This window comes from Salmo salar, chromosome 26, assembly GCF_965601325.2.
Source record: "Salmo salar chromosome 26, fSalSal1, whole genome shotgun sequence".
Lineage (NCBI taxonomy): Eukaryota > Metazoa > Chordata > Actinopteri > Salmoniformes > Salmonidae > Salmo > Salmo salar.
The window spans coordinates 27,993,606-28,509,149 of NC_138316.1; the positions used below are offsets into that span (position 1 = coordinate 27,993,606).

At 43.4% G+C, this 515,544-nt stretch overlaps 13 protein-coding genes, 2 long non-coding RNA genes and 1 pseudogene across 31 annotated transcripts; 10 read left to right on the forward strand and 6 right to left on the reverse strand.

Annotated features, from left to right (window-relative positions):
- Positions 1 to 7,752: 7,752 nt before the first annotated feature.
- Positions 7,753 to 36,330, forward strand: LOC106587522 (BTB/POZ domain-containing protein kctd15). Of its 4 annotated transcripts, none has more exons than XM_045708453.2 (5): positions 7,753 to 8,584; positions 11,495 to 11,670; positions 17,968 to 18,112; positions 23,773 to 24,078; positions 32,618 to 36,330. In XM_045708453.2, the coding sequence occupies exons 1-5, from the start codon at positions 8,576 to 8,578 to the stop codon at positions 32,774 to 32,776; spliced, it is 795 nt and encodes a 264-aa protein (XP_045564409.1). In that variant the 5' UTR covers positions 7,753 to 8,575; the 3' UTR covers positions 32,777 to 36,330. The 4 variants fall into 4 exon arrangements, with proteins under 4 accessions (XP_045564409.1, XP_045564408.1, XP_045564406.1 ...); XM_045708452.2 differs by lacking the exon at positions 7,753 to 8,584 and adding an exon at positions 8,615 to 8,933; XM_045708450.2 differs by lacking the exon at positions 7,753 to 8,584 and adding an exon at positions 8,616 to 9,019.
- Positions 36,331 to 37,186: 856 nt separating this feature from the next.
- Positions 37,187 to 132,833, reverse strand: LOC106587565 (transcription initiation factor TFIID subunit 4). The gene is made up of 14 exons (XM_045708205.2): positions 131,524 to 132,833; positions 122,767 to 122,927; positions 110,429 to 110,611; positions 110,015 to 110,137; positions 109,260 to 109,349; positions 108,392 to 108,565; positions 104,863 to 104,935; positions 103,848 to 103,962; positions 89,006 to 89,175; positions 86,207 to 86,337; positions 85,072 to 85,197; positions 81,899 to 81,955; positions 66,548 to 66,670; positions 37,187 to 40,133 (listed from the first exon to the last, which is right to left on the reverse strand). The coding sequence occupies exons 1-14, from the start codon at positions 132,818 to 132,820 to the stop codon at positions 39,963 to 39,965; spliced, it is 2,994 nt and encodes a 997-aa protein (XP_045564161.1). The 5' UTR covers positions 132,821 to 132,833; the 3' UTR covers positions 37,187 to 39,962.
- An 818-nt stretch (positions 132,834 to 133,651) lies between these two features.
- On the forward strand, positions 133,652 to 142,126 carry LOC106587566 (protein LSM14 homolog A). Of its 2 annotated transcripts, none has more exons than XM_014176077.3 (9): positions 133,652 to 133,971; positions 134,583 to 134,746; positions 134,851 to 134,998; positions 137,533 to 137,700; positions 137,924 to 137,998; positions 138,191 to 138,370; positions 138,564 to 138,735; positions 138,868 to 139,147; positions 139,310 to 142,126. In XM_014176077.3, the coding sequence occupies exons 1-9, from the start codon at positions 133,851 to 133,853 to the stop codon at positions 139,331 to 139,333; spliced, it is 1,332 nt and encodes a 443-aa protein (XP_014031552.1). In that variant the 5' UTR covers positions 133,652 to 133,850; the 3' UTR covers positions 139,334 to 142,126. The 2 variants fall into 2 exon arrangements, with proteins under 2 accessions (XP_014031552.1, XP_014031553.1); XM_014176078.3 differs by having other exon boundaries at positions 139,313 to 142,126.
- Positions 142,127 to 142,514: 388 nt separating this feature from the next.
- LOC106587584 (uncharacterized) lies at positions 142,515 to 148,483 on the forward strand. The gene is made up of 3 exons (XR_001324468.3): positions 142,515 to 142,645; positions 147,904 to 148,022; positions 148,239 to 148,483. It is a non-coding gene; the product is annotated as an uncharacterized LOC106587584 (long non-coding RNA).
- A 637-nt stretch (positions 148,484 to 149,120) lies between these two features.
- On the reverse strand, positions 149,121 to 152,554 carry LOC106587583 (uncharacterized). 2 transcript variants are annotated; one of them, XR_014382836.1, is made up of 6 exons: positions 152,479 to 152,554; positions 151,770 to 151,861; positions 151,369 to 151,550; positions 151,003 to 151,276; positions 150,079 to 150,879; positions 149,121 to 149,854 (listed from the first exon to the last, which is right to left on the reverse strand). It is a non-coding gene; the product is annotated as an uncharacterized LOC106587583 (long non-coding RNA). The 2 variants fall into 2 exon arrangements; XR_001324466.3 differs by having other exon boundaries at positions 149,121 to 150,879.
- On the forward strand, positions 152,259 to 159,751 carry LOC106587582 (SS18-like protein 2). The gene is made up of 4 exons (XM_014176111.3): positions 152,259 to 152,426; positions 158,836 to 158,912; positions 159,441 to 159,521; positions 159,631 to 159,751. The coding sequence occupies exons 1-4, from the start codon at positions 152,358 to 152,360 to the stop codon at positions 159,659 to 159,661; spliced, it is 258 nt and encodes an 85-aa protein (XP_014031586.1). The 5' UTR covers positions 152,259 to 152,357; the 3' UTR covers positions 159,662 to 159,751.
- Positions 159,752 to 160,072: 321 nt separating this feature from the next.
- On the reverse strand, positions 160,073 to 204,629 carry LOC106587568 (granule associated Rac and RHOG effector protein 1). 7 transcript variants are annotated; one of them, XM_014176082.3, is made up of 14 exons: positions 204,577 to 204,629; positions 176,640 to 178,002; positions 171,163 to 171,375; positions 168,810 to 168,950; positions 168,377 to 168,472; positions 168,067 to 168,228; positions 167,082 to 167,240; positions 165,571 to 165,668; positions 165,123 to 165,248; positions 163,875 to 164,914; positions 162,740 to 162,905; positions 162,296 to 162,433; positions 162,090 to 162,168; positions 160,073 to 161,892 (listed from the first exon to the last, which is right to left on the reverse strand). In XM_014176082.3, the coding sequence occupies exons 2-14, from the start codon at positions 177,141 to 177,143 to the stop codon at positions 161,575 to 161,577; spliced, it is 3,240 nt and encodes a 1,079-aa protein (XP_014031557.2). In that variant the 5' UTR covers positions 177,144 to 178,002; positions 204,577 to 204,629; the 3' UTR covers positions 160,073 to 161,574. The 7 variants fall into 7 exon arrangements, with proteins under 7 accessions (XP_014031557.2, XP_014031556.2, XP_014031558.2 ...); XM_014176081.3 differs by lacking the exon at positions 204,577 to 204,629 and adding an exon at positions 203,312 to 203,451; XM_014176083.3 differs by lacking the exon at positions 204,577 to 204,629 and adding an exon at positions 203,308 to 203,448.
- A 2,304-nt stretch (positions 204,630 to 206,933) lies between these two features.
- LOC106587569 (glucose-6-phosphate isomerase) lies at positions 206,934 to 220,640 on the forward strand. Its single transcript, XM_014176086.3, has 18 exons — positions 206,934 to 207,219; positions 208,032 to 208,122; positions 208,312 to 208,380; positions 208,561 to 208,680; positions 208,894 to 208,977; positions 209,134 to 209,280; positions 209,747 to 209,818; positions 209,923 to 209,967; positions 210,083 to 210,136; positions 212,336 to 212,396; positions 212,557 to 212,600; positions 212,697 to 212,849; positions 213,206 to 213,335; positions 213,547 to 213,623; positions 219,270 to 219,398; positions 219,689 to 219,764; positions 219,883 to 219,949; positions 220,224 to 220,640. The coding sequence occupies exons 1-18, from the start codon at positions 207,101 to 207,103 to the stop codon at positions 220,345 to 220,347; spliced, it is 1,662 nt and encodes a 553-aa protein (XP_014031561.1). The 5' UTR covers positions 206,934 to 207,100; the 3' UTR covers positions 220,348 to 220,640.
- Positions 220,641 to 235,668: 15,028 nt separating this feature from the next.
- Positions 235,669 to 271,316, reverse strand: LOC106587570 (Wilms tumor protein 1-interacting protein homolog). Its single transcript, XM_014176087.3, has 8 exons — positions 269,298 to 271,316; positions 254,276 to 254,377; positions 247,395 to 247,462; positions 245,571 to 245,633; positions 245,100 to 245,230; positions 244,886 to 244,937; positions 242,936 to 243,004; positions 235,669 to 240,776 (listed from the first exon to the last, which is right to left on the reverse strand). The coding sequence occupies exons 1-8, from the start codon at positions 270,811 to 270,813 to the stop codon at positions 240,624 to 240,626; spliced, it is 2,154 nt and encodes a 717-aa protein (XP_014031562.3). The 5' UTR covers positions 270,814 to 271,316; the 3' UTR covers positions 235,669 to 240,623.
- A 536-nt stretch (positions 271,317 to 271,852) lies between these two features.
- Positions 271,853 to 276,248, reverse strand: LOC106587525 (short-chain dehydrogenase/reductase family 42E member 1 pseudogene; annotated as a pseudogene). Its single transcript, XR_014382837.1, has 2 exons — positions 275,999 to 276,248; positions 271,853 to 275,608 (listed from the first exon to the last, which is right to left on the reverse strand). The product of XR_014382837.1 is annotated as a short-chain dehydrogenase/reductase family 42E member 1 pseudogene (transcript).
- A 1,308-nt stretch (positions 276,249 to 277,556) lies between these two features.
- LOC106587573 (arylamine N-acetyltransferase, pineal gland isozyme NAT-10) lies at positions 277,557 to 279,063 on the forward strand. The gene is made up of 2 exons (XM_014176090.2): positions 277,557 to 277,724; positions 277,969 to 279,063. The coding sequence occupies exon 2, from the start codon at positions 277,975 to 277,977 to the stop codon at positions 278,845 to 278,847; it is 873 nt and encodes a 290-aa protein (XP_014031565.1). The 5' UTR covers positions 277,557 to 277,724; positions 277,969 to 277,974; the 3' UTR covers positions 278,848 to 279,063.
- Positions 279,064 to 279,144: 81 nt separating this feature from the next.
- LOC106587574 (nuclear envelope phosphatase-regulatory subunit 1) lies at positions 279,145 to 282,051 on the forward strand. 2 transcript variants are annotated; one of them, XM_014176092.3, is made up of 6 exons: positions 279,145 to 279,302; positions 279,961 to 280,032; positions 280,198 to 280,271; positions 280,557 to 280,666; positions 281,386 to 281,440; positions 281,605 to 282,051. In XM_014176092.3, exons 1-6 carry the CDS (start codon positions 279,278 to 279,280, stop codon positions 281,644 to 281,646), a joined length of 378 nt encoding a protein of 125 aa, XP_014031567.1. In that variant the 5' UTR covers positions 279,145 to 279,277; the 3' UTR covers positions 281,647 to 282,051. The 2 variants fall into 2 exon arrangements, with proteins under 2 accessions (XP_014031567.1, XP_014031566.1); XM_014176091.3 differs by having other exon boundaries at positions 279,154 to 279,314.
- A 316-nt stretch (positions 282,052 to 282,367) lies between these two features.
- Positions 282,368 to 290,474, forward strand: LOC106587571 (HEAT repeat-containing protein 3). Of its 2 annotated transcripts, none has more exons than XM_014176088.3 (15): positions 282,368 to 282,632; positions 283,390 to 283,562; positions 283,867 to 283,954; positions 284,464 to 284,567; positions 284,778 to 284,887; positions 285,000 to 285,140; positions 286,802 to 287,106; positions 287,459 to 287,603; positions 287,774 to 287,928; positions 288,128 to 288,210; positions 288,470 to 288,606; positions 288,758 to 288,846; positions 289,008 to 289,151; positions 289,325 to 289,501; positions 289,616 to 290,474. In XM_014176088.3, exons 1-15 carry the CDS (start codon positions 282,501 to 282,503, stop codon positions 289,727 to 289,729), a joined length of 2,097 nt encoding a protein of 698 aa, XP_014031563.1. In that variant the 5' UTR covers positions 282,368 to 282,500; the 3' UTR covers positions 289,730 to 290,474. The 2 variants fall into 2 exon arrangements, with proteins under 2 accessions (XP_014031563.1, XP_014031564.1); XM_014176089.3 differs by having other exon boundaries at positions 287,459 to 287,549.
- Positions 290,475 to 294,058: 3,584 nt separating this feature from the next.
- tent4b (terminal nucleotidyltransferase 4B) lies at positions 294,059 to 325,490 on the forward strand. Its single transcript, XM_014176094.3, has 12 exons — positions 294,059 to 294,905; positions 311,259 to 311,382; positions 313,607 to 313,653; positions 316,901 to 317,021; positions 318,200 to 318,307; positions 318,618 to 318,746; positions 318,946 to 319,156; positions 319,427 to 319,553; positions 319,711 to 319,814; positions 320,848 to 321,002; positions 321,146 to 321,289; positions 321,513 to 325,490. Exons 1-12 carry the CDS (start codon positions 294,391 to 294,393, stop codon positions 321,672 to 321,674), a joined length of 1,947 nt encoding a protein of 648 aa, XP_014031569.1. The 5' UTR covers positions 294,059 to 294,390; the 3' UTR covers positions 321,675 to 325,490.
- A 576-nt stretch (positions 325,491 to 326,066) lies between these two features.
- On the forward strand, positions 326,067 to 412,207 carry LOC106587576 (adenylate cyclase type 2). 3 transcript variants are annotated; one of them, XM_014176099.3, is made up of 27 exons: positions 326,071 to 326,333; positions 373,941 to 374,843; positions 383,291 to 383,488; positions 385,298 to 385,465; positions 385,766 to 385,915; positions 388,777 to 388,937; positions 391,341 to 391,452; positions 391,858 to 391,985; positions 392,862 to 393,020; positions 393,158 to 393,290; positions 393,393 to 393,581; positions 393,829 to 393,869; positions 394,644 to 394,703; positions 401,575 to 401,652; positions 401,937 to 402,003; positions 403,635 to 403,732; positions 403,904 to 403,988; positions 404,745 to 404,882; positions 405,123 to 405,227; positions 405,741 to 405,925; positions 406,194 to 406,308; positions 406,494 to 406,652; positions 408,164 to 408,310; positions 408,415 to 408,522; positions 410,342 to 410,456; positions 411,508 to 411,632; positions 411,761 to 412,207. In XM_014176099.3, exons 2-27 carry the CDS (start codon positions 374,679 to 374,681, stop codon positions 411,905 to 411,907), a joined length of 3,336 nt encoding a protein of 1,111 aa, XP_014031574.1. In that variant the 5' UTR covers positions 326,071 to 326,333; positions 373,941 to 374,678; the 3' UTR covers positions 411,908 to 412,207. The 3 variants fall into 3 exon arrangements, with proteins under 3 accessions (XP_014031571.1, XP_082825723.1, XP_014031574.1); XM_014176096.3 differs by having other exon boundaries at positions 326,067 to 326,333; positions 411,508 to 412,207; XM_082969597.1 differs by lacking the exon at positions 394,644 to 394,703 and having other exon boundaries at positions 326,068 to 326,333; positions 411,508 to 412,207.
- Positions 412,208 to 413,666: 1,459 nt separating this feature from the next.
- On the reverse strand, positions 413,667 to 423,362 carry brd7 (bromodomain containing 7). Its single transcript, NM_001141772.1, has 17 exons — positions 423,280 to 423,362; positions 422,574 to 422,767; positions 420,588 to 420,696; positions 420,362 to 420,419; positions 419,640 to 419,784; positions 419,346 to 419,456; positions 418,805 to 418,980; positions 417,797 to 417,923; positions 417,565 to 417,640; positions 417,274 to 417,381; positions 416,774 to 416,909; positions 416,353 to 416,455; positions 416,210 to 416,269; positions 415,100 to 415,208; positions 414,650 to 414,793; positions 414,087 to 414,227; positions 413,667 to 413,839 (listed from the first exon to the last, which is right to left on the reverse strand). The coding sequence occupies exons 1-17, from the start codon at positions 423,320 to 423,322 to the stop codon at positions 413,778 to 413,780; spliced, it is 1,902 nt and encodes a 633-aa protein (NP_001135244.1). The 5' UTR covers positions 423,323 to 423,362; the 3' UTR covers positions 413,667 to 413,777.
- Positions 423,363 to 515,544: the final 92,182 nt, after the last annotated feature.

The window sequence follows — 515,544 nt, forward strand, 5'->3', positions numbered from 1 at the left end:
GCAGATACATGTATCTCGTCCTATATATCTTACACACATACACTAGGATTGGCTCATATAACCACTAGTCCTTGGTTAGATTTTATACATTCCATTAACAACCCTTCAGTTCATAAAGGCATGCTTAGTGATGCTTGTCACATTGATGATGAAAAAAATGTGTCTCCTTTTTGTCTCATGAAGCAAAATCATATTTCATGCATGTATGTATTTGAATGTCTATTTCAAATATCATGTGACACTTATGAGGGTAGAATTAATAGAACTACTCAGACAGGATTGCCCTAGTCTATAGGTGCAGAGGTTGGCTAGCTTCTGTAAAGAATTAGTCTATGGTGTATAATGTTCTCCATTCGACACCTCCTCACCTCCAGGCACAGCCAACAAACAGGTACAGATATAGAATCTTCATTTGAGCCAGTTTGCTACAGCGGGAAAATAATCCGTAAACAGGAAATGTGAATTATTATGTGGATTCTAAATAAGGGACATTTTTGGGGGGGGTGAAACATTTGTAGGGTTGCTACGTTTTTAAAGTGGAAATTACAATCTTTAGAAGCCTTTTTAAGTTTGTGCAAGTAAATTCTCAACCACAATTTCTCAGTGATAAAAATGAAGATCCTACATCTGTAGGTATCCTATAGCACAATGCAGAAATCAGCAGGGTTCCTTTACCAATTGAAAAAAAGTCTCCATAGATTTTAATCATCTCAGATCAGACTTGTCTCATGTCTTCTGAAGTACTCAAACTGCAGTCTGAATAACACCTACAGCACACTAACAAGGTTGAAATACTTTGTTTTACTCAGGCTATTTTTCTTGCCCGTGGCTCACAGCATCATTATCTCACACACCTAAAAAGCCCTGCATCTATTTCCCTCTATACCTTCCCCTACTGCTCCTTTCAAGGAGAGAGAGACGTACCGAGCACAGTATTCAGTGAATCATTTCCATTCTCTGACACCTTCCTTCCTAGCTGTCTATCTCCTCCATCAAGTAGAATGAGGGATGAGAGTGACAGAAGAGACACCTGGCCCTGAACAAGTGAACAACTGCTGACAGAGAGAGGACGGGAAAGAGAGGAAGAAGAGTGAGGGGCCCGCATCGCACTGCCTGATGGGATAGAATCGCACGTGGAGGCAACAAACTACCTGGGACTATCAGTTATAGTGACAGGGCAGGCGGTGGCTTTCTATTAGCAGGCCGCGGGATAGGCCCAGAGCAGAGCCCGTCCCACCCAGGATGGATGGGCCTTTCTGGTGGGACTAAATTAATACTGGGAGTCTAGTCTAGTGAATTGCTTTTGGAACAATGTCCTCCTGAGGAGCTAATCAGACAGGAGTTACCAGAGAGTGCCTGTGGGGTCAGGGCTCTGTGTATCAGGGCTGCCTGGAAGAGAGAGAGCAGGTGCACCACCACAGAAACAGGAACTCATTCCAGGGCAGGAGATAGGATCTCTTGCCTCGTCCCTCTTGGTCGCGATGGTACAGTCTTAGACCACTATGTATAGACTCTTTACAATATAGAATAACTAAATGTTTTTGATGTATTCACGAATGGCAATTAAAGGCTGGTACTTTTACAGGCTGTAAACTTAGATAGTAAACTGATACACCACAAGTAACTTATTGAGGTATCTGAGGACCCTTATAGAAGTATTCACATTTCAAATGTGCCTCAAAAGGATGTGGTTATGTTTTCTGAGAAACTGAATAAAAAAAACATATTCACTTTAATACCCACTATCAAAGTCTAGTCCAGTCCACTGGCTACTGAAACCTCTGCTATTCTAATGTGAACTCACAGAAGTAGAATAACTTTATGTATTTGTGAGTTAGGACCTGACAGGATGAGGTCAGGGCTGAAACAGAGTGGATAGCAGCACTGAGACCATACATGACTGAGTCATTAAGATGTGTAAACGCACACACTGTATGGTTGCTCACAATGGAAACCTGGCGTAACTAATGGCTACTTAACGCAAAGTGTTACTGAAAGAAATCTATGACCACAGGGCGGGGAAGAGAGTGAATGCGCCCCGACCGGCTAGCGTTCCTTTCAGCCTGACATCAGGCCAGTGCGGCACAGTGGAGAGGCTTGCCTTGCTGCCCTGAGAGAGAAGAGTGCCTCTGGTCAAGTGTCTGTATCACTGCAAACACATTCACAGTGTGATTCACTGCTCAAAGGAGACACATCACAGACTCACAGGCCCATGAAAACACATACCATATTCTATAGTAACTGAGTTATACTGTAGTGTTGGGAATGCTACTGATTGTTTTGGAGCAGCCATTGTCTTTGCTTACCAAAATTGGTATTGAGCTTTTCCTAATGACAATATCTGAGTAATAATAACCACTCACTAATGACTTAGGGTCTAAAATGCCTTATCCTGCTCCTTGTAACAAAGGCAAACTCTAAGACTATGATGATATACAGTAGTACTATGTAATATTCTATATGAAGATGAAACAAAAACAAAAACATGATGATTTGTTGCACGTTCAGTGTGCGAAACTGTAAGTAAGGTTGGTGGGATTGCATGTTGTGGCCATAAAATGTAATCAGCTAGCAGCTCTAGTCCCTATCAGCCAGCTTGCTGCACAGCACAGAGCTCTCTCCCCTCTCGCCTCGGGCAACGGCCACACTCGCACCCTTCCCCCTCCTGTGTCTGTCTGTCTGTCTGTCTCTCTCAGCAGGCCCCAGCGACCCCCCCCCCCCCCCCCCCCACTGCCCTGCGGCCCTGGGCTCCCACAGTGTCAGGGAGGCCTGAGTGTTGACAAAGCAGCTGGCCTTCAGAAGACACATCAAACCCAGGCCCTGGTTGCGGTTAGGGCCTGAACACTCAACAAAAGGGCTCCAAGTTTCAGTCCTAGGCCATTACTAGCCCCAACAACAGAACTACACACCCACAGACAGAGAGAAAGCAGAAAGGCCCTCAAGGGGACACAATATATTATATTCCCAGTTAGAAACAGGATCCCTGACTGCTGTATGAACTCAAAGCATATCCCATACATTGTGAATATTCAGAAGATGGCAGTGTAGTGATGGATTATCATAAATGTGAAGCATAAATCGAGGTTAGGGGGTTGGTGTCATTTTAACACATGCATCCTAATGACAATTCTGGGTCTCCCTAATGCTGGTTTTCTCCCCCTAGGCAACATTAACCGGCACCTTACAAGTGATGTATATTAGATATGAGGGGAAGCATCACTCTTCACATTGTTACTGTGAATAAAATAGTAGACACCAGCCAGTAACAAAGGAAAGTGTATTTGTTTTATATTGGTCCCTTCATCTTCAATTTTTTTTTTTATCAAGTCCCACAATTAAGAATAGAAGAGAATAGTTCTCTTAGTAGACTTGAATGTTTTTACTCTGTTAGTATTAGTATACAGTGCATTCTGAAAGTATTCAGACCACATCACCTTTTCCACATTTTGTTATGTTACAGCCTTATTCTAACATGGATTAAATCGTTTTTTTCCCTCATCCAGCTACACACAATAACCCATAATGACAAAGCAAAAACAGGTTTTTAGAAAGATTTGCAAATATATGTATTCTTTTATTTTAAATACCTTATTTACATAAGTATTCAGACCCTTTGACATGAAACCTGAATTGAGCTTAGGTGCATCCTGTTTCCATTGATCATTCTTGAGATATTTCTACAACTTGATTGGAGTCCACCTGTGGTAAATTCAATTGATTGGATGTGATATGGAGAGGCACACACCTGTCTATATAAAGTCACACAGCTGACAGTGCATGTCAGAGCAAAAACTAAGCCATGAGGTCGAAGGAATTGTCCATAGAGCTCTGAGACAGGATTGTGTTCGAGGCAGAGATCTGTTGAAGGGTACCAAAACATTTCTGCAGCATCGAAGGTCCCCAAGAACACAGTGGCCTACATCATTCTTAAATGGAAGAACTTTGAAACCACCAAGACTCTTCCTAGAGCTGGTCGCTAGGCCAAATTGAGCAATCGCGGGAGAAGGGCCTTGGTCAGGGAGGTGACCAAGATTGTCCCTCTGACAGAGCTCCAGAGTACCTCTGTGAAGATGGAAGAACCTTCCAGAAGGACAATCATTTCTGCAGCACTCCACCAATCAGGCCATTATGGTAGAGTGGCCAGACGGAAGCCACTTCTCAGTAAAAGGCACATGACAGCCCGCTTGGAGTTTGCCAAAAGCCACCTAAAGGACTCTTAGACCATGATAAGCAAGATTCTCTGGTTTGATGAAATAAAGATTGAACTCTTTGGCCTGAATGTAAAGCGTCACGTCTGGAAGAAACCTTGCACCATCCCTGTGGTGAAGCATGGTGGTGACAGCATAACGCGGTGGGGATGTTTTTCAGTGGCAGGGACTGGGAGACTATTCAGGATCAAGGGAAAGATGAACAGAGCAATGTACAGAGAGATCCTTGATGAAAACCTGCTCCAGAGTGCTTAAGACCTCAGACTAGGGCGAAGTTTAACCTTCCAACAGGACAACAACCCTAAGCACACAGCCAAGACAACGAAGGAGTGACTTCGGGACAACTCTCTGAATGTCCTTGAGTGGCCCAGCCAGAACCCGGACTTGATCTCGATCGAACATCTCTGGAGAGACTTGAAAATAGCTGTGCAGCGACACTCCCCATCCAACCTGACAGTGCTTGAGAGAATCTGCAGAGAAGAATGGGAGAAACTCCCCACAAACAGGTGTGCCAAGCTTGTAGAGTCATACCCAAGAAGACTTGAGGCTGTAACCGCTGCCAAAGGTGCTTCAACAAAGTACTGAGAAAAGGATCTAAACAGTTATGTTAATAGAATATTTCAGTTTGATTTTTGTTGATAAATTTGCCAAAATGTATAAAAAAACTGTTTTTGCTTTGTCTTTATGGGGTATTGTGTGTAGATTGATGAGGGGGAAAATATATTCAATACATTTTAGAATAAGGCTATAACATAACAAAATGTGGAGAAGGTGATGTGGTCTAAATACTTTCTGAATGCATCGTAGACCTGTCATCTACAGAGGAGAAAAGATGAGAGATTTAACTGAAGCACTGAACATTTTCCCCTGTGATTAGAGTCTTATAGACGACCACATGATGGCACTAGAAAGGATTCTCTATCAAGACTTAAATTGAAAAGATTCGCCAAATAATGTCAAAATAGAAATATGGTAAAACCAAAACAAGAATAGCCGAATAGCTAAGTTTAGGGTTAGGGTTAGGGTTGGGGTTAGGGTTGGGGTTATGGGTAGGGCTGGGGTTGGGGTTAGCGTCGGGGTCAGGGTCAGGGTCGGGGTTAGGGTTAGGGTCGGGTTAGGGTTTGGGTTAGGGTTGGGGTTAAGGTTAGGGTTGGGGTCAGGGTCGGGGTTAGGGTCGGGTTTAGGGTCGGGGTTAGGGTTAGGGTTAGGGCTGGGTTAGGGTTTGAGTTAGGGTTGGGGGTGGGGGTGGGGTTAGGGTTGGGGTTAGGGTCGGGGTTAGGGTTGGGGTTAGGGTTAGGGTTGGGGTTAGGGTTGGGGTTGAACCAGGATGTGGTAATGAAGCTATGGTTAGGGTTAGGGTTGAGAATAGAGTTAGGTTTGAACCAGGATGTGGTAATGAAGCTATGATTAGGGTTAGGGTAAAGTCTAATCCATGTCAGAAATGTTATTAGCATTTTTCAAGACAATAAATTGCATGTTGCATTTTTGATCCAACCCAAGTAAATGCTGTTTAGTCTGCAAAACTAAGTTGACATCCAACAGCAGCATCAGACTAGGATAAAGTACCAGCCCTCGTTCTGCACTTTTCCCAACTTAATTGCCAGCATTTAGGACTTGGGGGGAATCACTCTGTGCTCTGTTAAAAGGTGTCTCTATCTGTCTATACGCAACACAATTCCACAAATTCTATGAATAAACTGGTACCTCTCATACTGTCTTTGAAATGATGAACAATGAGTGTCGCTGCTGCACCTCAGACACATGCCAACATCAAGCAGAATGTCAAATGACTGAGAAATGGAGCAATTGACAGGAGCGAGACTCCATAAAGCATGCATATTACTAAAAGCAAGTTCTGGATGTTCTTTTAAAACTTCCTCCACACTTGCCAGGGGAAACAGAGGAGTGTCGAGAAGGGTGCAATACTCGGGTTAGGTTACAGTTGTGAAGAGTAAACAGGCATTTAGATAGGGTGAGTACGACTGCAAACTGTTTCCTCTTCAGTACTTCATACAGTTATAGGGTGCACTCAATGAACCTCATTAAAGCATAAATGAACAGAACAATTTGGTAACCAACTTTTTTTTTAAACACTTAAATTCAAAATGTGTGATTTGTGGTCAGGCTGAATATTCTAATGCATTACTTTGACAATGTCTTAAAGATCCCAGCAGGTAGTAGTAGTATGTTGCACCTCCCAGGCCATTACTGGAGCAGAAAAGCAATTGAGCAGAATGGTGAACAGATTAGTGACTTGTGTTATACCGATGATCCAGGTTGACCGTGCCTGTTACATTGGAGCTGTAATGTCCATAAAATTTAATTTGATCAAAAGGAAGATTATGTTTGTGTCTGACACATTGCAAATATGAGTGCTACAGTATCTCACTAAGTGGTCAAGTAGTGTGATATTTTTCATTCAAGGTTGGACTTATATACACTGAATAAATAACCTCATTTTGATTAGTTTATAGACTCACTTACAATATTTTGACATTGTTATTGGTGTGTGAACTCCAAATACTCATTCATCTACTATTCTAGTGGTCAAGAAGGCCATATATGAGGCCTGCATTAAGTCTACACTACATGCAAATCTTCAAGCTGACCTACTTCTTCTTTTCACATCAGACACTCAGCAAAAATCCATAAATTAAGGAAATTAACTGATGGGGCCCAGGGCAACTTTGTAAGCTATTTAAATCTTTAAATTTACACCTCCCTGCATACTTCGTGTAATTGAACTAACTGCAGGGTTGTTACTTTAATGAGAAAAAATCCTGTCTTCTTGCCTCCAATTTGTACTCCTGAAGACAACAAATGTATGCCAGAGGGCATGTTTATCTTGCCCTGTTAGGGGGGCTGCTTCCTAAGGCAGCTCTGATTTCTATCCAATTCTTCTAGCCGTTCAGTTTGGCGCGCCAATCACCAGACATGAACCTGGAAACCACCTCCTCTACGAGACGCGTTTTAATTCGATCAATCAATGAAATTGGAGCACAAAAGGCAGCTCTCATTGCAATCGAATTCACCTTACTGTTGTATTCCTTCACTATTATTTTTTCTTTGGACCAATAATCATTTCCCACACTGGTTGGCGCCAAATATCAAGAAACCAAATAGCTGAGCGCCGTGGAGTGTCTGGATTCGACAGTAGGCCTACAGTAATTACCGTGTTCAATGCATCAATTATTCACAGTTATTTACACGTAAATAAACAAACACGCAAATAAATAAATAATCACAAGCCTATGTGAGCACCTGCACAGGAAGGAGGCAGAGCAAAGAGATATCACTTTGACTTACACAGGGTGCCTTTTAGCCTACTATAATAGGGATGCAACGCTGATTTAAATTGTTGGGGCATTGTAGCGTTTTATATAACAAAATAAAACATTTGCCTAACATTTAACATAATGCATCTTTAGGTAAATTAGTAAAATGCTCTAGCTGGGCTAGCAGTCTGTCTCGCTGTTTGCATAGGAAATTGTCACTGCAGACATCTCCATCTAGCCCTGTGCTATAATTGAAATGGCGCGTTTAGCTGGAGGCAGGTTGTGAGGGCGCTTTCTGCAATAGCAGAATGCATGTCGATAGACGTCATTTGGTTTTAATGGCCTACAGGACATTTGGCGTTACTACTGGAGACATTAGTGGAGAAGGGACAGGGGAAAATCGCCGCATGAAAAGTATCCAAGGAAATCTACATATTATTATTTTATTGACACTTTGTCAACAAGTTACTAGTGTGCCTTTATAATAGCTGTAAGTACACGACTAGGGAAGCGTGCCCTGTTTTACTTATTTAAATGGGTATGGAAATGTATGCCTAGCTGGAAATGCCTGAGGAAATTTTACATCAGACGAAATGACAATGATTAAAATCTGCTTTTTTCCTGCTCTAAATATATTGAGCGACGTGACACTTGCTTGATATTGAATAGCACTTAACCGTTACCCCCTGCAAACCAGAACGTTAAACCGTTACAGGGGCTGGTCTATTTATATGTTTTACCGGAAAATACGAAAAACCTAGCAATCATTATTATATCTGGTCATAGACATCATTTTTGTAAAAGGGAGAGAGTATCACTTTTTCGTTTTGAAAATCTGACTGGGTGCGAGTAGAGCTAATTGTAGCCTAATCCTTGCCCCAGAGGCGTTTGGGCAGCCCGGAGCAAGAATTCTTTTTTAGCGCTGCTCTGTTATTTAGAGACAGGATTATTGGCTTTCTTCTCATAACAGACCGGCAGTTTCATTTAAGCAAAAAGACACTCAAGAAGCTAAAATACGAAGCAGGATTTGACCGACTCAGTTTTTAAGTGTATACAAATAAGAACCGAAACGGGAAAGGAGAGATCTCTTCTATGTATAAGGTAAGAACGCTGCTTTGCTTCTTCCTGTGCCGCTTTTGTGGAAAGAGCTTGGTCTGAGCAAGTCAGTCAGCATCAGCTATAGATAGATCTTTAAAGCCACAGCGACCCTTCTTTTTAATCAATGTAGCTTTCACTGGTAGATTCACATGCTTTAGAACAGTTTGTGGATACAGTGTTGGCAGTTTCGTTTCAAAGGAGCGGATTATACTTGAGGAATGCTTGGGTCAGCTATTGGATGGCACTCTAGTTATACGAAACCAGGGGCATGTGAAAAAGGGGAACGCAGTCATCAGCTGGGACTGATAGATACTGGAACGGATTCCCTCGGACTCCTACGATGTTTGAAACGGTATGACTAAATTCATATTAAGATACGGCATTTCCTCATGGTATGATAGCCTGCAGTATCAGCGAACAAACTATACTCAACACCAGGTAATTTGGAATAACTTCACTTGTAGTAGGGCTATGTTTTGTCCAGTCTGGGAAAGGTGTGAATGTTTGTCTAGGCTGTTGTCTTTCACTTGTTGTCTATTGATGCCGTTGGCATATTTACGCATTAATTTTACGCATTGTTCGCTTTTGAATCAAACGTCTCTGAATCATAATTTCATGATGGTAGAAATGAGTAAGACGCCATATTGTGCATCTGGTAGAAGTAGGCTATCCGTGCGCATCAGTGTAAACTGTTCAAGAGGGCAAAAGTGGATACTCTATGGATCTCTGCGACTGTGCATGTTCTTTTTGGCTATTTTATTTTACAACAATTACGCACATTCTGATCTTTACTTTGCACAATTGTCAAATGTATTTCTTTGGTACACTATTGCCCATAGTGAAAACCAACTCTTGTGAACGTTTCAAACCGGCTTATTGGCTAGAGTTACTTCAGCTAGAATGTTGGTCAATATGAAACTATTATAACACAAAGTCAAGGAACAGATGTCAGTTGATCTCATTCAAACGAGTCAATGGTAATAGTTCCGGAATTTGTATTTTTTATGTGAGAACTCTTGTGAGACTATAATGGCATCGAGTTTCTTGGCTTATAGCCTTTTAATAATGATCATCTTTACCCCCATATTGATCACATAATAAACATGCTTTCCAATATTTCACGTTACCCTCCACTTCGTCAGCTCCTCCCATCTTAACCCTGTGTGTGTGTGTGTGTGTGTGTGTGTGTGTGTGTGTGTGTGTGTGTGTGTGTGTGTGTCTCATATCTGGTATATATTCCCCCAACAATATTATCAGTATTGGTTACTGTGGCCCATGGCTAAGTGAAGAGGTGGGATAGCCTCATACGCCAAAAACTTCTTTTGAAGTTTTTCTTTCACTGGGGCCTGAAACGTATCATCCAGCGTGCGTATTAAATGATCATTATTCCTGAAGGCTTGGTGGTGTACACAGCGAGGCGGGCAACACCCTGGAAAATTCTGTAGTCTTCAACAACACTTTGTGCCCCAGGGCATCTCGCCTGGAGCAAAGGGCTGAATGAGCCCTAACAACTGCCTTCTGTTCACCTTTCATGGTTAAAATTCAAAGTTTAGTAAATGTGCTTTTGCATGGAAGAACAAGTTGATGAAATGCCTTTCTTTCAAGTTATAATAATTTAGTTTATTCCAGCGACCCGCCATTTTTGCAGACATGATGGATATATATTTTTTCATGAAACCACATCCTAATGTAAGTTGCTTGACATTTTCTAACTATATCTGTTTCCAATTAAACTGACTCTGATATTAATTAAATGTTTGTGAGTTGAAATGTTGGGATTTAATTCACAGGCCTGTGCGTAATTTGCGCAAAATGCAAAGTAAATCCCCATAGGAAAACATGTTATCTTGATCAATCTTGATTAAATTCGATTGTGGTGATTGGTTGTATGCAAACTTGAGGAACTATGATCCCCAACACATCTGTTTAATAGCCTACATCATTGTTTAACCCAACTCTGACGCGCTGTATCCATGCGCCTCGGACTGCGCTGTGGCCTGTAGCACGCCAACCAAGTGTATGCTACCTGGATGTTACGAAGGGGTGTAAACGAAGGGGCTCTTGAATAGTTTGGGAGGGATTCATGTAACGGATAGTTGACATTCATGAAGTGGTCATATGTTTCTCATGCCTTCCATCCAATATCCCCAATATTCACACCAGCCTGAGGACTTGCATCCTTTCTCAGTTGAACATGTGGCAAAAGCGTGCCCGCGTTTCTAAAAGGTCATTGGAGGAATCCGAGCAATTAATTAAAACTCCTGACCTTGTACATTTACATTCATTTTCATGACAGATATTATAGAGTTATTAAGTAGTTTGTCTTCACATCTTGGTTGGTCCTGATATGTTTTTATAGTGTTTGATACATATAATTCCCCTTGACTCCTATGATATGAGATGCTATTTTTGATGCACCAGTAACTTTTGTATTACATTTACATGTATAGGACATTATTGTGTGGGGGTAAAATAAAGAAAGAACACAACAGTCTTGTAAGGGGTGAATGTTTTCTTATGTCTGGTTCAGGAACAGAGTTCATCGGGAACAAATGCCCTGGATTCCGTATTCTCAGATTGGTGGTTGGTGTGTCTGGGCATATCACGTCTAACACATAACACGACCTTTAATTAGAATATTGCAGTTTGTTTTATCCCCCTAGAGGCTGACACCTAGCATTCCTCTTTATGGAGCCATAATAATCATCCTCCTATCCTGCCCTCCGGCGTTGAATGAAAAGATGCAAACATACTTCATTAGAACGGTGGCAATAATTTGAAAGCTAAATATGCGAGCAGACAGACATGGAAGTGATCTGTTAAGGCTCAGGATCGCACTGGTGGAAGATACAGACTTTCTGGAGACCCGAGTAATTTATGATGTCTATGGCTTTTCCATTTGCTTATTTTAAGGAAGGAAGAAGCATGTCACGACTGTCTTTGACCCGGTCCCCGGTATCTCCTATGTCCACACAAGGAATCCCTCTACCGGCTCAACTGACAAAGTCGAATGCTCCGGTTCACATTGACGTCGGGGGACACATGTATACTAGTAGCCTGGCTACTCTCACCAAATACCCAGACTCAAGGTAAGGAATCGGATTTTCTCATACAATAAGTGAAATGTGTTTGTCTCGTTTATTATCCACAGTGCCAAGATGTGCCACCCAAGGTGCTTTTGTTGCAGGATTCATTTAGAACATTTTTAATTCAAGAGTGTAGCCTACTGATACATATTGTACTTGAAATTGTCTCCCACCATAAACTTAAATAAGTCATTGTGCTCAGTAACACTTTTGTTAGGACATGATGCTCCAAAACCCCTCATTACAAGTTTTTGATATCAGTGATATACTTGATTGCTTTAATGATTGTTTCTCTCTAGTTTGATATTGTATATTGGATAGCCTAACCTCCATATGGCCTCATTTGAATTGTATTTGATTATAACCTGTTTATAACAGATGGAAATGTGTTAATTGCAGTTGCTGACTCTTTCATTTGCTGAAATGATGCTACAGGTTTATGCACTTTAATTGTACATTATGGAGAGAGAAAATGTCAGCTGTTATTTCCCCATTATAGTAACAAAACCAATTTATCTAAAACCATCTCTAATCCATGTCCAAATGATTTGCAACTAAAACGAGCAATGCAACTTTATAGTAAAGCTAATAGTTTATGCTGAAGTTAGTTCATGCTTTCTATAGAAATGACCCCTTATGTTATATATTCAATGAGCTACATGCTCTAGTCAATTGCTATTACTTGAAGCCAGAGTTTCAGCTAAGCCAAGGTTAACATACGTCAGTTTGTAGGAAAATCTAAGGAAATGCTTAGAGGAAAAGTATCAACATAAGCCTTGGATATTCACACAGCTCTGACAGGAAATCACTGTCAACTACTTTGTTTTCTATGTCCATAAACCAGCATGATTTATCTTGTTGTGAGAAAATCTCCATGCCTATAATAGGCCATTGTTTATCCTTAGTATTATTATGTCATGCCTGTCATTGCTATAAGCTGTGTGTTTGGTTCATTTAAGAGGGTTGGACAGCAAGACAGGACAAGACACTGCAGGTACACAATACCTGAGTGAACGTTTTTGTTATTACTAGCATTATGTGCATATTAACCCTCCGTTTTATGACATTAGAATTAGAATTTCAGTAAATCAATAGTTTATATATTTGAATGACTTTCCAGATGTTCAAATACAGGTTGTTTCATATACACTCACTGTACAGCCACACATATACCCGGATGTACATTATGCAAATGATACCGTGTTGTTTTACACTTGTCTATACTATTTATCATGTAACTTTTACACCACCATGTACCTCACACAGTGGCGGTCGGTGCCGTTTAAGACGAGGGAGGACGTTTTTTTATGAGCATGGCCTTATTTCTATTACAGCATATTGGATGACTACCATTCATATTCCATTCACCCAGTTCAATGTAACAGCGATAGGTTTAGGCTACAACATGATACTCACATTTTCCCTACACCAATCATGAGGTTGCTACAACCTAGCCTATGAATGAAAGTTTATAACGTTGGTGCACACAGGTCGAGAGAAACATTTTAGGTGACAGACAGTGACACATGGACAGACAATGACCCTTTCAATACATCTAGCTGATCTAGGATGTAATCATTAGTCCAACAGTTGCAAACAAGAGTTTCTGTTGGACAAATTCAGGTATGTTTATCCCCGTTTCGTTTTTCAACAGAATCCGCAGAATGAATACACCTCTGATCATGTGTAAACAGTTCACTTTCATAGCAGGCAGATTGTATTCCTTCTCACATCGATGCGCACTCCTCTTACCTTTTCCCTTCGCTTGTGGACTTCAATGCACAACACAGTGACCAGGCAAAAAAAACTTTCCAAGCCAAACCATATCATAACCGCTACACACAGCCTACACTGTTGAAATTCTTTTTTATGAAATTCACTGAGGATGATGGCCATTCCCTACCTCCTCTGAGGAGCCTTCACTGACCTCACATAATGGTATTGCATAATGATGTTACACATTGCATATACATTATACACAAGGGTGAAAAGCTATACAAATGAAACAAACATGCTGTATAGTAGGGAGCTCAGAAGCAGTGCTATTACAGTAAGAGTAATGACAGGATACCACTGTGTATGTGAGAGCCAGTTCTCTCTCTCTCTCTCTCTCTCTCTCTCTCTCTCTCTCTCTCTCTCTCTCTCTCTCTCTCTCTCTCTCTCTCTCTCTCTCTCTCTCTCTCTCTCTCTCTCTCTCTCTCTCTCTCTCTCTCTCTCTCTCTCTCTCTCTCTCTCTCTGCATCCTCAGTGTTCCACACAGTCTGCCTCAGGGGTGCACTTTCCTCTGGAGCCAGTGGAGGAGGAGCCCTTTTGTGTGAATTAGGATAATGGCTGACAGAAAGCAAAACAATTACACTGCAATATCCAGACTTATATGCAGTCTTTTTAGAGGACATCCGGTGTGTCGTGCATGGAGGAGTCTAGTCCTAGTCCGCCATCCATGATCCACTGAAACTTGACAATTAAAGAACAAGGTTCAAAGAATTGTAAGTTGATGATTACTTTTAATAGATTGCTGCGTTAATAATGCAGAGTGCGTAGAGAAACTTAGTCTAGTAACTAATGTCTGGAAATTCATCTTCCTCTGTACAGACTGCATTAAGGGACAGGGGTCATCAAACATTGATACCCGCTCTGGGGAGTTCACAGTTAAGGAGATAAGCTTCAGAGCTCCATTCTACTGAGGCTAAGGAAAGTAAATGAGAAGAATATTACACAGACAAGGAAACTATTTTGAAATGACCCTTGACACTAGTTATTACTTATTTTGATAATTAATCTGGTTTCCATTATCTATGAGGGATGGCATATAGCATATAATATAGCATAAAAACAAAAAATCACCTTGGGTATTCAAACCAGCAACCTTTAAGTTACTGGCCCAACGCTCTAACTACTAAGCTACATGCAGCCATCCCTGGTACTGTCTACTATGCTAGGGGTCCCCAAACATTTTGTCGGTGGAGAGAACATTTTGCCGTTATAAACCACATTTTCTTGCAATTCTACACATTTTGCCATGTCTCATGTGTATTCATGTGATATTTGAGTGACTCAAACATCACAACAAAATTTATGGGCAAACAAATCTAGCTAAAAAACCTTAGCTGACATGGGCTAGTTGGTCTGGACATTTCTGACAAGTTATAAATAGCTCTCTAAAGTATACAATGGATAACATGACAAGAGGAATACTGATGATGTATGATTGCACCATGTGCATTCTACAGTTTTCTTTTTTTTTAAGGGGGGTGGACCCCCACAGTTTGGAAACCACTGTAGTGTGCTACTATACCACTTGTTCTACTTTCACTCAATATACCACTCTCTAAACGCACTATTACTCCCCTTTATGAATGTCTTTCACACATCAACAACATTATTCATTAAAGTTTGAAATAGGCAAGAGTTCAGTAATGTTTGAACCTTCAGTTTTAATCTCTGTGTACACTTGACAATGGGCATCCCTACCCAGTTGTAAATCTATTCACAGAGCCAGTGTACTCCCTTGAAGTTGGGTTTGATACATTCATCCAAACACACTCTCTGGGCATTTGTTTTCACAGACATATGTAAGATGTCCTGCAATGTATGTCAAAATTCATTGGGAATCTATTGAAGACAGCTCAGGTCTTTCATTTTGGAGAGAGTGAAAAGCTGCACTTGTCTTGACCCACCCACACCCCTAGCCATGAGTTTCAGACTCTAAACTGTTAGTCTGACTTGTGTGGGTCCATGAGATGTCTACCTACAGCCTGCTCACCCACGCTGCCTCTACTCAGCACCGCTGGGATGGGAGATCAGAGATGCTCCAGTCCTTCACGAACTCCCACTCTGCCCTTCTCTCTCTCTCTCTCTCTCTCTCTCTCGCTTTCTCACTCACTCACTCTCCTTCTCTCTTTCTCTCTCTATCACCCTCTTTCTCCCTCTCTCTCTCTCACTCTCTCTGTCTCTCTGAGCCAGGCAGGCAGGCAGGATGGTGTATAGCTCTCTCTCTCTCTACCTGTCTGACATGACAGAAACAAAGCTGGGTGAGGGCGGGGGTCCGTCTTTCAGGTGCGGAGGGTCCCCAATCAGAGATTTACCAAAAGGAAACACTAACACCGAGGGAGATACAGAAATGGAGAGAGGGAAAAAGAAAGAAAGAAATAAAGAAAGAAAGAAAAGAAAAACAGGCAGCATTTTAATTGCTTTTAAAAAAGTGGAGATGAAAAACAGAGTTAGCCTGGAGGGGTATGGTGAAATTCTAGCTGGAAGAATTGCAAGACCATATGAGAAAGGAACACCTCGGGCAATACAGGGAGATGAGTATTGGTTTTTTATAAAGCATTTTGCATCGATTTTCAGAGAGAAAGGGAGAAAGAGAGAGGGGCAAGATGGAGAGAGAGAAAGAGGGAGAGAAGGGGAGGGAAAGAGAGAGGGGGAGAAAGAGAGGGAAAAGCATCTTTAAACTGGCTCTCTTTATACAGTTAACAGGAAAGGAAAAAGAGGGCAAATTCTACATGATAGGATTCAGTCTATACCTGATGAAGCCCTTTGATACAGGCACTGTGTGTGTCTTTACAAAGCAAAGGATTGTAATGGAAAGTCAATGCATTTCGCTTTAGAGATTTAAACTATAAAGTCAAAACTGCAAAACGGTCCCATGTGGCTCAGTTGGTAGAACATGGCGCTTGCAATGCTAGAGTTGTGGGTTCGATTCCCATGGGGGACCAGTATGAAAATGCATGTACTTACTAACTGTAAGTTGCTCTGGATAAGAGTGTCTGCTAAATGACTAAAATGTAATACAGTTGTGTGTGTGTAGAGATTCCCATAGCATCTCTCTTTCTTGTCTTATAACAGGATTTAACAGTCACTGGGCAAAAGCAGCTTGTGAGAATTAGACTTTCTGGTGGTTTAACTGTACTCAGCTGACCTAAAAGCTGTTAGCATGATTAAAGAGCTGATTACATCAGAACAATGATAACAGAGAAGCCTTCTCTCTGCCAAGAGCTGTTTCTGGGAGAGAGGAGGGAAATGTTTCAGTGAAACCATTTTAAAGGTTACTCTAACCTCGACTGCCAATTCTACAGAAAACTGTTGAGTGACACATACAAATACTTAAGAAAAACAGTGATAAAGACACCATGTCAATCATGTCTCTAATAATGACCAACATAAAAGTCCTATTTCTCTTCCTTCCAGGTCTATAGTTATTATACACCTAGTGCAGATCTGAGGTGAAATGAATGAACTAATGGTTGAGAGCTACCATAGCTAATGATGTAGGATCTTAATTTGGGCCAGTTTGCTACATCAGGAATAAAATCCTGCAGCAACAGGAAATGTAAATTATTATGTGGATTATAATTAAGGGATTTTTTTTGTAAGGGAAAATCAAGTCTGAAATTTAAAAGTGGAAATTACAAACTTCAGAAGCCTTTGTAAATGTCAAATAGACTACACTTTTTTAATTTCCTGCAAAGTCCTCCTGCAACAGGGTGATCAAATTAAGATCTTACATCTTGACCTGGACAACCTCACAAGAGATGAGAGAAATGTGTAGTTGTCCAACCTTATCTCAAGGCATCGTATGGACAGTATATGGTGGGATGAAAGCTAACAGATTACTGCATTTTCCAGTGTTAGCCTTGCTCCTTATTCACTCCTGGTTACATTTTGAGAGGCCGACTATGGATGGATGCTTGGCAAGCTACAGGTGTCTTATTACTTAGAAGTTATGTCCATAATTCATGGAATTTCCCTCTGTTGTTCTGCATTCTAATGGAAAAACTGCGTCAGTGATTTTAGAGAAATTACTTTTTGAGTGAATGTTGATTCACGGCACGAGGTGTAGTAGTCACACTTGGGCTCTTACTTGTTTTCAAAGATGAACCAAATCAATAGCTAATTCAGTAGAACATTTGTATTCAAAACACAAATAGGTATCAGAGCATCATGGATTCAAACGCTATAGAGAAACATATATCATATTTCATTGTAGCAAACCCCAGGTACATGTTTGATTTACCCTTTAGTAATAGAGCTTCAAACTGAACCCATAACATGCATTTCTGTAAGTACCAGCCGAGACACTGTATGTTGTCCTAATCACACAGCAGAAGGGACACTTCAAACAGGCCTGGAACACAGGAAATGTGCCCTAAGCCCCTTGTTTCAACCAGGATGCTAATACATTTCAGACTTAGCGCTAATAAAATGGAATAATTAATGGAGGGTAATTGTTTCATACATTTGAAGGCAGCCGCTCAACTCAACCTCATTCCATTATATGTGTGTGTGTGTTTCAATTTCCAGAATCAGCCGTCTGTTTAATGGCACAGAGCCCATCGTGCTGGACAGCTTGAAGCAGCACTACTTCATCGACAGGGATGGAGAAATATTCCGTTACATTCTCAGCTTCCTGAGGACCTGTAAACTGCTTCTCCCAGATGACTTCAAGGTACATGATGATTTGTATTTGCACACCATAACGTCATGTGTACTGTATGTGCGCTGTATGAACTCACACAGTGTAGAGATATACAAAGGATAGATGATTGATTCAAAGTTTGATCTTCCCTCTCATCTGAGAAGAATGTCCAACATGTTAGTTTTAGCTGTCTATCAATTTATATTATAAACATTATTTAGCATTACATTCACATTCTATAAGTCAATATCAGCAGTCATTTGTTTTATTACTAAAACATTGGAAATCGAATATAATTAATCCCCACCGATTTATCATTAAAGTGATGCTTTGAAGGTTTTGTATAATTTCAGCCAGTAGATCTGAAATTGCTATGCTACGAATTTCCAATTATTCTATATATATTTTTTATGCAATTTTTAAAATATGTTACAATTTGTCAGTGCTTAAGATCCCAGACTGAACATTTAATATACAGTTGAGGAAAGGTGAAAATTCGGTCTAAAACTTAGCATAGTTCTGTGATGTGAACCAAAGCCCAGAGCTGTTGTTTCTCACAAAACAATGATTTCTATAGAGGTGAGGCCAGGTGAAACAGGCCGTATAGCCCCTGTTCCACTTGTTCCAGTCTGACAGTACCACCCAGTCTCCCAGCCACTGCCTCTCTGCCTCTCTCTCTGCTCTCAATAGAGTGCCATGACAGTTTAAAGGAACTGGGCTTGAGAGGGAAGTAGGAATACTAGAGAAGGTGAGAATAATGTGGTCTTGAGTCTGACAAAGGGGAATGTGTGGGGAGGGAGTGTACTGTAGGGGATGTCTACAGACAGATACACGCACGCGGGCGCGCACGCACACGCACGCACGCACGCACGCACGCACGCACGCACGCACGCACGCACGCACACACACACACACACACACACACACACACACACACACACACACACACACACACACACACACACACACACACACACACACACACACACTTTTATACAGTGCTTCCTGGGAAACTGGAGCTACTTTGGTCCATGTTAGCCCACTGTGGCTGCACACACCTGTCTCCTGTTTCAGAGTGCGCATGAGGAGACTCCTTCCTGGATGCGCTTGGCTTAGCAAAACAACCGGCTCTGGAAATATACACATATTATTGTTACTAAGTTATTCTACTTAGTAACAGAGCAAAGATTCAGGCCAACAATCGATCATGGACTCAGGCCAAATCTTCTGTGATATAACCACTTTGATCGATCTAAAACACAATTAGTAAAATGTAAAGTTCTGGTTGATGATGTCTAAGGAGAGCATATTCAGTGCTCCATCTGTTCCTGTCCATCCGGATCCCTTTTAGTTCAGCTTATTATACCCACATTTCCATGTCTTTCCCCTGTTGGCTTGGAGTAGTTCATCACTCTGGCTAAGGGGAGTAGAGGAGAGGCAGATCCCCCTGGCTAACTCTCAGGGCCAAGCCTTACGGCTGAATGGGGACTGACCTGAACAACAGTGAGGACATGAAAGCTTCCTTCACATTTTTGGCAAATTACATTTTGGTTTTGGTTTGATCTGTATAGTGTACTGTATGGAAGCTATAGCTGTTCTCATCCACTCCCATTCTACACAGTCCAATCAGCCAATGACTGTAAGTCAAACGAATGCAGCATCAGGCCTCATTGTTTCAACTCATTACATTAATTCCCTCTCTTCAAATCAAATCAAATCAAAGTTTCTTTGTCACGTGCACCGAATACAACAGGTGTAGACTTACAGTAAAATGCTTACTTACAAGCTCTAACCAACAGTGCAAAAAAGGTATTAGGTGAACAATAGGTAAGTAAAGAAATAAAAACAACAGTAAAAAGACAGTGAAAAATAACAGTAGCGAGGCTATATACAGTAGCGAGGCTATATAGTCAGGCTGATTGAGGTAGTATGTAGTACATGTAGATATGGTTAAAGTGACTATGCATATATGATAAACAGAGAGTAGCAGTAGCGTAAAAGAGGGGTTGGCGGGTGGTGGGTGGCAGGATGTAATGCAGATAGCCCGGTTAGCCAATGTGCGGGGGCACTGGTTGGTTGGGACAAATGAGGTAGTATGTACATGAATGTATAGTTCAAGTGACTATGCATATATGATAAACAGAGAGTAGCAGCAGGGTAAAAGAGGGGTTGGGGGGGCACACAATGCAAATAGTCCTGGTAGCCATTTGATTACCTGTTCAGGAATCTTATGGCTTGGGGGTAAAAACTGTTGAGAAGCCTTTTTGTCCTAGACTTGGCACTCCGGTACCGCTTGCCATGTGGTAGTAGAGAGAATAGTATGATTGGGGTGGCTGGGGTCTTTGACAATTTTTAGGGCCTTGCTCTGACACCGCCTGGTGTAGAGGTCCTGGATGATAGGCAGCTTAGGCCCCAGTGATGTACTGGGCCGTACGCACTACCCTCTGTAGTGCCTTGCGGTCGGAGGCCGAGCAATTGCCGTAGCAGGCAGTGATGCAACCAGTCAGGATGCCCTCGATGTTGCAGCTGTAGAACCTTTTGAGGATCTGAGGACCCATGCCAAATCTTTTTAGTTGCCTGAGGGGGAATAGGCTTTGTCGTGCCCTCTTCACGTGCCCTCATCCAGCCTCCTCTCTCTCTCTCTCTCTCTCTCTCTCTCTCTCTCTCTGTTGATCTGCATACCTTTCAATTTGTGTGAACTCTGAAAAAATGCAAATACGGTTAGGATGACTTGAGCATGTTCTTATCTGAACACAATCAGTGTTGGCGTAGCCCCAGGCCTGCCTCTCTTCTCCTGCTGGCAGCCAACATGCTGTGTGTTTAGCTAAATCAATGTGAAAGCCTGCTTAGCAGAATAGTAACAAATATTCAGCATATATCAGTAGATGTAATACAATATTCACTCTTAATGTGCCTTCCACATGACATATTTCAGACATTATTCAGACTACAATGAATCACAAAGTGTGTAAGCAATGCTCAGTCAATTAGGTGATGGTCCTTAACCATTCCGGTGTGTTTTTGCATGTGACAATTATATTCTTATATCAATGAACAGTAAGTTCTTTATTTGTCAGTACGATCCAGTAGATTTCTCAGTCACTCACAGTGCTAGACAAAGTGTTATAATATTAAGGCTAACTCATTTCACATTCATTATCGTCTTGTTCATTATCACTGCATATAGGTCAGTGGCGTTGCCATATCCATGTCAAATGACAGTGCAGAAGGTAACTTCTAATTTTGTTGGTTTAGTTAGCTGTAAAAAAGTATTTTGTTCCTGTTTCCCTCTATCTGTATGCTCTCTCTCTCTCTCTGTATGCTCCTTCTCTTTCTCTCTCTCCCCATCTCTCTATTTTGCTCTCCCTCCCTCCCTCCCTCCATCCCCCCTTCCTCCATTCTCCCTCCATCCTTCCCTGCGATGTTGCCTTGCCAGTGGGTGATCAGGTCGGATCATTATTTTGGAGCTCAACCGGCCTGTCTGGACACAGGATTGTGGGATAGATTGTCTCTTGGAGCTGGCAGCATACAGCCAAGACAGAGCTGTTGGGCCTGTCTCCCCTCTCATCCTCACTTCAGCATTACGTTAGGATTATTCTGTTGTTTTCTGTTCTGCCCGGCTCAGGCTTAGGATGACTAAAGTGCCTCGCAGACAGACCCCTGTTAAAAACACATCTATCCGTGGCTTCAGACCTGTGAAGGATGAGGAGCTACACTTCGATACAGAGAGCACCCCTAAGGGGGAACATCTCTTTATGTATTTTGTCAGCCGCAGTGAGGAGGGCGTAGAGATGCCTAGAAAAAAGTGACCGACCCACCCCTTCACATTCTGTAATCTTAAATATTAGAATGTCGGCTTAAGATGTGTTGCGTCACTGCCTGCTTCAGCTAGAGTTGGTTTTGGGCCATTCCTGGTTTTCAGATGGGGGGTTGAATGAGGGTTAAAGAAGCAGAAGGTTTTTCATGTTAGTGTTTTTCATGCAGGGGGATTTGAAAGTGGCTATTTCTTCCATCCTGACTGAGGCAGGCAGGGTTATTAAATGTTATTTGCTGCTATTGCCGTACCATACTCTGTACTCAACAGTGTTGTGGAGAGGCGAGGGAAAACTCTTTTTAGATTTGGTTCCCCCAGCACCCCTAGCACCCAACACCCACAGCCAATGATGATGCAGTCAGACTGAAACAGGCACACTCTCTTTCTTTCCTCTGCACAAACCCTAACTTACTTTAGAAGTCCATAAAGACTATAATACACTGCGATTATCAACTTTTCTCTTGAACCAGTATCTTTCATCAAGAGAATGATTAGAAGGTCCTGATACCGACCAAATACATGGAGGGTATGGCAACTCACTATGTCATGGGAAATATTGTTTCCCTTTGTGCTAGGTTGAAGATGACAATTGTTAAGACAACAAGATTCTAATATCCCATAGCTCTTTTCAACAATGTGACCAGCTATGCTAGTTAGCAACTCTGCTGCTAGTTAGCAACAGTGCTGGTCCAAGATTTGTGACGACGTTATCTTAACCTCTGTGTATTTTTGACCTACCCTTTGTACAGGAAATACATCAAATAACATTTTAGGAATGCAGCACCCATAAATGTAGCAATTTACCTTTGTCTAATTTCCAGCTAGAGCTACTGGTAGCAAAATCAATTACTGATTGTTTTGCTAGCATATTTACAATACTCATTTGACGCAATATAAAATTGTGAAATCAGAGCTTAACTTCGGGCCACTATTCACATTAGACATTACCATAAAATCCCTCTGTGCAAAGCATGCATAAAAAAATCAACCATGGCTTATATTATAATTATCCTCATGTTCACGTCTTCTCCCATATATATTCCCCTCACTTCCCCTCTGTTAGCTAGCTACCAATAGCTTGCCTTTCCTCCTCAGTCTTCCTGGTATTTTCTATGGTAGTGTTGAACGATGGTGCCATCTGGTCTTGTGGGAAATTAGAGGCAAGAGCGCAGGGGCAAATGGCCCCCAGCAAGCACAGCCCAGGGGGGGAGGCAGCTAGGCAATCTGCTGCAGCTAGACTGTCTGCACACAGGAATGTACCATCCCATCCCACATCACTGCAGCCTGGGCTCACTGAGCCTCGCCTCACTGACACAGGCCTCTATAGAGTAGAGCTCAATACAACATGCTAGAGGATTACTCAGCCCTGCCAACAGCTACTGTTGGAGTAGAGAGTGACTGGCTGATTGCAGCTACAGTATGGCCATGGTTAGCATGGCTGTGGTTCTGGTAATAAAAAAACATACAGGCCTTTCTTGTAAACAACTGGAGACTGATCTGGTTTACCAGTGAATCATTCTTCAATCTGAGATATTTGAATGTTCAATGTGGGCCTAACCGAGATAATTTGTTACCAGGAAATACCATGAGATGAATATGAGGGACTGACTATAAAAGACACTCTTTTGAAGCCACTTCGATACGGAAGTGATTTTCTCGTAGCGGGTTAGGAGAATTTACACAGCAGGTTAGGAGAATTAACATAGCAGGTTAGGAGACTGAGGTTAAGGTTAGGGAAAGGGTTAGGGTTAGCAAAAATGCTCTCCTAACTTGCTAAGAAAATCACTTTGTATCGAAGTGGCGTGAAAAGGACAAAGAGGCATGAAATGACTTGGATTTGAGTGTTTGTGCATGTTTCCTATCCTGTCCCATCCAGGAGTTCCACCTGCTGTACGAGGAGGCTCGGTACTACCAGCTGTCCCCCATGATTAAGGAGCTGGAGCGTTGGAAGCAGGAGAGGGAGCAGCGCAGGACGGCCCAGCCCTGTGACTGCCTGGTGGTGCGGGTGACGCCTGACCTAGGTGAGAGGATCGCCCTTAGCGGGGAGAAGGTGCTCATCGAGGAGATCTTCCCCGAGACTGGAGACGTCATGTGCAACTCGGTGAACGCCGGCTGGAACCAGGACCCCACGCACGTCATCCGCTTCCCCCTCAACGGTTACTGCAGGCTCAACTCTGTCCAGGTAGATAACGTTTTGTCTGTGCATGAATGTCGGCAGCCGTCTTTAATCATCACTAGAAGGTTTTTTGTCCTGGTGATGAAAACCCCAGAGAGCCTCTGTGACTTCTGTTTTCCTATAGTCTTGAGGGAGCAGGGTTTACAGTGGGTATAGTGGTGTATCACGTTTTACAGGTGTCAAGTTGACTGTTGACTGTTCTAAAGTCATCACTGGTGATCTATAGGACAAGGACTCCATTTTGAAATGTCCATGTAAAGGCATGTGACATGATTTGTAGCCTGCGTGTAGCCACAGACAAGATGACTGTTCTGTAGCAACAACCCCTCATCATAACTCACATGGGATAATAGTTACTCTGATGTGATTTAGAGTGAATATGTTTAAGATGTTCAGAGATAGTGACATGTTTTTTCAGCCACTTGTAGGTTTATGTCACAGCAATAATATTAATCTTCCTCTCAGAAAGCACTCTTCCCCCTCCGAGGTTTGAATGAGGCTTTAAGGAGCGGAGCAGCCTCTCACCACAGCTCTGTGGTATCATCAACACCTCATTGCCAATAGCCATACAGGTCAACACATAGAGGAGCCTCACCCAGCGCCCAGCATGCCCCACACTACCCCCAACACGCCAGGCAGGCGTTCTGCTCTGACACCTCCACCGCCCTCCTGCCAATGTGAGAGACCACCTCTGGGGCTGCTGCCTAGCTGCCTGTGCAGCGGGACAAAGCCTTGTCTCCTCTCCACTGTCTGCCTGCGCTGCGGCCATGTTTTCTTCTCACAAAAATGAGAGGGGTGAAAAAAAATGATATGCATAATTTACGTTTGACTCCTTTTTAAGACACAGCTCCTCTTTTTAAAAAGACTCCAATATAACACCGCCCGGGGAGATTGAAATACACGTATTGCATTTTTTAATACCATACTTACAATTTCTCAAACAGCCTAAACCGGTTTATACTTCTTTTATAGATTTTTAAATGGCTTGCAATATAATTAATTGGCCGCATCAACTAACACAACATTTTCCCACTATGTTTACCGCCGAGTCTGGTCTCAGTGTGCGCCGTACATCTGTCTCAAATGGACTGGGAAGTATCCCTCCTATTTTAGTTTTCATTATCAGGCCTTTCCCACAGACTGTGGAGCTGAGGTGAAACCAACCCACAGACTCACTGTCTCTCTGTGGAGCTGAGGTGAAACAAACCCACAGACTCACTGTCTCTCTGTGGAGCTGAGGTGAAACAAACCCACAGACTTACTGTCTCTCTGTGGAGCTGAGGTGAAACAAACCCACAGACTCACTGTCTCTCTGTGGAGCTGAGGTGAAACAAACCCACAGACTCACTGTCTCTCTGTGGAGCTGAGGTGAAACAAACCCACAGACTCACTGCCTCTCTGTGGAGCTGAGATGAAACAAACCCACAGACTCACTGTCTCTCTGTGGAGCTGAGGTGAAACCAACCCACAGACTCACTGTCTCTCTGTGGAGCTGAGGTGAAACAAACCCACAGACTCACTGTCTCTCTGTGGAGCTGAGGTGAAACAAACCCACAGACTCACTGTCTCTCTGTGGAGCTGAGGTGAAACAAACCCACAGACTCACTGTCTCTCTGTGGAGCTGAGGTGAAACAAACCCACAGACTCACTGTCTCTCTGTGGAGCTGAGGTGAAACAAACCCACAGACTCACTGTCTCTCTGTGGAGCTGAGGTGAAACAAACCCACAGACTCACTGCCTCTCTGTGGAGCTGAGATGAAACAAACCCACAGACTCACTGTCTCTCTGTGGAGCTGAGGTGAAACCAACCCACAGACTCACTGTCTCTCTGTGGAGCTGAGGTGAAACAAACCCACAGACTCACTGTCTCTCTGTGGAGCTGAGGTGAAACAAACCCACAGACTCACTGTCTCTCTGTGGAGCTGAGGTGAAACAAACCCACAGACTCACTGTCTCTCTGTGGAGCTGAGGTGAAACAAACCCACAGACTCACTGTCTCTCTGTGGAGCTGAGGTGAAACAAACCCACAGACTCACTGTCTCTCTGTGAAGCTGAGGTGAAACCAACCCCATTATTCAGTGTCTGCATCCCAAATGGCACCATATGCCCTACATAGTGGGGAATATGGCACCTTATATAGGGAATAGGATGTAATTTGGGAATCAGACAGCGTGTGAATGACTTGGTACTGGCAGAAACGGGAGCCTGCCTTCTCTTCAGGGTTTCCTGTTTGTGATGTTTGTGTTAGTGAATGAGGGACACAGTGGAGCTCTAGAGGGCTTTGTCTCAACCTATAGCCTTTTCCCGGATGGGGAGGCGTTGTTCGCGGCAGGGCTCCTTCTCTCTCTGGGCTGGCCTCTTTAAGACAAACGCGCACACACACACACACACACACACACACACACACACACACACACACCACACACACACACACACACACACACACACACACACACCACACACACACACACACACACACACACACACACACACACACACACACAAGCACACTGTAGGGGTTGGCAGATGTGAGGGGAACAGAGAGCAGATGGAGGTGTTTTCTGGTGTAAGGGGAGATTTTTCTAAACAACTTCCTCATCCTGTCCTGTGTCATTGTTGAGTGAAGGTATGAGAAGGTTATGAGAATAATCCTCGCCTTACCTGGCCAGACAATGTGCCTGTGATCTCATTACAGTTCCTGGACCCCGACCCAAGGGAATGCAACCACACCCTGCCCAGAGGAAGAAAGAGAAGAGAAAAAGAGAGGGAAAGTTTTGAGAAATAGATGGAAAATAGTGTTGGGAACTTGTGTATTTCCGTGTTGCCCTGGTTTGGATTCTTTAGTCTCTTCAGTCATCTGCTGCCCTTAGTTACAGCATTTCTCTTCCGATACAAGGGCAGGTACATTCATTATAATTAATCACCAATAACATTTTGGGCGGCTTACTAACTCATTCTGTCTGAGAAATCGTTCTTGCCAACTCCAATGTAAGAGAAAACCTATAAACAATCCCACCTTGGTGAGTGAACGATTAATTCCTCCAGTCATGAAAGGAATTTAGGGGGAATAATGCAAACCACCTGTGATGTAGAGCCATGGGAAAAAAGAACTGGACCGCTTAAGAGGGAAAACATTTAGCTATAAAGCCACAGAGGTGGCTTTTTTCACACACATGCACGCACACAAACACGCACACACAAACACACACACACACACACACACACACACAGTCCCGAAGCAGGAGCCGGCCGGTACACACCTCCGTACATCACAGTGATGGAGCACTGTGATCAAGCCAGACGCAATCCTTCCTTCATCACCCTGACAGCAACACTACTCTGAGACGGCCCCTGTCCTTCCTGTCCCCTCTCACTGCCAGGGCTGCCAGGGCCGGGGACATTACATGGCCCAGTCACTCTCTCTGACACGTCATGTCACATAACCAGCCTATCAATCCATACTAGGTCAGCTAGTAACAGGGAGAACATGGCTCCACCCTGCAGTTTGCCTCCGTCACCACCACCACCACCTCCATCACCACCACCACTACCATCACCACCTCCATCACCACCACCCTCACCCTTCCGAAAAAGAAAACACAGAGCACATCATGAACTTAGCTACCAAAACTATTTCTGGCCCTCCTGTGTCAAAGCTTTACTATAAACTTATTTAGTGAACTTGTCTCTTAGACAAGGCAGCAGTTGTCCCCCCTAGAAATGGAACACTTTAGTGTGATCAGACAACCACTTTCTAACAGGTCTTTTGTTGTAGATGCTTGTGATGAAGTGGAGAATGAAGATGAGGTAGAAACAGCATTTTAATGGCCATGTATAGTTAAACAAAGTAGGACTCCCTCCATGCAGCACCACATTACTCTGAGTCTGCTCTACCTGTCACTCACACCCAGCCCTACGTCCTGACAACTGGAGACTTAGACCCCCAGCCCTACGTCCTGACAACTGGAGACTTAGACCCCCAGCCCTACGTCCTGACAACTGGAGACTTAGACCCCCAGCCCTACGTCCTGACAACTGGAGACTTAGACCCCCAGCCCTACGTCCTGACAACTGGAGACTTAGACCCCCAGCCCTACGTCCTGACAACTGGAGACTTAGACCCCCAGCCCTACGTCCTGACAACTGGAGACTTAGACCCCCAGCCCTACGTCCTGACAACTGGAGACTTAGACCCCCAGCCCTACGTCCTGACAACTGGAGACTTAGACACCCAGCCCTACGTCCTGACAACTGGAGACTTAGACACCCAGCCCTACGTCCTGACAACTGAAGACTTAGACCCCCAGCCCTACGTCCTGACAACTGGAGACTTAGACCCCCAGCCCTACGTCCTGACAACTGGAGACTTAGACCCCCAGCCCTACGTCCTGACAACTGGAGACTTAGACCCCCAGCCCTACGTCCTGACAACTGGAGACGTAGACCCCCAGCCCTACGTCCTGACAACTGGAGACTTAGACCCCCAGCCCTACGTCCTGACAACTGGAGACTTAGACCCCCAGCCCTACGTCCTGACAACTGAAGACTTAGACCCCCAGCCCTACGTCCTGACAACTGAAGACTTAGACCCCCAGCCTACGTCTGACAACTGAAGACTTAGACCCCCAGCCCTACGTCCTGACAACTGGAGACTTAGACCCCCAGCCCTACGTCCTGACAACTGAAGACTTAGACCCCCAGCCCTACGTCCTGACAACTGAAGACTTAGACCCCCAGCCCTACGTCCTGACAACTGGAGACTTAGACCCCCAGCCCTACGTCCTGACAACTGCAGACTTAGACCCCCAGCCCTACGTCCTGACAACTGGAGACTTAGACCCCCAGCCCTACGTCCTGACAACTGGAGACTTAGACCCCCAGCCCTACGTCCTGACAACTGGAGACTTAGACCCCCAGCCCTACGTCCTGACAACTGGAGACTTAGACCCCCAGCCCTACGTCCTGACAACTGGAGACTTAGACCCCCAGCCCTACGTCCTGACAACTGGAGACTTAGACCCCCAGCCCTACGTCCTGACAACTGGAGACTTAGACCCCCAGCCCTACGTCCTGACAACTGGAGACTTAGACCCCCAGCCCTACGTCCTGACAACTGGAGACTTAGACCCCCAGCCCTACGTCCTGACAACTGGAGACTTAGACCCCCAGCCCTACGTCCTGACAACTGGAGACTTAGACCCCCAGCCCTACGTCCTGACAACTGGAGACTTAGACCCCCAGCCCTACGTCCTGACAACTGGAGACTTAGACCCCCAGCCCTACGTCCTGACAACTGGAGACTTAGACCCCCAGCCCTACGTCCTGACAACTGGAGACTTAGACCCCCAGCCCTACGTCCTGACAACTGGAGACTTAGACACCCAGCCCTACGTCCTGACAACTGAAGACTTAGACCCCCAGCCCTACGTCCTGACAACTGGAGACTTAGACCCCCAGCCCTACGTCCTGACAACTGGAGACTTAGACCCCCAGCCCTACGTCCTGACAACTGGAGACTTAGACCCCCAGCCCTACGTCCTGACAACTGGAGACTTAGACCCCCAGCCCTACGTCCTGACAACTGGAGACTTAGACCCCCAGCCCTACGTCCTGACAACTGGAGACTTAGACCCCCAGCCCTACGTCCTGACAACTGGAGACTTAGACCCCCAGCCCTACGTCCTGACAACTGGAGACTTAGACCCCCAGCCCTACGTCCTGACAACTGGAGACTTAGACCCCCAGCCCTACGTCCTGACAACTGGAGACTTAGACCCCCAGCCCTACGTCCTGACAACTGGAGACTTAGACCCCCAGCCCTACGTCCTGACAACTGGAGACCTAGACGAGTGCTGCACAGGCATCTCTAGCCCCTCTGGAGATGTGTGTGTGTGTTTGTGTGTGTGTATGCACGTTCGTGTGCCTGCATTCCTGCGTGTGTGTGTTAACTCCAGTGTTTGTGTGTGAACTCCGGTATGTGTGTGTGTGTGTGCACTCCGGTGGCCATCAATATTACATCACGCTCTGTTTCCAGCCATGAGGCTCATCCACTTTGATTCCTGCCTCACCGGCTTCTCTTGTGTCTCTACTGCGTTCTGTTCCGTTATGATGCTGGGAGGTTAGTGGAGCGAGCTTGATACGTATCCCCTGCTCATCCCCATGGCGACCCCAGGTTTGAGTGGCAGCGCTGTGATGTCCCTGTATGCTGTACAGGGGGGTGGGGGTTGAATGTGACAGTGGCTGATCCCTCTGCAGCCAAGTCAACCCTGCAACAGTGAGAATAGTTTAGTATGCTACAGTAGGCTACGTTTATGAAGGTGCACAGGGGATGAAGTGAGGCAATGCTTTTGTTCACATTCTGAGCTTCAAACAGGCAGAAAAAGGGGAACAGAAAGTGCTGCTACAGTGGAAGAAGTTAAGAAACTATGCAACTTTCAGAAACCACTGTAACTCCTGGGCAGTGAGTTTTGGGTTCTGTGAAAGAGCCAATACCTTATTTACAGCAAGAAAAGTTAAAGACACTTCAACATTGGTACATTTGGCATTTTGAATCAAAGATCAATGCACATGTGTTGAAATTCAATATGAAATTTTGAGGTTAAATTCAATATATTTACAGTGTAATAAGGCCTCATTATCAAAATGTTTTAATTAAGAGTATCTTTATTGATCAACCCTTCTCTCCTTTGTGACTGAACGCGTCGCCTAACGTGACAGAGTCTCACATATGTAAAAATAAAAAAATTATAAAAAATATGGGGTGAAAATGCAATGTGATGCAATGATCAAAGCAGAGAGTGTAATATCATTTCCATAATCGTTACTCCTCTCCATCGTCTGTCGTGGATTTGGGGAGCGTTCGTTTGATGCTTCGGCAGGTCTCTTAATTAGTGCCTCTCTTTCCCACAAATTACTGACTCCGTCATCGTCACAGAGCTTCGGAGGGGAGGGGAGGAGAAGAGAGAGGGAGAGGGGGTAGTTATCGTTATTGGAGTTAGGTGCAAGAAGAAAAATGCTGCTGGTCCACATTTAATCTCAGCTTGTGTCCCAAATGGCACCCTGGCCTATTCCCTATATAGTGGACTAGTTTAGACCAGAACGCTATGGGCCCTGGTCAAAAGTAATGCACTACATAGGAATAGGGTATAATTTGGGACGCACTCTCTGCCTTGTTTTTGCATCAGGGCAGGGGGGGAAGCAGGGCGAGGTGGTAGGGGGGTTGTCTAAACCAGCCATTAATAGCTGAGCAGGCCTGTTTAACAAGTCCTATCAGTCTGTGTGATCTGTGAATTCCTCAGCAGGCATCCTAACCCCCAGACTGAGGAGGCTGCGTGGCTCAACCACCAGGACTAATTGTCCCGCTTTAGCCCTCCAATGGGGCCACCACTCTCGCAATTAGAGAGGCCACTCTCACTTGTGTGTGTATGTGTGTGTGTGCGAGTGTGTGTTTATATGGGGCAACAGGCGAAACGCATGTATTTTGCGTGATCTTCGTCTCTGGCTTTGTATCTGGCAATATAAGGAGAGGGAGGCTAGCCCTGAGCAAGACCATTCATTTCCATACGCTGCAACACTCCATTAAAGGAACTGGGAAATAAATAAATACACAGCACTCCACACATTGGGATTTAGAGATACTCCCTCTCCTTAAAAAACCCAGAAGGATTACAGGAGATGAAAAAAATCCACCACAGCCCCTAACAGCTCCTCACAGTTCCTCACAGCTCCTCACAGCTCCTCACAGCCCCTCACAGCCCCTCACAGCTCCTCACAGCCCCTCACAGCCCCTCACAGCCCCTCACAGCTCCTCACAGCTCCTCACAGCCCCTCACAGCCCCTCACAGCCCCTCACAGCCCCTCACAGCTCCTCACAGCCCCTCACAGCCTCTCGCAGCCCCTCCCAGCTCCTTACAGCTCCTCACAGCTCCTCACAGCCCCTCACAGCCCCTCACAGCTCCTCACAGCCCCTCACAGCCTCTCACAGCCCCTAACAGCCCCTCACAGCTCCCACTATCTTACAGGCCTCAGCCTCACTCCTCAACCCATACTGCTCATTACTCAAATTAGGAGCACTAGTTATCTCTCCATATACTGAACTCAAGCCAGCTCCCTCCAAACACACCTAGCTAACTCTCTCTAATACACCCCAAACCCCCTCCATCCCTTTGAGCTTATGCCCTCATATCATCAGCAGCAGATCCTTCAACACCACCCACCCCCATGAATATTAGAGACAGTGTGATGTCTGACCACCCCTCCGGCACATATCCATCTATGTGATTGGGTTAGTGACATGTGCTACTGTATACGTGACTCATCACCAGTAAATGTGCTTTGATTGATGAGGAGGTGGTGGGTGGACAAGGTCATTATTATTGATAAGTCTGTGTTAACCCTTTGGGAGTTTTTCTTGGCCTCTGTGCTTCTACTTGTTCTTTCGGGTCTAGGCCGGGTTACTGCAAAGCATTTTGTGGCTACTAATGTACAAAGGGCTTTATGAATAGATTTGATTGATTAAACCTCTGTTGTTGCTCTGTCCCTGCAGGTTCTAGAGCGTCTGTTCCAGAAGGGTTTCAGTGTGGCAGCGTCCTGCGGCGGCGGGGTGGACTCCTCCCAGTTCAGCGAGTACGTGCTGTGCCGTGAGGACCGGCGGAGTATGTCCATGAACACCCCCATCAGGATAAAACAGGAGCCCCTGGACTAGAGAGACTTTAGCAGAGGAGAGGGACTAGCCACGAGGGGCTCCTCACCCCCCTACTGGACAGAACAGAACAAACCCAAACCCTAATATCCCTCCACCTCACACCACAAAAACCAACAAAGCAAGAAACACCTAAGTATTAGCAGACGCCTGATAACGTTGCCAGCTCTGAGGAACTCAGTGCTCTAAGGGGAATGTAGAATAAACACAAAAAAGGAAAGAAAGAAAACAAAAGGATTTGATTCTGTTTACTAATAACACCCAAAGAAATATAGGACTATGATGATGAACAGAAAGACTGAAACAGCAGCTCCATCTCTTGAACCATTTAAGCACCGTGACCAATCTCTTTTTCCTCCAGTTGTAAGGCTCTCTGACCCCTTGTGAAGAGGTGTCCTGACCTCAGTGAGGAGCACGGCCCCCTTGCCCTCAGTGCAGCGCATGGCGGTGTGTCGTCCAGTCCCGTATGTGTCTGTGTGAGGCCCATGTGTTGTGTGCGCCGTCCAGTGCAGCTGAGTGGGGACAAGACAGGTGCTATTTAGGGAGGCCTGGCCTGACAAGGGACAGGGCTGGCAGAGAGGAAGAGGAGGAAGTGACAGCCATCCAGCCCACATTGCTCTTATAGCCAGCAACCAGGCCTCGCAGCCAAGGGAGGTCCGATTGATTGTCTTTCTTATTTTCATTGTTGTTTATAAAATACAACTTTTTTGCTGGTTTTTTTTTCTGTTTTATCACAACATGGTGTAAACAATTATTAATAGGATTGTTTTATGTTTTTTTCCTCCTATATGAAGGATGTATGAGCATTGTATTCAGAGTCATTAGGTTTGAAAGCTTGAGAGAATGAGAGAGACAGAGAGAGAGAGAGAGAGAGAGAGAGAGAAAGAGACAGAGAGAGACAGAGAGAGAGAGAGAGAGAGAGAGAGAGAGAGAGAGAGAGAGAGAGAGACTTGGCAGTGGCTATAGAAACACTATTATGTCTGGAGGCTACGTGGCTAAAGCAGCAGTCTGGCTGGTAATGCATTCAGAGCTGGAGAAGGTCTCATTGTTTAAATGGGGCTGCAAGGGAACCTGGCCATTTCTACATCTTTCAGAGGAAACATTTGTAGCATGCATAAAAAGTGCGTTGGCGTTGTCGCAATTAGCTGTAAAACATATCTTACATCAAATAAGATTAACAATGTGAGAGTACATATATTTATTAAAAAGTTAAAAGTCAAAATGTAAAATGATCTGCAATGTGAAATGAGAAAATCTGAATGAAATTGTATATGAAGGCTCTGAATGTGTTGCTGGTTGTGGAATGCCAGAATGTTCCTAACTTGAAGAGGAACATGTGAACTGTATCAGTGTATCTCCATGATTGTGATGAGATGTACTCTAAATGCTTGATCACTTTGTTTGCACTTATAACACATCATCTACAAAACTTCCGCCAGCCCAAAAAAAGTTTAGTATACGTCCTGATGACCAGTGCCAATCAACCCACACATTATCTCATTGTGTTTATAGTAATTAGTACATATTAATATGTTGAGAGAGCCCAAAACAATGTAAGTAATAGCAAACTTCGGTGATAAAGCTAAGTTGCCTATTTGATGATTGTACAAAGTTTAAAATTCATGTTTTCATAATTGTTTATTTGACACAGAAATCACTATGATTATTCAAAACTATTTTATAGGAACAAACACAGTACAAACACAGTACAGTCTGACAATTGAAAGAATACATTACGTTTAATCATGGAAGCCCCTGATGTTTGTCTTGCTGACTGTCTGTCATTTCATTTCTAAGGCAGGATTATTTCAATCACTCTTCACGTGTCTGCAGCAGCATAACCTAAAATGAACTGTGAGCTGAGCATCAGAGCATTGTTTACAGAGAAAAAGAGTGGGAGGCACTTACTCTATCCTGCTGTGATTCCATGGTTTGATTCTCTACATTTGTGGATCAAAGAGAGAAACAAGAAAGAAAGAGTATAAGTTGTCATACTTTATATCTGTGTAACTGTGTTTCTCCCGTTCCAAAATCATTGATCAAAAAGAGGCCCATTCTGATCTTGGTTCAGCACCGGCTTGTTAATGAGTTTGTTTTGAAACCTCCTATGGTGGGTGTTTCACTAAACATTACGAAAATCTTAATTCAAATGGGATGGTAGTCTAATTTGTAATGAACCAACTCTCCTCTTGGTCCTAGTGTTCAGTGTCCTCTCTGTGGATGTCCACTGATTAAACAAGCCCCAGGACTTCTTCAGTCTTCAGTTCTTAAAGATGGTCAGGGTTAGTTAGTTTAGCTCCAAGAAGTCCAGAAGGCAGCACAGACCTCCTGGGGGGCCTCCCTCCCAATCAGGCTCCTCTTTGTTCTGACCTGCTACTGGCCTGGGCCCTTGCATCCAGTCGCCTCAAAGGGAATGGCCAACCAGGCCTTTCATATTGCTGAGGGATGTGGGGCTTCAGAGCCCAGCAGGTCCCCCGGGCTCCCATGCACTCCCAACTCCTCAGCAATGCCAGTAGAGACAAGGGTTGTGCCCCCCACTGCGTCATCACATTCCCAGACCCTTCTGTACAGAGCACCCTCCTAATGTTACCCCCATGGCTCACTGGACTGCACCGCACCAGACCAAACAAACATTCCCTCCCTACTTTATGTCCTCTGGTATCTCTTGATTCAACTTTACATCTGAAGGTAACCGGCTCAGTTCTCAATGGTTCTGAATAGTTAGAGTATGTGGCAGCATTTAGCTCACCTTCATCAGTTCACTTCCTTGTTGACACAAGAGTAAAGCAACTCAACAATACCTCTTACAGGTGTCAGGTTCTCACAGATACCTCATTACATTACAGGGACATTTCCTCAAACATATTGTATGTTTTCACACATACACTCAGAAAAAAAGACTGCTGTGCAGCACCATTTGTCCCTGTAGGAGAACCCCGTGAAAGTTGGCTCCAGATAGAACTGTTTTGGGTTCCAAATTGAACCTATGTTCCAAAAGGAACCTGTTAAAGTGTGCTATTTTGAACCAGAAATAGCTCTCTGATCTTAAATGGTTCTATTTGGAACCTTTTTTCAGAGGGTTCCCCTACAGGGACACATGGTGCCACATAGCACTCTTTTTTTCTGAGAGTGTACCATTTTCTTTTAGTAATTTGTGGTCAGTAAGTTGGTAGACCATAATTAACAAGGAGTCCTACCACTTCTCTGTGTGGTGTGAAGTCCAGAGACCAGAGGGCAGTTGTACAGTTGTTTGTATATTAAATTGTTATCAGGACTCTGGCTTTTACTGGGCCCTCGACCGTCTAATTAAAAAAGAGACCTCTAAGTCCTCTCATTTACTACAAAACAAAAATAATGAAAATCATTTCCAATTTGCAAGCATTATGTTGTGTACATATGGACTAAACACATTTCAAAAGGGTATACTTAAGGTACAAAATGTATATTATTTAAAATGTTTTAATAATTAGACTGTGGTATTAAAGGGCATGTGTTCACTTACAGTGTGTCCATTTGATTTTTCTTGCATATTTGCGATAATAAAAGGATGTACTGTATATTTTCTGCCTCGGTCCTGTCCTTTGTGTCATTTCTTGGATAATGGGTGTTGCTTTTTCCTCCTTTCATCTGCACTAACACTGTCTCTTTCAAGAGGTAAAATACAGTACACCTCATGCAGTTACATGTAAAACAGATCTCTTGTGGTTTCTTAGGTGGTCATGAACTTTTTCAGTTTGACCTGAAGTGAATCTACATACTATAATCCCCCAGAAAAATGTGTCAGCACCAGTTTAGTCCCTGCATGGGTAAAGAAGCGGGCGTTAGGGGTTAAATCAAGATCAGCAGTCTGAGGCGCCAAAGGGACTTTCAAATGGGCCTGCTGCTGCATCTAGAAAAAACCACCACCAGAATCTGCTCCCAAATCCCTGTGTTTAGCACCGAGTTAAACGTTTTGGTCTTTTCAAAATGCTGCTGCTTAATTAGTAGTAGAATCCGGAGGGGACTTCTTCTTGGTCTCTAGTACTGGTACTTTACTCAATTTGTACTTAGCATGTAATGCTAGTAAATGGATATGAAGTTGGTTTCAATAGTCAATTTCAGTTTGGGTACAACTAACTGTCTTGTAAAAACATTACTGTTGATTTTGTGGTTAGATTTAAATAATTAAGAGAAACTGATTACTATGCGTAGCTAACATATTAACCTGTTATATAGTACAGTAATTACAACACTTAAGCTACAGCTACACAATTTAAGTACAGTACTTTAATAAAGCTGTACTACCAAATCCAGTTACTCTGCTTAACTACAGAACTGGTATGGTATCAAGTGTTACTAAACATATTACAGATGGATATGGATATTATGGATATTCAAAGAAATTCTACTTAAATCACAAAAGACTGTGTCTGCTTAGTTTAGTAAACAGTTTATTTATTCCTTTACAAAATAGGTACAAATACAGAAGTATGTTTTTCACACAAACAGGACATTTTCAGGATATGTACAGAGTTTACCAAAAATAACATAGTCCTAATAAACACATGGTCTTGTAAACAATATTTACAAATTATCCATACATTAAAACATTTTCCAAATGAGTACATCAGTAATCCTTATATTTTGGCTAAAAAGCTGAAGTAGTAGAAATGTTCTCCTGTTTATTTATTTATCAGAAATCATACAAATAATTATTAAAATATTAATAACCACTGAACAAATAGGTATTTTTGTGCTTTTAAACTTCAATTTCTTCAACTATAAGTAATTTTGAGATAAAATTGCATTGCCTAAAATGTGGCAAATGAAATGCCAATGAAAAAAGAACTCAAAAGAAAAATATATAAATAGTTAAAAAATAAGTTTCCCTTTCAACACCAGCTGACAATACTGTTTGATGCTAAAGAGACAGGAACTATTTTTTTCTATACATTGGTAACACGGCGTTCTGTTTTTTTCTCATTGTATAAGTAAAAAAAAAAACTGTATATAATAGTGCTGTTAGAAAAAAAACTTCAATGCACATTAATTTCAAATGTTGCCCATTCAACAAATAAATGACAAAGCGACACAAGACAGAAGCTGCATAGAGGCTAGTGTATTCAAAACCAACCAATAAGAGAAAGGCCATGTTAATAAGAGGATGGTCAGAAACAGGTGACAACACTGAGGCCTTGCAGAGTTGGACCCTAATGACAAGGATCTATAGCTACTGACAGAGAGGCATTACTCTCCCATCTCTCATTCTAGAGAGAACATAAAAACATACAACTCTAAAAACATTGCAATGTCAATATTAGGCTAAAATGAAGAATTCTCAAAACTGTACTTCAACAACTGTCCAGCTCCTCACACATCTGATATGTATTGTTAATAGTCTTGAAGTGAAACAGAGGAAACCCTAAGATGGGAGCTGCTTGTCGAACGACCATACTGCACTCTGGGCGTCTGCTGAGGGTATGGGCCTGGCTTCACACAATAAGTTCTTCAGACAACCTAAAGTATTGTGGAAATGGGCACAAACAATAAGACAGATGGCCAACATCTAAATTCTACAGGGACATCTAGAAAAAAAGAATCTCTCCATAAATGTGGGTACAGAGAGAGACTGCTGTGCCTTGCTCAATGGGTGACTGGCGAGAATCTACCATATTGGTGGACTGTGGAAACTCTGACCATTGTTTAATTATTGACCTGTTGGATTGGATAAGACTATCTGCATTGTATTAAAACAAAGTTTATAAAGTGAAAGAATACAAAGAATACAATTTGCTTATTGACCGTTAAATGTTACCTTTCAGGTATTTTACATTTGTTCATGTTTTTAAGTGTACTGTATGTAAATTATAAAGTATTTTTGTCTGTAATGTCTTTTTCGTTTTGTGTCGGACCCCAGGTAGACTAGCTGTCGTCATGGTGTCAGCTAATGGGGATCCAAATAAAATAACATTCTAATCATAACAAATTTCAATGCACATGATTTTACAGAATATCTCAGTATTGAGTCATTAACATTACATGTGGTAAAAATATCATACATGCTGTTTAAAAGTATTCAAAATGACTATTTACATTTAAAGAGCTCGATTTCTGTTCGGCTGTAATTCATTTTCTGAAGATAAATGTTCCAAAAAGCTGCTCTGGTCATTTTCTGGTATAAAGAATCAGACTACTCTATGAATTGTTAGTTTTGTGTAACCATAGTCACTGAACTTTGTTCAACAAATACGTTCAGAGAATATTGTAGGCTGTAATAAGTTCAGAATATGATTCTTTTAAAGAAAATCACTTTGAAATGGTTCATTCAGTATTTCGCCTGGGACATCAAATTTACAACTGACATGGAAAAAGTACTGGCTCAGGTCCTTAGACACAAAAACACATCTCTCCTTAAAAACCCAGTCCCAATAATACCCAAGGAGTTTGCATCACCATGGCCTTAAATTCAACACTCTAAATACATATACACTGAGTGTACAAAACATTAAGGATACCTGCTCTTTCCATAACATAGACTGACCAGGAGACTGCAGGTGAAAGCTATGATCCCTTATTGATGTCACTTGTTAGATCCACTTCAATCAGTGTAGATGAAGGGGAGGAGACAGGTTAAAGAAGGGCTTTTGAGACATGGATTGCGCACGTGTGCAATTCAGAGGGTGAATGGTCAAGACAAAAGATTTAAATGCCTTTGAACGGGGTATGGCAGTAGGTGCCAGGCGCAGCGGTTTGTGTCAAGAACTGCAACACTGCTGGGTTTTTCACGCTCAACAGTTTCCCGTGTGTATCAAGAATGGTCCACCACCCAAAGGACATCCAGCCAACTTGACAACTGTGGGAAGCATTGGAGTCAACATGGGCCAGCATCCCTGTCGAACACTTTCGACACCTTGTAAAGTCCATGCCCCGATGAACTGAGGCTGTTCTGGGGGCAAAAGGCAAAAGGGCAATATTAGGAAGGTGTTCTTAATGTTTGGTACTCAGTGTATTTATCATGAAGCTAAAACAGATAAAGACACATACAATATATTTTAGTGAGTTTTTTCTCTAGACTTTATATCAAAAGCTATGTTAATCAACATCACAACACAGACACTGAGCTGAAACATCTGACCCGATTGAAGGCACGTTGCAGGAGTAGAAGGAGACGGTAAGGGAGAGAGAGGAGGGTGCTGGGAGGGAGAGGGTGCTATTTGAGCAGAGCCCGATAGAGCAGAAGTGAGTGGGCTGTCTCTTTCTCTTGCTCCATGTAGAAGATGAAGTCCCTGAGGTTGACGCGGGTGATGCGTTGACGTTGCCGCTGTGACGACGTGGAGGGGGAGGAGGAGGCGCCCGGCGACCCCACTGAGCTGCCTGATACCTGGGGAGAGGGAGAGGAGGACAAGGGGAAGTCCTGGGATAACATATCCATTTCAAGATCATGTACACCAACATCATGTACATCATGTGCTCCAAGGCTAGCGGCTGTAGGTGGCTGGTAAGAATTAAATAACCAAATCAAATTCAAAATGTTTGAGTTGGCACTCAAACAGACAGAGAGAAGAGACAGAGAAAAGAGACAGATAGAGGGGAAGGTAAAGTAAGTAAGAGACAACAGATCTCTAACATCAATATCATCCAATCATGACAAGGCTTTCAATACTGTGAACGCCTTCACTCCTCTGTGTCTAAGTCACCCAACCTGTTGAAGATATACAGTTGAAGTCGGAGGTTTACATACACATACAGTTGAAGTCTGAAGTTTACATACACCTCAGCCAAATACATTTAAACTCAGTTTTTCACAATTCCTGACATTTAATCCTAGTAAAAATGTCCCTGTCTAAGGTCAGTTAGGAACACCACTTTATTTTAAGAATGGGAAATGTCAGAATAATAGTAGAGAGAATGATTTATTTCAGATTTTATTTCTTTCATCACATTCCCAGTGGGTCAGAAATTTACATACACTCAATTAGTATTTGGTAGCATTGCCTTTCAATTGTTTAACTTGGGTCAAACGTTTTGGTTAGCCTTCCACAAGCTTCCCACAATGAGTTGGGTGAATTTTGGCCCATTCCTTCTGACAGAGCTGGTGTAACTGAGTCAGGTTTGTAGGCCTCCTTGCTCGCACACACTTTTTCAGTACTGCCCACAAATTTTCTATAGGATGAGGTCAGGGCTTTGTGATGGCCACTCCAATACCTTGACTTTGTTGTCCTTAAGCCATTCTGCCACAACTATGGAAGTATGCTTGGGGTCATTGTCCACTTGGAAGACTCATTTGCAACCAAGCTTTAACTTCCTGACTGATGTCTTGAGATGTTGCTTCAATATATCCACATAATTTTCCTCCCTCATTGTACCATCTATTTTGTGAAGTGCACCAGTCCCTCCTGCAGCAAAGCACCCCCACAATATGATGCTGCCATCCCTGTGCTTCACGGTTGGGATGGTGTTCTTCGGCTTGCAAGCATCCCCCTTTCTCCTCCAAACATAACGATGGTCATTATGGCCAAACAGGTCTATTTTTGTTTCATATTTCCACAAAAAGTACGATCTTTGTCCCCATGTGCAGCTGCAAACCGTAGTCTGGCTTTGTATGGCGGTTTTGGAGCAGTGGCTTCTTCCTTCTGAGCGGCCTTTCAGGTTATGTCGATATAGGACTTGTTTCACTGTGGATATAGATACTTTTGTACCTGTTTCCTCCAGCATCTTCACAAGGTCCTTTGCTGTTGTTCTGGGATTGATTTGCACTTTTTGCACAAAAGTAGAGTCATCTCTAGCAGACAGAACGCGTCTCCTTCCTGAGCGGTATGACGGCTGCGTGGTCCCATGGTGTTCATACTTGCGTACTATTGTTTGTACAGATGAACGTGGTACCTTCAGGCGTTTGGAAATTGCTCCCAAGGATGAACCAGACTTGTGGAGGTCTACAATGTTTTTCTGAGGTCTTGGCTGATTTCTTTTGATTTTCCCAATTTGTCAAGCAAAGAGGCACTCTGCGTTTGAAGGTAGGCCTTGAAATTCATCCACAGACACACCTCCAATTGACTCAAATGATGTCAATTAGCCTATCAGAAGCTTCTAACTTCTATCATTTTCTGGTATTTTTCAAGCTGTTTAAAGGCACATTCAACTTTGTATATGTAAACGTCTGACCCACTGGAATTGTGATACAGTGAATTATAAGTGAAATAATCTATAGTAATAAGTCATTAGAACTCGTTTTTCAACCACTCCACAAATTTCTTGTTAACAAACTATAGTTTTGGCAATTCGGTTAGGAAATCTACTTTGTGCATGAAACAAATAATTTTTCCAACAATTGTTTACAGACAGATTATTTCACTCATAATTCACTGTATCACAATTCCAGTGGGTTAGAAGTTTACATACACTAAATTGACTGTGCCTTTAAACAGCTTGGAAAATTCCAGAAAATGATGTCATGGCGTTAGAAGCTTCAGATAGGTTAATTGACATCATGAGTCAATTGGAGGTGTACCTGTGGCCTACCTTCAAACTCAGGCCTACCTTCAAACTCAGTGCCTCTTTGCTTGACATCATAAGAAAATCAAAAGAAATCAGCCAAGACCTCAGAAAAACAATTGTAGACTTCCACAAGTCTGGTTCATCCTGGGGAGCAATTTCCAAACGCCTGAAGGTACCAAGTTCATCTGTACAAACAATAGTATGCAAGTATAAACACCATGGGATCACACAGCCGCCATACCGCTCAGGAAGGAGATGCGTTCTGTCTCCTAGAGATGACCGTACTTTGGTGCGAAAAGTGCAAATCAATTCCAGAACAACAGCAAAGGACCTTGTGAAGATGCTGGAGGAAACAGGTACAAAAGTATCTATATCCACAGTAAAACGAGTCCTATATCGACATACCCGAAAGGCCGCTCAGCAAGAAAGAAGCCACTGTTCTAAAACCGCCATAAAAAAGCCAGACTACTGTTTGCAACTGCACATGGGGACAAAGATCATACTTTTTGGAGAAATGTCCTCTGGTCTGATGAAACAAAAATATAACTGTTTGGCCATAATGTCCATCATTATGTTTGGAGGAAAAAGGGAGAGGCTTGCAAGCCGAAGAACACCATCCCAACCGTGAAGCACGGGGGTGGCAGCATCATGTTGTTGGTGTGCTTTGCTGCAGGAGGGACTGGTGCACTTCACAAAATAGATGGTATCATGAGGGAGGAAAATTATTGAAGCAACATCTCAAGACATCAATCAGGAAGTTAAAGCTTGGTCGCAAATGGGTCTTCCAAATGTACAATGACCCAAGGATACTTCCAAAGTTGTGGCAAAATGGCTTAAAAACAACAAAGTCAAGGTATTGGAGTGGCCATCACAAAGCCCTGACCTCAATCCTATAGAACATTTGTGGGCAGAACTGAAAAAGCATGTGCGAGCAGGTAGGCCTACAAACCTGACTCAGTTACTCCACCTCTGTCAGGAGGAATGGGCCAAAAATCACCCAACTTATTGTGTGAAGCTTGTGGAAGGCTACGCGAAACGTTTGACCCAAGTTAAACAATTTAAAGGCAATGCTACCAAATACTAATTGAGTGTATGTAAACTTCTGACCCTGTCAGGACTTCCGCCGGAGTCGGTCCCTCTCCTTGTTCGAGCAGCGTTCGGCGTTCGACGTCACCGGCCTTCTAGCCATCACCGATCCACTTTTCATTTTCCATTTGTTTTGTCTTTGTTTTTTACACACCTGGTTTCAATTCCCCCATTACATGTTCATTATTTAACCCTCTGGTTTCCCCCATGTTTGTGTGCGTGTTTGTTTTATTGTAAGGCTGTATCTGACGGCTGGTATATTGTTACCGGGTTTTGTTATTACGCCCGTTTATTTCGTGGTACCGGTATTTTTCCAGCACCATAGTATTGTGTTTATACTGGTGTTTTCTTTAATTAAATACCTTGTCCACGCATCTCAGCTCTCCTGCGCCTGACTCCTTTCACCAGTTACCCACAGCCTTGACAGGCCCACTGGGAATGTGATGAAAGAAATAAAAGCTCAAATAAATCATTCTCTCTACTATTATTCTGACATTTCACATTCTTAAAATAAAGTGGTGATCCTAACTGACCTAAGACAGGGAATTTTTACTAGGATTAAATGTCAGGAATTGTGAAAAACTGAGTTTAAATGTATTTGGCTAAGGTGTATGTAAACTTCCGACTTCAACTGTACCTTGACTGTTTCCCATGTCTAAAAATGAACACATCTGTGTTAGAGAGGAAACATCTGAGTGCTGCATATAGGCTAGCCTCTCTCAACAATTAGGCACATACACTTACTTCCCATCAAATCAAATGTTATTTGTCACATGAACCAAATACAACAGGTGTAGACCTTACAGTGAAATGCTTACTTACAAGCCCTTACTTCAGTTTTAACAAAGTAAAACCCTCTTTTAGAGTAAGAGAACGAGATCAAAGCTGATTCACTAATAAAGTCCAGAACTTTAGGTGCATTCTAGTGTACAAAACAAAATCATTTATAGCATTACTTTGCACTTAAACTAGCAGGATGTGAAGATCATGAAAACAATCTTGATGTACTCAGACTGAGGGAGAAGACATCGTTCATATTTAACTGTCTTCATAGCTCTTTATATCGCCCTGGAAATGAACACATTCTCTCTAGATAAACAAATCAGCTGACATAGATCTGTGCTGACTTTTCCATTCTGAAACGAACTCCTTGTTTGTATTCAATTCTATGCAAAGAAGCGGGAAACTTAAAATATAGAATGAGTGTATACAGAACCCTGATATAAATCACAGACAACCGTTTACGTTTCCAAATGAAAAACATCAGGTAGCAAATCCACCAAAATGCCCACTCACCCACTGTAACCCAGGCAGAAAGAAATAAGACAGACATTTCCGTTAGGAACTCCCCATAACACCCTCCCACAATTACATTGATTGCACCGCTCTATAAACATACAGTTGTATAGACAGAGCCTAATTGTAAGCATATGAAAGGTATGGATTTTCAGGACCCAAGACTACAGTGCAGTTGTACAAACTCACCCTATAGACTTTGTATAAATGACAGTATCTATCTTCAAATATCCTGCAAACCACTGGAGAGTAGAGTAAGGGTGGCCACAGCCTCTCTGTAGTCTCTAGGTTGCGTCCCAAATAGAACCTTATTCCCTATCGAGTGCACTATAGTACTCATAGACCTCTGGTCAAAAGTTATTCCCTATAGAGTGCACTATAGTACTCATAGGGCTCTGGTCAAATGTTATTCCCTATAGAGTGCACTATAGTACTCTGGCCAAACGTTATTCCTAATAGAGTGCACTATAGTACTCATAGGGCTCTGGTCAACAGTTATTCCCTATAGAGTGCACTATAGCACTCATAGAGCTCTGGTCAAAAGTTATTCCCTATAGAGTGCACTATAGTACTCATAGGGCTCTGGTCAAACGTTATTCCCTACAGAGTGCACTATAGTACTCATATGGCTCTGGTCAAAAGTAGTGCTCTATATAGGGAATAGAGTTCCATTTGTCCCTCCCATGTCTCCCTCCACACATCTGTTCCTGTCAGTGATGTTGACAAGTCGGGAGGGCCAGTCGGGGTGGAGGTGCACACGGGACAGGTCTCCGTCTGTCTCCTCCGTCCCCAGGGTCCTCACTGGGAAGGAGCGCCCCTACCCTCACCCTGCCTGGCTCATCAGGCCAATCACGACTGACCACACGTGAAAGATGGGCCTGCCCGCTGCCATGCCAATTACTGCCACTCACCCTACCGCCCTGCGACACAGCAACACACTCCACCAATCAAAGCCATCCATCCACCTGGACAGACGGGGCGGGTGGCCGCTGGCATGGAGCGGTGAGGAGGGAGGTGGGGATGGGCAGTAGCCCTGGACATCACTACTAGCCCCCTAGCCTCGTGGTCTGGAGCTCCCAGAATGCCTCACTTATCTCCTGTGGGGACCCGGTTCATGGCGAGCCTCAGCCTGGGTAAGTGATCCAAATACAGGGAGAAAGGTCAGCCTGCTGCCAGCGAGCCAAGCTGATTTCACTTAGCTAACGCAGCAGAGTCGCAGGCAGCCTCTTCTCTTCCTCCTCCCCTCCCCTCATCTTAATAAGCCTCTGCAACCTGCCAGCAACCCAAACACACGGTCTGTTGTTGTCTGTATCTATGGAGCCCAATCCCTCTTTCAAATGCATGTTGACTCATGTTAAGGGGGAAAATAGGAAAATACACTCACAAACACAAAACAAAGCAGATGGCTGAGTGTCAGATATAAGGAGAGGCGAGAAGTCACCACGCTTTTCCCGTCAACAGCAATTATATAGTAATGGTGTCTGACATTAAATGAACGGCAGAATGGCACGCTTCGTAAGGTCACCGTGGAGAGAGAGATAGAGGGAGAGAGACTGACAAAGAGAGTTCGTCTTTGCAAAATCGTCTTTGCTACTGAGAAAGATCCACGAGGCAAAAAGCAGCATCTGTCATTTTATCTGTGATGGGTGCTGCAAGGCATTATGTCACATGACATATCCATCCTGCAACACACACAGGGATACCTCGATACATCCTTTCAGACGTTTCAGTTGTTTGTGGCCCTGAGACACACAGACAGACAGAGCTATGGAGAACCTGAGGAGAGGACAGGGGGCTGAGAGGAGAGGTGACTATAGAGACTGGATACTCTAGAGAAGGGCCCCAGTCCCCTAACACTGGCTACAGTCCTTACCTCCTCACCTCCACACTCTTACATGACAGTGTGCCAATGGGATAGACACACTGCAGTTCACCCTGGCTGGGAGAGACCAGGGAGTGTGGATGTGCATGTTCATGCAGAAACACACAAAAATACAACTGACATGATGTGCATAGTGTACAATCAGTTTCATTATGGCACCTACATATTTCAGCACACAAACTGATCAGGAAGACAGCAAGAGGATGCTTACCATCATTTAGATATTTGTCTTCCATACACTGCTGTGTTATTCACTCATTACTATAGGATAGTATCTATACCATAAAGGGAGGATTTCTTTCTTCCACAGTGAGGAAATGGTGAGCTCAGGTCAGTCTACCTTCAATATTTTCTATCTTCCCTAATCTACTGTTCAACCTTGGGTGCAGAGAGGGCCAAGATTAGTCCCCACTTTGCTAAATTTACTTTTGATTAATAATGTATGTTTTCTCTCTCCTTCTCTCTCTCTCTCTCTCTCTCTCTCTCCTCTCCTCTCCTCTCCTCTCCTCTCCTCTCCTCTCCTCTCCTCTCCTGGCTAATTGTCTGGTGGTGTTGAAGCTCCTAGGTGTCTTAGGAATTAGCATTTGGTCCTTTATTGTTTAGGGTCTTTCTGCTGATCAGCAGCTTTGAACTTGAGTGGCACCGGGCCTTGATGCTGGAGACAATATTGGATTTGGCTCAGGTCACACCTTCAGGCTGAGGGTTAATGGCCCACTTTTCCTGGCACACACACAGCTCTACCCAGCACAGAGAGGGTTGGGTTGGTTGGCTCAGCAGAGCCAATACTGCTGGATCAGCACTCTGTAGAGAGGAGAGGAGGCTGCAGACAGGCGGTGGGAGGAGAGGAGGCTGCAGACAGGCGGTGGGAGGAGAGGAGGCTGCAGACAGGCGCTGGGAGGAGAGGAGGCTGCAGACAGGCGCTGGGAGGAGAGGTGGCTGCAGACAGACGGTGGGAGGAGAGGAGGCTGCAGACAGGCGGTGGGAGGAGAGGAGGCTGCAGACAGGGGGTGGGAGGAGAGGAGGCTGCAGACAGGCGGTGGGAGGAGAGGAGGCTGCAGACAGGCGGTGGGAGGAGAGGAGGCTGCAGACAGGTGGTGGGAGGAGAGGAGGCTGCAGACAGGGGGTGGGAGGAGAGGAGGCTGCAGACAGGGGGCTGGGAGGAGAGGAGGCTGCAGACAGGGAACTGGGAGGAGAGGAGGCTGCAGACAGGCGGTGGGAGGAGAGGAGGCTGCAGACAGGCGGTGGGAGGAGAGGAGGCTGCAGACAGGGAACTGGGAGGAGAGGAGGCTGCAGACAGGCGGTGGGAGGAGAGGAGGCTGCAGACAGGGGGTGGGAGGAGAGGAGGCTGCAGACAGGGGGCTGGGAGGAGAGGAGGCTGCAGACAGGCGGTGGGAGGAGAGGAGGCTGCAGACAGGGGGTGGGAGGAGAGGAGGCTGCAGACAGGGAACTGGGAGGAGAGGAGGCTGCAGACAGGCGGTGGGAGGAGAGGAGGCTGCAGACAGGGAACTGGGAGGAGATGAGGCTGCAGACAGGGAACTGGGAGGAGAGGTGGCTGCAGTCAGGGAACTGGGAGGAGAGGAGGCTGCAGACAGGGAACTGGGAGGAGAGGAGGCTGCAGACAGGGAACTGGGACGGAGAGGAGGCTGCAGACAGGCGGTGGGAGGAGAGGTGGCTGCAGACAGGGGGCTGGGAGGAGAGGAGGCTGCAGACAGGTGGTGGGAGGAGAGGAGGCTGCAGACAGGGAACTGGGAGGAGAGGAGGCTGCAGACAGGTGGTGGGAGGAGAGGTGGCTGCAGACAGGGAACTGGGAGGAGAGGAGGCTGCAGACAGGCGGTGGGAGGAGAGGTGGCTGCAGACAGGTGGTGGGAGGAGAGGTGGCTGCAGACAGGGGGTGGGAGGAGAGATGGCTGCAGACAGGTGGTGGGAGGAGAGGAGGCTGCAGACAGGGAACTGGGAGGAGAGGTGGCTGCAGACAGGGAACTGGGAGGAGAGGAGGCTGCAGACAGGGAACTGGGAGGAGAGGAGGCTGCAGACAGGGGGCTGGGAGGAGAGGTGGCTGCAGACACACACGTACACACACAGACAGACAAAAGTGCATATGCACACAGCAGTCTGCACAGTTTCTCCAAAAGTCATCTAATGTGTGTGTTTCACATTCTGGGAAAAAATCTGTAAGGTCAAGAAATAGCGTGGCTATGTGTGCTGTATGTACATTAACCTACAACTTCCATGTTAAACCATCCCTTTCTACATGTTCATAAAGCCTGAAACTCAAGGCAAAAAAATGGATTCTCTGACTTACAAACAGACTTACAAACGAAACCTCTTTATTGACATGCTAAACCAGGAGTTAATGTGACAAGGCACAACCAGACATTAACAGTACAACAGTCATGACTGTGGCTGACCGGCTGTGCAACTGGTAACATCTAATGGGGGACCAGTGGTCAGACGGTGGTGAAAGGGTTAGTGTGTTAGTCCCTCTTAGTCAAAGAGCCCGGCCCGCCGCCCTGCTCTGTGAAGTTAGGAAAAGGCCCTCCCATCACCACCGTACTGACTGACTGACAGTGTGCCAGGAACACAAAGCTTTCCCACATGTTCACCTCCACGCTGCATTTCAACCAGGGAACGCTCCTCTCCTCCTCTCTTCCCTCCCTCCCTCAGTTCTGTTTATAGTGTGTAGCCCAGCCGTGGGAGTGCTGTCCCTCTCTCTCCACGCTCGGTCTGCACTCTCCGTCTGCCCAACTGCCTCTCCCTCTCTCCTACGGCAGCCATTAATCAGCAACAGAGCCCCTCTCTCTCTTTCTCTCCCTCTCTTTCTCCCACTCCCTCCATTTCCTTCTCCCTCTCTCTCCCACTCTTTTCTCTGTCCCCATCTCTCTCTCCCTCTTTCTTTCTCTTTCTCTCTCTCTCTTTCTTTCTTTCTCTCCCTCTTCCCGAGACGCCCACAGACATGCTGGATGAGGCCATTTTGAAAGAGTTAACAGATGTCGGCTGATTTGCCCCGGGCCTTTTGACATCGCCCAAGTGATGTATTTGATGTGGAGTTTATTCAGCTCTAATAAACGTAAAAAGAATTAGAATAATAATTCACAGATGTACCATACACCAGATTATATGCCGGAGCCCCTCTTTGAACCACAAAGAGAAGGCAAGCCAAGATTAACAGAACCAGGGCAGGGGATGAAAAGGCTTTGGTTCAGTCTGCTGGTAATCAGGGGGTCAGGATGGGAGAGAGGACAGAGGAAGACTGGACTAATACTGCAGGTTTATGTTCAGACTCGTACACAGATTGCCCTTTATCTGACCTTGTGGAGGGTCAGGGCTCATAGAGAGGTCCTATTCTGTAGGAAACCATACACCAGCAGGAAAGCACTATGACAATGATCATAAAACAGAGAGAGAGAGAGAGAGAGAGAGAGAGAGAGAGAGAGAGAGAGAGAGAGAAAGAGAGAGAGAGAGAGAGAGAGAGAGAAAGAGAGAGAGAGAATGTTCAACCATGTTAGGTAAATATAGTCATTTTAATCTAAAAAGGGTCTCATATTTTCCCTTTGTCCTTGAAAAGATTTCAAAGAAGGAAAAACTGAACAAATACGAGAGAAAAAGAGTCAGGTCTGGTATTCTGATCATGATAAAAAAATGTAGGAATTACTTTCAAAACAAACAACTTCCATTTGGTTCTCCACTAAAGAACAACAAATCTACAAAAAAATGCCAGTTGCAGAGCATCTTAATACCCACATAAAACATAAAAACTGCTACCCAGCTCCATGGCAATAATGCATAGCAACCGTGCAGAATTTCAGTCAAGGAGAAAGAAGGCAAAAAAACACCTTATTACTTCTAACTCCTGCAAGCCATTTTGGTCTCCAAAGGTTTCAGAGCGCCGCAGGCCATGTGTCTGCAGTGTTTCGGGAAATGACTTGCCTTCGCACGAACACTGCTATGTTCTGCAGCACTGCTGCCCCCAGCATCCCCGCTCAATTTCTGTTTAACCCTTTCCTGGCTTTCCTCACACTGACTCACAGCAACAGACCAGCGCTGTAGTCTACACCCAGCTACAGCTCTATAGCCTAGCTGTCACACTGTTCAGCCTCACACACAACACAAACCAACGCAAATCAGACCAGCTTTTTCACGAGCTAACACATTAACTCACAATCTAGTTTGGCTACTTAAGCATGTGATGGCTTAAAACAAACATGGAGGATGAGAAGGCAGAAGGTTATAGGGGCAGATAGAGAGGGAAAGGGAAAAAGAGCCTTAAAACAAATCCCTAACAGTTGATTTACGGTGTGAGTACAACAACACAGTTCGAGGTACACTTGAGTGTGTACCAACCATGGATTAAATCTGCAAACTCGTTGACACAACACATAATTAAAACATCTTGCTTTAGGTTAGGAATTTTCTAATTAGTAGTGTACTGACAAAGCTGCAATTCCATCGCCTTGAGTTTCAAAGTCCACAGGTTACTGCTAAGATGAAAGCTGAACCTGAAGCAGTATTCTGGAGGGCTGCTCATACAACTCCTCAGAAGACAGTCACAGGGTCACCAAGCTAAACAGTGTGCAGCACCCGGAACCTTCCTTCCAAACAAAGAACTTCAAACTTCCGTGCCTGGAAACAGATTCTGGGCTGTTTTTTATTTTCCAACCTCAGAGAAACAAAAGATTTTGTTGAGGAGCGAGTCGGAGATGGCAGAAACTACAACAAAAAACATAACATCTTTTTTATGTTTAATTGCATCGCTCTTAGCTGGACTAGGTGACTATCTTACCAAATGAAGAGACTTTAATATATTAACTAGGTTATATCCTCAATGTTAAAGTTGGTAATAGCATTGTGGGTTGATGGTCAGATGAGCTCTATTGTTTGTCAGTGGTACAACAACAGAGCTGTTATTACCTAAATCAAATTGATTAGACCCAACATGAAATGTCTTTGTCTTTTAACATTAAAAGACATGGACATTTAAACAATAAGACTATTAGACTGTTGAACATGGAACCACCATCCATCCTAGCAAACCATTCTGAAGTTCTATCTAGAGCAACACAACAGACTACTAATAGGATAATACTGTACATGCTTGATAACCTGGGTCATGTATTGGGGCAAGTATCTTCAGAACTGCTGTTCATAAAGTATCAGTTGTGCCAAACTTTTTCTGCATTAAATATTCAGAGCGTTTCATATATAAAATGAACCCAATTAGAGTTAAAATGGGGAAAGTGTAATGAGTCTCAAGTCAGAATGCTTGTCTTCAGAAGTACTCTGCTAATGAGCCCTTGTTGGTTTTTACACACTTTAAATGGTGTGGCAGTGTCATTTCTTGTGGTTTTACATTTTTAATTCAAGTTGAATGAGAGGGTGGTGACTGAGTTAATAACCAAGGCACTGGTCGGGTGTTTTTCAACTGATGGTTAGATACTTTTAAAGGCCCAGTGCAGTGAAAATCCAGTTGTTCCTGTATTTTATATTATATTGTACAACAGCTGATGAAACTAACACTGTGAAAGAGTAAAAAAATGTGATCATTATTATTTCCTGATAGTTGCTGGTTGAAAATACAATCTACACAGAGCGGGAGTTTCAGCTTGCCTGATGACATCACCATGCTGTAAACTGATTAATAGACCAATAAGAAAGACAGTTCCAAACTTCTTTGCCAATAACAGCTAGTCTTAAGTTTTCCCCTCCCCACTCAGACCACTCCCAGACTGTCCTAGCAAAATTCTTGTTTTTTGCTAAAAAGCTATTTATTTTATTTCAATTTTAAGGGAAAACTATAACAGTGTGGTAGTTCATTGTTACCCAGACATTTTTTGATATTGATATAAAAACAGCTGCATTGGGCCTTTAAGAAAGATGCCAAATGAGGGCTGTGGTCCGACTCAGATGTCTTTGTTGAAGTGAATCACTCCTAAACTTGGACAGGAACCAGCAAACAGAAATAAAGAAGCTACTCAGGAAAGAGTAAAGGATGACCAGACACTGAACACATTACTGAACACATCCCAGACAGAAATGGCCTAATTGGGGAGAACAAAGTAGGCTAGCGTAATGGTGGCCAACATTAGAGAGCTATAGAGCATTGTACTGTGGTACTAATAGATCCTGACTTCACAGTGTAATGCGAGGGAAACTATAGGCACACGAGTAGATCCCAGAGCACCACACTCTACCCATCTACCCAGAACTGTCAATGTTTTCCCATAAAACCACATACGAGAAGCGACACTTTTCACTTCCAAGGAACATGTAATGTAACCCAGTGCACCAAGGGACTGCTTATGCAGATCACTGAGATATTAGAGAGGAGTTTTCCAGTGGAGGTTCAAACTCTAAACAGGTCCTTGATCTCAAATAAATGGGTCCTTTTTGCAAACTATCGCCTTAGCCGTCGTACGCTCTGTCCCTGTACTGCTCCTGTCACCAACCCCCACCTGATGTAAAGCGTGTATAAAGCGTGTAGCTACAGTGTGTCATTAAAGGCAGGGGGAGTAGGTTACGTCTGAAGAGCAGCTCTGATTAACATCCTGGGTCTGCAGGGGACAGACAGAGATGATCTTCATGTTTTATATAGATGCCCCAGAAAGAACCAACTGAAACTTGAGGAGTTAATTTCTAAAGAGCAACTCCATGTGCATGTTTGACCTACCTACCCAAGTCTGGGTGTCATATTGAAAGGGGTTGTCAAACCTGGGACATTTACAGCACATTTTCCATCTAATTTAAAAATCCTTATTTTCTTGACATGGTTGTTCAGCTTTGTGGGACTTGGTGGAAAAAAGTGAACAGTACTAGAGAGTATGAGAAGCATACGTAGGTGATTAGGGGATGAGTCTAGGCTCCATTCAGGCCAATTAGGAGAGACACCCACAGGGTCAAAGGTTAAGAAAAGATGTGCAGCTCCCTGTTTGTCTTCAGTTATTGGGACTCATCCTCACACTCCCCCCCAGCCTTCTTCACGTCCACTGGAAGCTTCATTTCTCTCAAAAGATTTCTCCTGCAGAGGCCCTAAAGGCTTCCTCAGTATACCTGCACAGCGTTTTGGCAACCTGTTCTACAGTAACAGCATTTCGTCTTCTCAGGCAGCTAATCTAACTGTGTGTATGTATAAAACCTTATCTACATATTGACTCGGTATTAAACCCACACCCTTGTCTGCCATAATAATTACATATCATGTAAAAGGAAGTGCTTCATTCTTCCTGCACCAGGGGCGGGCAGCTGCGGGAGTGCCCACCGGCGCCCGCCCTGCCAACTAACACCTCCAGCGCTGCCTGATATTCAAACACACCCAAAGCCATTGTGTTCCCAGTCAATGGTAGACTTCCTGTTAAACTGCTACTGCACAGCATCCAAATCACCGTGAGCACAGCGCCATGCAATGTTCCTGGTTTACACCGTAGCAGTGTCCTCTGTCTGACAGCAGAGTGGATGTAATGTTCCTGGTTTACACTGTAGTAGTGTCCTCTGTCAGACAGCAGAGTGGATGTAATGTTCCTGGTTTACACCGTAGCAGTGTCCTCTGTCAGACAGCAGAGTGGATGTAATGTTCCTGGTTTACACCGTAGTAGTGTCCTCTGTCAGACAGCAGAGTGGATGTAATGTTCCTGGTTTACACCGTAGTAGTGTCCTCTGTCAGACAGCAGAGTGGATGTAATGTGCCTGGTTTACACCGTAGCAGTGTCCTCTGTCAGACAGCAGAGTGGATGTAATGTTCCTGGTTTACACCGTAGCAGTGTCCTCTGTCAGACAGCAGAGTGGATGTAATGTTCCTGGTTTACACCGTAGTAGTGTCCTCTGTCAGACAGCAGAGTGGATGTAATGTTCCTGGTTTACACCGTAGTAGTGTCCTCTGTCAGACAGCAGAGTGGATGTAATGTTCCTGGTTTACACCATAGTAGTGTCCTCTGTCAGACAGCAGAGTGGATGTAATGTTCCTGGTTTACACCGTAGTAGTGTCCTCTGTCAGACAGCAGAGTGGATGTAATGTGCCTGGTTTACACCGTAGTAGTGTCCTCTGTCAGACAGCAGAGTGGATGTAATGTGCCTGGTTTACACCGTAGTAGTGTCCTCTGTCAGACAGCAGACTGGATGTAATGTGCCTGGTTTACACCGTAGCAGTGTCCTCTGTCAGACAGCAGAGTGGATGTAACGTGCCAGGTTTACACCGTAGTAGTGTCCTCTGTCAGACAGCAGAGTGGATGTAATGTGCCTGGTTTACACCGTAGTAGTGTCCTCTGTCAGACAGCAGAGTGGATGTAACGTGCCAGGTTTACACCGTAGTAGTGTCCTCTGTCAGACAGCAGAGTGGATGTAATGTGCCTGGTTTACACCGTAGTAGTGTCCTCTGTCAGACAGCAGAGTGGATGTAATGTGCCTGGTTTACACTGTAGTAGTGTCCTCTGTCAGACAGCAGAGTGGATGTAATTGACAGGTAATAAAGCCAGCAGGGGCCTGTTTAATGCTTGTCAACGGGTCAGCCCCTCAACCGGGGACCACACACACACACACACACACACACACACACACACACACACACACACACACACACACACACACACACACACACACACACACACACACACACACACACACACACACACTACACACACACACACACACACACACACACACACAGTGCATACAGTAATCCAGTCTGACCCAGGAGGTATGTTTACTTCCCCTGGCTCCCTCTCCTTCATTGTGGGTTTATATAAACACTGACAAAGACCAACCAAGCCTTGCAGCAAGACCACATCTATTGCTCTCAACTGACATGTAATCAGCCGCACTGACGCAATCTGGGCAGACCAAATCCGGTTCTTCACACTCACAACTCAAACTCCCAAAGTTCTATCAGTCGAGAGAGTGTTCATTAGTCCAACAAATACATAATTGATGCAATCTAAAAAATACATGTGATAATGAATCAAAATGGGAATGAGACACAAAAGCCACAGAGCGAAGTTCTCTCGAGCGATGACAATTCTTTGTTTCGTGTTTTGGGGGAACAGTAAATGAACTTGTAAGAACTGGTCAGGAGAGCCTTGGGTTAGTTAGTTACATGTTGGCCAGCTGATCTCACTCCAACCATAACAAAGCTCTGTTGTACCGTACTTCTCCTCAGAGAACAAAGACTTAACGCTCCCTCTGGCTTGTTAATGCTTCACTCAGAAATAGGAGCAATCAGTCTGTTTATTTGAATTCTTTGCTCTCAGTTCTAGAACGGCAATTAGGCTATTCAACCAGATAAAAAAAGCATCATCCAATAGAAATGTCGTTTTCAGTAATGTATGTGGTGGCCCTCTTAAGGAAGTGTGCTACATTGATCCAACCCACCTGACAGACTATGAAAACCTTTGTAATGTGATATACTAGACGAATAACAACTTAACCTATGGGGTTCTACAACAAATTATTACCTTTGAGCAAAACAAACAATTGTCGAGCACCTCTCCAAAATCACAAGTCTTTTATTCTCCCTCTCTTTCTCTTCATTGAGAGGTAGATGATGATACCGTCTAGGGTGATGATGTCTGAATTCTGCTGAGATTATTTGTAGAAAATGCCTGAATTTCACAGTTAATTGGGCTTGTTAATTAGCACAGGATGTGCTAATTCCCATTGCAGTCAGTATGCTAAATGGTAGAGCTTTATCAAGCGGATGTCTTTCCTTAACACCCAAGATAAAGAAGACAGGCACCCAGGCCCTGTACAACAAGCCTGGCTAGGCTATACTACACTGTACATTACGGCACTCAATGATCGATTCTAAATCTTAATTAGGCAAACGACAAACAAGTGCAGGGCTTACCGTGTACCTCATCAAACAGCTGGGTGAATATATTTATTGAGACCAACGTTACGTTTAATGATTTGGGCAATTAACTGTGGACCCCTTCTCTAATCTCAGAGGACACTGAGGGGACAGGGAGGGAGGCACCGGGGCCACCGACCTAAATGAAAAGCAGCTGACAAATAATTGTCGTCCCCAGAGTTCTGGAACATAAGAGACTGAGCAGACTTTGTGTTTAGAAATAAATATATCATACACGCACGTCTCAAACCCCAGTGTGGTGAAATGAAAGTCATTTGCATGGCTTGATAGAACTGCGGGGGTATTCTAGTGTGAAGTGTGTAGACCGTTCTGTTTTTGCTGGAGATATCGCTTGTTTAATGTCCAGGAATATCTAGGGAAAAAAGAAGGAAGAAACAACACTGGAACCTAACAAGGACGTCCAGTTCTGAGCATGGTATTATTATTAGTGCAGTCTGTTTTTATTTCCATCCATTCCATTTAAATTGATCAAATGGGAGAGCAGTGGAAAAGCGAGAGAGAAAAAAAAAATTAAGCTGGAGCCGAAAAGTGTGACTTGGATTTAATATTTTATAATTGCCAAGGGACATTCCAAGATCAATGAATTTTTTGCCCGGGACGCACATCAGAAAGAGATGCACTTCAGTATTTTTAGGGAACATTGGTCTATTTAATTCCAGTGTCTGATGCATGTGAAATATGCCTTTCATGGCCTCCTTCTGTTCCCCTAGGCGCTGCTGCGGGCAGACATTACCACTTTTAATGGGCCGCCATGAGAAGAGGCAAGTCAGCCAATAACCCATCCTCACTAACGGAGCCACTTGCTGCCTTGTTTATTCTCGTGCACCATTTTCTATTTTCTAGAGGGCTAATTTTAGCCACACTGTTTTTATCATAAAAAATAACATATGAGAGGAATAAATTGCATCACAACAAAGGGCATGTCAGCCATTTGAATGAAGCACTGATTGATATGAGATAAAGGAATGGTGGCTGGCTCTATATTAGAGGGGTAATGCAGAGTAATTGCCAGAACAAGGCAGGTTCTCTCACAGTGGAAGGCTAGAGAGTGAAAGGGGGGTGGATGGGGTCTACTGTACACTAGGGTCTGTAGTACTGAGAGGGGGCTGAAAGGATTGTTTATGATTGAAGTATGTTTATGTTTGAGATGTGAAGCAAGGTATGGAAAAAATATACCAAGTCTACTCCCACAACAAATTATTTTAATGTAGAGGGAATTATCTACATACCACACCAGCAACAATCTATTTACTCATTGGTTCTTCTTTGAGTTCTTCTGCATTGCAAACAGTAACATATATCATGAATTTGATAGTGGAGAACAAGTTGACAGATTTTCCAGTAATACTTCCATATGCATGCTGTCTTAGTATGTACCAGACAGGTGCTTTGACTAGCCTGGCATCTCAATGCATAAATTCAATTAGAGTCTTCCTGAAGCGCCTCCATCTGCAAACAATACGGTGCCCTTCTTTTTAATCAAACCTTCCCCGGCAAGCGACCAAAGGCCCTTCAAATTAAAAGTAATATCCAGGAATGCTCTTTCTAACTCATGCTGCGGACACGAGGCACTGAGATCAACCAAAACGAAAGAAACATTTTAAATTCTAATAAGCAAACTTAGCCTGTCTATATGTGGAATGTTAATTCTGAAAAAAGCATCTACTTGTGTCTCTAGTCTGCTTAGAGAAAGAGCACATGTAAGTAATGCTGCACTATAAGTACACTATATAACGATGGAACATTCATTATACAGTCACCTCGTCTTATCTAGAAAGTTGAGGCCAGATCTGCTGTTTTTCTTCAGTTTGAGCGGTATACATTAACCTCCACAAGGAAACATACTAAATCAGATCCTGATGTGGAAAACTTGAATCTCTATGTTTATGTTGGCATTCCTGCCATCTAGTTATTCTGCCTACTGCTATACATTTCAACAACAAAAAAATTCTCTCTGCCCCATGCCAGCTTTTAATGAAAGATAATTTGCAGCATTTTCACTTGTTTCTTTCCCCAAGGCTCCAACCTTTAGAGCTGACAATGTAGCTGACAAAAATAATCCAGTCAAAAGAAAAACTAACTTTAATAAATAGTAACAAGAAATCCAATCGCTTTCCTGGTGATGTCACAATGCTACGCTGCACAAACCAATCACGGCTAATTCTAACATCAGAGAGAGAGGGAGAGAAAACACACTATAAATAACTCCACTAAGTGACACAAAGACACACACAGGAGTTCCTGGAGCGAGTCAGAGCAGCGAGGAGGGAGCATACTCTCTGACTGATCTCTCAGGGGCCACTGCAGTTACACAGGCTGCCTAGGCCGCTTCATATCGACAACTTCATTAGCTGCCCTCCCAGACCCTCAATTCATACAACCACGTTATGTTATTACTGACTGAGACTGAGATGCGCAATTTAGACTGGAGACCCAGAGCTCTTAGCTAGCTCCTCTGGGACTGGGAAAGAAACAGAGAGAGTGGTAGAAGACAGAAAATATAAAATGACGCCTTTTATAGAGGTATTCTAACTATTCTTTCTCTGTAAGTGGACTGGAGGCGTGGGATGGGATGGGGAGAGGGGGTTTGGATGGGGCCCTGGATGTTGGGATGTCCCCATGTCCCTGGCCAGCAGGCAGCGTCTGTGGGCTGAAGCACCAGGCGTTATCGGCCCTGTCTCCATGGCACCAGTAGCACAAGAAAAACTGCAGCAAATTTCATTCTCAGAAATTTAATTATATCAAGATTAACAAGGGAGGTAATTAATTTCTTTAAGATGGGTATCTTTTAATTGCCTGGGGCTCAACTTTGTTGTCAAAACTGTATATTTAACCATTATTTCAGGGCAAAGTTTTAAAGGCAGAGAAAAGCGGAGGATCACTGCTTTCACCATGAATATGGAAATATAGGAGTTTCTTATCTAAACGATTATTTTACAGTATTAGCACAAATACACGCATTTATGTACATATATATACATGTAAAAATGTATTTATTAATGCCACAAAGAAGTTGACTAAGAATATTGTGAATTCCATAAAAATCTGTTGGAGTTTCACTCTAATTAAAATAATGAGGCGTGGTAAGTTTGTATATCTTTACAGCTTGGACAGACTGCTCCATTCCACTGGCTTGTTACAGGCATGGCCATCTAGTGTACTAAGCTAATGGGCTGTGTAGAATGGACAGAACAGCTAGTCTGCGTCTGAAAATGGCACCTTATTCCCAGGGTCTGCATAGGGCTCTGGTCAAAAGTAGTGCACTATATGTGGAATATGATGCCATTTTGGACACACACCTGGTCTCCATGTCATAGATCCAAGGTTCTAACCCTGGCCCATTGTCTGGTTCTGGACCATTCTCCAGGCCAGGATCTCACACTGCCCAGCAGATTGTCTGAGAAACGAAGCCAACTGCTCTACAACACAAACACAAACATGACTACAGTCAAGGGAATGTGGTTAGGTAACAGAGCTGTTGTTGTCTGAGGAGACAGAGTACGCTGCTGTCTGTTTGAAACCCTACAACAGAACAATGTGTGATCAAACCATTTGTCATGATAAGTTTTCCGATATGTAAATGTTTCTGACTGAACAATTTCCTCAGTGTACAAGATCATTCAATTCAACGATGTGATGCGATGATGACTGTTCTAAGTATTTTACAAGCACAGAGCCAGTGGGAGGCGTGTTACTCTGGAAGGGTTGAAAAGCTTCCCTGATGTCTCTCTCTCTCTGCAAGTCTGGACAGGGACCGTTCATCAGTCTGCCGGACAACTGAGACAACTCACCTAATAGCCTCGCTGCTACTATGTCCAGAGTCCTCTCAGCTAGCAAATACATTCAGCATGGTCACTGCAATGTCTATGATAGGGCCATCAGAGAATCCAGCTAATAAGGAAGGAATCTGGTCCAACTGTCCATTTCATTTGACAGTGCTTCTTTAACCCTTCAGGCAAAATCTTCACCGGTATTCCTCTCACCTCACAAACCACTATCATCCTCTGAGCTTGAATGCATTAGGCAGTAGCCTCTCATGACTACATGGTAACTGTGGTCTAATTTCTTGGAAACCTGTAGCTTCTATTACTCAGTCATTATGAGGTGGTTAGTTGTGGGGTGTGCTTGTTGAAGCTGGTGGGCGGCCAGGGCTGAGTGTGGACTGGAGGGGGTCAGGGCTTTCAGGGCTGAGTGTGGACTGGAGGGGGTCAGGGCTTTCAGGGCTGAGTGTGGACTGGAGGGGGTCAGGGCTTTCAGGGCTGAGTGTGGACTGGAGGGGGTCAGGGCTTTCAGGGCTGAGTGTGGACTGGAGGGGGTCAGGGCTTACAAGGCTGAGTGTGGACTGGAGGTGGTCAGGGCATTCAGGGCTGAGTGCAGACTGGAGGGGGTCAGGTAATTCAGGAGCTGCAGGAGGACAGGAGCCCCCAGCCACACACTGTCACCTACTACAACAGCCACCTGTCCTCCAGACTGGCACAGAAGGACATAATTACTGTACTGCTACCTGGGTTAGCCAGGACTAAACTACCAAGACGACCTTGGAGTTTCACAGTCAAAGAGGCTACCAAGTCTGTACATGTGTAAGCGGTTGAGTAATCAATATGGAGTGTTTGTTTCATCCTGTAAACATTGTTTTGTGCATTAATCAGCGCAATAGGAATGTTGTTTTTATCGTGGAAAACTTGATTGAATATGATCAAAGGTTGGTAATATTCAATGACCCATAGTGTAATTAATGATACTTAATGTCATGTCTACAATATGCTCGCCGCACGCACACACACACACATGCACACGCACACACAGTGTCATATCTTTAACACCATGATTCATCATTATTTAACTCTTTCTGATCTTGGAATCTGTTTGCCCTATTTCCATTCATGTGGGAATTAAAAACATTGATATTAAACCGTGTTGACAGTTTTATAAAAAACCTAACCAGCCATGCATGATGATGGCCATCTCATCAATTCATATGTTCTGCATTCCATACATATTCAAAGAGCATGACACAAATACATTGGAGAAAATTGAAACATTTAAATAGGAAAGATAATATAATCTGGTATTCAATTTGCGAATTGTATTCACACTTCAGTTGCCTGATGTTTGTCTCACAATAACAGAGTTCATTTTCTTAAGAGGACAAAAGTATAAAACAAATATTTTCCAAGTGACAAAGATCCCAAACAGATGTTAACTGTAGCTGCATTTCTATTCAAGGACTTTAACCAGCAGTCAGCCTACGATCAGTAGTCTATAGTACTATAGCATTGCACTGTAATGCCAGGGATGCTGGCTGGCAAAGTGCAGTATGTTACAGCTGTAAGAACATGGCATCTGGCCAAGTACAGCAGCTCCTGTAACACTTCTTAAAGACTCAACTTCATCTCCTCTCTTTGTCCCCGCTCTGGAAAAAGAAATAGAACTGCCTAAAGACAAAAAGTGAAAGGAGCATTACGATCTTACTGACATGACGCAGCCGATAACAGCCTCTTGGTGCCCCCTCTAATCAGGACTATGTATGTTCCATGTTAAAGCTGTAGAGATTACCCACAGGAGTCCTCCTGCATGGCTCATTATATCATCACATTACATATGTAAATGTGGGCTCCATTCCAGAACCTCTTCAAAATTCCATATGTTACTCATGCTGCATTCCTTTCTGTTGAGGGATTCAAATGACAGCCAATAGGAGGTCAAGGCCAATGAATACATTGACTGCACCAATCAAATATCATTAAAATTATACATATGGTAACAGCAAAGGGAAAAACACTCCGATGCAATACAGTAGTTACTCCCCTGAGCAACATTTTAAGGACGGTTAATAGAGGAGCGCGCCTTTAGCCTCTTCCACTGTGCTCTCAGTGAAATCCCACTGGACGGATGGAATGGGCAGGGGAAAGGAGAGGAGGAGAGGAGGAGGGAGGGAGTGGTGGATGTCCCCTCTCTCTAACCAAGCAGCTGGCCTGCATGCCTTAACCAAACAGCCAGCCTGCCTGCCCAGTCCCAGTCCCCTCCTCCCCCCAGAACGATTTTCTCCTCTCTGACTCTCTTTCCTGTTTGTCTGGCTGAAGACCTGGCCATTTACTCCCAGGCAGCGCGTTGGGAGGGAAGAAGAAGGAAGAGGAGGAGAAGAAGGGAAGAGAGTAAGGGGGGGAGTAAGGGGGAGGGTAGAAGGAAGGGGGGAGGATGGAGGGGAGAAACTGCACACTCCAAGTTGGGATTGATTTACTTCATTAACCGAGATTACAAGTTTAACTTACAAACCAGAGGTCAAAATTTCTCATTAACAAGGGGACCGTGGAGAACCCGAGGGCTTGGAGACCAGTCTTATTACTGACTACACATTTCAATCTGTCTTTGATGTTCCATGTCTGCCTTTCTCCCCCTCTTCTCCTCTCCTATTTTTTGGCAGAGAGGTTGATTTTAATTGTAGCTATAGAACAGAGCATAGTTTGCCTGTAAGCCAGCCTCCACATCTGTAGTGAGTGCAGCTTTAGTGATATTGGGTGCAGTCCATAGCTCGGGGCTAATTTTAATGGTTCCCTTTTCATTGGAGGCTCAGATTGTTTTCCACGTGATTCCTGTTAATTTAGCTGTAGGAAAGGGCATCAGTTTTCCTTGTGCTTTTCCCCTCTCTCTCTCTTTGCCTCTTGCTCCATTGCCTCACTCCATTTTTCTGATCAACACCCTGAAAGTAAGAAGGTGAAATGAATTCAAATGGAAAAATAGACTGCTTGCTATTAAATCTCTTCTTGCCTTACCTTTTCCACCCAGCACTGCCTGGGAGAGACAGATAGGAGGATGACAGTGTGGTTATACAGTACTGTACAAGTCCAGGCAATTTAGCTGCCATTGTTGTTGTATGTCAACAAACAAGGCTGTTCCTTTGATGTGATAAATGGCCCAACTGTCATAGATGATGATAACTGTGTGCTCGTAAACATGTCAAGGATGTTTCAGAGCTCTGAGCATGTTTTACACTACAATATGTTCCATCATAGTAGAGGCACTGAGATCTTTACTTTTAAAAGCTAAAGCGTGTCCTGATATCGGCCAATATTACAGTTCTGAAATGTCATCCTACATTGACACTCTCCCCAACAATACTAAACGTTGTAGTCTTCTTTTTAAAGGGATAAAACCACAACATGGGCAGTTCACGCCCAAACAACTAGCGATGAATTACTACTGCTCTGAAACGATTCTGTTTGTGAAAGGAAGGAGACTCCATAACATAGTGATGGTGAGACTAGTGATGTAACATAGTAGCATAGTAACAAAGTGATGGTGACAGTGGAATAATGTAATGAAAATGGGAATAATCCAGTGTTTGTCTGGGTGACTGGACAGTGACCCTGCTCAGTCTGCCAGGCTGGGATGCATGGCTAACCCATTAGCTGTAAATGTCCCATAGTTACTGGAGGCTAGCCATGTCAGGGCTGATACTGTAGGCTGATGTTTGAGGAGGTGTAAAGGTAAAGAGCCTCTATTCACCAGTCCTTCTCCTTCTTCATTCCACATCCTCCTTCCTCTAGTCCTCCTTCATCATTCTCTAGCCCTCCAATTGGCTTAGTAGAGCACTTCAAAAGGCCATCCTTCTCAGCCAGGGGTTGTTGGGGGTAGTAGGGGGGGTTAGTGCTACCGGTGTCTGTGCTATGACCCACAGTCAGGGCCACAGCAGGCCCTCGTCTCTCTGCCCCTGTGAACAGGCCCTGCCATTGGCTTCCTGTAACTAATCCGCCCTGCGGAGCCCTGTAAGCCCCCCTTTGTTCCCTCCTGCAGACCAGATCAGGCTGGAGACAGACACTCCAGTCTTGACTATCAGTTTCAGACCTTTTGGCAGTCTAGTCGTGGCAACCAGGCTCCAGCACAGCAGCTCTGGCCAAGCCACCATCAAATGGAGGTAGAAAAAAAAACATGTACCGAAATTGTGTCACCTGAATTCTGTCACGGACGGAACACGGCGGAAGGTTGGTCGGAAGGGGGTAGAGACGAGGGGATTGTTAGTTTCAACAGGAACTCTCTCTACTATAACAGAACGGAGCAACAGAGAACAGGATCTCAAGAAGGTCATTATCCTCCCTCTCCTAATTTGAGCTCTGGCGCAGCACTGAAGGACTGCCTTTGTCTGGGATTAATGCGGAAAGCTCAGGATGCGATGTCAGAGGGAAGTAATCAGCCAGCCAGGCAGGCAGCGTGGGCCCTACTCCTTCATAATGCTGCCTGCCTCTGCTGCCTGCTCCTGGCCAGGGCCCCCGGCTCATTTCTGTGGAGATGAAATCTATGACAAGCCCCTCAGTGAAGCTGAGAGCAGGCAACAGTCCAGTAACACCCACAGGGCCTGCAGGCATCCTGTGACCCCCTTAGAAAAGTCACATTCACTTTGCTCTGGAGAAGGGAAAGAGAACGCCGCCGGCCCTTCCAGCCCATGTGAAATGAAGAAATGTGAGGAGGTGAAAATGAAGTGAAAATAAGTTAAGATTTCTCCCTCTTTCTCCTCCGCCTCTCGCAATCGCTCAGAAGAGGGGTAGAGGGGGTGAGGGAGGGGGGTATGACTTCACTTAATTATAGCCCCCTAATTAAACGGGGACAGGACATTAGAAACAGCTCTGGATATTCATGTTTATGTTGTGTGACTGTTTATGTTAGATATATAAACCGGATTGTTGTAGAGTTTTTTATTTTCCGCAGAAAGCAGAGGGTTGAGGGCTCGCTAACCGATCAGGGTAAAACATAGTGAAAGAGGTTGGCACTGCACTCAAGGACCAGAAGTAATGCTTTTATTTAGTTATTTCTGCCTTTTTATACTGGGTGCATTACTGTGCTCTTTCTGCAGCAGATTGCAACTAAGCGAATGATGTGAAGATACAACCCAATAAGCAGGTTATTAAAATTACCAATTGACATTCAGAAATTCAGAAGATTTTTAAATGTTTTATTCATCATATTCACAGAATCACAGCAGTAATCAGAGAATATCGTGGGGAGTTTGAATAGTTCAACATTTCTTTCTCTGAGAATGTAAAATATTTCTGGTTACAGAATAACTGTGTTTATGACAATGTATAACCCCGTATTGGAGAGACGTGATAATCGGGCTGTTCTTTAACTCTTTTCAAAAGGAGACTATTATTTTATAATAACATCATTCATCTTAATTAACAACAGACAGTTAGTCAGAAGGGAATAAGTCAACATGCTCTGGTCCAGTCGATATGGATGTTGGTTCATGTACCACAGATATATTCCCATCATCTTCCCTGTATTAGCTTACTGAGGTCTCCAATGTGGTGAATTAAATACATGCCCCAAACCGGGATAATGTATAACAGGTTATTTCTGTTAAGGAGGTCTGGTATTAAGAATACAACAATAATACCCCAAAAACAACAACTCCATCCTTGAATAATTGATAAACAAACTAACAAACCACCATAACTGCTCCCAAACCTCTCTTCATAGAAATAGAATCCCTAGAACATTGACTTGAATGGGGATCCCATTCTAGGGATTGTATTTCTCTGCCTCGCACCATGGTATTGGCTCATGTCTCTAATCTAAAGGGAGACTTCAGAAGGACTCATCTTCATCCACTTTATAGATGAATAAGCATGAGGACAACGTAGTGGTTGAGAGGACGGCCTGCACACTGTGTACCAGGCCCACCATAGAACTCTTCCTAAATAATATGAGGACAACAACACAGAGCCAATCAGAGTACAGGGATAAAGGAGGGTTTTAGTACCTCACATTCATTCCCTCCAACATCTGGTTCTTGACTAATGAATACCAATACTGCAGAGCATGTGGCCATGCAATTCATCAATGTTCAGTAGAAACAGAAGCGAAACAGTCCATGGGGCGCGCAAACCTGTTGTGTGTGAACATACCATTCTGGGCATCTAATAGGTACACCTTAGTACTCCTATTGGGGTTGGTGAGTAATTACAATTGACATGCATCTCAACAGTGTGGTCCTAAAACTTGTTTTTAGGGCGACTGGGCGTATAAAAAGAAATTGAGAGGGAAATCGAACAATGTTTGTTATTTTTGTTAGTTTTGTTTCAGACGTGATTGTGTAGGTATATATTTTGTCCTGCTACAGCAGGTTAAAGAAAACAACAGAAGCTAACTAGCAGTTGGAGACTTTATAGGGCGGCTCCGGTCTTACCTCGGTCCCTGACGGCGTGGCCCCTGGCGCGTCCATCTTGCGTTTCTTCCGAGGTCCGATGGCAGCTAGCGCGGTCAGGTTTGCGTCTCGTTGCCTCACCAAGGCCATCTCCTGTTGCTGCATCTGAGGGAGACAAAGCAACAGGCACACGCTAGCTTAGCATTACTAGCTCAGCATGACCTTCAGTTACATGGGTCAACAGATTACATGGGGGTAACGATTCAGAGACATTGGTGAGGCGTGGGAATGTGCGAAGAAAACCTAGTTAGTAGTTATCGTACTGTACTTGTTGTTTAGATCTAGTGATCTATTGTACATCTACCCTCTATCATAACCAACTGTAACTATTTGACCAACTCTCAGCTGGTAGTAAAGGCATGATCAAAATCATTTGTTAGGGAAAATGTATTTCTGCCCCATCTGCCAAAGCAGACTAAGGTGCTACATATCATAAATGGATGAACACAATGGACATCATCAGTAGCAGAGGCATGTCTGTGCGCACAGAACAGGTCTTTAGCTGAGAAATTACATTTTAATGTCCATCCCTCCAGTAAATTGCCCATCTCTCTCCCTCTCTCCCCAAACCCAGAGAGAGACAAAATGGCAGCATGTTGTCAGGGATTAGTAGCGTTCATATCTGTGAGTCTGAGTGGTGCTGCATGGTCACATGCCTCATTGTGATTTTTCAGTTTGTGATGTGTAAAGGGGAAGCAGTGGTGAGGCGCTGCCTGAGGTAATGTCATGTCTGACCTGGGGGCTGAGAGGGAGAAGGGCTGAGGGGAGAGAGGAGAGCGTTGCTGGGAGCTGGCCTTTCTGCTGCATGGGGCTGGGGCAGGGCGGACGTGTGAGAGCCTGGGGTCATGGCAGCACAGAGGGCGTCAGCTCCTCTCCCCCACACCCACGTGCCTATCCTATCAACTCCAGTCACAGCCACAGCACGGAGGGGAGAAACGCCTGCCTGACCAGTGGGGGAGAGGCCTGGGTCGAAGTGAACAGAGACAATTAATGTGTTCTTTCATGTCTTTCATGTTCTTTTACGTTATCTAAGATCGTGTGTATGTATGTGTGTGTGTGTGTGTGTGTGTGTGTGTGTGTGTGTGTGTGTGTGTGTGTGTGTGTGTGTGTGTGTGTGTGTGTGTGTGTGTGTGTGTGTACATGCATGCGTGTTGTCTGATCAGGGGAAATGTCATGTTGCTTTCAGATGGTGCTCTGTTTCAGCTGTTATGGGCAGCCAAGCTATATGGAGAAGGTGTTTTTGTATCCTTGTATGCAATACCTTCGAAATGTTCGAATCCTTCTTGATGTAATGTGATTTGTTGATTCAATTTAAGTATTTAAACTGTGCGTGTGCACGTGTGTATGTGCATGTTGTCTGATCAGGGGAAATGTTGCTTTCAGATGGTGCTCTATAAAAGGTTGCATTGGTTTACAAAAACCTGATCCAAAATGTGCATGCAGTTGTCTCTGATTTTGAAAAGCCCCAGGCAAAGCATGCCCTTTAGGGTGTTGCCACTTCACATTTAGCAAGGCAAAACCGTTGAAAAATTCAAAGCACACTGACAACATAAACTAGGAGAAACGAGGAGACAGGAAAAACTGCAATAATAACCAGACAGAAATCCACCCAAACTTTACTGCTGCTACTGTGCATTTTCCATCACATTAAAGTATTGTAGCCGTTTTACAGGGCTGTGTGCTGTAAGCAACACGGGGTCCTGAGGAGAGGAGCAGTTCCACCACAGCTCCCAAACACCCATAAACAAGTAACCAGGTGACAGGTTCAGGAAGTGATTCCAGGGAGTGTTGGGTGTGAATTAAGGCAGAACTATGCAAATGAGGAAATCCAGTGGCAAGGATAAACTAGCTAGCTATTATGACTAGAGATTTCCATTACACAGTTAGGGTACAGATATCAGATGGAACTCTGGAATCAATGTTAACCCTGTTAAGCTTGGTCACATACAGAAAGCTCTGAAGGCTTGACCTCAAAGGATTCTGCTGCCTACATGGAGAGAGAGAGGGACTGGGTCTGCTGGGGTCTGTGTGTCTATGTGTCTGTGTGTGTGTGTGTGTGTGTGTGTGTGTGTGTGTGTGTGTGTGTGTGTGTGTGTGTGTGTGTGTGTGTGTGTGTGTGTGTGTGTTAGGGGTCTGGATCCTGCTATCTCATTGATAGCACCATGATGCTGGGATGCATCTCTACCCTGCCTGGCAGTTGGCACCAGGCATGGGCTCACACAGCCTGCAGCGTTCTACTCTGCCTGTTCTGCCATTCAGATTTATGACTGTATGATAAATGCAGACCTCATTTCACCATCTGCAACCCTCCCTCAACCCCAACCCTCCCTCCTCCAGTCTGCATTTCCCCTCACTGGAGACTGAGGCCATAATGATGCTGGGAGAAGAAACTGATTCCAATCTGATCTGAGGCCTGCTGCCATAGTGCTTCTATAACTCTACATTAGATGACTGCAAACGTGGGCTGCATCTGAAATGACAAACTATTTCCTATACAGCGCAGTGCACTACTTTTGATCAGAGCACTATGAGTCCAGGTCAAAACTAAAGTATAGATGGATTTGACCTTACTGGCACCATATTCCCTATATAGTGCACTACGTTTTCCCTGTATAATGCCCTCCATTTAACCAGGTCAAACGTAGTGCAGTTTATATGCCTAGGTTGCCCTTTTGGACGCACCCCTGGGCTGGGCCTGTGTACGGTATATTATTGACTAGTCTAACCTATGGATGAGAAGCCTCAACTAGATTACCACCAAGGTCACTGAAATACTGGAGTCTGCAGCTCAAAACAATAGAATAAAATAACCAATAACCAACAAACATATATTTGCCAGGTTCGATCAATGTCTGCGCTTAAGTATTTGGTTCTCCCTAAGTCTCTTAAAAACCAGTTCCTGCAGTCTGCCCACATGCCCTTTGGAAACAGGGAAGGAGTCTTGTAAACTCAAATTATTTACAAAGGTCAGGAGAAGTAGAACATTGCTTAGATGTGATGCAAAAATCCCCCGATAGAATCTCCAATCAATGTGTTTGCCCAATAATCAGGCTACACTTCCTATAGCTAGAGGTCTGGTTTCAATACACAAACAGCAATGTTAACACCTTTAACATCATAACAACATAACTGGAAAAAGTATTCAGTAGATGGATTGAGTGAAGTGAAGAAACAGTCAATATCAGAAGAGTGGATTTGTTTGTCTTTTATAGGCCTATTCTGTCCCATTTGTTGGCTGAGGTTTTCCCATGCTTATTTACATGGTTGTTCCTTTTTCTGAATTATTTACAGTAGTAACAAACTCAGTCAGGGCTATGCCCTAAATGCTTCAAATAAAATTCAGCCCTCCAAGTGTCAAACCCACATAAAAACCCATGCACAGTTCTTTGTCTCCTCACAAGGAAAGAACACGATGTCCATGTTCTCTACATGATGCAAAAATGTCTGAAACAAGGAAAGGCAGACAGCTAGAGAGAGATCGTTCTTCAGACAGACAGCAATCAGATAAACCCCACATACACAGAGGAGTCAGTTCCATAAGCCACGATGTCCAACCTGACGTTTTCTATCTGTGCAGTTCGCTTGGTAACAAAGGCTTCACCCCCTGGCCTGGGGGACTAGCTGCTCGCCTCGCAGCCCCCCAGACGCTTACAGACAGATGTCCTTGGTGGAGCAGAACGCAGAGCAGAGAGGAGGCAGGCAGGCAGGCAGGGCTGACGTCACAGACGGCTGTGGGGCTGTGGAGGAGAGGAGCAGGGGGCTCTCTGCCCTCTAAAAGGTCCCAGGATAAAGGCAGGGCAGGGGGCCTCTGCAGATCTCTACCCCCAGTCCAAACCTGGTCTGAGGGCCGAGGGGGCACAGCAGGGGAACTCTAAGGGCCACAACAACCCATATAATAAGCTATATACTGTATAGTGAGGGTGTGTGTGCACACTGGTGTGTGTGTGCTTGCATGGGTACGTGCATTAACTTCCTACTTATGCAGCTACCTAAATCCATGCATTTGATTTCATTACTTGACACCCGCACAGCAGACTTTTTTTTTTTGTAACTCTATGAGGCTGTCTGTCTCTCCGTTCTATGAACATCTGTGAGCTGTAAGGCCTTTTCTCATTTAAAATGCCTGGTAGTTAAGCAAGGGGAGTCTAAGCTAAATCGCCAATCAGATCTCCAACCTCATCTCAATTCAGTCGACATCCAATATGACTGGGCCAATCTGCTATGTCTCCCCATGTTTCAGCCTTGACCTACTGATGTGGGGGCTGTGTTTGGTAGAGCTAAAGTACAGCTGTGGTATACAGGTTGATTTAAAGGGGTAATCTGCAGTTCAAACAATAACAAAACAGGCACCCAACCACTAGCCCTATTTGGTAAAAGACCAAGTCCATATTATGGCAAGAACAGCTCAAAAAAGCAAAGAGAAATGACAGTGCATCATTACTTTAAGACATGAAGGTCAGTGCAGAGGATAAGTTCATTATAGTTACCAGCCTCAGAAATTGCAGCCCAAATAAATGCTTCACAGAGTTCAAATAACAGACACATCTCAACATCAGAGGAGACTGCGTGAATCAGGCCTTCATGGTCAAATTTCTGTAAAGAAAACACTACTAAAGGACACCAAGAAACACGAGCATTGGACTTCAGACTGGTGAAAATGTGTCCTTTGGTCTGATGAGTAGAAATGTGCGATTTTTGGTTCCAACCGGCGTGTCTTTGTGAGACGCAGAGTGGGTGAACGGATGATCTCTGCATGTGTGCTTCCCACCGTGAAGTATGGAGGAGGAGGTGTGATGGCGTGGGGGTGCTTTGCTGGTGACACTGCCTGTGATTTATTTAGAATTCAAGGCACACTTAACCAGCATGGCTACCACAGCTTTCTGCAGCGATATGCCATCCCATCTGATTTGCGCTTAGTGGGACTATCATTTGTTTTTCAACAGGACAATGACCCAACACACCTCCAGGCTGTGTAATGGCTATTTGACCAAGAAGGAGAGTGATGGAGTGCTGCATCAGATGACCCGGCCTCCACAATCACTCAAACTCACCCAATTGAAATGGTTTGGGATGAGTTGGACCGCAGAGTGAAGGAAAAACAGCCAACAAGTGCTCAGCATATGTGGGAACTCCTTCAAGACTGTTGGAAAAGCATTCCTGTTGAAGCTGGTTGAGAGAATGAAAAGGGTGGCTACTTTGAAAAATATAAATATATTTTGATTTGTTTAACACTTTTTTGGTTAGTACATGATTCCATATGTGTTATGTCAAAGTTTTGATGTCTTCATTATTATTATACAATGTAGAAAATAACAAAAAATTAAGAAAAACCCTCGTGTTATTGTTTGTGTCGCACTGCTTTGCTATATCTTGGCCAGGTCGCAGCTGCAAATGAGAACTTGTTCTCAACTAGCCTACCTGGTTAAATAAAAGGTGAAATAATGGGGATGCTTTTCAGCGGCAGGGACTGGGAGACTGGTAAGGATAGAGGGAACAATGAATGGAGTCAAATACAGGTAAATCCTTGATGAGAACCTGCTTCAGAGTGCAAACAACCTTAGACTGGGGTGAAGATTTACATTCCAACAGGACAATGACCCCAAGCATACAGAAAATCTTAAAGGAAGAATGGGAGAAAATCCCCAAATCCAGATGTGAAAAGCTGATAGACATACCCAAGACTGTATTTGCCGCCGAAGGCGCTTCTACAAAGTATTGGCTCAGGGGTGTGAATACTTACGTCAATTAGATATTTCTGAGAAATATGTTTTCACTTTGTCATTATAGGGTATTGTGTGTAGATGGGTGAGAGAGAAAAAAAATAGGTATTCCATTTTGAATTCAGGCTGTAACACAACAAAATGTGGAATAAGTCAAGGGGTATGAATCATTTCTGAAGGCACCGTATATAATCTATTTAAAAGTCCAAAAATGGATGTAGCAATCTCAGATTGCCCCTTTAACTGTACTGGATTTGGATACAAATGATCCCAAATAGATACAGGAAAGAAAATTGTAGGACAGCGTCTTTCAATTTTTGTTTTTACAATTGTTTTATGCACCATAATATGTATTTATTCTGAGTAAACACACATACTGTAGGTAGGTATGAGTCACTGCATTAAGGAATGATTATACATAGACATGCTTATCTCGATGAATACATGAATGTACAGTGATTAATACCACATTGAGGAATTTCAGTCAAGTGTTTTTCTTCACCATAAGATAGAGAGATGAAGAAAGCATCTGTTTGCTGTCATATACATTATACATATACGTTACCGTTGGAAATGAACCCTAGTTATAGTCTCAGCATGTTCTATTTTCTCCTGAGCTGGATGGATACGTCAGAACTATTTCCAGAGCCAACAACCAATTATTCAGCGCCATGAGCCCTCCCCGGAGCTAAGGTCATTATGTGAGGGCCACTATCATGACCCTACGGTTCGTATTTATTTGCAACTTATTTGCAGAAATTAAACCGTGTATAAAGACTGTGTATATAAAATTGGTTGTGTATAAAACACACTCCAAAACCCATCCACAGAGATAGTATTTTCATTCCTTAGAATAACATTTGTAGAATATTTTTTCAAGAATAACTTTTTAAACAGAGGAACCCAGAGATCACCGATAAGCATATTCAAGCAGCAGCATTATAAGGAAGCGCCAGGAAAGCGATGATCATTAAAAATAATGCTTATCTAAGGGAAAATGTCCAACTTGAAATATTCTTCTTTCACATTGTCTCCCTTTACATGTGACCGTGCTTGGGCTAGCAGTCTTCTCTCTCCCTCTTTCTTTCCCCTCTCTTTTTAAAGAGTTAGATTCGGTGCTCATCACCTTTCTATTGATCACGTATAATTTGCATCTTGGAAAAGATGTGAACTCAGATATTCAAGAGGACGAGGACGATCGCAATGATTTATTCATTTCTAAATCAAAAAAGTGGAAGGTAGATGAGAAGAGAGAGAATCTTCACAGGGAATCAGGGATAGAGAGAAGGCAGGCATGCAGCGGAGGGGAGAGGAGACTGCAGGGCACTGAGGCTGGGCTCCTCTTTCACACTAGCCTCCAGGCACGTGGTGTGCAAGTCCTGCTAATTACCAAGGTGAATCATGCTGCCTCTCTCTAATTAGCCAACATGACAATCTAATGGAAACATGCGGGCAGAGCTGGCACACTTAGAGAATCACCTCACAAAGAAAGACCCCTCTCTTTTACACTACCCTCCTCTTCCTTCCCCTGTGAATTTCTGTACAAATTACATTTCTCAAATAAAAAGGGAGCAGGCTGGTTGAGCTATTGTTCTCCAGTACAGGTACAGTTTAGAAAGGAAAGAGGTTAAGAGAATATGAGGTAGTCTGGCTGGTCAGGATTTAGCTCCTCTTCTCTCCTCTGTGTGTGTGGTGTTTGTTCCCTAATTGAAACGTGTCCTCAATCCTGCCTCCTCTCCTCTCCGTTACCCGGGAACAGAGGGAGGCTGGCTGGCACCCCGCCACGAGCGTAGCTCAGCGTACCCAATTCCCCTGTCGCTGGAGTCCCAAGGAGTGCTACAGCGCACAAAGAAAAAGTGGTCCTACAGGCTTCTTTTGCAAGAGAAGACGAGCCGCAATCTCCCTCTGAGGCAAATCTCCTTTTTTTGTTGTTATCCTTCTCATTACAGGACTTTGTAATATTCGAAAACACACAGGAACACCAAAGGTATTTTTAAAAGCCTGGTGATTTTTTTCTTTATAATATGTCTTGAGGAAAAAAAGAAAGGAAAAAAAAATGAGAGAAGTTGAAACTCCAGACAACAAAGCAACAAATAAAACAAAAAATAGTGCTAGTGTGGACTATTTACTAGGCTGTGCATATTGAGGAGTTAATCAAAACAGATCTTCATTCTGAAATAATTAAATTAACAATTAAATAGCCCCGCTTTGATCTTTCAAACAACACTGATGAAACATATTTGAGAAGACGTGTGGATATCTGATATTTGCATGTATCTACATACACATTTGTAATAACCACTAAGAGGTTAGAGGTACTTAACCTCAATGTTTTTCCTGTAGTAGAACACAATCTTCCATGTACAGAGACTCTCAAAGAGCATATTTTAAAAGCCAAACGTAAAAGTTAAACGAAACGGAGAGATTTACTGCCATGTTTTGGTCCTTACAGTATATCACCAAATGTCAGCGCTCTGTTAACTAGCCCAAACTGGCTTCATAATCATAGTGATTATTCTGACAGGCTTTAGCCCTGAGCATGCCTAACAGCGGGCGCTCTACACTGGGTACGATGACGGGTTCTGTGGGGCCAAGCGATGCGAGGCCGTGAACCACAGATACAACAGACACAAAAGCACTAATAAATGCATGGCACTGTAGCCTTGTCCTCTGACACCTCTGACAATAGAGGAGAAATAGCGCTGCAAGACGGGGCCTGTTGCACAAGCGCCTTTACAGGCTAAATGTGACCTGGTCATCTGTGGGGGATGCTGGGGAAATCATGAACATGTGTCTTAGAGCCAATGATGTCTTGGAGTACATTGGTTACATCCAGAGGTTATAATTAAAATAAATCTACAATATCACTTGATGGAGGTGGGAAGAGAAAAATGTAAAAATGTTGACCAGTGTTTCTATGTCATGTTGATGCTACTGACTCCAAGTCAATCCAGTAATACACTCTGTGGATGTATGTAGATGTTTATGCATCTGGCTAGGACAGACTGTACATATAACGCCTCTTGCTTTTAATTGGTGCCATACAAGGTTGAGAGTTGAGCGAGAGCAGAATTCATTGCTGCGTGGTTCAAGACATTTCATGATCAATCCTGGTGTGCAAACGAGGCAAGAAAAAACTCCCTCTGAACGCCTGAGGAGGAAAAATATTTGAGGAAAATTATTCTAACAAAAAGCTGAGAGATTCCCATTGGACAGCTCTCAGTTTCACACGGGTCTGAAATCACTCTGAGGTAAAGTGGAGCAACGCTGCAAGGACACAGATCCGACTGGCTGGATGAGAAGAGAGAGGAAGGGAAGACAGGGGCTCCCACATCTCACCCCCCCACCCCAACACCCCCTCAGACCCCCTCTGGCCTGGAACCGGCCCTGCTCGTGATGCTGATATGGGGGTGTCATTCAGAGCAACCAAGAGCTGTCTTAACAACAGTCTCACAGACAGTCCTTATAATCAAAGACATAAACTGTATAGTGATATGCCACCAAATAAACTGGCTATGTTCAATTCTTGTGGAGGATCATCTTTATGTAAAACTCCAGTCTTGGATAGCAGCTGGGTGTGCAGGCTTTCATTCCAGCCCTGCAGTAACACACCTGCTTAGCTAATCATGTCCAGACTGAAGACCATGATTAGTTGATTATTTAAAATCAGGTGTGTTTGAGGAAGGAACAAAAGACAGGCTTCTGTGTCCATCCCCTGATATTCCTCTGCATCAACATGTCACCTGATGATGCCAAAGTTCACCTCTTTCAATTCCTATTTTGCCAGGAAGTTTATCATAGGTGTATCAAGCTGTGATAAGTCTGTAACCCATTTTATAACTATTTCAATTATCTATATGTTTCTTTTAGTGGGAAACCTGAAGCAAAAAGCTTTGCACTCAGCCTTGGCATTGCATGTGGCGTATAAAATATAATTGGGCTTTTCCAATAACACATTTACCATCAATTATTTATGGTTTTCGACAAATTAGATTCTTAAGCCATGGCCCGAAACATCAATGACCCGCATTTTTTAGCTGGTTTGATCGAGAATGAAATTAGGAGGATAAGGGCCATCATCAAAATAAAAACCTCTCCTTCTAAAAGGCAACAAATTCTAGGGAAACCATTTATCCCAATCAGCTGACAGACATTTGACCGACTCCTCCCAACCAATCATAGGCTAAAAGCCAGAACCATCCCACTGAGAACAAACTGGTTGAATCAACGTTGTTTCAACGTTATTTGTCAACGTATTGTGATGTGGAATCTACGTGGAAACTAAAAATACATTGAATTTGAAAAAAGTAATCAACTCTTATTTTGATGGTAAAATTTCAACCACAGGATTATGTTATCATGGTAACCAAATTGCAACATAGACAAACATTGTATAAAATATGTTGAATTTGTACCTTAAAAACTACGTCAGATCTTCAACGTTATATCCACTTTCAGACAAAAAACTATAGGCTGGGCAGCACTTCCTACAAGAGAATTGATCTATCTACAGGGTTTAACTCCATCCAGGGTTTTAACTGAGCCCAGCCCTGATAAAGTTTGATATTGGTCACTGACTAATACCAATGTGATATCATGAGAATGATTGTTGAGAGATCTCCACTTAAAAACAAAACAGATGTTTTAAAAACAAAACAGATTCACTGTTGCTATGGAAGTCATTCCAAAGGGCAGGTTTAACAGAGCAAAATAAACGGACCAAATCAGTTAAAGAATAGGACTAAATCAAATCAAACTTTATTTCAAGTGCATTTAAAGTTTGATTTGATTTAGTCCTTTTCTTTAACTTAGATTTTTGGTTGAGATGGAGATGTAAATCCAACATATCAATTATTCATTTGTAGACAAACTGGAATTAAAGCCAGACGACATCAGCAGAGAAGAAACTATCCAACAGAAGATGCATCTCCTTCAAATGTTATTATTTGATTGCATTGACAAGCAAACAGATTTCAATATCACTTCTGAAATACAATACTTTTAGCCTATTAACAAGTTAACAAATGATACAGTATGTTGAATTCCCATCTCCAACTCAGCCAAAAATCGAAGTGAAAGAATGGGATTAAGACGGTGGTTCAGATGGAACTATCCAAGCAGAAGACACATCTCCTTCAAATGTTGATGTTGTTTGCGTTGTCAACCAACCACAATTCAAAATGACTGTTGTAATACATTAAATAGCCTAAATATAACGAAATATCTTACAAGCTAATGTAACATTAAACCTTAAAATGAGTAACACATCCATGGCCTCATTTTGAGGTTACTGTAACTAAAATGTCTTCTTATGTATTCATAAAAAGAATGCATAGGTCGTTGCAGGTTGGTGGAGATTTTTACAATTGCTGTAATAATCTCGAACAGCATTAATCACTTGCACCATATATTTTTTATGTAATTTCAACTGCAGCCCAAGTTGTTCGGTTCTGCAATTAGATGAAGCACAGTGATAACACATTAATCTGTTGTATTAATACAAAACAAAATATCTGACATTGTATTCCCTTTTAAACTTAGTTGTGCTTTTAAATTGTTGAAAGTGCAGTGATATACTGTACATTTGGGTGACAACTAAAAATAAGACATTGTTTTTCCATTGGAATTTGGTTGTGATTTTAGATGGTTGAAACCATAGTGATACCACATTGGAAATTCAACTAACTTTTGGCTGTCTTTTTGACTGTGTGAATATAGGTTGTAATCTCATTGATCAACGTCTCAACCAAATGTTACCAAGTTATCCACATTGAAATGACGTGATGTGCCCAGTGGGATGTGAAGTCCTGGGGATGATGAGTTTAGACCAGAGAGAGTCTTCCTCTCTCCTCTCCCTGCCTCCAGACGGAGTTCTGATGATGAATCTATGGCCGCAGTGTGTCTGTGTGTCTGACACTGTGATGTATGTAGGCCTGGTCCGTCCACCCCCCCCCCTCCCCTCAGTGCTGAGAGGACCTGATGATGAGGCACTGCCTCGCCTCCTGCCTCAGTGGGATTTCAGACAGAGCACACAGACCAGACCAAAAAATAAAAAAATGAGGAATACTCGCTTTGGCCATTGATTTTCACTGGGGGCATTTCTAAAATAGCCCATCTGACCTTTTGGGCGAATGTTTCTGAATGGAGGAAACAGGGGCGCTACACACGTTTGGCCTTATGCCTTTTGCTATCTGCCTGGGCGGTACTGAAGGCTGAGGGGGAAGGGGGATGGATTAGGTTGAGGTGGAAACTGGAGAGGTCTGATAGAGGCCACATGGGGCCAAGGCTGACATCACACTACCAGAGTATGTGTCTCTATCATACAAATGCTATCATCCCACTCTGACTGGGTGTGTTTCACCTGTAAGCGCCTCAATAAAGTTCCCCAACAACACCTCACTGTTCCCTCCCAATATACCACACCTGCCTTAACAAACAAATCAGGCGCCAACTCAATTTCAAACACATTTCTTGGAACAAGTATATAACTGTCATAGAAAATTATTTTCGGAGAGAGGGGTGGCAGGATTGTCCACCCGTCTGTCAGTCACCTGGAAGAGCAGCTCAGCCTCATTATCCTGATGAAATTTGTGCAGATGTGCTGAACAAGGAGCCGCCACCGACAGACTCCCTCTGTGGTAACCGTGGTGACACAAACAGCTAGCTCTGTCCCCTTGAGCCAGTAAGGTGATGAAAACCAGAGAGGCACAGGACTGAGAAACGATGGCCATTAAGCAAAAAAAAAGAGAGAAGGGGGGATGAAAAAACGGCGAAAAAAAATTCCCCCTGTAGTAGTGTCATCCCTGACTGTCGCACTGAACATTACATAAAGTAACAATTTCACCCCCCCAACCCCCCTCTCTCTGCTCCTTCTGAAATTCTAAAATGAAAATGAGAAGTGCGCGTGCCGCGTTTCTTTCTCAGGAGATAATCTGGCCTCATCCAGATGATGAGCGGCCTGCCACTTAACGGGGAGGAGATCCACTTTGATCACACCGCCCCGGGGCGAACCTATCGCAGCACAACCTATTACACTGCCTCATTTGCATATGCAGCTAGGGCTTATGGGGAGGCTGAGATCTAGTCTCAAGGTTCTAAACGAATGAACAGAGCCAAGGAAAGGCATCACTTCACCTCACACTGGTGTGGTGGTAGTGTAAGATCTCTTTACAGAGAGCAGAGTGGAGAGAAGATCACCATTTTAATGTCCATAGCATACCATTTGGAATGCATGTCCAATAAATTTTTTCATACTAAGTGGTACACTAGTATGGACATAGAATTGGAATGGGGCTAAGCAGCTCTATGTTGCTAGAGATCTACCATGGTCTACAGTGCCTTCAGAAAGTATTCACACTCCTTAACTTTTTCCACGTTCTGTTGTGTATTAAAATGTATTAAATTGAGATTTATTTAGTCACTGGACTACACATGATAACCCATAATGTGAAAGTGTAATTATGTCTTTAGAATTTTTTACAAATGAAAAGCTGAAATGTCTTGAGTCAATAAGTATTCAACCCCTTCGTTATGGTAAGCCTAAATAAGTTCAGGAGTAAATATTGCATACAATAATAGTGTTTAACATGATTTTGGAATGACTACCTCATCTCTGTAACCCACACTTACAATTATCTGTAAGATCCCTCAGTCAAGCAGTGCATTTCAAACACAGGTTAAACCACAAAGACCAATGAGAGGAAGGAAACCGATCAGGGATTTCACCATGAGGCCAATGGTGACTTTAAAACAGTTACAGAGTTTAATGGCTGTGGTGGAGAAAACTGAGGATGGATCAACAACATTGTAGTTACTCCTAAATATTAACCTAATTGACAGAGTGAAAAGAAGGAAGCCTGTACAGAATAAAAATATTCCAAAACGTGCATCCTGTTTGCAACAAGGCACTAAAGTAATACTGCAAAAAATGTGGCAAAGCAATTACCTTTTTGTCCTGAATACAAAATGTTTATGTTTGCGGCAAATCCAATACAACACACTACTGACTACCACTCTCCATATTTTCAACCATAGTGGTGGCTGCATCATGTTATGGGTATGCTTGTAATTGCTAAGGACTTGTGAGTTTTTCAGGATAAAAAAATAAATTAAATGGAGCTAAGCACAGGCAAAATCCTAGAGGAAACCTGGTTCAGTCTGCTTTCCACCAGACACTGGGAGATGAATTCACCTTTCAGCAGGACAATAATGTAAAACACAAGGCCAAATATACACTGGAGTTGCTTACCAAGAAGACAGTGAATGAGAGGCCGAGTTAAACTTTTGACTTAAATCTACTTCAAAATCTATGGCAAGACCTGAAAATGGTTCTCTAGCAATGATCAATAACCAATTTGACAGAGCTTTGAGAATTTTGAAAAGAATAATGGGAAAATGTTGCGCAATCCAGGTGTGGAAAGGTCTTAGAGGCTTACCCAGAAAGACTCACAGCTTACCCAGAAAGACTCACAGCTGTCAGGTGCTTCTATAAAGTATTGAGTCATGGGTGAGAATACTTATGTAAATGAGATATTTCTGTATTTAATTTTCAATAAATTTTTTTCACTTTGTCATTATTGGGTATTGTGTGCAGATGGATGAGAAAAACATTATATTTAATCCATTTTGAATTCAGGCTGTAACAACAAAATGTGGAATAGGTCAAGGGGTATGAATACTTTCTGAAGACACTGTAGCTGTACAGAGTGTTTATGCTCTTACTCTTTCTTTCAATAATCACAAGTCATTTTTTGCTCTTCCGGTTTCAACATACGTCAGTACATCAGGTGTCGATTAACATAAACACATACCAACTTCAGCGTATCCAAACTATTTCACGAAATTAACAAACCGCAAAGAAGAAGAGTGGTCTACTTTTTGGGATCTACATGATCCCCATATATAAATGTGTATTTGTTTAGAAAATTGGGAGACTAAAACAACTCAATTTAACAAAAAAGCACAGTCTCTTTCTACTTTATTTTTGATATTTCCCATTTGTGCGCCTACAGTGCCAAAGCCATTTCAATGTTTTAAACTAAAATGTATACATAACTGTGACAGTAAACATATTTCTATCAGCCTTTACAATGCAAATGGCTCTACGGAAAGTGCTATGGTGAATATTAAACCAGTACTCACAGCACCGATAGGCTCCCCCAATCTATCTCTTTGAAAGAGCCATGTACAATGAACAGCAGTCTCCAAAATGTTATTGGGAGCCAGAAAGAGAGAGGGAGAGAGAGAAAGAGAGAGGGAAAGAGAGAAAGAGAGAGGGAGAGAGAGAAAGAGAGAGGGAGAGAGAGAAATAGAGAGGGAGAGAGAGAGAGAGAGAGAGAGAGAGAGAGAGAGAGAGAGAGAGAGAGAGAGAGAGAGAGAGAGAGAGAGAGAGAGAGAGAGAGAGAAAAGAGGAGGAGGATCTCTTTGGTGTGGTGTCTCTGTTCTATAGAAACCACTTTTCCAAACGAGACGGACTTCAATCAGCACAAATAATTCCTACAACTTTTTAAGTCAGACCTTTAAATGGCATTACATATGTAGCGAGGCATGAAAAATGTATGTGTTGAAGTCTTGGGAAAATGTCAAGGGTAATGATCTCCAGCACAGCGCTTACCTCCTTAGCTTTTTGTTTCAGCCGAGCCTGCTCTGGGTCCTCTTGCCTGGAGCGACTCTGCAGAGTTGGGGGGGGGGGGGGGAGACACACAGGTTAACAGCTGGTTTAAGGACCCCCTCATCTGTTGCAGCCAGCACAAAAATAGTACAAAATGGGAACAGGATACAAGGTGTCAAGGACATCGTATTTGGATTCATAGAAGTGCAATTGAGAGCCCGAGGCCAGTGCCCTTTAAACCTGCGCCAAATCCCACCGTAAATAAGCTGCTGGAGGGAGATTCTAATCAAAGGAGGTTATTAAAAATTCTGCGCGAGCCAGCAGAGCACACAGGGCCGGGAGAATGTGCTCAAACTCAGAAAGTCACAGGTACTCTGTCTGTCTGTCTGTCTGTCTGTCTGTCTGTCTGTCTGTCTGTCTGTCTGTCTGTCTGTCTGTCTGTCTGTCTGTCTGTCTGTCTGTCTGTCTGTCCGTCCGTCCGTCCGTCCCTCTTTTGTTCCAGTGCCATTGCTGTGTGTGTGTGTGTGTGTGTGTGTGTGTGTGTGTGTGTGTGTGTGTGTGTGTGTGTGTGTGTGTGTGTGTGTGTGTGTGTGTGTGTGTGTGTGTGTGTGTGTGTGTGTGTGTGTGTGTGTGTGTGTGTGCGTGCGCACATCTCTCTAGAGTCAGGACCAGAGTCCACAGTACTGGAGCGCCACTGTAATTAGTCAGTGAGAGCTGAGCTGCCTGTGCAGCTTGTACCTGTCTGTGTGAGCTGTTAACCACAGGGCTTCCAATTAACCATACAGGGACTCTTCTAAAAGCTCACTGTTAGTGGAACCCTGCCAGATCACCACACTATCACAGTACTAGCCTACTGTAGCTATCAGAGACGCAGTGTACTTTTCCTATGAGTCTATGAAAGACAGATAGATACACTGTTGAATGCTCCCGCAGTTGTATTGTACAACATGTCGACCCGGAGGTCTTTGTCTATACTATGGTAATACAGGCAGCCAACAGTGCTGCCATAGCAATGGGAAAAATTCTATAAAAAATCTACTTCCTGTTTAACTAGCATAAATCCATTTAGCTTGAATGAAGGTTAGGGATATGACTAGTAATGGTCCAATGTGTCTTTAACATTGCCTAACCTCTGTAAGAGCATGGTCATCCCGGTGGTGTTAAAGACTACTTCATTAATATCTCTGAACGTGATGCTCCTCCTGATGTTTCCCTTTTCTACTATAAGCAATCAAATGCTATTTGCCTTCAGTGGTGCTGGAAAACAAGAGTCTAGCTACCCGTTCCCTGGCTCCCTGGCTCCCTCCCTCCATCCCTCCTTCATGAACATATGCATATCTTGCCCTACTCCTTGCTAATTGGCTTTAAATATATCAGGCGGTTCACGTACTGGTCGGTGTCTCAACTAAAACTAATGCATTTGCCCTCCAGTCGACCGGAGCATCCCTGAAGACCTGAGTCATATTTTAAATGGACGGAGGAGTGGGAGCGGAGGAGGGGATTATTTTAGTAGATTCTTATTTAAGAGATCAAATTATAAGGCAGCCCCAGTGTGGAGCCTGGCTGTCAGCGGGGAGAAAACAGGGACAAAAATGGCCTGTTTACAAAGGGCCATGGTGGTACTGCCATGCTTTACATCTACTCTGTCAGCTCAGCTGTCCTGACCTCTCTCTCTCTCTGTCTCTGTCTCTGTCTGTCTCTCTCTCTCTCTCTCTCTCTCTCTCTCTCCTCTCTCTCTCTCTCTCTCTCTCTCTCTCTCTCTCTCTCTCAAGGGAACAGGACACACAGGGTGCATAACAGTACAGTGGCTGGATGCTGGATCCACCCTCACTACTGTTTGAATACACCAGTTAGATACTGAAATATACTGTAGGAAGTGTAGAGTGGAAATGGACAGATTAAAGTCAGATGAATTAATGTGCCACCCTCCTATGACATAATAATGAGCCCAGACAAAACATATTGCATATTAGCTATACAAAAGATTTGTTCAGGTGTGATAAACTGATGTTTAGTAAAATGTACTGTCATATACTCCTTCTAAAGACACGTACAGTTAGGCCCTGAGATTGTATATTTTTTAAATAACAAAATAAAGCTTGGTGCTTAACAGCTTTGCTGTCAAGGCAGTAGTTTCCTAATTACCAACAATAAAAGTGGCAAGGCGGGTCATTGTTCATCAGTCTGACTGTTTCTAATGTCCTGCATGGCAGGCAGGGCCATAACAATGCTGTTAACACAGGGAAGTGATAATGCAATCAGCTGTGGGACATTGTCTCTGTTGAAGATGTATTAAATGAAGCAAGCTTCTCTCTAATGTCTCACCGTGGGGCATTTCCCTTCAAAACACATTCTGTTGGTGACAATATTTGAACCTTTGCATCATACTGTATGTCTAATGAATTATGTACCTGTCTTCTTTGATAGATTGTATGAAGTATGTGATAACTTATTCAAGTCATTTTACAATCTTATACAAGTTAAGTGTGTGCAAGAAGTGCTTACACCAGTCTCAACAGCCTGAGTGTGACTGGATGGACACACATGAGTGTGCAGAGGCTGCCTAGATGCAATTCATCTGTTCTGAGACTCTGTAAGGCTCTCTGAGGCTCCCCTGCCCACTACTGTTGAAGCTGGTTCTCCTGAGTACTGAGATGGCTGACATGACACGCTTTTAGCTCTGGGCGTGTCAGCGGGTATGTGAGGAGGATCAGATCAGAGGACTGTATAGAGTTCCACAGTGGTTCCTCTGCTTGTTGTGTTTGGGGACAATGAGAGGACAAAGGAGCCCTAGAGCGAGGGGGCGGGAGAACACACTGAGGGCACTCTACGGAGGACACACTCGGTTTCATCTGTTAGCTAGAGCCTGGGCAGGAACAGCGAAGACACCACACTGCCCTAGACACTGACAAGGAACACACACCACACCACAGCACAGCTAAACACTACCTTACACACCACCTTACACACCACCTCACACACAAGTAACACACACAATAGCAACAGAACAACAGTCCCTACACTGGACTTCATGGTATATTAGGTAGGCTTGGAAATGGGGTAACTGAAACTGGTAAGACTTCAGGGTATTGCTAAATTGGGCTAAAGATCAGGATTGAATGTGAAAACACTTCATTGATATATGCCTTTATAACAACAAGGAGACTAGGACTTACTTTAGCTGCTTTGAGTAGGATCTCTCTCTCCTGTTCATCCTTCCTCTGCTTCTCTATCCTCTCCAGCTGCTCAAAGAACTTTAGCTGCGACCGCACATCTGCCGACTGCTCATACCACTCCTCATCCTGCAGAGACAGAGAGGGAAAGAAAGAAACAGAGAATGAGTGGAGGAAAAATAACTTAAGATCCTAAGAAGATCTCATTTGAACCACAAGTTTGGATAAACATATTACTACAACTTTAGACACCTCGTCTCTCTCAACCACCAGTTTGGATAACTAATCACAACTTTTCTTTGTTTACACTATCACCGCTTCTCGTTGTGTTAAATATGTTGTTCTGCACTTGGGAGATGGGAAGATGAGACAAGTTTCAGAAGGAAAACAAAGTTTGTGGGTCATCAAAAAGTGAATATGACAATTGTTTATTCCCTGTGTGTGTGTCTCTATCTCTCTGTTCTCCCCCAACACCCTTTATCAGTTTCTCTAACTCTATCTCCCTGTCTGTGGCGATGTGAGGAGCTGGGTGGCAGAGCAGAGCACAGAGTGGAGTGACATCTGAGGGTTTGTCACCACGCGCACGTCTCTCTCATCCTTCCTCCCTCCTTTGTTCAGAGCTGAGCCTGCACTCCTCTCCTCCTCCGTAACTCAGTCGAGCCGTGCTCTCTCTTTCAGGCCGCCCGCCCGGGTTGGTTTTTTCGCTGATGTCAACAGAGTGGCTTCACAGAGACGAGGAGACTTCACGCTTCTAACACGCCTCATTTCCAAACCGCAAAAAAGACTAATCAAGACAGGGACAGCTGTAGCCCACCACCCCTCTCCTCTGCCTCACATACACACAGGAAAACAGCTTTTCAAAGTTGCTATGTTTTTTGCTTTATTTCTTTTACAAGGAGCAGAGTTGAATTGACTTTATTGTAAACCAATTAAATGTGGTTACATTGCTATATTCAAGGCTAAAAGTTAATGTCACCCATGCTGGTGTGCCAGACAGAGGCCTGAAAAAGATCTACCAGGTATTTTTCAAGTTTTGAAGAATATGTTTCTGTGGAAACTGTGCTATCGTGTTTATCACTTAAGTGTAAAAAGCGCCCACCTCCTCATAGGTATGTCTGTCTCTAGCATGACTACTTACCTTACCGCCGTCCATCCTGTGCTGTGCAATGGAGGAGACCTTCTCCAGCACAGTGCGGAGTCGGGACTGGGTAGCGTGGGAGATGAAGTTCACCGCTTCCATAGGAACCTCTGACATGCCAAACTTCTTAGCTTAGGGTCAGACAGACAGAAGGACTCTAACATTAATACACGCTGATCTCCCCAAATCCCAGTCCGAAAAGGCTTTTCATACTACTGAACCAAGCTGAGCCGAACCGAACCAAGCTGTAATGAGCTGGCCTGGTTCCACATCCACCATAGTTGTTGGAACCATGCTAAAAAGGACAAAGCAAAACATCTGAGCCAGCACAGTTTGGTTTAGGTCAGGACGATAGTGTGAAAAAGGTATTCGTTTAATAATGATAAAGCTCTGTCTAGACGTTTTACAGTTCTAGTGCCATGTTGAGAATAGTATCCAAGTATGAACTGCCAAGCTCTTACTCTGCAGTCTTTCATGTGTGTAGCTGTAAACAACATTGGCCAAACTTAACTTTAAAGGTTTTCTGGCAGTAAACAGTTTGTGAAGTCATAATTCAGAGGACAGAGTTTAGGATCTGTTTTTCTTCCTTTTTAATATTCCATTAACAGAATGTTCTCTCTGGTACACTTTTAAGTAAACCACACCAATTATTTAAATCAGCCGTACTGTACATACATCTTTTCCCGGTCTAACATCTTGAAAGGATCGAGATCCGTATAAGCCTGATAATTAGTGTGAAAATTCTAAAACATTTTCTCTGGGTCGTAAGCGATGTCAAAAGGTAAAATACTAAAGGCTTCCACTCTCCTACAAACTCAGATCTTTAAGGCACAGAGACAAAGAAAGCCAAGTTCTCTATGAAAGAAATACCTTCCTCAATGTACAATGTAGTCCACACCAGCCCCTCACTTAGGACTGTAGGAGAGTCTAAACAGCATTGAATTGCTTTAGTGTTAGTTTTCAACCACCTTAACAGGCTTTATTTTGTACTGTTTTTACTGGTAATCTCATCTGCCCTTAAAAAGAGAAAAATGAACTTTCTGCACTGAACACGAGTGAGTCTCTTTGGAGTTGAGTGCTTCTGTATACGTCTCTGCAGAATTGGACCTCTGAGGTACCAGTGCACATTTACTTTGAGAGGCTATTCTAGAGAACTCCAGCTGTGCATATGTTCTAGGCCCTGGGAGTCAGAAGGGAGTTGCTGTTTGCGGTTTCACAAATGAAACTGGCCCACGGCTCAAGGACAAGCCTGAAGAACGATGGGGAGGGGGAGAGAGAAGAGAGATAGAAAGAGAGAAGGGGGTGAGAGGAGAGAGAGATATGGGAAGAGATAGAAAGAGAAAAAAGGAGAAAGAAAGAAAGAAAGAAACAGGGAGAGAGAAACAAGCTCCTCTCCTCCCAATCTGTGTGTGGACATTCTGAAAGACACAGGGTTCCCTGGTCCACACCGGGTCTGAATCTACCCTGCCCCGCTGTACATCTCCCTGTCCAGTGGTGGCAGCAGAGAGCAGAGAGGGAAGCATGAAGCAGAGGGGTGAGTCAGGGCTGTGTACCACTGTGTGAGGAGGACCACATCCCCACTAGCCTCTGATTGAGCCGAGTTGGCAGGCTGGGGAGCCTCCCTTGGTTCTGCTGCCAGCTGAGAGTTCTCCACAGCCCATCACTGACACAACAAAGCCGCCCAAGTGCCACTTCCCCAGCAGGGGGCACCATGGCCTCCCACCCACCCGGCCCCCGCACAGCACCAAGCCCCCAGAGCAAGATTTACATTTTTAACCCCCTCCTCCCCAAGGCGACGGGATAACAACCTCACCAATGTACTGTCTAACAGCACATGACCTCTGGGCCTCATTGTCACTGTCACTGTGGATACTTAATTGAGGTAAAACAAGAAGAAACGTCTTAGTGCTAAAACTCCCTGTTGTGCTTGAATTCTGTTCTACTGTGTGATTTATAATGCAACGTGTACTCAAGACTTAGTTGTTTATGGTAATATATATCCGTGTATCATCTCAGACTCACAAATAGGACAGTATCTGAATGTGGAGATCCAATCAAAAGACAGAAGAAGAACAAAATCAAGTCTTGTAACTCTCTTCCTTCAGTCCACAGGACAATCTGACAAGCAGCCTTCAAAAGACAGCTCTATAAAGTATTTATGTCAGGGCCTGGGGTCTAGTAAGTTCAGACAGACACTGAAGAATTCATTAAAGGAGGTGAAAGAACTGTTAAGTGCACCAAGTTTAAAATGAGGGAGGCCAGAAAGCAGCGTCTGCTCCGGCCTGCAACATCCCATCAGGGGAAGTAAATCAAACTGTCTGTCTTTAGTGATGACACTACAGATGCACAAACAACAAGGAGAATAGAAGAAAACACAAAGCTAACAGATAGATTTCATCACACACACACACAGACAGGAGTCTGGCCTATATTTTCTAAACCAACACACGTTTGAAGGAACATGATTCTGTTTGGTACACACGTTCATGAATAAATTCAAGATAAATCTGAAGATAATAATCACTATGATGAAAATGAAGATCAGCGTCATTGGCAACACTTGATGATTACGGAATTATTATTATGGAACTGGAGATAATACTAACCGTGAAGACAACGACACTGTACATGATTCCACCTCAATTCTCTATCACTTAATGACTTTAAAGACATACTGTGTATGCAACTTCTATTGTTCTACTGCTGTGAACAAGGCCTCATCATCATACACTGTAGAGGTTTCTCTAGTGAGGGTGCCATCATGTACTATAACATACTGTAGTAGTGTTCTGTCCGTACCTGTCTCCAGGATGCGTCTGTGTAACAGGCCCGGGTGAAGGAAAGCCTCATCTTTACAGGAGCGGATGTGTGTTCCCACCAGCTCAGAGTTGGTGGCCAGGATACGGGCGCTCTCTTCATTCAGGTTCACCCCCGCCATGGACGCCACATCGTTAATGTCATCATCATCCCTGGAAACAAACAGATGGAGGATTCATTTTTTTAAGGGCTCTACAGATGTAGTTTGTTTTTGCAAACTTGTAGTATATTTGAGTTTTAAAAAGGCATCTAAAGTTGTCATTTCCACTTGTTTTGCCCTCATGAAAAATGTATCAACCCCTACAAAAATGTCAATGAATTATAATCCAGATAATAATTCAAATGTCCTGTTGCTGCAGGACTATTTTCCTGCTGTAGCAAACTGGCTCAAATGAAGAGCCTACATCTGTACATTAGCTCTTACAACAATGTCTGTATAAAACAATACTATATGTCTCCTTTTTACAGTATTAGTTTGCATGTCCCTATAGACAATTACAGGGCTGTTCCTGTGGAAAACTGACTCTGATTTTCTCATTTCATTCAAGGTGCAATCGTACAGGGAATGTAGTGTATGCACTTACATTGTCATGATTCAGAGGTGTATAAGCTGCTCATAATAATACACTATTTTAATGGGTTTTATTCCATCCAGAGTCCATTTGAGTCAGCTTATAGTAGGATTGACAACGTTTGGATGGCGGGGAGCTGGGTAAGGATGCACAGGAGGATTGGAACTGCTGTGTGATGAATCTAGCAATATACTAATATCAACAAACACTGTATACAGACCACTCTGCTGAGAACAGCAATATCATCCAGTACTAGTCCAGAGGAAATATCCACCACCATTTTGATTCACAACACGAGCTGGCTTCTCAATACATTGTTCATTTTCTTACATTTGAGCTTTTTTAGAATTCATACTTAGGTTTGGATCAGTAATATGTATTAGATATCGTATTTGAGGTAAACAGTAACAAGGTGATAAAGGACCAAGAAGACCCATTGAGGTCAAGGTCCTCCACAAGGATGACCATCATTACAAGAATGGGATGTCTGACCCAAACAGTTCACCTTTAATTTTAGGTGTTGGGTGAATCTGAAATTGACAGTCGGGGGGGTGCTAATGTAACCGATGTGAAAATGCTAGTTAGTTAGCGGTGGTGCGCGCTAATAGCATTTCAATCAGTGACATCACTCGCTCTGAGACTTGAAGTAGGGTTTCCCCTTGCGTTGCAAGGGACGCGGCTTTTGTGGCGCGATGGGTAACGATGCTTCGTGGGTGTCAGTTGTTGATGTGTGCAAGGGTCCCTGGTTCGAGCCCGGGTTGGGGCGAAGAGAGGGACGGAACCTACACTGTTACACTAATGACTACTGTACCCTAACAGGGGAACGAGTGCTGTGGTAACCTGGTTGTGGCTGGCAATGCCCTGAGCTGATCATCCATGGAAATACTGCCTCCCTCCTTCGCCCGCTGGGCTGGAGGAACCACTGAGTGGCGGTGACAGAGAGCACAGAGAACCATAGAACACACACAGGGCAGCCGCTCCCACCCTCCCTTGCCGCTCCCTCGCCCACTCCATCACCTCCCCTCTAAACTATTTGACGTTCGCACCGCCAGCAGCCGCTGGTTCTGACCGTCAGTGTTGCGGGGCCACGCACGTTGATGCTGCCTTGTTCCCTAGTCTCTGACCGCAGCGGGCAGGCGTCCGTGTGTGGGAACACATCGCCATCGTCAGCGGCAGGCATCGCACCCCGCTGATGTCTTCCTGTTCCTCTGTAAGGCCACAAGCACCTATATGAGTCCTGACATCCCGGCAGGAGGTTGACAAAGACGATTAGAGCTCCTTCCAGCACCAAGAGATCTCACTAGACCCTCTACTCACCCTGCCAGTCCCAGTCCTACTCTCTCTGAGTCTAATAATGAACCTCCATGTAGAATCTACCCAACAACACTCCATAATACAGGAGATTACACTATGTTATTATTATATCTCCTCTCCTACTGTAGGCTATACACCTTCATCTTCACCACCGTCATCTTCATCAACACCCAACACCCTGGCCTCCTAACCTCATTATCCATTAAATAAATAAACCTTACATAAATCATCATATGTAATGATGATTAACACAAAGTTACACAACACAGCTAGTGGACATGGACATGCTATGTTGTTATGCAAATAACTCCCTTATTCCTGATTCTTAATAGCACAGCTAGATGTCTCCTGTGTTTGGGTGGGGGCGCTACAACCAAATGGAAATGCAAGACATGGCTGACATTATAAGGAGGGAATTAGATATGAAACGCACAACAACAACAAAAAGACTCCTGAAGGAATGTACAGTACCTTCTCCTCTCACTAATAAAGGTGAGATATAATTAGGTTCCACTATGGAGGAAAAGACACCTCTCAATGATTGGTTTGGCTTTGCTGCGGGACATGACACCCAGAGAAACATGAATACATATGCATGTATTTTCCATATCAAGACTGGATGGGAGAGAGGGCACGCCATAGGTGGGGAGTTGGATTGCTCTGCCATTTAGAAGGAGCATGTGTATGTGTGGAATGGGAGCATCCAGTCAGGGTCCAGGATCCAGGGCCAGACAGGGATCGTCTCTGATACCTCCCCCCAGAGAGTGCCCCCTGTGCCAAGGTAGGGGTCGTCCACCGAGCCATCTGAGTGACTAACACCCCTGAGACCCCTCCATGTAGCTAGTCATACCTCACAGTGAGTGAGACACACACACACAGTCACACACACAGTCACACATACAGGCTCAGGCCACTACAGCTTCCTTAGTTCCTCAATGCGCCAGACCAGGCAGGACACACAGAGAGGGAATGTGCTTAAACTACAGTACACTGGCTTTGATACATATTGGCAGCAGTCAGCGTTGTCTAAAGCGACAGACTGTAGTGCACTTTAGACAACGCTGACTGCTGCCAATATGTATCAAAGCCAGTGTACTGTAGTTTAAGCACGTTCCCTCTCTGTGTGTCCGGCCTGGTCTGAACGTGAATAAGCTGGATGGGGGCCGGGGTAGAGGGACGTATGCCCCAGACCAGACATAGAGTGGAGGGGCAGGAGGATTTGGGGGAATGATGGTGAGCTCACCGCTGGCATTTTAACCTTTATTTAACTAGACAAGTCGATTAAGAACAAATTCTTATTTACAATGACGGCCTACCAGGGAACAGTGGGTTAACTGCCTTGTTCAGGGGCAGAACGACAGATTTTTACTTTGTTAGCGCCGGGACTCGATCCAGAAACCTTTCGGTTACTGGCCCAACTCTCTAACCACTAGGCTACCTGCCACGGCATTGGGCTGAGGGGGCGACGTCTGAGACGGCTGAGGGCTGAGAACTAGGGGATGAGGGCCGGCTGTGATTAAAGCGGATGTTGGGTGTTTACAGAAAGCATGGAGGGAGAGACCAGCTGCTTCCACTCAGCAATGTAAAACTACACTGTCTGTCTGTCTGTCTGTCTGTCTGTCTGTCTGTCTGTCTGTCTGTCTGTCTGTCTGTCTGTCTGTCTGTCTGTCTGTCTGTCTGTCTGTCTGTCTGTCTGTCTGTCTGTCTGTCTGTCTGTCTGTCGTCACCACCACCACAGAGCACACTGGAACTCACATAACAACCCAGCACAACCCATCACAACACAGCACATCACTACACAGCACAGCACATCACAACACAGCACAATGCAACACATCACAACACATCACATCAATGCACATCACAACACAACGCAACACATCACATCGCAACACATCACAGCACAATACAACCCATCACAACACAGCACATCACAGCACAACACATCACAGCACAATACAACCCATCACAACACATCACATCACAGTACAACACATCACATCACAGCACAATACAACCCATCACAACACAGCACATCACAGCACAACACATCACAACACATCACAGCACAATACAACCCATCACAACACAACACATCACTACACAACACATCACAGTACAACACATCACATCACAGCACATCACAACACATCACAGCACAATACAACCCATCACAACACAACACATCACAGTATAACACATCACATCACAGCACATCACATCACAGCACATCACATCACAACACATCACAGCACAATACAACCCATCACAACACAGCACAATACAACCCATCACAGCACAATACAACCCATCACAACACAGCACAATACAACCCATCACAACACAGCACAATACAACCCATCACAACACAGCACAATACAACCCATCACAGCACAATACAACCCATCACAACACAGCACAATACAACCCATCACAACACAGCACAATACAACCCATCACAACACAGCACAACATCACAACCCATCACAACACAGCACAATACAACCCATCACAACACAGCACATCACAGTACAACACATCACAACACATCACAGCACAATACAACCCATCACAACACAGCACAATACAACCCATCACAGCACATCACAACACAGCACAACATAACATCACAACACAACACAACACAGCACATTACAACACAACACAACAGATAAATAAATACATAGGTCAAGGTGGAGACACTAGAGGGGTTATGCCTGGTTGATTATATTTGGACCATGTTTGACTGGTTATAAACTGAATCTCTGAGATCATAGTCTATTCAACCCCTATCCACTTAGCTATTGAACCCTAGCATTATATCCTTCACAAAGGGAAACAATACAAATCTGATGTTACACAAAACACCATCTACATGGCACAACACTGGGGAGTGGAAGGAGGGGGAGTATTTAAGATCAAACACAGAAATGCCTACAGTACAATCTCAGTATCATCACTATTTTAAGGAGGGGGGAGACTCCCACCATCCCTCCCCATTTCTGGCCTATTGCGCACCCATGCTGGGAGGGAGTGGCTGAAAGTGCTCTGAGGTGAGAGGATATACACACGCCACAGGGCTCTGTTCCAACATGCTCTTATGTCCTCAGGAGGGGAACAGTATAGAGGTACATACAGCCCTGACCTACCAGGGACTACTACACTACACAGCGAGGTGTAGTCCATGTCAACAAGCAGAGTAGAGGGGGTAGTGCCGGTGAGGATATATGAACCCTATTTGATTGAGCTGACATGAAACCAGTGTGTAGCCTATGTACTGTATGGTTAGCCAGTATAGTGGACTGCTAGGGCAGGGAGGAAATGCATGGTTTGTGTAAACACGGAGGCAGAAGCACCAGAGGGAAAAGGTTGTCAGTAACAAGCAGCCCTGACAGCTTAATTATCAAGGTCACTAAAGATTTATTGGTTTATCAATCAGGGCCCAGGGCGGCTACTTTCCCCTCAGGAGGGGAAGCCATTACCATGAACCCGGTGGCCTACTATGGTCTCGGAGCCAGTGGTGTAAAGTAACTATGTAAAAACACTTTGAAGCACTACTTAAGTATTTTTGGGGGTATCTGTACTGTACTTTTACTCACCTACATTCATAAAGAAAATAATGTACTTTTTACTCCATACATTTTCCCTGACAACCAAAAGTACTCGTTACATTTTGAATGCGTAGCAGGACAGGAAAATGTACATACATACGCACGCACACACATACTACGATGTGCGCAATCACACATGTACACACACATAAGCACCTATACTTATAGGTCAGATCGTAAAGATCATTGTTCATTAAGACGTTTTTTACAAAGATGAAACGAGCTGAAGAACCTGGAGGGAGGGTGGGGGTAACCATAAACATCTATATTAACAGGGGGTAACCATAAACATCTATATTAACAGTGGGTAACCATAAACATCTATATTAACAGGGGGCAACCATAAACATCTATATTAACAGGAGGTAACCATAAACATCTATATTAACAGGAGGTAACCATAAACATCTATATTAACAGGGGGTAACCATAAACATCTATATTAACAGGGGGTAACCATAAACATCTATATTAACAGGAGGTAACCATAAACATCTATATTAACAGTGGGCAACCATAAACATCTATATTAACAGGAGGTAACCATAAACATCTATATTAACAGTGGGCAACCATAAACATCTATATTAACAGGAGGTAACCATAAACATCTATATTAACAGTGGGCAACCATAAACATCTATATTAACAGGGGGTAACCATAAACATCTATATTAACAGGAGGTAACCATAAACATCTATATTAACAGGGGGTAACCATAAACATCTATATTAACAGGAGGTAACCATAAACATCTATATTAACAGGAGGTAACCATAAACATCTATATTAACAGGGGGTAACCATAAACATCTATATTAACAGGGGGTAACCATAAACATCTATATTAACAGGGGGTAACCATAAACATCTATATTAACAGGGGGTAACCATAAACATCTATATTAACAGGAGGTAACCATAAACATCTATATTAACAGTGGGTAACCATAAACATCTATATTAACAGTGGGTAACCATAAACATCTATATTAACAGGGGGTAACCATAAACATCTATATTAACAGGGGGTAACCATAAACATCTATATTAACAGTGGGTAACCATAAACATCTATATTAACAGGAGGTAACCATAAACATCTATATTAACAGTGGGTAACCATAAACATCTATATTAACAGTGGGCAACCATAAACATCTATATTAACAGTGGGCAACCATAAACATCTATATTAACAGGGGGTAACCATAAACATCTATATTAACAGGGGGTAACCATAAACATCTATATTAACAGTGGGTAACCATAAACATCTATATTAACAGGGGGTAACCATAAACATCTATATTAACAGGGGGTAACCATAAACATCTATATTAACAGGAGGTAACCATAAACATCTATATTAACAGGGGGTAACCATAAACATCTATATTAACAGTGGGTAACCATAAACATCTATATTAACCATAAACATCTATATTAACAGTGGGTAACCATAAACATCTATATTAACCATACACATCTATATTAACAGGGGGTAACCATAAACATCTATATTAACAGGAGGTAACCATAAACATCTATATTAACAGTGGGTAACCATAAACATCTATATTAACAGGGGGTAACCATAAACATCTATATTAACAGGGGGTAACCATAAACATCTATATTAACAGGAGGTAACCATAAACATCTATATTAACAGGGGGTAACCATAAACATCTATATTAACAGGGGGTAACCATAAACATCTATATTAACAGGGGGTAACCATAAACATCTATATTAACAGGAGGTAACCATAAACATCTATATTAACAGGGGGTAACCATAAACATCTATATTAACAGGGGGTAACCATAAACATCTATATTAACAGTGGGTAACCATAAACATCTATATTAACAGGGGGTAACCATAAACATCTATATTAACAGGGGGCAACCATAAACATCTATATTAACAGGAGGTAACCATAAACATCTATATTAACAGTGGGCAACCATAAACATCTATATTAACAGGGGGTAACCATAAACATCTATATTAACAGGGGGTAACCATAAACATCTATATTAACAGGGGGTAACCATAAACATCTATATTAACAGGGGGTAACCATAAACATCTATATTAACAGGGGGTAACCATAAACATCTATATTAACAGGAGGTAACCATAAACATCTATATTAACAGGGGGTAACCATAAACATCTATATTAACAGGGGGCAACCATAAACATCTATATTAACAGTGGGCAACCATAAACATCTATATTAACAGTGGGTAACCATAAACATCTATATTAACAGGGGGTAACCATAAACATCTATATTAACAGGGGGTAACCATAAACATCTATATTAACAGGGGGTAACCATAAACATCTATATTAACAGGGGGTAACCATAAACATCTATATTAACAGGGGGTAACCATAAACATCTATATTAACAGGGGGTAACCATAAACATCTATATTAACAGTGGGTAACCATAAACATCTATATTAACAGGGGGTAACCATAAACATCTATATTAACAGGGGGTAACCATAAACATCTATATTAACAGGGGGTAACCATAAACATCTATATTAACAGGGGGCAACCATAAACATCTATATTAACAGTGGGTAACCATAAACATCTATATTAACAGGGGGTAACCATAAACATCTATATTAACAGGGGGTAACCATAAACATCTATATTAACAGGAGGTAACCATAAACATCTATATTAACAGGGGGTAACCATAAACATCTATATTAACAGGGGCAACCATAAACATCTATATTAACAGGGGGCAACCATAAACATCTATATTAACAGGGGGTAACCATAAACATCTATATTAACAGGGGGTAACCATAAACATCTATATTAACAGGAGGTAACCATAAACATCTATATTAACAGGGGGCAACCATAAACATCTATATTAACAGGGGGTAACCATAAACATCTATATTAACAGGAGGTAACCATAAACATCTATATTAACAGGGGGCAACCATAAACATCTATATTAACAGTGGGTAACCATAAACATCTATATTAACAGTGGGTAACCATAAACATCTATATTAACAGTGGGTAACCATAAACATCTATATTAACAGGGGGTAACCATAAACATCTATATTAACAGGAGGTAACCATAAACATCTATATTAACAGGGGGCAACCATAAACATCTATATTAACAGTGGGTAACCATAAACATCTATATTAACAGGGGGCAACCATAAACATCTATATTAACAGGAGGTAACCATAAACATCTATATTAACAGGAGGTAACCATAAACATCTATATTAACAGGGGGTAACCATAAACATCTATATTAACAGTGGGTAACCATAAACATCTATATTAACAGGGGGTAACCATAAACATCTATATTAACAGGGGGCAACCATAAACATCTATATTAACAGTGGGTAACCATAAACATCTATATTAACAGGGGGTAACCATAAACATCTATATTAACAGGGGGTAACCATAAACATCTATATTAACAGGGGGTAACCATAAACATCTATATTAACAGTGGGTAACCATAAACATCTATATTAACAGGGGGTAACCATAAACATCTATATTAACAGGGGGCAACCATAAACATCTATATTAACAGGAGGCAACCATAAACATCTATATTAACAGGGGGTAACCATAAACATCTATATTAACAGGGGGTAACCATAAACATCTATATTAACAGTGGGCAACCATAAACATCTATATTAACAGTGGGTAACCATAAACATCTATATTAACAGGGGGTAACCATAAACATCTATATTAACAGTGGGCAACCATAAACATCTATATTAACAGTGGGCAACCATAAACATCTATATTAACAGTGGGTAACCATAAACATCTATATTAACAGGGGGTAACCATAAACATCTATATTAACAGGGGGTAACCATAAACATCTATATTAACAGGGGGTAACCATAAACATCTATATTAACAGTGGGTAACCATAAACATCTATATTAACAGGGGGTAACCATAAACATCTATATTAACAGGGGGTAACCATAAACATCTATATTAACAGGAGGTAACCATAAACATCTATATTAACAGGGGGTAACCATAAACATCTATATTAACAAGGGGTAACCATAAACATCTATATTAACAGGAGGTAACCATAAACATCTATATTAACAGTGGGCAACCATAAACATCTATATTAACAGGGGGTAACCATAAACATCTATATTAACAGGAGGTAACCATAAACATCTATATTAACCATAAACATCTATATTAACAGGGGGTAACCATAAACATCTATATTAACAGGGGGCAACCATAAACATCTATATTAACAGGAGGTAACCATAAACATCTATATTAACAGTGGGTAACCATAAACATCTATATTAACAGTGGGTAACCATAAACATCTATATTAACAGGAGGTAACCATAAACATCTATATTAACAGGGGGTAACCATAAACATCTATATTAACAGTGGGCAACCATAAACATCTATATTAACAGTGGGCAACCATAAACATCTATATTAACAGTGGGTAACCATAAACATCTATATTAACAGTGGGTAACCATAAACATCTATATTAACAGGAGGTAACCATAAACATCTATATTAACAGGGGGTAACCATAAACATCTATATTAACAGTGGGTAACCATAAACATCTATATTAACAGGGGGTAACCATAAACATCTATATTAACAGTGGGTAACCATAAACATCTATATTAACCATAAACATCTATATTAACCATAAACATCTATATTAACAGGGGGTAACCATAAACATCTATATTAACAGTGGGCAACCATAAACATCTATATTAACAGGGGGTAACCATAAACATCTATATTAACAGGAGGTAACCATAAACATCTATATTAACAGGGGGTAACCATAAACATCTATATTAACAGTGGGCAACCATAAACATCTATATTAACAGTGGGCAACCATAAACATCTATATTAACAGTGGGTAACCATAAACATCTATATTAACAGGGGGTAACCATAAACATCTATATTAACAGTGGGTAACCATAAACATCTATATTAACAGGAGGCAACCATAAACATCTATATTAACAGTGGGTAACCATAAACATCTATATTAACAGGGGGTAACCATAAACATCTATATTAACAGTGGGTAACCATAAACATCTATATTAACAGGGGGTAACCATAAACATCTATATTAACAGTGGGCAACCATAAACATCTATATTAACAGGGGGCAACCATAAACATCTATATTAACAGGGGGTAACCATAAACATCTATATTAACAGGGGGTAACCATAAACATCTATATTAACAGGGGGTAACCATAAACATCTATATTAACAGGGGGCAACCATAAACATCTATATTAACAGGAGGTAACCATAAACATCTATATTAACAGGGGGTAACCATAAACATCTATATTAACAGGGGGCAACCATAAACATCTATATTAACAGGGGGTAACCATAAACATCTATATTAACAAGGGGTAACCATAAACATCTATATTAACAGGAGGTAACCATAAACATCTATATTAACCATAAACATCTATATTAACAGGGGGTAACCATAAACATCTATATTAACAGGGGGCAACCATAAACATCTATATTAACAGGAGGTAACCATAAACATCTATATTAACAGTGGGTAACCATAAACATCTATATTAACAGTGGGTAACCATAAACATCTATATTAACAGGGGGTAACCATAAACATCTATATTAACAGGGGGTAACCATAAACATCTATATTAACAGGAGGTAACCATAAACATCTATATTAACAGTGGGTAACCATAAACATCTATATTAACAGTGGGTAACCATAAACATCTATATTAACAGGAGGTAACCATAAACATCTATATTAACAGTGGGTAACCATAAACATCTATATTAACAGGAGGCAACCATAAACATCTATATTAACAGTGGGTAACCATAAACATCTATATTAACAGTGGGTAACCATAAACATCTATATTAACAGGGGGCAACCATAAACATCTATATTAACAGGAGGTAACCATAAACATCTATATTAACAGGGGGTAACCATAAACATCTATATTAACAGGGGGTAACCATAAACATCTATATTAACAGTGGGTAACCATAAACATCTATATTAACAGTGGGCAACCATAAACATCTATATTAACAGGGGGTAACCATAAACATCTATATTAACAGGGGGTAACCATAAACATCTATATTAACAGTGGGTAACCATAAACATCTATATTAACAGGAGGTAACCATAAACATCTATATTAACAGGGGGTAACCATAAACATCTATATTAACAGGGGGTAACCATAAACATCTATATTAACAGGAGGTAACCATAAACATCTATATTAACAGTGGGCAACCATAAACATCTATATTAACCATAAACATCTATATTAACAGGGGGTAACCATAAACATCTATATTAACAGTGGGTAACCATAAACATCTATATTAACAGTGGGTAACCATAAACATCTATATTAACAGGAGGTAACCATAAACATCTATATTAACAGGGGGTAACCATAAACATCTATATTAACAGTGGGTAACCATAAACATCTATATTAACAGGAGGTAACCATAAACATCTATATTAACAGGAGGTAACCATAAACATCTATATTAACAGGGGGTAACCATAAACATCTATATTAACAGGGGGTAACCATAAACATCTATATTAACAGGGGGTAACCATAAACATCTATATTAACAGGGGGCAACCATAAACATCTATATTAACAGTGGGCAACCATAAACATCTATATTAACAGGGGGTAACCATAAACATCTATATTAACAGGAGGTAACCATAAACATCTATATTAACAGTGGGTAACCATAAACATCTATATTAACAGGGGGTAACCATAAACATCTATATTAACAGGGGGTAACCATAAACATCTATATTAACAGGGGGTAACCATAAACATCTATATTAACAGGGGGTAACCATAAACATCTATATTAACAGGGGGTAACCATAAACATCTATATTAACAGGGGGTAACCATAAACATCTATATTAACAGTGGGTAACCATAAACATCTATATTAACAGGGGGTAACCATAAACATCTATATTAACAGGGGGTAACCATAAACATCTATATTAACAGGAGGTAACCATAAACATCTATATTAACAGTGGGTAACCATAAACATCTATATTAACAGGAGGTAACCATAAACATCTATATTAACAGGGGGTAACCATAAACATCTATATTAACAGGGAGCAACCATAAACATCTATATTAACAGTGGGTAACCATAAACATCTATATTAACAGGGGGCAACCATAAACATCTATATTAACAGGGGGTAACCATAAACATCTATATTAACAGGGGGTAACCATAAACATCTATATTAACAGTGGGTAACCATAAACATCTATATTAACAGGGGGTAACCATAAACATCTATATTAACAGGGGGCAACCATAAACATCTATATTAACAGTGGGTAACCATAAACATCTATATTAACAGGGGGTAACCATAAACATCTATATTAACAGGAGGTAACCATAAACATCTATATTAACAGGGGGTAACCATAAACATCTATATTAACAGGGGGTAACCATAAACATCTATATTAACAGGGGGCAACCATAAACATCTATATTAACAGGGGGCAACACAAGTGTAGACAACATTGTGCCATTTTATTTAGAACAGGGTCATTAGCTAGTGTTCATCCATGTACATGTTTTCGATAATGACCCTGTTAGTACTTAACTTTTAGTAGTTCATTATCATTCCTACCAAAGAGTTGGAACAGGAATCCAGAGCATTGATGAGAGTATGAATTACTCAGAATGATCTATTGGCTGGGAGAGAGGGAATGTTGCTATGTGACAGATGAAGAAAAAGTAGAGAGAGAGAGAGAGAGAGAGAGACAGAGAGACAGAGAGACAGAGAGAGAGACAAACAGAGACAGAGATAGCGAAAGACAGACAGAGTGAGATAGAGACAGAGAGAGAGAGACAAACAGAGACAGAGAGAGAGAGAGACAGAGACAGAGAGAGACAAACAGAGACAGAGATAGCGAAAGACAGACAGAGCGAGATAGAGACAGAGAGAGAGAGAGACAAACAGAGACAGAGAGAGAGAGAGACAGAGAGACAGAGAGATAGAGACAGAGACAAACAGAGACAGAGATAGAGAGAGACAGACAGAGACAGACAGAGAGAGAGATAGAGACAGAGAGAGAGAGAGACAGAGAGACAGAGAGATAGAGACAGAGACAAACAGAGACAGAGATAGAGAGAGACAGACAGAGACAGACAGAGAGAGAGATAGAGACAGAGAGAGAGAGACAAACAGAGACAGAGATAGAGACAGAGACAGAGAGACAGAGATAGAGAGAGACAGACAGAGACAGACAGAGAGAAAGATAGAGACAAGAGAGAGAGAGAGAGACAGAGAGACAGAGAGACAGAGAGAGAGACAAACAGAGACAGAGATAGCGAAAGACAGACAGAGTGAGATAGAGACAGAGAGAGAGAGACAAACAGAGACAGAGAGAGAGAGAGACAGAGACAGAGAGAGACAAACAGAGACAGAGATAGCGAAAGACAGACAGAGCGAGATAGAGACAGAGAGAGAGAGAGACAAACAGAGACAGAGAGAGAGAGAGACAGAGAGACAGAGAGATAGAGACAGAGACAAACAGAGACAGAGATAGAGAGAGACAGACAGAGACAGACAGAGAGAGAGATAGAGACAGAGAGAGAGAGAGACAGAGAGACAGAGAGATAGAGACAGAGACAAACAGAGACAGAGATAGAGAGAGACAGACAGAGACAGACAGAGAGAGAGATAGAGACAGAGAGAGAGAGACAAACAGAGACAGAGATAGAGAGAGAGACAGACAGAGAGAGAGATAGAGACAGAGAGAGAGAGACAAACAGAGACAGAGATAGAGAGAGAGACAGAGACAGACAGAGAGAGAGATAGAGACAGAGAGAGAGAGACAAACAGAGACAGAGATAGAGACAGAGACAGAGAGACAGAGATAGAGAGAGACAGACAGAGACAGACAGAGAGAAAGATAGAGACAAGAGAGAGAGAGAGAGAGAGTGAGAGTCAGGCAGATGACAGGATGAAAACTCATGGCCTGAGCTGAGAGTGTAGCCTGTAGTCATCCAAGTTATCTTGGTGAAATGCTGCCCCCATGTGCTGGCTGTCCATAACACTCAGTAAAACTCTTTCTCTCTTCTCCTCCCTCTTCTCTCTACCTGAAGAAGTGCACAGAACCAGCGTTTTGTACCTGAAAGAACCGCCTCCGGGATCGTTCAGCTTGTTGTTCTGATTTCCAGAGCCCTTAACGGCAAAACCCACAGGACTTTTGCCTGCTTGGAACGTGGCTCCCTTGCTGACAGTGCCTGGGAAACACACACACACACACACACACACACACACACACACACACACACACACACACACACACACACACACACACACACACACACACACACACACACACACACACACACACACACACACACACACACACACACACACACACACACACACACACAGTAATATTATTATGAGCTGTCCCCTCGTATTGTTGTCAAACCTGCTCCTGTCTGAAGACTTTCTTTAACCATCTCTGTCACACTGGGGAGAGAAGAGGGAGACCAGGGGAGACCAGGGGAGACCAGGGGAGACCAGGGGAGACAGAGGAGCATCACAACGTAGACAGCTCTCCCCAGGTTTGTATAGACAACATCATTCTGTCAATATCACTGCGCTTCACCGGTTCTCCTTACACTCCAAAACCGCATCCTGCTTGGAGACACGTTTTTTGGAGAGGCACAAGGACTGCCAGAGTGAATTTAAACTTGATTTTAACAGGCATGTTCCTAGCCAAGAGGCACAAAGTATTTTTAGAAACTTTTCCCACATTCCAATTTCTGGGCATAAAACAACCTACAGATCTTTCACTGCAGGCAATCTGAGGAAGGGGCAAATCCAATGTGTATGCACCTCTGATCACACACATGCACACACACGCACAAATACACACACCTGAGAGCACACCACACTCTTTGGGGACCAGTATGGTATTTAGGGGATGTTTTAGGGCTTGCTCAGTGTGTTCAGTCAGTGTTTGTGAATCAGTGTGAGATGGTAGCAGTGTAAATGTTTGATGAAAGGATGGGGTACAGCAGGATAGGAAACACCTGTTCTCAGCTCTCCTATCTGTCTGGTGTGAGATAAGGATTCTCTGTAGTACCATAGGAAATATGTAACAAAGAATGGAGATACGCAATAGTCACCTTGCGTTCTTAATGGTGTGATCACCATGGGCATCCTGACCTGGCAACCAGCGGTGCCCGCTTGCTTGATACCCTGAGGAGAGAGAGAGAGAGAGAGCGGAGAGAGAGAGAGAGAGAGAGAGAGAGAGAGAGAGATGGAGAGAGGGAAGAAGAAGAAGAATGGTAAATACAATGAAAAGCAGGTCTTGTGACATTTAAATTGATTGATCCCAATTCATTTTGACATTAAAAAAGTTATCTCTGTACGGGGAGGGAGGAATGGGCCAGTGTGTGTGTGTCGGCATAAAACAACGGGAGGAGGAAGAGGAGGAACAGCAGAGTGAAAAAGTAAAGACAGAGAAGAGAAGAGAAGAGGAGAGAAGAGGAGAGGAGATGCTTCTGCACTAATAGAGTCACTTCCTTCCTAGCATGCAGCCTAGCTGTGGGACAGGCCTGAGGCCCAGCCATCCATTCACACCAGTTTGCTTCTCACTGCATATTTTTTAGCCTTGTTTTCCATTCCCTGACACATGCTATATTACTGTTCAAGGCTTGAAAAAGATAAAGGCCATTTCTCCCAGAGATCCCCTGCAAGGCCTCAAAGAGGAAAATACATTCAGCAGCCAGAATAGAGAAGGTAGCACCTCTGGCATTCTCACAACACAGTTTGAGAAAATCACAGCTAAGTACCAGATTCAAAAATTGGGGACATTTTTTGGGTTGTTTTAGGAACACACTATAAAGAACACATACAGTGGGGGAAAAAAGTATTTGATCCCCTGCTGATTTTGTATGTTTGCCCACTGATGAAGAAAGGATCAGTCTATACTTTTAATGGTAGGTTTATTTGAACAGTGAGAGACAGAATAACAACAAAGAAATCCAGAAAAACGCATGTCAAAAATGTTATAAATTGATTTGCATTTTAATGAGGGAAATAAGTATTTGACCCCCTCTCAATCAGAAAGATTTCTGGCTCCCAGGTGTCTTTTATACAGGTAACGAGCTGAGATTAGGAGCACACTCTTAAAGGGAGTGCTCCTAATCTCAGTTTGTTACCTGTATAAAAGACACCTGTCCACAGAAGCAATCAATCAATCAGATTCCAAACTCTCCACCATGGCCAAGACCAAAGAGCTCTCCAAGGATGTCAGGGACAAGATTGTAGACCTACACAAGGCTGGAATGGGCTACAAGACCATCGCCAAGCAGCTTGGTGAGAAGGTGACAACATTTGGTGCGATTATTCGCAAATGGAAGAAACACAAAAGAACTGTCAATATCCTTTGGCCTGGGGCTCCATGCAAGATCTCACCTCGTGGGGTTGCAATGATCATGAGAACGGTGAGGAATCAGCCCAGAACTACACAGGAGGATCTTGTCATTGATCTCAAGGCAGCTGGGACCATTGTCACCAAGAAAACAATTGGTAACACACTACGCCGTGAAGGACTGAAATCCTGCAGCGCCCGCAAGGTCCTCCTGCTCAAGAATACATATACATGTCCATCTGAAGTTTGCCAATGAACATCTGAATGATTCAGAGGACAACTGGTGAAAGTGTTGTGGTCAGATGAGACCAAAATGGAGCTCTTTGACATCAACTCAACTCGCCGTGTTTGGAGGAGGAGGAATGCTGCCTATGACCCCAAGAACACCATCTCCACTGTCAAACATGGAGGTAGAAACATTATGCTTTGGGGGTGTTTTTCTGCTAAGGGGACAGGACAACTTCACCACATAATTTGACGGGGCCATGTACCGTCAAATCTTGGGTGAGAACCTCCTTCCCTCAGCCAGGGCATTGAAAATGGGTCGTGGATGGGTATTCCAGCATGACAATAACCCAAAACACACGGCCAAGGCAACAAAGGAGTGGCTCAAGAAGAAGCACATTAAGGTCCTGGAGTGGCCTAGCCAGTCTCCGGACCTTAATCCCATAGAAAATCTGTGGAGGGAGCTGAAGGTTCGAGTTGCCAAACGTCAGCCTCGAAACCTTAATGACTTGGAGAAGATCTGCAAAGAGGAGTGGGACAAAATCCCTCCTGAGATGTGTGCAAACCTGGTGGCCAACTACAAGAAATGTCTGACCTCTGTGATTGCCAACAAGGCTTTTGCCACCAAGTACTAAGTCATGTTTTGCAGAGGGGTCAAATACTTATTTCCCTCATTAAAATGGAAATCATTTTATAACATTTTTGACATGCGTTTTTCTGGATTTTTTTGTTGTTATTCTGTCTTTCACTGTTCATATAAACCTACCATTAAAATTATAGACTGATCATTTCTTTGTATGTGGGCAAACGTACAAAATCAGCAGGGGATCAAATACTTTTTTCCCCCACTGTAGGGTTCCCTGGTTCCAAAACCTGAACCACGTTTTAGCTTCAGACTGGTGTTATACCAGGAGCTATAGTCTAGTAACTACAACTGCTTTGAATGTCAGACCGTTGGTGATTGAGCTGACACATGATCAGTCCAGCCAATAGCCTGGTGGGAGAGCAGAGAGCTGGCAGAGCAGTGTGTGTCTCTCTATGTGTGTGCGTGTGTGTGTGTGTAGGCTGGCAGAGCAGAGTCAGAGTCCTCTGTGACTGTGCTCCACTACAGTAAGTGCTGTACAGCTGCAGCCACACACAGCAGCTCTCAAACTGACCCAGCTATGACCTAGTTACCTCCCCTCACCCACGACCCTCCCAACCAGCAGCAGCAGATGAGTGGTGCGGAGGGCACCACCACCACCACCACCCAGCCCTGTGCCCCAGCCCTGTGCCCCAGCCCAGGCTACCCTGCCAGTCTGTCCTCAGAGGGGGGATGTCCCCGCCCGCATCGGATGCCAGCGGGCTCTGACCTTGGGTAGTCTCCATGGAGGCCTCTCCTCTGTGAGCCAGCAAAGCGCTCAATTGACTCACATGTGTATACACACACACCGCTGGGCACAGGCATAGCCATCCCCCCCCACACACACACACACACACACACACACACACACACACACACACACACACACACACACACACACACACACACACACACACACACACACACACACACACACACACACACACACACACACACACACACACACACAGGCCCCATGGGAGTGCACTGATCCAGCCCCGTGGCCAGCTGCCTTGGCTAAGCCTCTGTATGGTCTGTGGTGTGCTGGCCTAGCCTGTCAGTGAAGCCGTTCAACACTGGAACACATCCAGCTGTCTCAGTCTCTGAGCACTGGGAGAGACATCTCTACTACTGGGGCCTGCGGAACCTTACTCATTACTCCTTTGGTGCTTAGGTACATACCAAGACAAATGACCTTGGATTTAGTGAAGACGCAATCAAACTTTGGAAATCTAGAACAAACACTTATTTACCCCACTGATAAGTAAGTATCAGAGTATTACAGTATCATCAACCTTAAACAACAGAACTGTGGCCAAAACATGTTCTATTAGTTCTAATACTTCCACAGGGGGTCATAACCAGGGGTCATCTATGTTTGGGCCAGTGGACTGTATGACTGTGGCTGGAAGTGTGAGTGTACTGTACCTACCAGGGCAGCTGTGTGTCCCTGGGCCCCGACACTGGCCCCCGTGGTGCTGACGCTGTTGGGGAGGCGGCCGCGGACAGCAGGGCTGGTGCCTGTGGTGGGGGTGGCCTGCGGCAGAGGCTGGATCAGGGAATGCTGAATGTTGAGCAGAGACAGCCGCAGGGCTGGGAGGCTTTTCTGTTGACGGGCAGATCACACACAACAGGGGGATTAACATACAGTACATGGTAAAAACAAGCCATTAAATGTTTTTATTTATTCAAAATTATCAAATGTGCAAATTATTATTACATTGTTGTACAAATATAGATATCATTATAAGAAATAAATCTCCCAAATCATGAATATTAAAATGACGTGTATTATACTTGACATGTAATGGACAAGTGCTCATCTATTAGCCAAACATTTGGGACAAACACTCCAGTAGTAGACCTGAAAAATGTTTGGTCTGTGGCATATTTTGACATAAACGTCCTAACATTGCATGACAACATGACTGTGTTTGTGGCTGGCTGGCTCTGCGGAGGGAGGAAGGGCTGGGTGGCAGTGGCATGATGTGACACTCATCACGGATGGCTGGAGAGGCCTGCTGGCGAGTGGCACGGACAGCTGCAGGGGCCACTGTCACACACAGTCTGGAGTCAGGCCAGGGGAGTGGCCCCTGCCTGGGTCACATGGGCTGGCCTCTCCACTGCCACTCTGGCTGTTTTATGTTCTCCACCTTTCTCCTGAAGGCTACACTTGAACACTTTCTTACATTGATTTTACAACGGTAGAAACTCCCTCCAGACAATGTTTTCACCAACCAATGCTTTTACATCCATGACGAGTAGTGTCCAAATGTAGCCTGAGTAGATACAGTACAAACCTTGAGGAAGGGGACCAGGTAGGGCTGAGGAGACGACTTGAGCTCTGACTGCAGTCTGTTGGTGAACTCCTCGGGCTCAATCTTAGCATCCTGTGAGCAGGAGAAGAGAGGGAGGTGTTTTAACCCCTCAGCTCCTTGTTATGTGATGTGACACACTTGTACAACAGAGAGCAGAGCATGTGATTGAGGCGATGTGCAATGTGATTTCTGAGCACATTGAGATGAGGGGAAATCACCTCAACCACGGTGTTGATATTGATTTACATTTTAACATCCCCCTGGGAAACATCTCATTAACAACTCTGAATAAATAATATCCTAAACAACAGCATCATTCTGGATTATGTAACAGTTTAATGCTGCCATCTACAGATGAAGAAATATATTACATCACACAACCTGTCAATGTCAGAAATATTCTTCCTACACTCTTAGGCTCCCCATAGGAGAACCCTTTTTGGTTCCAGGTATAATTATTTTGGGTTCCATGTGTAAAGGGCTCTACCTAGAACCAAAAGGGTTCTTCAAAGGGTTCTTCAAAGGGTTCTTCAAAAGGTTATCTTATTTGGACAGCCAAAGAACCCTTTTTGGTTCTATATAGCACCTTTTTTTGTAAGAGCGTAGGGCAAGGAAAGTAGTATTCCATGTTTCTCTGTTGATAAGACAGTAATGTAGAGATAATGTAGAAATAATGTAATGATGTAATACAGTGGTAATGTAGAGGTAATATAATGAGTTAAGGTAGTGAGACTCACCAGTAGATCCTGGACCAGTGACTTGACATTTTTGGAGGTCTCAGGTGACGGAGAGTTGTGGGAAGCCAGCTTTATCAGGGTGGCCAAGAAGTTCTTACACTTCTTCACATTCTCTTGCATCTCCTAGGAAATGGCAAATTCAATAAGCATGTAAAGATATGATTTTATCAATAAATATGTCGGACACTTTTTTATCTTTCAGTGTTTGGGGATCGGAGAGGACACCGGGGAAGAGTGTGTTAGTGTATGTACATGTGTTTGTGTGTGAGGCTATGCCCACTATGCCCAGCTGTGTGGGGCCATGGCCATGGTGGTGACACAGCCAGCCAGCTGGCAGCTGTGGCAGCACTGGGGCTTGAGGAGCCTAACCAGCTCAGAGGAGGCCGGCAGACTGGAGCAGAGCAGAGTACAGACCTGGGAGATGACAGAGGCTCCTGGGGCTGCAGGGGCGCTGGTCTGTGGGGGCAGGGCTGGCTGCGAGGCAGCCTGGGCCCCAACCTGGACCTGGGGGGCCATCACGTCGGGGGCCTGGGGGGCCAACACCACGGGGGCCTGTTGGGGAGCCATCAATGCCACAGCCGGCGCCATGGGGCCCTTCTGGAAGAGCAAGGAGCAGACAGAGAGATAAACAGGACGTGAAGGGAGCTTCCAGCAAGGCCACAGAGAACAGGAGGGAAACAGCACGGCGCTCCTGTCACATCGGGTGTCCTGACTTCTGTGGACATTTCTTAACAGAGAGGAGGGGAGGAGAGGGGACTGGGGGACATTCATGCAAAACAGCTCCTCCCAATAATGATGCACCTGACTAGAAAACCCTAACCATACCAGTAATCCCCCACCTGTGTCCCCCCCCCCACTGGTCTTGGCCAAAACTCTGTAAAGTTCCAGCAATACACAAATAATTACATTTTTACTGAATATATCATTCAATAATTAACTCTCTACTCTGTTAAAAGGGTCAGATGGGATGCGCCCAGATTAGAAAAACTTCTAGGTTTGTGTTGGTAAAGAGGTGAGGACGAGGAGGAGGAGGAGGAGGCGGACGACGACGAAGAGGAGGAGAAAGGGAAGAAGGAAGAAGAGAAACAGGATGAAGAGATGGGTAGAGGAGGAGGGTCTGAGAGGGATGGAAGGATGGAGAGATGGGAAGTTCTGTAGTGGAGAGTCTGCTCACAGAAGGTGGCGCAGTGGAGGAGGAGATCTGGAGGACAGGACTAGGAGTGGGAGAGGAAGACGGCACCATCTTGGCCTGGACAGGAGGAGGACATGGCCGAATAGCCTGAGAGGTCACAGGAGACTGCAGAAAATATACAGAGAGAAAGAAAAAGAGACAGGATCAGTATAGGAGGAGGGGCGGTGAGACAGGATCAGTATAGGAGGAGGGGCGGTGAGACAGGATCAGTATAGGAGGAGGGGCGGTGAGACAGGATCAGTATAGGAGGAGGGGCGGTGAGACAGGATCAGTATAGGAGGAGGGGCGGTGAGACAGGATCAGTATAGGAGGAGGGGCGGTGAGACAGGATCAGTATAGGAGGAGGGGCGGTGAGACAGGATCAGTATAGGAGGAGGGGCGGTGAGACAGGGTCAGTATAGGAGGAGGGGCAGTGAGACAGGGTCAGTATAGGAGGAGGGGCGGTGAGACAGGATCAGTATAGGAGGAGGGGCGGTGAGACAGGATCAGTATAGGAGGAGGGGCGGTGAGACAGGATCAGTATAGGAGGAGGGGCGGTGAGACAGGATCAGTATAGGAGGAGGGGCGGTGAGACAGGGTCAGTATAGGAGGAGGGGCGGTGAGACAGGATCAGTATAGGAGGAGGGGCGGTGAGACAGGATCAGTATAGGAGGAGGGGCGGTGAGACAGGGTCAGTATAGGAGGAGGGGCGGTGAGACAGGGTCAGTATAGGAGGAGGGGCGGTGAGACAGGGTCAGTATAGGAGGAGGGGCGGTGAGACAGGATCAGTATAGGAGGAGGGGCGGTGAGACAGGATCAGTATAGGAGGAGGGGCGGTGAGACAGGATCAGTATAGGAGGAGGGGCGGTGAGACAGGATCAGTATAGGAGGAGGGGCGGTGAGACAGGGTCAGTATAGGAGGAGGGGCGGTGAGACAGGGTCAGTATAGGAGGAGGGGCGGTGAGACAGGATCAGTATAGGAGGAGGGGCGGTGAGACAGGATCAGTATAGGAGGAGGGGCGGTGAGACAGGGTCAGTATAGGAGGAGGGGCGGTGAGACAGGGTCAGTATAGGAGGAGGGGCGGTGAGACAGGGTCAGTATAGGAGGAGGGGCGGTGAGACAGGGTCAGTATAGGAGGAGGGGCGGTGAGACAGGGTCAGTATAGGAGGAGGGGCGGTGAGACAGGGTCAGTATAGGAGGAGGGGCGGTGAGACAGGGTCAGTATAGGAGGAGGGGCGGTGAGACAGGATCAGTATAGGAGGAGGGGCGGTGAGACAGGATCAGTATAGGACGACTGGCGGTGAGACAGGGTCAGTATAGGAGGAGGGGCGGTGAGACAGGGTCAGTATAGGAGGAGGGGCGGTGAGACAGGGTCAGTATAGGAGGAGGGGCGGTGAGACAGGGTCAGTATAGGAGGAGGGGCGGTGAGACAGGATCAGTATAGGAGGAGGGGCGGTGAGACAGGGTCAGTATAGGAGGAGGGGCGGTGAGACAGGGTCAGTATTGGAGGAGGGGCGGTGAGACAGGATCAGTATAGGAGGAGGGGCGGTGAGACAGGATCAGTATAGGACGACTGGCGGTGAGACAGGGTCAGTATAGGAGGAGGGGCGGTGAGACAGGGTCAGTATAGGAGGAGGGGCGGTGAGACAGGATCAGTATAGGAGGAGGGGCGGTGAGACAGGGTCAGTATAGGAGGAGGGGCGGTGAGACAGGGTCAGTATAGGAGGAGGGGCGGTGAGACAGGGTCAGTATAGGAGGAGGGGCGGTGAGACAGGATCAGTATAGGAGGAGGGGCGGTGAGACAGGGTCAGTATAGGAGGAGGGGCGGTGAGACAGGATCAGTATAGGAGGAGGGGCGGTGAGACAGAGTCAGTATAGGAGGAGGGGCGGTGAGACAGGATCAGTATAGGAGGAGGGGCGGTGAGACAGGGTCAGTATAGGAGGAGGGGCGGTGAGACAGGGTCAGTATAGGAGGAGGGGCGGTGAGACAGGGTCAGTATAGGAGGAGGGGCGGTGAGACAGGGTCAGTATAGGAGGAGGGGCGGTGAGACAGGGTCAGTATAGGAGGAGGGGCGGTGAGACAGGGTCAGTATAGGAGGAGGGGCGGTGAGACAGGGTCAGTATAGGAGGAGGGGCGGTGAGACAGGGTCAGTATAGGAGGAGGGGCGGTGAGACAGGATCAGTATAGGAGGAGGGGCGGTGAGACAGGGTCAGTATAGGAGGAGGGGCGGTGAGACAGGATCAGTATAGGAGGAGGGGCGGTGAGACAGGGTCAGTATAGGGGGAGGGGCGGTGAGACAGGGTCAGTATAGGAGGAGGGGCGGTGAGACAGGGTCAGTATAGGAGGAGGGGCGGTGAGACAGGATCAGTATAGGAGGAGGGGCGGTGAGACAGGGTCAGTATAGGAGGAGGGGCGGTGAGACAGGGTCAGTATAGGAGGAGGGGCGGTGAGACAGGATCAGTATAGGAGGAGGGGCGGTGAGACAGGGTCAGTATAGGAGGAGGGGCGGTGAGACAGGATCAGTATAGGAGGAGGGGCGGTGAGACAGGGTCAGTATAGGAGGAGGGGCGGTGAGACAGGGTCAGTATAGAAGGAGGGGCGGTGAGACAGGATCAGTATAGGAGGAGGGGCGGTGAGACAGGGTCAGTATAGGAGGAGGGGCGGTGAGACAGGGTCAGTATAGGAGGAGGGGCGGTGAGACAGGATCAGTATAGGAGGAGGGGCGGTGAGACAGGATCAGTATAGGAGGAGGGGCGGTGAGACAGGGTCAGTATAGGAGGAGGGGCGGTGAGACAGGATCAGTATAGGAGGAGGGGCGGTGAGACAGGATCAGTATAGGAGGAGGGGCGGTGAGACAGGGTCAGTATAGGAGGAGGGGCGGTGAGACAGGGTCAGTATAGGAGGAGGGGCGGTGAGACAGGGTCAGTATAGGAGGAGGGGCGGTGAGACAGGATCAGTATAGGAGGAGGGGCGGTGAGACAGGGTCAGTATAGGAGGAGGGGCGGTGAGACAGGGTCAGTATAGGAGGAGGGGCGGTGAGACAGGGTCAGTATAGGAGGAGGGGCAGGTGAGACAGGGTCACAGGTGGGGGGGGGGTGAAGGAGGAGAGAGAGAATGACAAAGAGAGAGGGGACAGAGAGAAAACACAAAAGCAACGTGCCTTCAGGATGAGGAGAAGGAGAAGTGCAACATGCCCTGAAGACGTGGAGGAGAAAGGTCATTATAGTAGGAAGTGACAGTAAATCACTGTGGATCCAAAGGATGAAACAGAGAGGATCTGATCTGATCCAGAGAGGAACAGAAGAGAAAACACTGTGATGCTGATGCCGAGGGTAAGTTACAGTAATACTATTCAATGGGAAGGACTAAAAAAGTTCCTTTAATACAATGAGGGTCCCAACTAATATGAATGAATCAGCGTCCTTTAAATTTGGTCTTTTTTATTAACCCCTTCTTCTCCCCAATTTCGTGGTATTCTATTGGTAGTTACAGTCTTGTCTCATCGCTGCAACTCCCGTACGGACTCGGGAGTGGTAAAGGTCGAGAGCTATGCGTCCTCCAAAACACAACCCAACCAAGCCGCACTGCTTCTTGACACAATGCCTTCTTAACCCGGAAGCCAGCCACACCAATATGTCGGAGGAAACACCGTACACCGGGCGACCGTGTCAGTGTGCACTGAACCCGGCCCGCCACAGGAGTCGCTAGTGCGCGATGGGACAAGGACATCCCTGCCGGCCAAACCCTCCCCTAACCCGGACAATGCTGGGCCAATTGTGCGCCGCCCAATGGCCTCCCGGTCGCAGTGCCTCTTGACCACTGCGCCACTCGAGAGGCAAATGTGTCCTTTGCATGCTAACATGCAAACTTGCTTTTTTGCCATATCGGTATGATATATCTGTTATTGTTTCAGCCAAGAATCAATCCTATATTGGTACATCCCTACAATTTGTAATGACTCATCACTGCACAGTCCTTTACTAGACTTATTGTACCCACTGTCACGACAGAAGCCTCTCTTCACAGCAGCAGGGCAGACAGTGAGAGGGAGGGCTTAGTGCCCAGCCCCAGCCCTCCTACCAGCATGGTACTGTGTTACTTAGTGCCCAGCCCTCCCACCAGCATGGTACTGTGTTACTTAGTGCCCAGCCCTCCCACCAGCATGGTACTGTGTTACTTAGTGCCCAGCCCTCCCACCAGCATGGTACTGTGTTACTTAGTGCCCAGCCCTCCCACCAGCATGGTACTGTGTTACTTAGTGCCCAGCCCTCCCACCAGCATGGTACTGTGTTACTTAGTGCCCAGCCCTCCCACCAGCATGGTACTGTGTTACTTAGTGCCCAGCCCTCCCACCAGCATGGTACTGTGTTACTTAGTGCCCAGCCCTCCCACCAGCATGGTACTGTGTTACTTAGTGCCCAGCCCTCCCACCAGCATGGTACTGTGTTAGTTAGGCTTGAAGTAAATAAATTAATTACGGTCTTTGTTAGGAAGAAATGGTCTTCACACAGTTCTCAACGAGCCAGGCAGCCCAAACTGCTACACATTTCCTGACTCTGCTTGCACAGAACACAAGAGAAGTGACACAATTTCCCAAGTTAAAAGAAATTCATGTTAGCAGGCAATATTAACTAAATATGCAGGTTTAAAAATATATACTTGTGTATTGATTTTAAGAAAGGCATTGATGTTTATGTTTAGGTACATTGGTGCAACGACAGTGCTTTTTTCGCGAATGCGCTTTTGTTAAATCATCACCCGTTTGGCAAAGTAGGCTGTGGTTCGATGATAAATTAACAGGCAACGCATCAATTATATGCAACGCAGGACAAGCTAGAATAACTAGTAATATCATCAACCATGTGTAGTTAACTAGTGATTATGTTAAGACTGATTGTTTTTTTAAGATAAGTTTAATGCTAGCTAGCAACCTACCTTGGCTCCTTGCTGCACTCACGTAACAGGTAGTCAGCCTGCCACGCAGTCTCCTCGTGGAGTGCAATGTAATCGGCCATAATCGGTGTCCAAACATGACGATTACCGATTGTTATGAAAACCTGAAATCGGCCCTAATTAATCGGCCATTACGATTAATCGGTCGACCTCTAATGTATATATATATATATATCTCACTCACACACTCACCACAAGACTGTTCTGTAAGAGAGGATAACCTGATCTCCATCTAACTAGTAACTACACCCTTCAACCACACCCACACCCACACACACACACACACACACACACACACACACAGACACACACTCCAGCCCTAAAACTCAGCACACTCATTCATAAAATGCAAAGAAGTTAAAGATAAGTTCATCTTAAAATCTCATCATGTTGGACCCAGACCAGGTGAGCTGTTTTAAAAGGACTGAAACTTTAGCAGACCTGGTGTCACACACACACTGGGATCAGGGGGAGCAACAGCCCATCAAACCCAGGGAAAGACCTGACTGCCTCTTCTCAATCACACATCCATCCAATCACACGTCCGTTCACTGACACACACACACACACACACACACACACACACACACACACACACACACACACACACACACACACACACACACACACACACACACACACACACACACACACACACACACACACACACACCGAGAGAGGGGAGACGGGAAGGGGGAATGAAGGGGGAAATGAAGAGGGGATAGGGGTTAGATGAAGAGTCTCTCCTTAGCAGAATGTCTCTCCTTAGCAGAATGTTTTGTGGGCTCAAATAATGTGCAGTTAGGTGGGAAGAGAATGGGGCTCACGAGGGGGGAAGAGCAGGGGAGTGCATCGCCCCGCCAGCCATGCCTTCATAACACATTTCTCATTCACCAGCTAAAGCGTTGTTAGCTTTTTAAACCAATCAGGCAGTTGGATGATGAATGATTTAACACTTGTCGAAGGAAGGAGCTCGGTTTGAAATGCCTTCTGTTTTCACTCACGGTCACAGGAGACAGCCTGACAGAGAGGAGAGGAGCACCGGAATAAACACCATTCCCTTTCATATTCCAGCTCCTCTTCTTTTCACGTGTTGATGTTTATGTCAATGCTGGCAGCTCACTAATCTGCTATCAGTGACAGTTTCGAACTTTCAATTCACTCTGAACCTAAATCACTATCACAACCAACTCTGCAATACCTTGTTACAGTGTTTATCTCAGGATGAGCAGGTAGGAAGAAGGATAACAAGTTCAGCAACTCAAAGATAAGCGTCTTCATTTCTACGGCTCATGTGAAAATAAGTCTGAGCCTACTGGTACCAGTGTCTAGTGGAGTCCTCCAGTAACAAACACGTACTTAGGTTATTACAATGCAATTACCATTTACATTGTAATTGTAACATATATATTTTTTATAATTCTAGAATTCTATCATTTTTCAAATGAGTAACAATCTATTGACTTGCAATCACACAGAATTAGAGGCTAAATACTGGCATAATGACACCCAATGGTAATCAAAGGAAGTGCAATGCATTTTTGTTCAGCAGAATTACGCAAGTCAAGGAAATGCTGCCCCCTGGTGGTATTTATATGTTATTTCACCTTTATTTAACCAGGTAGGTGACGAATATGAAGCGAGGGCCAGCCAACGAGAGCATACAGGTCACAGTGGTGGGTAGTATATGGGGCTTTGGTGACAAAACTCCCCTGATATCTCATTTCAGTTCATCAAATTGCCATTCTACAAACCCTTTCTGTTCAAAGTGGACACTTTGACAACAGAGTATACAAAATCTACTTTTGTCAAGCACAGTCAAGTTCAGCAAACACGTCTACTGACAAGTTATCCAACAAGAGTTGTGAAACATGTTAGTCCTCCTACCACATTCTGGATTCAATACAACAAGCTTCACAATGAATCAGAGGCGACAAAAGAATTAGTTGCCTGTTGGCATGTTATTTTAGCATTAAGACGTGTCACATATCAGTTTGCAAACAATGTAAAAAAATAAATAACAAATTAATAAAGCTGCATACAAAGATGGTCTCTTTTTTTGCTTTCTTGATGGCAGCTCCAAAGTGCAGGTGTTTCAGCCTAGCTCAGCGCTTTCTGTGGTGGAAGGGCAGCCAGCGGAAAATACAGAGCGTAGATGTTGGTAATCTTCTCTAGTTGCGCCAGGATTGGCTCAGTGTTCTGTCACTCATGGGGACACTACGTCACCGCAGAATCTACAGGGTGAGCTAGGCAGTTCAAGCCCCCTTGAATGCTGACATAGATTTACATGATGAAGCGCCCATCCAAGAAGGCTCAAGGTCATTGGCCACAGATAAAATTACATCAAATCACGTTATACTGTATCTACCGTAGCTTTGATTGGACTGATCATGTCAACATCATACTTTCAAAATCTTAGCTGGCAAGCTAGACAAGCAGTCATCATCATGAATCATGTCGACAATCTACTGGCAAATCCTTTTCAATCATTGTCATATGAAGAGAAATTATAGATAAAATGTATCGGTGCTTATCGGCCATTGGACATAAACATTACACAACAAGTTAGAAATCGAAATTCAACAATGAGTGGTTTGTAAGAAATCAGTGGATGCCTGCAAGCGTTGAAAATAAATTACTATTTTGCTTCCCCTGCCTGCTATTCGGTGGAGAGGGTGTGTGGTCCAAGTCTGGGTTTAAGGGTCTAATTTCCAAGGTAAAAAAAATAAACATTCACACGCAATACCATGGGCCAGAAGAGGCTGAATACATTGGTCATGCTGTCAATTCAGCAGCATGACTTCTGCCGCGTTCAAAACAACTGGAAACTTGGAACTGGGAAATCTCAGATGTCAGTGAGTTCAAGACAACTGGGAACTCAGAAAAAAATGAGCTCAGACTGGGAAAATATGTTTTCAACGGTCATCCAACACGGAATTCCAAGTCGGGAACTTGGGTGTCTTTCTAGAGCTTTGACCTGAAGATCACTGACATAACTATTCAACCTTGTTTTTTTTCAGAGTTCCCAGTTGTCTTAAAAGCACCATAAATCCAGAGAATGGCAGATTTTGATGACAAAATTTTATGACAAAATTAAGACAAAATTTGCCCACAAGAAGGACCGCTGCGCCACCTTCCTGTTCAAGTGAGCAGCACAACAATTGTGAGTCCAAAAATGTCTTGTATGCTGCTGCATCAATTATGCAATGTGCCAGGGAGATATGTATACTGTAGCTAAGAAAGTAATACTGTATGTTGTGTAGTAAGCTGCTAGTAGACAGTGTGCCTCACCCTAATACTTTGGTCCCTTCCCCCTCATAACTGGTGGTGCACATGTAGCCTATAGCCTGTCTTAGAGAAATATCATTGAATATTGTAAGAGATTTCATTGTCTGCTTATATGCCCCCTTTATTTATCCTACGGTTGTGACTTGGTGTACAGGGAGAATACTGTAAAAAAGGCCTATGTTCTGAATTCTGACGCTGTACATTTCAAAAGTGCTGAACAAATAGTTATATTGACTGTTCGTCTTAGCTCGCTCATTAATGTCTTAATCGAAATAACGGATTGCCTCTTATCCGCTTATCATTCCCTTATGCCATAGTTTGTACATCTCAATTGTCAGTAGAAACCACATTTGTTTATGCAAGTCAGCCATATCAGCTTCACTACCATTCAAAAGTTTGGGGTCACTTAGAAATGTCCTTGTTTTTATAAGAAAAACACATTTTTTTGTCCATTAAAATAACATCAAATTCATCAGAAATACAGTGTATACATTGTTCATGTCGTAAATGACTATTGTAGCTGGAAACGGCTGATTTTTTATGGAATATCTACAGTTGAAGTCGGAAGTTTACATACACCCTAGCCAAATACATTTAAACTCAGTTTTTCACAATTCCTGACATTTAATCCTAGTAAACATTCCCTGTCTAGGTCAGTTAGGATCACCACTTTATTTTAAGAATGTGAAATGTCATAATAATAATAATAGTAGAGAGAATGATTTATTTCAGCTTTTATTTCTTTCATCACATTCCCAGTGGGTCAGAAGTTTACATACACTCAATTAGTATTTGGTAGCATTGCCTTTAAATTGTTTAACTTGGGTCAAACATTTCAGGTAGCCTTCCACAAGCTTCCCACAATAAGTTGGGTGAATTTTTGCCCATTCCTCCTGACAGAGCTGGTGTAACTGAGTCAGGTTTGTAGGCCTCCTTGCTCGCAAATGCCTTTTTAGTTCTGCCCACAAATTTTCTATAGGAGTGTAGTCAGGGCTTTATGATGGCCACTCCAATACCTTGACTTTGTTGTCCTTAAGTCATTTTGCCACAACTTTGGAAGTATGCTTTGGGTCATTCTCCATTTGGAAGACCCACTTGCGACCAAGCTTTAACTTCCTGACTGATGTCTTGAGATGTTGCTTCAATATATCCATATAATTTTCCGTCCTCATGATGCCATCTATTTTGTGAAGTGCACCAGTCCCTCCTGCAGCAAAGCACCCCCACAACATGATGCTGCCACCCCCGTGCTTCACGGTTGGGATGGTGTTCTTCGGCTTGCAAGCCTCTCCCTTTTTCCTCCAAACATAACGATGGTCATTATGGCCAAACAGTTCTATTACCCGCAAAACAACAGTCTCAACGTTAACAGTGACGAGGCGACTCCGGGATGCTGGCCTTCTAGGCAGAGTTCCTCTGTCCAGTGTCTGTGCTCTTTTACCCATCTTAATTTTTTATTTTTATTGGCCAGTCTGAGATATGGCTGTTTCTTTGCAACTCTGTCTAGAAGGCCAGCATCCCGGAGTCGCCTCTTCACTGTTGACGTTGAGACTGGTGTTTTGCGGGTACTATTTAATGAAGCTGCCAGTTGAGGACTTGTGAGGCATCTGTTTCTCAAACTAGACACTCTAATGTACTTGTCCTTTTGCTCAGCTGTGCACCGGGGCCTCCCACTCCTCTTTCTATTCTGGTTAGAGCCAGTTTGAGCTGTTCTGTGAAGGGAGTAGTACACAGCGTTGTAACCAATGTTCAGTTTCTTGGCAATTTCTCGCATGGAATAGCCTTAATTTCTCATAACAAGAATAGACTGACGATTTTCAAAAGAAGGTTCTTTGTTTCTGGACATTTTGAGCCTGTAATTTAACCCACAAATGCTGATGCTCCAGATACTCAACTAGTCTAATGAAGGCCAGTTTTATTGCTTCTTTAATCAGCACAACAGTTTTCAGCTGTGCTAACATAATTTCAAAAGGGTTTTCTAATGATAAATTAGCCTTTTAAAATGATAAACTCTTGGATTAGCTAACACAATGTGCCATTGGAACACAGGAGTGATGGTTGCTGATAATGGGCCTCTGTACACCTATGTAGATATTCCATTAAAAATCAGCCGTTTCCAGCTACAATAGTCATTTACAACATTAACAATGTCTACACTGTATTTCTGATCAATTTGATGTTATTTTAATGGACAAGAAATTTGCTTTTCTTTCAAAAACAAGGACATTTCTAAGTGACCCCAAACTTTTGAACGGTAGTGTATGTTTTTTAAAAAGGCAGTAAATGAGGCTGAATGAACTGCTTCGTTTCCCAGACAACGTTCCGCTGATGGTGTTGCGGTGTTAAGGATTCATGAAGCTGAAAAGAAAGCTCTGCTGTTGGGACAGCTTTATGTAGGCCCTAACAGTTTGTGGGCACCATTTGTCACCATTGTAGTGCAAGTCATGTATTGTTTAGTGTTGTGTTGTGTAGTGGCTATGCTGGCATGCAGAAAATAAATAAAATGAATTTGCCCCACCAGGATATACATGCTAAAATCGCCACTGCAATTAATAATGTTTCCACAGGTGAAAATAGGAGACCCAGAAGAGTCATTAAAATAAGGATCTTAATCCAGATCTACTGCTCTATCAAAATAATACTATATAATTACACATAAAAACACAATACTAATGTAAATGTTTGTGTCAAATACAGACCAGTCTGGATAAAAGCTTGATTTAAAAAAAAGACCTGACAAATGTAACATGTCTAAACTGACATAATGTAAGTCAGGTAGATTATATTTTGTTTACTAGTTTCAGCTGACAGTTTACACTATAAGCATACAAATACAATGTTGTTATTACAGCAATTACAGTTACCAGAAGGACATAATGTAAAGTGTTACGACAACCATAAATCTCTTCCAATTGTCTCAGAGGCTTCAGTAATGTAAAGTGAGACTACAGAGAGACAGCTAGGTGGCAGGCTATAACCACTTCATCTCTTTTGATATCCTCAGGGAATGTGTCTGCATATATTTGACAGTCAAATTCTTTACTACTATACCTAATGGTTAAACCTAGCTACCTAGAGCAGCCCTGTGTGTAGATTAGTCTTCTATGAAATAGATTACCTCTTCAACATCCTATGCAATACAGGCCTTTCCATCATAAGGAAGATCAAATGATGAGTTTCCCAAAAGCCAGAGGCTACATACATTCAGCAACTGTATTTTTCAATGTAATGAACTAAATCCATATTTTTGAATGAATATATCCCTCTGTGTAACTGATTCACAGAACAACTAAGGGCATGTCACACTGTGGTAGTGACAGTGGGGTAGTAACTCTTACCTGTGGGGTAGTTGCTCTGAAGGTGGCCCCTGCAGTGGGGGTGGCAGTTCGGGGGGAGATGTTATTCTGGGCCTGGGCCTGGGCTTGGGCCTGTGCCTGGGCAAGGGCCTGCTGTGGGACCATCACCAGCTGACCCATCTCAGTGCGCACCAACACCATTCCTAGAGTGCAGACAAAGCAATCACACACAATATCCACAGTCAAAGTCATTACACTGACATAAAAGGCACCTGGGCTGGCTGTCAATGAAATGCAACTATTTCAGTCACATAGTGACCCTAGAAAGTGACAAGGAGACCAGTGACAAGGAGATCACGTTGGATTTAAGAAACAGTAGAATCAATTCTGATGTTGATTCTGATTTCCTAATGCCATGTTCAATCTGCCCATGAGAGCAGTTCATTCCATTTACATCAGCATCAAATAGAATGAGAAATGATAGAGCTTTTATTACACAGTGTATCTGTTACTGAACATAAACGCCTCAAATAAATTTCCATAAGCCTCTTCGAGATTAACTCAGAGAAAATGTAACTATATTATAGTACAATTTTTTCACTAACACACAAAAGATACTTTAATCACTGAACATTTTGGGTAGGCTAATGGGTATGCTATAAGAGTAATGTCCAGACACAAGTAGACCCTATGTGACTTACAATATATAGATCTCTGCGGAGGAACAACTGAAACTGCAACATACCACCCTGCATCTCCCTGCTGGTTTGCCTCTGAAGCTAAGCAGGGTTGGTCCTGGTCAGTCCCTGGATGGGATACCAGATAGTGTTGGAGGGCTGGTAAGAGGCACTCTTTCCTCTGGCCTTAAAAATATCCCAATACCCCAAGGCAGTGATTTGGGACATTACCCTGTGTAGGGTGCAGAATTTTGGATGGGACGTTAAACAGATGTCCTGACTCTCTGGCTGCGTTTACACAGGAAGCTCCATTCTGAAATGCTTTCCACTAATTGGTCTTTTGACCAATCACATCAAGTTCCTCTAAGGCAGGGTTCCCCAAACTCGGTCCTGGGGCCCCCCAGGTGCACATTTTGCCCTAGCACTACACAGCTTATTCAAATAACCAACTCATCGTCAAGCTTTGATTATTTGAATCAGCTGTGTAGTGCTAGGGCAAAAACCAAAACGGGGGGGGGGGACTTCGGGAAATCCTGCTCTAAAGAATGAACGTGTCCAGATACTCAAAGTTATACAGATACACCATTGGGAGCATCTTGACTGGCTGCATCACCACTTGGTACGGCAACTGCATGGCACCCGGCCGCAAGGGGCTACAGAGGGTGGTGAGTAAGGCCCTGTACATCACTGGGGGCGAGCTGCCATCCAGGACCTCTATTCCAGGCTTTGTCAGAGGAAAGCCCAAAAATGTTTCAAAGATTCCAGCCAAGTCATAGACTTTTCTCTCTGCTATAGTACCGCACAGCAAGCAGTACCAATGCACCAAGTCTGGAAACAACAGGACCCCGAACAGTTTCTATTCCCAAACCACAAGTCTGCTAAATAGCTAATCAAATGGCTACCCGGACTATCTGCATTGACCCTTTTAGCACTAACTCTCTTGCACTCTACGCGCACACACACTGGACTCTACCCACACACTCATACATATTGTACCTACACCCCAACACACACATACACTACATAATTACAGCCTGAATTTAAAATACAGTAGATTCAATTTAGATGTTTTGTTACTGGCCTACAAGCAATACACCATAATGTCAAAGTGGAATTGTTTTTCTAAATGTTACAAATTAATAAAAAATTAAAAGTTGAAATTTCTTGGGTCAATAAGTATTCAACCCCTTTGTTATGGCAAGCCTAAATACATTCTGGAGTAAAAATGTGCTTAAGAAGTCACATAATAAGTTGCAAGGACTCTGTGTTCAATAATAGTATTTAACATGATTTTCTATGACTACCTCATCTCTGTACCCATGCATACAATTATCTTTTAGGTCCCTCAGTCGAGCAGTGCATTTCAAACACAGATTCAATAACAAAGACCTGGGAGGTTTTCCAATTGTTAGAATAATTTGTATGTGTTAGGATAATGACTTAAGTGTTCCACTCTGAAATTGTAGGATAGGTGGAAAAGTTTGATAATTATGAGAAGATAAAACCAGGATTGGGGTAGATCTGTTAGTAGTGAAATACTATGATGTTATATTCTTTAGTAGGGATGTAAACAGAGTGAAGTTGTAGAGTAGATAATAGAAAATCATTAGAGGGTTTCAAACCAAGAGGGTCCCAACGGGGGAGGGGAAGTGAAAGCCTTGAAGAATGTGACAATTTTTATGGTTCTTTGTGTTTAGTAGAAAAGTACTGGTTGTTTGAGAAGGGAGTGGTCTAAAGATAGGAATGTGTGTGTGTATTATAAAAGGACTGATTATTCATTTTTGACTTGAGATCTCATGAATAAAGACCGTTGAACCTTTTTTATAAAATCTGAGACTTTGCCTAATTATTAGTGAATCAAGGGTCTTACAAACCTCGTTTAATTGGTTAAAGATTAAATGCATTATTGGGATTAAAAATTCCCTTAACACCAATGCCTCACAAAGAAGAGCACCTATTGGTAGATGTGTAAAGATTTTTTTAAAAGCAGACATTGAATATCCCTTTGAGCATGGTGAAGTTATTAACTACACTTTGGATGGTGTATCAATACACCCAGTCACAAAGATCCCTTCCTAACTCAGTTAATGGAGAGGAAGGAAACTGCTCAGGGATTTCACCATGAGGCCAAAGCAGACGTTAAAACAGTTAAAGTTGAATGGCTGTGATAGCAGAAACCTGAGGATGAACCAACAACATTGTAGTTACTCCACAATACTAACCTAATTGACAGAGTGAAAATAAGGAAGCCTGTACATCAGAGGAGGCTGGTGGGAGGAGCTAAAAGAGGACGGGCCCATTGTAATGTCTAGAATTTAATAAATGGAATGGCGTCAAACATGTGGTTTCCATTTGGTTGATGTGTTTGATACCGTTCCATCAATTCCATTCCAGTCTTTATGGTGAGCCCGTCCTCCTTTAGTTCCTAACCAACAGCCTCCTCTGAGGTACATAATACAAATATTCCAAAACATGCATCCTGTTTGCAACAAGGCACTAAACTAATACTGCAAAAAATGTGGCAAAGCAATTAACTTTTTGTCCTGTATACAAAGTGTTGTGTTTTGGGCAAATCCAATAGTAATGAGTTCTGAGTACCACTCTCCATTATTTTCAAGCATAGTGGTGGCTGCATCATATTATGGGTCTGCTTGTAATCATTAAGGAACAGGGGAGTTTTTCAGGATAAAAAAAGAAACAGAAAGGAGATAAGCACAGGGAAAATCCAAGAGGAAAACCTGGTTTAGTCTGCTTTCCATCAGACATTGGAAGATTAATTCACTTTTCACGAGGACAATAACCTAAAACACAATGCCAAATCTACACTGAAGTTACTTACCAAGAAGACAGTGAATGTTCCCGAGTGACCGTTTTGACTTATCTATTTGAAAGTCTATGGTAAGACCTGAAAATGGTTGTCTAGCAATGATCAACAATCAATTTGAGCTTGAAGAACTTCGAAAAGAATACTGTGCAAATGTTGTACAATTCAGGTGTGGAAAGCTCTTAGAGACTTACACAGAAAGACTCACAGCTGTAATCTCTACCAAGCTGCTTCTACAAAGTATTTAAATGACATATTTCTATATTTCATTTTCAATACATTTGATAAAATTTCTAAGACATGTTTTCACTTTGTCATTATGGGGTATTGTGTGTAGATGTTTTAGTTTTTTTTAATCCATTATGAATTCAGGCTGTAACACAACAAAATGTGGAATAAGTCAAAGGGTGTAATTAGTTTCTGAAGGCATTGAATAGTCACCTCAACTACCTCATACCCCTGCACATCGACTCGGTATTGGTACTCCATGTATATACTATAGTAGCAATGTTATTTTTACTCTTTATTTAAACATTTTATTCACTGTGTATTCATTCCTCATGTCAGTATTTGTAATTTTATCTTTAACTTTGTTGTTGGAAAAGATCCGTAAGCATTGCACTGTTAGTCTACACCTGATGTTTACAAAGCAAAACAAACAAATACAATTTTATTTGACATCAGATATTTTTCAGAGCTGATCTGATTAGTCAACATACCAACATTTCTGAACTAGGCTGCCTGTGAAAACGCCACCTCCATGGCCAGTAAAGATCCCATGGCTCTTATCATAAGAGTAGGGGTGTTAACCCCAGCGTCCTGGCTAAATTCCCAATCTGGCCCTCATACCATCAAGGCCACCTTATCATCCCCCCTCCTCTGTAACTATTCCCCAGGTTGTTGCCGTAAATGAGAATGTGTTCTCAGTCAACTTACCTGGTAAAATAAGGTTGAATAACATAACCAAATAATCTCTTAAAAAGCACGTTGCATGTGATCTGTCCCCTTCACTATTCTGAGCCTGTCTGAACAGCCTCATAGACAGGTGCTCACTCATTCAAACCCCAGTTAGAAAAACAGATCAGATGAACTTGCTAAACAACAGATGAACTTCAACTTGCCACCTTCAACTCATAAACAAGTAACCTCAATTGAATCCTCTGAAAGCAGGCAATCAGAACACTAAGTCCTTTAAACACAACCTCAATCTCAGTCATAAAAGTGAGCCTCAAGTCATTAGAGCATGACTGGCTCATTGTTTTTAAATGCAAACAGCATGGATTCATTCAGACTGTTCATTTAGCGCTTGCAAACACATGGAAACCTAATCATGCGCCACGCTGAGCACATATGCAGCCCTCACATTGGATTGTCTTCAGGCATGTATTGGTGAGATGAGATGCAATATGGTTTAGAGGTTGAGAAATGCTCATAAACTCATGAATTGCCAGACAGTGATGTGCTCTGGGCCAGGAGTTCCCTGCACTCCATGAAACTTCTCTTCTCCATTTAACTGAGGTTAAAATTATTCTTCAAATCAGAATAAACCATATCAGAGGTATGCATATCCTGCTATTTGTTTATTTTAAAATGTGTAACTCCACTAGAGCTGGGCGATATGGACAAATGCTCTCCACTAGAGCTGGGCGATATGGACAAAAATCCATATTGCGATAAATTGCCTGAATTGATGCAATAACGATAAGTTTATAACATTAATGTGCACCTGTTTCTTTTTATTATCCTTTAAACTACTACTAGTGTGATGCTTGTAGCCATCAATTGTCCCATTAACAATCACACATATTAGTAAACTTATTTCATTTCAAACTTCACATTTCTCTAATATAGGCTACTTATCGTAATGAACAATACCAGCAAAATGCCTGCGATAAGTGATCAGTATTGTCGGTAATTTTTTTTTTTTTTTTTAAAGTCCCTATTCTAATTCCCATTCTCTACCGAGTCAAAGTTTTTAAGCCAAGTTAATAAACAGATCACCAACCATTTCGAATCCCACCGTACCTTCTCCACTATGCAATCTGGTTTCCGAGCTGGTCATGGGTGCACCTCAGCCACGCTCAAGGTCCTAAACGATATCATAACTGCCATCGATAAAAGACAGTACTGTGCAGCCGTCTTCATCGACCTGGCCAAGGCTTTGGACTCTGTCAATCACCTCATTCTTATTGGCAGACTTAATAGCCTTGGCTTCTCAAATGATTGCCTCGCCTCATTCACCAACTACTTCTCAGATAGAGTTCAGTGTGTCAAATCGGAGGGCCTGTTGTCCAGACCTCTGGCAGTCTCTATGGGGGTGCCACAGGGTTCAATTCTCGGGCCGACTCTTTTCTCTGTATATATCAATGATATCGCTCTTGCTGCTGGTGATTCTCTGATCCACCTCTACGCAGACGACACCATTCTGTATGCACCTGGCCCTTCTTTGGACACTGTGCTAACAAACCTCCAAACGAGCTTCAACACCATACAACACTCCTTCCGTGGCCTCCAACTGCTTTTAAATGCTAGTAAAACTAATTGCATGCTCTTCAACCGATTGCTGCCCACACCCTCCTGCCCGACTAGCATCACTACTCTGGACGGTTCTGACCTAGAATATGTGGACAACTAGAAATACCTAGGTGTCTGGCTAGACTGTAAGCTCTCCTTCCAGACTCACATTAAGCATCTCCAATCCAAAATTAAATCTAGAATTGGCTTCCTATTTCGCAACAAAGCCTCCTTCACTCATGCCGCCAAACATATCCTCGTAAAACTGACTATCCTACCGATCCTTGACTTCGGCGATGTCATTTATAAAATAGCCCCCAACACTCTACTCAGCAAACTGGATGTAGTCTATCACAGTGCCATCCGTTTTATCACCAAAGCCCCTGATACTACCCACCACTGCGACCTGTATGCTCTCGTTGGCTGGCCCTCACTACGCATCCGTCGCCAAACCCACTGGCTCCAGGTCATCTATAAGTGTTTGCTAGGTAAAGCCCCGCCTTATCTCAGCTCACTGGTCACCATAGCAACACCCACCCATAGCACACACTCCAACAGGTATATTGCACTGGTCATCCCCAAAGCCAACACTTCCTTTGGCCACCTTTCCTTCCAGTTCTCTGTTGCCAATGACTGGAACGAATTGCAAAAATCTCTGAAGCTGGAGTCTTATATCTCCCTCCCTAACTTTAAGCATCAGCTGTCAGAGCAGCTTACCGATCACTGTACCTGTACACAGCCAATCTGTAAATAGCATACCTGACTAACTCATCCCCATATTATTACTTACCCTCTTGCTCTTTTGCACCCAAGTATCAATACGTGCTCATTCATCATCTGCACATCTATCACTCCAGTATTAATGCTAAATTGCAATTATTGTACATTGATTTTTCGATTTTTCCTTTCTTTTGTGTTATTGACTGTACGTTTGTTAATGTGTAACTGTTGTTTTTGTCACACTGCTTTGCTTTATCTTGGCCAGGTCGCAGTTGTAAATGAGAACTTGTTCTCAACTGGCCTACCTGGTTAAATAAAGGTGAAATAAAAAATGTAAAATTAAAAAGAATTATGAGTGCACACAAAATGCATGAGTAGGCCTATCAGTCCGCTGGGCCAACACAGTCATATTGTTTCTTGAAGAACTTGAGTGGCTCTTTCACGTGCCTCATGCAGCTCATGGTAACAACTTTGAGAGATGAATACCAATAGAGGAGATCATGTCTGGTGTGTTTTTTATGTCCTGCCATTTCATTAAACTTGCCCATTGGCAAAATATGTGCATGCTTGTGATGTCAGAAAAGTCATTTGATTGGGTGATATCAAACAGATTTGTGGAACTTTCTTAGAACTGGAATGATGCATGCCATTGTGTACTGTGTTCTGTCATATTGTCAATGCCATTGAAATATACTGTATATTATATTCAGTATACCAGTAAGCATTTTTGTCACCATACCAACTGAGCAGCGAACATTTTGCTCACATGCAGTGTTGGTTGTGATCTTTGTGTTGATAATGGGTGTCATGAATCATGTAATAACTTTATTCAATTTCAGATATTTCTTCAACATTATACAGAATTAACCTAAAATCAATACAGATGTAAAGGAGAAGTTTTTTGTTGTTGTTTTTTTTACAACCAAATCTTAATTTATTTTATGGAAATTGGATGTTATAGGGTCCAGACAACTTTTTTTGTGATTTCACATGTTTGAGAAACTTACCTCCAACAAATCACTTCCTCATCCGTTTTGTGTAATATGGGGCCCCCGAAAAAGCATGAACAAAGGCTCCAGAAACAACCAAATACATTCTCATAGAAAAAACAAAGCTCTCAGTATAGTGACGCAGTTCTTTAGATGTTGTACACAAATTGTCATTCCAAACTTTATCCGCAATGTTATATTCCCTTTTGCACAAATCGAGCTGTTTCCCCTATCCAGCTGTTCCATTCTCCATGTAGCCTGCTGCTACAGGTAACTGCCAAAATAAAGGAAACACCAACATAAAGCATTTTAATAGCATGTTGGGACACCACGGGCGGCAAGAACAGCTTCAATGTGCCTTGGCATAGATTCTACAAGGGCCTGGAACTTCCTGTGTTAAAGCACCCATGCTTTCAGTACACTTTGTATCCAAGTGTTTCCTTTATTTTGGTGGTTACGTGTAAAATGGACAGAGATGTATGGCTCGAGTAACACCAAAGTGTCTATAATGTTTCGGACAAAGTTCGTAATGGCACAATTTCATATGTAAAACATCTAAAGACCTGCATCGCTATACTGACAAAAAAGGACGCATTTGTTTTTGGAGCCTTTGTTCGTGTTTTTTCAGGGCCCCTATACTACACAACGAGGAGAAGAGATTTGCTGTTTGGGGCAAGTTTCTCAAAAACATGTGAAATCACACAAAAGGTGCCTGGACCCAGATGACATTTACATCAAAAATAGAGATTTGGTTGTAAAAACTACTTCTCCTTTAATCTGTATAGAATTTACAGATGTAATCTGTATTGACAGGTGTTTAATCAAATGAATGCTACTTTGCCAAAAGCACATTCAGAATCTGCTGCGTCTTTGGGAATCTTCAGGAAGTGAACAGGGAAATGATGAAGGAACACATCACATGTCCAGGTAATGTTTACATTAAAGTACAAAATTGATGTAATGACAAAGCACAGGGCTCTCAAAAAGACCTGCCCAGTTTCATTGTTTTGATCTGAGCAGATTTCCCCTCTCTCTGATTTGAAGAGAAGAGCAATTCATCCTTCTAACACCTTACCCGGTGGGATGGTAAACCCAGGAGGCAGTTGAATGGTCGTCTGTTGTTGTTGGGGGGGTCTGACAATCAGCTGGGGGGCTACAATCCTTTGAGCCGCTGGGACTCCTGGTCGAAGCAGAGGCTGTGTAGCTGTGGCCACAGCCGGTGATGCTGGCCTTACCATTCCAACCGTTGTTGTTTGTCCAACAACATTGACAGCAGGCTTTGCCATGACATGACTTGCAGTAGAAGTCGCTGCTAGGTTGAAAACAGCAGAGGGAGAGGAAACAGCGTTTATTAAGGAATTGACAACACCTAACGGACTGCACATGACTATTTTAGACTGTACGGGAGCGTCCGACTTCGCTTCAGAACCCTCTTTTTTGTGGTTCACTTGCGAAGCTGCTGCACAGGTGATCGGTCCTATCGCGCCTTGTTTAACCAAGGCCGAGACGGTAGTGCCATTTCCATTATGTGCGATGCTCGCTACAATGTGACTTGGTAGTCTTTGCAAAGCAATAGTAGGAGTCCCCTTATCCAGGGGAATCGCTGATTGAGTTGAAGAAATGCTGGAGTTTGATAAAGTGAAATTCGTCGTATTTACACAAGATGTAACGTCAACGGTCCGATTTGAGTTTGCTGCACTTGCACTGCTAATCAACGCATCAGTTCCCGCCGCAGGGGGATTATTCCTTGACGTTACCGCTCCTCCGGTACCGTTCAAACTCTGTATTCCCGCGGATGCACTCCGTAACGATGCAGTTATGCGTTTTCTTGGATGATCGACAATGTCTGTTGATGTCTGACCTGAAGCCAGAGCGGAACCTCGGCTGGTGGTGGTGCTGCTGCTGCTGATGATGATGCTGTTGACAAACGGAGAAGTTGCTACACCACCAGATGCAGGTAGTGTTGTGATAGATGATGTTCCATGTGATTGCAAACCGCACTTGGTAGCGTTTACTCCAGTCCCTGAAGTGGTGGAAGCTTCCTCAAAGGACGGAATAGAACTCAGCGAAGAAGATGTAACAGTTTTCTCTGAGCTAATTTCTTTAGAGTTCATCTCCTGGTGCATCACAGCTTTATGTTGTCCTTGTTGCTGCTGCTGTACTAGTGTAGTACCCACTTGGGCTGGTAGCGTTTTCCCTAAGTGATGGTTTGCAGTGACTGTAGACCCAGCACCTCTGTTTTCCGACTGAGTATCTGCAGGGTTGCTTTGTCCAACAAGTTGTGACTCCAAAGAGCCCACTAAATCGCTCACAGCTTTTTCATCCACCTCAGAAAATAGCATATCTTCCAGTGGGTCGGAGGTGCTCGCCATCTTTGATCATAGATCGCTGTCTAAAAAAAAAAAGGTGTAAATTAATGAAATGCGCATGCGTGTTACTAGGCATTGTGGGAATTAATCTGACGTCAAAGATATTTAGTTTTTTTTTCTTCAAATTTCATTGATTAATAAATGTATTACTAAACAAAATACTGTAGTAAGGAAATTGTTTAGCACGTTACATTTCAGCGCGTAATAAAGTCGGAGTTCTCACAGAAACCTCACATTTTATTATGACAATGAAAATAGGCTTTAGTCTGGGGGGACATCAAGTATAGAGTAGCATATGGTCCCTAGGACATATTTTATTTGTCATAGAGATTTTATTTTGACACTTGCCACAGACATGACTGGAAATACTTAGTAGTTTCCGAACCAAATAATTTCACCTTCACCTAATTTCACCTATCAAGGTTTGTTGCTTCGGCTAGCTGTGGCTGGCTGCTGGTTTGTTAGAATTGCTGGAAGAACATTTTGTTGGATGAAGAAGATTGCAACTGCACCCTTGTATTTATTGCAGATTAGAGTAAGATACATGATACATGTGTGGAAACTGCTTAATTAAACAAACGTTGTATTTTTATGTATTTTTATGCATAAGGGATGGGCGAGAGAGATGGGCGATAAGGTGTCCAGTGGCAGCGATGAAAAATGTACATAAACTCTAGTTGGCAGTCTCAGATCTAGGGTCAGTTTGCCCTCTCCCAATCCCAGAAAGTATCCAGTAGGGAGAAAAACACAAAACCAACCTTAGATCAGTAATCTTTGAAAGGTAGCAATGATCCCATGAAAACCCGCGATATCTACGGTTGACAGAGACGATTTCCCATCATTCTTTGCGGTGAGGCAAGGCATCATAAGAAAACGGCCATGTCGTGGTGCTAGCAAATTGGTGGAAGAACGAAAGAGCAATAATCTTTGTTAGAAGTGTACAAACAGGACTAAATAAAGTGGCTAGCTACTTTCCATATACTTTTGGAAGCTATATATTTATTTCCCACACTCAAATAAAAAGGAAGACGGTATGAGTGGTGGGACGCCCTACATCGGGAGTAAAATTAGCCTAATCTCGAAGGCCGAGATTCGCTATGAAGGAATTTTATACACAATTGACACCGAAAATTCGACTGTTGCTCTCGCCAAAGGTAAGCTAAAACATATACCTTGCAATCAAATAAGTCGATCAATTGAAAACACATTTTTTTTTTTTTTTTACTAGCAGTGGAGTGCAGGTATTTAGTCTGTCACTGTCAAATTGTTCACAATGCTAGTTAGCATAGCTAGTAGCTAGCTTTGTCGAATGCGTAATCATGCGTGTGGCTGGCTAGTTTAAGTTAGTATAACTAATTTAACTAGCCCGTTTCACTGCAGACGCTCTGGCCTGTTTCATTCATGCGTTGTTGGTGCATTGCTTAACTGACCGGTTAATCACTTCAGCTAACTTGCATGATGAGTTAGTAAACGTTAGCGGTTAATGTGGACGGGAAATCGGCTAGATAAAATGCTAACGACGTTGACCTTAATTTGATGGCTAGAAAGTGCAAGTTAACTAACTAGCGACAGTTCTATTGTTTCTCCAGTGGCAGCTGCCTGTTTGCACTGGTATGTGCATGCGCTCACTTGCATTCTTTGTTTACGTCCTGCACGGCGTTTCAATTTGTCAATACAAGACTGTACAATGAATGGTGGATGATCTTGCAGACAATCAATGAGATACACTGTTGTAATTTGTCCCTGCATTTGTTTATCCAAACAGTCCGCTCCTTTGGCACTGAGGACCGCCCTACTGACAGGCCAATTCCACCACGTGATGAAGTTTTTGAGTACATAATCTTCAGAGGGAGTGACATCAAGGACCTGACTGTTTGCGAGCCACCAAAAGCCACCAGCTCCCTGCCTCAGGACCCTGCCATTGTTCAAGTAAGCAGGACATTGATCTAGTCAATGATTCATTTGCAAATGTATTTGCTGTTTACATATTTAATATTTCTGTATGTGGTTGTCTAACATTTTGTTTTCCCCAGTCCTCTATTGGATCCACCAATGCTCCACCCCCATCATTCCAGTCTGTGGGCTCATATGCACCCTTTAGCAGCAGGGCTCCTGTCCCCCCTTACAGCCAGTTTAACCCAAGCCCCCTGGTGTCCCAGCAGTTTGGAGTTGTCGGTGGAGGTTGGTACATTCATCTTGTTGATTCGCCATTCTATCATCTCTGAGATGTCTGAAAAGAAGAATGATCTTGAAAGCTCTTGTATTGTCAGTGTGTAATGCAATGCTGTTGGAGCTAGTACATATCTGCCTCTCAATATCATGCAATTTTATGTTCTATGCGATATGTTGCTTGCAGTTAACATCAGTGGAGAACTGCACTTCTTGCATTATTATAATCACACAACCTGTCTTTGATCATGACTCTCAGTTCCATTGCATTACACAAGTAATTGTCGATAAACACAGCGCGTGTTTACGGAAGACGGAGGCACCACCTGTGCTAATTAGCTATCGAGCATGCTCCAAACACCTGTGTGTAACTGTAGAAGGTTGCCAGAAATGTGACACTGAAAAATACTGTTGGCTTCAACTGTGATAAAGCTGGTTAAAACAGTGTACAGTAAGTGTATATTTTGCAGTTGTGAAATTATTTTGAAAGTAAAGGGCATTGTTTCTACAACCGTATTGCAATTTATAATCGATTAATGTTTAAATTGAGTATTTGGGGCTCCCGAGTGGAGCAGAGGTCTAAGGCACTGCATGAGTGCTAGAGGTGTTACTACGGTCCCGGCTTCATGTGTGCCACAACCGGCCGTGGTCGGGAGTCCAATGGCACCGCTCGCACTTGGCCCGGCGTCGTCCGGGTTAGGGGAGGGTTTGGCCAGTGGGGCTTTACTTGACTCATCGCACTCTAGCGACTCTTTGTGGTGGGCCGGGTGCCTGCAGGCTCACCACGTATGCCAGTTGAACTGTTTCCTCCGACACATTGGTGCGGCTGGCTTCCGGGTTAAGCTGGTGGGTGTTAAATGTGGGACGCTAGCGTGCCACCCGTGGTGCACCCTACCAACAGCAGGTGCATTTCAAGAGCGGCAAATTTGAAACCAAATAAATGTCAAAATTCAAATTTTTCAAACATACAACTATCTTACACCCTTTGAAAGATAAACATCTCCTTAATCTAACCACGTTGTCCGATTTCAAAAAGGCTTTACGGCGAAAGCATAAAGTTAGATTATGTTAGGAGAGTACATTGACAATAGCTGTGTGTAATGTTTTGTCAATTCAAAGACAGGCGTCACCAAAACCATAAAACCAGCTAAAATGATGCACTAACCTTTTACAATCTCCATCAGATGATACTCCTAGGACATTATGTTAGACAATGCATGCATTTTTAGTTCTATCAAGTTCATATTTATATCCAAAAACAGCGTTTTACTATGGCGTTGATGTTCAGGAAATCGTTTCCCTTCAATAACCGGCAGTCAAGTCAGCACCACAAATTAAATAATTAAAATTAGAAAACATTGGTAAAATATTATATTGTCATTTAAAGAATTATAGATTTACATCTCTTGAACGCAATCGACTTGCCAGATTTAAAAATAACCTTACTGGGAAATCACACTTTGCAATAATCTGAGCACGGCGCCCAGAAAAATACGCTTTGCGATACAGACAAACGGCCATGTTGGAGAGATCTAAAATCGAAAATACTATGTAAATAATCCATTACCTTTGATTCTCTTCATTAGATGTCACTTCCAGGAATCCCAGGTCCATAACGAATGTAGTTTTGTTCAAAAAAGCTCATCATTTATGTCCAAAAAGCTCCGTGTTGTTAGCACATGATCTAAGCCCGCCGGACTTCACTTCATGAACGAGGGGGAAAAATATATTTACGTTCGTTCAAACATGTCAAATGTTGTATAGCATAAATCATTAGTGCCTTTTTTAACCAGAACATGAATAATATTCAAGGTGGACGAATGCATTCTCTTTTAAAACGTTTTGGAACGAGGGTACCCAACATGACCTCGCGCGCCAGAGTCTAATCGGCCATCACCGTTCCAAGGCTCTTGTTCGGTCAGATCTCATAGTAGAAGATTCAAAACACTTTGTAAAGGCTGGTGACATCTAGTGGAAGCAATAGGAAGTGCCAAAACATTAATCAGCCCCTGTGTGTTTCAATGGCATTGGCTTAAAGGTAATTCAACACATCAGGTATCCACTTCCTGTCAGAAAATGTCTCAGGGTTTTGCCTGCCAAATGAGTTCTGTTATACTCACAGACACCATTCAAACAGTTTTAGAAACTTTAGGGTGTGTTCTATCCATATATAATAAGTATATGCATATTCTAGTTACTGGGTAGGATTAGTAACCAGATTAAATCGGGTACGTTTTATTATGCAGCCGTGAAAATACTGCCCCCTAGCCCCAAAAGGTTAAGGAGCGCGGTTAGGCGGGTTATGTTTCAGTGGACGCATGACTTCGCCTCTCCCAAGCCCATTGGGGAGCTGCAGCGATGAACCAAGATCGAATAATTGGGGAGAAAAAGGGGGTAAAATAATATATTTATATTGCTTATTTGGCTGTGTTGGCTGCCAGAGCCAGTCTACCTTTGAATATATCATATAATGTCCTTGGACCTTAAAGAGTAACGGTATGCTCCTTAAGTGTTCATCTTGGGCTAACCCCTGCCTTGTCCTCTAGGTCGCACCAGTCCCCAGCTGGACCCTCTGAGGAAGAGCCCTTCCCTGGAGCAGGCAGTGCAGACTTCCCCCACCACAGTGGGACAAAGGAGCCCAGCTGGCCCATCAGCCAGGCCCATCACTACCCCGGGCAACCAGAAGCCTCCTGACATCCTGGAACAGAGGAGAGGTGAGGCTGGCAGGGGAGGCTGTAGCCAGGCTTTGCCTGAACATCCACAATACACTGCTGTCACAGAGACTAGTCTACATTGCCTGTTTAGAACAATTGCTTGATTGCCTATCTTTCTAAGTGAAGCACCTGGCCATATGGCTTTCTAGTTTAGAATATTGTTGGTCTTGACTGATATGCCAAAATAATTGCGAGTTTGGTCCTTTTATTTTGTGCTGTTTAGGCCCTGAGGTTCAGAAAATACCCAGACCAGATTCTGAGCAAGGTGGTGGCGACAACCGGAATAACCGTCAATGTGGTGAGTTGGTTCTCATGAAATACCAGTGTACTTGTTAACCTGTAAGCTCTTGCCCTGGCTTCTGTTGTACACTGTCTTACTGGTGTTAATGTGCCCATGTTTTTCTGTCAAGATAAGATCTATACGGATTCAAACAAAATATAATTTAAATGCTGCTTTGCTATTGTTTGTCTGACTCTGCTGTCTTCCCAGCCGGTGGTCCTCCCCCTCAGCGCCGTGGTCGTGGAGGTGGTCACCGTGGAAGAGGCCGCTTCAACCCACACAGGGACGGTCCCATGAAGTTTGATCAAGACTTTGACTTTGAAACTGCTAACGCTCAGTTCAACAAGGAGGAGATTGAAAAAGAGTTTCAGAGTAAACTCAAACTGAAAGGTACTATTTGTAATTATTATAGCATGTTCCATGCAGCAGTAATGGCATGGCCTAGCCTGGGTTCCTACCTAAATTCCCAGGCTGCCACTGTTGACTTGGAACTTGTCAATGTTTTGTGTACTCTTTTTATCCTCTTAGCTTAATCCAAGTTTATGAAGAAAATTGTTTACCCCTTTTTAATTGTCTGTCATAGATGACAAGCCTGATAAACCAGAGAAGGCTCTTAATGGAGATGAGAAGGCAGATTCTGGAGTGGAGACCCAGAACAGTGAAGGCAATGCTGAGGAAGAGGAACCTGTGGTGGCCAACGTTTACTACGACAAGACTAAGTCCTTCTTTGACAACATCTCTTCTGATGATACAAGGCATGTCCCTTTTGCTCTCCAATTTTTCTATTTTTATTTGTGCTTTGTGGTATTGATAGTGTCTCATACTAATGGAAATCCAAAGCATGTCGGTTAGTCTTTGGCATTAAAGGTCTCATTTTGTATTTACAGGAAAGCAGCTGAGCGATCTGGAGGTTCAGGATTCCCAAGAAGGCAGACTTGGGCTGAGGAGAGGAGGATGAATTCGGAGACCTTTGGCATCCCACTGAGGCACAACCGAGGCCGAGGAGGCTTCAGAGGAAGTCGTGGTGGCATGGGCTTCCGTGGGGGCAGAGGGCGTGCCATGAGCAGAGGTTCCTTTGGACCCCCCCACGGGGCCCCACCCGGCTTCAGGGGAGGATTCCGAGGAGGCAGCAGAGGTGGCCGGGAGTTTGTTGAATATGAATACAGGGTAAATCATTCCTTACCATTTGGTTTACACCACATGTAAAAATGTTGTGGACAACCCAACATCAGAGATAATGCAAGTAAAGTTCAATATGATGCAAGTCTTTGTCTCAATATTAAAGGCTGGATGCGTGTTCAAGTCTAAACATGTTTTGCTTTATTCCAGAAGGATAACAAAGTGGCTGCGTAGTGCACCGGAGAGATGGATCCACCAAGAATTGTAGCCCTTCATGGTCCAGAAATTTTTGTCAAAAAGAATGATGACATACTCTGTAAATTTGCCACCAGCACTGGGGTTGACTGCTTGATTTCAACGGGTGTGAATGCAGTTTCTTTACCAATTTCATTTTTTTTTTTCCCAAAAATACAACAGAGGATTATAATGTGCTTTTGAAAATTTGAGCATTGTTTGATATTATACAGTAATCAGAGGGACAAGAACTTGTGTAAATATCGTACTCCAGTGGAATTATTCAGTATTTTTGCATCTATTTGAGTTCCTTTCTTACTAAAATTGTATTTGATAATGTTCTGTTGTGTAAAGATGTATGCAGAAGCCCGCTGATACTGTGAGTACTTTGATCACTGAAAAATAGCTTTATTTTTTGGGATATATCCTGCAATGTACCTTAGGAGCACTAAAATCCTACATAGCCTGTCGGGGTCACAGTTTTTGTTTTTTTATATTCTCCTAGTGTACATCTTCGTAGCCGTTTATCCCGTGTTTTGACGTTCTGCTGTACTTTGCCAAGTTTCTTAGAGAAACTATTGTTTCAGTGTTCCTGCTAAAAGACTAAAATGTAAATGTTCTTGGGGTACATCAAGTAGATAAGTGGTTTACATCATAGGCTCACTTTTGTTGTAGAGATCCTGCTTTCAAATTAAGGTGTTCAGTTCAGACCTTTAACATAAGCTATTTATACAAGCTTGGAGTAGGTCAGACATCCTGAAAACACTTTGGATTTTGGAGCGTTTTCACTTATCGGGATAATGTTTTATAATCTTACTGAATATTGAATGAATGTATTTCTACTGCATCACGCTGTTATTTCTGCCCCAAAGATATTGTGTGGTTGCCACTTAACTTCTGGTTTTAGAAATGCATATGAATGAATTGATTCAGAGCTGTTGGGATGTTTTCTCTACCCCTAAGCATGACCTGTGGTTCCCAACACCGGCTAATGCTGGTCGCCAACTACTGGTCATGTTGGGAAGGACTGCAGTCTTTGTGATTCAGTGATGGGGTGCGCTGCACATATTTGCTCCTGCATATTTTTGTTAAATGTAGTGTTGGTGACTATTGCCCTTTTTAGTGTAGTCAAAGGAGGCTTTTCTGCAACAATCATGGCTGAACTTGGAGCATCAGTCATTAGAAATGTCTATCTAGCCTTCTCCATCTCCCCAGTGCTTGAATATGAAATAACTGCCATGTTTTAACTAGCTGCTTAACAAGTGTCTATGGAATTAAATCATTGTTGACCTCTAAATGTTTGCCCTGCAAGAGAAGATGTCTGCTTCTGGCCTCGACTGCTGTGTAACCAGATTGATCTTGTCCCCAGACTGGGAGCATTGGGCTACTTATTCTGTTTGTTTCAAAACAATTTGCAATTCAAGTGTTACTGATGTATGTTGACATTTCTCTAGCAGACAGTCTTGCTTTACCTGATGGTCTATTGGCATGCTTGCTCCTTGTATGGTGTTGCAGCTGAAACAACAATCTGGTGTGCTCAACTCTAAACAGAAAGATGCTGGTGTTTTTTGTTTTTCAGTCCCACTAATGCAACTTCAGTGAGTAATAGTATCATTCACCAGCTGTATTGACATTGTAGTAGCATGGCACAGAAGTGATTCTAACTCAAGCTTGTCCTGAAAAAAGAAATTGAGGATTACACATCTATTTGTTGAAGTGACAAAATATGTTGGGGGAGAGTAAAGGGCTGTATAACTTGGGAAAAATCTTCATTCAGCCATCAGAGATAATTTTCTTCACAACTAGGTTTGAGTATACGTTCATAGATTTACATGAGGTTGAAGGAAACAAATTCACTTGTTGGAAGAAGTTAGATGAAAAGTAGTGAAGTTACTCCAGGCCTTAAAACCAATCTACTAAGCTTCTGGAAGAATTCCTAGTGATCCAATTCCAGCATTTGTAATAAACCGCATCGGTGCTTTAAGCTTGCTATGTTTGTCCCTTTCCCTATGCTTGTGGAAGTCTATTGAGCACTGTCTATTGTCCAGCACTTGCAGTTTGGAGGATTGTCCATAAAATCATACCTCTTGAAGCGATTCAGATTTTTAATGGGATATTTTCTTTTTATAAGATAAAGGGATGTGAACTGGATGTTGAGGCCAGCGGTTAATGCGGGTGGGTTTTTCAGATGTTCTCACTTTTTGTCAGTATGTTTGGGAGTGGTCATGCATTTATCTTTCTCTCAATTGACCTACAGTATGATGACAATATGTAAGATGTACTATTTGAAAACACTACAAGATAAACCTGATCTAGAACATAAAACATGTTGGGCAGCTAGGCCAATATATCCTGTAGTTCATAAATGTGCAGTTTGACTGAATTGTTGTACAGATTGATAATACAGATCAATGTATGGCAGCCTTAGCCTCGTATGAATCATCCTGATCCGTGAGCTCGTGAGATCAGGATGGCTTGTACGGGGCTATGGCAGCCTTGCCTTGTGATTAAACACAAAATAATGACTCCGAACAAGGATTATACACAGGAGCCTGGGCAGTTGCAATAACCACATCGGTGTAAGGTCCAGAGCTAATTTGAGATTTCAAACAGTACATATTACCTACATATTGCTGTAAAGTTTTGATTACATTAGTTACTCCTTCTGACCTCTGGAATAATAAAGCCAGATATTGTTTCTAAATAAAGCAGTTGAACAGCATGGTGTACTTCAAGTGGGCTCACCCTCTGCAGATAGGTTTTTACTCTATAAAAATAAACAATTGTTCAATAGCCATCTCCTTGTTTTTATTATATTGACAGTTGAGTTGCTTTCCAAGAATTGTGTACACTACAAGTTCTACACTACTCAGTTAACATATTTTTCAAGATTTTAGGAGAAATGTAGTTATTGCCTTCTAGCAAACCTTCCAGGCACATAGCATTTGTGTATGTCCATGTTTTATAATTACTTTTTGGGGCTCTAACTTCAGTTACTATTTGAAATGTTTATGGTCATGGTATTTTCTAGAGAAGGGGGAACATGTATATGTAGTTTGAAAATGTATTTGAGTTAGTTTTTATAGACATGCTTCTGTGGAAAGCATTGGGTTGACTTTTTCTGAAGTTTCAGTAGTTTGTTTACAAATATTAGATTTTGACATGCGCACTAGCACGGGCAGGGCCGTTTTTTCACTTCGCTCCCTAGCTACTTCTCGTCCTACTCCTGTCCAAAACAACTGGATAGATAAACGCGATATAGCAGGAAGCATCAATTAGCCTATCCACAGGTTAGCAGGAGTCTATATCAGGGTAAGGACACGGGAATATGGATTGAAATTGAACGTTTCCACTAGCCACAAAGCCAGGATGGCTATATCGTAAAAATCCTGAAAACAAAAATTGGCTTTTGGGTCATAATTTAAGGTTCGGGTTAGGCATAAGATTAGCAGTGTGGTTATGATATGGAACGCCGTTTTGGTTTTAAAGCACGTGGTCAAAACGCGATCTTTTTAATGCTATGTGTGTAAAGTAAACAGGTGCAGGCTCTAAATTAACGCCTACATGCGTCAAATAAGCGCGTGCAAATGTGCTTGCAGGCGGTTTAACATGTGCTAAATAAACGACTGCAAGCGGTCCTGCGCACGTCAAATTAACGCCTACAGCTGCTATACACCCACACACGCTAATTTAACGCGTTCTTTAATATGCTAATTTTACTAGCCAATTTCCCTAGCTTCTCCTTTCAAACAGATTTCACAGTTTGAAGGAACTTCCTTTTCCACTGCAAACAGAGTTTGAACCTTTACAAGGTAACGCTTTTGTCTTTGAAATTTGTTACTGAATCGTAAAGTTTATCAGCTAGTTTACAGTGGAAGGATCGGTTTCTCATCACTGGCTATAAAATGCAGCTAACATTAATCTAGCACCAGGATCAGCAGTGCTTAGCATAAGCTAAGTCAGATACTTGCTAACTAATTTAGCTAACGCCGGTAGCCTCGAACCTCGGCCATATTATATTGTAATGACCGGACTAGATCATAAAGGAACAATTGTCCAGACAGAGGATTTAGTTTACGAATTGACGGTTTATTAACCCAACTTCACACAGGCTACTGTTTGGCCGTAGCCCATGCCAAATAAATGAAGGATACCCCTATAAAACAACCGTGACATTCTCTTGTGAAGCCCAGACGTAAGAGAAAGAACAATGGCTAAACCTGGTCTTAAACTTGCAATGCTCCATCCCCCTGCCCACCCACGCCACCACCAGGATGCCCGGCATCAGAACATTCCAGGCATTCCCATGATTGGCAGATAGCAGGTTGATTGGCATGTCGGACCCTGCGAACACTGGGTACTGTTAAGTACAACACAACTAACTAATAGCCTAACACAACACACAGCTGTCTGTGCGGGTTGCTACAATATCATATATACTGCTCAAAAAAATAAAGGGAACACTTAAACAACACATCCTAGATCTGAATGAAAGAAATAATCTTATTAAATACTTTTTTCTTTACATAGTTGAATGTGCTGACAACAGAATCACACAAAAATAATCAATGGAAATCCAATTTATCAACCCATGGAGGTCTGGATTTGGAGTCACACTCAAAATTAAAGTGGAAAACCACACTACAGGCTGATCCAACTTTGATGGAATGTCCTTAAAACAAGTCAAAATGAGGCTCAGTAGTGTGTGTTGCCTCCACGTGCCTGTATGACCTCCCTACAACGCCTGGGCATGCTCCTGATGAGGTGGCGGATGGTCTCCTGAGGGATCTCCTCCCAGACCTAGACTAAAGCATCCGCCAACTCCTGGACAGTCTGTGGTGCAACGTGGCGTTGGTGGATGGAGCGAGACATGATGTCCCAGATGTGCTCAATTGGATTCAGGTCTGGGGAACGGGCGGGCCAGTCCATAGCATCAATGCCTTCCTCTTGCAGGAACTGCTGACACACTCCAGCCACATGAGGTCAAGCATTGTCTTGCATTAGGAGGAACCCAGGGCCAACCGCACCAGCATATGGTCTCACAAGGGGTCTGAGGATCTCTTCTCGGTACCTAATGGCAGTCAGGCTACCTCTGGCGAGCTCATGGAGGGCTGTGCGGCCCCCCAAAGAAATGCCACCCTACACCATGACTGACCCACCGCCAAACCGGTCATGCTGGAGGATGTTGCAGGCAGCAGAACGTTCTCCACGGCGTCTCCAGACTCTGTCACGTCTGTCACGTGCTCAGTGTGAACCTGCTTTCATCTGTGAAGAGCACAGGGCGCCAGTGGCGAATTTGCCAATCTTGGTGTTCTCTGGCAAATGCCAAACGTCCTGCACGGTGTTGGGCTGTAAGCACTACCCCCAGCTGTGGACGTCGGGCCCTCATACCACCCTCATGGAGTCTGTTTCTGACCGTTTGAGTAGACATGCACATTTGTGGCCTGCTGGAGGTTATTTTGCAGGGCTCTGGCAGTGCTTCTCCTGCTCCTCCTTGCACAAAGGCGGAGGTAGCGGTCCTGCTGCTGGGTTGTTGCCCTCCTACGGCCTCCTCCACGTCTCCTGATGTACTGGCCTGTCTCCTGGTAGCGCCTCCATGCTCTGGACACTACGCTGACAGACACAGCAAACCTTCTTGCCACAGCTCGAATTGATGTGACATCCTGGATGAGCTGCACTACCTGAGCCACTTGTGTGGGTTGTAGACTCCGTCTCATGCTACCCCTAGAGTGAAAGCACTGCCAGCATTCAAAAGTGACCAAAACATCAGCCAGGAAGCATAGGAACTGAGAAGTGGTCTGTGGTTACCACCTGCAGAACCACTCCTTTATTGGGGGTGTCTTGCTAATTGCCTATAATTTCCACCTGTTGTCTATTCCATTTGCACTTCAGCATGTGAAATGTATTGTCAATCAGTGTTGCTTCCTAAGTGGACAGTTTGATTTCACAGAAGTGTGATTGACTAGGAGTTACATTGTGTTGTTTAAGTGTTCCCTTTATTTTTTTGAGCAGTGTAGTTAGCCTCAAACTTTGCCCGGTCACACTAATAGCCGCAGTGAACGACAACGTCTTGTGTTTTATTAAAAGCCCTGCTGAAAATACATGTAAACTATAACAGCCACGGAAACATTGGACTGTGTTAATACTGTAATGAAACAGGGAGAGAGCAGGTCTCGAACCCTCAACCTTCTAGCCCGAAGTCCAGCGCGCTATCGACTGTGCGGCAGAGTCGATTTCCGCGTTTATAAACCCAGGGTCGTTACAATACTGTAGCGACCCGCACAGACAGTTGTGCTCAGCTCCAACAGTTCCCAGTGGGGGCTCCCATGGAGAGGGTGGGAGTGGATGTAGTTGGGCCGTTCCCCACCACAGACAGTGGAAACCGCTGGGTGCTCACAGCTATGGACTATTTCACAAAATGGCCTGAGGCCTATGCTCTGCCTGACCAGGAGGCAGAGACCATCGTCGACGCCCTGACAGCGGGAATGTTCAGCAGGTTTGGAGCTGCGGAGTCCATCCACAGCGACCAAGGCAGAAACTTTGAGTCCCGTGTGTTCGCCACCATGTGTGAGAGGCTGGGTATGCACAAGACCCGCACTACTCCTCTCCATCCTCAAAGTGATGGCCTTGTGGAGCGCTTCAACAAAACGCTTGGACAGCAGCTGGCCATCGTCTCTGCCAAACACCAGCGTGACTGGGACAAGCACCTGCCTATGGTCCTCATGGCATGCCGTTCCGCTGTCCAAGACTCCACCTCCTGCACGCCTGCCCTCCTCATGCTGGGGAGAGAGATCCGCACCCCTGCGGAGATGGCGTTTGGTCGGCCCCTGGATAGCCCTCATGTTCCCCCGGGGCCGGAGTATGCCCGGAGACTCCAGGACCGCCTGGAGACAGCCCACAACTTCGCCAGAGAGCAGCTGGTGAATGCAGGTGTGAGTCAGAAGAGGAACTATGACGTGCACACCCGGGGAAGGCACTTTGTGGCTGGGGAGCTGGTCTGGGTCTACAGCCCCCTAAGGAAAAAAGGCAGATGCCCCAAGTTGGACAGTCACTGGGTGGGGCCCTGCAGCGTCCTGGAGAGGGTAGGGGAGGTTGTGTACCGGGTGCAGCTTCCTTCCAGGGGGAGAAAGGTGGCACTGCACCGGGACAGGTTAGCCCCATACAGAGGGGCCGCTTCTCCCCAAACCCCAGGGACCCCCACAAGTCCCCTCTCTGGCAATGACATTCTCCAGGCACCCACCCCCAGGTGCCGTCGGCAAGGCTCCAGACGGCCCACTCCCCCTGTCTCCCTCCCTGTGTCACCGCGTGGTTCCCCGGTGCCACGGACTGTATTCCCCGTTCCCGCTTTCTTGTTTCCCATATCCCTTCCTTCATCCCCTGGGTCCCAGAGGGGCAGCCCCCTGCCACGGATGGAGCCCCCTGTTTCACATCTGGACACTCTGCGACCATCACGGCCACGCAGGCAAAGTAGACCTCCGGGTCGCTTCAGAGACTTTGTTTGTTCCCTCTGGGACGAGGGACTTTGTGGTGGGGGGGCTGTGTAGCGACCCGCACAGACAGTTGTGGGTTATGTGTTAGGCTATTAGTGGGTTGTGTCGTACTTACCAGTGTTCGCGGGGTCATGCCAATCAACCTGCTATCTGCCAATCACGGGAATGCCTGGAATGTTCTGATACCGGGCAGCCTGGTGGTTGGCGGAGTGGCGTGGAGGGGCGTTGGGCAGGTGGATGGAGCATTGGAAGTTAAGACCGGGTTTAGCCATTGTTCTCTCTCTTACGTCTGGGCTTCACAAGAGAAGGTCACGGTTGGTTTGTAGTGTACCTTTCATTTATTTGGCGTGGGCTACGGCCAAACAGTAGCCTGTGTTAAGTTGGGTTAATAAACCGTCCATTCGTTAACTCCATCCTCTGTCTGGACAATTGTTCCTTCATGATCTAGTGAGGTCATTACAATACTATCAAGGTAAATTACATACTAGCAAGATTGTTGCTTGAATGCAGGGCCAGGCATACGTAGATTCAACGGAGATGCTCAAAATCCTGGTAGTTCTTGATTTTTGGACTATTGTCTTTATTTTGCTTTATCATTGACTTAATTTGTAAGTCGCTCTGGATAAGAGCATCTGCTAAATGACTTAAATGTAAATGTTAAGACAAGCTACCTAAATGTGACTTATCGGCTAGTACTGAAGCAGGACATGTTTTTGAGTTACGTTTTTAGCCCAAAGCCTTGTATTTAAGCAAAACAACAACTTAAGGTAGGCAACTTCTTCAGCCTGACTGGCTTTCGTTTAAATGCTAGCGTTAGCTGCGCTAGCTCGGTATTAGCATGAACACAGAAAAGCTCACATATAGCAATTTTGGCTAGTGACAACCTTGTAAAACCTTTGCTAACGTTACATGTCAGCTTTCGAACAGAGTAGACTTTAATGTGCACGTTCACTTTTTGAATATTTATATTCCATCGAAGCTTATTTGGGTAAAATAACTTCAGGCATATACCCAGTACTTCTTCAAAGGAATAGGGTTCCCATTCCTTCTGCTTTATTTTCACACAATTGTGTCTTGCAGAAGGGAACATTGAAGGGGAGTTTGGAGTGGGCAAGGGGGAGGCTGAAGACCTGATTCATCAAGTATCATTTAATTCAGGTGATTCTCACCTGGTTGGCATGCATGCACAACATGACAAGGTATGCAACGTTAAGCCCAATCAAATAGCCAATGTTATTAAAACATGCATCCCAAATACAGTCAAGCAGTGTTTGTCAGTTGTGTTAATGTTATGAACTACAAACAATCTATGGTTCTTGGAGTCAATAAATCAATTGAAAGTGACTACAATTAGACATTTTAAAACTGTGCCAGTAAAGATGACAAAAGTAATGTGCTCTTTACATTTTTTCCAGACACTTTAATCTGACACTCTTGTTAATGTTTGACGTCAGGCAAAACGTCTTCAGCCACCGTAGGACGGAGAGCCTCTGGTTGGCATTTGACGGCAGTGTCTGTACCAGGAAAGGAAGTTAGAAGATAGGGCCCCATGATATCGAAGTTTCTTACCATTTCCACTGCAGCCCAGTTGATATCGATTTTAAAAACCTAGAACAATAGATTGTGTAGCACAATGTACAACTCCAGTTTGCCTATTGTCACAACAAATGTCAATTATACATTTTTACATACGTCAGAGTGCATTTTATTTTATAGCTCTGCTTTCAACGCCATCCTGACCTAGAAACTGGTTAGCAGACTCAGGGTTCTGGGTGTAAATTCTGTAATAACAAATTTAGATTTTTTTACATTATCATGAGAATGTGTATCCCCAGAATGGACCCGACACTACCATGGTACACATAAGTACATGAAGGAGCTGTGGGACCTGACATAATGGTGATACGTCAACAGTCTCAGCGTAAACAAAACAAAGTAGCTGGTGATACTTGACCATTCTCCAGAAAAGCAGAAAAGGATATCTCCATGTCATCTCCATGTCAATGTACAGTAGATGTACTGTACATTGACATGGAGATGATCAGCAGCTTCAAGTTCCTGGGCACCCTGATATCCTTTTCTGCCCTCAGTTACTTCAATCAAAGTCCCACTTGTGCTTCTCCACTACCCTTAAACTTGCTGCACCATGACCTATGTACCAACTACAGTGTCTTTTGCCATTACACATGTAAATGAAATGTCCATATTTACTGGAAGATTTATTTATGGTAACATAGTCCCTTGACATACATGACTTAACTACTTTGCATAATGCTCAGTTTACCCACTAAGAAATCATACATGTATTAAAATATTAAAGCTGCATTATGTATTACTGTGTCCAATTGATTCTGGTTGGTTGTAATGTTTTTGAAAACTTTCACTACACAACTTTATTTTGCTGATGGACAATCCTGTCGGAAACTTTAATATCAATTATTTTGGGACCCATCACCAATTAACATTGGCTGCAGTATTCCGAACTTACTAGGTAGTCATGCAATAAACGTTTTGTATAATTCCCTTTTAAATTAATTATTTAAATCAAATAAAATTGTATTTGTCACATGCGCCAAATACAAGGTGTAGACCTTACAGTGAAATGCTTACTTACAAGCCCTTAACCAACAATGCGGTACAAAAAAAAAAAGATAAGTCAATAATTAAAGAGCATTCAGTAAAATAGTAGCGAGGCTATATACAGGGGATACCGGTACAGAGAATGTGCGGGGGCGCCGGTTAGTCAAGTTAATAAATACATGTAGGTAGAGATATTAAAGTGACTACGCATAGATAGAGTAGCAACAAATAGTCTGGGTAGCCATTTAATTAGATGTTCAGTAGTCTTATGGCTTGGGGTTAGAATCTGTTTAGAAGCCTCTTGGACCTAGACTTGGCACTCCGGTCCTGCTTGCCGTGTGGTAGCAGAGAGAACTGTAGCTGTGGCTCCACTGGCAATCCCAGCCTAGGAATGCTGAAGCCCCCGAAGTGAAAATGAAAACCTCCATGGTTAAAGGGTATGTGTTCCCCCCTGAAAACAGGGAAGGGGGGGACATTAAAGTCCATAAGTAACACTTGTTGGAGAACAATACTCTTAAGTAAAAGTAGTTTGGGATTTAATTTATCTATTACATTCTTAGGGGGCCCATGGAAGAATAAGGCTATAAAATGCTGTCCCACAGTTGTGAGAGTAATTAGGTGATGTTTTACTGATGTGGGCCGTATTACTTCAATGATCATGGTTTTGCATCTAACCTTCCACCTCCAGAAGCCAGTCCCTCCAGAAACATGACTCTTCTCTCGATCGCTCTTTGATTGGTACCAGGTGGGGAGCGCTCTGCTTTGAAGAGAGAAGCTATGTCTTTGGCCAAAAGAGATTTCTCAGCTTAGATGAAAACCTCTCTGAAGAAGCTTGAGTGTCTATTCATGTAAGGCAGGAAACCTAGATACTCCAGACCCTTTTTGAATCTATAAAGTAAAAAAAGTCAATGAATTTGCCCTGAAGAATTTAACTAAACTTGAGATTCCTTAGATATATGGAAACTCACTACTCAAGAGCATCCCGTAAAACTTTGTGGCTGACTCCACCAGGACATCCCTCTTCAATGTACGAATGAATCACACTGGACCCAACATGACCGCTTCCAGTGCCTCATCAATGGTTTGTGCATACTGGATCTTAAATTGTTTATTGAACTGTGTTTTGGGACAAATTAGCAAAACAATAAACTGATTATCACTACCCTTAAAAAAGATTGACTGCCAACAAAAGGAAACCAAATCCATGTGGAAAAGTATTCATGAACTACAAGCCAATTTTTTTTCAAACTTAGTGCTAATTAACAGTAACAACATCCATCACAGTATAAAGTTACTTACCTTCTCCAACTTCTCTCTGAAGTCATATTCCGCAATTTCTTTCAGTTCTGGCACAGGAGGTTGTAGGCCACACACTTGCCTGTATAGCCTCTCTGAAAAAATGTGTCTCTACACCCCCATGTACCAGACAGACAGCAGTCATGGGGCCCACCTGTTTGTATACGCCATCATAGAGTGCTGTCACACAGAACACAAACAGTAAATAAAGGACACATTACATACAAAAATCAAATATCTTACTCAAGTCATATATATTGCCATAAACAAACATGTCTTTGTTGGTGTAAAAGTGTAACTCACCTTGAGAGTTGCAAGAAAGGCATTTTTGCCAATCAGGTCCCTCAAAGACTCCAGAGGAATGGATGGCACTCATTAGCAGCCGGAGAGATTCTCGATGGACCACCCTCATCAGCTGCCCCTTTTCCGTCAGCGTCCTTAAAAATCATGTCTATTTTTACCTCCGGATTAAAGCGGGCTCTCTTAAAGCCTCTCATTGCACAATCATAAACGCTGTCCCTCATCGCATTAATTTCGTTGGCATCTCATTAACTTCAACATGGTTTGGAGGTCAACACTAAAGGAGACATTCAGAATAACAAAGCTCAGATACTTCCCACAATTCATCTGTAATAACAAGACATTTAATTATTTACAGGGATGACTTACTCATTGTCATCACCAACATCAACAAAAGAGTGTGGTGAAGGTGGACGATAAGCCTCAGGGAATGGTGGAGGGGAGGCCACAGGAAGTGGTATAGGTGGAGGGGGCCACAAGAAGTGGTGCAGAAGATGTGGGGGCACAGGAATAGGTGCTGCCACAAGTGTAGCCTCGTTTGTAGAAGTAGTCTGTAAAAGGTAATTTAAAGGCTTATACATTTCAAAAACATGGAGAAAGCAATAAAGCTGTCAAACATAATGTAATTGCATTCTGAAAATGATTTACAGAAAAAAAAATGTAGCCGCATGCATCACTCATTATAGAATGTAATCAATGTGTAGGTCAAGAAGACATTTTAAGGATGCATGTAGCTCTATTTTGTAAATAATATTTTCAATATGTATTACATTCAACAAGCAGACAGTGTTGTTTTCTCCTCCATGGTCCGTTGGAGACAGCATTCATGAAGCAATCCATTACAGTACTGCTGCGATTGTTGCTGGAAGCACGGAGAAACAACAAAATGGAAGTTCCTTCTAGCCATTTTCAATTGTGATGTTGTTGCATCAAACTGCCTGTACATCGATTTAATGAAAGGAGGAGCTAGGGAAATTGGCAGGTAAAATTAGCATATTAAAGAAAGCGTTAAGTAAGCGAGTGTAGGTGAATATTTAGCCGCTGTTGGCGTTAATTTGACATGTGCAGGAAGCTTGCAGCCGTTTATTTAGCACATTTGCACGCGCTTATTTGACGCATATAGGCGTTCATTTAGCGTGTGAAGACGTTAATTTAGCACCTGCATGCGTTAATTTAGCGCTTGCACCGGCTTACTTTACACACGCAGCATTAAAACTATCGCGTTTTGACCATGTACTTTAGACCCAAACGGCGTTCCATACGTTTTGACCACGTGCTTTAAGACCCAAACGGCGTTCCATATATCGTGACGGCCGAAAATCCCAGGCGGTAACGTCTATCATTCAATGTAACTCAAAATGTCTGTTGCCTTTGTACCAAAAAGACATAGAGGAAAAGCTCAGATCAACCAAGAAACCATCCAAAGAGTAAGTAACGTTAGCTATCAGTTTGGTTATGTTAAACCTATGTAGCATTTACCTAGCTAGCTAGAATGTTGGTTTGCGTTCACGAATGTTTACAACTTTCTAGCTCATTTGCTAGCAATACAGACCGAGGTAAAGTTGGTTTTATATTCGCACATTCAACAGACATTCAAGAGACATTCGCCAAAAACCATTCAAAAATGTAAAAATCAATAACTAATTCACCGTTTTGAATAGAAATTCGAGTTTCGATTTTATAGAAATACATTAGATCGATAAAATGCCATTTAAAGCGGTATAAATCAATAACTAATTCACCGTTTGTCACAGAATCAATAACCTAGGTATGCTTTCTATAAACGTCTAGTATACTTTTACAACCTTTGCTTCTTTGAGTAGAAATTCAAGTTTTGATTTGATATAAATACATAAAATGTCATATTGCATTTAAAGATGAAATCAATAACCAATTCACTGATTGTCACAGAAAAAAGTGAAAATATACATTTATTTGCAATAACTTTAAAGAAATGTTAATTAAGTGCAATTTGATCTATATGAAGTTAGACAATGTTTACATAAAGTTGTACAACGTTTACAATCTTAAATTGTATGCCAAATCAATGTTCGCATATTTAGTGCAACAGTAACACATTTTAAAGTAGTTAGAAGGCACAACAGTACTTTATTTATGTCTCAAATTTAACGGCAAGAGGCCCCTTCCAATTGTTCTCTATTTTGGCTTTGTTAAAGTCCTTCTTTGTCATCCTCAGACAAGCTGAATGGTACCATCTCCTGAGGTAATAGATTCAACTGTTCAACACTTACAGCCAAATGTTTAATACCCCGGTTATTCCCAGAACACATTCTGGAAAGTCTATAGATTCAGTGGTCACTTTATTAGGTACAATCCTCTTTGCATCTGGAACAGTGTGAATTCAAAACTGTTGATGGAACTGGGAAAGGAGATGGACTGTTCAAGTTAAGTCCAGTTGGAGTTCATTACAGTCAGTACAAGTTTTTGAACATTTCTGAGATACAAATACCATCAGACTGTGCTGTCATTTTACACATTCTAAAGTTCAAACAACAGTAACAGAATACCTGAATACTTCGCTGCATGCTTTAGTGTCTAGCAAGCCAAGACCACGGTCCTTGGTGTGTGTAGGAACAATTCATTTTTGTGAATAGGGTGAGGAACCTAATAAAGTGGCAACTGACTGTAGATATCACAAACAACTCCTGTTGAGCAGTGTCTGTCTGTTATACGTTTGATCAATGGGTGTGATGGTAAATCTGATCCCCAAGGTCCTCATAGACTCACTTGGATATATAGTTTGAAGTAAAGAAAAAAATATGAAACTAGGACATTAGAACACTGGCTGAATTATTTAATCCACATCCATTCATATAAAATGTCCTTTAAAGTATAAATACCCTTCAAAGGCCACTATTTCTGGACATTTTAAAAGGTTTGCAAATAGTTATTTTTCAAGGAATGTGAATTGAAAGGGATATGGTAATACCTATGTAGGTGACGTAGTTTCTCCACTGGTATAATGGGTATAATGTGTGGTAGTTGCACACCTCCCTGCTGAATTATGTAGAGCTGATTTGGGCCAGGTGATATTTTTTTCATGATCTTTTGTGAAAAGCCCAATTTTCACGTAGTGTTTGTGCTAGCAGTTTAAGAGAGAAAGAGAGCAAATAGCATAGGGACAGCCTGGTTGAAGTCCTAGTTTTTAATGGTTAGTGCCAGTAGATTTCAGAAGGGTTCACATGCAGTTCAGAGGCAAATCATAATGTATACATTTAGCACAAAAACAAAACATGTACTGTCCTTTTCTTATATTTGTGCTTTTTTTGTTATGCACCCTCTGGTATCTTTCAATACCCATGCTAATTTGTATATACGTACACTACCGTACACTACCGTTCAAAAGTTTGGGGTCACTTAGAAATGTCCTTGTTTTTGAAAGAGATGCAATATTTTTGTCCATTTAAAATAACATCAAATTTAGCAGAAATACAGTGTAGACATTGTTAATGTTGTAAATGACTATTGTAGTGGGAAACGGCAGATTTGTTTCATGGAATATCTACATAGGCGTACAGAGGCCCATTATCAGCAACCATCACTCCTGTGTTCCAATGGCACGTTGTGTTAGCTAATCCAAGAGTTTATCATTTTAAAAGGCTAATTGATCATTAGAAAAACCTTTTGCAATTATGTTTGCACAGCTGAAAACTGTTGTTCTCATTTAAAGAAGCAATAAAAATGGCCTTCTATAGACTAGTTGAGTATCTGGAGCATCTGCATTTGTGGGTTCGATTACAGACTCAAAATGGCTTAGAAACAAATAACTTTCTAATGAAACTTGTCAGTCTAATCTTGTTCTAAGAAATTAAGGCTATTCCATGTGAGAAATTGCCAAGAAACTGAAGATCTCGTACAACGCTGTGTACTACTCCCTACACAGAACAGCGCAAACTGGCTCTAACCAGAATAGAAAGAGGAGTGGGAGGCCCCGATGCACAACTGAGCAAAAGGACAAGTACATTAGTGTCTAGTTTGAGAAACAGACTCCTCATAAATCCTCAACTGGCAGCTTCATTAAATAGTACCTGCAAAACACCAGTCTCAACGTCAACAGTAAAGAGGCAACTCCGGGATGCTGGCCTTCTAGGCAGAGTTGCAAAGAAAAAGCCATATCTCTGTCCAGTGTTTGTTATTTTGCCCATCTTAATCTTTAAATTTTTTTGGCCAGTCTGAGATATGGCTGGTGATCTCATTCATGTTTCAGTGCCATTTGCCTCAAAGCGAGCATAGTAGTTTAGCGTGTCTGGTAGGCTCATGTCACTGGGCAGCTCTCGGCTGTGCTTCCCTTTGAAGTCTGAAATGGTTTGCAAACCCTGCCACACCCGACGAGTATCAGGGCCAGTGTAGTACGACTCGATCTTGGTCCTGTGTTGACCCTTTGCCTGTTTGATGGTTCGTTGGAGGGCATAGCGGGATTTCTTATAAGCTTCTGGGTTAGAGTCCCGCTCCTTGAAAGTCGCAGCTCTAGCCTTTAGCTCAGTGCGGATATTGCCTGTAATCCATGGCTTCTGGTTGGGGTATGTACATACTGTCACTGTGGGGATGACGTCATCGATACACTTATGGATGAAGCCAATGACTGATGTGGTGTACTCCTCAATGCCATCGGAGGAATCCCGGAACATATTCCAGTCTGTGCTAGCAAAACAGTCCTGTAGCTTAGCATCTGCTTCATCTGACTACTTTTTTATTGATCTAATCACTTGTTCTTTCTGCTTTAATTTTTGCTTGTAAGCAGGAATCAGGAGGATAGAATTATGGTCAGATTTGCCAAATGGAGGGCGAAGGAGGGCTTTGTATGTATCTCTGTGTGTGGCGTAAAGGTGGTCCAGAGTCCCCCCCAGTTGCACATTTAACATGCTGATAGATCTTTGGTGAAACAGATTTAAGTTTCCCTGCATTAAAGTCCCCAGCTACTAGGAGCGCCGCCTCTGGGTGAGCATTTTCTTGTTTGCTTATGGCGGAATACAGAACATTCAATACTGTTTTAGTGCCAGCCTCTGACTGTGGTGGTATGTAAACAGCTACGAAAAATACAGATAAACTCTCTAGGTAAATATTGTGGTCTACAGTCGTTGCCAAAAGTTTTGAGAATGACACATTCATTTTCACAAAGTCTGCTGCCTCAGTGTCTTTAGATATTTTTGTCAGATGTTACTATGGAATACTGAAGTATAATTACAAGCATTTCATAAGTGTCAAAGGCTTTTATTGACAATTACATGAAGTTGATGCAAAGAGTCAATATTTGCAGTGTTGACCCTTCTTTTTCAAGACCTCTGTAATCTGCCCTGGCATGCTGTCAATTAACTTCTGGGCCACATCCTGACTGATGGCAGCCTATTCTTGCATAATCAATGCTTGGAATTTGTCTGAATTTGTGGGTTTTTGTTTGTCCACCCGCCTCTTGAGGATTGACCACAAGTTCTCAATGGGATTAAGGTCTGGGGAGTTTCCTGGCCATGGACCCAAAATATTGATGTTTTGTTCCCCAAACCACTTAGTTATCTATTTTGCCTTATGGCAAGGTGCTCCATCATTCTGGAAAAGGCATTGTTCGTCACCAAACTGTTCCTGGATGGTTGGGAGAAGTTGCTCTCGGAGGATGTGTTGGTACCATTCTTTATTCATGGCTGTGTTCTTAGGCAAAATTGTGAGTGAGCCCACTCCCTTGGCTGAGAAGCGAGCCCACTCCCTTGGCTGAGAAGGACTGATGGTAGCGGTCACCTTGTCTTCTCCGGACAAGCTTTTTTGCGGATGCCCCAAACAATCGGAAAGGGGATTCATCAGAGAAAATTACTTTACCCCAGTCCTCAGCAGTCCAATCTCTGTACCTTTTGCAGAATATCAGTCTGTCCCTGATGTTTTTCCTGGAGAGAAGTGGCTTCTTTGCTGCCCTTCTTGACACCAGGCCATCCTCCAAAAGTCTTCGCCTCACTGTGCGTGCAGATGCACTCACACCTGCCTGCTGACATTCCTGAGCAAGCTCTGTACTGGTGGTGCCCCAATCCCGCAGCTGAATCAACTTTAGGAGACGGTCCTGTCGCTTGCTGGACTTTCTTGGGCGCCCTGAAGCCTTCTAAACAACAATTGAACCGCTCTCCTAGAAGTTCTTGACGATCCGATAAATGGTTGATATAGGTGCAATCTTACAAGCAGCAATATCCTTGCCTGTGAAGCCCTTTTTGTGCAAAGCAATGATGACGGCATGTTTCTTTGCAGGTAACCATGGTTGACAGAGGAAGAACAATGATTCCAAGCACCACCCTCCTTTTGAAGCTTCCAGTCTGTTATTTGAACTCAATCAGCATGACAGAGTGATCTCCAGCCTTGTCCTCGTCAACACTCACACCTGTGTTAACGAGAGAATCACTGACATGATGTCAGCTGGTCCTTTTATGGCAGGGCTGAAATGCAGTGGATATGTTTTTTGGGGATTCAGTTCATTTGCATGGCAAAGAGGGACTTTGCAATTAATTGCAATTCATCTGATCACTCTTCATAACATTCTGGAGTATATGCAAATTGCCATCATATAAACTGAGGCAGCAGACTTTGAAAATTAATATTTGTCATTCTCAAAACTTTTGGCCACGACTGTACAGCTTATCATGAGATACTCTACCTCAGGTGAGCAATAACTTGAGACTTCCTTAGATGTCGTGCACCAGCTGTTATGTACAAAAATACAGTCCGCCGCCCCTTGTCTTACCAGACGCCGCTGTTCTATACTGCCGGAACAGCGTATAACCAGCCAGCTGTATGTTGATAGTGTCATCGTTCAGCCACAACTCCGTGAAGCATAAGATATTAGTTTTGAATGTCCCGTTGGTAGTTTAATGTTGCGCGTAGGTCATCGATTTTATTCTCCAAAGATTGCATTAAAATAAGTCATTTACAACATTAACAATGTCTACACTGTATTTCTGATCCTTTTGATGTTATTTTAATGGACAAAAAAATGTGCCTTTAAAAAACGACATTTCTAAGTGACCCCAAACTTTTGAATGGTAGTGTATGTTATGGTTCACTCTTAGTTTTCCCTATTTCCACGTTGATCCTCTTGGTTGTCTTGATCCATCCACCTGTCTTCTTTGTTAGTCAAGCCTGACCACTTCATCCCATAGTTTTTTTCTTCCTGTAATCTAATTTAATATGACTGAAGATGCAGAATTTTTATACCAGGCCCCATCTAACAGGGTATAACTGACTCGTTTAAACTTTGACCACATGCCCTCCAGACAGACTACATGCCCTCTATCAATTCAAAACTGGAATTTTTACTCAAAACAAAAGTTTTAAAAGTATGCTAGACATGTATAGAATAGATCATACCTAGTTTGATGTTTCTGTAACTAACGGGGAATTAGTTATTGATTTATACAGCTTTAAATGGCATTTGATAGATTTCTATAAAATCAAAACAAAGGTTGTAAAAGTATGCCAGACATTTATAGAATAACTCATACCTAGTTAGATTTTTCTGTCATATTCAGTGAAAATGTTTATGATTTATATAGCTTTAAATGGCATTTTATAGATGTGTTTCTATCAAATCAGAACTGGAATGTTTACTCAAAGCAAAGGTTGTAAAAATATGCTAGACATTTAAAATAAACCATATCTATGTTTGTGACAATTAGTTATTGATTTTTACAATTTTAAATGGCTTTTGGCGAATGTCTGAATATAAAACCAACTTTACCTCGTGGCAGTACCGCTGGTTTGCTATTTGGCCTACATATCATACAAGGTAAACAAGTTGCCAGCTGTAACAGTTTTTTTTCTTTCTTCATATTTTCCAACTTTCAGTTGCTGGATGAAAATGACCAGCTGGTAAGGTGCATCACAGAGTACATGCAAAAAGGACGAGCAATGGAATGTGTACAGTAAGTTCAACTATATCCATATCTATTTATTTCTCCTGGAGCTATTGGGTTTGCAGGTTTTTAACCAGCTCTATACGAACACACCTGATTCAGTGGCGTAGCGGTCTAAGGCACTGCGTCTCAGTGCAAGATGTCCCTGGTTCGAATCCGACCGTGATTGGGAGTCCCATAATTGGCCCAGCGTTAGGCCGTCATTGTAAATAAGAATTTGTTCTTAACTGACTTGCTACTCGCTGTTTTATCTATGCAGTTTCTTTAACCCTACCTACATGCACATAGTACCTCGACTAACCTGTACCCCCTGTATATATAGCCTCGCTATTATTTTTTTACTTCAGTTTATTAACTATTTTTCTTAACTGCATTGTTGGGTAAGGTCTACACCTGTTGTATTTGGCGCATGTGACAAATACAATTTGAAGGTCCTGATGAGTAAATAATTATGGTAGGGCTGGAACAAAATCCTGCTGAAGAATAGGGTTGGCCACCCTGCCAACTAACATACTGTAAACAACTTTTCTCCACCAGATATCAACAAATCTTGCACCGCAATATTGTTTACCTGGGAACCATAGCAGACGCCAGCCAAACTTGGCTCCAACCACAAATGTATGTTTTGTCCCTCAATGAAAATGCAACCAGCTGCATTCATTGCTTCAATTGTTTGTCGATGTTAACCAGTGACAGGTTGCAAATTGACTCCGATTCCAATTTTCAGATCTCCACCAATGGAGAGGCACCAACATTGACAGCCCAGAATGGATATAAAGGAATAATTTCCTCTGAATTGATTCACATCTTTTATTTTATTGAAAATAAAGTTTGCAATTTTTTTTCTGCCCAGGAGTTCTTTCCTGACCTAGTGCTGTAAAGTAACATGGGGTGCATTTAATATAGTTTGGGCATACTGAGCTGTTGCAGAATATCAATTACTCCCAACAGGTCAGTTCATTAACAAATCACCAGCATTGGGTCCCAGAATTGTTAAGTTTGAAATACACTACTTCCGGGTAGCCTTGGACAATGGCTATTATACTGACAAAGGATTCCACTGAACTGCAACACTGCTAGAAAACTGGATGTGCAGCAGCCTGTCACCCCTTAAAGAAAAAGATCATACTGTAATTTGTGACCGCATGAAGTCATAGAAAATACCAACATTCAATTGCTAGTCATTTTTATTTTTTTGTTGCATTGCTGGTACACTTGGGAAGATTGTTGCCAGCTCAAGAGAACAAAAAGCAACATAAGCCAAGCAGTCCCCCTTCATATCTACTGTCAGGGTAACATTTTATTTTTTTGTAGATGCCACTAGTAAACCATTGACACAGCTGAAAGATGCTAATGGTTACAGTCCAAGGTCTATAAAGATAAAAAAAAAAAGGCAGCAAAAGTTTGGGAAACACAAAGCAACACACCCTATATTTTGATTGTGCAAAGCACAGAACTATAAAAAGATATTTATGTATATACAGCAAACATGGTAAGTATGTTAGTTTTCAGAAAACATGGTGTCATTTCATAAATACAGGCAACATTGGCATCCGCAAACATCAAATTTAACATTCTGGGCATTTAAACACAGCCCGTAGCCATAGAAACTGAAGAAACATGGGCTAAAAAAATACCCTACACAATGTTTTAGTGTTTATAATGGCATATTTGGTAACCTTTAGATATATGGTGTAGTTAAACTCTGTACTAAAGAAATTAATGTGCCTTCACATCTTGGGGGGGGGGGGGGGGGGGGGTGTAACATGTTAGAAAATACAAAAATAAGATTAATACTGTCAATATTCTTACAAGAAAATATTGTATTTTAAAAGGAACAAACATTAGGTTTATGAGTGTCATTCTGAAGCGAACTGCCAAATCAGGGAAAGAAAAGGAAATGAATGCGCTTTTTGATCGAAGACTCCCTAATGCTTACACTAGGGCTCGTAACTTTAATGAACAATATAATAATCTGACTTCTCTTCAGCACCATTTATCTTCTGAACAACGCTTTGGTTGGAAAATAATATTGTGAAAGTGCTATTAATACCAACATGGCACATAGTTACTGCTATATATTTTTTTACTCTGTCAGTTGTTGAAAAAGTTTTATATTTTTTTCAATTACACCTCTGCAATGATTTATGTATGCTGAGCCTGCTCAAAGCCTCTTAATAAAAAGTAGTAAATTATTATTTAAACTTCAGTAATTTCCAAGCTATGTAACAGTAGATGTTAGCTGTAGTCTGAGTCATCTTACATGAGATTTGGCAGTTACAGCTATGGGGAAAACTGGAGTGTCTCGTGTAGAGCCCACCCCCTAATCTTATCCCTTACATTTTCAGAAGGAGAAGAAAAGTGGATGATGGCCATGCATGTCTCAAGCTCTTGTCTGAGGAAACAGTATAAACTTTATAAGGCAGACTATCTGCTGCCAGTAGGACATGCATTGCGTACAGCTTTTACAAATAGGGGGCATTTGAAATGGAAAAATACATACAAAATGTTAAGCCAGTATGAACAATGCAATTTTGCCTTAACACATACTTAGACTGTTTTAAATTGAATGGTTATTCCAAAAGGGCAACATTACTAATGGTCGCAGTAGAACTTGCTTCAGAAATACAGCTACTCTACCATGCCAATGGACTCATTTGTTTGGTCTGTATCAGTACTGGTGAAGATAGGAGGGCCTGTGCTCATGTTTGATGGGGAAGGATTTAAAGCCCTTGCTGATGGGTTTGTGCTGTTGTTGTTGCTGCTGCTGGGTGTAGGGAGAGAAGCTAGAGGAGATCCCGGTGGAGGGAGGGCAGTCACTGGCAGTGGACCACACCGGCGACTGTAACATCTGCATGGAATCACTCCATTGGCTGGAAGGGATGTTCATCTGGTACAGGGAAGAGCTTGGATTGGGCATGGTGTTGTGTTGAGTGTGAGCGGAGTGCTGCCATGGGGCCTTCGGCGGCCAAGTTTTCGTTTTGCTTTCCTGTGGAGTAGAATGGATGGAAGTGGGAGTTGATCAATACAAGATCTTTAGCAAAAAATAAATAAAAGGGGGTAAATGTTAACAATTAAAGGGGATTCAATATCATAGAGATATATGCAGTGAACGATAGAGGCTTACATTTTCTGGCCCAATTACTGTACTGCACACAGACTCCTAAGTACACACTCTTTCCTTACCTGGTTATTATCATCTCCCAAGTGATGGAGAGGAGGAGAGGGCAGGGTACACACCTCCGGCTCACCACAGCTGTGTTTTCTACAGGCAGAAGAGATGACATGAAGCTCTACAGCACAATATCAATAGTTCAAAACAGGTTGTAGGGAAACCAAAAGAACAGTAATAGACTATGGTGTACGTTTAACACATGGTGACTCAGTTGTACCTTCTTTGTTTGACGGCTGCAACAAGATCAGGTCCAGAGAACATGGAGAACAAGCTGTCCCCATTGGCTGAGGACGTCTCATCACTGGAGCTGGCAGAGTCTCCCTGATTGGCTGACCAGCTGCTGTTGACCGCCTCCCTGTTTCACAAGAGGCATTCTCAGTCAGAACTACTATGAACATCTTGTTCTTACCATTCTACAAATCGAACATCACTAAGAGGCATGTAAGATTGATTGGCATACTTTATAGATATGTTATATACCAAAAGGTGTGAATAAATTGTACTAGTGGGCATGTGTCATGTGAGATGGAGCGGTGTATAGAGCCTTGAATGAATGTACCCTGTAGTACTACTTTGGGCGGACTATATAGAGCCCTATGCCATATACAGAGATGTGTGTATCAATGAGATGTTAGGTGTTGATTGTGATTGGGGAACATACCCCTCGCTGTAGTACTCTGGGTGGGACCAGGTCCTGTGCTGCTCATCAGAGACGGGCCAGTTGCCGCGGGTGTTGCTGGGTCGACGGATTTGCTGCACCTGCCGTTTCTGCTGCATGGCCTGGCTGACTCCGGCAACGTAACGCGCAAACTCAGGGTCAGAGCCAACTGCATATGAAAGGGAGAAAACACACAGTTCAGTTTGACATCCTCAGCTTTTCTGTGTGTTTGCACTCCACAGCTCAATCCATTCAGCCAGACTGTCTACCATAGCAGAAAAAGCACAATAACCGTAAGTCAGCTGAACACAATGGCCTCTGCTCTGAAATAAAGAGTCTGCTGCACTGTAAAAACAGCAACTGACACATTGTAAATTCAGCATAACATTTAAAATGACATCAGAACTGCTGGGGGGGTGCAGCACTGCTCACTGTCAGACTCAACAACCTACATTTGGAGAGATTCTAGTAAGGTCCTGTAGTTCAGTCTTTGAAAATGTATCTGAATGAGAGATGTGGCTATGAAGGTTTTTCACTTCCTCCTCAGGTTGCACCTGATAATGGGCACTATTCATTCAGGAAATCATATGGAAATCAGAAACTAGATCATACATTTTTCTGTCAGCGAAATATCACCACCCCAAATGTCTTTAATGGTTACAATGAGATTATGTAAGCACATCTCCAAACCACAAAACCCCAAGAAAAATCAAAAGCAACCCATCCTCTCCAGGCATAATGACTGCAGTGCTAAACAGCAGTGTCTCCCTTTTCCTTCTCAGTCTTTGTAATGAAACAGCCCAGTCAACACAGCTCCAAGCCCCACTGCTGACAGTTCTCTCCTACTATGGAATCCCTGGAGGCTGTGAGTTGCCTGCCTCTTACCACCACAACCCAGACAGCCTACTGATAATGGGGAGGGAGGGTGAATAACACCTTCCTAAAGGAGGCCAAGACACTGGCTCTCACCCTAAAGTGTTATCAACCACCTAGGTTATGTTCAGTGAGGAACACCATAGTACCTCCCCATTTCACTCTGTTCCAAAATGTTTACTCCCTACTGACCACCACCCACATTAGTCAGAGGAACCCAGAGTGTTATCTGGGTTTGTGGATATAAGGGACAAAAATTACTCACCTGCAGGGTCAAAGGGCAAAGTGTCTCCCAGCACCCCAAACACCCCCTCGTTCTGGTCCCTGTTGGGCCAGGTGTTGTTGCGGGGACCTTGTGGCTTCTGCCCCAGCATCTCAGACATGACACTGTCCATGTAGGTGCTGACCAGCCCCAGGCTGTACAGGTCTGAGCTCAGGTCTGGGAGGCCAGGTGAGCCCCACTGGCCAATGGGCCCCAGGGGGGAGAGCCCTGCTGGGGGAGGGGGGCCCTGGGGAGGAGGCTGCTGCTGGCTGGAACCACTCAGCCACTTGCTTGGCATTCTCTGCTGGGGAAGAACCTGGGGTGGAGGCTGTTGGGAGGGCAGCTGAGGTGGAGCATGCTGCTGCTGACCAATAGGCTGGAGGAGGTGTTGGTAGTACTGCAGTGCCTGCTGGGAGGGCTGCTGTGGTGGTGGCTGCTGCTGCTGTTGCGGCATACTCTGGGTAGGGGGCTGCAGTGAACTGTGTGAGACCGCTTGGGAGATTGGGGTTCGGTCGGTGGCTCCGCTCGGGGGCTTCAGCTCAGCGGCGTTGGCAGACGCTACAGAGTTCCTCCTTTTGACCAGTGGGGAGGCTTGCTGGGACTTGCCCATGTTGAAACCTGAGAGAAAGTCAATGACGTCCTGCATCTCCTGGTCCGTGGGGAGGTTCATGCCCTGGTCGTCACACAGTGAACCGTTCTGGGGCTGGGTGGGGTCGGGGTTGCTGGACAGGTTGCCTAGCTGTAAGATGCTCTGCAGTCTCCCGTCTACTGCTTGGCCCAGGCTCTTAAACTGCTGGTCTTCAGAGCTGCTGCTAGAGAGCATGCTATGGGACGGGGTGCTGGGGATGGAGTAGCTGCCCCCACCACCACCAGACACAGAGCTGGAAGAGGCCTTCTTTGTGAATTTGGAAGTTAGCTTGGAGATAGTTTTGGGCAGGCCACTGTAGGCTTTGGAGCCATTTCCAGGAGGCAGGTCTACCTGCATCCCGTAGTCAGGGCTCTCCCGCTGTAACTGCATCTGAATGGTGGGCAACGCCTGTTCTCTGTGGAGGGAGAAGAGAATAAGCATTCAATGGCATGGAAAATTACAATAGCTAGCTTTTAAAATTTTCTTTCAGGGCAAATGTAAACTAAAGCTTGAGAATGAGAGCTACACCTCTGTCAACCAATGCGAACACACAGCAGGTTGATTCTTTCTAGGAATTGAACATGCAAACGTGAAAATGCCTTGGACAATACACATCCACTCACTTGCACTCCTTCCACCTATTGATGTCAAAGACGGCGGTATATAGCACGTCCACCAGGCCGAGGGTCTTCTCTGGGTCCAGACTCCGCTGCAACAGAGACATGGTGGCTGGGTCCTCTTTCAGGCACCTACACACAGGACAGTCAGGACAGAGCACGACTGGCATGTCCAACATAATACATTTATAGAAGGTCTGTTAATACTTCACTTTACTGTCCAAATGTGATAGTTGATTGAGTTAAGTGTTTGCTTATGTGGATAGAAAGTATGTAGTTTGCTGATTTAGCTAATTGTATGTCTAAGGGTTCTGAATACTTGGAATTCCCTTGCTAAAACAGCTAAAGCAAGCAAAATGTATTTATTTATCCAAATTATTTTTTGGACCTGTAAAGCAAGCAGATTGTGGAAAAAAAGAGGGCAAAAGAGACAATTCTGAATAATCCTACTCACCATGTGGAGGGTACTTGTACCACAACTCTGGAGCCCTCCAGAGCAATCTGTGGAGCATAGGCTTCCTTGTTCTCGATCTGAGCAGTGTCAACAACCACCTGTCCACACAGTCATTCAGAGAGCTGCATCAGCACAGCTTCTAATAGAATGCATTCCCTCACAGCCAGTTACGCTTGTGCAAGCAATTCTACAGGATTATATTGGCCCTTTTTATCTCGACTCTGACTGTAAGCAAAGCAGATATTGTGGAAAGAAATTGGTATTCTAACACACCTGTCTCCTCTAAAATGGAAAATGGATATAATGAAATAAGATCTAGTACTAACTCTGCCCATAGTCAGAGCATGTGGGCAAAGGCAATGTAAGCTACTTTGGGTGAACAACAAATATCCACACTTCCAGGTATCCAGCCCAATATTTTCCAGTAGTTCTTTGAAAAAGAGGCACTACCTTCTAGACAAATGAAACTGGGTCATGGGGAGGGAGGACCCTTCCTGTCTCACAGGAAGTCAGCCTATTGTCATTTATATAGCAGGTGTATCCTCAGGACCCCTGGGCAGTCAGAGGGCTGAGTCCAGGCCTGTGAGAGAAACATACCGACACACCCACCAGGCCCCTGACACAAGGTCACAGGCAGAGAGAGAGAAAAAACGAGAGAGAGAAAAAACGAGAGAGCGAGATGCAACAGCATAGGCCCCCCAAAAAAGGAGAATTGGCCAATTTAGTTGTTGAGAACTTAAATTAACATCCCAGAAATAAAGCCATTTTCACTGTCTGGCAGATCCGCTCTAGGAGTAATGTTAAGAGAAGGTGGTCTTCTCTTAGGCTGCTATGGAGGCTCCCACTGTCTGTGTTCTTCAGAGCTCATAGCTCAGATAAGGAGGAGTTCATGTAAAGCTCCCATCTACCACCAGGGTTTGTTTTACACTCAGCGCTGCTGTTGGGTGGATAAGAACACTCCCCAGGCCTGACGCACTAAATATTACAGACCACACTGAGGAAATAAAGTAGAGTAGGAGGACTGCTGCTTTCTCTCTGTTGGCTGGGGGAGACTCGTTTCAAAGTGAACAGCCAGAGATCTGTTTGAAGAACCAACCAGATGACCCCATCCTTTACCCAGATGCTGCAGGAATGTTGGCTTCACTGTCTACAATGAGTTTGTTTACACCCAACATACCTTCCCATCATCTCGATTACACACCTCCCGAACAATGGGCTCTAGGTTACAATAGACTACAACTTGCAGCCTGGCCCAGAGCTATAATGTAGAGGCTTCACTAAGCTTCACGAGGCTGTAGAGTTAGTGAATCTGCTCAAGGCAGGGACCTCTAACGAATTAAATACTCCTTTACCTTTTCATCAAATAAATGAAGTTGGTTGAACCACATGGCCCTACTGCTAAAGAAAAACAATCCATCAGCTAATTTTAGTTGAGACAGTTTATGTTGACAAGTATTTTAAGCTGGGTGCGTTTGCTGCCCTTGTTGACATCTTAAGTGCTTTGTACTCACCAGTCCCGCCTGAGCGAACAGTAACTGGACAGCGGTCTTGCAGGCCATTCTCCAGCTGGAAGGGCAGACCTGGTTGAGGACCTCAGTGACGGGGGAGTCATCCCGTAGGGTCACTCCGTTCTGCCCCACTGCCTCTTTAATGAGCTGCAACATGGTGTGCTGAGGATACAAAACAGGGTGGCCGGTGTGAAAACACAAGACTTCTGCTGCTGATGCAAGGCACTAATGTGGACCTGACAAAGATCCACTTTGGATTGAAACTTGTACTTTTTTTGCCAAATAAAGGCATGGTGGAGCAATAGTGAGTGTGGGTCCTATTCATCTCTTCTAAAACACAAAACATACACCAGAACAGGAAACAGTAGCAACTACAACATCCAGGGACTAAGTCCCCTCTTGTTAAAGTGTCTAGGCTCTCTAGTTTAAAGGGTCCTGATGAATGTGCTGTTTATTTCTGAATTCGGTAAATGGTGAGTCAGATAACTGACAGATAGTGTGCAATTATCATACAAGATAGTTTTGTCCCACAGACTGGGGGAGAATCCCACTGTAAACTAACGAAGCAGATGCAGATTCTATCCAGACCCAAGGCATCAGATGTACCATGGAATAAGTGTTAAGACATCCACATCAAAACATTAAAGCCTTGCCAAATACAAGACTCACAGCCCACGTAAGTCAGTGGTTGAAATGACCGTCTAAGCGGCTCTCATTTCCTAGAGAGAGCAGAGTGATCCATTCTGGTCAGCAAGGTCGGACTATGAAAGACTTAGGAAACCACCCATCACAGTAGCCTAGCGCCAGGTTGAGAGCAAGCCAAGGCCAGGGGTGTATTCACAATGTTGCAGATAGAAATGTAATAGAGCTGAATACGACTCCCGAGCTGATGACTCCCAATTTAACATGACAGACAATCATACATGTTCTATGCAATATCTGAACATTCTATAACGTCAAGTCCTCCATAACAGACCGCAGAGCATACCGTTTTCAGTTTGAGGTTGTCAGCCGCCGACTCGTTGAAGGACACTCCTTTGAGGAAGTGGGCGCCAATCTGCACAGGGATGGTGGGCAGCTCACATTGAATGGGCTGGGAGATGGTCTGCATCCTGCCAGCCTGCTGGGCCTCTGCCTCACTGCAGCAACCCTACATAGTAGAGCGAGAGACACAGGCGCAGACATGGGACGTACAAATAGGTTAGAGACAGGGTTTTGCCCTTATCACAGCCACTATAATCCAAGGCTTTACCATTCCTAATGAGCTGTAATATGTCCTGTGCTTAGAGTAAACATACCTGTAAAGCTGCCTCCACAGATTTGGGATTGAGGTGAAAGCCAGCTTTCAGTGCATATTCACTGTGGCCCATACTTTCTAGTGCTGCTTTATAAGCCTGGCGAAAGAAAATAAAATAATTTGTATAAACTCAACATGTAAGTCAGGCTGGCTATTGCTTCATTCAGTCCTTTCATATCCAAGCCATCAGCACATTGATTTGAAGCAGCCCTTGTTCTGTAGGGCACTATTGACCCAGTCAGAAATGGAACCCTATTTCATATATAGTGCAATACTTTTTACCAGAGCCCTGATAAAAAATATTGCACTTTACAGGGAAAAAGACCAGGAATAAGGCTCTGGTCAAAAGCAGTGCACAAGCCTATATTGGGGAACAGGGTGTCATTTCAGACATTGACCAAGGCTGTGGTGGTCCTGCGGGGAGCGCCATCTACCTGTAAGGCATTGTCGATCTTCATGTTGAGCTCCTTCAGATGGTGATCAGGGATGTTGGGGTTGTTGGAGCAGAAGAGCTGCTGGACCTGGATGCCTGCCAGGCAGCCGTCACGTCCCCTCTCCCTCAGACGTCCCGTGGCCTGGAACACAGCACACAGTCTCAGGTCACATAGCAGTTTACACACAGCATCACATACCCTAGTACAACCCTTACACACCCTGCATCTGCTCTGTACAGCTAATCTGCATTACAGCAACTTACACAATAGGCATGAGAAAATGTGTCAGTGTTGTATTGTAAGGGAATGGTAAGTAGCTAGCTAACATTTTCAACATCAACGTAAAAGACTAACCACCAAGTACACAGTAGATTGTTAAAAAAAAAAAAAGAAAAAAAAGTGTACCAGAGTCATCAAGATGTGTACCAGAGTCATCAAGATGTGTACCAGAGTCATCATGGCTTGGCCTCGAGTGTGAAACCGAATGGGAAAAATACATATACCCTACCATTTGGATTTTATATACCTTCACCCATTTCATCTGGTTTCTAATATAGGCCTACGGTATTGCACTAAATTGTCATCTCAAACATCTCATCTGTGCTTCAGAACCAAAAAGTTGCACATATTGATTGATGACCAGACAAAAACAGTAGGCCTATGTTTGTATTATCCAGATAAAACAGTTGAAAAATCTACTACGGAGGCATCTTTGCCAGAACAATAACAGGCTACCTTCAGATAGGCCTAGTTTGGGTGGCTACATGTTTAAAAGATGGCTGTAACGTCACACTGCATTCAATATTATGGGATGAAGATAATATATTCTGGCAAATTAATTACGGTATTTGTGAGGAAGAAAAGGGCTACCCAGTTGGCAACAAGCATTTTAGTGCAATACCGTAGGCGGCTCTCCAAAGTGATAGCGTGCAGTGCAGACAGACCATGCTTTCCATCCGATCCTGCAACCCCCGCTGCATACAGGTAGGCAGCATGATTCTGCTTGCTCTGGACTCCAGAGAAGTGACATCCATACCTAGTTGATATTGGCTGCCAACAATGACTTTCAGCTACAAATGCAAAATGTGTAAAACAGTTTATTTCTGTATGTTGCATTTGAAACTGCATCACCGTTTATGGCTGTAATGACAGGCTACATTGGCGCAGAAATTGTGCGTCCATGTACCTGCGTGGGGTCACAAGCTTTGAACCACTTCTTTTTGGGGGTTGCGGGTCAAAAAGTTTGAGAACCAATGAGCCAAAAAACAGACGATTTTCTGTAGAGCTATAGGATTGCGTGCAGTGCAAATGTCAAACTGTATGGAGAGCGGATTTCCATAAATATCCTTGATCACCAAACAATAACTGTTTACTTTGCAGGCTTTAATTACTAGCATAGGCATACTGGTCTTTCGGTATGTCATACTGGTCTTTTGGCATGTCAAAATTGCTCGAAATGTATCATTTATTTATGAAGCTTGCAATTGGAATTTGTTAAAATTAATTACATAATCAAAGTGTGTTGTAGACAAATAATGAAAAGGGCTCTCTGGTAGCCTCTAACAGTCATTTGTATTTGAACAAGTCATTGCATGTATAGATTACATCTTTTTACTTGACTCGCCTCGCACTTAGAACACACAACTTGGACTTGATTTGAGACTCGACCCGTTCTACTTGTGACTACTTGAGACTCGGACCTTGACTTTAGACTTGCTTGTGACTACAATAATAGTGACTTGGTTACACATCTGGTAGATTGTACATTTCAGAACAGTGTTGGGCGTAGATTTGTGAATAACTGCTGCTGTAGAGGGGAGACCGACCGCCTCCCTCTATGGAAACTGCCCAACAGTGCAGTGAGGCCCGGCCTGGCCATATCGCAGCAGCACATTCCAGCAGGATATCCAGCCCGTTCCCTCCAGGGCTAACACCCCACATGCCAGGGCTTAACAGATCAATCAGGCCACTCACGATTCTCCATTCTGGCTCCAATGTACAGAACAAAGCTCCAAATGTGCCGAGGGGGATGTTATTAGCTACGGGATTAGCCAGCTAGCTCCTCTCACAAAACAGCCTCCATTTCAGTTAGCTAGGGTTTGTTTGGGGATGTGTAGGCCTAGCTTAAAGTGGAGGAGGGAAAACTAGCAATACAGGCTCATATACTGTATATACAAACTTCTCAACGGGAAATAAGTGGAAATTGTGGCTGTAATGGTAGCTGACTGCATTTCATAGGAATGTATAACAGTCAGCTTGTCACATTTTGAACACAGCCTATTTCCACCAGCTAGTCACATCAGGAAGCTCCTTGGTGAGTCCTGGGGGCGCCCTGGCCTCCATGTCCAAATACCTCGGCTGCACCCTTCCATGATCGTGAGGCCTCCTCCAGCTCCGTCAGGGGCCCAGGGCAGGAGCTCTGGGAGCGGACATTGCTGCGTCGCTCCTGGGCCTGGGCGAGGGCCTCCGCCAGGCACGACTGGGCCACAGGCTGCACCTTCTGCAGGGCCTGGGATAGGAACTGGAAGTGCACCTGCATCACTGTTAGGAAGCACCGACCCAGCACCTGGAGAGAACACAACATTCAAAAGGTTGTGATCAGGACAACATAGAAAATCAGGAACACTAGTCTATTGGTTTGGGGGATTGGTCAATGATGAATGAAGAGAGAAGGCAGAAAAGCAGAAATTCCCTATAATATCAACAACAAAGAAATCACACCCCTGACAAGATTACATTAGTGGGAGCCTTGATCATTCATCATTGTTCTCAAAGCATATGGCCTTGGCATTCCTTGTTTTTCATTACTCAGACACTGTTACTTAAGTGATGTTGGCTTCAGTGACTTGGTTGTTTAAAAATGATTACATCTTTGATAACCCTCAGAGTCCTCTTAAATCAGTCCTAAATAGAGTCACATCAATTTACTGCTTAAAGATGCTCTTGTTTGAGGAAAACCCAGCTTGAGAACATGACATTATTACCCACAAAAACAACTTGTAAGAAAGTACATTGTGAAGGGCTATAACCTCAAAACAGTTCAAGGCTGGATAATGGCTGCATTCCAGTGAGTCACTGAAGAGAACTGTCTATTAAATAGTTACATTTCAACTGGTTCATATCACTAGGACATTATGGAAAACATTTGACAGGCTAACATTGTACAACAACAAAGCCACAGCTCAAGTTGTGGTAGGATGAAATAAAAAATGTCTCCATGTCAAGGCCATGTTCTGCCTGATAACACGTCCTCTCATTTTCCACACAACACCAGTCAACAGTGCAATGTTACACCAGCAAATAACTTTCTACCATAATTGGGAAGCTCAGTTTGTGTTATAAAATCAGTCTACTCTGAGAGTCAAGGCCGAGCACTGTAGTCATAAAGCACAACAAGCAATGCTTACAACTGGAAACTAAGTTCGCTCTTCTCCTTCAACTTAATAGTGGAGCAGATTTTTCCACATCATGATGGCACCGTTCCAGACCCTGTGCAATGGGTGATTCATATAAACAATGAGGTTCACATTTACATAAGTGAAGAAAATAATTGTAAATGTGTAGGAGTCAGACATGTTTGTATGTCCAGTTAGCAAAAACAAGAGCAACTTGACACCACAGCCGGCTCACTGTGGTCACTGGGTTCTTTTTCAGGTACGTGCTGAAAATATATTTTGGCTGAGTTGTTAAGGACAGAAATATGCCGCCCTGTTTAAAAGCAGACAGGAACAACAAGGCTGGGCTGTCCTCATTCTTTAACACATCATGGGGGCATAGACACCGACTAGGCCTATACACTTACTGACCATTTCCAAGGCTAGGTCCAAACCCTTTAGAGCCCTCTTCAGCTCTGATTCTGAAATAGGACCAAATAACAGTTAACATAAGGGAATTGGTCAAACATGCAGTATTGGTTCTGAACCATGAGTTATGAGGGTGTGAAACGCCTGCTGCTTATGTTGGACTGCTAATCACAGTATAAACACTTGTAACACCTCACTCTCAAATGACTAATGCATACCAAACACTGGCTCAACGAATAATGATATGAGATGGTCTTTCTTTCCTCATTTTCCTAATGCAGACTATCAAACAAATTGTAGACTGTCACAGAATTGAGTGGCAAATTGTTTAACATAAAATCTCTTAGCGGTCAAATTTGTCCACTTGATCAGTGAATGTAACAAAAGCCATATTACAGATTATGGTTAAACAATTTGAATGCTTTCTTCCTTTCTAAACAGATATTTTGAGAACAGTGTTTTTCCGGTGGTTTCCCGCTAATTGCATTTTGGAACATTCACACGTAACCAAACAGCCATGTGCGCATTGTTGAGCTTATAATATGAAGAAATAAAAAGTTAACATTTTAAGCTAAAAATGGTCTGATCAGCCTCATTGCTTTTTTAAGTGCAGTGGTTGTATTGATTTGGGAGGTGTCATCCCAGAACTGTCCCAGTGTCTGTTTTGAAACGTAGACATATTGATCGTCCCAGGGACAAAAATGTGGCCATTAATTACCATCCCTGGAGGGAATTATTTTATAAAGACATAAAAAGTATTTGGTTGTAATTGTAATGTTGCAATATTTTATAGGCTACCAAAAGGTTGCCAACCATTTGAGACAGGCTCGAATATGAATAGCCAATAGAGTGTAGCCGACATTTTTGTCTGATTCTCTATGATTAAAAAGATGGTAATGCATTTTCTTTTGCAAAGTCATACAATGATGTACAAATGGTGTTAAAGACCACTTATTTATTTTAAGTGACTTACGCTTTTGGTTAAAACTTTATAAAATCAGTCCTACTTGTCCAAAGGCCAAGTGGCAAAAAGGGTAATGAATAACTCTGCATTCTGAAAAGTGATGTCAAATTTCTTAGAATACCATTAATACTATTATTTTTGGACCAGCTGCACAGAACACTATAAAAGGACAGAAATACAATCAAACTACAAAAGGACATGATTATGTAGCAAGAAAAATCTAAAGGTAGCAACAAAAGATTAATCACACATGGGGATAAGATGAAATTTCAAATCGGCTCATGGAAAATATGAGGAATAAAACTACAGGGCCAAGCCAACTTTTAGCCGCATACAGGGCTGAAAGGCAGGCTTAAACAGTGAGAAGAATGAATCAAACAACTAATCTTCCCCATTAACTAAGGGCACATGTAGTGCGAGGACACATCTATTGTCTTCTTGAAGGGGAAATCATCTATCCTAGGAGAGTGAGAATAAAAACCAGATGCCTTCGTGTTTCATGTTTTCTTCCTGTCTAAAATACCTCTTTAGTGCTGTTAGTGAGTGGCCTCACCATCCTAGCCTGTCTTCTGTAGGATGGCCATTTCCAAAGGTAACATCTAAAGACCCTTTTCCAGTACACGACACACTGACGTCACTTACAGATGCGTGCGACACTTGGCGGCAGTAAGAAAACCATCGCAATCTGTGTCCATTCAACAGCCTAGATTTATGTTTTTATTACTTCTAAACAAAACTTTTGGGGGTTTTCATACTTGCTTGAACAGTCGCTAAGATTATATTTGGTTGTGATCTTTGCAAAATAACTAATTTTTGATGTATCAGTTTGCTATAATGCTAACGCTCATTGATATAGGCTGTAGCAAAAGCTAGCCAAAGAGCCATTTTACTGGTTGAAGTGCTTTTTAAGTAGAATGCTGTTGATTTGTGATGACACAAAAGTAAGTAAAACATTCATTTGAGCCTTAAAACCCAATCATAATCCAAAAGTATTTTGAAATGCACTCGTAAGCAACATGTAAACAGTGTTTTTTTGCCATTCTATTTTTCAGGGGTGTTTTGGGAGTGCTGCTAGTGCAGTTGTCTGCCTGGCTCTGGCCCTGCCTGCACTGTGGTTGCCTCATGTTCAGAACCAGGAGAAGATCTCAATTGCATTCTCCTCACGTCAGGAGAGAGGATGCGAGGAGTATGCAATCGAGACCAGGACTCCTGTCTGGCTGGCCTGACCGTCGCTCCCTCTGTGGTTTCGCTCATACACTCAGTAGACTGCCCCCTAATAAACAGTGACATTTTCATGCATATTTGGCAGCTGAGACACTGAGCAGCCAGGGTAGCCAAGCTCCAATAAAAACACACGTTTTGTTTTCCATACTGACTGGACTTTCTGGATTTTGGGGAAAAAGATGGTGGGTGGAAATTATCCTGCTTCCTTCAACATTCCACAATTCTCCAAACTCAAAATAGCTTTTTTTTGTTCTTCATACAGACACAATTCTATCTTTTACATACAACTGCCAAGATAAATGTTCATACACACGCACAAATGGAAAAGTCCTTTCCGTCACAAATGTAATAAATCTCTGGGGGCATGGAAATGGCCAACTCTGAAGGTGCGCCATGTACTTATGGTTTTTTACATAAACAATATTCAGCTGCTTATGGAGGAAATGGAGGTTGAATAAAAAGTGATGCTGTAATCTGTGGAATAGAGTGAAACCCACTGGTCTAGTCAAAATATACAGTAGGCCTATGATGCACATGGCCATTTTGGACTTTGTTGATAGATTCCTTCTAATCAACCAGGTCTGAATATCTTATTTGTTCCTCAATTCATGCATATTGGCAAGAGAGGTAGAGCAAAAGCACACTTTCATTTGACAAACGCACTGTTGTTATTCACAGACGCTAGCTGAAGCCAGAGTGAGTCAGTGTGGCTGCCAGACAGTCCTGCCCAGTCTGAACTTTCACTGAGTTGGGCTTCCCCTCCTTTAATATTTATCTGTGCATATCCAAGACCACAGTCGAAATTACAGATTGTGGTGCAAAAGTCTTTCCTGCTCTGGGCACAACCACATCCACTGAGGCCCTGCAGTCCCTCTCATAAAACAGCCCTGGCCTGAACATTCAGCTTATTCACTCACTGTCTGCCACTGAGGCCTTGCTCCCTAAATCTGTTTAATCTCCAGGATGAGAGCATAGACACCTCAAATATTCACTACACAAGAGGCAATTTGCTTGCTGCCTAAACAGATACATAAATAAATACATAAATTGGCATTTCTCTTGAGTACTATTTAGGAGTGGCACTACCCTGGAACCTCTTCATTTCTGACTGGCTAGGCAGTAGGCACAGCTGTAGCGTCAGGAGCACATAAGGCTTCTCATCCACAAATGCCAGTGAAGTCTAATTTCAGTTACTATTTTACCAATCAAACACTCACTGCAAAAAAATAAAGAAATACTTTAAGGGCAACATTTCACAATTGAGACGTAAGCAACTCTGCTGGCCTGTAATAGACAGACCGATCACCCTGCATGCTCAGTCAGACTGTCTCTCAGCATAAACGATGGTTCCTGCCCTCTTCTTCTCACATCCTCAGTGCTTTTCGCACCTCGCCCTCAGATCTTAGCACCCGCTTAACATTGGGCGTCAGGGCCTAATTTCAGCCAAGAAATTCTGAATCAAGGAGCCATGCATTCTGAGAGACTTCAGCTGGGCATCTTAGCAGTAGCCTTGCCCTAGAAAAATGGAACATAAGAAACAAAGCAAAAAGTGCAAAAGAAATTGCAAAAATTCTTGTTTAGACCCTCATAACAAAATGGGGTATTTTTTAGATGTTGCCTTTTGGCAAAACATGCTTTATTGACAGCAGGTGGGAGGAGCTATAGGATGACAGGCTCATTGTAATGGCATAAATGGAACTGTGATTGATGAGGAAAGGGGAAAGACTCAACATGTTATTTTACAGGTAGGCCTAATTGTCAGGATAATGTAATAGCTTTACTTCGACAGGTGTTCAGTGGGTGTCCAGGTCGGTAACTGTAACCCTGGCAACCCCTTACCTCCACATCCTGCAGGCTGAAGTCATTCTGGTCTTTGAAGTTGGCAGCCCCAGCGCTCAGCTCCATCAGCATCTTGGCGATCTCTGGCTTTATTGCTGCAGTCAGCCGGCTGGCCGCCTCCATGACATGTTCCTGCACGTCCTTAAGTTGCATAGCTGCTTTCGAGTAGTGGGAGTTCCTGAACACGCTGCTGAACAGGTCCGTGAGAAAGGCGCTGGCCCGGCAGAACACATTCAGCGCATCCAGGTACTTGGAGATGCCCTGCTGGATGTCGGCGACCGCAGTGGTGTTGGGGGTGGAGGGAGGTGGTTGGCAGCTGCCGGGCATGCCCACCCCGGTGGAGCCACCCATGGGGGAGCAGGTGGAGCCCAGGGGGGCACTGAGGGTCCGGCTCAGCTCAGGCATCTGGTACTGCTGGTGCTGCTGCACTTTCTGCTTGGACCCGCCGAGCAAAAAGCGCCGCTTGTAGTCCATTTTACTTTCCTGTGCACTACAACAATACATAAGTGTCAGGCTGACTCTGGAAGCTCCGGATTTCTGCCAACCAGAAGCTCTATCTCGCTCTTATAGAAACAACAACCCAATAGTCCTGGAATTTATGGAAAAAGACAACTTAAGGGCTCCCTCTGCCAGAGGCTCATCTCAAAATGCTTTGGAACTAACAGAGCGATGCAGAGACAGCAGGGTAACGACTTGCTGACTGAGTGTGATGTTTATGTGCAGCCCTGCTGCAGCTCACGGTGGACAGTCCCAGCAAAAATAAAAAAGGTAGAAATGCACCTTCCCAAATCTGTATTTTCGGCCTCAAAGGAGTCAATGGTTTATGAAAACACTCCACGATTCTCTCATTCCAAGACAAGATTCATGTGCATAACAATTCCTTCAAATGGAAGCAGAAATGTCCTTTTGTATAACATGTATATAGTTTTTATATTTATAGATAGAAAATCTTTAAAAGCTGTAAGCAAAAAAACAAAGCGTAGAATCTGAAAAGAAATGTGGCACTGGTCAACAGCAAGGAGTCTGACAATAAAAAGAGACAAATCTGTTATCCAGTAGGACAATAGTGCCTTGTCACTTCACTTCCTCTCTGTGTGTATGGAGCAGAGCGGAGGACAGACAACCAGTCTGTCAGAGATTCTCTTCACACCGTCTGTGGCGGTGAGCAGAAGCCAGCTGATAGGACTGCTGTTGAAAACTTTACCGGCCTCAACGTCCTTGCCGTTTCCTTCTGCTAGCTGAGGTAGTTAATCACTGCGGAAACAAAAATGTGCTCCCAGATCTCGCCCCTTCTCCTCCACAAAATGCAGATTAGAAGAGCGACAAAAGCGCAAATGTATCTGTAAGGCCTCTAGGTCATTTCCTAAGGGAGGAAAAGGGAGAAACAAAAGAAAGTTAATGATTTCAGAGGAAGGATTCAAATGTGCTGTTTTTTTCCAATTAAACGTGGCAGTTGAGGTAGTTCTTGGGAAGATAAGAAAAATAATTATGAATGCTTAGAAACTCAAGTAAGCATTTAGTCAAATGAATTACACTAGGTTTTGTGACAATATTGTGCAACTACTTACAGCAGCCCAACTCAACAGCCACAAAAACCGAAGAGAAAACAGAAGAACATTGAGGGTTTAGCATAATCAGGTGTTAATTCTTTAACCCATTAGACTAATTTCATATTAGCCTTCATAAATAAATGGTAGACATGACAGCACTGTAGATCCCTGCATACACAATCAACACTTCTTGACGGGTACTAACGTTGTACCTCATGAAGAGCAGCTCTGAAGAATTAACCCTAGCACTCATTAATAACTCCTCTACAAAAGGAAATACAGCCACAGACAAATGTCTGCAAGCGGTCATTGTTGGAAAACAGTTGCGATCTGTCTTAATGGAACACACACAGTGGGAGTTAACAATATCCCCTCAAAATCTAAGCAGCAAATTGTCCATAGAAACCTGTTGTTTCTCCCCTTGTTAGTTATGTAATTATGCAAATAAGCATAATCCTATTTGCATGTTTAGGAGAAACAAATGCCTGCATGTATCATTACCTAGCTTGAGAACAATGGTGATATGTCACAGTAGTGGAGAGATGTCCATGTCAATACTTGGAAATGTACCCGTTTTCTTTCCAGATGTAGGCCCTAGCTAGCAAAAATCTAAGTAAATCATACTGTATAGGCCAGTCCCACTATGTTTTATTAATTCTGTTGTGGAACGCTCCGAGTTATCACTCAGCCCCATGCTAACAGCTACAATGTTTTGGGATGAGGGAGAAACTCATGGAAAAAAAAAACAAGCCACAGCTTTTCCTCAGGATAACACCAAGACACCCGTCATTGTATGCTGCTCAGACAGCCTGTGCATTGTACATGGCCTTTATCAACCACAAACATTCCACCACTGTTTGTATCTACAATGTTCCACTGACCTTACCCTCTTGCTCTTTTGCACCACAGTATCTCTACTTGCACATCTATCACTCCAGTATTAATGCTAAATTGTAACTGTTGTTTTTGTTGCACTGCTTTGCTTTATCTTGGCCAGGTCAGTTGTAAATGAGACCCTGTTCTCAACTGGCCTACCTGGTTAAATAAAAAAAGAAACCTTCAAACTTCGCTGTCTTTCACAAACAGAGGGGTGTGTAGACAGAGCCTGACAGCCTACACCAAAAGACCCTGCCTTGGAGACAGAGGGGACCTGATAAGAAGGGAAGCCCATGGACCTTCCATGTCATGGGAGGCAGCAGCGGAGAGACAGACATCAAATCAAATGTATTTCTAAAGCCCTTTTTACCTTAGCAGATGTAAATACAGAAACCCAGCCTAAAACCCCGAACAGCAAGCAATGCAGATGTAGAAGCACGGTGGCAAGGGAAAAACTCTAGAAAGGCAGGAACCTTGGAAGAAACCTAGAGAGGAACCAGACTGAGGGGTGGCCAGTCCTCTTCTGGCTGTGCCGGGTGGAGATTATGAGTACATGGCCATTAAGGCCAGATTATTCTTCAAGATGTTCAAACGTTCATAGATGACCAGCAGGGTCAAATAATAAATCACAGGAGGTTATAAAGGATGTAACAGGTCAGTACCTCAATTTCCAAGTGAGCAAACTGGTTCCAAAAACCATTAAGGCCATTACACCTAATGTCAAGGTTCACAGTTCTCATTATAACCAAAAAGGTAAAATTTTGCTCCTTATGTTTTCCTTTGAAAAAAAGAGATGAGCAGTCTACTTCAAACACAGTGCTTTGAGAGAGGTAGTCTAACTAGTGAAATGAGCAGTCTCTCCTGTTGCAAAATCCCATGGATTACAGTGACTGCGGTAACTGCCAGATGCCCCACACTGCCTGCTGCTTAAAATAGGGATACAGAAGGAAACAGGACCCTGACTAGCCAGGTCCAGCCCAAAAGGTCCTAAATCCTAGAAACTACAGAACAGAAAAGGGAAGTTACGTCAGAGGTCTATGAATCCAATAAGGAAACTTGTGAAATACAGTAGTACTCAGGTCATAACAAAAGGAGGCAGAGCCAGCCAAGTATTGTGATGAATAAACAAAGCCAATATTGCCTCTGATATTCTCATTTTGACTTATCAAACCATGAAGTGTAGGCTATCAGGTTTGTTGTTCTGACTCCAAAAGTGAGTTTGTGGGTCTTGGTGTCCTGCTGACTGGATAAGACGCCCAGCCAGCCGTCACACCATTAAAAACTGTTCAGTTTGTGTCCAAGTGTCCATGTGAAACACTGCTGCCCTGCCTGCCTAAGGTCTGGCTAAGATGAGCAGGCCAGGCAAGGCACGGCATCAATATTGATGTGACCGGTCCCACTATCCTCTCTCGGCAGCCAAGCTTCTTGTTCCAATGCGGAAAGTATTAGAGCTTACACCCAAACAAACACATGTAATAGGAGGGTCCCCAGTCTATTCTGCTGGCTCAGCGCCCAGTTTAACGTCCTTCCTTCGGCAGGGTGCACTCAGGGCTAATGTTAGTGCTGCCTCCACCCCTCACTGTGTATCTCAGCTGCTGCTACTTGGACAAGGAGCTTAGGTTTCCTGAAGCAAGCTCTGTCGCCAGATACAAAATGAGCTCCCAAGTATGATTAACCTGTGCTAGACCTTCAAGGAACTTGTCAGCACTAAAAAGTCAACTGATATATAAAATAATGGCACAGGCAGCATATAACAAATGTGTATCCATTACTCTTTTCAACATCAACGACTAAAGGTAGCCTCATGGTGGTGGACGGGGCAGCTGTTCCTCAAGCTGACAGCTCCTTCTGCCACTGAGGCACCAGGCCCACTGATGGCAGGGTACAACCACATGGCCACCATTAGACAACCCCTCAGTCTCCCCTCATGAGGTCTATTTAAGCCTCCTCGGCCAAACAGCTGCCATACACTAGACAGTACCATACCGCTTTTAGGACTCAAAGGTTCAGCTCAAAAATGTCCTCTACATCTGTTGCCAATGAAGCAAAGGAATGCTTTCCCCCAGAATGCTCTTATATGGATTCAAACAAGAACACGTCAAAAACAGGTAGAGAGACCGTTTCAATCCCATCGTACCCTTTTATGTAGCATGTGCCCCATTTCATTGATATTCTACTTCAAACATTTTTAGTATCTAAGGTAATGGGTGTCAACCTAAATATGCAACAAGGAAACATTTCAAAAAAGCAATAAGCACAAATTGCTCTACAATAATTAAAATGAGCAGGAAAAGCATTAAAAATAGAAGATATTACTAGTATTTCGTAGTTAAACATTCTTACATAGTCACATTGTAGATGGATGGGATATGGGGTAGCCTACCCCCAGACTCCGAGGCAGCAGACAGGTCAAGTGTCAAGCCAAGTGGCAGGACAAGTGCTGCAAGCAACTGTGTGACAGGAGCAGAGCCAGGCTCTGCCTGTCCAGAAAACACAAGGAGGGCATTGTGGCAAGCACCGGCCTCCTCCATACCACCACACAGAAGAAAAAAAAAACACCCTCAGCCAGCTGCAGCAGGATTCCCATAGAAAAAAAAACACCCTCAGCCAGCTGCAGCAGGATTCCCATAGAAAAAAAAAAAACACCCTCAGCCAGCTGCAGCAGGATTCCCATAGAAAAAAAAAACACCCTCAGCCAGCTGCAGCAGGATTCCCATAGAAAAAAAAAACACCCTCAGCCAGCTGCAGCAGGATTCCCATAGAAAAAAAAAACACCCTCAGCCAGCTGCAGCAGGATTCCCATAGAAAAAAAAAAAGGGCAAAATATGGTCTATGATTTGAATGTTTATCTTAAAAAAAACGTAGTATACGGGAGTCTCGTTCTGAAATGAGGTTGACTAACTGGCTGTACGCTAGTAGGCCTAGATATTATAACATGTGATATAAGAAGCTTATGCCTGTAACAATAGCAGGCTGGCTGCTGAAAGAAAGGAGGGGATATGCTTGGAGACTAAAAAGGTCTGAGGCTCCTAACTATGTAAGCTTACATTCCGTCGCCACTCGTGCACTTGTTTATATAGCTCGAAGGACAAAATGTTGGCCCTGGTGTTTAATCGTTTCCTAGACAAGTCATAAGGAGAGATGCTTATTTTCAAATTGTTAACTAAAAATGTCCTATTGTCTTACACATACCGGAACTTCCCTTATAGGTTTCACAATGTTGACAAACTGGTATAGGTGGCTTGAGTAACTATTTCAAGGCAAAATGCAAACCTAAAATCGTACAAGCGGTCAACAGCAACCCAACAACCACTTACAGGATGTATGGAGAAACCAAAATTACTTTATAAGAGGATTCCTACAGTTCACTACGACTGAGTTATAAAAATAAAACAAAGAGCCGAATAGAGAAATGCTCAGATTAATCTCTTATCAATGGTAGTCATGAGTAAAGCACATGAACTGTGTTGGGCATAGATAGAAGCACAATGCCCAGCCCTGGAGACTACAGTGACCTGACTCAAGCAGCTTCCTATTCAAAGCCTTCTAACTACAGCTCCGTTTCAGCAACAGGCCAATAGCGAACGAAGCTCACATTTCACAGACCTCTCACGAGGCACAGCATTGGAAGAGGGAGCTCTGCTGGCTAGCCTAGCGGATGGAGTTTGAGTTTCTCTTCTACAAAAGCAGCATGACATCTGTAAGCATCCTCGAATAAGGCAATGTTATTCTTAAAAAAAAAGGGAATGTGTGTGATATGAAGGTACTTTTATCCCCATATGTAAAATGACAACTTGAAGGCTACAGAACCACAAAATGGGATGTCATATCCATTCAAGACATAAATGGTTCACTTAAAAAGAGTAAGGTCAAAAGGTTTCATGATTTGCCAAACACCATTTTATTGTTAGCCAGGACAAAAGTAAGAATTTTCTATTTAACTCCAGGAGTGGACAGGATATGGGGTTCCTATGGAAACAGAGCCCATTTAGTTACTTTCACAATTGAGATTTCCCATTGAGCAAATCTGATATCATTCCTCTTAATATTACAGAATGAGAAACCTACTGCCCTTTAGTAAATAAACAGTACACTATGTAGCCAATACCACCCTTCTCAACTCTTACCTAGTAGACTCAGTACCATGATTTACAGATGACAAACATCTGCCATTTAATTTATACATGATGTGCATACTAACTGAGTAATTTCATTGACAACACTTCCATGCATCACACTGGGGATAAAGCAAAAAACAAAACGAACATGAGTGAAACTTAAGTCGGTCTCAGATCGATTGTCAAGGACCGAGTTAACCTCCCCTTTCATGTAACCCCCCCATAATGACCATCCTGCTTTTAGGGAAAGAGTGTAATTTTGTACATGTATGAAACTGCGAGTTTGACCAACTCTAGTCTAATTGCTTAGGGTGTCCAGGGTCCTTCCCAGGATCATTTGTATGTTGGAGGAGGACTGATAAGCTCAGTTCTGGAGACTATGCTATTAGCAATACACATTATCACCTGTAGCCCAACTGATGCAGCATAGTGGCTATAAATTAGAGGTCGACCGATTATGATTTTTTTTTTACGCCGATACCAATACCGATTATTTGGAGGGCCAAAAACCCACTGCCGATTAATCGGCCGTTTTAAAAATAAAAATAAAAAATTGTAATGACAATTACAACAATACTGAATGAACACTTATCTTAACTTAATATAATACATCAATTTAGCCTCAAAGTAATGAAACATGTTCAATTTGGTTTATATAATGCAAAAACAAAGTGTTGGAGAAGAAAGTAAAAGTGCAATATTTGCCATGTAAGAAAGCTAACGTTTAAGTGACTTGCTCAGAACATATGAAAGCTGGTGGTTCATTTTAACATGAGTCTTCAATATTCCCAGGTAAGAAGTTTTAGGTTGTAGTTATTATAGGAATTATAGGACCATTTCTCTCTATACGATTTGTATTTCATATACCTTTGACTATTGGATGTTCTTTAGTATTGCCAGTGTAACAGTATAGCTTCCGTCCCTCTCCTCGCTCCTACCTGGGCTCGAACCAGGAACACATCGACAACAGCCACCCTCGAAGCAGCGTTACCCATGCAGAGCAAGGGGAACAACTACAAGTCTCAGAGCGAGTGACGTTTCAAACGCTATTAGCGCACACCCCGCTAACTAACTAGCCACTTCACATCGGTTACACCAGCCTAATCTCGGGAGTTGATAGGCTTGAAGTCATAAACAGCGCAATGCTTGAAGCATTGCGAAGAGCTGCTGGCAAAACGCACGAAAGTGCTGTTTGAATGAATGCTTATGAGCCTGCTGGTGCCTACCACCGCTCTGTCAGACTGCTCTATCAAATCATAGACTTAATTATAATATAATAAAACACAGAAATACGAGCCTTAGGTCATTAATATGGTCGAATCCGGAAAGTATCATCTCGAAAACAAAACGTTTATTCTTTCAGTGAAATACGGAACCGTTCCGTATTTTATCTAACGGGTGGCATCCCGAAGTCTAAATATTCCTGTTACATTGCACAACCTTCAATGTCATAATTACGTAAAATTCGGGCAAATTAGTTTGCAACGAGCCAGGCGGCCCAAACTGTTGCATATACCCTGACTGCGTGCAATGAACGCAAGAGAAGTGACAATTTCACCTGGTTAATATTGCCTGCTAACCTGGATTTCTTTTAGCTAAATATGCAGGTTAAAAAATACACAGAAGTATATCTTGATTTTAAGAAGGGCATTGATGTTTATGGTTAGGTACAGTCGTGCAACGATTGTGCTTTTTTCGCAAATGCGCTTTTGTTAAATCATCCCCCGTTTGGCGAAGTCATCTGTCTTTGTTAGGAAGAAATAGACGTCACAGTTCGCAACGAGCCAGGCGGCCCAAAATGCTGCATATACCCTGACTCTGTTGCAAGAGAAGTGACACATTTTCCCTAGTTAAAATAAATTCATGTTAGCAGGCAATATTAACTAAATATGCAGGTTTAAAAATATATACTTGTGTATTGGAGCAACGTGTACCTAAGCGATTATATGCAATGCAGGACAGGCTAGATAACTAGTAATATCAACCATGTGTAGTTAACTAGTGATTATGATTGATTGAACTTCTTATAAAAAACAATGCTAGCTAGCAACTTACCTTGGCTTCTTACTGCAGTCGCGTAACAGGCAGGCTCCTCGTGGAGTGCAATGTAAAGCAGGTGGTTAGAGCGTTGGACTAGTTAACCGTAAAGTTGCAAGATTGAATCCCTGAGCTGACAAGGTAAAAATCTGTCGTTCTGCCCCTGAACAGGGCAGTTAACCCACCGTTCCTAGGCCGTCATTGAAAATAAGAATGTGTTCTTAACTGACTTGCCTAGTTAAATAAAGGTGTAACATTTTTATATATATATATATTTTTATATCGGCATCCAAAAATACAAATTTCCGATTGTTATGAAAACTTGAAATCGGCCCTTCCGATTAATAGGTCGACCTCTACTATAAATACATAGACTGAAGCATGGGGCTTATCCATCTCTATTTACCCCATTGCACACATATTGATTGTTCTTATTCACTCCAATTGATTTTTAGGGGTTTCTATTACAAAGTATGTAATTTAAAAGCGCTGTGCCTAATCCCTCGATCACACCGACAGCGTCATTGCATTTTGGTAAACCAGAAATGCATTCATTTCCAATGTAACGCTGTGTTTGCCTTGCAAAGGCAGTGCGTTCTGTGTGGTGCATACGTTGTGTCAAACTGCTTGCGTAGACTGCTTGACAGAAATGGTAGCAGAAGGTGAATGTTGAACATTTGTTGCACACATATCTAGATGCTGTGTACCATTTGCGCAGTGATGCTAATCAGCGTAACTGCATTTTTAAAATGATGCCGCAAGCAATTTTAAGAGCAAATAAATAAATGCGGTAACTGTTAGGGATGTGCCAAAATATATATATTTTTTTATAAGTTTACCGTTTGAAAAACACACACTGCCTTCGGATTAAGACCCCTTGACTTTACACTTTGTTAGGTTACAGCCTTAATCTAAACTGGATTAAATCGTTTTTCCCCCCAGCAATCTACACACAATACCCCATAATGACAAAGCAAAAAACAGTTTATTTTCTATATTTGCTCATTTAAACTGAAAATGTGACATTCACACAAGTATTAAGACCATTTACGCAGTACTTTATTGAAGCACCTTTGGCAGAGATTACAGCCACAAATCTTCTTTGCTAGGACGCTACAAGCTTGGCACACCTGTATTTGGAGAGTTTCTCCCATTCTTCTCTGCAGTTCCTCTCAAGCTCTGTCAGGTTGGATGTTCGATCGAGTCAGGGCTCTGGCTGGGCCACTCAAGAACATTCAGAGACTTGTCCTGAAGCCACTCCTGTGTTGTCTTGGCTGTGTGCTTAGGGTCTTTGTCCTGTTGGAAGGTGAACCTTCACCCCAGTCTGCAGTCCTGAGTGCTCTGGAGCAGGTTTTCGTCAAGGATCTCTGTACTTTGTTCCGTTCATCTTTCCCTCGATACTGACTACTTTCCCAGTCCCTGCGCTGAAAAACATCCCCACAGCATGTTGGCACCACCATGCTTCACCAGATAATCTTGTTTCCTCATGTTCTGAGAGTCCTTTAGGTGCCCTTTGGCAAACTCCAAGAGGGCTGTCATGTGCCATTTACTGAGGAGTGGCTTCCGTCTGGCCACTCTACCATAAAGGACTAATTGGTGGAGTGCTGCAAAGATGGTTGTCCTTCTGGAAGATTCTCCCATCTCCACAGAGAAACTCTAGAGCTCTGTCAGAGTGAACATCGGGTCCTTGGTCATCTCCCTGACCAAGGCCCTTCTCCCGCGATTGCGCAGTTTTGCCAGGTGGCCAGCTCTAGGAAGAGTCTTGGTGGTTCCAAACTACTTCCATTTATTTCACCTTTATTTAACCAGGTAGGCTAGTTGAGAACAAGTTCTCAATTACAACTGCGACCTGGCCAAGATAAAGTACAGCAGTTCGACACATACAACAACAGAGTTACACATGGAATAAACAAACAATCAATAATACAGTAGAAAAAGTCTATATACAGTGAGTGCAAATGAGGTAAGGCAATAAATAGGCCATGGTGGCGAAGTAATTACAGTATAGCAATTAAACACTAATGGTAGATGTGCAGAAGATTAATGTGCAAGTAGAGATACTGGGGTGCAAAGGAGCAAGATAAATGAATAAATACAGTATGGGGATGAGGTAGTTGGATGGGCTGTTTACAGATTGGCTGTGTACAGGTGCAGTGATCTGTGAGCTGTTCTGACAGCTGGTGCTTAAAGTTAGAGAGGGAGATATGAGTCTCCAGCTTCAGTGATTTTTGCAGTTAATTCCAGTCATTGGCATTCGTTCCAGTCATCGGCAGCAGAGAACTGGAAGGAAAGGCGGCCGAAGGAGGAATTGGCTTTGGGGGTGACCAGTGAAATATACCTGCTGGAGTGCGTGCTACGGGTGGGTGCTGATATGGTGACCAGTGAGATGAGCTAAGGCAGGGCTTTACCTAGCAAAGACTTGTAGATTACCTGGAGCCAGTGGGTTTGGCAACGAGTATGAAGCAATGGCCAGCCAACGAGAGCATACAGGTCGCAGTGGTGGGTAATAGATATGGGGCTTTGGTGACAAAACAGATGGCACTGTGATAAACTGCATCCAATTTGCTGAGTAGAGTGTTGGAGGCTATTTTGTAAATGACATCGCTGAAGTCAGGGATCGGTAGGATGGTCAGTTTTACTAGGGTATGTTTGGCAGCATGAGTGAAGGATGCTTTGCTGTGAAATTGGAAGCCAATTCTAGATTTAACTTTTGTATTGGAGATGCTTAATGTGAGTCTGGAAGGAGAGCTTACAGTCTAGCCAGACACCTAGGTATTTGTAGTTGTCCACATATTCCAAGTCAGAACCGTCCAGAGTAGTGATGCTGGACAGGCGGGCAGCGACCGGTTGAAGAGCATGCATTTAGTTTTACTTGCATTTAAGAGCAGTTGGGTGCCAGGGAAGGAGTGTTGTATGGTGTTGAAGCTCGTTTGGAGGTTTGTTAGCACAGTGTCCAAAGAAGGGCCAGGTGCATACAGAATGGTGTCGTCTGCGTAGAGGTGGATCAGAGAATCACCAGCAGCGAGAGCGACATCATTGATGTATACAGAGAAAAAAAGTCAGCCCGAGAATTTAACCCTGTGGCACCCCCATAGAGAGTGCTAGAGATCCAGACAACAGGCCCTCCGATTTGACACACTGAACTCTATCAGAGAAGTAGTTGGTGAACCAGGCGAGGCAATCATTTGAGAAACCAAGGCAGTCGAGTCTGCCAATAAGAATGTGGTGATTGACAGAGTCGCAAGCTTTGGCCAGCCTTGGTCATTTAAGAATGATGGAGGTCACTGTGTTCTCAGGGATCATCAACGCTGCAGAAATGTTGTTTTGGTACCCTTCCCCAGATCTGTGCCTCGACACAATCCTGTCTCGGAGCTCTACGGACAATTCCTTCTACCTCACGGCTTGGTTTTTACTCTGACATGCACTGTCAACTGTGGTACCTTTATATAGACAGGTGTGCCTTTCCAAATCATGTCCAATCAATTGAATTTACCACAGGTGGACTCCAATCAAGTTGTAGAAACATCAAGGATGATCAATGGAAACAGGATACACCGGAGCTCAATTATATATATATATTTGTAGAATAGTGAAGACATCAAAACTATGAAAAAAACCAAAACTTTTGGAATCACGTAGCAACCCCCCGCCTTGACTGCTTTGCACACTCTTGGCATTCTCTCAACCAGCTTCATGGAGGTAGTCACCTGAAATGTGTTTCAATTGACAGGTGTACCTTGTTAAAAAGTTTGTGGAATTTCTTTCCTTCATAATGCGTTTGAGCCAAATCAGTTGTGTTTTGACAAGGTAGGGGTGGTATACAGAAGATACCAAATTGGGCTAAAAGACCAAGGAAATATTATGGCAAGAACAGCTCAAATAAGCAAAGAGAAACGACAGTCCATCATTACTTTAAGTACTTTAAACGTTCATTAGAGTTACCAGCCTCAGATATTGCAGCCCAAATAAATGCTTCATAGAGTTCAAGTAACAGACATCAACTGTTCAGAGGAGACTGTGAAATCAGCCCTTCATGGTCGAATTGCTGCAAAGAAACCACTACTAAAGGACACCAATAAGAAGACGACGCTTGCTTGGGCCAAGAAACCGGAGCAATGGACATTTGACAAGTGGAAATCTGTCCTTTGGTCTGATGAGTCCAAATTTGAGATTTTTGGTTCCAATCGGCGTGTCTTTGTGAGACGCAGAGTAGATGAACGGATTATCGCCGCATGTGTGGTTCCCACCGTGAAACATGGTGGTGGTGGTGATATGCTGGTGACATTGTCAGTAATTTATTTAGAATTCAAGGCACACTTAACCAGCATGGCTACCAAACATTTGACTAGTACAGTATGTAAATAAGGCATCTGTACTTTTTAATAAATTCGCAAAACATTTCTAAAACCTGTTTTCACTTTATCATTATGGGGTATTGTGTGTAGATTGCTGAGAAAATTGTTTTTTCATCCGTTTTAGAATAAGGTTGTAACATAACAAAATGTGGAAAAAGTCAAGGGGTCTGAATACTTTCGGAAAGCACTGTATATCCATGTGAATTCACAAGGCAGCTGTGCTGCTGCAAACAGTTTGGATCTAACGGTGATTCCCTTTCAGATGGTTTAGCGTTGCACCTGTACTACCATTACTGTATCTCAATTCCAACTCCGCAAAGTTTGCATTTCCTTCTAATTTAACTTCAAAGTATTGCCATACAGGACTTCACTGCTGTTTTCCTTTCTCGATTTTTCCACTAGGAATCAACTCCAAAGACACTGTTTTTTGAAAGGAGGAGACTAGTTGCCGTACTTCCGAGAACACAAACACTCCCATCTGTCATAGTGAGCTAGCGAGGGACGGAGAGAGAGAGGGGTACAGTATAGGCAAGTCGGCCAACAGGCAGAACCGTGCACTAGGCCCATTTATAGACAGCCAAAAGCTGCATCTTGCAATTTCTTGGCTTGCAACTTCAGTAAAGCAGGGCCTATAAATGAATAGGATATTCTACACACAGACCGAAGACTGAACACACACTTGCATCATCAGCGAAGAAAGAGCAGGGGTGTAATCATTAGTCCAAACAGTTGCAACGTTTTGCAACTAAAACAAGTTTCTATTGGACAAATTCAGGTAAGTTCCTTCCCATTTCATTCTGTTTGCTTACATATAAGAAATGTAATGAATACGCCCCAGGCAAGCCAGCGCAAGAGAGAGGAGGAGGCAGGCAGAAAAGTGGTACACATACTTTGATGTACAGTATGTGGATACCTTCTCGTCAAACATATCATTCCAAAATCATGGGCATTAAGATGGAGTTGTACCCCCCTTTGCTGCTATAACAGCCTACACTCTTCTGAGAACGCTTTCCACTAGATGTTGGAACATTGCTGCAGGGACTTGCTTCCATTCAGCCACAAGAGCATTAGTGAGGTCAGGGCTCTGTGGTCAGGCACTGTTGGGCGATTAGGCCTGGCTCACAGTGGGCGTTCCAATTCATCCCCAAGTTGTTCGATGGGGTTGAGGTCAGGGCTCTGTGCAGGCCAGTCAAGTTCTTCCACACAGATCGACAAACAATTTCTGTGCATTGTCATGATGATATAGGAAAAGGGCCTTCCCCAAACTGTTGCCACAAACTTGGAATCACAGAATCGTCTAGAACGTCATTGTATACTGTAGCATTAAGAGTTACCTTCACTGGCACTATTTTTTTCTCCTCCAAACCTTAGTTGGCACTATGCATTCAGGCAGGTAGCATTCTCCTTGCATCCGCCAAACCCGGATTCATCCGTCAGACGGTGAAGAGTGATTCAATCACTCCAGAGAACGCGTTTCATTAGCGGTGAGCTTTACACCTCTCCAGCCAACGCTTGGCATTGCACATGGTGATCTTTGGCTTGTGTGCGGCTGCTTGGCCACGGAAACACATTTCATGAAGATCCTGACGAACAATTCTTGTGCCGACGTTGCTTCCGTTCTGTGCGCTTGTGTGGCCTAACACCTCGCAGTTGAGCTGTTGTTGCGTCAAGACATTTCCACTTCACAATAATAGGACTTACAGTTGACCGAGGCAGCTTTAGCAGGGCAGAAATTTGCCAAACTGACTTGTTGGAAAGGTGGCATCTTATGACAGGACCACATTGAAAGTCACTGAGCTCTTCAGTAAGGCCATTCTACTGCCAATGTTTGTCTTTCTATGGAGATTGCATGGCTATGTGCTCGATTTTATACACCCGTCAGCAACGGGTGTGGTTGAAATAGCCAAATCAACTATTTTGAAGGGGTGTCCACATACTTGTGTGTGTGTGCGTATAGTGCATCTTGATAAAAAAAAAGAAGTCGGTCTTGCTTGCCTCACAAATTCACTAAAGTAACCTAAAGTTCACCTCTTCCTCTGGTCCTCAAATTTCCCCAGGCCTTTATAGCCTATCGTCTAGTTAGACTAACATGGAAAATATGGTTTTTGATAACTACACTGCAATTTAAATTAATAATAGAAACTGTTTTTCAGTTTGGGATTTTTAACATTACGGATCCCAATTTCCTTTTAAAGTTCACACCCATAGTAGCAAATGAGATCCCCCTCTTTTTTTAACAAAGGCCAAAACTGCTTCAAAAGGGTCTTCCCGCAATTGCGGCATTAAGAACTGTTTTGCAATGACAACTTGTCAAAATACATGTTTCCCTCCTTATGGCTCCCGCAAATTAAAATCACCTCGAGAATAATATTTCTAGAACAACCAACAAGCAGACTAGGTAAATAGGTCAACTGTTCTACTATGGGGTTGTCGGATTTTGTTTTTATAACATTACATGGTAAAAACAGGAGCAATGGAAAGTTACATCCTGAGTGATGAAGTACAGGCTTTGAATTACATCGCCAGCAGCTACAGTAGGCTACACAGCTCTGTTTGAGTTGAGCACCACGATGGTGAGCATTTTAGACTATTTAATAACCCTTCATCTGAACAACGGAGTGTCAGAAACAATCATGCATGTCAGTTCAGCGCACACAGCGTAACAGAAAAAAAATCTAATTTCAGAATACATTAATTTTGGAATTTATTTCATAGCTTAATACATACTGAAGCATTGTTGTTCTATGTCATCTACAAAAGAAATGGCCTCTCCAGAATCCATATGAAGGAAATCAGTCGCAGTGACGAAGAACTTTAGCCCCTCTGACAGACTCACAGGGAGAAAAATAGCTGAGAGCAGGCTTGCATTGGTTTCCCAGGATACAGCAGGCTGAGACTTCCCCTCTGGAAGCCCCTTATGACAGTCTATTACACTCAGTGCACCATCCCCCATACTAGAGACTGACAGCGCAACAGTCTGGATTTATGGGGCGTCCTTCATCTGAGACGTATTACAATGCTACAGTGGCAAGAAAAAGTAGGTGAACCCTTTGGAATTACCTGGATTTCTGCATAAATTGGTCATAAAATTTGATCTGCTCATCATCTAAGCCACAACAATAGATAAACAGTCTGCTTAAACTAATAAAACAATTATACATTTTCATGCCTTTATTGAACACACCGTGTAAACATTCACAGTGCAGGGTGGAAAAAGTATGTGAAGCCTTGGATTTAATAACTGGTTGACCCTCCTTTAGCAGCAATAACCTCAACCAATTGTTTTTTGTAGCTGCGGATCAGACCTTCACAACAGTCAAGAAGAATTTTGGACCATTCCTCTTTACAAAACTATATCAGTTCAGCAATATTCTTGGGATGTCTAGTATGAACCGCTCGAGATCATGCCACAGCATCTCAAATCGGGTTGAGGTCAGGACTGACTAGGCCACTCCAGAAGGTGTATTTTCATCAGTTGAAGCCATTCTATTGGTTTACTTCTGTGTTTTGGGTCATTGACCTGTTGCATCACCCAACTTCTGTTGAGCTTCAAATTGGTAGACAGCCTAACATTCTCCTGCAAAATGTCTTGATAAACTTGGGAATTCATTTTTCCGTCCATGATAGCAAGCTGTCCAGGCCCTGAGGCAGCAAAGCAGCTCCAAACCATGATGCTCCCTCCACCATACTTTACAGTTGGGATGAGGTTTTGATGTTGGTGTGCTGTGCCTTTTCTCCAAACAACTAAACTTTAGTTACATCTGTCCACAGAATATTTTGCCAGTAGCGCTGTGGAACATCCAGGTACACTTTTGCAAACTTCAGATGTCGTCCCCCCCCGTGGTGTCCTCCCATGAACACCACTCTTGTTTAGTGTTTTACGTATTGTAGGCTCGTCAGATATGTTAGCATGTTCCAGAGATTTCTGTAAGTCTTCAGCGGATACTCTAGGATTCTTCTTAACCTCATTGAACATTCTGCTTTCTTGCAGTCATCTTTGCAGGACGGCCACTCCTAGGGAGAGCAGCAACAGTGCTGAACTTCCATTTACAGGCAATTTTTCTTACCGTGGAATGATGAACAAGGCTTTTAGAGATACTTCTGTAAACCTTTCCAGCTTTATACAAGTCAACAGTTCTTAATCTTAGGTATTTTGAGATCTCTTTTGTTCGAGGCATGGTTCACATCAGGCAATGCCTCTTGTGAATAGCAAACTCAAATTTTGAGAGTGTTTTTTAATAGGGCAAGGCAGCTCTAACCAACAACTCCAATCTCATCTCATTGATTGGACACTACTGTTAGCCGACTCCAATTAGCTTTTAGAGAAGTCATTAGCCTAGGGGTTCACATACTTTTCCCAACCTACACTGAATGTTTAAATGTATTTTTCGTCTATATTGAATACAATAATTTGAATGTTATTAGTTTAAGCACACTAGGTTTGTCTATTGTTGTAACTTAGATGAAGATCAGATCAAATTTGATGTGATCCAGGTAATTCCAAAGGGTTCATATACTTTCTTGCCACTGTATATTTGTGTTATGTAACCATCTTAAGTATGTGTAACTACAAAAAAAGGTCATTGGGGAATCATTCATTTTGCTTGATATGAACCTACAGGAAATTGCTTGTGCATTCTGAAAGATTCCCTGCTGCTAGCTAGGCTAACTTATCAAAATATCAATGAATGATCAATTCCCCCAAGAATACTATATTTTTAAACCAAGAAAGCTATCAGGTCAAGACTAGCTATGTGTCTGACAAATGGAAATGCCTCCTGAGACGCAAATGTTGTACCTTCTATTTGGCCTAGATTTGAGCAGTCCATGGGTAAGTCAAAGGGGAAAATAACCTTGTAGCATCTTGTACTAGGCCTGACCTGAATGACAGCTCTAGCCTTTGATTTTCAATAGCTGGAATGACACCCAGACACACATGAAGTAGGATTTATTGTTCAAAAGGTATAAGTATAAGCTGTTTAGGAATAGGCCTAATTCATCTGTATTGGTGTCAGGAAACTGTTAATATCCTAGGAAGGGATGTTGTTGACACTTACTCTGCCTACGTATAAGCTCCACAAAAAGAGAGTCCTAGGGCTTCTCTTTCAGACATTTTGAAAGTTGTTATTGGCACTACCACTGTCAGAGCCTAGGCAATGTGGCTGTGGCATGCATGAGGCCTATTCATCAATGTGATTTTTCTGCCAATAAACAGAAAAGCCACAAATGTACAGTACCATGTATATGCCATGCCTAACATTTACTTTCTACAAATATGAAGCAGAGATTATGTATGGAAATCATTCTCCTGACACACAAAAATACTATTGCTGTTTCATTTGATGTAGTCTACTGTATGGGAATAGAGCAAGAATTAATTGTTTGGTCTCGAGAGAAATCTCATTTAGGGTTAGCACTGATTAGAGGGCACAGAGGTTTAAATATATGTTATTGAGAAATACAGGATGAGGCAAGTGAGGATAACCTCCACTTGTATGGCTTAATTTCTGACCCAGTAGCCCCAGCCTTCACATGTCTGAAAGACATTGGTAGTTGAAGGATTATGTCAGACCCTCAACCTAGCTGATTGGAGGGAGTAGATGGAATGAATCATCTATCAAGCTATTTCAGATCTGTGAACACCGAAGGGGAAGGGAATACGGTTTGAAATGGGACCTGGTTACTGTCTTTCCTAGGGGTAGTTTTCAAGAGGTTCAAACCTGGGTAACATTAGGCGTTCCTTCCTGCTGCTACACCTGTTTTTATATGACATTCTTGAGAGTGCCGCTTCCCTCAGGATCTAGGAATTCATCTGAGAGACTAGCCCTCGGGGGCCACCAATCAGACACTCCAGTGAAAAATTGCAAAACAAAAGTCCTGCCACTTTTGCTAAAAGCTGCCATCAAACTAATTGTTTTTTTTTATAAAATAAAAAAACTCTTCATGCCTACCGTACATTGTAATGGTAGTCATATTTCATAGCCAAAATTAAGTGAAAACAAAAAAACATGGAACACTAGAAACATTCCTGTTCATCTGGGATTCATTACACCCCCCTCCCCCTAACCACCATCAAAGATTCCATTGTGACATTCTAAACTCTGATGAGAGTCTGAGAGAACAGCATATTCTAAGCATTGCAGCATGAGCAACACTAGAATGCTTTGTTAATGGAAATATCACTCTGGTTCGTCCAGTTAGTTGAAAGAATAGACAAAGCCATGAGACAAAAGGCAAAAATAGATATCTTGTGACTATTGGGCTCACTCTCTCACACGTAACAAAATTAAAAAGGGATCTGCTGATCAATACATCAGTTACACTGACAAAAACTAAAAACTGATCCATGGTCAGAGACAGGGCTAGTCAGGCGTTGGATCAGTGGTCAGGGAGAGAGTGAACACAGAAATCGTGACCCTGGACAACACCCTGTCGTTCTCCACCAACATCAAGGCGGTGACCCAATCCTGTAGGTTCATGCTCTACAACATTCGCAGAGTACGACCCTGCCTCACACAGGAAGCGGCGCAGGTCCTAATCCAGGCACTTGTCATCTCCCGTCTGGATTATTGCAACTCGCTGTTGGCTGGGCTCCCTGCCTGTGCTATTAAACCCCTACAACTCATCCAGAACGCCGCAGCCCGTCTGGTGTTCAACCTTCCCAAGTTCTCTCACGTCACCCCGCTCCTCCGCTCTCTCCACTGGCTTCCAGTCGAAGCTCGCATCCGCTACAAGACCATGGTGCTTGCCTACGGAGCTGTGAGGGGAACGGCACCTCCATACCTTCAGGCTCTGATCAGGCCCTACACCCAAACAAGGGCACTCCGTTCATCCACCTCTGGCCTGCTGGCCCCCCTACCTCTGAGGAAGCACAGTTCCCGCTCAGCCCAGTCAAAACTGTTCGCTGCTCTGGCACCCCAATGGTGGAACAAGCTCCCTCACGACGCCAGGACAGCGGAGTCAATCACCACCTTCCGGAGACACCTGAAACCCCACCTCTTCAAGGAATACCTGGGATAGGATAAAGTAATCCTTCTAACCCCCCCCTTAAAAGATTTAGATGCACTATTGTAAAGTGGTTGTTCCACTGGATATTATAGGTGAATGCACCAATTTGTAAGTCGCTCTGGATAAGAGCGTCTGCTAAATGACTAAAATGTAAGAAAAAAAAAATGTAAAAATGTAAATCTGCAGAGCAATGCATTTATTTCCATAGCAACAGAGCTGTGACATAAATCAACAGGGATATCTGCGATAAGAGGGTTTATCTATGTCGAGCATGATGCAACAAACCAGAGCTTCTCAGTAAGTGTTAGAAGACACAGTCTGACAAAGTCCTCTCTCTACAGGTAAACAAATCCAGGTGAATATTGGGCCAATTGCCAATATTCTAAAATCTGCATAAAGAAAATAAGCGCATTTTCTTACCAGTAGTGTTTCCACCAAACTGACTTGATGCATAAAAAATAAACAAATAAAATAAAAAAATCAGTGCATGGTGACATTTCACACAGTGCATTCGGAAAATATTCAGACCCCTTACTTTTTCCACATTTTGTTACTTTACAGCCTTATTCTAAAATTGATTAAATAAAAAAATCCTCAGCAATGACAAAGCAAAAGCAGGTTTAGATTTGTTTGCTAATGTATTAAAAATAAAGAAATACCTTATTTACATAATTACTCAGACACTTTGCTATGAGACTCAAAATTAAGCTCAAGTGCATCCTGTTTCCATTGATCATCCTTGAGATGTTTCTACAACTTGATTGGAGTCCACCTGTGGTAAATTCAATTGATTGGACATGATTTGGAAAGGCACACACCTGTCTATATAAAAAGTCGCACAGCTGACAGTGCATGTCAAAGCAAAAACCAAGCCATGAGGTTGAAGAAATTGTCCATAGAGCGCCGAGACAGGATTGTGTTGAGGCACAGATCTGAGGAAGGGTACCAAATCATTTCTGCAGCATTGAAGGTCCCCAAGAACATCGTGGCCTCAATCATTACTCAATGGAAGAAGTTTGGAACTACCAAGACACTTCCTAGAGCTGGCCGCCCGGCCAAACTGAGCAATCGGGGGAGAAGGGCCTTGGTCAGGGAGGTGACCAAGAACCCGACGGTCACTCTAACAGAGCTCCAGAGTTCCTCTGTGGAGATGGGAGACCCTTCCAGAAGGACAACCATCTCTGCAGCACTCCACCAGTCAGGCCTTTATGGTAGAGTGGCCAGACGAAAGCCACTCCTCAGTAAATAGCACATGACAGCCCACTTGGAGTTTGCCAAAAGGCACCTAAAGGACTCAGACCATGAGAAACCAGATGATCTGGTCTGATGAAAACAAGATTAAACTCTTTGGCCTGAATGCCAAGCGTCACTCCTGAAGGAAACCTGGCACCATCCCTACGGTGAAGCATGGTGGTGGCACCATCATGCTGTGGGGATGTTTTTCAGTGGCAAGGACTGAGAGACTAGTCAGGATCAAGGCAAAGATGAACAGAGCAAAGTACTGAGAGAACCTTGATGAAGAGCGCTCAAGTTCTCAGACTGGGGCGAAGGTTCACCTTCCAACAGGACAACAACCCTAAGCACACAGCCAAGACAATGCAGGAGTGGCTTCGGGACACGTCTCTGAATGTCCTTGAGTGGCCCAGCAAGAGACTGGACTTGAACCTGATCAAACCTGAAAAATCGCTGTGCAGCAACACTCCCCATCCAACCTAGCAGAGCTTGGAGGAATGAGAGAAACTCCCCAAATACAGGTGTGCCAACCTTACAGCGTCATGTCACCATGTCAAACAATTTTGCCTAATTTTCCTGTTTCCATCATTTTATTAAATTATACAGCATGACTTTACTTGCATAAAAACATGGTTTAAATCAAGTCAATCTCCATAGAGGATAGTTTCTTCAATCTGCATGCAGTAAAACAAACTTCTGTTAAGTAGAATATCTCCTCAAGCTTTGGACGACAGCCAATAATGCAATGTCTTAAAATGTGACAAGCTCAAAGCAAACAGAAACCCAAGGGTAAAGAGGGGGCTGTGACAAATGTGTGTTGGAAATGTTGGTTTACTACAGAGGAGAGCTGAGATGCCCAAAACTTGGTCTGTACTCAAACTCAGTGACACATTTAGGCTACTAACAGTGTAGTTGGCCTATTTTGTTTTTTATATATAATCAAAACCAGAGACAGCAGCATTGACAACATGATTCCACAATGATAAAAATGGCCCAAAAATGAGAGATGTTTATATTGGTAAAAACTTCCCCATTCTTCAGATCACTTGTGGAGCAACAAGATATTCGGTAGAAGGTCACACTTTCCCCCCACCCCTCTCTCTCGCCAAACTGCAGCAACCCAAACAGGAAATACATTCCACATGACCACAGAAGGCAGACATAGCAATAGAACCTGCCTTCAGATCAACAACAAAACCAAAGACCTCTGTTGTAGTAGCACATATGAGGGGATTATTCAAATCCTTTAATAAGATAGTCAGTTGAGTTGGACAGTACTGATTGAATGTGTCTTGTGTGTGTAACATTCAGCCACACAAAGGTGGGGAAATAACTGTGAGAACGCTGTTCATGGACTACAGCTCATCGTTAATCAACAAGATAGGGACCCTGGGATTGAACCCCTCCCTTTGCAACTGAATCCTGGACTTCCTGACAGGCCAGCCCCAGGTGGTGAGGGTATGCAACAACTAGGGCTGGCTCAATTTTCAGATAATCGGGTAACTGACAATTATGGACAATAACCATGAACAAAAGCAATTCGTTATAATAGTCTTAGTACATTCATTTTTAGGAGAAGGGGGAATTTAACTTTATATTCAAGCAGATAACTGCTATTGGCTAAACTTTAAGTTTTACATGAAGTGGGTAAAATTGGTAATCATTTTACGAGCAAAACGGCACAGTCGGAAAGAGAAGCTTAATTTCCAAAAGTCCCAAGCGGTCAAAACCATTCATTTTTTAAATCTGGTGTCACCAAAGCTGTGTTTTATTCATTACGTATGTCGTAGATCATTTTCAAAGCGGCATTATAAGCTCAAAACATTTAAAATGACAATTATGATAATGACAGTGTCTATTTGCATAACAATTACCCAAAATTCCATAATCGTCACAGCACTAGCAACATCTCAGAAACGCTGACCCTCAACACGGGGGTCCCTCGGGGTTTGTGCTTAGTGTCCTCCCTGTTTACCCAAAACTGTGGCCACGAACGACTCCAACACTATCATCAAGTTTGCCGACAACACGGTGGTAGGTCTGATCACCGGCGGCGATGAGTCAGCCTATAAGAAGGAGATCAGAGACTTAGCAGTGTGGTGCAAAGACAACAACCTCAATAAGACCAAGGCGATGATTGTGCACTATAGGAGAAAGATAAATCCACGATAATTGAGAATTTTAATAAGCATCTCTACGGCTGGCCATGCTTTTCACCTGGCTACCCCAACCCCGGCCAACAGCTCTGCACCCCCGTAGCAACTGGCCCAAGACCCCCCCTGCTTCTCCTTCACCCAAATCCAGACAACTGATGTTCTGAAAAAGCTGCAAATTCTGGATCCCTACAAATCAGCTCAGCTAGACAATCTGGACCCTCTCTTCCCAAAATTATCCGCCGCCATTGTTACAACACCTATTACTAGTCTGTTCAACCTCTCTCATATCGTCTGAGATTCCTAAAGATTGGAAAGCGGCCATGGTCATCCCCCTCTTCAAAGGGGGAGACACTCTAGACCCAAACTGTTACAGACCTATATCCATCCTGGCCTGCCTTTCTAAAGTCTTCGAAAGCCAAGTGAACAAACAGATCACTGACCATTTCAAATCCCACCGTACCTTCGCCGCTATGCAATCTGGTTTCCGAGCTGGTCACGGGTGCACCTCAGCCACGCTCAAGGTTCAAAACGATATCATAACCGCTATCGATAAAAGACAGTACTGTGCAGCAGTCTTCATCGACCTGGCCAAGGCTTTCGACTCTGTCAATCACCGCATTCTTATCGGCAGACAACAACCTTGGTTTCTCTAATGGCTGCCTCGCCTGGTTCACCAACTACTTCTCAGATAGAGTTCATGTGTGTCAAATCGGAGGGCCTGTTGTCCGCACCTCTGGCAGACTCTAGGGTTCAATTCTCAGGCCGACTCTTTTCTCTGTATATATCAACGATGTCGCTCTTGCTGCTGGTGATTCTCTGATCCAACTCCACGCAGACGGCACCATTCTGTATACATCTGTCCCTTCTTTGGACACTTAACTAACCTCCAGACGAGCTTCAATGCCATACAACACTCCTTCCGTGGCCTCCAACTGCTCCTAAATGCTAGTAAAAACAAAGTGCATGCTCTTCAACCGATCGTTGCCTGCCCGACTAGCATCACTACTCTGGACGGTTCTGACCTAGAATATGTGGACAACTATAAATACCTAGGTGTCTGGCTAGACTGTAAGCTCTCCTTCCAGACTCACATTAAGCATCTCCAATCCAAAATTTAATCTAGAATTGGCTTCCAATTTGGCAACAAAGACTCCTTCACTCATGCTGTCAAACATACCCTCGTAAAACTGACCTTCCTACCGATCCTCGACTATGTCATTTACAAAATACCCTCCAACACTCTACTCAGCAAAATGGATGCAGTCTATCACAGTGCCATCCGTTTTGTCACCAAAGCCCCATTTACTACCCACCACTGCGACTTGTATGCTCTTGTTGGCTGGTCCTCGCTACATATTCGTCGCCAAACCCCCTGGCTCCAGGTCATCTATAAGTCTTTGCTAGGTAAAGCGCCGCCTTATCTCAGCTCACTGGTCACCATAGCAACACCCACCCATAGCACGCACTCCAGCAGGTATATTTCACTGGTCATCCCCAAAGCCAACACCTGCTTTGGCCGCCTTTCCTTCCAGTTCTCTGCTGCCTATGACTGGAATGAATTGCAATTAAAAAATATATATATACACACACACACTTATTTTTTTAATCACTCAAGTTGGATGTATAAGTCCCTCACTAACTCAGCATCAGCTGTCAGAGCAGCTTACCGATCCCTGCAGCTGTACACAGCCCCTCTGTAAATAGCCCATCCAACCAATTTTTGTACTCGTTTGCACACCAGTATTTTTCTACTTGCACATACTCATCTGCACATATCACTCCAGTGTAAATTGCTAAATTGTAATTACTTAGCCACTATTGGCCTATTTATTGCCTTACCTCCTTACTTCATTTGCACACACTGTACACAGGTTTTTCTATTGTGTTATTGACTCGACGTTTGTTTATCCCATGTGTAACTGTTGTTTATGTCGCACTGCTTTGCTCCATCTTGGCCAGGTCGCAGTTGTAAATGAGAACTTGTTCTCAACTGGCCTACCTGGTTAAATAAATACAAAGAGGGGAGAGCATGCCCCCATGAACATCGACGGGGCTGTTGTGGAGTGGGTTGAGAGCTTCAAGTTCCTTGGCGTCCACATCACTAAGGATGTTCCACACACACAGTCATGAAGAGGGCAAGGCAAAGCCCCTTCCCCCTCAGGCTGAACGGACCCATGCCAAGACCTTGGACAACAGCACCAACAAGAGCATCTTGACTGGCTGCATCACCACTCTGTATGGTAAATGCACCACCCTTGACCTCAAAGCTCTACAGAGGGTGGTGCGGACAGCCTAGTACGTCACTGGGGCCGAGCTTCCTGCCATCCAGGACCACTATATCAGGAATGCCCGATTGGCAAAGACTCCAGCCACCCAAGCCAGACTGTTCACTCTGCTACCGTTGGGAAAATGGTACTGGAGCATCGGCTCAGGCTCCGAGAGCTTCTACCTATAAGACTGCTAAATAGCCAACTAATGGTACCCAAACTATCTGCACTGACCCTATGCGCAAGCACGCACACTACATTGACACAAAACCCCCCACACACACACACTTTAACACTCATAATTTGCTGCTGCTCTGTTCTTTACTCTTATTATTATCCATCCTGATTCCTAGTCACTTTACCCTGCCTTCATGTACATATCTACCAAAAATACCTTGTACCTCTCTGAACATTGATCTGGTACTCCCTGTATATACTGTATCGCCATTCTTGTGTATTTTATTCCAAGTTATCATTTTATTATTGAACTGCATCGTTGGGAAGGACTCCTAAGCAAGCAAGTATTTCACGGTAGTCGTATTTGGCACGTGACAAATACAATTTCATTCGAGTTGTTCGATACTGTACTACTTACTGGTCTATATCTTTGCAAAATGTATCAAATTCTCAATCCAACATTACCACCCAAGCAAAAAACTATAACATTAAACAAATCATGCAATACCCAGATCAATGTAGAATATCGAAAACAACGGTGCAGCATTATTGATGTTATCTATCAAGCAAGCTACCAAATGCAACGGATAGTAAGGGCTACTACCGTTCTGAGGATGCAGCAAGCTTGCTCCGGCTGTCACTCACTGGTTAGCTTGCTATAACACACAAGCAAATGTTTATGAAAGCGAGACATAACTCAACCTATATATACTAGCACGGCTAAATACCGATAGATCACGAGCGTAAAGTCAGTAGATATCTAACTAACTACAGTAAGCAGATATGAGCTCGGAAGACCAGTTGTGGGGAGGTTTATTTTTCTTTCAAGTAAAGAGGTCGCAAAAATGCCCACCCGGCTCGCTAGTTATAAAAAGCCACACTAGATTTTACCTACTATAAAATCGGTGATCCTCTTTCAAATCCGACCAGCTTGGTACTAGTCGGTTGTGTGGTCAGTTGAAGTGAGCCGAGTTAACCAGCTTTGAAGCATAGAAAAATGCATAGACGTAGCTCGTAGGCTAGTATTTATGAATCTGATCACTATTTAGCAGGAAGGTGGAATATTATCTCCGCAAGCGCAGTACGCCGGTTTCATCGAAACTCATGCAGACAACACGGGGCACTATGTTGCAAGCTATTAATACAGCCTTTTAACGCCCTAAACTACAACGAAATCGCCTGTCAGGCTCGAGTGGAGAAAAAGTTCGGCAACATAATAGTTACACAAAATACATAAGAAAAGATCACCGTAACAAACGCTATCCGGTTTGGAAAAGCATGTTTTATTTCACCTTTATTTAACTAGGCAAGTCAGTTAAGAACAAATTCTTATTTACAATGACCGCCTACCGTGGAACAGTGCCCCTGAACAACTGCCTTGTTCAGGGGCAGAACGACAGATTTTTACCCTGTCAGCTCGGGGATTCGATCCGGCAACCTTTCGGTTACTGGCCCAACGCTCTAACCACTAGCCCCCATAAACCACACACCCAAAGATCTCACGTTAGCAGCCAAGTAACTAGTAGGCTGTAAATTGGCAGAATACCATAGACTATTAGAAGGATTCCATACCTATTGTAAACATGTTTGCCCCCTCCTTAGACAAGTTTACCTAGCTTAGTTACCTAGCGTTAGTTAGCTGGCTAGTTATCTTCCCAGACCCTCCTTGAAATTGCCTCGCTGGAAGGGCAAAGACAAAAATGCAAAAATAATGTCCCAAAACCAATTAATCAAATCACACTAGTTAACGTTAGTTAGTGCACATTTACATTATATCAGGGATATCTTAAAATAAATACTAAAAGCCAGTTCACTACCAAGCATTCATAGTTTGAATGTCTTAGAATTTCTTGAAACTGTTGCTAAATTGTAGGTTTCTTGTAGCTACTGAACTGCAACATAACTCCCAAAGACCACAGCTAACTAGCTAGTTAGCTATCGACAACTAATGTTAGCATTAGCTATCTAGGTACTGTAGCTAGCGCTCTGCGACACGTTTTTTTAAGCTAGAACACAATAAAAAAACAAACCTAATACAACTGGGACACTAGGGTATTATTCGTTGTTACAACAACTGTTATTTGTGACGGGAGGAAATTTGTTAAAAGCTTTTGATAAAACGTTTTTAATGAAAGTACAGTTGATAAGCGCATCACTTACCAGCTAGCTAGGCATCCACCCTCTTGACAGCGAATGAAGTCTGTATACAACGGATGTGACGTTTCTCTATATAAACCAGAGCACGTGAGCTAAATTACAAACATCGCTAGATCACACGGATCAGACACACTCAAAACAGCGAATTCGAACTGAAGCGAATGCAAAGATGAAAGCTTCAGATATAAACATATTTTTATAACATCATTACTTCATCACAAAGATTATGTTTTATGTAGATAATATGGCATGACATTGGTTACAAATTCAAGTGTGGAAGAACAATACATGACGCTTTTGATAACTAATTTGATCATTATTTGAATCGATTAGGTGTATTTATAAACAATCCCACTGAAACAGTAAAAAATGTTTTTGCTACAAGACTCGAATTCTCGCACAAGGGTATTTATGTTTATTCCGTGGAGTTATCCGCCCTCTAGTGGTCTTTTTAAACTGAAAAGGTGAAGTATCACTTATCAAACACTAGCGTGCGACAAAGATTCGACACTAACATGTCTCCCACTGGACGAGATGCACTTAGGTGGTCCACACATTGATGCTGTTCTAATAATATAATTATCATCCGGAGCTACAATATTCAGCATGAATTGAGATTTCCCTTGGTCCTATGTTTATAAACATAATTTTATAAAAATAGTATCACATCTGGAGGCTATTAGAGTGTATTAATTAGATTTTACTGGTGTGCACTGACGTTTATGTAACTGTAGAAGTTGTATTTAATTATTCATTGATACTGTTGTCACTCCATTTTATAATTGACAGTGTGACTTTTTTTGTCATGGAATTTGGTAAAACTACTCTATGTCATGAATTGTAAGTTTAGTCGGTTGGTAAACTTAGCTACTTAGCCTGTTATGGCTAGGGGGCAGTATTTTCACGGCTGGATAAAAATCGTACCCGATTTAATCTGGTTACCACTCCTACCCAGTAACTAGAATATGCATATACTTATTACATATGGATAGAAAACACCCTAAAGTTTCTAAAACTGTTTGAATTGTGTCTGTGAGTATAACAGAACTCATTTGGCAGGCAAAAACCTGACAAGGTTTCATGCAGGAAGTGGCCTGTCTGACAAGGTGTCGTTCTTCTTGTCTCTGTTTATTGAAGAGTGAGGATCTTAGCTGTCCCGTGACACTTCATACGGCTGCCATAGGGTCTCAGAAGGCGGTAAAAAACTGAATCGTGGCTTTGCAGGCTCTGGCTGAAAAAAAGTAGCGCGTTTGGGTAGTGGCTGGTTACAGTACTGTGAGACTCAGGCTCGTGCCCGCGTCGACCGAAAGCTTTGTTTACTTTCCTCTGTTTAGCTAAATGGACATTCCCGGTCGGAATATTATCGCTTTTTTACGAGAAAAATGGCATAAAAATGGATTTTAAACAGCGGTTGACATGCTTCGAAGTACGGTAATGGAATATTTAGATTTTTTTGGTCACGAATTGCGCCATGCGCGCGACCCTTATTTACCCTTTCAGATAGTGTCTGGAACACACGAACAAAACGCCGCAATTTGGATATAACGATGGATTATTTTGGACCAAACCAACATTTGTTATTGAAGTAGCAGTCCTGGGAGTGCATTCTGACGAAGACAACAAAAGGTAATCAAACTTTTATAATAGTAAATCTGATATTGGTGAGTGCTAAACTTGCCGGGTGTCTAAATAGCTAGCCCTGTGATGCCGGGCAATGTACTTAGAATATTGCAAAATGTGCTTTCACCAAAAAGCTATTTTAAAATCGGACATATCGAGTGCATAGAGGAGTTCTGTATCTATAATTCTTAAAATAATTGTTATGCTTTTTGTGAACGTTTATCGTGAGTAATTTAGTAAATTGTTAGCAAATTCCTCCGGAAGTTTGCGGGGTATGCTAGTTCTGAACGTCACATGCTAATGTAAAAAGCAGTTTTTTGATATAAATATGAACTTGATTGAACAAAACATGCATGTATTGTATAACATAATGTCCTAGGTGTGTCATCTGATGAAGATCATCAAAGGTTAGTGCTGCATTTAGCTGTCTTCTGGGTTTTTGTGACATTATATGCTAGCTTGAAAAATGGGTGTCTGATTATTTCTGGCTTGGTACTCTGCTGACATAATCTAATGTTTTGCTTTCGCTGTAAAGCCTTTTTGAAATCGGACAGTGTGGTTAGATAAAGGAGAGTCTTGTCTTTAAAATGCTGTGAAATAGTCATATGTTTGAAAAATTGAAGTTTTTGTATTTTTGAGGAATTTGTCATTCGCGCCACGCCTATCATTGGATATTGGAGCAGGTGTTCCGCTAGCGGAACGTCTAGATGTAAGAGGTAGTCTTGATCGCTGCATTACTGATACAGTATTTGTGGCTGTGCTGCACGATCCGAAGTATCACGTTATTATAGGAGGGGCGAGTGTAGCGGGTTGGTTGCCCTTCAAATGCCTCTCCTCTCGCGCCTTACCGTCTCACTCAGCCAGGGTAGTTGAGTTGAAAGGACCGCGCCCAACACCTCTCGACACCATGGGACTCACACACGACCCAACCTTCCAGAAACTGGAGAAATGGTACCATGAACATGCTCTGCACCTCAACATGAGGAAGATGTTTGAGGAAGACAAGGAGAGATTCCACAAATTCAGGTATCTTTATGGTTGGCATTTATTTTGAAATTGTCAGTGTTCATTTGTTGAAGATACACACAGTATCCTTATTCTCAAAAACATTATTACATCACCAGTATAAAATGTGATTTAAATTCAAATGCTGTCCATCAGAAAATGTTGTCTTCACTTCAGGTTATTACCTTTAGACATAGGCTAAAAGCACATAATGTGTCATCATGAACAGATGCCACTGCCAATAAAAAACGACTATACCATTTGAGATCTTTGCAATTGCATCAGTGACATAATTCATTCAGGTGCAACTGTCTCCTTCCCCAAAATATGAAGTAGTGCCTTTTATCAGAGTAGCTTATGGGCTTCCACACCATAAAAAATGCACAGCACTGTCACTATATGTAGACTTGTGAACTCTGAACTCTCTTCATGTACTGCTAGTGATGTGCGGGTTTGTTGTCTGATGTCTGTCTGTATTGCTGTCTGTATTGTAATAACCCTAACCTTCTCAAGTGCATTACAAGCGCTTCCACATACACAAGCAAACAGTAGAATTGGGATACCCTGCTTGCCTTGGAATTAGAAATAAGTGGCTTCAGGTGCGATTGGGCTACCCCTCAAATTCACTACAAAATGCTTGTGGTGAAACAAAACAGATTTATATTTGTTTCATAGTAAAGGGCTGTTTGATTTTGTAACTTGTGGGCAAAAGGTTATTGAGCGAATTGCCTAAATCCAGAAACAGACATAGAATTACATATAGAATCTCTCATTTAATAGGATCTCTGTGGAAACAGATCACTCACCCTGTCAAATGTTCTGTGTCTGAACAGCACAACGCTGAAGACAGATCATGGAGACATTCTGATTGATTACTCTAAGAATCTCATCACTGAGGATGTCATGAAGATGTTGGTCGAACTGGTAAATGGCTGCTTCTCTATCATAATGATTCAAATAACACAAAAATTACAAATAGCCATACTGAATTTGGCATTTACCTACAGTCATTACAAAAACATTCTTCTTCTGCTGTGCGTCCAGTACTCTATCAACCTTTCTGACATGGAAGGCCCATTTGCCCACCAATAGATGAATATATGTTTTCTCTAGGGGAAGTCGAGGGGGATTGAGGCCGCCAGGGACAAGATGTTCCATGGAGACAAGATCAACTTCACTGAGGTGCCTATCTGAGCTTTAGCCTGAGCATGGTTTATTACCAATGTTATTATCATTGTGATAATGAATGGCCAAATGTAACACACCTGACACCTCCTCAGAAATTGGCACTACATACATTTGCTGTAATTCGTATATCAGTGTGTGTCCTTACTGTATCTTCTCCTCCTCCTGTTTGGTTAGGGTCGTGCCGTGCTCCACGTGGCTCTGAGGAACCGCTCCAACCATCCCATCATGGTTGACGGACATGATGTGATGCCTGAGGTCAACAAAGTCCTGGAGAAGATGAAGGGCTTCTGCCACGTGAGTGGGAGCTGACTCAAGGGTCTCAATTTCGTAGCAATCCCCCAAATCTCTTAGTGAGACCGTTTGTATTTCCAATTTGAATAGTTACAGTACCGTTTATACATAGAATTGCTAGCTATCTCCCTGTGGCATTCAAGGCATAACAAATTCAATTTGACTGAATTGTGTAGGCACTTTTTTCAATGGTCTACTCGTTTGTGTCTGGTGTAGAAAGTTCGCAGTGGCGAGTGGAAGGGCTGGACTGGAAAGTCCATCACAGACGTTGTCAACGTCGGCATTGGTGGATCTGACCTGGTAAGTCAAATTCTCAACGTATCATTTGTTAAAGTGTCAATATTTTATTTACATTTTTTATTTAACCTTTATTTAACAACGCAATATGATGTTTCACTATTAGGTGTGAAAGCTACCTCGGCCATCACTGTGTATTTGTTGTGTCTTCTTTGCCAGGGTCCTCTAATGGTGACTGAGGCTCTGAAGAACTACTCCAAGGGAGGTCCCCGTGTGCATTTTGTCTCCAACATTGACGGCACACACATCGCCAAAACTCTTGCTGAGCTAAATGCTGAGACCACCCTGTTCATCGTGGCCTCCAAGGTGGTTGTCTTTACCGTACCAGTGCATTCATTGGTTTTATTGTTTTGTCTGAACACTTGAGAGAGAGATATTCTTCTTCAAAATTGGCCTAAAAAATTTACAAGAAAGACATACAAAAAGACATTGACAAAGAGCAAAGAAACTGTGCATCTGATAATATGGAAACTCATAAAGTTCCACTCAGCTTTAGCAGCAACAGTTGTTTGATACAATGGACGATTCCATTGAAACAAAGGGATCAGTTGGTGCTGCATGCCATGTCGTACGTTCTCTCCTATGCATCTGTAGAGTTGCAGCCAAAATTGTGTCTGAATGGCTTTCCTACTGTCACCCAGCCCTGAGAATTGATGAAGAGATTAGTATGAACTGCTAGTGGTTTAGTACTATACACAGTAGCCTAAACACACATTAGAAATGCAATGTCTTTGGTGTTACTGTAGTGATCTAACTGTCTGTCCCTTTTCAGACTTTCACCACCCAAGAGACCATCACCAACGCAGAGTCTGCCAAGGAATGGTTCATTGAGCACGCTAAAGATGTGGGTAGCCTTTTTACCTTTAGAAAAATACAAGGAAAGGAGTTGAATTCTATTATTGAAGATGAATGCAAAGTATGTTAAATTAAACATTGTCTTCTTTACAGAAATCTGCTGTTGCCAAGCACTTTGTGGCGCTCTCCACTGCCGGCGTAAGTTCTTATTTTTGCAACACACCATCATAAATGCAGTGATATGCTCTGCATGTGTTGCTGTAAAATAAAATAACATTCTAATTCTGTTCTTTCTATCTCCTCTCTTCTGCAGCCCTTAGTGAAGGCCTTTGGCATTGATCCTGACAACATGTTTGGCTTCTGGGATGTGAGTGCATGTTATCTGATGATGCAGAATATGTCATGCGTGCAGTGCATTTGGGGTAGTACAGTGCTCTTCCTGCAATCACAGGCTTTTGACGGGGGACTTAGGCAACAACTATAAATAGCATAGACTTCTGACCTGTGAAGTAGGTGCCTGGGCTCACAGGCTGGCAGCTGTGGGGTAATCAGAAGCCGCCCTCTCCAGCTCTGCCCTCAAAGAGTATTATATTATTGGTAGCGACCTTCTCCCTTGGAGAGGTTACTGTAAAGGCTGGGTCACATCAAAGGTCAGACAGCTACATTTAGTTACATTGTTGGTATTTAAAGGGCAACGGCTATAACATGCCGTGCCCTTTCACGTCGGAGCAAAGATAGCTGCTTGCTCTCAGAAGTAATATGTATAAAAGGCAGCGGTGCGTATTCATGGATGCCAAGGGAAGCCAGGCTTCCCCAAAAATGGACCAAGAAAAAATATTTACTCTACTCTGTGTTTCATCAATTTCCTTCAATTCGCAAGAGGCTGAGAAAGCATCCGAGCGAACGAAACAGCGCCCCTCTGTCTCAGTATGTGTAGCGTATATCTGAAAAAGCCTTGAAATGTGGAATCTCGTTGTCCTGTTGTCCTCTGGTGGCTAGATAGCTAGGTAAAATCATCCCTTTCCTAAATTAGCCATCGATGGAGATAGGGATTTGGACTTGTGGTTTTACTTAATTTTCCGTTCTGGTCAATGACTGTAACGGCGATTCTGACCCAATCATAAATTCATTGGCCCCTGGCCTGAGAGGATGGAAGTTCAACATGTTGCTAGATGTAGTATGGTAATGTTAACTAGTTGGCCTGGCATATCGTTGCCCATGAAAGGAAGTTAGGCTAGCGAGCAAGTATGTTAGTTAGGTAGCCTAGGACAACAAAAACTAAAAGTGTGTACTGTCATAGACCGTTTAGGCAACATACAAGAGGAGGATGGTATTAGCGTTTCTCAACACGTAGGGTGAGTCAACATGTTTTTTATACTTGCACACATGCATGCACGCACGCACACACACACACACACAGAGAGATACATCATTACCATGGACAGTCACGTCATATTTAACTTACGTTGATTGGACTAAATCGTTTTTTGTATCTTTTAGTTGTCACTGTATTATACTAAGAATAGGTGATTAGATGTTGAAATGTTGAAGTTATAATGGTGCTGGAATAGTGGAGGCAGCTCCTGTTTTCTTTACGACTTGCGGTAACTCTCTGTGTTCTAAATCAATAGTTGTTTAGTAGTCCGAAAATGTTGAAAACATTACCTTGCTTGACCATGCTGTAGGTAGGTCATGTAACTGTTTGTTACATGCAATATGTTTTGTGGACTTGACCGGACAGATGTTTATCTTTGTTTTTGTAATGTAACAAATGTGTGGTTGAATTTATTCTGCCACTCGGCCTTAGGCCTATATAGTGTATCATGGTGTCATAGCGTATGAACTACCAGATTATAGAGCAAACAACGCAATTATCACAACACATAGATTGTATTATGGCTTTTTTTCTGGATTGGCTTCCCCAGTGATTTTACCCACGCACCACTACTGATTAAAGGTGGCATTCACATTGAAAGTAATTATGAGATGTGAGAATATTTAGAAGTTGGGCTCTGCCTTTTCATATATAGGCCTACATGGCTATTTGTGACTTATTACACACTGTTTATTATATTATTACCCAAATGAAGTGCTGTGTAATATGGGGTATTCATTCTCTGCAGTGGGCTGAAATGTGTCACCACAGATAGATAAGGGTTAATGGTAAGGAATTTGAAGACAATGGTATGGAATTTCTAGAAGCAGGGGCGTCTTTCTGGGGCAAGCTGTAGGACCAAGTGAGTTTGGGCACAGTTCCCCGTCTCTGTGTCACATTCAATTACATAAGCTTCAGAGTTCTCTGAGGTTTCTGAATCTTCTCAGGACATCACCAGACACCAATTAATATCAAATACATAGACCAGAATGCACAGCACTGAAATAGTCAAGTAATTTGAGTAAGAGTCACGTTTCTCAGTTACATAACATTGGTGTTAGGGTCACTACATTTTGGGGGGAAAGAATACATGTTGCATATTCAAAGTTGTACTGTGAAAATTATGATTAAGCTCAAGAAATGTTTGTTTATATTGTGCACATTTCTAACCAGATTGTTGCTGTGTTTTAGTGGGTTGGTGGACGTTATTCCCTGTGGTCTTGTATTGGATTGTCCATTGCTCTGCACATCGGTATGTACATTATGTTGTCGGTTTATTCTCCCGGTTAGATATTCTAATGCTTTGATCAACTGCCTTTACTCTACCTGAGTAGAATAACCTTTGTAATCAGTTGTTAAAAGGAGATATTTGAAGTATAACTCAAAGTCTCGGGTCTTTTCTTTCGTCCCAGGCTATGACAACTTCGAGAAGCTTCTAGAAGGGGCTCACTGGATGGTAAGTACAGCCAATTATTCTCACTGTCCAAAGACTTGGAAACTTTTCTATTGGTCAGATGAATACGTGTGAGTTGACCCCCTCTTGTTTCTGTAGGACAACCATTTCAAAACAGCCCCTGTGGAGAAGAACGCACCCATGCTCCTGGCTCTGCTGGGTGTCTGGTACATCAACTTCTTCCAGGCCGAGACCCACGCCATGCTGCCTTATGACCAGTACATGCACCGATTTGCTGCCTACTTCCAGCAGGTCCGCCAGTCACTACCAGGGTTAAGAGCCTTTACCAGGGTTAAGAGTCATTACCACAGTTAAGACATGACTGAGTGTAACATAAGTAAACAGCCAAAGCAAAACACAGTGAAGAATGTGTCAGTCTACTTTGGCAATTTACTATAAATACTATAAAAATGTATACACCCACTCCTTGCCCTGAAGGTATGCTGTGTTCGCATATATTGTCAGATTTGTATTGATCAAATGGAAATGTGTTTTACTGTCCATACTAAGTCAAGGTTAAATAGCCTGATGATAATGTTGTTTTAGTATTAGTTTAAATTTAACTGAAATGGAACACTGAAGATGTTCAATTCATGTGATGTCTATAGGGTGACATGGAGTCCAATGGAAAGTACATCACTATCCATGGCAAACGTGTCAACTACCATACCGGCCCCATCGTATGGGGAGAGCCTGGCACCAACGGACAGCACGCCTTCTACCAGCTCATTCACCAAGGTACTGCCTCCTTAAAGTAACTGTCCAGTTAAAATCTGACTTTTGAAAGTTCATATTCTCTTAACTCATACCCAAATAATGTTGCTGACTGGTCCAGAAGCTCTTCAACATATTGATTAATGGTCAGCTGAAATGGATGAGTATGTATGTTATGGAAGAGTAATATGTTATATTAGTCCCAGATGCAGTGTGACTGCTGTGTCCTCCACAGGAACTCGCATGGTCCCCGCTGACTTCCTCATCCCTGCCCAGACACAGCACCCCATCAGGGAAAGTAAGCACCATAAGGTAGGCTACCCCTACAGGACACATCTTCCAGCACTACCAACCTACTGGGAACAAACTGGTTAAATCAACATTGTTTCAACATAATTTGTCAATTTGCAAAACGTATTGTGATGTCTAATCTATGTGTAAAATACATTGGATCTAAAATATGTTGAATTTGTACCTTTAAAACAACGTCAGATCTTCAAAACAATAGGCTGGGCAGCTCCTTCTACTGGAGAATGTATCTATCTGCAGCTACCCTTTGACCTCCCATCCAGGGTTTTAACCAAGCCCAGCACTGCTTAGCTATGATATTTGTTACGGACGATTACCAATATGCTATTGTGAGAATGATTGTTGAGAGATCTCCACTTAAAAACGAATTAGATTTGCTATTGCTGTCAAGTCATTCCAAAGGGAAGGTTTAAGTGAGCAAATTTTATTTTATTATTATTTTTATTTTTTTCACCTTTATTTAACCAGGTAGGCTAGTTGAGAAGAAGTTCCCATTTACAACTGCGACCTGGCCAAGATAAAGCAAAGCAAACAACAACACAGAGTTACACATGGAATAAACAAGCATAAAGTCAATAATACAATAGAGAAAGTCTATATAAATGTATCTTCGCTTATATTTATCAGAGTTATATCCTATGGATATCTACACAGTTATAAAATTGGCAAGGTGGTGTAAGCCTAAACCAAACACTGACCTTATTTTAAATTAATCTAAAAATATCCTATGGAATAAATGAAGGAACCGCTTTTCAGATTTTGCTAGAAGGTGTCATGGGAATTGTGACTCGCACTTTGGTAGTCAATTCTTACCATGCCCATTATTAAAATAGGATTTCCTGCATATAGAAATTACAGTTTTTATTTTCAGCATTCATCACAGGTAACTTAAACTCTATTTTTATTATTCAAACAGTTGAGAGTATTTGTCTCCTAAGCAGACTCTTCAGTATCGTTGTCACTTCAGAGCTGTGTGTGTGTGTATATATATATATATATATATATATACATAAAAAAAATCATCATAATAAATCGGCCGATTAATCGGTATCGGCTTTTTTGGCCCGCCAATAATTGGTATCGGCATCGGCGTTGAAAAATCATAATCGGTCGACCTCTAGTCCAGAGTAGTGATGCTGGACGGGTGTGTAGGTGTGGGCATCGATCGGTTGAAAAGCATGCATTTAGTTTTGCTTGCATTTAAGAGCAGTTGGAGCCCACGGAAGGAGAGTTGTATGTCATTGAAGCTCGTCTGGAGGTTAGTTAACACAGTGTCCATAGAAGGGCCAGAATGGTGTCGTCTGCGTAGAGGTGGATCAAAGAATCACCAGCAGCAAGAGCTCTCTCTCTTATCGATGGTGGTTATGATATCGTTTAAGACCGTGAGCGTGGCTGAAGTGCACACAGGACCAGCTCGTAAGCCAGATTGCATAGCGGAGAAGGTACGGTGGGATTCGAAATGGTCGGTGATCTGTTTCTTAACTTAGCTTTCGAAGACCTTAGAAAGGCAGGGTAGGTTAGATATAGGTCTGTAGCAGTTTGGGTCTAGAGTGTCTCCCCCTTTGAAGAGGGGGATGACCGCGGAAGCTTTCCAATCATTGGGGATCTCAGACGATACGAAAGAGAGGTTGAACAAGCTAGTAATAGGGGTTGCAACAATTTCGGCTTTTAATTTCAGGAAGAGAGGGTCCAGATTGTCTAGCCCTGCTGATTTGTAGGGGTCCAGATTTTTCAGCTCTTTCAGAACATCAGCTATCTGGATTTGGGTGAAGGAGAATTGGGGAGGCTTGGGCAAGTTGCAGTGAGGGGTGCAGGGCTGTTGACCGGGGTAGGGGTAGCCGGGTGGAACGCATGGCCAGCTGAAGAAAAAATGCTTATTGAAATTCTCCATTATCGCAGATTTATCGGTGGTGACAGTGTTTCCTAGCCTCAGTGCAGTCGGCAGCTGGGAGGAGGTGCTCTTATTCTCCATGGACTTTAGTGTCCCAGAACTTTTTTGAGTTTGTGCTACAGGATGCAAATTTCTGTTTGAAAAAGATAGCCTTTGCTTTCCTAACTGCCTGTGTATATTAGTTCCTAACTTCCCTGAAAAGTTGCATACCGCGGGGGCTATTCGATGCTAATGCAGCACCACAGGATGTTTTTGTGCTGGTCAAGGGCAGTCAGGTCTGGAGTGAACCAAGTGCTATATCTGTTCCTGGTTCAAATTCTTTTGAATGGGGCATGCTTATTTAAGATGGTGAGTAAAGCACTTTTAAAGAATAACCAGGCATCCTCTACTGACGGAATGAGGTCAATATTGTTCCAGGATACCCGGGCCAGGTCGATTAGAAAGGCCTGCTTGCTGAAGTGTTTTAGGGAGCGTTTGACAGTGATGAGGGGTGGTCGCTTGAACGCAGACCCATTATGGACGCAGGCAATGAGGCAGTGATCACTGAGATCCTGGTTGAAGACAGCAGAGGTGTATTTGGAGGGCAGGTTGGTTAGGATGATACCTATGAGGGTACCCGTGTTTATGGATTTGGGGTTGTACCTGGTGGGTTCATTGATAATTTGTGTGAGATTGAGAGAATCAAGCTTAGATTGTAGGATGGCCGGGGTGTTAAGCATGTCCCAGTTTAGGTCACCTAACAGCACCAGCTCTGAAGATAGATGGGGGCAATCAATTCGCATATGGTGTCCAGGGCACAGCTGGGGGCAGAGGGAGGTCTATAGCAAGTGGCAACGGTAAGAGACTTGTTTCTGGAGAGGTGGATTTTTAAAAGTAGAAGCTCAAATAGTTTGGGCACAGACCTGGATAGTAAGACAGAACTCTGCAGGCTATCCCTGCAGTAGATTGCAACTCCGCCCCCTTTGGCAGTTCTATCTTGTCGGAAAATGTTTTAGTTAGGGATGGGAATTTCAGGGTTTTAGGTGGTCTTCCTAAGCCAGGATTCAGACATGGCTAGGACATCCGGGTTGGCAGATTGTGCTGGGGCAGTGAATAAAACAAACTTAGGGAGGAGGCTTCTAATGTTAACATGCATGAAACCAAGGCTTTTACGGTTACAGAAGTCAACAAATGAGAGCGCCTGGGGAATGGGAGTGGAGCTAGGCACTGCAGGGCCTGGATTAACCTCCACATCACCAGAGGAACAGAGGAGGAGTAGGATAAGGGTACGGCTAAAGGCTAAAAGAATTGGTTGTCTAGTACATTCAGAACAGAGAGTAAAAATAGCAGATTTCTGGGCACGGTAGAATAGATTCATGGCATAATGTACAGAAAAAGGTATGGTAGGATGTGAATACAGTGTGGGTAAACCTGTACATAGAGTGATGATGAAAGAGATATTGTCTCTCGAAATATCATTTAAACCAGGTGATGTCACCGCATGTGTGGGAGGTGGAACTAAAGTGTTAACTAAGGCATATTGAGCAGGGCTAGAGGCTCTACAGGGAAATAAGGCAATAATTACTAACCAAAACAGCAATGGACAAGGCATATTGACGTTAGGGAAAGGCATGCGTAGCTGAGTGATCATAGGAGTCCAATGAGTGGCTTCAGGCAGCTAGCGGGCTTGGGCTAGCAAGCTAGCAGAAGGGCCTTTGAGGGACGTCGCGACGGAAGAAAGTCTGTTGTGGCCCCCTCGTGCTGTTATGTCTGCAGACGGATCAGCAGGGCTCCGTGTGGTAAACCAGGCCAACTGGCAAAATAGGTATAGTGGCCAAAGAATTTGTCCGATGGGCCTCTTAAGCTAACAGTCCGATGTGCTCTTGACAGCTAGCAGGCTGCGGCTAGCAGGCTAGCGGATGGGCATTCAGGGGACGTCGCAACGGAGGAGCCAGTTGAGAGACCCCCTCGGACGAATCACGTCGGTAGTCCAGTCGTGATGGGTCGGTGGGGATCCATGCCAATCGGCAAAATAGGTATTGAAGCCCAAGGAGTGGCTGATGGACTTCTTCGGCTAGCCGGGAATTGGGCCTAGCAGATGGGCCTAGTAAGGCTAGCTCCAGGCTAATTGGTTCTTGCTTCGGGACAGAGGCGTATGAAAGGTGACCCTCATATATCATCGATGATGCTATTTAGAACTATATAGCATTCTCAAAATAATCAACAGCTATTGTTTTAATTCAACCCAGAATTCAACTAAAAATAGACCATACAATAGGCCTTGGGTTTTAAGCTGTCGTTGATTTCAAATGTATTGATATTTAGTGATACTGAATTGAATTGTGTTTGGTTGTCAACGCTTCCAACATTTGAAGGAGATGTACCTTCTGCTTGGATAGTTCCACCTGTGCCATTGACTTAGTCTGGCTTGTATACAAATGAATAATTGATATGTTGGTTTCACATCTCCATCTCAACCAAAAATCAAAGTTAAAGAATAGGACTAAATCAAATCAAACTTTATTTCAAGAGCATTAAAAGGTTGAATTTATTTGATTTAGTCCTATTCATTAATTTAGATTTTTGGTTGAGATGGAGATGTAATCCAGAATATCAATTATTAATTTGTAGACAAACAATTATTAATTTGTAGACAAACTAAAATTAAAGCCAGACTAAGTAGTGGCACAGATGGAACTATCCGCAATGAAGATAATGAAGATAAGTCTGCTTCAAATGTTGATGTTTGGTTGCGTTGACAACCAAACACAATTCAATATCACTTTTGACATACAATAAATACTGTAGCCAATTGTTAACTTGTCGACAAGTTAACAAATGATATGTTGGATTCACGTGTCCAACTCAGCCAAAAAGTTAAATAATGGGATTAAGCCAGTGGCTCAGATGGAGCTATCCAGGCAGTAGATACATCTCCTTTTAAATGTTGACATTTGGTTGCGTTGTCAACTAAACAAAATTCCATACTACTTTTGTATTATAGTAAATAGCTTTAAGTTAAGGCTTTCTTACAAAGTAATGTAACATTCAACCTTAAAATGAGTAACACATCCATGGTCACATTATGAAGTTACTGTCACCATACATTTCTTCTTACTGTATGTAATCCTATAAAACATGCATGTTGCTGTAATAAGCTATATAGAATCTCAAACCGCATTGATCATTTGCACCATGTACTTTTAAAATAGTCTCAACTTCCATCCAGGCCATTTGGTTCAGCTATTAGATGAAGCACAGTCATAACACATTAATCTGTTGTAGAAATAAACAAAATATCTGTCAGTGTATTCCTATTTTAACTTTCCTGTGCTTTTAAATGGATAAAAGCGCAATGACAGACATTTTGGTGACAATTAAACCAAAAATCAGATATTGTTTTTCCATTGGAATTTGGTTATGCTTTTATATAGATGGTTGAAAGCATAGTGATAACACTTTGGAAATTCAACAAACTTCTGGCTGTCTTTTTGAGTGGGTGAATATAGGTTGTAATCTAATTGATCAACATATCAACCGAATATTACCCAATTATCCACATTGAAATAATGTGGTGTATGTGGGAATGATCTGGGAGTAAATACCTTCCCATTCAGTGACTGAACAAATCATTCAGTTATTCAAGTGATGCCTACTTTTACTGTCTATCTGACAAAAGAGCCTATGCAGTGTTCATGCTGCGTGACACTGGGGATAATGCACAGGGGTAATGTCATAATGGGATAATGCCTTACCTGTTGTATCCTCTGTGTCTGTAGATCCTGATGGCCAACTTCCTGGCCCAGACTGAGGCTCTGATGAAAGGAAAGACCACAGAGGAGGCTAAGAAGGAACTGGAGGCCGGCGGCCTGACAGGAGAGGCCCTGGAAACCATTCTGCCACACAAAGTGAGTGGGAGCAGATCCCTCATGGCGCAAGTCCACTGCAGCCCCAGTCCGGCCTAAGACTTTCTATGGGCTTAAACCCTGTTGTTATACTGGGGAGATTGTGTGTCTATTGCTAGGGCAGACACTGTCGCTCTGATAGGGACGTGCGTCCTCCTTGTGGACAAAATAAGTTTTGCATCAGGATGGAAGAAGCTTCAAACAGGGTGCAACACTGTATAATTACAAGTATGCAATAACTGTCTTACAACAGGTTGTGTGATATAAAATGTTTCCTCTTGTTCTGCTGTAAGGTATTCCAAGGAAACAAGCCAACTAACTCTATTGTCTTCAAGAAACTGAACCCATTCACACTGGGAGCACTTATTGGTAAGAGCTGAATATGGACCTGTGAACCAACAACCAATGATATTTGAAATATTGATCAAAATAATGTATTTACTTGTTATGTTCCCAGTAACAATGTATGGTGTTGTTTGTTTCACAGCCATGTATGAACACAAGATCTTTGTCCAGGGTGTTATGTGGGAGATCAACAGTTTTGACCAGTGGGGGTAAGTGTGACTATTTGAAACCAAGCTCCTCGATAATGTGTAGTCTATGACAGATTACACACAGAGCCTTTATCCTATGATATTGTATGAAAAAATGTTTCATTGACATTCTATTCTGTCCACTCTGGTGAGTTTTCTGGTGACATTCTATTCTATTCCGTCCATTATTATGTCTATCTATCTATCTATCTATCTATCTATCTATCTATCTATCTATCTATCTATCTATCTATCTATCTATCTATCTATCTATCTATCTATCTATCTATCTCAGAGTTGAGCTGGGTAAGGCTTTGTGTAAGAAGATCGAGCCTGAGCTGCATGGCTCCAATGAGGTCCACTCTCACGACTCCTCCACCAACGGGCTCATTAACTTTATCAAGAAGAACCACGCCTAACCTGCCCACCACCATCATCCATCCTCCCTGTCCTGCCCCCCTGCTGACGGGGGTGTCTGGGCTGTAGTGAAGGTAGACTCAATGCAGCATCAGTCACCACACAGAGGAGTAGAAGCACTTTCTATGTCTGTAATCATCTGTCTGTGTCCTGTCTGTTTGTTGTGAGATCGGACTGTATTTTACGTACTGTTGTATGTTTAAGCAATAAGGCCCGAGTAGGTGTGGTATATGCCCAATATACCACGGCTAAGGGCTCTTCTTAGGCAAGACGCAACGCGGAGTGCCTGAACACAGCCCTTAGTCGTGGTATATTGGCCATATACCACAAATCCCTGAGGAGCCTTATTGCTATTATAAACTGGTTACCAACGTAATTAGAAGGGTAAAAAATAAATGTTTTGTCATACCCGTGGTATACTGTCTGATATATCACGGCAGTCAGCCAATCAGCATTCAGGGTTTGAACCACTCAGTTTATAGTTATGGGTTTACCACTGTAAAGGGGTACGCTACTGTAGAGTGAGCCTGTGGAGGGGAGTGTAAACTACATCCGACTATCCCACTCCACTGATGGGGAGTAAAGCTTTTAATAAACATCTTTACACCAAGCTATTGTCTGTGTCCTTAGTTGATTCTAGCCTGCATTCTGTTCAGAAGTTTGCAGTTGCAGACAACCCTTGAGGATAATGATGCATTTATGTATGAATAATGGAAACCACTTTCAAAATTATAGAATGTGTCATTTACACTCAATAAATCCAATGAGTTTTACTCATAGGGGAATGAAAGTGTTCCTTTATGTCCAAACCATCACTAGATGGCATTAGAGGACCCCAGATTTGGCCCAGTGTAAACCAAACCAGCCTCAGAGCAAATCACTGCTGTGCTTATTCTCTGGAACACAGGGTCAGAGGTCAATCTATCTCCTATATTTTCCATCCCCACAAATCCCCAGACATCACAGACTGCTAAGTAGCATCCATAGAGAAAAACAAACAGCAGGCAGAAATACATCTGGAAAACATCATGTGATATGCAGGCCCCTCAATGTGAGACAGTTTAATCATCATTAAGCTCTATGATATGCGGCTAAAACTCCATTAAACAAAATACTCTGTGAATTTCAAACAAACCATGTCTCATCATAATTTCTGCTTGTACATTACAGATTACTTTGCTGTGCAATGCATGAATATGTTTCGTCATAAATCCAGCAAGTACATTCCCATGATGTTGTATGCAAGAATACAGTGTACAAACGATTAAGAACACCTTCCTAATATTGAGTTGCACCCCCTTTAGCCCTGAGATCAACCTCAATTCATCGGACATGGACTCTACAAGGTGTCGAAAGTGTTCCACATGGATGCTGGCCCATGTTGACTCAAATGCTTCCCACAGTTGTGTCAAGTTGGCTGGATGTCCTTTGGGTGGTGGACCATTTTTGATACACACAGGAAACTGTTAAGTGTGAAAAACCCAGCAGTTTTACAGTTCTTGACACACTCAAATCGGTGTGCCTGGTACCTACTACCATACCCCGTTCAATGGCACTTAAATATTTTGTCTTGCCAATTCACCCTCTGAATGGCACACGTAGACAATCCATGTCTCAATTGTCTCAAGGCTTAAAAATCTTTATTTAACCTGTCTCCTCCCCTTCATCTACACACTGATTGAAGGTGACATCAATAAGAGATCCTAGCTTTCACCTGGATTCACCTGATCAGTCTATGTCATGGAAAGAGCAGGTGTTCCTAATGTTTTGTACACTCAGTGTATGTCTCATCATAAGACCAGCAAGTACATTATAGATGACTTTGCTGCGCACATGCTTTTTCCATAATACTGTATGCAAGAATATGTGATGTTTGTTTCACCCAACCTAGAAGTACTATTTTTCTCTGTACCAAACTGCTCCTGGTTATAGTTTATTGAGTGCCAAAGAGCACAAAGAGAAAAAACCAGGGACCCAAGACACTGGGATGGGCTAAGCAATCCTGTTGCTTGGCAACAACTCTATACTTCAATCATAACTTAGCCTGAGTTATTTCAGGCTCAGTGGCACAGAATATAACAAGAGAGTTTTGATATCATTTTGGAGCGAGAGAGAGAGAAAAAATAGAAAAAATGTTTCTTGATTTATATTTGCACCTGCTTGTTCAGGGAGAAAAGTATTTGAGTAAGTAGTCTGCTGAATAGCCTACCAACCTGTTCTAGGACCCATGCACTTTTCAAGTTACATTCAGGAATGCAGCTCAAACTGTTCCATTGAAACCATGAATTTTGAACATGAATACGACTGCCAGTTCAGAGCATGTTCCTGAGATGTTTGAAGAACAATGCCTACTGCATTCCCCCACATTCCCCCTGCATGCTTTATTGGTTGACCTGTCAGTCATTCACACTGAGGCCTGTTTAAGGGCTGCCCCTCAATCGCCCCAACACCACGGTCGCCAAGGCAACGTCACCCCTCCAGTCTGTACACACATTCCCAAGTTCACAGAGGTGACAGAAAGTAGGACCTGGGAGTGGATCTGTGTTAACTGGCTATTAGCCAGCTGGGGTTTGTGTTTGTCTATGCCTCATCACCACTTGAGAGATGATTTGAATTCCTGCTTTTAAGCTATGTGCTTAACAATGAGGACAAGCACAAACTTCCTGTAATATTTTGAAGTCAATACTGTATGTATGACACATTTCTGCATGTGTAACATGTACCATGAAAACTTCATTCTGAGGAGAAGTTCACCCTGCAGTTCGACAGTTATGTTTGCTAGTCACTTGAACTTTGCAGGAATGCCATTGATCAAATATGATCTCATACCTCAACACACTTTCCATGGGATATTTAATTTCTAAGGCAAATATTACTCCTGAAATACTTGCAAAGCAAACTCACAGATTGCCCTCGTATAAGGATGGCCCTCTCATTTTCTCAGTTGGTCTCCAGTCTGAATCTGCTATTGACATCTCTCACATGGGGGACCCTCGGCCTACAGCTGTAAAAAGGGGCCATTTAGTCAGGCCCTGTTCCATATTTCCCATGGCTACTAGAGTTATATAAAGGTTAGTCTAAGTGCGTGGGCAGGCATTGCTCCTCGTCATCATACTGCTGACAAGTATAAAAGCTAGGGGGACAGTGGGAACAGTGGGGCTGGGGGCCTGAGGCTCTGGGTGGTCCCTGGCATTGTGGATCCCAGTCTGCCAGGGGTGGCACTGATATTGTCAGTCACATCTCTGAGACATACAGTACATGCCAGGTTTTTATGACCCCCACGACAATCAACTTTTTAACTTGATTTCTGCCAAACCTCCAGACAGACAGCTGTGGCTTGTTTAGTCTCACAGGCCCCTGGCCGCCTCTCTGTCATTTATTCAAGCCATGTGATTTTGAAGTGAAGAGTAAATCGACTTGAGCCTTCAGTTGGTGTTCTATCGCTCCAGCACGGTGACGTTGTTGATGGTCATAGAGGGCAGTTATGCAAATTGATATTAACAGGTCAGAGGTCACGCTTTGATGTTTAACTAGTTAAGTATTTAACATTAACACATTTCATTGGTTCACTTTTAGATATAACACCACAGACTAACGTGTCTGTAACCATAGAATCATGTTGGGTATGAGGTCATTCTGTTGTGTGCATATTTCAGCCTGGGCTCCTGGTGGTGGAAGGATCTCTGTGCTCCAGAGGGAAGGCTTTCCTTTGTATGGTGTAACAGATCTCACCTCACAGTGGGTCCCTGGGGCTCCAGCTATACCGCACACACAGAGCTCCCTGAGTAACAGGGCGGTACCCTCACACACACATAAAGAGTGCTTTGTGCCCCAACTCCTGGAGCTGTCAACCAACACCAGAGTTCTTCCTCATGAAGACTGAACTGAACATGACTGTTCAGAAGCGCTCAGCTCGGCTACCCAGTTGGGGACAGACTGTTCTGCTGTTTATGTCTACACATATACAGTACAGTACACATCCATACTGAATTATACCTGAGCATGTCTCAGTTAGTCATAACAGATTACAATGACATTGAGTGTGATTTATCTGGATGGGTTGAGGTGTATTTTAGGAGGCTTGGTAAGAACCTCACACGTCCTCCTTCGCGTCTGACCGTGGATGAGCTCTATTGTAAGTACATATTTTACCAGTGAAATCTACCTGCCCACTCATTCACCAATACAGTCTGAAAGAGAGATGGCCTGAGGGGATAACAGTAGTTAGATTATCTACTTCCAGTTCCTGCAATCCTGCCAAATGCAATGCCTATCAATTATCCATTACACAGAACAACCAAACGGCAGAAGTAAATACATTTTGGTGAGTATACATTTTTAAAATTATATGAAGGTGGTCTCTGCCACTGAACCTGTCCTTGAACCATCCCAACACTCTAGTCCAGCAGGTCAGTTTGTATGCTTTCTATCTCAACCCTGTGCTGACCTTCATTTTCTGCACTGGCCCTGATAAACATTTTCCCAATCCGTGTTAGCTCTAGGCTCTGTTCTGTCACAACCAACCGCTCCTGAATTCCAGGCCTGCTGACTGACCAACCTCTGGCCTTAACAGCCTTTGTTCTGGACTTCAGAGGGGGAATACCTCAAAATCAAAAGCAGCACATTTCCTGTTCAACATTGATTTTGTTCACTACTTTAAAAGCAAAGTCAGGCAATTCAGTTTGTATGACAAATATAAACCTCTCTACACTCAGAATAGCATTAATTGTGTATACTGATGTTATTCTCTGTACACTTGACAGAGAATCAAGGCATTGTTGCCATGGCGCCCTTGTGGCAGCCTAGGCTGAATGCTCTGCTATTTTCATTGTAATTTATTGTTATAAGTGTTTTTTAATGTGCATTTTTCTTTTGAGTAGCTAATCAGGTATTGATATTTTTAATCCAATCATTTTTTACCTCAATGTTGAAATCAGACAAAAAATTGCATCAACAAAGTAAAGCTAGCTGTTTTCTTTTGAATACCTGCATTGAAGAGTTTCACCTATTATCTCCTGGATGACTACAATGGACTACAAAGTACAGGAATGGGGCACATTGGCATCTTTTACTTAGGAAGATTCCTTCATAGTTTGAAGAAGAGAAAACAAACCCTGAGTAAGGAACTCAAAAAAAGGACCTCTTCAACTTGGAATCCTATGGAAAAAGCTCAAACATCGAGAATGGAGAGGTGGTAGGAAATCCATTCATGAGCCAAAATAGTCAATACAGAACTGTACACCTCCCTCTCTTTCCCCTCTATGCAGTGCAGATTCTGACTTTCTGCAGACAGTTAAAAAAAGTCCATGTTCTGCCTCTCACTCTAGCCCCTTTAAGACTGGCACAGTTTAATGCGCATTCTGTAACAAACAAGACTTTACTTGTACAAGAGTTCATCAGTGACAATGGCTTAGGACTATTATGCTTGACGGCAGGGGCGCAACGTTGGATTTAGAAGTGGGGGGGACATATTATTTTTTATAAAAAAAATATATACAGTACCAGTCAAAAGTTTGGACACACCTACTCATTCAAGGGTTTTCCTTTATTTTTTATTATTTTCTACCTTGTAGGATAATAATGAAGACATCAAAACTAGGAAATAACAGATATGGAATCATGTAGTAACCAAAAAAGTGTTAAACAAATCAAAATATATTTTATATTTGAGATTCTTCAAAGTAGCCACCATTTGCCTTGATGACAGCTTTGCACACTCTTGGCATTCTCTCAACAAGCTTCATGAGGTAGTCACCTGGAATGCATTTCAATTAACAGGTGTGCCTTGTTAAAAGTTAATTTGTGTAATTTATTTAATGCGTTTGAGACAATCAGTTGTGTTGTGACAAGGTAGGGGTGGTATGCAGAAGATAGCCTTATTTGGTAAAATGCCAAGTTCATATTATGGCAAGAACAGATCCAATATGCAAAGAGAAACGACAGTCCATCATTACTTTAAGACATGAATGTCAGTCAATGCGGAAAATTTCAAGACATTTTTACGTTTCTTCAAGTGCAGTTGTAAAAACCATGAAGCGCCATGATGAAACTGGCTCTCGTGAGGACCATCACAGGAAAGGAAGACCCAGAGTTACCTCTGCTGCAGAGGATAAATTCATTAGAATAACTGCACCTCAGATTGCAGCCCAAATAAATGCTTCACAGAGTTCAAGTAACAAACACAACTCATCTTCTGCACATCTATCACCCCAGTGTTTAATTTGCCATACTGTAATAATTCCGCCATTATGGCCTATTTATTGCCTCACCCCCTTATCCTACCTCATTTGCACAGACTGTATATAGACTTTCTCTATTGTATTATTGACTGTATGTTTGTTTATTCCATGTATAACCCTGGGTTGTTGTTTGTGTCGCACTACTTTGCTTTATCTTGGCCAGGTCGCAGTTGTAAATGAGAACTTGTTCTCAACTAGCCTACCTGGTTAAATAAAGGTGAAATAAAAATAAAATAAAAAACATCTCAACATCAACTGTTCACAGGAGACTGTGTGAATCAGGCCTTCGTGGTAGAATTGCTGGAAAGGAACCACTACGAAAGAGATTTGAGATTTTTGGTTCCAACCACCATGCCTTTGTGAGATGCAGAGTAAGTGAACGAATGATCTCCGCATGTGTGGTTCCCACCGTGAAGCATGGAGGAGGAGGTGTGATGTTGTGGGGGTGCTTTACTGGTGACGCTGTCAGTGATTTATTTAGAATTCAAGGCACACTTATCCAGCATGGCTACCAAAGCATTCTGCAACAATTTATTTTTCAACAGGACAATGACCCAACACACCTCCAGGCTGTGAAAGGGCTATTTGACCAAGAAGGAGAGTGATGGAGTGCTGCATCAGATGACCTGGCCTCCACAATCACCCGACCTCAACCAGTTGAGATGGTTTGGGATGAGTTGGACAGAGTGAAGGAAAAGCAGCCAACAAGTGCTCAGCATATGTTGGAACTCTTTCAAGACTGTTGGAAAAGCATTCCAGATGAAGCTAGTTGAGAGAATGCCAAGAGTGTGTCCGCATGGTCCTAAAGCACACCGTAGCCTTGTTTTGTATTACATTCCAATGATAAAAGTGGGGGGGGGACAAAAATGCAATTTCAGAATTGTCCCCAGTGAAAGTTGCGTCCCTGCTTGACGGAAACGTGGCACAGAAATGGAGATTTCTACCTACTAAATGGAACAACACCATCTGGTTATAAATATCTGGAAAAGGCCCTTGCCCATTGCAGGGGTGGTGGTCTTTTTGTTTTCCACAAAGAATGCTTTGACCTGAAAATGTTTCCTGTCCCTGCTGGCTTATCATTTGAGTGCATAGTTTTTCAAATTAAGGGCGTTTTCAGATATGGAATTCGGTTCCCTAGTTTGGTTTCCTGGAGCGTTTGTGAGAATTCTACAAATAACCTTTTCAGGATGTGATTTGCGAGACACATTTTACATGACATTCGCAAGTTACCTACTTGGTAAAAACTGGTTGAATCGATGTTGTTTCCATGTAATTTCAACAAAAAAATGCAATGTGATGATGTTGAATCAACGTGGAAAACTGATTGGATTTGAAATAAGTTAACGTGAAGGGAATTTCTTACTTTTTTTCACCCAACTTTTCACCTAAATCCAGTGACATGGAGAAATGTTTTGCTGATGTCATGTTGAATTCACATTAGTTGACAACTCAACCAAATGTAAACTAAAACTAGACGTTGAAATGACATGTGTGTCCAGTGGGTAGCTCATTTACAACGGGCAAAAAGTTCCATGCGACTCGCGCTGCCGTGTCACAATACCTAGTACTCTAGTCCTGGATCTTGGAAGTGCTACTCACGCAGGTCCTGAATTTGTTTCAGACAGGGTTAGTTTGCGTTTCGCATGTGCTTTATAGCACAGATTAGGGTACCAAACGCTCTAAGATCCATACAGTCATACTGTATGTGAAAGGGCCCTAAATCTCCCAATCTCCCCAGTATGATACTAATCTATCGCCCCCTTAAAAGCAACACAGTCTCTTTTAATACAGAGTTTTCTAAGCTGATCACCTCTCTGATCACCTGGTACAGCATGCCAACAACTCCACACAATCGTGGACATACCCTAGACCTCATTATCGCTGGAGAAGTCCCTGCCTCAGACCTGGATAAACATGAGGTAGGTGTATCTGACGATAGAGATGTGACAATGTCTGTGAGTAATCCTGCACTTCAGCTCCGCCCAAGCACACTATTAAATTCAGAAACATCAAATGCCTTTACATGTCCGTCTTCCAGGAGTCTGTTTGCCCTGCCCCTACAAGCTGATGTCATGAGTCCACCCCTGATGAGATGGTTAACCTATATAATAGTGCTCTAAGGAACAACTTAAACAGCCTAGCCCCTGAAAAAACATGTAAAGTTTTCCATCATCAGTCATCTCCTCCACCCTACAGACTCTGGCCATCCCACAGCAACTACCGAAAAACGCAACATATTTGCTGAGTTCTTCAAGGCTAAAATCAACACCATCCAAAAGAACATTGTATCCTCCAACCCTAATCTCGCTCTGGCTCCTACCCCACCACCCATATCTGGTCATCCTCTTAGTTACTTTGCTCTGGTTTCACCTTCTGCTGTGTTAGAACTAATCTCAAAAATGAAAACTACCAGTGACACCCTCGACCCTATTCCAACATCACTGTTCAAAACATGCTCAGCCGCTCTCATCCAGTTTGTAACCAACCTGTTCAACAAGTTCCTACACACTGGGCAGGTGCTGTCACACTTCGAAATTGCTGCCATCACCCCCTTGCTCAAGAAACCATCCCTTGACCCTCCTCTCAAACTACAAGCCTATTTCCAACCTCCCATTTATATCTAAAGTCCTGGAGAAGATAGTGGCAGCTCAACTTCCCTCACACCTCAGCACTAACCAGCTTTATGAGGCTCTCTATTCTGGCTTCAGGCCCATGCACAGTACTGAGACAGCATCGGTGAAGGTTGTAAATCACCTGCTCATGGCTGCAGATACAGATATTCTCCTGGACCTACAGTACCCGTCAACAGTTTAGACACCACTACTCATTCAAAGGCTTTTCTTAATTTTTTACTATTTTCAACATTGTAGAATAATAGTGAAGACATCAAAACAAATCAAGATATATATAATCCTCTTCAAAGTAGCCACCCTTTGCCTTGATGACAGTTTTGCACACTCTTAGCATTCTCTCAACCAGCTTCACCTGGAATGCTTTTCCAACAGTCTTGAAGGAGTTCCCACATATGCTGAGCACTTGTTGGCTGCTTTTCATTCATTATGTGGTCCAACTCATCCCAAACCATCTCAATTGGGTTGAGGTCGGGTGATTGTGGAGGCCAGGTCATCTGATGCAGCACTCCATCACTCTCCTTCTTGGTCAAATAGCCCTTACACAGCCTGGAGGTGTGTTGGGTCATTATCCTGTTGAAAAAGAAATGATAGTCCCACTAAGCACAAATCAGATGGGATGGTGTATCACTGCAGAATGCTGTGGTAGCCATGCTGGATAAGTGTGCCTTGAATTCTAAATAAATCACTGACAGTGTCACCAGCAAAGCACCCCCACACCATCACACCTCCTCCTCCATGCTTCATGGTGGGAACCACACATGCGGAGATGTCTCACAAAGACACGCCGGTTGGAACCAAAAATCTCAAATTTGGACTCATCAGACCAAAGGACAGATTTCCACTTGTCTAATGTCCATTGTACATATTTCCTAGCCCAAGCAAGTCTCTTATTCTTATTGGTGTCCTTTAGTAGTAGTTTCTTTGCAGCAATTCGAACATGAAGGCCTGATTCACACAGTCTCAAAAGCATTATGAAGGAAATAAATTCCACTCATAAACTTTGAACCTCTCTGGGAAATGTGGGACGCTAGCGTCAACATTCTAAAGACTGTTGACATCTAGTCGAAGCCTTAGGAAGTGCAAAATGAACCCTAAGTCACTGTATACTGGATAGGGAATCACTTGAAAAACTACAAACCTCAGATTTCCACACTTCCTGGTTGGATTTTTCTCAGGTTTTTGCCTGCCATATGAGTTCTGTTATACTCACAGACATACATCATTCAAACAGTTTTAGAAACTTCAGAGTGTTTTCTATCCAAATCTACTAATACTATGCATATCCTACCTTCTAGGCCCGAGTAGCAGGCAGTTTAATTTGGGCACGTCATTCATCTGAATTTCCGAATACTGCCCCCTGTCACTAAAAAGTTAACAAGGTACACCTGTTAATTGAAATGCAATCCAGGTGACTACCTCATGAAGCTGGTTGAGAGAATGCCAAGAGTGTGCAAAGCTGTCATCAAGGCAAAGGGTGGCTACCTGGAAGAATCTCAAATATAAAATATATTTTGATTTGTTTAACACTTTTTTGGTTACTACATGATTCCATATGTGTTATTTCCTAGTTTTGATGTCTTCACTATTATTCTACAATGTAGAAAATAGTACAAATAAAGAAAAACCCTTGAATGAGTAGGTGTGTCCAAAATTTTGACTGGTACTGCAAGTGCTGATTTCAACACAGTAGATCACACCATTCTACTGTAGCGCCTCAGAGAGCCATCTGTGGGACTGCCCTAAACTGGTTTACCTCCTACCTCTCTAACCACAAGCAGTACTTCACCCTTGGTGAGGCATGATCAGAGGAGTCCACCATAACCTGCAGTGTCCAACAAGGGTCGGTGCTAGGACCCTTTCTCTTCCTGCTCTACATGCTTCCACTTGGCCAGATCTTCAGACAACAGTGTCCAATTACACTACGCAGATGACACACAGGTTTACATTAAAACCCTGACACAGCCTGACACAACATCTGCTCTGTCAACCTTGTCCAACTGTCTGGAAGAGGTTAAATACTGGATGCAGAATAACTTCCTCCAACTCATCAGCAGCAAGACAGAGGTAATGCTGATAGGCCCCCCACAGCAGATCACCAACTCCTGCAGCATATTCCCTGCCATAGATGGCCACATCATTCGCCTCTCCTCAGTCATCAACCTGGGTGTGAAATTCGACCCTGCTCTCTCCTTCAATGCCCACATTAGTCCGCCTAAGACCCTGTCTCACCACTTCTGATGCAGAAAAGCTTATCCATGCATTAGTTTTCTCCAGAATTGATTATGGGAATGCAGTATTTGGGGGCCTGCCTTTACACTCAATTCATACATTACAGCTCATTCAAAACAGTGCTGCATGGCTTCTGACACAAACAAAAATTCTGCCCACATCACCCCATCCTTGCTGACCTCCATTGGCTGCCTGTCCCTCAAATAATTGACTTTAAAATTAAATGATCCTCCTGTTCTACAAAGCCCTAAATGGGGTATGTACTCTCCCCCTATGAACCTCCATGCACCCTATGGTCAAGCCAAAATGCTTCATGCACCCAGGACCCGGCTCCGGACAATGGAAGACCGTGCCTTTCCCTCCCACGCACCACGCCTTTGGAACTCCCTTCCTGACAATCTCAGGACTGATCAGACTTCTGGGGCTTTTAAAGAAGGGCTTAAGACACATTTTTATTGGCTGGCCTTGTCACGCCCTGACCATAGAGAGCCTTTTATTCTCTATGTTGGTTAGGTCGGGGTGTGACTAGGGTGGATAATCTAGGTTGTTCTATTTCTATGTTGGCCTGGTATGGTTCCCAATCAGAGGCAGCTGTTTATCGTTGTCTCTGATTGGGGATCATATTTAGGCAGCCATTTCCCCACTGTGCTTTGTGGGATCTTGTTTTGTTTAGGTGTAGTTGCCTGTGAGCACTCCAGAACGCCACGTTTCGTTTGTTCGATTATTGTTTTGTATTTGCTGAAGTTTCACTTTACAATATAAAGATGTGAAACGCTACGTACGCTGTGCCTTGGTCCAGTTCTTCTGAAGATCGTGACAGGCCTAACCTTCTTCCTAGACTTTGATTGTTGCTTTTATGATTTGGCTATATACAGTGCATTGGGAAAGAAATTGGGAAAGAAATTCCACATTTTGTTACGTTACAGCTTTATTCTAAAATGTATTAAATTGTTTATTTCCCTCATCAATCTACACACAATACCCCATCCCTAGGGTGAAGCATGGTGGTGGCAGCATCATGTTGTGGGGATATTTTTCAGAGGCAGGGACTGGGAGAATAGTCAGGATCAAGGAAAGGATTAACAGAGCAATGTACAGAGAGATCCTTGATGGAAACCTGCTCCAGAGCGCTCACCTTCCAACAGGAAAACGATCCTAAGCAAACAGCCAAGACAACGTAAGAGTGGATTCGGGACAAGTCTCTGAATGTCCTTGAGGGGTCCAGCCAGAGGCCGGACTTGAACCCGATCATCTCTGGAGAGACCTGAAAATAGCTGTGCAAAGACGCTCCCCATCCAACCTGACAGAGCTTGAGAGGATCTGATGAAAAGATTGAGAGAAACACCCAAATACAGGTGTGCCAAGCTTGTAGCATCATACCCAAGAAGACTCGAGGCTGTAATCGCTGCCAAAGGTGCTTCAACAACGTACTGAGTAAAGGGTCTGAATACTTATGTAAATGTCATATTTCAGTTTTTGTATGTTTTTTGCCAAAATTTCACAAAAACTGTTTTTGCTTTGTCATTATGGGGTATTGTGTGTAGATTGATGAGGAAAATAAACAATTTCATCAATTTTAGAATAAAGCTGTAACGTAACAAAATGTGGAAAAAGTCAAGGAGTCTGAATACTTTCCGAATGCACTGTACAGTGAGCTCTAAATGTATTGGGACAGTGAAACGTTTTTGTTTTGGCTCTGTACTCTGTACTCCAGCACTTTGGGTTTGAAATGATAGTAATAATAATCCTTTATTACATTTGAAAAGCACTTTTCATTACAGAAGAAAAATCTCAAAGTGCATAAAATAAAATATTAAATATAAACCGGGTGAACCGTTTAGAAATTACAGCACTTTTTGTACATAGTCCCCCCATTTTAGGGGACCATATTCCTAGAACACAATGACTACATCAAGCTTGTGACTCTAAAAACTTGTTTGCTGCATTTGCTGTTTGTTTTGGTTGTGTTTCAGATTATTTTGTGCCCAATAGAAATTAATGGTAAATAAAGTAGTGTCATTTTGGAGTCACTTTTATTATAAATAAGAATAGAATGTTTCTAAACACTATTACATTAATGTGGATGCTACCATGATTACAAATAGTCCTGAATGAATCTGAATAATGAAACTTAAAGACAAACAAATATCATACCACCAAGACATGCTAACCTCCCCCCATTACAATAACAGGGAGGTTAGCATTTATGGAGGAGGGTATGATATTTATGCCTCTGTAATTTTCATTTCATCATTATTCACGATTATCCGTAATCACGGTAGCATCCACATTAATGTAGAAGTGTTTGGAAACATAATATATTCTTATTTACAATAAAAGTGACTCCAAAATGACACAATACATTATTTACCAATAATTTTTATTGGGCACTAAATAATCTGAAACACAACCAAAACAAACAGCAAATTAATCCAACAAATTTGTTGTCACAAGGTTGATGTAGTCATTGTGTGCTAGGAATATGGGACCAAATACTAAACTTTTGACTTCTTCAATACACATACTGTATAAGTGAATTTGTCCCAATACTTTTGGTCCCATGAAATAGGGGGACTATGTACAAAAGGACAGTAATTTCTAAACGGTTCACCCAATATGGATGAAAATAGCTTTACATTAAAGCTGACAGTCTGCACTTTAACCTCATAGTCATTGTATTATTTATATTTTATGCACTTTGAGATTTTTCATCTATAATGAAAAGTTCTTTACAAATACAAAAGTATTATTAGTTCTCTATAAACATCTAATCATGAACATGACATGACCCAAATTAATTAATACAAGTCATCTCAGAGAATCTCATGCTGCAATCACAGCAAATAGTGAATACATTTTTTTAAATTTCAAAGTATCTGATTATGTGATTATTTCTTACCTAATGTGATGCCAAAAGATCAATGATAAATTGTCAAGTGGGATGACACACACTTAACAACCTCAGAGACTGTCACAAATAAAAATATATCAAACACCACTTCTTTGCAAACCAAATCTCCATAGGCCCAATGTGTGACTGTGTGGTATTTGTACAGTATACTTGAGGTGGCTCCTCCAGGCGTGTGGTTATTGTGAGGTATTATAAAGTTGGGGGATTCACTCAAGAGTTTAAGAGGAGCATTACAGTAATCATCCTACTTTATGCTCCAATTGGCACAAATGTAGTATTTAAATCCTCTCACTTGTACAATAGGAAACCGTGGGGGTGCCATCTTCTTGTTCATCTAGACAGCCTGGTAATTTGATTCAGTTTATAATCCCTGTAGTGTTATTTAAACCTGATTATAGACAGAAAACAAAGGGTAAATGAGCAGAAACAGACCCGGAGCAGATTGTCTGTGTGTGTTAGATACTTAGATCTCGTTTTATGATTCAGAACTTGTTGAGTGAGTTGATGGTCAACCCCAACTCATCATAACTAAAACTTAGTAACCATAACAAGCCCAGTAATGTGGGTCTGGGGCTGTAAGTATCAAGCGTCTCAGAATAGGAGTGCTGATTTAGGATCCGTTTTGCCTTATAGATCACAATGGGCAAAAGGGAAAACGATGTCAGCAATCGCAGTCTGAGATGCATGATACATATGGCCTCTGATTTCAGTAAAGTGCAGATGGACTGTTTACTTCCAGAGCCAACAATACCCCAGAGACTGCCCTATCAGTGATGACTGTCAGGACCAGAGCTATCATACAGTACATACCACGGTGGGGGCTGCTCTCTGCTCTGCTCTCTGAGGGATCCTCCATCACACCACTTGCTGGAGAGACCTGCGTGCGGGGATGTAATTACACACCACAATTACAGTAGCTCTGACCTGACGATGATATCTTTCTAGAACAAACATCTCTGAGTACACAGAGGTAACTTGACGGCATGAACAACAGCATGGGACTTTCATCCAGAGCTGGGATTTTTCATCTTTGTAAGCATCCATCTTCTCCAGAGGGAGACAAGGCACGGCCATGGGAAAGCCAGTTGTCCATATCACTCCCAAGTTCAGGCTAAATCATTCCCATATCCTTCCCAAGTTTACCACATTTCGTTGTTGATTTATGTCCAATGGCAGCACTACATTACAGCATGCAATACAATGGTAATAACATGGTAATAGTATGGTAACAAGGTATTTGTGTTGTAGTTCAACAAAGTGCCATCATTTGGATAGAAATGATCATATGACTTCACATACAACAACAAAAAATACATCATCATTTGGTTTAAACCACTTTATTTAAAAAGCAGATTATATAATCTACAGTTAAATGATACGTCCCGATTTTTAATACATTAAATAACTTTAGACTTTTTCATGTTTAGATAAATAAATCTAGTTTCCTTTTTTATGCACCATCTAGGTAATCAAACACTTATACAAAAGCGATACAAAAGTGATGTGACAGAGGTGTCATATGTGCTTATTGAAAACTACTGGTAGGAGAGAGAGAAGTCTTCACTTTGAGTGATTTATGACAGAGGATGAAAGAAAAACTAGCCTCTTTATGCACAGATATGGGGAAACTAGCTGTGTGCTATGCAATAGAAATGGAGTAGTATTTTTATAAAGAGGTGTATTAAGACATCGTTAAAGGGGATCCACTCTTGTCAAGTTTAAACATTTTCTGCTTTCATGAAAAATGATTTGAGATTGATATGAGTGGGTCTTATCGTCCTATTCAAACTACAGTTCAGAAAATGCCATTGCCTCATTCTTCAAGTATATTACACATTCCTTGACTAGGAGTCTCATCATACTATGCTGAGATTCAGTTTATCTACCATCAAAGGGAATTTCCCAGCAAAAACATGTTCTCCAGGGATACTTAGCCTTTTCACTTTTGTAAATGTACAACTGGGAGCAGAGCAGAAAATAAACAACAGTTTTCCAAACATACACTAATAACTACATTCCAAAGAATCTCATCGAGGGATACATCAGAAAGCACATGATGCCTGTGTCGGCCCCTCCTCTCCGTAATCTCTACGTCAGCCTCCTTGTCTGTTAGATTCAGTAGTATGAGAGGACAGTTCCTCTGACTAGGCTACTGTGAGCAGGTACTGGGTAGGCCTGAGTCAGAGCCTTAACCCATCCTTTCTGTTGGAGAGGGATTGAGAGAGCATGGGTCGTTTTGTGGAGCTGGATGGCTGTTGTCCTGCTCACTCAACAAGGTACATGCACCATGGCACTGCCACTGGTGCGCACACACACACACACACACACACACACACACACACACACACACACACACACACACACACACACACACACACACACACACACACACACACACACACACACTTCTGTACACACTGAGTATACCAAATATAAAGAACACCTTCCTAATATTGAGTTACACCCCGTTTGCACTCAGAACAGCCTCAATTTGTTGGGGCAAGGACTCTACAAGGTGTCAAAAGTGTTCCGCAGGGATGCTGGTCCATGTTGACTCCAATGGTTCCCACAGTTGTGTCAAGTTGGCTGGATGTCCTTTGGGTGGTGGACCATTCTTGATACACACGGGAAAAACCCAGCACCATTACAGTCCTTGCCACAAACCGGTGCGCCTGACCCCTACACCATAACCCGTTCAAAGGCACTTAAATATTTTGTCTTGCCCATTCACCCTCTGAATGGCACACATACACAATCCATGTCTCAATTGTCTCAAGCCTTAAAAATCCGGTTGAACCTGTCTTCAACTACACTGATTGAAGTGGATTTAACAAGTGACATCACCTGGATTCACCTGGTCAGTCTATGCCATGGAAAGAGCAGTTCTTAATGTTTAGTACACTCAGTGTCTATAGACTAACACACACACACACACACTAGAGGTCGGCCGATTATGATTTTTCAACGCCGATACCGATTAATCTGACTATTTTTTAAATGTATTTATTTGTAATAATGACAATTACAACAATACTGAATGAACACTTATTTTAACTTAATATAATACAGCAATAAAATCAATTTAGCCTCAAATAAATAATGAAACATGTTCAATTTGGTTTAAATAATGCAAAAACAAAGTGTTGGAGAAGAAAGTAAAAGTGCAATATGTGCCATGTAAGAAAGCTAACGTTTAAGTTCCTTGCTCAGAACATGAGAACATATGAAAGCTGGTGGTTCCTTTTAACATGAGTCTTCAATATTCCCAGGTAAGAAGTTTTAGGTTGTAGTTATTATAGGAATTATAGGACTATTTCTCTCTATACGATTTGTATTTCACATACCTTTGACTATTGGATGTTCTTATAGGCACTTTAGTATTGCCAGTGTAATAGTATAGCTTCCGTCCCGCTCCTCGCTCCTACCTGGGCTCGAACCAGGAACACATCGACAACAGCCACCCTCGAAGCAGTGTTACCCATGTAGAGCAAGGGGAACAACTACTCCAAGTCTGAGAGCGAGTGACGTTTGAAACGCTATTAGCGCACACCACGCTAACTAGCTAGCCATTTCACATCGGTTACACCAGCCTAATCTCGAGAGTTGATAGGCTTGAAGTCATTAACAGCGCAATGCTTGAAGCACAGCGAAGAGCTGCTGGCAAAACGCACGAAAGTGCTGTTTGAATGAATGCTTACGAGCCTGCTGGGAAAACAAAACGTTTTTCCTTTCAGTGAAATACGGAACCGTTCCGTATTTTATCTAACGGGTGGCATCCCTAAGTCTAAATATTCCTGTTACATTGCACAACCTTCAATGTTATGTCATAATTACGTAATATTCTGGCAAACTAGTTCGCAACGAGACAGGCGGCCCAAACTGTTGCATATACCCTGACTCTGCGTGCAATGAACACAAGAGAAGTGACACAATTTCACCTGGTTAATATTGCCTACTGACCTGGATTTCTTTTAGCTAAATATGCAGGTTTAAAAATATATACTGTCTTTGTTAGGAAGAAATAGACTTCACAGTTCGCAACGAGCCAGGCGGCCCAAACTGCTGCATATACCCTGACTCTGTTGCAAGAGAAGTGACACATTTTCCCTAGTTAAAAGAAATTCATGTTAGCAGGCAATATTAACTAAATATGCAGGTTTAAAAATATATACTTGTGTATTGGAGCAACGTGTACCTAAGCGATTATATGCAACGCAGGACAGGCTAGATAAACTAGTAATATCAACCATGTGTAGTTAACTAGTGATTATGATTGATTGATTGTTTTTTATAAGATAAGTTTAATGCTAGCTAGCAACTTACCTCGGCTTCTTACTGCATTCACGTAACAGGCAGGCTCCTCGTGGAGTGCAATGTAAAGCAGGTGGTTAGAGCGTTGGACTAGTTAACCGTAAGGTTGCAAGATTGAATCCCCGAGCTGACAAGGTAAAAATCTGTCGTTCTGCCCCTGAACAAGGCAGTTAACCCACCGTTCCTAGGCCGTCATTGAAAATAAGAATGTGTTCTTAACTGACTTGCCTAGTTAAATAAAGGTGTAAAAAATAAAAAAAAATAAAAATCGGCCAAATCGGCGTCCAAAAATACCGATTTCCGATTGTTATGAAAACTTCAAATCGGCCCTAATTAATCGGCCATTCCGATTAATCGGTCGACCTCTAACACACACACACACACACACACACACACACACACACACACACACACACACACACACACACACACACACACACACACACACACACACACACAACAGCACAACCAGCGTGGGAAAACACAGGGGATGGATTCCCCAGAGACACGGGTTGGACCAGCAACTCCCACAACCAACCAGACAATCAGATCAACCAGTAGGTATGACACAGTAACGTGTGCATGAGGAGGATATGTGGGGACTCTCGATGGTCAGACACTCACTTACTCAGTGCTACCATATGGGTCAAATAACCAGTGTGTGGAACTGTACATGTTAACAGGTCTGTGGATCGCATGACCAAGCAGAGCGACAACACAGAGGCCTCTATGACATGTGTCCTTGAAGAGAAATTAAACAACCCTTCAGAGGACCGTTAAGACTGTGACAGCTCGTTTGGCCTCCGATTCCATTTGATAATAATAATGCAGCAAAGAAATACACTACACTTCTAGAATCTTATGTGGAAAATGTCTGCAAAATATATAGGCATGTATAAAAGACAATCTACGTGCTTCTAACTTTTTTTCTCGTTATATAATCGTTGAGACACTGCTTGTGAATCTCTCGAGGTCACGTCTTCTAAGACTGCTAAGTGGAATGAGTGCCAGCCCAGGCTAGCGCTGTGGCTACTGGCTACTGACAGCGCATGCGGTGCCACGAACATCCGCTATGCCAAGGAGCACTGGAGCAAAGGGATGGGACAGGAGAGTGTGTCACAGAGTCACATAAAGGAGCTCGGTTGTTGTTGGTAGACTCGGTACCCTTGCATAGCCAAAAGGAGCCGTAGCTAGCTGGACTGTGGCATTGTCACTGTCACCATGCGGTGAGGTTTCTCAGTGGAAGGCCACTCTGAAGGCACAGCATGTCCAACCCTCTAACCCTGCCAGACAGTGCTGGAATGTTATGTAGCAGCCTGTTTCATGGCCTCCCAGCCTCCTGGCAGAGATGATGTCCAGCTCTCTCTCTCTCTCTCTCTCTCTCTCTGACAGAGGAGCAGTAAATGCATCATGGCATTGGGCTTCAGTGCGAAGGAATGAAGAAAACAGAAAGGGAGGAAAAAAGAGAGCGATGGAGAGAGGGATAGAGAGAGAGTGGCCCCCTCCCTCCACCCAGGCCAGTCCCCACTGTGATGAATGTGCAGGGGTCACGGTGCTGACGTCAGCCAGGGCCTCTGGGTGGGCTGGGGCCTCAGCCTGCTTCACTGTTCACAGACCAAAAGGAGGAAGGAGGGAGAAAAAAACTGATGAGAGAGAGAGAGAGAGAGAGAGAGAGAGAGAGAGAGAGACGTGGACTCTCTCCCAGCCCGGTCTTGTGACTTGTCCATAGCCCTGTATCTATCTCCTCTCCCCAGGGCACGGCCGGCAAGTAGAGAGCGAAGTCTCCCAGGGTCTCTCTGTTCTGTTCTGTCATGCAAGAAGAGGTTCCGAAGTTCCGGGATTCCGTGGGCGGGGGATTCCATCTTCTTTCTGCTATGTTGTCTCAGGTCACCTGGGAGGTGGGTCAGCAGTGGGTTGGGGTTGGCTGGGGTTGGTTCCTCGCCGACCCTGCCCTCTCACAGCTCAGTGACGTGTAGTGGGTAGCTGGGGGGCGGGTGGGCGGGCACCGGGACCTTTAGCCTGCGGATGTGGCAGCCATGACAGAGCAGGTGGCAATCCAGGGGGTAACAGCGGTGACCCTCCTCGTCGTTTAGCTGGAGGCCACAGTCCTACAACACCGAGGGAGAGAGATAGACTCAGTGAACTGCAGTAGCTGGACATTTATGAAGGAAAATATTATATACACCCATCTAGGGCTGGGCGATATGACGATATATATCGTGTGACGATAGAAAAACGTCTATCGTTTCATATTATGCTCTATCGTTTATTTTGTTGTGTCGCAAATCACACTCTTTACGGCAATATCTTTTGTCAGTTGGACAACACTTTGCGTTCTTCCACACGGAAATTTGTAACACAAACAAACATGGAGGAGAGTGAACGTGACACAGAGCACAGAGACACGGAGCTCGTAGCTAAAAGAGGGGCTACTTCGGTCGCATGGACGTGGTTTGGGTATGAAAAGTCTGACACGGACCAGAAAACCGTCCTCTGCAAAATATGCCGCAGGCCGGTCCCGACAACAGGCTCAAACACCACTAACCTCTTTCACCACCTACACAAGAATCATGTGAAACAGTACGGAGAGAGTCTACAGATGAGACCCAAAAAAGTACAGTCGAGTGCTCAAAACAAACCCCGACTCAGACGTTGAAGAGGCTTTGCCGGCGGCACCATATGGCAAAGAATCACAGCTGCTGTTACAACTTACATCTGCAAAGACATGGCCCCCAATTTACAGGGTCGAAAAACGGGGGTTTCGTGAGTTGGTGCTGACACTCGACCCAAGGTACCAAAAACAAATTGATATGTGACATGTATTAATGCCAAAATAACATGCAAAACAGGCAAGCCCCCCAAAATATATATATATTTTAGGCCTATTTTTATTTTGTTTGCAACTATAGTTGAAGTGTATTCTATTTACCTTTTAAGATTTTATACATTCATATTTTAGTTGAAACTTTGCACAAAGGTTCTAAATAAAAGGAGAAATAATCAAATATGAGTAAGTACCTTTTATTTGTTGAGTATAATTCAAAATGTAATAAGAAATAGGCCTTTACATGTGGTCATTTTATATAAGCTATTTATTTATTACAGAAAACGTGCTATATCATGATATGTATCGTAATCGGGATATGAAATGACCTATATCGGGATATGAGATTTTGGCCATATTGCCCAGCCCACCCATCCAATGCCTTTGAGCAGGTGCTGGATATCAAAACTATCCATATTTCAGATATTTACTGTACTACCTTTTATACCTCTCGACTGATATGAGAGGCCACTGGTGGGTATTCCTGTCAAGTTTATGTGGGGCGGCATGGTAGCCTAGAGGTTAGAGCGTTGGGCCAGTAACCAAAAGGTTGCTAGATCAAATCCCTGAGCTGACAAGGTACACATCTGTCGTTCTGCCACTGAACAAGGCAGTTAACCCACTGTTCCTTGGCCGTCATTGTAAATTAGAATTTGTTCTTAACTGACTTGCCTGGTTAAATTAAAAAATAATCATTACATACGGGGCTCTTAACCATTTCTTAAATATGTGATGAATTTTCCATCCCCTGCCGACCTGGACTTTAGATCCCTGTAATGACTATCAACCACACAGAGGCAATGATTACCTATTGTCTACATAATACCTAATACCTAGACGGGATATGAGCTATTCCCTGGAATGTGTGACAATGAAATGAGTCAACCAGCTTTTTCCATTAAACACGGAATTCTTGATCAAACTCACACACACTTACAATGATACACTTTATTTGAGCCCTGGTTACAATGACTCACACTTGACACAGCTATCATTGAACTGCTGTGTTAATGAATGCACTGTCAGGAATTCAATTTGGCTGACTTGACTAATTACTTTGATTACACTGAGGTTTGTAGGTCACGTGGGATGATTTCCTGTACATGTGTCTGAGTGAGTAAGTGGTCTGAGATTCCAGGGTAGTCAAACAACAACCCCTGGTCGGATGTCCAGCTGAGTCCAGAGCTATCAGCCCTACCCTCTCCTCTCCCACAGGTCATCTCTGGAATGTGCCTGGACAATGAGTCACCACATTGGTTTGCCCCTCACTCAGGTTCAGTTTGTGTGTGTAGTGCACACACTCACAGAGACACAGAAACATACATCCACACTGCCATAGCATTTACACTAAAATGGATTCCTGATCATAGCCAATGAGCTGGCTACGTTCAACACATAAATAAGACAAGACACACAAACAGGGTGGTAATGACATTGTCTCACCTCACAGTGATAGCACTCCACATGGTAGTCCTTGTCCATGGACACCACCCGGATGGTCTCCTCAGAGCCCTGTCAGGAAACACACACAGTCAGTCAGACCCACCACTCCACTCCACTGGCACCAACAACCAGAGCTGTATATTAAGAGAGTTGGGTCAGAACGGATGCCATTGGTTTTAGAAGGGACACCATGTTAGTGCCTTTATTCTCAAGCAAAACAGAGCAGCGAATTAAACATACGTTTTTATTGATTAGCATTCGGGTTAAGGTGTATCCACGTAGGTACTGTGTTGTGGTGTCAACTAATTGCTCATCTGCCTTCGATGGACATCTTCAGAGATTTAGAAAACTATCAGAAATAAACAGCACAGCGCGGAAGCTGTGCTGTTAAGGCAAGGGCTGTTAAGGCAAGGGCTGATTTCAAGGTTTTACTGCTAACCTACAAAGCATTACATGGGCTTGCTCCTACCTATCTTTCCGATTTGGTCCTGCCGTACATACCTACACGTACGCTACGGTCACAAGACGCAGGCCTCCTAATTGTCCCTAGAATTTCTAAGCAAACGGCTGGAGGTAGGGCTTTCTCCTATAGAGCTCCATTTTTATGGAATGGTCTGCCTACCAATGTGAGAGACGCAGACTCAGTCTCAACCTTTAAGTCTTTACTGAAGACTTATCTCTTCAGTAGGTCCTATGATTAAGTATAGTCTGGCCCAGGAGTGTGAAGGTGAACGGAAAGGCTGGAGCAACGAACCGCCCTTGCTGTCTCTACCTTGCCGGTTCCCCTCTTTCCACTGGGATTCTCTGCCTCTAACCCTTTTACAGGGGCTGAGTCACTGGCTTACTGGTGTTCTTCCATGCCGTCCATGGGAGGGGTGCGTCACTTGAGTGGGTTGAGTCACTGACGTGGTCTTTCTGTCTGGGTTGGCGCCCCCCCTTGGGTTGTGCCATGGCGGAGATCGTTGTGGGCTATACTCGGCCTTGTCTTAGGACGGTAAGTTGGTGGTTGGAGACATCCCTCTAGTGGTGTGGGGCCTGTGCTTTGGCAAAGTGGGTGGGGTTATATCCTGCCTGTTTGGCCCTGTCCGGGGGTATCATCGGATGGGGCCACAGTGTCTTCTGATCCCTCCTGTCTCAGCCTCCAGTATTTATGCTGCAGTAGTTTATGTGTCGGGGGGCTAGGGTCAGTGTGTTACATCTGGAGTATTTCTCTTGTCTTATCCGGTGTCCTGTGTGAATTTAAATATGCTCTCTCTAATTCTCTCTTTCTCTCTTTCTGTCTTTCTCTCGGAGGACCTGAGCCCTAGGACCATGCCCCAGGACTACCTGGTATGATGACTCCTTGCTGTCCCCGGTCCACCTGGCCGTGCTGCTGCTCCAGTTTCAACTGTTCTGCCTGCGGCTATGGAACCCTGACCTGTTCACCGGACGTGCTTGTTGCACCCTCGACAACTACTATGATTATTATTATTTGACCATGCTGGTCATTTACGAACATTTTAACATTTTAACATCTTGACCATGTTCTGTTATAATATCCACCCTGCACAGCTAGAATAGGACTGGCCACCCCTCATAGCCTGGTTCCTCTCTAGGTTTCTTCCTAGGTTTTTGGCCTTTCTAGGGAGTTTTTCCTAGGGAGTTTTTCCTAGCCACCGTGCTTCTTTCACATGCTTTGCTTGCTGTTTGGGGTTTTAGGCTGGGTTTCTGTACAGCACTTTGAGATATCAGCTGATGTACGAAGGGCTATATAAAAATAAATTTGATTGATTGATTTGAAAAATTTGAATTATCACTTAGCAACGGCTATGGAGGAGAAAATGGCAATCTCGGAACGTTCAGACAGAAACCGCATTGGCCCAACCCTCTACAGTATATACTATATATGACTCTGACAACAACTAGTACCAGGAGCTGAGAGGATACAAGCAGTCATTGGCTCATCATTACCTGAGCAGGGAGGATGGGCTGGTTGCATGAGGCACATTTTGGGGCAAAGACCCTGTGGGGGAAACAGAGTAGAAGCCAAGTCTTGGTACATGCTGTATAATTTATATCAGTTTCAGCCCAAACCAGGATTTAAAAAGTACTGTGGAATGAAGAGACTCTTGCATGCTGACTTCATCACATGTTGGCATTATCTATGAGAAACACATGTCCTTACGTGTGGTAGTCTTTAACACAGTAGATGTTGTTCTCCACGTCCACAGTGAAAGGCACTCCGTCCAGACCCTCTGTGCAGACCACACAGCGGAAGCAGCCAGGGTGGTAGGACTTGCCCAGTGCCTGTAGGATCTACACACACGCACGCACGCACGCACGCACGCACGCACGCACGCACGCACGCACACACACACACACACACACACACACACACACACACACACACACACACACACACACACACACAGATAACAGTAAGGCTAGAGATTGAGGCCTCTCAGAAGTCAATCACACCAGCCCATTGGCATTCAGATACAGAAACAAAACTAAACTAGGAGGTATGATGCCACATGTCAAGAAGAGATACAGTACTGCTAAAGAGAAATCCCAGAGAGGGACAGGTATACTGTTCTGCTGATTGTCTTGTATCACTATCTAGCAGGCCCTCCTACAGTATTAGGTTATTTCTTACCATTTCCATGATGAGGTGACCACATACAAAGCACTTCTCTGCCGTCTGCTGAAAGCCAGAGTACTGTGGGAGATAAAAAAAGAAACGTACCACTGGGTTTGTTTCGATTCTAACATGTAGCAATGGAAAGTGTTACATGGTGAATGATAACTGTGTATGGTTGAGACTTGGGAGTGCAGCATTACAAAAGAGAGGATGGCTAAATTTGACACCTTTAAATGTTTGAGACAGAGCTGGGGTTAATTCCACAAACTAAATTCTAATTTCCTTCTCCCTGTAAATTCCATTCAATTCAGTTTTAATTGTATGTCAGTCTTTGAATTCAGAGATAATTAAATTCCTCTCAATTCCAATGTTAAGTCAATTCCAATAATTCAATTCCCAATTCAATATTTTCCTGAACAATTCCACAAATATTCAATTCCATTTCAATTCAAACAGTCCAAATAGTCTAATTCCAAGTCAATTCCAATTGAGAACCCCTAACACTATGACCTAAATGTAGGGACCCAGAGTACAGCCTAAATAACACCATCTACAGGGGGTGCTGCTGCTCTCTTTATATTGATGTGAAAGGAGTTGGTCCTTTTTCCTTTGTCTCCTCTCTTTGTTGAGATGTATATGAGAGACCAGTGGCATTGCTGTAACGATACCTGTCCTAAACCAAACCCATCAGAGCACTCTACTAACAGAAGGAGTACAGCACATATCCAGTCCTCAGCTCTCTACTATTGGTGGTCTCCTAAAGTCTGGACCACAGTCACACAAACACAAGGAGATGTACCCGAACTCGAGGTAAGACATGTGTAACTTGAACATAAGATATCACATTGAAGTCAATGAGGGATTTAAATGTGAGTTATACATGCATTACCATCGTTAGGTTTGTCCCATAGTGACCATCTGCAAAGCACATGACCCTGGGGTCATGACCTGATGAGAGGAGGGGGAGGGTAATGGTGGGACAGGGGCAGCAGGTGGAGATGGGGTGGTGAGGGGTGCTTGGGGAGGGTGACTCCAGATTTCCACTTTAACCCCCCAAAACAGACCATCTGCCCCGATGACAGGGCAGAGCTGGTGGTCAATACTCTGAGGAAGCTAGGGACTTTGTCACATCCACCATCTGACCCCTTTAGGATCTATTCTTTACATCTACAGTATGAGGAGACCCAATAGCACTCTTAGCACTCATCCTCTGAACCAATTGAAAGTCTGTTTTAGGGGCCAATGGGCAATGTCTATGTGTAATGGAGTGATTAATTTACATTAAGTAAGTAAATGGCAACCTAACAACCTAATTCAGTAGTAATAAGGTCTGTATCTTTTTGGAAGACAAAAACAACTGCTATAAAACACCTGGTTCCTATTGATTATAGATTGACGGATGTCTATAAGAGATCAATACATACTAATAACTTGTGTCTGTTTCCCATTGTGTCCAACCTGGGCAGATGGACACATCATACAGGAGGCAGTCTGAGGCCTGCAGCTGCCCACAGCCACTCCGCCTCCCTCTATAATTCTAAGTGCTGGGGAGTAATGGGATGGGAGCAGTGGGGTAATTGTGCTCCTTGGGGAAATTTGGGGGAAATTAGTGGGAATTGGAGGGGTGGTGCTTAACTTTAATTGTAGCAGTGAAACGTCTGTTTCCTCTGGAGGGTTTTGAATGTGCAACAGCTCCTCTCCCAAGTCTGTCATCGAGGGGTGAGTGTGTATGAAGGACATGGAGAACTCAACCTCTGAACATCTGCATAATGAACATAACATAAACATAAATGCATGTGCATTAGGAGGCATGCAGGGACAACAGATGATGTAACTCACTAGGAAGTCCTCTTCACAGTAGACCTTGCCGTTGACGTTGTAGAAAGCTTTCCCTCTCAGCCTCCTCCCTGAAGAAGAGAAGTAAGTGTGTGAGCTGGGATATAGAAGTGTTCCTGTATCAGACCCTGTCAAAGTGAAGACTGTCAAAGTGTTGCTATGTGATTTTTACCCAACCCGTAGGCTATAAGAAAGTGAATACATCAAGGAAATAGTGTTTCCAGCCTTTTGAACAATGCTGAAATGCTCCAGGGGTTCTCCTGATGATATTTGAAATACATTATCCAAAACTGCATTGTTGAGAATAAACAGAAATGGGAGTTGACTTTCTGCCTCCTACTCCCCTGACTCCTCTCTGTTCCATTAATGCCACAACAATAACAGATGTCAACAGGAAACACCAGTGACCAAAGCAGATGATAGTAGCATAATGTAGGTTTACTCGTTTGAGGTCCACACTACTGTTTCAATACTCTGGTCATCCATTGATCACCACTGGACTCCTTCTACTTAGAACCAGCAAACAATCAATACAGCCCCACCATCCAGACCAGGCCGGACCAGGCCCAAGCAGCTTTACAAACTCCCCCTCCTCCTCACCCCCACCCCTGCCATTGTGTACAGCTCACACACACACACACACCACAGCCTAAATATAGGAGCCTGAGCAAAGGATGTCCCCCTGACTGGTATAGCCAGGGCCATACTAACAGTCAGTCCCTCCCCAAAGTCACCATTTTGGGGCTCCATGAGCACAGTAGCACTAAATTCCACAGGATAAAAGGGAATTCCACCTATAAGGAAAGATCTCCTCACTGCTCACTCCCACTGGCCCTGGCCTTTGCGCCCCCTGTGATGCTTCTCTTAATGCATGCCCATTCAAATGCACTAAATGGCAGCAGCAGTCTTCTCTTTCTGGCAGCGCAGTGACTTTATCCTGGCAGACAGAGCGCACGGAGCTCATAAATCTGCAGAATTAGTCAGATTTAATTGCCGTCCTGAGCTGCCATTGATTGTATGGGTGTCCCGGCTTGGGAAAGACATGTCCCCCTTTTTACACCCAAATGAATGCAATCACTGTATTTCACACACAGTGTCACATTGCTGGGAGATAGCAATACATTAACACCCACATAAATTGCTATAGCAGCCGAAGAATGCTGTTCACACAATAGGTGAGACTTAAGACTGAAAGTGAGAAACTATTAGCATTTAGAGTTGGAGGCTGGAGAGAGAAAAAACATATTTCCTGTTGACTACAGAGGAGGAGCTCTTTTAATTCATAGTGACTAAACTGATAAAAACCATTACATTCAAATCAACAACACCCCAGTGAGCCGGAGCTGGGGCATGTTGCTGTGTGTCTGTCTGGTGACCTTTGCTCTGGCGAGTGCATCTGGAAGGTGAAACACAAAGCCCTGGGCGCTCGCTGACTGTGGTGCTCTGCTAAGGGAGCGGGCCGCCTGAGAAAACGGGGACATTCTTTCTGCCTGAGGTCACTAGTTGGTCCCATTCAACCCCCCCTGCACCATCCTCCCTCCCTCGTTCCCTCATAGAGAGGGGGAGGGCTCCCTCCCTCCCTCGTTCTCTCATAGAGAGGGGGAGGGCTCCCTGCCTCCCTCGTTCCCTCATAGAGAGGGGGAGGGCTCCCTGCCTCCCTCGTTCCCTCATAGAGAGGGGGAGGGCTCCCTCCCTCCCTCGTTCCCTCATAGAGAGGGGGAGGGCTCCCTCCCTCCCTCGTTCCCTCATAGAGAGGGGGAGGGCTCCCTGCCTCCCTCGTTCCCTCATAGAGAGGGGGAGGGCTCCCTGCCTCCCTCGTTCCCTCATAGAGAGGGGGAGGGCTATCTCCCTCCCTCGTTCCCTCATAGAGAGGGGGAGGGCTCCCTGCCTCCCTCGTTCCCTCATAGAGAGGGGGAGGGTTCCCTGCCGCCCTCGTTCCCTCATAGAGAGGGGGAGGGCTCCCTGCCTCCCTCGTTCCCTCATAGAGAGGGGGAGGGCTCCTGCCTCCCTCGTTCCCTCATAAAGAGGAGGGGGCTCCCTCCCTCCCTCGTTCCCTCATAGAGAGGGGGAGGGCTCCCTCCCTCCCTCGTTCCCTCATAGAGAGGGGGAGGGCTATATCCCTCCCTCGTTCCCTCATAGAGAGGGGGAGGGCTCCCTGCCTCCCTCGTTCCCTCATAGAGCGGGGGAGGGCTCCCTGCCTCCCTCGTTCCCTCATAGAGAGGGGGAGGGCTCCCTGCCTCCCTCGTTCCCTCATAGAGAGGAGGGGGCTCCCTCCCTCCCTCGTTCCCTCATAGAGAGGGGGAGGGCTCCCTGCCTCCCTCGTTCCCTCATAGAGAGGGGGAGGGCTCCCTCCCTCCCTCGTTCCCTCATAGAGAGGGGGAGGGCTCCCTCCCTCCCTCGTTCCCTCATAGAGAGGAGGGGGCTCCCTCCCTCCCTCGTTCCCTCATAGAGAGGGGGAGGGCTCCCTCCCTCCCTCGTTCCCTCATAGAGAGGAGGGGGCTCCCTCCCTCCCTCGTTCCCTCATAGAGAGGGGGAGGGCTCCCTCCCTCCCTCGTTCCCTCATAGAGAGGGGGAGGGCTCCCTGCCTCCCTCGTTCCCTCATAGAGAGGAGGGGGCTCCCTCCCTCCCTCGTTCCCTCATAGAGAGGGGGAGGGCTCCCTCCCTCCCTCGTTCCCTCATAGAGAGGGGGAGGGCTCCCTGCCTCGCTCTTTCTCCCTCTAGCCTTTGTCACAGGAGAGGAAAGTGCTGGGCTGGCTGCAGTGGGCTGGGGCTCAGGGCTCCTCTCCTCTTCTCCTCAGCTCACAGCCCCTGAGCATGGTGGGACATGTGGCATTTTCCATGGAGTTCAGGACCAAATGGCTCCCTGATTGGGATTTTACACTCAAGATACTGTACTTAGTTTTTACAGCCCCAACATTGGTTTCCCATGACTCAGTGCTGCGTTTCACAGACATGCACATAAAGGGCTGTGCATCTTGAAATAATGGGAGCGATTCTCTCAGCTAGATATTTAACCATTCAGAAATGATTTTAGAGCACTACAACAAACTGCAGTGAACTGTTCAAATAAAATAATTCTCTGAGGAAAAATGAAATCCTTAGTGAGTCATACTCCTGCAATCAAAGTCTTGTGATCATGTGGTCAGTGTGGTAGATTGTGGAGCAGTCATGGATGCCTGGTTGCGGTAGCCTGGTGGCGGTACTGTAGCACTGCTGACTGCTACTCCTGGTGCCAACCAGCCCGGCATCTGAACATGACCTGTGTCATTTATAAAATCCCTATGCTACTATGTTGACTTTTAATGACCTGGCTGTTGGCCATAGGCAACTTAAAAAATTAAAAAATAAAAACTATAGTTGCTAAGCCAAGACATGAGCTCACAATAAATACTGAATGAATATCTCCTTATGTAAATAATCTGAATAATGTCCTACATTACCATCTTTTAAATGTTCAGTATCCCCATATTCTTCCTGTAGGAGGGAAACATCAAGCATGTTGCACCCTCTCAGTTTCTACCCCACCCACTCTCCCCTCTCCTCTCCTCTCCTCTCCCCCTCCTCTCCTCTCCTCTCCTCTCCTCTCCTCTCCTCTCCTCTCCTCTCCTCTCCTCTCCTCTCCTCTCCCCCTCCTCTCCCCCTCCTCTCCTCTCCTCTCCTCTCCTCTCCTCTCCTCTCCTCTCCCCTCCTCTCCTCTCCTCTCCTCTCCTCTCCTCTCCTCTCCTCTCCTCTCCTCTCCTCTCCTCTCCTCTCCTCTCCTCTCCTCTCCTCTCCTCTCTCCTCCCCTCCTCCCCTCCTCTCCTCTCCTCTCCTCTCCCCTCCTCTCCTCTCCTCTCCTCCTCTCCTCTCAGAACAAGTGGGCCTTTATCACCTGCAGGCAGGCAGTGGGGATCTGAGGGGGAGGAGGCAGAGAGGGAGAGGCGGAGGGAGGACCTGCCCAGTACCGTGGTAAGTAAAAGAAGGATGCTGGAGGTAGTGACTCACTCAGATTGCTCGGGACTTCAGACAGGAATGTTTCGACCCCGGCAACGTGAGCATGTGCTGGCCTGCTGCTGCTTACAAATTGTTTTTAAGTCTCTCTTTAAAGAGAACAGCCAAGTTAAGACACCAACAAAGCCACAAGCACATCTCTCAAATAGAAAACACAGACGCTATGGAATCTCCCAGTCTCTCTAATATCATTAAGAGCTAGGATAAAACCATGACCCACTCAGTCTCTCTAATATCATTAAGAGCTAGGATAAAACCATGACCCACTCAGTCTCTCTAATATCATTAAGAGCTAGGATAAAACCATGACCCACTCAGTCTCTCTAATATCATTAAGAGCTAGGATAAAACCATGACCCACTCAGTCTCTCTAATATCATTAAGAGCTAGGATAAAACCATGACCCACTCAGTCTCTCTAATATCATTAAGAGCTAGGATAAAACCATGACCCACTCAGTCTCTCTAATATCATTAAGAGCTAGGATAAAACCATGACCCACTCAGTCTCTCTAATATCATTAAGAGCTAGGATAAAACCATGACCCACTCAGTCTCTCTAATATCATTAAGAGCTAGGATAAAACCATGACCCACTCAGTCTCTCTAATATCATTAAGAGCTAGGATAAAACCATGACCCACTCAGTCTCTCTAATATCATTAAGAGCTAGGATAAAACCATGACCCACTCAGTCTCTCTCATATCATTAAGAGCTAGGATAAAACCATGACCCACTCAGTCTCTCTAATATCATTAAGAGCTACGATAAAACCATGACCCACTCAGTCTCTCTCAGAAACTCCTCCACAACTAAATCACAGCGAAAGTCATGATCAAGTAGTCGAACCATCGCCAAAAGCAGCATGGGTTACACTACCAAGCTGTTGTACATCATTGAAAACCTTGACCAGATCCCACAATATACACTCAGATGAGGGAGTAGCATAGAAATAGAATGACTAGATTCTATTTATATGGGGAGTAGCCAGGCTAACTCTACTTAGTGCAGCCATCTACCATACCCCAGCCAGATCCCCATAGCAGACAGCACAACATTGAGATGTGTGCCCTGTGCCAGCCAGCCAGCCTGCCAGCCAGCCAGGTGCAGCTGGTGAGTGACTGAGGAAACCACAATGCATCATAAACAGGTTTCAGAAATACATGGCCCTTGGCTGTTTTCTCCTGGCTGGTGTGAGAGGCACTAGCAGGATGTGTTACAGTAACACATAGGTAACTAGTTAATCACTAGCGTGCCCCATTAAAGGCATGGATACATGTGAGCTAGCAGACAAAAGGCATGTGGAAGGAGGAAGTGGCTGGTGATCCAGTCAGGAGCTGGGCGTCAACACCAGTACAGGAAATAAACAGGAGACTGGTCACAGAGGTATGTCTGATGACTGTATAGTTGAGACTAGTAAATAATGAGGAGTGTGTGTGGGTATGTTTGGGCGGGTGGGGGTGGGGGGTGATTGTGTGTGTGTGTGCGTGCGTGCGTGATGTGTGAGCGTGTAATTACTCGCGCACACATTTGTCTGTGTGTGTGTGTGTGCGTTTATCGGTGTGTGCGTTTATCAGTGTGTGTGCTCTTATCTGTGTGTGTGTTTATGTGTGTGTTGTTTGCTCAGAGCCCATGCCAGGCCGGCCCCCTCTGATAAGCAGGCCTGGTACACTTTGTGACTGTCTGATTGAGGTCCTCATGGGAAGGCCGGCTGAAGTGGAGGGGGGTAGTTTGCATTCCTGGCCATTTCATGAAAAAGAGGGTGCAACCATAGGAGCAAGCCAAGAGGAGGGCTCAATTATGCATGGTTAAACAAAGCCCAAGGCTACCAGCCAGCAATGTCTCAGAGAACTGAACTCTCTCTGCTACGGAGCTCCTGACTCTTACAGAATAACGCTTGTGGCATTTTAGTCAAAAAGTAAAACAAAAACCGTTTGTCAACAAATAAGTTGATACATCATTAGGCGTGTTTTGAGATCTGCAGGCACTTTAAAACTAAACATCTTAGAGGGGTTGAAAACACTTAAAAAAGCAAACATTCCCATTCATAAGAGACCCAATAATACATCACAGAGTTTACGTTAGGAATAAACCATCGCAAGAGCCAAGATGGGCCTGTTATCATCTATATACAGAGACCACTAGAATAAGAAGGGGAAGACCTGCTTCACTTCTAGATAGATTTCACCAAACTTATTTAATTCTGAATAACAGAGAAGTGTAGATTCCCTTTTTCTGTACTGTTTAAACCATTATAGATGGGCAATAATGTCTGACCAATAGAAACAGACTACAGTATATCGCTCTGGTCTGACTCGAGTACACTTTTCAAAGCAGGTCGAAAGGAATCTGTAGAGAAACGTCAGGATTAGAAACACTGCCCCTCATTCTTCAACCACACAATACACCTGAAAGTATATGTATTCAATTACATGTCAATTATATGCATTTCTTCCAAAGCCAAGGGATCAGCATCCATGTACATCAGCACATGAATGAAAGCAACCTTGCTCCAAACTCTCTCCGACTTCACCCTCGTCTCCACTTGAAACAAGAGAGGACAATTGGAGTCGGGTGACAGGGCAGCACTACACACACAAATACACACGCGCGCACGCACATGCACATATACACACATACACACACCATGCATAAACACATTTTTTTCAGGTTGACTGCAGATTCAACAGCCGTCTCTACAACCCACTCGTTCCAATATATCATCCGTGTTCCTGTCAAACAGAGAATAGAGCATTCTGCTGATAACTCCCAAAGACACTCTGGCAACCAACATCAATGTTGTGCTAAGAAATGAAAATACAGGACATCTGTGATGCCAGCCAATGATGCAGGTGCTGAGTAGGAGTAGCGGACAGAGGGATATATACACCTACCACAGGAGCAACAGGTGAAGCAGTTGGTATGGTACAGATTCCCCATGGCCTGACAGGCTTGGCTGGCTCCATACACACCCTTCCCACACTTTATACAGATACCTGGAGGAGGGAAGAGACACAGGTTAACATCTGTAGACATAATCATCATTATTTTACATTGACATTTTAGTCATTAGGCAGAGCGACTTACAGGCTGACCACACCGCTCGAGTCGCATGCGTTGCAAAATAAATTTCGAAATCTATGATATTCAATTATTGCACCCACACTGCTCACGCACGCCAACGAGCGTCTGAAAGTCCTGCCTCTCCCATCTCCTCATTGGTTTATAGAAGCAGGTACCCACGTGCCATCTCCTCATTGGTTATACCCACGTGGGTGACTGAAAGACGAATGAGGTCAGTGGCGGTAATGCACCTAATTTATGAAAGTTGCCAATCGCAATATAAAGTCAAGAGAAGAAAATGCCTGGAAGGAAGAGAGATGACTAGAAACGATTCAGTTGACCGTTTAATGTGTGGATTAATTGTCGGAGTAGAGGACCTTGTGCATTTCAGGAAAAATAACAACTCAATGTTTATATCCCAGGACAAATTAGCTAGCAACAGCAAGCTAGCTAAATAGGACAAATTAGCTAGCAAGTGCAAGCTAACTAGCTAAATTGACATAAATGTTTAATGCTTTTCGACCTGTCCCCAAATTAATATAATTGGTTCAGACTTTGTTTTGATATTTTAACCTGCGTGTCGCATTTGGTGTGGGGGGACAAAATACATTTATGCGCGATGGCACACGCGCAGAGCCGGTTTGGGTTCCGTGTTACAGGAACAATTAGGGTTAAGTGCCTTGCTCAAGGACACATTGACAGATGTTTCACCTAGTCGGCACGGGGATTCGAACCAGCAACTTTTTGGTTACTGGCCCAACATTCTTAACCGCTAGGCTACCTGCCAACCATTATCATCAACATATTCATCATGAATCCTACTTAAGCTTTCATACAGCAGTAAAGTACACGTCATTGTAACTGCTTTAGCTAGTAACTTCCATGTTCCATCAATGATCTATAAAGGGTGTATATACAGTACTTGGACCAAACTAATGTCTCTGTGAGGTTCATTGATCTATGTTGTATCTAAATTAAAAATACATTAACCAGAGGTGTTAGGGGTTGGCAGGAAGCATTCTCTTAATGTGGCACAATAACAAAGTGACTCAGCAAAAGTTAGTGGGCTATGTCCCAACGGACGACCACTGACCTGGAAACACTAGACAATTTAGAAGAAAAAGGTGAATTACCCACAGGTGTGGACTACAAACTTTCATCTATGTGGTTCTTTTTAGGTTAATGGTAAACCCTTACTAAGGAAGGAGAGAAGGAAGGCACCCAGCAGGTGACAACTATTTGGACATAGCATTGGACTAATGATTCCCCTGCTTTCCTCTCACGCACAAGATGGCCTCCGCCGGGGTCACATTCCACAGCGAGTGCAGGGTCAAAGCCTGGGTAGGGTGAGTCCAGGGTCATTACGCCTACAGGACACAACATCCCTACAGGGGGCTGACCCCCCCCCAACTTCCTCCCATGATGACAGTAATGAAGAAAGAGTGTCATCATCTAGTCCTCTCTCTAACACTTTATTCTGACAGTATTTCAAGGCAATGATACTTTCTAGAGCCAGGCCAATTTAAAATATGTGCTGGACTTATACTGCTATAGATGCAAGATGTCTCTTTGACAGGTTTTAACCCCTTAGACTCATAATTGGCCTATATGGATAGGGCTAAATGTAAATGTTTCTTACAGAAAAAATATGGAAAGCATATGCGTAACCATGGTAGCAATTAAAAGGGAACATTTTGGAGATTATGGGAATATTATTAAACTAAAGATGAGGACACGACAGCTCACCTGACAAGACTGAATCCAAACATCACACTGTTGACACTGTATATTACATGAGTTTTATCAGGGGCGTAACTTTCACTGGGGACAGGTGGGACATGTCCCCCCCACATTCAAAAATTGCATTTTTGTCCCCCCCAGTTTTAGTATTGGAATGTGATATAAAACGAGGCAACTGTGTGATGTTAGCTAATGTTTCATCCCCTCTCGACTGAGGTGAATGAAAAAGCTATGCTAGTGAGTAGCTACCACAGCCAGGTCTGCTCTAGCCTCTAGTTATCTGTCAGATAGTGACATGAGGTGGCTATTATTACTATCTAACAGCAGTTGTATGTATAGAAATGTTTTGTAGCCTTTGTTTTGTCATGTTTAAAAATGAACTTGGCAAGCTTTTGCCAGTTTATGTACCGTCAGAGAGAGCTGGCCAAAAGTTGAATTACATTTGCTATTATTTTTTCCTCAATCACACTAGACCTCAATCAAACGATGAAACCATCGGCCAAGCAATTGAAGATTGATATTCTGATGTTTTTTCAGTGCAATGTGAGTTGTATTAGTCAGTTGTCAATGTAACGTTATCTGTCAGTTTCTCAAGCTAATTCTCGATTTTTCACACTGACACAGTAATAAACAGCTCTAAAGTTACAAGCTTCACTGTCATGGTGCACAGTAGAGGTCTGCGTGGGACTGGTTTTTATAATCCCGCTCCTGCCCGCACCCGCTGGCTTTCTGTCCGACTCCAACCCGCTACAGCAAGAACTGGTCCCAAACCCAACCGCAGTCCCGCAATGTTATTTTAGGCGTATGTGACACAGCTCACTTGCCAGGCATGGTCCCAGCAATTTTGCGCCCTATAGGCTATATCAGACTGAGAAATATGGGTGATAAATATGTAGGCCTTTTCTAGGCAATGTAGTAAACTATAGCCTAATCATAGACCTATTTAGGAAGTACATTTCCTTGGAAAGATAACTGCTCCGTGCTTCTCCGCCCATGTACACATAGGCTATAGCCTACTCTATTTAATTGAGACCACACAGGCACCTGATCTCACTGGTATGGCTACTGAACTGGAAGCAGCAAGAATGATGACAGTCACACTTGCTAAGTTTTGCAGTCCTATTGGATATAGCCTACCTTTTAGGAGGACGATTTGCAGGCAGAGACCAATAAATGAGTAATCCTTTTCAATGATGATTACATTTTGTGATTATCAATATTTATTTACATATTTAAGTTTTAAGGACCGTATCAAAATAATCTGTGGGACAACAAAAATATTTTAATCGTCTGTCTGAACACCTGCTCCCGCCTGTGAATGACACAAAGTTTCATCTTGAATTGGTGGGTAGACCTACAGTAGCTACAGGACAGCAGCTTAAAGCTACAGTCTGGGATCTGAGAATAAGGGTCATTTCAATTATTGAACCATTTATTCATTATATTATCCAAGAATAGAATCAATGTACACCAAGGTAATTCTTTCTCATGCCTCATTTTAGGAGGATTAGATGGTGACAGGGGTCTCAGCAGGGTCAGGCAGACAGGGAAGATCAGTCTGGGACAGAGGTGAGGTGAATTTTTGCAGATACAACACTTTATTCTCTCTGTCCAGCAAACACTGGACAAGCCAGATGCTATTTTAAGGCAGTCTGACAAACCTCCAAAGTTGATTTCCAAACTGTATCAAGGGTTAATAGAGGCTTTTCCCGATGACTCAAAACATGTAAAACAAAAATGTGAGGAAGACCTGGGAGATGCTATTGATGATGATGAATGGATACAGATATGTTAGAATGCCCAGTCATGTTCATATAGAGTACTAGTCCAAAGTTTGGACACACCTACTCATTCAAGGGTTTTTCTTTATTTTTACTATTTTCTTCATTGTAGAATAATAGTGAAGACATCAACACTATAAAATAACACATATGGAATCATGTAGTAACCAAAAAAGTGTTCAACAAATCTAAATATATTTATATTTTCGATTCTTAGTAGTAGTTGTCTGGTGTGTCCAAACTTTTGACTGGTATATTTTTCTAAGGGATGTCCCCCCCACTTCTAAAACCAAAGATGCACCCCTGTGTTTTATGATATATAAATGTGAAGTGCACATTTGGACTCACGTTTGCTTGGCTTGCTTGTATGACATCAAAGCGGTATTTATTATAATCCTCAACATTTCATCTTCCAAAAGAAATACAGTCCTCGTAATATACAGCATTTCCCTCACTTACACGGAACCCAAACTGGCTGCGCGTGTGCTCCATCGTGTGCTATCGTGCATACATTTATTTTGTCCCCATACACCAAACGTGATCACGACACGCAGGTTTAAATATCAAAACAAACTCTGAACCAATGACATTAATTTGGGGACAGGTCGAAAAGCATTAAACATGTATGGCAATTTAGCTAGTTAGCTTGCACTTGCTAGCTAATTTGTCCTATTTAGCTAGCTTGCTTTTGCTAGCTAATTTGCCCTGGGATATAAACATTGAGTTGTTATTTTACCTGAAATGCACAAGGTCCTCTACTCCGACAATTAATCCACACATAAAACGGTCAACTGAATCGTTTCTAGCGCTCTCTCCTCCGAGGCTTTTTCTTCTTTGAACTTATATGGTGATTGGCATCTACACTTTCATAGTATTACCACGACAACTGGAAAAACAGTTAGTCTTTCAATCACCCACGTGGGTATAACCAATGAGGAGATGGCACGTGGGTACCTGCTTCTATAAACTAATGAGGAGATGGGAGAGGCAGGACTTGCAGCGTGATCTGCATCAGAAATAGGAATGACTTCTCTTTTAGCCCTTGGCAACGCAGACGCTCATTGGCGCGCGCGAGCAGTGTGGGTGTAATAATTGAATAACATATATTCCTAAATTTATTTTGCAATTGTAGTCAGGGTATTAGACATCAAAACATTTGCAAAAGTTGCCCAATTAGCGGGAGGGATGGGGGCAACTTCTTGTCACATGAGGTGCTCAAGTTCAGAATGGTTGTCAGTCAAAACCCATACAGAGCCTAATGGAAGAGACCCTGAGCTCTGACGTCAAGTATAGCATATTACAGTACAGCCACTGCGTTCCAATTTAGGTGCTTATAAGTGTCCAAGTCTGCCATTTTCAACCCGTATACGGGTACGAGTCTAAAGGGCTACCTGTGTTGGGGTCAATTCTGTATTGAGTTGCGAATTGCTTTTTAATTCCAATTCAATTCTTGAATTTGAATTAGCCACACCCCAATTAAATGAGACTTTCATGTTTCACTTCTCTGTTGAATTGCTTTGAATTCAATTCTACTTCCTTCAATTCAAATTCTATTCAAATTCTGCTTCCTGTGGGGTGTGGCCAATTCAAATTAAATTCAAATTCATTGTTTGAATTTAATTAAATTCTCCAAATTCTGAACTGACCCCATGCCTGCTTTTTACATCTATGACATCAGAGTGCGAATTATACATTCTTGGGAGCCTCGTGCATGCAAAATCTTTTTTTTTAATGGGCCTAATAGTAAAGACAAAAATGCATTACATTTTAATGGGGCATGAACACACCCAGTAATGATGCTGAAATATGATTCTCAAACAAATCACTTCAAAAAGTAGGCTAACTGCGGCTGAGTACGTTCGTCCACTCTAAAATAATTCCAGCATCCAAACAGTGCACTGTGCACACGTCATTTCATGAAAGGAAAGAGACATCTGTTAAAAACACCATAATGACATTCAGCGATTGTCATTAGGCCTACTACAGTGGTGTGTGTATTCATGGATGCCAATGGAAGCCATACTTCCCCAAAAATGTGAACAATAAAAAAAGAAAAAGCATATGAAATAATGCTTCAATAAGGTTTCATAATTGTTCAATTCGCAAGTGGTTGAATCTATCTCACCGGAGAAAGCATCCGAGTGATCGAAACTGCGGCCCTCTGTCTCAGTATATGTATCACATGTATCTGATGCTGTCTGGCCAAAAAGAGTAAGACAGGCGCTGTTTCGCTCACTTGGATGCTTTCTCCGGTGAGATTGATGCGTCTTGCCGTTGGCGCGCATCTCGTCAAATTATAAATATTTAATGACCCTCCCAAAGGTGAACTTTTGTTGCCTTTAGAGGAGCTCATGTCTCATTCATCCTCCGTAATTCGTACTCTGTATGATTTTTTTTTAAATCAAGGACTACGGTACCCCAAGGCTATCCAAAGGATAGGCCCACATGTTTTCCTGTCAACAAGTCATTCAGCTGGACCAAAGTCAAATATTGGTATTTCCTATTCCAACTTAAACTCATGACACTGTTCCTGCACTCAGAAAATATAAGAGGAAAAATTAGGGCTATTCTCTCTGATAAGGTTAAAGAGCCAAACTATGAATCATCTTAATCACAACAGCTTGGCCAAAATAAATATCTAGAATAGCCATTGGCAAGAAAATAAAATATTACTGTCCAGATTTGGTAGATCCCATATTACCTCTATATTCCCTTTAACGAGACACCCAAAAGACTGGAAAGTGTAGTTATGTAACCACCTAAAAGTGAACATGAAAAAGATGCCAGTGGGGTCGAAATGTTGTCTGTTTTGTGCGTCTCAATAAACTACTGTGGGAGTTGAAGACTTTTTTATTTGTATCTGTCCAGCACCTGAACTAGTTAGATGTACTAAAAGTGAACAAGATATCAGATTGGATTGGAGTGTTCCATGGTGTTTCTGAAGACTCCGGATCTTGAACTGCAAGCACTCTGACAATGTCAACGTGCGCACAGTATTCTGGATAATAGCTCATATCCTGGTTATGGTCTTATTTTTCTTATATTTATTAATCTCTTGTTTGTTCTTCTTTAGTTCTTTTATTTTTTTATTGGGGTTATTTGTATATCAGTATTGTACTGTTTACTGCACTGCTGGAGCTAGGAACACAAGCATTTCGCTGCACCTGCTTCAACATCTGCTCATCTGTGTACGCAACAAATAAACTTTGATTTGATTTATTCAGGATAAGCTTTACATGCACCGTTGATTTACTACCCATGAGTGTCTCTGTATCCATAAATAAACAGAATATTGCTAACTTACCCAAGAAAGGTGAAAATATTTTTTGAAATGGGGAGCGGTAAAAAAGGTTTGTACACCTAATTTAGACATTTTTCTGCTTATAATTTCCGACAATAGGAAGGCTATTTGTTTGTCAACTTTGTTAGTCTATAATTATATACACACAGCTTCTCTTCTGTCATTGCTTGTTGCTCTAGAACACTAAATAAAGCCTTGCTCACCAGAATGTCATTCATCGATAGAATGAAAGCATTATCAATAATGTAGTTGACATCGGTAGCGTTCTCTTTCATTTCTGCTTCTCTCACGGAGCGAAGACATTTAGGGACTGGGGAGATTTTCCGTTCAAAATTGACATCAGTATGTTGACCGGTTAGGGCTAGGGTCCTTTTTTCTAGATTTTCGGATTCCTATCTTGGCATGTTGAACGAGTTGATTACTCAAATCGATGGCGCCAACTAAACAGACCTTTTGGGATATAAAGAAGGATTTTATCTAACAAAACGACACTACATGTTATAGCTGGGAGCCTTTGGATGACAAATCAGAGGAAGATTTTCAAAAAGTAAGGGAATTTATAATCGCTATTTATTAATTTATGAAACCTGTGCCAGTGGAAAAATATTTTGATGTGGGGCGCCGTCCTCAAACAATCGCATGGCATGCTTTCGCTGTAAAGCCTACTGTAAATCGGACAGTGCAGTTAGATTAACAAGAATTTAAGCTTTCAACTGATATAAGACACTTGTATGTAGATAAATGTTTAATATCCACAATTTTTATGATAATTTATTTGAATTGCGCGCCCTCCAGTTTTGGGATGCTAGCGGGACGCCTAGCCCAAAGAGGTTTTTTAAGGAAATGAAAATCTGTGAAAACAATCCAACATGTTTCTGACAGTAATTCAGTTTGCCTTGGAAGCATATTTTATATGACTGAAAGTGAAATACGGTCAGCTTTTATGTCGCAGGAAAAAAATGCACGTTTAGGCTGCACAACAGGTCCCAAAGCGTGCATTCGCATTTTCTCAAGATGGAAGAAAGAAATCATATTTCTCCACTCCTGTTCCCAAGACAAAATGAACATTTGGTCTATCATTTTACTGCAAGAAACAATTCATTCTGCATGAGTTAATGTTATAATAGGCTACATGTGAGGCCTACAGTCAGTGTCCAGACTTCAGTTACTATTCCAACTATTACTTTTCCCATCTGAACTTCAAAGCTGATACTATGTGAAACTGAGTCTGCGCAGACCATTTAAACAACAGTAAATCGGAAAAGATGTTTACATGCCACAGTATCCCGTCTAAGATCAGCATATCCCAGTCATCTTATCTGGGTTTCTTAAAACCAGGATAGGAGCTTATTTGGGTTATTGTAAACGGATATGATGTTTATATGCGTCAACTCAAAAACAGGGATATTGGTGTGCATGTAGGGCTGCAGGTAGCCTAGCGGTTAGAGCATTGGGCTAGTAGCCTTCAGCAAGGATCTTAACCGTACTACTATGTGTATGTGACAATAAACATATATAGCCTATTTATGTGTAAATATGGTCATTGACTATAATCTGCCTTGCCTCAGCTGACAGCAGTTAGACTCTCTTGATTACGCCAAGGCTGCTGGCCGATCTGTACTACCTCCAAACTCCAAGCCCAGCATACTACTCTAGTCTGGTCTGGTCTGCCAATGTCCCTGTATCTCACTGCTAATGGTCTTTTAATACTCCCCCACTGTTCCAGAACTTCCAGGAATATTTCTGAACATGTTTTAGTTTTTTCCCATAATTGGGGCATTGGCATCGAACAATTCCATGAACAGTGTGGACAACCGTTGGCTGCCATACAATTTAAACACATGGATCTGCACTGATAATGGCAGGTCCTGAAAATGTAACGGCACCTCTATTATACCATCTGTACCACACTTGCACCTCTTCTGCTCTGCTTTGAAAAGATGGCTGTTCCTAGGAGATACAGGCTGGAGAAATGTGAAGCTAGCAGTGACAAGTCTTCACAAGGCAAAGGCTATCTGTGGTCTCTGATCTTGGAGTGTCTGAACTTTGAGTGCAAGGAGCAAGTGCTCCCAGGGAGTAGAGCTGAAATGTGTTATAGTGAGGTGGGGAAGGTAGGGGGGAGACTGCACTCCAGGGTGGTTGATTTTTGGAGGGAGTGTGGACTCCCACCACTTGACGATATCTCTGCTAAGCAGGTCATTATCACAACCCCCCCCCCCCCCCCCACACAGTTTATTGTGCATTCTCCAGACGAAGGTCTCCTCCAGCTATCTCAGTCCCATTCCGCTGCATTCCAGACTCATGCACTTGCCTGAAGCCTCCTCTGTCTACTACGGTATCTGACTATGAGACAGATAGCGGTGCTGAGATGTTTGCAGGGGAATATGCTGACAATGAGGTAGGATAGAGCAACATTCTTAGAGGCTTTGTTGAACTGATATCTTCTGAATACTCATAGGAGCAACTTGTCCTCTTTCTCTGCCTTTGTTTATTTTCCACTATACTTTATTTCCACTGTAGTTTAAGGCTTTGCTTATTTCCACTGTACTTCTATAGTACAGTCCTGCTGGAGCTTCAGTCAGAATTGTAAACAAAACAATGGACCATGTCCATGTGCACACCGCCAGGTACATGTCCACTTTATCTCCCAAGGTGGAAGCCATGCCCTGAGGAAGGAAAGCTTGACAGGAAAAACTGAACAGAATAGGGAACTTGCTACAAGCTAAGGAAAAGTTCATGGCATTTTGAGCCAAGTTGACTTGAGATGATTTCCCATATATGTTGCTGTAAAGCGTGAAAGGCCCTCTCAAACGGATGTGGACAGTGTTTTACATGACTGAAGGGACTAGGGAGAGGGTTAGAGAGGGAGATGGACTGAGCACGAAAAGTCACATTTGTTCTTAATTTAAATCATTATGTCCAGTGTGATCTGGACAGAACAACACCACTGGACACATGTGGAGAAGAAAGAACATTGCCCTTCATCGTCAGTAGCACACTCAGTGATGCTGCCCAGAACTCAGAGAGTTCCACACCTTTGGGGACCAGGGGTGTAGTGCTGCCGGAGCGTGAAGGAGTGGCGCTCCCTCACTTTTATCAATTTGAGAATAAACGCAGCTGGTAAAACTATTTCTGGAAAATTAATTCTGATAAATTTGAAATAAATTATATTTAATTACCACTAAAATTCTATGAAAAACGATAGAATGACAAACCAAATAAATATGTATAGCAGCCTAGAGGTAGGTAAATGGTGGTTTGTTCCTTTTCTTCTCTCTGGTGGTGAGAATGATGAACTATAAGCTGTGTGTGTGCACTGTGGAAGCCCGTCAGAGGATGGACCAAAATGGCCAATGAAAACGTTGAAAAACAACATTTCCCTGTGTGTGTCTGCCTTGATGTTCATAAAACTCCACGGACCCCCTCTGTGCAGTGGAACCCAGAACGAAATGTGACCACTTGGTTAGAGCAACATTGTTCTGCCGAGGACACCCAAACCAGAGTGGCCACCGCAAAGCCTGAGAGCATGACCTTCTCTGGAAGTTGCTGTAGCCCTGCTTGGGATATTTAGCCTACATTGGCTATTAGTTGAGACGCAGGGCCTGTTGTAGCTTGGTATGTTAGGATGGGCAATTGGAACTGTGAATTGGGCCAAGTTGGAGGTAATGATGCATGAATACATCACACTAAAAGCTTGATTTTATGGTGGTTTAAAAAAAAACATTTCCTGCAATTCTACATGGTAATGATTTATGTTCACTACTTGGTCAATTGATTTGATAATATGTTCAATCTATGCAAATAAATTACATGAATTGATAGTTCACCTCTGTTTTCTTTTATTCTGTAATAGGGTATATTGTATTGTGCTCAAGCAAATCAAATCAAAGTTTATTTATAATAGAGCATGTAAGCTACATAATACAATGAAATACTCGCAATAAAGCTCTCCTCGCAAGCAGTGCAATGATATTAAGCTAAGTACTTGTTTTACATTAGGCTATAACCAAATAGCTATACCACGTAGTTGTTTGTTCCTGAACTGGCCAAATGGCAGAGCTATCCTTCAGCACCACAAGTTGGTTCAACTACTTTAAGATCATTGTGCGCTCCTGGCGTTGTCCTTTCAACACTACGAAGAGCACTCCAATTGCTTAAAATGAAATCTCATCAAGATCTGTTGCTTACACCGAATAGTCATCACTTATTACTATTATTACAAATAGAAGACTATCACTTCACACAACGATACTCGTTTAGTAAAGTTAGAACAAAGCTGAATCAATGTCTAGCAAGATCACATAACAAAACCAAATATAATAGCATAGTAGGCCTATAACGATACTGTTACACCAAAAACACCTCATTTCTAATGACATTTTAGGATGGTTAGCTGAAACTGAATAGTAAAAAAAAATCCACATGCGCCAACTCAACAGCGCGCGCCACTAGGCACGCATTGATTGAAACAAAATACAAGGTTAATAGTTTGTTATCACAATCTACTCTAATTGGCTCATAAAACAGTAGGCTAATAGTTTGTTATCACAATCTACTCTAATTGGCTCATAAAACAGTAGGCTAATAGTTTGTTATCACAATCTACTCTAATTGGCTCATAAAACAGTAGGCTAATAGTTTGTTATCACAATCTACTCTAATTGGCTCATAAAACAGTAGGCTAATAGTTTTTTAACACAATCTACTCTAATTGGCTCATAAGACAGTAGGCTAATAGTTTATCACGATCTTCTCTAATTGGCTCATAAAACAGTTGGCTAATAGTTTAACACAATCTACTCTAATTGGCTCATAAAACAGTTGGCTAATAGTTTGTTATCACAATCTACTCTAATTGGCTCATAAAACAGTAGGCTAATTCAAGAAGCTCTAATTGCATATTCCCATTAAACTGATTGAGATCAAACAAATGATTGGCATGGAGATGCAGTTTGGATGTTTCAGCTGTAAAATGTGAAGAATAATAATTCACGATGGACAGAGATGATGGCCTATTTGAAATGAGGTAGCCTATGTCTAACTTTGTGTTTGAGGGTATTAAAAATAGAACATTTTCTTTGGACAATATGGTTAGACAAAGGCAGATGTTGCAATTGGAGAATGCATTTTATGCATATTCTATAATGATAGGCCATTAAATTGGCTACATCTGTCGGTACAAACTTTGATTGAGTAAATAATGTCATTTACATCATTTTTTTGTGCACCCTCACCTAAAAAATAGCAGTACACCACTGTTGGGGACATATGAAATAGACTATTAGGCTACATAAGCAAGAATGGAAATAATAAGAAATAGTAACATTCAATTTGTTTGTGTACTTGAAATCATTATGTTGATGTACAGCTGCCTGCAATGTTTGTCCAAAACCTAGATGTTTGAGAAATGGCATAAAACTGGAAATGAGGCAGAAACTCTGTCTGAAATCTCTCACAATATTTAAGTGATTATGCTGTGTTCTGTTGTTGTTCAGGCAGGCCAGGGACAGTGTGTTCTCTCTATTCATGGTCTATTGTAGGAAGGGTAATGGCAGCACTCTAAACACTTCCCATATTCATGATAGGGAGCTAAAATACTCACACTTCACTAATGAGAGTGAATTTGTGATTAAGCTAATGCATCATGAACATGTATCATTAATGTGAGCTATGTTCACATATCAACTAACACAAGAGTTACCAATGACCCTAAAACATTTGGCTGCCTTGTGTTTTGTGTATTCATAAGTGTTTTTGTCAAAAGAGCAACTGTATCTGCTCCATTTAGCTCTAAGCCATACATTGTAGCTCAGACTGGCCTCCAGAGCGGCTGCAGTGAGAGTTGAGAGTTGGGGTGACTGACACCACCACCAACACAATAAAAGTTGACCAAACCCTTTCTGAGTCAACCATGTAACATTACTATACCGTCATTATTATTCTGAGCAGGTGATCAGACTTGACCCCCGACAGCCATGTCTGGCCCGCGAGCCAAGATCGTGTGCCAAGTGTCTGGTGCTGCCCGACTCCCCACTGGCTGGTTAATGAAGGGCTTCGCGGGGGGGGGGGGTCTGGGCGGGGGCGAGCCGGGGGCGGGGCGGCTCTGCTCTGGAGGCCTCAATGCTGGTCTGTCCCGGGCCAGCTGTTGATTCACAGCTCCTTCGCCACCACAACAAACAGAGGCCACACAGGGGCCTGCAGTGAGGCAGAGCACAGAGCAGAGCAACGCAGTGTGACAGCACAGACCTCAAAGCCCGGGCGATCAATTTCTCCACTGTCGCCACGGAAACAGAGCCGTGTGTGTGTGTGTGTGTGTGTGTGTGTGTGTGTGTGTGTGTGTGTGTGTGTGTGTGTGTGTGTGTGTGTGTGTGTGTGTGTGTGTGTGTCTCTCTCTCTCGGCCCAGCGTACTGTGAGGGGCTTCTGTCTGCTACATTCTACAGCTCTCACCTGCTCCTCTGTGACAAATGAACAGCCGTCTCAGCGTCACTCTGAGCCAGCCAGCGCACTGGAGGAAAACAAAATCAAACCACTGTTCTGTTCTCAGACCGGAGCCATTTGTTCATCAGCACATTCAAAAGGTGGATAGATTCTCCCTTCTTTCCTGTGGGAGGAGAGAGTTTACCCCTTCAAAAACAATGATTTCAAGTCTCAGGGAGGGAATATGTTGCAAAAAAGTTACAGCTCAGAGCACTCATGGAGAAAAAATGCTAAAAAATATATATATCTTGAGGAAAGCACAGCGAGAAACGGCAGAGAGAAGTCTTCCAGAGAATGCCCGCTTCATTGGCCGTATGGCTGGGCGTTTTCACCAAGCAGCAAGACCACTGAATCACTGAAGGGTATCTACTCCGCTCCCTGGGACAGAACAGAAGGTCCCATTCAGCCCCATTCAGCGCTGTGTAAACGTTAGCTCTGCCAAAACAGAAATGTGTATTTTCCTGCAAAAGCCACTCTTATCTGCCACAGAGGGAGTCGTTGTTGGCATTATAGAATACACATGTTAGTTGTTAAGGTTGCAACCAGCCACTAGCTGAGATGACAACAAAGCTCAGTGAAGCTAGGCTGAAGTCGTGTTCAACGCCCCCTTTTAACTACAGCATGACGATTAACAGACAAACTGTACAAGCTCCACAACTACACTGGAATTGTAAACAATGGAATTACTTAGCACTACAAAATAGCTGCTTTGTAGTAACATGGGTAACAACAATTAATAACACCTGACTTGTTACACATAAGAAAATCCCTCAGTTATGTCAATATGTAATGTAGTTAGGCTGTTATTACTATGTTCTTACACTATTGTTATTACACTTGCAGTGCAAGGTATGGAGATGGAGATCAGGACTGTGATTTTATAATGAAAAGGATCCCCAGTAGCTCTCTGGACAACATTCCCCCAACCCCCACCTCACCTCACAAAACACCCAAGGACTTGAGGCAAAGGGCTACCTCAGGCGTGACCAGCCAGTTCTGATTGATCAGTGGCAGGGCTGCTGTGGCCAGGCCACAACACTGTTTGACCAATCAGTGGTCAGCGGGCTCCATGGACAAAATGGGCCTGATCACTCAGTTAATGCTCCAGTTAGCCTAACGCCGCCTCAGCCTCCCACTATAATGAGGTTAGTGACCCAGCTGAAGATGAAGTCACCCAGTGAAGCCCATCAATTGACTTATCTTCCACACATGTATGGACCACAGGGCACCAGAGTTGAAGTTCATAACCATGAGGGTTATTATCAGACCACCAAACACATGGAACGTGGAGGATGTAGTCTGGCCCTTTTACATTTTTACCTGACTAATTCATTTGACTTTGTGTAAGAAAAGCTTCATTCTGACCTCTTATTGAGACATGTTTAGGGAGCTGTCATAAGTTTACAAGTAGTCTAAAAAAAGATATGCCAAGATCAATCAAAATATTGTTTCATTTCATTTTGTTTTTCTACTTTAAAGCTTTATTCTCACTTCATTGCACTCTCATAGTGTTCCTTATAATCAACAGTGTTCATAGGAGGAGTTACACTTACCAAAGTATTCTTTTTTCATGTGCATTTCTAACTCCTTCTCCAGCTCCAAGGTGAGTGCTTCCAGACTCCTTTCTGCTTGGCTTGGGCCACTTTCCCGGCACGGGGTCACCTGGTAAGGTAGTTTAAACCTCTGCCCTGAGGCTGGTGTTTTCGTATGGAGCCCATAAGAAGATGATGGTGATCCAGCGGTCACCTCTGTATTCATCCCTGCCTGGGTTGACTGTTGTGGTGCATGCTGTGGCAGGGCCTCTGGCATCCCAGAGAGCGCTTGGAGATGGATACGACTATGAACACCGTTGGTATCGCCACAATCTTGTGTTAGTATGTCCTCCTGCAAACCAGTCCCCAGGATTGAGGACCTGGGTGAAGGTAGTTGGAGATCTGGGTAGGTGCTCATAGATCCCCTGGAGCTCCGGGAACTTCTGGAACTGTGACTGGAGATACTGGACCGGGGACTAACGACACTGTTAGCTATTGTCCCGGGTCTTGCGCACCCGTCCTGGCTGCAGATGCTTGACCGGGGACTGGCCACCGGCATGCCATGCAAAACTGCACCCTCCAGATCATGGTTCCCCACAGGCATGTAACGCGAATCTGAATAGCTAGAACGTGGACTGGTGGTACAAGAATACTGGCTCGCTGTGCTGGACCTGGGGCTGATGTGCCTTTGGTCGTAGCCCATACTGATGCCGCTGGTGCGGTTACTGCTGGGCTTACTGCAGCAGTCATAGCTGTTCAGACTGGCCCTTGGGCTGGAATGTTTACTTGTGTCGCTGGCTGTACTTGCATAGCTAGACCGGGGGCTGAGGGCACTGCTCCCTTCACAGTGTACCAGACTGGACCTGGGACTAGTGTACTTGTCTTGACCGGGTACCACCAAACTCGTGCGCGGGCTACTGATGCTCGACCTCGGGCTTGCATGTTTACTTTGCTCCTGGGAGGAGAGGGAGGATGCGAAACTGGACCGCGGGCTGGTAGCATTGTATCTGCCGTCGTGGCTGGTGGTAACACAGATACTGTTGCATCTGTTGCCAGGTGAGGGTACTGGCTTGTTCAAAACCACTCCATCGTACGCGCTACCAGTGCTGTACCTATGCCCCTGCACCTCCAATGAGTACCTCCTGTGCCGCTCGGACGCGCCGCTATAACACGGCAAAGCAATTTCGGATTTGGTGCAATAGCTATCTTCATTAGGATAAACTATGTCTCTTTGAGGGGTGCAATAATCCACAGGAACGGCTCTGTTGCCATTCACGGGGCGCACGGGAGCCGCAGTGTACACTTTATTCCCAGACATGTAATTCTCAACGCTGTGTATCTGTTGGTGAGGCGCAGAGCTGCCATTCATTGTCTTACTTTTCTGCTCGGGTATCGTTGGAGACGAAAAATCCAAATCGGGGTTGATAACCATGTCCCTCCTTGAACTGTACATTCCATCCTTGTATGCTTCATATAAGGAAAGGTCCTCCATTAATTTACTCGCCCGGAGTCCCAAATCTTCCTCATAGTGATCCATGGTTTGCTCCCGAGGCGACGAACGAAATTCAGAGAAAAAGCGCACTAGTCCACAAACCGACTACCGAGTGAGATAGAAGTAATTGCATTTCACTTGGAAATCATAACAAAACGCAGGCTCAATCCAGGCATCGTCGCCTGTTTGCTGAACGGCCAGTGTGCTTGGAAATCTCGGAGCAGTGCATGATCTTTTTCTTCGAAAACATAAACCCTTACAACAAAGTTTCAACGTCAGGTTACGTTTGTCAACTTCAGTTTTTGTTAAGTTGAAAGGTCTTTACAGTCAATGGCGCGCTGCGCGGAGGAATTTTCCCTTGTCAGTTTTTATCCAGTTTTCCAAAAGAGTCTCAAATGTAAATTTGAGGTAGAGAAAATATTGCAATACACCCCTAACAGGCACATCTTACATTTTAAAATACACAGAGTGCGCCAAAACACGTTTTAAACACAATTTAGCGCAAGGGACTCGTTTGTGGAGAAGGAATGCGAGGAAGTGGACGGGGTGCACTCCGCCTCTCTGGAATGTGGTTAATGCTGGAGCGAAACAATGATTGCGACCAACTCAGCAAGGGGGTGCCTGAGTTTGAAAAAGAGTTGTCCCTAGAGAGTATGGCTGTATTCATCTCAGCCTTAAAAAACTGCACAAAGGACCAGTCTCACCTGGCCCAATTTCATTTGCCCTTTTCGGTTTCGGGACAGAAACAGCTTCACTGAATTTAGAATAGATTGTTTCTAGAGCATGCTGAACACAATGTATTACAGTTTAGATGCCGAATGCAGGGAAGGCTTCTCTTCTGTCTATCAACAAAGGGCCTTTCACACCAAGATTATGCAGCTCTCATTTGTCGCATGACTCGCATCTATGATTTTAATTCTTGACAGCAAAATATTGCATTGTCTCAAAAACATTGATGTTTTATAAGATACAAAAAAAGTGTATATAATGTGTGATGATTAAGCTAAGACTTGTCCCCAATTTATAATGAAGTTAGCCAATTACTTTGTGCAACTCATTAGAAATATAAATCACAGGCTGGTCAGTCATGTACTTTTATTCAATAATATTATGAGAACATTACCTAACTAAAATAAATACAAATATCCCTTATAGGAAATGTTATTACAAATACCAACAAATGATTGATCCCCATTAGGATTTGGTCACAAAACAACCAGAAAGGTTAGGAATTCAGCAGCAGACCTGATAAAAGATATCTGTAACGCCCTGGCAATAGAGAGGGGTTTTTTGTTCTTTATTTTGGTTAGGCCAGGGTGTTACATTGGGTGGGCGTTCTATGTTCGTTTTCTAGGTTTTTTTGTATTTCTTTGTTTTGGGCTGTGTGTGGCTCCCAATCAGGCACAGCTGAAGTTCGTTGTTGCTGATTGGGAGTCACACATAAGGAGCATGTTTTTCCTTTGGGTTTTGTGGGTAATTGTTTCTGTTGAGTGTTTTGCACCTGACAGGACTGTTTGGCTGTCAGTTTTCTCGTTTTGTGTGGTGTTCTTTATTAAATTAAAATCATGATGAACACTAACTCCGCTGCACCTTGGTCTACTCTCTCTTCCGACAGCCGTTACAATATCACACATTGACTAAGAATCTGTCGGTCATCATGAAACATTTCAAAGTTATACAGTATAAAAATAAAAAAAATCTTATCTGTTAAACATTACAATACATTGTCCGTCATATTTCTTATTACCATCTTCAATTGAGGTGTAAAAACAAAACCAATGTAAATGTTGGGTCCCACTTTAAATGAAGTACAACTTATAAAGGGTTTTATATAGCATACATAAAGGCTTCTACATAAATGCGTCATAAATCTATAAGCGTATGTCATCAGGGCGGTTAGAGCTTTGAGCCAGTAACTAAAAGGTTTCTGGATCGAACCCCCAAGCTGACAAGGTAAAAATCTGTCTTTCTGCCCCTGAACAAAACAGTTAACCTATTGTTCTCTGGTAGGCCGTCATTGTCAATAAGAATTTGTTCTTAACGACCTGCCTAGTTAAATAAAGGTTCAATAGAAAAATACTGATTAAATGGTGTATAAACATAAGTGTGTTACATTTGGTAATTCACCCTACAGTGTGAATGATTGTCACCCTTTATGACATATGCTTATAGATGATTTTTGAAGCATTTATGTAGTGCTTATGAAGTCTTTATGTATGCTTTATAAAGCCTTTCTAAGTTGTACTTCATTTAAAGTGGGACCAAATTTTGTTTGTACCAACAGACATCTGCACCAAGATATGTCTCTTATACATAATCAAGTTTAGACAAACCTTATGTAAATACTGCATTTGGTTGGTGGACTATGGTCAGGTACTTCCATGGACAGGCACAAATTAAAACAAACATTCCATTCTGGCTTTAAAAACCCTGCCAAAAACAAAATGCATTGTGACCAACAATTGTCAATATAAGACAAAAGTTAGCTATAGTATATCTAACTAGCTATATCTATTGTTGGAATTTACACAAAACACATTCATGGACATTTATTAAGGGAATGTGGTCTTTCATTTGAACAGATCTAATTCTGGTTAATAATATTATTTTGTTTTATTACAAACTGCCAACATTGTAATTAATAAAAGAAGAACCAAACAATCCATCACCACTAGTATAGCACAAGTTTCAACATTTAAATGTGCCATTGAGATTTATCACTTTATTACTGCCTGCTGATTAACTGCCAACCACTGGGAGGGATGAGAGGGCCAGAGCTACTAGAGCTGCTAATAGAAGACCATCTAGTATCAGTCGCTGGAGAAGTGAACCCCTAGGTTTTCTTCCGTGACCTCTACTCTTGAACCACTGCACAACCTCCTCCAGGTTATACTCCTGGGGCTCATAACCCAGCTCGGCCTTGGCCGCCATGCTGAAGTAATGCGTCACGCCGGTCTTATACACCTCTGTGCGTGTGAGCAGAGGCTGGAAGTTAAATATCGGGCCGAAGAGATGGTGAATCATCTCAGTGAGGAATGCAACAAAGTAGATGAGAGAGAGGGGTAGACGTAGTTTGGGGAAAGAGTAACCCAAACCCTCCACCAGAGGTCTGAAGAACTCAAAGTTGTTGACAGGTCTTCCGTCTGAGATGAAGTATACCTGTCCAGCAGAGTGCTGGTGCTCTGACGTCAGAGCCTCTGCAGCCAGTTCTTGTGCAGACACCAGGATGTCTACTTGGACAAACTCCACTAAACCTCTCGGATCTCCATACACAAAACTGAATATCCCCTTCTCTATGTACCCAACAATCCTGGGCAGGTGCCTCTGCTCACCAGGCCCGTATATACCGGCTGGACGCAGAGCACAGGCCCTCAACACACCTGTCCCGTCCTTCAGCGCTGTACCACTGGCTTTCATCACGGCTATCTCAGCTACCGACTTGGTTCTGGAGTTGTGGTCAGGGTGGAGATGGAGAGGTAGGTAGGGGAGGCTTTCGTCACCACCCTCAATGTTTTGGCCTCCGAACACTACATTGAAGGTGCTGGTGTAGACGAGCCTGGAGACTCCAGCCTCTACACAGGCCCCGAGGACATGCTCTGTGCCCTGGACATTCACCTCTTCAATCAGCTTCCTGTTCAGCTGCTCCCTGCCAGACATGCCGTAGGAGGCGATGTGGAAAACACAGTCCATGCCAGTGACCACCTTCTCCACCTGAGCATTTTGACGAATATCTCCCTTTAGGAACACAATGCCCTCTGGAACCTCTAGGCTGGGCGGGCTCATATCAAACAGAATGACTTCAGCTTCCTTTTTATGTAGTGAGCAGGAAAGGCTGTAAGAAATGAACAATGTGTGATCCTGTTTTTTATTTTTATTTTATTTCACCTTTATTTAACCAGGTCGGCTAGTCGAGAACAAGTTCACATTTACAACTACGACTTGGCCAAGATAGAGCAAAGCAGTGCGACATAAACAACAGAGTTACACATGGAATAAACAAGCGTACAGTCAATAACACAATAGAAAAAAAGAAAGTCTCTATACAGTGTGTGCAAATGGTGTGAGGAGGTAAGGCAATAAATAGGCTATAGTAGCGAAGTAATTACAATTTAGCAAATTTACACTGGAGTGATAGATGTGCAGATGAAGATGTGCAAGTAGAAATACTGGTGTGCAAATGCTAATCTGGAACGTTGGGTATAGGGAAACCTTACACATGTAGTGAGGGATATTCTAGGAATGTTCAGTTCAACACTAAAAAACAATAATAGGAAAGTCATTAGCCTACTTATGAACAGTGCTTGACTTGGACTGAAATAGGTGCAGGTACTCATTTTGGGTGTCAATACTGTTTATATTTAGGTGCAGGAGCTCCACAAAACTTTTGAGCTAATATTCTATAAGAGGAACAGGAGCTTAAGCAGTAGAACATTTGAGGTGCCGGTACTCAGCTCCGGTGAGCTCCTGTCCAAGTTAAGCACTGCTTATGAAGCTACCATTAGTAAGTCACAACAATTTGTTGTAAGCAGGGATTCAATTGATGGGGTGATAAGGTTCTGCCACTTTAGTATGTAACACAGAATAAATAGACAACAGTGAATAACATCATTAGAATAACTGGTATGATAACTCCCCCTAGTGGGGTTTAGAACCACCGTTACAGAATTATTTTGCACACTCACTTGGTAATGTCAAGTTCTCTTCTGTATTGATAAGATGAAGACTATGTACAGGCAACAAATAATGTAAAATATGTATATTTTGATGGGTTTACCGGAAACCAAAGTGTCCACTGCCACCGGTAATCAAAAACGTGCATATTCGCGCCTTCTCCATTTCACTGAAAAGAAAACTTGAAGTTCAATATGCTTGAAATAACACCACACAGTACCTTCAGAGAGAGCATGATTTACAGTATTGAATTTGTAAAAGAGACACGTGCCGAAATGTATAACAACCAACAACCTGCAACCTCATCACGTCTACTGTAGCCATACATGTAAGATTGTGGCCTATTACTTGATAATGCTACGTTGACGTTTGGCTACATTAGGGTCATGAACGCAACATTTGATGCAAACTAGTTTAGCTACATAAGAGTACGACAATGACAGTTGTGTAAACCTGTACTGTATCAATAAGATCGCTGACATATTCTACTAGTCTACAGGTTGTTATCTAGGCTATTGAACAGCAAACACTTTAATTTCAATTGAAAACTGGCTTTTACCTTGGCGTTTTAACTTAGCAACCTTATCGTTTGTCCAGCATTAATGCTTTCATTAATTAATCGGTGTGACAGGCTGTTACTATTTTACAAACAACTTCCTTGGGCGGAGCTAGTGAAATTCTTGAAGGCAACTGCGAGCGGTTTCATGACTTGTCAGTGCATGGGCTACGCGAACTTCCTACTTTACACTTTTGACGTGGTAGGTAACTCCTCCTCTTTATTGACAGGGTAGAGAATGTTTTTTATTTTTTTATTTGACCTTTATTTAACTAGGCAAGTCAGTTAAGAACAAATTCTTTTTCACAATGACGTCCTAGCCCGGTCAAACTGTAACCTGGCGCCGCTGGGCAAATTGTGCACCGCCCTATGAGACTTCCAATCACGGCCAGATGTGATACAGCCTGGAATCAAACCAGGGTCTGTAGTGACGCCTCTAGAACTGAGATGCAGGGCCTTAGACTGCTTCGACACTCGGGAGCCCATATAGCAGGGATTTTATGTGTTGTCCCTGCCAGCACCAGGGACCTCATTCAGGATGTTGTCACAGGAACATCCCATTGTCACATCCCATTGTCACTCTTCAAAGGGGGAAACACTCTAGACCCAAACTGTTACAGACCTATATCTATCCTACCCTGCCTTTCTAAGGTATTCGAAAGCCAAGTTAACAAACAGATACCGACCATTTCGAATCCCACCGTACTTTCTCCGCTATGCAATTTGGTTTCCGAGCTGGTCATGGATGCACCTCAGCCGCGCTCAGGGTCCTAAACGATATCATAACCGCCATCAATAAAAGACAATACTGTGTAGCCGTATTCATCGACCTAGCCAAGGCTTTCGACTCTGTCAATCACCGCATTCTTATTGGCAGACTCAACAGCCTTGGTTTCTCAATTGACTGCCTCGCATGGTTCATCAACAACTTCTCAGACAGAGTTCAGTGTGTCAAATCGGAGGGCCTGTTGTCCGGACCTCTGGCAGTCTCTATGGGGGTGCCACAGGGTTCAATTATCGGGCTGACTCTTTTCTCTGTATACATCAATGATGTCGCTCTTGCTGCTGGTATTTCTCTGTTCCACCTCTACACAGATAAAAAACATTCTGTATACTTCTGGCCCTTCTATGGACACTGTGTTAACTAACCTCCAGACAAGCTTCAATGCCATACAACTCTCCTTCTGTGGCCTCCAACTGCTCTTAAATACAAGTAAAACTAAATGCATGCTGTGTCCAAAGAAGGGCCTTACCTCCCTAATCTTACCTCATTTGCACACACTGTATATAGACTTTTCTATTGTGTTATTGACTGTATGTTTGTTTATTCCATGTGTAACTCTGTGTTGTTGTTTGTGTCGCACTGCTTTGCTTTATCTTGGCCAGGTCGCAGTTGTAAAGGAGAACTTGTTCTTAGCTGGCCTACCTGGTTAAATAAAGGTGAAATAAAAAATACAATAAAAATGTCAGTGTATCTGAAATGTACAACACTTCCCATACACACCACAAGGCTCCAGTGTTTTACAAGTGAGGTCCCTTATGCAAGGCTCACTTGTGAACTTTAGTTTTGCTTTCCAGTACATGAGCAAAGTCTAGGGTGTTCTGTTTTTTTGTTATGCAAGAGCCATTCTTATCTCTTTTAATGCACAACTGCTTTGCCCTTCTTGCCCTGAAGAACTCTGAACAGCAAGCAATACTTTGAGAAGCTACTTTTTCACTGCCTTTGAAAGTAAGTAATCATCAAATGGAAATGAAAAAATGTGTATCACAAGTTTTTGTCTATTCTTTAATCTTTTATCCTTCAATTTAAGGATAATGCCTACATGGTGGTGTTTCAATTGCAAAGAGGATCTTACTCTATGTGAAAAACAAATTGTGAATGAGACATTAGCAGATGTCAGTTTCTGTATATGTAGTCGTAAATCCTGCAAAAGCAGAAACTCATGCAGTGTCTTTGTTTTGTTAACTCTTAGGACAAAATGAATCTGGAAGAGTACTTCAAGAGGATCGGGTTCTACGGCCCATTTTCTAAACCAGACCTTGAAACACTGAACCAGGTCCACAAACACCATGTGATGTCAATACCATTTGAAAACCTCAGCATTCACTGTGGTGAGAAGATCACTATGGACCATGAGTTGATTTTCAATAAGATTGTGAGGAGCAATCGGGGGGGTTGGTGTTGTGAGAATAACCTCCTCTTTGCTTGGGTACTAAAAGAGATGGGTTATAATCCAATAACACTGGGTTCAAGAGTCTACAACAACACCATAAACCAGTTCGGGCCAATAGACTCTCACCTCATCAACAAGGTAGTCATTGATGGGACTGCTTACATTGCAGACGTGAGCTTTGGGGTATCCTCCCAAATATGGCACCCTCTTGAGCTCGTCTCCGGGAAGGACCAGCCACAATCCCCTGGTGTCTTCCGTCTCATACAAGATGGAGACCTGTGGACCCTGGAGAAGACTGGTCGAAAGCCTCTGGTTCTCAATGAGGCCTTTACCAACTCACCTCTGGTAGACAAGAGCCCAACCAAGAAGATCTATGGCTTCACCCTGGTTCCCCGTGGGGTTGATCATTTCCTAGAGACTTCCCACTACCTTCAGACAGATCCAAAGTCTCTATTCACCAACAAGTCTATCTGCTCACTGCAGACTGCTACAGGATTCAGAGCTCTAATTGGCTGGACCTTCAGCGAGGTCACCTACAACAACCAGGATGGTTTTGATGTTTTGGACATGAAAGACATATCTGATGATGATGTGGATAAAGTGCTGAAGGAAATGTTTAATGTGTTGTTAGCAAACAAGCTGGTTCCCATAAACAACAAAGCTGGCTACACTATTTAAGAACTTGTTTGCCTGTAACATTTAATATTTAATGCGATGTAATTGTAATGTAGCCTTCGCAAATTTAGGTGCTGCTACACTGACCAAAGATTCCTCACAACGAGATCAGTGAGATTTACAAAACACATTTCGTATTTTCTGTCAATATTAAAAACTTATTTCACCAGAGCTGATTGTGAGGTATTTGAACACTCAATAAACATGCTTTTAAACAAATATATATTCAATGGCTATTTGGTCTCTGCGACCTACTTTCAGATAATATCTGACGAGTGGATGAGTAGGTGCTAGGGGTTGCGCCGTAGCAGTTACTTGTTTAAACCAATCACCGTACATTTTTCGAAATCAGCCAATCCACGTTAAGGTTTTCGCCTGTTCCAAATTGCCCATGAGAACTAGCTAGCACGCCCAACAGCCGGAGAGAAGAGCAATGAATTCCTTGGAACAGGCCGAAGGTAGTCAACATGGCAAGCAAATTCATTTTTTTTTCTCACAAATCATGATGCATGTTATTATAAGTGAAGTTTCGCTTTAAAGTAAAATGCACGGTGACAAACGTGCCTTTGCAATTCACTTGAGTCGTTTGTTAGCTTGATTAGCCAGCCGCGTTGACCTAGCTAGCTAGGCTAACCTTTTCTCTTAAAGGACATTAATTGGTAAATTCGTCAAAATGCCAAACTCAAGCTAATTACATTTTTGCTGATTTCCCTCCTCGGGGGTTCGACATTAACTTGTACCAAAAAATTCACACAAAGGCTTGTTAGCTACACTATCTAATTAGCCGGCTAGCTAGCTATGCTATAAATAGTTAGCATACCGGTAGTTGTTAGCCCCAGAAGACCACCGCTGCACGCTCACCAGAACTGTTAACCAATGCAAACGTATCCGCACACTTTACCCCATTTGATTGATTCTATTCATAACCTGGATATCTCAGAAGGTCGTTAACTATAGGCTTGTTTTGCCAGTCCAAACTAAACATTCAGTCGTTTATTTACTTTTGGATTACTCCATCGGTTCCAAATCAATCAAGCACAGCACAAAAAAAAGGATATTGTATGTTTCTTCTGTGTGGTTTTGATCAAGAACATCAAAAACTGCTTGTTTTTGCAGACCTAAAAGCTTTTGAGAGAAGATTGACAGAATACGTCTCCTGTTTGCAACCTGCAACCGGGAGGTGGCGAAGTAAGTATTTGTAGTTCCAACTCTGTCTAACCATAATCAGTAACATTTCAAGAGTAAATGGCTCTCAGCCTGAGTATTTTGAATTTTATTGTAAAGGATTCAGGCCTACATTATTCTGCCACTTGTTTTCAGGGGATATACATCAATATCTCACATTTGTTTCAGTGATTCTAATAGTGGTCTCAGTTTGTACGGCGACTGGAGCCTGGAACTGGTTGATAGACCCTGACACACAGAAGGTCAGTGTGTATGTGATAAAGTAGGATACCTTTCACACAGATCAGTGTGTTTTTACATTTACGTAATTTAGCAGACACTCTTATCCAGAGCGACTTACAAATTGGTACATTCACCTTATGATATCCAGTGGAACAACCACTTTACAATAGTACATCTAAATCTTTTTTGGGGGGGTGTTAGAAGGATTACTTTATCCTATCCCAGGTATTCCTTAGAGGTGATTTTAATTTGGTTGTGTGTGTTTGCCTGTCTAATCTCTCTGTACCTCTGGCTGTCTTTCTCAGGTGTCTTTCTTCTCATCGTTGTGGAACCATCCATTCTTCACCATCAGCTGCATCACTTTGATTGCTCTGTTCTTTGCTGGAATACACAAACGAGTCGTTGCACCATCAATGTATCCTTCCTCTTGCTTAAAGTTCCACACTTCATTTACTCAGTAGGACAATGAAGAAGGCCACCAGGTCCATAGCTGTCATTTACCATCCAAACAGTGTCACTACTTCCTTAAAGGAGAATTTTCTGTATGGTGATGCAGGTCTTTAGATGTTGTACACATGAAATTGTGTCATTCCAAACTTGATCCGCAACGTTATATTCCATTTTGTGCAACTCGATGTTTCTTCTACCAGTAGTGCTGCACGGCCCATGTCCGTGTACTCGCTCGTCCTGCACAGCTGCGTGGGGGAAACAGCGCTACTTGACCAAAATTGATTGTAGCGTTGCGGATAAAGTTCGAAATTACACAATTTCATGTGTACAACATCTAAAGACCTACATCACTGTACTGAAAATAATCCATTAAGGAAGTAGTGATACTGTTTGGATGGTAAATGACAGCTATGGACCCGGTGGCCTTAATAATCCTATACATCGCTATACTGAGACCGTGTTTGTTTCCAAAAGGATGTTTTTAAAAAAAAAATGTATTTTGTTCATGTCTGCCCTGATACTGGACAACAAGCAATGAGAAATAGCTGTTGTGGTTAGTTTCTCAAAAACAAGCCAAATCACAAGAAAAGTGTCTGGACCCTTCTGTAACATTTCATTTACATAAAGAAAATAGAGATTTACTTCAGAAATAGGACAATTCTCCTTTAACTCACTCTCCTCAAGTATTGCAGCTCGCTGTCGGACAGTTTTAGCAGAATACAACATGTCCTGTGATGATGTAAGTTGCATTAGTCATCTTTGAGGTTACCTTAATTCATAATCAATTCAATCCAGCTGTCACGTTTTTTGGCCTTTCCTTACATAATTTAAAATTATGATTTGGAATTATTGCCTGTATATCTATGCATTGTATTGACTTTGATGGAATTGTCTCTTTTACAGACGGGGAAACTAATTCTCAAACCACGGCCACACATCCAATAACCACAAACTCTTGGGGGGGGGGGGGGGGGGAATAAAATGTTCTTAATGACTATGTTGATTGCCACTGAACGACAGACTGACACAAGGACCAGAATCCTGTTTGGAGGATCTGAATTAACGTAAGAAGGAAGGAGATTGGGGAAATACTGAGGGGTGTTTATGTTGATGTGCTCCATTATGTATTAATGAAGGATTGTGAGGGGAGAGGACATCAACTGCCTTTTTAACAGCATCTCAGTCAGTGTTACGGTCTCCCTTAAAGCTGCTTCTGGGCTCACACACCCTTTGACATAACTCATTCGCCATGAGTTCAGATGTTCATTTCTAATGATGACATGCATTTTGTTTTAGATATCTTTCTATTTTTAAACTAATTGTTATATACCTAATAAATACTTGTGTGAAGATGTGTTTCCTGTGATTTACTGTAGTATATGGTTGCAACCTGTAGACAGCTATGCTTTTGATCCAGATTGTTTGTCTATACAACTTGTTTGAAAGTAAATCTCAATGTGTAATTTGGTCTTTACAGTTTTTATTGTATTCATACTTTTAAGCATTGTTTAACACTATTCACTGCAAATTAGTTTGTGGTTTTCCAGCCATGTTAGACCGATAATTATTTCAAAGAAGGGAGTAGAAATATTAGCCTATGAAGCGTAAAAACGGGGCCCTGGTCTCGTCTTTGCGACATAAATACGACATCCCTTCTGTATTGCGAGAGTAAGCACCATTTTACGGCACCCCGACGAATCTCCACCGATGTTCCACATGATGCGAAACGTGAGAGTGTGACAGCCTACTACATGATAGATTAAGTGCGAATCGAGAAGGGATTTTGATCGAAATAAACTATGGGTAAAAGTAAGACTAACAAATTTAGACGTCCACAGTTCAACGCAGAGGGACTGTCGGTAACTGCTGTAAAGGAAGTGGAAGAGGACCACGATGGAGTCGACTCTCCAGCTGGGGAGTTACTGGAGAAAGTAAGAGCCCCAAGATCTGACTACAGTACTTTTATTTCGGTCTAATGGATGTTGCACTCTATTTTAGAAAAGCTTGCAGGTCAGTTCTGCTTTTCATAAGCATGTCAATGTTTACCAATGTTTCCATAGGACAAATTAAATGTCTTCCTAAGGACCATCCCGCAGATGCAAAAAAACAGGCAAACACGTGCCCCCCCCCCCCCCCCAAAAAAAGCATTAATATTTCACAGAACTATACTGAAAAAAATATAAACACAACATGTAAAGTGTTGGTCCCATGTTTCATGAGCTGATATAAAAGTTCCCAGAAGTTTTGCATATGCACAAAAAGTGTATTTCTCAAATTGTGTGCACAAATTGTTTAAACCCATGTTAGTGAGCATTTCTTCTTTGCCAAAATAACTCATAATCCATCCACAGGTGTGGCATATCAAGAAGATTAAACAGCATGATCAATAAACAGGTGCACCTTGTGCTGGGGACATAAGGCCACACTGACATGTGCAGTTCCCCTGCCCAGTCATGTGAAATCCATAGATTAGGCCGGACCTAATGAATTTATTTCAGTTGACTGATTTTCTTATGAACTGTAACTCAGTAAACTTGTTGCATTTTATATTTTTGTTCAGTACGTTGTAAAATCTAGTTCAGTGCCACTAAAGTGTTTCCCACATATACAACTGGAAGATAAAAGAACACAGAGATGGTATGAAAAAGTGAATATCCAAATAACCCCTGTTTATACTGTATGTTTTAGTTGCAGAGTCCCAGTGCAGATGTGCGTGAGTTTGCGTGTGCCAGCATATCACGCGTGGTGCAGCAGAGCCAGACCATCCCAGGCTTCCTCCAGCGGGATGCGGTGAGACGTCTCGGGCCCCTACTGCTGGACCGCAGCCTGGCTGTCAGGGAGACTGCCACAGGGGCACTCAGGTGAGCGCTCAACCTCCCACTTAACAGGCCCCCTGAGAGATGTGAGAGGGATGGTGTGGAGTCTGGACTGAGGATCAAGCTTATCAGATATTGCACTCAGAGAGTGTGCTAAATGTTAGATGTGAATGTAGATGGTAGTTGAAGCCATTATGTGCTGTACGACAGAAGTAGGTTAGTGAAGGATGCTTTGGCTTGCTAAACAGACACTGAGAGTCCTCTTGAAATACCACACCCTCAATTAACTGTTAGCACAGATGTGATAGTTATCGTTCAACGACTGAGTGATGTGTTCTTCTCACATCAGGAACCTGAGTGCCTGTGGGGGTCATGAGGTGTGTGAGGACATGGTGAAACAGGACGTCATGACTCCTCTGACTGCTCTGCTTCGAGAGGTGAGGCCTTCCCTCATCAATCATTCCCATGATTGACACCTTAAAGTTAATGTATTTATGGGTGTGGCCCTGCTGCGCCAAGGTTGTTTTTTTTTCACATTTTGAACAACATGTTTCATGGTGTGCATGTCTGAAAAGTGAAGCACCTACATACCTCCTTTCCTTGATGGTTAGTCGCATCAATGCATAGCTATTTTATAGGGCTGTATGTTTTCCAGACCTGGGTTCAAATACTATTTCAAATATCTCAATTACTTTCACATACATTCAAAGTAAGTATTAAGATAGCTAGGCGTATATTTTATTTGAAAAGACAAGTATTTGGAAATACACTTGGAAACAGTATTTGAAATAAGTATTTGAAAATACTCAAATAAAGGTACTTGTTCTGGGCTGTGTATTTGAAAATACTCACTGAAAAAAGTATATTAGATACTCAAATACATATGTATTTGAACCCAGGTCTGGTGTTTTCATAGTGTCTGAACCCCAGTACTGTTTCTCCACAGTGCTGTGCTGGGTTTGAGACCAATGATGCCCTCTCGTTAAAAGGGCAGAAAAACACAGTGGAAGATGTAGCCAATGAAGCAGTTAACTTGCTGTGGAATCTCTGGTAAGAAAAAAGTAGTTAATGTCACAGTAGTAGTAACACAAATGTTAGCTGGTCGGTCAACCTACTTTCATAGTTCCACCTAGTGATCTGGACATCCGTCGAGAAGCCTTCCCATAGAGATCCAAAATTGAATTCAATTCTGTTAGCTTGCCAATGTTTCTATGGTTCTTTCACACCATACTCCTGTTGTATCATCACCCTGTCTGTCAGTGAGAGCAGTAGCCAGGCACTCTCTGTGTTCAACAAAGCAGGCATTCTGGATGTTATCCTACAGTGTCTGGAGCGACACACTCACAACATCAAGCTGGCTTTGTCTGCAGGTTAGTCTCATCAAACCAATTTTCACACGACTTTAATGAGCATTTTCACCATTTAAATATTTGACTTGATTATGTATTTTGTAGTAAGTCCCTGCTCCCTCTTTGTCTTTAGCCCACTGTTTGCACACTGTGACTGAGGACAACGCAGAGTTGCTGTGTAGTATGAACAATGCTGTATTAGGGACTCTAGAGAGTGTGCTGCTATCCTCACAGGTGGACATGGCTCACACACTGCTCAGGACACTGGCTGCAGGTATGGCTACAACATCTTTGTTATCACATTATTTACAGATTTTTTTTTACCTCACAATGTCAACCGGTCATTCACTCTGCATTCATTCTCTGACTAAAGTCAGAGTTTGGAATAGAGGTCGACCAATTATGATTTGGCTTATTTTTTGTTTTATTTTCTTTTTTTACTGATTATTGGAGGACCAAAAAAAGCAGACACCGATTAATCGGCCGATTTATTGTTATTTTTTATATATATTTGTAATAATGATCATTACAACAATACTGAATGAAAACTTATTTTTAACTTAATATAATACAATAAAATATCAATAAAATCAATTTAGTCTCAAATAAATAATGAAACATGTTCAATTTGGTTTAAATAATGCAAAAACAAAGTGTTGGAGAAGAAAGTAAAAGTGCAATATGTGCCATGTAAGAAAGCTAACGTTTTTAAGTTCCTTGCTCAGAACATGAGAACATATGAAAGCTGGTGGTTCCTTTTAACATGAGTCTTCAATATTCCCAGGTAAGACGTTTTAGGTTGTAGTTATTATAGGACTATTTCTCTCTATACCATTTGTATTTCATATACCTTTGATTATTGGATGTTCTAAAGGTACTTTAGTATTGCCAGCCTAATCTCGGGAGTTGATAGGCTTGAACAGCGCAATGCTTGAAGCACAGCGAAGAGCTGCTGGCAAATGCAGGAAAGTGCTGTTTGAATGAATGCTTACGAGCCTGCTGCTGCCTACCACCGCTCAGTCAGACTGCTCTATCAAATCATAGACTTAATTATAATATAATATGACACAATCCGCAAACTATCATTTCGAAAACAAAACGTTTATTCTTTCAGTGAAATACGGAACCGTTCCGTATTTTATCTAACGGGTAGCATCCCTAAGTCTAAATATTGCTCTTACATTGCACAACCTTCAATGTTATATCATAATTATGAACAATACTGGCAAATTAATTACGGTCTTTGTTAGGAAGAAATGGTCTTCACACAGTTCTCAACGAGCCAGGCAGCCCAAACTGCTACACATTTCCTGACTCTGCTTGCACAGAACGCAAGAGAAGTGACACAATTTCTCTAAGAAATTCATGTTAGCAGGCAATATTAACTAAATATGCATGTTTAAAAATATATACTTGTGTATTGATTTTTTTTTATGTTTATGGTTAGGTACATTGGTGCAACGACAGTGCTTTTTTCGCAAATGCGTTTGTTAAATTACCCGTTTGGCGAAGTAGGCTGTGATTCAATGATAAATTAACAGGCACCACATCGATTATATGCAACGCAGGACAAGCTAGAATAACTAGTAATATCATCAACCATGTGTAGTTAACTAGTGATTATGTTAAGATTGATCGTTTTTTTTAAAGATAAGTTTAATGCTAGCTAGCACCTTGTCTCCTTGCTGCCCTCGCATAACAGGTTGAGTCAGCCTGCCACGCAGTCTCCTCGTGGAGTGCAATGTAATCGGCCATAATCGGTGTCCAAACATGATGATTACCGATTGTTATGAAAACCTGAAATCGGCCCTAATTAATCGGCAATTCCGATTAATCAGTCGACCTCTAGTTTGGAAGCGGTTTGTTAATAGCCTAACTAAATAACTAGTCTGATTCCAGTGCTCATTGTGTGCTTTGTGCTTCGTCCATTAACAGGGTCAGTGTGGAACCTGAAGAGCAGCCTGCCCACGGCCCGCCAGGCCCAGACCCTCAATGCCCTGATGGCCACCCTGTCCCAGTGCTTGGAGCTGGATGCTGGCACGCTGATACCCCAGCTCCGCCAGGCTGAGGTGGCCCAAAGTGCTACTGCCTCAGAGGCAGGGAACATGGAGGACCACCAGGCAGCTGCAGGGAATATGGCTGTAGAGGAGATGGATGATGATGATGAGGAGGAGGGAGTAGGACCGAGGACAAATGGAAAGGCAACCAAGATGGATAAAGACTTCTCTGACCTCCTGCCCGTAAGTCCTGTCCTTTTTCACTCAGAAACAAACCCATCAAACCCTTTTGAGTTATGGTTATAGAGATCCAAAGTGACAGGGTTGAGTAAAGAGTATTGCATTTTCAGTTTTTAATATTCAGAGTACGTACCTGACTCCTCACTGTTGAATGCTGTGAAACAGCTGAATATTGATAAAGTAGCACAGAGTATTTCAGTTGGTATTCAGAGCTGTAGTGGCCCTCTCCTCAGGGAGATACTGCTTTGTTCACCAGGCAGGAAAAGAGGGACACACAAATCAGGGTTTACTCAGGGACGTAAAGAGGTGGCTGTGTCCCTGCTGCAGTGTCAATAGTCTGCTTTTCTTTCTCCAGAGGGGCAAGGAGGAGCTGAGGGAGGCGACGGCCTTGCTGACAGCCCAGCAGACGTCCTTGGAGATCATCGTCAACATGTGCTGCTCTGATGGTGAGTGCTGTGGGCAGCAGTGTTTGGGCAGCAGAGCAGTACTGACCTGGGGAGGTTTGTTTTCATTACTGTTTGACACAGCTGTCTGGTGCATGTTCATAGATAAGAGGACAGCATTTTTACTGTTGTCTGATGCTCAAATGCATATTTAGGATTTAAAATTAGCTTTTGTTGCTTTTGAGGTGTATGTCGGTTGTTGTGACTCATTGTGTTTGTTTTTGTAGACCCATCAGACGATGAGTGGGAAGAGGCGTCGAGCAGCGACGAGAGTGAGATGTGTCCTGACGGCCTCTCTGAAGGGAACACCAGCCTCCTGTCCCCACTGTGTCTGTCTGCTGAGGTCCACGGGGCCCTGATCAACCACAACATCCCAGAAAAGGTGTGGGGGATTTCTTTCCTCACCTAGCATAATTGTTTCACTTCACTTCTCATGTTTTTCTTTTTTTATGTTCCCTCTGTTTTTCACATGCAAAATATAAAATAAGTAATGTCATGGTACTAGGCCAATGTGTGTTCCTACTGTTAAACCCACTACACTGTATGAAGGTGATAACCATCCATGTCTCTATATGTTCAAGGTTCTCAAGAAGACCCAGTTCCCCAGCAGCGAGGCCATGGACGTATGTCGTCACAATCCTACCTGGAAAATCTTGATGAAAAAGTAATTATCTGTCAAGCATGGTTTCATTTTCTTTGCCCTTAAAGAATGAGACACTAGATATTCTGTGATATAGTAGATCACAAGATAATTTGAGAGGTTTGTCATGATCCTAGTAACCCTGAACCAATATGCATCAGTGTACACTCATTTGATTGAGGTACTCTATTTTTCTGGCTTATAATGGCATTACTGGTGTACTCTTTGTTTACCACACCGCTACATGCCTTTAGGAGTTGACTGAAATCAATTTCCTCCCCAGGATGCATCGGGTGCAGTACAGGGCCCTGACGTGCCTTCACAACATGCTGTCTACTATGGACGCTGAGTCCCTAGGGGGAGCAGCCGCTCTTCAGGATGTCGCACAACACCTGTCCACGCTGGTCTTCAGTGCTCCAGGTTAGATCTACATGTTGTACCATCTCTTAATTATTTTTATTAAATCGTAATTTTACTAGATAGGTTGATTCACTTTTACAACAATGGCCTTAACAAAAAGGAGACTAATTGTCTCAGTCATAATTAATTTTTGGTTAATTTGCTAACTCAGAGATCCCTAAGGAGGAGGAATTCCTTGAGGCAGTTACCAGTGCCATGCGATCCCTCTTACAGATCATAGCCTATATGAAAATCCCACAGGTAAGACAGCTGACTGAAGCAGAGGAGAGTTTCCCTCTGAAGTACATTTTACCTAGCCTTACTGTCATCTGTCTGTTAGTTTATAAAGTACCACAGCACTATCCCGATGTGTCTCTTGGATGACTCATTGTTTTTGTCTGTGTTTGTGTGTGTGTTGCCAGTGTATGACCCCCCAGCAGCTGATGAGCCTGAGTGAGGCAGCGACCCGCTGTGACGTTGTCAGTGTGAGGGTGAATGCCCTGGCCATCCTAGGCATCACAGGAAGCACACTGGCTAAAGAGAAGGGGACAGCTGAAACTCTGCAGGTACTTTATTATTTTCATCCCTAGTTTTTGATTCGGATGAAATGTATTTTAGATAGTTAATTCTGAAGAAATCATAAGCTATTTTTGTTCCTCTTTTTAATTAAAAAAAAAATGTTTTAACCCATCTTGGCTTTGTGACCATGATGTAATAACACTGCAATATCTTTTTATAGATGATTGGCAATGCCTTACTCCAAGTTGCTGCAAAGGATGCCAACCTTGTGGTTTGTGGAGAGGCCCTGGATGCTCTGTTTGATGTTTTTGCGGATGGAGACGAGGCAGAGAGAGCAGCTAAAAACATCAATTTACTGTCTGCTCTGAAGGCACTTCAACCCGTCTTCAAGGCTAAGGTAATAGAGCTGCAGCCCATCACTAGGAACAGTTGTATGCATTCTTTATGCAAATCACTGTTGTCATCTGTTTAGTTGCTGTTTCCTGTCCTCTTATGTGTCCTCTGTGTGCAGATTCGTAAAGAGGGGAAGGGAAAGTACAGCCCTGAGCAGCTGTGTGTGCTGGACAACATCAAAGTCAACCTAAGAAGGTTTATTGGCTACCTGGAGACTGTGGTGAAAAAATGACAGCAGCCTGACACTACTACACCATCTGGCTGACATAAGATGAAATTACTCATAATATACATTACAATGGATCCAGAGTTGCCCATAGAGCCTTGGGACAGAACAGAGGGAATGGGGTTGAGGGGAATTCCCTAATAGACCCTCATTAAAGGGAAAGTTCATTCCAAAATCATTGTTTTGGAGTGAACTATCCCTTTAACATCTATATAACTGATTTTCATGTTGCTTATCTTTTTGTTTTTAACGTTCTGACCGAAATGCATAACTATTTTCCTTGGTAGGTGAGTGTTTACATAATTATCTGTACAAAAATTTAAAAAAAGATTTTGAATTAATGTTGCAGTACATAGTGACATTGTTTTACTTTATGTATAAAAGTACATTTCAATGTGCTGTATTTTAAAGAAATTGACAGAACATTTTATGGTTTATTTTACACATCTTTATAAACCAACTCTCACGTCACACACTATCATACTGTAGCCCTCCATGTTAGGAATGACCAGTTGTAGTATTCATGTGCTTCTCACCCAAGAATCCGCTATCTGACCCCATGTCATGACTCTGGTGTCATGTTGTGCTGTCATGGAAAATGAGATGGACAGGCCCAGTGTTTCCTGACCTTTGGTTTGCTATGGCTTTACTGCCTGTAGGCATTTGCCATTGTATGACAAGGCCATCTGTTTATTCCCCCCAGTGTCTACTGATCATGTGAGATGTCGAATAAAGCAGAACTCGCCATCCATTTACAAGGGGATTTATTTAACGTGATTTGGGTTGCTGGAAGTACATTGATTACCTTGTTCTGATATTGGGGAGGATATAATACATTTTATTTGATGTGCTCTTCACGACACCCAAAGTGACTTTATATACAAACAAATCAGAAGGATAAAAAGCAACAAAATCACAAAAATGTAAAAGTACTCTTACACTAAACATAAGGACAGATTAACCATGGAGAACACTGAACATAAAGACAGATTAACCATGGAGAACACTGAACATAATGACAGATTAACCATGGAGAACACTAAACATAAGGACAGATTAACCATGGAGAACACTGAACATAAGGACAGATTAACCATGGAGAACACTAAACATAATGACAGATTAACCATGGAGAACACTGAACATAATGACAGATTAACCATGGAGAACACTGAACATGATGACAGATTAACCATGGAGAACACTGAACATAATGACAGATTAACCATGGAGAACACTGAACATGATGACAGATTAACCATGGAGAACACTGAACATAATGACAGATTAACCATGGAGAACACTAAACATAATGACAGATTAACCATGGAGAACACTGAACATGATGACAGATTAACCATGGAGAACACTGAACATAATGACAGATTAACCATGGAGAACACTGAACATGATGACAGATTAACCATGGAGAACACTGAACATGACAGACTAGCCATGGAGAACACTAAACATGATGACTGACTAGCCTTGGAGAACACTAAAGATGATGACTGACTAGCCATGGAGAACACTAAACATGATGACTGACTAGCCATGGAGAACACTAAACATGATGACTGACTAGCCATGGAGAACACTAAACATGATGACTGACTAGCCATGGAGAACACTAAACATGATGACTGACTAGCCATGGAGAACACTAAACATGATGACTGACTAGCCATGGAGAACACTAAACATGATGACTGACTAGCCATGGAGAACACTGAACATGACAGACTAGCCTTGGAGAACATTAAACATGATGACTGACTAGCCATGGAGAACACTGAACATGACAGACTAGCCTTGGAGAACACTGAACATGACAGACTAGCCTTGGAGAACACTAAACATGATGACTGACTAGCCATGGAGAACACTAAACATGATGACAGACTAGCCATGGAGAACACTAAACATGATGACTGACTAGCCATGGAGAACACTAAACATGATGACTGACTAGCCATTGAGAACACTAAACATGATGACTGACTAGCCATGGAGAACACTAAACATGATGACTGACTAGCCATGGAGAACACTAAACATGACAGACCAATCAAGGAAGTGAGCTAGAAAAGATAAAAACTAAAACAGAGACTACGGGTAAGCCTGTGTGAAGAGGTCTGTCTTTAGTGTGGACTTGAATATGTGTATGTATTGTGAGTTTCTGACATGGAGTGGAGGGAGTTCCAGAGTTGGGGACCTGCACTGCTAAAATCCTCGTCTTCAATAGAGCGGAGCCTGGTGTGAGGGATGGTGAGCAGGCCAGTGTCCGAGGAGCGCAGTGAACAGGTAGGGGTGCAGGAGGTCAGTAAATGATGTGGGTGCCAGTAGATCAGTAAGTTATGTGGGTGCCAGTCCAGTGTGTGCTTTATTGAACTGGGAGCTGGTGGAGTTTGATGAGTATGGGGGTGATGTGGTCCCAAGGTCTGGTGTGTGTGTATGAGGACTTGTGCAGCTGAATTTTTTTATATGTTGAAGTCTGTCCAGTATTTTGGCGGGAAGACTAGAGAATGGCGTTGCAGTAGTCCAGGCTTGATAAAACAAAGGCGTGAATGAGGTTTTCATCATTGGGGTCAGTGAGAGAAGGTCTGAGTTGTGAGATGTTTTTGAGGTGAAAGAAGGCTGACTTGGTGATGTTTTGGATGTGGGGTTCAACGACAGAGTGGGGTCAAATGTAACACCAAGGTTCCTGACTGTGGAGTTGGAGCGGATGGTGCAGCTGTAGATTTTCATGTTGAGTTGACCCAGTTTATTGATGAGGGATATTGGGCCCATGATCTCTGTTTTGTCATCGTTTAGTTGAAAAAATGTATTGCTCATCCAAGTTTTCAGTTCACAGACACAGGCAATGACAGAGTGGGGTGGCAGAGTGGAGTTGGGTTTTGTGTGGATGTACACTACCGTTCAAAGGTTTGGGGTCACTAAGAAATGTCCTTGTTTTGAAAGAAAGCAAAAAATGTTGTCCATTAAAATAACATAAAATTGATCAGATATACAGTGTAGACACTGTTAATGTTGTAAATTACTTTTGTTGCTGGAAACGGCTGATTTTTAATGGGATATCTACATAGGCGTACAGAGGACCATTATCAGCAACCATCACTCCTGTGTTCTAATGGCACGTTGTGTTAGCTAATCAAAGTTTATCATTTTAAAAGGCTAATTGATCATTAGAAAACCCTTTTGCAATTATGTTAGCACAGCTGAAAACTGTTGTTCTCATTAAAGAAGCAATAAAACTGGCCTTTAGACCAGTTAAGTATCTGGAGCATCAGCATTTGTGAGTTCGATTACAGGCTCAAAATGGCCAGAAACAAAGAACTTTCTTCTGAAACTCGTCAGTCTGTTCTTGTTCTGAGAAATAAAGGATATTCCATGCGAGAAATTGCCAAGAAACTTTAGATCTAGTACAACGCTGTGTACTACTCCCTTCACAGAAAAGTGCAAACTGTCTCTAACCAGAATAGAAAGAGGAGTGGGAGGCCCCGGTGCACAACTGAGCAAAAGGACAAGTACACAAGTCCTCAACTGGCAGCTTCATTAAATAGTGCCCTTAAAACACCAGTCTCAACATCAACAGTGAAGAGGTGACTCCGGGATGCTGCCCTTCTAGGTAGAGTTTCTAAGAAACAAACATATCTCAGACAGGCCAATAAAAATAAAAGATTAAGATGGGCAAAATAACACAGACACTGGACAGAGGAACTCTACCTAGAAGGCCAGCATCCCGGAGTCACCTCTTCACTGTTGACGTTGAGACTGATGTTTTGCGGGTACTATTTAATGAAGCTGCCAGTTGAGGACTTGTGAGGGGTCTGTTTCTCAAACTTGACACTCTAATGTATGCATTTACAATCTTGACCACTAGGAGGCAGAGAACAGGGCGGCATGCCTTAACTAAGGCAGTGGTCATGGGGTCAAGGTAGCAAGTTGCGGTTTTGGATTTAGAAAATAGTTCCGCAATGGTGGTTTCATTGAAGGGAGAAGGCACAGCTGTTGGTATATAGCCTCCACTTTGATATGCTGCTTTCATACTTTGAAATAACGGAAATGTAATTTATCAGCCGAGTGGATAGAATATCATGTCATGACATGAAGTAACCATTTAAGTTCGGTCTATCTTGGCTTTTTTTTTAATTGTATTACAAACCTCCCACAGACTTATTTCAGTGTGTTTACCTCATGTTCTCATGTGAAAATAATTCATCAATCGCCCATTGTTACGCAACAGGTAACATGTTCTGCTCTTGCGTAAGAACTACACTTTCTCCGCCCTTTTCGAATCACCATTTCACTCTGTGCGGATCTGCGGCTGCGCAGTGTCCGCCATTGAGGACTCACTATCAGAAGGAAAGGGTCAGAAATCGCTTCGATAGGCAATGGCTGCACGTTTCCTTCATTCTTCAATCCAAACTTTACCAACATTCTTTCATTAAACACGACGCCTACTGTTTAATAATAATAGTATCTAATAGTCGTTTTAATTCATGGATAGCAGGTTTAGATATTTTATAGTAATTTGAAGTAACCTTCATATCTAACGTTAGTCCGCTGTAAAGCTTACGAGGGAGGTTAGCTAGCTAGCTACCTGGCTAGCTTTAGCTACACGAACTGAGCCTTGCTCTGGGGCAGTGTGCCTGCACTGTCGTTTGATGGATCCAAGAATCGCTTGGTTTCAGCCAGAACAACGTGGGCCAGCCAACAGCCTGTGGATGCAGATTTGGGAAACAACACAAGGACTGGGGAATCTGTACTTCAATAACAACTGTAACACGGGTAGTTTGTCTAGCACGTCAAGCCTCAGTCCGAAATCGAACATCAACGGGACATTGGGTAACGAGATCTCGAGCAAGAACGGAGCTGTCATTAACAGCGAACCCAGGAACAAGGGAATGTCCAACTCAACGAAAGACATAGATGTGGTCGAACAACGAGACTTTATTCCGTTGGAAGCTAATAACAACCACAACAACCGTTCATCGTTGGGGAGGGGCAGTGGAGGGTGGCAAGTGGGCACTCGGGTCTCTGGGGTCTCAGGACACCCCAACAAAAGGAAAAGAGATAACAAGGCTAGCACTTATGGATTCAACAGTAGCCTCGAGACCGGAGGCTGTGGTTACACGGGAACACCATGGAAAGTCAAGAACTACTCTGAAGGAATCTTGGGGTAAGAAACAATGACACTCATCAAAACTAGATAGTAGTAACGTTAGCTAGCTCATATAACGTTACAAATTAATCATACATCACGCGTTATCTAGCTAACGTTATATATCTCTGCCACACTAACGTTAGTTGGTTAGACAACTAGCCAGCCAGCTAATTTGGCTGGTGAAGTGAGCGCACATATTCCTATGGTTAGACATCATAGCCATATTTAGGTGTGCTAATTTGACCGTCAGCGTCATAATCCGTCATTTTGGGGGACGTTCCTAACCAGCTACGGTCAGGTGAAAGCAATGGGACAGTCAACGTTAACTAGCTAGTTAGTTAGCTACATCCAGCAGTTTGTTTTATGACCTTGGTAGCTAGCTACCTCGTGGTTGCCAACATCTGCATGTGTTCCCTACGCTGACGAGCTAAACAAGAAAATCTAATCCGAATGACATTTAGCTAAAAGCACGAGTACTGAGCAGTAACCATAGTCAAGTCAATGCACAACTCTTTTCTTGATAGTTGACATGTGACTGACTGTCAGGCTAAGCCTACCTAACTAATGCTGGTATTTCTCGTCTGTTTCACTGTTGCCTATTTGCTGCAATTAAAACTGAAAAAACAACTTCTCTGGTGGATATAATAGTCAGAAGCATCTATTCTAGTTCCAAAATGTACTAAAAGGTGTAAATAGGATACTTTTGGTCATAGTCAGTATTTTCCAAAATTGAGATTTGCGAGATTGAAGAAACCCATCAATTTCTTTAGACAGCAGATCTATCCATTAGCATGCATCCCTCTGACTTCTTTACATGAGACAACAATATTACATCGTCACCAATGTTATGTTCCAGGAACAATACTTGTTCTTTATTAAACAGCGTGTTTTTTTTCTCCAAATCACACATCCTCAGTGCTAACTTTGGCATCACAAACACAATTTATTCCTTTAGCCAAAGTCATAATAGGGTGGCTGTTCGGGGATATCTTAACTACTGTGAGTGAATAGGAACAAACAATGATAACTGTTATAGTACATATAGCAAACATAACACACCCACATCAAACCACAACCCCAAGTTGCAATTTGGAAATGGTATCTATTTCTTAATGACTGTGGAAAAGCGAGGTGACATCAGTGAGTTCTGCCCCCCTTTAAAGGGGAGCGACTGGGCAGATGCAAATGCACAACATGTATCTTAAAGGTTCAGAAATCTTGGCCAGAAGCCGTAGTACACAACATATATAGGAAGGCTGAACTATTCCCCTTCTCTCGAAGTGTTCCGTAAGTAAAGGCCTGAGAGTTGACAGATTGTCCCACTTCTGACACAAATGTAGTTATCAGGGACAGTCAGTGGGGCCGTGTAGCTACAGGGCAAGTATACCCTCTCAGCCATAAAGGTCCAGACCTCCTAGTAGAGTCTCTTAGTATGGTATTTTTATTTAACCCTTATTTAACCAGGTGAGTCAGATAAGAACAAATTCTTATTTACAGTGATGGCCTACCCTGGTCAAACCCTAACCCGGACGACACTGGGCCAATTGTGCGCCGCCCTATGGGACTCCGAATCATGGCCGGTTGTGATTCAGCCTGGAATCGAACCAGGGTCTGTAGTGACGCCTCTAGCTCAGATGCAGTGCCTTAGACCTCTGTGCCACTCGGGAGCCCCGAGTACACTCCGTCTTTCATATAGGTTGGCTATACTAGCTTACTGATTATGATCAATATGTCAGGTTGGTACAAAGCAGATATAGAGGTTAGGTTACTGTAACCATTTTCTCTATAATGACAGAGGGTATTTCCACAGACAAGTGACGCTGAAATGAAATGTGCTGCTTTACAACCATCCAAATAACTTCCGTATCTTATCACTGTTGTTTTGCCTGAGTCCCCCCTCTGTTTATTCGTCCAGGTATAAAGGAGCAGGTCTGTCTTGAAAAAACATATTGACCAATTAGTTTATATAGTCTTAGTGTGACAGAAATTTTGTGTGACAGCTATTTCAGAAATGCAGTTCTTACTAGTTTAAACTAGAGAGAAGTCCTGAGGTGGGTGGGGTATTGTTTTAAAGGCTGACAAGTGCCTACGTGCCTGACAAGCGTAGGCTAGCAACATGCAAGAGCCCAGAGCAAAGTCTTAGCTAAGCTGATCCTCATTTATAGTAATATGAAGCACACTGTTTGCGTAAGGACATTCCTTAGTGATTACTCTAATACCACAACCTTTACTATACAGCCTGGATCACAGTCACAACCAGGCTCTCTCTCCCACACTCCTGGTTCTTATTCTGCTCACAATGCTTAGTTACTGAGCTGCATTATGAACATATATTTCACAATATATACATTTAAAGCCTAAATATCTGCCAATTGATAGTGTCGCTTTCAGAAAGTGTTTTACAGGCTTGTAATCTCTGGTTGTGGAAACGTTTCATTAGCTTTCTTCCCCAAGTCCCTGACTGGGAAGCGCAAAATTGGAAAGTGATTCACATCCAGGTGCATTTTCCTGTGCTTGTGATACCTGAGGGATCGCCTATTCGGGCTCGCATTAGTCAAGGGGTTGATTTTACATTCGTGTGACTGTGACCACTGTGGCATACACAATTTGATGAGGAGGGGAAAGAAAAGGGTGGGAGAAGATGAACGATTTTCCTTGGACGAGTAAGGCACTGTTGTTGGTTGCAGGGGTGGGGATAGGGCGAATAGGGGCGGAGGTGTGTATGCATGCAGAGTTGTTGGACTGCATGGTTGAGGCCAGAAGGTCCAGCCGCCCTGTATAAGGGGTGCTGTGTTTACATGCAACACACGCTGAGCATGTCCTGGCTTCGCTCTCCCAAAACAAACCCGCCCCTCCAGGAGAGAAACCTGAGCTCTTTCTCTGTCACAGAGCCCTCCATCCAATGAGCTCTGGAGCAGCAATGGCGTTCTGCCACCTCTGATTCACTGAAACAAAAGCTGTTGCGAAAGAACCAGAAATGTTATTGGTGTGTGAGTGGAGTGGACTGCCTAAAATAGTATTTGTATGACTGCACTGTGCTGTCACACACAACTAGCTGTGGAAAGACCTGGCTTGTGTTCACTAGGCGCAAAACAGAAGAAAACTTCCCAAAATGGAGTGAAACCGGGAGAGACTATCTGAACTTGTCCAATAAAAAACGTTTGTTTCGTTACCTTTAGCTACAGTGTGCCCTACTTGTGTGCTATTGAACATAATCCTGGCCTTGGTCCTATGTGTTGAGGTCAGGGGTCACACAGTGCCAGATTAGTTTTGTACATTGTTGACCCATGGGCCATCTAAATGTGCTGCTAATTGCTTGGTGACTATCAGTATAGGCACATTATTGTTTTTATAACCATCTCTGAGATTTATGATCCAAGTCGCACAGCTCCAGCTTCCAGATATCACCTCATGTTACCCCAACACAGCACCACTCATAGAGCTATGAGTCGGTCTGTACTGTACTGGCTGTTAGCGATATCAATGGAGTTTTCTCATTTGGGCAAATGTCCGTCCTCTGTCTTTTCTTTTCGGTGACCCGGAAACCGATAAGCGGTCGTTGAGTTTGTCATTTCGTTATTTGGCAAACGGAAGATGGGCCTCCTCGATAGCCTTCTTTAGGCGAGGAAACAAACACAAGTGTATCCTACCTGAGTCCTTCACGGAAGAGTTTTGAAGTCTGCCACACCCCCTTTGAATCAGCTATTGTTTTCTTGAAGGAGAAAAGCATGCAAACAGTTTAAAATGACATGCTACTTATAATTTTGTCTTTGACATGTCTTGCAAATCTAATTGAGAAAAGGCCATTGTCCCCCCCCTTCTGGCATACAGCCAGGGGGTGAGGCGAGGACTTGCAGAGAGCTATACATGCTGCTGGTCCTTTGGACTGTGGGTAATATACCCTTCCCTCTACCAGCACGTGTGGGAAACCCTCTATCTCAGCCATCGCATGTGCTTAAAGAGGAATGTTTTTTACATTTATATGTTCTCCCCTTCTGGCCAATTTGAAAGCTGTTGGGTTAATGTAGTCTGAACAGCATAAGGGGTAGCAAGTTGTTAGGTTGTTTCTTGTTTTGGTACAGCCCAGACAAATTCAATACTGAAAGACAATCATATTTATTTTGTGAATGTCGTACTGTTTGACAATAAGTTTAAATTATTGGAGACTGCTGTGTTTTTTTGGTGTCCGTTTCTGTTGTACAAATTATGGTAATTGATAAAGTATTGGATGTTTGAAATCTCTTTTCACGGTCAGTATTTAAACATTTGTGGCAATTGCATTTTAATAAGCCTGCATAAATGCCTTTCAACCAGGGAGATTGAGAGACCTACCAAGGTACAGGCATCACTTCATGATGAAAGCACACGTGTGCTCTCTTCTCTCCTTCAGTCTTGATGAACTCAATATGCAACCTGTACCACAGATCTCTATGCTTGTTTGATAGGTTGCCACTCACATGTAGCATCCTGGCTCTTTTTTCAAAGGCCTCACACAGTGGGAGGAGCCATGATGATTTGGTTGACAGGCAGACTAGGGTCATGCAGTGATTTGGAGTCTAGCCTGTGAGCTCAGAGATGGAGTGGAAATTGTCACGGTGATCAGAGGACATGACATGCAGTACGTTTAGACTAAACACACGAGTTTGAGTAGACTAGACTCTTGTTGCTAATGTTTAGCCTGGTGCTAATGGCTCAAATCTGTTAGCAGTGTGTCTGCGGATTGTATTTGTGGAAGCCCAAAAACTAGCAGCCCAATTAATAAAGGTCAGATTGTTCTTTTGATATCTGTCTGTCCATGGGTCTCTGTACTGCTGAATATAGGCCTAAATGTCATGGTGGATCGAGCCTTAGGGCTTTAATTGAAGAGGATGGTGTAATATAAGTGTAGTCTAGTGTTTCTGGCTGGACTTCCAGCACGCCAGATGTTTTGGAGCCTGTGGAGCCGGGAGCTTTTTTTGCAGCACTAAACACATGGTTTCAACCGCAGCTAGTGTGTGCCAGATAACTCCACTGAGGCCAAGCAGGTCACTAACGATCAGAGACAACTGCGGTCCTCGTAGCCCTCGCTTGTCTTTAACCCAAATCTTCTGGTTATGGTAGCCAGTCTGAGCCACCGTTGTGCTGCTGGAGGATAAGTCAGGCATTTGATGAAAGCTTAATGAATTGGCCACCTTATGTTCAGTGTGTGGTTTGGGTTGACATCCTTTCCTGTGTGTGTGTGACTATGCATATTGCTGGCCCTGTCACTCAGGCTAGCCTACTCATGTTTTTGTGTGAGAGGCATATTTACACATGTAGCACTGCCAACAGAGGGACTGCCTAATAAGCAGTGAGTGAGGGAAGTTTTTGCAGGTTCACGTGAAGAGAATGCCTGCTGGATGACGTGTCGCTCACTGTTTCTGGCAGCGCTATGAAACATGGGCATAGTACAGTACCCTGTTATTTCTGTCCCTGGTCCTTCTGCACTATTTATAGCTGGTTGCTCTAATGCTGTTCGGTGGAGGCCATTCTAAACCCGGGGGCTGCCCTTGCACATCCGAAAAGCCATCTGCCAGTGAACCCTCTCCTTTGGCAGCCAGTTTGATTTCCCTCCTCTGTCTTTTACTGCCTGTTTCTGAACTGAGACAGGTGCACCCTCTGGCTCTCACACACCTTTACACTGTCAGTCCATCTGAGCAGCTGGTCAATAAGCAGTACCAGTCTGCCACTCCAACCGTAAACCTGCAGATGAGACCCTGAAGTTATGCTTCTCCCCCCATCTCCTTCATGTGAAGACATATTTCCTCCACCACACCTACTCTGCTGCCTCACTAACCTACTGGTACTTGCTGCTCAGTTGTACACTACAGTATCTATATCTTGTAAAAGATGTTGCCTGTTTCAGTTGCAAAGCCTTTCCTCCAAACCCAGGGCTCCCAAATGGGTTTGCCTAGTCCTGCTCTTTGCTTGTCACATGCTCCAGAGGCACTGGGCTGCTCCCCTTGGTCTAAGGCGGTTCCCTGGGTGATGAGGCGATGTGGCTTAACCCTGAAACGAAACCCATTCTCCTCTCTCACACGGACAGCCAGTCAGAAAGACACTGCTGCTGTGAAATGAAACTTAGCAGCACCACTGGTCTGAGCTGGAATAGAGAGCCTATGCCGAGGCTGACTCTCTGAAATGAAACTGAGCTGGAATAAAGAGCCTATGATGAGGCTGACTCTCTGAAATGAAACTGAGCTGGAATAGAGAGTCTATGCTGAGGCTGACTCTCTGAAATGAAACTGAGCTGGAATAGAGCCTATGCCGAGGCTGACTCTCTGAAATGAAACTGAGCTGGAATAGAGAGTCTATGCTGAGGCTGACTCTCTGAAATGAAACTGACTCTGGCACAGGTTTTGTTTGTTATAAGCACAGTGTAGGAGGCTGGCAGTGTGAGACAACTACATTTGCTAGGAGACTGGCACACACACAATACACTTCTATTGCCATCGCCTCCAAATTGGTGGGAGATTTGTTTGATCTCCCCCGATAAGTGTATCAGTCATTGTGTGGTACGTGTGACAAAGGTTTGACTATGGACTTTCTGTGGGAGTGTATGTATGGAAGAGTGTGTGTGCGTGCGCATCATATCAATATGTGACGTGTGTGTCAGTCAGTTGAATTGAATGTGTCCAAGTTAATGGCTATATGTGAATTCTATATGAATGGATTTCTGATGACTGTATCTCCTGGCCCAGTGCCAGACTGCTTCCTTCCTGTGCGTATGTCCGAGGATGGCCCCCTCCCCTGTCCTCTATTGTTACAGGTGGCTCTAGATGGAGTGACTTAAGCAGTCAGCATGCTTCAGTTCAGCTGGCGGCAAACCGGACAAATGTGCTCACTAGAGGTCGACCGATTATGATTTTTCAATGCCGATACTGATTATTGGAGGACCAAAAAAGCCGATACCGATTAGTCGGACAATTTTATTTATTTGTAATAATCACAATTACAACAATACTGAATGAACACTTATTTTAACTTAATATAATACATCAATAAAATCAATTTAGCCTCAAATAAATAATGAAACATGTTCAATTTGGTTTAAATAATGCAAAAACAAAGTGTTGGAGAAGAAAGTAAAAGTGCAATATGTGCCATGTAAAAAAGCTAACGTTTAAGTTTCTTGCTCAGAACATGAGAACATATGAAAGCTGGTGGTTCCATTTAACATGAGTCTTCAATATTCCCAGGTAAGAAGTTTTAGGTTGTAGTTATTATAGGACTATTTCTCTCTCTACGATTTGTATTTCATATACCTTTTGACTATTGGATGTTCTTATAGGCACTTTAGTATTGCCAGTGTAACAGTATAGCTTCCGTCCCGCTCCTCGCTCCTACCTGGGCTCAAACCAGGAACACATCGACAACAGCCACCCTCGAAGCAGCGTTACCCATGCAGAGAAAGGGAAACAACTACTCCAAGTCTCAGAGCGAGTGACGTTTGAAACGCTATTAGCGCGCACCCGCTAACTAGCTAGCCATTTCACATCGGTTACACCAGCCTAATCTCGGGAGTTGACAGGCTTGAAGTCATTAACAGCGCAATGCATTATGAAGGGCTGTTTGAATGAATGCTTACTAGCCTGCTGCTGCCTACCATCGCTCAGACTGCACTATCAAATCATAGATTTAATGATAACATAATAACACACAGAAATACGAGCCTTAGGTCATTAATATGGTCGAATCCGGAAACTATCATCTCAAACGTTTTTCCTGTCAGTGAAATACGGAACCGTTCCGTATTTTATCTAACGGGTGGCATCCATAAGTCTAAATATTCCTGTTACATTGCACAACCTTCAATGTTATGTCATAATTACGTAATATTCTGGCAAACTAGTTCGCAACGAGACAGGCGGCCCAAACTGTTGCAAATACCCTGACTGCGTGCAATGAACGCAAAATGACACAATTTCACTTGGTTAACCTCTAGGGTAGGGGGCAGTATTTTCACGGCCGGATGGAAAACGTACCTAAATTAAATGGCCTACTATTCGGGCCCAGGAACTGGAATATGCATATTATTAGTAGATTTGGATAGAAAACACTCTGAAGTTTCTAAAACTGTTTGAATGGTGTCTGTGAGTATAACAGAACTCATATGGCAGGCAAAAATCTGAGTAGAATCTAACCAGGATGTGAGAATTCTGGTGCTTGTAGTCCTTTCAAGTCATTGCCAATGGAACACACAGTGAGTTAGGGTTCATTTTGCGGTTTCTAAGGCTTCCACTAGATGTCAACAGTCTTTAGAAAGTTGTTTGAGGCGTCTAATGATGAACAGAGGCTGAACAATAATGCTGGGAAGTTGTAGACCCATTAGTTCATTGGCGCGCGTAAATGTGAGAAGTAGCCTGTGTTCCAAAACGTTTTTCAAGACACAGGAACCGTCCGGTTGGAATATTACTGAAGTTTCACGTTCAAAAGGCCCTAAAGATTGATGCTTTACAACGTTTGACATGTTTGAACGAACGTAAATAGATTTTTACTTTTCTTTTCGGCGTGCTTCCTACATTTGGAGTAGCTGAACTGAACGCGCGAACAACAAGGAGCTATTTGGACATAAATTATGGAGTTTATCGAACAAAACAACATTTATTGTGGACCTGGGATGCCTGGAAGTGCCTTCTGATGAAGATCATCAAAGGTAAGGGAATATTTCTAATGCAATTTATGATTTTAGATGACTCCAAAATGGCGGGTATCTGTATTGCCTGGTGTATTTTTCTGAGCGCAGTACTCAGATTATTGCAAAGTGTGCTTTCCCCGTGAAGCTTTTTTGAAATCTTTCAGTGTTAGCATAAAGGAGATGTTCATCTATAATTCTTTGAATGGCCGTTTAATATTTTATCAACGTTTATGATGAGTGTTTTTGTAAATTGTAGCGCTGATTCACCGGAAGTATTGGAGGCAAAATATTTTCGGAACGTCACGCGCCGATGTGAAATGCTGTTTTTAGATATAAATATGAAGTTGATCGAACCAAAAATCCATGTATTGTGTAACATGATGTCCTAGGAGTGTCATCTGATGAAGATCGTCAAAGGTTAGTGCTGTGTTTTGGGTATTTGTGATGCATGCTAGTTGCTTGGAAATGGCTGTGGTTATTTGTGTCTATGTACTCTCCTAACATAATCTAATGTTTTGCTTTCGCTGTAAAGCCTTTAGGAAATTGGACAACGTGGTTCGATTCAGGAGAAGTTTATCTATAAAATGGTATAAAATAGTCCTACGTTTGAGAACTTTGAATTATGACATCTTGTGGTTTTAAATTTGGCGCTCTGATTTTTCACTGGCTGTTGAATAGTGTGGTTCGTCCCACCTCCCCTAGAGAGGTTAATATTGCCTGCTAACCTGGATTTCTTTTAGCTAAATATGCAGGTTTAAAAATATATACTTCTGTGTATTGATTTTAAGAAAGGCATTGATGTTTATGGTTGGAGCAACGTGTACCTAAGCGATTATATGCAACGCAGGACAGGCTAGATAAACTTGTAATATCATCAACCATGTGTAGTTAACCTGTTATGGCTAGGGGGCAGTATTTTCACGGCCGGATAAAAAAACGTACCCGATTTAATCTGATTATTACTCCTGCCCAGAAACTAGAATATGCATATATATGCATATAAGACACCCAGCAAGTTTAGCACTCACCAAAGTCAGATTTACTATAAGAAAAATGTTATTACCTTTGGTGTTCTTCGTCAGAATGCACTCCCAGGACTTCTACTTCAATAACAAATGTTGGTTTGGTCCCAAATAATCCATTGTTATATCCAAATAGCGGCGTTTTGTTCGTGCGTTCAAGACACTATCCGTAAAAAAGCGATAATATTCCGACCGGGAATCTGCGTTTAGGTAAAAAGACGAAAGAAAATAAAGCACGGGGTCGACTCGTGCACGCGCCTAAGCCCATTGTCCTCTGATCGGCCACTTGCCAAACGCGCAAATGTGTTTCAGCCTGGGGCTGCCTCGATATCATTCAGCTTTTTCCCGGGCTCTGAGAGCCTATGGGAGCCGTAGGCAGTGTCATGTTACAGCAAAGATCCTCAGTCTTCAATAAACAGAGACAAGAAGAACAAGATCTTGTCAGAGAGGGCACTTCCTGTAAGGAATCTTCTCAGGTTTTTGCCTGCCATATGAGTTCTGTTATACTCACAGACACCATTCAAACAGTTTTAGAAACTTTATGGTGTTTTCTATCCAAAGCCAATAATTATATGCATATTCTAGTTACTGGGCAGGAGTAGTAACCAGATTAAATCGGGTACGTTTTTTATCCGGCTGTGTCAATACTGCCCCCTACCCCCAACAGGTTAACTGACTTGCCTAGTTAAATAAAGGTGTACAAAAAAATACAAATAAAATATCGGCCAAATCGGTGTCCAAAAATACCGATTTCCGATTGTTATGAAAACTTGAAATCGGCCCTAATTAATCAGCCATTCCGATTAATCGGTCGACCTCTAGTGCTCACATATTCTCTTTAAAAGACCTTCACTTGAAAAGCAAACGGCAATAGTACTGTTTGGCCATGTTGAGACGCTGTAGCCAGTATACACTTCTTCAAAATAGTCAGAATTAAATCTGTCATTAATTTAGATGTTTTTGTGTAGATTTCCCTCCCCCCCATCACTAGTTCCCACTGTAGTCATACCGTGCTATGTTGACTCTAGGTGTGGTCACGGTGCAGTCTTTGTTGCAGTGACTGGCTGGGCGTGATGAATGCTGTCAGCCAGGTTGCCTCTGCAGAGGCTATCTGTGGGCCTGTTGCTGCCTGTGTGTATCACGTGTTGAAGGTACTTAACTCCTGTTCCCATGTCAGTCTGACCAACACCAGAAATGAAGAGACAAATGGAAAGATAAGGATGGAATCCCCTGCATAGTGCTCTCTGCTTCAGTCAGCTCAGAATACACTGTAATGTGAGGCCCTGGCCCGTCCAGAAAAACAGCTCATGGTACCTCAGGACAGGGAACCTCATGGTGGGTATCTTCACACACAATTAACGTGCCTGCCCTGAGGAGTTAGCTTGGCCTACTTAAAATGGGAGAGGCTGGTGCTTGGGTGAGGAAAGGTGTAGAAGTTAGATTAGTTTACCAGCCTATTGTGTATATTACAAGCTGTGTGATACACTCCTCTGTGTGAATATAAAGGGATCATTGTTTGAGGATTAACACCTGCAGTGATGTAGCTTGAAAGGCCTGGTATCATCACGTCAGGGAGGAGTACTTCTACCCAGGGACTGATGATATTGAACTTGCATGACTGTCTGGCTGGCGGACTGCTGTGTAGATTGGGCCAACAGACAGGCTGGTGATTGGGGCGGCTATCAGCTGGGGTCTAACCGGGTCAGGGCCCTTCAATAGGACTCCTGGCTGCTACACCAGGAATGTCTGTCTGGGTGTCGATGAGGATTAGGTGAAACATAGACTGCTGTAAGCGCCAGGGAAGACTTATCTAAAACGCAGCGCTCCACAGAGCGCTACCCAAATGACAGGCAGGCTGAATCCTCTACAGTAGCTACTAGTGTTTCTCACAACTGAGCCCTCTCAGGTACACAGCTTGGCTAAACAAGCTCAGAAGTAGCTACCGTTTCTTTCCCACTCTCTCTTTGATTTTCCTGCCAAAGGAAGCTGTGCTGCAGGCCTGTCATTGGCTGGGTACTGTGTTTACATGGCCCTGTGGGTGACTGGGATTGTGTTTGTGTGTGAACAGACCCAGTAAAGGGGCAGCCAGGGCAGAGTGACCTGCTCCACTGCCAGTCCATGACAGCCCCAGCTGTCCTGGCCTCTACTACACCCCCTCCAGTATGTGGTGTTCACTCACATTACAGCTACTCACACAACAGGACTGCTGCCTCTGCTCTACTCACAATCATAATGCTGTATGTGCAGCCTGCTATTCAAATCAAGTTAGTAGAGTTTCCTTTGTAAGATAAGGAAAGACGTATTTTATCCTCCGATGACTGAGTTTCCCTACGGCCTTACTGTGTTGGTTGGTCACTGAGTGTTAGAGGTAGTGTCCACGTGTTGTCTGCTCCGATCCCCTTTGACTGGCTTGATTTCTCTCCATTCTGTTCCTGCTCCACTTCCTCTCCCCACACTAAGCACTGGCCAGAACATACAAGAGCTAACCAGTAGAGTTTGGAACGACAAGGAAGTGTGTTGGTTGGGTCAAAGGTTGAGGTGGCAGCTGGCTTAGGCTGCTGTGTGTGTGTGTGTGTGTGTGTGTGTGTGTGTGTGTGTGTGTGTGTGTGTGTGTGTGTGTGTGTGTGTGTGTGTGTGTGTGTGTGTGTGTGTGTGTGTGTGTGTGTGTGTGTGTGTGTGTGTGTGGGCGGCAATCAGTACCACGTGTGAATGTTTGTGTGACCCAGTTGTCGTGTCTTTGGGGTACCATTAAACTGAAAACATGTTTATCAATTAACTCCCTGTAATTATTATCACGCGATTAAACTGTTTAATCGTTTAATTGTAATTAACTAGGAGATCGGGGCACCAAGGAAAATATTCAGATTACAAAGTTATAATTTTCCTAATATAACTTTCCTATATTATAACATTGTATATTTTATTATAGTATAGGCCGATTATCTTCTGGTTTAAATGGTGTATTTTACCTCGCGTCCAGTCTCATTCCAAACCTCGTAAATTGTTGTATCTGCACGAACCCAGCCTTTACTAAGAGTCATCCATACATCAATTGTCTTAAAATCATTTATTTACTAAACTAAGTAATTCACAGAAAGTATACAAACAGTAATTATCGTCACAAAGAATTGGTAGAGTAATGTGCCTTAGTGGGCTAAACAGGCATGGCTGGTCTGTTAGACAAAGGGTCATAAAAGTTCAGCTGAGGAGGTACACAGAGTTCATTAATATTAACAATTGATATGCTAATCCTTTGCACATGAGCGCTCACTCATTCGGGAACAATTGCAATCAATATATATTTACGCTCAGTGTGTCGTCGGGATCCTTGTTGGAGCGTCGTTCTGTTAGAGAGTTTTGTCCTCTCTCGCTCTCTCTCTCTCTCGCTCTCTTAGAATGGATCTTTCGAAGCGACATTCATTAATGTCGTTATAGAATGGATGTTTCGTTGGTCTTTGCGTTCAATGATATAATTTCTAGCTGCAGACTATTAATTGATATCAAAGACTTGTTCTAATTCTGTCGGTATCAATAGTCTAAAAGTTAACCACGTGGTATAGTTCACTTTCAGTAGCGGAATTGGATGTTCAAACCTATTGGCCAACTCGCAATGGAGTGGAGGCCTGGTCTGAAGAAAGTAGATCAGGGTGGGGTTTTATAGTGACCATAGAACAGGCTTGTCAAATGACGCCTGGTCCTGTCTGTGTCCCTGGGGGCGTGCCGATGACTGAGTTAACCTGTTAGGGCTAGGGGGCAGTATTGACACGGCTGGATAAAAAACGTACCCGATTTAATCTGGTTACTACTCCTGCCCAGTAACTAGAATATGCATATAAATATTGGCTTTGGATAGAAAACACCCTAAAGTTTCTAAAACTGTTTGAATGGTGTCTGTGAGTATAACAGAACTCATATGGCAGGCCAAAACCTGAGAAGATTCCATGCAGGAAGTGGCCTGTCTGACAATTTCTTGCCCTTCTTGATTATCTCTATCCATTACAGAGGATCTCTGCTGTTATGTGACACTTCCTAGGGCTCCCATGGGCTCTCAGAAGGCGGCAAAAAGCTGAATCGTGGCTTTGCAGGCTCTGGTTGAAAAAAAGTAGCGCGTTTGGGTAGTGGCTGGTTACAGTACTGTGAGACTCAGGCTCGTGCCCGCGTCGAGCTCATGCTTTGTTTTCTTTTGTCTGTTTACCTAAACGCAGATTCCCGGTCGGAATATTATCGCTTTTTTACGAGAAATTGCATAAAAATGGATTTTAAACAGCGGTTGACATGCTTCGAAGTACGGTAATGGAATATTTATAAAAAAAATTGTCACGAATTGCGCCATGCTCGTGACCCTTATTTACACTTCGGATAGTGTCTTGAACGCACGAACAAAACGCCGCTATTTGGATATAACGATGGATTATTTTGGACCAAACCAACATTTGTTATTGAAGTAGCAGTCCTGGGAGTGCATTCTGACGAAGAACATCAAAGGTAATCAAACTTTTGTAATAGTAAATCGGAGTTTGGTCAGGGCTAAACTTGGTGGGTGTCTAAATAGCTAGCCGTGATGGCTGGGCTATGTACTCAGAATATTGCAAAATGTGCTTTCACCGAAAAGCTATTTTAAAATCGGACACCTCGATTGCACAAAGGAGTTCTGTATCTTTAATTCTTAAAATAATTATGCTTTTTGTGAACGTTTATCGTGAGTAATTTAGTAAATTCACTGGCAGTGTTCGGTGGGAATGCTAGTCACATGCTAGTCACATGCTAATGTAAAAAGCAGTTTTTTTTATATAAATATGAACTTGATTTAACAAAACATGCATGTATTGTATAACATAATGTCCTAGGGTTGTCATCTGATGAAGATCATCAAAGGTTAGTGCTACATTTAGCTGTGGTTTGGGTTTATGTGACATTATATGCTAGCTTGAAAAATGGGTGTCTGATTATTTCTGGCTCGGTACTCTGCTGACATAATCTAATGTTTTGCTTTCGTTGTAAAGCCTTTTTGAAATCGGACAGTGTGGTTAGATTAAGGAGAGTCTTGTCTTTAAATAGCTGTAAAATAGTCATATGTTTGAGAAATTGAAGTAATAGTATTTCAAACGATTCAAAAATCGCGCCACTGAATTCAGGTGGCTGTTACGTAGGTGGGACGAATTCGTCCCGCCTTGCCCATAGAGGTTAATACATTCTATACAACCATTTGGATGCAAGTCCCATCGCTGAGGCTATATAAACAGTTTTATGGTAATATGGCTATATTGTCTCTTCTGAGTGTCACAAAATTGTACCAAGCGGACCAGTTCGTAGCTTGATTCTTCACCAGTCTTCCATACCTTCTCCAGAACACAAATGTCGCTTGGCTCCCCAATTCTGTGAGTTGGAAGAATTTCCTGTGTCTCTCTATGGGCCATGTGGCAAGAGATTCTCCTGGAATTTTACCACTCCTTCACACAGGGACTGGGTGGGGGAAGGTAGGTTGGGGGATGGTGCAAGGGGGGAGGGGGTCAACTGTCCTCCCTGTACTCAAAGAGGCCAACGTCATGACACAGTCTTTAGTGTTATTGATATAGCCTCTGGTCTAGGCCCTGTGGGTGGATGTGTTGGTCAATCTGCAGCTTTAATAATAGACAGACAGCAGGGTGAATTTCAGGCAGAAATAACCCCAGTCAGTCAATTACTGGCACACTCCCTGGTCTCCCTAAACGAGCCCTGGCATTCATACTCACCCAGTCAAGGACCAAGTTTACCTGCCTGACTTATCGGGGCCAAGGTGAAGGGAAGCGGACCTGTTGATAGTTTAGTAAAGTTGATTTAAGCATCCATTTTTAACTCAAGGACAGCAACACTTGTACTTATTAGCATTGTCCTCCCAAACTATTGAATCAGGCAAGGGACATTACATTTATGCCAACTGCTTTGGTACCAGGGAAGAACTGGTCCATACCCCTAACAGTGGGAATATGCCCTATGATTTGTACCAAAGGTGTAGATGTATTGCATTATTGTGGCTTTGTGATCTTTTCTCACATGTCAGCCTGTCAAAACATGTCAATCCTGTAGTTAATGCATTTCTTCCAGTCTTCAGTAGATGCTACTTGATTACAGTTTGTTGGCAGTTAGCCTTTAACACAACACACCTCCAGTAAAGAAGCCAGTTTATGTAATAATGATGCTTTGCAATTAACTCCTCATGAATGCCTAGTGTGTTTGAGGAAGTGTCATTTCTGTTTTCACTATTTCATTAGATTGTAGGGCAGGGTAATTGTCTCTGTTTTCACTATTTCATTAGATTGTAGGGCAGGGTAATTGTCTCTGTTTTCACTATTTCATTAGATTGTAGGGCAGGGTAATTGTCTCTGTTTTCACTATTTCATTAGATTGTAGGGCAGGGTAATTGTCTCTGGTGGCTGTTCAGTGAGCTACCTGTGAAAGCTGTTAACAGATTGCATTGACTGGCATAATAAAATATGTATTGTAGACTTGTTATTTAGATTTGTCTTACAGTATATTCTGCCTTCAATCAATATATTCTGCCTTCAATCTTTGTCAGTGTATTTTGATCTGTTTCAGACTCTATCCTACTATCCCCATGACCATGCTACTTTCTCCCTTTATTCTTTCTCTCGCTCAGTCTCTCTTTGTCTCCCCTAACCCTGATCATGCTGTTTTCATTGTGTTCTGCAGGCTCCATGAGGAGATCAATGACTTCTACAAACACATGTCTCCTCGGGCGGAGGAGGAGAGGATGAGGATGGAGGTGGTGGACAGGATCGAGAGGGTCATCAAAGACCTGTGGCCCACTGCTGACGTAAGAGATCACTCACATCGCTACAGTTCCAGTCCTAAGCCCATACAGGCCTAGCCAGGTCCCAGATCTGTTTGACCATTATTAGTGTACAGCAGACTCCTCTGGTTGTTGAAACTTTTACATAGTTGAAAAGATCTGGGCCCAGGCTAATATGGGTCATCGTTCAAATAAATATTGCAACCATGCAGAGTTCATGTTTTCATAAAAGCCAACACCAACTACTAGAATTGACAGGCAGAGCAAAGGTTTGGAATGGAAGTGGTTTCTAGCTACACAGACAGGTCTCACCCACACAGCAAGCTGCTTGAGATTCTCACATTCTCCTGTTCCCTCATTTAACAAATTCCCTTCATTGCTAGAGACAGCATGAGAACTTGCTGCTCTATGTAGAAATGCTGTCTCTACATCTTTCTAGTCTTTCTCTGGCTGGCTCTATAGCTGTCTGAAAGGAGTCGTGACTCTGTAGGAGAGAGTGATTTTCTCTCCCTATGGGCTGAGCTGTAATGATGATGAAAGACAGGCCATATATGGTGGGGCGTGTGACCAGCAGCCATTTGTGAAAGCACCTGGTCGGTCCGCTCTTATCTCCCTGCTGTTATATTTTGGCCTGTAATCGACAGTGCTCCAGGTGTCCTTATTCCTGCTGACTTTGAGCCTGCTGATAGAGCTGTGTGTGTCTGCTCTCAGCTATACAAGGGATGGACAACTGCCGTTTTGTAGGCCCGCGGATCACTTTTTGTTTGTTTTAGGAACTCAGTCTGGGTCTCAATTTACTGTTGGGTTGGAATAGTAGAATACACAAGGTGCAGTTTTGTAATGTGGTTGTACATCAGCAGTTCTCTTATGTCAGTCACTGACAGTAACTCAATTAGCCCATGTCAGCTAAAATGTCTAGTGGTCAGCTATCTTGTAGTATTCATGGTCGAATTACCGACCGGGGGTCCCCTATGGATTTTATTAGTCCCTCTTACTCAGACATCATATAAAGACATTTAATTTCTTCACCCTATGGCAAAATATGTAGAATTACAGGGAATTCGCTGTAAAACTGCACATTTTTCTCTCTGTCCCATGGCAAATTGTGTAGTATCACAGGAATTAATCTCAAAAACTGTAAAACAGTTGCCCATCCCTGAGCTAGACAGAAAAGCCCACTGCTGTTCCTACCTCTTACTCCATCCACTGAGGCAGGAGAGTAGTTCATATCCTGTCCACAACAAGAACAGGACTAAGACTTCCAGCAATCACCTGACCTCTTACACACACACTCAATACGAGACCTGTCTGTGACTGGGTGAACTGAACAACTGTGAACCCACCAGATAGCTGAATAATTAGTCTAGGAGGCGGCCACCATGTCTTTCTCTCCCTCTCTAACTTCACTCCGTCTCTCGATAATGTAAGTGATGACTACTAGCTCTTTATACAGTAGAGAGCCGAGCCATGAGTTAAGTTCACCTTGGGGACCTGTGTGGATGTGTGTTCCCCCTCACTGGAATTGGAACTCGTCCACACAGTGGCAATCCATCACCATCACCCCTCTCATTTCCACCCACATCACAATCACATGCCCTGCCTCTAGTAAGCAGATTGGAGCCCAGGCTTTAACCCCCTTGGTCGGTTCAGGCAGGAGCTCAGCCCAGGAGGGAGGTTTAAGGGAATAACGGCTGGTTTAAGGCTTAGCAAAGGCTATTTTTGAGCCCTCAGAACCAATGTGAAATACTGTTATGTGATGTGACATTGGTTAATGCCCACAAAGCTCAGATAAAGCGGGATATTTGTCTGGAATCTGGACACATTAAATAAAAAGCTTATTTCATTTCTATTTTGTCTAAACCGTTGGGGTTTAAAGCATAATTTTATCCTTGTTCTCATAACTACAGTAGTAATGGTTGGTTCAGTTCCCAGGAACAGTGCATGGTTGTCAGATAATGACTGTGCCCCGACTTGCATAAAAGGTGAAATAAGTTGATGCATGTTAGACTCCCTCCCCACTTAGCATAAATATTATATTTTTATCGCTTTAGTTGACACCTGTCTTCAAGTATCAGACTGTTGTCACAGGCGAGTAGCATATCACGTGACATGACAGAAGTCAAATCAAATAATTTGTCTTTATTTTGTAACAAATTACCTGCCGTTGTATCAGTTCAAAGCTAATGTATAGCTCGGCTTCTCTGATTGATAAGTGAAATCATGAATAACACATTTGACTTTGTTACAGGTTCAAGTGTTTGGGAGTTTCAGCACGGGCCTCTATCTGCCAACCAGGTAAGCTGTTTGATTCAGGTAATGGAGTACATAATGGCCTTCCTATCGTAATCTCTCTTATAGTATGTTGGTGATATGCGGGTTGACTCATAACCTGCAGACCCTGCGGATATAACCGTGGGGTGGTCGGGTTTAGGGCCATTAAATATTGTGTGGATGAAGGGCGGGTGGGTGGGTGGCGGGTTGAATAAAGAGCAAACAATACCTTAAAAAATCCGGGTTAGGGCCGGTTGCGGGCCTCAGATTCACTTTTTCACATGCGGTTGTGGATGGGTTATTAGCAATAGCGGGTGGGTGCGGGTGAACAAACAGCTGACCCGCGCACCATTAGTGAGTGTAAACTGACCTTTAACCCAATGAGTCCCACCTTATCGCTGGTGTGTTTTGGACTTCTAACCCCTTTTAAACAGTGTGTTTGAGCTACGCACTTCTGGGTTGTACCATTTGATTTAGTCTGTTCTACCAAAACGTCTAGAGTCCAAATGGTTTGAGCTACAAACTATTAAAAGCCATCTTTTTCTCTGACGCTCATAAGCGTCGTTAGAAGGTAAGGGGTTCTTCTGCATAGAAGATCATAGGAAATCCCAGGACATATTGTCTATAATACTGTAATAAACTCAGTTGCGGTCACAAACTCCACACAGTTGTCACTGACTAGTTAGATATTCATTTCCCAGTTGGAAAAAAATACATTTCTATACTTACTGCATTCATATTTTTTTAAATCAGATTTTTACTTTGGCAGATAATTTTGTAATTTTTTTTTTAAATGTGTAGATTAAACTCAGATGCAACTGTTTTGTCAAATTGTTTTAGCCTCACAATAAAACACTTCATTGTAAGGCTAAATACAGTGCCTTCGGGAAAGTATTCAGACCACTTGACCTTCTCCACATTTTTGCATATGTATGAAAAATAAAAAAAAACTGGTATGACATTTACATAAGTATTCAGAACCTTTATGCAGTACTTTGTTGAATCACCTTTGACAGCGATTACAGCCTTGAGTCTTCTTGGGTATGACGCTACAAGCTTGGCACACCTGTATTTGGGGAGTTTCTCCCATTCTTCTCTGCAGATCCTCTCAAGTTCTGTCAGGTTGGATGGGAAGCGTTGCCACACAGCTATTTTCAGGTCTCTCCAGAGATGTTCGATCAGGTTCAAGTCCGGCTACTCCTGCGTTGTCTTGGCTGTGTGCTTAGGGTCGTGGTCCTGTTGGAAGGTGAACCTTCGTCCCAGTCTGAGGTCCTAAGTGCTCTGGAGCAGGTATTCATCAAGGATCTCTTTGTAATTTGCTCTGTTCATCTTTGCCTCCATCCTGACTAGTCTCTCAGTCCTTGCCACTGAAAAACATCCCCACAACATGATGCTTCACCGTAGGGAGGGTACCAGGTTTTCTTCAGACGTGACGCTTGGCATTCAGGGCAAAGAGTTTAATCTTAATTTCATCAGACCAGAGAATCTTGTTTCTCTTGGTCTGAGAGTCTTTTGGTGCCTTTTGGCAAACTCCAAGCGGGCTTTCATGTGCCTTTCATAAAGGCCTGATTGGTGGAGTGCTCCAGAGATGGTTGTCCTTCTGGAGGTTCTCCCATCTCCACAGAGGAACTTTGAAGCTCTGTCAGAGTGACTATCGGGTTCTTGGTCACCTCCCTGACCAAGGCCCTTCTCCCCCGATTGCACAGTTTGGCCGGGCGGCCAGCTCTAGGAAGAGTTTTGGTGGTTCCAAACTTCTTCCGTTTAAGAGTGATGGAGGCCACTGTGTTCTTGGGGACCTTCAATGCTGCAGAAATGTTTTGGTACCCTTCCCCAGATCTGTGCCTCGACACAATCCTGTCTCGGAGCTCTACGTACTATTCATTCAACCTCATTGTTTGGTTTTTGCTCTGACATGCACTGTCAACTGTGGGACCTTAAAGAGACAGGTGTGTGCCTTTCCAAATCATGTCCAATCAATTGAATCTACCACAGGTGGACTCCGAGTTGTAGAAACATCTCAAATATGATCATGGAAACAGGATGCACCTGAATTCAATTCCAAGTCTCATAGCCAAGGGTCTGAATACTTAAGTAAACAAGGTATTTTAGTTTTTAATTCAAGACATTTGTAAACATTTCTAAATACCTGTTTTCCCATTGTCAATATGGGGTATTGTGTGTAGATTGCTGAGGATTTTTTTCAAATGTAATCCATTTTAGAATAAGGCTGTAACATGGTTAAAAGGTAAGGGTTCTGAATACTTTCGAAAGGCATTGTATAAGGGCTGGACATGCAGATAAATGTAAGTCAGATAAATGAAAGGCAGATGTTTGCTGGGCTCTCGGGACTGATGGGGTTAAACTACAAAAACTACCCCCTGGGCAAAAACGGGTTTAATCAACATTTTTTCCACGTAATTTCAACACATTTTTTAAATTTGATTTTGAAAAAGTAATCAAGGTAAAGGAATTTCTTGTTTAACCTAAATCCAATGACAGGTGATTGTTTTTGTTGATTTTACTAATTTAATTTATGCTAAGTGACAACTCAACCACATGTAAATCAAAACCAGATGTTTAACTGAGTCTGTGCCAAGTGGGTAAGCTCTTAGGCCTTTCCTACACACTAATCAGTATTTGGTATTCAGACTTGCCTTATTCAGTTGCGTAACGTCAATATGATGCATTTTGCATCATATAAGGCAAATGCATCATACCGGCTGTATTTTTCAAGTTACACATCTTAAACTTGATTGCTGACAGGCTAAACATTTTGGGACTATATCAGCAATGGACTAATGAAACAAATACCAAAATATTGTTTTTGGGTGGAATTTTCCTTTAAGTTCAAGGTCAGAATAGAGAGAAGTGCATAAAAAGGGAATAATGTTACATTTACGCACGTTTAACTCTGTTCAGAATTCCCCCCTTTGTGAGTGGTTATATGGAGAAAGAGTGATGTGGCTGGCCATGGTGTAATTATTTGCCTTTGTTTTTTGGGATTAAGGCTGTGGTAATTTTAGCACTGCTGATCCAAAGCTGTTTTTAACCTTGTTTCTTGACGAGCCAGACCGCTCTCCGCTCCGACGTCCCCCCACACACACACACACACACACACACACACACACACACACACACACACACACACACTCTGTAACTGGGGACTCTGCATTAGTGACAATAAGATGTGTGTGAAAGTGAACTGGAGAGTCCTCTCTTCAGATCTGAATGTGATGTTGCCCTGACCTCTACTACTTACTCCACTTCCTAGTGACATCGATCTGGTGGTGTTTGGGAACTGGGAAAACCTGCCCCTTTGGACCCTGGAAGAGGCCCTGCGGAAGAAAAACGTGACTGACGAGAACTCCATCAAAGTGCTGGACAAGGCCACGGTATGTTTGTATTTGTATTTAATATGGCAGCAGCTACTCTTTCTGGGGTCCAGCAAAATTAAGGCAGTTCTACATTTTTTTTAAAACATTACAATACATTTACAACAGATTTCACAACATATTAAGTGTGTGCCCTCAGGCCCCTACTCTACTACATATCTACAACACAAAATCCTTGTGTAAGTGTGTATAGTGTGTACGTTATCGTGTGTTTGTATGCATGTGTCTGTGCCTTTTGTTTGTTGCTTCAGTCCCCGCTGTTCCATAAGGTGTATTTTTATCTGTTTTTGTAAAGTGTAATATTACCGCTTGCATAAGTTACTTGATGTGGAATAGAATACCGTGTAGTCATGGCTCTATGTAGTACTGTGTGCCTCCCATAGTCTGTTCTGGACTTGGGGACTGTGAAGAGACCTCTTGTGGCATGTCTTGTGGGGTATGCATGGGTGTCCGAGCTGTGTGCCAGTAGTTCAAACAGACAGCTCGGTGCATTCAACATCTCAATACTTATCACAAATACGAGTAGTGATGAAGTCAATCTCTCCTCCACTTTGAGCCCGGAGAGATTGACATGCATATTATTAATATTAGCTCTCTGTGTACATCCAAGGGCCAGCTGTGCTGCCCTGTTCTGAGCCAATTGCAATTTTCCTAAGTCCGTCTTTGTGGTACCTCGCCTCACCACACGACTGAACAGTAGTCCAGGTGTGACCAAACTAGGACCTGCATGACCTGCCTTGTTGATAGTGCTGTTAAGAAGGCAGAGCATCGCTTTATGGACAGACTTCTCCCCATCTTAGCTACTGCTGTGTCAATATGTTTTGACCATGACAGTTTACAATCCAGGGTTACTCCAAGCAGTTTAGTTTCCTCAGCTTGCTCAATTACCATATTATTCATTGCAATATTTAGTTGAAGTTTAGGGTTTAATGAATAATTTGTCCCAAATATAATGCTTTTAGTTTTGGAAATATTTAGGACTAACTTATTCATGGCCACCCATCATGAAACTAACTGCAGCTCTTTAAGTGTCATTTCAGTTGCTGTGGTAGCTGACGTATATAGTGTTGAGTGATCTGCACGTTGTGCATGCATACTAACTGTGTGCAGTGTGTCATTGCCTCGAGTGACTGTATGTGTAAATCCAACCTCATCACCACTATGTTCCATTGTTCCAGGTACCCATCATCAAGCTGACAGACTTCCGCACAGAGGTGAAGGTGGACATCAGCTTCAATGTGAAGAATGGAGTCAAAGCTGCCCTTCTCATCAAAGACTACAAAAAGGTAAGTGAAGCAGGCATCTCTTATTCAGGGTACATTGCTTTTACCTAATGCAGTCCGGTAAAAGGGCTAGCTGAAGAAACAGGCTTGACAGTTAGCGCGCATAGATTGTAGTATATTTATGTCAGGTTCTTTGGGTTCTAATGGAGGTGTTGGTAGCTAATCCACTTAACTACGTCTCCTCCTCCACTTAACTACGTCCCTCCTCAGTCCCTTATTACCCAATGTCCTAGTTTGAGACTTTCCCCGCTAGAGGGCACTATAACCATAGCCATGGGTTTAACCATAACCACATGTTTCTTTTATCCATAAGAAATACCCAGTGCTTCCGAAGCTGGTTCTGGTGCTGAAGCAGTTCCTGCTCCAGAGGGATCTGAACGAGGTTTTCACTGGAGGGATCGGCTCTTACAGCCTCTTCCTTATGGCTGTCAGCTTCCTGCAGGTGAGAGACTTCTGCTCTTATCTTCTGCTATTCTCTCAAGTAGCCCCCACACACAGTGCAGGATAGATCGCATCTAACATTACTAATTTACTGTTTAAGACTTTTGACACATTTTAAGTCTTTCTCATTCAGTAAACTAAGATGATTTGGCTTGTTCCTCTATGCAGTTGACCTCTTATCCTCTGCCCTTGTATTTCAGCTTCACTACAGAGAAGATGCGTGCAGCCCCAATGCCAACGTGGGCGTTCTCCTTATAGAGTTCTTTGAGCTCTATGGGCGCCACTTCAACTACCTGAAGACGGGTATCCGGATCAAAGATGGCGGCAGCTATGTGGCCAAAGACGAGGTTCAGAAGAGCACTGACCTCTACAGGCCCTCCATGCTCTTCATTGAGGACCCCCTAGCACCAGGTAACAAGGCCTTCCATTCAGCATGGGTGCACTTGCACAGGTGATACCTCATTTTAGCACTGTGACGCTCAAGATCCGTAACATCAGTCAACTACTGATAACACTGAACCTAAGAATCTATCACACACTTTAACGGCCATGAATAAGACGGCTAGAGGTCCCAGGTGCCCATAGCAAAGGCTTAAAAATCAGCTCAATATCAGACAATGTCTGAAATCTGTCACTCTTCCCAAATAGAGATGATCTAACCATGCCTCTTGCCTCCTGCAGATAATGACGTTGGCCGCAGCTCATACGGTGTGTTGCAGGTGAAGCAGGCCTTTGACTATGCCTACGTAGTGCTCAACCACGCCGTATCGCCCATCGCCAAGTACTACCCCAACAACGAGTCTGAGAGGTAAGGAGATGGTGAGCTAGGGCTCGTTTTAACCAACGACAGCTCTCACATTCTTTGGCTGCTATCTTAAAAAAATCTTAAGTTATTTACTAAATACCCTATTTGAACTACTGCAAACAAGTTATTCTAATCTGATGTCCTATTTTCTTTCCTCCAGTATACTCGGCAGAATAATTCGGGTGACCCAGGAAGTGGCTGAGTACAGGGACTGGATCACCAAGCACTGGGGACCACAGTCTCAGAATGAACCTGCACGGAATGGTATGTTTTCACAGTACTACTGTAAGTCTTGACACTGTCTCAGATCTAACGAGGTGATAGTCAGTGTGTTTGAGGGGATCAGTTTCAGTAAGACAAGGTGCAAAATTGGTCATCTTACCGTAATTTCCGGACTATTGAGCGCACCTGAATATAAGCCGCACCCACTGAATTATTTAAAAATTATTATTTTGAACATTAATAAGCCGCACATGTCTATAAGCCGCAGGTGCCTACCGGTATATTGAAACAATTGAACTTTACACAGGCTTTAACGAAACACGGCTTGTAACAAAAATAAATAGGCTTTAACGAAACACGGCTTGTAACAAAAATAAATAGGCTTTAACGAAACACGGCTTGTAACAAAAATAAATAGGCTTTAACGAAACACGGCTTGTAACAAAAATAAATAGGCTTTAACGAAGCACGGCTTGTAACAAAAATAAATAGGCTTTAACGAAACACGGCTTGTAACAAAAATAAATAGGCTTTAACGAAACACGGCTTGTAACAAAAATAAATAGGCTTTAACGAAGCACGGCTTGTAACAAAAAATAAAAAATTTGCAGTAAACAGTAGCCTACCAAGAAAGTCATTGGTCACCATCTTCCTCCTCCTGTGCACTGAAACCACTGAAGTCATCTCCTTCGGTGTCGGAGTTGAATAGCCTCAGAATTGCTTCATCCGATATTGGATCGTTTTCATTGTGGCTCTCATCATTGTTTGACCTTAACCCGTTCGTCAATTTCATTGGTCTAATGAAAGCTTTATGCCGCCAAAAAACTGAGCACGTCACAGAATGTGTTTTTTTTGGAGAGAAAAAAATTTGAAAGCGGGAAAAATCCATATATTAGCCGCGTCATTGTTTAAGCCGCAAGGTTCAAAGCGTGGGAAAAAAGTTGCGGCTTATAGTCTGGAATTTACGGTAATTACGTTATAAGTAGTTTGGGATCCAAGGTGATTTGTAGATCAGTGAAGTCCGACTGCTATTTAGTCGATCTAAAACACAGTCTTACCACTGTTGTTGCCGTAGGAAATGATGTCACACTGTTGGTGAAGCCTCAGCAGCTGGACGAGTGCAACAACAACCTGACGGAGGAGGTGACTGCATCTCGCAGCAAGACCTCCTCCAACTCCTCCTCATTAGCGTCATCCTCATCCTCCACGGTATCTAGTTCCAGCGACGTTGTGAGTTTTGTTTCACTCAAACACACCATGTGTGCACACTAAAACCACAATACCTGAGGAAATCAACTCTTAACACTACATTTAATGTGATGCACCCATTGGTTGCTGACCTGATTTACTGAGTTGTGATGGGTTGTCCCCAGGATTCTGACGGGACGCCCTGTAAGACAGTGAAGCAACTGCCTGGGCGGGGCTCCAGCGCCCACAGAGAATCCTCAGGTGGCGTGACCAATCACAGAACACAGAGGCACACCACCAGCACTCCTACTGACAACAAGGGGGGCAAGGTAGGGTCAGCTTGACGAAGCCTAAGTCAACCACTGAAAAACTCTACTGTACCTACAAATGCCTTGAACTTTTATGACCAGAGCGTTACAACACACTGTCGGTACATAGATAGCCATTTAGATGTTACATTTCAATGGCACATATAGGCCTACCAGTGATCTGTTTACTGATCTAACTAGGGTGTGTGTGTGTGTGTGTGTGTGTGTGTGTCTTGTTTCCCAGGCCAGGTTGTTCCGCTCGTCCAGTAAAAACACCCACCATGTCCAGCAGAACTCGTCCTCATCCAACATCAAGAGCCACCCAAGCAGCAAGCCACACTACCAGGGCAACAGCAAGAAAAGGAAACCTCAGCAGCACTCAGAGGCCCAGGACCTCTGCAGATAGAGCTGTCTTGGTCTGCTCTGCAACAGACTGGCAGCCTGACTGTCCCACTTCTGCTGCCCAGACCCCATACTGACTGAGTAGTAGTATTAAGGATCTTCCTTCTCTCAAGTGACACTCATCTTTTTATAGCTGAAAAATAACCCAAAAAAAAGAAATAGGAAATGCTGGGGCTTAGTTCTTGAAAGAAATGCTCATTTTCTTACTTGACATAAACATGTTCTACAGTGGAGCTACACACCACATCCAGTACCTACAAATCTTGCCTTTTACCATAGCGCCATCTGGTGTTTTGGAGGAATAAGTGTCTGGAAAGTAATGTAGATTGACGAGCAATACCTGGAACTTGGCTGGCGAACGAACTACAGCAAGAAACGTTTTTTTTAAAGAATAAAATACACAAATAACAAAAATTTACAAAATGTTATATTAAAGAAAGAAAGTACACAGATTGAAAGACTAAACCCAAAATGCAATCTGTAAGTGGAGATGATGATGATTTATTTTTATTTTTATGGGCGGTTATTTTTTGGTTGTGTAGTCAGATTATACAAAGATTTGTACAAAAAAAGACAAACATGCGGAAATCTTGAGAAAACATCACAAAAATTGTTTGACTTTTTACAGGATAATACTGATTCAAATGTAGATGTGCACATTTGCCTGCTAATCTGAGTAGTGGCAGATTTGGGTTTCATTGCCAACATAAATCATCAGCATTCTTTTTCTACTTGGCTGCTCTCTCAATGTGTTGACAGGCTTCTTTCCAAATTGTACCCCCTTCCCTATATAGTGCACCACTTTCACTAAATAGGGAATAGGGTGCCATTTGGGATGTACTAACAGTGTTAGTAGTATGCCTTAGTCAGGTAATGCGCACACACACAGCCCTATAGATTACTGGCTGGCTGGGGACAAATCACTCATTCATACACACAGCTCTATACAACATCAGCGACGGTTTTTAGAGGTTCTCCCAGACTCATAGAATTACAGTTAGAGGACATAATGATTTAAAAAAAATTCTCCACTTGATATATAACAAAGATCCATAGGTGTGGGAGGTAATCTTTTCCCTTTGGTAATTTACCCATTATGAAAATTTGTATTTGTTCATGTATTTTTTTATTAATGATATAAATATATAGTACTATACATGTTATACGTATTAACACTAGAGACCATATTCTTGTATCTTATATTTGGATGGGACAAGTGGGATATTGGGGAAGTATAATTGGTCAGGTACAATACCAATGTTGCTGTTTCCCCCCATTTTCCCCCCCAGTGATGAGTGACCAAGCTACTTTGGAAACCATTTTGAGTCGTAAGTGGCATTTTGTTTTAATATGTGGCTGGTCTACTTTAAAAGGGAGCTGAGTTTTTGGTCAGAATATAATGCAAACAAACACCTCTTTGGTAATGTGTCAACAACCCCTCGCTGAAATGTATGGTATGTCAACATCTGATTGCAGTTTCACAACTAACCTCTAGATGGTGGCATTACTCGACTCTTCACAGCTGGCACCTGCATACTGCATTTAGACCTTTTCTTCAGCGTCATAGTCAATGTATTCAGACCCCTTGACTTTATCCACATTGTTACATTACAGCCTGATTCTAAAATTAATTAAATTGTTCTCCCCTCCTCAATCTACACACAATACCCCATAATGACAAAGCAAAAACTGAAATTGCATACATAAGCATTCAGACCCTTTACTCAGTACTTTGTTGAAGCACCTTTGGCAGCGATTTACAGCCTCGAGTCTGCATGACGCTACAAGCTCAGAACACCTGTATTTGGGTAGTTTCTCCCATATTCTCTGCAGATCCTCTCAAGCTCTGTCAAGTTGGATGGGGAGCGTCTCTGCACAGCTATTTTCAGGTCTGTGCAGAGCTCTTTGATCGGGTTCAAGTCTGGGCTCTGGCTGGGCTACTCAAGGACATTAGGACTTGTCCCGAAGCCACTTTTACGTTGTTTTGGCTGTGTGCTTAGGGACATTGTCCTGTTGGAAGGAACCTTCCCCCAGTCTGAGGTCCTGAGCGTTCTGGAGCAGATTTTCATCAAGGATCTCTGTTCTTTGCTCTGTTCATCTTTCCCTCGATTCTGAGTAGTATCCCAGTCCCTGCCGCTGAACAACATCCCCACAACATGATGCTGCCACCACCATGCTTCCCCGTAGGGATGGTGCCAGGTTTCCTCCAGACGTGACGCTTGGTATTCAGGCCAAAGAGTTCAATCTTGGTTTCATCAGATCAGAGAATCTTGTTTTGCATGGTCAGAGTCCTTTAGGTGCCTTTTGGCAAACTCCAAGCGGGCTGTCATGTGCCTTTTACTGAGTGGCTTCCGTCTGGCCACTACCATAAAGGCCTGATTTGGTGGAGTGCTGCAGAGATGGGAGAACCTCCCACAAGGACAACCATCTCCACAGAGGAACTCTGGAGCTCTGTCAGAGTGACCATTGGGTTCTTGGTCACCTCCCTGACCAAGGCCCTTCTCCCCCGATTGTTCCGTTTGGCTGGACGGCCAGCTCTTGGAAGAGACTAATTCCATATAAGAATGATGGAGACCACTGTGTTCTTGGGGACCTTCAATGCTGCAAAAATGTTTTGGTAACCTTCCCCAGATCTGTGCCTTGACACAATCCTGTCTCGGAGCTCTACGGACAATTCCTTCGACCTCATGGCTTGGTTTTTGCTCTGACTTGCACTGTCAAACGTTATATAGACAGGTGTGTGCCTTTCCAATAATAGAATTTATCTCAGGTGGACTCCCAAGTTGTAGAAACATGAAGGGTGATCAATGGAAACAGGATGCACCTGAGCTCAATTTCAAGTCTCATAGCAAAGGGTCTGAATAGTTATGTAAATAAGGTATTTGTTTTATTTTTTATAAATTTGCAAAAAGTTCTAAACCTTTTTTTGCTTTGATATTATGGGGTATTGTGTGTAATTTTTTAAACATCCATTTTAGAATAAGTTTACTTAAGAAAATGTGGAAAAAGTAATTTCCGAATGCACTGTCTGCGCACTAGATAATCACTGTTTCCCAACCTCGGTCCTTGAGGATCCCCAACAGTACACAGGTTTGTTGTTGCCCTTGACAACTCATTGAGGGCTTGATGGGAATGGGGGATACCTAGTCAGTTGTACAACAATGCATTCAACTGAAATGTGTCTAATGCATTTAACCCAACCCTTCTGAATCAGAGAGGTGCGGGGGGCTGCCATAATTGACATCCATGTCTTCGGCACCCGGGGAACAGTGAGTTAACTGCCTTGCTCAGGGGCAGAATGGCAGATGTTTACATTGTCAGCCTGGGGATTCAATCCACCAACCTTTTGGTTACTGGCCCAAAGCTCTAACCACTAGGCTACCTCCCTGATGATTAGTTGAATCAGGTGTGCTTGTCCAGGGTTACAATAAAAATGTGTACTGTTGGGGGTACTTGAGGACCAGGGTTGGGAAACAGAGATGATCCACTGGCAGTAATTACATTTATACACACAGGAATGTCTAATTTTAGCTACAATTACTATTTTAGCAAATATGTTAGACAACATATTTGGTCATTTTTAGATGGTTAAATATTGGCCTGGGAAAGTACAGTTTGGACCTAAATGCAGTAAATATCTGCTAATCTGTGAATTTGATTTGACACTTAGGAAACACGTCAGGGAACACAATGACTTAACTGTGCCATCACAATCTGTAATCATATCTTCTCACTGCAAGTACGTCAACTGTATCGACTCATCCAAATTGTAGTTTCTACAGCTATTCAAATACATGCAATAAAACCCACAGTACAATAATTGAAACTCCTGGTGAATGTCCTAAGGTATAGTGATGCTCCCTGGTGCTTTATTCCTGCACCCCTAACCGGAAGGAAGAGGTAACAGAAGGTAAGTAATACCTCCATTAATAGGAAAATGTGCAAAATTTTTACTTAAACCAATAGATGTAAAGACAATCATGCAAGCAACACCAATCTGGGGTGACACATGGGCTGCGTTTATACAGGCAGCGCAATTCTGATAGTTTGTGCACTAATCTAATCGTCATTGAAAAATATGTTGGTGATTTTTCAAAAGACCAATGAGTGGAAAAAATAAACTGGGCTGCATGTATAAACACAGCACATGTGTCTTCCCTGACAGGTGTTGCTTGCTTTATCTAGTAAGTGGTTTAAGTATATATTTTTTTATTTAATGGAAAAGTGTTCACGCAGCACTGAAGACAAGTGCAATGTTGCTATGTAGACTGGCAGTAGATGTCCCTCACTACCATGATGAGCTCTATTTCACACTGCGAGACGCATTTGATTGATATTCCCCCAGTTGTTACATAATTGTGCAATTCATAAGCGCCTAGCAATCAGTTGATCCATGAGAGGGGAATGGCTGGGGCAAAACCGCTATAACTATCTTCTGTTCGCTCTTCATGTGGGTGCGAGTACACCGCAGCTACTTGAACATCTTTTCCGCATTCAAAAGCAAGCCCTCGAGCGCGCGCAGTATGCGCACGGGGACCCAGAGCACATTTCGCTCGCAGTGGAATTACAACTTAACTTGCAGAGTGGACAAGAGAAGAAGTCGTCTCTAGAATACGTTCATTCTATATTTAGAGACTACCGGTATACGTTTTCCTACAAACAGGTAAGACGCATTCTTAATTTGGGTTTTCTTAGTGAGAGGAATGCTCTCTTTGTGGTAGACTACCCCAGTGTAAAAAAGTTGTCACATTTTCCTAGCATACATTTAGGTGGCGCATTTCAAATTATATTTGTGTATGTTGTCTATCCGTGTTACAATGTTGGTTTTAATGTGGCCTACAAATCCCACATATCGCAGACTCACCTTTACTTTACGTAAGTACTAAGTAGAGAGGTAGTACATTGTGGGAGGCAACCAGTCGTTCTAGTGCAGGGCTGCCCAATTCTGGCCCTAATGGTCCTAAACATTCTAGTTTTCATCCTCATAATCAGGGACTCATTCAGACCTGAGACACCAGGTGAGTGCAATGAACTACCAGGTAGAAACAAAAAAACATAAGTGTTTCGGCCCTCCAGGACCGGAATTGGGCAGCCCTGGTCTGAAGAGCAGAGACTTGTAAAAACGCATCCCTTTTGAAGACGGTTGAATCAACTTTCCCTTGTCCTCTTTTTAATTGGGGACCTACCTTTTGTATTGTAGCGCATTATAAAACATATTTGCTCAAGTACACATCTAATAGTCTATTCAACCTAAAATCAATTTTTGATTTGCCAAATGGTAGCCATAATTATTATAGGCATATTTATCAAAATATAGGGGACCAGATCTGTAGTGTCTGACTACATGTCCATCTAAAAACGATCCCATTAATTAGGAAATAATAAAGGCTGTTTTTATACATATGCAGCAGTATCTCTTTTAAGAATGGGTTTTCAAGGGTTTTCCCCCTAGTATTTACCCTTTCAACTCATCAGGTTTCCTTTGTTTCTCAGTGGCCTGCCCATGGGAGATAAGCAGGATGGATCTTCCCCTTATTCCCTACAAAAACAGGGAATCTGAAAGCCTCCAGTGTGTTTCGTCACATAATAATACCATATTATGTTACAATTAGAAATACAGTGAGTGGTGTGCATTGATTTGCCCATATGGCCCCCAAATCTGAGAGTATTACTGTATTTGACTCATAAGATGTTTAAATTGTTGGAAGAATGAAAAATAACATCTGAGGTTCTCCCTGTTAGTAGGCTACCAAGCAGTGTAATCATGAGATTGAGCAAGGTTTATTTTTCTGGAAAAGAGCCTAGCTTAAAAAATATTCCATTTACTGGGGGTGTAAGTAGGGCATTTCCTAACCCAAGTTTCTAGACCAAGTATGTATCTCAGACTAACAGTAGAACACTATCCCACCATACGACCGACGTGCCTGTTTGGCAAGGCTTTGGTCGGATAGTTCTGATTCGGAATGCATCGTTTGCATCGGCGAACGGTGCCCAGGAACTAATTAAATTCGGTAAACAATAAGCAGCGCTGACATGTTATCTTTTTTCCATGTAATTCAATTGGGAAAAAACAATCATGGCTATGCATGAAGGTGGATTTAAACAGGCTTATGCAAGTTACAGTTAACGTGACAAATAAGACGGCAATATCTTGTCTCATCCTTTGCCGCACAGCTGGGTGTAACAGCTTGCCACTGCAGACTGTAGTGCCTTCAACTTGGGTCAGAATGGGGCATTGGCACAATCCCAACAGAACCATCCTCAGTCTGGATAATTTCCCTTGTGTGGTGAATTGTATATAATATAAAACTGCTTGTAGACTACTAAGCCCAAGGTATTGATGCCATTTCAATGTCTCATGTCAAACGGCTTCGTCTGCTCTAACAAAGAAGAACCATCTGCATATAGATGTCACCAGTGCATACATTGGGCTTTGTATATGCTATGTGTGTCATTTGGCTGATTACATCACTAACCCATTGTCATTTTGACTCAGTGGAGAAATGTATGCACCTGCCAGTGCCAGCACTAAATACGTCCAGACAGACACAGCAGGGGCCTGCTGCTCATGGATAAGTGAGTCAGTGTTTAGTGTCCTCGTAGTAGAGCAGTCAGATCAGTCTAAACAGTGAGAAGTGTTTTAATGTTTTCCATTGATGTAATTATCTATTGTGTTCTCTCCATAATGTGATGTCTACTGCTCTACGGTAGTGATGGAAAGGCTGGTACTTTGATAGATTTTACAGTTTGAATAGTTGGGATGGAGCAGAGCAGGCCTCAGTACTACACTGAGGAACAAGTCTACACTGGCTGGTTCTCCATCCTCATTGAGAGTTTTGTGTTGAATCTCTAATCATTGTTTTGCCTGAGTTGTTTTTCCTACATCGTGGGGTGTTTGTCCTGTATGGCTGTCTGTCTGACCCTGTTTGTTTGTGTGCCGGACCATATTGCAGGCAAATATTCTGATTTGTCAGCAATTATTAACTTTCCTAAAATCCTTAACTTTTAGGGGCCCGATTTTTAAAGGGGAATAAATATATTAAACAGTTTAGCTGTTGATTCCACTGGATCGGAGGAAGAAATATATTCAACTGTGTCATGGAACCTACAGTATGGGTGAAGAAGACACGATGAGGAACATGCTGTATGCAGCGCCATGTTGAATTCAACATCTTTCCATTGGTGGTAAAGATAGTACAGACGGTGAAGATATACAGGCAGTTACAACAGGAAGTGAAAGTGTCTGTTTGCAGGTTCTCTTGAGAACGGGGGTCACCACAATCTGTCAGAGCCAGTCCTGCGTAGTGAAACTTGTGTACACACTCTCCCTTACTAGCTCTCCTGTGTGGAAGACTAGTGCCGCTCCTCCAGCTCCTGGAACCCCTGAGAGTTTCAAATGCTCCATTTGCTTTAGTGCTCCCTCTGCTTACGTACATCAGTGTAGCTAGCTGGAGCGCTGTTTACGCAAACAGTCAGACTGAGACACACACACAATTGATTGTGAGGTCTCTTGTCCTCCGTCTCAATGTGCCCATCTCCTTCAATTCTCCCCCCCCGGTTGACATGAGGAGGCTTCAGTGTGCTAATCCCTGGGAACACACAATGAGGACTAATCTGACTCATTAACTCTGACTGCAGGGCCTCCAGCCAAGGCCTTCTACTAATCCTGCTGCACCACAGCCCTCACCACAACCACCCACCCATCAGGATCATACTGTACACATGCAACACAGACTGGCAGAATGTTATGCACTCTCAGTGAGATATGAAAATTGACAAAAAACAAAAAACTATGGGTTTATTCGTTCAAAACAAAGTTTCTAGGTGAGTAATGGCATTTATGTAGCAGACGTATTGTTGTTTTGGTAGAGGATTTATTCCTCTCTATGTTATGTCTGGTTGTAAAAAATATAATTTAGGAGGGGGTTGGATGTAGGCTATAACTTGTGCATTTAGCGTTCCATTGCTGTTGAATGCTCTAACGCAGAACGTGTTTGATCTATTTGCAGTGTGCCACTTGGCAAGTCGTGTTCTCCATACCTGTTCCCATCAACATAGCTGTAAGGTCAAAGGAGCGTTGGGTGGACATGACCTTTTGGGTGAAGTCCCCCTGTTGTCACTCCCAGGATATCTGCCTCTTTTGTGTTCTGTAAGCGTAGGAAGTTTACCCCCTAAAAAAGAGGGGCATGAGGACAACATTATTCGGAGCATGGTTCCTCCCAAGCAGCTAAAGGATAAAGAGACCATTCTATATGATCATCTACATACCTTAGGCTGTTCTTAACTCCTCTGTTATAAAAGGCCCAACTTGACAATTTACCTTTGGCACAGACATGCACTAATGTAATGTGTTCTGTGAGAGGGTTGACTTAGATTTAATGGAAGCAATCACATTACCCACAACATTACCCACAACACGTCACTGTTGACCTGTTGAAGTTCTAGTATCATTATTTACATCAAGTGTTATTTGTTTTATTTAGATTTGAAGGTATGCGCCTTTATATACAAATTAGTCCAGCTAACAATAATACTGTATATTATGAAAACATTTTGGTCATTTTACCAGATGCTCTTATCCAGAGCAACTTACAGTAAGTAGTTAGCACACATTTTTTGTACTGGTCCCCTGTGGGAATCGAACTCACAACCCTGGCTTTGCAAGCGCAATGCTCTACCAACTGAGCCACATTGCAAACATTTGTATCATTACTGGCATACTGTGAGCTGGCACACTGACTAGGATTTAGCTCATTGCTCAGCCAGGAGTCAGGACACGACAGACAGTTGTCCGTCTGTCTGACTCAGCCTGCCATTATCACAGCTGTTGTATCAGGACAGACTGAGCCTCTAGTCTGCTACTCTATAGTCTGCTACTCTATAGTCTTACTACCTCTATTCCTCAGTCAGCTACTCTACAGTCAATGACACTCTTACAGCCCAGAACACCTGCAGTCAGTTCAGACTGCGCTTTGTGTGCTGTACCACTACCTACCCAGCATGTGCATTAGTAGCCAGCCAGGTAGGCAGTCTTCACACCTCATTTAAATGATGATTACCAGACCACTGTTAGCAGATTGGAGAATTACTGGATGTGATTATTTTTTCAATTTAACTAGGCAAGTCAGTTAAGAGCAAATTCTTATTTACAATGACAGTCTACAGGGGAACAGTGGGTTAACTGCCTGTTCAGGGGCAGAACAACAGATTTTTACCATGTCAGCTCGGGGATTTGATCTAGCAACCTTTTCAGTTACTGGCCCAATGCTCTAACCACTAGGCTACCTGCCGCCCCAAACATAGAGATGAGAAACTAGATGGAAGGGTTGACCTCCTTCATCTATTCCCAGCATATGCTTAGGTTGTGCAGTACGGGGTATGGTAGCTAAGTTTGGTTATCATATGATTTTTGGCTGTGACTCCAGTAGTCAACTTGGATAATTGTTGAGTGCACTAATCACCACCACACCAAACCCAAATCAAACAGGCTAATTTCCCCCGTGTCAAATAAAAAGTTGTTGGCAACGTCTCTTGAGATGTGAACAAAAGAGACCTCAGTACAGACCCCAGGACTAACCTCTGACCAGGTGGTCTGGCTAATTGCCTGGATCCATACGAGAAGTCTGTATATAAGGAGTTGCTGAGTGTCATGTAATGGAGGAATGCCAGGCACCGGCCTTAAGATCTCTGGCTCACTCTGAATGTCATCGCTGTTCTCTAACACGCTGATGGACAAGTCTATCTGAGGGAGCTGTGACTCATTAGTTTACCTCAGGACAGACTTGTCATGTGGTCTTTTTAACTGTCAGAAATGGTTAAACTTTCTGAGTCTGTCAATAATATGGAGTTAGGTTTCCTCAAAAGGCCATCGGTTATACACTGAACTAAAATATAAATGCAACATGTAAAGTGCTGGTCCCATGTTTCATGAGCTGAAATAAAAGATCCCAGAAATGTTCCAAATGCACAAAAGCTTATTTTTCATTTTGTGCAAACATTTGTTTACATCCCTGTTAGTGAGCATTTCTCCTTTGCTAGATAATCCATCCACCTGACCGGTGTGGCAAATCAAGAAGCTGATTAAACCGCATGATCATTACACAGGTGCACATTGTACTGGGGACAATTAAAGGCCACTCTATTTTTGTCATGCAACACAATGCCACAGATGTCTCAAGTTTTGAGGGAGCATGCAATTGGCATGCTGACTGCAGGAATGTCCACCAGAGATGTTTCCAGAGAATTTCATGTTAATTTGTCTACGATGGTGTATTTCTGTCTGTAATAAAGCCATTTTGTGTGAAAAAACTCATTCTGATTAGCTGGGCCTGGCTCCCAAGTGGGTGGGCCTATGCCCACCAATGGCTGTGCCCCTGCCCAGTCATGTGAAATACATAGATTTGGGCCTAATGAATTTATTTCAATTGACTGATTTCCTTCTATGAACTGTAACTCAACAAAATCTCTGAAATGGTGTGCGTGTTGCGTTTGTAGTTCGTATACAGTGCCTTCGGAAAGTATTTAAACCCCTTGACTTTTTCCACATTTTGTTAAGTTATAGCCTTATTCTAAAATTGATTAAATAAATAAAAATCCTTAGCAAAACAGATACCTTATTTACATAAGTATTCAGACCCTTTGCTATGAGACTCGAAATTGAGTTCAGGTGCATCCTGTTTCCATTGATCATCCTTGAGATGTTTCTACAACTCGATTGGAGTCCACCTGTGGTATATTCAATTGATTGGACATGATTTGGAAAGGCACACACCTTTCTATATAAGCTTCCACAGTTGACAGTGAGTGTCAGAGCAAAAACCAAGCCATGAGGTCGAAGGAATTGTCCGTTGAGCGCCGAGACAGGATTGTGTCGGGGCACAGATCTCGGGAAGGGTACCAAAACAATTCTGCAGCATTGAAGGTCCCCAAGAACACGGTGGCCTCCATCATTCTTAAATGGAAGTAGTTTGGAACCACCAAGACTCTTCCTAGAGCTGGCTAAACTGAGCAATCGGGGGAGAAGGGCCTTAGTCAGGGAGGTGACCAAGAACCCGTTGGTCACTCTGGCAGAGCTCTAGAGTTCCTTTGTGGCGATGGGAGAACCTTCCAGAAGGACAACCATCTCTGTAGCACTCCACCAATTAGGCTTTTATGGTAGTGGCAAGATGGAAGCCACTCCTCAGTAAAAGGCACATAACAGGCCGCTTGGAGTTTGCCAAAAGGCACCTAAATACTCTCTGACCATGAGAAACAAGATTCTCTGATCTGATGAAACCAAGATTAAACTCTTTGGCCTGAATGCCAAGCGTCATGTCTGGAGGAAATCTGGTACCATCCCTACGGTGAAGAATGGTGGTGGCAGCATCATGCTGTGGGGATGTTATTCAGCAGCAGGGACTGGGAGACTAGTCAAGATCGAGGGAAAGATGATCGGAGCAAAGTACAGAGAGATCCTTGATGCTCCAGAGTGCTCAGGACCTCAGACTGGGGTGAAGGTTCACCTTCCAACAGGGCAATGACCCTAAGTACACAGCCAAGACAACGCAGGAGTGGCTTCAGGACAAGTCTCTGAATGTCCTTGAGTGGCCCAGCCAGAGCCCGGACTTGAACAAGATCGAACATCACTGAAGAGACTTGGAAATAGCTGTGCAGCATGCTTCCCATCCAACCTGACAGAGATTGAGAGGATCTGCAGAGAAGAATGGGAGAAACTCCCTAAATACAGATGTGCTAAGCTTGTAGCGTCATACCCAAGAAGACTCAACGCTGTGTTCGCTGCCAAAGGTGCTTCAACAAAGGACTGAATACTTAGTTATTTAAAAAATGTTTTTATTGAATATCCCAAACATGCAATATACTTGCAGTGAAGCCGCTCAACAACCACATCATACCAGTCATCCAACAGACTCCCATTCAGAGTGACACACAGCAGCATCCAGGGTCAATGCCCTGCTCAAGGGCACGTTGACAGATCTCCCACCAGGCCAAAAAATGTGAACCCGAACCCTCCAAGATTTCCTCCTCCCTTCCCCCACAGTTCCCCAATAGCTGTCCCTCAACCGTTTGAGACCCCTCCACATTCCCTCCCACCAAGAAGAAAAATAAAAAACACAATTCCATTCCCCACCCCCAAGAACCGCCCCCCCATGCACCAACAACCAAGAGAATGAAATAAAGAGAAAAAAGAAAGACAGAAGAAAACAGCAAATAACAATGCAAAAAATGTTATTTAAAAAAATAAATACATTTAGAACAAAGGACATCTAGGACAACTAAAATGATTACAGCAATGCCAACTGTATATGTTTGGGTGCATGTCTGGCACTATTACATGTACAGTTGAAGTCGGAAGATTACATACACCTTAGCCAAATACATTTTAAACTCAGTTTTTCACAATTCCTGACATTTAATCCTAGTAAAAATTCCCTGTCTTAGGTCAGTTAGGATCATCACTTTATTTTAAGAATGTGAAATGTCAGAATAATAGTAAAGAATTATTTATTTCAGCTTTTATTTCTGTCATAACATTCCCAGTGGTTCAGAAGTTTACATACACTCAATTAGTATTTGGTAGCATTGCCTTGAAATTGTTTAACTTGGGTCAAACATTGTGGGTAGCCTTCCACAAGCTTCCCACAATAAGTTGGGTGAATTTTGGCCCATTCCTCCTGACAGAGCTGGTGTAACTGAGTCAGGTTTGTAGGCCTCCTTCCTCGCACATGCTTTTTCACAAATTTTCTAAAGGATTGAGGTTTGGGCTTTGTGGTGGCCACGCCAATACCTTGACTTTGTCCTTAAGCCATTTTGCCACAACTTTGGAAGTATGCTTGGGGTCATTGTCCATTTGGAAGACCCATTTGCGACCAAGCTTTAACTTCCTGATTGAGATGTTGCTTCAATATATCCACAATTTTCCATCCTCATGATGCCATCTATTTTGTGACGTGCACCAGTCCCTCCTGCAGCAAAACACCCCCACAACATGATGCTGCCACCCCCGTGCTTCACGTTTAGGATGGTGTTCTTCGGCTTGCAAGCCTCCCCCTTTTCCCTCCAAACATAACAATGGTCATTATGTCCAAACAGTTCTACTTTTGTTTAATCAGACCAGAGGACATTTCTCCAAAAAGTACGATGTTTGTCCCAATGTGCAGTTGCAAACCGTAGTCTGGCTTTTTTTATGGTGGTTTTGGAGCTGTGGCTTCTTCCTTGCTGAGCGGCCTTTCAGGTTATGTTGATATAGGACTCGTTTTACTGTGGATATAGATACCTTTGTACCTGTTTCCTCCAGCATCTTCACATGGTCCTTTGCTGTTGTTCTGGGATGGATTTGCACTTTTCGCACCAAAGTACGTTCATCTCTAGGAGACAGAACGCGTCTCTTTTCTGAGCGGTATGACGGCTGCGTGTTTATACTCGCATACTATTGTTTGTACAGATGAACGTGGTACCTTCAGGCGTTTGGAAATTGCTCCCAAAAATGAACCAGACTTGTGGAGGTCTACAACAAAAAAAAAATCTGAGGTCTTGGCTGATTTTCTTTTGATTTTCCCATGATGTCAAGCAAAGAGGCACTGAGTTTGAAGGTAGGCCTTGAAATACATCCACAGGTACACCTCCAATTGACTCAAATGATGTCAATTAGCCTATCAGAAGCTTCTAAAGTCATGACATATTTTCTGGAATTTCCAAGCTGTTTAAAGGCACAGTCAACTTAGTGTATGTTAACTTCTGACCCACTGGAATTGTGATACAGTGAATTATAAGTGAAATAGTCTGTCGGGAAACAATTGTTGGAAAGATTACTTGTGTCAAGCACAAAGTAGATGTCCTAACCGACTTGCCAAAACTATAGTTTGTTAACAAGAAATATGTGGAGTGGTTGAAAAACGAGTTTTAATGACTCCAACCTAAGTGTATGTAAATTTCCTACTTCAACTGAATATTATACTGGAAAAAATCAGTTATAAATAATTTTGTCTTAGTTAAAAATAAATTGTCCTCAAGTAAACTTTGATAAAATTTCCAATATCCCCGTCCACGTGGAAAATCTATAAGAGTTATGTGAATGCCAATTAGATGATGATCCGATCGCATTCTGTCTCAGAATAGCTGTCCATCTATAAAGACTTTGTCCACAATGAGAAAGGCACACTTACCCTTCTCCCTTTGTTGCCTTTGTACCGGATACAGTTCCCGCTCAGCCCAGTCAAAACTGTTCGCTGCTCTGGCACCCCAATGGTGGAACAAGCTCCCTCACGACGCCAGGATAGCGGAGTCAATCACCACCTTCCAGAGAGACACCTGAAACCCCACCTCTTTAAGGAATACCTGGGATAGGATAAAGTAATCCTTCTACCCCCCCCCCCCCCTTAAAAGATTTAGATGCACTATTGTAAAGTGGTTGTTCCACTGGATATCATAAGGTGAATGCACCAATTTGTAAGTCGCTCTGGATAAGAGCGTCTGCTAAATGACTTAAATGTAAATGTCTTACGACGTTCATTTATCTCCCTTGGAAATTGGTAATTGAGACTGAATTTGGTCCCTTTAAGCTCCCTTCCCCTGCTTTTGATCAGCTCCTTTTGTTGGTTGTGTTCAAATTTTGCGATGATCGGTCGGGGACCCTTGGTCTTGTCGCTCCAAGTCTGTGTACTCGGTGGAAAGCCACCTTGTTTACAGTTTCTATAGGAAGTTTCAAGGCGGATTGCATGAATTCTCTGATCGTGCCCTCTGGATTATTGGAATCCCAGAAAGAAAAAAAAAGTTCACGCATGCTACGACTTTGTATGTCTAGTAGCGACTCCTTTATCATCCTCTTTTCCCTGAGTAGACAATCCATGTTGGAATCGTGGATTTTTACCTTGGCTGTGAGCATCTTGTTTTCTCCTTGGAGCGTAAGAATTTCACTCTGGCTGAACTCCAAACTCCCCCCTCAGCCCTGCTACCTTCTCACACAACTTTTCCGGTGTTGCAAGGATTCCAGCCAGAGCACTAGCCTCTACTTCAATGGTAAGTAAATCGTCTGTGCCTGTAGATGAATCAGTTTTTCTTTTCTTTTTTGTCGGGTTCAAGTTATTTTTTGAGGTAGTGGGATCTTTCCATGATGGAGTATGCTATTCCTCCATAGCGTAAAACCGTTGGTACCCGTCGATTTCCCTCAGGATCTCCTTAGTATCCTCTTTACTGCAACCAGTTGTTTTACGAAAAGATAATGAGTCTGTCCCACGATGACAACAGGTGTCTTTAGTACAGCCAGCTAGCACTCGCGGAATCCACGCAAAAAAAATGGAACACAATCTTGCAGTCCCAGCTGTAAAGGAATCTTTAGCAACAAAACTTTAGTTTTGATTAAAATCGATTTTAATGGAGGAAAAAAGTAATACAAACAACACACCGAGTGTAGACGGTACAATGTTCTGTTGTGCACTCTGACGTATCGGATGACGTACTGCTAATCGTACTGCTCGACTGAATACTTATGTAAATGTGATATTTCAGTTTTTTAGCAAAAATGTCTAAACCTGTTTTTGCTTTGTCATTATGGGGTATTGTGTGTAGATTGAGGAGGGGAAAAAAACGATTGAATACATTTTAGAATAAGGCTGTCGCGTAACAAAATGTGGAAAAAGTCAAGGATTCTGAATACTTTCCGACGGCACTGTAGATTAGTTAAATTCCCCTTAAGCAGACCCACAGTCTGAGGATGTGCTTTCTTTTCAACACTTTCAAACAAGTCGTGACCAGATTAGTTAACATGTGCCAGTTTTTCTTTTCCAATAGGCTTTAGATTTAAATGTTTTACAAAAAGATCAAATCAAAGTTTATTTGTCGCGTACACAGATTTGCAGATGCTATTGCAGGTGCATCGAACTGCTTGTTTTTAGCTCCAAGATGTTTGGATGTCAAAGTGTGTAGCATTGCAATATGCAGTATAGCAGCTGTTACATACAGATTTCATCCAGCTAGTATTACCTTGAGCCCCTCTGTCTCAGGCTGCAGTTCTGAACACCGGCAGTCTCTTTTGAAGAGCTGAGGAGACTCCCACTCAGTGAGACTGCCTTGGGGGCGTATAGGCCTATTTGAATCCTATAGACAAAAACCATATGTGCGTTTCGGAAAATGTTTTGATAGACTTGATGAATCGTTATAAGAAGTATGGCAAGGAGGTATGAAATAAAAAAATAAAAAATTGCATGCATAATTGAAAGAGAAGTGTGACGACACAATCTTTCAATAATTAGACTTGATGTGGTATACACATTCCAAAAAGGATAAATATTTGACCGTATCATCATTTTTGTAAACTAACATTAAAGGGTCTTTTTTGCAAGGGCTCATTTGTTTCTCCTGTTTGAAGTAGATGGGTGTTATAGTGATGTGGTGCTTAGAGTACTCCATCCCATCAGTGGAGAAAGTGCTCTTCACGTTATTGTCCGGTTAATTGTTCCATTTCCAGGAATCCACTGGTAGCCCTTGTGAAACCACCCATCAGAATCCACTGTCATGCGGCTGGGCGATAAAACATTCCAACACGAACTCACACTCCCTAAATGTTGTGATGGATTAAAGTCCACAGTCCGCGTGCAATTGGCTACGAATACTTCTACATATGCTCTAGAGATGACAACTTAATGCGTGTGTGTAAGTAGTCTGAGTCAATGTGTGCGTTTACACTGTGTGCATGTTTCTGCCTAGCATATGATTGTGTGGGTGTTATTCTTTTTTTCGATCACGTTTTTTGTTGTTGCGTTCTTTATGCTTGCGGCTCAAGGACATTGTGTTATGCCTATGACAGCGCCCTAACTGGATAAGTGCCATTTGATGCTTTTCACAGCTCCCCTAGCTATAGTATTTTAGCTGGGTGTCCTTTTTATCAAAGACTATGCCATTTGGGGACTAGTCAGAGTTGGTATTTTGAGTTGGAACAAATAAGTATGAATAAGTGGGGTGACTTCATCGCCATTACTGTCCTATTGGAACAGAGGGTTAGAAGGTGCGGTCCTTGGTTTGGTGAGTATTTATCTGAATACTTTGCTAATATGGAAGTACAATGCATTGCTAATGTAAAAGATGCAAGCTCATTATTACGAAGTGAGTCTAACGATGCAATATTATGTCTTACAGGTTGTGTAGTGGACCTGGACAGTAATGTATGATTGTTGTTATTGTTCGGATGTACTGTACTCTCTCAGATGGTTAGTTCTTGCATGCCACAGCGAGGTTTGCAGTAGCTGGAGGGATGCTTGCAGACTGGAAACGTGTTCAACAGACCTTCATTTTGCTCGGTTAGTTAGTGACTGATTTTTCATGATTGGGTCTCTGTTTGAAGAGAGGTTGTTGAGGACCTGTTTGGCTGAATAGTGAGGAACACACTGACCCTAAGCTGGAGGAGGCAGGAAGGGATGCAGGGATTGGATGGACTTTGGCTGGTCTATTGTTTTGAGAAGACCGCACCACAGTGAGCGAATGGATGCTTTTGTGTTTTGCCCTGCAAGCAACTGGATCCTCTAGATGTGGCCGCCACCCCACATATCATCCTTTTATCATGCTGTCAGTCACACAAGGACCAGGACTGTCATCAATTGTATGTGATGCACTGGCCTCTACCTGACAGTGGAGAGACTAGAAGAGCCTTGATTTCAGGTGAGGTCAGAGGTGAATTGGAACATCTTCATGAAACACATTACTCATCAAGCCAACTAAGTATGTTCTGTCTTCCAGCTCAGGGTTTCCCAAACTTGGTCCTGGGGCCCACCCTGGGTGCACGTTTTGTTTTTTGCCCTAGCACTACATAGACGATTCAAATAATCAAAGCTTGATGATGAGTTGGTTATTTGAATCAGCTGTGTAGTGCTATGGCAAAAACCAAAACGTGCACCCGGGGGGGGGGGGGGGGGGCAGGACTGAATTTGGGGAAACCCTGTTCCAGCTGACAAAGCACAACCTTGAGCTATAAAAATGCCCTTGCTATTTTTAATCCCCTGGCCTATGGTCGATCCCCTTTTCAATGTATGAGTGATGTAGGTTCCTTGACTTTCTGGAGTCCCAAGCGTATTGTAACCCTCTGGAGTTCTAAGCCTATTGCAACATAGTTGACCTTGGTGGGCTGAACTGAAAATGACATCAAATCAAACTTTATTTGTCACATGCGCCGAATAGAAGTGTAGACTACCGTGAAATGCTTACTTACAAGCCCTTAACCAACAGTGCAGTTCAAGAAGAAGAAGATATTTACCAAGAACACTAAAGTAAAAAGTAACATAATAATAATAATAATAATAATAATAATAATAATAATAATAATAATAATAATAATAATATCGAGGCTATATACAGGGGGCACCGGTACGGAGTCAGGTACGGAGTCAGTGTGCGGGGGTACAGGCTAGTTGAGGTAATCTGTACATGTAGGTGGGGGCGAAGTGACTATGCATAGGTAACAAACAAACAACGAGTAGCAGCAGTGTACGGGGGGTGGGTGTCAATGTAAATTATCTGGGGGCAATTTTATGAGTTGTTCAGCAGTCTTATGGCTTGGGGGTAGAAGCTGTTGAGGAGCCTTTTGGTCCTAGACTTGGCGCTCCGGTACCACTTGCTGTGCGGTAGCAGAGAAAACCGTCTATAACTTGGGTGACTGGAGTCTCTGACAATTTTATGGGTTATCCTCTGACACCGCCTAGTATATAGATCCTGGATGGCAGGAAGCTTGGCACCAGTAACGTACTAGGCCATTCGCACTACCTTCTGATGGGTCTTACGGTCAGATGCTGAGCAGTTTCCATACCAGGCGGTGATGCAACCGGTCAGGATGCTCTCGATGGTGCAGCTGTAGAACCTTTTGAGGATCTGGGGACCCATGCCAAATCTTTTCAGTCTCCTGAGGGGAAAAGGTTTTGCTGTGCCCTCTTCACGACTGTCTTGGTATGTTTGGACCATGTTTGGATAGTTCGTTGGTGATGTGGACACCAAGGAACTTGAAACTCTCGACCCGCTCCACTACAGCCCCGTTGATGTTAATGGGGGGCTGTTTGGCCCGCCTTTTCCTGTAGTCCACGATCAGTTCCTATGGTCCTTGTTGGATACAAAACCATAGCCTGCTTCTAACAGAGTTATCCAGAAAACAGATATTATATATTTTGTGCTCCGGTAATGACATCAATCATTGCTTTCAATGACATAATTTATCAAAGACTGAGGCTGACTGACTGTTGAAGCTTCCCTTTTTGAAGATGTCCTTGCCCTGTTGTCAGGGAAATTAATCACGGTTGCCAAGGAAATGAGACTGTGGTTGACTACGGTGTTGACTAAGGTTCGCCTTGGCAAGACTATTTTGATGCGAAAGTAGACCCACATGCTTGGATGCAGTGTGCAAAAGCCATCAGAATTCATTTGGAGATCCATTTGTCCCATTGTTAGCTGATTATGCATGTGAATTAGTGGCTTTATTGACATTTCCACTCTGTAATACACTTAACCATGTTTCTGTTTTTTGCTTCTGAATGCAAGAATAAGTGGGGTTAATCAGTTCCGTGTGTGTGAGGAAACAGAATGAGAGAGCGAGAAAGGAGAAATTAAGTTTGCTCTACCTTGGTTGCCTTGATGCTGTTGTCTGGGTTTCTATGTTCTTATATTAGAGGTATTTAAATGCAGGTGGTTTGGGGGGGGGGAATGCATGTTATTACAACTCATACAGTACCTGCATAGCTCAGAATCTTTCCATGACATCACTCCTACTGTAGGCATGGTTTTCATTCCAAACAAGCCATTCTTGTGAGAGGTGATACAATTAGGAAAGAGGACTATAACAACCGTATCGAGAGTAATGTATGCTACTGCTCTGGTGTGTAAATGAATGCTATGAGAAGGATAATACCTTTTTTCTAAAAAGGAGAAACTGCTAAATGGCATAGAACCCTCAAATTAAAATCTGGACTTCGAAGCTTGTTCCACTGCTTTTTCCCCCCATTCTTCCCCTCTAATCAGGCACTGGGACACCAGGTGCATGCAATTAATTATCAGGTAGAATAGAAAACCAGCAGGCTCCGGACCTCGTAGGGTAAGAGTGGTATACTCCTGGCATAGAATAATGGCTCTTTGTGTGCCATTTTCAAGCCAGTGTCCTGTTATTAATTAGACACATCTGTGTAGCGAAAGAGTAAGTGAGCATGTGTGTTTTTGTAGTTTTCTAACGCCAGCCGGTAAGTGAACCAGTGAAGGTTGTGGACAATGGAGCTGTGGAATCCAGTGAAAGGAGGAAATTCCTGTGGCGTTCAGGCTGAACGATCTTCCATCCTCTGAGACTTAGCTGCTTTTAAAGTCAGCTCGGTTTCTCATTGATATACTGTTGCCTATTTCCTGGAAAGATGTTTCATTGGTATCCTATCCTCTAGGGATTTAACAGCACCCAGCCAAGGTCATACCACTGAAATGAGTCATTACCATGTTGATATGGTATACTACTAGAAGTAACACTTGGAGTGTACACTTCACACTTGTATGATTTTGTCTGTGAAACACTGAGTAAGGGCATGTGGCAATGACTCGTGTTGAGGCGGAGGAGTAGGCCGCCATCTCCATTCTCCAGCCCCACCACAGTCCCTAGTACACCAGACACACCCAGCTATAGAGAGTAGCCTCTCCTTTAGCTCAACTCTCTACCGCAGTAGGAAACTCCACCAGGAAGGGTGCTGGTCGCTTCAGACATTCCTGACTGTGTGGTTGTTAGACTGAGTCCTTTTCGGTCACATTCCTTGGTGAATACAGGAGGCGCTTTAAAAAACAAACTGTAACCCTAGCTCTGCACATATGGGTTGCCCGCTGGCACAGACAAGGGGTGCGTTGAGAGCTGTGCGAGTCTCTGTGGCGACAGGAGACATAAAGTAGTGTAAGGCTGAGGAAATCTGGATATATTAGTGTAGATACGAAACTCCATCCTAGGATCAGGATGTTTAGTGATAATTTACTGGGCAGTCCCCAACGAAGGACACAGATGCAGACAGAGGCTGTGCCCTAATCAACAATGATGACAGGACTTGTGCACATTGGGGATGGGGAGGAAAGGGGGATGCATTAGCCATTAGTCTTCTCCCGGCTCCATCCACATCCACTCCAGTGGTCCTCAGAGGAGGCATTGAGGGTAATGAGAGCTCCCTGTGGTCCCCGAGCTGCTCCTGCGTCACTCCTGCTGTCTGGTTGGTTGTTCTCCGCAGCACAGCTGTAATTGAGAGCTTAACAGTGCGTACTCTCTGCTACACTCAAGGCGCATACAGAGTTGCCCTCTACAACGTCGTCTTTTGGAGCTATTGTCATCAGCAGGGGATCACAATAACAATAACTGGGTGAGGCTGATGCTTAACCGTTTCTCTGTGGCCCTGCTCTCTGTGGCCCTGCTCTCTGTGGCCCTGCTCTCTGTGGCCCTGCTCTCTGTGGCCCTGCTCTCTGTGGCCCTGCTCTCTGTGGCCCTGCTCTCTGTGGCCCTGCTCTCTGTGGCCCTGCTCTCTGTGGCCCTGCTCTCTGTGGCCCTGTCTGGAGGGTGTGTGTTGGAGTAGACTCTCTGGTCTGGTCCTCAATGGCTGAGTCTGGAGGACTGGAGTTGAGCCAAGCAGCTGCTGCTAGCTTTGAGTGTTCTGGCTCTCTGGCAGATGGGATTGACCGACGATCACTCCCTGCTGTCAAATCCCCACTACACACCCAAGTCACTAAGTTTTTAAAGTCTCCCATGCTGCATACACACATAAGCTGCCATTTACACACACTCCTTTCAAACACACACACACATCAATGCACTGACATGTTTGGCATCAACTGGAAGTAAAGCTTCTAAGCACTGCCTCAGGCCTTCACGGTATGCTCAGAATTTTCCGATAGTGTTCTGATTTACAACACCGCATAGACTCCTCTATTTGTGCAAACAGGCAGTCTGCACCACCATTTTCAAGACTTGTTCACCTCTAAGTGGTTTCTACATCTTCAACATCTCTAAGTGGTTTCTACATCTTCAACATCTCTAAGTGGTTTCTACATCTTCAACATCTCTAAGTGGTTTCTACATCTTAAAGAGGACACATTTTACGCCCTATGAGATCAACTTAAAGGCCACCGTTCCTGAATGACATTACTGTCTGTCTCCTTTCTGTGATCAAGTCACCAGTGTCACTGCCTCGACTGCTGCTGAGGTTACAAGTCAGAAATCACAATCTTAGCTCAATCCTATGTATTTTACGTGCTGTTGTGCTTTCCTGTGACCCCTAACCCCCTGTCCCTTTAACAGACCTGGGGGAGCTGTTTTGAAGCCCCCGTGCAGCCATTTTGGTACTCCTCCATTGTTAAAAAAAAAGAAAACTTTCGGGAAGTTATATAAATGCATTTATTAATGTCTACAGACACCTTAATGCATACTTTTAAATTATATTAAGTGCAGTGAACATGACAATTTAAAATAAAAAAACGACATATTCCTTAACCTCTTGGGGCTAGGTGGGACGCTAGCGTGCCACCTGTGGTGCACTCCATCAACAGCAGGTGCATTTCAAGAGCGGCAAATTTGAATCCAAATAAATGTCAAAATTCAAATTTTTCAAAAATACAACTATGTTACACCATTTGAAAGATAAACATCTCCTTAATCTAACCACGTTTTACGATTTCAAAAAGGTTTTACGGCGAAAGCATAAATTTAGAGTATGTTAGGACAGTACATTTACAAGAGTTGTGTGTAATGTTTTGTCAAGTCAAAGACAGGGTCACCAAAACCATAAAACCAGCTAAAATGATACACTAACCTTTTACAATCTCCATCAGATGACACTCCTAGGACATTATGTTAGACAATGCATGCATTTTTAGTTCTATCAAGTTCATATTTATATACAAAAACAGCGTTTTACTATGGCATTGATGTTGAGGAAATCGTTTCCCTCCAATAACCGGCAGTCAAGTCAGCGTCACAAATTAAATAATTAAAATTAGAAAACATTGGTAAAATATTATATTGTCATTTAAAGAATTATAGATTTACATCTTTTGAACGCAATCAACTTGCCAGATTTAAAAATAACCTTACTGGGAAATCACACTTTGCAATAATCTGAGCACTGTGCCCAGAAAAATACGCGTTGCGATACAGACTAGACGTCATGTTGGGGAGATCTAAAATCGAAAATACTATGTAAATAATCCATTACCTTTGATTCTCTTCATCAGATGTCACTTCCAGGTATCACAGGTCCATAACGAATGTAGTTTTGTTCAAAAAAGCTCATCATTTATGTCCAAAAATCTCCGTCTCGTTAGCACATGATGTAAGCCAGCCGGACTTCTCGTCATGAACGAGGGGAAAAAATATATTTCCGTTCGTTCAAACATGTCAAACGTTGTATAGCATAAATCATTAGGGCCTTTTTTAACCAGAACATGAATAATATTCAAGGTGGACGAATGCATAGCCTTTTATAACGTATTGGAACGAGGGTACCCAACATGAAGTAGCGCGCCAGGTGTCTAATGGGACATCACCGTTCCATGGCTCTTGTTCGGTCAGATCTCCCTCCAGAAGACTCAAAACACTTTGTAAAGGCTGGTGACATCTAGTGGAAGCAATAGGAAGTGCCAAAATATTCCTAAACCCCTGTGTTTTTCAATGGGATAGGTTTAAAATCAATACAACACATCAGGTATCCACTTCCTGTCAGAAAATGTCTCAGGGTTTTGCCTGCCAAATGAGTTCTGTTATACTCACAGACACCATTCAAACAGTTTTGGAAACTTTAGAGTGTTTTCTATCCATATATAATAAGTATATGCATATTCTAGTTACTGGGTAGGATTAGTAACCAGATTAAATCGGGTACATTTTTTTTATCCAGACGTGCAAATGCTGCCCCCTAGACCCAACAGGTTAATATATTTTTTAGCGGTACTAATGTTATTGACCCCACTACAACAAAGAAATGCTTTTAAAATATGTAATTTACTGAATTGCTGTAGAATTCCATTAATTCCTATGCAGGACTGCTCCTTCTGGGGAGTGCCAATATGGTGGCCGGAGGCCTCAAAGCCTCTCATTGCCCATTACATATTATCCACAGTCCTGGATTTCTACCCATCATTGGTTCAAATACTAAACTCAGCAAAAAAAGTTACATCCTCTCACTGTCAACTGCATTTATTTTCAGCAAACTTAACTTAAGATTCAACAACTGAGACATAAACTGAACAAGTTCCACAGACATGTGACTAACAGTGGACAAATGGAATAATGTGTCTCTGAACAAGGGGGGGGGGGGGGTGTAAAAAGTAACAGTCAGTATCTGGTGTGGCCACCGGCTGCATTAAATACTGCAGTGCATCTCCTCCTCATGGACTGCACCAGATTTGCCAGTTTTTGCTGTGAGATGTTACACCACTCTTCCACCAAGGCACCTGCAAGTTCCCGGGCATTTCTGGGGGAATGGCCCTAGCCCTCACCCTCCGATCCAAAAGGTCCTAGACGTGCTCAATGGGATTGAGATCCGTGCTCTTCGCTGGCCATGGCAGAACACTGACATTCCTGTCTTGCAGGAAATCACACACAGAACGAGCAGTATGGCTGGTGGCATTGTCATGCTGGAAGGTCATGTCAGGATGAGCCTGCAGGAAGGGTACCATATGAGGGAGGAGAATGTCTTCCCTGTAATGCACAGCTTTGAGATTGCCTGCAATGAAAACAAGCTCAGTCCGATGATGCTGTGACACACCGCCCCCAGACCATGACGGACCCTCCACCTCCAAATTGATCCCGCTCCAGAGTACAGGCCTCGGTGTAACGCTCATTCCATCGACGATAAACGCGAATCCCACCATCACCCCTGGTGAGAGCACTTTTTGCCAATCCTGTCTGGTCTAGCGACAGTGGGTTTGTGCCCATAGGCGACTTTGTTGCCGGTGATGTCTGGTGAGGACCTGCCTTACAACAGGCCTACAAGCCCTCAGTCCAGCCTCTCTCAGCCTATTGCGGACAGTCTGAGCACTGATGGAGAGATTGTGCGTTCCTGGTGTAACTCGGGCAGTTGTTGTTGCCATCCTGTACCTGTCCCGCAGGTGTGATGTTCAGATGTACCGATCCTGTGCAGGTCCTCTGCCACTGCGAGGACGATCAGCTGTGCGTCCTGTCTCCCTGTAGCACTGTCTTAGGCGTCTCACATTGCGGACATTGCAATTTATTGCCCTGGCCACATCTGCAGTCCTCATGCCTCCTTGCAGCATGCCTAAGGCACGTTCACGCAGATGAGCAGGGACCCTGGGCATCTTTCTTTTGGTATTTTTCAGAGTCAGTAGAAAGGCCTCTTTTTAGTGTCCTAAGTTTTCAAAACTGTGACCTTAATTGCCTACCGTCTGTAAGCTGTTAGTGTCTAAACGACCATTCCACAGGTGCATGTTCATTAATTGTTTATGGTTCATTGAACAAGCATGGGAAACTGTTAATTAATTCGTAAAAATCCAACTATCTTTGAAAGACCGGGTCCTGAAAAAGGGACGTTTCTTTTTTTGCTGAGTTTTAGGGTATTTCAATTACTTCCAAAAAAGTAGTTGAATATTGGCATCTATTTGAAAATACTGAAATACACAGACGAGTGTGTTTTCAAATATTTAAATTAATGCATTTAAACATGCACTATACAGAAATCGCTCCGCCATTTCTTGGTTGCTGAAATTCTAATGGCCTAATTTCAGTTTGTGACAAAACAATCAGTCATTGTGTAGAGAATCAATGTACCATCTAAACCTCTGAAATATATTTTCCACAACCAATAATATTGTATTGTCAGCTGTTTGAAGCTGTTGAACAAAACCGAAAGTAAAAGATGCAAAAATGGAACTTAAGAACGGGAAGCATAGAAATAACGCACATAGAACAGGATCTACCACTTCTTAGACTTGCTTTCAATGAGAATGAAATATCTATAACTCTCATTGCTATGTGAATTTGGCTGGGTAGCCCAAAAAGTTACATATTGTAGCTTTAAACCCTGGTCTGTTTGATCCTAGGGTAATTTTAAATAACGTATTTGAAAATAGTTTCGAATAGTAGGCTCAAAATACTAAAATACACCAAAAATAAGTATTTCAAATGCATATTTATTTCAACCCAGCTCTGCCTGGTGATAAAACATGTTTTATTCCTAGTGCTTTTCAAGCACCGAAAGACACTTGTACGATAAGCCTATCTCTCCTCACGACAAGGCACCATTTAACTGATATGTGAACTGTCTGTATATGTAAAGCCCCGGAATGAGGACAGATGTGGCCATCAGACCCACCCGCAGGCAGTGTCTGCCTGACGCAAAGACCCTCAGCTGCTGCTGCTCTGGAGGAATTACTGGAGGATTACATTTTTTGATTTGTGGTGAAGCTGTAATCCACTAGCCTGGCTAAACCAGACTGAAAACTAGAGCAGCTAAGTGTAGTGGCGTCACAGACCGTAGGAATTGGAACACTATAGTAACTTAATAGGATCTCTATGAGCGGCATTCAGTCTGTTTTAACCAGGCTAGTAGGCCTAATCCACATGCCGTCTCTATTAGAGACTAAACCTCAGGACCGCCTGTGGAGAGACTGTGGGGTGGCGGGGCAATGAGTATATGAACTGTCCGTGGAACCAGATTAAATGATGGGCCTTGTACACTAGTACTAGGAATTAAATAGTATGGTGGGATGGATGAAGTCAGTCTGTGCATAGACTCACAGGGGGAATTTTTATCCTCTGATCTAAAAGCTTTAGTCTAGTGCTACAGTAATGAACTGTTGCATCTGAACATTAGATTGATGGCAGCATTCGCGCAAAACTGGAAGTGCGAACCACTGCTTTTAATCATGGGAAGGCGACTGGAAACATGACTGAATACAAACAGTGTAGCTATTCCCTCCGCAAGGCAATCAAACAAGCAATGCGTCAGTATAGAGACAAAGTAGAGTCGCAATTCAATGGCTCAAACACGAGACGTATGTGGCAGGGTCTACAGACAATCACGGATTACAAATAGAAAACCAGCCCCGTCGCGGACACCAACGTCTTGCTCCCAGACAATTAAACAACTTCTTTGCTCTCTTTGAGGATAATACAGTGCCACTGACACGGCCCGCTACCAAAGCCTGTGGGCTCTCCTTCACCGTGGCCAATGTGAGTAAAACATTTAAACGTGTTAACCCTCGCAAGGCTGCCGGCCCAGACAGCATCCCTAGTCGCGTCCTCAGAGCATGCGCAGACCAGCGGGCTGGTGTGTTTACAGACATATTCAATCAATCCCTATCCCAGTCTGCTGTGCCCACATGCTTCAAGATGGCCACCATTGTTCCTGTACCCAAGAAAGCAAAGGTAACTGAACTAAATGACTATCGCCCCATAGCACTCACTTCTGTCATCATGAAGTGCTTTGAGAGACTAGTCAAGGATTATATCACCTCCACCCTACCTGATACCCTAGACCCTCTCCAATTTGCTTACCGCCCCAATAGGTCCAGAGACGACGCAATGCCATCACACTGCCCTATCCCATCTGGACAAGAGGAATACCTATGAAGAATGCTGTTCATTGACTTCAGCTCTGCATTTAACACCATTGTACCCTCCAAACTTGTCATTAAGCTTGAGACCCTGGGTCTCGACCCCGCCCTGTGCAACTGGGTCCTGGACTTTCTGACGGACCGCCCCCAGGTGGTGAGGGTAGGAAACAACATCTCCACCCCGCTGATCCTCGACAAGGGTGCATTCTCAGCCCTCTCCTGTACTCCCTGTTCACCCATGACTTCGTGGCCATGCACGCCTCCAACTCAATCATGAAGTTTGCAGACGACACTACAGTGATAGGCTTGATTACCAACAATGACGAGACGGCCTACAGGGAGGAGGTGAGGGCCCTCGGAGTGTGGTGTCAGGAAAATAATCTCTCACTCAACGTCAACAAAACAAAGGAGATGATCGTGGACTTCAGGAACAGCAGAGGGAGCGCCCCCCCCCCATCTACATGGACGGGACAGTAGTGGAGAAGGTGGAAAGTTTTAAGTTCCTCGGCATACACATCACGGAACAACTGAAATGGTCCACCCACACAGACAGCGTTGTGAAGAAGGCACAACAGCAACACCTCCACAACAGGATGCTGCCACCCCCGTGCTTCATGGTTGGGATGGTGTTCTTCAGCTTGCAAGCATCCCCCTTTTTCCTCCAAACATAATGATGGTCCTTATGGCCAAACAGTTCTATTTTTGTTTCATCAGACCAGAGGACATTTCTCCAAAAAGTACGATGTTTGTCCCCATGTGCAGTTGCAAACCGTAGTCTGGCTTTTTTATGGCGGTTTTAGAGCAGTGTCTTCTTCCTTGCTGAGCGGCCTTTCAGGTTATGTCGATATAGGACTCCTTTTACTGTGGATATAGATACCTTTGTACCTGTTTCCTCCAGCCTCTTCACAAGGTCCTTTGCTGTTGTTCTGGGATTGATTTGCACATTTCGCACCAAAGTACTTTCACTCAAACTATAGTTTGTTAACAAGAAATTTGTGGAGGGGTTGGAAAAACAAGTTTTAATGACCTACTGCATCTTGCCTATGCCGCACGGCCATCGCTCATCCATATATTTATATGTACATATTCTTATTCATCCCTTTACATTTGTGTGTATAAGGTTGTCGTTGTGAATTTGTTAGATTACTTATTAGATATTAGTGCACTGTCGGAACTAGAAGCACAAGCATTTCGCTACACTTGCATTAACATCTGGGTCAGTCTTTACTGATTTTGATATTGGTGAGGGTCAATGGATGCTTTGTGTTAACTGTGTGGGTGTGTTACCAAGTGTTGCAATAGTAATCAAGGGCTCTTCAATTATTGCGTAACAAACCCTTTGTTAATGTGATAAAGAAATCACATCTGTGAAAGACTGCTGGCCTTAATTTGACATTGTTTGTAATCAATCTCACCACCCTGCTCTACAAACACTATATCTAGGAGAGGTTATATAAAGAAATATAAATGGCTGCGGGAAGATGTGAATTTTTCTTCCAGCGCTGCTGACTGCTATTTTCGTTCACTCTTACAGAAATAATAAAGTCTCCGATTTTTAGTGTGTTTTTGGGGGTTTTTTGGTTTTTTTTTTTAAATACATTTTTGATTTAATTCTGATTTGTTGGGGTGCTGCCTCAGCACCTCTACTTCCCACGGCTATGGCCGTTTTATTTCCAGCTATGGGTTTTAGTAGAGCTGGGCAATATGGACAAAAATCCATATCCAGATAATTCAGTAAATTTATCATAACGGTAAATTAAACGATACGTTTATAATTGTTTATCAGTCTTTTTTATATTAGTAGTTATTGAAACTACTACTACTTCTAATGTTGCATCTATCAATTGTCCCGTTATCAGTCACCCATGTTAGGAAACGTTGTCATGATCGTCGTAAGAACTGGACCAAGGCGCAGCGTACGTAGCGTTCCACATATTTATTATAAAGTGAAACTTCAGCAAATACAAAACAATAAACAACAAACGAAACGTGACGTTCTGGAGTGCTCACAGGCAACTACACAAAACCAAAACAAGATCCCACAAAACACAGTGGAGAAATGGCTGCCTAAATATGATCCCCAATCAGAGACAACGATAAACAGCTGCCTCTGATTGGGAACCATACCAGGCCACCATAGAAATAGAACAACCTAGATTACCCACCCTAGTCACACCCCGACCTAACCAACATAGAGAATAAAAGGCTCTTTATGGTCAGGGCGTGACAAACGTATTTCATTTTAAGCTTCACATTTCTCTAGTAGGGCCCTATAGGTTATTTCTCGTAATGAACAATATCAGCCAAATGCCCACGATAAGTGGACGGTTTGATTGATATCGATAATGTTCTGTTTATTGTACCAGCTCTAGGTTTTAGGTCAGCCTGAATTTAGTATTAGTATGGTTTCAGTTTCCATGCACAGTAGGTTATGTTCAATGGTCCTAGAAGAGCATTTTTGTTCAATGCATCACTAAATATCATAGTTGGTCATAAACACAAACATTCTAGTATTATCGGACCTGAGTTTAGTCATATATCATGAGCCTGGCTTCATGTTTAGGAGAGAGCAGAAATGGGCCTAGACATTACACACACACACACACAATCAAAGTGCTGCTGCTATAGTATACAGTGGACTCCTATATGCTTATGGAAAGTCATGCGTGCCAAATTTGCAGCTGTGTAAAAACAGTCTATACAGTAGAAAGCACATACTGTGTATGCATAATATTGATGTCGGTATATTCATTCATGTACTCATAGTTAGATCATTTTAATTCTGAGGAAATAAATACAGCTCTGCTCTCTGGAAGCTCAGTTGTGACTGGTTCACTGACTTACTGATGTCATTCAACACTGTATAAAAAAATGGTACAGTGCCTTGCAAAAGTATTCATCCCCCTTGGCGTTTTTCCTATTTTGTTGCATTTACAACTTGTAATTTTATTTTATTTGGATTTCATGAAATGGACATACACAAAATAGTCCAAATGAAAAAAAGATCCAAATGAAGAAAAAAAAACATTAAAATTCTAAAAAACAAAAGTGGTGCGTGCATATGTATTCACCCCCTTTGCTATGAAGCCCCTAAATAAGATCTGGTGCAACCAATTACCTCCAGAAGTCACCTCTTTAGTTAGATTGCACACAGGTGTACTTTATTTAAGTGTCACATGATCTGTCACATGATCTCAGTGTATATATACACACCTGTTCTGAGGCCCCAGAGTCTGCAACACCACAGAGCAAGGGGCACCACCGAGCAAGGGGCACCACCAAGCAAGCGGCACCATGAAGACCAAGGAGCTCTCCAAACAGGTCGGAGACAAAGTTGTGGAGAAGTACAGATCAGGGTTGGGTTATAAAAAATATCAGAAACTTTGAACATTCCATGGAGCACCATTAAACCCATTATAAAGTAATGGAAAGAATATGGCACCACAACAAACCTGCCAAGAGAGGGCCGCCCAGCAAAACTCACGGACAAGGCAAGGAAGGAATTCATCAGAGAGGCAACAAAGAGACCAAAGATAACCCTGAAGGAGCTGCAAAGCTCCACAGTGGAGCTTGGAGTATTTGTCCATTGGACCACTTTAAGCCGTACACTCCACAGAGCTGGGCTTCACGGAAGATGGGCCAGAAAAAAGCCATTGCTTAAAGAAAAAAATAAGCAAACACATTTGGTGTTCACCAAAAGGCATGTGGGAGACTCCCCAAACATATGGAAGAAGATACTCTGGTCAGATGAGACAAAAATTTGGCTTTTTGGCCATCAAGGAAAATGCTATGTATGGTGCAACCCCAACACCTCTCATCACCCCGAGAATACCATCCCCACAGTGAAGCATGGTGGTGGCAGCATCATGCTGTGGGGATGTTTTTCATCGGCAGGGACTGGGAAACTGGTCAGAATTGAAGGAATGATGGATGGCGCTAAATACAGGGAAATTCTTGAGGGAAACCTGTTTCAGTCTTCCAGAGACTTGAGACTGGGACGGAGGTTCACCTTCCAGCAGGACAATGACCCTAAGCATACTGCTAAAGTAACACTCGAGGGGTTTAAGGGGAAACATTGACATCTCTTGGAATGGCCTAGTCAAAACCCAGACCTCAATCGAATTGAGAATCTGTGGTATGACTTAAAGATTGCTGTACACCAGCGGAACCCATCTAACTTGAAGGAGCTGGAGCAGTTTTGCCTTGAAGAATGGGCAGAAATCCCAGTGGCTAGATGTGCCAAGATTAGAGACATACCCCAAGAGTCTTACAGCTGTAATTGCTGTGAAAGGTGGCTCTACAAAGTATTGACTTTGGGGGGGGGGGTGAATAGTTATGCAGGCTTTTGTTTGTTTCACAATAAAACATATTTTGGATCTTCAAAGTGGTAGGCATGTTCTGTAAGTTAAATGATACAAACCCTCCAAAAATCCATTTTAATTCCAGGTTGTAAGGCAACAAAATGGGACAAATGCCAAGGGAGTTGAATATATTCGCAAGCCACTGTATATTGTCAGGTATGTTCATGTACTGTCAGTGTTTGGCATCAATCATTTAGAAATAGGATATTAAATGTTCACTGGAAAAGAGAGTTGAGTTATGACTGGTTCACTAACTAACTGACTCATATGAGTCATTGGAAAATGTACAACAACCAGGTTATGACAGCTTAGTGTTCAAAACATGGACCATATGGCCATGTTAACTCCCTTAACTGTATGGCACTATGGAAAATACCCTCATTAAGCCTAGCTGGTGCTGAAGCTGGTGTCTCCCTCCCTTTCTCCCTACAACATCTCAGTAGCAGAGGTCAACACTGTCTAGACTTCAAATCTACTTAAGTGATAATGCCCTCGAAGCTGGTGTTTGGAGGATATATTGGCACAGTGCTGTTGCAAACCGTGCCAATATATCCTCCAAACACCGGCTTCGAGGGCATTATCACTTTTATACAACGGGTTACCAACCTAATCAAATAATGATTGACATATTTTCATTAACGTTATTTTGATGAATTTATTAATTTTATTTATCCATACTATGCTTGTTCGTTCTATCGGTTCGGTTGCCAGAGACACAACCCAGCTAAGTATTTTTGTTCTTGTCGTTTGTTCTAAATGTTCTATTACCATGATGGCTGGCAATGTTCTAATCCCTTGCTTGCTAGCTAGTCAACTTTGGCTAACACATTCACGTCAAACAGTGCAGCCTGTCACGCCTGCTCCCGCTTCCCCTCTCTGGCGCCTGAGGGTGCCAGGCTGCCCTCCATTACGCACACCTGTCACCACCATTACGCGCATCTGCGCTCATTGGAAGTGCCTCAGCTGGCTCATGGGGCTTCCACGCCTTAGCTGGCTCGACAGGTTTCCTTGCCTCGGTTGGCTCGGTAGGCTCCCATCCCACATCATGCCTCAGCCTGCTAGTCAAGCTGGCATAGAACATTTCCCCTCTCTCGCCAGGCCACTGTTCAGAAGAGATAGCTAACACAATCACTTCAAACTGAAGCTGGAATGACAGCAAACTAGTTGCATTTTGTGTTTTCCTATTGACATTTATTTGTAAATACCCATAAAAATTATGCTGATTCATGATTTTGAATGGCTGAGAAAAGCTGCCTGTCTGTCTCGTCCCGACTCCCGACATGTTCATTACCATAGGACAGCTGGAGATCGAATTTCAATGTTGCAAATGTTGGAGAGACAGACCAAGGTTATTACTATTCTCCGCTGTTGAAACCCCAATGCTAGTCTAAAAGAAATGGAAGATAATGTCTAGATGCTTTTTTACAGTGTATATGTAGTATATATAAATTGCTTGGCTGGGTTGATGAGACACTGGATTGCACTGTCAGATGGAACAGAGTAAATGGGCATTTCAGCGTCATAGATTTAGCCGGTGGTATTTTGTGGAATAGACACCGTCTGGAATGCGATTTTTAACCAATCAGCATCCAGGATTAGACCTACCTGTTGTATAATCTACTGTATTGTACTGCACTGCACTCTTGGGATTATTTAAGGGTTTTGAGTGTGTAGTTCATAATATTTATATTTCTATGATGTACTTGCTGAGATTTCTATGAGGCAGTGTCAGTAGTTCATTGGCTAGCGTACCGAGTGATCATTGGCTCCATGATCAGTGCCATGGTGGTGGAGGCAGGGCCAGGGAGGGCCGTGAAAGGGGCCCAGAGCCAGACCCTAGCAGGCTGCTGTGATGGGAGGGGTTGGGAGGTCCTGGGCTGGGGCACTTAGCCAGCTCGCCTCGGCCTAGCCTGGCTCTGCTAACAGAGGGGTTATGAAACCAGAAATAGGGATGTGGTTGGCTGCACTGACTGGAAACAATGCTCTCTTCTTTCTTTCCTTTTCATTTTCTTTCCTCCTCCAATGTTTTCTTTTTGTCTCCATTTTAGAAAAATGCTTTACTCGCATGCACAGTGAGCTATTGATTATTCAGTATGGGAAGGAAGGAACACTTATGATATTGGATGTGCAAGCAGTGGTTCTCATCATGACTATAATTAGCTACATCTTGAGAGAACAGGACATTACCCAGTCTGATTGATTCAACCTAGATATTGGCTTTTAATTATGAATTTTCTATGAATATCACTGTCCAGGACCATTCATTGTGTGTCATGTAACAAAATGGATGGCTCCATTTGTGTGTATGTGACACAGCATTTGTGGAAGTGAATGTGAAACACTTGTGTGTGACAAGGGCCCGGCTTCCGACCCACGCTTTCGATCTCGCCTACACTTCCTGTGTTTATCATAAACAAGCTATGATAAAGTAAAGAGTTGAAAACAGCCTGAGATAACATCCTGTTAATGTCATTATCTTTCGACAGCTCTCCCTGCTGCACAAAGCTAATCCAATACCACTGGATGATGCTACTGGGGGTGAGGGCGGGGAGAGGAGGGGGAGATGGGAGCCAGATCTAATTTGATGACAGTGCATTACTGTACATATTTCAGTCAGCTGTGAGAGTGCAGACAGGGTCCTGTTGTGTGGTGAATTGGTTGACTCTGGTACCCTGGTTAAACGAGACTGAATGCAGCGCCCTGAGTGAAATGCACTTATTTGCTTGATATACAGTGCCTTCAGAAAGTATTTACACCCCTTGACTTATTCCACATTTTGTTGTGTTACAGTCTGAATGTAAAATGGATTACAGTGAGATGTTGTCACTAGGCTACACATAATTCCACTGACATTATGGGGTATTATCTTTTTTTTGACATTTTTACAAATTAATAAAAAATGTAAGGTTGAAATGTCTTGACTCTAAGCATTCAAACATTTGTTATGGCAAGCCTAAATAAGTTAAGGAGTAAAAATGTGCTGAACAATTCACATAATAAGTTGCATGGACTCATTCATGTGCAATAATAGTGTTTAAGATGATTTTTGAAAGACTACATCATCTCTGTACTCCACACATACATCCCTCAGTCGAGCAATGAATTTCAAACACAGATTCAACCACAAAGACCAGGGAGATTTTCCAATGCCTCGCAAAGAAGGGCACCTATTGGTAAATGAGTATTTGTATTTATTATGGATCCCCATTACTCCTCCTGGGGTCTGGCAAAATTAAGACAGTTATACAATTTTTAAAACATTACAATACTTTTATTACAGAATTCACAACACACTAAGTGTGAGCCTTCAGGCCCATACTCTGCTACCACATATCTACAACGCAAAATGTGTGTGTGTGTGTGTGTGTGTGTGTGTGTGTGTGTGTGTGTGTGTGTGTGTCTGTGTTACTTCACAGTCCCCGCTGTTCCATGAGGTGTATTTTTACCTACTTGCATCAGTTACCTGATGTGGAATAGAGTTCCATGTAGTCATGGCTCTATGTAGTACTGTGCGCCTTCCATAGTCTGTTCTGGACTTGGGGACTGTGGAGAGACCTCTGGTGGCATTTCTTGTGGGGTATGCATGGGTGTCCGAGCTGTGTGCTAGTATTTTAAAAAGACAGCTTGTTACCTTCAACTTGTCAACACCTTTTACAAAAACAAGTAATGATGAAGTCAATCTCTCTTCCACTTTGAGCCATGAGAGATTGACATACCTGTAATTAATGTTAGCTCTCCGTGTACTTTTAAGGTCCAGCCGTACTGCCCTGTTCTTAGCCAACTGCAATTTTCCCAAGTCCCTCTTTGTGGCACCTGACCACACTACTGAACAGTAGTCCAGTTGCGACAAAACCAGGGCCTGTAGGACCTGCCTTGTTGATAGTGTTGTTAAGAAGGCAGAGAAGCGCTTTATTATGGACAGACTTCTCCCCATCTTAGCTACTGTTGTATCAATATGTTTTGATCCACGGTTATTCCAAGCAGTTTAGTCACCTCAACTTGCTCAACTTGCACATTATTCATTATGAGATGTAGTTGCGGTTTAGGGTTTAGTGAATGATTTGTCCCAAATACAATGCTTTTAGTTTTGGAAATATTTAGGATTAACATATTCATTGCTACCCATTCTGAAACTAACTGCAGCTCTTTAAGTGTTGCAGCCATTTCAGTCGCTGTAGTAGCTGACGTGTATAGTGTTGAGTCATCTGCATACGTGGACACACTAGCCTTACTCAAAGCCAGTGGCATATCGTTAGTAAAGATTGAAAAAAGCAAGGGGCCTAAACGGCTACGCTGGGGAGTTCCTGCTTCTACCTGGATTATGTTTGAGATGCTTCAATTAAAGAACACCCTCTGTGTTCTGTTAGACAAGTAACTCTTTATCAACATTATTGCAGGAGGTGTAAAGCCATAACACATAAACTACCGTTCAAAAGTTTGGAGTCATTTAGAAATGTCCTTGTTTTTGAAAGAAAAGCAACAAAATGTTGTCATTAAAATAACATCAAATTGATCAGAAATACAGTGTAGATATTGTTAATGTTATAAATGACTATTGTATAATGGAGCCGAGTTGGCTTTTTTCCCAAAAATGTAATTTAAGGTGCTCCAAAGCTTTTTACTATCTTCCTTTTATATCATTTATCTTTGTTTCATAGTATAGTTTATTTTTATTCAGTTTAGTCACATGATTTCTCAATTTGCAATACGTTTGCCAATCGGTTGTGCAGCCAGACATATTTGCCATTCCTTTTGCCTCATCCCTCTCAACCATACAATTTTTTAATTCCTCATCAATACCCCGGGATTTAACAGTTTTTAGTCATTTTCTTAATGGGTGTGTGCTTATTAGTAACTGGAATAAACAATTGCATAAATATGTCAAATGCAGCATCTGGTTGCTCCTAATTACACACCACAGACCAGCAAATATTCTTTACATCATCAACATAAGAATCACTACAAAACGTATTGTATGACCTCTTATACACTATATTAGGCCCAGCCTTTGGAACTGAGGTTTTCCTAGATATGGCTATTATATTGTGATCACTACATCCTATGGATTTGGATACTGCTTTAAAGCAAATTTCTGCAGCATTAGTAAAGATGTGATCAATACACGTTGATGATTTAATTCCTGTGCTGTTTGTAAATACCCTGGTAGGTTGACTGACAAACCTGAACAAGGTTGCAGGCACTGGTTACAGTTTGAAGTTTTTTATTGAGTGGGCAGCTTGATGAGAGCCAGTCAATATTTAATACACCCATAAAATATACTTCTCTGTTTATCACATACATTATCAAGCATTTTACACACATGATCCAGATAATATGACTGTTAGAACTTTGGTCTGTAGCAGCTTCCCACAAGAATGGGCTTTAGGTGAGGCAGATGAACCTGTAGCTATATTACTTCAACAGTATTTAACATTAGATCGTCTCTAAGCTTTACAGGAATGTGGTTCTTTAACCTGTCTGGGAACCTGGCACGCTTGCGTCCCACCCTAGTCAACAGCCAGTGGAATCGCGTCGCGTGAAATACAAATACCTCATAAATGCTATAACTTCAATTTCTCAAACATATGACTATTTTACACAATTTTATAGATACACCTCTCCTGAATCGAACCACGTTGTCCGATTTCAAAAAGGCTTTACAGCAAAAACAAAACATTAGATTATGTTAGGAGAGTACCCAGCCCAAAATAATCACACTGCCATTTTCAAAGCAACTAGCATGCATCACAAATACCCAAAACACAGCTAAATGAAGCACTAACCTTTGACAATCTTCATCAGATGACACTCCTAGGACATCATGTTACACAATACATGCATTTTTTGTTCGATAAAGTTCATATTTATATATAAAAACAGCATTTTACATCGGCGCGTGACGTTCAGAAAATATAAAAAATATTTATATTTACAAAATTACTATTCGAAAACATTGTTAAAATGTAATATTGTCATTCAAAGAATTATAGATTAACATCTCGTGAATGCAACCACATTGCCAGATTTACTGGGAAATCACACTTTGCAATAAACGAGGTGCTATGCTCAGAAAAATAGGCTAGGCAATACAGGTTAGCGCCATCTTGGAACCATCTAAAATCAAATATACTATTGTAAATATTTCCTTACCTTTGATTATCTTCATCAGAAGGCACTTCCAGGAATCCCAGGTCCACAACAAATGTAGTTTTGTTCGAAAAAGTTAATAATTTATGTCCCAATAGCTCCTTCTTGTTAGCGCGTTCCGAAGGCTACTCATAATGTACTGAAGCGCGCGGGACTTGTCGTCACGAATGTGCAAAATATATATATTTACGTTCGTTCAAACATGTCAAACGTTGTATAACATAAATCTTTAGGGCCTTTTTCAATCAGAGCTTCAATAATATTCAAGGCGGACGATTGCATTGTCTTACTAAACGTTTCGGAACGAGAGGGTACCCACGGGCGCCCGCGTCATAGTAGTAATGGCCCTCCCCCTATGACCAACTTTCCAGGCCTCTCGTTCGGTCAGTTTTTACCGGAGAAGACTCAAACCACTTTGTAAAGACTGTTGACATCTAGTGGACGCCTTAGGAAGTGCTAAATGAATCCTAACTCACGGTGTGTTTCATAGGCAAAGTGTTGAAGGTGATTCCACAAATCAGATTTCCACTTCCTGCATGGAATCTTCTCAGGTTTTGGCCTGCCATATGCGTTCTGTTATACTCACAGACACCATTCAAACAGTTTTAGAAACTTTAGTGTTTTCTATCCAAATCTACTAATTATATGCATATTCTAGTTACTGGGCAGGAGTAGTAACCAGATTACGTAACCAGTACGTTTTTTATCCGGCCGTGCAAATACTGCCCCCTAGCCCCAACAGGTTAACCTCTTACATCTAGACGTTCCGCTAGCGGAGCACCTGCTCCAATATCCAATGATAGGCGTGGCGCGAATTACAAATTCCTCAAAAATACAAAAACTTCCATTTTTCAAACATATGACTATTTTACAGCATTTTAAAGACAAGACTCTCCTTTATCTAACCACACTGTCCGATTTCAAAAAGGCTTTACAGCGAAAGCAAAACCATTAGATTATGTCAGCAGAGTACCCAGCCAGAAATAATCAGACACCCATTTTTCAAGCTAGCATATAATGTCACAAAAAACAAAACCACAGCTAAATGCAGCACTAACCTTTGATGATCTTCATCAGATGACACGCCTAGGACATTATGTTATACAATACATGCATGTTTTGTTCATTCAAGTTCATATTTATATCAAAAACCAGCTTTTTACATTAGCATGTGACGTTCAGAACTAGCATTCCCACCCAACACTTCCGGTGAATTTACTAAATTACTCACGATAAACGTTCACAAAAAAACATAACAATTATTTTAAGAATTATAGATACAGAACTCCTTTGTGCAATCGAGGTGTCCGATTTTAAAATAGTTTTTTGGTGAAAGCACATTTTGCAATATTCTGAGTAGATATCACGGCTAGCTATTTTGACACCCACCAAGTTTAGCCCTGACCAAACTCCGATTTACTATTAGAAAAGTTTGATTACCTTTGGTGTTCTTCGTCAGAATGCACTCCCAGGACTGCTACTTCAATAACAAATGTTGGTTTGGTTCAAAATAATCCATAGTTATATCCAAATAACGGCGTTTTGTTCGTGCGTTCAAGACACTATCCGAAGTGTAAATAAGGGTCACGCGCACGACGCATTTCGTGACAAAAAAATTCTAAATATTCCATTACCGTACTTCGAAGCATGTCAACCGCTGTTTAAAATCAATTTTTATGCCATTTTTCTCGTAAAAAAGCGATAATATTCCGACCGGGAAAGCGTGTATACGTACAAAGAGAGAGAAAATAAAAGCATGGGATCCCCTCGTGCACGAGCCTGAGTTTCATAGTACTGTGACTGGCCACTATCCAAACGCGCTACTTTTTTTCAGCCAGAGCCTGCAAAGCCACGATTCAGCTTTTTGCCGCCTTCTGAGAGCCCATGGGAGCCGTAGGAAGTGTCACGTAACAGCAGAGATCTCCTGTATTGGATAGAGATAATCAAGAAGGCCAAGAAATGGTCAGACAGGTACTTCCTGTACAGAATCTTCTCAGGTTTTGGCCTGCCAAATGAGTTCTGTTATACTCACAGACACCATTCAAACAGTTTTAGAAACTTTGGAGTGTTTTCTATCCAAAGCTAATAATTATATGCATATTCTAGTTTCTGGGCAGGAGTAATAATCAGATTAAATCGGGTACGTTTTTTATCCTGCCGTGAAAATACTGCCCCCTAGCCATAACAGGTTAAACACTTCTGTGAGCAGGCCTTTCTAATCGACCTGTCCCGGGTATCCTGGAAGGATATTGACCTCATCCCGTCGGTAGAGGATGTCTGGTCGTTCTTTAAAAGTAATTTCCTCACCATATTAAATAAGCACGCCCCTTTCAAAAAATGTAGAACTAAGAACAGATATAGCCCTTGGTTCACTCCAGACCTGACTGCCCTCGACCAGCACAAAAACATCCTGTGGCAGACTGCACTAGCATCGAATAGTCCCCGCGATATGCAACTTTTCAGGGAAGTCAGGAACCAATACACGCAGTCAGTCAGGAAAGCAAAGGCTAGCTTTTTCAAACAGAAATTTGCATCCTGTAGCTCTAACTCCAAAAAGTTTTGGGACACTGTAAAGTCCATCGAATAAGAGCACCTCCTCCCAGCTGCCCACTGCACTGAAGCTAGGAAACTGTCACCACCGATAAATCCACGATAATTGAGAATTTCCATAAGCATTTCTCTACGGCTGGCCATGCTTTCCTCCTGGCTACCCCAACCCCAGCCAACAGCTCTGCACCTCCCGCAGCTACTTGCCCAAGCCTCCCCAGCTTCTCCTTCACCCAAATCCAGATAGCAGATGTTCTGAAAGAGCTGCAAAACCTGGACCCGTAGAAATCAACTGGGCTAGACAATCTGGACCCTCTCTTTCTAAAATTATCCGCCGCCATTGTTGCAACCCCTATTATCAGTCTGTTCAACCTCTCTTTCGTATCGTCCGAGATCCCCAAAGATTGGAAAAATGCCGCGGTCATCCCCCTCTTCAAAGGGGATGACACTCTAGACCCAAACTGTTACAGACCTATATCCATCCTGCCTTGCCTTTCTAAAGTCTTCGAAAGCCAAGTTAATAAACAGATCACTGACCATTTCGAATCCCACCGTACCTTCTCCGCTATGCAATCCGGTTTCCGAGCTGGTCACGGGTGCACCTCAGCCACACTCAAGGTATTAAACGATATCATAACCACCATCGATAAAAGACAGTACTGTGCAGCCGTCTTCATCGACCTGGCCAAGGCTTTCGACTCTGTCAATCACCACATTCTTATCGGCAGACTCAACAGCCTTGGTTTCTCAAATGACTGCCTTGCCTAGTTCACCAACTACTTCTCTGATAGAGTTCAGTGTGTCAAATCGGAGGGCCTGTTGTCCGGACCTTTGGCAGTCTCTATGGGGGTCCCACAGGGTTTAATTCTTGGGCCGACTCCTTCTCTGTATATATCAACGATGTCGTTCTTGCTGCGTGTAATTCCCTGATCCACTTCTACGCAGATGACACCATTCTGTATACATCTGGCCCTTCTTTGGACACTGTGTTAACAAACCTCCAAATGAGCTTCAATGCCATACAACACTCCTTCCGTGGCCTCCAACTGCTCTTAAATGCTAGTAAAACTAAAAGCATGCTTTTCAACCGATCGCTGCCCACACCTGCCTGACCAGCATCACTACTCTGGACGGTTCGGACTTAGAATATGTTTACAACTACAAATACCTAGGTGTCTGGCTAGACTGTAAACTCTCCTTCCAAACTCATATTAAACATCTCCAATGTAAAATTAAATCTAGAATTGGCTTCCTATTTCACAACAAAGCATCCTTCACTCACGCCGTCAAAAATACCCTCGTAATTCTGACTATCCTACCGATCCTCGACTTCGGCAACACTCTACTCAACAAATTGGATGCAGTCTATCACAGTGCCATCTGTTTTGTCACCAAAGCCCCATACACCACCCACCACTGCGACCTGTATGCTCTCGTCGGCTGGCCCTCGCTACATATTCGTCGCCAGACCCATTAGCTCTTGGTCATCTATAAGTCTATGCTAGGTAAAGCTCCGCCTTATCTCAGCTCACTGGTCACGATAACAACACCCACCCGTAGCACGCGCTCCAGCAGGTATATCTCACTGGTCATCCCCAAAGCCAACACCACCTTTCCTTCCAGTTCTCTGCTGCCAATGACTGGAATTAATTGCCAAAAAAAAATAAAAATAATAATAAAACGCTGAAGTTGGAGACATATCTCCCTCACTGACTTTAAACATCAGCTATCTGAGCGACTAACCGATCGCTGCAGCTGTACACAGCCCATCTGTAAATAGCCCATCCAATCTACCTACCTCATCCCCATATTGTTTTTATTGACTTTTTGCTCTTTTGCACACCAGTATTTCTACTTGCACATCATCATCTGCACATCTATCACAACAGTGTTCATTTGCTGAATTGTAATTACTTTGCTACTATGGCCTATTTATTGCCTTACCTGCTCACGCCATTTGCACACACTGTATGTAGACTTTTTTTTTATTGTGTTATTGACTGTACGTTTATGCCATGTGTAACTCTGTTGTTGTTTGTGTCGCACTGCTTTGCTTTATCTTGGCCAGGTCGCAGTTGTAAATGAGAACTTGTTCTCAACTGGCCTACCTGGTTAAGGGGGGAAAAAAAGTCCCATTGTCCAACCATTTGAATAACAACACAAATACCATGGAATGACAGCCTAAAGGTAAAGAATTGCCTATTTACTCTACATGAAAGCCTAAAATACACGTTGGTTTGTTTAGTACCTGATGGTGGACATTGTATTTACTGTAGACATTCATAATCGATGGTTCACTATTATGTCACTATTACACCACAGGGATATTTAATGGGATGTGACTGCATTATCAACCTGATGGTTCCTTCCAACATATTTGTTCAACAGTTGAATCTTTCCAGGATGAATCACACCTGACTCATAGGGACTCTCCTTATTCTCTCTGTCCCTAAGAGGTGTGGAAAGTAGCATCCACCATGTACAGCTGGGAAATTCCATGGTAACGGAATTATGCTGAGATTCACATTTTAAAATGTATACCAAACAAAACCATTGATTGAAAAAATGAACACACCATAGAACTCTATGCACAAGGACAACTTTTAACAATTTCCATTGAAAATTGTTATAAAAACACAGAATATAACTGAGGGAGTTTTTACCGTAATTCTGTTACCAACTTTTTATCTGAGAACAAACCCAAATTAGGGTTTGTGGTCGACCATCTCGCTTCACCCAAGCAAATTCTGCTACATCATTGGTCCCCAACCTTTTCTGAGCAGAGACCACTTGAGTCAAAATGAAGACTGACATCTACCGCTATTTTTTTTTTAAACATGACTTAAAAACGTAAGAATATGCAACATTAACCTATTAAACAGTTGTGTAGCAATGAGGTTTGTAGTAAGCTATATGCCCAATACATTATTACTGCATATTGGCGTTTGAATTGCCCTGTCAATGTTGTTCTTCTCAGACCATTTTAAAATTATATTTCAAAACTTGAGGTATATAATCACACCTATAATAGATAATTTGTTGTATTACTTGTGAGGCATAGCAGAGTGAGCATAAATTGAAATAATGTGCTTTCTTTATTTTACTGGACTGTTTGTGCCTGCATCTGATGGTCAGTTTCAGCGGAGGGAGAGCATCAGAGGGTCCGCCTCACACCGTTGAACTGTTCCTCAGGTCTCACCCCCGTTAAGACTGACAAAAAAGGAGACACCAGCTTCGAGCAGATGGTGAAATTCGAGTCACACCGCATTATTTTTGCCTCATGCACAAATTGATGTTGTTACTCCTATGACCAGAGAAAGTGAAATATTCCTTTATTAAAAAACCCACATCCGCTAATAATAACGCAGGCCTATCGAAACACTTTGCTACTCATTCATTGAAGCTGCAGTGCTGGTTGCAGCGTTAGTGGAGAAGTGCTATTCATAACTTATAAGTGTTGAATAAAAAGTGTTGACAGTGCTAAATAAAAACTTAAACATGAACTCTCAAAAACAGCAGCTCTTTGCTCTTCGTTGACAGTCTCTCTCTAGTCATGGTTTTTAAACGTTTTGAAATCATAGTATCGATTTACTTTGCTGTGTGCTTGAGGAAGAGGACAGACACAGTGATCTGAGCAATTAGACTGGCTAGTGGTAGGCCTATAAGTGCACTTGACTTCCTCCCTGGGCACGCCGAGTAGGCGGAGTTTGTACCTTCAGACACATGAAATGGTTCAAAATGGGAACACGTCGCCCTGAAACAAGTGCACCTACTCCCAACGGCGCAAGACAGAAAAAGTAGGAATGCAAGGCTGATCGTTGTTTTTTTATATAATGTTTTTGCCATCGACTAGGATGAACCAGTCGATCGCTATGGACAGTTTGGTGACCACTGTGCTACATAATCCGACAAAACCGATTAGATTTACAAGATATGTTCTTGTCATCATTCTTTACACCACTGAAGTGGTTTTCTTTCTCTTTAACAAACCTTCAACACTGTGCGAAGTGTTAGATTATATTTAACGTATGACACTAATTTTAAAAAATATATTTGAAGTCAGCAACCGCATCCCATCCTGAATTTAAAATGGATTAACTAGATGTCTCACCCATCTACATAGAATGCCCCATAATGACAAAGTGAAAACATGTTTAGACATTTAATGAAAATGAAATGTATACACCCCTGAGTCAATACATGTTATAATCACATTTGGCAGCAATTACAGCTGTGAGTCTTTCTGGGTCAGTCTCTAAGAGTTTTCCACACCTGGATTGTGCAATATTTGCACATTATTATTTTTTTAATTCTTCAAGCAATGTCAAGTTGGTTGTTGATCATTGCTAGACAGCCATTTTCAAGTCTTGCCATAGATTTTCAAGCCGATTTAAGTCAAAACTAACTACGCCACTCAGGAGCATTCAATCTAGTCTTGGTTAGCAACTCCAGTGAATATTTGGCCTTATGTTTAAGGTTATTGTCCTGCTGAAAGGTGAATTAATCTCCCAGTATCTAGTGGAAAGCAGACCAGGTTTTCCTCTAGGATTTTGCCTGTGCTTAGCTCCATTCCGTTTCTTTTTATCCTGAAAATCTCCCCAGTCTTTAACAATTACAAGCATACCCACAACATGATGCAGACATCATTATGCTTGAAATTATGGAGAGTGGTAAACAGTAATGTGTATTTGATTTGCCCCAAACATAACACTGCATTCAGGACCAAAAGTTTTTGGCAGTAATACTTTAGTCCCTTGTTGCAAACAGGACACACATTTTGGAATATTTTTATTTTGTACAGGCTTCCTTCTTTTAACCCTGTCAATTAGGTTAGTATTGTGGAGTAACTACAATGTTGATCCATCCTCAGTTTTCTCCTATCACAGCCATTAAACTCTAACTGTTTTAAAGTCACCATTGGCCTCATGGTGAAATTCCTGAGCGGTTCCTTCCTCTCCGGCAACTGAGTTAGGAAGGATGCCTGTATCTTTGTAGTGACTGGGTGTATTGATACACCATCCAAAGTGTAATTAATAACTTCACCATGCTCAAAGGGGTATTCAGTGTCAATAACTTGCTTGTAACAGATGACATTCATATTCTGACTATCTCTGAAACTCACTTAGAAAATACAGTGGTAGCAATACATGGTTATAACATTTACCAAAAAGACAGAACTGCCAACGGGGGCGGTGTTGCGGTCTATTTAAGGGACCGTTTGACTGCGGATCCATAGCGGATGCAGGCAATGAGGCAGTGATCGCTGAGATCCTGATTGAAAACAGCAGAGATGTATTTGGAGGGCAAGTTGGTCAGGATAATATCTATGAGGGTGCCCATGTTTACGGATTTAGGGTTGTACCTGGTGGGTTCCTTGATATTTTGTGTGATATTGAGGGAATCTAGCTTAGATTGTAGGACTGCCAGGGTGTTAAGCATATGAACAAAGACCTCTATGAAGGAGGGAGCAGAAAGCAGATAACTGCTATTCACAGGTCAGACTAAGCCCATGTTAGGTTTTATGGTTACGAGTTGAAAGCTCAACTGAACTGTCCAGCCTTTCTAGATTCCATACAGCAGAAAGGAAGGTATAATCCTCTCATGATGACCTTTATTAGGTATTCAAGTCAACACTTCACTCAAATGATATGCACTTATTTTCTTGATATGATTACACTGTTGATGCTCATGAGGGCTGACCTTTTACATCCAGCAAATCATATGAATGATGTTTTGAAAATTACAAAACCATTTACGAGTGTGTTACGAGTTGACAACAATAGTTGCCATGAGATCACAAACAAGAACATCCATAATGTCTGTTTCATCGTAACCTAAAAACCCAAACAGATAACGCAGCTGGAACCTTATTATACAGAAACCTCACACTACACAGCAAAGCCTCATCCATCTGTTGGGGATGACTGTGCTATAAAAGCCCCTTATATATGTGAGATCTGCAGGAGAGTTACTTTCTCTGTAGGACAAAAGTTTAAAAGGGCGCAGTAAACAAGGGATGCATGTTTCCTTGAAAACAATTGAATCTACATACCTGCTTATTACACACATACCAGATGGTCTGTTGGGAGATAAGAGACTTTTGTGCGCATATCTTGTGTGACCAGGTGTGTATCAGTGTATCGGCTACCTGTATATAGACAGTTGACTGATGCAGAGTTCATAGCTTGACAGATGGATTTAGTTTGTGCTTCTGTAACAGACTACTAAAATGTGCCTCACAAGTCCTCAACTGGCAGCTTCATTAAATAGTACCCGCAAAACATCAGTCTCAATGTAAACTGTGAAGAGTTTCTCATCTTAATCTTTTATTTTTATTGGCCAATCTGAGATATGGCTTTTTCTGTGCCACTCTGCCTAGAAGGCCAGCATCCCGGAGTCGCCTCTTCACTGTTTACATTGAGACTGGTGTTTTGCGGGTACTATTTAATGAAGCTGCCAGTTGAGGACTTGTGATGCGTCTGTTTCTCAAACTAGACACACTAATGTACTTGTCCTCTTGCTCAGTTGTGCACCAGGGCCTCCCACTCCTCCTTTCTATTCTGGTTAGAGGCAGTTGTGCGCTGTTCTGTGAAGGGAGTAGTACACAGCGTTGTACCAGATCTAAAGTTTCATGGCAATTTCTCACATGGAATAGCCTTCATTTCTCAGAACAAGAATAGACTGACGAGTTTCAGAAGAAAATTATTTGTTACTGGCCATTTTGAACCTATAATCGAACCCACAAATGCTGATGCTCCAGATACTCAACTAGTCTAAAGAAGGCCAGTTTTATTGCTTCTTTAAAACTTCTTAGGGCTAGGCATCCCGCCAGCGGGACACTTGTCGACAACTTCCGTTGAAATTGGAGGGCACGCAATTCAAATAAATAATCATAAAAATTATAGATATTAAACATTTAGGTACATACAAGTGTCTTATATCAGTTAAAAGCTTAAAGTCTTGTTCATCTAACTGCATTGTCCGATTTACAATAGGCTTTACAGCGAAAGCATGCCTTGCGATTGTTTGAGGACAGCGCCCCACATCAAAATATTTTTCAACCAGCACCGGCTTCATAAAATAACAAATGGCGATTAAATATTCACTTACTTTTTGAATATGTTCCTCTGATTTGCAATCCAAAGTGTTCCAGCTAAAACATGCATGGTCGTTTTGTTAGATAAAATCCTTCTTTATATCCCAAAAAGTCTGTTTAGTTGGCGCCATCGATTTGAGTAATCCACTCATTCAACATGCAGAGAAAGGAATCCAAAAAGCTACCGCGAAACTTTGTTAAAACAAGTCAAAATACATTACTATTTAATCCTCAGGTATCCTAAAATGTAATAAAACTAAATTTCATACGGAAAGAAGTATGTTCAATAGAAAAGCAAAATTAGCAGGTGCGCGTCCTCTTAGTCGCGCGCGCACAGACTGATTTCCTACTCTGACTCCCAGTACTAAAACTCTAAATTCTTCCTCGTTTGGGAAGAAACAAGCCTGAAACCTTAAACAAAGACTGTTGACATCTAGTGGAAGCCATGGGAATTGCAATCTGGGAGCTGGATTTGGATATGACCCTATACGTTTCATTGGAAGTGCATGAGCTCTCTCTCAAAAAAAACCATTCCGGTTGGTTTTTCTTTGGATTTTCTCCTACCATATCAATTGTGTTATAGTCTCATACATTACTTTAACATTTCTACAAACTGAGTAACAGGCAGTTTCGTTTGGGCACGTCAGTCAGACAGGAAGTGAAGACAAATAGACCCTAGCCTGAAGAAGTTTTTAATCAGAACAAACGTTTTCAGCTGTGCTAACATAATTGCAAAAGGGTTTTCTAATGATCAATTAGCCTTTTAAAATGATAAACTTGGATTAGCTAACGTGCCATTGGAACACAGGAGTGATGCTTGCTGATAATGGGCCTCTGTACACCTATGTAGATATTCCATAAAAAATCTTCTGTTTCCAGGTACAATAGTCATTTACAACATTAACAATGTCTACACTGTATTTCTGATCAATTTGATGCTATTTTACTGGAAAAAAATGTTGCTTTTCTTTAAAAAACAAGGACATTTCTAAGTGACCCCAAACCTTTGAACGGTAGTGTACATTTAAAAGTGAAAAAGCATGGAATTGCCCAGCTGTGGCTTACTCTGCCGCATAAAAATGTAACAATCCCACCAGCTCAAATATAGTTTGCTCCCCATCAATTGTAGTGGCAACTTTTTTAATTTCCTTGCCCTCACATGTCGCGAGGCCAAAGAGAAGACGACATCCAGTCCCTTGAACTTCACGTCCTCTATTATCTTGTGTTAATGCACGTTGCCAGTTTGCGACAGCAGCCATGTGCTTTCCCAATCTCGGTGGCTGGGCTCTGGGTTGGCGATGACGTCTGTAGTTTTGTGCTGCTCCAGGAGTCAAATGACACCAGTTTGCGAGACCTCGATTTGCCTCAGCTCTTTCAGAGAGAAAGGCCTCCCCGACAACGCAGTGCAGTTACTGCTATTCATCCTGTTCTTGAGAGACTCCAGCCTATTCAAGCCAGGCCGCTATTCCAGCACTGCTCTGCACGACTCCACTCAGCGGCAGAGACAGACAGAGATCCGCTGCATCAGTCCTTTGCCATGACAACTTTAGAATTGGAACATAAAGAGGTTGTCGGGCTGGGAGCTGTAATATCAAGCCGTTGTCTCACAAACAAGTGCTCTATGGCGGTGTTAAATGGCTGCCTCGGGACAAAACATCCTGGAATGATCAGCACTAGTATCCTACTGTCTGACTGAGACAGACCTATTCACTGATTGTTAACATCGTGGGGAACTGGGCCATCTGCCCCAGTACGAGGCTGCTCTCCAAATGTCTTCATTATTTCCTCACTGTCCTGACCTAACATTGGAATGCACACAGACAGTATGTCAGACAATGAAAGTGATCCCAGTTTAACCAACACACAGAGTAAGACAAAGTAGGCTACAAAGTCACAGAAAAGCAAGAAAAAGCCATCGCGAAAGAGCATAGAAACTGTTTTATCACCACCCCCTGAGCTGCCTGGCTTAAGTGAACAGGAAGATGCGCAGATTGAAAGGAGAACCATCATCCTGTGTTTCATTGATAAGCAGAAGTTCCCTGGAGCCTTCTAGATAATAAGTCTCCCCTGACTGCTCTCTGAGATATACTGTCTCGGTGCCGTTTCACAGTCCCTTTGTCCCAGAACCATTCTCTAACAGTACCACCCTTAATGGTCTATTTGGACTTCCCTCACAGTTGTGGCTCATTGTCTATCTCTGCCACAGTCACTGTAGACTCATAACTTACTCTCCAAGTCTCCCTGTTTAAGGGTGATCACACCAACCTACTGTGCTGGATTATCCAGGAGATGAGTAGCCATGACAAAATGGGACCTTTGATCCTTTACTGTCTGCCATTGGGGCCTGGTTATCCTCCCATTCATTCACCCTCCCTACTGTTTACTCTGGTTGCATGCATGAGCAGTCATCTAGCCTGTGGGTTGAATGTCTGAAGGAGCTAAATCAGAAATGATCGCATATTTCACAACACGTCTGATGTAAGGCAAGTAGTGTTTTGTTTAGGTGTTCTTTTTGAAGGAGTAATTTCCTTCATATGAACAGTGTGTATATCATAGATCTGAGGGGCCCTGACCACCTCAGGGCCCCAGCTGTTTTCTAATAGAGAAGATGGATCCCTTACCAGTATGTGCTTTACCTCGTCCTCTGCTTTAACTCCCTAACTCGGTCTGTTAGTCAGACTGCAGGATAGCCTGGGTAGTACAGGATAGGGTCTGGGTAAAGGGTTGTTAGATGTTTGGCAGTAATAGTCTTATAGTAATAAAAGGAACAGTTAAACAGCAAGGCTGTAAATTGCTGACCGGACCTCCATCAACACACGGCCTGTTGTGACAGAGCAGGTTGTCACTATGACTGGAGCATCCTGAGTGGTTGGCTGGCTGGGATACCCAATCACACAGCTCAACAGGTGTCCCTCCCTCTCTGGTCTTTAGGTACATAATCTCATCAGCCTTTGTTATTTTATGGCACTGCAACAGTTGCCATGCTAAAAGACAAACAGGCAACAATGCTTCGTGCTGTTAGGACAGGTCCAGGAGTTAGGACTATTAGCAACTGCTGAGATGAGGTTTATATTAACTAACTTTATGCAAGCTTAATTTCATATCGTTTCAACCCAGCAACATCTAGCGCCTCCCAAACAAACCAGCCTGTTTATGAAGCCAAGAATGTAATCCCTTCTACGAAATGACAAAATGAGAAGTGATATCATAATCAGTCTCTGAGCCCAATGGTTTACAGTCACGCCCATATTGTAGCTGTGCTGTTGTGTTCTGTGATTTTATTATCAGGTGAGACAAAGACCAGCCGCTGGGCCCTCTTTAAACCAACCAGATAAGGATGCCTAGTACTTCCTACTGCGTGCTTGAGACGAGAGTCTCCCAAATTTATTTTTCATTCAGCCTTAGATTTGTAAATACCACGTAGCCTCTGATTCACTGAGCAAACTTCCTGTGTGACAGGGAGCCAGCCAGCGAGGGCAGACCAACTAAGGGGAATCAGACTCCTCATATACTGACTGGCTTTAGTGGCCTCTGCTCTGTGCTCATTAAGACAGGAGCAAAGTACATACTCTGCCCAGCCAATAGATCCTAACAAAACATAGACCTGGTTTATTTTCCTACAGGTTAATACACCTTGATTTATTGATATTTAATGTAACTTCTAAGGGGCTGCATTCATGTCCTTAATCATGAGCAAGACTGCAGTTTCACGTAAAGAAGAACGGTTTGGACATACCCCAGTGCCGGAGATTTAAAATATGCTTATTTCAGTGGACCAGTTATTTTTGTCCATCTTTTAAATGTGTTACGTATTAAAGCGATGAATGACAATCTCCTTAAACTCTTGTGAATAATGGATTGCTAAGGTAAAATTCTTGGCAGACATAGACTGACTCTTGGCTAGCATTTAAACTCCACAATGCTGAATGTGTTTTGTCAGAGTAAAATTAATAAGATATAAGTAAATGAAGTCGAGACCAGTGTGGTGTTTCATGATGCAAGAGTTCTTCCCTCGATGGCGTATTCTCGAGTAAAGCGCTCCATGGAGAGCTTACTCATTAGAAGGACTAGGTGTCATCATGGCAGTTCTCCATGGAGCTGTGGCCAAGCCGGGACAGAGACTGAGGACTGGGGCTGGGACTGAATACAGACAAACCAGGCTTTCTTGATCGTGGGAACAACTGCAGGGCTTTGGTTGAATGAGGATTGAAGATTCACTCACTTGTGATAAATATTTACACACTTGGCTAAACAACAGTCTGTCTTTGTCATATGAAGGGACTCTCTGTACTGTACTCTAACTGTGTACAGTTTGGCAGACAGTAATGTAGTTTAAAATCATATCGCTAAACTGTTGTTTTTTTAATTCTCAATGCCAGATAAAAATGTAATCTGTTTATTGAAACATAACAAGCTTAGTGAGTGCATCAACATTTTCTGACATGTGAACAAGAGAAAGTGCTTTGAAGAGCCATGCCCCTCAAGTGTTGTGGATTGCTATTTCATTCTACTTCTGTCTTGATAAGTGGTTCCAGTAAGTTCACCCAGTCTGTCTCTGTTGTCTCCTCCCCAGGCCTCTGACTGTGCCAGCTCCAGTGGGTGGAGCTACATTGGGCCCCTCTCTCTGCCCGCTCAGCACTGATGGGACAGAATCCTGAATCCTGGAGGAATCCTTGACGACCCCTCTTTCTTCCTCCGCCCTCCCAGGCTCCACCCTCTTTCTCCTCTCCTCTTTCCTTAGACTCTCCTCCTCCGGTCTCTTCTCTCAGCGCTGGGATCATTACTCAACCCCACTGAAGAATGGAACACAGTAGCTGGCAAGGATGAACTGGGTCTGCCTGCGAATGCAGAAAGGGAGATAAAAGAGGGAGAAAGAGAGTGAAAGAAAAGCAAGCGAGAGAAAGTTCAAAACCTGTGAGTGAAAGAAGAGAGGAACATATTAAAATGAGAGATAACATCGACAACTGCACTTGAGTAGTATGAGCTAGAAGGCCTCAGCAAACCTGCCCACCTGGATGTGTGGATCTGTAGACACACACACACACACACACACACACACACACACACACACGTCTGTTTCAGTCGCAGCAGAAGACGGCTCCTACCCTGCCCTACACTGTGGGGTGGTGTTTTCAGCGTTATTCCCTGCCTACCATACCTGTGTGAGGAGTGGTGGACAAAAGTGGAGAGGAAATTCAGCAACTCTTAGAGGACAGTGGAAGTTGATAGAAATGCTTCTTTGTTAAAACCAGCGTGTTTCGGCCCGTAACCTTTTTATCAGGGTTTTAGTAGTGAACAGGTCAGCACCACCATGCCGGCTAAAGGGAAGTACCTGTTAAATGACCAGGAGCTGAAACATGAGGCCCTGTACAGGAAGTTCTCCTGTATCAGCCAGTACCAGCCTCTGGTGCTGCTACTGGGCCTCTCCATGCTGTCCTGCGGAGCCCTCATCATCCTCTTCTTCGCCCTGCACCTGGTGAGTGCGTGTGTGCGTGCGTGTGTGTGTGTGTAGCTGATGTGGAATCGCTAGCTAGCGGCCATTGTGTAAGTGACGTCATCTACCGAGACCTAGAAGTGTGTGTGCACCTACCCATGTATGAAGTGACAGTTTGCTACACATCAGAGCCCAGCTAATTACAGCTTTTTTGAATGACTTAGCAATATCCCCTGAGGGGATGTGATGTCCTCACTGGATGAGTTTATAGATAATGGGTGAAGATATGGAAATTAGCACATTAAAGACACCATTGTGTGGCGGCAGGTAGCCTAGTGGTTAGAGCGTTGGGCCAGTAACCGAAAGGTTGCTGGCTCGAATCCCCGAGCTGACAAGGTAAAAATCTGTCGTTCTGCCCCTGAACAAGGCAGTTAACCCTGGTAGGCCGTCATTGTAAATATGAATTTGTTCTGAACTGACTTGCCTAGTTAAATAAAGGTTAAATAAAAAATTGTAGTATGTTATTTTTCTGTAGTACATTGAATAATTGTGCCTAGATATTAGAGGTCTTTGTTTTATGTCTCCTCGAAACAACAGTCAAGGCGTAGCAATACATGAGAGATGATGTTATTGGTGTAGACTTCAGAGTTTAAGAAGCAGGTAATCACTGTATTTGTGTAGCAGGTAAATATGTCACTAGTCTAGAGTTTTAGTAGACATTTTAGGTTACATGTATACGTCTGTGTAGAGCAGTAAGTAATCACTCTGATGCATAAAACGTAAAGCAGCACTTACACTACTGTTCAAAAGTTTGGGGTCACTTCCTTGTTTTTGAAAGAAAAGTCAATTTTAAAATAACATCAAATTGATCAGAAATACAGTGTAGACATTGTTAATGTTGTAAATGACTATTGTAGCTGGAAACGGCTGATTTTTAATGGAATATCTACACACAGTGGTTGCTCCACTAAAAGTTTTGCGATTATGCTGTGGGACTTAGAGGTGATTTGTGGTTTAGTACGGTACCCTGCGTCACCACTTCATTGCTCCAGACCAGCGCAAGGGGGAGTTAGAGCACTGATTATGCTTTTGGGTCCTACTGTCTCTAACTGACAATGAATGTGCGACATAAACCTAAATAGAAACTGATAATTGTGCACGACTTCAGTATAACTTACTAAAACTGTTGTTACACTAAGGTTTTTATTTTATTTTGTTAGGATTATTTTGCTCTTACTGTAGTACTGTAGCCCACTCCGACCGGTCATGTGGTACAACGCCTGAGTGGCGCAGTGGTCTAAGATGCTGTGTTGCTACAGATGCTGGTTCAATACCTGTGCTGACCTCGACTGGGAGACCCATGAGATGACTGTAGGTTTTTGGTTTCTCTCCCTCTAAAAACACAAATAAATAATTCAATATAACAAACTGGCTTTATTTACAAATTAGTCACAATGTCTCATCCCATGTTCAAGAATGGCTTTTTTCTCACAAATTTTACGTTATTTGAAAATGAAATCATCTCCAAAATATTGTTGTTTTTTAAACAAATTAAATGATTAGTATTATTAATTTAGAATTATATTAATGCCCCTTTGGATATTCTCCCAGATATTTTATTAACCCTGTTATTAGCAGAACAATATATATTGGTCATGGCTCCCGAGTGGCCCACAATGGGATTGCCTTGTAGTTCTCCAGCTGTATCCACTGAAACAGCGGTGGGCGCATGAGGTTCAAGGCACGAGGGCAGGGGGCACGGGATGGGCCGCAGAGTCGCGCACAGAAGACTGACCTAGCCCATGGGGAAGGGAGGAAGGGGGGGTGGACCCCCGCCGCCCCGCCCCACTGGGTTGCACAGAGCAACACTTTAAGGGGCATTGCACTAATAATGGTGCTGACTAGAGAAACATTCCCACTGTTCTTAGTGCCAGTCTGCACGTTCAAACTAAAACAATGTAACGACTAATGGTGGGAAAAATGCCCCTTAGATATGAATTCGGAGGGCAGATATTATTAAATATTAAAGCATTAGACCTCTCACTAAAGGCGTCACTCAAAAGTTATACTTAAATCCGAACTGGATTTAACAAAAAATGACATGAAAAGCATACATTTGTCAATACCAAACTCTAAAAGTAATTGGAAAGGTAGATACAAATTATTTGTGACATTGTGGTTACAATAAAGAATGTAAACAAGATGCTGTGTTTTTATTTACAGTAGTGATGGACAGCTGGTGGCATTTTGAAAACAGGTTTTCAAACACTTGTAGACTGATTAGCAGGACAATAGACTCTTTATGGCCCGGCTACTGTAGGTGTGAACATCCCCCTACCTGCAAAAAATGACATTGCGACCAAAGAGAACAGACGAAATGGACAGTTTTCATCAAGCCTGATTCTTTCTATGGTGCTACCCGTTCCAAGGTTAGGACCGTAACCATGAGAGGACTATAAGCCGGAGCTGAGAGGATCACCAAAACTAAAGGTATTTTGGTTTCAGTGCATTTTCTTAAAAAATATAAATATATGTAGCCTATCAATGTGTAGGCATACTGTGTAATAAAATCGATAATTAAATAATGGTTAAATAAAGAAATCAAAAATACTGTGTACAAAAAACATGAATGTTTTTGCAGAGCATACAACCATGCTGACAACCATCCGTGGAGATCAGAGGTCAAAGGGTTGGACAACGGGCCGCACCGAAAAAACACATGGTTGCCAAGAAAGCGGTTCGTTTTGCTAGATTCTTAAAATGTGTACGCAGCACTTGTGTGTTGGAGTCACCTTTTAATTCTTAATTGATCTACTGTTTCTATCATAGGCCACTGTAATCGATGGGGGCTCAGGGCGGGTCCATTCTGCTCATCTGATGAAGATGCACATGGATCAGATTCTAACTTTGAAGACCGAGATCGAGTCATTGAAGGCAGACCAGCAGAAAGAGAAACATTATCCGAGGGCAGAGATACGGGCAGCAGCTGATGCATTGTTCCAGAGCCAGGCGGCGTAGGAGGAGAATGATGTGTTGAAGAGGGCGAGGATAGAGATGTAGTCACAATCCATGCAAGGCACACCTGTGAGCTCTGGAACTCCACCTCCGACAGGCAGAGTCAACATACCTGGCAGGTTCATCAGGTCGTTGGTTCACCCTGACATTTCCATTCCTATTCTGACAACAGAACTTGACCAACTGCTCACCAGGCACAGCAAGGGTCGTCCAGACCGTTATGCTGTTTTGTTTTAGCCTAATAAATAAATGCAGGTGGCTTATATCTTCAAAATGCTTTATTATCCAAATGTAAAAGCATATGCTGTGCAGTACTGTATTTCTTCATCAGCATCTTTATGTTTTCGTTAATAAAATAATGATAAAAATACTTGCTTTTCTGTCAAGCATGGTGGGGGCAATGTGTTGGTCTGGGGTGCTTTGGTGGTGGCAAAGTGGGAGATTTGTACAGGGTAAAAGGGATCTTGAAGAAGGAAGGCAGGCTATCACTCCATTTTGCAACACCATGCCATACCCTGTGGAAGGCGCTTAATTGGAGCCAATTTCCTCTTACAACAGGACAATGACCCAAAGCACAGCTCCAAACTATGTAAGAACTATTTAGGGAAGAAGCAGTCAGCTGGTATTCTGTCTATAATGGAGTGGCCAGCACAGTCACCGGATCTCAACCCTATTGAGCTGTTGTGGGTGCAGCTTGACCGTAGGGTATGTAAGAATTGCCCATCAACCAATCCAATTTGTGGGAGATGCTTCAGGAGGCATGGGGTGAGATCTCTTCAGATTACCTCAACAAATTGACAACTAGAATGCCAAAGGTCTGCAAGACTGTAATTGCTGCAAATGGAGGATTCTTTGACGAAAGCAGTTTGAAGGACACAATTATTTCAATTAAAAATAATTATTTATAATGTCAACGTCTTGACTATATTTCCTATTCATTTTGAAACTCATTTCATGTATGTTTTCATGGAAAAGGACATTTCTAAGTGACCCCAAACTTTTGAACTGTAGTGTAGGTTCCCTCAGCGTAATAAAAGAGGAGTGTTATGAGAGTTATTGCAGGTCTGAGCTGAGGGGGAAGTACATTAAAAAAATATAAATGCAACAATTTCAAAGATTTTGCTGAGTTGCAGTTCATATAAGGAAATCAGTCAATTGAAATATATGAATTAGACACTAATCTATGGATTTCACATGACTGGGCCGGGGTGCAGCCAAGGGTGGGCCTCGGAGGGCACAGGCCCACCCATTTGGGAGCCAGGCCCACCCACTTGGGAACCAGGGCCAGCCAACCAGAACTCGTTTTTACCCACAAAAGGGCTTTATTACCGACAGAAATACTCCTCAGCATCCCGCCCTCCCCCCTCTGATGATCCCGCAGGTGAAGAAGCCGGATGTGTCGGTCCTGAGTTCACGTGGTCTACGGTTGTGAGGCCAGTTGGATGCCATTATTTGCCTGTTTGTGGCCTGCCTGTTAGCTTGCATGATTCTTGCCATTCTCCTTCGACCTCTCTCATCAACGAGCTGTTTTCGCCCACAGGACTGCTGACTGGCTGGATGTTTTTTGTTTGTTGCACCATTCTCGGTAAACCCTAGACACTGTCGTGCGTGAAAAGCCCAGGAGGTCGCCTGGCACCGATCATACCACGCTCAGTCGCATAGGTCACTAGTTTTCTTCAATCGAACAGCAACGGAATGCCTCGATGCCTGCTTTATATAGTAGTGTATATAGTCGTAAGCCATGGCCACGTAGGAGGGATCCAAGCAAGCCACTGTCTTTAGGAGCAATCCATTTTTGTGAACAGGGTGGTGTACCTAATAAACTGACAGGTGAGTGCCTTATTCTCACAAACACGGGATAGGTGCAGTGAAATGTGTTGTTTTACAAGGCTTCAGTCAGTCAGGGCCAGTGAACGAAGACGTGGTTGCATCTTAAAATGGCACCCTATTCCCTATATTGTGCACTTCTTTTGTCAAGGGCTCTGGTCAAAAGTAGTGCACTGTATAAGTTAAAGGGTGCCATTTGGGACACACTCATGCTGTTGACATTGGCAGGGCCTGAGGCACTGTAGTACTTTTCTCGTTCAGGTGTTGATGCCAAACTAGGTCCATCATCACATCTCACGCTGCATGAGAGTTGATCAGGCTGTTGATTGTGGCCTGTGGAATGTTTTCCCACTCCTTCAATGGCTGTGCAAAGTCGATGGATATTGGCGGGAACAGGAACATGCTGTCATACATGTCAATCCAGAGAAACCAAAACAGGCTCAATGGATGACATGTCTGGTGAGTATGCAGGCCATGAAAGAACTGGGACATTTTCAGCTTTGTGTACAGATCCTTGCAACATGGGGCTGTGCATTATCATGCTGAAACATGAGGTGATGGCGGCAGATGAATGGCACGATAATGGGCCTCAGGATCTCGTCACAGTATTTCAATAAAAGGCAATTGGGTTTGTTGTCCGTAGCTTATACCATAACCCCACCGTACCGTCACCATGGGGTACTCTGTTCACAATGTTGACATCAGCAAACCGCTCCCCCACACAACGCTGTCTGCCATCTGCCCGGTACAGTTGAAACTGGGATTCATCCATGAAGAGCACACTTCTCCAGCGTGTCAGCGGCCATCGAAGGTGAGCATTTGCACACTGAAGTCGGTTGTGATGCAGAATTGCAGTCAGGTCAAGACCCTGGTGAGGACGACGAGCAAGCAGATGAGCTTCCCTGAGACTGTTCCTGACAGTTTGTGCAGAAATTCTTCAGTTGTGCAAACCCACAGTTTTATCAGCTGTCCGGGTGGCTGGTCTCGGACAATCCCGCAAGTGAAGAAGCTGGATGTGGAGGTCTTGGGCTGGAGTGGTTACACGTGGTCTCCGGTTGTGAGGCCAGTTGGAAGTACTGCCAAATTCTCTAAAACGACAGAGGTGGCTTATGGTAGAAAAATTAACATTAAATTCAGTGGCAACAGCTCTGGTGGACATTCGTGCAGTCAGCATGTCAATTGCATGCTCCCTCAACTTGAGATATCTGCAGTGTTGTGTTGTGACAAAACTGCACATTTTAGAGAGGCCTTTTATTGTCCTCAGCACAAGGTGCACCTGTGTAATGATCAAGCTTTTTAATCATCTTCTTAATATGCCACATCTGTCAGGTGGATGGATTATCTCGGCAAAGGAGAAATGCTCACAAACAGGGATGTTAACATATTTGTGCACAAAATTTGAGAAATACGCTTTTTGTGCATCTGGAACATTTCTGGGATATGTGTCTCTAATATGGTCATACATTTGGCAGGAGGTAAGGACGTGCAGCTCAGTTTCCACATTTTGTGGGGACATAACTGACTTGAGAGAGAGAAGACAGGCTATGCCTACGGTGGCCGCTCTCAATAGCAAGGCTATGCTGATTTCCTTACTTTTTGGTCAGTCACAGTGTTCAGGTATTCTGCCACTGTACTCTCTGTTTAGAACCAAATAGCATTCCAGTATGCTTAGTTTTTGGGGTAGTTCTTTCCAATGTGTCAAGTAATTGTCTTTTTGTTTTCTCATGATTTGGTTGGGTCTAATTGTGTTGCTGTCCTGGGGCTCTGTGTGGTCTGTTTGTGTTTGGGAACCGAACGCCAGGACCAGCTTGCTGAGGAGACTGTTCTCTAGGTTCATCTCTCTGTAGGTGATTGCTTTCTTATGGAAGGTTTGGGAATCACTTATTTTTAAGTGGTTGTAGAATTTAACGTCTCTTTTCTGGATTTGGATAATTATCAGATATTGTCTGAATTCTGCTCTACATGCATTATTTGGTGTTTTATGTTGTGCACAGAGGATGTTTTTGCAAAATGATGCATGCAATCTCAATTCTTGGTTTGTGAGTGGACCCCAGACCTCACAACCATAGAGGGCAATGGGTTCTATAACTGATTCAAGTATTTTTTTGCCAGATCCTAATTGGGATGTCGAATGTTATGTTCCTTTTGATGACGTAAAACCCACCACTAAGGTTTTCGTGGCAGGTTAGTTAGCATGTGTAGGCTAATGCCTATTGTTAAGTGCACAGGCCTGTGAGGATAAGTGTGATATAGTCACTGTGTTCAACTTGTAGAACTTCCCTCTCCACTGTAGATAGATAGACTACCTGTTAGAGACCATGAGCCCACCAGTGAGCGAGAGGAGGGCATTCCAACATACATTTCTAAGTGATACTTAAACAGGATAGTTGGGCTCAGATTGAACAAAGGTCCTATTGAGAGTCCTGTTGTTTTTAGGTGAATAAAGTCCTTTAGATTCTAACGGAGTACAGAGAGTGTAAGAGAGTCAAAGAGACCACAGAGAGGATGCTTTTAGAATGGTCCTCATTTTACATAAGTTAACTTAACCCACCAACGGACACTAGAGAGAGTGTATGTTCTTGTGGGTTTACTTTGGTCATTATTGCAGAATTACATTTCACACGGTTTGTTTCCTTCCCTAAAGAAGTGATCTGATTTAAGATCTACACCACAGAGCACGCAATCTTCACCATGTGATAACAAACAAAACCTGATGTGAATTTCAATGCCCAACAGACGAAAACATTAACTTATGGCAGGCTGAGACTGAGCAGATCCCACCTGGGTCATTGCTTTTCAGATGAGATTTCAAGAGGAGAGGATCAGAAGCAATCTGTTCTCTAATTGTATAGACTTTCACTGCTTCCTTCCATCTGAAAATAAATTAGAAAAGGAAATGAACAAGTCTCCTATAGGTTGATTTAGTGGGTGTGGCCGTAGTTAAATGTGCTAGTAAAAGCCTTCACTTCTGCTACCATGGAAACCAGCATGCTCAATATACAATGCCGAGATGGCCTTCTGCTCAGGGACCTTTACACAGTCATTCCCGCTCTCCTTGGCATCTAACTCTTTCCCATTCTCTCTTTCTCTCGCTCGCTCGCTTTCTCGCTAACTGGCATGCACGCAAGTTGACGCAAGTGTCTATACACACACACACACACACACACACACACACACCAGAAATCCATATCTGAGCCTTCCTCTTCCCTCTCAGTGTAATTCAATCAGGAAGATGCTGTGGCCTCTAGCAACAAGACATGACGCAGAGACAGATGTGCAATAAGCCTGAATAAACCACGATGGTGAATTAGATATGGGCCGCTCTCATGACTAGACCGTACATAGGCATAAGAAAGGGACTTGAATGATGTTGAAGGGATGTTGAGTGAATGTTGTTTAGACATATCATTGTACCTGATCTATATAACACTTCAAAACCTGTCCTCAGACAGAATGTATATTATAGCCTGTTTTTTAATCCTTGTCTTTTCATTAGAGGAGTAGAGCATTGTGTGTCTGTCTGTATGGCTGTGTGTAGATGGATATGGCATCAGTGTCTATGACTGTGTGTATATCTCAATGTAGAGTATAATGTAAATTCCATGATTGGGATTCAGTGTGCATTATGTTATCCCTCTCCGTTTCAGAGTGCGGAGGAGCACTGTGCATTTGTCAGCGTGGTGAGCTGCAGCCTGTGTGTGTTCCTGGCTGTGTTTGTGCTGGTGTGTACAGAGACCCTGACCCAGCGCTGGAGGAGACTGCTGGGTCTGGTGGTCTGGGCCACTCACCTCACCATGGGATTCACCTTCATCTTCAGCGGACCCCTCATCCTGCCCTGGGACCAGGTATACACTCTCGCTCTAAATAAAGGTTGCACAACAAAGCCTGTTGGCTTTCAAAATAAATGTTTGAAGCCCATGTGGTGGTAATTATTCTAATCAAAGGAGAGACTTTTAGATTTCTTCAAAACCATCAACTTTATTAATAATTACTGCAGTAATAGAGTGTTAATGGTCACCCAATGGTGTGGAGTTAAAGCCCAAATAAACAGGATTCATTTACAACTTTTCATAGTCTTCCTGAGTCCTTGTGACGAAGAACAGATACGTGAAATTATACAAAGGTACATTGTGCTCTCGTTCAACAGATACCTCTCTAGTTCATTTACTGCTTGTTTATACAGAAATACTAATGCAACATAGGATTCTAAGCCCTTCCCTCAGAATGATGGAGTCCAGTATTCATCTGCCATATGGGATAAGTAAACAGGAGATTGGGTCCCCCTGGCACCGACAGACAGGCACACAGACACTAATCATGGAATGGAATGCAGTCTTTAGGTTATCACCAAGCCATGGTAAATCTACTGTCAGCGTTAACACAGACACATGAGAGTTCAAAGAACCCTATTCTGTTGCCTCTAAGAAAAACAGTGTGAATATACTAATATAGGAATACATTCTAATATAAAAGTAATGTGATTAACATAATGTTGTATTTCTATGACACCCACTTCCTTTGTCCTCTTACCCTTCTCCTCCATCTTCACACTAGCCAGTTTATTAGGTACACCCATCTAGTACCGGGTCGGACCCCCCTTTACCTCCAGAACAGCCTGAATTCTTCAGGCATGGATTCTACAAGGTGTAGCGTTCAAGCGTTGTGTAATTGGTATCTAGGGTCCTAACGTGTGCCAGGAAAACATTCCCCACACCATTACACCACCACCACCAGCCTGTACTGTTGACACCAGGCAGGATGGGACCATGGACTCATGCTGCTTACGCCAAATCCTTACTTTGGTCATTATTTCAGAATTACGTTTCACACAATTTCTGTTTCCTTCCCTGAAGAAGGTATAAGATTTAAGATCTACCCCACAGAGCACGCAATCTTCTCCATGTGATAACAAACAAAACACTCAGTGGCCAGTTTATTAGGTAGGCCACCCCGTTCATGAAAATGGTTCGCTCCTACAGATAGTGAGTCATGTAGCCGTGGCTTGCTATATAAAGAAGGCAGACAGACATCAAGGCATTCAGTTACTGTTCGATTGAACGTTAGAATGAGCAAAATACACCATTACAGCACTGCCAACTGATGTGAATTCTGATGACAGTGGTGTAATGGTATAGGGAATGTTTTTCTGGCACACGTTAGATCCCTTAATACCAATTGAGCAACTTTTGAACGCCATACCTTGTAGAATCCATGCCCTGATGAATTCAGGCTGTTCTGGAGGCAAAGGGGTAACGCCGATCATACCACGCTCTGTTGCTTAGGTCACTTATTTTGCCCATTCTAACGTTCAATCGAACAGTAACTGAATGCCTTGATGCCTGTCTGTCTGCTTTATATAGCAAGCCACGGCTACGTGACTCACTGTCTGTAGGAACTAACCATTTTTATGAACGGGGTGGCCTACCTAGTAAACTGGCCACTGAGTGTACATATATTATATACACACATGAACAGAAGCATCAAAAAGTTATATTTGTCTAGTTATAGCATATCTTGCCAGTACACTGAGGTGACAGTTGTCCAGTAAAACCTTTTGTTCTTTGGATAGTGCTGCCAGTCCGAGACTCTTTCCCCACACAGTGTTTCATGTCATATCAGTCTGACCTATCTCTCTCTCTCCTTTTCTCCTGTAGGTTCCCTTCTTCCTGTTCATCATCTTCACAGTGTACACCATGCTGCCTTTCCAGATGTGCTATGCTGTGGTGCTCAGTGTGATCTCCTCACTCTCTCACATCATGGTCCTCACTCTACGCCTCACTGTCTTCAACACCCAAGATCCCAGCCCCTTTCTGGCCAATCAGGTGTGTTATTAGTTATGCTGTTAGTAACAATTATACGTGTTACGTGATCTCCTGGTGATGCATAACGTTATGTATGTTCACGATGTTGTGCTTTAAATAGTTTTCTATAAACAGGAAGTATCACTGTGTGTGTTTTAATAACTCATGTGTCATGTTTGTTTCAACGAGATTGTGTGCTATAGTGTTGTTTTTGATGTTCTGTAAGGAGTTTTAAAGGCGTAAGGCACATTTCTCTGAAAACAGACAATAAAATGCTTATGCTGTGCAGCTAGGTTGTAATGTCTGTCCCTCTGTCCCCAGCTGCTGTCCAATGCGGTGGTGTTTCTGTGTGGCAGTGGGGTGGGGGCCTTCCATAAGGTCCTGATGGAGAGAGCGCTTAGACAGACCTTCCAGGATACACTCAGATGTCTGGGCATCCGCATGAAGCTGGAGATAGAAAAGAGACAACAGGTGAGAATATTATCAGACACTCTGCTATCTTCTTGATTTAGTTATTTAACCTTTAACCTCTATGGGACCCCTTCCCGTTCTCATCCCGTTAACGGGATTGATTTTGACAACAGCTAGTGGAAAATCAGAGCGGCAAATTTAAAACAGCTAAAATCTCATAATTCCATTTTCTCAAACAATCAACTATTTTACACCATTTTAAAGATAAACTTCTCGTTAATCTAACCACATTGTCCGATTTCAAAAAGGCTTTACGGCGAAAGCATAAAATTAGATTATGTTAGGACATAAACTTCACAAGAAACACCACACAGCCATTTTCCAAGCAACTACATGCATCACAAAAACCCAAAACACAACTAAATGAAGCACTAACCTTTGACGATCTTCATCAGATGACACTCCTAGGACATTATGTTACACAATACATGTATGTTTTGCTCGATAAAGTTCATATTTATATCCAAAAACAGCATTTTACATTGGCGCGTAATGTTGAGAAATGTTTTCCCTCCAAACATTTCGGTGAATGAGCACAATGAGCACACACAGTACGTAAATTCTCATCGTAAACATTGATCAATATAGAAGTGTTATGCACAGAATTATAGAAACACTTCTCCTAAATGTAATCGCTTTGTCAGATTTCAAAAAAGGTTCACGGCGAAAGCACAATTTGCAATAATCTGAGTACAGCCCAGATGACATTAACAACTAGCAAACAGAAACCCGCCATCTTGGAGTTAATAAAACTAAGAAATTACATTATAAATATTTACTTACCTTTGATTTTCTGCATCAGAAGGTACTCCCAGGATTCCCAGCTCCACAATAAATGTTCGATAAAGTTCAGATTTATTTCCAAATAATCAATTTTGTTCGCGCGTTAGGTTCACTATCCAAATCCACTACGCGCGTGCTTACTTAGTCCAGACAAAAGTCAAAAAAGTTATACTACAGTTTGTACAAACATGTCAAATGATGTATATACTCAATCTTTAGGTTGTTTTTATCATATACCTTGAATAAAATTCCAACCGGACCTATCCGTTCTCTTTAGGAGTCAATATGAACTCAGCTCGCTCCCAAGTCATTGCGCGTGACTTGAGCCCATGCCTTATAATGGGACACCAGTTTACCACAGCTGGTATTCCCTTCAAATTCACCATAGCATCTTCAAACACTGTTCTAAAGACTGATCTAGTGGAAGCTTTAGGAAGTGCAAAATGAACCCTAAGTCACTGTATACAGTCAAGGCAATCACTTGAAAGGACTACAAGCACCAGACTTCCCACTTCCTGCTTGACTTTTTCTCCGGTTTTTGCCTGCCATATGAGTTCTGTTATACTCACAGATATCATTCAAACAGTTTTAGAAACTTCAGAGTGTTTTCTATCCAAATCTACTAATAATATGCATATTCTAGTTTCTGGGACAGAGTAGTAACCTGTTTAAATTGGGTACGTTTTTCATCCGGCCGTGAAAATACTGCCCCTAGCCCTAAGAGGTTGGAAAGACCCTTGAGATTAGAAACCTATTTGGCAAGGGCGATCTCCCAGTGTATCAGAAATCCTGGAAATCCTGGTCTGGTTGAATAAGATACTTTTGGTGTCTCTTTCTGAACAGAGGCTGACCCAACTGAATACAGGAAATATGAAAGACTAATAAAAGTTAATAAATAGTGTTAGGCTAAAATATTTTTGTCATAATAGCACTGGTTAATTTTTTACTTAATTTAAGACCAGTAGCCTTGTTGTTTTCTAGCTTGTATTTTTCATTACGATGATCAAATCCCCCTCAAATAAAATTTCATGAATGATTTTTTAAGTAGATGTCTGTGTGTGTGCTCTGTTAGTAAAAACGGGTGTCTGTTTCAAATGGATTTTTAACCATACATTCTTTTCATTTGGAATAATAGTTGCTTAGGAAGTGACACCACACACCATGAGAGAGAGGAGGCTGCTGGCTGCCTCTGTTCTACTCTGTTGTATTGAGCCCAAAAAAAGGAGCAGTGCCACAGGGGTTAGCCAAAGAGCACAGGCACCATAAATAAAGAGAAGAGGGAAGGGAGGGTTTGAAATGGGTCCCAACGCTGAGGTGAACAGTATTCCCCCCCCTCCCTCCCTCCCTCCACAGAGCACTATGCCATTGTTCTCTAGACCCAGTCAGATAGAATCTGCCAGATCAATTACAGCACAGAACTGAGCTGACTGAACCAAATCAAGGCCACTTTGTGCAGAATGATTTTCCATGCTTTACGGTTTACTGGAAAACCTGCTCCAGTCATTTGAACCAGGAGGTGGTAATCTATCTGGGAGAGTATGTAGGCCTAACCAGTTACCCCGTAACACTGGTCTTGGGTCAGTTTTACATTTCTTCCACTAATGGTTAAAGTTAGGATTTGATCCTAGATCTGTACCTAGGAGCAACTTCCCCCCTGTGGATGCAGCCAAACCAGTGGAGAGAGGAAAGAGAGTAGTCCGGTGCCTCAGTATTGCATCATAAGGGTGAACAGGAATTATGATGGGATTGAAGAATGATTTCCTGAGACATCTCCTTATTAACTTCTTAGATTCCCATCTCACCTGACTCTATTCCATCCAGAGGCTCTCAATGCAATGTTATATCTTTCTGTTGACTGTCTGTACAACCAGACTGGCAGCACAATGATTATAACGCTTTTAACAGTAATCTGAATGAATGGGGCCCTTGTTAGTGGAGTTACCAGATCAGCAAGACACTCTGACAGCTGGTTGATACTCCAATTGGGTTGGGTTCATGACCTTTTGTCTATCGGACAGTGTGTGTGGTTGGGTGGGTGTGGTGTGTTGATGCTAACGTGTGTGTGTGTGCCTGCGTAGGAGAACCTGCTGCAGTCTGTGCTGCCGGTCTACATCTCCATGAAGATGAAGCTGGCCATCATGGAGCGTCTGCAAGACTGCAAGGACAAAGAAGAGCAGCAACGACTCGTCAAAGACAACAACTTCCACAGTCTCTACGTCAAGAGACACGAGAACGTCAGGTACAGTACAACAATAGCCTGTCAAGGACTAAGAATATGACTGAGAAACATACAGCCTGTTCAAAAAACCTGTTATGTTCTAAGAAAATTACTAAGAAACATACAGTAGAATCTTATCCTTTGCCTGTCACTCATTGCCTGTCAAACTAAGCACGGTTTTCAGTCTACCAAATAACACACATGGGAAATATTTACCCAACCCAAATGTTCTCTTGAACGAAACTCCGCTTTTGGCTTTAGTCTTTGATTTTCTCATTCCCTGCCTTTACATTTTTGCTTTTTTTCTGCTTCTGCAACGGCCCAATACATCACCGGGGCCAAGCATTCTTCCATCCAGGACCTCTATACCAGGTGGTGTCAGAGGAAGGCCCTAAAAATTGTCAAAGACTCCAGCCACCCTAGTCATAGACTGTTCTCTCTGCTACCGCACTGCAAGTGGTACCAGAGCGCCAAGTCTAGGTCCAATAGGCTTCTAAACAGCTTCTACCCCCAAGCCATAAGACTCTTGAACATCTAATCAAATGGCTACCCTAACTATTTGCATTGCCCTCCCTCCTCCCCTTTCACACTGCTGCTACTCTCTGTTATTATCTATGCATAGTCACTTTAATAACTACCTACATGTACATATTACCTCGACACCGGTGCCCCCGTACTTTGACTCTGTATATAGTCCCGTTATTGTTATTTACTGCTGCTCTTTAATTATTTGTTATTCTTATCTCTTACTTTTATTTGTTATTTTTTTCTTAAATCTGCATTGTTGGTTAAGGGCTTGTAAGTACGCATTTCACTGTAAGTTCTACACATGTTTATTCGGCGCATGTGACAAATACGATTTGATTTGGTTTTGAAATTGTGTTTCCATAGCTAGGGACTTGAGAAGAGCAGAATCAGTTGCTTTGTGAGAATGTGTTAAAGTTCACAGTTAGCCATTGTTATGTAAATGCCAGCTGAAAAGTACCAGTGACCTGGCTTTGGCCCCAAGTGAGAGCAGGTCCGCTGGATCCATGGCCCAGTGAGACCCGGGTGCCGACCCGCAAAGATGGAAACAATAGTCTGAACACTGGGTTAAATCATATGTTGCATGTGTGCTTTGAATAGTTTGTTTGTGTTCTCTAAATGTATTAATTTAATTTCCCCTGATATCCTCTGACCCCGAGGACTGGAGTTGCCCATCACTGCTCTGGGAGGTCTATTTACACTCACAATGCCCAGTCAGTTCTCATGAAATTTAGCATTATAGTGGTAGCTGATCATTGACCCAAATGAGGCCTTTTGTTTTATGGGCATTCATTTAGAAAGTGCTGACAGACATTGGCTTTGTAGCCTATCCAGTGAACCTTGGCAGATGGCTCAATAGATTCCCTAAGTTTTAGACTCTGTAATTGCTTACAGTCTGTACTGTACCTTCTACCTTCCAGGAGAGAGAGGGAGCCCATTTGTTGTCCAAATTAAGGTCAACACAGTAACACTCTTCAATCTTCTCAGTAGCCTGACAAACTGACATTTGTAACTACCTGGTTGATTTGATAAGTTTAGACCCATAATTAATATGATTTCATAGAAAAGGAGGGACATTTAAACTGTCTGATCTGAGAAGGCCTTGTGAAGATCAGACTGTATCATGTGCTGCTGTTGCTCGGCTAGTGCGTGAATCCTCATTTAAGCCCTTTGGTGTTACTGTGAATTATAGCCCAACCACCTCCCCATTTCATCCTTGTAATGACACAAGACATGCTTGTCATTAGATATGTTCTTTCCAAGGAAACACCTGCTTGTTGTCAGTCAGAGTTACTGGGCAGCCATGGTTCTCTGGTCTGCCTGGCGAGCAACAGGCTAATGTTAGCTACTTTAATGAGGACTGACCTTGGCAGCAGTTAGCCCTCTGAGCCCTGGTAATGAGCCAGTGATTAGGCTGTGGCGGCTGGATGTGTGGTGGCCTGGGTCAGGTGCTCTGTGTGGAGGATAGGGTTCACAATAAGCTTATAGCACTTCCACTCAATATACAGTGCAGTGCTTCCCCTATTATTTTTTTCAGCAGCTGTGGCAAAGTTAGCATTGTGGGGGTGGGGGGGGGCGTGTTGGTGGACGTGGCCAATGGCAAACATTTTAGTGGCCGTCCTGTTGGCTACAGACAATTTGTTTAATGTTTTAAAGCTGATTTCATGCAATTCTACGCATTTTGCCATGGACGGAGAGAACATTTTACAGTTTTAATGGGTCTTGACCCCATATGTCCTGAGTCGGTCGTGATCAGTAAGCATGAAATGCAAGAAAATGCTTGGAAACTATGTGCAACAGGGAGGGACTATCTAAACTTGTCCAATAATGAATACTTCTTGTTTTCTTTGCAAACCATGTTTCTTAATGAACACACCCTTGGCTTTTCTCTTTGTGCAGTATTCTGTATGCTGACATTGTGGGCTTCACCCGATTGGCCAGCGACTGCTCTCCGAAGGAGCTGGTCATTATGCTCAACGAGCTGTTTGGGAAGTTTGACCAGATTGCAAAGGTGAGTTAATAATTTGTAAGATTTGCACCATTAGTTAAATTAACACTGACTTTTCACCTTTTATTTCATATTTAGCTACACTTTTACGTTTATTATGATAACACGACAGTGTAGTAATGCATAATCCACTTGTTATGTGGCATTAATCAGTGCTTGCTTCATCATGATAATAATAATTCTAATAATATATTTATTTTATAGAGTGCGTTTCATGACACAGATCATCTCAGATAGTTAAAAACAAGTACATGTAGTTCTTGGGCTGAACACGTATGGATGTGTTGTGTGTTTGGTTCTTCAGGAGAACTTCTGATGCCTTGTTTGTGTTCATGCTAAATCCAGTTGACATGTCTGCTTCTTGGATGGTCTTCATGGTCTGTGGTATTTTTCTATTTTATTCTTCAGGAGAACGAGTGCATGAGAATCAAGATTTTGGGAGACTGCTACTACTGTGTGTCTGGCCTGCCTGTCTCCCTGCCCATGCATGCCAAGAACTGTGTGAAGATGGGTCTGGACATGTGTGAGGCCATCAAGTGAGTTCAGAGGAGGCCTCCTGGGGGGAAAACAATTACTAAAACATGTGATCCTTCTGGTTAGTTCCAGGACTTTAGCAACATGTATTCTCATTAGATTGTGAGATAAATAGAGTATAGTAAATCAGATGTGTTAAAGTCAGGTAGGGAGGGTATTGTTATTGTATAACGCAAGGGGGACTTTCTGGCCTAAGTAGTAGGTGTTGATATGAGTCGTCTGGGTCAGTGATGGTTATGAGAGTGAGTTAGTTCTATAATCAGGTGTTCTGGAGAACTGGAGGGTCTGTCAAAGGAAGGCTTTATCATGGCTCCTCTCTGCCTTGTTGGACAATCAAATCACATTTCATTTGTTACACGCTTCGTAAACAACAGGTGTAGACTAACAGTGTAATGCTTACTTAAGGATCCTTTTACAACAATGCAGAGTTAAAGATAAATGAAATACAAAATAGAAATAGTGACACAAGGAATAAATACACAGTCGGTAACAATAACGAGTAAAAATAACATGGCTATATACAGGAAGTACCAGTACTGAGGCGATGTGCAGGGGTACGAGGTAATAACATAAGTATACAGGAAGTACCAGTACTGAGGCGATGTGCAGGGGTACGAGGTAATCAAGGTAGTTATGTACTGTACATATAGGGAGGGGTAAAGTGACAAGGCAACAGTATAGATAATAGACCGTAGCAACAGTGTATGTGGTGAGTATGTGTGGCGTCAGTATGCATGTGTGCGCATGTTATGACAACAAGGAAGTAGTTGATTTGTTCAGCTGGCTCTGACGTCAAAGCAATAAGAAGGAATCCCAGGGAAACCTAAATGAACACACACACACACACACATCTGACAGATTCTGATCCCGCCCCTCAGACAAGTGCGCGAGGCCACAGGTGTGGACATCAACATGAGAGTGGGCGTGCACTCCGGCAACGTGCTCTGCGGTGTGATTGGCCTCCGCAAGTGGCAGTTTGACGTTTGGTCACATGACGTCACCCTGGCCAATTATATGGAGTCTGGAGGCTTACCTGGGTATGTTAGTAGTTGAGTTAACCATGTATGGTAAATCTTTAATCCTAATGGTGGCATTCATTATTAAGTTACTAGTGGTAACCTAGTCCTAGTAAGTGCATTTTACTAATAGTAACCCCCATCTTTGTCTTGATCAGGCGTGTCCACATCACTGAGGCCACCCTGAAGCACCTGAACAAGGCCTATGAGGTGGAGGAGGGCAACGGTGGGCTAAGAGATGCCTACCTGAAGGAGCTCAACATTCAGACATACCTTGTCATCGATCCTCGGGTGAGCTACCTCATTTAATGTATTACCTCCAGAATCCCTGACAAGGGGCTTATCTGTATATGTGAGACTGTACTCCTCGTTAACGTGTGTGTGTGTCATCAGTCTAAGGACCAGGCTCTGAACAGCCGCAGTATGCCCAAGCCGCGTGTGAATGATGGGCTGAAGATGCGGGCGTCAGTGAGAATGACCCGTTACCTGGAGTCCTGGGGCGCCGTCAAACCCTTCGCCCACCTACAGAGCAGAGAGGGGTACACCACGGACACCATGGTCAATGGAAAATCACGCTGCAAGGTGAGTGACGGCTGGGGGTCCACTGCATTATAACTGATGAAAAGATTACCAGACATACTTCCTCTAACAGAAATAGTCCACCTTACACATCAAATCAAGCATAACAGGTTGAAATGTATTGCTACAAGCATCAGTATTTCCTGTGGAAGACTGTTGTGACTGTTGATGGCATATTTACATGCTGCTTTACTTCTTGCTGTTTTACGCACGATGTGTATAACAACAGTTGTTTTAAAAAAAATTCTAGGACATCCCTCTGCGCACAGCTCACTCGAAGATCACTGAGAGGTAAGGAAGGCCAAGTCTGAGAACACAGAGAGGATCAGTTCATTTGTTTATATGTTAACAAGAGCCCTGAACTGGCATCATGTCAGAGTGGTGACGTCAGACTCTCCTTACTGGAGTAGTACTCCTGCTATGCATCAGTCTGTTGATACAGTGGGTGTTTATGGTTGTGGAGGTGTATTTAGGAAGCCAGTTCTTTTTTTGAATTACCAAATGCAAACAACAGATCAGTCACTGTACAGTAAATGTTAAGCGATTTGTAAGTCCACTTAATGTTACACGTATTGTATATAAAAACACAAACACATTTACTTTTTATAAGGTCATCAAGTTTGGTCGCAAAGGGCTTAGAGGTTGTCTCTTTTTCCCCATTACTGACAAAAGCTGAACCACTTGTGAGTGCAGTAGACAGGACAGGGAAATAAGAAAATTGCCCCGTAAGACCTTTTGTCTCGGCTGTGGTTCTAGTGGACACCGATACTGTGAATGGACACTTAACAGGAACCGGCTATGTTGCTTCCGATATGGTTGGTGGCCCTTCCTATGTTCTTTCATTTGGTCAGGAACAGTCCCTCTTCATGTCATGTTTAATAAAAACACAATAGTTTCTTTATTCAGTTACAATACAAGCTTTATTAATATTTGATCCATTCTATGGAGACAGACATTTGTTGTTTTAGCACACATGAATCCTCACATACAACACACAACAGTCCCATACAGCGACAACGGTCACCATGTTGAATGTGTCTATCTCTCACTGTTGGTCCCTGACAGCTTTGATGAGTCTGTAGAGGAGCCCTTCTCCTCGCCCGCCCCTCCGCTCAGCACCTATAAGTGAGTGGTGCCAGCCTGGCTCACAACGCAAGTTCTCCCTTCTGAGTGGAGGAGGAGAATCTTGATGTTTCACCAGCACCATTAACCTCCAACCCTTCTTTCTGGGTTAACACTTCTCCCTACCCCCCCATACTGCCTAGAGCTGCCTCCCTCTTCTGTATAACAGGGCACCACATGGATTCCCATGCCTTTACAAAGCAAGCAGGGCATAGTAACCACTCTCTACTAAGTGTTTAAAGTGTCTTTTTGTTTTCCCACTGGAGTTATGTGCTGTTATAAATACCTTGTGTGTGTGTGTCTGTCTGTGTGTGTGTCTGTCTTTGTGTGTCTCTGTCTGTGTGTGTGTTTCCTTCCTGGTGGGGCAGGGGGCACAGAGCAGGGGTACTGCTGGGAGACTCCTGTTCAGTCACCAGAGTTCAACTAACACACAACATCCTGCACACACACACATTATAGAATGAATGACACACCTCCCCCTTCTCTCTGTTTCCACTAATGCTGAGAATGGCCTAAACCAGTTGCCTCCCTGCACAGCACACTGGGACTGAATAACCTGCATGATCTTGGCTGGTTTACCAGCATCCATCTGTCTGTCTGTCTGTCTGTCTGTCTGTCTGCGTGTCGGTCTGTCTGTCTGTCTGTCTGTCTGCGTGTCGGTCGGTAGGTCTGTCTGTCTGCATGTCTGTCTGTCTGTCTGCGTGTCGGTCGGTCTGTCTGTCTGCGTGTCGGTCGGTCTGTCTGTCTGTCTGCGTGTCGGTCGGTAGGTCTGTCTGTCTGCATGTCTGTCTGTCTGTCTGCGTGTCGGTCGGTCTGTCTGTCTGCGTGTCGGTCGGTCGGTCGGTCTGTCTGTCTGCGTGTCGGTCGGTCGGTCTGTCTGTCTGCGTGTCGGTCGGTCGGTCTGTCTGTCTGCGTGTCGGTCGGTCTGTCTGTCTGTCTGTCTGTCTGCGTGTCGGTCGGTCTGTCTGTCTGTCTGTCTGTTTGCGTGTCGGTCGGTCTGTCTGTCTGTCTGCCTGCGTGTCGGTCGGTCTGTCTGCGTGTCGGTCGGTCTGTCTGTCTGCGTGTCGGTCAGTCTGTCTGTCTGCGTGTCGGTCGGTCTGTCCTTCTGCGTGTCGGTCGGTCTGTCTGTCTGCGTGTCGGACGGTCTGTCTGTCTGTCTGTCTGCGTGTCGGACGGTCTGTCTGTCTGTCTGTCTGCGTGTCGGTCGGTCTGTCTGTCTGTCTGCGTGTCGGTCTGTCTGTCTGTCTGCGTGTCGGTCTGTCTGTCTGTCTGCGTGTCGGTCTGTCTGTCTGTCTGCGTGTCGGTCTGTCTGTCTGTCTGCGTGTCGGTCTGTCTGTCTGTCTGTCTGCGTGTCGGTCGGTCTGTCTGTCTGTCTGCGTGTCGGTCGGTCTGTCTGTCTGTCTGCGTGTCGGTCGGTCTGTCTGTCTGCATGTCTGTCTGTCTGCGTGTCGGTCAGTCTGTCCGTCTGCGTGTCGGTCAGTCTGTCCGTCTACGTGTCGGTCGGTCTGTCCTTCTGCGTGTCGGTCTGTCTGTCTGTCTGCGTGTCGGTCGGTCGGTCTGTCTGTCTGCGTGTCGGTCGGTCGGTCTGTCTGCGTGTCGGTCGGTCGGTCTGTCTGCGTGTCGGTCGGTCGGTCTGTCTGCGTGTCGGTCGGTCGGTCGGTCTGTCTGCGTGTCGGTCGGTCTGTCTGTCTGTCTGTCTGCGTGTCGGTCTGTCTGTCTGTCTGCGTGTCGGTCTGTCTGTCTGTCTGCGTGTCGGTCGGTCTGTCTGCGTGTCGGTCTGTCTGTCTGCGTGTCGGTCGGTCTGTCTGTCTGTCTGCGTGTCGGTCGGTCTGTCTGTCTGTCTGTCTGCGTGTCGGTCAGTCTGTCTGTCTGTCCTTCTGCGTGTCGGTCAGTCTGTCTGTCTGCGTGTCGGTCGGTCTGTCTGTCTGTCTGCGTGTCGGTCGGTCGGTCTGTCTGCGTGTCGGTCGGTCGGTCTGTCTGCGTGTCGGTCGGTCGGTCTGTCTGCGTGTCGGTCGGTCTGTCTGCGTGTCGGTCGGTCTGTCTGTCTGCGTGTCGGTCGGTCGGTCTGTCTGTCTGCGTGTCGGTCGGTCGGTCTGTCTGTCTGTCTGCGTGTCGGTCGGTCTGTCTGTCTGTCTGCGTGTCGGTCGGTCTGTCTGTCTGTCTGTCTGCGTGTCGGTCAGTCTGTCTGTCTGTCTGCGTGTCGGTCAGTCTGTCTGTCTGTCTGTCTGCGTGTCGGTCTGTCTGTCTGTCTGCGTGTCGGTCAGTCTGTCTGTCTGCATGTCGGTCGGTCTGTCTGTCTGCGTGTCGGTCGGTCTGTCTGTCTGCGTGTCGGTCGGTCTGTCTGTCTGCGTGTCGGTCTGTCTGCGTGTCGGTCTGTCGGTCGTTCTGTCTGCGTGTTGGTCGGTCTGTCTGCGTGTTGGTCGGTCGGTCTGTCGGTCTGTCTGCGTGTCGGTCGGTCTGTTGGTCTGTCTGCGTGTCTGTCGGTCTGTCTGCGTGTCGGTCGGTCTGCGTGTCGGTCGGTCTGTCGGTCTGCGTGTCGGTCGGTCTGTCTGCGTGTCGGTCTGTCTGTCTGTCTGTCTGTCTGCGTGTCGGTCTGTCTGTCTGCGTGTCTGCCTGCGTGTCGGTCGGTCTGTCTGCGTGTCTGTCTGCGTGTCAGTCGGTCGGTCTGCGTGTCAGTCGGTCGGTCTGTCTGCGTGTCGGTCTGTCTGTCTGCGTATCGGTCGGTCTGTCTGTCTGTCTGTTTGCGTGTCGGTCTGTCTGTCTGTGTGTCGGTCAGTCTGCGTGTCTGTCTGTTTGCGTGTCGGTTGGTCTGTCTGTCTGTGTGTCGGTCAGTCTGTCTGTCTGTCTGCGTGTCGGTCGGTCTGTCTGCGTGTCGGTCGGTCTGTCTGCGTGTCGGTCGGTCTGTCTGCGTGTCGGTCAGTCTGTCTGCGTGTCGGTCGGTGTGTCTGTCTGCGTGTCGGTCGGTGTGTCTGTCTGCGTGGCGGTCGGTCTGTCTGTCTGCGTGGCGGTCGGTCTGTCTGTCTGCGTGGCGGTCGGTCTGTCTGTCTGCGTGGCGGTCGGTCGGTCTGTCTGCGTGGCGGTCGGTCTGCGTGTCGGTCGGTGTGTCTGTCTGCGTGTCGGTCGGTGTGTCTGTCTGCGTGTCTGTTTGCGTGTCAGTCAGTCGGTCTGTCTGTCTGTCTGTCTGCGTGTCTGTCTGTCTGCGTGTCAGCCGGTCTGTCTGCTTGTCTGTCTGCGTGTCAGCCGGTCTGCGTGTCAGCCGGTCTGTCTGCTTGTTTGTCTGCGTGTCAGCCGGTCTGTCTGCGTGTCAGCCGGTCTGTCTGCTTGTCTGTCTGCCTGTCAGCCGGTCTGTCTGCTTGTCTGTCTGCGTGTCTGTCTGTCTGTCTGTCTGTCTGTCTGTCTGTCTGTCTGTCTGCTTGTCTGTCTGCTTGTCTGTCTGCGTGCCAGTCTGTCTGTCTGCGTGTCAGTCTGTCTGTCTGCATGTCAGTCGGTCTGTCTGCGTGTCTGTCTGTCTGTTTGCGTGTCAGTCTGTCTGTTTGCGTGTCAGTCTGTCTGTTTGCGTGTCAGTCTGTCTGTTTGCGTGTCAGTCTGTCTGTTTGCGTGTCAGTCTGTCTGTTTGCGTGTCAGTCGGTCTGTCTGTTTGCGTGTCGGTTGGTCTGTCTGTCTGTGTGTCGGTCAGTCTGTCTGTCTGTCTGCGTGTCGGTCGGTCTGTCTGCGTGTCGGTCGGTCTGTCTGCGTGTCGGTCGGTCTGTCTGCGTGTCGGTCAGTCTGTCTGCGTGTCGGTCGGTGTGTCTGTCTGCGTGTCGGTCGGTGTGTCTGTCTGCGTGTCGGTCGGTCTGTCTGTCTGCGTGGCGGTCGGTCTGTCTGTCTGCGTGGCGGTCGGTCTGTCTGTCTGCGTGGCGGTCGGTCGGTCTGTCTGCGTGGCGGTCGGTCTGCGTGTCGGTCGGTGTGTCTGTCTGCGTGTCGGTCGGTGTGTCTGTCTGCGTGTCTGTTTGCGTGTCAGTCAGTCGGTCTGTCTGTCTGTCTGTCTGCGTGTCTGTCTGTCTGCGTGTCAGCCGGTCTGTCTGCTTGTCTGTCTGCGTGTCAGCCGGTCTGCGTGTCAGCCGGTCTGTCTGCTTGTCTGTCTGCGTGTCAGCCGGTCTGTCTGCTTGTCTGTCTGCCTGTCAGCCGGTCTGTCTGCTTGTCTGTCTGCGTGTCTGTCTGTCTGTCTGTCTGTCTGTCTGTCTGTCTGTCTGCTTGTCTGTCTGCTTGTCTGTCTGCGTGCCAGTCTGTCTGTCTGCGTGTCAGTCTGTCTGTCTGCATGTCAGTCGGTCTGTCTGCGTGTCTGTCTGTCTGTTTGCGTGTCAGTCTGTCTGTTTGCGTGTCAGTCTGTCTGTTTGCGTGTCAGTCTGTCTGTTTGCGTGTCAGTCGGTCTGTCTGTTTGCGTGTCAGTCGGTCTGTCTGTCTGCGTGTCGGTCTGTCTGTCTGTCTGCGTGTCGGTCGGTCTGTCTGTCTGTCTGCGTGTCGGTCAGTCTGTCTGTCTGCGTGTCGGTCGGTCTGTCTGTCTGCGTGTCGGTCGGTCGGTCTGTCTGCGTGTCGGTCGGTCGGTCTGTCTGCGTGTCGGTCGGTCTGTCTGCGTGTCGGTCGGTCTGTCTGCGTGTCGGTCGGTCGGTCTGTCTGCGTGTCGGTCTGTCTGCGTGTCGGTCGGTCGGTCTGTCTGCGTGTCGGTCGGTCGGTCTGTCTGCGTGTCGGTCGGTCTGTCTGTCTGCGTGTCGGTCGGTCGGTCGGTCTGTCTGTCTGCGTGTCGGTCGGTCGGTCTGTCTGCGTGTCGGTCGGTCGGTCGGTCTGTCTGCGCGTCGGTCGGTCGGTCTGTCTGCGCGTCGGTCGGTCGGTCTGTCTGCGTGTCGGTCGGTCGGTCTGTCTGCGTGTCGGTCGGTCGGTCTGTCTGCGTGTCGGTCGGTCGGTCTGTCTGCGTGTCGGTCTGTCTGCGTGTCGGTCGGTCGGTCTGTCTGCGTGTCGGTCGGTCGGTCTGTCTGCGTGTCGGTCGGTCGGTCTGTCTGCGTGTCGGTCGGTCTGTCTGTCTGCGTGTCGGTCGGTCGGTCTGTCTGTCTGCGTGTCGGTCGGTCTGTCTGTCTGTCTGCGTGTCGGTCGGTCTGTCTGTCTGTCTGCGTGTCGGTCTGTCTGTCTGTCTGCGTGTCTGTCTGTCTGTCTGTCTGCGTGTCGGTCAGTCTGTCTGTCTGTCTGCGTGTCGGTCAGTCTGTCTGTCTCTCTGTCTGCGTGTCGGTCTGTCTGTCTGTCTGCGTGTCGGTCGGTCTGTCTGTCTGCGTGTCTGTCTGTCTGCGTGTCGGTCAGTCTGTCTGTCTGCATGTCGGTCGGTCTGTCTGTCTGCATGTCGGTCGGTCTGTCTGTCTGCGTGTCGGTCGGTCTGTCTGCGTGTCGGTCGGTCTGTCTGTCTGCGTGTCGGTCTGTCGGTCGTTCTGTCTGCGTGTTGGTCGGTCTGTCTGCGTGTTGGTCGGTCGGTCTGTCGGTCTGTCTGCGTGTCTGTCGGTCTGTCTGCGTGTCGGTCGGTCTGCGTGTCGGTCGGTCTGTCGGTCTGCGTGTCGGTCGGTCTGTCTGCGTGTCGGTCGGTCTGTCTGTTTGTCTGTCTGCGTGTCGGTCGGTCTGTCTGTCTGTCTGTCTGCGTGTCGGTCTGTCTGTCTGCGTGTCTGCCTGCGTGTCGGTCGGTCTGTCTGCGTGTCTGTCTGCGTGTCGGTCGGTCGGTCTGTCTGTCTGCGTGTCTGTCTGCGTGTCAGTCGGTCGGTCTGTCTGCGTGTCGGTCTGTCTGTCTGCGTATCGGTCGGTCTGTCTGTCTGTCTGTTTGCGTGTCGGTCTGTCTGTCTGTGTGTCGGTCAGTCTGCGTGTCTGTCTGTTTGCGTGTCGGTTGGTCTGTCTGTCTGTGTGTCGGTCAGTCTGTCTGTCTGTCTGCGTGTCGGTCGGTCTGTCTGCGTGTCGGTCGGTCTGTCTGCGTGTCGGTCGGTCTGTCTGCGTGTCGGTCAGTCTGTCTGCGTGACGGTCGGTGTTTCTGTCTGCGTGTCGGTCGGTGTGTCTGTCTGCGTGGCGGTCGGTCTGTCTGTCTGCGTGGCGGTCGGTCTGTCTGTCTGCGTGGCGGTCGCTCTGTCTGTCTGCGTGGCGGTCGGTCGGTCTGTCTGCGTGGCGGTCGGTCTGCGTGGCGGTCGGTGTGTCTGTCTGCGTGTCGGTCGGTGTGTCTGTCTGCGTGTCTGTTTGCGTGTCAGTCAGTCGGTCTGTCTGTCTGTCTGTCTGCGTGTCTGTCTGTCTGCGTGTCAGCCGGTCTGTCTGCTTGTCTGTCTGCGTGTCAGCCGGTCTGCGTGTCAGCCGGTCTGTCTGCTTGTCTGTCTGCGTGTCAGCTGGTCTGTCTGCGTGTCAGCCGGTCTGTCTGCTTGTCTGTCTGCCTGTCAGCCGGTCTGTCTGCTTGTCTGTCTGCGTGTCTGTCTGTCTGTCTGTCTGTCTGTCTGTCTGTCTGTCTGTCTGTCTGTCTGTCTGTCTGCTTGTCTGTCTGCTTGTCTGTCTGCGTGCCAGTCTGTCTGTCTGCGTGTCAGTCTGTCTGTCTGCATGTCAGTCGGTCTGTCTGCGTGTCTATCTGTCTGTTTGCGTGTCTGTCTGTCTGTTTGCGTGTCAGTCTGTCTGTTTGCGTGTCAGTCGGTCTGTCTGTCTGCGTGGCGGTCGGTCTGTCTGTCTGCGTGGCGGTCGGCCTGTCTGTCTGTCTGTCTGCGTGTCGGTCGGTCTGTGTGTCGGTCGGTTGGTCGGTCTGTCTGCATCTGTCTGTTGGCCTCTGTGTGTGTCTGTCGGCCTCTGTGTGTCTGCTAGTCTACCTCTTCCTTATTGTTTGAGTGTTTTACAGGAACAAGTCCCAGAAGAGCAAGTTTGATGAGGAGCTGCACAATGAGATGACCACCACCATCGATGAGCTCAGCAACAAGTTAGTCTCAATAGTCACTAAATAGTCAAAAGACATTCAGAGAATAGTCACTAGGTAGGACCACAAGTTTAAGCCTAAACTCAGAATTAAGGATCTAATGTTATCTAATCTTCCTAGCCACCAACATATCCCTTGAGAAAAGTCTTATTTAGCCAATTGTGAATAATATTGACAAAGATGAGTCAAAGCTATCTGAACATTTATTTTAGCTATTGAGTTGTAAAGCTTGCACTCACACTCTTTCACACACTCTTCCTCACACTCTCTCCCCATGTGACCTCCAGGCAGTGGGTGAAGTCTGAGATTAGCAGTCTGGCTGTGTGGTTCCCTAAGAAAGAGCTGGAGAAACAGGTGAGTCTGTCTCAGAGCTGTCTAGACACCGTTGAGAGGAGCATTGCTGTCCTAGTATACACTGTAGTAGGTACATCTCCACAATGAACATCTCTAGAACCTTATAGATACAATATAAAGACATATCAGTTGTCTCTGGAATGAGTACATTTAACTATCAATTGACAGACTCTATGGTCTTCATACACTGGAGCGTTACTGTCCTAATATACAACATGTACATCTGTACAATGGCAATGTCAAGAGCCTTTATGTAAGATACAGTATAAAGAAAAACATTCATACATGACATTTTAGTTCCTAACCCTTACAACATGCTAAATGTTATATCGGCATCTATTTCTTTGGTTCAATCTCTTGATATCTCTGATTAGCCTACACAGACCACACCTGTTCTTAGCGCTTTCGGAAAGTATTCAGACCCCTTTCAAAAACCAAGCCATGAGGTTAAAGGAATTGTCCTAGGAGCACCGAGACAGGATTGTGTAGAGGCACAGATCTGGGGAAGGGTATCAAAGAATTCTGCAGCATTGAGGGTCCCCAAGACCACAGTGGCCTCTTTCATTCTTAAATGGAAGAAGTAACTACTAACTACCAAGACTCTTCCTAGAGCTGGCCGCCCAAGAAGGCAAACTCCAAGCGGGCTGTCATGTGCCTTTTATTGAGGAGTGGCTTCCGTCTAGCCACTCTACCATAAAGGCCTATTTGGTAGAGTGCTGCAGAGGGCCTTGGTCCCTCTGACAGAGCTCCAGAGTTCCTCTGTGGAGATGGGAGAACCTTCCACAAGGACAACCATCTCTGCAGCACTCTACCAAATAGGCCTTTATGGTAGAGTGGCTAGACGGAAGCCACTCCTCAATAAAAGGCACATGACAGCCCGCTTGGAGTTTGCCTAAAGGACTCACAGATGATGAGAAACAAGATTCTCTGGTCTGATGAAACCAAGATTGAACTCTTTGACCTGAATGCCAAGCGTCTTGTCTGGAGGAAACCTGGCACCATCCCCACTGTGAAGCATGGGACTGTGAGACTAGTCAGGATCAAGGAAAAGATGAACAACCCTAAGCACACAGCCAAAACAATGTAGGAGTGGCTTCGGGACAAGTCTCTGAATGTCCTTGAGTGCCCCAGCCAGAGCATGGACTTGAACCCGATCAAACATCTCTGGAGAGACCTGAAAATAGCTGTGCAGAGACGCTCCCCATCCAACCTGACAGTGCTTGAGAGGATCTGCAGAGAAGAATGGGAGAAACTCCCACAATACAGGTGTGCCAAGCTTTTAGCGTCATACCCAGGAAGACTCAAGGCTGTAATCGCTGCCAAAGGTGCTTCAACAAAGTACTGAGTAAAGGGTCTGAATACTTATGTAAATGCCATAATTTTATTTTGTTTTTAATAAACTTGCAAACATTTCTAAAAACCTGTTTTTGCCTTGTCATTATGGGGTATTGTGTGTTGATTGATAAGGAAATGTTTTAAAAAAAATAATTTTTAGAATAACGTTGTAACATAACAAAATGTGGGAAAAGTCAAGGGGTCTGAATACTTTCTGAATGCACTATACATACTGTAAAAACTGTGTTCTTAGTATTTGTGAGAGGTTCAAACATGACTTCTTCTTTCCTCCCCAGTACCGAGCCATTGATCTGCCCATGTTCAAGCACTACATTGGCTGTGCCACTTTCATCTTCTTCTGCATCTTTGTGGTTCAGATGTTTGTGACAAAAGAGTGAGTGATTTTCCCTTATGGCTATACAAAATATATTTCTCAACCGATATTGACTGGTGCAGTAGTAATAATAGTTGTTCCTCTTAAACCATGGAAACAATAATGGCATGACAACCAATATTTGAACTTTTGGGATTCAGTGTTGGATCTTTTCCCTTCTTCATCCCTCAGTTCCAAAATGTTGGGAATGTCGTTTGGAGTGCTGGCCTGTGTCCTCCTGTTGACCCTGGGCATCTGTTTCGCAGGTCACCTGCAGGTCAGTGGGAGTTTTAGGCTTAGGTCACAACAAGGCCTATTTCTGGACAGGGCAAGGCTTAGTTGACTGTGTGTGGGGGTGGGGTACTGTGTGTGTGTACTGTGTGTATTTCTTACTGTGACAGTGGAAACACGCTTTCTGGCTAGGATGCATAAGCTATTCCATCTATCCCCGGGTCTTTTCCTGTGAAGCTGTACGTTGATGTTATGTGGCAATTGACAGCTGGTGCATACCATCTCAATGCCATGGTGCAGACAGACAGGTAGTGTAGTTATTACATTCACTAGTCAGAGATACACCGAGTGTACAAAACATTAGGAACACCTTCCTACTATAATACCCCATTCAAAGGCACTTAAATCTTTTGTCTTGCCCGTTCACCCTCGGAATGACACACAAACACAATCCATGTCTCAATTGTCTCAAGGCTTAAAAATCCTTCTTTAACTGGTCTCCTCCCCTTCATCTACACTGATTTAAAGTGGATTTAACAGGAGACATCAATAAGGGATCATAGCTTTCACTTAGTCAGTCTATTTCATGGAAAGAGCAGTTGTTCCTAATGTTTTGTACACTCAGTGTATTATCCTGTCTTTCTGAAAATAGACTGAACATTCAGTGCTGCTGTGTTAGTAAGTCACACATTGTCTCTTCCATGCATTTCACCCCCCATATACACACTCATCTCTTCCCCTCTTCCCCTCCTATCCACTCCTCCTCTCCCATGGCTGGATGCCTCACTCCTCCCACCCTCAGCGGTTGTTTCCGGAGAAGTTGTCGTCCTGCCAGTGGCTGCCTGCTGTGTCCGAGGCAGTGGTCAAGAGGCCGTGTGTGCGCCTCCCTCTGGTCACTATCACCACTGCGGTCATCATCATCCTAGCAGTCTTCAACCTGGTAAGTTAACGCAACAACTCACTATCTCACAGCTCACTGATTAAACATAGAACAGAATGCCCTCACGTGTACATGCAATTACAAACTTTTTATAGCAACAAGAGCATTAGCGTCTTATTGTAAGAAGAACATCAAGTCATCAACAGACATGCCAATAACACATGCTTTACAGCCTTTTTGTTTTCGGAGTCAGACCCACTTAGCGGTTGATTGTCAATCAAATCTTCTTGTTCCCTCTAGTGCTTCATCCAGACGAAGTCACCGTGTGATATCAATAGTAACCCTGATCTGATTCGATCTGACAACTCCAGTGAGCAACATCCAGGCAGCCTGTTCTACCTGCCGGTGAGTGATGCCTACAATATCCCTCACTAACAGGTCTTCTGTAGCTCAGTTGATAGAGCACGGCCCGCTTGCAACACACAGTTATGAAATTATACTTTCCATTTCAGTGTTTTTATTGTTGTTTGCAAATATATACTCAGCCATTTCAAATAAATATAATCAATTACAAATAATAAACATTGAAATGAAGAACTGGCACTTTCCATTGATGATTTTCATGGTCTCCTCACTCCATTATCTGTCTGTCTGTCTGTCTGTCTGTCTGTCTGTCTGTCTGTCTGTCTGTCTGTCTGTCTGTCTGTCTGTCTGTCTGTCTGTCTGTCTCTCTGTCTGTCTGTCTGTCTGTCTGTCTCGGTGTCTGTCTCTCTCGGTGTCTGTCTCTCTCGGTGTCTGTCTCTCTCGGTGTCTCTCTGTCTCTCTCGGTGTCTCTCTGTCTCTCTCGGTGTCTCTCTATTTCTCTCTCTCGGTGTCTCTCTATTTCTCTCTCTCGGTGTCTCTCTATTTCTCTCTCAGTACTCTGTGTTCAGCTGTATCCTGGCTCTCATAGCTTGTGGAGTGTTCCTGAGGGTGAGCTTTGAGGTTAAAGTGGTCTTCCTCACCCTGGCCTCCGCAGCCTACTACATCATCATCCTCAGCGCCAAGGCTGGTCTCTTCAGCTGCTATGGACAAATGCTTTACAACCAACTCAATGAAAACAGGTACTATAGCATGTGTTGTGTACCAGGCCTGGGGTAGATTCAGTTTTCAATTCAAGAAGTGATTCAGGAACATTTATATATTATTAAGTCATTTCTGATTTGTTTTCTATGAAGGTTGTTTCAATTCATTAATTGAATTTCAATCCACTTACTGAATTGACCCCAACACTGTTCTGTACTGTGCATCAAACACCTGGTACTATATCCTACCTGGTTTATACTGAGCTTTACTTTAGATTACCTCTAACACCTGAGCTCTGTGTTCCAGAACTGAGGACTCTGGGACCATCCTGAGAGCGTTGGGGCTGGTCAAACACCCTAAGGTGATGAGCTGCATATACATCACCTTGTTCCTGGTCACCATGCTCATCATCTCACAACAGGTCAGGACATGTTCCTCTTCTTTGTTGGCCTCTGTTCTCCTCTCATTGTCTTGTCCCCTCTCTTCCCCTACACCCCTCTTCCAATACCCCTCTCTTCCCCTCTCTACCCCTCTCTTTCTCTACCCCCCTCTTCCACTACCTCTTTCCTTTTACTACTAAATGACCACATCACTTCTGTCCTGTAGAATGAGTCATGCTTCCGCCAGGACTTCCTTCTGAAGAACAAGAACCGTACGGAGCAGGATGAGATCGAGACCAGGGAGAACCTGAATCGCCTACTCCTGGAGAACGTGCTGCCGGCCCATGTGGCTGCGCTGTTTGTCGGGGAGAATAAAAAGAACGAGGTGGGATTCCTCACAAACACTTTACTTACTGAGAAGTACAAGGTAGGAGTCCAGGATGGATGACTGGTAGTCGACTGAGTCCAACTCATTCTCCCCTCCTCCTCCTATCTGCACTGGGGTCCCATCTCCACTGGCCTGCACTCACTAAAGCTTAGTGGGAAACACTTAGTAGTGGAATTGATTGGATTTACCTGTAAATGCTTTATTACGATGTCCAGTAGTGTGGTTATGGGATGGAACCCCCAGGGTAGGGCGGTCCCACTTCTATGGATCATTGTACCGTATATCAGTGCCTGTCTGACTCCACCTACCAACCCACAACTCCATGAATCAGCCCCTTCATCGGAATTGTGATGTCATCTTTGTGTCAGCATGGTAGAGACAGAGCCACTGCATTCTTACAGCAACATCCTCAACTCCTACTACCCCTACTCAGTCACTCTCAAATAGTCCACATTCAACATCAACTCCTGCTGCCCCTACTCTTGGCCACTCTCAAATAGTCCACATGATACAGACATAAATACACTAGACAAACCACTGATAAGTCACTTAATCAAAATAGTGTAATTAAAGTTAAAAGAAATTAACAATATTCTGAACAAGTTTGACAATACTCTGTAATATATTTTTGTCTTACTTCATAAGATATGACAAACTTGCAGAAATTCAGAGCTTGGCCTACTTTTACTGCTGAAGGCCATGGACATCCCCTCCACTATGATGTCTCCCTCACTCCGGCCCTGCACAGCCCAGTCACAGTGTTATGACCAGTGTGTTACTAAATCACCATGGACACTGACACACTTTGACTAAGGTCTTTAAGTCAGTGACAGAGAAAATAATTCAGCCTTTGTATAAATGTGGTTTAACTATTTACTCTTGACATGTTTTTCTGGAAGCACAAACACAACAGAACAGCTATTTGTGTTTGACATGTAGGTTACAGCCTGAGAAGTAGTCTACTGAAGCTGCTTCAGTTAAAGATGAGTGTTCATCAGCTTAGCTTGAACACTGCATATACCTGACAATAGTAATCCCAATTGATGACACATTGTCAAATCAAACAAACACAACAAAAAGCATGAGAAAAAAAACAAGTACAAATATGCTTTGAAGTTTTCCTCAGAGATTTGACATCTAGGAGCAGAAGCATGGGACTTCGATGGTCTCCCTCTCTCCCAGAGAATGGGTTTTAGAGTCCCCGTTTAACATTGGCTACTCTTGTACAGCCTAATCACTGGCCATGTCCTTGCCAGACGTCAACACAGTGAACACAGTGAAAACAGTTAGGAACGTCTAGCACTGGAGGAACTGTTGTGAGCCTGCCCCTCTCATCATTCTGAATTGTCTTTCTCTTAAAGATGTGGCTCTGTGCTCTAATGTCTCATATTTCTTGTGTGAACCTGAAACTTCCCTATATCTCTGTTGTGAAGTGTATGTCTATGTTCTTCTGCTTAGTGTTCCTACATGGCATTCCCTCTTAAGTTGTAGCCCTGCTTCCTCCTCAGGATCTGTACTACAAGTCATATGACTGTGTGTGCGTGATGTTCGCATCGGTACCGGACTTCAAAGAGTTCTACACAGAGTGTGACATCAACAAGGAAGGTCTGGAGTGTCTGAGGCTCCTCAACGAGATCATAGCAGACTTTGATGAGGTCAGAGAACCGCATCAACAAACAAAAATTGCACATGTCCCAGTAATAGAAATAAGTACACAGCTAACCCTGGCTCACACATCCACTTGTTTACCCACACACAGCTACTGTCCAAGCCCAAGTTCAGTGGAGTTGAGAAGATCAAGACCATCGGAAGCACTTATATGGCAGCCGCAGGGCTGAGTGGCACCCCAGGACAGGAGAATAACCAGGTCGCTACTAACTATTTGACCCAGGTCATGTGGAATGGGAGGGGTTACACAGCATGCAACTGTGCATACCTTTTGATTGTCTATACTATAGAACTTTACCATAAAACCTGGTTAACGACGCAGTATAGATAAAGTTGTGTATGTACAGTTGAAGTCAAAAGTTTACATACACCTTAGCCAAATACATTTAAACTCAGTTTTTCACAATTCCTGACATTTAATCCTAGTAAAAATTCCCTGTCTTAGGTCAGTTAGGATCACCACTTTTATTTTAAGAATGTGAAATGTCAGAACAATAGTAGAGAGAATGATTTATTTCAGCTTTTATTTCTTTCATCACATTCCCAGTGGGTCAGAAGTTTACATACACTCAATTAGTATTTGGTAGCATTGCCTTTAAATTGTTTAACTTGGGTCAAATGTTGTGGGTAGCCTTCCACAAGCTTCCCACAATAAGTTGGGTGAATTTTGGCCTATTCCTCCAGACAGAGCTGGTGTAACTGAGTCAGGTTTGTAGGCCTCTTTGCTTGCACACGCTTTTTCAGTTCTGCCCACAAATTTCTATAGGATTGAGGTCAGGACTTTGTGATGGCCCCTCCAATACCTTGACTTTGTTGTCCTTAAGCCATTTTGCCACAACTTTGGAAGAATGCTTGGGGTCATTGTCTATTTGGAAGACCCATTTGCGACCAAGCTTTAACTTCCTGACTGATGTCTTGAGATGTTGCTTCGATATATCCACATCATTTTCCGTCCTCATGATGCCATCTATTTTGTGAAGTGCACCAGTCCCTCCTGCAGCAAAGCACCCCCACAACATGATGCTGCCACCACTGTGCTTCACGGTTGGGATGGTGTTCTTCTGCTTGCAAGCCTCCCCCATTTTCCTCCAATCATAACAATGGTCATTATGTCCAAACAGTTCTATTTTTGTTTCGTCAGACCAGAGGACATTTTTCCAAAAAGTACGATCTTTGTCCCCATGTGCAGTTGCAAACCGTAGTCTGGCTTTTTTATGGCGGTTTTGGAGCAGTGGCTTCTTCCTTGCTGAGCGGCCTTTCAGGTTATGTCGATATAGGACTCGTTTTACTGTTGATATAGATACTTTTGTACCTGTTTCCTCCAGCATCTTCACAAGGTCCTTTGCTGTTCTGGGATTGATTTGCACTTTTCGCACCAAAGTACGTTCATCTCTAGGAGGCAGAACGCGTCTCCTTCCTGAGCGGTATGACGGCTGTGTGGTCCATGGTGTTTATACCTGCGTACTATTGTTTGTACAGATGAACGTGGTACTTTCAGGCGTTTGGAAATTGCTTCCAAGCATGCACCAGACTTGTGGAGGTTTATACATTTTTTTCTGAGGTCTTGGCTGATTTCTTTTGATTTTCCCATGATGTCAAGCAAAGAGGCACTGAGTTTGAAGGTAGGCCTTGAAATACATCCACAGGTACACCTCCAATTGACTCAAATTATGTCACTTAGCCTATCAGAAGCTATGACATAAATTTCTGGATTTTTCCAAGCTGTTTAAAGGCACAGTCAACTTAGTGTATGTACACTTCTGACCCACTGGAATTGTGATACAGTGAATCATAAGTGAAATAATCTGTCCGTAAACAATTGTTTGGAAAATTACTTGTGTCATGCACAAACTAGATGTCTTAACCGACTTGCCAAAACTATAGTTTTTAACAAGAAATTTGCGCAGTGGTTGAAAAACTAGTTTTAATGACTCCAACCTAAGTGTATGAAAACTTCTGACTTCAACTGTAAGTAGTAGTGTCCTGTGTGTGGACTTTGATGAACTGTGTTGTTTCAGGATCGAGATAGGCAGCAGGCACAGATAGGGAACATGGTAGAGTTTGCCATTGCTCTCATTGGCAAGCTGGATGGCATCAACAGACACTCCTTCAACAGTTTTAGGCTGCGTGTGGGTGAGTAAAGCTTGGGCACTGGCCTGGGCATATATGAACTATATTCATTAACTAGTACCATATACAATAACTACCCATTACGTCTGCAATGCGTTCGGTTCCATCCATCTTTATTAGGGTTTCATTGGTTGTTGTTCTAGTGCTAAGGGTTTTTCCTGAACAGCTGCACCTGACCCGGTCAGGAGAAATTGTGAGCTCTAGTTATAGAACAAAACACTCCTTGGCCTGCGATACCCTGTCTATCTAACCACGTAGGACATTCTTTCTGTCCACAATAGCTAACATTGACTCTCCCTGTGTACTGTTATTTTTAATTTTTTTCATTTTCCCTGTGTACTGTTGTGACATAGTTCTCAGACAGCTTATTCTGAGCAGATCCCCCAGGCTTTAGGAAAACATTTAGAATACTTGAGAGATAAAAGCACAGATTAGGGTTTTAATACATAAACACAGAAAGCTGGCATGAAACACAAATAAAATTCAAAGGACTGGTGCGTCAAAGGATTTATTCACGTGTCCCAAGAAAAATCTAAATAACAAATGAAGTCCACATAATTCTCCCTGGAAGACATTTTTTATTCCAACATGAACGACTGGCAGAACGACTGGCAGTGGTGGCAGGTAGCCTAGCGGTTAAGAGTTGGGCCAGTAACCAAAAGGTTGCTGGTTCAACTTACCGAGCTGACTAAGTGAAACATCTGTCGCTGTGCCCTTGCGATACCCCAATTGCTCATGTAAGTCGCTCTGCATAAAAGCGTCTGCTAAATGACTAAAACGGAAATGTAAAATGTCTTTGACATCCAGTGGTTGACTCAGCCAGACAAGCTGATGGTACTTGTTTGACCCTGTTAGTGTATATCACTGCATTGAGGATGTCATTTGTATTTTATTTCCAGTTGTTTTCTGTGTCATCATGCTGTTCTCAGACATAAAATCAGTCAGTCTAGCTGATAGTCAGTGTCTTGGTCATCACATTCTTGTGGCTTGTTAGACTACTCTGCAGGTATCTCGTTATGTGTGCCCTGTGTCACTGTCTGCCTGCTTTTCACAGGCATTAACCATGGGCCTGTTATTGCTGGAGTGATTGGAGCCAGAAAACCTCAGTATGACATCTGGGGCAACACCGTCAACGTGGCCAGTAGGATGGAGAGCACTGGAGAGCTGGGCAAGATTCAGGTTCAGTACAACAACCTAGTATTGTCCTTGCTAGTCTGGCTGGAGAGATTACCTATAACCACACAAAAACCATGGCTGCATGCATTCAGCATAATAATGTCTTGTTCCTTGCTTCGTCTCTGCTCCAGGTCACAGAGGAGACATCGGACGTGCTCCAGAAGCTGGGCTACTCCTGTGAGTGCCGAGGCCTCATCAACGTCAAGGGAAAAGGCGAGCTGACAACCTTCTTTGTGTGTACGGACATGAGCAAGCAGCAGGGAATGGGCCTGAGCTGAGGTCTACGGTGAGCACACTACTGTGTGCGGACTCTGGGCCTGGTAGCGCATATGTGTCCTGGGTCGGTCGCAGGACATCCAAGGACACAGTCTAATTACATGAACGCACATAAGTTAACATTCTTAGAGTAAGCCTATCAGAGCACACAAATATAATCCATCTCAGTGCTTCAGTCAGCGATGATCCGGACCGGACCAGAACAAGACCTTGTGGTCCTAGAGGTTATATTTTGGATTATTCATGTTTCCAGGAATCCCTTTGGGAGATTCTTCATTGGAAATAAATGCTTAGTGCTGCTGTTTTTTTTTTTTTTTTGAGATCCAGTTAATGTGTGCATTCAATTAGACTGACATGGTTACGTCAAGCACTGCTCATCGTCATACTGGATTCCATCACCTGATATTCCTGGAATCATGAGCTGCACCGAAAACATCTTCAGTCTGCGCAAAACTGAGCTGTTTATCAAGCAAATGGTGACCAAAACAATGGAGTGAGTGCTGCTGCATGTGGAGTGAGTGTACATACTCTGTCATGGTTTTATAGACCTTAAAAAAGGAGACTAAGCGAAATTACGTTGTCACGAGCTGCACCGCAGATATTGCGATGAGTGAGATGCAAGACTTCGCTCTCATACAGTTTGTGCACGGGTTCCGTTCACGCTGTTACAGCATGGTAGCAACGGAACCAAAACAGCGGAGAAGTTTAAACTTGCGCTTCAACGCTCTGTTGTGGAAATTGACCCACTATGCTGTTTACTTTAGGCATCTACGTCATATCGCTGAGTCTATCTTTAACACAGTTTGTGTTTAGTGAACAGTCACCCTCTAATTTATTTTTCTGTTTGGTTTGTACGACCATGGGACTAAATGTAAATATTGAAGCCAAATATCCTGAAACAGCTGAGACCGATGGACAGTCTGTTCTATTACTGTGTAATGGACAGTTTATATGGTATGTCTTTCAAAAATAATCTGACAAATAAGTGCTATATGCACAGTACAATCCAGTTTAAAGAGTAAAACAACATTCTGGTGACTAATGAAAAGCTTAATTTGACTGAAACAAATTGATCTTGAGAGCCTAACTCAGTGCTGTGCAGTATGCTTCAGCCATATTAGTTGTAAATGTATAGATTGCATTGACTAGCCAACAAACTGCAGTATGCTGCCTGGGAATCGCTGGTCAAATTAATATTCTATTTGGTGTCCTTTGTGTACTTAAACAACACACAGGTTTGAATAATACTATGACAATGCCCTTTTAGTATAAGCACCATTTTGAAAAGACCACCTGAAATCTCAGCCTGTTTGGTGGGATGGAGCTTTGGCCAGGCAGTAAATGAGTTAAGACCGATAAGAGTTCCAAACCTCTCGGCCAATAACAGCTTGTTTTCAGCTCTCCACTCCCCAATCACAGTCCTAGCAAAGAGCAAATTTAGCTAAGAAGCTGTTTGACCATTGTTTAATTGAAAACAATCACAGTAACATACTTAATTGTTACCCATAAATTATTTGATAGATAAAAAAGGTCCAAGGCAGACGTTTAAGACACGGAAAACTGACTTGTCCTGTGGCCTTACTGAACGTCGGACACATTCGTTTGGCAGTCAACGTCTGTCGTGTTGCTTTCATCTTATGCCGTCTGAGGACTAAATGTAAGTTTGCATTTTGTACAGTTGCGATAAATTGTTTTGAAAGTTGTCTTTTTTAAAGGCTGAATCCCAACTTGATTTACGAAGACACGGAATATCAGATTGGATAAGGTAGATGACAAATGGCTTTATATATAAAAAGGTTTAAAAGAAATGCAAACAAAGAACCTTTTTGTACACTACAACAGAGATTGGAGGATGGTTGCCGTGAAATTCCATTATACTGCGATGACTGGAATCTGCTGAACTTCAGGCAAGGTATCCATTGGCTCAGCATCAACTGGAATCAAGATGACGGGAATAGCTTTGACATTTCAATTCATATGTAGCCATAACATTTTATACACCGTAACACCATTCAATACAACTTTACCACCTCAGGGGCAATTAAAAAGGTAAGTCAGTTTTGCAAGTAGGCCTTCTACTTCACTGAACACGTTCACAAAATAAACCAGTATATGGTTAGAATGTTTACTACCCATGACATAAATAACCTGGGAATCAGATGCCGGGTGGTTTAAGCCTACCTGTAGTGAGGTCTATGAGTGGTTCATCTGCCTCTAGGGGCAGAGCAATGCCCATGGCCCTCCTGATCCCATACACACTGCTCACATCTCCTGGAGCCACCTGACTGGTCAGTTGGGCCAGGTTACCAGTCACCTTCTCAGCTACAGGGAGACAAATGGGAAATTATATTAGAGCCCAACTTCAAGCCAAAAGGTGGAGTCCAAATAAAGATCATTGGTAGTGGTGTAGCTGAGAAATGGATGGCCCAGGAATTTGTTCCACTGGAATTAAGATAGTCAAAAGGAAATAGCTTTGACAGAAATTCATGTTTAGTCATAACCGTTTCTGGTTGCACAATTATTATTATTATTTGTTTTATTTTTTTACAGGGCCCGAAACAATTTTTACAGGGCCCGAAACAACGACTGTTGTGGGGGGGAAAGGTGATATCTAGTCAGCTGCACAACAATGACTTCAACCGAAATGTGTCTTCCGCATTTAACTCAACCCTTTGAATCAGAGCCCCCCCAATAAAATACAGAGTGGAATTCCATTCTCCCTTAAGAAAAAAAGGAAGCGTTACCCAGTTGCAGCTCCTTGGTTGTTGGGGCTAGCAGGCAGATGATGTTGGGGGGCTGCTTGACACTCAAGCGTTCCCGCTGCGCTTCCTGCAGCTCGCGGAGGAGCTTTGTAGTCTCATCCAACTTCTGCTGGAAGTGTTGGGCCTCTGATGCAAAGAAACATATGCACACACTCTTACTTAAATATCCTAAGGAAGCTTGCATTGACCTGTGCAGGGTCATCTACAATGGGTTCTATTTCTTGAATCCTCCCTCATCTTCATAGACTACATTCAACTGGGACTGCATATGGCCTACAACAGCCCAGGGAGGCTGCAGGAGTCAGAAATGCCTCAATTACCTTCAGGAAAGGTTTAAGCCTAGGGGATTTAAAATGTAACGCTTTGGCTCTCAGTAACTTTAGAGAAATAACTGGCATGCGGTCGGTTTGCTCAGTTAGAGCTGATCTATACCCTCAGAGAGGAGGTCCGGTGGAGTCTGGAGGTCCAAGCCCAGGCCGATCACAGAGCCCAGGGAGGCTAGTCTGCTTTCAGTCTGCTTGCTGGCCTCCGGATCAACCACCTGAGGGAAAAACAGAAGGATGAAAGAAAGGTTAGTAAAAGCATTTTTGTTTGGATTCAAAGTCACCCAGTGCTGCAGTCAGTAAATCTTTGAAATTGCATTCCTGAAAGGAGAGGCATCAGCTAGGCCAGCTCTTTTCTGGTAGCTCCAGTCGATACCTCTGCCAAGCCCTTTCCAATAAAATAAAGAGCAGCAGGAACACCCAACCAGGGAATGAGGATAAACTGGACACTGGCCAAGCACAGCAAACAGCCAGGTACAGAGAGCTGCTGTGTGCTTGAGACACCTGATGCTTTTCTTTCCTCCAGCCTCTACGCTGCTGTGACTGAGGAGCCATTCAGCCGCCCAACGAAGGGGGCGCAGAAATAAAACAGACATTTCCACATCCCTGACAGAGTGTGTGTGAACAGACCTGGTCTCAGGGGCTGGTGGAGAGAGGCAGTGTTTTGAAGGGGAAATGTTCTTTCTGTGTATTGGATCATGGCAGCTAGCTAACGAGCTTGCCATGTTGTTCACAGCTGTAACAGAACAGCTATGGCATGTGCAGAAGCTGTTAATATTATCCAACACTGGGCCTCCCAAGTGGCGCAGTGGTCTAAGGCACTCCATCGCAGTTGCTAACTGTGCTGCTAGAGATCCTGGTTCGAATCCAGGCTCTGTCGCTGCCGGCCGCGACCGGGAGACCCATGGGTGGTGCACAATTGGCCCAGCGTCATCCGGGTTAGGCCAGCAGGGATGGCCTTGTCCCATCACGCTCTAGCAACTCCTGTGGCGGGCCGGGCGCAATGCACGCTGACACAGTGTTTCCTCCTCCGACACATTGGTGTGGCTGGCTTCCGGGTTAAGCATTATGTCAAGGAGTTGGGTCGTGTTGGGGCATGTTTCGTGGGGGTGGAGCAGGATTGCTGGAGTTCACTTCAGGTGGGTGTAGTTGAGACCTAGGGTGTGGAGTCTCTCCTTTATCTGCTGAGGTTGTCCAAGTTTAGTGTCCTGAGACTTACCTCCATGTCCTTGTCTCCAGTCTCAGAGGTTTCTGTTGGTCCTTGCTCATCTGGACGGGTCTGACGGGCAAGAACACATCAAGTTAGTATTGTCCAAAGAAATGTTAAAATAGCCATATAATTCCCATGTTTAATGGTTGTACCTCTCTCAGGGTTTTGGAGTGCTCCCCGTTAGTCAACGCGTCCAGGAGGTTGTCTGCCAGTTTGTACATGTGCTCCTCCGATTTGGACAGGAACTCCGAGAGGCTGCAGACATTACATCAGTGTGTGTTTGTGTATGGTAGTCACATTTGGTCTCCTCTCAGAAGCAGCATTAGGGCTGTATCAGGTTTACCATGTGGTTTTAGTCTCCACCACAGTGAATCTCATCCATGCCAACAGAACCATAAAATGCCTACTCTGATATACAAACCCAATGAAATACAGGGGCATCTGGACTGTTATGAGCATGCTGGAATGCTCAAAGCTTTGTTTGGAATTATTTACTGTAAAGTAGTCCCTTGTTATTGTAAATGTCAGATCCGGACCGTAATGTAGGGGGAGGATGAGGAGCAACATGCATACCTCTCAGATCCCTGGAGGCTGGCTTCCTCTCCATAGAAGGAGTAGATCAGGTCAGAGTCCTCTTTCCCGATGTTGGCGAAGCTCGAGTCGTAGGCGGGTGCGTAGGAGGTGTACGGACCATAGTTCATGTACGATACTGCGAGAGCAGAGATTGGATTACATTACAGCTCGCAAACACTGATGGAGATACAGGACCACAGGCTGAGGGCTCAGCCTCTCACAGAGAGATACATTTATAGGACTATGAAAAACAGATTTTTATAGAATCACAATCTAACATGGCTACATGACCTTAGGAAAATACAATGTTGCCCATGAATGGATACATTAAGACTGGTATGTTGGTTGAACATTGGATTTATACATGCGCTTCTATACAAACTCTGGGTTCAGTCACTCAGATGAAGAGGTTATTCAGCCACTCTTGGGATACGATGGAAGTCGATATAAGAAATGCCTTTTGATTATTAAAACTTGTCACAAAGGCCCCTTCAGCTTACCTGGTGTGACCATGTTCCTCTTGTCCTCCTTGAAGCCCTGCAGGGTGTTGATGCCACTCTGCAGCCGGTTGGACATCATGCCCAGCTTCACAGGGCAGTAGCCCACATCTGTAGAGATAAGAGTTGATTGAGAAGTAGAGGCTCATTTACAATTAAAAGCTAATGATTTTATTACACTTGATAGAGTTAACAGTTGGAATCAATCATGGATTCCTGTTTTCCCATGTTGCACAAATAGAAATGGATATAGCGCAACTAGCTAATTGTGGCCGTGACTATGACTGGACCTACCTCCAGCAACAAGGTCGACTGGGTTCAGGATTGCCAGTGTGGTGGAACCATCAGACTTTCTCCTCTCAAAGTCCAGCTACATAACAATAAAACAATAGTAGTATTATTACATTAGTGACCATAATGAATATGATCACTAAATTAGACCATACATTTCCTATATAGTAGATGGGGTAAGAGAGCTTGGTTGGCCTAAACAGTTTAAGCCAATTCCATAGCCCGTAGCTCTCACCTCACTCTCCAGCCCTCTGCTGGACAGTTTGCCTCCTGAATCATCAATGAGCTTGCGGATCTCCTCAAGCTCCTTCTCTGCCTGACTGACGACCTTGGACACTTCGTCTTTGGAGTCGTTGTCTTTCCTGGAAGTATTGGAGAACACAGAATATAGAGGAGTAGGAGACTTTGAACTTAACTGATTCATAGGGTTTCATTGTTCAATACCAAAAAAGGATCAGCAGAAGAAAGGAATTTATTTTGCTGGCAGCCATTAGTGATTACAATACATTTTGAAACAGTAATATCTAATAGAGAATACATTTCATGCTATAGCTACAGTACATGTTCCCAATGAATATGCTGCCAGTATACTTTCAAACTTCACAACAAATCTTAAGTCCTCATGCTGTAGTCTTACTTGCGAAAGCATTTCAAATCAAGTGTTATTTGTTGCATGCGCCAAATACAACAGGTGTAGACCTTACAGTGAAATGCTTACTTACAAGCCCTTAACCAACAATGCAGTTAAAAAAATACCTAAAAGTAAGCGAAGACATTTTCTACTCATTACACCTCAGTGGGGTTTACAAGGACAACAACTCGTAGGTTTCAGAGAGTGATTGATGTGAAACGTGCTGCATAGTGCTGACTGAACACAAGACCTGACACGCTCAGAGGCATTCCTTTCATTCTCTCTCATCCTCCAGCCAGAGTCTGTGGAAAGAACTGATCCACCAAACACTTGGGAGAACAAGCCCACAGCACTTGGACACTATCCATGACTTAATAACAGTGTGTAATACTGCTTGCTTGCTTCCTGGTTGGGATCTGTGTTTGGTAGATGGCCGAGAACAGCTTCTCACAATCTAAGCTATGAAGAAGCACCTTAAACTCATATATAGACTACAGATAGGGGTTATGTAAATTGTGTCCGAGATCGAAATCCATATGTTGACTCTCTAAGCAATTAATACCTAAAAGCATATTGTCAGTGTTCATTTGCAGGGTAAAGTTATCATGGTACCTGGGAGTGTTTGGGGCAGACTGGGCAGTCTCGCTAGGATCTGTGGGGCTGGGGCCGTCTTTACACTGGTCCATGCTTGAGTTTCCCACCTCCTCTCCAGTCTTACTTGACCGGTTGGCTGGGTTCTCTAGGTCAGCCATGAACTCAATACTCTGCCTCAGGCTCTCAAGCCTCTCCTGTGGGACAGCAAGAGAGAGAGTTGACTTTGTTTCACCGCAATTTACGCCACAATCCCTTGTTGTTCCAACCAAGGGGTCTTGTGATTACAGGGCACCAATTATATATATAAAATATAAATATAAAACATATATATAACTTTGTGGTGAAGATTCGCATCTAAACATTCAGGGATATGAATATGGCGCCCTCTGCTGTTCATATGTGGCAACTAGTGATTATTTCACTCAAGCACACATGGGGCCAGTTTCCTAGACACAGATTAAGGCTAATCCAGGACGAAATCCCACTCTGAAGGGAAGATTCCATATGCATGTGTGTGATGCATGTGTCAAATTTCCTTCTGTAGACGCACTCTCCTTACCGGGCGGAGGATCTTCATGCCAGAGTGGAGCAGCTTCCTGGCAGCTTTGTGGTAAATGGTCTCTGGCTTGTTGTAGATCATGGCATTCTCACACATGATTCTGAAGTCCACCTGTATCAATGGAGATACAATGCAGTCAGTCACTGGACTCTGCATATGTTTAACATTGGGTTTCTATTTAAAGCAACACCTCAGGCTTGATTGTCAATCAATCCACTGCTTTAGAATGAGACAACTAAATAAAGCTATTCTGAAAGTTATTTGTCAAGAAGGTAGTGCAGCTGACAGGTGTACCTTGAGCTCCTCTAGTGACTGGTAATACTCATTCTTGACTTTCTCCTTCATTGCGCCGAAGTCCATGGGCCGCTTGATGATCGTGGAGTAGCCAGGAGCGATAAGGTCAGTCACAGGGAACGAGAAAAACGCACTTGGGTCTTTCCTACAAGAGAAAGTCAGTTGTTGCTTTGTTAGGCCTCAATGCAACATCTATTTTACCAGGTAAGTTGACTGAGAACACACTCATTCACAGCATCGACCTGGGGAATAGTTACAAGGGAAAGGGGGGATGAATGAGCCAATTGGAAGCTAGGGTTTATTAGGTGGCCGTATGAGGGCCAGATTGGGAATTTACCTAGGACATCAGTTTTTTTTTAAAGTTGTATTTAACTAGGCAAGTCGGTTAAGAACAAGTTCTTATTTACAATGACGGCCTAACCCGGATGATGCTGGGCCAATTGTGAGCCGCCCTATGGGACTCCTAATCACGGCCGGTTGTGATACAGCCTGGAATCAATCCAGGGTCTGTAGTAACGCCTCTAGCACTGAGATGCAGTGCCTTAGACCGCTAGACCCCGACTCTTATGATAATTGCCATGGGATCTTTGACCACAGAGAGTCAGGACACCCGGTAAAAAAATCCCAATCGAAAGACGGCACCGGGATATTTTTTTTTTAATAGACCAGAGGAAACAGACTGCTAATCAATTCATCGTCAATTTCTTATTAACTAGCGTCACCTTTGAAGCTGTCTGATGAGCTGACTCAATGCTTCCTGCAGTGGGGTCAGTTCTTTCTCTGAGGGAAAAAGGAAAAAGCACACAAGAGTGTGAGAGGAAGAGTAAGAAAGAAATGGTTAAAATGACCATTGGTCGGAATATATATTTCTATATCAATAGAAATTAAAAGGAAAAGAAAGGATTATGGAAAAGTTGCAGTCATTGTAGAAAATGGCAAGTAACTTACCTTCCACTTTATTCAAAGAGGACGCCAGATCTGAACGGATAGGGGTCCTGCTCGCCTCCCTATCATCCAAGTCTGTATCAGCATCCTGTCCCTTCTTCTTCTTTGTCATCTAAATGCACCATATAAACATGTTTGTTGACACTTAATTTTCATTTTTGAAAGATCACCTGTCCGTCAGTCTATGGGCCAAATAAACCCCTATTTGAATTCCGAAAATCAAAAGCCACTTCAAAGTTTAAATATTGGGCTCTTGGGCAAATCCATGTGGTCAGAGCTGAATTCCCCTAAAAGATGGTCTCTGCTCCACTCAGTTGGTGGAGTCCAGCAAACATAGTGGCTTGCAAAAGTAAAAATGCCAAGGGGGTGAATACTATTTTGTTGCCTTACAACCTGGAATTAAAATAGATTTTTTAGGGGTTTGTATCATTTGATTTACACAACATGCCTACCACTTTGAAGATACAAAATAGTTTATTGTGAAACAAACAAGACAAAAAAACAGAACTATTCACCCCCCCAAAGTCAATACTTCGTACAGCCACCTTTTGCAGCAATTACAGCTGCAAATATTTTGGGGTATGTCTCTATAAGCTTGGTACATCTAGCCACTGGGATTTTTGCCCATTCTTCAAGGCAAAACTGCTCCAGCTCCTTCAAGTTGGATGGGTTCCGCTGGTGTACAGCAATCTTTAAGTCATACCACAGATTCTCAATTGGATTGAGGTCTGGGCTTTGTCTAGGCCATTCCAAGACATTTAAATGTTCCCCTTAAACCACTCGAGTGTTACTTTAGCAGTATGTTAGGGTCGTTGTCCTGCTGAAAGGTGAACCTCCGTCCCAGTCTCAAATCTCTGGAAGACTGAAACAGGTTTCCCTCAAATTTCCCTGTATTTAGCACCATCCATCATTCCTTCAATTCTGACCAGTTTCCCAGACCCTGCCAATGAAAAACATCCCCACAGCATGATGCTGCCACCACCATGCTTCACTGTGGGGATGGTGTTCTCGGGGTGATGAGAGGTGTTGGGTTAGCGCCAAACATAGCGTTTTCCTTGATGGCCAAAAAGCTACATTTTAGTCTCATCTGACCAGAGTACCTGCTTCCATATGTTTTGGGGAGTCTCCCACATCCCCTTTGGTGAACACCAATGTGTTTGCTTATTTTTTTCTTTAAGCAATGGCTTTTTCTGGCCACTCTTCCGTAAAGCCCAGCTCTGTGGAGTGTATGGCTTAAAGTAGTCCTATGGACAGATACTACAATCACCGCTGTGGAGCTTTGCAGGGTTATCTTTGGTCTCTGTTGCCTCTGATTAATGCCCTCCTTGCCTGGTCCGTGAGTTTTGGTGGGTGGCCCTCTCTTGGCAGGTTTGTTGTGGTGACATATTCTTTCAATTTCTTAATAATGGATTTAATGGTGCTCTGTGGGATGTTCAAAACTTCTGATATTTTTATAACCCAACCCTGATCTATCTATAACCCAACCCTGATCTGTCCTTCTCCACAACTTTGTCCCTGACCTGTTTGGAGAGCTCCTTGGTCTTTATGGTGCCCCTTGCTTAGTGGTGTTACAGACTCTGGGGCCATTCAGAACACACACACATACATATACATACATACATACATAGATCATGTGACACTTAAAGTCCACCTGTGTGCAATCTAACTAATTATGTGACTTATGAAGGTAATTGGTTGCACCAGATCTTATTCAGGGGCTTCATGCCAAAGGGGGTGAATATATATATATATATATATATATATATATATTATTATTATTTTTTTTCTTCTTCATTTCACTTAACCAATTTGGACTATTTTGTGTTTGTCCATTACATGCAATTCAAATAAATCCATTTAAAATTAAAGGGTGTAATGCAACAAAATAGGAAAAACACCAAGGGGGATGAATACTTTTGCAAGGCACTGTAGGTGGAGCTTAGTCAGGTAAACAGGGGCTCTAATGAAAATATGGATTCCCAAACTCACCTTTTTCTTTTTCTTGTCATCAACTGGTGACATGGTATCGTTCCTTTCCTTATCCTTTTTTTTCTTCTTTTTCTTGTCCTTGTGTTTCTCCAAATCTGGATGTTCGTCAAATGTGTTTTCAAAGCTCGAGCTTCCAGTCGTCACCTCATTTCCAGCAACCTTCAGAACCAATTTAAGTGGTCTCTCCCCGTACTCTGTAGATGGGACACATTGGGTTAGCTTTAAGTATATTCCCAAATATTTGATTGTAACCAACTCAAGTTGCTGCTGGCAGTTCGTTAGCCGGCTAGCTCAACTGTGAGGTAGTCAACTAGTTAGCTAACTTAACTAGCTATGTTGCAAACAGATCACCAACGTGGCGAGTTGGCTAACGTTACCTCCCCACCGGCTAAAATATGTAAATGTGTATAATAACCAGCTAGCCATTTCAAAGTTCAATCTTCGGTTCAAATAATATAGGATACATGATAAGGCGATCAGCAATAATCGAATTAGATATCTATTCATTTTAACATTTGTTAACGAGCTCGGTACATATGGCTAAGCTAGCTGGATAAGTTAGCTAGCTAACTTGCAGTGAATTCAAATGGGTGATCATGCGTTAGCTAACCAAAGCTCGTGCGAAAACAGCTATGAAGCGCAAGCCATTTAATGGCCCAAGGAATTCAACCAATACATTTCTATTGGCTACCTAAATGTGTCTTACCTTCATATTTTTCAGACTTGTGCTTTTTATGCTTCTTGCCCATTATTTATATGGTTTGAATCTTTACGCTAGCTGACAGCCAAGTTGTTGTTCTTTGTTTTCTCTCCTGGAAGGCATAGCAATCGATTGCAGAGTGCTTGTTTGGTGCCGCGTGTCGGCTGGAGGTAAAATCACATTATTTTATAACCATGTGCAATGTTTATTTGTAGATAAGCCAAACCTACATAACATGTCCATGTTGTATGTTTTTATTGTAGTTAATAAAAAATATATATATTTTATTGTGTCAGAAATGGTCCCAGGCTGTATCATATCCGGCCGTGATTGGGTGTTCCAAAGGGCGGTGCACAATTGGCCCAGCGTCGTCCGGGGTCAGGCGGGAGGCCGTTATTGTGAATAAGAATTTGTTGTGAACTGACTTCCCTAGTTAAATAAAGGTTAAATATATATTTTTTAAATTACATAAGAATGTATCAACTTTAGTCACCTGTAGGGGGCGTGATTAACACAGTATTAGTCTCAAGGTTTTCCTAGATTTTTTAAACTGGACAGCAGATTCAGAAGCAATGTAGGCCTATAGTACATAATGAGGTGATTGTCCTATCTCCCTCTGACTTCATCACATCCTCCTACTGAGTAATTTTGTATAATAATAAATGGGCACTTGCTTTAGAAAGGTGAAGCACCCCAAGGTTATCAGATGCCCCTGGCCCGAACAGTCAGGCAGAGCCGAGAGGGATCCCAAACAGAGAGGAACGGAGGGTGAATGTAGTCTCTGATGTGTGAGTAACAGGCTTCCCCTCCGTGCCCTCTCTGGAGCCAACTAGGATAGACAGCTAGACCACTGTTTCTCACCTATTTGTTTTTGGAGCCTCACTTTGGAGACACGATAGGGAGTGAATAAGTGAATTTACTCTGAGAAAATGTATAGAAATAAATTAGGTCCAGAGACAGTAACTTTGACCCACTAACTTCCTCATGGCGGTTGCCTGTCCCACATTCCATTCCCCTTCTCTGTGACTTTTCACTTTGACCAGCATAAAATGCCAACCGATCCAGGACACATTTTTACTGTACGTTTAGCTTTCCCTGAGGCAGCCCCCCCAGGCTATTCACTACATTGTTTACTTTACATTTCCACCAGTCCAGTCTGCCTTTAGTCCTCTGTTGGACTGTCTTAGTGTGGATGCCCACACTCTACAACAGATAGATAATAATACTCTAACGTGAACCTGCTTTGAAACACTGAATTGTTTCTCTATCATGTAATAACTCCTATTGTCATTATGGATCACAAATAGGAGTTTTACTTACCATGGCCTGGGCCCAAGACCGGTAAACTGTGAACTGTCCAAAGGGAGAGATAGCCTAAGCTAACACTTGTACATGGCTTATTATTAGGACACCTGCACAGGCTTCTGCTCTGCCTCCTCTATCCCCTTCAGAGCTGTTATGCTCTGTTAAATCACCACATATTTTGCAGGCCGATGAATGACAGATGTTTTATTCATGGAGGGAAGATAGTGTGCATTCTTTGAAGCACATTCCAGGTTTTATGAAGAGGCAGAGGATGGGGGCCGAGAATCCAGTTTCTCATATTCAGAATTGGTGGAAACGAAAAGAAACAGAATCGGCCATTCAGACCATACCTTCCTTTCAGATGGAAAGGAGATTGAGGCTCTGATGAATGTATAATTTTTCATCAATGGCTAGGCAAAATAATCCTCAACGAATTATAATTTATCTGGATATCAACTCCTCTACATTTTTGTGAAATGATCATATTTTTACATTTCAAAGTTGATCATTGAGGATTTTAGTTGTATTCTATCTGTACAGCAAAACAGTTTAGCGTTATCACTGCTTGGCCCACGCAAGCAAATACCATTTTTCTTTTGCCCTTAAGGATAACCGTTTTAAGCAGTGAGGTAAATCATGTCAGTTGATATAAAACCCATCACTCTGGTTCAGCTCAGGCTTAATACTGTCACTGTCTGGTGAGTTCTGATACAGAAGCCTAAAGGAGGAGCAGTGTCCCAGCTTCTTTATCAATAGTCTCGACTATTATCTGCCTGTGTTGTCACTCTCTAGCCCTCACGAGCCTTGGGGAGAGAGAATCACTGTCCAGTACTCTGTGTCCCTTGAAACTGAGATAAGGCTCAAACCATTCAACACTGACATGTCAAATCTTCCCTTTTCTTGAGGCAAGAGCTTGAATAAGCTAATATTATGGCTGAAAATCACTACCGCTACACTGAATACCTATAAACATATGACAGAGGTCCTACACTTTCAGTGCATTTGAAGGGATGTACTGTAACTTAATAGAAAGCTGTATAGCATGTGTCCCAGCCTGTACCCCTACTCCCCAGCCCCAGCTCTTATTCCCAGCCCCATCCTCTGCCTGCTTGCCTGTCTGTACTCTGTACCCCTACTCCCAGTCCAGAGAGGCCATGGGATCCATCTGTTTCATTTCATCTGTGGCTCTGCACACGCTTTGGAAGTCCATGGACGTCTCAGGATTAAAAGGAGATCGGTTACACCGAACAGGGCTAACAAATGGCAGATGTTGTGAAATTCATTATCCCCTGTCACAACAGAGGGGCTGAGGGGACCCAGAGATTATTTTCCACATGAAAGCATGCAGCATCCTAACGGAACTATGTGAAACCGCTTCCCACTTTGTGGCCTGTATGGAATTAACATTTTTGGTCTCCATACATTCACAACAAAAACACAAACAAGGGGACACAAAAGAGGGTTTGAAATGGTTTATCTGTCTTGCACATGGTTTGGGTTTGACCAACCAATCAGCACTCGAGATATGCACGGTGTTTATATGCCACTGTAGGGCCAAAATACTATCATAATTTGACATTTAAGCCAGTGGAACAATCCAGTTTCTACAGTTTTTGAATACCATAGAACCGTGTTGAAACATTTTTCTACAGACATTGGTAGTGCTTTTTTATGACCTTGGACAACCCAGTTTTATGCTATTGTCCATTGAAAATGGTCATACTATGTTATTCTCTATAAGCTTTTGCAATGCACTATCATCCAGAATCTCCAGCACATAATAATTATTTCTAAATGACCTGAAACCATGTAATCAAGTCAAAGAAAATGTTATTGGTCGTGTACACAGAATGAATGGCACATCAGTTGTTCCCTGATAGAGATAAACACTGCGAAGCAGATGAACGTTTTCTTCTTTAAACTCAAAGGGCAGCAAGCTGAATCCTATTCAGATGTGACAGAGATGATGGTTTAGGGTCACCATGCCTGTCAACAACGAACAGGGTTTGAAGATGTATAACCAGCAATCAGATAAAAGAGATATAAACATCAAAGAGTCGAAGCCAATCATTTTTTCTCTCCTGCCTGTCTCTCCTGATTGCTGCCAATCTGTGATTGCTGCTTTGAGACTCCATCACTCACTCAATCACAGAATGACGTTTAACTCTCCTCCTATCTATGGTCTTCACGATGTCTGTGTGTAGCTTTGGTTTTCTGTTAGACTGTTATAAGTCTGTATTACTCCCAATGTTCACTATGGCAGATGTCCCAATATCTCTAATACAGTCATGAGCCACTGGAGTCACTGGATATGACCTGGCTCTGTGTTGGAAGTTCCAACTTGGAACAAAGCACTGTACATCACTATGGTGATGAAATCATCATCTACTGTAGTCTGTACTGTATTGATTTCATGATTATTCGCTCAAACTATAGCAAAACTAGTTTCAACAGCCAGGGTACCATGTGCTGCTACAGATAGAGAAGAATCAATGCAGAGCCACGTTTGAAGTGCTGCATGAGGTCATTTGATGTGCTGTCATTAGCATCTCCCGCTTCCCATCGTCAGACCTAGTCTTCTCTGATCCAATTACTGTAATGTATATTTTATTGGGCTTTACTTCATGTTTTTATAGTTTTTAACGTCTTGTGCTTTAAGGTGCTTTAACATATTTTTCTGTTTTTGAAAGCTCCATTTCAATGGATGTGGAAGTTATTTTTTGTGTGAGTGGAGATTACTCTGATGTTTGACTACGGGGGAGTCTTGTTGGGGGTTGACAGTGTCTGCGTGTGTATATGACAAAGAGAAGGAGGGGGAGGAGGTGTGTGTGTGTGTGTGTGTGTGTGTGCGTTCAAGGGGGGAGGGGGGGGGGGGGCAACCAGTGATTTATGTCGCTCTTGGCCTTTTTTCTCTATAAGCCTCTGAAGACAGTGGTCCTGGGGTGGAGAGAATACACAGGGGACCAGTGTTCAAAGTCTGGTGATGGTCCTCTTTCAGATTCTAAGCTGCATGAAAAGTTCATATAAACTGTGTAGCAGCCATTAGGAAATGGTCTCTGAGTCTGCAAACACAATGAGAGTTTACCATCCAGACACACTAATTTGTACTGTATGAGGGGGTAACACTGTCTGTGCACTCATTGATGTTCCACATTTTATGGGGAAAGAACTTCCAACTTTGGGTGTTAACCTGACATTCCAACCAAAGGTTGTGACTCCCAATTTGACACCCAATAATGAGAGGCGGTATTGACTCATCCCAAATTGTTAAAGATGGCAAAAACCTGTAAGGCCTATTTTATCAGAGTGAACCATTAACTGCCCTAGGGCAGCAACTTTAACAGTATCTTTCCATCTGCTATACTAACTGCCCTAAGGGTAGTAACATCTATACCTTTCTGTAGCATTGACCGGGACTGTTAGAAAATGAGCCTGCATGCTGTCCTCTAATGCTCTTACGCTGTTATAAAATTCAATCTGCCGGTAAGGAATAAATAGCCCACATGAATGTGATTTCCAAGGCCTTGGCAGAGAGGGAGGGAGAATACCATGTGGGGACGACCGCAGTAATTGTCTCATTTCTAGACAGATGCCCACAGGTAAGAGTAATTACAGAGGCCCATTATTTCCCATCCCGTCCGTACATCTGGTCTATGTGTTTGTGTGCTGGTCTCTCGGGCAGGCGGGCCCCGCTGCAGATTCAGATTGCATAGGTGTGGCTTTGGTGCGACATCCGAATGTGACACATGAAAGACAAAAGAGGCCTAGATCAACAGAGGGCGTCTCTGCCCTATTCTGCTGCTTCGGCGTCAATCTGGCAGATGGCATGGGTCTGTCTGAGGCCCCGGCATCGAGGAGTGCAGCGGCTTCAAAGCGCCTCTGTAATCTACAGGAACATCACAGGCTGGGAGAAAGTGACTGTCTCTCCCAGACACCCGCTCTGCTAAGAGGGCGAGTGAGACCGTAATGAAAGGCAGATAAAGGGATTGTTGGGATCGCTAGGCGCAGGCAGCCAGGGCCGACTAAGCCTCACACGCAAAAAGAACATCAGGTAGATAGTCTTTCTTCTTCTTTCACGCTATTCTTTTCTTTTGAGAATCTGCAGATAAATGATCAAGTCAGATATTTTACACCCCCAAAAAACATGAACACAGCGAACGACAAATAATTACTTGATTCAGTCTAAAAAATGGACACACTGTGATAGGTAAGGTATGGGTATGGGGTAAACTCAGTGGTGGAAGGAAGCATGATGAATACCACAAGTTACTTACAAGTGTTGCAGTTTCTTTTGATGTGCCAGTCAGGCCTGATGCCTGCTATCAACCTCAGTACTAATCAGACAGGAACTCAGGTCTTTGTCACCTCCATGTTGTATTCATATGCCACCTGCTGACTACTGTGTGGATCCCTCACTTCATTTGGACTAATTACATCTGACTTTAAAGTGACTTCCCAGTTCACTGCAGGTTTATGTCTCATTCCAGGGACACATTGGTGCCTGATGATACCAGCAATATCAAAGGCGTAGCATAGTATAATTTAGTTTCCTTCTCCCCAGTTGTACCATGGTTTTATGATTGATAAGGGAACAATGTCAAATGTAGACCTACTTTATCTTCCCCTAGTCTCTCCCCACAGCCGATGTGGAGCGCCATGAGTCTTACAAACAAGACTACCTTCCTCCTAATTTGGAAAGGGATGAAATTCTTGGAGAATATTTAATAATTATAGCAATTGTATGGATGGTGCATTCATTTAGGCATTGCTATAGATACACATAGGCGCTAATAGTCTTTGTGTGAGACTAGCTACACTGTATATCCCATTGATTTATACAGGAACAAGGATCCTCTCCACCTCTCTCTGAAACTCTTTTTGATCCCTAATGCTCCACATGTTTGACGTGGTGTGATGGGGGATGTAGTAGACAGCTCTGTCCCAGGAGACCAGCTCTAGACTGGGGGTAACAGCTAGCGTATGAAGCTGGAGCTGCTCAGTGGGGCTAGATTCGCATGGATGGATCCGTCATAGTCTGCAGCCTCCCACTCTGCTCCAGAGCCTGGGGACTTGTTAGCTTAGCTACCATTTGTCTGGGCAGCTCCTATGGTAGGCCTACAGTGCAGATTTTCCTATCGTCTTGACAAGCAACTGGACTGTGCCAGCCTGTCAAAGCTCTTAATGGTTCCAGCTTTCAAAACATAGATTTTTCAGGTTTCTTAGGTTGCCCGTTCATTCCTCATCCTTCCAGGGGTTAAGAACCACGCTTATTTAGGGTGGTAGTGCAGATAGGCTTCAGTATAATGTATCTTAACACCTTAAGATGAATAATGGAAGATGGAGCTGGTTCCAAACCATAAACCCTTGCAGCCCAATTTATTTAAAGGATTTTTGGGGGCTATTTGGCCTAACGAGTGTCAAAAGTCGAGCAGTACTTCATACAGTACAACTTCCTGCATGATGGAGATTACTACTCTTGGCAGCACTGGATACATCCTTTCACTTTCTCAGTTTAACATCAGTCACATACAGTACATCATTCTTGCATTAAGAAATCCCATCAAGCAGGCAAAGCACCAAATCAAATCAAATGTTATTGGTCACATACACATGGTCAGCAGTGTGGCGAAATGCTTGTGCTTCTAGTTCCGACAGTGCAGCAATATCTAACATGTAATCTAACAATTCCACAACAACTACCTAATACACACAAATCTAAGTAAAGGAATGGAATAAGAATATATACACTACCGTTTAAAAGTTTGGGGTCACTTAGAAATGTCCTTGTTTTGAAAGAAAATAAAAATGTGTAGTCCATTAAAATAACATCAGATTGATCAGACATACAGAGTAGACATTGTTAATGTTGTAAATTACTATTGTAGCTGGAAACGCCAGATTTGTTAAGGAATATCTACATAGGTTTACAGAGGCCCAATTTCACAACCATCACTCCTGTGTTCCAACGGCACTTTGTGTTAGCTAATTCAAGTTTATCATTTTAAAAGGCTAATTGATCATTAGAAAACCCTTTTGCAATTATGTTAGCACAGCTGAAAACTGTTGTTCTAATTATAGAAGCAATAAAACTGTCCTTCTTTAGACAAGTTGAGTATCTGGAGCATCAGCATTTGTTGGTTTGATTACAGGCTCAAAATGGCCTCCACTTTCTTCTGAAACTCGTCAGTCTATTCTTGTTCTGAGAAAGGAAGGCTGTTCTATGCGAGAAATTGCCATGAAACTTCAGATCTGGTACAACGCTGTGTACTAGTCCCTTCACAGAACAGCGCAAACTGTCTCTAACCAGAATAGAAAGAGGAGTGGGAGGCCCCAGTGCACAACTGAGCAAGAGGACAAGTACATTAGAGTGTCTAGTTTGAGAAACAGACGCATCACAAGTCCTTAATTGGCAGCTTCATTAAATAGTACCCGCAAAACACCAGTCTCAACGTCAACAGTGAAGAGGTGACTCCGGGATGCTGGCCTTCTAGGCAGAGTTCCTCTGTCCAGTGTCTGTGTTATTTTGCCCATCTTAATCTTTTCTTTTTACTGGCCAGTCTGAGATATGGCTTTTTCTTTGCAACTCTGCCTAGAAGGCCAGCCATTGGAACACAGGAGTGATGGTTGCTGATAATGGGCCTCTGTACGCCTATGTAGATATTCCATAAAAAGTCTGCCGTTTTTCCAGCTACAATAGTTATTTACAACATTAACAATGTCTACACTGTATTTTTGATCAATTTGATGTTATTTTAATGGACAAAAAATGTCCTTTTCTTTCAAAAACAAGGACATTTCTAAGTGACCCAAACTTTTGAATGGTAGTATATGTGAGAAGGCTGTTCATTGACTACAGCTCAGTGTTCAACACCATAGTGCCCACAAAGCTGATCACTAAGCTAAAGACCCTGGGACTAAACACCTCCCTCTGCAACTGGATTCTGGATATCCTGATGGGCCGCCTCGAGGTGGTAAGGGTAGGCAACTACACACCTGCCACACTGATCCTCAACACTGGGGCCCCTCAGGGGTGCGTGCTTAGTCCCCTCCTGTAATCCCTGTTCACCCACGACTGCGTGGCCAAGCATGACTCCAACAGAGTTAAGTTTGCTGACGACACAACAGTGGTAGGCCTGATCACCGACAACGATGAGATAGCCTATAGGGAGGAGGTCAGAGATCTGGCAGTGTGGTGCCAGGACAGCAACCTCTCCCTCAATGTGAGCAAGACAAAGGAGCTGATCGTGGACTACAGGAAAATGAGGGCCGAACAGGCCCCCATTAACATCGACGGGGCTGTAGTGGAGCGGGTCGAGAGTTTCAAGTTCCTTGGTGTCCACATCACCAACAAACTATCATGGTCCAAACACACCAAGACAGTCGGGAAGAGGGCACGACAACACATTTTCCCCCTCAGGAGACTGAAAAGATTTGGCATGGGTCTCCAGATCCTCAAAAAGTTATCCAGCTGCACCATCGAGAGCATCCTGACCGGTTGCATCACCACCTGGTATGGCAATGCTCGGCATCCAAACGTAAGGTGCTGCAGAGGGTAGTGTGTATGGCCCAGTTCATCACTGGGGTCAAGCTTACTGCCATCCAGGACCTATATACTCGGTGGTGTCAGGGGAAGGCCCAAAAAGTTGTCAAAGACTCCAGTCACCCAAGACATAGACTGTTCTCTTTGCTGCCGTACGGCAAGCGGTACTGGAGCGCCAAGTCTAGGTCCAAAAGGCTCTTTAACAGATTCTACCCCCAAGCCATAAGACTGCTGAACAATTAATCAAATAGCCACCCGGACTATCTACATTGACACACCCACCCCCTTTGTTTTTACACTGCTGCTACTCGCTGTTTATTATCACTTTACCCCTACCTACATGTACAAATTACCTTGACTAACCCCGCACATTGACTCAATACCAGTACCCCCTGTATATAGGCTCGTTATTGTTATTTTATTGTGTTTATTTTTATTTAGTTTATTTGCACCTGTTGTATTCGGCACATGTGAGAAATAAAATTTGATTTGATCCTCTTGAACTTCCTCTTTTGAATATTCATGGTTTCTACAAGGTTGCTTTAAATCCAGGTGTTTACCTGATTCCATTTTGTTCACAGACATCTCTTTAAAGTACTTAAGAGGAATCGTATCGTCATCATATGTAGGTCACGCTAGATGTGTGATGTTGACATATTTTATCCATCTCTTTCGTGTAACACTGTTACTCCTGTCAGTTGATGATGGTTGACATACCACTGGGCAAAAACTGGTTGAATCAACATTGTTCCACATCATTTCAACCCCAAAAATCTATGTGATGACGCTGAATCAACATGGAAAACTGATTGAATTTGCAAAATCTCACCAACGTAAGGGCATTTCAACTTTTTTTCACCCAACGTTTAACCTAAATCCAATGACTTGGTAACAGTTTTTGTTGATTGGACGTCGAATACACGTTAGTTGACAACTCCACCAAATGTAAATCAAAACTATATGTTGAACTGACGTCTGTGCCCATTGGGATGCTTTAATGTTTAAAGCAGTCATCCGCCATCTGTGGTTGGTTCTCAGCCACCTTCCCCTGTTTATATTCTGGCCCTTATTTGGACACTGTGTTAACAAAACTCCAGATGAGCTTCAATGCCATACAACACTCCTTCCGTGGCCTCCAACTGCTCTTAAATGCAAGTAAATGTAATGTGGTGCGTACTGGCGGCAGAGAAGTCAGGCGCAGGAGAGCGAAAACTGATTTACAACGGTGTCATTTAATAAACAATAAAAAAAACACCGTAAACAGAACAATAAATGAAATGGGTCAAACAAGACCCGGTATCCACCAGCATAATGTGCACAAGCACAAAGAAGAAACAATTCCGGACAAGGACATGGGGGGAACAGATGGTTAAATACACAACATGTAATTGATGGAATTGAAACCAGGTGTGAGGGAAGACAAGACAAAACCAATTGAAAATGAAAGGTGGATCGGCGATGGCTAGAAGGCCGGTGACGCCGAACGCCGAACGCCGCCCGAACCAGGAAAGGGACCGACTTCGGCAGAAGTCGTGACAGTAAAACTAAATGCATGCTCTTCAAAACGATCGCTGCCCGCACCCACACGCCCGTCTAGCATCACTACTCTGGACGGTTCTGATTTAGAATATGTGGACAACTACAAATACCTAGATGTCTGGTTAGACTGTAAACTCTTCTTCCAGACTCACATTAAGCATCTCCAATCCAAAATTAAATCTAGAATCAGCTTCCGATTTCGCAACAAAGCATCCTTCACTCATGCTGCCAAACATACCCTCGTAAAACTGACCATCTTACCGATCTTTGACTTCGGCGATGTCATTTACAAAATAGCCTCCAACACTCTACTCAGCAAATTGGATGTAGTCTATCACAGTGCCATCCGTTTTGTCACCAAAGCCCCACTGCGACCTGTAGGCTCTCGATGGCTGGCCCTCGCTTCATATTCGTCGCCAAACCCACTGTCTCCAGGTCATCTATAAGTCTTTGCTAGGTAATGCCCCGCCTTATCTCAGCATTTGGGAGGCATACTTGTAGTAGCTGGCTCTGAGTTAAGGAAGTAGAAAGCTGAAAATGTCTGGGTGTCAGCTGGTGTTTCACTTTCAGCAACAACACATCCAGGCCCAGGCCCAGGCCCAGGCCCAGGCCCGGCCAGGCCCAGGCCCTCCCTACATACTTTCCTTTGAAAGATTCAAGAGCCATTCAAGAGGTGTGTAATTAGCTAGAGTTTAATTAAAGACCAATTTGAAATGGGGACTGAAAGGCAAATTAAAAAGGCTTATAAAACAGAATAACAAGCTTAATATCGCTCTTCAACAACATTATTTAAATGGCAGTTTTTGCAGTTAGAATGTTTACAGTTTTGTGGGTTCCATGTTACTACACTGTTGTGATAAAACTGATGCTATATTTAAAATATGAGGCCCAAAATATTTTATAACATGTCAAAAGCTTTCTTTCTCCTACTGTGTGAAAAATTTTGACACAGAAGTCAAATACTACAACAAATTGAATCGCTGCAAATGTAAAAAAAAAATATATAAAAATGTACTTAGGCAATGCAATTTGTTTTTACGAGACACTGTATCCTTATATTAACTCATGAATATCCCACTCTCCATTAAGCATCCATTCAAAAAAAGAAAGAAAAAAAAGGCACATGGGTGCAGGTTCACATCCACTATGGAATGCTGGAGCAGGCATGTAGAAAGAGCCACTAGTTTAAATCAAACACTGTACATGTTCCCAAGGAGACTCTATCCTCACTATGGCTGTTAGGTATTTATAGCATTGAGGTATATTAATAGGGGTGAAGTAGAATTCATTTATTTGCGGTATGGGAGCTCCTAAATGTGCACGCGTGCACCATTTTTTTATATTTTTATCAGCCTAATCACAGAATTATATACAGTGTAGAATCCCTATTAATTCAATATGATCTCTGTTGGCCTAGTCGTAATTTGTCATTTAACTTTTAAAATGTACTACCTTTTATTGTGGCATAAACAAAACCAGTAATGATGTTTTCATCTGATTGTCAAACAATCACTTCTAAGCGCTCCTGTACTAGGCTACCTGCGCACATTCATCCACTCACAACATATTACCAGCCTCCAAACAGTGGTGAATGGAAAGAGACTTCTGTTACACAAAACACCACAAAGTGTAATGACATTTGGCGACAGTCATTAAGCCAGAATTTATGCATCCACTGCTGTCAGCGCTTTGGCCACTCATCTCTGCCTTGGCAAAATGTCATTGTTCTTGTTGAACCACATCGCATTTTGGAGCGTAGACTATACCACCCGTTTTCCAAGTCCATTTGCACATTTGTCATGCCTCTGACTTGTAATAATGATAAAAACTGGTCTAATTGCCTACAGTTTTCTTGAAATTTTGTTTTAATTATTGTGATAGGCTCATGTTTTACCGGTATGGCGTACCCCCACTATTTATTTTGCCAGGACGCAGTACCCGACTGTACCGCCTTACTTTCACCCTGGGTATAAAAGAACTAGAGACTGCGTCCAAGATGGCCGACTGTTGTTTTCAACGTAATCTACTCACGTTCGCATACGCCATTTCGAGGTTCCTGCAATCTTTCTTACTGGGATTATTGCGTCTGCGCACTAGCACTCAGTGCTCACTGGACAGACAGCAGTGTTGCATGAACATGCTCCGGGAACTCACTTGAGAGAGGCCAGCAGGCCACAGCCGGCCCGGTTCCTGTCAAAGATAGAGTGGGCCTGTCATCACTCCGTGTACTGGGCAGGCTCTGAACTGGGCGCCACTGGGGAGCATACGTTCAGAGACATGTAGTGATTGGTTGTTGGTGTCCTGAGACAGGGCAAGTCTTTGCCCAAGTCTCTTGAAATTAATAATTTGACAAAAAAAAACAGATATTGGACCTAAAATTATTAATTAATTCTGAGGAATGGCTGCCCATTCAATAGAGAGATGTACAGTTCTGCAACACAGAGCCAGTCAATGTGCAGATCATGGCCGTTTCCCCTCAGTTTTAGATCAGAATTTATTTGAATCTAATCTCCCAACTCATTAAAAGTGGTGTAAATGTGAAACCGATCCACCCAACCATGAAAATATGTGCCATATGGATATCAGTCTAAATGTAAGAATATTGAATGATGTTTCTTCCTGGCATAATAAAATCTGACCTGAAAAAATATGTTTGTTAAACAGTTGTTAAGGTTTGAATTGAGTAGTGCCTAACTAAATAGAAATTATATTTAGTGTATCACAACTTTCAGCAAATGTGTCACGCCCTGACCAGGTGAACTCTTCTATTTTGGTCAGGGTGTGGCATTTCTATAGTTTCTTTTCTATGTTTTGGTATAGCCTTGCTTTGGGGCGTATTTCTATGTTGGGTTCTGTCGATTCCCAATCAGAGACAGCTGTCACTAGTTGCCTCTGATTGGGGAATCATATTTAAGTTCCTTTTCCCCCCACGATGTTTGTGGGTTGTTGTCTCTTTTTGTTGGAGCAGTAGCGTTACGTTTATTCTCTGTTTTGACCGTGTTATTTCCGTCTGTAATAAATAACATGAGTTCGCTCCCAGCTGCGCCTTGGTCCACTTCTTCCTTCCTGAACGACGATCGTTACAAAATGATAAAAACATGATTACCATCTGTTTTTTTGAAGAGGTTGATTCTAAACCTTTTGATGAGGCAGCAGAGCCATTTAATACCTCTAGCAGATGTTGTGGTATACTCAACTGGAAAGACTTTGGCAAAGGCAAATCTAAGAACTTTTTATCCTCTTGGAAAAACAGCTTTCTTTTACACCTGGGTGACAGATCCATTGTTAAAGCCAATACGTATACGAACTCTCCCTCTGTGCACATTTGTCATAAGGGCTGGGAATTGCCAGGGACCTCACGATGTTATCATGATACTTCAAGTGCCAATACGCTATGTTTTGGGATTCTCACGATTCTATATGTATTGCGATTCGATACTGCGATTCAGAGAGACGAGAGAGCATGCGAAAACAAGTTTTGATCAGTCAGGGAAATAAATAGGCTCACTATTTACAAAGAATATGTTGAACAAGCTATAGGATGAAGCTATACCGAAGTTTTGACAGAGGTACAACTGGCTAGCGCTAGATAACGCTACCTACAGTAGCATATATACACTACATGACCAAAAGTATGTCCAATGGCGGCGAGCTTTACCACTCCAGCCAACGCTTGGCATTGCACATGGTGATCTTAGGCTTGTGTGTGGCTGTTCGGCCATGGAAACCCATTTCATGAAGCTCCAGACTAACAGTTATTTTGCTGATGTTGCTTCCAGAGGCAGTTTTTATGCATTACACACTTCAGCACTCAGCGGTCCCGTTCTGTGAGCTTGTGTGGCCTACCATTTCTCGGCTGAGCTGTTGTTGCTCCTAGACATTTCCACTTCACAATAACAGCACTTACAGTTGACCGGGGCAGCTTTAGCAGGGCAGAAATTTGCCAAACCGAGCTCTTCAGTAAGGCCATTCTACTGCCAATTTTATACACCTGTAAGCAACGGGTGTGGCTGAAATAGCCAAATCCACTAATTTGAAGGGGTGTCCACATACTTTTGTATATATAGTGTGTATATACATTTGAAGTCGGAAGTTTACATACACTTAGGTTGGAGTCATTAAAACTAGTTTTTCAACCACTCCACAAATTTCTTGTTAACAAACTATAGTCTTGGCAAGTCGGTTAGGACATCTACTTTGTGCATGACACAAGTAATTTTTCCAACAATTGTTTACGGACAGATTATTTCACTTATAATTCACTGTATCACAATTCCAGTGGGTCAGAAGTTAAAATACACTAAGTTGACTGTGCCTTTAATAAACAGCTTGGAAAATTCCAGAAAATGATGTCATGGCTTTAGAAGCTTCTGATAGGCTAATTGACATCATTTGAGTCAATTAGAGGTGCACCTGTGGATGTATTTCAAGGCCTACCTTCAAACTCAGTGCCTCTTTTCTTGACATCATGGGGAAATCTAAAGAAATCAGCCAAGACCTCAGAAAAAAAATGTAGACCTCCACAAGCCCACAAGTTCATCCTTGGGAGCAATTTCCAAACGCCTCTTTGTAAAGTTAGTTTATTTATCTTTATTCCAGATATGTTTATGATCAGAGGATGGTTCGGAGGTCACACTTGTAACGTTGCTAATAGGTACCACGTTCATCTGTACAAACAATAGTACACAAGTATAAACACCATGGGACCATGCAGCCGTCATACCGCTCAGGAAGGAGACGCGTTCTGTCTCCTAGAGATGAACGTACTTTGGTGCGAAAAGTGCATATCATCCCAGAACAACAGCAAAGGACCTTGTGAAGATGCTGGAGGAAACAGGTACAAATGTATCTATATCCACAGTAAAACGAGTCCTATATCGACATAACCTGAAAGGCCGCTCAGCAAGGAAGAAGCCACTGCTCCAAAACCGCCATAAAAACTGCCCATGGGGACAAAGATCGTACTTTTTGGAGAAAGAATAGAATAGAACTGTTTGGCCATAATGACCATCGTTATGTTTGGAGGAAAAAGGGGGAGGCTTGCAAGCCGAAGAACACCATCCCAACCATGAAGCACGGGGGTGGCAGCATCATGTTGTGGGAGTGCTTTGCTGCAGGAGGGACTGGTGCACTTCACAAAATAGATGGCATCATGAGGGAGGAAAATTATGTGGATATATTGAAGCAACATCTCAAGACATCAGTCAGGAAGTTAAAGCTTGGTCGCAAATGGGTCTTCCAAATGAACAATGACCCAAAGCATACTTCCAAAGTTGTGGCAAAATGGCTTAAGGACAACAAAGTCAAGGTATTGGAGTGGCCATCACAAAGCCCTGACCTCAATCCTATAGAAAATTTGTGAAAAAGCGTGTGCGAGGAAGGAGGCCTACAAACCTGCCTCAGTTACACCAGTTCTGTCTGGAGGAATAGGCCAAAATTCACCCAACTTATTGTGGGAAGCTTGTGGAAGGCTACCCAAAACATTTGACCCAAGTTAAACAATTTAAAGGCAATGCTGCCAAATACTAATTGAGTGTATGTAAACTTTTGACGCACTGGGAATGTGATGAAATAAATAAAAGCTGAAATAAATCATTATCTCTACTATTATTCTGACATTTCACATTCTTAAAATAAAGTGGTGATCCTAACTGACCTAAGACAGGGAATTTTTACTAGGATTAAATGTCATGAATTGTGAAAAACTGAGTTTAAATGTATTTGGCTAAGGTGTATGTAAACTTCCGACCTCAACTGTATATACAATACAAAACATTATGACATAGATTGACCAGATGAATCCAGGTGAAACCTATGATCCCTTGTGTCACTTGTTAAATCAACTTCAATCAGAGTAAATGAAGGGGAGGAGACAGGTAAAAAAAAAAATAATTAAGCCTTGAGATAATTGAGGCATGGACTGTGTGTGTGTGTGCCATTCAGAGCGTGAATGGGCAAGATAAAATATTTAAATGCATTTGAATGGGTTATGGAAGTAGGTGCCAGGCCAGGTGCACTGGTGTATCAAGAACTGCAACGCTGCTGGGTTTTTCACACTAAACAGTTTCCCATGTGTATCAAGAATGGTCCACCACCCAAATGACATCCAGCCAACTTGACGCAACTGCAGTCAACATGGGCCAGCATCCCTGTGGAATGCTTTCGACATCTTGTGGTGTCCATGCACCGGGTGCAACTCAAAATTAGGAAGGTGTTCTTAATGTTTTGTACACTCAGTGTGTATCTACTTGGAGTCAAATATCAGTATAATATCGCCCGAAAATAATATTGTGATATGTAACTGTATACATTTTTTTCCCATCACTTTTTGTCATACTATGTAACAACTATGTAATAAAAAGGTAAATTGTTTGCAATTCCTTTTACTCCTATCTTTTGTTTGTTTATTAATGTCATCACTATCAGGTGGCGTTACTGTTGGTTTGGTTGAAGCTTTGAGCCATAACTGGGTCCCTCTTTTCCTGCACACTTTTACACAATTACACCCCCAGGCATGCACATCCATAGACGCATATCAACCCCCCCCCCCCAAAAAAAAAAACACACACGCACCCCAGCAGCATCTGTCTGACTGTCTCTAGTCTTTCTCTGCAGGATGTGTGCAGATGACAGCCTGAATAAAGCAGTCCATCAGCCTGCTTCATACCCCATTACAAGGAAGAGCATTGCACAGAAACATGTTTCCTCTAATTGAACTGGATCGAACAAGAAAGCTGCTCTTTCCATGAAGAGATGTGTGGGTGGATGATAATTCTTGACTTTCTACCTCTTTAAAAAGAAGCAGATGCCTCCTCCTTTCTCTTGAGAATCTTTCTGTGTGACCTTGTTTCCTTGGAGTTAAAAAACGGGAGAGAGAGAGCAGAGAGGAGGAGGGTAAAGAGAGGGAGGAGGGGAGCAGGCTCGGTAGGGGTAGGGAGGAGGGGAGATGGGGTAACTTCAAAAACCCACATCAAAAGGAATAAATAATTGTTTCTGCTGGTTTTGTTGTTGTGATACGGATCGGCAAAGCAGCGAGTGGCGAGCAGGAAGCTTTGATTTGAGGCAGCCTTCCTGGAGAGGGGTTCCTTCTGTTGGCGGCTGAGTGGAGGAGAGAGCGGGGGCCCTACTGATTAAACTCCTGTTTGTTTTAATCTTCCCTCTGCCCCAGGGGATGCCCACAGAGAGGCAGCGGGTCTGCTGAGGGAGACGCAGCACAACGCTGGGCTCCGGAGGCCCACGCCCTCTCCTCTCCACCAGCGTCCTGGAAGAGGGAGAGAGCTAGGCGACGTGTGCTGCATCACAGTGTAAAGAGGGAAAAGGTGGTTGGTGGATGACTAGGAGTTGGGTGTTCACAATGTGGGGGGGGGGGGGGGGGGGGGGGGGGGGGGGGGGGGTTGAGTGGGTTTGGGGTTAGAGAGAGAGAGAGTGCAACAGTGAAAGCTTATGAGCTTGTTTTTTTTAACTGTAATTTCATTGCTTGATTGTCAGATGGTGGGTCTACAGTATAATGTTGCCCAAACATCTATCTGGTTGTCTATTGACTGATGTTCTCCAGGCCTCTGGTCTATCATGTTTGTAGACTATGTCTTTGTTTCCCCACTTCCAAGGGGAAGTGAGGTCTCCAAATAGCATTGTGCAGAAGGCCTATAAACGTTTTGCTAAACATTGATAACAAGATGGCGCTGACAGACATGGTTGCCCTGTTCCTAGCCAACTTTGCAGTCTTGTTAATTTTAGTGTTATTTTTACTTTATTTGCTTTGACTCATATTATTGATATTGATCAGTGGCAGCTGCTGATTGGCTGATTACACAGGGCGTGAGGTGGTTGGAGTTGTCAACAAAGCAGCATGACAGAAATATCATGCCAAGTTTTCGAACTACCGGAAATTTCTTTGAGAATATACACTACCGTTCAAAAGTTTGGGGTCGCTCAGAAATGTCCTTGTTGACTGACGAGTTTCAGAAGACAGTTCTTTGTTTCTGGCCTGTAATCAAACCCACAAATGCTGATGCTCCAGATACTCAACTAGTCTAAAGAAGGACAGTTTTATTGCTTCTTTAATCAGGACAACAGTTTCAGCTGTGCTAACATAATTGCAAAAATGTTTTCTAATGATCAATGAACCTTTTAAAAGATAAACTTGGATTAGGTAACACATCGTGCCATTGGAACACAGGAGTGATGGTTGCTGATAATGGGCCCCTGTACGCCTATGTAGATATTCCATAAAAAATCTGCTGTTTCCAGATATAATAGTCATTTACAACATTAACAATGTCTATACTGTAACGGCAGTTGTATAGAGGGGACCAAGGCGCGGCGCGTTGAGTGCTCATGATATTATTTAATGAAAAAATGAAACACTTTACAAAGGAACAAAAACGACAGCAAATAGTTCCGTCAGGCAACAACCACAAAACGGAAAACAACTACCCACAAAACACCATAGAAAAACCCCAACTTAAATCTGATCTCCAATTAGAGACAACACGAACCAGCTGCCTCTAATTGGAGATCATCCCAAAACTCAACATAGAAATAGAAAAACAAGAACTAAACATAGAAACAACAAACATAGACTGCCCACCCATATCACACCCTGACCTAATTACACAGAGAAAAAACAGCTCTCATAGGTCAGAGTGTGACATATACTGTATTTCTGATCAATTTGATGCTATTTTAATGGATGAAAAATGTGCTTTTCTTTTAAAAAAAGTACATTTCTAAGTGACCCCAAAACCTTTGAACATTAGTATGTATATATATGCGATCTGTGCATGTGAAAAAAAGCATAAATACACCTATTTCAATAATGACCACTGCTGCACATGCTGCCACTGTTTTGAACAGATTAGATTATACTATTTAGAACGAGCAGCCAGGTCAAAAACGAATGGGTGCACCAGTGAGACCATGAGAAGCATGCAGATGCAATAAGTGAAAACACATTATCTAACTGTGGATAGCTAGCTAACATAATGTCAAAAAGAATGATGCGCTAGTCAGTTAACTTTTCATTTTGTGTCAGACAGATATTAGTCTTGAAAGACTTGAAATTGGCATGGGATATAAATAGCTAGCAAGCTACCAGCTAGCTATAGCTACAGTAGCTAGCTGCTTATTAAAGGTAGATAACTTTAACAAAAAATCGACCAAACAATTTCTCACTGTATCTGGCTAATTCATTTGATCATGCTCTGTGATACACCAGGTTTTACACTGTTTTAGTCCTCACAACATGTCGCCCTGTCACCTAGCTACAGTAGAACCTGATAAACAACATGGGGGAAAACAATAAGCCACTGTCATGCTTTTTTGTCCTACCAGATCCGCCATGAGAGCTAGTGTGCTAGCAGTTCCCCCTCATATCAAAAAGCTGGCAAAACAATCCAAACAATGTTCGCATGCCTATGTGCCCGTGGAAGTGGAGCTTCTGCTGCTGGCAGTCACTGAGGGGCAGAGTAGTAAGTAACTTAACAGCTTGTTTTGAACTGTATATCTTTGATAGAGGAAAATTTAGATATTTAACACACCTTTACCAATCACAAGGCAGTTAACCCACTGTTCCTAGGCCGTCAATGAAAATAAGAACTTGGTCTAACTGACTTGCCTAGTTAAATAAAGGTAAAATAAAAAATAAATTAACAAGTGGGGCGTCGCCCCTAACGCCCCAATGGGTGGGCTGCCACTGATATTGATTATTGTACTGCAATGTTGAGGGAGCTAGCGCAGAAGCATTTCGCTGCACCTTTTATACCTCCTGTAAACTGTGTATGTGACAAATACAATTTTATTTTATACAACACTCTGTTTTGATCACCGTCTCTGTTTCTACTCCCTTTCTCCATTTTGCAGCCACCCACATGGTAGATAACTGTACACAGCAGTGGCGGTCGGTGCCGTTTAAGATGAGGGAGGATGTTTTAAAAAAAAATTTATGAGCATGGCCTTATTTTACAGCATATTGGATGACTGTCATTCATATTCCATTCACCCAGCTCAATGTAAAATAGATAGGTTTAGGCTATCATGAGGTTGCTACAACCTAGCCTATGAATTAAAGTTTACAACGTAGGTGCACAGGTAGAGAGAATTTTGAGTAATCGAGGTGACAGACAGTGACACATTCAATACTGCCTTGCACACTCTTGCCTGCGTCTAGCTGATCTAGGGTGTAATCATTAGTCCAACAGTTGCAAATGAGACTTTCTATTGGACAAATTCAGGTATGTTTATCCCCGTTTTGTTCTGTTTGCTTCCGTTTAACCCTTGTGTAGTCTTAACTTTCTGTATACACCCCTTGTCCTAAGGGTAAAAAATGACCCGCCTTCACTAAACCCCTAAAATAAAGCAGCTTAATTGAATTTTAAACACCAAATCTATTTTGCATGAAGAAACAACCTGTCATTCATCACAGACTTTGTGAATATCTGGGTTTTCCCTCTTCACAATGCAGAAAGACTGCATTTAATCAGTGGACACCAATAGTTTTTATTACAACACACATGTCATAATTGTTTTCTTTACTTAAGTAGAGGTTTATTTTTATTATTATTATTGCTAAAGTACTGCATAGGTGTAAACATGTTTTAGCAAGAGATACCACTTGTATAGCAGAAATGTGCAGAAAGTAGTTTTGAATGCATTGATTTGAAGGGAAACATTTTTACATTTACATTTTAGTCATTTAGCAGACGCTCTTATCCAGAGCGACTTACAGTAGTGAATACATTTAATTTTCATTTCATGCATTTTTTTTTTTGTTGTACTGGCCCCCCGTGGGAATTGAACCCACAACCCTGGCGTTGCACACACCATGCTGGCGTTGCAAACACCATGCTCTACCAACTGAGCCACAGGGAAGGCGAAACAATACTAGTCTTGAACATTTCTGTCAACTTAGTGATATATTCTTATATACTGTACAATGAGGAATTCAACTAGAAAATATTAGTCTTCTCCCATTTTTTAACCTTTGCCCCCACCCACAAGGTGTATAAACAACAACAATAAATAAGAATAAAATAAGATAACAGATACAAAACAAAAACGTGAAGAACATAAATCAATCAACTCTAATTAGCACATGCAGGACAGTATGCAAGTGTGTGTGCATGGACTTTGCAGATGTATTTCTCACATATGCAGCACATAGTATTTGTTTTACAGTCCTTTTTTTGGGGGGCAGAATTGACATCTCCTCCTGTTGCCTGCCCCAGCTGCAGCCTCAGGTGGTTCAGAACAAGATTCTGCCGTCTAAACAGCTTTCAAAAGTGCTGCAGAGGCTGCTGTGCAGGGGAGGCTCTCCCTTCTTTGAATGTGTGGGGTTACAAGTGCCTTTCCCAGCTGCTCCAGGAACACCCTCCTCTTGTTCCGCATACCAGGCATCCAGGTAGGGTTGATCTTGTTCCATATCACGAAGGCATTGTATGAGGACACATCAATGATGTTATGGAAGATGACCATGGGCCAGCGGGCAGTCATCCTCCTGCAGCTGTAAGTTCCAATAACCTTGTCCAGGTTGTCCACGCCTCCTTTGTTGTGGTTGTAGTCCAGGAGGATGGCTTCCTGTCCTCACGATCACTGATCTCAGCTGTGTTGTGCTGTGTGCTCAGGAGGACCACATTCTTGTTCCTCTTTGGGAGGTAAGAAACTTGAATGGTGGTGGGGGTGAAGGCAAACTTTGATGAGAAGGCCTCTCTCCCCATTGTTGCGAGGAGTGCAGGGGGGAACTCAGGCTTGTTCTTTCTAACTGTGCCAACCATGGTGATCTTCCTCTTCAGGAGCTGCTGGCTGAGTTCATAAAATGTGAAGAAATTGTCACACGTGACATTGTGCCCCCTCAGCCCATCTGTCACATTAAGCACAACCCGCATCCCCTGGTTCTTCTCCGGGCCTCCTCTGGTCGGCTTCCCTGTGTAGACTTGCATCTTCCAAGCGTAGCTGGATTGTGCGTCACAGGCCACACATATCTTGATGCCATACTTTGCTGGCTTGCCGAGCATATACTGCCGGAAAGGACAGCGACCTTTTGACAGAAGAGATTATTATCAGTAATTAGTATCAGTGTCACAGAAAACAATCACATAAATCAATGATATTACAGCAATACATAATAAAATTACCATTATAATAAAATGTACATTATTTACCTCTGAATGGAACCAGTTGCTCATCCACTGTTACTTCAGGTCCAGGGTTGTAGAGGTATGGCAGACGCTCCACCCACTTCTCCCAGACCTCTCTTATGGCCGCCAGTTTCTCTCACACATCTTGTAGGTGTTGACTCACAGTTAGCAAATCGGAGCATTCTTGAGAAAGTGTGAAAGACTTTCAGTGGCATCGTGGCACGGAAAATTGCCCTTCCACTCTCTACATCCCAGAGACTACATGTAGCCTCGCCTCAGGACCTATACACACCCGCTAGGATTAGCAGCCCTATATAGGCACGCAGGTCAATCTCATCCATCCTTTTCCAGTTGTCTCCATATTCACGGAAACTCTACAAATTTGCCATCTCCAGGATGATTTGTTAGATGGCTGGTGTGATTAACATGTAGAATGTTAAGGCGATGTCCTGCATGCCTTGTGGGCCCTGGGGTAATCCTTATGACATTTTGTGCTTCTGTCCTGCCCTGGTTGTCATATGTTGACAAGGACCATGTTATTTTGCTGTTGTTTGACAAAAATGTCTCTCGTTCAGCTTGGGGGATTTGTTCTTCATCTGAAGATGATGCATCGTGCTCTGGGTTGTATTCTTCCCCATCTTCTTCTTCAGATACCTCCTCTTCTAAATTATTGTTCTCTTGTTCCTCCTGGATATCTGAAAGAATCTGATCTACGACCTGTTGGGCACTGAAACGTGCCCTCATGGCTTCAGCAAAGAGAGACTGTCATCTGCAGCACAGTTATGGCCTCTGACTGCATTCCCCAGTAGTAAACAATGCTTTCAATACATTTTTATTTTGTCTGAATTTTGTTTATTTTGTCTGAAATTGTGTTTATTTTTTTCTGAAATTGTGTTTATTTTGTCTGTGAACTTGAGTCATGTGTGGGGTCGTGGAGGGGAGATGCTACACATGCAGAACAAAGTTTTAGTTTTGTCTGAGTACAATCAGTAGCACACATAATCTAAATTTCTCATTGTGTTGTGTGTGTGTCTTTGTGGTTTTTGTGGTGTGTAAAGGATTTTATAACTGCTGGGTCAAAAATGAACCTAAGACAGTCTTTGTACCCTGGTTGTGTACAGCTTTCATGGAAATATGAACAAAGGCGATGTTTAACTTTTTCTAATGTTGTGGTCACTCTAGGATAAGTAATCAAATTTCAAGTTGAAAAAATATAATTTAGGGGGTTTTCTCTGCTGTTAAACATAGTTTGACCCTTAAGACAAAGGTTAAGAAACATTTTTCAACACAATCGGTAGAATGAATACTTCCATAGCAGCCATATAAAAACAGCATGATCACTTTGCTCCTTGTATATATAATTCCTTCTCACAACTACTGTATCTACGCGCTCTGCTCCTCTCATCTTTCCCTTCATTTGTGGACAAATCAGTTGTCTGTGACCAGGCGTAAAAAACCTTTCCAAGCCAAACCTTCATATCATGACTGCTAGGCCCGTCATTTTGAATAAGAATTTGTTCTGAAGCTAACTAAGTGAAAGTGAAAGTTAAAAAATCCAATGAAATATATACAGTCATGTGAAAAAGTACACCCTCTGGATTTTAATATTTTTTTTTTACATATTTGGACACATGGATATTTGAGCTAAATTCCCACCACATTCATTGATAAAGGTAACCCAATTAACAAATCATACACAAAAAATGTTTACTTTGAAACGTTATGCAATTAAAATAAACAATAATCTATTTTCCTTATGCGGAAAAAGTTAGTACACCCGTACCTTAACCATCACATAAAATGGCTACAATTAGAATCTGGTGCACCAAAACAGGTGCAAATGATTAGAAAATCATAAGCGAGAAAGTTAGGAGGGTCAAGCCTTCCATAAAGATTAGAAACTTGGTATGGTTTGGTCTTAACCCTATGGGTGTGTGGTAACCCTATGGGTGTGTGGTAACCCTATGGGTGTGTGGTAACACATCATGCCAAGATCAAAAGACCTTTTAGGCCGCCAGAAGTAAGATTATTGATGCCCATGAGTCTGGGAGGGGTTACAAATCCATTTCCAAGCAATTCAAAGTGCATCATTCCACTGTCCGACGGCTCATCTACAAATTTAGAAAATTCCAGACCATTGGCAATCTACCTAGGACAGATCGTCCCACCAAATTCAACTCTCTTGCTAAAATAAGTGTTGAAGTGCATGAGTCAACTGTCAGAAAGAGTGCACAAACTTGGCCTACATGGGAGGTCAGGATGGAAGAAACCTCTGCTCTCAAAAAATAATATCAATACACGACTGACATTTACCAGACAACATCTAGGTAAAGACCAAAACTACTGGAACAATGTCCCCTGGACAGATAAGTCAAAGGTGTAGTTGTTTGGCAGCAATGCCAGACGCCATGTTTGGCGAAAACTTAAAACTGCCTTTGAACAGAAGAACCTCATACCAACCATAAAGCATGGAGGCGGTGGCAATATGGTTTGGGGCTGCTTTGCTGCCTCAGGGCCTGGCCAACTTGCCATTATTGAGTCAACCATGAATTCTATATTTTACCAGAGAATTCTTGAGGAGAATGTGAGGCCATTTGTCAAAAAGCTGAAGCTGAACCGAACATGGATCTTGCAACAGGACAATGATACAAAACATAAAAGCAAAGCTACAACAAAATGTCTCAAAAAGAAGAAATGGAGGGTTATGGAATGACCGAGTCAAAGCCCAGATCTCAATCCTATTGAAATGCTGTGGGGGGACTTGAAGCGGGCCGTGCATGCAAGAAAGCCCTCAAACATGACACAGTTGAAGCAGTACTGTAAAGAAGAGTGGGCAGAAATTCCTCCCAGTCAATGTAAGAGACTGATAGACAGTTTCAATTTCAGACAAAGGGGGCAACACAAGCTATTGAAGCTAGGGGCGTACTTATTTTTTCACATGATTGTGTCTCTCTCGCTCTCTCTCTTGCTTCTCCTTAATTTTGGAAGAAATTCATTTGTTCAAAACTGTTCAACTATTGTCTTTCTCTTTGGGTCAGCTACTCACCACATTTTATGCACTGCAGTGTATTTTATGCACTACAGTGCATTTTATGCACTGTAGCTTATGCTATCAGTACTATATAAATGATCTGATCCTTTGATTGGGTGGACAACATGTCAGTTCATGTTGCAAGAGCTCTGATAGGTTGGAGGACGTCCTCTGGAAATTGTCATAATTACTGTGTAAGTCTCTGGAATGGGGTAAGAACCAAGAACCTCCCAGGTTTTGTATTGAAGTCAATGTACCCAGAGGAGGACAGATGCTAGCTGTCCTCTGGCTACACCATGGTGCTAACCTTCAGAGTGCTGCTGAGGCTACTGTAGACCTTTATTGCAAAACAATGTGTTTTAATCAATTATTTGGTGACATTAATATATTTTGAATCGTTTTATCTAAAAAGGATAGCTTTTTTACTGTTTCACTATTTAAATTTTTATGAAATTCATTGAGGAGGTGGTCCTCCACTTCCTCTTCTGAGGAGCATCCACTGGTACACGGGGGGATAGATGTGCACCCTACCGACCGTCTCTCTGTGTACAATGGCAGTTTTGGGGGCTAAGTTGCCAGAGGTCAGGGGTCGTGCTGTGTAAAACAGCATAGCGGCAGGGGGCTGCGTGTTGAATGTGTGCATTTGGGGGAATGGGGCTCTCACATTCTAATCCCATCAGTTGGCCCCATTGTGCACATGTTACCATGCACATGACACTGCTAGCTAGAGTCACTCTGCCCCATGTAGCCCCCTCCTATTCAATGAGGGTTCATGACTCCAAAACAGGAGGCAGAAGAGTGCACACTGTTAAAGATTTAAGGATAAGAACGTGGAACAAAGGGCTATAAACTATGTGCATTTATAGATAATCTGCTCACCTTAACAATACCTGCAGTTGCCTCCCGAGTGGCGCAGCGGTCTAAGGCACTGCATCGCGGTGCTAGAGGCGTCACTACAGATCTGGGTTCAGTCCCTCGCTGTGTTGCAGCCGTCTGCGACCGGGAGACCCATGAGGCGGCGCATAATTGCCCAGCGTCATCCGGGTTAAAGGAGGGTTTGGCCGGCTGGGATGCACTTGTCCCATTGCGCTCTAGCGACTCCTTGTGGCGGCCGGGCGCATGCACGCTGACTTCGGTTGCAAGCTGTATGGTGTTCCCTCTGATACATTGGTGCGGCTGGCTTTCGGGTTAAGCAAGCAGTGTGTCAAGAAGCAGTGCTGCTTGGCAGGGTCATGTTTCGAAGGGCGCATGGCTCTCGAACTTCGCCTCTCCCGAGTCCACACAGGACTTGCAGCGATGGGACAAGACTGTAACTACCAATTGAATATCATGAAATTGGGGAGAAAAAGGGGTCAAAGTTTGTTTTCTTTACTTTACAAAACAATACCTGTGGAGTTTTTCCAAGTTTTTAACTCATGTAAGGTTCTAGACTGATGGCAAACGTATCTTTTTAACACGACCATGCCAACAGTAGATACTGTATGCATGCATGCATGTCATATTTTTTCTCTGATTCCAGTGGAAATTCTTTATAGTATGAGGTAAAAAGTACTGAAGTAGTGTGCTGAAGTTGCTGAACGGCACATTTTGTTGAAGTCCTTTTGTGGTAGTTGTTCAAACATAATCTTCTATTCAGACAATTTTCATCTGTTTTCATTCTCTGAGAGTAAACAATCCCTCTGTCCATCCACCTCTCCACCAGGCAGCATGAACTACAGAGCTCGTTATGAAGCTCACATCAAACACCCCATCACCACCAACTGATGTTTTAAATTTTGAATTGATCATTCAAAACCTGCGGGCGTATGCACGCATTGGATTTGAGGAGAGCTTGGTATGTGCTGACATGAAGACAGATGTATATTTTAGCAGCCATTTCCCTGCTAAACTGCCTAGTGGCTGTGGGGATGACACAGATGAAATGAGAGCTGAGCTGCAAATCTGTTGGATATGTCTCTGGGGCTGCTGCTGTAAGTGGCGTGGAACCCTTCCCTTCCCCCATCATCCCCCCATCACTCCCCTCATCCTTCCTCTCCGCAGTCCCTCCATCTCAGCAGAGGTTCTCTGAGCAGAACAGAGGCCCCACGCCAGGCCTCTAGGCAGGCAGCAGAGACAATAACGAGCTGTAATGATCTACAGCCCCGACTATCTCCTGTTCTGTGCTCCTCCAACTCACTCACACCAATACTCACTTACACCAAGACCTACTTAATACTTACACCAAGGCAAACAGAGCAGGCCTCAACACAGGGAGCCCACAGAATTCACAGATTGTATCGGTAGGTCTGTCCATCTCACAGGATTTTTTGGTCTAAGTATCGCTGCCAGATTTAAACATGAGTCTTATCTCACACATGAAGGAGAAAGGGATTCATGGAAAAGGAGCTACTGTAAATTGGGTATTGAGGAAGATGGTAAGAATGTATTGATTGATCTTTTTATACGCTTTGATATGATCAAGGTGACTGCCGCCATGCTTCTCTCCCCCTCTCTCTCTGCCAACGCCCCCTATCCCATTACTTTGTGCCCCCATGCTTTGATTGGCCTGTCTATCCTCAGAGAGTTGAAGCCAGATGTGAGAGGGAGGGAGGCTGGAGAGAGAGATTGAAAGCCTGGGTAATTAAGAGCATGTGCCTCTTATCTCGATGGGCCAGAGTTGACGTTACCTAAGGAGAAAGAGAGACGAGTCTGACCCCCTACACACCACAACACGCCACAAGGACCTGGAGGCTTGGGATGTCTGACTGTGTGAAGAGCCTGAGACTGTACTGTCTGCACATAACCCCCTCTCTCTGTGAAGTGCAAATCACTAGCCTTTCAACCATTAATGATGTGCAGTGGCCCAGCGTCAAAACCGTCAAAAGGAAAATCCTGCATAACCAGTCAGGTCATCCATTCTTCAGGGTATTGCACTGTGTGCTGTTGCCGTTGACAACGTCATAGCTGAGGACGCCCCTGAGAGCTTTTCATTCAAGCCCCGTCTTCAACATACAGATGTAGGATCTTAATTTGAGCCAGTTTGCTACAGCAGGAAAATTACCCTGCAGCAACAGGAAATATGAATTATTATGTGGATTATAATTCATGGACATTTTTGTAGGGGTTGATACATTTTTCATTAGGGCGCATTAACTCTGAAATGTCAAAGTGGAAATGACAAACTTTAGAAGCCTTTTTAAAACTCAAATACATTACAAGTATGCATTTCCTGCCGTGCAGGAAAATTCTCAGCAACAAAATAGGGATAAAATTAAGATCCTACATCTGCTAATACACAGCTTTTCTCAGGCCCTTCCAATCAGTTGCTTATAGTATTGTACATACTGTAGCCCACAGCTCAAATGTTCCATTTTGTGGGGAAATGGCAAAGGGAATGAGTGACATCCAGCCCTGAATGCCTCAGCATGATTCACTTTAAGAACAGCACAGCTGTCACATCAGCACTAAATGATTCTGAGGGTCACATACAAGTGAGTGGCACCAGCATCCCCTAAAGCTGACAACAGGGCTTCTGCTGATGCTTGTAGCTGATGGTGCTGATGCTAGTCTACAAACAGTTTACCTCAATTCAAGAGACTCAGACTAACACTAGGTTTCATAGAAAAATAATACAAACAAAACTCAAGTATTATCTCTGAAGTAGGTTTCATTATAGACGTAGCCTGTTATAGTAGTTGTCTTGGTTGTTCAAACTGAACAGCTCCTCTGGGCATTGACTTCAATAGCCTGCCTACTTGAATACTGGCCATCTTCAGGGAGATTTTCACGCCTGCTATTGTGAGTATGGCAGGAAGTGCCTGTTGTGTTAACAAGCAGGATATCCTTTTAACTTTCAAAGTTAGTTACATAAACCTAGGATTGACCAGCATCCAACAACCTCCCAGGGTTGGCTTATTTATTTCACTGGGCCCTGTGTCTCACAGTGTCTGCGCTGCTGGCTTTTGAAGGACGAGGGCTTGTTGATGTCACCAGCGAAGCTCTACAGAAGTCATCAAACAGGCCATTTTCAGAGCATGTTCAAGCCTTGGCAAGCGGCCGTTGAAACAGATTAAAAGATGTCTACATCAAAGTTGTAGCAATACATTGTTTAGATGGCAATGCTGTTTGCCGTCGGTTCCAGCTAGGTCTTCTTCCTGTAAATTAAGTTTGAGGCTGAGGGGCAGACTACACTGTAGTGTCGTTGGTTTGAAAACTCTCTGTAGTCAACCCTAGTTGGCCTCAGTGAGAGACAGAGACACACTGTCTGCCACAAAAGTCAGTGTCCCCTTTTTGTTGTTGTGGAGCTGGAGCATATTCCCCTGGTGGAATAATGAGCACGAGGCCGTCAGACAGACTGCAAAGCTGGATTTGCTCTGTGAAGTGAGTGCCAGGAACGCACATCCATCCTAGTTAGAGTGGCCCGCAGCCCCTGAGAACAAAAAGTTCCCGTCTCCCAACACTTTGAAAGTCATTGTGTTTGTATCAGTCCCCCTTCAAGTGTGTAATTGAGTGCTTACTGGATCTTTTCATTAACTCACAATTTGGATAGACTACCGCAAGTGACTAGTCCAACTATGGCATAATATGGTTCAGCTTCACTTTCAACCCAGTTTCCCTTTAAACTCATGTTTCTATGTTCTATGTTTCCTGAAATGTGTCTCGAAGTGCGTGAAATTAACAGTGAACCGACTTAAAGGTCTTTAAGGTTCCTTCTTTGAAATACATCAGTAGCCACTTGCTGCCTTGCCTCGCTCCTCGCTTTGGATATATGAGAGAGGTGTGGACATAAATTTCATATTGGACATTCGATGGAAATTAAAATGAAGTTTTGGTTATTTTGATCCAAGTATTGAAAGTAGATAAAAAGCATTGCTCTAAAGAGCGTATATAAAGGGCTTACATTTTCTATAATATTAAACCAAGTCCGGCCTTTGATCTTTTAATCCTGTGCTCATAAGGTTGTGATATAAGCAGGCATTACTAACTTCTCTTTCTTATCCAATCTAATAGTCAAGGAAGGGCAGAGCCCACATAATGAGCTCCTTTACTCTCTTTTGAAGACAAATTGGAATGAAAGTCCATGTTTAATGGATCTTCCTTTCAACCGAACTCTGTTTAAAGTGGACACCGAGATAGGAAGTCACATTAAGAGTTCCCCAAACCCCAAACAGAGTGGAGAGTACTGGAGTCTTTCCTCTCAGCTCCAGATCTTTATCTCATCCTGGCTGTCTGCCCTTCTGTCTCATGTCTTCATGGTATCATTGTCATGACTTCCACCGAAGTTGGTTCCTCTCCTTGTTCGGGCGCCGTTTGGCGGTCGACGTCACCGGCCTTCTAGCCATCGCCAATCCACTTTTCATTTTCCATTTGTTTTGTCTTTGTCTTACACACCTGGTTTCAATCCCCCAATTACTTGTTCATTATTTAACCCTCTGTTCCCCCATGTTTGTTTGTGAGTAATTGTTTGTGTGTAAGACGGTCCGTTATGTGGGCTCAGTTTATTGTATTATATTTGTCTATTTTCAGTAAATTACGTTTATTTACTCATATCTGCTGTCCTGCACCTGACTCCTCTACACAAGCTACACACAGACCACATTACAGAATTACTCAAAAAGAATGGAGTCAGCAGGAGCAGACGCCCTCCCTGTGGCAATAGAGGAGCACGTCCAGCAGCACGCGACCATATTACAACATCTGGGCACCGCCATGGATCGCGTGCTGCAGACGATGGATCGTTGGGAGAGAGGAGGAGGTCGTCCAGTGCCTCCACCAGCCCCACTACAGCAGGCCCCACTGTCCACCCCTCCTTCACCCGGTCCCAGCGGAATTCGGCTCGCGCTCCCGAGGGAGTATGATGGGACGGCTGCCGGATGCCAGGGGTTCCTCTTCCAGCTTGAGCTCTACCTGGCGACCGTCCACCCGGCTCCTTCGGGACGTGAGAGCGTGTCCGCCCTCGTCTCCTGCCTCTCAGGCAAAGCCCTGGAGTGGGCCAGCGCCGTATGGAGTGAAGGAGACGCGGCGTTGGACCATTACGCAGAGTTCACCCGCCGCTTTCAGGCAGTTTCCGACCACCCGCCTGAGGTTCGAGCAGCGGGTGAACGTCTGTTCCACCTGAGACAGGGGACGAGGAGCGTGTAGGATTTCGCTTTGGACTTCCGGACCCTGGCCGCCAGCGCGGGATGGAACGACAGGGCCCTGATCGATCACTACCGGTGCAGTCTGCGCGAGGACGTCCGTCGGGAGTTGGCCTGCCGAGACACCACCCTCATGTTGGACCAGCTGGTGGACCTGTCCATCCGGCTGGACAACCTGCTGGCTACCCGCGGACGTCCGGATCGGGGCCTGTCAGTTCCATCCCCCAGCACCTCCGCTCCGACACCCATGGAGATGGGAGGTGCTGCACTTAGGGCGACCGGAGGAGGGGCCATTCCCTGTACCATCTGTGGCCGCAGAGGGCACACTGCTGGTCGGTGCTGGGGGGGTTCCTCAGGGAGTTGAGGCAGCAGGCAGGGCACTATCGTGTCACCCCAGGTGAGTCGGCACCAGGCTCACCCAAAGCCCCCTGTTGCTCACATGTATGTGTTAATTACATTTCCTGAGTTTTCCCCGTATTCCCAGCATAAAATGCTCATAGATTCAGGCGCAGCTGGGAATTTTATTGACCGTTCATTTGCTCATAGTTTAGGGATCCCCCTTGTTCCTGTAGATATGCCCTTCCCTGTGCACGTCCTAGATAGTCGACCATTAGGATCAGGGCTGATTAGGGAGGCCACCGCTCCACTAAGCATGGTTACACAGGAGGGTCACAAGGAGAGAATCAGTCTCTTCCTTATTGATTCTCCTGCGTTTCCCGTGGTGCTGGGCCTACCCTGATTGGCCTGTCATGACCCCACTATTTCGTGGCAACAGAGGGCTCTCAAGGGGTGGTCACGAGAGTGCTCAGGGAGGTGTGTGGGAGTTTCCATCGGTGCGACTATGGTGGAAAGTCCAGACCAGGTCTCCACCGTGCGCATCCCCTCATAATATGCCGATTTGGCTCTCGCCTTCTGTAAGAAGAAGGCGACTCAATTACCACCCCATCGACGGCGGGATTGTGCGATAAATCTCCTGGTAGACGCAACACTTCCCAGGAGTCACGTGTATCCTCTGTCACAGGAGGAGACAGCGGCTATGGAAACATATGTCTCCGAATCCCTGGGGCAGGGATACATTCGACCCTCCACTTCACCTGCCTCCTCGAGTTTCTTTTTTGTGAAGAAGGATGGAGGTCTGCGCCCGTGTATTGACTATCGGGGTATCAATCAGATCACAGTGAGGTACAGCTACCCGCTTTTCCGGGACCTGGACGGGCAGGGTGTAGTGGTGTATATCGACGACATTCTGATATACTCCGCTACACGCGCCGAGCATGTGTCCCTGGTGCGCAGGGTGCTTGGTCGACAGTTGGAGCATGACATGTACGACAAGGCTGAGAAATGTCTATTCTTCCAACAGTCCGTCTCCTTCCTAGGGTACCGCATTTCCACTTCAGGGGTGGAGATGGAGAGTGACCGCATTTCAGCCGTGTGTAATTGGCCGACTCCCACCACGGTAAAGGAAGTGCAGCGGTTTCTAGGGTTTGCCAACTACTACCGGACGTTTATCCGGGGTTTTGGTCAGGTAGCGGCTCCCATTACCTCACTGCTGAAGGGGGGCCTGGTGCGACTGCAGTGGTCGGCTGAGGCGGACAGGGCTTTTGGTCACCTGAAGGCTCTGTTTACCTCGGCTCCCGTGCTGGCTCATCCGGATCCCTCTTTTGCGTTCATAGTGGAGGTGGACGCATCCGAGGCTGGGATAGGAGCCATGCTCTCTCAGCGCTCGGGCACGCCACCAAAGCTCCGCCCCTGTGCTTTCTTTTCGAAGAAGCTCAGCCCTGCGGAGCGAAACTATGATGTTGGGGACCGGGAGCTGTTGGCTGTTGTCAAGGCTCTGTTGGCGTGGAGACATTGGCTTGAGGGGGCTAAACACCCTTTCCTCATCTGGACTGACCACCGCAATCTGGAGTACATCCGGGCAGCGAGGAGACTGAACCCTCGCCAGGCAAGGTGGGCCATGTTCTTTACCCGTTTTGTTTTCACTCTGTCCTACAGACCAGGTTCCCAGAACACTAAGGCAGACGCACTGTCCCAGATGTTTGACACAGAGGAGCGGTCCATGGATCACACTCCCATACTTCCGGCACCTTGCCTGGTGGCACTGGTGGTGTGGGAGCTGGACGCGGACATCGAGCGGGCATTACGCACAGAGCCCACTCCCCCTCAGTGTCCAGCTGGGCGCCTGTACTTTCCGTCTGCTGTCTGCGACCGTCTGATCTATTGGGCCCACACGTCACCCTCCTCTGGTCATCCTGGCATCGGTCGGACGGTGCGTTGACTTAGTGGGAACCACTGATGGTCCACCTTGGCCAAGGACATGAGGGTTTATGTTTCCTCCTGTTCGGTGTTGAAGTTACAACCCCTACCCGTTCCACAACGGCCGTGGTCGCACCTGTTGGTGGACTTCCTGATGGACCTTCCTCCCTCACAGGGCAACACCACGATCCTGGTTGTTGTGGATCGGTTTTCTAAGTCCTGCCATCTCCTCCCTTTGCCCGGTCTCCCTACGGCCCTACAGACTGCGGAGGCCCTGTTCACTCACGTCTTCCGGCACTACGGGGTGCCTGAGGACATAGTCTCTGATTGTGGTCCCCAGTTCACGTCCAGGGTCTGGAGAGCGTTCATGGAACGTCTGGGGGTCTCGGTAAGCCTCACCTCAGGTTTTCACCCCGAGAGTAACGGGCAGGTGGAGAGAGTAAACCAGGATGTGGGTAGGTTTCTGCGGTCATATTGCCAGGACCGGCCGGGGGAGTGGGCGGCATTTATCCCCTGGGCAGAGATGGCCCAAAACTCACTCCGCCACTCCTCCACTAACAGCTACCCCTTCCAGTGTGTACTGGGGTATCAGCCGGTTCTGGCACCTTGGCATCAGAGCCAGATCGAAGTTCCTGCGGTGGATGAATGGTTTAAGCGCTCGGAGGAGACCTGAGATGCCGCCCATGTGCACCTGCAACGGGCCGTGAGGTGGCCAAAGGCGAGCGCCGACCGCCACCGCAGTGGCTGGTCCACTCCAGGAGTCTGAGGTGCGGGAGGTTCCTCCGCCCCCTCTGGACATCGAGGGGGGCCCCGGTGTATGCTGTTCGAGCCATCCTGGACTCGAGGCATCGGGCAAGGGGCCTTCAGTACCTCATGGAGTGGGAGGGGTACGGTCCGGAGGAAAGATGCTGGGTGCCGGTGGAGGACGTCTTAGACCCTTCGTTGCTGCGGGATTTCCACCGTCTCCACCCAGATGGCCCTGCGCCTCATCCTCCAGGTCGTCCCAGAGGTCAGTGTCGGTGCGCTGCTGGAGCCGCGCGTCAAGGGGGGGGTACTGTCACGACTTCCACCGAAGTCGGTCCCTCTCCTTGTTCGGGCGGCGTTCGGCGGTCGACGTCACCAGCCTTCTAGCCATCATCAATCCACTTTTCATTTTCCATTTGTTTTGTCTTTGTCTTATACACCTGGTTTCAATCCCCCAATTACTTGTTAATTATTTAACCCTCTGTTCCCCCATGTTTGTTTGTGAGTAATTGTTTGTATGTAAGACGGTCCGTTATGTGGGCTCACTTTATTGTATTATATTTGTCTATTTTGAGTAAATTACGTTTATTTACTCATATCTGCTGTCCTGCACCTGACTCCTCTACACAAGCTCCACACAGACCACATTACAATCATCTTGATATTATATCTTTATTTAGCCCTACACTGTCACCCAGAATGACTTGCAGAGCTTAGGTAAATATAAGAGGGGACACATGTTGTCCTACCCATCGTATAGAGTCCCGGACCAGCCCAGGGCTCATGGTCTCTCTGTGTCTGTTGGCCTTGTCATCACCATCTTCAGATCTGCCAATGCCAGCTGTGTACACTTCTCCCTTCTGAGTCATTCAGCTCTATTTGGGATGTACTGTCTGAATGCCTGCCTGTCCGTCTGTGTGCGTGTGTGTGCCTGTCCTGCCATCTTGTCCAGCCAAGTATATCCATTTACTTACAGACAGATTAGAGCTGTCTGTCCCTCACCTGATGGTTATATTTTGGCAATGGGCTCTGTCGGATTGTCTCTCACAGACTGCGTTGGACCTTTAATTGGACTACTCTCTGTCTCTCTCTCTCGCTCTCTCGCTCTCTCACTCTCACCAGAAGAATAGTTATTTACATCTCTAATGCTTTCATCTGATATTCCCTTTGTGCCATTGTTGTGCAACTGCAAGGGGTTCTCGGTTCAGATCTAAAAGACATCACTTGCAGTAAAAGAAAAAAAAAGTTTTTTATTTTATTAATATGTTATTTTTCTCATATCTTGCATTCTCTGTAGACAAATTATGCCACTGAAATTATTAGGGGTCTGTTTGGCGGGGTAAGACAAGGCCAGCTTGTACTGTATAGACTAGAGAATAGCGTCCAGGGCTGGAACACACCACAGGGACATAATTCAGATATTCCATTTTTATTTTATACATCTGAGGGCCCCTCGATCGTGTGGCTGCATTCATCTGTTCTTTTGATGCCGGCTAAAGGAGAAGGCAGCCATTGTCCCCAATAGCCTGCAGGAATGTTGTAGGCTATGCAGAATGAGTCAATGGGGAGCGAGAGAATCGGGGGCTGGTTAAATGTCACCCTCACATAGCTGCCGACTCGGCGCGCTCCACTCACATATGTGTCTGGGCCTGAGCTCTGGCCCTCTTTTTCCCCCACTACTCTCTCTGTCTCCTTGTCCCCTCATCCATCTCTGTGTCTCTTTATCCCTCTGTCTCCAGTGTCTCCGCGGTCTGCTCTGTCTCAGATGTACATGCCATCTGGTCTGGCTCCACATCTGTGGATATCCTGTCTACAAAGCCCAGACAGAGACAGCAGCGCTCTTTGTGCAGTGACTCTGCTGTGCTCTCTGTGCTCTGGGGCACCTGCTATGGCTTAAATCAGTTTACTGATGCAAAAGAGGGCTAGACCATTAATAGTGTCCCCCAACGCTAAGCATCACACATCGTAAAGCATTTGTTGGGAATATCATTTATAGCCACAGGTTTAGTCCTTGGGACACTCTGGGAATACATGCATGCGGGCGGCAGTACAAAGGGGGAATGTTTTGCCGTGCAGACCTGTCTGTCTGTGGATGAGGCTACAGTGCACATTTGCACAATCATCAATGTCAACCCTTTGCTATCGAGAGAATCATAGTAAGAACATTGGACACGACAAAATTGGTTGAAAGAAGGAAACATTCCTGAGCACCTATCTACATGATAAATGATTGTATCAATATAGCAAAAGGACCTAAATCTGCTTTATTTTCTCTTTTGTCCTTTGTTCACTTTTTTGGTTGAGGGGGTTTTGTTCTTTTGTCTCTGGCTTCAAACAATGACATCAATGCGTAGAAGACTAATTGTTGTTCATTCCGTTTGGCCTTGGCAGCGCTCTGCTCTCCAGATGTGTTCAATATGTGAAAAGCCAGAGAGACCAGCAATGTGCATACGAGGAATGAGGGGCCATGTGTCATTAACAGTTCCCATAGGGATGAGTGCTTGTAGACGTTTGTTGCTTTTATTTTCTATGATAGAGTAGGTCAGGGCGTGACAGGGGGTTTTGTCTAGTTTATTTATGTCTGTGTTGGTTCTAGTTTCTTTTTTCTATGTTGAGGGTTTGTCTAGTTTCTGTATTTCTATGTGGGGTTCTAGTTTCTGTATTTCTATGTTTTTTTGGGGGGATGATCTCCAACTAGAGGCAGCTGGTCATCGTTGTCTCTAATTGGGGATCATATTTAAGTTGTTGTTTTTCCCACTAGGTTTTGTGGGAGATTATTTTGAGTTCGTGTATGTTGCACCTCTTTGTCACGGTTTGTTGTTTTTGTTTATTAGTTTATTGTATGTCTTGCATAGTTTCACAGTTAAATAAAAATGTGGAACAATACACACGCGGCGCTTTGGTCCGCTCCTTCGTACGAAAATCGTGACAGTTTGATTCATTATACAAAGTTACAATACCTAGAATGGACTTTGTTGTCTAACTCCTTGAAAAGGGAAGTCTATCATCCTTGTGTAAATATATAATTATAAAGCACATGAGCATATGTATTGGCACAACTTTTTCTTAAAAATGCTATTATGCCTGTGTAACTGCATTGTAATTATCCTAGAAGCATTATATTAACAGTCATTTACTGCTTTTATATTACAATGCAGTTACACCGCTGCGCTCCCGAGTGGCGCAGCGGTCTAAGGCACTGCATCTCAGTGCTTGAGGCGTCTTTACAGACCTTGGTTCGATTCCAGGCTGTATAACCCCCCGGCCGTGATTGGGAGTCCCATAGGGCGGCACACAATTGGCCCAGCATCGTCCGGGTTAGGGTTTGGCCGGGGTAGGCCATCACTGTAAATAAAAATGTGTTCTTAACTGACTTGCCTATGTCAAAATGGTGGGTGTAGCTGGTGTATGGAAGTCAGGCGCAGGAGAGCAGAGATGAGTGGACAAAGCACTTTACTGAGGCAATTATTTGAACAGAACGCAACCGCATCGCAAAAACAAATGCCCAAAGAACAAGTGAGGCAGCACAAAGTACAATAACCAAGTACAAAGTACCGGCTGCCACAAAGCACGGGTGTAAAACAAAACCCGGCGCACACCAGCCGGAAACGTGCCAACCTGACAAACAATTTCACACACAGACATGGGGGGAACAGGGGGTTAAATACACGACAAGTAATGAGGGAATGTAAACCAGGTGTGTGGGAAAACAAGACAAAACAAATGGAAAATGAAAGGTGGATCAGCAATGGCTAGAAGACCGGTGACGTTGACCACCGAACGCCGCCCGACTTCGGCGGAAGTCGTGACAGCCTAGTTAAATGAAGGCTAAATAAATGTACAGACATACTTTAGGGCAGTGGTATTCAACGTCAGGGTCATGAACCTAGCGCAAGGGAACTGCAGTGGGAGGGAGGGATTATTGTATGGAACAATATGCAAAAGTTTTTGAGAAAGATCATTTGAAAGATAGAATTTTATTGAGTAAATGTATTTATTGGTTTCTTTTTTATTTTGATGAGACGAAAATGTAAAGGTTATTTGCTGATATAAAAATCTAAAATTGTCGATTTCAAGGTTGTGTAATTAGATTTAGGGTGGGGTCGGGTCACAAGAAATCCATGGGAAAACAATGGGGTCCCCAGAAATTCTGGCCGAAAAAAATGGGGTCCCGGCTGAAAAAGTTTGAATAACACTGCTGAAACAAAATCACATTGAGTGAAGAGCAAATAAGGCTAATCCACTTGTTAAGCTATTTATTTTTACTTTTTTATTGAACCCTAATCTAACCAACTACATAACATGCTGGGAAAATGTTCTGGTCAGTGTTTTTAAATGAGCCATCTAGACAAGATGATCATGAGAAGCACTCACCTCAATTTAGCTAACATTTCCACAGTATAATTGCAGCCTAACCAGTGACGTGTATTCATGGCTGCCAACCGAAGCCAGGCTTTCCCAAAACATTTACCAATAAAAAATGAAACAAACATAAATGCATTGATCTTTTGTCTCTCTGTGTTCATAATTTTCCTTCATTTCACAAGAGGGTGAATGTATCTCACCAGAGAAAGCATCAGAGCGAGAGAAACAGCGCCCCTCTGTCTCTGTATGTGTAGTCCATCTATCTGATGCTGTCTGGTCATAAAGAGTATGATGTTGTTGCTGCACGTAGCGTTGAATGCAAGGGAAGCCAGTGAGCATTTGGCCTCCCTTGATAAAAAATTATACAATAATAACCAATCAGCGTTGAGGTAAACTGAGTGAGCTCAACTGTGAATGGTCCTGGTGCACCAAAAAAAAAGTGTAAAGGGAAGCCAGTTTGGATTTGGCTTCAGACAAATCACATCAAATCAAGCCAAATGTCATTAACAGAAGATTTGAATTGTTACATCTCGTTGTGTTGTTTTCCTCCGGTGGCTAGCTAGCTAACTAAAATTATTCCTTTCCTAAATTAGCCATGGACGGAGATATGGATTCAGACACGTGGTTTTACTTAATTATCCGTACTGGCCAATGATTTTAACAGTGATTCTGATCCAACCATGAATTCATACATTGTGCCTCAGGCCTGAGAGGATGGATGTTCAATATGTAGATGAAGTAGGTTAATGTTAACTAGCTGGCTAATCGTTGGCCATGAAAGGAATTTAGGCTAGCGAGCAAGCATTTTAGGCAGGTTGCGTAGGACAAAATAAACGAAAAGCGTATATTGTATATGACAGTCAGACTGTTTCGGCAACATAAAGGAGAGGATGGCATTGGCGTTTCTCTTCAAGTAGGATGAGTCAACATGTTTTTCTACTTATGCGCACACACACACACACACACACACACACACACACACACACACACACACACACACACACACACACACACACACACACACACACACACACACACACACACACACACACACACACACAGACATATACATACATAAACACAAACAGAAATCAGTACCATGGACAGCCACATGATATTTAGCTTGCGTTGACTTGACTAAATTGTTTTGGAATCTTTTAGTTGTTACTGTATAAGACTATGCATAGGTGATTTGATGATGTTGAAATTGAAATGGTGCTGGAATATTGGTTAAAACAGTGCTCCTGTTTTCTTTGTGATTTATGGTAACTCTTCGGTATTCTAAATCAATAGTAGTTTAGTAGTAAAACAACATTTTGGAAACCTTAATTTGACTGACCATGCTGTATGTTATGTAACTCTTTGTTGCATACAATATGCTTTGTGGACTCCACTGGGCAGATGTTGCGCTCTGGTTTTGTGATGAAACAAAGTTGTGTTTGAATTTATTCTGCCACTGTGCTTCTTATTGGCTCAACCTTAGGCCTATATATCACAGTGTCAAGGCATATGAGTCAAACTACGCAATTATCACATAGGTTGTAATATGGCTTTTTTTCTGACTTGGCTTCCCCAGTGATTTTACCTAGGCTCCGCTACTGAGCCCAACCAATATCCAAACGAAGATTCACAGAAAAATAAAATCTGATATTGATTTATCCAGAGCCCACTGTTGTCTCAAAGCAGCACGAAACAGTTTGCAAGGCAGTTAACCCCCAACAACTGCTCCCCAGCGCTGATGACATGGATGTCGATTAAGGCAGCCACCTGCACCGCTCTGATTCATTCAATGCAACTGACTAAGTATTTCCCTTCCATTCCCTTCCCCATTTAAAGCAATAACCTACCCGTGTGTTAAATGGGGAAGGGAATGGAAGGGAAATACTTAGTCAGTTGCATTGAATGAATCAGAGAGGTGCAGGTGGCTGCCTTAATCAACATCCATGTCATCAGCACTGGGGAGCAGTTGTTGGGGGTTAACTGCCTTGATCAAGGGCGGAACAGCAGATTTTTCCACCTTGCCGGCTCGGGGATTCGAACCATTGATCTTTCGGTTACTAGCCCAACGCTCTTAATCCCTAGGTTACCTGCCACACATGTAGGCCAATTATAACAATTGGATGACTTTGGGAGTTTCAGTAAGCAACAATTTGATGCCTTCAATTGCATTAGCCTACTTTATTCCAATATTTTCATAATTCAGTGATATTTATTCCCACAGTAATTCTTTATGGCTCCATCCAGTTGTGGTTAAGAAAACAGTGCCTGTGGTGGGCTATGCGAAGAGATGGGTGAAGTGACATGTCTAGCAAAGTTTAGAACTGCCAGGTGGATAGTAGTAACGGGCGCTGCCTAGCAACTCTCAAGAGTTTAAGAGCGTAGTGCGTGCCAATGCCACATCAGCATTACGGCAACATTACATACTAAGCCGTAGGCAGAACTTTAGCGTAATCTTGACTAAGTTGTTTGGCGGAAATAAAGTTAGAGGCTTTGTCGCCAAAAATACCTTTTCATATATAAAGAAAACTCGGCAAAAGTTTGGCGGGATGCTAAATTTGGCGAAAAAACGTCTTGGTTTGAAAGGTGTAGCCTAATAGTTTAATGTTTTCCGTTATTAGATAAATCAAATCAAATTGTATTAGTCACATGCGCCGACTACAACAGGTGTAGACCTTACAGTGAAATGCTTACTTACGAGCCCCTAACCAACAGTGCAGTTTAAAAAAATACAGATACGAATAAGAGATAAAAGTAACAAGTAATTAAAGAGCAGCAGCAAAAAATGTCAATATATACAGCGGGGTGTCGGTACAGAGTCAATGTGCGGGGCCACCGGTTAGTTTGAGGTAGTATGTATATGTAGGTAGAGTTATTAAAGTGACTATATATAGATGACAACAGAGAGTGGCAGTGGCAGCTGAATCTCATTGCCTCTGATTAGAGACCATATTTATGTAGGGGTTTTCTCATTGTGTTTTGTGGGTGGTTATTTCTGTTTTGTAATACATACCTGACAGAACTGTTTGGCTGTCGTTATTGGTTTCTTTGTTTCAGTGTTCAGATCAAAATAAATACATGAGCACTAACCACGCTGCGCCTTGGTCTACTCCTTCAGACGGCCATTACACTGGGTAGCCATTTGACTAGATGTTCAGGAGTCTTATAGCTTGGGGGTAGAAACTGACAATTTTTAGGGCCTTCCTCTGACACCGCCTGGTATAGAGGTCTTGGATGGCAGGAAGCTTGGCCCCAGTGATGTACTGGGCCATTCGCACTACCCTCTGTAGTGCCTTGTACTCTCAGTGGTGCAGCTGTAGAACCTTTGAGGATCTGAGGACCCATGACAAATATTTTCAGTCTCCTGAGGGGGAATACGTTTTGTCGTGCCCGCTTCACGACTGTCTTGGTGTGCTTGGACCATGTTAGTTTGTTGGTGATATGTACACCAAGGAACTTGAAGCTCTCAACCTGCTCCACTGCAGCCCTGTCGATGAGAATGGGGGTGTGCTTGGCCCTCTTTTTCCTGTAGTCCACAATCATCTCCTTTGCCTTGATCACGTTGAGGGAGAGGTTGTTGTCCTGGCACCACACGGCCAGGTCTTTGACCTCCTCCTTATAGGCTGTCTCGTTGTTGTCGGTGATCAGGCCTACCACTGTTGTGTCATCTGCAAATTTAATGATGGTGTTGGAGTCGTGCCTGGCTGTGCAGTCATGACAGTTCCAGCTCTGACATGGCGTGGAGCAGGACAGGCAGCAGGAGACCATGGAGGGGGTGAGTAATTCTTGTAACCCATTTCACATCTCCTAAAAGCATGTAGTGGGCAGAACAACAGCTAGGCCAAGCACAGAGGGAGAGAGAGCGGTTGAACCACCCATCAACCAGCCAAGCAAGCACTTTAAAACTGCAGGGTAGTCACCCTGAACAGACAACAATGAGTCATAGCAGCCCTGTCTCTCCTGTCAAAACAACAGACAAGAGCAGGGCTGCTGGAGCGTGTCTGGCTGGGTGGTTGGGTAGGTTGAGGAGAGCTCATCTCATCTGCCCTCAGTCAACTCCCATTAGGATGGTCCCTGGAGGTCTCTGGTTTGATTGATTTGATTCACTTTATTTGGGAGGTGGGGACATGGACCAAACAAATGGTTAAATCATTTGCTTAATATATTTCTGCTCTTTCTACTGTACCTTGTCATGTTGTGGCAGTGCGCCTTAGCACTCCATGTATGCACCATGTGACGGAGCTGGCCAATGTCCCTTGCACATAGGCAGATAAAAACACAAGTTCTCACAAATACTGCAGATCTTAACCTGTTATGGATAGGGGGCAGTATTTTCACGGCCCGGATAAAAAAACGTACCCGATTTAATCTGATTATTTCTCCTGCCCAGAAACTAGAATATGCATATAATTATTAGCTTTGGATAGAAAACACTCCAAAGTTTCTAAAACTGTTTGAATGGTGTCTGTGAGTATAACAGAACTCATTTGGCAGGCCAAAACCTGAGAAGATTCCAAACAGGAAGCGCCCTCTCTGACCATTTCTTGGCCTTCTTGATCATCTCTATCTAAAACAGGGGATCTCTGCTGTAACGTGACACTTCCTACGGCTCCCATGGGCTCTCAGGAGGCGGCAAAAAGCTGAATGGTGGCTTTGCAGGCCCTGGCTGAAAAACATTAGCGCATTTTGATAGTGGTCGATCAGAGAACAGAGACTGGAGGCGCGTGCACGAGGCGACCCCATGTTTTTATTCTTTCGTCTTTGAACGTAAACAACGACTCCCGGTCGGAATATTATCGTTTTTTTATTAGAAAAATAGCATAAAAATTGATTTTAAACAGCGGTTGACATGCTTCGAAGTACGGTAATGGAATATTTAGATTTTTTTTGTCACGAAACGCGTCGGGCGTGTAACCCTTCGTCACCCTTGGATAGTGTCTTGAACGCACGAACAAAACGCCGCTATTTGGATATAACTATGGATTATTTTGAACCAAACCAACATTTGTTATTGAAGTAGCAGTCCTGGGAGTGCATTCTGACGAAGAACAGCAAAGGTAATCAAACTTTTCTAATAGTAAATCGGAGTTTGGTGAGGGTCAAACTTGGTGGGTGTCAAAATAGCTAGCCGTGATGGCTGGGCTATCTACTCAGAATATTGCAAAATGTGCTTTCACCGAAAAGCTATTTTAAAATTGGACACCTCGATTGCATAAAGGAGTTCTGTATCTATAATTCTTAAAATAATTGTTATGTTTTTTGTGAACGTTTATCGTGAGTAATTTAGTAAATTCACCGGAAGTGTTCGGTGGGAATGCTAGTTCTGAACGTCACATGCTAATGTAAAAAGCTGGTTTTTGATATAAATATGAACTTGATTGAACAAAACATGCATGTATTGTATAACATAATGTCCTAGGCGTGTATTCTGATGAAGATCACCAAAGGTTAGTGCTGCATTTAGCTGTGGTTTTGTTTTTTATGACATTATATGCTAGCTTGAAAAATGGGTGTCTGATTATTTCTGGCTGGGTACTCTGCTGACATAATCTAATGTTTTGCTTTCGCTGTAAAGCCTTTTTCGAAATCGAGCTCAGGTGCATCCTGTTTCCAATGGTCATCCTTGAGATGTTTCTACAACTCGATTGGAGTCCACCTGCGGTAAATTCTATTGATTGGACATTATTTGGAAAGACACACACACCTGTCTATATAAGGTCCCACAGTTGACAGAACAAAAACCAAGCCATGAGGTCGAAGGAACTGTCCGTAGAGCTCCGAGACAGGATTGTGTAGAGGCACAGATCTGGGGAAGGGTACCAAACATTTTCTGTAGCATTGAAGTTCCCAAAGAACACAGTAGTCTCCATTTTTAAATGGAGGAAGATTGGAACCACCAAGACTCTTCCTAGAGCTGTCCACCTGACCAAACTGAGCAATCGGGGGAGAAGGGCCTTGGTCAGGGAGGTGACCAAGAACCCGATGGTCCCTCTGACAGAGTTCTAGAGTTTCTCTGTGGAGATGGGAGAACCTTCCAGAAGGACAACCATCTCTGCAGCACTCTACCAATCAGGCCTTCATGGTAGAGTGGCCAGATGGAAGCCACTCCTCAGTAAAAGGCACATGACAGCCTGCTTGGAGTTTGCCAAAAGGCACTTAAAGACTCTCAGACCATGAGACACAAGATTCCCTGGTCTGATGAAACCAAGATTAAACTCTTTGGCCCGAATACCAAGCGTCACGTCTGGAGGAAATCTGGTACCATCCCTACGGTGAAGCATTGCGGTAGCAGCATCATGCTGTGGGGATGTTTTTCAGCGGCAGGAATTGGGAGACTAGTCAGGATTGAGGCAAAGATGAACGGCGCAAAGTACAGAGAGATCTTTAATGAAAACCTGCTCCAGAGCAGGTTTTATGCACTCAGGACCTCAGACTGGGGTGAAGGTTCACCTTCCAACAGGGCAACGACCCTAAGCACACAGCCAAGACAACGCAGGAGTGGCTTCAGGACAAGTCTCTGAATGTCCTTGAGTGGCCCAGCCAGAGCCCGGACTTGAATCCGATCAAACATCTCTGGAGAAGCCTGAAAATAGATGTGCAGCAATGCTCCCGATCCAACCAGACAGAGCTTAAGAGGATCTGCAGAGAAGAATGGGAGAAACTCCCCAAATACAGGTGTGCCAAGCTTGTAGCGTCATACTCAAGAAGACTCAAGGCTGTAATTGCTGCCAAAGGTGCGTCAACAAAGTACTGAGTAAAGGGTCTGAATACTTATGCAACATTTCTAAAAACCTGTTTTTGCTTTGTCATTATGGGCTATTGTTTGTAGATTGAAGAGAAGAAAAAAACGATTTAATCAATTTTAGAATAAGGCTGTAACATAACAAAATGTGGAAAAGTCAAGGGGTCTGAATACTTTCCGAATGCATTTTATAGGAGGGCTCTTAGAACAATCCTCCATACAGAATCTTTTCAGATCCTTGATGTCCTACGTCTGTGCTTATGGACTGCCCTCTTCAATTCAAACAGATTTTCAATAGGGTTAAAGTCCGGAGACTGAGACGGCCATTGCAAAATTTTTATTTTGTTTTGCACATAGGAAGATAAAAACACAAATACTGTAGATCTTAACACACTACCACCACCATCATTAGATACAATAAATAAATTATTCCTAACTTCCTAACTTTGGCCCATCCTTCTCTCTACCATAGAAAACAAAACCATGTGGTGCACACGGTTAGTTAGGTTACTTTCTAAATGTAGTCTGTTACAGTTACTAGTTACCTGTCAAAATTGTAATCAGTAACATAATTTTTGGATTACCCACACTTAGTAACGTAATCTGATTAAATTCAGTTCCTTTTAGATTACTTTCCTCTGAAGAGGCATTAGAAGAAGACAAAAATGTATGTTACCAATTGAACGACATCTATTGTTGTCCCGTCCTGACCCTTGGAAGAGGTCATTTTCCATAGTAGAGTGGTCAGGGCGTGACAGGTGGTTGTTTTGGGTGGTTTGGGGTTTTCTGTTTATATGTGGGCTTTTTCTAGATTTCTATTTCTATGTTTTGTTTTCTATGTTTTGGCTGGGTATGGTTTCCAATCAGAGGCAGGTGTCTATCGTTCTCTGATTGGAAGCCATACTTAGGCATCCTGTTTTTCCTTTGGGTTTTGTGGGTAGTTGTTTTCCGTTTTGTCAGTGTACCTTACGGCACTGTTGTCAGTCGTTTTATTGTTTTGGTTCGAGTGTCTTCATTAAAAGTTTAAATATGAGCACTATACATGCTGCGCCTTGGTCTACTCATTTCGACGCTTGTGACAGAACTACCCACCACCGACGGACCAAGCAGCGTGCATTCTTCAGGAGGATGAGCAGGAACAAGCAGTATGGCTCAGAGGAGTGGACCTGGGAGGAGATCCTAGATGGGGCAGGACCATGGACAAGGCTGGGAGAATATCGCCGCTCGCCGGAGGAGAAAGAGGCAGCGAGGGTGGAACGGCAATACAGGGAGGAACGGCTAGGCAAGCAACTGGAGGCCGAGAGGCAGCACCAAAACATTTTTTTGGGGGGGCACACGGGTAGATTGGCGAAGGCGAGGTTAAGACCTGAGCCAACTCTCCATGCTTACCGTGGGGAGCGAGTGACTGTAGAAGCACCGTGTGATGCGGTGGTGCGCACGGTGTCGCCCATGCCCAATCACAGCCCGGTGCGCTCAGTGCAAGCTCCTTACCGCTGTCGTGCTAGAGTTGGCATTCGCCAGGAAGGAGTGCGCCGGCTCAGCGTTCCTCGTCTCCGGTGCGTCTCCTCGGCCCAGGTTATCCTGCGCCAGCTCTACGCACGGTAACCCCAGTTCGCCAGCTCAACCCAGTGCGGCCTATTCCAGCTCCCCGCCCTTGCCGGGCTATGGTCAACATCGAGCCAGGACGGGTTGTGCCAGCCCTAAGTGCCAGACCTCCAGTGCGCCTCCAAGGCTCAGTGTACCCTGTGCCTGCTCCGCGCACTCTCCCTCCAGTGTGCCACCATGGACCAGTACGTCCTGTGCCTGCTCCTCGCACTCTTCCTCCAGCGACGCTCCTCAGCTTGGAGCCTCCAGCGACGCTCCTCAGCCCGGAGCCTCCAGCGACGCTCCGCAGCCCAGAGCCTCCAGCGACGCTCCTCAGCCCGGAGCCACCAGCGACGCTCCGCAGCCCGGAGCCTCCAGCGACGCTCCGCAGCCCGGAGCCTCCAGCGGCGGCCCGCAGCCCGGAGCCTCCAGCGGCGGCCCGCAGCCCGGAGCCTCCAGCGGCGTCCCGCAGCCCGGAGCCCCCAGCAGCGGACTGTAGGCCAGAACCTCCAGCGGTGGTCTACAGCACAGAGCTTCCGGTAATGATCTACAGTCCGATTCCTCTGATAATGATCCACAGGCCTGTGTTACAGAAGCGGAGGGATCTGTGGGCGGAATGGGGGTTACGTCCTGAGCCGGTGCCACCTCCGTTGCTGGAGGACCGGAGGGAGAGGAAGGGTCTGGGTGTAGCACATGAGCCTCCATAGACGTTTGTCACCCTCCCTTCCCTCCCTTTGTGTTTGGGGTTGTTTTTGTTGGTTTTTGTTTGGGTGCAGTCGGGGTCTGCACCATTGGGGGGGGGGGGGGGGGTACTGTCACATCCTGACCCTCGGAAGAGGTCATTTTCCATAGTAGAGTGGTCAGGGCATGACAGGTGGTTGTTTTGGGTTTTCTGTTTATGTGGGCTTTTTCAAGATTTCTATTTCTATGTTTTGTTTTCTATGTTTTGGCCGGGTATGGTTTCCAATCAGAGGCAGGTGTCTATCGTTGTCTCTGATTGGAAACCATACTTAGGCAGCCTGGTTTTCCTTTGGGTTTTGTGGATAGTTGTTTTCCGTTTTGTCAGTGTACCTTACGGAACTGTTGTCAGTCGTTTTATTGTTTTGGTTCGAGTGTCTTCATTAAAAGTTTAAATATGAGCACTATACACGCTGCGCCTTGGTCTACTCATTTCGACGCTTGTGACAATTGTAGGATAAATCAATGTTAAAGTTTACATAGCTGGCTGTACATGGATGTTACATTTTACTTTATGTGTTGGTTATGTAGGCTTCTTCTAACCCATCACTTTCTACTACATATAATAATAATACGATTAAATTATATCTTTATATTAATATATACAATTTATAAGTCCAAAATGGATGTAGCAACTACAGATTGCCCCTTTAAGTCTATCAAAATTGTGCAAGTTTGAGCAGGTCTATGGATTTTTTATCAGCATTAAATTAGATTGAGCAATAAAAGCCCCACTTTTATTCCATAGGCTGGGATCTGCTCTATGCAGCTGTTGCAAGAGCACATTTTTCACTGGCTGTCCACTGGTTTCAAAAACAATGATTGATATGCAGCTTAAACTTCTTGAATTCAACCGTTATTGGGTTCAAATACACATTTAGATTTGTGAACAGCCATCCACAACAACCACAATCCGTAAGGCACAAATAGCTAAATGAGAGAGCAGCAGTGTGATTCACATCAATGCGCTATGTTGATATCAATAATAAGTGATGTCCGTATCTTCGTAGACTACACCACTTCTGTCATCTTACCTCTAAGCGTTTATTCAAGTTGGATAATCTTTGGATGCCAACAGCAGTTGCACCATTGGAAGACAGCTCGGACTGTAGCCTACAAAACCCTATTCCTGCTCTTTTCCTGTGATCTGTCCATCATAGTGGTCTCTGACCTGTGGTCAGACTCGCTCAGCTGGAACAAACTTAAACTTGCACCTTTTTTCAATGCTGATTTGAATGTCATGGAGAAAATAGAGAAGTGTCAAAGATGTTTTACGCAAACATCCTTTCTGAATTCAAAAGTAATCCTCTAAATTCATTATTTTTTTAATTTCACATTTATTTAACCAGGTAGGCCAGTTGAGAACAAGTTCTCATTTACAACTGTGACCTGGCCAAGATAAAGCAAAGCAGTGCGACACAAACAGCAACACAGAATTACACATAAACAAACTTACTAGTAATCATCTAGTTTTTCAAAAGTATCTGTAATCTGATTACAATATTTTTTCTAGTAACGTAACAGATTACAATTACAGTTTTTTTTAAATAATCCCTTACATGTAATGGGTTATTCCCCAACCCTGGTGGTGCATGCAGGACTGGGAAAACTTCCGCCCCATAGAGTTCAGCCACTGTTCCTGAGTAAAGTGCTTCAATAATCAGCTCCCCCCATGCATTGTGCCACATTTGTAGCCTGTCTGTCAGAATGCTTCCAGATGTCCCTTTTCTCAGCCATCATCTTGATTAAGTCCCAGCTCTGTTTCAGCTCTCTTAGCACTAGCGTGTGGCTCTAAATTGCCGGGTACTGCCGGGTGCTGGGTGCGCTGTAATAGAACATGCAACGCTGCAGTCTCTACTGACTGAGTTGAGCCCAGGGGTGGTAGAGGGTGGAGGTGGATAGGAAGGCCATCAACACTGTACCTCTTCTGTCAACATGTTCCATTAAGGAACTCCAAGCTCGCACAGGGCCTCCGCAGTCTGTAGAGCCGTAGGGAGACCGGGCAAAGGGAGGAGACGACAGGACTTAGAAAACCGACCCACAACGACCAGGATCGTGGTGTTGCCCTGTGACGTCGGAAGATCGGTCAGGAAGTCCACCGACATGTGTGACCAAGGCCGCTGTGGAACGGGAAGGGGTTGTAATTTCCCTCTGGGCAGGTGCCTAGGAGCCTTGCACTGAGCGCACACTGAGCAGGAGGAAACATAAACCCTCACGTCCTTGGCCAAAGTGGACCACAAGTACTTCCCACTAAGACTTCGCACCGTCCTACCGATGCCCGGATGACCATAGGAGGGTGCCGTGTGAGCCCACCAGATCAATCTGTCACGAACATCGAACGGAACATACATCCGTCCAGCTGGTCACTGTGGTGGAGTAGGCTCTGAACGTGACGCCCGCTCGATGTCGCGTCCACCTCCCATACCACCGGTGACAAGAGGCCGGAAGTATGGGAGTGGGATCGATGGACCGCTCCTCTGTATCATACAGTCGTGACAGTGCGTCTGCCTTAGTGTTCTGGGAACCTGGTCTAAATTACATTGTAAACCTAAACCGGGTGAAAAACATAGCTCACCTTGCCTGGCGAGGGTTCAGTCTCCTCGCCACCCGGATGTACTCCAAATTACGATGGTCAGTCCAGATGAGAAAAGGGTGTTTAGCCCCCTCAAGCCAATGTCTCCACACCTTCAGAGCCCTGACGACAGCCAACAACTCCCGGTCCCCCATGTCATAGTTTCGCTCCACCGAGCTGAGCTTCCTCGAAAAGAAAGCACAGGGGCGGAGCTTCGGTGGCGTACCCGAGCGCTGTGAGAGCACGGCTCCAATCCCAGCCTCGGACGTGTCCACCTCCACTATGAATGCCAAAGAGGGATCCGGATGCGAAGGCACGGGAGCCGAGGTAAACAGAGTCTTCAGGCGACCAAAAGCCCTGTCCGCCTCAGCCGACCACCACAGACGCACCGGTCCCCCCTTCAGCAGTGAGGTAATGGGAGCAGCCACCTGCCCAAAACCCCGGATAAACCTCCGGTAGTAGTTGGCAAACCCTAGAAACCGCTGCACTTCCTTTACCGTGGTGGGAGTCGGCCAATTACGCACGGCTGCAATGCGGTCACACTCCATCACCAACCCTGATGTGGAAATGCGATATCCTAGGAAAGAGACGGCCTGTTTGAAGAACAAGCATTTCTCAGCCTTGACGTACAGGTCATGCTCCAACAGTCGACCAAGCACTCTGCGTATTCAGTGTAGCGGAATATATCAGAATGTCATCGACATAAACCGCCACACCCTGCCCGTGCAGGTCCCTGAGACTCTTGTCTACAAAGGATTGGAAGACTGCTGGAGCATTCTTCAACCCGTACGGCATGACAAGGTACTCATAATGGCCGGATGTGGTACTAAACGCTGTCTTCCACTCATCTCCCTCCCGGATACGCACCAAGTTATACGCGCTCCTGAGATCCAGTTTTGTGAAGAAGCGTGCCTCGTGAAATGACTCAATCGCCGTGGCGATGAGAGGTAGCGGATAACTGTACCCCACTGTAATGGAATTTAGACCTCTATAGTCAATGCACGGACGCAGACCTCCCTCCTTCTTCACAAAAAAGAAACTCGAGGAGGCAGGTGACGTGGAGGGCCGAATGTACCCCTGCCCCAGAGATTCAGAGACATATGTCTCCATAGCCACCGTCTCCTCCTGTGACAGGGGATACACGTGACTCCTGGGAAGTGCGGCGTCTACCAGGAGATTTATCGCACAATCCCCTCATTGATGAGGTGGTAATTGAGTCGCCTTCCTTTTACAGAAGGCGATAGCCAAATCGGCATATTCTGAGGGAATGCGCACGGTGGAGACTTGGTCTGGACTCTCCACCGTCGTTGCACCAATGGAAACTCCTACACACCTGCCTGAGCACTCCTCTGACCACCCCTTCAGAGCCCTCTGTTGCCACGAAATCTTGGGGTTGTGACAGGCCAACCAGGGTATCCCCAGCACCATGGGAAACGCAGGAGAATCAATAAGGAAGAGACTAATTCTCTCCCCATGACCCTCCTGCGTAACCATGTCCAGTGGAGCCGTGGCCTCCCTGATTAGCCCTGACCCTAATGGTCGACGATCTAAAGCATGAACTGGGAAGGGCTTATCAATCCGAACAAGGGGGATCCCTAAACTATTAGCAAAACCACGGTCAATAAAATTCCCCGCTGCGCCTGAATCTACTAGCGCCTTATGCTGGGAATGTGGGGCAAACTCAGGAAAAGAAATCAACACATACATGTGAGCAACAGCGGACTCTGGGTGAGCCTGGTGCCTACTCACCTGGGGTGACCGAACAGTGCCCTGCCTGTCGTCTCGACTCCCAGAAGAGCTCCTCCAGCACCGGTCAGCAGTGTGCCCTTTACGACCACATCTGGTACAGGAAAGGGCTCCTCCTCCGGTCGCCCTCGCTGCAGCACCTCCTAGCTCCATGGGCGTCGGAGCGGAGGTGCTGGGGGATGAAACTGACAGAGCCCAATCCGGACATCCGCAGGTAGCCAGCAAGTTGTCCAGCCGAATGAACATGTCCACCAGCTGGTCCAAGGTAAGGGTGGTATCTCTACAGGCTAGCTCCCGACGGACGTCCTTGCGCAAACTGCACCTATAGTGATCGATCAGGGCCATGTCGTTCCATCCCGCGCCAGCGGCCAAGTACCGGAACTCCAGTGCGAAGTCCTGCGCACTCCTCGTCTCCTGCCTCAGATGGAACAGACGTTCACCCGCCACTTGGCCCTCTGGTGGGTGGTCGAACACTGCCCGAAAGCGGCGGGTGAACTCTGGGTAGCTACCTCATTCCACACCGCGCTGGCCCACTCCAGGGCTTTGCCTGAGATGCAGGAGACGAGGGCGTTCACGCTCTCACGTCCCAAAGGAGCCGGGTGAATGGTTGCCAGGTAGAGCTCCAGCTGGAGTAGGAACCCCTGGCACCCGGCTGCCGTCCCATCGTACTCCCTCCGGAGCGCGAGCCGAATACCACTGGAACCTGGCGACGAATGAGAGGGTTATGGGGCTGGTTGTAGTGTGGCTGGTGGAGGTGTAGGAAGGCCACCTCTCTCTCACCTGTCCATCGTCGCCATCACCTGATCCATCGCTGTTCCCAGACGTTGCAGTACTGCCATGTGTTGTTGAACGCGCTCCTCCATAGATATCGGGAGAGCGTCTGGTCCTGCTGACTCCATAATCCTAGGTGTGGGGTTCTGTTGCATAGTCGTACTGAAGGTAGCTAAGGAGTCAAGCGCAGGAGAGCAGAGATGTCAATGTAGACGCTACATTGACATCTCTGTCTTTAATAGGCAAGTCCCAAAACGGTACAGATACAAGGTCCATAAACGCCCGAGACAATGGAACACACAGTTATTCACGGAAGGAGGAAAACAACGTTCCTACTATAATAAACACACGGTACACATGTGAATAAACTGAGGAAAAAACCTCCACGAGCAACATGAAAATAACCCCGCACAAACCTAAGCGGGGAAACAGGGGTAAATATGTACACAGAAATTAAAGCAAATGAAAACCAGGTGTGAATGAATCAAAGACAAAACCAACAGAAAAGGAAAAATGGATCGGGGATGGCTAGTAGGCCGGCGACGCGGACCGCCGAGCACCGACCGAACAAGGAGAGGAACCACCTTCGGTGGAAGTCGTGACAGATAGAGCCAACTTCAAATGGGATTGTGGAACATCATATTTCATAGATTAAAGAGGGGAGAGAGATGTCAGATGCAGCAATCTGCAGCATCATTTTATATTATAGAAAAAGGATGGCACAGTGTCTGCTTGAAGAGGTACTGTATGTCCATGGATTGGGTGACAACCAGTGCAGAGAGTGAGTCCAGGAGAGGAGGCAGTTCCCAACTGCCGTTAACTGCTGTTCCCATGCAGTGTCTGATCCTGAGTAAGGATCGACAGCAGTTGAGCGCTGTCGAGGAGTAACTTCCTCATGTTAAAACACCATAGGACACTCCCAACCCCTTCCGTGACTTTCAAGAGTCACGCCAACGTTTCAACACAACCTTTCCGGGGAGGAAAAGGGGTGACAGATGACTATGCAGAACAACACTCTGTAGCCTAACTTCCCCATTCCTTCAACACTGACACTGTCTCCTATAATTCTTGGTTCCTCCCAGATTTGGTGCCTGTTTTGTTTTGGGAACAGAAGGCATCTGGGGATTGATCCAGTTTATAGTTAACTACATCGGGGCTTTGAACTCTGAACAGATCTATTGTGAAACCGGTCTCGGTCTCCTTAGGGAAGGAGTTTGTAATTCCACACAACTACAAAGCCAACCTGGCGAAAGACGTCTCTTAGTGATTGCCTGGTTAATTAGCTCTGTGAAAAAATGTATGTTGTGTTGGAGAGTGCCGGCCCGGAAGCTCAAAGGCCACGTTGCTGTAATCTTACCCCCTGCCTTCTCAGCAGACGTCCTGAGTCTGGGGGTGCTCTGATCACATGGAAGCTGTGTACTCTCTGATAATGGAGTTTGAGACATTCTACAGACTCACAGCACAGGCCTTTCAAATATGTTGTGTATGTCATTATTATACTCTTGAATCGGCTGATTGTCAAAGGTAGTTTGAAGATGAAACACTGTGTCAATTAAAGTGATCTGCATTTGAAGTACGGCTGAAATAAACCACAACAATCACAATTACAGGCTTTTCTGATGTGTAGACATGAACACAAGCATGAGATTAAAATATTGTTTCCTATTATTGTTTATTTGGAAATGTCTAAGAAGTTATTTCACACAAGTATAAAAGAGGCCCTCTCATCACCATGGAAACACTTTGAGATTTACATCAGAAAGACTGTACAACAGAAGCTCATGGTTTCAGTATTTTGTGGAAAAGTTATTTGACAGATTAATTTCAAACAGATACTCTGTCAGACTGATCTAAGTCTTCGGAATTTTAGAAATGTGAGATTTCTCCCAGAGCCAGGCAGCATCAAAAGTGATTGAACTCAGTCTTTGCAAAATGTTCTTTCAAACGCAGGCTACAGTCCCTCTTTACAACATGTCCCTCTTTACAAAATGTCCCTCTGTACACATGCACTACCTTTTCTTGCAGATCATTAATATGGCTCTCACATTTCACATAACATCAGTTTGTACAGCTGGCTAACTTAATCATTAAAGGTCTCTTGGGAACTTTTAGCAATATCCATCATCTGCAGACTGAGTTCTATAATCCAATTGCTACATATTCTATAATACTGTCTGTAGGCTACTTTACAGGTGATCTCACTTTCCCACAAGAATAGAGGAACACTTTCTCTTCTATGCGGCTCCTGAGTTGCTATGACGCTAACCAAAATGAGAATTTGGTGAGGGACACACAAAGGATGCCAGGAGAGGCTCAGTCGGTCCTCTATTGTCACTCACCAGTTGGTAGAGTGGGATACACAACATAACAATTGTTTAGTGTGGGCTCTTCTATTCTCCCTCCAAAAATATATTATCACATTTAGATACACATGAAGGAGAGGATTGTGGTGTTTACAGTTTTTAGGGCGCTTGTTGATCAAGTGTTCCAACAAAGCGAGGCTTCTCTGTTATCATCCCCCTTTCGCCTGGTCTCAAACAGCTCAGCTAACACAATGGCGGTCCCAGCTCTGAGCTCTGCATCACAGCAAGCCAAAGTAATTAACATTGTACAAATTCTCTCGGCTCGCTTTGCTTCTAATGGTGGGGGACTTCAAAAAGCATCTCTGAGGTTTTTCAGAAAACAAACTTTGCCAGGCATTCTTTAGACGTCGCTGCACCTTAACCTCGATTCAGAGCCTCAGCCAGCGGACAATCTCCCCTTTCATCTCCCTGAAGCTGTGAAGGAATGGACTGTGTCCTGCTATGGCTGTGAACTTGCACAGCTTAAAACTGGTGAGGGCCACGTTTTTTCAGAGGGTTTCAATGTTTTTTTCTCCAACGTTTTGATCTAAATCTTCTTAACTTTAAATGAAGTCCTTCAGCCTCTTGAAGATTCTGGAGCTTTCAAGTCACTATTCGTCTCGAGACGGACGGAAAATAGATCATTTGATCAAGCACAGTGGAGAACATAAATGTGGACGTTCAATCTCTCTGTCATCAGTATATTCAACTATTAGCCATGACCTCGTCTTTTTAAATGAAGGAAGAAGTCACTTATAAGTTTATCTCCCTGCAACAACTTTGACATTGGGAAGTGATAGGGGAAGCTAATGTTTGACTAACTCACTCTACTTAATTATACACAACACTTCTGTAACTAATGGACTATTAAGTTAACCAATCATCTACTGAGGAAAATATTAGTCAACACAATTCAGCTAACAACCCAATCACTTAGGGAATGTTTTCTTTCTCCCCACTCATTTACAGTTGAAGTCAGAAGTTTACATACACTTAGGTTGGAGTCATTAAAACTCATTTTTCAACAACTCCACAAATTACTTGTTAACAAACCATAGTTTTAGCAAGTCGGTTAGGACATCTACTTTGTGCATGACACAAGTACTTTTTCCAACAATTGTTTACAGACAGATTATTTCACGTCTAATTCACTCTATCACAATTCCAGTGGGTCAGAAGTGTACATACACTAAGTTGACTGTGCCTTTAAACAGCTTGGAAAAATCCAGAAAAAGTGGTCTTGGCTTTAGACATTTCTGATAGGCTAATTGACATAATTGAGTCAATTGGAGGTATACCTGTGGATGTATTTCAAGGCCTACCTTCAAACTCAGTGCCTCTTTGCTTGACATCATGGAAAAATCTAAAGAAATCAGCCAAGACCTCAGAAAAATAATTGTAGACCTCCACAGGTCTGGTTCATCCTTGGGAGCAATTTCCAAATGCCTGAAGGTACCACGTCCATCTGTACAAACAATAGTACGCAAGTATAAACACCATGGGACCACGCAGCCGTCATACCGCTCAGGAAGGAGACGCGTTCTGTCTCCTAGAGCTTAATGTACTTTGGTGCAAAAAGTGCAAATCAATCCCAGAACAACAGTAAAGGACCTTGTAAAGATGCTGGAGTGAACAGGTACAAAAGTATCTAAATCCACAGTAAAATGAGTCCTATATCGACATAACCTGAAAGGCCACTCAGCAAGGAAGAAGCCACTGCTCCAAAAGCACCATAAAAAAGGAAGACTACGGTTTGCAACTGCACATGGGGACAAAGATCGTACTTTTTGGAGAAATGTCCCCTGGTCTGATGAAACAAAAATAAAACTGTTTGGCCATAATGACCATCGTTATGATTGGAGGAAAAAGGGGGAGGCTTGCAAGCCGAAGAACACCATCCCAACCGTGAAGCACGGGGGTGGCAGCATCATGTTGTTGGGGTGCTTTGCTGCAGAAGGGACTGGTGCACTTCACAAAATAGATGGCATCATGAGGAATTAAAATGATGTGGATATATTGAAGCAAAGTCTCAAGACATCAATCAGGAAGGTAAAGCTTGGTTGCAAATGTGTCTTCCAAATGGACAATGACCCCAAGCATACTTCCAAAGTTGTGGCAAAATGGCTTAAGGACAACAAAGTCAAGGTATTGGAGTGGCCATCACAAAGCCCTGACCTCAATCCTATAGAACATTTGTGTGTGAGCAAGGAGGCCTACAAACCTGACTCAGTTACACCAGCTCTGTCAGGAGGAATGGGCCAAAATTCACCCAACTTATTGTGGGAATCTTGTGGGAGGCTACCCGAAACGTTTGACCCAAGTTAAACAATTTTAAAGGCAATGCTACCAAATACTAACTGAGTGTATGTAAACTTCTGACCCACTGGGAATGTGATGAAAGAAATAAAAGCTGAAATAAATCATTCTCTCTACTATTGTTCTGACATTTCACATTCTTAAAATAAGGTGGTGATCCTAACTGACCTAAGACAGGGAATTTGTACTAGGATTAAATGTAAGGAATTGTGAAAAACTGAGTTTAAATGTATTTGGCTAAGGTGTATGTAAACTTCCGACTTCAACTGTACTTGCCTGTTTGCTATTATCTTGCCGAAATTAGCATGGAGGTGGTATTGTGGTGGCCTAAGTGTTAAAGTCACCAAGGTTCTGAGTACCCTGAACACCACAGGAATTTTGGGCTCTTGAGTACACACCCTGATAGGGTAAAACAATATCACGCCCCATGACATCAGCACTCACAGCTCAATCTGAAGAATCTGAAGCGCATTGGAATACATGCTAGGACACCAGACCTGGGTTCAAATACTATTTGAAATCTTTCAAAAACTTGTAGGGTTTGACCTATTCTGCCTGGAGTGAAAGATGTTCAGGGTTTTCCTTCTTGCGACTGTTCAATTGGCTCCATTGAGCCAGGGAAGCTCATTGAAGCCCAGATAACAACATATTTGAAATAATTTTGAGTAGTATTTGAACCCAAGTCTGTTTGACACTGATGGATGTCTTTCCTCCACATGTTCACACCGGGATCCAGGAGCACCTCAAAGCCTCAGATAAGGTTTGGAATTGCCCTGTGTGTGAATGTGGAGATATGGGTCTCAGTGGATTATACCCAACAGCTGGTGTGTATGTAGTGTGTTCCTCCAGGCATGAGACCTGCTACAGTATGCATCTCTGTTGATCACACTCAACTGGACCAAAGCCATGCAGGTGATAGAATTCAGGGGTATTCACGCATTCCTCTCTAGTATGTGCAGTTTTAATGATAGGTAAATGTGTTGCATTTAGTAGATGTACCCTATCTTCCAATGGTCGAATGCCATAATTTAAGTAACTGTGGTGGGAATAAGCGTAACATGTTGTCTACTACATAGGCCACTACTAAACTCAGCAAAAAAAGAAACGTCCTCTCACTGTCAACTGCGTTTATTTTCAGCAAACTTAACATATGTAAATATTTGTATGAACATAACAAGACTCAACAACTGAGACATAAACTGAACAAGTTCCAGAGACATGTGGCTAACATAAATGGAATAATGTATCCCTGAACAAAGGGGGAGTCAAAATCAAAAGTAACAGTCAGTATCTGGTGTGGCCACCAGCTGCATTAAGTACTGCAGTGCATCTCCTCCTCATGGACTGCACCAGATTTGCCAGTTCTTGCTGTGAGATGTTACCCCACTCTTCCACCAAGACACCTGCAAGTTCCCGGACATTTCTGGGGAGAATGGCCCTAGCCCTCACCCTCCGAACCAACAGGTCCCAGACGTGCTCAATGGATTGAGATCCGGGCTCTTCGCTGACCATGACAGAACACTGACATTCCTGTATTGAAGGAAATCATGCACAGAACAAGCAGTATGGCTGGTGGCATTGTCATGCTGGAGGGTCATGTCAGGATGAGCCTGCTGGGAGGGTACCATATGAGGGAGGAGGATGTCTTCCCTGTAACGCACAGCATTGAATTTGCCTGAAATGACAACAAGCTCAGTCTGATGATGCTGTGACACACCGCCCTAGACCATGACGGACCCTCCACCTCCAAATCGATCCCGCTCCAGAGTACGGGCCTCGGTGTAACGCTCATTCCTTCGAAGATAAACGCGAATCCGACCATCAGCCTGGTGAGACAAAACCGTGACTCGTCAGTGAAGAGCACTTTTTGCCAGTCCTGTCTGGTCCAGTGACGGTGGGTTTGTGCTCATAGGCAATGTTGTTGCCGGGGATGTCTGGTGAGGACCTGCCTTACAACAGGCCTACAAGCCTCAGTCCAGCCTCTCTCAGCCGATTGCGGACAGTCTGAGCACTGATGGAGGGACTGTGTGTTCCTGGTGTAACTCGGGCAGTTGTTGTTGCCATCCTGTACCTGTCCCGCAGGTGTGATGTTTGGATGTACTGATCCTGTTTAGGTGTTGTTACACATGGTCTGCCACTGCGAGGATGATCAGCAGTCTGTCCTGTCTCCCTGTAGCGCTGTCTTAGGCGCCTCACAGTATGGATATTGCAATTTATTGCGCTGGCCACATCTGCAGTCCTCATGCCTCCTTGCAGCATGCCTAAGGCATGTTCACGCAGATGAGCAGGGACCCTGGGCATCTTCTTTTGGTGTTTTTCAGAGTCAGTAGACAGGCCTCTTTTAGTGTCCTAAGTTTTCAAAACTGTGACCTTAATTGCCTACCGTCTGTAAGCTGTTAGTGTCTTAATGATCGTTTCACAAGTGCATATTCATTAATTGTTTATGGTTCATTGAACAAGCATGGGAAACAGTGTTTAAACCCTTTACAATGAAGATCTGCGAAGTTATTTGGATTTTTATGAATTATCTTTGAAAGACAGGGTCCTGAAAAAGGGATGTTTCTTTTTTTGCTGAGTTTACATTGACTACATGCCACTGGCATAACCAGGTCTGTCCCTCCGTGCTTGGACCACTGACCTCACAGGTCCCTCAGTGGTGCTAAACTGGGCTTTGTGTGGTGCTACGCTCCATCACTGGGCTTGGACAGACCGAGCAGGACGATGGGCCGGCTCTCTTTGCTGCTCAGGGAGCTCCAGACCAAACCGTTCTTCTTTTCATATGCTTAGCCACTTGGCCCATGGATGAAGGGATGGAGTGGGAGAGGGAGAGAGAGGTAGAGAGAGGGATAGAGCAGACAGGGGGAAGAAAGGGACAGAAAGAGAGGATTCCTGCCCGCTCTCCTCCTGCATTTGTCCTCGGCACCCTTGGTCCTGATTCACCATGAATTCTTTGGCACACTTTGGTACTGCTTAATTTACATGTATGCCAACAGGCTTTTAATGTATTTAAAACTTGGAAGATGTTCAAAGGAAACCATGATTCCTCAGAAATGGGCCTTTTGAAGGCTTTATCTTGTTCTTTCTTTCTGGCTAATCTTAGAGCCCCTCAGCATACCAGAGCAATTTTACTAATGCCAATTAAGCTATACATTAGCATTAACGTAAAAAAAGTATACATTTTTCCGAAACTAAAGAAAGAGAACGATGTTGAATGGACACTTATTTACACTCCAAACAAATGTCTAAGGAGTTTTACCATTAACAACTTAAGTGAAATAAAGTGGCCTGTCTTTTGTCTTCATTGTTGTTATTCAGGCGAATGAGGGAAATTAGGGCCGAAAAATTTCCATAATTAATAACAACTCGACACATTTTCTGCTAATGAGAAGTCTCTATGGTGAGACGTCACAAATTCAGCTTTCTGTTCAAGTGAAGGTTATGCTATAAATGCAGAACATGTTGGCAGCCTCGTTCATTCAATTCTCCCCAGAAATGTTGTAATTGCCATACAGTTATGTTAGGAATCAATTAATTACCATTAGGGCTGCACTCCAAAGACCAAGCGAAAAGCACGGCTGAAAATGGTTTCATTAGCCATAAATGTGCAAATGTGACCCAGAGGACAATCATGAATTCTTTGCAGATTTCTTGCAGATTTGTGTGGAAGTTGAAAGCAGTTGAAAGCATGGTGCTTCCTTCACTGAGGAGCTGGCAACATTCCTTTCTCAGGGAGAGACAGACGTGGTCCAGGGTAGAGGCAAGGCAACACTGTGGGAACTGACCCTGATGCCTTACTGGACTCTTTCTTGTCAAAGAAGCTGCCAAACTGGGGGCCCAAAGAATTTGAAGTCTACAGAATTGTCCGTGCAACAGCTGTTGAATGAATCAATTAACTAACAGCACTTAGGCTATGGTGTGTGGGCTATTTAGATGATGACACATGGCTTCATTAAAGCAACACTTTCCCAGTACGATAGATCCCTTTTGGATAAATTACTTTGTTATTGTTTATTTAGTCAGGAGTTGAATATAGAGAAAATAAACTGGACAACCTTACCAGACGAAGTTGTCACGAGTACCAAGGTGAAATGGACTGAGTGAGAACAGAACAGGTTTCTCCAGTTAGGTTTTCAATCAGTTGAGAGGGCTTTAAGTTAACTGAGGCAGAGTGGGAACAATTTCCTGAATTAAGTCGACAGTGTTGGTAACACATTTTTAAGTGAAGCACAATGACAGGGAGCAGGTTTCTGAAAAGAGAAGTGGTGGGTTTGAGATTATTTTTGAGATGCATAGACAGCCTAGTCTTTACTCTCTATATTGTGGTTTAGTCTTGTTATCCAGTTCTTTAATCACCATCCCTCCCTATGCCATCGCTCCACTAGAGTGACTACTCTGCGTTGCTTTGTTGCTGTCCCATAGTTGTGTTAGTCATTGGCTACAGAGCTACGGTAAAGCACTGTTGTTGTGAGTCTCAGCCCGATCCTCCTGCAGCTCAGAGCAGAGCAGTGAGAATCACAGCAAAGAGAACTTTAAAAGGTAAAACGCATAAAAGTGGGCTGTCATCCTGTCTGAGAGAAAGCCAAAGGAATACAAGAACAAACAAGATAATTTGCAAACTTCATAATTTTCTTGAAAGGAAATAAATTACTCTTCTTGTCCTGAAGTAAAAGACAGAGAGAGAGAGAGAGAGAGAGAGAGAGGAAGAAAAAAGTGTGAATGCAACCCATTAGCGGCTAGTCATCCACACTGATCGTCAGCATTAGAAAGTGCTTTTAACTCTGCTGGCTGTCAGCAGCTTTGGCAGCTTGGAAGAGTTTAGCTTCTAGTCTGAATCTTAGTGAGAGGGAGGGCTGTGGTCGGCAGTGACAAAATCAGTTTGAACTCTTGTGTGGAGGATCTGTGAAAAAGGGTTTTGGATCAAAGCTGCCTAAGTGGGCCAGAATTACCTTGACCATCTGAGAACTGTTACATTTTGAAGAGAGGGGAAGCTAATCTGCAATATGGAGGGTAGATTAACATTTTGCAGAGAAGATACCTCCCAAAGAACGCCAGCTTCAAAGCAGAAAGTCTGAAGTATTTCCCCCCCTTCTTCTTCCACTTTCTACTGACAGTGTTAATTTGATAATTTAGTTGGTGATCTCCCTTGTGTCTAGCGAGGCAAGAAATGTGTTTACCTTCCAGTGTTTGGAGAAAGACTCCAGGGCCCAGTCTGCTTTACTTTTCCAAATGAAATACAGCGACAAAACCAATGTTTATTTTGGTCTTTTGAATATGAATGTACTCAACACCACTCTATGGTGTGTGTGTGTTAATGTGTGAAAGGAAGGACCAGACTAAGAGAGGTATGCTGCCTGCTCTCAGAGAGCTGATATGGTGGTCAGTTCAGGGCCTGATGTTTTACTCTTCTGTTGATGCATCACATCCTGAGCACCCTTGAACAGAACATACTATGAGCTCAGTTGACATATGCAATAGACCAGAGACAGTGTTATTTTGTGCGAACATATTTACAGCTCATCTTCATAATTGATCCTTTAATTGATTGGACTGAACCATAGGCGGACATTTTTGATATATCAGATACCGGATAACAGTGTCAAATGAAATCTGACACTTTCTCCTTCCCTCCCTCTTTCTGTCTGCTCTCTCACATGACGTCCTTGTAAAAACACAACTCTCCTGTACTTATTGCATTCCCTCCTCTGTCACCTTCTTTATGCATAATGTGAAATATTAACAGTGTATCAGCCTAATTCTGAACTGGCTGCAGCAGTAACGAGACATGGCAGATACGAGCACTGTTTGGGCACTGCATGAGCAAACTAACAGGAGGAAAGAAGCCATAATGGATTACTATCAGACCCCAAAAACACTATTGACCAGTGGTTCAACTTCAGACTCTGTTCTCTAGGGGGAAAAAACTTGAGAGAGAAAATACATATTTCCTTTAATTTGCTTTGAAGGGAAGTTTCTGCTCCTATTTGCCTTGACGTGTGAAATCTAGACCAGTTAGCACATCAGTTGTTTACACTAAAACACCATTAGCTAGCCATAGGTCCTTCTTCGTTAATTATGTTTCTTAAGAAATGTACAAGTTGTCGTATCACAAACAAGGTGATCTGTCGCTATAAGGAAGGATTTGCAGTTGGAGTTTGTTGAATTTTCCATGATGTCTGAGTTCATTTCCAGGGGTGATTTTCGATCTAACCTATGCTGGTCTAATTTCAGCCAGGCTATTGGTATATGTGAAATAGTCCTTTAAAGGCGGCCTGCGTTTGAAGCCCGCTGCTCTGGGGTTTTCAAAGCTGCAGCTGTTTTGATGGTGGATGACAGCTATAATTGATGTTTATTTTGGCATCGAGTTCCACAGTCCTTTCATGCAAATGTCCTGCATGCAGTGAAATGGGTCATGGCAGCGCTGGGTGGTACAGAGCAGTTTGTGTTTTACCAGGTTGGAGCAAAGCGCTTAATGAGGAGCATTTACATTTTAAATCGTAGAGACCTCAAAAACAAAACCCAACACAAAAGGCAGCCTTGTTATTACTTAGTGCTCAAAGGGCTTCCACAAAGGCTAAACACAACTGACTTGGCTTTGATGAGATAAATAGAACGATGGATAATTAGCTGTCACATTGACATATAACATAAATGAATAGAGGGCCTGTTATAATCATCCTCTATTTAACTGAATCAGCAGGAAGAGAGGATATTTCATAATGAGAATGAGGCAGGCCTGACCCAATGACCTTGTGAGCAGCAGTATAATCATAATATTGACTTGCACTGTAATTACCTTTGATACACATCTGCAGTTCCCCTTTATGAGTTCTGAACGAGAGACGTTTTTTTATTTTCTCGCTGTAGGTAGCTGACGTGATAGTGTTTGTGTGTGTGTCAGTGTGTGTGTGTGTTTCCCCCTTTTGCTCTTGTTTCCACAGCTCTCTGAGGGGAGGTTGTTCTGCTACGTCTGCTGTGGCTGTGGCCTACTAGAGACCTGCTGCAGCCTTTCAGACATTCCGGCTCACCGCACGTTTCCCCGCCACGCCCCTCTATCCTCCCCTTCATCCCTCCATCCTCTTTCCACAGCAGAGCCAACACTGACATCACAGGGGAGGCATGTTGGCTGGGGCCCTTTGGGTCTGCTTCCAATTATGACCCTGTACTAGGACTACCTCCTTGACTCCTCGACAGGAAAAACTTCAAACTGTTATGAAACCAGGAGGAAAAACCTGAGACCGAGAGAAAACAAACCGCCGACTAGTCCCACCAGCAGGTTCAGGTCTGAGTCCGACAGGCAGACAGGCAGGCTGAGAGAAATTCATGTGGTCCTCTAACAACATTCAATGCCTGTCAAATATAGGACATCTACAATATACCGAGCCAGGCATTACAGAATATTGTCTGTAGCGTGCAGTGGTATTAGGGATTTATGATTAGATATGGGGAAAGTAGGATGAGCTGAAATAGGACAGGTCAGGATTGAGCAGCAGTACAGTAAGACCATGGGATTAATGCCCTTCACATGTGTTATCTTTGCTCTCAGTCTCTGTGACTGCGTCCCAAATGACACACTATTCCGTATCTGATGCACTACTTTAGACCAGGGCCCATAGGGCTCGGATCAAAAGTAGCGCACATACTGGGAATAGGATGCGTGAGAATCATAGGGCAGGCCTGTCTGTCTGTTTGTTCTGTACTTGAAACTGTACAGTTCTGGTTGTCCTGAGTAATGAAATACACCAGGAGAAGCCATAAAAATACAATGGTCAAAACAAAACCATTAAAAAAGACCCTGGCATTCTTGCATTTTTGTCTCCCACCATTTTGTTTTTCGAGTCCGTTATACTGTATACATTACATTCTTCATCTTGGCTGAATTCTTTCATCTCATTTTATTTTTGGAACTCTGCAATGTTTTAAAAAGCATTCCTCAGATTACAGATAGGGGGAAATTTGTACTGAGGGCAGAGAACATTCTTAATCATGGATTAAGCTCCACTAACATTGGGAAGTCATGGTTCTTTCAGTTTATACAGGACATCAAGCATAAATGTTGATACGGTAGATAAAACATGCTACAGATGAAATGAAACGCCCTGTAAATACCTGGCTGTCAAGAATATCAGATATCAAACCAACAGTTTCCTACAGCTAGTGATGATGTGGTGGATATAAACACATTTTGACATTGTCATTAAGATGAACACTTCTTGCACAGGCAGAGCAAATTGGTTTACAGTACAAAGAGAAAGGAATACCAGAGTTGAGATTGAAAACCATTGTTGAATCTACTTAGACCAGAGCTTCCCATAAATCACTGTAGGTGGTGTAAAGCTACATTTCTTTAGTATTGTTGTGGCAGATTTGGGGTGAGCTGTTGTAACTGCTCATGTGTATGCTCTGCTCTGTGTTGAACTGTGATGTTATGCATGTCATAGACTCCTGGTATGTCTGCACTCTAACACAAGGCCATTGTGTTCTGGAACTGATGCTTATATAAAATAACTGTTGTGTAACACGATGATTGTATTGTTACCTCCCACTATATAAGGGACATGTAACCGTTTATTCTTCGTGCTCCTTCCCTGACTGCGATCAGAGAGGGATCTACCTTGCAGCAGATTGTATGTATTAAAGATTCACTATTCTAATTATAAATTAGTCTCTGCCTAATCTTTGGATTGAGTTTTCCACAACAGTACGTAGCATTACAATACGTCAATGTAACAGCAAGTTACTTAGAAAAAGGGATTTAGAAACAGGGATTTAGTAAAGAGTTGAAACCATCCAACAGCTTGCCTGTATAATCCTGGTCCACAGGCATGGCGATGCCTTCACTCTGATAAGACTAAGTGGGTGAAGTAACTGTAGTGTGAAGTAAGTAGCTGGCACACACTGTGTTTTCACAGGTGATTGTAAAGGCTGTTGAGTTAAAGCATGGAGGGTGGTGTTGAGACCCATACGCTGTCCAGATGTCTCCCAACATGCGGGGGAGACTGGCAGGGTTAGAGGCCCCTGGTACGGCCCTGACCCGGCCCGCCTCTCCTCAGCTGGGAGGAGCTGGACAGCATCACTGCTTCAGAGAGAACCGGGCGGACCCCATTAAGATCTACTTTAGAATATCCTTGTAGATTTCCAGTCTTTTGAGATGGGCAATCTCCATGTCTGGAATGAGTCCAATAAGCATGATGTTTCAGAAATGTCCTTGACATTGTGAATCCATTAATGTCATATTACCATGTCAGGTAAAAGCTAACTGAGGATTGTGAGTCCAAAGAGAACAATATCTGCCACTTTCATTTTCCCACCCCTTTTCCTTTCCCTGTCTCGGCTCCCTTCTCTTCCCTCTTAGTCTCCTCCCACCTCTCCCCTAATCTCCCGCCCACCACATTTCAAACGTCATTATGTCTATATACAGTGTTATAACGATATGTAAATAGTTAAAGTAAAACAGGGAAAATAAAGAAACATAAATATGGGTTGTATTTAAAATGGTGTTTCTTCTTCACTGGATTCCCTTTTATTGTGGCAACAGGTTACAAATCTTGCTGCTGTGATTGCACACTGTAGTATTTCACCCAAAAGATACGGGAGTTTATCAAAATTGGATTTGTTTTCTAATTCTTTGTGGGTCTGTGCAATCTCAGGGAAATATGTGTCTCTAATATGGTCATACATTTGGCAGCAGGTTAGGAAGTGCAGCTCAGTTTCTACCTCATTTTGTGGGCAGTGTGCACATAGCCTGCCTACGGCCACCTTTCTCAATCGCAAGGCTATGCTCACTGAGTCTGTACATAGTTAAAGCTTTCCTTCATTTTGGGTCAGTCACAGTGCTCAGGTATTCTGCCACTGTGTACTCTCTGTTTTGGGCCAAATAGCATTCTAGTTTGCTCTGATTTTTTGTTAATTCTTTCCAATGTGTCAAGTAATTTATTTTGGTCTCTCTCTCCCTCTCTCTTTCCTCCACATCTAGTCTCACTTCCCATCTCTCTCCCTTCACTGTCTTGGAGCAGAGAACAGAAGCCACCTCCCCTTCGGCAGCAGCATTTCATATGGGATTGTTTCATTCCAATCAACTGATCTCCACAAGTGTGCTCTGCTCTCCGCAGTGTGCAACATTTTCCCAGAGCACAACAAAAAGCCTAGCTGGCGGTAAGTAAGATGACATCATTGGCCTCACAGACTGGACCCCCCCCCCCCCCCCCCTACAGCTTTACCCATAACTTCATTAGGGAGATGAATTGTCTTATTGTGTGGATCCAACTGCCCGTCTCACAGGAGAAGAGAGGGTGGAGCAGTGTGGAGCAATGCTCGCTGGACATCAGGGCATCATGCAGTGACCCTGCTTCAGGGGTCAGTTCACTCAGTGTTTAAAAAACATCTCATGTAACGGATCACTGGATCCCCCGCTTCTTTCATTAGGACTCAGAGGGACCCTCTCTCTACAATATCCTGAGAAGCTTGAGTCTCATCATAATGGTTGATATTTGGTAAGTGTAGCTAAATAGATGTTTTTTACAATAATGATAATTGTCAAATCACATTCACGTCCAAATTATGGAAAGTGCAGTGAAACTTGTCTTGGTAAGGGAATTGCTCCGTCCACGACCGCAAGGCCCACCAGCGGCTGGTGAAGACAGTCCAGTACATCACTGGGACCGTGCTCCCACCCGTCCAGGACATCTACTCGAAACTGTGCCTGTGGAAGGCACAAAGTATCATCAAGGACCCCACACACCCCAGCCTTCCTTACCGTCGGGGGAGGGTATCGGAACATGAGGTCTGATATCAACAGGCTAAAAGACAGTTTCTATCTACCAGCCACCAGACTGCTGAACACTTGAACTGGACTGACCACCTGCTCTGATTCTCCACACCTAGCACACATGCACACTTCTCATGCACACCCACTGACATACAGACACACAGATACATTCATGCTACACACATCACAACTGCTGCTACCAGACTCTTATTATACTGCTCAGTTTATACACTGCCCCCCATTCCCCCCCCCCCCCCCCCCCCCCAATACACGTAAATACTGGACTATAATTGTGCCTTCCTGTATTATACTTGTATACCATGCGTATCCCATACATATGACTAATACAATTTGGTTACCAAAAGTAACCGTGTAAACAGTTCAGAGTTAGTGGTGCCATTTTACCATCTAATCAACTGGGATGGAGGTAGGGAATAGGTTAACATTTGAACCCTCAAGTATTGTAGCCACACAAGTACACACATATTGTAGCCAGCCCTGCTCACAACTACACTACTAGCTTCGATGCTTGACTTCAGAGCCAGGAACAGTTGAGGGCCTGAAGTGCTAAGCTGGTGGTATTTGGATTTCCTGGAGGACACACTAAACAATATGAACAAGAACAAAGGTGAAAAGTGAAAGTCATAAATAGTCTGGATGTTTGTTTAATGACTTAGATCTGTGTTTTTCCTTCCCTATGCAGCGGCAGTGTGCTCTGAACGGTTTGCTTTCTGTCTGAAAGTTTGACTTTGTCTTTGTGAACAATATCCTGCAGGAGATAAAGTTCCGTATGTCTCCTAAGGGGTATGGCCGACAGGGGAGGCCTTAAGGTCTTTGATGATGGGTAGCGAGGGTTATTTTGGGGTCCAGAGGCTAACTGACCTTGTGTGCCATTGTGTGTGTGTGTGTGTGTGTGTGTGTGTTTGTGTGTACTGTGTTTGTTTGTTTGTGTGTGTGTGTGTGTGTGTGTGTGTGTGTGTGTGTGTGTGTGTGTGTGTGTGTGTGTGTGTGTGTGTGTGTGTGTGTGTGTGTGTGTGCTTTATTCAGGCTGGCGCCTGCAGTGAAAGTCTAGAGACAGTCAGACAGATGCTGCTGGGGTGTGTGTGTGTGTGTGTGTGTGTGTGTGTGTGTGTGTGTGTGTGTGTGTGTGTGTGTGTGTGTGTGTGTGTGTGTGTGTGTGTGTGTGTGTGTGTGTGTGTGTGTGTGTGTGTGTGTGTGTGTGTTCGCGCACATGCCATTGTGTGTGTGCCTGTGTGTTACAGGATGTTTTCTGCTCATTGTTCAGGTCCAGCCAGCAACATGTCCTTGTATGTAGTTGTAAACTCAGCACCGCTGCATTGTGGAAAGAAAAGTAGGCAGTGGGCACGCTAACTCAGGGAGGTGGAGTGGCAGACATCTGTGGAACATTTCAGGAGTGCAGGGCCACAGGGCTGGGACAGACAGGAATAGAGACAGAGGGGAACTGAGAGGGAAATGGACAGGGAGGAACTAGGGGAGAGTGTTTGATCGGCTCCTGGAGGAAGCAGAGATTTCCTCCTGGCTGCACAGGACAAAGTCCCAGTCCTGCCCTGTTCTAGACGCAGCATAGACCCTTACACCTACCCCTGGTCAGTGCTCACACATATCACAATAACAAACACAGGGTCCAAGGCAAGACAGATCAAGTTAGGCTACCTCAGTGATCCAAATGTTCAAATGGGGGGAAATGAAAGATTGACACATTTTAGGTGCTCAGTATCAAACCGTGACATGTCAGTTAGTTTTCCTTGTCAAGGGCATCTGAGGCTTGTAGGCTCATCTCATGGGTTAAGTTCTGTTTGTGTATCTTGTGTTTAATTACCATAAGTACCATTAGAGAAATAGATGCTCCATTGACTTTTTCCCTTCAGAGGATAGGCATCAATTCAGCCAATTTACAGTTGAAATCAGAAGTTTACATACACTTAGGTTGGAGTCATTAAAGCTTGTTTTTCAACCACACCACAAATTTCTTGTTAACAAACCATAGTTTTGGCAAGTCGGTTAAGATCTACTTTGTGCATGACACAAGTCATTTTTCCAACAATTGTTTACAGACAGATGATTTCACTTCTAATTCACTCTATCACAATTTCAGTGGGTCAGAAGTTTACATACACTAAGTTGACTGTGCCTTTAAACAGCTTGGGAAATTCCAGAAAATTATGTCATAGCTTTAGAAGCTTCTTATAGGCTAATTGACATCATTTGAGTCAATTGGAGGTGTACCTGTGGATGTATTTCAAGGTCTACCTTCAAACTCAGTGCCTCTTTGCTTGACATCATGGGAAAATCTAAAGAAATCAGCCAAGACCTCAGAAAAATAATTGTAGACCTCCACAAACATCTGGTTCATCATTGGGAGCAATTTTCAAACGCCTGAAGGTACCACGTTCATCTGTACAAACAATAGTACGCAAGTATAAACACCAATGGACCACACAGCCGTCATACCGCTCAGGAAGGAGACGCATTCTGTCTCCTAGAGATGAACGTACTTTGGTGCGAAAAGTGCAAATCAATCCCAGAACAACAGCAAAGGACCTTGTGAAGATGCTGGAGTGAACGGGTACAAAGGTATCTATATCCACAGTAAAATTAGTCCTATATCGACATAACCTGAAAGGCCGCTCAGAAAGGAAGAAGCCACTGCTCCAAAACCGCCATAAAAAAGACAGACTACGGTTTGCAATTGCACATGGGGACAAAGATTGTACTTTTTGGATAAATGTCCTCTGGTCTGATGAAACAAAAATAAAACTGTTTGGCCATAATGACCATGGTTATGTTTGGAGGAAAAAGGGGAGGCTTGCAAGCCAAAGAACACCATCCCAACTGTGAAGCACGGGGGTGGCAGCATCATGTTGTGGGGGTGCTTTGCTGCAAGAGGGACTGGTTCACTTCACAAAATAGATGGCATCATGAGGAGGAGAATTATGTGCATATATTTAAGTCAGGAAGTTAAAGGTTGGTCGCAAATGTGTCTTCCAAATGGACAATGACCCCAAGCATACTTCCAAAGTTGTGGCAAAATGGCTTAAGGACAACAAAGTCAAGGTATTGGAGTGGCCATCACAAAGCCCTGACCTCAACCCTATAGAAAATATGTGGGCAGAACTGAAAAAGCGTGTGTGAGCAAGGAGGCTTACAAACCTGACTCAGTTACACCAGCTCTGTCAGGAGGAATGGGCCAAAATTCACCCAACTTATTGTGGGAAGCTTGTGGAAGGCTACCTGAAACGTTTGACCCAAGTTAACAATTTAAAGGCAATGCTACCAAATACTAATTGAGTGTATGTAAACTTCTGACCCACTGGGAATGTGATGAAAGAAATAAAAGCTGAAATAAATCGTTCTCTCTACTATTATTCTGACATTTCACATTCTTAAAATAAAGTGGTGATCCTAACTGACCTAAGACAGGGAATTTGTACTAGGATTAAATATCAGAAATTGTGAAAAATTGAGTTTAAATGTATTTGGCTAAGTTGTACGTAAACTTCCAACTTCAACTGTATGTTCCATTCATATTATTGAACATACTGTATACGCAGTTTGTAGGTTACATTATGTAGTGAAAGGAGATTGCTTGGAGATAAAGATTTATAATGTATCGATTGAGTCTTGACCACAGTCATCTGCCTTTGTCTTCATTACTTCATTACTGTAGAGAGTCATTCAAGCATTTCAACTGTCTCATATACTGTACGCTTTGAGTCAGAAAGAGTGCTATAAAAGGAATTAAATCTGTTTTAATATTTGTTCATTGTAACATGCTGTCATTTAAACATTTTATGGGGGTAGAAATCAGCCTATAAATATGTCTTCTATTGTTATTCTTCTACAATGTTCTTGTTGCTGCTTCTCTAGCTCAGTAACCACAGGCAGAATTCTGGTGGGATGGCTATGAGCCAACTCAGAAATGTTTTATTGTTGTGGGAAAATTATTTTAAGTACTTATTTTACAATGCTGCTCGGGGCATGCCTATTTCTGCTGACAGTACTGCGTGAGCAGCAGCTTTTGTCTGGCGAAACTATACGTTTTTAAAGAACTCTTTAAGTAAACAACTAAAATAGAACAATGTCAAACCGCTCTGCTGCATAGAATATTTCTGCAGTAGGCCTTTAGCCAGACCCATTTTAAAAAGTATAGGTCTGCTATGTTAGTGCGGTGTGTTGGCATTCGAGCTCTTTGGCCTGAATGCCAAGCATCACGTCTGGAGGAAACCTGGCACCATCCCTACTGTGAAGCATGGCGGTGGCAGCATCATGCTGTGGGGATGTTTTTCAGTGGCAGGGACTGGGAGACTAGTCAGGATCGAGGCAAAGATGAACAAAGCAAATTACAGAGAGATCCTTGATGAATACCTGCTCCAGAGCACTTAGGACCTCAGACTGGGATGAAGGTTCACCTAACAACATGACAAAAACCTTAAGCACTCAGCCAAGACAACGCACACACACACCCACCCACCCACCCACCCACCCACCCACCCACACACACACACACACACACAAAATCACAGTATGCAGGAAGCGTGTGTTTTATTCAATTGGTGACACTAGTTAAGCCGAATGAAACGCTCCTTTCAAGTACATTCACAATTCTGTTATTCTGTATCCAAGCTCTACTCTACTTGTCTTTTTTTTGGGTTGTGGCAAATATTGAAATCTAGCATTTACGATGCCACGTTTAGATATCTGTATTGTATAGTTGTAAATTATGGTTTCTGTGGTTTTATCATCTACTATAACAGCTCCTTGGCCTGTGACTCAAACATGGCAGATGTCCACCAATCCAGACAAATGTATAGGTTTCCTCAGGCCAAGGCAAGCATGGTGCTGGGCTGACTGTGATATAATGAATTCAGGGCAGGCTTAAATGAAGTAGTGGGGTATGTTCAGGAAGGCAGAACTTTGTGGAACATTCAGACAGAAATATGTAGAACAAACATTGGGGGTACGCCAAATAAAAATGTGATTCACATTTTTTTTTAAAAGTTAAATATAAAATTCTTCACATTTTCAAACAGTCCATTTATATTTTCCAACGGGGCTATACATTTGTGAGTTTTTTTCTCTCGCCTGAGTAGCCTCGTTTCACTGCCAAAATTAAAATTAAACCATCTAGTGTTCAGCGAAATAACAACACAATGTAAAATACAGATAACCTAGTCAAATAATTAACATACAATCACATTAACCAATACTCTCTTTACGGAATTCCACTAAAGGTCCTCATGTAGCCAAACGTAGCTGCTGCTCATGTTGGTATCTGTACTGATGGCGCAAAAGCCATGACAGGGAGACATAGTGGAGTGGTAACGCGCGTGCAAGCAGTTGCTCCCGAAGCCACTTGGGTACACTGCAGCATCCACCAATAGGCTTTTGCTGCCAAAGACGTTTGAAAGACATCTTGGACACTACAGTGAAAATGGTTAACTTTGTTAAAGCAAGGCCCCTGAACTCTCGTATATTTTCTGCACTATGCAAGGATATGTGCAGCGACCATGTAACGCTTTTACAACATACCGAAGCGCGCTGGTTTTCAAGGGGTAAAGTATTGACACGTTTTTTTTAATTGAGAGACAAGATAAATTTTCACTTGTCTGACCGCTTGCATGATGACGAGTTTCTCACACAATTGGTGATGTTTTTTCTGGCCTGAATGATCTGAATCTAGGATTACAGGGACTCTCCACAACTATATTCAATGTCTGAGACAAAATTGAGGTTATGATTAAGAAATTGGAGCTCTTCTTTTTCTGCATTAACAAGGACAACACACAGGTCTTTCCATCATTGTATGATTTTGTGTGCAAATGAACTCAAGCCTACAGACAATGTCAAATGTGATATAGCGAAGCACCTGAGTGAGTTGGGTGTGCAGGTACTTTCCCAAAACGGATGACACAAATAACTGGATTCGTTATCCCTTTCATGCCCTGCCTCCAGTCCACTTGCCGATATCTGAACAAGAGAGCCTCATCGAGATCGCAACAAGCGGTTCTGTGAAAATGTTATTTAATCAGAAGCCACTGCCAGATTTATGGATTGGGCTGCGCTCAGAGTATCCTGCCTTGGCAAATCGCACTGTTACAGTTTTTTCCAACTGCTTACACACGTTTTCAAAACGGTCTCCTTTTTTCCCCAAAACTCAACACACAATTCCCAAAACTGCACACATAAAATGCAAAATGCCTCACATCTCCTTCAAAATGTAACACTGCATTCAAAATGCCATAAACACATGTCAGAATGAAGCATTTGCATCAAATGGCAAACACTGCTTTCATAATAGTACATTTTTGGATATACCATGTTAACACTGTTGTTCTAAATCTCAAGCTCTTTGGTCTTTCATAGGCTTATATCTACATTTCAATACAATGTTCTACAGTGAAAGTAATCTGCTGAGAGGGGTAACAAGTACACTGAAAACACCAATGTGTTGCAATGTGCTGTAGAAACAGAAAATATTTATTAGGCCAAACATTACTGTTGTATACAGTAGCATACAACAAAACCATAAACATATGTAAACCAAAAGTATATTCTTTAGAATACAGTAAAGAACACAATTGTGTGTGTGGGGTCCCGGGGGGGCAGTCCAGGAATTGGTAGGGGGGGCAGTCACCAGTGCTAAGCTACGCTTCATCTCTTCTCCGGGCTGGGTCTGGCCACAATACTTCGTCCACATCACAAGATACGTTTTCTCTTGTCAAACATCGAGGGAAGTATCTCCAAGCATGGCGTGTCCAACCTTGGACAGAGGCAACCTCTATGTCCCCACATGCGTCCTCCATTGCCTGGAGAAGCGGCATGCGGCATAGGGTTGGCGATCATACACTTTCCAGCGCCAGGCTGAGAAGAATTCCTCTATGGGATTTAGAAAAGGTGAACATGGGGGTAGGTACAAAACTACAAAAATGTGGATGGGTGGCAAGCCAGATTTGGACCAGAACAGCCCGGTGAAACTAACATTGTCCCATAAAACCACAAATCTAGCAGGCTCCTGATCTGGATCAGGGACAAGCATTGTGTAAATTGCATCCAGAAAAGTGTGCATATGGCCGGTGTTGTACGAACCCAGTGTGGCATTGTGATGGAGGACCCCGTTTTGAGTGATGGCAGCACACATAGTTATATTACCCCCACGCTGTCCAGGGACATTGGTAATTGCCCTCTGTCCTATTACATTTCTTCCGCGGCGCCTTGTTTTGGTGAGGTTGAAGCCAACATCATCCACATAAATAAATTCATGGTGAATTACATGGGCATCCAGCTCCAATACTCTCTGTAACAGACAAAAGGATATACAGATGAGTAAATATGGTATGTCTGAAGTACTGGAAGTAGTGTTGCATACATACCTCTACAAAGTCATGTCGCATATTCTTGACTCTGTCAGTTTCTCTCAAATGACACCTTGTAAAGTTGTTTCATCGTCACTCGGTGCCGTTGGAGGATGCGTTGTATGGTCGACAGGCTTACAGCATTGATGTTGTTAAATATGGTGTCATTATTCAAGATATGCTCTCTTATCTCTCGAATCCTAATTGCATTGTTGGCCAAAACCATATTTATAATTGCAGTCTCTTGTATATCTGTAAACAAGCGTCCTCGTCCTCCATGATGTCTTTGCCTTTCCACTCTGTACAGAATTCAAACACAGTATGTGTTCAGCATAGGAACTGTAAACAATGTACAAAAAAAGGTAGTACAGCATGATAACCAACCTCATTCATTCAATGCAGTGCAGTAAATGGATGGCTTAGAGTTACAAATGTTTATGCAATACTATGCAGTCATACGTATTTTACAGTAAATTACTGTAATGCTAAAATAGTCATTAGATAGTTGCATACCTGTTCTCATTTCTGAAGGTTCGAATTATGGACGCCACTGTAAATCGACTCAAGTTGGGCTGGACTCTCAGTCCAGCCTCTCATGGTCAAACCGTGGCTGATCACATGATCAACAAGTGTTGCCCTAATCTCATCAGAGATGGCTCTCCTTTCTTCTCTTCTTTGCCCTCGTCCTCTTCTTCTTCCTCTTCCTCCTCCTCTTCCAACTCTTCGTCTTTGGTTTTGTCCTCGTTGTTGTCCCCTGCCTCTCCCTCCTACTCCTCTTGCTCTCTGTCCATTGTTGGCATCCATTGTTCAAAACAGGTAATTTGACCTTTAACCTATTTATAGGCCTATACTACAGTAAAGCAGTGATTGGTTTGTGATCAGTTAAGCAATTAGTGTTTGCACATGTGAGGATTGTGTGTGTGACCTGGTGAATAAGTGTAGCATTTTGATTGGTTGTGTTTGGAAAAGGAAAGCAAGTTAATTCCTGTTAGAGTTTTGTGTTTTAGGTAGAGAATTGTGTGTAGTGTTTTGAAAAAAGTGTTTTATGCAATTGACAACTGAGTCAAAGGCTGAGAAATAGCTTATGGTTTTGGATATTTGGTGTGTAGTTTTGCACTTTGAGTGAGAGGTTTCAAAAATCGTGTGACATGAAAAGATTTTGTGTGTAAGCAGTTGGAAAAAACTGTAATACACTGATGCCCTTTGCAACTACGTACCTATGTGAGAGTGGATTCTCGGCCCTCACTAGCATGAAAACTAAATACAGGCACAGACTGTGTGTGGAAAATGTTTTAAGACTGTACAATACAACCCAGTTATGTGTTATGAGTTATGTGCATCCTTTCAAGCACACCCTTCTCATTAACCTGTGGTGAGTTATTCACAATTTTAATGAACAAATAAGGGTTTATATGTGTGTAACCTTTATTTAACTAGGCAAGTCAGTTAAGAACAAAATCTTATTTACAATGATGGCCTACACCGGACGACGCTGGGCCAATTGTGCGCCACCCTATGGGACTCCTAATCACAGCCGGATGTGATGCAGCCTGGATTCAAACCAGGTACTGCAGTGATGCCTCCTTGCACTGAGATGTATTGGCTTAGACCGCTGCGCCACTTGGGAGCCCTGTAAGATGGTGAAATAAAGAGCAAAATGATTGATTATTATTATTTGTGCCCTGGTCCTATAAGAGCTCTTTGTCACTTCCCACAAGCCTGGTTGTGACAAAGACTCACACTCATTCTTAGGTTTAATAAATGTATCATATAGTGTGTTTGTGGCAGGCTTACAATGATGGCAAAAAAACATTTCAGAGTGCACTGACCCTGGTGCTAGAGGAGGTACGCAGCTGGAGGTTGAATGTTTGAAGGGTTACGGGACTATAAAAAGTTTGGGAACCACTGCTCCAGGGTCACCGTTTAATGGTGGCAGACCTTGGCCATGACCCCACTCTCTGAGGGTATCTCAGGGGGAGTTGTGAGTGCAAAGAAACATTTCCAATTCACACATACATCGGAATACACACTTGTACTTGTGTGAAATAGGACAAATATAAGCACCCACCAAATTATTATTATAATTACAACCTGAAAATTCAGCAGGCTATGGTGTGAAATGGGATATTAAATGTGCCGTCTTGTGGTATGTTTTTGAATATTACTATTTTTAACACACAAGAACATATATTTGCCTTTACCTCCCTTATCTCACATCATTTGCTCACATTGTATATAGTCTTATTTTTTTTTCTACTGCATCATTGATTGTATGTTGTTTTACTCCATGTGTAACTCTGTGTTTTTGTATGTTGTCGAACTGCTTTGCTTTATCTTGGCCAGGTCGCAATTGTAAATGAGAACTTGTTCTCAACTTGCCTACCTGGTTAAATAAAGGTGAAATAAATAAATAAAAATAAATATGATTAATCAAATATTTAATCAGTTATCTTCCTCAAATATGGTCTGGAGAATGAAGGGATGATGACGCACTCTGCGAGAGGGAGGGCATCTAATTTGATTTCTCCTCAACTCATGGCTCAAACACTTCATTCAGGAAAAGTGGAGTTAGCCCTGAGTTAGCCTGCCCCAAGGCAGGTGAGTTCTGAAGGATTTGTTGCAATATAAATGTACTTAGCTAAAAGGTGAGGCCCTTTTGTGTCACCATTACCCCGAGTTGAACTTAGAGTTGACCAAAGTTAGCTCGCTAACTCCTCTATCTAGATTCGTAGTATACCACTCTGGAGTCAACATTGAATCCAGCACCACCACCCATTTCAAATGTCACCACCACACATTTCAAATGTCATATTATGTCTACATACAGTGTTGCAAAGATGTGCAAATAGTTGAAGTACAAAAGGGAAAATAAATAAACATAAATATGGGTTATATTTACAATGGTGTTTGTTCTTCACTGGTTGCCCTTTTCTTGTGGCAACAGGTTACAAATATTGCTGCTGTGATTGAACACTGTGTTATTTCACCCAATAGACATGTGAGTTTATCAATATTGGATTTGTTTTCTAATTCTTTGTGGGTCTGTGTAATGTCAGTGAAATATGTGTTTCTAATATGGTCATACATTTGGCAGGAGGTTGGGAAGTGCAGCTCAGTTTCCACCTCATTTTGTGGGCAGTGTGCACATAGCCTGTCTTCTCTTGAGAGACAGGTTTGCCTCTCTCTCTCTCTCTCTCTCTCTCTCTCTCTCTCTCTCTCTCTCTCTCTCTCTCTCTCTCACCCTTCTCCCCCCTCTACATAGTTCTATCAGCCTTACATCTCCCTCCAATGGTCCTTTTTTCCTTGTTCTCCATACCATCGTTGTAGAGAAAAAAAAACATTCTCCTGGCTTCCCGTGTGTCTGTGTGTGAAAGGTTGTAAGCTCAGGGGCCCGTGGAGAGGAAGTCTCTCTGCAACCAGAGCCTGTGGGCCCACCCCACCAAACCCTGTCAAACCCTGGGCCATGTTATTCCAAACAGCCCTCTTAGCTGTGGATAAGCCCCAGTAAATATTTGGGTATTTGCCGCCCATTGTTTTTCTGTGTGGGCTACAGTCATGGCCGCAAAGCAGTTCACGGCGAATACCTTGAAGATGATATAACACTGTGGCCACAATCCGATCGTGGTCCTCTAGCGATTGAACCTGAGCAGCGAAAGAGAGATAAAGAGAGAGAGAGAGAGACAGAGAGAAAAAGAGAGAGTGCACTTTCAAAGCGTGGTGAAACTATTCAAAACACAGGCGGCTCGTTTCCAGGGCCTGAGATAATGAATTCCATGGCCATCCAGGCCTCTCTCTATGTGTAGGAGACTCAGAGCTTAGCTAAATAAACCAACCAGTCTGGTGGATGGTGGAGTGAGTAGCCCTGCTGGTGTCCAGCCCTGCAGGGAGGAGAGAGAAGCCTGGTCACTCACAGGTCACTGCATGGCCTAGGCCCAGTCACTGCTACTGACAGGCTCACAATGCCAACAAGATCTCATAGTTTCCCTTCGAAAATCAACGTATTATGAATTAGGGATTAACATGGGTAACCTTGATCCCAGGACTGTCCCAGGAACACTCTTCACATTTCCCCCCCAAAATAAAATGACAAGACCAGGGAAATGACAAAATTATTCCCTAATGCAATTCCACAAAATAGGCTTATTTTGTGGAAAATAGCACATTGTCCAAACAGATTGTAGCATGGAAGCCTTTAGCCTAGCATATTTACTAAACACAAAATCAACATAAATTCAAAGCACAATGCATAATTGACACTGTCGGACTGCACACGCAACCCGAGTATAGTTAATAAACCCTACAGGAAACCCCAACAGTATAGCCTATAAAATAATGTGTGCCTCTTTGAGCTGTAATTGTGACTCTTCAGACAGTCACAAATGTGATAGTCATATCTGTTACAGACATGAAGTCTGTTGACGATCCAAAGAGACTTAAGGGAAAATTATATCTTCTCCTGTCCTAGAGCCTCCTAGGCTATTTCCTTTCCAGTCCCAATCCCACTGAACCCAAAATCCTGACTCCTGTCTCGCATGAATATTCCTAACTATTCTGTAATCCATAGGTTGTATTATCAAAACATGTCACCAATGCATGTCAAAATACCCCTAGTATAACATCTCGTACTTGCCGTCCATATGAGAGCGTTTGTGTGATCAACAAACGGTATGAAAGTAGATATGGATATTTTTTCAATAGAGTTGGTCCCCGTTAAGATACCTTGATATTTAAACGATTTCCACTCTTCACCCAATTATTCATGAACTGATTCGCTATCTGTATAATCATCAACCCGATTTTTCCAAATATAAAAGATATTACGTAATTTGTGGAAGGAGGTTATCTAGCAAGTTTAGCAACTTCGGTCATTTGACTTTTGTTTGACTGCTGTTACAAAGTTTGTATGATTCTACAATGATATACTCGGGGTCCTCTCTGTGTCGAGATAGCCTACTGCTGAAATGCGCTGAATTAATTGAAGAAAATAACGCTCAGAACTTATGAACAGCCTGTTTTGCAATTCACAACAATGTAACTGGCGATCAAAGATAGCCTACTCTATCATTACTAAATATCAGTTTAATTTGCTCTGAAATCTTTACATAGTGGTGCAACCAAGCCAAGAAGCGCCCCTCTCATTTGGGGAGAACCCAGGCATAGTGACCAAACAAAAACAACTCAAAAAGTTAACAGTTTAGGTATTAATTCCGAGTGGTTAAGGTTAGGGCTATGGTTTGGGGAAGGCTTAAAATAAAATAATAATAAATGACACTATTACCATGAAGTATCATCAAGTATTCTCACGACTTGCTAGAGCATTCTGAACTGCGGTGGCGCAGTGGTCATAGCAGTGCGCTTCATCTCGAAGGTGGCGCCGTGGTCATAGCAGTGCGCTTCATCTCCAAGGTGGCGCCGTGGTCATAGCAGTGCGCTTCATCTCCAAGGTGGCGCAGTGGTCATAGCAGTGCGCTTCATCTCCAAGATGGCGCCGTGGTCATAGCAGTGCGCTTCATCTCCAAGGTGGCGCCGTGGTCATAGCAGTGCGCTTCATCTCCAAGGTGGCGCAGTGGTCATAGCAGTGCGCTTCATCTCCAAGATGGCGCCGTGGTCATAGCAGTGCGCTTCATCTCCAAGGTGGCGCCGTGGTCATAGCAGTGCGCTTCATCTCCAAGGTGGCGCCGTGGTCATAGCAGTGAGCTTCATCTCCAAGGTGGCGCCGTGGTCATAGCAGTGCGCTTCATCTCCAAGGTGGCGCCGTGGTCATACCAGTGAGCTTCATCTCCAAGGTGGCGCCGTGGCCATAGCAGTGCGCTTCATCTCCAAGGTGGCGCCGTGGTCATAGCAGTGAGCTTCATCTCCAAGGTGGCGCCGTGGTCATAGCAGTGAGCTTCATCTCCAAGCATCACAAGTTCGTTCCCAATGCTGTGCAATCTTTTTTTGCTGAAGAAGGCATATATCGACGTTCTTAGGATCATTTCGAACGTCTGAAATCGAAGTCTATTTCTAGTGATCAGGCTGCATAATGCACTGTAAAATTGGGCTACTTTTTTGTGAATTCAATTGGTGGGATTTTGGCTCTGATTGTGCAGTACAGTGTCAATAGAATCTGGCAACACTGTGCTCATTTACCCATGGTGGAAGCAACTGTAATACTCACTAGTGACTACAACCCAACTTACACCTCACAGTCATGTAGGATAGAATAGGTTTCCGTTAGTAGGACAAGGGGTATTGTTAATGCCACAGTTTGAGATGACAAATCAACATCTATAGAGACAGGGTTTGTGTGAGATGAGCTGGTGCTGGTTCGAGGTGATATGAGAGATATTTCTGTATTTTTCTCCCCCTGACTAGTAGGAGTGGCAGAGCGCTGCTCTGATGTTTTTTGCTGCTTCTCATTAACCATTCACATTTGCACCTTATGTGCAGATCACCATCGCTGCTCGACGTGGGGCCAAGGCAGTTCAAAGGGAAGTGTTGCTTTGGAAGTGTGCGAGCCACCCCAGGAGGTGCTGAACCTCGGACGCCTGCAGAGTCGTGGGTGCTGAGAGCCAGGGCGTGTTTGGATCAGGGACTGAATTTCCCTCTGAAGATGTGGAAAGGTTTACGGCGTGCTCCCACGAGAGTGACTCTCCGCTCTTTGAAGCTCCTGTCTTGGTGGCTTCTCTTATCTCAGGAAAGGATTATTTTATCTCCTCCCTTTTTACTTCTCTCCCTTTATTTCTCCTTTCAGCTTTCTTCTTCTACTCTCTCTCTGTTCCTCTCTCTCTTACTTTCTGATTCTCTCTCTCACTCTCTCCCTCAGGTTTTGCCCCAGCACTCTTTCACCCCAAGACCATTACACTCCTCCGTCCCGCCTGTTCTGTCTGTTTGACTCCCTCTGTCCCCAATTTTCCCCTCACTCTTTCTACACTCATCTCCCATTCCCAATTTTCTCTTTCACAGATTAGTACACCCAGCCTCTTTCCTCACCTCCTCCTCACTCTCTCTGTGTCTTCATCCCCTTCCCCTTCCTCCATTGCGCCCCACTCCCTTTCTTTTCCTATCCGCTTTTCTCCCCTTCCAGCACATGACAGGCCGTGTAATTAATGAGCATCATAAACCTCTCTTTCTATTAGCTACCCATTAGTAAACCTGGCAAGCCTGTCATTTTGGACAAAAACACACAGCTCCTTCATTTGATCCCCACATCAAAGGGGGATCCCCACTGTTTTCGGCTGAATACACTAATTGTGTCCTCGTTCTGGATGGGGCTACACCCCCACTGCTTCAGAAAGGAACCAGAGTCAGTGCCGGGTGGAGCAAATTGTGAAAAAGAAGAGGTATTGATTATAATAGAGCTAAATTTGGGACAAGGTTTTGTGTCAGAGAGGAAAAATGAATACAACCATCTGGAACTGTGACTGAAAGTCTGTGGCAGACAGCGTACGTTAACTTTGTTATTACACACTACAAATAATTTACTCCATTACTGTCTTCTATACTGTAGACACATTTAGCAGAAAAAAACATAGTGGGCTTAAGGCCCTATTAAGAGTGTTTTTACATGCCACCTTTATTAGATAAAAATGAATTTTTAAGTGGGACACACTACAAGCCAATAACATAAAGTACTAGATCAGCAGCTAATTAAGATAAGTCTCTTAAAAGAAATAAGCCGGATGATTCTTTATTTGTAAGGTATGCATATATTCCAGTTTAGCAGCACCTTCAGTTTTAATTTTGCCTTCTACTTTCATAAAGTTTTTATTGATATCGCAAAAACTGCATTTAAGCATAAAAGTGTCAGAGTTGGATATATGGTCTGCAGCTGGTCACTTCACACACCCTAAAAACTCTCCTTGAAGAGTTCAATCAAACATATATACAGTACATGTCTAAAAACACAAATTACTTGAAAAGATGATAGCTTTATCAGTTTAGATCAACTTAAACATATGGAATACACATTTAATTAGGTATGCTTATTACTATGTTTGGTCAGCCATAGTGGGAATTTGTATATAATACTTGAAGATGCATTATATGATCCTCAGTCACTTCAATCTAACACAATGTGGTATCTTGTTATAAGTGTTGATATCTGTGTCAGGCTGGTGGGTGTAGCTGGTGTATAAAGTCAGGCACAGGAGAGCAAAGATGAGTGAAACAACGCACTTTACTCCACAGCACAAAGTAAACAATTTACAAAGTGCAAAAAGAACGGTTTCCACAAAGCATGGGTGATAAACAGCACCCGGTACAAACCAGCCGGAACATACCGACCTGAACAAATAACAATCACACACAAAGACATGGGGGAAACAGAGGGTTAAATACATGACCAGTAATTGGGAAATGAAAACCAGGTGTGTGGGAAAACGAGACAAAACAAATGGAAAATGACAAATGGATCGGCGATGGCAAGAAGACTGGTGACGTCGACCGCCGAACACCACCCGAACAAGGAGAGGCATCAACTTTGGGCGAAGTCGTGACAATCTGGCCTAGCCAGAAACATAAAGCAGATATGAGATAATGAAAGTGGTAATATGCAGGAGGAGATATGGTCTGTAGTGATCTAACACATGTGAAAATGTCAAGGTAGCTTTGTGTGAGTGGTGGGTGAATTGTTTGGAAAACTTCTCACCTAGAATTATGAAAAATATCATTGTCTTGATTTGGTACATGTCTACTGCTATTTTCCATAATAATGATAGGCCTAAATGCTACATAGCAGTGTTACACTCAGACATTAAAACCACTAGATAGTTGTGCTGATGTCATCCACGTATCCCTATGGAAAACCCCCGATGGCGCCAGTGGCGTTTATTCATAGATGCCAAAGGAAGCCAGGCTTCCCCCCAAAAATTGACCAAATAAAAAAATAAAAAAACATTAAATAATTTATTTCCTCTGTGTTTCATAATTTTCCTTGTATCCCACCGGAGAAAGCATCCGAGTGAGCGTAACAGTGGCCCTCTGTCTCTGTAGGTAATCTGAAGCAGTCTGGTCATAGAGTATGATATTGTTGCCACCCGTAGCATTGAATGTAAGGTAAGCCAGTGAGCATTTGGCCTCCCTTAATAAATAAAAAAAGTATAAAATGATGGCCAATCAGCATTGAGCTAAACTGAGCAAGCTCAACTGTGAATGGTCCTGGCGTACCAAAGAAAAACTGTCAAGGGAAGCCAGTTTGGAATTGGCTTCACTCCTATCACAGAGAAATACATCATGTAAAACACGTCAGACAGGAACAACTTGAATTGTTGCATCTCGTTGTGTTGTTGTCCTCTTTGGCTAGCTAGCTACAATTGGCCCATTCCTAAATTAGCCATGGATGGAGATAGGGGTTTGGATTTGTGGTTTTACTCACTTCTCCGTGCCAATCATAATAAGTGCGATTCTGATCCAACCATAAAATACATTGTGCCCCTGGACAGAGAGGATGGAAGTTCAATATGTAGCTAGTATCACGACACAAGGCGAGACCCAGATGCAAACACAGGAGGCAGATGGTTTGAGCTCTGGTATTTATTATAATCCAAGGGATAGACAAAAGGCAGGTCGGGGACAGGCTAGCGTTCATAGCCAGGGCAGAGTCCAAAACAGTACAGGGTGGCAGGCAGGCTCGAGGTCAGGGGCAAGCAGAGTGGTCAGGCAGGCGGGCTCAGAGTCAGGACAGGCAAGGGCCAAAACCAGGAGGACGCGAAAAAGAGAGGCTGGGAAAAACAGGAGCTGAGAGAAAAACGCTGGTTGACTTGGCAAACAAGTCGCGCTGGCACAGACAGACAGAATACACAGGTATAAATACCCAGGGGATAAGTGGGGAAGATGGGCGACACCTGGAGGGGGGTGGAGACAAGCACAAGGACAGGTGAAACAGATCAGGGTATGACAGCTAGATGTAGAAGTCTAAGGTTAACTAGCTAATGTTGCTCACAGCTATGAAATGAAGTTAGGCTAGCAAGCAAGCATTTTAGCCAGGTAGCCTAGGACAACAAAAAATAAAAGTGTGTACTGTATGACAGAGTCATAGACCATTTCATCAACATGAAAGAGAGGAGGATTCTCTACAAGTAGGGTGAGTCAACATGTTTTTTATACTTCCAGGAACGCACACATACACACAAATCAGAACCATGGACAGCCACATCATATTTAGCATAAGTTGATTGGACTAAATTGTTTTTGATATCTTTTAGTTGTCACTGTAATAGACTTAGCATAGGTGATTTGATGATGTTGAAATGTTGAAGTTGGAAAAGTGCTGGAATAGTGGAGGCAGCTCCTGTTTGCAGTAACTCTCGGTGGCTCTAAATCAATAGTTTATTAGTCCGAAAATTTCGGAAACATTAACTTGCATGACCATGCTGTAGGTCATGTAACTGTTTGTTACATGCAATATGCTTTGTGGACTTCACCGGACAGAGGTTGCTCTCCGGTTTTGTGATAAAACAAAGGTGTGGTTGATGTTATTCTGCCACTGTGTCTTCTTAATGTCTCAGCCTTAGGCATATATCACGGCCGCAAGGCATATGAACTAACAGGTTATAAAGCAAACAGTGCAATTATCACAAAACATATGTTGTAATATGGCTTTTTTTCTGGCTTGGCTTCCCCAGGGATTTTACCCACGCATTCCTACTGGATGGCACATGAAGCGGAAGTATTTTAATTTGAAGTGCGCCATATTGCTGAATGGGGCTGAATGGCACCCAAAACATCGCTAAGGATCATGGTGAAAGTGGCCGTAACTAGCAAAGGATCATGGTCGAAGTAGTCGTTTAAATCCTGCCTGAGAGTGTCAACCACGGACATTAAAGCCATCATCTTATTACTGCTTGTCATGAAATTAAGACGACCAACTTAAGTTAGCTAAATCGATCAGGTATGCCCATAACCTGCATGTTCATGCAATAACCTAATGCTAGCCTACTGTAAAACCTTTGCAGCAGAATGTTCATTTGAAAGCTCAGCATTACCTAGAACCTAGCCAGGTCAACATTGGAAAATAAAATGGACAGCAAATATTAACTATGATAATCAGAATGACGACTGACTTACCGGAAAGAAATGAAGATGAGACTCTTTTTAGTGGCGATTAGTACAATTAAATACAGAACATGTTGGCATGGCGACTGTCTTTGTAAAATGTAACTCAAATTCCAGTAAAGTTAAGTGCGCGTGAGTACCCTTTCTAGTCTATCATATGACCATGATCCTTCCACCTGAAAATAAAAACTTGGTTAGGCTATATTGGATTACCCAATGAGACTATATATAAATTATAAATGTATTTTATAAAAAGCAGCCTTCGCAAATGGAGGATGGCTTTCACTTCAGCAGTAATACATTTATGAACGTCTTTGAGGAAAAGATCATGATCATTAGAAAGCAAATTACGGACTCCTCTTTAAATCTGGGTATTCCTCCAAAGCTCCATTGTCCTGAGTCTACACAACTCTGCCAGGACCTAGGATCAAGGGAGATACTAAAGTGTTTTAGTACTATATCTCTTGACACAATGATGAAAATAATCATGGCCTCCAAACCCTCAAGCTGCATACTGGACCCTATTCCAACGAAACTACTGAAAGAGCTGCTTCCTGTGCTTGGCCCTCCTATGTTGAACATAATAAACGGCTCTCTATCCACCGGATGTGTACCAAGCTCACTAAAAGTGGCAGTAATAAAGCCTCTCTTGAAAAAGCCGAATCTTGACCCAGAAATTATAAAAAACTATCGGCCTATATCGAATCTTCCATTCCTCTCAAAAATTTTAGAAAAAGCTGTTGCACACCAACTCACTGCCTTCCTGAAGAGAAACAATGTATACGAAACGCTTCAGTCTGGTTTTAGACCCCATCATAGCACTGAGACTGCACTTGTGAAGGTGGTAAATGACCTTTTAATGACGTCAGACCGAGGCTCTGCATCTGTCCTCGTGCTCCTAGATCTTAGTGCCGCTTTTGATACCATCGATCACCACATTCTTTTGGAGAGATTGGAAACCCAAATTGGTCTACATGGACAAGTTCTGGCCTGGTTTAGATCTTATCTGTCGGAAAGATATCAGTTTGTCTCTGTAAATGGTTTGTCCTCTGACAAATCAATTGTACATTTCGGTGTTCCTCAAGGTTCCGTTTTAGGACCACTATTGTTTTCACTATATATTTTACCTCTTGGGGATGTCATTCGAAAACATAATGTTAAATTTCACTGCTATGCGGACGACACACAGCTGTACATTTCAATGAAACATGGTGAAGCCCCAAAATTGCCCTCGCTAGAAGCCTGTGTTTCAGACATAAAGAAGTGCATGGCTGCAAACTTTCTACTTTTAAACTCGGACAAAACAGAGATGCTTGTTCTAGGTCCCAAGAAACAAAGAGATCTTCTGTTGAATCTGACAATTAATCTGGATGGTTGTACAATCGTCTCAAATAAAACTGTGAAGGACCTCGGCGTTACTCTGGACCCTGATCTCTCTTTTGAAGAACATATCAAGACTGTTTCAAGGACAGCTTTTTTCCATCTACGTAACATTGCAAAAATCAGAAACTTTCTGTCCAAAAATGACGCAGAAAAATTCATCCATGCTTTTGTTACTTCTAGGCTGGACTACTGCAATGCTCTACTTTCCGGCTACCCGGATAAAGCACTAAACAAACTTCAGTTAGTGCTAAATACGGCTGCTAGAATCCTGACTAGAACCAAAAAATTTGATCATATTACTCCAGTGCTAGCCTCCCTATACTGGCTTCCTGTTAAGGCAAGGGCTGATTTCAAGGTTTTACTGCTAACCTACAAAGCATTACATGGGCTTGCTCCTACCTATCTTTCCGATTTGGTCCTGCCGTACATACCTACACGTACGCTATGGTCACAAGACGCAGGCCTCCTAATTGTCCCTAGAATTTCTAAGCAAACGGCTGGAGGTAGGGCTTTCTCCTATAGAGCTCCATTTTTATGGAATGGTCTGCCTACCAATCAATGTGAGAGACGCAGACTCAGTCTCAACCTTTAAGTCTTTACTGAAGACTTATCTCTTCAGTAGATCCTATGATTAAGTATAGTCTGGCCCAGGAGTGTGAAGGTGAACGGAAAGGCTGGAGCAACGAACCGCCCTTGCTGTCTCTGCCTTGCCGGTTCCCCTCTCTCCCTTGGGATTGTCTGCCTCTAACCCTATTACAGGGGCTGAGTCACTGGCTTACTGGTGTTCTTCCATGCCGTCCATGGGAGGGGTGCGTCACTTGAGTGGGTTGAGTCACTGACGTGGTCTTCCTGTCTGGGTTGGCGCCCCCCCTTGGGTTGTGCCATGGCGGAAATCGCTGTGGGCTATACTCGGCCTTGTCTTAGGACGGTAAGTTGGTGGTTGGAGACATCCCTCTAGTGGTGTGGGGGCTGTGCTTTGGCAAAGTGGGTGGGGTTATATCCTGCCTGTTTGGCCCTGTCCGGGGGTATCATCGGATGGGGCCACAGTGTCTTCTGATCCCTCCTGTCTCAGCCTCCAGTATTTATGCTGCAGTAGTTTATGTGTCGGGGGGCTAGGGTCAGTCTGTTACATCTGGAGTATTTCTCTTGTCTTATCCGGTGTCCTGTGTGAATTTAAATATGCTCTCTCTAATTCTCTCTTTCTCTCTTTCTGTCTTTCTCTCGGAGGACCTGAGCCCTAGGACCATGCCCCAGGACTACCTGGTATGATGACTCCTTGATGTCCCCAGTCCACCTGGCCGTGCTGCTGCTCCAGTTTCAACTGTTCTGCCTGCGGCTATGGAACCCTGACCTGTTCACCGGACGTGCTTGTTGCACCCTCGACAACTACTATGATTATTATTATTTGACCATGCTGGTCATTTCTGAACATTTTAACATCTTGACCATGTTCTGTTATAATATCCACCCTGCACAGCCAGAAGAGGACTGGCCACCCCTCATAGCCTGGTTCCTCTCTAGGTTTCTTCCTAGGTTTTTGGCCTTTCTAGGGAGTTTTTCCTAGGGAGTTTTTCCTAGCCACCGTGCTTCTTTCACATGCATTGCTTGCTGTTTGGGGTTTTAGGCTGGGTTTCTGAACAGCACTTTGAGATATCAGCTGATGTACAAAGGGCTATATAAATAAATTTGATTTGATTTGATTTTATCTCCATTCTGTATTTTTATATGATTGGAGACTATCTTTATCAGTTGTGCAACTGCATCATTTTGTCATCATAAAAAATAACCTTAGACATATGATGTAGTTTGGAATTCAAAATGTACTAAATTATAATTGCATATTAAATTGATATTTCAAACATAGTGTGAGCCAATCCTCCATGTCCATCCTCTGTCAGCCCCATAGCCATTGATCAGCCCCTCCATCTCCACTTGACAGGCTCGTTAACTCCACGATCTCATCTGGATACTGTAGCACAGCACACCCCCTTAGGTCTGCAAAGACCGTGCAAGAGGGTGTGAGCCTCCTCGTAGCCTGCCGGTCTGTGATTGGTCTCTGTCAGAATGGATAACTACTTAATTAAATATCTTGATTTGTAGCAAACTTAAAAAGAATTCACAGTGGGGAAAGAACTTGATCATAATAAACACATTTTAGAGCCCAAAACTGCCACCCCAATTTTTTTTTTGCTGTTCTGGCAATCGTAATTTACATACAGTAGGCTTTCTAGGACAGACCAGGGCTTTTGGCACCGCTAGGTTGCTACCAGCAGAGCTCGCGACTTCACGCTCCAGACCAGACACTGGGGGCCTGGTTACAGTACACTAAGTCCATACATTTTTTGTAGATTCATTCAGCGCTGGATGACTATAGGCGGCGTTCTCCATTCTCCATATGGAACGGCATACACACGACTGGCCAGAGTTCCCTTCCTAAAGACCCCTCGCCTGACACATCACACGCTGAGCTCACCACAATCAGCTGAGTCACCACCGCTCCAGGAACCAACACTGTACTTCAATCACGATTGTCTTCTGCCCTTTACAACATCCCCCTCCTTTTGTCCCGCTACAAAATGGCAACAGTCACATGTTTGTCCTCTAAGCGCCCAGCAGCTGCTCAGCTAGACGCTAGGCCCTCTCTCTATATGCTCCTTCCACACCCCCTCCTCCTCACTGTAGCGGCATCCAGTGTGCAGCCCAGGCAGCCTCCCTAACATTGTTACAAGGACATAAACACAGACAAAGCATTAGACCCCCCCCCCCCCCCGAATCCAGGGAGTGTCCCCTATTATGTCCCCTATTATTCCTGTTGCCAGGGAGAAGACAGGGTGGAATCAACTGGGCTTGGCCACTAAGGTGGTTGGTAAATAGGTTGACAGCCAGGCAGGTGTCAATCTTAAGACCTCAGTCTACACTCTTCTTCCGCTGTGTACTTATACCTCAAAGAGCACCTTCCTTTCACCTCTATGTGACTGTTGTTATCTTGTTTACTCTCTGAAGTCCAAGCCAGACAGATAATACTGCACTGCTGTCACGCCCTGACCATAGAGAGCCCTTGTTTCTCTATGGTGTAGTAGGACAGGGCGTGACTAGGGGGTAGTCTAGGTTAATATTTCTATGTTGTGTTCTAGTTTATATTTTCTATGTTGGTGTTTTGTATGATTCCCAATTAGAGGCAGCTGGTAATCGTTGTCTCTAATTGGGGATCATATTTAAATAGCTATTTTTCCCACCTGTGTTTGTGGGATATTGTTTTGTGTTTGTGCCTGTGCACCACGTAGTCACGGTTAGTTGTTTGTTTATTTGATTTATTTGTTTTTGCTTGAAGTTTCACTTTGGAATAAATATGTGGAACTCTAAGCACGCTGCGCCTTGGTCCTGTTCTTATGACAACCGTGACAACTGCTCTGTACATGACGTATCAAGTACGTTATTAGAGACACATGAATAAGAAGATGACCCCTTTTGAAATATATTTTTGGTCCATTCCATAGCGGGATGATGGGTAATGGAGCTGAAAGTAGCCCAGTGCACAACAGCAGAATCAATGGGTGTGAGTGGTTGGAGTTTGATTCAGATCCATCCTTGCGATGGAATTCTGGCTTGAATCCACCTCTCCCAGGCATCAAAGCGCCAGACTCGGAAATAGGGACGCAAAGCCATCTCTCCGTTGGCCTCTTCAAAGAACAGGAAGTGTGTCAGAGGGACAGGCCTTGGTTCCCAGCGAACACAAGCGAGCCTAGCGGCTATAATAACAAGCTCATCTGCGTGTCTTTGGCAGAGGAGTTCAAAGAGAGAGGCCTGATTCCTCTGGTACAACGTGATGATAGACTCAGGATGCGGAAAACCTCTGTTCAGTGGAAATGCACTTGGAT

Bases quoted from the DNA above. Each gene is read 5' to 3' on its own strand.
- LOC106587522 (XM_045708450.2), top strand. From the start codon at position 8,936: ATGACTAAATTCATATTAAGATACGGCATTTCCTCATGGTATGATAGC. The intron at 9,020-11,494 runs GTAATTTGGAAT...GCTTATTTTAAG, and splicing joins CAAACTATACTCAACACCAG to GAAGGAAGAAGCATGTCACG. The intron at 18,113-23,772 runs GTACATGATGAT...TGTCCCATCCAG, and splicing joins TTCTCCCAGATGACTTCAAG to GAGTTCCACCTGCTGTACGA.
- LOC106587565 (XM_045708205.2), bottom strand. From the start codon at position 132,820: ATGGCGAGCACCTCCGACCCACTGGAAGATATGCTATTTTCTGAGGTG. The intron at 81,956-85,071 runs GTAAGTCCTAGT...CCAACTCTGCAG, and splicing joins TCCTACTCAAAGCAGCTAAA to AGTCGCTCCAGGCAAGAGGA. The intron at 66,671-81,898 runs GTAAGCGCTGTG...TGTCTCCCTCAG, and splicing joins TGAAACAAAAAGCTAAGGAG to ATGCAGCAACAGGAGATGGC.
- LOC106587566 (XM_014176077.3), top strand. From the start codon at position 133,851: ATGAGTGGTGGGACGCCCTACATCGGGAGTAAAATTAGCCTAATCTCG. The intron at 138,371-138,563 runs GTACTATTTGTA...TGTCTGTCATAG, and splicing joins GAGTAAACTCAAACTGAAAG to ATGACAAGCCTGATAAACCA. The intron at 138,736-138,867 runs GCATGTCCCTTT...TTGTATTTACAG, and splicing joins ATCTCTTCTGATGATACAAG to GAAAGCAGCTGAGCGATCTG.
- LOC106587582 (XM_014176111.3), top strand. From the start codon at position 152,358: ATGTCTGTTGCCTTTGTACCAAAAAGACATAGAGGAAAAGCTCAGATC. The intron at 158,913-159,440 runs GTAAGTTCAACT...TTTCTCCACCAG, and splicing joins CGAGCAATGGAATGTGTACA to ATATCAACAAATCTTGCACC. The intron at 159,522-159,630 runs GTATGTTTTGTC...TCCAATTTTCAG, and splicing joins ACTTGGCTCCAACCACAAAT to ATCTCCACCAATGGAGAGGC.
- LOC106587568 (XM_014176082.3), bottom strand. From the start codon at position 177,143: ATGTATTGTTGTAGTGCACAGGAAAGTAAAATGGACTACAAGCGGCGC. The intron at 165,669-167,081 runs GTGAGTACAAAG...CTGTGTGGACAG, and splicing joins TGTTCGCTCAGGCGGGACTG to GTGGTTGTTGACACTGCTCA. The intron at 165,249-165,570 runs GTGAGTAGGATT...TCCTGTGTGTAG, and splicing joins GTACAAGTACCCTCCACATG to GTGCCTGAAAGAGGACCCAG.
- LOC106587569 (XM_014176086.3), top strand. From the start codon at position 207,101: ATGGGACTCACACACGACCCAACCTTCCAGAAACTGGAGAAATGGTAC. The intron at 208,681-208,893 runs GTGAGTGGGAGC...TGTCTGGTGTAG, and splicing joins AGATGAAGGGCTTCTGCCAC to AAAGTTCGCAGTGGCGAGTG. The intron at 219,765-219,882 runs GTAAGAGCTGAA...TTTGTTTCACAG, and splicing joins CACACTGGGAGCACTTATTG to CCATGTATGAACACAAGATC.
- LOC106587570 (XM_014176087.3), bottom strand. From the start codon at position 270,813: ATGGATCACTATGAGGAAGATTTGGGACTCCGGGCGAGTAAATTAATG. The intron at 254,378-269,297 runs GTAAGTGTAACT...TCCCTCCTCCAG, and splicing joins CATGAAAAAAGAATACTTTG to GTATCTGTATAAAGTGTGGG. The intron at 240,777-242,935 runs GTGAGACAATGT...TCGGTGTTGTAG, and splicing joins TGGAGTGCTATCACTGTGAG to GACTGTGGCCTCCAGCTAAA.
- LOC106587573 (XM_014176090.2), top strand. From the start codon at position 277,975: ATGAATCTGGAAGAGTACTTCAAGAGGATCGGGTTCTACGGCCCATTT.
- LOC106587574 (XM_014176091.3), top strand. From the start codon at position 279,278: ATGAATTCCTTGGAACAGGCCGAAGGTAGTCAACATG. The intron at 279,315-279,960 runs GCAAGCAAATTC...TTGTTTTTGCAG, and splicing joins GGCCGAAGGTAGTCAACATG to ACCTAAAAGCTTTTGAGAGA. The intron at 281,441-281,604 runs GTAAGTTGCATT...TCTCTTTTACAG, and splicing joins ACAACATGTCCTGTGATGAT to ACGGGGAAACTAATTCTCAA.
- LOC106587571 (XM_014176088.3), top strand. From the start codon at position 282,501: ATGGGTAAAAGTAAGACTAACAAATTTAGACGTCCACAGTTCAACGCA. The intron at 287,604-287,773 runs GTTTGTTTTCAT...TTGTTTTTGTAG, and splicing joins AGCAGTACTGACCTGGGGAG to ACCCATCAGACGATGAGTGG. The intron at 289,502-289,615 runs GTAATAGAGCTG...CTCTGTGTGCAG, and splicing joins AACCCGTCTTCAAGGCTAAG to ATTCGTAAAGAGGGGAAGGG.
- tent4b (XM_014176094.3), top strand. From the start codon at position 294,391: ATGGATCCAAGAATCGCTTGGTTTCAGCCAGAACAACGTGGGCCAGCC. The intron at 318,308-318,617 runs GTAAGTGAAGCA...TTTATCCATAAG, and splicing joins TCATCAAAGACTACAAAAAG to AAATACCCAGTGCTTCCGAA. The intron at 321,003-321,145 runs GTGAGTTTTGTT...GGTTGTCCCCAG, and splicing joins TATCTAGTTCCAGCGACGTT to GATTCTGACGGGACGCCCTG.
- LOC106587576 (XM_014176096.3), top strand. From the start codon at position 374,679: ATGCCGGCTAAAGGGAAGTACCTGTTAAATGACCAGGAGCTGAAACAT. The intron at 385,466-385,765 runs GTGTGTTATTAG...CTCTGTCCCCAG, and splicing joins GCCCCTTTCTGGCCAATCAG to CTGCTGTCCAATGCGGTGGT. The intron at 406,309-406,493 runs GTCAGGACATGT...TCTGTCCTGTAG, and splicing joins TGCTCATCATCTCACAACAG to AATGAGTCATGCTTCCGCCA.
- brd7 (NM_001141772.1), bottom strand. From the start codon at position 423,322: ATGGGCAAGAAGCATAAAAAGCACAAGTCTGAAAAATATGAAG. The intron at 422,768-423,279 runs GTAAGACACATT...TCCCATCTACAG, and splicing joins CAAGTCTGAAAAATATGAAG to AGTACGGGGAGAGACCACTT. The intron at 416,270-416,352 runs GTACAACCATTA...CTTGCCCGTCAG, and splicing joins ACTCCAAAACCCTGAGAGAG to ACCCGTCCAGATGAGCAAGG.